A 576,716-nucleotide genomic window follows, 5' to 3' on the forward strand; every position below is an offset into this window, starting at 1 on the left:
GTTGCTTTTGGTGATGGGGTCTTTGTCACAGCAGCAGAAAGCAAAGGAGGAACAATTCTTTTGATTCTCGGGGGAAGAAACATGAGGGAAATCCAATGCTTAATCTTTTTAGCGCACTATAAGGTGGAAATGGGAGGCAGGAAGAAAACAAGGGGCATAGGCAAGTTATGGAGAAGTACTGTGCAAAATGCTCTAGTCAATGACTGAAAATAGAAATCTATGATCATGGGCCCTAGGGGAAAATCTGCTGCAATTATTCAGCTAAATGAACATAGCAATAAAATGACCCAGGATGACACATCACTGTATCTATAGATCAGAATGTGGGGAGCCTAGGATTTCTTGAGTGAATGTGTAAAGCACAGATGAAATCATCAGTGAATATATATTGTTGACATGGGCACAGTCATGTCAAGGACCAATATCTCAGACCCATGGGAGACTGACAAAGTCAATTTCCTTGGGTCAGGCTTGGAAAGGCAACGCTTTTTTTTTTTTCTGGTCCAAGTACAAATGTTTACAAATTAGTGATTAGAGTATGCAAAAGCTAGCAACCACAGTTTCCTCTTCCAGGATGTTTACACCCTGAGACTGCTTATGTACAAAGACCTCCAACCAAGACAAGCTAATCCCCTCTCTCTTTGGTGTATATAATAAACCTGCTAAGGTTACAGGTTACACATCAAGCTGTGTGGGCCGTGGCCTTTGTGCATCATTCAGAGACCACAACTGGACAAGGCGTAGACAGTGAGGGACTTTGGAGTACTTGGCTCTAAATGGCAACTCTTTCTCTTTTAAAAAATTATTTATTAGCCGGGCGTGGTGGCGCATGCCTTTAATCCCAGCACTCGGGAGGCAGAGGCAGGCGGATCGCTGTGAGTTCAAGGCCAGCCTGGTCTACAAAGTGAGTCCAGGATGGCCAAGGCTACACGGAGAAACCCTGTCTTGAAAAACCAAAAAAAAAAAAAAAAACCAAAAAAACCCAAAAAAAATTATTTATTATTATTTATGTGCATTGATGTTTGTCTGTGTGAGGTTGTCAGATGCCCTGGAACACGAGTCACAGACAGTTGTGAGCTTCCATGTGGTTTCTGGGAAATTGAACCTGGGTTCCTATAAAGAGCAGCCAGTGCTCTGAATTGCTGAGCCATCTTTCCAGCTCCTAAATGGGATCTCTTTTTTAAGATCCTCCCCTTAAGACTGAGAGATCTCTGCTGAAGTGGCACACAGTTGTAAGGACAGAGGTGGTGAGTGATTCCAAGGGAATGGTGTTTCCCACACACAACAGGGCATGCACATATGAACTCAGAGAGACTGGCAGCGTGCACAGGATCTGCCCAGTGAAAATGGGAAGTGGACACAATTGATACCTCTTGGGAAAGACGGACTAAGTTTTCTCTAATTGAGTGGTCTCTGGGTGTACTAACAACACTCCTAGGCAGGCTGCACGCCCAGGAGCAGTGAGCCAACACAAGATTTTCTTGTGTGAGTTTTTTGCTTTCGCTTTATTTTTATTTAGTTTTTGTTCTCATTGGTTGTATTTGTTTGCTTGTTTTAATTTTCTCATTTTGCTTTTTTTTCTGTTTGGTTTTCTCTTGAGAGAGAGAGAGAGAGAGAGAAAGAACATGCAGTTGGGTGGGTAGAGAGGAGTTGGAAGAGGAGAAAGAATATGCTTAAAATACATTGTATGAAAAAATTTAAAAAATAATAATGAAAATCTATCTATATCTATGTATCATCAAGAAAAAACTACATTCATTTAGCCAATTAGAGTCCTGATGAGATAGTGTGTGCATCTGTACCTATCCAATCAGTGTGTTTGACTTTGGTTAGTGAGTCATACAAAGCATATAGACAGAAGCAGAACTATTTTTTTTTCTGTTGTGGAGTGAGGCATGTAAAAAGTGTATAAAGGAGCCAAGAGAAGGGTGCACGCCATCAGAAGCCACTGAATAAAGACAAATGGACAGTTCACCTAAAACGAACCACAAGAAAAGCATTATAACACAGGCTGGGCCATTTTACTTGTGTTTACATTTTTTATGAAACACAGAAAAATATTCTGTACATACATTACAAACATGTGCAGTGGCAATTAATGGAAAAGGAGACCATTGCTTTGAAAGAGAACAAGAAGTTGTGTCTGGAATGGCCTGGAGGAAGGAAGGGGAAGGAACAAAATGATGTCACTCTATAGTAGTTTCAAAAAGAAAGGAAATATTTAAATTATCACCTAGGTGAAGGTTGCTTTAAAAGCATCCATTCAACTATTCTCAAGAAGTTGTAAAATAGATGTGATTCTTTTAAATAACACATTATAAAGGAATTATGTTACAAAAAAAAAATCCATATGACGTTTTCTTTGCATTGCTCGTTTATTTAATGCCTGGTGCAAGTTGGGTTTGCCAGCATTTCTCTCAGACACACCTATGTCCCATGTGGGGGCGGCTCCCACTATTTTGCTTGTGCAGAGACTAAAGTGGTTAGTTGGGGTTTAGTAGACGGTCAGCTCCTTTGCACACTGGGAGGATGTGGTTTGGGATGAGAGGCTTTTAAACTCTGCTCTATTCCCTTCATTCATAAAACCAAAGAGAGTTATCTCTCCCCCAGTTCGAAGATGAGGATTATTTTTCCTAATGATGATTAATGACCTGATATCAATAAAGCAGTCTCAGCTTTTTGCAGATAAAAAGTATGCATCGTCAATTCCCCTAGTGGACCATTGTCTCTCTCTCCGTGGGAACCTTAGCGGCCTTGCTGCCAGAAAAGCTTGTGATGTTTCCAGGGAACGTGGGGTATCCCGAGGGCTCTGAAGTTGAAGACACCTTGCATACTTTTCTGAACACAGCAGTGGAAAATTATGCAAATTTCTATCTGGGTATACATATATTTTTTAAACAGCACATACAGACTTTGTGTACAGAGATATCGCCTTCAATCTAAAAGAAGTGAGCTGAATTGCAGCTAAAGATCCAGGGCTCCTTAATGATTGTATTTTAAATCTTCCCGTCAGTAGCAATCATTATTGGCCACTTCTGCAACTGCATAATGATCATTCCTTGCTAGAATAATTCTATGTTTCTGTTCTTTTGCTTTTAAGGCTCCTCTGTCTTGTCTCTATTGAGTTATTTTTTCTTTAATTTGGAAATGTCCATACTTACAGGCAAACTCGTGTTTTTATTTCAAAGGTACCTATGTGTTCACATCTGACTCCTTTTAGGCAAAGAGCAAGCCTTTAAAAAAAAAGCCTGTGAGATTTTGGCTTTTCTTTTAAAATGTATGTCTTACTGTTGTAAGGTCAAAGTAATCCCCAATATGTTTACTCCATAATTTCCTAAAGATTACTTTGCTTTTTAAAGCATTCTAGCTTGACCATTTTGGCCTTAGGTTAAATGGCAAATAGCACATAGTTTATGCTCCTTGGCAAAAAGTTTTTTTTCATACGGAAGTGAAACACACACACACAATATGAGTAAATAACATTGAACGCAAAATTCCACCTATATGAGAACAACTCCCAGGAATTCTGGAGAGGAAAAAAAAAGAAGCTAAGGTTTCATTCTTCTTAAGTTTTTTTTTTTGAATTCATAAAACAGAAAATATCATTTCTTGCCTAATGTATTTTTGCAGGACTGTGATATGCATATGGTCTTTACAAATTGCTTTGGATTTCAAGCCTAAAAGAACATGCATATAGGATCTCTGCTTCAATAATTTTGGCACATATTTACTTGTGTTTGCATCAACTGTAACATGTTAGCAATAGAGAGTGATTGGAGGGAGAGAAGGTGGCCCAAGGGCTGTCAGCAAGGGAAGGATGCTGTTTGTGTCAATGGTCGGAGGTAGAGCAAAATGCAGAACGCCAAGGAGGATTAAAGGGACTGCAGGAAGCTTCAGGGTATCCATAGAACCAAAGGGAGCATGGGGGGGGGGGCAGGCAAGAGAAAAATGGAAGTGGAAAGAAGAAGTGAAGCAATGAAAAGTATTATTTCTTCTCTAAAAAGGCAGAGACAGAACTGTCATTTGTGTAAGATTAGAAAAAAATTAGAAAAATCAGGGAAAAAATTTTCCCTTGAAAGATTAGAGACCAAGGGGAAAAATCTTACCATGTCTTCGGACATTTCTTTTTTTTAACAGCTCAGCTAGCGAGTAGAAAAAGAATTAAGATTTTTGTGAAGCATTCTTTCTATTAAGACCGAATTCATTTGTGTCCTCTGTTTTAGTACAATCTTTTTTTGCAACTAGATGTAATGAATAAACATAATTCTTTTTGAAAAAACAATCAATCCCGGTGCACAGAGAAGTAGAAAATAGAAATAGAGTATGCAGATAACAGAAAACCATTAAAAAAACCAAATCCCCTAGAGTTAGATTTTCTGCTCACATGTGTACCTAGTATGTTTTGAAGAGGTAAGATTAACTCTGACGCCAAAAGGATCCCAGATTTCAAAAGGTACTGTAAGATTTAGCCACGCTAGACTTTCTAAGCAAACGGACACAGTGCCAATAAAAATGATCACACGTTTCTGTTGCTGACACCGAAGATGCCGTTTGTGAATATAAGCAAGCACGGGGAATGTACAAGCAATTACATCCCAGCCTTGGGTTTCAGTCATCCTGGGAAACAGCATCATTATCCTGGCAGTTAAAAGCTGTCTCGAAAGCACATCTCATAATGTCTGGAACTCTACACGCACTTGTCCGTTTATCGGTTTGTGGGTGTCCTTCCCCTTAGGCCATAGGATCTGTCCGCATTGAGTGTTGCCTCCAGTCCTACAGTGTACTACTATCCATGGTGCTGGCTCCATCGCAGGCAGAGGGCTCGAAAAGCGTTGCTACCTACCTAGTGGGTCTGTTGGCATTTGAGTAGTCCTGGACATGCGTACTGATGCAGCCTGTCTCAGAATAACTTGGCGTTGATTCATGTGTGAATGTCTTTCTAGTCCCCTGTTCTTTATTAGACAGCGTTCCTTAAGGTCCTCTGGCATGCTGAGATGTAAAATACAAACATTTGTACAGATTTATAGAACGTCCTCTTCCAGAGAGGAAATCAAGATTGCTCCCTGATCTACTAGTTTTCCTGTATCAGTCACCCCGACAGCACCCCAAGCCATCCCCCCACCCCCACCCCCGTAACAAAGGTGAAATTACAATCAAATCGTTTGCCTTAGCAAATCAAGGAGTGTGAGTTTATTTCTTGCTACATCTTTTCTTTTAGGCTCTATAAAAACAGATTACCAGAGAAGAATGTGGCGGTAGGTGGATATTTCTTAAATGAAAGAAATTGTTCCCCAGAACTTTTCAATAAGAGAAAGCATGTGACCCCCTTTCTGTGAGGCCCACAGTACAGTAAACAATTGAATCCATATTCAGCCAGATGCTTCCAGTGTGTAAATTACTCCCTGGGTAAATGTTAGGCACTTTCTGAGCCGCATTAACTCTTTCAGGCTTCGAGTATGCAATTTAGTAAATTACCGCTGCCTGTACTTAATGGTGCTCCAGGGACTAAGAAGATTAATGCAATCCTGAAGTGCCTGAGTTCCTCTCTGGGAGAGCGCCTGACTCAATGGAAGCTGTTCACATCTAATCATTCTTTGTAAAAGGAGGCATTCTTTAAAATGCTTTAAAGTTACCCCCGTGTTTTAGTACTGCACATCTCCTTCCCTGAAAGCAGGCACCCTAAAATTCTGGTATTTAAGCCCCTCCCCCATTACAGACAAGAGTTATTTTTGGAAAGATTCTCACTGACCTCTTTCTCTGGAGTTTGAAATATCACAGTAGCTATTAGTTCTTCTTCAACATGGTCTTTCTTTCTTTCTTTCTTTCTTTCTTTCTTTCTTTTTATTTTTCTTCCTTTTTTTTGTCATTTTTGCCTCAGTTGATTTCATTCTGCATAATCGCCCCTCTGACATTTCTGACTCTGAAATCATCCCTCACTGCTTTTCCTGTTGTTTCTCCAATGGCCGTTCATCTCTCTCTTGTATTGTTTTCTCCTCGGCTCCCACTGATATTTATTATGGACCCCAGTCTGGCTCCCTCCTGGTTGCTATACCCAGAGGGCTTTATTGATTTCTCCCAGGCTCAAGGTCTTCTGTGGGTATGATCGGACCCTCCAGACAACCAGCCACTTCCATTTTTTTTTTTAAAATAGCACCTGAAATTCAATTCCAGTCTATAGAGTTATCTTAAATTGAGCAAGTCCTCACTAGTTCAGTCCATAATGAAAACATATGGATTCCATCCCAAAGATCAACTCATGAGAGCTCATCTTCTGTGGCCACAAGGCCTCTCAGTGGAAGCAGAGTGGAAAGCACCCTTCTGATCGCCCTAAACTTCTGCTTGTCTAAGACGTGGACTTATAATTTCCTGTGGTGTTTCCTTTTGTTTTTTCCTTTTGGTTATATTCCTTTGGACTACGGTGATGTCCTCCTATTTTAATGCCATATAAACTCTCAGCTTGGTTGTTTCTCTTTCCTATCACATTTAATGCCTTACCTCTACCTATCCAAGCCCCCTCCAATGTCTACTGGATTAAATGGAAGCAATTTAACACTTTCTCTTCCTAGGCACTCTTGGTTAAAAGCTTATTTCTTTATGTAGAATGGATAAAAGCATACACTATTCATTTACCCGTCCACATTCTCTTGCCTTCTATCACTCACTATGCTTTGATGTCCATAAATTTGAACATATAGGCCTGTATTATGTGTTCTTGAAATCCAGAGTTTATACCTGTTATTGTGTTTCTCACTACGTAGACCAGAGTGGTCTCAAACACACTCTCCTCTCCTCCTTCCAAGTGCTGGGAGCTCGTGTACATTTAAGTGAAAATAGAATAGTCACTGGGTAAGTCCTCAATTGCTCCTCTAATCCTGATACCCTTTCAGGTGGCTGAAAGCAAATATAAACAAATAGACCTAGACCATCAGAACTAATAAAATGGATGTGATTTACCCCAATGAATACAGTATTAGTCCTACCATATTTTGAGGAATAGAAACTCTTGTAATATAGAATGTACCCTGAAAAGATCTAAGAATGAAAGAATGAAGCTTCAACATTTAGATACAGGGGAGGTGACATTAGGGGTGATGGGAATTGTGTGAGGAGCAGCAGTAGGACTGTAAAACACAACATGCATTTGTATAGGAGTCATAGACTTCCTTCTTTGTGGTAGCATCCTCTCATTTTCCATTAACTTTTAGTTTCTTGATTTATGTTGCATGCTGAGTCTAGTGGTTTTCTCTCGGGTATATTTAATTCATTAAAGTAAAAACAACTTTGGAAGAAACAAATAGACCTAGATTTTAGCATTTCTCTCTCTCTCTCTCTCTCTCTCTCTCTCTCTCTCTCTCTCTCACACACACACACACACACACACACACACACACACACACACAGGAACCCCAAGGCACATGCTATCACATACAATGGAAATCACTGTATTTGACCCAATGGTTGCCTGCTTCTTTGTATGGTAAACATTTTCACTCACATTGGAAATCTTGCCTTTAAAAATTGGGAATTAGGGCTGGGAACGGTGGCATATGCATGTAAATTCAGCACTCAGAACATTGAGGGAAGGGCTTTGATAGTTTGAGGCCAATCTGGGATATGTAGGGACGTCTAAGACATTCTGGGCTACATACCAAAACCCTGTCTCAAAATGATAAGAATAAACAAATGGAATTAGATGTTACATATATTGAAAAAGAGAGAAATGGATTTTTAGGATCTTAGGGGAATGGTAATAAGTTATTTTGGTCCAACTTTACCATTGAACACGGCTTCTAACGGAAGCAAGGAACACATATTGAATGAACACATACATTAACATAATTCAGCCATTCCTATATTCCTCAAATATTAGTTTTTGTTACAAATTAAATACAATAAGAAGAGTGTTTATCTACCTTCTACATGTGATTCCTTTTTCTGTCCCTGGTGTGAGCTCTCCTACAAGGCCAAGCTTTCTTAGGTGATCTAAAACCTTACAGGAATGTCTGCAAAGCAAGAGAGATAAGCTACATAGGAGACAACCCATTAAAGTCAGAGGACACCTGAGTTCCCAGAGGAGACTGCCATCCACCTGAGAGATGAATTTATTAATATACAAGTTATCCTTGGAGAAAAAAAACTGCCTCTGAATTTGGGGGGATGGATAGTCTACTCTTCTATCATTTTAAAAACATTTATTTACTTTGTGTGTATGATTTGTGTGTTTGTGCACGACTCTCTCTCTCTCTCTCATGTTTGTGTGTGTATGTGTGTGTGTGTGTGTGTGTGCCTACATATGTACTACAGTGGGTATGTGAAGGTCAGAGGACATCTTGTGGGCATCAGTTCTCTCCTTCCACTGTATAGATCCCAGGAATCAAACTCAGATCCCTGCACTTGGCAGCAAACACCTTTTCCTGCTGAGACATCTTGCTAACTCTTCTCTACCATTTATAATATCGGTTATGGACATTTAGCCAGTCAGTTTGTCTCCTTGTGAGCTGATGATAGTAGGATAAGAGAGAGACAGAGACAGAGACAGAGACAGAGACAGAGAGACAGAGAGACAGAGAGAGACAGAGAGAGAAAGGAGAGAGAGAGAGTCATATTGAACTCTGGGTTTGCTATCCAGTTGTATGACACTGAGCAAGTCAGTTCTCATGGACTGAAGACAGAAGGGTAGAGCAGAGTGGGATTCTACACATCTGCTCCTTGGGCTAAGCAGACGCTACTCAACACTATTTGGCCCAAAGCCTGGGAAACAACACTGGCCATACCTCTGTTCCCACCCTGCAAACAATTCTGTTCCCTCTGATTCTCCCACTTGAGTCAAATCTCTTTTCCAGGACCCATGTGCACAGAGAACAGTATAAGGGCATCAGATGTCTGCTCTGATTTTCACTTTGTATATATCTTACTCCCCCTTTCTTTAAAGTGTTTTATTTCGGCCATATTTTTTCTACTTTAGAAAGCCAATAAGTATTAATCAATCAGTAATTGCATTGATGGGGAAAAAACTAATAAAAGTAGAACCATAACAGGACTTGAACTTCATAACTTTGAAATATAAAGAGAAGCTCTATCCATGGGAATTTACAGATATTATTTGGCCTCCAGACGGCTTCCATATTTCTTCATTACTGCAATACAAACAGAAGAAATATGGAGGAAAAACTCTATATAAGCGCTGTAAATTTCAAGCCGAATTCCCTAGTCCACAGCATGGTAGTCATCCAAGAGATTTTTAATGTATAAAATCAGGCTTAATTTAGTGTATATTTTGCTTTTTCAACAAAAATCTGGAATAGTTAAGTTTTTCTAAAAAACAATTTGTTTCTGTTTTTATGGATAGCTTGGTTCTTACTTAATAAACACACAGATTTCAAACTCTTCCCCACTCAACTTCTGTAGCCCCTCACTCACTGTGTCATCTCCCAAGGTCTTTTATTTTGGTCTGAGAAGAAAGACGTGGACTGTGTCTCCTCACTGTTTATTAGGCTTTTATACTTTGCTGCATTCTAGGTAGTGGGCTAGGTTTCCTTGTTTGGTCCTTACTAGAACATTCTATATCAAATTTATACACTTTCCTCTCTTCAAAAGAAGGTCAGACAGTAGCATTCTTTCCTTAAAGAAACCTGTCAAGGTCAGTTCTTCATGGGTAGTCTAAGGCTCTGCCTATCACTGATGGTGTGAATTTGCACCAAAAACTGGAGCAAGATAGTAGAGTCATCAACCCTGTACAGTTCTAAAATTCTGCCCTCATTGGCTTGACTCTCTCCTTATGCTGTTGTAATGAATCATTCCACCCACTTGCGTTTTGCATGATTAACCATATTCTGTCATCCTGGCTTACAGATCTTTCAAAATCCCTTTGTTCCCTATGGTTCAGTGCAACTTCACTTGGGATGGCTTGGCATCTTTGTAATCAGCAGGAACTGCCTCTCTCTTGGAGTCATGAGCCTCCTTGACTTTCCTGTTATCTCTCTGATGCTGATTGTTCTTGCTTTGAACTCTGTGCAACCAGGCCAGGGTGACTGCCTCCGATTGTTTTCCTCCACATGGACTTCAGAGGGATATCCACAGCCAGCCCACGGCTGGTGGTGAACATACAGCAGAAATGGCCACCCCAGTAACTCAGTTTCCCCGAAAAACCTACATCAGGTGCTTAACTTTACTGACAGAAACAAAGAAAACGGGGTGCAGGCTTTCTAAGGGTTCTGTTCTCATTATTTTCACATTTTCACAACGCAGCCTCTCAAAACTTCATTTCTCATTTAGTCAAACATCTTTAATGCAGCCTTTCAGAACTGTCTCTCCATTTTTCCAAACCATCAGTTCCCCTAATTAGATTAATTAATCTATGCTAATGGCAAGGAAAGAGCCACATCCACTGTAATAGGATAGAGACTGGATGGGTTTCGAATAGACTCCTTGGGTTCAGTCTCCACCTCTGGCGTGGAGTCGGGTGAGTTTTGGCTTACATCGCTTCTGTAAAGTTACCTAGTCAGCGGGCTACAATATGGTGTTTGATCTGTGCAAAGAACTTTAAGCATGGGTTTTATTTTTAACCTATATAATGTGATTCATATGAGGTTGATCACTCGTGCACTTGATAGCTGAGGAGTCTGAAGAACAGAGAGGACTGGATATTGCACAAGATTGCAGAGCCCATGAAAGGCAAGGAGAGGGTGTAATGGGGGCTGGAGAGATGGCTTAGCCACTGAAGTCTAGGCTCACAATGAAAAACTTAAGAAGGGGATACAATGCGAAGCAGCTTAGCTTGTGGTTTCCTTTTCAGCACACTGTCATTCGGCCTGCCACTCTTCCCCATCACTTCTCTCCCTCTGCCTCTCAATCACTCTGAGCTTGGGCCCACTCACCTGAACAAATGAAGATACCATTTGCTTATTAGCGTGGTAGGAACTAGAGAGGAAACATTTAAAAAATATATAGCTCACAGCGGTTACTCTACACTCGGCTTCCAGTAAGATGAGTGGCAGAGTCCCAGCCTTTTTTTACTTCTTAAAAAAATATTTTTTATTTCATTTTATTTTTTGAGTCACAGTTTCTCTGTGTAGCCGTGGCTTTCCTGGAATTCACTCTGTAGACCAGGCTGGCCTCGAACACATGGAGATCTGTCTGCCTCTGTCTCTCAAGTGCTGGGATCAAGGGCGTGTGCTAGCCCTGCCCAGCTTATTCCAGCCCTTATCGTTTTGGTCCCTACCGATGACCTTGTAGCCCTTCATTCCTTTGGAGTGAAACTTTGGTATGTCAGAAGACTCAGGGTTCTTTAACTTTATTACTGCACCTCTGTGTACTGACAACTCTCCAGTCTCTGTTCTTTAGCCTGGACATGTCTCCTGGACATTGATTGACGTCTCTATAATTGCGTATTTGATATTCCCACTTAGTTGGTTAAAAAAATAAACTCAATCTGGCTATATACAAACTGTATACACAGACACACACACACACACAAACACACACATCCCCCCATATTTGGGTTAATGCGTTGAATATGTTCACCAAAAGTTCATGTGCTGGCAGGCATATTGGCTCATGCCTGTAATCCCAGTACTTGGGAGGTTGATGCAGTAGGATTGTAAATTCTAGTCCAGCCTGGGATTATAGTGAGTTCACAGCAGTACTATGCCTCAAGAAAATGCACTGGAATCTTAATTCACAGTGCAATGGTTTTGAGTATATAGATTGTGAGAACTTTAGTGTCATGAATGCCTCATGGCCCTCTAGAGCAGTGCTTCTCACCATGTGGTTTATGACCCCTTTGGAGGTCAAAGGACTCTTTCACAGGGGTCATCTAAAACAATCAGAAGATATTCACATTATAATCCATAACAGTAGCATAACTGTAGTTATGAATTAGCGACCAAATAATTGTATGGTTGGGGGTCACCACAACATGAGGAGCTGTGTTAAGGGGTTGCAGCATTAGGAAGCTTGAGAGCCTCTGCTCTGGGGGGAGGAGGCTAGTTTTCCCAGAATGCCTTTGCTATACATGTAAGCTTTTCTGCATGCTTAGAGTCATTGTCCTTTTGTCTTTTCTCAGTGAGAAACACCAACATCCTCACCTCAACACACAGTCAGCCATGCCTTTGTATGTCCTCCAGAGCAGTAGCTAATTAACTTCATAAAAAAAAAATCTTCAGCATTAGAACAACTCCTTTTCACTCTACAAAAAACAGCTGCTCAAATAAACTCCTTTACTTTATACGCGGCTCAGTTTGCGGTATCTTGTTCTGGCGAAGTTGTTCAGTGAAATACTGTTACCTGCACCTTGGTTCTGGGTCAGAATTATGTCTTCCAAAGAGATGCTGAAGTTCCAACCCATAATCCCTGGGGCACTTGACCTTATTTAGAAATAAGATCTTTGTAGGTGTTCATATTAAAATGCAACCGTTAGTGTAAATACTCACGGAACATGACTAGCTTTTCTAAAAAAAATTCTGACACAGATACCTTTAGAAGGAAAATAATGTGAAGATTCTGGGAAAATGGTACCAATAGGCCAAGAAGTGCTTGGGGCTACCTGACACAAGAGAAGTGGAGTAAGGAAACCACGCCCACTTTTACCTTGGTTTCAAATGGTGATTTTTTTTGTTTGTTTGTTTTTTGTTTTTGTTTTTTTGTTTTTTTTTTTTGGTGTGGGAGTTGCATGGAGCCCAGCATCCTTCATTGTATTATCCGAGCCACATTCCATTTACAATTCCATTTACAAAGCCGACTTATATCAAAAAGGCAAGAGCGAGTTTTCAGTTTCAACTACAGTGAAATTCATCTAAGTGGATGAGACTCACATGGCCTCAGCCACATCACCAACTCCTTACCCCTGGGCACTCTGTGTCATCAAGGACGCGAGGGTGGGATCCAGTCACAGGAGAGCATCATCGGTTCTCTTTTGTGACATTAACTCCCTGCCTGATGAGCCTGCTCTGCCATTACAGATCGTGTGTTCCTTGCTCTTTCACACCCTCTCTTTTTCTTCCTTTTCGCTTTGTTCCTAGTGATGCATTATTTTTCTGTGCTGGGGCCTTCAGGGTGCTAGAACATTTCTGTGTCACTGAGGTATAACTCCAAAATGAACTTTTAATTTTGAAACAGGGTTTCCCTAAGTCTTTGGGTTGGTCTTGAAATCATTCTGTAGCCCAGGCTTGATTGCACTAGCTCTCCTCCTGCCTCAGCCTCCTGGATAGCTGGGATGACAGGCCTATTACACGAGGCCTGGATACTTGTAATTTATAGTTATTAATTTTTGAGTCTGTATGCCAGGCACCAAACAAGCAGCAGGGACATGATGCTGTAAGCAGAGTGGACTTGACCTTTGTGTGGGGGGGGGGGGCTTGTTTTTGCCTCTGTAGATCTGCTTTCATTTTGCAGTGATAATTACTATTTCTCTTATATATCATTAAGAATACTTGGCGATGGAGTGATAACATTTAAAAACACCTTAAAAACCCTCAACAGTTTCTTAGCATATTACTGAAGCTACATCGGTTTTTATAGATTACAATGAATATGTTTTTTTTATTTGTTTTAACTTCTCCAAATAGATAGCCAGTGAATGCTGCAGTCTGTGGTTTGAGCTGCCAGAAGGAGACAAGGTCGCAGGACGCTGAGATTAAAATCCGAGTGGGGAGGAGATAAAGGCACGTCCACAGGGCTTCTGTAACCCTGATGAAGTGGGCCCCTGAAATAACTTTAAAATGTAGACTTTAAACGCTATATCATAGGCTCACATAAAGGAAGTGGCTATGAATCCCTGATGGTGGGAAAGTTCTCAAGGAGAGTTCTAACAACTGCTTGATGTTAAGCAGGTGCATTGCCTTTTAGATTGAGCCACAGGAAGTGGAGGCTTTAAGATGATAGACAAAAGAGTATTTTTTTTTCTTTTATCTTGATAGCTGGGATAAAGTTTCTTTCAGAAAAATTCTAAAGTCAGCAACAGTGACTATAATTTTTGGTAGTCTAACAAGCTTAATTATAACTACCCTATAGCTCTTAGTAACATAGCATGTTAGCCTGCCATGGATATTGACAGTAGATGCTCATTAATTATAATTGCTTTATAAATATTGGAAAATTCACATTGAGCATTATTTAATATTCACCATGCTCATTACTATTAAAGTGGCTGCTAGTATTTTAGATTTACTAATCGATACAACTCAGGATTTCTGCCTAGAATGTTACTTAGCTTCAATAAGAAATAATTAAGATGAAGGTGTTATTTGAAAGCTACCAATTATTGTGGAGAAAGATTTGCTTTCTGAAGTCATTCTAAATAGGGCAATGAGGGGAAGCTGTCTTTCATAGTTTTTGCATAATTAAAACCAATCACAAAGAAGCTCTAGTCTATTTATTCCTCTAAAATTTGTTTACTGGAATCTTGCTAATAAGTAAAGAGCATGTCTTAATTTATCTTTAATTTAAATCAGGTAACAAATTAGCAAATTAAACACCGAGTTTCTTATTGTTTCTTGTCAGGTGGTATCCAAACTTGCAAAGTACTTACCCACCTGGGTAAGATTTCTACAAAGTGAGAAATAGACCTTCCACTTTATTATAATTAAAGAAATAATGGTACCTTACTTGGTTTGGTTTTTACTAATTTATTATGCATTTTCATTCTTGCGAAACACTGGTAGGCTTAATTTAGGCAAGTTTATTTGTTTTTGTGCACTCAGTTACCCCACACACATGATGCCTGTTACAGTTAGGAATTTCTGAAGCCATGGGCAGTAGGGTGGCAAAACAAAAATGTTGAGAAATTCTAGTGAATCATAGGCAAGCAAATGTTATTCTCAGTGAATATCAATACTCCATCTTAAAGATGAAGGCTCACATGATATCTACTTTTTTTTTTAAATTGACAACTTGATCAGATTAAGAAATATCTAGATTAGCCATCTCCTTAAGGTATGCCATGAGGAATTTTCCAGAAAGAAGTAACCAAAGGAAGAGGATACTACCTGGACTATGGGCAGCGCTACCTCATGGGCTGGAGGCCTAATAGAACAAAAGGGAACAAAGGATGGTTCAGTTCTTGGCTGCTCAGTTCTAGCTTGTATTTTCCTCTACTTCTGGCTGCCATGACAGGTATTACAGCATCCTTCCTTCCGTGATGGAAAGACTCTTCTAAAACACTGAAGAGAACAAATGTTTTCTTCCCTATATTGTTTCTGTCAGGCATTTTGGCTAGAACAGCAATGAGCCCAGAAACTCACTGACAGATAAGACATGATAGCAAAAGGATTTAAACCAAGGTTTTTCAATTCCCTAACTATAAAATATTGAAGAGATTCAAAATGTTTTCCTGAACCATTATAAATCTTTATATCAATAATTCTAAGTAATCAGTGGGAATTTTCCAAGTGATAGTAAATATCATTAAGTCAATATTTGTAACAAGCTCAACTGAAAAACAATACCCTCAGATTTTCTGTATATTGTAAATTTTTATTCCCTGTTTTAAGTAAATATCATCATAATAAACTAATGCCAGCCTTACATTGAGTGCATGAGATGTGTTTATATATATAAATGTGCAGGTACATAACAACTCTCAGGTTTAAAATTGTGGTGAGAACACTTCATATTACATCTACCTTGCGGCCACCACAATATTGTTAATTCCAGCTATAGTATTATGAAGCAGATATCTAGAATAGTGTCGCTCAAATAAAAATTTATACACTTAGAATTGAAAAGTCTTAAAGTAATAATAATAATCAGTGATCTCATTAAATTATTTCCTCTATTCCCTGGAGTTTTTCTTTTGAGTATTATGGCAAGTAGGGTTTTAGATACTTTCCAGTACTGTGTTTTATGAGTCAAGATACAACTGCTTGGACTAAAGACACACAATAAAGGGAAGTAAATAAATGTTTTTTTTTCTCTCTCTCTCTGCTTTTTGTCCTTCACTCATCTTCTAACCTTGGATTCCAAGCTTTCTGTGCAGAGGTTTCTACCATGCCTCAATGATTTCATTTGGAAAAAGCCAGTGGCACCTAAGACTGCTATGTCTATTTGGAATTTAGATGGTGTGCCTTAAGGCTCAGCTAGGTGTGATAAATGTTACTCTACTAGTTACTAGTTACATTGTGATAAAAGCACCTGATAAAAGTAACTTAAGGAAGGAAGGGAGGGTTTATTTTGTCTCACAATTCCAGGGTGAGATCCACTCTGGTGTAGAAGGCATGGCAGAAGGCAGGGTGAGGCAGCTGGTCACATCAGATTTGCACAGAGGAAGCACAGAGGGACAAAAGCTGATGTTCAACTCACTTCCTCCTTGTTATTCAGTTGAAATGTCAGGCTACACAATGGTGCTACATGCATTAAGGGTGAGTATTCTGTGAGGGCGAATGTCAGTTGTCAACCTTTTTGGATAAAAATCACCGAAGACATTGGGTCTCTGTCATATTATTTTAAGAGTTTGGGGAACCTACCTGCTATGGATAGTAACATTCTCTGGGCTTAGATCCTTGCAGAGAAATTTTAATCCAGAAATGTGGCTGCTGTGGCAAGGGATCACATCCAAGGACCTAGGGCTATGTGATCCAGCTGGAATGTAGCCATGCCACACACTTTTTTTTTTAATCCCTCTAGCTAGAATGCAGGCACACATTTTTAATCTCAAAAAATGAAGGTAAAGTTAGTTTGTAGAAGGAAGCACCAATGTTTGAAAATGATGTGCAATTGAGGGGCAGACACAGTGACAAATCTGAGAAAGATTTAACAGAGTGAGCCAGAGACAGGAGACACCCAACCAAACCAGAAGAGACAGGAAAAAGAGTTTAGGAAAGCATCGCAGAGAGAGAGAGAGAAAGGGAAGACACAATTTTACTGGGACAGTTGTACAGAGACAGGTTGCAGAGATAGAACAAGCTAGACACATGTGAAGACAGAATGAGCCAGAGAGTGAGAAGGGGCCAAAGTTAACATGAGGCCAAGCAGACCAATTCAGTCAGAAGCCGAGAGAATCAAGTCTGATTCAGTCATCTTGGAGAGGAGTTGAGCCAGAACAGCTGACTTGAACAAGGCATCCAGAGTTCAGAAAGAGCTAGAAATTGCGAGCTTATTCAGCAGTAAGTCTCAGAGGCTGGAAACATTCTAGACCTAGATTAGGTTGTATAAAGGCTAGAAGCTTCTGGGACTAGGCTTAGGTTGGCAGCCATAGTTAGGAAGCCTCCAAGACAACAATTAAATCATTAAAAAGGCTTTTGACCTGTAAAAAGTTACTTTTACAGATCCTGGACTGTTATAAAGGGGACGAAGTGAGATAGCCTGTGAGATAGCTCAGTGGCTACAAAAGCCTGGTGGATTCCCTTTTGTTCCTACAACCTACTTCAAGGTAGAAAGAGGACCTACTGTACAAACTAGGCTTCTTATTTCTACAAAAGCAGTGTGGCATGCATGTTCCACCATCATGAGAATGTGAGTGCACACACACACACAGCATATCACATACACACACACCACATACACACACACACACACACACACACACACACATACACACACTACATCATTTACGCACAGATACACACACCACATATCACACACACACACTCACACACACACATACACACACACTATGTCACTTGTCACTTCGTTCACACATACATACATACACCACATATCACACACACACACACACACACACACACACACAGTAAAAATTTAAAAGTGGAGAAAGTGAGGTAAGCACTCAACGTTTCCGCTGTTTGATTAAGGATGTATCCTGACCAGCTGCCTTAAGCTCCCACTGCTGTGACTTCTCTGCCTTCATGAACTTTGAACTTGGCATTAAATTATACCTGTTCTCCCTTAACTTGCTTTTGACTGAGTGTTTTATCTTAGCCACTGGAAAAGTAAACGAAACCTGTTTCTGCCTCACATAACCTGCACTATAAACTTTCTCACAGATGTGCCAAGAGGTTTGTCTGCTAGGTGATTTTTGGATCTAGTCAGCCTAAGGATAAATATAAGTCATCACAGGACCTACTGGTTGGGGGTGTGACAGATCCTACTGACTGGTCCTGACTCACAAGCTCAAATACTGGTACGGATTCCATGTCACTAGCTTCGTCCACTGAGACTTATAAAAAGACTCAACCTAGGAGAGGGTTTCATATACTGTAACAACTATAGGCCCCAGATTGGTTATGCACTGAGAAACAGGGCAGCCAAATCAGGACCATAAAGAAGTCAGCCATACTGTAGCCCTGTAGCAATGCTTATACCAGTGAATTAGAATTTGGGAGCCTAGATTGTAGGCTCCTTCACCCATCCTAGTGAAGGGAATGACAGTGCCTCTCTATGAGGAGATGAGTTTGGGTCTCACAAAAGAGCCAAAGGTGGGTCAAATCAGCGAAGGACCCATTTAGGGCAGGCCAACAGCTCAGGTGATTAAGATAGTTGTGGCCGCTGTTTAGAGCTGAGCCTCGAAAAGTGAAGAGCCTCAGCTATCACAGCATCTACAGAGCAGGAACTTTCCTGTCTCTACTGCACAGAGCTTCTGCCTCAGAGTCATTACAAACTCAGAGGGTGGAGTTGGTGCTACATGACAGGGGAGTGTTTGGGAAGTTTCATACGGGCTCTGTGGTCCCCAACCAGAGGGACATCACCAGGATGTTGCACAGTCCCAGGTAGTAATGCAGAGATGGTTAGAACAAACAGGCACATGCCCTCTAACCCATGGACAGCACGTATGGGAAAGGCAGACCTTATTCAAAGGGTGTATTTGCTTTGTGCAAAACTTTCAGCTTTACAGTGTTTATAATGTTTAACGGGGTGCTTTGTGAAACAAACAATAGTAGCTACCGTTATAGAATCATTTGTTTTCTATACCATAGGCACTGGTTCAAGTATGTTCTGCACATCAACTAATAACCCGAAAGGTAAATATAAACTTAATTTTAATAAAGAGAAACTTGTCATTAGGAGAGAGAGACAAAGGCAGACTGGACAGCTGGCTGTGCTTATATTTCAAATCTCCTCCTCCATGAAGCCAAAGATAGCACCCTCTCTTTCAAATAAAGATGATGGTAAATGCAAGTTGACAGGTATCCAAAACTCTTGTGCAACTTTTAGCATCTAAGGAAAAAAAAAAATACACGGAAAAGATGGGTGGAGAGAGAAGCTTTACAGTAAAGCACATTTTAAAAATAACTGCAATTAAAAGCTTCAGGCATTCCTTATTATTCGTTTAAAAAAGGTTTATATGGGGAAGGAGAAGATGGAGAGAGGGAGAGAAAAAAAGAAGGGGAGTGAGAAGGAAGATTAAGTCTCTATCATATCATCTGCTGTGGAGGAACCAGAGATATACTCGGTTGCCTTCCGCAGACATTCTCAGGGTGGCAGAGGTGGGTCCAAGAGGGGCCTCCATCAGTCAAGTAAAGACAGTGTTTGCTACTTCTGTGTCTGGTGGGACAGCTTGGTTAGGAACCAATTTACTAGCTGTTGTAGAAAGAGTCCTGTGTATTTGGAAGATGAGCTTGCTTTTGTTCTCTCTAAGATTATGTTGGGGCTGGTCCACAATGCTCCCAAATTATATTTGAAACAAGTATTTATTTCATTCTCGGAGCCTTTACTAATTCTTGATGGAACCTTACATTTGCCCTTGGGCCTTCTGGGAGATAAGCTTATTTCAGCTCACATTTAATTCTCCCGGATCAGCTTTATTTGGGGGGAAGACAGAAGACACCAGGTCTTGAAAGAAATTTTCAGCTTTCTGCCGGCTTGACTTTTATATAAAGTGAGAAATTGGCTCAACATTAGCTGTGTGGCCCTGTGATATAATCTAATAGAGAAAATCTGTGGAGAGCTTGGAGGACAATTCCATAATATTAAGTGAGGAAAAACAGTGCACCACACGGGCGAGTACCAAATATCTCAGGACAGACTCATGACCAGGGATGATCCCTTTCTTCATCCACAGCAGGCCAAAACTAACGGCACAGGCATCTTTTTGACAGCTGTTAGGGGAGTCTCCATAACTCGCCCTGCTCAATATCTTGCCGTAAGCCTTTTGTGGATTTTGTGATGCCTATGTGGTCTGTGATAATCATTTGGTGCCTGAGATAATTGTAGCCCTTCTTGTTGTCCATGAGAAGAGTGTCATGGTTGTGGTTTACAGCCAAATGGATATGCAGGCATCTAAACGAATCCATGAAGAATGGTTCCCTATATAAAATCACTACTTTGTCAACCCTTATGGAATGCTGGAACGAGACAGTAATCAACTAACGATATTCGGATTTTGAGGTGAAGGAACAAGGACCTTGATTATGGATAGATTGGCAGATATTGCCAGAACTTACCAACCAACCTTCACACTACTCTCTGTCAAACAGCCAATGGGACGCTGAGATGTAAAACAAAGCACCAATGAATGAAATGTCTTGCCTTGATTTATGTTTTTGAATCTCATCAATAAATAACTAGCATTTAAAAGGGTAGATTATTAAAGCTTAGAGGAGACATGAAGAAAAAATTGATGGTGAGACACTTATTTGATCCCTAACATAACACATTCGCCACACAATCCCATTTTATTTTATTTTTATTTTTATTTTTTTGAGCTAGCCAGGGAAATGTAAATGTAGACAATAGGTATGCTAGCTGTTCTTAGCTACTTAATATGAGCAAGGTGGCATGATGGCATGCTATCATTATACAGAAAAGTCATAAATACGTCTCTGAATTTGTGACCTGCTTAGCTACATATGTACGTTTATTTTTAAAGGCTTGCAATTAAATTTCACAACTCACTTAGTTACTAAGAACGATGAATAGAAAAGAAAAATTTTAAATCTGAAAATTTTATTTTAGTTCGTTTTTATGTGTGTTTATGGGCTGTGTGTGCTCATTCATGTACACCCAGGTGCACATATGTGTGCAGGCAGTGCATGGCGGTCAGAGGACAATTTTGGTTATCACCCTTCGGAAGACCATATATGTCCTTGGAAACAGAATCTCTCATTGGCCTGGAGCTTACCAATTAGGCTAGACCTGCTGTCCAGGGAAAGTCCAGCTTTTGTCTCCTTCTTGCTAGGACTATAATCACTTGGCCCCCTGTCAGAACGTGGTCAAAAGATTGATCTGGGAACTAGGAGAGAGGCTCCGAGGGGAAAAAAGCAGAGGGCCTTTTTTACCTCAGGTGCATTTTGTTCCCTGGATTGTTCTTGGATGTGATTTCATGCCTCCTGTGTTAAATTTACATTCAGTTTATAAGACATGTTTATTTTTGTTGGATGTCAGAACATAGCTATAGAACCTAATCTGGTCAGTGCGCCCTGAACCTGGATGTAGCCTTGATTCATGCCAGACAATGGTGTCTAAATTGTTCTGGGAAACGGCTGCTTTGTTAATATTTAGTATGTGCCTAGGAACATTTATTTAAACGCCTTTTTTTCCTGAACTTAAACAGCCTTCCTTGGATCATTGCTTTCTTTGTTGTATTTGTGTATAAAAGCACACTGAAACTGAAGTAAGATTGTCTAAGGCATCAGACTGTAGTACACTCCATTCTTTCAGGTCCTCAGATCCCAGAGCCAGCAGACAACATCTGCACAGGGTGGCTGAAAAGTCTACACCCCACGTCTAGCATTTTGGTGTGGGTCCTGGGGGTTGAACTTTGATCATCACGGCTATAGGACAAGCACTTTACCAGCTGGGCTGTTTCCCCACCCTGCTAGTTTTATATTTACGCTTTTTAGAGTCTGTCAGCTTTCTATCAGCCACTATTCTTATGTTTCTTCAATTCAGAGACCTTAGATAGTCATGCAGAAAGGCTGAAGGACATCTATACAGTTACTATACGGAGGCTTTTCTGTCTAGAATCTGGCAGTCCAAATAAAAGACGCATGATACCCAAACCAATCAATGCCTTACTCTATACTCTCTTTCTCTTCCCATCTTTTTTTTTTCCTTTTTTTTTTTTTTTTGAGAGGCTGCGTCTTCTCTTCCCATCTTAATTTTCATGTTTGTTTTGTTAATGTTTGTCCCTGCGTCTATGTTTATGCTCTCACCTGTGGCAAATGCAGGTTTTACAGCCGACTTCCTGCTGGTGCTTGTCATATGTTGGCAATATTTAGCAGAATGTGTACAGTAAACAAGTAACACCATACAGATGAGAAGAAGAAAACACCATCCACACATCATGGGATGATGTCAGAATGATCACTTTTCTCCTAGCCTAATTAAGGGATTCAATGTGGTGGTGGTGGGGGGCGGGAAGAGGAAGAACAGGATTTGGCGTGGCAGGGTTGCAAGGATGTGATGTACCTGTACTATACAGGAAGAGAGAACATGGTGAGACTTGCCTTCAAACAGAATGTATATAAAAACACAAGAAGAAGAAGAAGAAGAAGAAGAAGAAGAGGAAGAGGAAGAAGAAGAAGAAGAGGAAGAGGAAGAGGAAGAAGAAGAAGAAGAGGAAGAGGAAGAGGAAGAGGAAGAAGAGGAAGAGGAAGAGGAAGAGGAAGAAGAAGAAGAAGAAGAAGAAGAAGAAGAAGAAGAAGAAGAAGAAGAAGAAGAAGAAGAATAATGACCAACAACAGTTCAAGCTCAAATCACCTGACACACACAAACAAGAGCATCTCCCAGTAACAAGGTGTAGTTGCTTACTGGACACTGGAGCCCTGAAAGGCTTGGTAGAATTACCACCCACCGATCTGATATGCTATGCCTACACATTGCTTTGTTGATGGGCCAGCCATTTGCTGAGTCCCTGTGTGTGGGTGTAGTTAGAGCAAAAGCTTCTGTGGCTACTGCCTAAGGTGAGGTGTGCTTGTAATCTCTGAAACTATTCAGTCAAATGTCTTAATCAGTCCATTGTCCCCTCCCCCCAAGAACATACCCTGCCCTTTTTTCCATGGGGGCCTTTTAGGAGAGACCTAAAAGAAAAGAAAAGAAAAGAAAACAAAACAAAACAAAAAACCAAAACACCAAAAGGTCATGGCATTAGTCTGAACCAAATCATAGAACATTTCTGGAGAGGTAAGCTCTTCTCTAGTTTCCTTGGATTTAGTGACTTTTTCTTCTATAGACTATAAAATGGTCATAAACCATAACACGAGAGATCTGGGCACTTAGCTTTGACTCATGGTCTTTTAGGGGTCACCTATGAGTGTTAACCACCCCAAATTAATTACCTATAAGACACAAAAGTCTTCAGAAATTCTTTGTGAATACCTAAAATGATCATTTTTTTCCTTTGCACCTACTTATACAACAAGCATCCATTAAGTTTTAATTACCTCCCTTCATCAGGCCTTTCATCTTGGCATTCTATCCTCTGCTAGAGGTCTTTGAAGATGGAGGCTTGGATTTAATATATACAGTTCATTGGAGGACTTAACTTTGGGCCATACAGGTTCATAGCTTATTATTTGAAACTGAGGCCTCGTTACCTCTCATACACACCAAAAAAAAAAAAAAAAAAAAAAAAAAAAAAAAAATCTCTATTCCTCTGGAATTCAAATGACTACATTTTCTTAGAGATGGCCGAAGTTGGCCTGCAGTATGTGTATGCCTTCTAGAGTGGAAACTTGATGATATGATCAAAGTTTCGAAACAGGTTTCTTTGTCTGTTGGGTAAACTCAGGGTTTGAAACATAATAAAAACAAAATATTGCTGCAGGCAGGCACCGGTTCTGAAGCATTATACAGGAGATCAAAAGAAAGAGACAAGATGGCAGAGAAAGAAGGTGGAAGTTAGAACCCAGATCTCTGCAACCAGAATCATCTTCATGTGAATGAGTTATTATTTTATTTTAGCGGATCACTTGTTTTTCTGAAATATGTTATTATTCTCAACCTTACTTGGTTATAGCCACTGAAAAATTGGGTTCTCTCCTATATAAGTCCTATGTTCAAATCTAATTATTTCCTGTGCTGTGGTGGCAACACACTGTATCTTCAGGAGAAATCAATTCTAAAATGTATTCAAACCAGCTCACAGGACACATGAAGACATTCAACAGCATAAAGACTTTTGTCTGGGAACTCTTAATATACATTAACCATCTATGGTTGGAGTAAAATAGCCATAGCTGATGTCTGCCCCGTTCAACCTCCTCACTGATGTTCACTTGGTGGGATTCACATAGATCCAGCTTAAGTTTTCTTTAACTGTCTCCTAGATTTAATTTTATTTCATTCCCTTCAGTCATGTGCTGATAAGGAGTTTGGTATTTGAGTACTGGCATTTGAATGCTAAAATCCTGACAAGAACAAAGTGTGTCTCGTTTTAAGTATTGCCTGAGCATCTTATATGCAGTCAGCTGTGCCTGTAAGCTTTGCTTTGGGAAGCAGGAAACAAGGCACTGACTTGTGGTTTTTACAAAGGGGGTCATCAAGCCGGTGCAACTTACGAGGGGTTTGCTTTATCACTTACAAGATAATACAAAGAACTTCTCAACTGCCTGGCTAGCTTGTGTTCGGCATCAGCACAACCTGCTTTATTCGAAACAAATCCCTTCCCTTAATCCAGTCAGCTGGGAAGCATTTTCCTGGCACATGCCCCACTGCAGGTAAGAGAAACAATACCCCAATAGGCGCCGCCCACAGGTGAGCACCGGTTGTACTCAGCTGAATGAGGGAACCCCGAGAGGCAAAGACCCTGGGGACCACGCAGAGATACCCATTCTCCTTAACAGCCTCACAACCACTTTACTCAACTATTTGCTGTTAATAAAATTCTGGAATTTGAATTCTGGCTGACATTTTCAAATTTCACTTATATGATAAAGATGATTTGGATGCATTAAAATTAGAGTGGGAGAGGCAATTAGAATAACTTAAAATACGGTATGAGTATTTTAAGTCCTTTGCTTGTGTCTAAGTCGTATTAGAGGTATCCGAGGCGATCAGTGTAGCACCTCAATGTAGTTTGATGCTGCTCAGTGGCTTTTCCCAGTAAATGGTTATTCTAATGATCAGTCAAACCTGTCTACAGACCAGTAACTAGTTTCCCTTCCTCCCATGTTTTCTTTTTTTCTTTCTCTAACTCTGAGTAGTTATATGTTATCCTCCTTTACTTCTACTGAAGATGGTAGCACAAGGTTTAACATTTATCTCCATGAAACCAATGTTAGCCGGTTGCCATGATAAAATAAGAAGTCACCCTGAGCAGCAGTAGGCCTAACGGGCTAGCTTTTACTCATCTAAGGTAACTGAAAGCTTCAGAATGAACATTTTTAAATGTCTCAAACAAAAGATTTTATGAAAAAAAAAAAAAACCCATAGAAACAATGTGCTTTTTCTCTTCAGATGTCTTGGTGCGAAAGACTACGGGGACTGATGAAGTTGAACCAAATGAATTTTTTTTTTTCATTCTGATATGGCCACAGGACTACAGCTACCAGGGAGTGGAGGTTTGTATGAACGAGACCTCCCCCAATAGTCTCAGGCATTTAACCTTGGTACACACGTTGTGACACTGTTTGCGGAGGTTCAGAAGTTGTGGCTTTGTTGGAGGAATTCTGTCGCTGGAGGTGGGCTTTGAAAGGTTGAAGACCCAAGCTGTTTTGAGTTCACTTTCCCTGCATCCTTGTTGTCCTGTTGGTGGTTTGCAATGTGAGCGCTCGCATTCCAGTTCCGGTCAACGTGCCTGCCTGCTGCCACCCTCATACACGGTGACAGAAATGGATGCCTATCTGTCTGGCACCACAAGCCCAAATACACCCTTTCCTTCGATAAGTTGCCTTGGTCAGAGTGTTTTATCACAGTAATAAAAATGTAACTAAAGGGGCTGGAGAGATGGCTCAGTGGTTAAGAGCACTGACTGCTCTTTCAGGGACCCTGAGTTCAATTCCCAGCAACCACATGGTGGCTCACAACCATCTATAATGTGATCCGATGCATACTGTATACATAATAAATAAATCTTTAAAAAAAATGTAACTAAAACACTGGGAAAACATTTAAAGTATATAGGGGATTGAGGGGTGGGGAGATGAGTGGTAAAATGCGTGTAGGGCATGCAGGAGACCCTGGCAATGTCCCCAAATCTTTCCCCAAATACATCTTATGTATGTATATCCACATTCATACACTTCCTAATGTATACACATGCTATATATGCATGTGGACTTATGTATTCATGTGTTTTATAAAATATCATTATAGTTTCTTCTCTACAGGTAAATTTCCAAACGATCTGCTCTAGGATCGCTTCTAAATCACACAATAATGAAAGGCACTCATAAAATAGCAGCCTTACCTGTAGAGTACTTTCCTTTTCTCCTATATTTTGTACAGGGCCAGCATAGAAGTAAAGATACAAGTTGATAGCAGGCATCAGGGAGTTTTAAGCAATGCGCACAGTGGTTCCAATTATTTTTGGGTAGTATGTGCCCATGGATAATTGCTTACCCATCTACTTATTCCTAATTTGGGTCTCACTATTCTTAAATAGCTTTATCATGCCTTCTCTGAGCCGGCCCTTTGCACCCTTGGGCTAGATCAGACATCCAGAGTCATCTGTTTACCAGTGCCCTGTTACCATTAGCAATCTGCAGTGGCTGTCACAGGGCTGTGTGATCAGCAGGTGGTATTCTGCATGACCAGGGTTGCAGGAGAGATAACAGAAAAACAATCTTCTGGGAGAAATAAAAGAAAATATGCAATGAAATCAGTCCTCTAAAAATATGTGTTCAAGTAAGCTTAAAAGCACATTTATTATACTCCTGTTCCTAAATATATATATGTATATATATATATATTATCATTTTAGGAGGACCTGATGACTTGAAACCAAGATTGTCTGTTACAGTTTTAGCATACATAAATTTATAGATATTGGGAAATTCCTGCCTTGTTCTACCGGAGACTCTTGGCCTCCTTTATTTAAAGGCCAGTATATCCCCAGGCAAGTTGAGTTTCTATGCTCAGTTGATTCTGAGCCTATTTCAAACAGTGGCTGCCAACTATGTCAAAATGTATACTGATTTTGTGATATACATAGTTTTCCAAAGGATGACGTGAGATCACCAGTCTCAATCCATTTGTGACTTGACTTAGATTTAAAGCTGGCCTGAAGAAATGGCTGCTTGGTACAGAAGTGTACTGGCATTTTTTTTCTTTCAATATATTTCTCCTTATCATACAGTTTTCTGATCATGAGTCACTAAAATTAGCTTGAAAAATTGTAAAAAAAATATGTCCTAATATTTAGAGAATTCATTACATCCATATAAAGCAAAACAGCCTACTTAGAACCAACAGTACCATTTTGAGTAATTTGTTCTTTTTGACATTTACTGGAAAAAAATAGCTCTCCCTACAATGTTAGCGCTAAGTAAATGGAAAGAGTATGAAGTACAAGAATACAGTATACATAAATTGCATTTTAATTCCTATTTTTCTTTAGAAAGATGTCAAGGATAAATCTAAATGTGGTTTAAACACACACTTTGCTTCAAATGCTTAGGAAATGATGCCTAACAGAGAAAAATAAAGCCATTAATTTTCCATTTGCATAACTTGCCCTTGAACTTTCTTTGACATTTCTCTTCTGTTTTAGCAACATAAAGTCCCAAATTCCAGTTTAAATGATGGGATCCCTAGTTATTGCTACCCCTAACTATTAGAGTGCAAGCATTTATTTGTCTGGATGTCTACTTTATGGAGAGAATTTAAATGCCTACTGAAGCAGCATGTGCCTTGTTATCTGTTTCCTAGCCACAGCCTATCCATTTGTACTTCTGAGACTTTAAAAAATTCTATTTGGTATATTGTATATGAAAATATATTAACAATGTAAAATTTATAATCTGATTTTTTTTTTCCTTTCAGCATCTGTTGGCATGCTAGGGTTTGACTGGGAATGTGTTTACATGGTCATATATTTGAGCACTTGGTCCCTGGCTGGTCGAATTTCTTTGAGAGGTTGGAGGACCTTGAGGAGGAGGGGCTTCTCTGGAGGAAGTGAGTTATTGGGCGACAAGCCTTGAGTGTCATTGTGGTGTCTGGTTATGGCCCAGGTGCTCTCTGTCTCCTGACTGCCTCAGAGATATAAAGAGAGCAAAGAAATAGGATGGGTGGGGATAAAAGGTACAGAGACGGTGCTGTACGCCAGCAAGTGACGACTCACGTATTAATAACTTTTCATATGCTATGACAAATACTTGACCAAAGCAAGAACAGAAAGATTTATTTTGGTTCAGAATCTTAGAAGTGATGTCTTCCCTGCCATGATGGACCCTGTATTTCCTGAGCCACGAAGTGAAATAAATCTCTCTTCCTTTATGTTGTTTCTATCAAGTATTGAGTTGGAGCAAGAAAATAATGACGAATACATCCCCTCTCAAGTGAACAAGGGGTGAGGGTAGGAGAGAAAAGCTACAGAGAGGTGATGACGGTGTGCTAACAGATGCTCATGCACTGATGGTTTTTCATATGCTATGACAAAACCAAACCGAACTCAACCCAAAACCCAATACAAAACAAAAAACTGACATAAGCAAACTAAGGACAGCTCTAGTTATGGCCACAAGGCATGAGGCAACTGGTCCTGTGGACTAAATAGGCAATTTGGTTACTGAATATTATTGATTTTTGTTGTTCTTTCTTTTTCTTTTTCTTTTTAGACATGGTTTCTCTGTGTAGCCCTGGCTGTCTTGGAAGTTGCTCAGTATGCCAGGCTGGCCATGAATTCACAGAGACACACCTGCCTCTGCCTCTCAAGTGCTAGAATTAAAAGTGTGAACTACCACCCCTGGGCTAATATTGATGTTTAAACTAGATTGTAAAACATGGTTTCTGTGAGGCTTCCAGGAATATGATATTTAAGGGAAGTTGTTACTTGTCTCTGATGTGTATAATTTAGCAGACGTATAGGGAATAGATACAGTGAATAGTCAGTTTTGTGTGGGGGTCAGTTTCAGGGTCGGGTGGAGGTCATGGGAGAGCCATGCCTTTCTGGCCTGAGGTCAACAAAGATGCCTGTACAGACAGCTACCAGCGTTGTCATCCCACACAGGCAGGAACTGAAGCTCAGAAATATTAAATGATTTGCTCAAGTTTGTTCCAAACATCTCTAGAAATTTACAAAATTAATTAAAAGTCACATGGGAAGTGGAATAAAAAAACCCATCATTTGTTCAGATTATAGTTATGTTTACATTCCTCTTAATTCATAATTATGTTTACCTTTAGACAATTCAGGCTTACAAACTACCACTAACTGTAGTGTCTAGGTGTTTCCTGACAAGAGTTCTACAAAGCAAACCATTGAGATGAAAGGAATGGTCATTGCACCTACTTGTCATTGTCTTTAACCTTATTTGTACTCCCACTTCTCTGCAAAGGCACATAGTCATCCCTATAATGCCCATGTTGGAAAATATGGGACCAGAATAGCCAATACTATGTGTCTATGTTTGTCAAGTTGACTTTATCTCAGAGATGCAGAGATGGTTCAAAATATACAAGTTAATAAATGTAATCCAGTATGTAAACAAACTGAAAGGCAAGAAGCAAATGACCATCTCATTAGATACAGAAAAGGCCTTGGGCAAAATTCAACACCCCTGCATGACAAAAGTCCTGGAGAGATCAGGGATGCAGGGTGACATACCTCAACATAATAAAGGCAGTTTATTGTCCTTGGCTGGTGCCTTAGTTTGAGCGGGACCTCTGGGCCCAAATCTGCCTATCATAATGTTCTACTTCTAGGTTTCTAGGACGCTCTGGATCCTTCTACCAACGGTCAGAACATTCTCCACAGTTAAGTGGAGAGTGGGATAAGACTTTCTCACGTACTCTGGTGCCTCACATTTGACCATGACCCCTGGAGGGGGAGACCTGGTGGCACTCAGAGGAAGGACAGCAGGTAGCCAAGAAGAGACTTGATACCCTATGAGAATATATAGGGGGAGGTAATCCCCCTCAGGAACAGTCATAGGGGAGGGGAATAATGGGAAAATGGGGGGGGGGGAGGAATGGGAGGATACAAGGGATGGGATAAAAATTGAGATGTAACAAGAATAAATTAATAAAAAAAAAGGAAAAAAAATAAAAATAGAACAAGAGTGTAGATCAAAAAATAAAAAATAAAAATAAAGGCAGTTTATAGCAAACCAATGGCCAACCTCAACTGAAATGGAGAGAAACTCAAAGCAATTCTAATGAAATCAGGAACAAGAAAAGGTTGTCCTCTCTCCCCATACTTTTTCAATGAAGTATTTGAAGTCTTGGCTAGAGCAGTAAGACCAACTGCAGGAGGTTCGTTTACCTTTCTTCTAAAACTATATATGATAAGAAAAATTAACATGGGACTATTAGGGAATAAATGACCTGATCCTTCTCCCTCCCTGCTCCCCAAACAACATATTTTATAAGAGACTTAGAAACTCAGCAGGATACTTTCATTGTTTATAATTCCATTATTTGTGAAGGTTATTTTTACAAGGCATTTGAATTAAGAGTAATGAGTTAATTGAGCCATAGGATGACTTTTTAGATGATTTTTCATCAGAACTCTCATGGTTGAAGAACAGTACACGACTGGACCCAAACTCAACAGTTTGCCAGAGACTGATTTTTATTATTTGATGCTAAGAAACTTGTGTCAGCATAGTTGGATGATTTAGATGTGCCTGGATTGTTAGGATGTTCCGGGTAGCTCATCACCAATGCAGATCGCAGTAGTTCACAGAAATGACGAATGTTTCCTGTCTGGTGATATACTGGCACATTTAAATTACGTTACATCTGTCTCTTTAAATGAAGGAAATTAACTTCTGAGTTTAATTAAACATTTTAAGAATTGGGTTTTAGTTTATAAAATCCACCCTGTGATTCTTCCAACTTCTTTCCTTGAGAAAAAAATGGATTACACGTTTCATTGGGATTTGACCTTAATTAATCCTGTGCTTTCTGATCCACCCTTTGCTGGAGGAGTCTTATCAAAAGGAATGCAAGTGAGATGGGCTAAGATAACAATCGGCCATTAACTTCTGTGTGTGATGCTGGCTGTGGTCCATGGGCCTGGAATTCAAAGCCCATTGTGCACAGTAATGTCCAAGGCTTAGCGCTCCATGGCCAAGAGACAAAATAAACTATGCAGAGCAGCATCTTTACACAGTCTACATGAATCTACACCAGAGCAAACGACCTGAAACTCTCATAGCGCAGCATGTGCATTGGCATCGGGTCCTGCCGTGTCAGATTACACAGGAGATAGCTCATGCCATCCGAAGTAAACAATCTGAAAGATCGCTTTCCAAACACCATTACTTTGGTGAGAGTGATTTATGGTGTTAGACTATCGCTTAACATTAGGGGAGGGGGGAAGAGATCATGTCTTTTCTACTGTTTAATATACCATCCTTACGCAGTAGCCCTCTTACTGACATAATGTGACTGCCTTCTAAATAAAGGGAGCGTTTGAATAAATATTTGTTGCCTGATGATCTGAATCAGATGTAGTCCAGAGAAATATAACACGTCTGTGGGAGTGCTCACAAAGCAAATGTCTACAGCATCTGTACTCCATTGTGAAGTGTAGCTTTTCCTTTTGGACTAGACACTCAGTCTCTCCGGTACCTTTTTGGTTTTGAGATTTTGAACTATGGGAATTGATGACATCTTTGCATTTGTGCAAGCAACCAAGGGAATAGCTCAGGAAATCTCAATTTCCTAGTACCCTTTCTCAGATTCAAGATAACTTTCCAGATCTTTAGCTATTTTTACACAGGTGGCATTTACTGCTTGCCACAGACATGCTGGGGATTCCTCTAGATTGTTCAAAAATAGAAGCAGAGCACTTAGCTAAGTAACATGTATAACTCAAAACAAAGATTTAGAAAGAATTTTTTAACAGGCCCATCATAAACAAAGGGTGGATATATCAGTTAATCTGATGTGGCTGTTACACATTGGGGAAATGGACTGAGATTTTATAGCTATTATATGTCAATTAGAAATGTTAGTAGCTGGTAAGCACACTTGGAGGTCATTGATGATAAGAGCCTTCCTCGGAATAGGCACCTTGTAAAACTAGGAGTTGAAACCTCAGGACTTGGATCACTTGTCTAATGAGCTCTGAGTCCTATTTCTGACCATTTTAAGCTGTCAGAAAGATCCTACAACCACTTTTTAGCCCAGAGGCTTTCTGGTAAAGAACAAGCACACACAATCACCCCTTCCTCTGGACAGAGCATAAATTCTTAATCCAAATGTGCCCGTGAGTCACTTGTAAGGAAAAAAAAAAAAAAAAAAAACACCTTTTAGAAAAAGTTGTCTGTTTCTAAAACTTCCAGAAATGGGATAAAGCCCACCTAATACATAGGCTGGCACAATGGTCTCTTTGGCTATTATCTACAGCAGGAAGAGTGTTTCCTTCCCTCACTAACAGTCTCTTTGGGCACCGCTCACCGTCATCCTGCGAGAGTGTTTTCACCTGAAATGCTCACTTTGACCATTGTTCATGTCTCTCATTACTCTGTTACAAACTCTGCCTGCTGCGCTGTGCCCTGGGTAGCTCATTTGAATTCATTCAGGGGCGATCTGAAGATCTAAAGGAATAAGGAGCTGCACAGAGCGACACACCGATAACAAAACTTCATCAACAACAACAAAAATCTAAAACAAAACACATGGTTGATTGGGTAAGAGCACTTGTTCGTTTTGTAGAAGACCCAAGCCGACACATTCATCTATAGCCCTAGTTCTAGATTCTTCCACCATAGCCAGGCACACGTATGCTGCACAGAAATGCATGCTGGCAAAGGGCTCATAAGCAGAAGAACAAATAATTATTTAAAAAGCTATTTTTCTTTATGGTACATGCATCGTAAAAGTATATAGACATCCATACCATGAGAGATGGGCATACAACTTTGTCATGGCTGGTGGTTAAAAACTGAAGGTATTTAAAGGCTGTTAAGAAAATATGAATTTAAAGAATACATTTTCATATTTTTCGGTTATGAAGCACACAGTGTCCTCAGGTCCTCAGTGCTCCTGTCCTCCCAAATTCAAATGGTAAGATTCTAACCCCCACAACGATAGTGCGGTGACACAGCCTGTGGGAGGTGATTAGGTAATGGGTCCAGAAATAATAATAATAATAATAATAATAATAATAATAATAATAATAATAATAATAACAACAACAACAATAACAAACTAAATTATTATTGTTATTATTTCCTCAAGCTAGAGTTTCTCTGTGTAGCTCTGGCTGTCCTGAAACTCGCTCTGTAGACTAGGCAGGCCTAGAAATCATAGAAATCTGCCTTTTTCTACCTCCTTGGGTCAAAAGGAATGTGCTATCACCACCTGACAAGAATTAGTATTATTACTGAGGAGACCTTGGGGCCTCCGGCATCCCTTGCTCCCCGTAAAGGCACAGAGAGAAGCTGTATGGAGACAATGTATTTGCATTAATCGTCGAGTTCCCTGAACCCAGAGCTCTAAGAAGCGGATTCCTTACGTGTATAAATAGCCAACTGATAATATTCTATTAGAATTGCCAAGTGGATGGAAAACACCAAGGACAATTGTTTTTCCTGTGCAGAGAGAACTTAGTTTAATTTATATCATTCTAATTTCCATTAGAGTTACTTCCATCTACACTACCACACTAGCTTACACGCTGACTTTTGTTTTTACATGTATCTTATTAAATAGTTCATGACAGTGCTCTCTCTGCTGTCATAGTCTGAGTTCGTCTTACAACTTTTTTTTATATCAAGACATCTCCTTGGTTAGGTGGCTCCTTTTGTCTAAGCCTAGGACTGTGGTCCCTCCATTATTTGTAACCAAGTGGGCTTGCCAGCACTTATTTTTAACTGTTCCAGAAGTTTGGTTCTACTGCAGCCAGACACCCCCTCCCATCTCACAAGCCCCTTCCTGTCATGCTTTGTCCTACCTTTATTAACTCTCCTACAGAAGCCTCTCAGGCCAACAGGGAAACTGCACACTTCTGTGCTTTCTAGTCTTTGGCCCAGGTGACCTTCCAGATGTTTTCTTGGTGCAATGTCCCTTTCCAGGCGTTAGGCAAAAGGTCACTTTTTCCAGGTGTGAGTGACACTTCCTATCCGTTAGCTAGTCCGTCAGGGATAAGGAAGGGCAGGGTAACACTAGGAATGTCTGGCAATGCTGCTGTCTTACCCTATTCCTGTCTGAAAAAGTAATGTTAACCTCTTCGATATTAAAACTATCAATGTTTTAGGATTAGAAATCTGGCTTTGCAAGTTCCACCTACCTTGACATTGTGAGATAAAATTTTCATTTAAAGGTTAAGAGGGTCAAAAAAATAAAAAAGAAGTTGTGCCCAATATTTATTCCAATGTCCAAACTAAAAATGTCCTCCCAAGAAATAGGACCCTATGTGTATGGTCAATTGATTTCCATTGAGTATTCAAAAATGATTTAATGGGGAGAGTATATTCTTCTCAATAAGATGCAGAAAAAAAAATAGAAATGTATCTAGTAATTGACTTTGATTTATAAACAAAAGTTAACTCAAAATATAGAAGAATACTAGCTATGTAATGAATAAGTTACTTTTCCTCATCCTGGCATAAAAAATACCTGACAAAAGCAATTCAACGGAGAAAGGGCTTATTTTGCTCACAGTTCAACAGTACAGTTTACCATGGCAAGGCACTCCTGGCTGAGGGGGCTTGAGGTAGTCAGGAGAAAGCGATGGCTGCTGCTGTACCTGAGCTGTACCACAGTGTCATTCACATTTAGGGTGGGTTTTCTTATGTCTACTGACCTACTTTACAAAAATCTCTCACACATATGCCAAGAGGCTATTTTCCTTGGAGATCTCCAGACCCTATCAAGCTGATGATATTAACCATCATATAGAGATAAACATAAAAATTTAAATTACAGAACTTAAAAATTTAAAAATGTCTTAATCTTTAAAGCATGCAAAGCCATAAAAGATTAAAAATCTCCATAAATTAGACTTCTCAAAATTGACCTTCATCAATTTAAATATTAAAGATTATGAAGTCAAGCTTCCAATTAGCAGCCTCTAGAATATGTAATAAATCTTTATACCTCACTTATGAAAAATAAATATTGAAAAGGGAGAGAAAAGATGAGTGTATATTTGCAAATGGAGATTAACAAATAGCTAATAAGCACAGACAACTCCTTTACTTCAACAGTCATCACAAAAATGCAAACAAATGCCACATGAAGTATAATAGCACACTCACTAGAAGAGGCAAATATTCAAAAGGTCGATCATAGCAAGTGTTGGAGAAGTATGGAACACTGTAGCTCTAATCTCTCACACTCTCACAGATTGCTGCTAGGACTGGAATGTGGTTCAGTCAATTAGTCACTTTGAAAAATACTTATCGTTTTATTTCTGCTCTTGTTCCTTTTTGTATCTTGCTAGAGACTCAGCCCAGGGCTTTGCACATAGCTGACAACTGTTCTGTTATTGAGCTAATACCAGCAGCCCTTCATTTCTTTTCATTTGAGGCCATGTCTTTACTGTACTGCTCAGGCTGACCTTGAACTTGTGATCCTCTTGCCTCAACCTCCTGGGAACACAGGTCTGCATCATGATGGCCATTTCACTTTGTTTCTTTTATAAGACTAAGATTCTTTTGCTCTTGGACTCAGTAATTGTATCTGAGAAATTTATCCAAGAGAAAAAGAAACATGTCTTTAGTGGAGATTTTACACAAATGACCTCAGCAACTCTATTTACAGTAGTTAAGACTGAAAACAACTAAAAATGTCCATCAATGAACAGAATGATAACTAAATATGTTTGTAAATATTCAATGAAATAGTACTCACATATGAAAGGGGGTGGGATAGCGATTTGTGCATTACTAGCACACACACATAACTATAAGTCTAGTTTAACTATGGATGTAGTTCAGTGTACAGTGCTTGCCCACAGGTGAAAACTCCTGAGTTAAATCCCCACACCGACAATAGTTTTAAATAAATTCATAAAATATATAGTGAAAAAAGACATTTCTTAGGAGGTGTGAATGGTGTTAACTGGGGGGAAATGACAAATGATTTTTCTAGAGCCACAAAAAGCATTCTAAACCTCAATTGCGTTGCCAGTTCCATTGTGAAGTATGTGAAAACTCACTCAGATATGCACACTTAAATAAGTGCATTTTTTATGTACGTAAATGATCCCCATTGACCTTAGATGAAAGAAGGGGTAATGAGAAATGATGGTGAGCAAAGAAGATGCATAAACATATCTTCCATCTGTGTTCAGGTCTTTAAGCATCATCCCATGAGCGCCACAAAGTTCATCATTGGAATCAGCACTATCACATAACAGCAACATTGGATTCATAAAATTCTATTGATGTCTACATTGAGGAAGATACATAAAGTGCTCAGACCCGTGCCTAACCACTGGTAAACATACAGAAGTGGAAACTGCTATCAACATGCCATGTCCTCTGTTATACACCGGCACCTTTTAATGAAGAGTAACATTGAGACTTGAGTTTCAGGGTCACTGAGTGCGTGAGTCAAACATGGCTGATTGAGATCATGCGTATAAAGTCAACAGCATTATATGTTGTCATTGGGCTGGTCACTGCTGCCCTGGTCAGTGACTGAGATTCCAGGCCCTGGTGACGCCTCTTTAGTTGAGATGTATACTAAGAGCTCTTGCCAAGGAACCCTTTGAAGTTTACTTCTGGGGGCACACTTAGTCAACTCCCAAATGTGACATCCTATAGTCATGAAAACCAGGCAGAACCATCTCCGTGCTTGTACCTGGGTCTTACATGTCCTTTGCCTAATCTAATCATGTCTAATCTTTGGCTCATTTGGAAGTAACCCAAAAGGGAAAAGAGTGAGATGTTAAGCCAAGCCTGAGTTGTTCTTTCCTTTTCGTTCTAACAGACGAGCCTACCGTAAGAATTCATGGATTATCTTTTCTTCTCTTCCCTATATCAGTGCCCATCACTTGGCAACATTTGGTCTTCTTTTCTGTGAAGAGCCTTCTTGCTGGAACATGAAAACGTAATTTAATTGATGCTACTCTACATTTTTTCTTCCTTAACGTGTTGTACAGTAATTCAATTACCAATGTCAGACAGGTAGAAGATTTCCTCCGTCTATTCATTCACTCAGAAGGAAAAGACCAACCTGAATTTCCAAGTCCGTTTAAAAAAGAGTGTGGCTATGGAACAATTTTCCAGATAAGGCTCTCATTCATTACACAAACAAAGAAAGCACAATCTCATAGTTTAGGAGAAGAAAACCCTCCCGATTCAGAAGCTAAAATAAAAGGCAACACAAGCAGCACGATAACAATATAAGCACAATCCACAGATCACATCCCTCGCTACTTCTATGACTTTAAAAGCTTGCTTTGCTCGTGATAGGCGTTATGCCAAGGGATAGAACTTAGACACCCTCATTCCATGATCAGCTGCTACCCAAGGTGATATGGTGATAATGCAGCCTTTCAAATGGGTAGGATTTTTCTTTTTAGTAATTTCTAAGCTGGCATATGAAGCAATGAGTTTTATTATGACATTTTCTTATCAAATGAACATATCCAAACATTTCTAATATACCTCTCTGGAAAAGCAGCAAGGCAGCAGGGTGTGATCGCACACATCTTTGATCCCAGCACTGGGAAGGCAGAGGTAGGAGGATCTCTGTGAGTTCAAGGCCAACCTGGTCTATAAAGTGATTTCCAGGACAGCAAGAGCTACACACAGAGAAGCCTTGTCTCAAAAAATAAAATAAAATAAAATAAATAAATAAACAAATAAATGAAAAATAAGAAAAGAAAAGAAAGAAAAAAATAGCAGTAGGGATTACAAAACACCTACACACTACTAACAAGTACTAATGAAACATCCCATATCTTGAATTTCTTCATGGCAGGTTCAAACCTTCTGTTCTCTTTCACAGAACTACTGGGATGATTGTAAGCATTCCCTCTTATGTTAGACATGCTTCCTCTCTGATTTCCCCCTGCTTACTTTCCTATAATATATAATTGTAATTATCTTAAGAAAAATAAATACAAGGTTGATGAGAAGAATGTGTTTTGTTTTGTTTTGTTTTATGGCCACTGTGAACAGAGTTCAATGAAGTGTGAAAAGGCAATGGACCCTTGTTTAAGCAAAAGGGAGCCCATCTCTCAGGTTAGCAAAGCAGAGTGGGTGCTGGTTCCTGCCTAGCAAATAGAAGGAAACGCTTTAGGCTGCCACAGTGCTACAATGTAGGTTTCAAATATGTGCTTTGTCATCCTTCCTTTATTTTGACTGCAGAATGGACTGCAAGTCTTAATGCTGGCTGACAACTACATGGTACTAACCCACTAAGTGTCAACCTCTGTCAGCATGTCACACAAAAAAACTAGTAGGTTGCATAATTCAGGGCAGTAGACTGTTGCTCAGGCTGTTGTTTCTAGCAGTTCCAATTACGATATGGAGGACATAGGCTCTCTTTTCTCATTGCAAGTTTGATTTTTGAGAAAGGTCCAAGGATAAAGCAGAAAACAGCAAAAAAAAAAAAAAAAAAAAAAGGGATCATATAGTCCACTGAAGGTTTTATTATATTAAATTAAGATGGATGAGGAAATACGTATGTTTTAAGGGTAGTATTTAAAAGATATCAAACACTTTGTGCACAAGAAATTTTGTTTCTCAGTGATGAGGCGTAAACCCAGCACTTCTTGCATGTTAGGCAACTAACTGCTTTATCCAGACTACGCTTGAAGTATTCCAGTTTGAGAGAGTAATAAAGAAATCTGAGGTGTTGCTATTTGATTTAGGATTTTTAAAGCGGACATATGACTGTATATATTTTTAATTTTTATTTAATTAATTTATTCAGATTACAACTAAATCATTATCCTATCACTTGTATCTTCCCGTTCCTCCCTCCCTCCCACTTTCACCCTATTTCGCTCCTCTAGGTCTATTACTGAGGGGGACCTCCTCCCCCAGTATATCATTATAGCCTATCAAGTCTCACCCTGGTAGCCTGCTTATTCTTTCTTTGAGTGACCTCAGGCCTCCCCACCAAGGGAAGATGGTCAAATATGGAGCACCAGAGTTCATGCCAAAGTCAGTCTCTGCTCTCCACAAAACTGAGGAGAATGTCCTGTCCATTGAGTAGATCAGAGTATGGGTTTGATGTTTACTACTTGTATTGTCCTTGGTTAGTGCAATAGTTTGAGCACAGCCCCCTCAGCCCCGATCCACCCATCACAATGCTCTTCTTGTAGGTTTCTAGTACCCTCTGGGTCCTTCTATTTCCCCATCTCCTATATTTCTCTTACCTAGAGTCCCAGTAGGATGTCCTCACATCTGTCCCAATCTCCTGGTAAGTGAAGACTTTCATGGGACATGCCTTTTGGGCTAGTGCCCATTTATAAGTGAGTATATACCATGTGAGTCTTTCTGCTTCTGGGTTAACTCACTCAGTATGATCGTTTCAAGTTCCATCCATTTTTAAATTGTAGTACAGAGATGCTATAGTTTCTGGGTTCATTGATTCTTGATGACTTAGAACAAATATAGTGTATCTCCAATGAAGAAAAGAATATTTTGCTTCATTTGTTGAAGATGTACTGTATTTGGGCCTCTGTCTGTGGTGTTAGTCCAACAGCAGAGACCCAGATAAAGTACCCCAGGGAATTTACCTTCCTTTAGGGTAGATAGCTGCAGACAGATACCTTTACATGTGTCTATTTACAATAATGTTATAGGTTGTAAAGTGACATATGGCCTAGAAATACAAGGGGAATACAAGAAGTGTGTGTGGGTGGGGGCTGGTATGTCAATGACAGTGGCTAGGAGAAGAATCTCTGGGAAGGTGACTTTCATATAGAGGCTTGAAGAAAGTAATATTTGAGGGAGTGGCCAGTGTATGGGAATGCCTGGAGTCAGAGATCACTTAGTAAGACTGGATATAAAGTTTCTCCCTCAAGGCTCTCATGTTAAAGGTTTGGTTGCCATGTGATGGGCTGTGGCTTAATCATTGATCTAAACAATTACAAGTCCACTGATTCATTTGTAATTTGGTGGCATTGGAGGGAGGTGGTAGAAGTCCACTGGTAGGTCCTATTTGGGGAAAACAGTACCCAGGGGTTTTAATGCTGAATGAAGGCCAAACCTTATCCTTGGTGCTTTCTTCTTTGTCATTCAGCTTCCTGAGTCCTACTGGATGAGTGGCCTCTTTTAGTGCATGGTCCCAGTGCCACAGTGTGCCCCTTCTTAGGTCTAAGAACAATGGATCTAGTAGATTGTGGACTGAAAACTTGAGAGCTGAGTCACAATAAATACGGCTTCCTTTGGAGTTGCTTATACCAGGTTTCTTATCATAGCAACAAAAGGCTGACGAACACAGTCAGCATGTGGGAAGCCCTGAGGCTTGGCATGTTGAGAGATACACAGGTGTGAGGTCAGAAAACACCAGTGAGAATGGCTTCATCTTGAGGGCAGGGTCCAGCATTCACTCGGAGGGGGGGGGGTACAATAATAGAGAACAGCAAGTGTCAACTGTCATAGCCACAGTGGCCCTGTTGTTTCCATGTAGAGGCATAGGGTCCCAGCTATGGCTGTCACAACAAGCAAGGTGAGGTATATGCTGTGTTGGCTATAGACACAGATGAAACAAAGTTTTCTTTACATTTATTGAAAGAGAATACAAAAGGACATTTTTGGTGCATAGGGACGTGGGACAGGTGAGGAGGACACAGAGAAGGATGACCTAAACGGTCTAGTTTTATTCAAGGGCCACAGTTCTGGGATAGCAGTTCTTTCTTTTAACCCCCTCTCTTCTATCTCAAAGACAAGGCTGAATTAAGGGCCTCTTAAGCTAAGTCATTCTCTGCTGTTCTGTTAGAAAAAGATGAGTACGGACCGAGCGCATCTACTGCCTCGAAAGAAATCCAGTTTGCACTTAGTTCATTTGAGAAATTGTTCTTGAGTCGTTACCCTTATATACATTCTGCGTGTGATGCTGACAAGTTCAATTTCCGCTCGGGTTAATGGTCACATAAATGTCTTTACACAAGTTAAGGTTGCTTGGAGGCAAGAATAATTTCTAATTTTCCCCCTCATGTTTTGCATTGCTGGATAGGTTTTTTTTCCAACTTGCTGTTTGAGGTCTAGCCTCCCTTTATACTTGGGGTAAACCTAATTAACATTAATGAGAGTTCTGTGTGCGTATTGACAGGATAATAGACCTTCTAGGATGGTTCTTCCTCTTCCTGCACTGCACACTGGCTGATTACTACTGCATTAGGCACTGATACAAGCCCATGGCAGGAGGACACGCACTCTGTGGAAATTAAACAGAAAAACCTGCCTTTATATATATACTTTCCCGTCATGTTAGAGAGAGGAGAATCGGTCCATGGGACAACATGGCCAACAGAACCTGATTCTCTTGAAGGGAACGTTTTGAAAAAAGATAACTCCCCAGACCACTGAGGATTATGTTTCTTAAAACTTTGTCAGTGCTCACTACATATAATCCTGATTTTCACTGTAAACAAATTGATCAAGAGTCCAGAAGATTGTCACTGAAAATTGGATCACTTCTTGGACTTTTTAGTTAAATGATAGGAAAGGTAAGCTGTGTTCCAAGTCTCTGAAGAAACGACTGGAGTTAGATTTGCATGAAATTTGGTTTCCTGCATTGACTCATCAGCTTGTCTAAACATTTCCCTGTTCTTAAGGCTTCAAGAAATTAATTTTATTTTCTATTGGTGTATCCCATTAAAGTGCCCTATATATGTGAGTAGACTCATTCTAGTCCATTTTACCATCTTTTAAAGTAATATCTGCCAAGTGAAGAACTTTGTATCCCACTTAAAGGCAAAGTTTATTCTGTAGACATCATAGGAGTTGGGATGGATTCTTGGATAGTTCAATGTGGATGGTTGGTAACAGTTCTGCTTTCCCAGCTCCAGCTCCCAAATACAGCTATGCCTTCCTGGGCCAGAGCCTTGGACAACAAGGGAGCGCTCACCCTTTAATGAGGCTGGCTCAGAAAAGCAGTTGGAGGTGTGAATTTTTATTTCTATTTCCCTTCTAAAACTTGAGAGGTTGAGAGTCTTGTGTGTGTGTGTGGGGGTGGGGTGGGGAATGTGATATAGTAGAAATACTGAAAGCTGGCAGGTTTGTTCAGCTGTAAACTTTTCCTCTTTTGGGCGGCATGGCATGGGTTTTAATCCATCAGTTAAGAGAGCTTGACCCATTTAGTCATGCAACAGCTAAACCCTTAATCCCAACAGATTCATTTTACAGTTGAGATTTGGCCACTGATACTGTCTTAATTCAGACTCAGGGGTCAACACAGTAGAGCAAAGAGGGCTTATTTCTCTGCTCTCCTGAGAACGTCAGAGGCAAAAAAAAAAAAAAAAAAAAAGACTTCTCCATCAAAATGGGTGCAAAATCTCTAAGATGTTACTATTTACTATTCTGTTTCCTGATGCAATTTGCTATGTCTTGATTGATAACAGTTTCTAAATATCCAATTAGATGTTTAATATGCCAAGAAGGAAATGTTAATACTATCTAGCATTTTCTTTTATTGTTTAATTATGCATCTTATTTTATTTATTTATTTGACACATGGTATCACTGGTGATCCTCCTAGTGATGAGATTATAGCTGTGAACCACCACAGCAAGCATTGTTATTCCTGTTTTTTTAAAAAGAAAATCAACAATTTTAAAAATATGAAAAAGTTAATAAAAATACTAGTGGGGATAATGAAAATGAATTGTAGAACTATCCATACCTGAACATATTTTAAAACCCAAAGTATTCATAAATCTATTAAAATTGATATTATAGATGAAAAACTTGTTAAGCAGGAAGCTTGCATTTTTAATGGAATGAAACTTTTCAATAGCATACATGCACTCACATCTGTATTTATGTAAATAGCAGAACAGAGTGCCATAAGCATGGGGCTGTACTCATCAGTGTGTGAACATCAACTTATTATTCTAACTTCGTGCTCACACACAGGGTCTCAAGTGATTCCTGTGATGAGGGCACGTCCACAGCCTCCGTGCCTCAGTCACAGGAGGTGCCTAGTAAACATCTCTAGTAAAAATAAAGAATCACCCTGTAGGGTAAGACCGTCAGCATTACATCTGTCTTATAGAAGAGGAAATGGAGAACCAGAGAATGTTAATGAATTTCCCCAAGTCTGCAGCCATGAGGTAATTCTCATTCAATGTCTCTGATGCTGTACTGAGCACGGAACAGAATGATCACACTAGAGTAAAAATACCTTCCTCCCAAAGTTTGACACATGAAATACAGAGCCGTCACTATGGAATTTTCCTCTGATTGAATGAGGCCGTTAAATACTCACTGTTTTCTCAGAGTGTACTCAGAATGCATCAAACATGTGCATCGTTTTCTTACTGAAGTATTATTCATTTACAATGGAATTCCATCCAGTTCTCTTTTTTTCTCCTTTTCGTATTTGTATATTTTACAAGTCACCACCTTCAAACTATGTAAAAGTCACTCTAGGAAGGGCCTGGGAATGGCATTAACTGGACAGTCTTTGGCTGGGCTCTCTGCTCACGATCGGAATTAGAGATACACATTAATAATAACTGTAGTACACAATAGCACACGGTATAACTAATGAGAGGACAAATGGCCTCCATGAGTCAGGGACATGCAGGGCGAGGCATGGAGGTCTTTAGGCTGGGTCTTGAAAAGTTTCTTAGTGTTGAGCCAGGGTCTCACATAGGGCAGGATGGCCTTGAACTCATGGCCCTCCCGCTTCCTTTCACTTGAGCCTCGTTAGTGCTAGGGTGATCATGATAAGTGGAAATATGGTTAATATACTTTCGCCATAATGCAAAATGTAAAAACAAATGTAACACCCATTTTGCCTGAGAGCATACTTTTATACAGATAAGATATATAGGTTGGTATAAGTGATATTAGTCTTTTAAAGAAAACTGTAGTGAAATGTTTTGTGTGTGTGTGCGTGCATGTGTGTGTGTGTGTGTGTGTGTGTGTGTGTGTGTGTGTATGAAGGTGTTTACTGAATTAGTGCTTAATGGAGAATAGGAAAAACAATGCTCTCAACTGGTAGCATTAAAGTAATCAGAATTATAACAAAGAATTAGTGGGCGCAGTATGGAATTACCTTTACTATAAATAGAAAAAAAAAAAGTCAAGCTGTATACCAAGAGAGCTATTTATAGGAATAAAACAAAAGCTTTCCTGTGTATATGTATAAAGACAGTCATAAAATTTGAATTTGAATTTCAAGCTTTGTGGGTGGGCATATGATTGCATGCATGTGTGCTTACCTATGAAGCCGATATGGTGGTTACCTTTGGAAAACTTCTATCAGAACTTATGGCCTATTTCATTTGGAATGAAACCCGAGGTAATGTATATTTTAGGAACAATTAAATACATAAAATAACAAGTCAGGTCTGTGTTAGCATGAGAAGAGACACTACCATCTTGTCTACCCTCCTGACCTCTCCTTGCTTCTCTTAATCAATCCAGTGGTGGTGGTTTTACCCAGTTACCTGACTATAAAATTGTTTCGAAAAAGTCTCTGTTAGGCCATTTGAACTAAAATAGAAAAAGAAGGAACAAGACCACGGAGATAGGACGACTCTGCATTCATAGTTTACAGTTTTAACCATTTCAATATCCTTATGCCAACTTGCATTTCAGATACAGGGAGGTGGACCATTCTGACCTGTCGCCAGATACTCCAATTGTCATTTTGTTGTTTGATGGGTAGTGGAACCCTTCCTTCTCACTCACTATCCCCCAATGCAGAATCATTTCTGTTGTCTGATTAAGAGCCTCAGGTAAGTTGGACCATTTCCTGAGGAATGATTTACTGCCAAATGGTTGCATTTACAAACTCTAATTTTAAGGTAAGTCACCTTCTGTACTCAATATAACTTACAAAGTACCTCTCTGTTTCTATATTCACACCCAAACCAAACAATCCATGCTTCTTCCTCAGAATGATTTTCCCCACTCTGGAAATGAAAGATAATTTTCCTTAATTTTTATCACATTTCACAAATTGTCTGTGAGCGAATAGACATGGAAAACTCTGATAGTAATACTGGCTGTTAGCAAGTTGTATTACAACAAGCTGCAGTAAGGGCTTCTGTGAGATGCAAACTGGTTTCAATAACCTTACAAGCGAACAGGCAATTTAAATAGAGGAAGAGGAAAGATGTAAGCAGGAACCAGAAAGGATGGTGGCTGTCTTAATTTGGGGAACCACATTCTAACTGCTAACCCTTAGGAGAGTGGATTTTGGGACTTTCGATCACATTGCTGTTCACCTGATGGTTACAGTAGATGTGGCCATGTGTTAAATACTGTGTGCCCCAGAGAAGGGAGTCAGGCACTGGCCCCACCTCAGAGAGTGGCAGGCAAGGTTGGCTATATCGTTACCGGGAGACTAGACACTCGGGTGTTAATGAACACGTTTGTATCCTTTCAGCAATAGCTAACTTTGTCCTGCTAACTTGACTCACTTAGGAACATCCAGGAGAATGGTTCTGTGTGTGTTTGTAGAATGCCTTAGCATGTGGAACCACTGGACCCAACCAAGGCCATTATACAGTCTGTGGAGGGGCAGAGCTGGCCAGAGTGAGGAGGAACGGTGAATTTTTTGTTTGTTTTGTTTTGTTTTTTTCATTTCTGGAACATGGGCATGTGCATTTTCCCGGCCCCAAACATCAAGGCTCCAGATGATTAGACATTTGGATTCTAGGATTTACCCCAACTTAGAGTACCTTTCAGATCTTTGACCTTTGACCAAGAACTATCTCTGAAGATTTCCAGGCCTTTGAGTTCAGACTAAGTTTTATATCAGCTCTCTTTAGCTGATAGATGACATATGATCACTACACGCTCTCAGCCTACATAACAACCGAGCTAATGCCCTAATGGTGCCCATCATAACTATTACAGGAGAGCCCCACCTATTGCACTCCTTGCACCTAGACACAAAATGGCTCGCTCAGTGAAGGGCATTTATCAAAGTAGTATAGAGCTAAAGAAAGGCAAAGATTACACCTCTGTGAAGGTCGCGGGACACTTTATAGAGGGTTGAGGTGGAGAAAAGAGCCGACTGTGAATTAGTATGACTGCTGTCCTCCTTTCCACAATGCAGGCTAAGGGGCCTGCAGAAACTTGCTACCCTAAATAAGTGGGGTGATGGAACTTGCAAAGTGCCCATCCACAAGGACGCCAAAGCACAGCTGTGTAACAATGATAAAGTCTTTAAGTTGTCGTTCAACTATTTCTGTAGTCTACGAAGTACCATAGGCTTCAGTTGCAGGCACGCTATGTGTGTTTGAGTATGTGCATGCAGGTGGAGGTCAGGGGCCATGGGCAAGTGTCTTCCTTGATTCTTCTTTTTATTTTGTGAGATAGGGAGTCTCAATTAATCTTGGGTTTTCAGGGAGGCTAGTTTTTAATGAGTTTCAAGGATCTGTCTTTGCTTCTCACAACCAGTGCTCAGGTTATAGACACCTGGTGTCATACTCAACTTTTATGTGGGTGCTGAGATCTGAACTCAAGTTTTACATATACGTAATAATAAATATATACAAATGCAACTTTTATATATGCATATAGCACGATTAATAATATATGGAATGTACAAGGCAAAGAGTTTATTGTGAGTTTTCCACACGTACATAAACAAAACAAAGTTTGATAAAAGTCATCCTCCCCACTGTTTCATTTTTAACTAAATTAGAATGATAATCTGCAGTATCAGAGGCAGCTTTTGAGAAAGTTTGGAAATCTCCGAATGGACTCAGTGCCTTGGTCTAGTCAACTTGAATGGCTAAAAATCATTAGCAGCTGCAGTTCCAAAATGAGACAAACAGAATGCCCTCCAACACATGACTGACACTTCAGATACAGCCTTTTATATCTTCTATGCTCAAATATGCTGGGTTTGTACAATGCACCCAGGATTCCCAGATGCTCCTGTTCTGCAGCATGTAGAAAATCCTGTGCATCAAAGCTTCCCTTGGCTTTACAAACTATATCCTCAGACATCAAACTGGTCTGTCCAGAAAATACTTTATTCCCTCAAATATTTCAGTGATTGTTCTTACAGATGGAATCTACGTGACTCTGAGATTATTTTAATAAGTCCTAGAATATAAGCCCTGGTGTCAACATTATTAACCTATTTTCAAGAGCATGAACTAAATGATTCTTTAATTATGATTAAATTTTGGAGTGCTTGCAACTAATTAAAACATAAGCACGTGTAATCCTAAATACCTTTACAGCATGCATTTCACTTGGCATCAGCATGAGGATACAAAATTGACTTTCAGATTTAACAGTATTTCCCTCTCTTTCTGCCTATTTTAAGAAACACAACAATCTGAAGATTCTTTAAGATACTTCCTTGTTGCTTTGAATAATTTATGACCAAATATTTTTCCAAGTCTTTCATTCCTTGTGATAGTATTTTGCCTATGAGTTCCTTATCTAATTGCTATAAATGACAATGTGAATTACGTGGAAAGAGTGACAAGAAGGGAAAATCCGCTCTGGGCAGCTTAGCATCTATCTACACAGCAATGGCGGTGGCTGGGATACTGAAAGTTTTGAGTAGCAGTGGGTAAGCAGTCAGCTGACTTGTCCCTCCCATAGGACACTAGACATTGTGCTGGTCTGCACAAAATGGCCTGAAAAGCCATCCGCACCACACAGATGAATAAGTATCGCTGCTTACTGTGTGAATATTGCTTAGTGTTTTCTATCTCCGAATCAATAATTTTTGAATAGAAGCCAGACGGTTATACAAAAGCTCACCCCCCGCCCCCGACCCCAAAATTGACAAGAACAACAGCCTCACAACAACACGTCAGAGCTCAAAGGAAAGAAAGGGATATTTTTTAGGAGAAAGAAACAAAAGGTCCTCTGGGGAAGAATATTGAACACAGATTGACACTTAGAGACTGAGGCATGTCTGTCCACTGAAGAATAAGGAATTGTTCCGTGTATCCACTCAGGAAGTGGGAGGCTGTGCCGAGGGTGGTAGACTTTCGTGACAGTCTTGGATTCTTTTATTTTTATCATCAGGAGGAGAGAGGCAAGGTTGTCTACTGTATTTCAGGTGAAAAAGTTTTTTGGTTTCTCCTTGCAGTGCCATGTATTGAACCCAGGCCCTTCCTTGTTCATCCCATGCAAGACTTCTGCCAGGCACCAAGCCTGCGACCCAGCTCTGGAAAAGTCTATTGAGAAAAAAAAGTTAACAGCAAGACTTCTCACTGTGCAGAGAAAAGGGTCAGATTGCCAAAGTCTGCACCATTCCTAATTTTATGGGATACAGATTCAGCATTCCATCTCAGACCTACGCAGCCACAGGAGCCCTAAGGGAAGCAGTGGCAAGCTAAGCACTCAGCATCATTTCCACACCCTGGGCTTGATGGACCGACATGGGCTTTGGAAGCCCATCACCATGATGACAGTAACACCCTACGGGACTGGACAGATCCCCAAGTAACCAGAGTGACCAGATGTAATAAAAACCAGACTATACACTGAGCCAGTCAAGGAAAGGAGGCGGGGGGGCTGAGTAGAAATTGAAAAAAAAAAAAAAAGATTTTGGTTGAAACAACTGAAATGATAAAACAAAGGGTAGAGGAAAGACACTAATCTAGGGGAATAATGAGTGGATCTAAAAAAACACAACACAAAACCTTATCACTGAAAATTACAGTCATTGACATAAAGGCAAATGAGCTTAATAGCAGATTAGGAAACAGGTAGCGAGAACTATAATTTTAGAGATGTATTTAAGGAAAACAGCCAGAACGCAGCAGAGAGGAAAAAAATGATTAGCACTTAATAGATATAATAAAAGCCCATCAAAGGGACGTAGCGCAGAGAGAATAGGCACGATGTGATAGATGTGCAACACGGTTTAGAAATATTCCGGACTTTAGAGATACCCGATCCTCAGATGAGGCACGTTAACATAGAGCATGAGGTTTCAAACCTGTACACAGCCAGCATCAGGCCTGGAGACTGCAGGGAGAGTGATTTGTAATGTCCAAACTTCTTCTGTCTCAGCCCTCTTCCCATTCCCAAGCTTTTCCATTTGTAAGGCATCTTCTTCTCTTCTTCCTCCCACTACCCTCCTGCTCCTCCCACTTTTCTTCCTCTCCTTCTCCTTCCTCTGCCCCTCCTCCTCTGCTTTCTCCTTCTTCCTACCCCTCCTCTGTTAAAATTTGCCTGATGGTATCTCTGTCTTTCCATTTCTTCTGGAGACTAATCACAGACTAGTTTTATTTTCCCTTTCTCACACTCCATATCCAATCCATCTGAAAACTTGTGTCATTCTGTCTTTAAACTACAATGCCTACACCAGCACTGCCATGTCCATTTCTAGACTCCAAGGGCTCTCATTTGGGGGACTGCATTGCCTTTCTTCTATGTCTTGAATTTCACTCTATCTTCAACATGGCAGCCTAATGAATTAAAAAAGAAAAAGAAGAAGAAGAAGAAAAAAAAAGAGTTACACCAAATCACCCTTTTCCTGCAGTAGGGGGATCTTGAAGGGTCTTTGACCTTTTTCTCCCGATATCCATATAGTTCCTTTTCATTGTTACCAAGTCTTTGCCCAAATGTCACCTTGTTGATGACGCCTCCCTGCATCAACTTACAGCCTTGTCTCATGTTCTGTCTCGTATTTCCAGTTCCTTATACCTTGCTCCACTTTATTTTGTAACATGTCCTGCTTTCCTATGTACTATATAAGGCAGCATGAGCACTTACTCTTTAAATTTCCATGTATGCCCTAGACTGGATATAGAGATTTTTGTTCCATAGGGAGGTTTTCAGCATTTAGGATGTAGCTGATAGATAACCAATTGAGCCAATTGAGAGAAGCTAAGTATATGCTCTGTGACCTGGGTTAGAACACTCTCTCTGTGTGCTTAGGACACTGCACTAGGAAAGCAAGCCTGTTTAATTTAATACATAAATAGTAATGTGGAGATCATAAGCAAAAATAACTGGGATTATTTGTTTTATATTCCTAAAGGAACAAATCAATTTCACATTCTATAAAAAGACAGTTTGTATATTCAGGCCATTAGTTTTAAATTGAGTGTATTTTTAAATGACGACGACGACGACGACGACAATCATCATCATCATCATCATCATCATCACCACCATCATCATCATCATCACCACCATCATCATCATCATCTTTCTATTGATGGATTCCGCACAGAATCACATAACAGCATCTTTAAGAATGCTCAGGTACAACAGAGAATATGCACACAAGGAAGATACTCTGCCGAATCCCCACAGCTTTGTGCCTGTCCCTTTACTTAGGCAAGCACCTGCTGTTATATTTTGAAAGTATTATAGAGACCAGGGCAAAAGAAATGGATACTGAGACAATGTCTCAAGCCACTGACACGAAGAACACTAGCTTCAATTAAATTAATAAAATTAAACGATGGCCCCAAAAGGTTTACTCTGGGTGAGTTGATTGGTAGTTGTTAGCTTTGGGGGTCTTGTAGCTAATCATGCTTGCCTCACACCTAGACGACACTATGTTTCTTTTCTCCTTTTGCATATGTCTAGAGTAAAAAACAGACACATTGTCCTTAGCTCAATTGACACATGTAGGGTTCTGAAAGCTAATATAAAAAAAAACCACCTAGAAATTAATAGATCATGGGGGAAGTACAAGATCAATTTTGCTGTTGGATTGTAAGTTTCTTCTTTGACTATTTAGTTTGCCCTCCTTAGCTGCAGGTGCCCCTGGCTATACTGCAGTACTGAATGGTTAACCCCTGGTCACTGCTCTTTCTCGGGGCTTTGCATTTACACTTTGCTGGTCTATTCTATTTAGAAGCCACAACTTCAAGCCTTCAGCAATATTCCCTAGGCAAACAGCCATCTTTAGAATGAACTGACAGGCTCCAGCGATCTCTGGAGCGCCCTCAAGTGGCTCTTACCAGAAATAAACTCTCTGGAGCCCTTCCTTTACAGACCCCTCTCCAGATGTGTGCTTTTCCAGGACTGAAACCACAGCTATACTTTAATGCAAGGAGTCCGCATAGGACAATAACCCCAAAGGGCTTCTTTTGTGGGCAGAAACAGATTATTTTTTCGGTGTTTTTACTGTGGAGATGTGCCCAAGATTATGAATTGTTATAATTATTAAAATTAACTTTATTTATGCCATGTCCCCTCATTTCCTAACGGCACTTATTAACCCATAGAAAATAAAGTTGTCTGCACGGCATATATTAAAAATGCCAGCTGAAGCAAACGGAATTCCTTTCTTTAGTGGAGGCATACAATTTCCACCCCTCAGAACTAGGACAATGTAGCACTTATGTTTTATATTGCAGTGCGACTTCCAGCCTTTTCCAAGAGCCCTTTCACAAAATTGATAGATTATTTTCCCTATTAAAGAGTCTTTTATTCTGGGTGCCAGACCTGGTTCTCCCAGTTGAAATATTGCTTTAGTTTTTTTTTTTTTTTCCTCTCGTGCGCTCTCTCTCTCCCTACCATGGTGGCATTTCACTGCTGAATAAAATTACAAATTGTATACCTGGTTCTCCAGGGCACAGAAAAGTCTCAAAGGGCTTGAAGTGGGCACAGGAAGAGATATGTTTGTTTGTTATTCTTAAATAGACCTGGTGGGAACCCTTGGACCCATGCAAATTTCTACCAGGCTGGATGCTGCATAGAGAAAAGAGCACGATGTGGGAAACAGGACTTGTAGGCTTGTGTTGGCTATGAAACAGCCCAACACTTTAGTGGTACACAGAGAATGGAATGTGAACACGTAGCAATCGCTGTCATTTATTGTTTCGTTTGTTTTGTTTGTTTTGTTGTGAGTTTGATGCATATTACTTTTAGCCATCCTGCCTAGTTGGCAAAGTGGGCGTGTCCTCATTTTAAAACTGGGAAACAGAAGGAAAGCAGCTTCCCATTTGCCCAGCTAATAAGCGGTGTGGTTAGGATTTGAACATAGATCCTCCTGCCTTCCCCCACTCTTCCACCCTTCAGCCTTCCTGTTTTGTCATCCCAGGTGGATTATAGTCACACACCATCACTACACTTGACCAGGCCCAGGTGAAATATTATACTTTGCATGGAGTAAAATGGATGTCTCAGTTACTTTTCTCACTGCTGTGTTGAGGTTCTTGACAAAACCAAATTGAAGAGGCAAACATTTATTTTGGCTCATAGCTCAAGGGCACAGTTCACCGCGGCAGGTGCATGAGACAGTTAATTATTCTGTATCCCCAGTCAGGAAGCAGATAGATGAATCCTTATGCCCGGATGTTCATCCTTTTTTTTTTTTTCCAGCTCAGTTCTCCAATGCATAGAATAGTATCATTCAGTTATATTGGTCCTCATGACTTCAATTAATAATCTAAAAATTCCTTTAAAGATATGCCAGTGGTTTGTTTCTTACATGATTATAAATGCTGAAAAGCTGACAGTTAATATTAATCACCACACACAATGTGCCCCTAGGCTATTTTATGATCTTCATCCTATATTTCCTACCTATACAATGAAGGCTTCTACATGCATGTGCATCCAGGTGTACACACACATGACCATGCACACAAACATACGTACCGCAAATCCATGTTAAAAAAAGAAAAAGAAAGAAAAAAGAAACACTTTTGGACTATGTATATAAGTGGTGTATAAAACATAAATAATTTGTTTAGACTTGGGCCTCATCTCTAATAAGACTCATTATGTGTGGGAAAATATTAAAATGCTAACACTCTTAGTCTCGAGCATCTTTTTTTTTTTAAATTTTTTATTATTAATTCATTCTTGTTACATCTCAATGGTTATCCCATCCCTTGTGTCCTCCCATTCTTCCCTCCCTCCCCTTTTCCCCTTATTCCCCACCCCTATGACTGTTCCTGAGGGGAATTACCTCCCCCTGTATATGCTCAAGTCTCTTCTTGGTAACCTGCTGTCCTTCCTCTGAGTGCCAGCAGGTCTCCCCCTCCAGGGGACATGGTCAAATGTGAGGCACCAGAGTATGTGAGAAAATCATATCCCACTCTCCACTCAAGTGTGGAGACTGTTATGACCATTGGCTAGATCTGGGTAGGAGTTTAAAGTCTACCGCCTGTATTGTCCTTGGCTGGTGCCTTAGTTTGAGCGGGACCCCTGGGCCCAAATCTGCCCATCATAATGTTCTACTTGTAGGTTTCTAGGACCCTCTGGATCCTTCTAGTTTGCCATTCTCCCATGCTTCCCTTCATTGCTGGTGGGAATGCAAACTAGTACAGCCACTTTGGAAATCTATCTGGTGCTATCTCAGAAAACTGGGAATAGGACTTCCTCAAGACCCAGCTATTCCACTCCTTGGAATATACCCAGAAGATGCTCCAGCACACAAGAAAATTTGCTCAACCATGTTCATAGCAGCCTTATTCATAATAGCCAGATCATGGAAACAGCCTAAGTGTCCCTCAGTAGAAGAATGGATAAAGAAACTGTGGTACATATACACTATGGAATACTACTCAGCTATTAAAAACAAGGAATTCCCGAAATTTGTGGATAAATAGGTTGAGCTAGAAATTATCATAATGAGTGAGTTAACCCAGAAGCAGAAAGACTTAAATGGTATATACTCACTTATATCTGCATACTAGCCCAAGGGGCATGTCCCACGAAAGCCTTCACTTACCAGGAAACTGGGATAGAGGGGAGGACATCCTATTGGGACTCTAGATGAGAGTCTCGAGCATCTTGGAGAGGTAATCTCCAACTCATACTGAGGCCAGAGTGTGAAAGCCACAGCCCCAGCATCTTCGGCAGGGCAAGAAAGAAGAACAAAGGACTCCATGGTCTTTCTTCCGCCTGTGTTCAGTCCCCATCTTTACTCTCCCTAGTCTCCTCCTGCTCTTTGACTTCTGTCTCTATTGTCACCATTCTAAGCTACCGTCATCCTGGATGCCCAGTTTCCCTTAGGAAGGATGGTTTTGTAGACAGCAAGGCAAGGCTGTAATACAAGGCATGGGTCATCCTAACCCCCTGCCCACATCCTGTTCATGGTTTACCAGTGACTGAGAATAGAACAGCTCCTTGTGTTGGGCCATGAGGTCCTGTGGGGTCAGGACTTCCACTGGCTCATCTCCGCCTCTAGCTTCCTCTATTGACAGCTGTGGTGGCAGCCTGGCCTTTTTCTCTCTTCTGGGCAGTGTAATGGTCTTCACCACCAGGGAGGGATCTGCCCAGCCCAGCCCTTCACTGGGGTGGGTGCCCTTGTGTACTCTCCTCACTGAGATTTCCTTCTTACTTTGGAGAGCTTTGATTAAATGGCATCTGTTTCCAAAGGATTGTTTTTACATCCTTATTAGGTTAACCTCTTTCCAACAGCAAACTGATTGTTTCATTCATATTGCTTATTGCAAATTTTCTTATATTATGTTCATATAATTAAAATGTATCATGTGCATTTATGAAATATAACTTACATAAGAATAATATATATGTGTGCGTGTTATGTGCCCACATATTCATGAGGCTGTGTGTCTGTGGAGGTCAGAGAAGGGCATCAGTAAGTAGTATTCCTTTTTTTACACTTTGTCCTCTTTGTGAGATAAGGTCTCCCACTGAGCCTGAAGCTTGGTGCTTTGTTTTGACTGCTCTGGCTGGCCAGTGAGTTCACAACATCTGCCTCTCTTTGTTCCTTAGTGCTGAGGTTAGAGGCATGTGTGGCCATGCCTGGCTTTTATGTGGCTGATGGGGATTTGAACTCAGGTCCTCATGCTTTCACAATACTTATACCTTCTGAAAAAAATTCTCTCCAGGTCCTATAATAAAGTGATGATGATGGTGGTGATGATGATGATGGTGGTGGTGGTGGTCATAATGATGATAATGATGTTAAAGACAGAGTCTTGTGTATCTTCAGATTTGCTACCCAGATAAGGATGACCTTGAACCTCTTATCATCCTGTATCCACTTCCAGAGTGCTGAGAAAGCAGGCATGTACAATCGTGCTTTGTTTCCAGGGAGCTGAGGACTGAATCGAGGCTCTTACACGTGTTCAGCAGAACTGTATTATCTGAGCTGGACTTTCTTTGTCTTTTTCTCTTGGGACCCAGACCCTAACATGGACACTGCTCCCCATTTGTTTGGACATTCTTACGTATGCCTTGGTGTTGTTTCGCAAGTCATATATTTGTTGAGGTCTTTTCTGGCTCCTAGCCTATGCCACAGATATTTGTTTCTACAATCTGGACAACCCCTGAGTCAGCATTCACCACAGCTCAGTCAGTATTGTGCATATGTCCCTTTACTGCCATATTCTAGGACTGTTATTAGTGGTGACAAAGACCTAAACCTACGGCTCCAACGCTGTCCACAACAGTATGAAGTCAGGACATGAGCTTGGAGCGGTGGCCTATGCCTGAAGTTTTGGTACTCAAAAGAACAAGGCAGAGGGATCAGGAGCCCAACCAGGACTACAGAGTGAGCTCCATGTCAGCCTGGGCTAGACAGTAAAACTATTTCAAAAGGGAAAAAGAAAAGAACCAGAAAATGAAATCGGAAAATAATTCATCGGAAGGTTTGGTAATTGAGCGAGGCTATCAGGACAGGAAAACAGGTCAGACAGTCACAATTTTTTACAATGGATTAACTAATTAATTAATTAGACTTTTACTAATTAATGGCCACCAACACATCCTTCATTCTCAGTTCTGCAAGATAGAACATAGCATAGAATAACATGTATTTTTAATAAGTATATACTTATAGATATTTATTGAGAATATACTATGTGATAGAATTACAAGTTGGAGATATGAACAAGGAAATATCCCAGGGAAGAAATGCTTATGAATATTTATACTGAACCACAAAGAATAAAAGGCCCACAAACAGCATAAAACAGATGCATTTGCAAGGGAGAAGAGGGTAGGCCTGTAAAGGACAGAGTGTAAAGGAAATGATGTTTATCTCAGAGGAAGAGATGGAGAAAATCTTGACAAAGTCTGATATAGCAAAGTGCTTTGCAAAAATGTTGAAAGGCCCCAGTGCAGCCCAAGACAGATCTAAAATGATGAGTGATGTTGGCCTGGATGTGCCACAAAAGCTTGGCATCGTAGGTGGTGACTCTAGGTGACAGGGACGTGAGCATGGCGCTGCTGCAGTCCATAGAGAGTGGCAGGCTTTGGGCAGGTTTTGGGGGTGAAGGAGAGGAGCTGCTTCTGGAGATGTACACAGCAACCGATCAGAGATGGGAGTAGTACACTGGATCTAGGAAGCTTGGTATTAAGGGATGCTGTCAAAAAGAGCACACATGATCAAGAAGCCTGGCAAGGATGAACTACTACGATGAGGTGGTGGTGGAGAGAGAGAGCTCAGAGCTGGAGGCAGAGATGAACTTAGCGTATGCCTTCCTTATGCCCATGAGGGAATCATCGTTGTGTGTGCTTTCATGTGTCACCGCCTTGAGCCCGCTCTGTGAAGCAGGCACCGTGATTACCCTCATATGTACTGATAAGGAAACGGAAATGCAAAAGGTTTAGCGACTCTCTGACTCTCTAAATGAAACTTCTTAGGAGAAAGCGTGAAATGAAACAATATTCCTCTTTTTTACTCATTCATTGTACAGAGAATTTGTAATACTATCTTATCATTGCTTTGTTATTTATAAAATGCCACTAATAACTGGGGAAACTTCTTTCCTAGAGGTGCTTCTGCACTGTACCAACAGTCGTGAATGTTAGTAGTTCCACGGAGATACGGCTTCTGCTGCTAATGAACTGCCTTTTGATTTGTGTTGCTTTTTGCATAACTTGAAAATCCCAGTAAAAGCCATCAGCAAATGAGCCCTGCCCATGAAGTAACTGAGTTTCTTACATCCTGGTGTGGACATGTGATTCATGCGTGTGATTCCAGAATTTTCCCCAACAACAAGGAAGTCCTTTTAAACGTTTTTCAGGGAGAAATATGAACCCAAAAGGTCTCTTCTCTTTTACCAAAACAGAATTCAAGCAAACTAAATTAATTTAATCTGGAGTTACACAAATGCAAAACATGTGTTTTCAACAAGTACTTTTTAAAAATCAACCCCTTAATATTATTTCTGATATTTATTTTTCCTCAGATCTACCAAAATGACATTAAATTGTAAATCATGGTTCCTCATCTTCTGATGACTTAACATGAAGATTGTAACATTCTTTAAAGTGATAAAAATGTCCCTAATCTAGTATGATTGGGATCACGTGATTCTATCTTTAGAACAAAGACGAATTTAAAAAATTGAAAGGAACTGATCTTATGTAACTTCTTCCTGATAAAATTAGTTTAGAACTTAAAGTTACACTAAAAATCTTTTTTTCATAAACTTTGGCCCATCTTTTATTTACTGTGTTTTGTAGCGGACAAATCATTTATTTTCCCATTCAGCTGCCATCCATAACAATAATTTAAAACCAGCTAATAAACATTATGGTTTGTTAGAACTGCTACCGATTAAATCTTAAGTGTCTAATACACACAAATATAAACAGAATGTAATTAGAGCTATTTAAAGAACCCATTTTTAACTTAGATTAACCATACTTTCCATTTGCTGAGGATAAACACTCATAAATGAAACCCATTGCTGAGCAAGAAGCAATTACTTCAGTTTAAAATATTAATATGCACCGCCTTTTAAAAAGCCATAGAAAATCATTTATGTAGTGCATTGTACAGATTCGAGTCATACCCAAAAGGAAGAATGGGGTAGCGTTCTGCGTCCTAATTGAGAAGCAATCAAGTGAAGGATGGCACATCCTTCCCCTTTATGAGGCCCATTAAACTCGGCTTCGACGGCTGCCGTTTCCAACATAATATCCCCATGTATGTTTAAGTGTGATTTAAAATTGCAAGCACACATGAACACGCGGAGAAGGCAAGGGAAATTATACTTTTGACAAAAACGCTTCATAAACCTGTTTTTAGGCCCAATCGCGGGGCATATTTATAATCTAAACTGACTGCTCATTTGAATATTTTGATAAAGACAGTCTGGTAGGAGAAGAAGGGAAGGCTCCGCACTGCGTGTTGTAGCTGAGCAAGAAATATATGGAGTCCGATCGAGTCACTGTTCAGTTCCACGGTACTTCTTGTGATCTCCTGGGCTGACAATACAGCTTCTTCAGGCCAGCATTATATTGAGTGTAGTTAAATGCACATGCTTTGGGTTGCTGGTATGAGTTAACTGCAGGTCAAGTCCACTTAACAATGGACGCCATTATCACAAACCCTTCCAAGCCTCTTGCGGAAATCCTCAGAATAGGGCTTTGTCCACAGCGACACCCACTCCACCCACTCACCGAAGAGGCTTGGCAGATCCATTAACCCTTGGTTTGCTTGAAATGGTCACATTCTTTAGGAGCTTCTTGGATTATGTCCCTGTATGTAATGTGGTACTGACTGAGTGTGTAGGAATAATGTATAGTAAGACAGAACTTAACAGAACAGACAGGTCCTCTTAACAGCCCAAGTCTGCCCATAGGTGAGAGGAGACGCAGATTCTACTGTTTATTCATCACAATCCAGTTTCCATGCAGATGAGCTCAGTAGACAACGCTCAGCTATGAGCACACCTGCTTTGAAGTGCGTGTAAAGTTCAAGATTTTAGGACTGTATCTCTTGATTCCATTTACAAAGTTATAATCAATTATTTTCATTCTGAATTGTAGAAGGTTTCACTTTCATCGAAGGTTATAGAAATGTAACACCTTCAAGGGCTAGGATTAAAAATAAAAAAAAAAACCTTAGCAGGGTGATTTGATGGCTGGCCTTAGGCAAAATTATTGAGCAAGGGACGTAGTCTTTGAAGCTAGTCTCGATTCTCCTCTGCGTCTTCTACTCTGTCCTGGTACCCAGAAGCATTATGGGATAGACCCCTCGCATTTCTGGAACGACAGAGCTCCACCCACCACATTTTTTTGGGGGGGGGAGGTAACTTTTCTGAAGATTTCTCAACAGAGCCCTCAATTGTTACGCCTTTCTTTCTTAGTCCTTTAGTATTTCTTCTGTTCTTTGGAACTCCAGCTAGAACCTCATCTACAAATAAATTCCCTGATAAGGAAGTATTGGTATTTCATTCCCAGCAAACAGCAACAACAAGCCAAAGCTGGCATTTACATTTATATAAGTGTTCTGGGTTAATGCCTGGCCAAGAATATTGTGGTAGGAATTTTTGGTTGATTTAAAGAGATCCTGAATTTTTGAAGGCCTTTTGAGAGAGCCCGTATAGGTGAATGCGTATTCTCTAAAACATACACACCCAATAGCATGTCTTTTGCAGTTAACTAAAAGGAGCAGGTCATGTGACTTTTGCTTATTGCTGCATTGTGCCCAAACAGCCCTCTAAAAACTTACAAAAAAACCCCAAAACAAGAAGTTATGAATCATATTGTTTAACTAATTTTATAAACTAATCAGTATTATTTTCTTTCTTTCTTTCTAAAATTATTTTTCTTTTTTCTTTTAATTTTTTCTTTTGTCATTTAACCTGCTGAGTTGAGCAACTTGAGAATCGCAAGACTAGGAGAGTTCATTAGGGAATGATCCAGTGATGTCTATACCACCATCTTTGGCACTAGCCACCCAGGAAGGTAAGGAATTGTAAATGTTTCCTTTTGCTAAATACAATGTGGACCAGAGTTTTACCAAGATTAGTTTGAAATGGACCTAACATTTTTGGCACCTCAGGGACCATGTTGTAGTTCATATATTTACAAAACTTTATAACCCATTGACTAAAGAGCCTGAATTAGTTGACTGCGTTGTTTGGCAAATGCTTGCTAGCCAATAGATTTAATACATTGTTAATTATCCTAGTCTCCTTAAAATAGTATTTTCATTTTATAACCAAGAATATTTAGAGGCTAATTAGAAATCCGGTAATGTGAATTGTAAATTATGTGTAATTACAATAAAACTAGTGAAGAATAACACACATTACTTATAAATTGTAACACCGTGATAAATTAAGGCAATTACAGGTAAACCAATAATGTTCTTTAATTAAGTAGTTATGAATGAGAATTTGTGCTTTGCATTCACAATAACCTATAAGGTTGAGGATTGCACTTCTGGCTTCTGCAGCAATCGATTGCACTCTGCTGTGACACTCGGCTAAGAATAACTCCTACGTTCATTACTGTCGTTATGCCATTATCATGTAAAAACACCCAGGATTGTTAAATGTAAAGTGTGCTGACAAGCAATCAACCATGCTTCTTAATATGATTATAATTATGTCACTATCACTTCGTATGCTTTTTATGAATCTGAGAGAAAGTTCATATTTCCACAAGTCTTCAGTATGCCTTGCAAAGGAACAGAAGATAGTCTGTCATAAGCTTACTGAAAATGCTATTGTATTTGACATTAATAAGGCTATTCATCCTCATAATTATCTGACTGCAGCCTGCCCGTCTATAAGGTTATGGCAATATTTACATGTTGCCAATCTGTTTATTATATTGCGTATTGTTATATTTTGTCATCACTCTTGACACATCCAAGTTGCAATTGGTGCTACTGTGAATGGAGAAGTGACCGTTGGCATGCACTCTTAGTTGATTACACGTGGATTTTGCGTGGGTGTGCCCGCACAAGTCTCTGGAGATGAAAGGGAAGTCAATCCTGTAAATTGGTGAAGACAGGAGAGGGAAGCAAAGGTGTGTGTGTGATAAGGATTCATTGAGCCAGGTTTCGCTGTCAGCAAGCTTACTTCAGTGACGATATTTAAAACATGAGCACGGAAAAATTAAGGCAATTCTGACTCATCCAGTTATGCACTTGCTGTTAACCCACGTTAGTGAATTAATAATTGGAATTTTCCTAAAGGACGGGATGCTGAGGTTAGTGACAGTATTGAAAATTTCATAGCTCGAATGGTGTAGAATGACACACCCAATCAGTAATGAATATGTAAAGACTACACGTATCACTAATGACTGTAGTGTCTGAGAGTTTCTAAGCATATTTAATTACTATGTTTATGCACTGTGTGTGTACCTGCTGCCTGTGGAGTCAACTGCAGTTACAGATGGTTGTGAACTAAAGAAGTGAGTGTTCTTAACCACTGCTCCAAACATTGGTCTGAGATTTTTTTTTTTTATTGTATATGCAATCTATTTATGGATCTGGGCAAAAGACAGAAGTCCATAGGTCAAAGACAAATGATGTTATCATTCGAATCCTCTACATGAGCAAGCACGTTATCATGTTTATTCCTTCTCATGAATATCGTATGGATGGTCCTAGATTGATGTAATTCACAGTGAGTGTGCATGTGGCTGAGAAACAGTGAGTGTGAGTCCATCACTTTTATAACAAGTGGTGAGAACGTCTGATCTTTGTCCCAGAGGGAGACATCACTTCAAGTTGCTCTTTGTAAACATGGACCCTGAGAAGTGATTTCAGTAAAGAGCAGTCAGGGATTTACATTCTTAACAAAACTAAGACATACACTATCCCTGAAGAGCCATGGAGGATAAGCTCTCTCAGCTACCACTACAGATGGATTTAGGAGTTATATCCACAGCCAGACAGAGAGCGTTCATCTTCTGTCTTAAAGTTCAAAACTCAATTTTAAGCAACATGGTTATCTCCGTATATTTAAGTAGTCGCAAAGTGAACAAACACATTCTGGAGAGAGCTATCCCTCTATAGACCTTTTTTTCTGTATTGTTCCATCTATGAATGATTTCAACACACACACACACACACACACACACACACACGCACGCACACATATAAACACACATGCACACACACACTCATTCCCTGTCTTAAGTTGGAAAATTCAGACACGGGAGAAGAATGTCAACTTCTGGTTTAGATGCTGTCAAGTGGGACTCCTCTGATTGTGGGTCAGTTGCTTAGATATTTCAGTGGGCTCCTCTGAGTAACTAAAACTAAAAATTGGCTTTGGGCTATGAGTATAAAGCACTATTATAATTTCGTGTGTTTTCTCTTATCAGGGAGGTTAACGTAACCAGAAGAAACAGATGATGCATCTTATTAAAATTGTATTTCTATGTCATTATATATTTTCATTATCTCACTACATGGCAAGCTTTTTGAAAAATGATAGCCACTCTGCATAATTTGATTCTTTGGTTCTTTGGTTCTTTGATTATTGGGTTGAGGTTGATAACTTGTATATGCTCAGGACAGAGGCTTAATGTCAATAAGTGAATAAGAGTGCTAGACAGGATAGTAGAACCTGAAAAACACAGAGGAAGGTCTATAAAATATTCCCTACCTGGCACACTAGGAGCCCAGAATATTTGGTACTGGTGACTTTACTAATTAAAAATTTACAAACATTTTAAAAGTATGTTTACATGAAGACAAACTACTAAGTTTGTTTCTTCTTGTCATTTTGTAATTTTAAATTTCTAATTATATATTTTTATTTTTTGAATATATGTCTTTTTTGCATGTGTATGCACCATATACATGCAATGTCCATGGATGCCACAAAAGGACATTTAAGCCCCTGTAACAGGAGTCACAGAGGGCTGTGAATCATGATATGGGTGCTGGGAACTGAACCCAGGTCCTCTGGAAGAGCAGCCAGTGCCCTCAGCCTGTTGTTGTCTTGGATCTTAGCAAGGGCCCTGACTGTTTAGGCTGGCCTCGAACTCATGACTAATCTTCCTGACTTAGCATTAATTAGGGCATTACAGGCATATATGGGAATGTCTATCTAGTACACTTAGTTCAATATGAAATATAACCTTAATAATAGAAGTAATGAAAAATAATAATTGGATACTTGATTTTTTAATAAATAACTGAAGTATGTTTGACAAATGCTGATTTCAGTTAAGAATGAGTCTTCCTGAAGACTGTGATCCTGAAGTAGTTAATTAGTTCCTCTCCTCCTGCATGAATTCGGAACAATTTTTACAACAATATGTTTACCTTCTGTTTTGCAAAAGTCAGTTTTTAAGTAAACAGTGTCTTAACAGTTTGAATTGTTCCAACTGTTCTTTGAAAGTTGAGGAGAAGCTATTAAATATTTATTGTTTTATATTGTGTTATTTACTGTTATGATGAATATGCAAATTTTATTAGTGTTATTCAGAAAGCCACAGAAATTACAATTCATGACTGAAAAATTAAATGTAACAAATTTGTTATTGGAAAATATACTTCAATCTGTGAATAAAATGCATCGTCCAGTACTTTCATCTATGTGAAGGATTTTAGAGAAAAATGTATAAAAGTGAGCAATGAAAAAGCATGTCCAAGATTAAAAAAAACCAAATCGGTTAGAAGTCTGAGAAAAAATGATGAGCCAGGAGTGATGCAGAGAATGTTTTCTTGCTGGTGACGGAGGCCTTGGTCCAGGCTCTTCCTTTTTTTAACAAGGAGACTCCAAAAGGATAATGTAATTTTCAACATCTATTCACCTAACACAAGGGCACCCAAGTTCATAAATAAAACACTACTACAGCTTAAGTCCCATACTAACCCACATACACTGACAGTGGGAGACTTTAGTACCCAACTGTCGTCAATGGAGAGGTCATCCAGACAAAACTAAACAGAAATGCTGGAGCTAACTAGTGTTATAAACTCAATGGGCCCTGGAGCCGCAGATGTTCTTTTTTACTAATAGACATTTACAGAAACTTCACCCAAACACAAGAGAGTATACCTTCTCTGCATCTCATGGAACTTTCTCCAAAATTGATCACATCCCTGGGCACAAGAAAATCTCAACAGACACAAGAAAATTGAAATAACACCCCTGCAACCCATCTGACCAGCATGGATTAAAATTGGATAGCAACAACATTATGGAGTCTATGGACTCATACAAACTTAACAACTCACTAATAAATAAAATATGAGTCAGGACAAAAATTAAGAAATAAGTTAAAGACTACTTAGAATTGAATGAAAACGGCTCATACTCAAACATATGGGAAACAATGAAGGTAGTTCTACAAGGCAAGTTCATAGCAATAAATGACTACTATTGATTACTATTTAAAAAAAGGAGTGATATCATACTTGTAACTTAACAGTAAATTTAAAATTTCTAAAACAAAAGGAAGACATCACACTCTTCGTCTTTCTCTGTCTCTGTCTCCCTCCTCCTCCTTCCTCTCTCTCTCTCTCTCTCTCTCTCTCTCTCTCTCTCTCTCTCTCTCTCTCCCTCTTCCCTGTCTCTCTGTCTCTGTCTCTGTCTCTCTCACACACACATGCACACACACACACACACGCACACACAGTCTCTCTCTCTCTCTCTCTCTCTCTCTCTCTCTCTCTCTCTCTCTCTCTCTCTTTCCCTCTCAGAGGCCAGCAGAGGGTGTTGAATCTGTTGGAGTTGCAGAGAGAAGTTCACAAATCACTGAGCCACCTCTGCAGCGTCACTTCCTTGTATTTTTAACTTTAGTTCTTGCATCAAATAAGTTATCCCCAGGACCACAGTCATAATATGATTTGCATACCACCTTTCGGTGTTAGAGGTAAATGCAATCTGGTGCTACATGACCCCCTGCTTCCATGAAATTTACAGTGTAATGTGGGAGACAGATATCTACAGAACAATACGTACAATTTGGTTGGAAGGAATGGTTTGCCATAGGGGTATGGATGGGGGAACTAACGTAACCTGGAGTATCAAAGAAGTGTGTTCTGGAGAAGGGATACACAGCATGAGCTTTGGCATGAAGAGAGAGAGATACCCTTTCAGGGAAGAAGTGAGGAGCGTTCAGTACAGAAGCAGGGAGGCATCTGAGGAGGGAGAGGTGAGAGCCTCATCCAAGGCAGAAAGCTCAACAGCAGATGGTGTGTCCTGATGGATTTCAACTTCATTCTGACAGCAACAGGAAACCGCAGAAGGATTTTAATCAAAGAACAGAGTTAATGACACAACCTGTAATGTCACACGGGCAGTCTCGGAGCCCCCAGTGGTTCCTCTTTACTAACTAGGTTCTGATTTTAATAATATTGTAACCTGTAACTCAAAATTGTGTGCCTTAGTCATTGTTTTCTTTGTTTTTAAATTTAAATAACTTATTCAGATTACATCTCATTTGTTATCCTCTCACTTGTATCCTCCTGTTCCCCCTCCTTCCCTTTTTCATTCTATTCCCCTCTCCTAGGTCTGTGAGAGAAGGGGACCTTGTCCCCCATTATAAGATCATAGCCTATCAGGTCTATTCCTGGCAGCCTGCTTACTCTTCCTGAGTGCCACCAGGTCTCCACACCAAGGGGAAGTGGTCTAATAGGGGGCACCAGAGCTCATGTCGGAGTCAGTCCCTGCTCTCCACACAACTGTGGAGAATGTGCTGTCCATTGGCTAGATCTGGATAGGAGTTCTAAAGATGCTCCACCACACCAGAAGAACACATGCTCAAGCATGTTCCTAGCAGCCTTATCCATAATAGCCAGAACCCGGAAATAACCTAGATGTCCCTCAGTGGAAGAATGGATGAAGAAACTGTGGTGCATTCACACTGTGGTCACCCTTTTGTTCACTGTCTCCATCCACAGCTTTTCTGCATCCGGTGAAAACTAGACTCTTTCTAAGGATTCGTGTCAACATCTTTTTTAAAAATTAATTTATTCATATTACATCTCGATTGTTAGCCCTTCCCCTGTTTCCTCCCATTCTTCCCTCCCTCCCATTTCTCCCCTTCTCCCCTTCCCTATGTCTGTGACTGAGGGAGACCTCCTCCCCCTATATATGCTCTCAGAATATCAAGTCTCTTCTTGGTAACTTACTATCCTTCCTCCGAGTGCCACCAGGTCTCCCCATCCAGGGGACATGGTCAGAAAAGGGGCACCAGAGTTCGTGTGAGAGTCAGATCTCACTCTCTACTCAATGGTGGAGAGTGTCATGTTCGTCGGCTAGGTCTTGGTAGGGGTTCGAAGCTTACTGCCTATATTCTCCTTGGCTGGTGCCTTAGTTTGAGGAGGACCCCAGGATCCATATCTGCCTGTCATAAAGTTCTTCTTGTAGGTTTCCAGGACCCTGTGGGTTCTACTATTTCCCCTTTCTTCCATGCTACTCTTGCCTAAAGTCTCAATCGGATATCCTCTCCTCTGACCCACTTGTCACTGAGACCATTAGCGCATGCTCAGGAAACAGCTTCACTATTTATCTCTCTTCTCCTTTCTTCCTATCATTCGCTTTCTTTTTCTCTGGGTCCTGTTTTCTGTCATGTTCAGTCCTCTGCAGTATAAAAGACTCGTATCTCAGCATTCATCCATTTATTCATCCATCCATTCATTTTATTCACTCATCCATCCAATCAAAAGCATTGCAAAACAACAAACATAAACCATGTTTGGTGCTGAGGCTCTAAAGATAAACACAAACCTTTGAACTCTTTTGAATTACAGTGGGAGAAATAAAGTGAACTAGTGCGCTCCTATTTAGTAAGTATAATCCAGTAATATAACTGTGATGCTAGAAAAGGTTTTATGAAAAATTTGAAATGTGAGAAGTGTGACGCTGTGGAGAGAAGCACGTCAAGTAACTGGTGTTGATGCCACCCAACACTGCCAAGTGAGTATGGCCTCAGTGGAGAGACCTGTGCCATCCTTAGGAATGGGGGCTGTTGACTATTTACAAACAAGTAAGGTTGGACTTGAGAAAGATAATTTTGAGGAGAAAGAAGGATGCTTGACACAGGGATGGATGAACACTTGAAGCCCAACAGAATGTTTAAGATGCCATTTGGCGTCTGCTTCCACCATTGTTTTAAGCTGCTCCTTTTGGGACAGAGGGAGACGGGCTTCTTAGTTTATAGACCCAAGTCAGTGGGTAGTAGCTGAGAATTCATGGTAGTACTTAAAATCACCATGGCCAAGAAGAGACTTGATACCCTATGAGAATATATAGGGGGAGTTGATCCCCCTCAGGAACAGTCATAGGGGAGGGGAATAATGGGAAAATGGGGGGAGGGAGGAATGGGAGGATACAAGGGATGGGATAAACATTGAGATGTAACAAGAATAAATTAATAAAAAAAAATTAAAAAAAAATCACCATGGCTTGAAAAGGTTGTAATGATCACCTCGCTATATGCCACCACTCCCCCCCCCCCGCCCCGATTCCTTCACCGTTGTAGATTCCTTCAGCTTTGAGGCAACATCCATAGTGTAAGATCCTGAAATGCAGGGAGATTCAAAGATTCTGTGAGGGCTCAGTTCTTAGCGAGGGGCCCTGTTTGACGCAAATTGAACATATTTGCAGCATGTCTAATATTTTATCTAATCTAATTGATTTCTGTGCCACTGATATTTGTATGTTATCTGTGTATTTTAATATACATAATTATTGAGACATTAGAAAGTCTTTTCTGCCCATTTTAATGGTTCATTACCTGCTGTAGCACGTTATATCCTGGTTTATATAAGAACAGCTGTGACTAATATATTCCTGTAAATCATCCCGGTTCATTTTCATAAGGATATTAGACTCAGCAAATATGTGTCGTGTGGATTTTTATGCACTGGCTTCTGAACATCACAAAAAAACTTCCCAGAGCCGGAGATAACTGCTCTGAATCAGCTGTTCCCAAGTTCACTTTTAACCAGCGCTCAAATTAGATATCTATGAGTTCCCCTTAGAGTCCAATCCCATGCTGCCAGCTGCTCCAGATGTGAGGAGCTTTTATAGCCTTCAAACACATTTTATCTGTCATCATTTTCATCAACAGGAATATCTTTCCTTTTATTCTCTCTCATAGAACCTGGTAAACAAGAAAAGAGAAAAGCTTCGCTTTATTGTAACTCCAAAGAGGGCAGGCTGTGGAGGAAAAAAAATACACAGCATGTCTCCCTTTCTATGTCATCCTTCAAAGGGTTATCAGCACCCACCTTAATCCATTCACCGAAGATCCTGACTTCCCAAATGATTTTTCCTTTGCAATTCTTTGGAAATGTAGCTTGAGGTGATGTAAAAGATTAGAAGGTGTAAGCTCTAATTTGTCTGCACACTCAACATATTTTTTTAAGTCTGTATAATGGACAATGATTTTGAGAGGTTTAAATATTAAAATGGTTAAAAAGAAACATTAAAAATTATTAAAGAATCACTTATGTACCTTCAGAGACTCACCTTAGAGCCATAATATACTCAATTCATTTTTAGCAAGACATAAATAGAGAGATTCATTGCAGCTGAGTTCATAGCAGCAAATAAGTAGTAACAACTAAGTGTTCTCTTAAAAGGACACTAATGTGTAAGTTATGGAAAGCCACATGAAGCAACAATTTGTAATAACTTCTTAATCGGCATACTGTGTGCACAGTTTATACAGAAATATTTCAAGAATGAGTGAAACAAATACAATGGAATAAGGTTAGGGAGATGGCTCAGTCAATAAAGCCCTTGCCATGTAAGCGTGAGGACCTGAGTTCAGGTCCTCAGTTCCCTTGACAAAGCTGCCCATAGGTGCTGGCTGCACATGTACATGCATATAGCTGTGCACACACATGCAAACGTGCATATATGATTGCGCGCGCACACATCCACTGCATGCAAATACAAATAATTAATAGTATAGAATTTATCTGAGGTGTGAATCTATTTTCCTGAATTCACTGAGTGAAGGAATTACAGTGGCTTGCAGGGAAAACAGAAAATAACACATGTGTACCTATGCACATCAATATAAAACACCTCTGTCCGTAGATCAAATCTGTCCTCCATTTGATGGTTACAAGCTCAGCCTCTAAAGAATATTTAGCAAACTCATCTTCTATGGGGCCACACATATAACAATGATAACCTAATCCATCCCCTATGCCATGTTATGCCATATTTTACTTTAAACTAAAAAATTAAACTTTCCACAAACCCCATAAATCGCATATTAAAATATCATGGACAGGATGAATAAACATATTTGCATAACGACAGGCTTAATTTTGTTTGCCCTGTTAGTATCTATTCTTGAAAACTAGGCCCTGGATTTTTCTATTTACACTCCTAAATTCAGAATAGTCTAAAATGTCATTTTTATTATTCCTTATATTGGAGTGCTGAAAATTAAAAACATTCATCAGAAAATTGCTGTCTTCAAAATGTATCGCCCAATGTGGAATGTAAATATTAAATTTAAATATTTTAAAATTAAATTATTATTTAATTTATAATTGTAGGAGTGCAGTGTAGTGGGGTTATGTGGGTGGACAGCTCTGCTGCCTGGCAGAGATATGCTTGCTAATACCACTTTAAGAGCTACAGACCAAAAGTCTTCAGGACAAGGGAACAGAAAGGTGGCTAGAAGGGAACGGCCATTGCTAGACACTCTAGGTCATTGCATAATTACTGGAAGCAACATAAAAATGTGGCCATACTGCATTTTTATAAACTTTTCATGTGTCCTCAATAAAATGAAAGGAACTGAGGTTTTAGAATAATGTCTATAAATAAATACAAAGGAGGAATAATGTGAATCCAATCACCTGTACTCCCAGGTATGAAATATAAATACACAACAGATTTTCTTAAAAATAGACTCTGCAAGGCATACTGGCTTAGTCCTAAACTTTAGTTAAAATCAAGAACATGAAAACACATGGAGAGCCTTAATACTATTGCTAAAAATCTCTCTGTGCAGAATTTAGTTTCATATAGATTTTGCATTGATACAAGTTTTTAATTTGTAATCAAAGACTTGTTTTCATTTTTAATGTTTTTGGCTTACTGAGATAGGGTCTCCAGTATCCCATGCTGCCTTGAACTCTGCATGTAGCTGAAAATGACTGTAAACCCTCTACTCTCTCACCTCTACCTCCCAAGTGCGCTGATGACAGGCATGCATGGCTCTGTCTAGTGCATGAATATGTCTTTAAACATGCAGCATGTCACACGTGGGGTACATGATGTCATATGACATGGGTACTGCCTTGTTTTAGCTTTGTCTTTTTTTTCTTAAGCGGTTCCTCTGAGCTATATATTGCTTTATTACCTCCACTTTTTCACTTTCTAGTCCCTAGGTCTAATATCAGGCACAGGACTTTGGCCAGCATTTGTAATCAGAGCCCTTTGGGCTGATACAAACTACTTCAAGGATGACAGACCTCCTATGGTTCCCAGTGCTGACCAGCAGCCAGCATATGCAAAACCTTAGAGAAGTGCTACCTAAAAAAAAAAAAAATCTGTATTTCTAGATGCAAACAAGAATGTAGCTCTGGTAACCTTCCTGGAGACAACAGGCTAAGGACAAATAGTGACCTCCCCACCTTTAAGACTTGCATTGTGATAATTTGGTTTGGTACTGTTTAGCGTTTACAGCAGTACTTCACTCTGAAGCACCACCATGGTTGAAAGACTACCTTTTTAAATGGTAGAGGCAATGTATATGCAGATTTTTATAAAATGTGAGCAAATTTCATCGCTGACTGTGAAAGCAAGAGAGGTGCCCTGGATGTTTTCTAGGCTATATCCCCCATCCCTTTCAGTATGGCTTTGCATTAACATGTGCAACTGAAGGATAAAGGGTCTGCATAGTTTTGATGATCCTTGATTCATCATTTCCCATTTGTGAAGTGCATGCTTCTGGTTTCTAGTTTCAACGGCACAAGTGACCCCAGCAAATTTGCCTTTACATAGGAAGCAAGGGAAAGAAAGGGCAAACATCCCTGTCAGATTTGAAGTGAGATGATCTCTCACACAGGATCTCCCCAGCAGCATGTTTACATTTGCCGAGTCACGTGGAACCTATGAATGAATACTGCGTGTCACTGGCTCAATAAATGTGTACCGTGTATGTGGCACTGCTGTGGGTACTTCCTATCCACACAATAAGCAAAGCATCTCTATTCCTGCTCTAAGGATGTCTTTATATTGATATAGAGAATAAAAATGGAAGATACTGTGCGCCATGGAATATTTTGACACATGATGGATCGCATACACAGCTGAGCCATCAGTATGTCGCAGCTATTTAATTGGTCTAAGTACACGCTATGCTGCCTTCACAATGAAGAAACAACATAATGACACAGTCCATAGAGCCTACCCACGGCTGTACATAACATCAGGGGCAAGAATAGTATGTGCTATAAAGTAAAGAGAGATAAAGGGAGAGACACAAAATGGAAAGAGAGTATTTTCTATTGGCCAGACTGAAGACAAGGAGTTTGAGTCGGGACCCAAGTGAAAGGAAGAAAAGACCCATGACCTCCCTTGAAGGTAGCAGGACCAGGAAGTGAGTTGTGAACTGCTACAGAGAGGCTAGAGGCTGAACTTTCCTAGGAGCCACATTGCATTGACCCTTGTAGGCAATATATAAACCCTTAGGTTTTGAGCGCCATCATAAATCCTGGGAATATTTAATTTTCCAGAGTGACATGACCACTTTGGTCTAAAAGACTGTGGAGAAGTGTGTGCTGAGATGCAAGGAGCAGAGAGAGGAGGGCAGGAAACACCAATGGGTCCCTAGGCCAGGCAAGCGAGGTGGTGATGAGGACTAAATGTAGCATCTGCGGATGGCATGAGGTGGTTGGATTACAGACATCTCAAAGACTGCAAGCTTTGATGGTTGAAATGCAATCCAAGGAAAAGAAACGAATCAATGTTTACTCTCAGCTATTCGATTGTGAAATTGTTCAGATCATGGTAAGACTGACAGAGAGCTTGAACCTGGGAAGAGTCCCAACATTTTAGAATGAGGGTAGGACAGTAAGAGTTAACTTTTAGGCTTAATAAGTTTTAAATGCCCAAAGAACACATACACATCGTTGAAGTGGCAGTTTATGTATAAAAAGTTTAGCAGAGAGGTTTAGGAGCAATAATTACCATATAAATATGGAATGTAAGGCAATACAATTGGATGAGATCATCACCACTTCAGCGTATTGGTCACACAATATCAAATGATCACACCCATAATAAGAATCTTCCAAAGGAAATAGGGAGTGTCCAGAACAATAGGAGAAAACACAGCTTCATCTCTCTCTCTCTCTGCTTTAAAATATTTATTTATTTTATGTACATGAGTGCCCTGTCTTCATGAATAGTGGAGGAGGGCATCAGATTCCATTACAGATGGTTGTGAGCCACCATGTGGTTGCTGAGAATTGAACTCGGGACCTCTGGAATAGAAGAGCAGCTGAGCCATCCCTTCAGCCCCTCGGGCTCATCTCTTGATATGATGGGGAAGGAAGCTCATTTAGCAAAGGTTGTGAGAATTTTAGAGCAACAGAGTTTTGGGCATTGAAGTACCTTGGCAATAATATTTTTGAAAGCCTTTCATTTTATAAAAATAAAGAATGAGCCACAGGGAGCTTAATGACCCAGTGTCATCATAATTGGTTTTAGTTCATGATGGATGATGTATCCTGTTGGAAAGAATGACAGGCTGGGTTGGAGTGAGCATGCCATCATGCAGTTGGAACTGTTACTTGTCATTCCTATCTCTGAGCAGGGAAGGAAGGCACTAGAAACACGCACAGGCATTACTTTTGGATCTGCATCTCATAAATGGCCCTGCCACTGATGTGCTTGGTGTATGCAGATGCAGTTCCACACAGGAGCCAGCTGCTATCTGGGAGGGATGTGTTCTGTTCATTATTCACATCTTCTAATTGGTGGATGAGTTGAACAATCTTTGATGAATATGTATGTTTTTAAAACACTGTGAAGATGGATTTTTTTAAAAAAGCAGAAAATAACATATCCTAAAGTAATGTGGTTAGCTGCTCCCCACTCCCTTTTCTTTTTCTTTTTTTGGTATAATTGGATGGAACTGAGGGCTTCATAAATGATAGGCAAATGCTCTATCTGCCTGCCATACCCTCAAACCCAACATGTGTCCTCACAGAGCTCAGGGTTAGATTTTACCATTAGCATAAGGCTTGGCATTCAATTAATATTTGTTGAGCAAGCAAGTCAAAGTCAATCGGCTGTTCCTCAGTAAAAAAAACACTGCCAGGATCAAGCAACCACACTGCAAGGATATAAGGACTTGCTCCCAAATGTCAGATAAAGAATATAATTCATACAGAAGATGCAAAGTTGAATACCTTTTATAAAACCAAATATTCTATGAGGAATTCTGCTTTAAGGTAATATCCATCCCATCATATAATGTCATGTGGAAATCCCTTTCTGCTCTCTCATAGCACACACTGAAAGTATCCAAATATCTGTGTATGCCTGGATAACAGGGTTGTTGGACTCAGAAACCAATGGTAGTGATGGAATTTGTGTGAGTACATTTGTGGAACATTAATAGATTTTTTTCCCACTGCTGCACCAAAAGCTCATTTTCCTTCCTTCCTTCCTTCCTTTCTTCCTTCTTTCTTCTTCTTCTTCTTCTTCTTGTTCTTCTTGTTCTTGCTCCCCTCCTCCTCCTCCCCCTCCTCCTCCTCCTCCTTCTCCTCCTCCTCTTCTTCTTCTTCTTCTTCTTCTTCTTCTTCTTTCTTCTTCTTCTTCTTCTTTCTTCCTTCTTTCTTTCTTCTTCTTCTTCTTTCTTCTCTTCTTCTTCTCCTCCCTCCTCTTCCTCTTCTTCTTCTTCTTCTTTTCTCCTTCTTCTTCTTCTTCTTCTTCTTCTTCTTCTTCTTCTTCTTCTTCTTCTTCTTCTTCTTCTTCTTCTTCTTCTTCAGCTTTGATTGCTAAACCCATCTCTTTTCTATAGGGACAATGACTTTAAAAACATAGCTATAAAAGCTATGTTCCTCCTAGTCTGGACAACAATACAAATTTAAAAAATGGAAACGTCTGGGATGCTAAAAAAGCAGAATATAGATTATATGTATATGTATAGTAACCCATATTTACCTCTTTATTGAAAACACATGGGCTTACAGCTTTTATGCCAGACCATATGTTTTACCTGTCATTTTATGGCATAAGTTTGATTAAAACTAGCCAGTCCTGATATATATATATATATCAGAATATATATATTACATATCCTAAACCTGAAGTGATATGATTCTTGTGTAGCATAGAGGGGATGTGAAGGATATAAAAATTTAATAAAAACCCAAAAAGTCACTATATAATAGTAATAAGCAGATGGTTGATATAATTGGTATTTGGGCATGGTATTTTATATTTTAATTCAAAACTTTACACCAAACAAGATTCAAGAGTGGGAAAATATTGTGACAAAATACTTTGATTTTAAATATAGCGGGCAGCTGGAAGGAGTGTGAATGTGTGTGCTGATGTGAGGGGTGTATGTAGAGGGGCTTCAGCTGTGAGTGTTTTGGGTAAATATCTGCAAATATTACAGAGCACATGCCACAGGGGAAATATTGTACGCTGCTAGACTCCTACCATGGGATGCGTGAATCCCACAGGCAATCTCTAACGTAATTCTCTAGGACAGAGTCAGAAGATCACCTAAAGAAAAGATTTTTGCTAACACTGATTTCTTTTCCTTTAATTTGGGACATCGAAAAATTAATTTAGTCTCAATGTTGGATTAAATTCTCAGTGGTCACACGGAAAAAGTGGAAATAGTTTTACTCTTGTTTTTCTTGGTGACGAAGGAGTTTTCAAGCTTCCTGCATGATCCTTACTAGAGTACAGCAGATACTTACAGAGCATGAACAAACACTCCATGACACTTTAGCCCAGCAATTACATTCAATAATTTTGATCATTGTTGAAAACAGAGTATTATAATTTTGTCACAGAGATAAAATGTATATACCTGCATATCTGCTTCTATCTCTAGTTACATATCCTCACATGACCACACATTTCTTTAGAGAAGTACTGGGGTTTTAAAGGGAAAGTGGTTGTCAGATAGTCCTATGTCTTGTTATCATTGGGTAGATGAACTACAAGTCAGCATCCTTAGTCTCCAAACTCAATTACATGTCCAGAGAAGAGTCGCTGGCTCCGTATCCTTGTTAGGTAGTATTTTTGAGTCATTACCCATGCACACCAGATAAACTGTTATTCATAAGCCAACTGTCAGCCATTTTGAAGTATTCTGAAATTCAAAAGACTATATTTTGAATGGACTGAGCTTCACAGATTGGCCTCTGACTAAATGGAATGGCACTTTACAGTTATGTATGCTATACAGAGAAGTAGGCACGTGGAACAGTGCCATCTTACATTTCCCCCAGGGATCCAACTTTACTAAGCAACGGTTTAGAGAACATTATCTACTCCTTAGGTGGTGAAAATGCCAACCTTGGTGTTGCGTTGAGGGGCTCAGATACATTTAATTTTCTGTTTTGTTTTATTTCTTGAGACAGGGTTTCTCTGTGTAGCGCTGGTTGTCTTGCAATCACTTTGAAAAGCAGGCTGGCCTCAGACTCACAGAGATCTGCTCACCTTTGCCTCCCCAAGTTCCGGGATTATAGGCATGTGCCACTGTGCCCATCTTACTCTTAACTTTTTATTCTCTTCTTGTTATTCAATACAAAGCTCTACTGAAAAGGTTTTGTAGTTATTTTTCAACATTAGGAAAAGGAAACTTTACCACCTTCTGAAATGTGAGCAAAGTATTTGGAACAAAGCTCTTTGACTAGAGAAATGTGAAATCACTGTTGCCTAAAAGGAAGGGAAGTACTTGGAACACAATAAAATTGTTAAAGTTTAGTTGTTTTGGGTAAAGAGATAGGGATGGGTTGTGTGTACATACATGCACGCACACAAAAAACACAGGCGGAAACTAGATGCACATTCAGTGAAGTGAGTTAATATTTGAGGGAGAATAAAGAATCTTGCGCTATCCAGATGTGATACTTCCCTCCCGAGGGACAACTCTCTCTCTCTCTCTCTCTCTCTCTCTCTCTCTCTCTCTCTCTCTCTCTCTCTCTCTCTATCTCTCTCTCTCTCCAGGGGAAAGAAAGTGAGCACTTCTCTCCTGTGGTAAAATTACAGCCAAGGACTGAAGCTTATCCTTTGTTCTACTTCAGTCTGAGTGCTTTACACAGGGAAGATGCCCAATTAATGCTCATGGAATTGAATTTATTGAATTGCACCAAAAGAGAAAGAGGACTCGTGGGACTGAGGGCCGTCGAGAGTATATTGCAAGAAGGTCTGGTACAAGTGGAGAATGGAGTTTTAAATCTTTGGATTTGTCTGTTGGGAACTGGAGATGTATGTATCTTGAATGGGAAACAAACAATAAACAAACATATTGGAACTGCTGAGCATGTAGTATCATCAATGGCACTCCTTGGAGCATTTATATACAGTTTGTGAAAGAATATATGAATTTGTAACTATCATCATGCTAAACCTTGAGCTGAATTTTATTTATTTTTCTTTGGATTTTTATAAACTTCTGAATGATTCAAGTCAGGTAGACTAATAGAAAACAACACCCTATGCTCCACTCACATTGGTTATGGCTCCTACTAAAAAAAAATCATCCATGAAACTTGAAATTTAAGTTATTTGCTTTCAAATTTGAATTAATATAAAAATCCACTTTCTGCCATTGGGAAAATATTTCTTTACATGCTCTTATGACTCAGTTAAGCTTTATGGTCTTCTTCAAGATTTAAGGAAAACCTCAAAGTTGGATTGTGAAGATGTGTGACAATTTTCAACACAGAAGTGGGTATGTTCATAAATTTATCAGTGCATGAAAACATCTAAGTGTTAAACTAATCATAACAATAAATGTTACAACCAACACACAACGAGTTGCTGAGAAATTGTCCTAAAATGCAAGAATAACTACATAGGAAAAAGGAATGATGTTCATCCTTAAATAATAAAATAGTCACGATAGTTGATAGGCTTTTGTTAGGAATCCATATAAAAAATTAAATAAAAATGTGTTGAAAAACATTTACTTTCATCTCATGTGAACATTTAACCAAATATCTTTATTTCTGTGGCTCTTCAAAGTTCTAGTTGTTGATATATATACTACTGCTCTTTCACAGACTGTATTTAAACACAAGTCAGGAAGTGCCATTAAGCTATCTTTTATTAGAGATTAACTCTTTCTCATTTTCCCTTCTTGATGAAGTTGATTTTCATGAAGTGAATAATGCTGCTTTATTAGACCTCCTCAGCCGAATGCAGACCTTGAACATCTTTTACCCTCACACCATTGATTGCATTAGTTAGAAAAACAGAATTGTTGGAGAATCATAGAGCTCCTAGGCTTCTGTAATACAGCATCAAGTTTGGAGATTATTTTGATAATGATGAAGTATTCTTTTCATCCCCTTTCTGGTGAGAACAGACTGATTGACTTGAGACATGGAGCTCAAAACAGAGGGAAAGAAGGAGAATGGATAAATGTCATGATCAAGATGAAGCCCAAAGCCTCATAAGTAGGTCATAGGGGAGGTATTTGAAGGTTACACCTGATTTCTATTTTATGCAGTGCTCTCTGCTCCCTGGGCCACCATGATGTGAGCAGCCTCTACCACATGTTCCTACCATCAGAAACCAAGCTGCTCCAACAGCCTCCCCTGTCACAGTTTGAAAGTGTGTTCAAACAGATCCTTCCTTCATTAAGCTGTTTCTCTCAGGTGTGGTGGTCACAACAGCACCCAGGTGACTAACGTAGGGGCTATGAAGAGTCTGAAAAGCTGCCCAGGGTGGGTGGCAGGGATAGGAATTCCCAAAGATGTTCAGGTAATGTGTTTCTTCCGGTAAGAAGACTTACTGTGTTTCTCTGATAGGGGAGACTAAAATTTGGAACCTGAATCCATCCTACAACGTGCCCATGACCCAGTTATTATCAGATAGGCCGAGTCCTCTGGGGCTCATTAGTATATAGCCATGCAGAGGAGCAAGGGGTCCGGCTCTAGCGCTGAGGAAGAGCTGGGAAGCTACGGCTTGGAGAGAACTGTATTGCAGAAAACCCAACCTTTACCCTGTGGCACAACATCAACAACAAAAGGGAGCCAGAAGCCAAGAGCTCTTGTCTTCTTGTCTCTCAAAATATATCCTCGCATCTTATGAAGAGCTATGCTTTAAAGAAAGAGCCCCATCTTTACACTTTGGTCCAACTCTTCATCCTTTGTATGTGTACATGGGGAATGTGGTTGTTGCTCCCACAGCTCTTTCATGTTCTCCCATTTGGCTTTGAAATGCGTCTTGGAAAAGTTTGAACTGGAATATTGCAAGATGAAAAGCTGTAGCTAACTTTTAAGTATTAGGAATAGTGGAGTGTTTTTTTTTTGAGAACGTTGTTCTCAACTTCAGTAAAACTTTTCACTTCTTCAACATCTTTGTGTGACATATCAGAATGATGAATTTTAATTTTAAAAGGGATCATGATGGGCTTATTCAACACTTTCATTTTATAGGCAATGAAATAGAGGTCTAGAGGGATTAAGTGACTTGCCTAAGGTCATTTTCATAAAAATGAAAAAAAAAAGTTGAACTAATTCTTTAGCTTTTAGATTGGAGGGAATAAAAACTCTATTTCTTTCCTCACATCTTAACACATCACTCCCTCCCTCCCTCCTTTCCTCCCTCCCTCTCTCCCTCCCTTCCACCAAGCTCAAGGCTAGATCTCTTCTGTGGATACTCATGGTCCCTTAATTCAGAACATGACAGTAGAGAAAGTGGCTATAAAAAGTACACTCTTTCAACCTAACCCAGTAGGAAGGCTAGTAGAGAAAACAGTGCATGTGCTGTTAGAAGCCAGAAACTGAGTTTATAAATTAAAACAATTGTTCAGTAAAAAAGGGGAAAAAAGCTCAGGTGTGTGTGAGAGAGACTTCTTTCCAATGGATCCTTGATTAAATGGTAGAATGTTTACCTGCCGTGTGTAAGTCTAAGCACCTTGAAGAAAAAGAGAAAGTGAGAGAGAACGTTGCTGAGTGGAATGGGGAGTGGGTGGCCTGGAAGCTTTATAGCCAACGAGGTATAGAGCTGTGTGCTAAAAACAAAACAAAACAAAAAGAAAAATCGTTTAATGGAGGGTTAAGAGGAACTTAGATAATTTAGATCCATGAATATTTTGTTTATAGGATGACCTAAGCCTTAACAGATGCTTTAACTTATGCAAATAGAATATTTTGAACGAAATAGAGATTCTGAGTCGACAATTGATGCATTCTTGTAAAATGAAACCACACTGTCTCCGCTGACAGGAATGAAATCTAACACACTTAATAAGCACTTATTAATATAGCGTGTTCACGTTTTATGCCTTGTGCCCTGCTTATTAGAAGGGAATGAATGTATTTTCAGGAATTACATTACAGGTGAGGCAGAAGAGAGTCCCATACAACGTTCTTGATGAATTAAAAAAAAAAAAACAACAACAACAAAACTTCTGTGGGTTGACTGGCTAAAGGAGACATCAATTGAAACGACTGTGATTAAAGTTGACAGTGGAATTGTTCAAATGACCCTAATTAATGAATTTTCTAATCCCTTCCATGTTTACGGTCATTAGTCCCCCTTTACACACTGTGTCCATGAATATGCACTCCTTGCCACTAGTGACATCCTTAACTGAATGCAAATGATGTCCAAGGACCCGTTCTGTGACTTCTGTGAGTCTGACATCATTCTAACTTAAGATGGCGAAGTTATAATTCTCCCCCAACTCCCTAACCACCACCCCCCCCCCCACTTCCGTGCTTAACTTCCACTGACTTGGAGATCGTTCACCTAGAAAAATCTCCAGTCAGATGCCAGATAAAACTAACCATTTTACAAGGCATCAAATCTTCTGCAGCTTTGGATTAAGGGTTCTGACCTTAAAAAAAAAAAAAACCCTTCTACTCCCAAACACCCCTCCTCTTTGTGAGAACAGTAAACCGATGGCTATTTTGCTCCTGCTCCCTGACGGGAGCAAGATAAAGTCACTCTTCAAATAAGTTCTTATTGGTTGCTTTTTGATGGATTTATCAGCTGCCAGCAAATACTGGATTACTATTTTGGTGAAGCCAGCCATGGCAGGCCGAGAGATAGGAACACCTCCGTGTGGAGTCTGAGCATTGCAGGTAGGTCTCTGTGGCACACGAACCTGAAGGAATTAGAACTACCCCAGATGCCTTTATCTGTGCCAGCTCTTAGAGATTTAGGACACGCAGTGTTATTTTCTAACGTGATGACCAATGCACGCATGGGTTTGGATTAAAAGGTGGCATTACTATCGCATTACTAAACTGATAATGGCGTTACTGACTCTTAGTCCACTAATTGATAACAAGTCATTATTACGAAGCTTTAAAGTTCAGCATCGGTGCCATTTCTTATTTATTTCTTCACAATAAATAAATTATCCTTTCTTGTGACCTGGATGATGACTCCCGTTTTCTTAGTAAATTCTCAGGAACGTGGACTACATAAATTCAACATCTTTACGCATGGTGATTGCTTGTTGGCATTTGTGTGAGTGCTCAAACTGTTTTCCTGACACGATGGCTTCAGTTGGTAAAGATACTAGCTGCCAAACATGACAATATGAGTTCAATCCTCAAAAAGCAAATGCTGGAGAAACAAGACCTACTCCTGCTAGCTGTCCTCTGACCTTCACATGCATTGTTCATGACAGAATGACACACACACACACACACACACACACACACACACACTCATGCACATGTATGTACCACATACACATATATATGCATACATGCATACACACATGTGCATCACCCACAGTAAGTAAATACATGTAAAATATGTTCTGCCCCAGTTTTAGTACTCTGCAAGTTGTATTATTTAAAGTTGTGGGGAGAACTATAAATTATAAAGTACTTCAAAAGTTCTAGAGATAAAGGTTTGGAACTCTGTGGGATTATTCTGTGTTGCTAAAACTTTCAAATAATATCTCTATTATCTTATTCTGATCAGGATTTATAAAAGATATGAAACATGGAAACAAACTCTAATACTAACAAAACCCTTTCTTTCCATAGTCACAAAAGCACATAATTTAGGATAAGTAGTTGCATCGAAGCATAATATAAAAATGGATTTTATATTATAAGAATGCTGCAGAGGAAACAATCTTTACCTTTCTTGATACCTATTTATAACCCACAGAATCTTAATAAGTCCTAGAGGAAGGGAGGGTGGAGTGAGGTGGAGGTAGACAATGCCTACCTTCATATTTTACCAAAAGTGTCTCAGTGTCTCAGCAGTCTTGAAAAAAAAAAAAAAAATATATATATATATATATATATATATATATATATATATATATATATATATCTCATTGTGAGCATATTACTATCAGATCAGATCATTGCATATTACTACATATAATATGTGCTATATTCAGGCCTGTTTCACAGGTGTGCACGTTTTGTGAGGAAAATGATATGAGGTGTGTCCAGAGTATGGTTTAATGAGAAGGATCACACCTGTTCTACGCATGTACTTAGAGTTACATAGAAGGTAGACATTAATTCTTACATCCATAGAACATCTTATTTTATCATTCAAATTCCTTTTTATTCAGTCTCTTTCATTTAATCATGCTTCAATGTATTTATAATAAATGAGAATACATATACACCTTCCAGAACATCTCTGGGAATACTGAATTATATTAATGACACTCTTAATGTCATTTATTTGACATGGGATCTGATTATGCCATTAAAGATCTAGTTCCTCTGATACTCACACAGGGATCAGAAATAACTGAATTGGGGAAACATCCCAGAAACTAGGAATAGTTATTTTTAAATTCAATGGTAGAATTCACACATTTAAAATGGTACAATTCACAGTTTCTTCTCTTTAGGAATGTTAAATCTTGTTTAAAAGGAAACTCATGCATCCTTGATGAATGAGAAAACAATTTGGAAGCGGTCTATAACATTTGAAGTTTTTCATAGCCTGTACGTGTCATTCAGAGTCAATTCAAAACAGGAGAAAAATCACCGTGGGTATTGGTTAAGGCATATCTCAGTGTAGGGGTAAACGCTGGGGTTGGGCTGAATATTAAAGATGTGCAGGATAGTTAACACAAGGTTAACAGAAGAGAACAGAAAAGTGAGGAAGGAAAGGAGCAAAGGTGAACCCGAACATGTCAGGGTGCAAAACTGCCTGAAAGAGCTGATGAGAGGCAAATATCTTGTAAGAGGAGAGTCTGGCACAGCAAAGTGGCAGTAGGGGACTCTTTCTAAAGGCCCATGACCACACTAGCTCCTGGAAGCTGGCTAGTTTTCCAACACCAGCCCTAAATTCCCTCCTATTGAGAGTGGACTTTAAGATCAATTAGACAGCTGTTGGCTCCCACGGACATGTGAGTGCCACTTATTGCACTTTTATGTATATCTTACCATGCTGGCAATTGTGCTTCAGAGGTGCTGCAGCTGCACTGGGTTGCTTGATTGCCTCTCTCTGTTGGCAGCCTGCAGAGTGTTTTCTGAATCCTGGAAGCTACACTGCAGCCAAGAGGCTTTGAGGAGAGATCCAGCTCAAATCACTCAAGTCCTTAGTCCCAAATATGAGGTGTCTTCAGTAATAAAAACCCATTCTTAACCCCTGAGAAGTTACCAAGGGCTAGGTACACTGATAATCTGTATTGTTTTGGAAATCACTTGGACTATCCTGACCAATCATTTGAAAGGAAGTTTCTAGTGCCTGTCCTGGTTTTTTTTTTTTTTTTTTTTTTTTTTTTGTTAGCACATGGTTTTGGTATGGAGCAGTGTCAGCCAAAGTGACTTAATATCCTTTAAAATATACATATTAAATATATACATGTACAAATGTAAGATAATATAATTTATTGCCAATCCAGGATAATTACTTAGCATATTCTAAATCTTCTTCTATACCCACAGATCAGTGTAGTTACCACCCCTCTGCCATCACAGGAAACCGAGACAGGAAACCATCACGGGAAATCAAGACACATGTAGACATCATATCATGGGGGAGCCCAGCCCCATCAGATACATCTACATTGCAGATCCTGCATCTATGGCTCAGGAAGCACTGTGGAAGAGGGGCAGAAAGACTGTAAAGGCCAGAATACCCAGATATCAACTGTGGAAGTCTTTCTTAGAACTGATTGTGTAAACAAGACCAAAACAGTACTGATATCAATGAATATGTTAATGCAGAAAGGGGAAGACTCAAGGAATCCACTCTTAGACAAAGAATGACAGGCAGCTAATGACTTTTGGGAGGATAAAAATTAGCTTCGACAGGGATGAGCTATCTCATTGGTTGTTCAGTGCAAGGTGGGCAGCCATGAAACCATATACAAACCACCAAAAAAATGGATTCATTAAGTTGTGAGTATACACACACATGTACAAATATGAATGTATATATAATATATTTTATATATAATTATAAATAAATATATGTATATTTGTGTGTGTGTGTGTATAAAATGTTTAAAAAATAAGAGGCTATCAACTTGAGATTGGGAGAAATGGGTGATTCCTGGGAGGGGCTGGAGGTAGGAAAGAATGAGGAACAGTGATTTAATATTTTAATTAAAAACATTTATTAAAAGAGCCTCTTTTTAAAACATAATCAGGGACCCAGCGAGAAAAAAAAAAACAGGCAGAAAGCTCTAGGCATAATAATAATGGAAAGGTGATAAAATGAGTTCTATTAACAGAGACCTTAGTGCTGCCTTAGAATTTTAAAATCCATCCTAATGTGCGAAAGGTAGCTCATGTAGATCCTTAACAAAGGGAAGGAGTGGCAAAGTTACAAAAGACCACAGAAATAGAGAGGTGACTCATAAGAAGTAGGTAGTCAATTATCAAAAATACCAACTTAGTGTAGCATGGCGGAAGGGGAAGAGACTAGCAATGAAAGGAAGCACAAGTTGTAGTGCTTAGTGGCTAGGGAGGGAGAGAGAGAGGAAGACAGGGAAGGAGGAAGGGAGAGAGGAAGAGGGAAAAAAGGGAGGGAGAAAGAGAAGGAGAAAGAACAATACGCAAGGTAATCTGGGGTATACTTCAGTGGTAGAACATTCGCATAGCATCCTTAAGGCTCTGGGTCAGATCCATTCTCAGCTTCTCAAGAGCCAATATAGAGTCTATTCAAAATAGGAGAAAAAGTCATCACAGGCTGGTTATTTAGAGGAGAAAGGTAAACTATTAATGGAACCGGAAAGGGTCTTAGCCTATTTGGTGTTGGTATAACAATTGCAAAGATTGGGTGACATACAACAAATGGAAACTCATGTGAGTGTTCTGGTGGCTGGTGAGTCCACTATCAGGCTGTGGTACCTACTGAGAGCTGCTCCATGCTCCCAAGACGGCACATTGAGTGCACAGAGGGTCAGCAAGTCAGAATTCACCATAGCAAGCTTTCTTCTTTTTTTTTTTCCCATTAATTTATTCTTGTTACATCTCAATGTTTATCCCATCCCTTGTATCCTCCCATTCCTCCCCCTCCCCATTTTCCCATTATTCCCCTCCCCTATGACTATTCCTGAGGGGGATTACCTCCCCCTGTATATGCTCATAGGGTATTAAGTCTCTTCTTGGCAACCTGCTGTCCTTCCTCTGAGTGCCACCAGGTCTCCCCCTCCAGGGGACATGGTCAAATGTGAGGCACCAGAGTACGTGAGAAAGTCATATCACACTCTCCACTTGGCTTTTTTCTTTTTAATAAGAAAGCCATCATGGCTTTCATCTCTTCAGCCATCACATTGGCAATCCCTGAGCTTAGGGGATGGTTACAGTCACAGGATAGGAGGAAGTTAGACAAGGAAGTGATCTCGCATCATCAAATACAATTCAAGTCAGCTTCATAAGCTTGACTACATGATTGAACATAAATGGCTGCAAATAAATTCAGGCTCAAGGTTTGAAAAGGAAGGGCTGCACTAATACTGGTAGATAAAAACACCAGTGGCAAGGATCAGGTGCGCAGTCTGAGAAATGCACAGAGAAATACAGAGGCAGAGCAGTAACTCCAGAGATTCTCTGTAAAAAAGAACTGGGAGGAAGAATAACAAAAATGAAACAAAGCAGAAATAAGAACGGCGACAGAGAGGTTAGGGGGATACTGGAAACTAGTCAGGAGATGGGAACGTGACTGTAAAAACTGCAAAGAGGGAGGGTGGTCAATATTAGGAAAACCTAAATTTAGGGTCCTATATTTGTTCTACAGGGACTGTAAACAGATTCGATTGAAAGTATTTATTGGAGAGGAAGTTATTTTGGGCAAAATTTCTTTACCTAAGGTGGCAAGATTTCCATTTCTTTAAAGGCATTATCCTCCTATGAGGAAATGAGCAGCCAGCTCGCTTCCGTTTGTTTCTTACTGGAGTTTCGCTGTTGGGCTGAACGAATTTAAGTTTTTGAGGCTGTGAACAGCTGCAACTTCGTATTTAAATTTCATCTGCTGTCTGTCCTACTTAATGTTCCAGTAACAATCCATCTTGCTTTCAAGCCTGACAGTTTCACGAGGGCATTGACCACCCACAGAGAGTATGCCTTCAAAGGGGGAAAGCCCTTTAAGGGCTCTGTTGAGTGAAGAAAAATGCTGAGATTGTAGTCAATACTGTTAGCATGGAAACTGGGATGAGAGTGCGGTGACTCAGAAGAATTAGTTCCATTATTTTTACAGATGCTTCAGGAAAGCAATAGCATCCAGGAAAACAATAGAATTCAGGGCAGGATGATGCTCATTCGGAGAATGGGGATGGGAGGCTCTGTAGCTAAGCACCCGCCCCTCCCCCAGTAACAGAGTTAAACACTTGGTAATGGAAACTGCACCAGCCTTGACGGACTGAATATTTTCCAGGTAAGTACCAGTCCCTTTGTGTGAGGATAAGTGACGGGGCTGGATTATACCTGCATTATAAATATTCTAATAATCGAGTGGGGCACATTTTAGTCTGACACATTAGAAGAAGCCTCACGATTTTAATAGTCTGATATGCAAAAAATTCTCCAATGCATATTGGCATTTAGAAACCTTTCAACAGTAGTAAAAATTCTGGACATTGGACCACAATTCTAATAGCTCTGTTTTCTTAAACTGTTGACACTTAGTGGCTTTGTATAAAAATAGTCTTTGGACAAATCTTACTGATATTTACATGTATTTCAGACTTGGGACGGTGCTCCTTCACGGTGTCTGTGAAGTGACCCATATCTGGCCATCAAGTAACCTGAATCATGTAGTACCTCATGCTCACATCCAACCCCAGGGTGCACCCTTTGGGCTGATAACAATCATGTGACAATTCTGATAATTAAACTACCTAAAGCCAGTGGCTGGTATCTTGCATTAATTCAAAACAGCTTAAGGTGAAACAGTTCAGTATTTAATTACCACAGACATGGCTATAATATGCTCTCAACCATGTTGCTGGAAAATTTTCCAGGTACATTAAATGCGATACCTCTCAATATTGTAATTTAAATAAATATTGGGGGCAGTAGATGGGTTTTAATCTATCCATGAGTTCCTCCCAAGAAGCTTCTTGATTAGCAAGACTGAGCAGGTCAAAATGACATTTTCACATGCACAGAAAATTATATTTTGCTATATCATTCATTAAGAGTAAGTGAAACTCAGATTGCTGAGCTTATAAAAAAAATCCCAATTAATTAAAGTAACGAAGAATAAAAATAAAAGCAGATTACCTTTATTCTGGGGCACAATTTTAACATTTAGACACATAGATTTCATTAGCAGTAAAAAGATGTTGGCAATTTCTCCTCACCATTCACCCCTGGGTTTCTAGTCTGCAGCTGACAGGTTGTGGGATCCTATATCTCCGTAATCAGACAAGGCAGCTCCTATGATAGCCCCAACCTAATACACACACATTCTGGAGAATCTAGAATACTACAGAGAATGCTCTAAGTTGGACTTAAATTTATAGTCTTTCTATGGACTATCTAAAAATTTGTGGATAAGCCTTTATCAGAGTAACACTGGATAAAGCCAAACTCAAGTTGTATAATCTTTTTTTGAGTGAAGATCTCACTATGTAGCCTGACTGGTCTGGAACTCCCTGTGTAGGCTGGACTGACCTTCAACTCACAGATATCCACTTGCTTCTGCCTCTCAGGCACTGAAATTAAAGGCATGGGCCACCATGTCCAGCAGTGGTATGATTTTTAATAGCGTGTTGATTCTTATGACATTTGTTCTCTCTCTCTCTCTCTCTCTCTCTCTCTCTCTCTCTCTCTCTCCCATAAGCTACGGTCTTGAGTAAGATGCACTGGGTGTGGGGTTCTGTAATAGAGAGTGGTGGTAAAGCACACTTGCCAATAGGAACTCCCTACACACTTGGCAATTGCAGGTGTTATTTTGGCCTGGATTATGGAGTATTCACCTCAGTGGAGACTGCCCAGGACACAGAGCAGATAGAGAAGGAAGAGAAGACTGATGAGAAGAGAAGACACATATAGAAAGGACAGTTCTGTATCCATGTAGATCGAAAGGTGACATGAATTCTCAGTGAAGGAAAATTGAAAACGGTCAGTGGTCAGATAACACATTTGATCATATGCATTGATGGCACAGTAAAGCAGTCACATGATTGAGCCCATCTGGAAGGTTTTAAATTTTACCTGGCTATGAAGTATCTTTTGTGTCTATAAATCTCGCAGATGCATGTGGTGATTGCCATCCCTGTTAGGTTGTCGTTTCATTTCCTTTACTAATACTTTTATATACTAATACAACTTTATGGGATTTCCTTATGACACCCTTCCTTCCTTCCTTCCTTCCTTCCTTCCTTCCTTCCTTCCTTCCTTCTTTCCTCCTCTTTCTCTCTCTCTCTCTCCTTCCTTTCTTTCTCTCTTTCTGTGGTGCTACAGCTAGAACACAGAGCCTTTTACAAGCTAGGCAAGTATTTTCCCACTGTACTATGTTTCAGCCCCTATTATCGCAGTTTTATAAAAAATATACATTGTGTCAAGGCTACCCAGTTTGCAACGGACTCTCAGTCTGGTGTCCCAAATGGCAGGTTCTTTTTGTGGGACCCATTGTGTCTGAGACCACTGCATTGGTCTGTAGGGTAAACAAGGTGAACACGGAGGAAAACTTTTAAGAGTGTGCTGTGTGAGTATTCATGAAATAAAATAGAAAAGTATTTCAAGTATTTGCTGGGCTTTTATGAGCCAAATTCAGGCAGTTCTTTTCTGTAGCTTCCAGATTTTATTTATGTTGGCTCAATGGAGAACTTTCCTCATGGTAAAGGACATTCAAGCAGGTGTCAGGTACTAGGAATAATGTCAGATATTAATTACCCAATTTAGAAATATCACTGAATTAAACTGAATTAAAACTGATCATTAAAACTAAAGTTTATTAGAAAGGTATAATATCAGAATTAAGCTGGTAACAATGCAAGATTTTTGAATCATATTTTTGATTATTTCAAGTTTTAATTTGAATATGAAATGAAGGCATGCAATTAAAAAGAAAAATACAAGAGACTTTCCTAACAATGAGGTAATAGATCCTTGAATGTTTTGTTTATGTCCATAATGTACTTCTTTGTTACTTAATTTACATTAAATTTATAGAGTACACATACATTGTTACCAGTCAACACTGTATAAAATGGAGAATAATTAAAAAATCAATCCTTGTTTGTATGTCTGTGTGTCATGCATGTGTGTATACATGTTTAGGTGAATGCATCATATGTGTATGTATGCAAATGTATGTAAAGTTATTGTTACTATTGTATAAAACAGACAATTTAGAGAATAATTCAAAAGTCAGTGTGTGTGCATCTATGTGTGTGCATATTCACAATTCATATATATATGTGTGTGTGTGTGTGTGTGTGTGTATTTACCATCTATATGAAGTGAAACATTGTTCTAACCTTACAATTCTGTTCATATGCTATGATATAAAATAATGACCCTCTGTTACACAGTTGTTTTTATTTTAGAGAGAGCTAGAAGGCTCAGAAATTCTGCTACCCAAATCACCAATCTCCTGTTAGGAAACCACTTTCGATGTTCCCATAAGTAATTTTAGTAAACTTAGTACACCAATATGAACTTAGGTAATGAATATGTTCCTGGGGTCTGATACTATCCTCGCCATCTGGGATGAATAGAAATAAATTCCCAGACAAATTCACACAATACCCTTATAACATTATGTCAGGTGAAATAAGCCAATGCCAAAGGATAAACATGATTTGAGAAGAGTAAAGGGATCAAGAAAAGGGAGGGGCAGAGAATCATGGAGGAAGAAAAGATCAAATTGTGGCTCATTATTCTGTATAATTAATGTGTATAAAGAACAAATACATAATATTTGATTTACTTTTATGTGATACACACACACACACACACACACACACACACACACACACACACACACACACACACACACACATGTTCCTGGAATAGTAGATGTAGTTTATTAGACAAAGAGTGAGTGAGAATAGCACATATTGTTTAATGAGAACAATTTCTGCTTGGAATGATGAAGTTCTGAAAAATGGTGATATACAATATTATGAATATGCATAATACCAGGAAACTAGATTAAAGATAAATCTTATGCTATATCCAATTATGTCGCAGATAGTAAAACATTAAAAAAAGACCCCTACATCGTTCAAATGAAGTTATTTCTATATTTCAAAGGAGAAGCCTACGCGAGTCACAGTAAAGAACTGGCTAGCTTCTAAGCAAAGTTCCACACAGCAAGCAATTGCTAGACAACCTATCAGGACGCCATGAAAAAAAAAATGTTGAATTCAAGTAGAATTGTAAATAATGAGATTGGCTCCACATGGTTTTGTCGGGAGAACACAACTATTTAGCTTGTTTATCAAAAATGTGTTATTTCCCCTGAGGGACCCCTACGCTTTCTCCTAGCTTCTAATGAGAACCTCTACACTGAATATGTTTCCACATCTTTCCCCTGGCTGCCAGAGAGCACCAGTGAAATGTGATGCTCAGCCCAAGACTCATCCTATGATTGGCACATTTATACTCTCTCTCTCTCTCTCTCTCTCTCTTTTTTTTTTTGTTCCTGGTATTAATATTCTATTTCCATTTGTAGTTTACAGCACTGTAGGTTTTTTTTTTTTTTATTGTATACTGTCTTCAATTCTTGGTGAAGAGTTGAGCTGTAAATAAATAAACAACAGTGTAAAACAAGTTTTATCAGTGAACGTGGCATTGGCCACAATGAGTGTGCTCATTAGGGTTGCTGGGCACATCTGGCAAATACGATCTAGATGAATCAATGAACTTGAACTCAACTAAATATGCATAAATAGAAGAATGTGTATATGTATGCACACACAAAATACATTTTGTATTTGTTCTTAGGTTTTAGTCTTTTGCCAGCCTACAATTTGGGAAGACATACAGACTCCTTTTAACCCACCACAAAATATTACACAAACTAGATTATTTATGTTATTTTAAATAGATAAATTATTTAAGCAAATGAAGTTATTTGCAAAAAACCATAACATTCAGTAAGTACAAAAATTTACAGTTTTAGAACAAAGACAAAAAAAATCCCAAGCCATTATATGAGTAAGGATGGACTTCCCAGGGCAACAGATTTTTTGAAATAACCCCATACCTTATTGGCCTGTTTCTTTTAATGAGAGCATGTTCTGATGGTTTTAAGTAATTACCTCTGTACTTAGGACTACAGCTATATCTCTCATTTTCAGTTCTCAGTGTTGGAGTAGGGGAATGGATTGGGGAAATATCACCAAAGCCCTTTCTAGAACCAGAAGCATATAATTATATGGAAATATGAAATTTTAGAATTGCAAACCTTAGAAATAATTGGTTTTAGTGTGCTGTTTCTACAAATGAGGTCTTTGATGCGAAATGTCTAAGGTAATAGAGCCAGTGAGGGCAGGGTTAGGGTTTTAACTCAGGTCTTTGGCCTTGGTTTGCTTTCCCTGAAGGGCTATGAAGTAATTGAGAATAGGCACATTCTTTATAAATTTTTACTGTCCAACTCAAGAAGTAGCCTGTCTGGCAGACTGTACTCTGTTCTGGAATGCTTCAATAGAAATTTCCAGAATGGGAAAAAAGCTCCCTCCTTTCATTTCTCATATAGTGTATCTTTTCTGTAGACATCTTAGACTACACAAAGTGATGAGGAACAAATATAATGAATGAATCCCTGCTCACATATAGAAGGATAATTAACCCATTTGCCTCTCATTTTAACTCTGCCCCTCCCTTAAAATTTATTATTAGAATTGAACAGATGCCCTCTACAAAGGGTTTTCTTGTAATGATTTCAGAGAATAGAGAGCCAGGGTACGGGAGCAGAATTCTACAGGCAAACAGGGAGGGCTGTAGAAGTCCTCAAAAACATATGTTCTTTTATCTAAAACATTGCATTTCCAGAATTAAGTTGAAAATTACACCAGGGTGTTAGCCGCACACAATTTCTGACTCTGAGCTATGTGCATATTTTCCTGTCATTCAAAAGTGTATGGGAAAAAAATCCCAGAAGTTACATGAATGTGAGGGATAATCATTCTAATTGGGAAGGATGCATGTCAAAAGCCTGAAAATAAAAATTAGGTTAATTATATGGTAGAGCTGCTCAGTAAAGGATGAGTACATTAATCACTTAGCTGAAGTGTTAGACTTCACATAATCACTTCTTTTAACTGCCAAGGTTAGAAACCCAGGGAACACAAGGGTTAACATCTGGCCAGGCAGAGCTTAGAGCTTGTCTCTGCCATAGCTCTTTAAGTCTCCAAGAAACACACTCATGCCACTCACATGTCTTTGGCTTGTCATAGTTTTAACATGTACAAACTCTGCTACCAGAAGTAACACAATGGAAACCAGTGGGACAAAAAAATTAAGGACTGACTCCAAGATGTACAATGTTTCAAGACCATGATAGTGCTTCCTAGTCAAGAGATACTGTCCCTTTCTTCCTGGCTCCAGACACCACCCCGTGACCTGGCACAATGTATTTCCTTACATTCATCTTAGATTTATTCTATTTAAACCTGGTCTGCTAAAGTTCCTTTATTTTGCCCTTTACCTTCTCTTTATGAATCATTTCAATAGGTTTAGCAGTTACTTGTTGATTTCAGGTTTGAAAACCAAAAAGAAATAACCATACACTAAGCATTCTATATATACATAGTTTTACCTCCATATCTTATATAATACCCAGAATAGGGCTACTTTTTTTTACTCAGATTCCAAGAGAGCATTTCTCCCTGGGCTCATGGAGGAGAATTAGTGTGGAGCTGTTCTTAAACAAGAAGATGGGGGAAGGACTTTTATGTACAAGCTGCTAATCCAAACTTATTTGATGATATACCAGTTAGTGAGTCCCGCTGAATATTCAAATGAGCTCAAGTAAAATAATAGAATGCAGACTACATAATAAATAAACAAACATGACATGTTTCAGGACTAGAACTGATCTCATTTCGACCTCTCATAGATCCACTGGGGAACCAGCTAAGGAAGTTGGTCCTTTGAGGAGCTTTGGTCAAACGCTTCAAGGATTTTACTGCCTTTGTCAAAGATGAGGGCTTGTCACTAACCAGGGAACGTGGAGCTCTTTTGGTTACAGGAATAGTTTACTCAAGCAAGAGAGCATATTTTGTATTTTGCTGCAAACCAGTTTCCAAAGATAGAATGTAGGCTTAATATATATATATAGTGTATTAACACGCACTAATTGTACCCTCTAAGCTTCAATCTGTCATCTTCGTCCATGGCTATAATGTAGTTTCATCTTATTTACCCTCACTCTCTTCTATTGTTTTCCTACTAGTGTCACTGATCGATCCCTTTTGTCTTCTCAACTAGCTCCTATGAAAACAGCTTTTAGTTTTTTAACCTATTCGTTAGTTTAATTAGGGTTTCTTGTAGGAGAACAGGAGAGGAGTCATGTATGTGTGCAATTTACCAGAAAGTTTATTTTCCATTCCCCAGAACCATTAACAGTCTATAGGTCCTTAAGAAAGGATGGGCAGCAATAGCCTTTACCTCTCCATGACAAAACATTGCCAAACTCAATTGTGTCTACTTATAATTTAACTCACCAAATATAATTTTATTTAGTACATATTAAATATCAAGCATTATTCTGGACTGGTGTTGTAGTGGTTTTTCCTCCCAACCCCAAGCTCATAGAATAATGACTCATGAGACTCAAAATATAGCTAGCCATATAGCTAGGTTTATCTCCAACTAGCTCATAATTTAAAATAACCCATTTATACTAATCTATATTCTGGCACATGGCTGGTTACCTTTGCTCAGGTCCATCTGTCTGTTCTTCTCACATCTTGCCAGATGAATCTCCCTCACTGTGTTCTATCCCAGAATCCTTTCTCCTGTAGGGTGTCCCACCTTCTACTCTACCTGTCCCATAGGCCATAGGTTTTTTTTTAATTGACAGGCAATGCATTCATACAATACATTAGATATCCTCTTAACAGACTGGTAATAATTTTCTTTGTACTCTTTTAACTTATATCACAATGATAATATTGCCCCTTTCAATTTTAATAATATTTTTATTGCATAAAATAAACCAACTGTTGCTGATGAAAAATAACCATATTTTAATGTTATAATGCCTTTTATTATTTTTGAGCTTCAACCATTTGCAGTGTTTGCATTTTTGAAGGTTCAAGCTACTCTTCCATTAGCCAATTCACCCTACCCTCCTAAACGTCTTTACAGAACTCCCTCTTCAGTATTGAGATTCAGTGCGATGAGAATTACACATGCAGGCGATCACTGGACATTGAACTTGCTAACTTTTGTACTTGGAAAGAAGAGACCTAGAGGAAGGTGCCTTTGGCTGGTATAGGTCAGCAATCAACAGGAGGCAGAGTTTAACAACGTTTCAATTATGAAGTGAATGAATAATATTATGAAGTCTCATGAAAATTATAATAAATTATTTCAGAGAACAGGAAGGGCAATGCAAAGGTAAACCTCGGCCTATTTATCCCTTCCCCATTGGCTTGCAAGGGCTGAAGTTTGAAAAATTAACTTAGAAAAACTAAAAAAAAAAATCACTGATTTTATTTTTAAAACCCAAAATGAACATGGAAAATAAAGTAATGATGATTTAAAAAAAAAAACCCAACACAATCGTACTTTCCCCCTTACACGTGAGTGTGTGCACGAAGCTCGCAGGTGTGGATACATGACAGATCATTCTGGAATGCACAATCTCTCGAGTGCCACAAGTTTGCCTGCTAATTTCATCAGAGGGGATAAGAGTATGAAGCCTTCGCTAAACAGCAGTATCACATCTGGGTCTTTTACACAGTGATCTCTAATGTTTAATGAGTAAAGATACACACAGGAAAATTTCAAGAACACCTCAAAATTTTTCCTGTTGTGATTTCTGCACACCAAAACTTAAAAATAATGCCCTTGCAGTTTTTAATGAGGCTGTAGACAATAAATCAACTCTCATGAGTACACTAGGAGTAGAACCTGTAACTTGGCACCTTCTTCTCAAAGTTGGCAGCCATTTCTCCTCCTGTTGTTCTACCTTTTCTTGGTTCCACCTAGTTTCTGCCAGACTGCAACTATTGCTAAGCAGGAACAGGAACTTTGCACTTCTCAACACTGGCTAAGAGGATTTCTGAAAATATAAGGCTCTGAAAAGTCTCAGAGAAATCCTTGGGGTATTTCCCTTCCCTGTCCTTTTCCTCCTTTTCGTTCTGTCATTCGCTTCCTACATATTTTTTCAAGGCAGTCATTCATGTACAAACGGTGTCCCCAGTGTTGATCACTTGATGGTGCTGATTCCTGTCACCTGACCCATACAAGTCCTGCTCTTCCTGGTTAGAGATCTATAGAGTAAAAGGACACACAGGTTACCCTGGAGCATCTTGAGGCGGGGCTCTGCTTTAATCTAAGACTCACTTGGAAGCTGATTTCTAACTGAAGAAAAGATAGAATACAGTTCTACCCTTCCACAGTGAAAGGGTAATATGGGAAATACAGCTGGAAGAGAACAGGACAGTAATGACTGAGAGAAAGGCCCATTACCAAAAGGGAGGGAGGAGGAGGGGGCAAGGGCTAGGGAGGGGAAAGGGGAGGGGGAGGGGAGAGGGGGGAAGATATATCTATATATCACATTTCCATAGACCGATATATCTATATCTGTAGATATATATAATCTATCTATCTCTATATCTCTATCTCTATATCTATCTATCTATCTATCTATCTATCTATCTATCTATCTATCTATCTATATCTATATATATATATATAGAGAGAGAGAGGGAGAGGAGAAGAGAGGAGAGAGAGAGGGGTGGGGGAAATGGGGGCAAGGGAGACAAATCAGGAGAATGTCAGAGCCATCTGTTTGTTAGAGAAGCCATCGTATTATAAATTGTTAGAACAAAAAGCTCCCTCAGGACAGTGTATAAGGCAAATCCCTGGAATTTACAAATGTGAAAAAAAATCACCTGCAAAGATAATAGTTGATTAACAAAACTGCACAGAGAACAGAATCATGAGCTATACTATGACAAATTACAGCCAATATGGAGAGGTGTAACTTTTCATCAGGGTAGATACCAATACTTTGCTAAGGATTCCACCATGTCCTCTATTTAGTTTTATTTTTCTGCTCTCTCCCCCTCCCACATCATAATCTTTTCCTCGCTGTTTTTCTATCATCCTAACCATACAAACTATTACCTATAGTTTTAACTGTTTATTATTTGACCAACGGTGTCACTGTCTCTGTCTCCCTGTCTCTTTGTCTCTATGTCTCTTTCTCTCACACACACATACACGCACATGCACACATGCACACACACAATGTGTAAGTTAGCCGTGCAACTAGATTCATACTCTAATTAATAGTCATTCATGATTTTGTATAATGTTATCATACACACATAGTAGGAATGGATGGACCCTACCTAATGACCAAATAACATGCTTGGTCTTTAGGACACAAAAGCCTAATAAACAATATACATTATATTTAATACCACATGCAAATCCCAGCTCATCTTGAGTTAGTAAGGCCATAATGTGCATCATAAACATTATAAATACTTAGTGGGAATGGCAGACACATGTATGTTTCTTCTACTCTCCAATAGCATTGTCTCCATAACAAGTTCAAATCACAGCATTTGCAACCTCCATGCTGGAAAATGTGTGTGTGGGCATGTGTGCGTGCATATGAGTGAGTATGTTCATGAGTGCATGTGTGCATATGTGCGTGTGTGCATGCGTGCATGTGTGTGTATATGTGTGTGTGCGCGTGCGTGTGTGTGTGTGTGTGTGTGTGTGTTGTTTGACAGTATTAGGCCATCAATAGAGAAACCAAGTACATTTAATGATACTTTCTCCAAGGCTTCTGGTAGGAAGGGCTGGCATATGTTTTATCCTTTCCTCTTCCTATAAACTTAAAGAAAGATGGAAAGATGTGTGGTCTAGAATGATAGTTACTCTATCATGGACCTGATCTAATGTCATGGAAGTATACTGAAGTGCTACAAAAGTCATAAATCAGGAGACTTCCAGTCTTTACTTGAGGCTTGCCCTCTGAGAGAAAATAAGCTTCTGTGTGCTTCAGTCATGACTCTTTCCCTTGGCAATCTTTTATTTAGGGATGAACATAAATACTGATAGAACAGGAATGACTAAATATAAATAACTAAACAGAGTATTCATTAACAGGTTTGTCCTTCTGTTTTTCAATTAATGTGAAACCAAATATAGCTGTAAAACAGAAAGTCATCTGCTGTGCTGGCTTGGTTTATGATTGCTACTACTAGTTTTTCACATCAAATGTAGGTTGCTTAGGTTTAATGAAAATGTACTTAAATTTGTTATAACTCAATATTATTTCCACCGTGAGCTGTTATGAAGCACCACCTCCGTTCTTTAGTTGAATCCCACTTCAGTCATGAAGCATAGAAATGATTTTCTTTAATCTCTTCACTCCAGTAGCATTTAAGAAAGTGCCTCCTTTGGTAGCTTTTATTTAACTAGTTCACAAACTCAAGACTGCAAGATTTTGTATTTACATAGCTCACAGGCAACTGATCTATCTATAGTCGATTTTAAAATGTTTATTGATATTTATGATTACATATACATGCTATGATAAATACAGCTTCCCAATAACTCTTAGAGGGCATTGATTTAGTATTGATAATATAATCTTTCCCCCCTTTTTACAAGTCCCCTGTATAATCACCTCCCCCAAGAGAAATATATATATAAAGCATTTGACCTTGTAAGTCAAGGAGAACAAAAATCTATGAATATCTGAAATTCTAAAACTTTTAAAATGCTATTAATAAAGACATCAGAATTCTGTTTAAGACACTCTGCATATCTAATGTTCTTAACAAAACATGCATTTCAAGCAGAAGTTTTAAGGGTTTTAAATCACAGATTTTCACAGCATTTCCTTCCGGCAGCTGATGAAAATTGGATAATATACAATCAGAACACTTTTTCTACACATTTTAAATTGATTGAAAAATAGAAACAGATTTAACATTCAAACACACACACACACACACACACACACACACACACACACACACACACACACACACATTTGCAAACCGTTATATAAAAACGGCCTGATCTGATTTAGTAGCTGTTAGGTATAGAAATTTTGAGCTGACAGCATCCTTCAGGGATGTTTTAAAACAGAGAGAATGCAGCTCGGCACCCAAGCTGCCACTCTCAAAACACATGCCTCCGACTAACAGTTGACTCTTCTATGAAGACTGTCATCAAAGAAAACCTTCTACTTAATGAAAGGTGTTCTCTATATTTTTCTTTAGGCACAAGCTTGGTATTAAACAGGTTATGAATAGGTTCAATGCGAAACATAAAAGTAATAAATTGCTGGAGAGGAGCTATATGGAAATACAAGATATTTGCATAAGATTTGAAAGTTCGGCATGTATTACAGTCTTCAGTGAGATACATAACTTGGTGATTGAAAAATAACTGGGTAACCATTCATGTTGTAAGTTTGCATTAACTAAGTGTACATTCAAAGAGAAGTAAATAATGAACAAGACATCACAGTCACTAAGCTGCCAAAGCATGGACAGCATCGGCTAGGAATGTAATGCGGGGGGACTCACATTTACGGCCGACAACAACACATTTGCTCCCAAATGCTGTCTTACTGAAGCCGCTCAGTCTTTTGCAAGAAGAAGGAAATTCAGAGTGCTTTTATTTGGATATTCCTTTCCTGAAGGTACTTGGGTGTATTTAGGCTCTTGAGTGTATTTTTTTTTAATGATTTATTTTGATTTTACTTTTTAAAATTTGTTCACTTTACACCCCTATTGTACCCCAGTCCCTCATCACTTCCCAGTCCTACCCTCTCCCCCTCATCCCCCTCCACCCCTTCCCTAGTCTTCAGAAAATGGGAGTCCTCCTCCCCTAACATCTGACCTCAGCCTCTCAAGTCTCATGTGTATATATATATATGTGTGTGTGTGTGTGTGTATACATACATACATATATAAATATTATAGTCTGTATCCTTTTCCTCTGTCAAGGGCACCCCACCGGGGGAAGTGACCCATTGGTGGGCACCAGAGTCTATGTCAGAAGTAGTCCTTACTCCAGCATACTGTAGGACCAACAAGGAGACTGTTCTGCTTAACTACTACATCTGAGCAGAGGGTCTAGGTCCTTGGTTGGTGCATCAGTCTCTGCAGCACTCCCCACCTCTGCCCAGATTTGTTGGCTTCATTAGTCTCTTTGTGGAGCTTCTGGCCCCTCCTGGTCCTTCTCTCCCCTCAACTCTTCCATAAGACTCCCTATGCTCCACCCCAAAATTTGGCTGTGAGTCTCAGTGTCTGCTTTGACCCCCTACAGGGTGGAGTCTTTCAGAGGACCTCTATAGTAGGCTTCTGTCCTGTTCTTTCTCTTCAACTGCTTCTGGTATCTGTTCTATTTGCCTTTCTGGATGAGAATTAAGGATTCTCCCTAGGGTCCTCCTGGTTATTTAGTTTCTTTAGGTCTGTGTATTGTAGTGTGGTTATCCTGTATTATATGGCCAATATCCACTTACAAGGAAGTATATACCATGTGTGTCTTCCTGAGTCTGGGTTACCTCACTCAGCATGATCATTTCTAGTTCCATCCATTTGCCTGCAAATTTCTTGAGTGCATTTTAGAAGGCCAGGTCAATCATATATGATGTGTAAGTGAATAAGACTTTTAAAAACTTAAAGAAAGAGGATCCAGAAGTAATAACAAGTCTTAATTGCTCCTCCCAATAGCACTTAGATACCTTTATCCAGTGTCTTATTGTTCCAAGCCAGGATTCTAGCAGAAAGCTTACAGAACTAATTAAGTGGAACATAAAATGTGAATTGATCATCCTTCTAAAAAGAAATACATTTTTGAGCAAATAAGATAGATGTGTCCTACTTATAACACATTTTCTAATGAAAACATTGCTTCTGTTGCATAACATATTTGTTTAAAATATGTATTTTGACCACATATGAAACTTATTTCAAATAGGATAAACAGTAAGTTGTATGCAAATTATTAAAGATAGCTATTTATCACTTAGAAGGAATAAACTAAATATTTGAAGCTCTCCTATAATGAAGGTAAATTTGAACTATAGTATGTTAATTCTAAAATTATCTGTATAACACTTAGTGTTATAATTAGAAAAGGTGGGCAAATTATTACAGAAGTTTGGATACTTTTGAAAGTGAAGTGAGGAGGCATTTACAACAGGCATTTAAGTGGGACTACCTCAATAAATTGGGCTATATATTCTCCTTATTTGTTTCCTTAATTGTCTAGAGCTGAAGATGATGAGATATCTTTTAACTTTTCCAAAATGAAAACAGGGACTCATCATATGTATCTGACCTAATAAAATAATGACAAAAGAACTTCTGTTTTGCCTGATACAGTAATTGCACTGGACATACTCTTTCACTGTAAAGAACAATAAGACTGGACAAAAAACATCTCTTTTGAGGCAATGATATCATGCAATCAGAACTATGACTCTCCATAGAAGGGAAATCCATGAGAAAGAATGCAGTATTTGTTCTGGCTTCCTGTTTAGTTGCAGTTTCCAGATGGCATGAAAAGAAGTACAGCCAAAGTAGAGAGCTGTGTCATCATCACACAGAGGCATCTGATAAAAGATACCAGGTTGCTGGATTGTCTGGAATTTGCAAGGCGGCATACCAGAGAGGAATATGAATAGGGTGGTGTTATGATTTGAATATGAAATGTCTTCTCCATGCTCATGTGTTGAGTGCTTGTTCCCCCATCTGGTGGTACCCTTTTGAGAATCTATTGACCTGATAATAGTGGGCGCTGACAATGGGCCTTTGAAAGAATCTTTGAGCAGATTTGATGCCTGTTTTTTTTTTTTTTTTTAGGAATCTGTGATGTGTAGAACCTCTTCTATACACCCACTCTCATTGCCATGACTTGAGCATTGAAACTCCCTAAAACAATGCGTCAATGTGAATCTGCCTTCTCCTTTCTGTCACGTAGTATGGCCATGCAGATGCAAAAGTAATGACCACAGGTATGAATGGGGCGAAGAATCCACCTGGCACAGAAATCCTCTGTGAGTTATACATATAATTAGGCAAAGAGTGGCTGTTCACTGCCGAGTTGAGAACCTGTAGCTCTTTAACTTTTTTAAGTCTATGGCTATACAAGATGGACACAGGTTGATGATGAACCAAACTGGTTTGAGCAGAGAGATGAATGGAATACTCCATTGTACTAGAGGGTTAGTTATGAAAACTAACATAAACTTCAAACGTATCCAATAAGGAAAACACTAATGACTCATGACAAGAAGGACAGAATGCGGTAAAGAGTTCATTCCTACAGGTGTTTTTAAGATGAGGAAGGATGATTATGGATATTGATGGTGATATGTTTGACAGCTCAGGTAGAAGAAACACACTGAAAAATAAAATGAACAAAATTGGCATAAGAAAAAAAATTGGAAACATTGACTACTCTGTATCTTAAATAACTGAATTTACAATTAAAAAGAGCCTTACCAAGAAACCTCAAGGTTGATGAATTTTCTTTTGATCGTCTATATGAGTTTTATGGGTTAGATAAATCTATACAGATTATTTAAGTAAAGATAATATGAAATACTTCAAATACTTTCCAACTCAGCTAATGAGGCTATCATTATCTTGCTAATAAGCCAAAAGCTTATTTCAAGAAAAGATAGACTCATATCTCTCTTGAATAAGTAAATAAATTATTTTAAAATATCATAAAATCAAACATAGAGCACATGTGATAGCCACAAATGATTACTAAGAAAGGAATATAAAAAGAATGAAAGGTATGGCTAGATATAAAAATATCTATTTAATTCACCAATTTATCACAAAAGAACCACCTTATATGAAAAAAGAAAGAACTTCTGACAAAATTCAATATTTGTTCAATGTTTAGAATGCTTTTAAAAACTAGGAATATAAATAAAATTTCTTTGTTTGAGAAGACACTCACACAAAGTCTAAAATCAATATCATAATGATAAAATATTGAATATTTTCCTCCAAAGATCAGGAACAAGACAAATATATCTGTTCTCTGCACTCCTGTTCAACTTTGTTTGATCAGACTAAGACTGTACAAAAAAGTATAGAAGGAAATAAAAGAGACATAAATGCTGTAGTAAAATTCTTTATTATATTAAAACATCTAATTATATAACACAGCACTGCTAACTCTAACTGTACATTAATTTGTATAGATTTCCAGTTTGGTTAATTTTGGTGTGTGATGTTTTTATATATTTGCAAATTTTTATAATAAAGCTTATTTACAATATAAAATAAGCCAAAGGAGAAATAGCTACTGAAAATAATAAGGAGTTGTGAATGTTTGTAGGACATGGGTCAATACATTAAAAATCAATTACGCATCCGTGTGTTGTCAGCAGACAATAAAGAGGAAATAAAATTCTTTTGATTTATAATACAATACAAGGATTAAACACTTAAGAATAAACTTGAAAGATAAGTTAAGTGCAAGTGGAAAAGTATGAACTATGAGGAAAGATTTAATGAGAGGAGCTTGTGGGTTAGAAGACTAAACATGGTCACCATGGCCATTTCTTTTTGTAAAGTTGGTAGGCTTATCTTAAAACAGCTAAGGGAAACCATAAGAAAGTATATAGTTTTTGGTCTATGTCACTAAGTTAAAGGCTCATGGCATTCCAGGCAGTGTGATTAATTCACGTAGTAGGGATAGACCCATGAAATAAATTACCCAGTTTTGAAGTACATATAGATGATCCACTGACTTTTAAGGAGGTGCAAAAGCTATTTAATTTGGAAGGGAGTGCTTTATTAATAAGTTATACTAGAAAAAGTTCATAAGTATATAAAGAAGTGTATTAAGCCTTTCCTCACACCACACATTCAAGGTAATCATGGATCTGAACGTAAGAGCTAGCACTACATGAAGATGTTTAACTTGGTTTTGATGTATGTTTCCCAGAGAGAACATGAGAAGCGCAAAGTACAAAATAAAACCGGATGCAATTAGACCTCCTCAAATTATATTCACTGAAGGTTGAAAATTAGAAAATCTTAGACAGGATAGAAATGTTAATAATGGACAATATTTAGCAGAGTCTCAAATATATTTGAAAACAAGTCAAATATATTTAACGGGAAAACGCCTTAAGAAATATTCCAAAATTTAAAAATATATACATATATATGGCTCATAAGTGATAAAATGGGTTCTACCTCACTAGTCATAGAGCAGTGCACATTAAAACTATGGGGAGATAACCAGGTAGGTCCAAACCGAGAATATTAATGACATCAAACATAGAGAAAGATTTGGGAGAACTGTATCTGTAAGACATTCTTGTGGGAGTATAGGACGGAGTAAGTAATCTGTTAAGAGGACACATTCTTGAATAGTTTCTCATAGAATGAAACACACTCATTCCATGACCCAGAAATTCTCTGAACAAAAATGAACACACACACACAGGCATATGTTACAAGAAAAGGAATTCTTCAAAATTGCTTATGGCAGCTTTCTTCATCATATCTCAAACTTGGAAACAAACCCTATGTCTTGTAAAATGATAATTAATTGTGCCACATTTGCCAACTGCAGCACTACCACAGAGTAAAATAACCAGCACATGACTACCGCTACGCTCAAGAGCACAGATGAAACTAAGGAAAGTCACAGCAAATGATGAATTTCCGAGTGAATAAAGCAGACATTGTGTCATTGCATGGAGCTGCAGTTCAAGGACAGACCAAATGAATCCCACCATAGAAATGAGACAGTGTCTGCCTATAGTGGGTGGGTGAGTGGGACTGACCTTGTCTTTATTACAGAAAGATCTCTTTGTTTTTCACACATATGCATATTAATAGCAGAATGGAATATAGTCCAACTTTCCATTTTTGTAAACATTACCAGTTTTTAAAAAGTTGGAACATTGTCAAGTTGTCTTTTAATACCAATTTTTCAACTCATTAACTATTTTGTGGCATGCATATTCTTTAAGTATATAGAAGCACATTAGATTTACATAAAAAGTAATCAGGAATTATTTTAAATATTTTTCTTAATGTACAAATTCCACACCTAAAGGCATATTAAGTAGACATTTAAGAACATATTTAGGTGACATACAAGAAGGCGCTAACGGAGTCTTTTAAATTGAAGAATATCCCACAGTTTAGGGCATAGGTCACACAGCCCCTCTGTGGAGCATCTTTTTAAGCAATTAATGTACCAGATTGTATCAAATGCTGCACATAATTAACGGCAATAAATGTAAAGGGACCCAATAGGTGTGACATTGTTTTAAGAAATGCACTAAAGTAAAAATTTTTAATGACATGGGAGGAAGTATCAGTAACATTTAGTGATACTGAACACTTTAATGATTTACTTCTTAGCATTTTGAATATGGAGAAATTCTAATATCTTTTTCTCCAAGTATTCAACCAGTATGATACTGTTGGAGTCAGTGAGACACCCACGTGTCAGAATGCAGCCACTATTTAGAAGAAGTGTAAAAATTACTAAGGATTAGGAGGCTAGAAGTAATCTCTTCATAGGACATGATCAGAGATACAGTTATCTTCCTTGACATAAAAATTGTGATCTTATTTCTCACTTATTGTGATAAATACAATGGAGTATTCAACAGACACATTCCTAAGTCTTTGGTTGATCTAAGTCTATTTCTGTTTTCTTGGCTCCTTTCGAGGGGTCCATACAAAATCTTCATCCCATGTTGATTGCCCATTTAATTAGTCATTGAGAAAAGAGAATCTTTTGCTCTCATCATAAAGGACATTTGTTGAGAAGATTTAATGTGGCAAATACCTTCCCTGATCTTGGGCAGGCTATAATTTATTAAACACAAATATCAAAGGGGATGAATATAGTGCTCAGTCAGCAGTGACCCTCAATTAAACAGGTGATACTTGCTGGATTTAGGGAAGACAGCAACACCAGCCCCGCTAGGTGTCAGATTATCTGGCTAACGGCCATTACATTAATGAAAAAATCACATCACCCTCCTCCTCCTCCTATTTTCCCTTTTTGTTTTTAATTGTAAGTCATTTAATATGACAGTTACTCCAAGAACGGTCAAGCAATTTTTAGTGTTCGAAGTCTGGGTTTGGTTAATCCTAATGGGAGTGGAGAGAAGTTGGCTAGATGGGGTGCAGGGGAGCAAGGGGTGGGGCCCTGCTGGGGTGCTGGTGCAGCTAACGCCATTTAACCACATCTTGTTGCTGGTACATACATGCTCACTTTGTGAAAGTACATGGGGCTGTGCAGAAACTTGCACATTTTGCAGGATACATGTTGTATTTCAAAACATTTCACCTTAACTATAGCATTCTTCTAGAAAGATATGGAATTTACACAGTATTGTATAAAACTGAAAGATTTTATGCTAATGCATAAAATACCCTGTAAGTTTTCTTAAAATTTTTTTGCCTGATAAATCTATCTTCTCTCCAAATATACCAAGGCTTTCAGCTTTAAAAATATTTATTTATTTATTTGTGCTTGGTGTGTATGTGTGTGTCTGTGTGTAAAATAGGGTTTAAAACAAAACAAAGCAAGAAGACATGAGCTCTGTAATTGCAGTATAATTTAGAAATGTTTATAGTACTTACCCAAAAAGTATATCCTTCCACAAGTTTTGTGGCGTGTCACTCGTGTCACCAAAGCAAAGATATCAATGTGGTTCAAGCCTGAAAAAGGAGAACAAAGAGAAATGTACTATGTCATAAAACATTATTTTAAATGTCTAATCTTTATTGTAGCACATTGATCTATGTAAGACATAAAACATAAGCTATTCATCCACTCAAACACTCAGGCAAAAACAAGCCATCTCGTTACTTGACTTGGCTAGATCCAAGAAGAGTATAATAGCTGTGGAGTGACTGGGCTGCCCTGATGCTGTTTTTCTCACACACACACACACACACACACACACACACACACACACACACACACACACACACACACATCTGTAATACTGGTTTTTACAGCCAGTATTTGTGTAAGTGGTACCAAGCTGTAGCAAGACACGGAAAAATCCTTCCTTAAGAAAAGTAGATAAGCAAAGCCAATTGCTGATCTCCTAAAGGAAACACAGAGGTTATGAGATCAGAAGGCAGAGAAGCCTACTTCCAACAAAGGTAATGGAACACACTTTAAGGATGAGGGTGCGGATAGTGGTTCAGGTACACGGGAAAATTAGGTACATGATAGCCTTCGAGCCTATGGACATGAAAGGAAGGGGAGACCTAATACGTTTTACTTTGATAGACGTTTTAATAGGTATTGGAAACCCAGAAGAAACTTTTCATGCAAGAGCCTGAAGCCTTTACTGTCTTGCAGACACATAGGTAGCAATGTCACTGAGGCTCAGCTGAGCCACGCTTCTGTCTTCATTGGGACTGACTGACACAACTGGGTTATAATGACAAGGAGTAGTGGTCCCTGGAGTCCGTAGCAGAGGAACTGATTTGATCCAGCGGACAGAGTTGCAGGGAAGGGATTATTAAGGCAGTGACATCTGATGAAATTAGGACTTAAGACAAGACAGTAGGGGGTATGGAAGAGGAACTGGGGTAGACTCATTTGTGCCCAGGGAGAGGACATCATGGGGAGGGGAAGTGATCTTCAGGAGAGCCAGGTATCGGAAAATTCAAGCAATGACTCTTTTGTTTTGGTTTGTTTGTTGGTTTGTTTTTTGGTTCAAACTACCCTCAAGTCATTTATTACAGGTACATTTAAGCACACAATCTGGTAACGGCTCAATCCCATGTGCACAACAAGCACATAAGCCAGGGGTTCGCTCTCTCCCATGGTGTGGGTCCCAAGTTGGGCTCCTGATTGGTTGGCATCCCCTCAATCTCCCATCCATCTCGACCCCTATACTTCTTGTAGGCAGGGCACCATTTGGGTAGAAGGTTTTATGGGTGAGTTTGTATCCCCTCCCTGCACTGGAAGTCCCACCTGGCTACAGGACAGAGACCCCTAAGTTAGGAGTCTCACCTATGGTCACCCCGATAGACTCCAGGAGCTTTCTCTGTCTCAGAGATGCTGCACCATCAATTACCATTCTCTCTCTCTCTCTCAGCCCTCCCCTCCCCACTCTCCCCACACCTGATCCCTATCCCAATACCCAGCCCCACCCCTGCCCCAATGCCCTCTCCTAAGCAATGAGTTTTACAAAGGAAGACACGTTTGGAAAGTGGAACTCTTTGAAATTCAAGCAGGGGTCACTCTGGAAAGTGACTATTTCTCGTTTTTCTTGACATGGTTAGATCCTCCTAGGTCATCACAAAAGCTATGGGGCTACGGAGCTTGAGTGATACTCAGTTTTTGCACATGAATATTAGCAACAAAAATCTGCCCCAAATCTGTGTATTTTTTTCCTGTGCCAAGCTGCTTGTTAAGAGTTTTGAAGTTACCCTAGATGGAGCTATATTACACATGGTGGGTAGTTTTTCCTGTGAATGGCTCTTTTAGATGTTCTTAGCATGCCAGTGACACCAGGAGTACCTCCCAGTGATTAAACTTAGTATAGCAGGGTTCTTTTCCACAGGTAATTACATTTAGTGCACTACAAGTCTCTACAGGTGTTTAAATCTAGTGCCCTAGAGGTTCCTGTACTTGATTCAATTGTGTTCTTCCTTTAAGCAACCTAGAGATTTGTCGACATGAACCGGCCCAGGGCTCTGAATCACGCAGTATGCCGCTTCGGGCTGTCACGTCTAGGAAAAAGCATGAAGGACCGTTTAATTGTCCGTGTGCCGAGTTCTAAACTAGAGGTCAGTGCACTTCAAAATTTTAGGATTCACTTAAGGCTTGGGTGTGACTGTGCAACTAGAAGACTCAGTTTGATGCTGGGAGCAAAGGACCAACCCGCAGCCAGAACGAACACTGACTCCACAGTACGTTCAGGAGTTGACAGAAATGGTTGCGAGTGGATGTGTATGGGGAAAGACGATGTGTCTTTCTCACAGACTCATTGAGTATTAACTAATCTAACCTTCTCATCTACCACAAAAAGCAGATGTTGATTGGTTCCAAATAAAACGGATCAGGTAACAGAAATTCAGAAGATTGCTGAAGACAGCATGTTATTGTGTACAGAATAACTACGCATGTGTGCTATTGAGTTTAGCCATACCATCGATACTATGGTTCCCAAATATCAAGTGACTTAAAATAATCACTTGCAATTACCTTCTGTCTTGAAAAAACTAACCCCTCTTGATCTCTCTTGCAGATGTAGAGAAAGTAACTGTGATCTAGAACAGTGGTTCTCAATCTGTAGGTCATGACCGCTTTCTGGAGTCACGTGCCAGATGTCCTGCCTATCAGATGTTTACAATGCAGTTCATAACAGTAGCAAACTTACAGTTACAAAGTAGCAGCAAAATAATTTTCTGGGTGTTGGGCGTGTCACTGCAACATGAGGAGCCGTATTATTAAATGGTTGCAGTCTTAGGAAAGTTGAGAACCACTGTTCTTGAGATTAAAAAAATCTTGTTGGGACAACTTATAACCTATGCAGTTTTGTAAACAGTCACAACCAAATGGGTTATGGCCTCACATTGCCCATTTACAATGCTCCTAGATTTTTTCCCTATATTTTGAGGTTTCTCCAATGAGTCTGCTTGCATATACATTTGGGGTGCATTGGGAGGAGGACAGTTGTACAGACAGAGGCATTCTGACCAGATTTCTGAAACACTACAGACCTTGGGACATATATCTAAAGATCAGAGGGGAAAAGTCTATGATGAAAATAGACAGAGTGGAAAAAAATGGTTATTTCTGTCAGCACTAAAAAGCTGAGAGAGTCTCTGATTAAGGTCACTGTCAATTTCATCAATGAAGGAAGTGTTTTAGCAAGCAGCCAACCCCTCATTTTCCCCATTCTCGGTGCAGGCCTGTGATGATGACACTGTCAGCATGCCTGTGAGCAAGCACAAAGAGGACCCAAGGGTCAACCAGAAAAGAATCTTTTAGCAGAGCACCAAAAAGCTATCTGAAACCAACTCTACATAGTTCACGTATGTCTTCTGTCCCCTATCGCCTTCAGGGCCATCACCCTCAACAAACTGACAAGAAAAAGAAGAGGATGGGGGAAAAAAACCTAACCAAAAGCCAAATCAACATATTTCCCCCATGGCTCCTCTGGAAATAAGACCTCAAATCTGTAGGCTGAGTCTTTCCATTAAAGGTTTATTCGAAAGCAACAACCATTGATAGACGATATTAAGAGGTAAATTCTTCACCCCAGTGAGCTGATTCTCAGAGCCATATTGCTAGTTATCAATCTGCGTGGCCTAGTTTGCAACTCCAGTGAAATATGTTCAATGCTTTTCATAATCGTGAGTCCCACATAGGGACAAAGACACTTGTAAATTGACTTTAGTAGCACTCGGATAATGTAATAGAAATTGTTAACAGGACGGAAACGTAGCGATTTCACATTAGAATGCAATTCTCTTCATATAGACAGGGCACATGTTTGGGCACGTAGATGTCACAGACCTCAATGTGACACAGTGAATCACCTCACTGGTGAGCAAATGGAGAATAATAAACAGAAAATGTGGCCTGCTAATTTGGTGTTGTTAATCCGAGGACCTTGGAAAGGGAGGTGGTCCTCTAGGAGTGGAGCTGCTTAAGTAAGCAAGAGCAATATAATACTGTGAAGGCTAGTCAAGACTTCACTGCACGCTGGGTCTTCACCAGAGACAGATGGATGCTAAGATACAAGTCAAAACCTGTGGGGATTGCTCGCCTACCACATCGAATTGCCTCTCATGCATCCCCACCTCACCAGGCCTCTTGGAACTCTTGGTAATTGAACCAAGTAAAAGGAATCATTACAGAGCCACACACACACACACAATAAATATTATTTGCTCCCATTTTTATGCCCTCTTCCCTCTCTGCTCCCTTATCCAAACCCCTAGCTTCTCCCCTTTTACATTCACGTCATGCCACCCCAATTTTACATCTAGTCTCAAGCAGGTGGTACTTTGTCTTTTGGGACTGACTTACTCGATTCTACTCCATGTGTGGGTTGAAACAAGGACTGACTGCAGGGATCGACTTAGTTTCTCACTCTGGCTTTCTAGATGTGGCCTTATAAAGTCTTGACTATAAGATGTATTTTGAAAGTGGAGACAGGCCTCTGTTTCTTTCTTAGATACAAATTGTTCTCTCTCTCTCTCTCCTCTCTCTCTCTCCCTCTCTCTCTCTCTCCTCTCTCTCTCTCTCTCTCTCTCTCTCTCTCTCTCTCTCTCTCTCTCTCTCTCTCTCCTCTCTCTCTCTCTCTCCTCCTTTCTCACCCACCTCCCCTTTCCTTTCCTCTTTTGTAGCTTGGTTTTACAGCCATTAGCACCTGAGAGCACAAAGGTGAACAAAGTCTCTCCATCTTGGAAGAGCTCTCCAGCCCTTTACCAGTGAACCCACACTCAAGTCCCTCAAACTCAACGGTGCCAGGCAGACTCTGGTGGCACTGCCAGGTTCTGCTTGACGGTTGGAAAATTCTTCTTGCCTTCTGACTTTGAATCATGTACACTTTCATCAATGATGAGTAGCTGCTTGTATCTGCTGAGGTAGTAGAAGGTGTTGTCCATTAACTAGCACTAGCACGCTGCCAGAATGAACTGTGCTAGACTGTTATTCTGCCAGGACATCTGCCTGCAACCTGGCGTTTCAGAGCTTGGCTGTGTTCCTGCTACATAGGTTCACAGGAAAATCATCAGAATTCCTGAAATCTAAGGAGGGACAAAAGCTAGGAATACTGCTTTCAATTTGTCTTGGTTACAGACAAACTTACATGAATTAACATTATATATGTATATATGTATATATATATATATGTTATATAAAGTGTTTTTCCTGCTAAGATATTTTTTATTATTTTTCTTCTGAATAGAAATAGATCGAGGTATGTCTATTCTTAAAAGAGACACAGCCCAAAGATTTGAGATCCATTGCCTTAAAAGAATGGAGGTCAGGCACAAAGGGTTTCATGAGAGACACATGAGAGACATGTTGCCAGGTACTTTTTGATCTTGTATCCAAGAGAAAGCTTTAGGAGAGTTAGATGCCACAGAAAAAGATGTCAACAGCATCCAAACTCTTGACAGTCTTGCCAAGAGTCAACTTCATTTGTACATCAGAGAGGCCAAATATGTTTCAGTTTTGACTCTTTACCCAGATATCATGAGAACCGTTATCATCTTTGCTTCTAATTCATTTTTGGGTCCATTTCCTGACATCCATTTTGTGCTGAGAATGTAAATTATATTTCCTATTTGTCCTCAAACCAATGCAGCATTTCTTTATGCTTTTTAGGCATGATATTTACTGTGTCTGTGACATTTTTATTCAGTAGTCAGTACTAATAAATCTTCCCGAAAGTAACAACATCATTGTGATTTTGTTGACAATGCATTGCTTATGGTTCTTTGAAGAAGCCTGAATGTTCAGTGACAAAGAAAAACAATCAAAAGGGAGAAATGTGGTTATTGAAACCATCTAATTCATCTTGCAACTGGTGAAATTAATATAGTTAACAGACTGATTATTTTTTCCAAATTCATTCTTTTCAGAGTATGATTAAAGTGGTATTTTAAAAAATCATCTAGACGAGAGTCTGTAAAAATCACCCCCACCCTGACTCTAATACAGTTATGTTGCTTCTTACAAAACACACACAATTTACTGTCATTTGCCTCTGCCAGATTTTGGACACTCCTCTGTGCTTTTGTTCTGAATGTCTGAACTGAGCTTCTTTCTTTTTAAACACTTACTATTGTTATTTTTCTTTTTTAAAATTTACATTTAATTTATTACAAATATATACAATAAACTACCTACAGCAAGAAAAATCCTGAAATAACCAAGGATTATATGAATGTTACATTCATAGTATTATTTTGTCTATTTGTATTTGGCAACCTTGAAGAAAGCATCTTTCCTATCTTGCTGCATTTAAAATTCAGAATGTAAATCCATATCTATCACGTCTCATCTTTATCAACTTAAAACATCTATCTAGACCTAAAAAACATCTTAACCCCCAAACAAACCATCTCCATAAGGAGGTTCTTTGATGCTCACCATCTTCTTTGAGGTAGGGTGGGTGTCCCAAGGAGTTAACCTGTCGTACTAAAGTTCTCCTGTTTGTGCCTGCACTCCTGTCCACATCAATAAGAACTGCTATATTGACTTCTTATGGAATATACTATCTTGCCATTGAAATGCATTGTTGCTACACTTTGTGTGTCACAGATTTTATTCTATGAAAGTTAACCTGAATGTGTACTTTTAATCATCAAAATAAAAAAGTAATAGTAGTAAAAGTAATGTAATTTATTTCCATTCACAATGGAATGAGACAGCAATTCTAACGTAATTTCATTTTAACTAAGAAAACACATATGAAAAGCCATCTCCAACAATGTCTGGCAAATCGTGAGACCTGAAAATATGTTCATTCTTTTTTTCTCTCATTTTCACAGCAGATTGGTTTGTGACAAAGCTTGTTATCTATTCCCCACCCCCAGGATATAGTTCAACTCATAAAGTTTAGCAAATTAGATAGGATTGAGGGGGGAAAAAAAAGAAAGGTAAGATACTGAAAAAAATATAAAAAAAGAATGAAAATATTTTTAGTGTGTCAGCTAAATGTATTTAATAAAATTTTTAATTTTTATTATATTTCATAGAAGTATAGGAATGTATGGAAATTATGGTTTACTATGCCCTTCAGTTATTTAATACAGTTCTTCCTAGCCTAGTGTGATACTTTCTCCTGGTGCACATATGTGTGTTTGTATGAACACATTTGTCTAATCAAAAGTCATTGTCTTGTTTTTTATTACCGAATTTAAATATCTACTTTGTCATTAATAAAACATTTAAAATGACTTGGATTCGTAACATCTGACCAACTAACACTATGCTTTTCAAAACATCTTAAACAACACAACAAAATATAATAGTTTCCATCCCAACCAGACAAATTGATATCGAAGAAGTCCTCTCATAGGCAACTAAATTTGTCAGTAGTATCACCATAAAGCTATTAATCAAATGGCTAGGAAACATGCTACCAATACTGTCTTCCTGTAAGCCATCAGTGAGCTGACTAAATAAAAGATCATGGTGCTATTAAATATTGTGAATCAGTTGCAAAAAATTGGAAAAAAATAGAACAAAGACATTTTGACCCTTCATGGGCTTTGGAAGTATTAGGAACTTTGATGGAAAAAAGAAAGTGAAGGAAAAGAAAAAGACTAAACAAAGAAAGAACTGGGATACTACTGACCGACACCCTCTGCTCTCCCAGCCTTGCTTGCCTGTTGCCCATGTAATGAATATTTTAGTTGCATCTCAAGTTTCTTATATTTTCAAAGGCAGTAAAGAAGATGCGTTTTACATCTGCTAAAGACTTCTGATTGGCACACACACTGAAAGATTGCCTCACATTTGAAAGGAGAATGTTCCTCAGGAGCCATAGCCATGAAATATTTATTACACCTTCTTTCATAGAAAAGAGCGAGCTGACTTTGTGACATAAAACTCACTATTAACACCGACGAAATTACACACCGTGTGTTAAACATCATTCTTAGGAGATAAATGAGGTCTTGTTTGTTGTAGATGATCAGAGAGAATAATGCAAGTTACAGTTTGTAGTATTCTTGTACTATACTGTATAGCACAGTTCCTGTAAATATAATATATGCTTGGGCTTTGCAGTGCAGGGGACATAGGTCTTGACAAAGATTTCTTAAGAATGACAGTGTAAAATGATTTTCTTTCTGGACTTATATGTTTTTTTTTAATTTCAAAATTACATTTTTATCAATACATGCTCCTCTTTGTGGGAACCCTTTGGATATAAAAACGCTGTAGCTATACCTCTGAGTATACTTTTATTAAGCAAAGCAAAGACTCATGTGCTTCCAAATATTGTTCAAATCTCCAAAGCCAGCTGAATAAATAAACATTATGTGATCTGTAGCCCAAAAGTCTGCAAATGACTCCTTGGGATGTAAAAAATAACTATGATTCCTTCTAAGTATTTCTTGGAGCCAATGATCAGCAGTTTTGTTTTAAGTTCTGGGACCCCTGAGTCTCCATAAAAATAACTTTGAAATATTATATTATGTGTGAAAATTTTACACACATGCACATTTATAATCAGCAGACAGGGCCTCTGCCCTTCTTCAACCTGATAATCAACCGTAGGACCTACTCAAACATGAAAAAAAATTGAAAGATTCAGAACTGCGAAGCACATAATCTCAGTGCCATTTAGAGCCATGTGTCTTTCTGAAATCGTCTATTACTGCAAATCTCTTGGTTATATTTCTATGGAAGTGTCTGTTTCTCATTATCAAAGTCTAAAGAAATTTGATACAGTTGTGTAACACTTGGCAAAGGAGTCTAAGAAAAATGCATCCCACGGTTTTCAGCTTATCTTTTCTTTCCAAAGCAGTAACTACTGTCTGACTTTCCTGCTTGGGAGACGCCACCTGGGATGGTGACGGGTGGGGGAAAAAAAGTCAAACCAAAGCAAATGAAGCAACAACCCTTTGCCTGAATCAATCATAGATGTCAGCTTTTAAACAACGATCATGGTTAACAGACACTAGGATAACATGAACAGGGAGAATGGTTACTTATGAAAGTCACCCTTCCCTTGGATTCTCTGAGTATTTTTGAAACAAGCTTGCCAAGTACAATGATCTAGGGGCTGGGAGTTGGATCAACTGGAAAAATGCTCATGGTGTATGCCTGAGTGCCACAGTTCCTATCCCTAGCACCCACAAGGTTCTATCGGTAACTCCAGTGTTGAAAGACAGAGACAGATGGATCCTGGGAACTTACAGGCTGGCCAGCCTGCCTAATCAATGGGCAACCAGCACAAGTGAGCTCCAAAGTTAAGGTAGAGGGTCATCAAGGAAGATACCTAATGTTCATCTCTGGCATCCACAGGCACCCATATGGACACACCCACACAAACGTGTACACACACACACACACACACACACACACACACACACACACACACCACATACATGTGTGCACACATGCAATCACGAGGATGGTGGTATCGTCAATAGCTGAGATTTCCAGTGTTCACAACTATAATCACAGTCATTAGCAACTGCTTTCTGTAAATCAGATTAAGGACTCATGGGGAAGGCCTACGCTGTGCTTTTCATTCGTAGTTCAATTCAGAACCCAGGGCTACTCATGATTCTTTCTCAAAAGCAAAGACGAGAGTCTGGAGAAAGTTGGTGAAGAAGTTCAGTGCGTCTCATTCCAACAGGTCTGCTTCGCCCTCCCCAGTTCATGTAAGTCTAAGTCGGTTAATTTATAATTTATCCAGATATTACACAGACTGAATTCAGACAACTCTAGATGCACATCTGATCAATTAAGACAGGACTCTGTTTTTGCAATTCAAGCTTTTAAAAAGCATTATAGTTAAAATATACTGTGAAGCCATGCTGGGATAATTGGTTGTCAAAGTACACTGGTACCACTGAGTAGCCTTAAAATAGCAGGAAATACAACTGAACACTAGAAAAGAAATCACTATTTCACTTTTTCAAATAAAACATATTGCACCTCTGAGTTCACAATGGGGTATTTGCTGAGAGCCTGTAATTAACTCATAATGATGAGAACCGCAGTGATAAACGTTTCCTTCACCAAACACTCACTTGTTTTCATAATTTCCTACGCTTTCCCTACATCCTTGTCAGTTTTCTTAGTTAGCTTGTCACCATGAATCAAGAAAATAATGGAAAAGAGGGCAAATAGTTTTTGTAGACGGGGACTATTTGTTTTAATTTTTACACAAAGGACTTGATAGAAGCAATTACTTTATTAGATAGCTCATAAGCCAGTAGCAGAATGAGCGAGGGGGGCAAGGGAGGGAGCTTTGACACAGTTGTAGGATGATTTTACTTTGGAAACTCAGAACCAACCAAATCCAAATGACTCTCAAGTCTAGCCACCTATTGCAGCTGTTTTCTGAGTCATCTCCTGGCCTGCACACAGCTGTTGGATTAATCTCCCCAAATACCTCTCCATCATGTCTCTCCTCCAAACTCTGCAAGAGCTGCCCAATACCAAGAGAACAAATTCCACATTCCTCACCAGGCATTAAGCCCTCTGCAATCTGCTTCCAATTTTCTTCTCTTGCCTCATTTCCCACTGTTCCATTATAACATAGAAGCCCAGGTGAATTCCCTGCTCCGGTCTGCTCCATCTCCTTTGAAAGGCTTTAGGCTTGCTTTCTTCTTTGCCTGTAACTTTCCTCCCCCCCGCCACCCCCTCCAAATCTCTCTTCCCTCACAAGCCCTTAGGTGCTAGTTTGGATCAGAGAATGTTGTCTGGCCTGATTATCTGATCTGGAACATGTCCTGGCTCTGCATGAAGCTATAAGCTGCACGTGAGCAGGACTTGACCTCCTCCTTGCTTGCATGCCCTGCCATTTGTGTTCTATGGTACTTTCTGAAGAGCCATGAGTAGGACAGTCATTACTGTAACAGTCAGAGGGATAGCCCAGAATTTACTTTGCTCATCTGTATCATTTAGAAATAACTATTTATGATGCAAGCCCCAGATTATTACTCCCTGGTTTCTCTATAACCTTCTGAAAGTGAGAGTATGGGAGAAGGTAAAGTAAATAAATCACAAAGTATTTGCACTGAATCTGTAGAATCTATAAATATAAACACAATGTACTTAATGACCGAGATTAAAAGTGTATGCAAGTGATAATAATAAATGTAAAAAAACACTTCAGAGAGGATGTGCCAGCCCATGACACCATGTTACCAATCCTTTTGGCTGTTCTAGCACTTGGTACAGTGTCCTCCCGCCTTGGTCTCTCTACCTGTAACTGCCCTAAGAGCAGCTTTTACTTTTGCGACAGTCATGCTTTTCTACCGAAAGTGCAGTCATGGTGCTTTCTTTTTCAGCATTGCCAATGGCTGCCCTGTTACACAGGAGGAAAGTCTGTGTCCTTTCTATGACTTCTCCAACCCTATCCCCTCCCAGCCGCACTGGCCTTCCTTCTTCCTGCAGCCCTGTCTTTACATTTACTATTTCCCCAACCTAAAAGCTTTCTCTCGGCTGGTCCCTAACTTCTCTTTAGAACATTTCTCTTCAATAATGTCTTCTTTTTCTAAACTACCAAATCTAATTCAATGACTCTTTTCTCTCCTCTAATTCTTTGCTATACCATTCAATTTTCTAACGGGCACTAGCGATATTTGAAATATTTAGTCTATTCCTTGCCCGTATTTATGTCTCTCCACTAGAAAGCAGAGGGTCTTTAAATGCTCATGGAATGAATATTTTAGCTTGAAATACTCAGCCAATAAAGGACAAATTTACCCCCGAAGCTCAAGATTTTCTATAGTTAATTTGGTGTTGCTTCCTACTCTATCAAGGCACTGATGGTCTAATTGACAACAAATGTGCCATTCACTGTTGAGCACCCATGCTCTCTAGCACGTCTATAGAGGAGGGCCTAGACTCAAGATGAATTTAACAGACAATAAGATACCTGCCAGTTCAGGAAGAGTAGCTGTCTGCAAGCTATAAAAAAGAATATGACCACACTGGTAAGTCACTATAGAAGGGTCAGCTGTGGGATCATAACGCTTTGTTGATGGGCCACTTATACATTTATTATTAATTCAGTATTCATCACCAAGGAATCTCAAATGGGGGAATTGATAGAATGGTGGGTCTACTTTTATTGGCCAATGTTTCAATATGTTTTTTTGAAAAATCCATCAAAATTATTACACAAGATAGAAAAGAACTAGATGCTCCTGTATTTATTTTCTGTCATATTTTTCTTTATCAGCTTGTTTATCCCAATAGAAGTGGATAAGCAACAAATTATTTCAGCTTCCTACAGAAAGAAACAAAAGTGGAAGGATGACTTCTTTCCCTTGCCATCCCATCTCTCTCTCCGTCCCCTTTTTTCTCATGTCTTTCTCACATTCCACACAACAAATCCTCCATGAATGCCAGTTATAGGAACAACCCAAGAGGAAAACTCATCTTAAAGAATCTTGGTTTTGGACTTTCACCTATCATGAAGAATCTTGAGTTCAAACAGATCTGCCTTTCTGCCAGTTTCTGATCGCAGGTGGCTCTCATTCATTTTCTCCAGTTTAATTAAGGGGCTCAACATTTCTGTGTAAGGTTTAAATGAAAGTAAAATTAAAAAAAAAATGCCCCGTGGGGAAAATGCCCCATGACACTTTACAGGACACTCGATTCATAGCTGATATTTTAACTTTTTATTAATATTCAAGGACTATTATTTGATTTTACCTAAGATTTGGAAGATTTGCCATGTAGACAATATCTAGAGAAGCATCAGCCAACTTTAAACTTTACTGCTGTTCATGCTTTATTGTTATTCAGAAAACATCTGTTAAGTGTCTTATTACATGTGAAACTGAAAGTAATACTATATAATTCAGAACTAATAGTAAAACACATTGTACAAAATTTCAAAGAATCAATACAATTATTAAACCATTAAGACTAGTATTGTTATTGTCAAACGTAACAAAGAAAGCTTGTCATGTTTTAAAATGCCATGAAAGGGAGACCTGGTGGCACTCAGAGGAAGGACAGCAGGTTATGGAGAAGAGACTTGATACCCTTTGAGCATATACAGGGGGAGGAAATCCTCCTCAGGAACAGTCATAGGGGAGGGGAATAAGGGGAAAAGGGGAGGGAGGGAAGAATGGGAGGACACAAGGGATGGGATAACCATTGAGATGTAACAAGAATAAATTAATAATAAAAAATATTAAAAAATTAAAAAAAACATGCCATGAAAGGCTATAAAACACATTTCACTTTAACAGACTTTCATTAACTGATTGTAATTTTTTAAAATATAACTTTAAAAAATTTTAATCACTTTACAGCCTGATACCAGCTCCCTCTAACCACTCAGTCCCACCCTCACACCCCTATCTCCCCACTCCCCTCACTTCTTTTCAGATAAGGGGGCTTCTATAGGTTCCAACTTACCCTGGTACCCCAGGTCATTTTTTTTTAACTGAATTTAAGAGCACAGTCTGCTCTTTCAGGGGATTTCAGTTTGTTTTTGTTTATTTGGTTTTAGGTTTTTAAGACAGGGTTTCTCTGTGTAGCCTAAGCTGTTCTAGACTCACTTTGTAGACCAGGCTAGTCTCGAACTCACAGTGATCCCCCTGCCTCTGCTTCCCAAGTGCTAGTTTTGAAGGCGTGTGCCACCACTGACCGGCTCAGTTTGCTTTCTTATACCCATATCAAATAGCTTACAATCACTTATAACTATAGTTCCAGAGGGTCCAATGTCTCTGGGCTCCTCAGGCACATGTGCACACCCCCATACATATACATAGACACATTTTTCCAAAAATCTACCAGTATTATACCACAAAATATAACAGATTACAGTGCTCACATGTTTGTTTCCTCTTATGTCTTTCTGCATCAGTTTATCTATCATAACAAAAGTGGATAAGCAACCGATTATTTCAGTTCTCATGAAAAGTAGAAGCTGAAAATGCAGCTTAACAAACGTGTTATCTCTATATTTAAACAAAATCCCTGGACCTGTTGAAATGTGCTATACTAGGGTGCTGGCTTGGGGGATGGAGTTTTCCTTATGTACATTCACCATTAGCTGGCATTGACATAGGTTACCTTGTGACCTTATTATGTTATGACTAACTTAAAAACTAGACAAACAGTACATAAATATACCACAGAGATTGATTGCTTAGGTCCCGCTGACCCCAAATGACTTGAGGGGTTAAATGTGTTGAAAAAACAAATAATGAAACACCAGCAAGTGTTAGACAAAAGGAGGCAAGCCATGCTTCCTGTTTGAAGACATAAACACCTATCATGGCATGATTTTGCACCAACTTACTTGCAATTTAATAGCATGATAAAGTCAGGCATCATCACTTACTGCCAGTTGGAAAAGGGGGAAGAGGAAACTGTGTCTAGGGAGGGGTTCTGTAGGTGGCATATTCACTGGTTCTTAAACGAAACTTCTTTCCCCCCCCCCCCCCTCAATACTTTGCTGAGAAATGTGCAGCAGCCCAGTGTTCTTCTCACTGGTTTGGCTTGCTGGAGGCCATGGAATCATTGAATGGCTCCATTCATGAACAGCAGATGATGCATGAAAATGCCAGGATGCTCTTCTGAGGACGTAGGCTCAAAAGAGCTGTGCTCTACCAGAGAGGGACCTTTGATAACACTTCCATCTAGTCTACAAATTGTAGACATTGATTTGAAATAAATTGTGACTGATGATCAGTCGATGACGATTTCCATAATCATTATGCCATCAGTAATTTATCAAGGTAATGATATTTGTGTCCCTGATGTCACATTTATCCTTCACTGAGGGACCGAAGAACATGCTGTGATTTTTAAAGGCCCTTATTAAGAACAGACTGGTTGTGCTATACTTCCAGCCGCACAGTAATCAGTAGGGTAGCTAAAAGTGGATAATTTTTTTTAAATCCTGCTGTTTGTAATAAAATTCTTTTGGAAAATAATCTTCTCTTGCATGAAGGCAGAGACCTATGCTTACAGCATTTTAATTAAATGAGCCTAATTGAGATTGCTCAGTATAGTTTGCCAGTACACTTTGGAAAGAGATATTATAGCATGCTGGTCAAAATAATCTGCCCAAACATCCCCTCTTAACCCTCTGGACCACTCCTTGCCAGTGCACTTCCCTTCTCCTTTAGATCCCTGCTGTTCCCTAGCAACCATGATTGTTTAGCATGCATAGAGTCAACAGATGCACCTATATCCTGCATTTACTCACATTAGGTTTCAGAATCCCTGAACAATATTCCCTCCCATCTCAGAAAGAAAGCTAATGACATTAAACACTAAATGTCACAAGTGTCTCTTCACCAAAAGTGAAAAGTGAGCTGAGAAAGTCAACGAGAGTGATATAATTAACAAAATTAGCAAATGTGTTTTGAGATTGCCATTATAAGATGAATTCCGATTAGATTGCAAATGTTATAGGATCATTTCTATTTTCATAGAGCATGGCTTAAGCACATAGCATCCAATGTCACTGTAAGAGTTTTGTGAGTAATTCTAGTTTGACAACCTGTAAGCTCTATAAGAGTTAATATAAAGCAAAGAACGTTGAAGTTAGAAACTAGAGTGGTGGCTGTCTTCTTTACAGCTTTTACTCTGTGTAAACACCATCCTATTGGGAGATAATGCATATATCACATGTCCAGGAAGTGTCATGCTAACGATCAATCAATTGTTACACATTCAGGAAGTCTCTAGCGAATGATCGACCAATCAAAAACATTGCCTTACACTGGGTTTGTAAGCTTCTGTTTCTAGTCACTAAAAGTGTGTAGGCAACACTTGTTCTAGAAATGGTTCTTCCTTTTATTAGTCTGAAATAATTACCATAACTCTGTGACTTAAATCATCAAGATGTCTCATATAGTCTGTTGCTTTTCCTGGAGTTATTTATTAATTTATCATATTGATTGTTTATATCATGGTAAAATGAATATAACATGACGTTTGCCATCTCTACCATTTTGTATATTTATTTATTTATTTGTTTTGCATGTGTCTGGGGGGTATACACATACCATGGAACATGCTCAGAGGCCAGTGAACAATTTAGAGGAGTTAGTTTTCTCCCACCCACAGGTGGGAGCCAGAGATAAAACTCAGGGTGTCAAGTTTGAAGGTAGATATCCTTAACTATCTTGCCTACCCTTAACTATTTTTAAGCATACAGTTTTATGACATTAAGAGCACCCATACTACTCTGCAACCGTTGTTACTATCTCTGAACTCTTGACCTTTAAAACCATTTTCTTTGTTAGCTCTAAACCAGGGGAAAAATTATAACCGTTACTTCATATTATTTTGGGATAATTAAATGAGATGATATGTCTGGTATATGGTGAAACATATAGCCCAGTTTTTTTATTGGTATATGTCAAATGTATATATTGTTTAACTTCTTTTAAAAAAAGAAAATATTGTTTGTGTACAAGTATACACAGTGAGGACATCAGAGGATGACTTCAGGGAGTCAGTTCTCTTGCTCCACTATGGGATCCAGGAGTTGAAATCAAACAGTCAGGGTTTCTGCAGCAAACATTTTTAATATACCCATTGATTCATAATGTCAGTGCATTAACTCAACTGGAAAAATCACAACAGAATACTCTTCATTTTAATAGAATATGGATAGACCTTTCAAGCCCATTCACTGATGGCTGTATAACTCAGTGTTATCTATAGATTCAGCCTGATTCCCACTAACGTTCTAATTACGTTCTTCATTAAAATAGAAAAAAAACATAATTCTAAAAATTCACATGCAAGCACAAAAGATTCCAGGCAGCCAACGTGATCTGAACAAAAAGACTGATTTTGGCGGTAACACAACACCATGCTTGGAGTTACCCCAGGCATGTATAGTAACAAAACCAGCATGGCACTCTGCAGACCGGAGGACCTAGACATAAGCCCACACACCTATGGTGACCTTAATTTTGAAAATGATGCTCAAAGCATGCATTGGCAAAAAGATGGTGTTGGGATAACTGGGTATCCACGTTGCAAATGAATGAAACTAGATATCTATCTGTCACACTGTACAGAAACCAACTAAAAATGGGTCAAAGCCCTTAATGTCATATCTGAACTTTTGAAACTGTGGGAGGAAAATACTTTGAGATAGTTACCAAAAAAAGGCTTTCCATAAAAGGTATCACTGGCTCCAAAAATTAAACAGAGACTTAATGCATGTGGTTCCATGAACTTGTCTAGGTGGCAAGGGAAATAATATGAAGTGAAGAAACAACTTGAAAATGGGACTTTTTTCCAACCATGTATCTGACAGAAGATTAATATCTAGAACATATAAAGAACTCAAGAACAAAATAACAAATAAATGACCAGATCAGTAAAAGGACTAATTAAATAAATAGACTTTGAAAATAGATAAATCCAGTTAAATACATGAAAAATGTTCACCATGCTTAGGTATTAGAGCAAATCAAATCAAACTACAAGGTGCTTCTATCTCTTCCCAGTTAGAATGGCCGCCATTAAGAAACAAAAGAAAATAAATAACAAATGCTGGTGGAGATGTTGGGGAAAGGAGATGCCTCTTGCTGTTATAGGAGATGTAAATTGGTCCAACCATTACAGAAGCCAGTAAAGAGTTCTTTAAAAGATAAAAATGAACAACAACAAAATCCCAACAACAACCTCAGAACAATTAAGCTATAGTATTCTTTGGTATTTGCCAGAGGATTCTAAGTCAGCACACCACAGAGGTCTTGTACACTTATATTTATTATAGGACTATTTGCCACTTTATAGGTTCAACTTAGCTGTACACCCACAACTGAATGGGCAGAGAAAATATGGTATCCATAATGATGGGGTTTTATTCAGACATAATGAGGAATGAAATTATTCCATTTCCTGGATAATGGATGCAACAGCAGAGTTGGGTAAAATAAACCAGTCTCAGAAAGACAACATGACCTGTTTTCGCTCAGTATGTGTGCCATTTGTGTGACACAAAAATAGAAGTAAGACTATCTAGTGGCTGTCGAGATGGCTGAGCAAGAGCACTGGGCACTCTTCCAGAAGCCTTGGGTTTGATTTCCAGTGCCCACAGGGTACATCACAACTATTTGTGACTATAGTCTCATAGAATCTGATACTGTTTTCTGGCCTCCTCAGCACCCAGACATGCACGTGGTACACACAGACATATGTTTAGGCAAAATAACCAGGAGCATTAAAAATGAAACCTTAAATAATAAAGAACCCAACAGAGTCCAACAGAGTCAACTAAACTAGGCCCATGGGTCCTCATAAAGCCTAAAACACCAACCAAAGAACATACATGGACTGGACCTAGGCCCCTGACACATATGGCAACTGATAGGCAGCTTGGTCTTCATGTGGGCTCCCTAGCAAGTGGAGTGAAGGCTGTCTCTAGAACGGACTCTGTTGCCTGCTTTTGAATCACTTTCCTCTAGCTGGACTGCCTTGTCTGGCCTCAGTGAAAGAGGATGCGCTTAGTCCTGATCTGACTTGATGTGCCGGGGTGGGTTAGTATGGGAGGCAGCAAGGAGAAAGAGGGTGGGAGAGTGGGAGTGGGGGTACAGAGGGTAAGGGGCTGCGATCAGGAAGTAAAGTGAATAAATAAAATCAATTTTAAAAAAGAAATGAAGTAAAGTGGAGAGTTCTAGAGAAAGATAACTTATATTAAATTACTCTATGGGCATGCCTACCTGTACGTGCACATGGTCATGCATACATGTGCACACATAGTAACGAAGCAGTGAGAATATCTAAAGGAAGGAAGATGGCTGGCAGGAGAGGAGGCTGGGAATGCAGGGTGTATAGGAATGGGTATGGTCAAAGCATGCGTCATGCTTGATAGAAAATCTCTTCACAAGCCCCTGCACTCTTTACAGTGACTACACAGTCTTCTAGTTTGCTTCCTCTTAAAGGGTTAAAACACGGACCCAGAGCAATGTGGCATGAAAGGATTTATTTGGCTTACAGGGCCATCCTCAAGGGAAGACATGGCAGGAAGTTAAGCAGACACTGGAGGGATCGTGCTTATTGGCTTGCTTCCTCTGGCTTGCTCAGCTGCCTTTCAGTCACAGCCCTGGCCCACCTGCCCAGCATCCCAGTGAGGTGGGCTCTTCTGTGTTAATCACTAATCAAGAAAATACCCCACAAACACGCATTCAAAACACCATCAAGCCAGTCTTATTGAGTCGATTCCTCAGTTGAGATTCCCTCTTCTCACGTAAGTCTCTGTTTTGATCAAGGTGACTATAATTGAGCAGCATGTATATCAATGGAAAGTTTTCAAAGGATATATGACAGTCCACAGGGTGATCACTGAAACAACCACCATGCACACACACGCACGCACGCACGCAAGTGCATGCTCCCTAACACACTCACTTATCGCCTCTGAGGTGGGGGAGCCATTTTGCTGTTGCAGGAGTGTCAGTCCTTGTTAGGCATTCTGATTTACACTTTAACTATCATGGTCTCAGTTACTGGAATTAAAACAAAACAAAACTCTTGGCTCTAAAAAAATGTCTTTCATACAAAATTTTGTGCATCACTACAGCTTCAATAACTATCTCATTAGAACCTCACCCTAGGTAACAAAAACGTTCAGGTTTTAGCTTTTGGCTGTAAAAACAAAAAGAGTGAATCCCTGAAAGTCATTTTAAATCTATTGGTCAGACATTCATTATGCATGAGGAAGAAGTGTCCTGAGATGCACAGCTTCAGAGACTCTCAAATATATCTTAATGGACATTGTATTTGATGTGCACAGTGGGCCTCTGAATATGGGCTAGAATTCATGATAGATGACAAGGGCTCCAAATTTGCATTCCATTTGTGCTCCCCTAAGCATAACTTTAGTTAGGCAAATATTTATTTTCCCTAAGTTGGATCTCTTACTTCTTTTGAATATTATTATTGTCTCTGAGTCACGTGTTTGCCCACATGCTACCTGTATGCTTGGCTCAGTTCTCAGTTGTAATGCCAGGCCAAACAAGATGTATTTATCCTATGTGTGTGTGTGTATATATATATATATATATATATATATATAGTGTGTGTGTGTGTGTGTGTGAGAGAGAGAGAGAGAGAGAGAGAGAGAGAGAGAGAGAGAGAGAGAGAGAGAGAGAGAGAGAGAGACTTAGAGACTTAACAGGATCATACTTGAAAGGATTACTCTCTTTAATACCTTTTATTTGTGGAGCCCCAAACTCAAATTGGGTTCATCAAGTGGCACATATATTCCAACTCCTGATGAAGGATTTTCAGTTGGGATAATTGAGGGTGGGTACATACAGAGGCCACTACAGCTGTGTCCCATGCCTGAAGCATGGAGCTTTGTGGAAGGTATGGAGCGTGAATGCTAATGTGAGTTGGACCCAGTGGAAAGTTGCATGGATTTTTCCCTAAAGAAAGTGAGGTGGCTAGGAACACATGAATGAGAAGGCAGCCTTCTCAGCAGATGGGGTAGGAAATTAGATACCATACACAGAGCAGACCAGCCCCTATCACTCAGGACCTACATATAGAAACTGAAATTTTAAGATGCTAGATGCTGGGATGGGTAGAGATGTGTGTGTGTGTGTGTGTGTGTGTGTGTGTGTGTGTGTGTGTGACAAAAACAGTGGTCAACAATGAATAGGAACAATAGCAATTGGAGCTAGATGACAGCACAAGAAACAACCAGGAAGGCTGAAGAGACAACCCATTGAACACAAGAAAGCATCTCCAAAGGACTCATCTGACACAAGGTTGATGTGCAGAATGTGTATGGGACTCAGGGTTAGTAGCAAACTTTAAATGATAAAAGTGATAAATATGGGCTGAATAGCCCTTCGCTAGCATGTGCAAGACCCTGGAGTATATCCCCCAAACTAGTCCCCATCTTCAACGCAATAATAGATCTAAAGAAAACTTTAGAAAATACACTTTTCCAACATGCATAAAACATTATTAACATCGTTAACTAGGAAATTCCAAGTCAAGGTCACAGTAAGATATCACCATATACCAGCAAGAATGAACAATATTAAAAAGATAAAGATAAGAATCAGTCCTACTCAGCATGTGGATACAAGGATGTAAAATAATATAGCCATTATGGAAATCAATATCAACGTCCCTCAAAAAAATGTAGAAATAGAACTATCATTGGATCCAGTAATTTCATTCCTGAGAATATATGCAAGGGAAATGAAATTATTATGTGGGTGAGATAGATATCTGTACTTATGTATTTACTGAAACAGGATTCATAACAGCCCTACATTTGAAACAAATTTAATGCCTATCAACTGATGTGTAAAGAAAGTGTTATATATATATATATATATATATATATATATATATATATATATTATTTAGTAATAAGAGAATGGAAACATTTCTCTTTCAGCAACATAGAACTGGAGATTATGTCAAGTGAAATAAGCTAGATCCAGAAAGAGACATGCTATCTGATCTCACTCATACATAGAACATACAAAAGCAAACTACATGTGACTCATTACTAGGAAGATGGCTATTAGAGGCCAAGGAGACCGGGGAGGGGAGCAGATAGGACAGAAAGGAAGGCAATGGCCAGGGAAGATACATGTATTTATGCAAACAACAGAGAGTCAAGTAAGGAATCTGTGCCCTTTAGTGTCAAGGAGAATTTTTAACAATTACAGTTAAGAGGATTAGAGAGTTAGGTGGCTTGTCTAGAGGACCTGGGTTTGATTCCCAACACTCACATGGAGGCTCACATAAGCTAAAAATCTAAAAGCCTTTCAGTAAAAATCATATAATACTGCACTTTAGAAATATGGATTTTTGTTACACTTTGAAAGTTATGAGAAATACAAACTTCCGATGTAGCTTTTTCAAACAAATGTCACTTAAAAAAACTTTAAATGTCATTTGAAAGAAGTAAATACCAAAACTTATTTCAAGCCATATTTGATAGAAAATGTATCAAATTTCTATTAACAGCATATAAGATGATTTATTCTGTGTTATTAAAATTTTATCTCTTGTTAATCAAACCATATTGACTAACAAAGTAGAGTTAAAGCTCTTGGAAACATATTTGCAGTTTTCATAGATGGTGGAAGGAGTTAAGAGAAGAAAAAGAAAATGAGAAGTAGAAATAAGGAGAACTAAGAATAAATATAAAAATTAAAATGGCAGTAAGGAAAAAATATAACAAACTGAAGACTTATGGGAGGAAACTGAAGGGGGAGAGAGGGAAAGGAGAAGAAAAAGGAGAGAGAGAGAGGGAGGAAGAGAGGGAGAGAAAGAGAGGAGACAGGTAGATAGAGAGAGAGAAAGAGAGACAGAGAGAGAGAGAGAGAGAGAGAGAGAGAGAGAGAGAGAGAGAGAGAGAGAGAGAGAGAAAGGGGGGGGGTAGGGGGGGGGGAAGAAACTGAGACTCAGTCCTGTGCATAAGACAGAAACTCAGCCTTGTCAAGACTTCTTTTAAAGTTGTGGCAGAGACACAGGGATTATTCGTGTATCTGTCAAGAGAGCCTAATGAGAATTTCAGAATTTTCAAAGATAATTCATAAAAATACCAACAATGTCTGCATAATGTCATACATAAGGACCTGGGGAAACAGCATACATCAACTTGAAGGATGACACCATATTCCATTAGCTTGCTTTGGCTTTGACTTTTAAAGTGGCTTTTAAAAACATTTTTGAATTTTTAAACACATTAAAGAAACACTATAATGCTTTTTAGTGTGAGTATGTAAAGCACTTTTTTTTTTCCTGCAGCATAATTGAAATCTAATTAATCATTTTCTCTAGAGATTTTTTCTTTTTTTTTCTTTTGCATGAGACAACTTACTGTGACAACAATAGGGAAAAGACTTTGTTCATCAGCACTGGAGATGTTTTAGTTAGGGTAACAATATAATTTGTAAAAAGCTTGTACACATTTTTATTATTATATTCACATAACTTCTAGACGCAATTAACAGTCCAACTATGATGTTGGTGAGTGCTCACATCTCTCTCAGAACTTTGCTTCATCTTTTACAATAAGAGGTCAGACTGTGGGGGAGGAGGCCTCCCCTCCTCCTGTCAGAGGCCTGGGGGAGGGGAATAGGGCAGAAGGGGGAGGGAGAGTGGGAATGGGATAACAATCGGGATGTAATATGAATAAATTATAATAAATAAATAAAAAGTAAACAAATGAAAGACACTATAAAAAAGAAAACAGGGATTCTGGCAGCACACCCCCCCCTTTCCGTTTGTCGGTTAGGAGGGCGGTGTTTGCGCTTTGTTGTAGACTCGAATATTAAGGTTTTTTTTTTCTTATAACTGCTTGGGAGTTGGTCTAATTATCCAGACGACCCCCCTGACTGTAGTCGAGATGTGATTCCTCACTGTTAGTCTTTATGAGTATACTGTAAATTTTATGCCAAACTGCTATTCCCTTCTTATCCATCTGGGGCTCACAAAACAAATGGATGTGTGGGATGTTCTGTATGCTCCATCCAGTTGGCTCATAGAGGAATCTGAAGTTTTTTTTTCAGCTGTGGATTATCTTGCATACTCTCTATCTCATAATTCTGCATGATCTAAGACTTTCCAGACTCGAGCAAGCTTTGAGAGGCCAGCTTTGGAGACTTGGGGCCTGACCTTCACTCATCAGCTCACTCTATTTCCTAGAAATTCCCCCCATCTGACCCTTGGTGTTACTTTCTCCCTAAGTAGATTCATTCTTTTGCATACTGGTATTTCCACTTTTTATTATCTTGTTACTCACTTGGAAAAAGAATGTCGACAAATCTAAGAGCCATTGGTATTTATTTTGAATTGGATTGGTTCTGTTATATTTGACACAGGTCATGGTAGAAACCCTCATATTTCCATTGGTGTCTAAGGTTACAGGCACAGATGGAATCCAGCTTGGGATGAGTCATTACTGAGTTGCATAGTGAGTTGCACACCCACTGTTCTCTGCCTCACACTGAAGGAAGGCCACTCACGAGAACTTAAGATGTCTTCCAAGGGAATTTAACTCATTGCTATCTTAGAAAGGACTCTATTCCTGAATTCATCGTCAATCAACAATCTTGTACAATCTCCCCTCAACGTTGCTATTTTATCCATTTAAAAAAAAAAGTGAAGTAAGAGCCACTAAACCAGCCACAAATTTTCTGGCTTACATTCTACTTCTAATTATATGGTCCTGTGTACTTAGTGAATTTAGAGCCCCAGAGGGGGTTCTGCAGACATTCGCAAACCTCGTGCTTTCTCACTTCACACACGTTTTTAGATGAGAGTCTTCTAAAGCCCATGATTTCTAAGAGCAGTGAAGTATTGATGTGCCTGTTGGCAAAGGAGGGATAAATCACACATTTTAAAAGCACTCATACATTCCATTTATGCTGTGCACCCAATTAATGTTTTAAAAAATAACTAAGACAATTTTCCAGTTTTAAAATCCAGTTGCAAATAATATCCATTGTGTAAGGACTGACATTGTGGATTTTGTTTTCAGTTTTAAAAAGTCTTTGTAATTATACATAGAACAGTTTCTGACAAAAAATTATAGCCTTATAGAGGATATTTTTCAAGAGTATTTTTGAACAGTCTTTGAAAGAAAAATTGTAATAAGTTCTAAGTTGTAAGCTTGGAAAGTTAATAGCCCTGGAAATATTACATACTAATAAAATATTTATATAATATACTGTATAGAGAAAATATTACTTGAATATACTGTTGATATCAGTGTATCTGTGAAAATATATGTCATTCAGATGAAGGTACATAATATATAGTCAGGATGTCTATAGTTAAATATTCATCTATATGTATGGTCTATATAAGAAATACTGTTGTCAGCAGTAAAGATTAATTTCCCCATGAAAAAGGAGAAATATAAGAAGCAAGTGCAATGATTTTGCTTACAAAAGGGATTTAGTTGTTTTTTTCTGGAAAAAAGAATGTGTCCAATGCAGGCCATAAATAGGAAAGGGGCAAGGACAGACTAAATGGTAAGTTGTGCGGAAGAAACCTACTTAGTAGCACCCTTCAGTCTTTAGCGACATCAGACTTCAGTGTTTCCCTTTACTGAGAAGAATTGATGTTAATCTTAAGAACAAAGGGAATAAAAGGCTCTTTTATTTTCTAAATTTAACTAGTGAAAATTATTGCTAAAGGTTGAGGGGTACTAAGAGTGAAAATACTAATTCACTTGTATTCCCTGCTATAATGCTTTCCATGTGGACAGGATATTCAAACCTAACATATTCATATGGAAACTGTGGAGTCACAAATTTCCTTCTTATGTAGAACCTAAGCTTCCAGATGCTGGTGCTCTCGAACCAGCAATGTCTTGTCACAGGACAACATGGATACTGCAACGCATTCTGTTAGTCTTTGGATGCAGGATGTGGTGGATGAGAGCATCTCTTAAAATGGATACAGTGGATACAGTTTAATTTTGGTTTCATGTGCCATTTGGCTTATACAGTGATTTCCTCTTTAAACATATAATTTTGTAGTCAGTGTTTCATTAGTTCTGTATTTAAAGGCAGTCTCACATGCAATTATTCTTCTTAAATACGGGCCAGAGGCTACCACACACCTATATACCTACATCATTGTGGCAGTCGTTCAAAGAGCTTTCCAGGTTCAAAAGCAAGATGCAACACAGAGTTTGTGTTTGTATCTTCTCATTTACCTTCCTAGCCGTTAATATAAAATGGTTGGCCAAAAGTTTATATCAACACAGAATGAATTATTGAACACTAAAAACAATGAGGATAGCTACTTTATAATAAAGAGACACTCTAAGATGAGAAAACACAGGATAAGGCAAAAATAGTTTTATTACTCTGCATAGTCCATCAAAAACTGGACCAAAATAATCTGATGGAAATTATTGCTGAATCTTTAAGTTGAGTCAACAGGAAATTAGATTTATTTCATAATAATCTTCCAAGGACACTGAGTGTTCTGTGAGGAATATATAACTCTCCATAGAATTATTTTCTACATCATGAGAGAAGCTCAAATATTAAGCAATATTGTATACTTCCTCAAATACAGATTTCTAAAAACTTAGATAGCATTTTAAAATGTCAAAAAAATTCACATATTGTTTATTCTAAAAAACTCAAGTTTTGGACAATACACAGCTCCAATACTATAACATTATTCATAGAAAGCCACATAGGTGGGGAAAGAGTAGAAATTCAGGAAAGAGAAATTGAAACAGAGTTGAGAAAAAAGGGTGGGGCTCAGTGGTACAGCACCTACTCAGAAGAAGAAATTGCAACACAGTGGAGGAAGAGAGGTGGGGCATATACAGCAGCCGCTCAGCATGCACAAGACATTTGTTTAGATCCCCCCCCCCCCATATTGCAAAACAAGTAGGAAAAAAGCATGTAAGAAAATACCTTTGAATGCCTAGCGATGAATAGCACAGTGCAGAAAAGAGAGAATTCATATGAGACAGTGCGCAGCAGAGTTTTTCATAAGTAGAGAAAACCTGCATTAACAGAAATAACCACTATCCAAAATCCTGTAAGAAATTGAAGGATGCCATAAGTTTCCAGTAGCATAGGATAAAAGGCTCCATCCTCAGAGAGCCTTTTCTCTAGGGAAGCACATTTGCTCCCCTGTGGTCTGAACAGGAACAGGGAGCATAAGATGCAATCTGTAATGATCATGAGCATGTCTTTACAGTAAATATAGGAAAGGTTTGTCTCTTCTATGAATCTAATCTTCCTTCTTGCTGGAATAAATCTTATTCCCAAGGATGGTGCATTAAGAGATGTGCGAACCCAGGTAGAGCATTTGTAACTTGATCTCTGTGCTCACCCTTGCACTTGGTGGCAAACAATAAAAAAATTTAAGGTAAGTGTGCTAGACAGGGAGGTTTCGTTAAAACACTGAATATGTGCACACACCAAATACATCCTACACATCCTTACCAAGTCATAACATCTTAGATTAAAATTTAAAGGCATATCTAACAGGGTTTCTGTTGAAGGACCACAGATAGGACTGTCGGTGCATATGCATGGCAAAGTAAATGTACATATGAACAGGTTTCTTAGATAGCTAGCAAAATTTATGGAAACTATCTCAACTGATCCTCTTATTATTTCATAATTTCAAGGCACAGTATTCTTTATTAGTATATAGATTTATATAAAAAAAACTGGTACAAAGTTTAAAAAATATAGATGATGCATTTCATAGAGAATAATTCCCAGAACAAAGTCAATGTAGGAAATTCAACCACATTAGTCTTTAATCATACAAAATGTGTAAACACTAGATTTATTGATCCCCAATACTTAAATATCACATTGCCTGAATGGCAAATGGTATAAAATATGCAAAATAATAGTACATTAGCATAAATAACACTAATAAATTGCAAAGCTTAGCATGAAATTGAAAATCACTAATGGAACACTATGTAGTTTGTGCAACAAGCAAAGACTCATACATAATGGAAGAGTTCCACTGTTAGCAGCAGGCTTGGGGAGGAAATTTTAAGTGTGTTTTTATGGATAGACTGGATTGATCTGGGAAGTGGTTCCTGAGGAGATTCCACTCACCCCGATGAGCATCTTGGGAAATTGCCACTACATCCTACTGGTGTTTGAAATTCATATTATTTAGATCACTTGACTTCTTAATACCAGGTCCTGTGCATTGCGGAAAAAAACCCAAAGTTAATCTGAATAACTTATATGAAATAATAAGCAATAATAATTATGTGACATGGGGCTTTTTTTGATGGCCAATTTACATTTGATGTTTAAGTTAGATGTTCTGTAAGTTTACAAAGGTGGGGGATGTCTTCATTTTGATGAGAAAGGCCAATATGTTGAAAGCTAAAAGACTCAAAAAATATAAGATTCAAGCCCTTGATATATTGGAGCCTCAGAAGAGTCAAGATCCAATATCATACAGAAGTTAGTAATACCAGAAGTATCTTGGAACTCATTCAAGGAAAATGAGTTATTGAACATATTAGAAGGAGCTTGTTAAGAGTGTGTCTCAACTTTAAGTTGGTCCCGAGGCATGGAGATTGATGATAACATTATTAAGTAAAGCTCTAGTGTTTTCTACTTTCATTTTACCTTAATATCACCTCTAAATCTAATTGGTATTTCAAAAAGGAATATAGTTTGAATTTGAGAATTCTGTATCTAAAGGTGAGTGTAAGGATGAGTTTGAAGGTGATGTGGAGTTGTCAAAAGTCACAAAGCTTCTACTAATTTTGAGATAAAAATAAATTGTGTTACTGAAGGAAAAGCTTAGCTAATGCAACAGGGACTACAGTAACGAGTTCATTTAATATGGTCCCTGAAAGTGAAGAGAGGATTGTAGTCAAAGGGAACTTCGCGAAGATGAAATCTGTTTGTAACAGAGCACTCTGGGGAGGAAGAATAAGTAAAAATAGTGTTGTCCTTCACCCAGTTCTGTCTTCAGTGGTTCATTTATGAACTTCTCCCTCCTCACGGCTCACTTAGGAATTAGGAATGATGCAAATATATGCCACATCTATCTGTCATATTGTCTATAATACATTTATGATCAAGAAAATTAATACATACAATCTCACTGTTAATATTTCATTTAAAAAATACTTGGAATATACTGAATACTGTGATTTGTTTCATACCCCAGTGTCTGATCTTAGTCAACCAAAAATGATGGTAATCATACTATGCTGACCTCCTAACAGATTAAACTACTTGATCACCTATGTAATGCCCAGTCTGAGAACACCTGCTTTTTGCATAACATTTGCTAGCACTGAGATTTAAATAATAAATGCATTAACTCCAAAGGGAGTTACACAGAAATCTTACTATGCGTCACAAATATTATATTTAAGAGACTGTTTTAAAACTCATGTATGGGGAATGAATTAATTCTGCTCTTCAAGCTGTTTCTAAGGCTTCTTTTAACATAAAACATGAGAATGAATTAAACAGAGGTGTAGAATTAGAGCCTCAACATACAATGTAACCACAGAAAAAACAGATCAACACAATAAAATGTAAGATGACCATTTGAGGTGTGGGGGAAGGAGCTTTATTTTCTCTTTGATTTTCAAGTATAATAAATACAAAATTTTATATTCTATTATTTTCATCTTGGAAGATTTCACAGATAATTCTGTAAAGAATCTTAGCTGGTATTTTAAATACTTTGGGAAAAAAAAGACTATTTGAAGAATCAAAAAATAAGATCATTGAAATATCATAAAGTACTACAGAAAAGAAATGAATGCAATTACTAAATTATCTAACACTAGATGTATATGTGTGCGATATCTTTAGAATGTGGTTCTCAACCTTGATGCCAGGGAGGGGAAAAGAGAGATACTTATTTCAAATGGAGTTTGTGAGCACTACTGAAAGAGATTCTGATTCATTAAGGAAGACAAGAGGGCTTGAAACATATACTGTTAACTCCTTCAATACACCATCAGAGAGTGTGCATCTGATCTTTAACCATGATTTTGATAAATGTGTAATTAAAGTAAAAGTACTGTATTCTGAATTTTAATTTGTGTTAAGAAAAACATCCTTAAGAACAAAGGGGGACTGTTGTGTTATACTGCATAGAGTTATGGAGACAAAGATAACAGAAATGCATGGACTTTCATCCCTAGACACACATACCTGCATCTAACAAGAAGAGTTTGATCCAAAACTAATTTCCTTTAGAGGTTCTACCAATTTAGAATAGAAATTGATCAACCTAACATGACTATATAACTAAAGTTCAGCGGTGTTGTCAAGACTACAGATATTCTTAAGATTGTTTATGAAGGAAAACAAAACAAAACAACATCAATCTCACTCCTGGTACAGTGAGAGATCCCATGCCAAGGGAAGAAATTGGGACTCATAGGGCAGGATACCTGGCATCCTCCTTTGACCTCTCATGTGAAAATGAGTACATGCACTTGCACTCATACATGCGCCCTCCCCCATTACACACACATACAAAGGAAGAAAGGAAGGAAGAAAGATGGACAGATATGTTTATAATGGCATAACCACAAGTGGATAATAATATTGTGAAAAGCAGGAGCTAGGTATAGACATACAATTGATAGAAACTAACATGATGCGGAAAACCAAAGGGCAATGGTTGAACTCTTCAGGTAATGCTCTGATGTTATTCCTATGGATTTGAATTCGTTCAACATACCCGTCACACAAAATTCACGCTCAGATTGATGAAAGAGGCAAATGATGTATGTCATATGTTATCTAAATCTATTACTTGACTATGATATATCACAGTAGGCTTTGAAATAAAGAGTAGGAGTAGAGGTGCTGTAATCTCTCTCTCTCTCTCTCTCTCTCTCTCTCTCTCTCTCTCTCTCTCTCTCTCTCTGTGTGTGTGTGTGTGTGTGTGTGTGTGTGTGTGAATAAGCCTGTGTGTGAAGAATAATGAATTCCTACATTTGTTTAATATGATAATAATCCAACAAGACACTAATATTATGACTAGTTTCTTGTTGTGTTATCCATAGAGTTGTAAAAAGGGAGGCACTCTGTATCTGCACACATGCTTGTGTTTGCGTGTATTAACAAAGACACATCAGAATGCTATTGGGAAAAGAAAGGAGGATGTACAGGAATGTTTTGTCTTCAAAGAACTCACAGTTTATCACGTGGTTCTCATAGACCTTGACTATTTGCCTCTACCAATGCCAGTGTGTCACGTCCCCTAACTGCTTAAAGCTGGAGACACATACAGCTATGAAGGATAAGGTATTCAGGAATTCGAGGTCAATTAGAATAGGTACTCATGAGCCAAGCCTCACATGGAATCACGTTTGGGAAGAAAAAATTTCATTTTTGAACTTTTAAAAATTTTATTTATTTATTATTTTTATGTATACAGTGCTCTGCTTGCATGTATACCTGCAGGCCAGAGGAGGGCATCAGATCACAATATAGATGGTTGGGAGCCATGATGTGTGAAACTGAACTCATGACCTCTGGAAGAGCAGTCAGTGCTCTTAACTTCTGAGCCATCTCTCCAGTTCCCTGTTGTTGAATTCTTAATGAGACAATTAACCAAGTGAAATTACTGACTACTGAATAAGATAACTTGTAGATTTTATATCAATTAAACTTACATCCTTTCTCTGTAATCCTTTTAATTATGTACCTTGATGGTCTTAGTATTGATAGCTAGAAAACAAGGTTTAATAAACATGCAAGCCTCATCACGTTCTTCACTAAGTAACTAGGGCATTAGGTCAGTCAAATGATAGCTGAAGGGTCAATACAGTCTCCTAAATCATAGGACAACATTGTTAAAGCCGCTGTGAGCAACCTGGAGCTGATTACATTGGTCAGCAAGAGGTGTTGACGCTGTCCATCCCTTACAGTAAGTTGTCTTTCTATGATCACCTGAGCCTCATTATTCATATAATTACCATAATTATTATGACACCAATCACAGCTGAAGTCTAAATGTGTGAAACTAATTCAGTAAGTGTAAATATGTGTCCATGAAAGGGAAGAATACAAACAAAAATGAAACTTGGACATTCTAGTATAAATGAGAAACTAATGTCTAGATCTGAATCTCAGCAGGGCATATGCAAGACTTTGAGACCGAAACCATAGGACGAGCATGGCTGCAAACACTTAGTTATAATTAATAAAAGTGGGAGTGAATTCTCAGATAGCATATGTGTCTTCTCGAATGCACTACATTTGAAAGCCTAGTTTAGTTTCTTGAGCCCAAAATACATTAATTTACCAAGGTGACCTAACAGCTGACACATTTTAGAATTTGAGGGTGACCTGGCTGTGACAAGCCACCCACTGATCACCAGTGTTTTTTTTTTTTTTTTTTTCAAGTGATCACATTGGCTTGCTGGGTGTCCCCTTTATCCTCCACAGGTCTATGTCTGTCCTTCCTAAAACAGTATGTCCAGGCAAAAAGGACACTTTGTGTGTGTGTGTTTCTTAACATTATGAAATGTCCCACAATGATGTTTGTTTGGGTGAGTATTAAATGTTTAGTTTATCTGAATATCCTAGAGCTGAAAAACTGCACATAAAATTTATAATGGCAATAAGATGTACTCTTCTTTAGAACATATGTTCCTTTAAAAAGTCTGTTTCTAGATCCACCTAAAATATTCTGCCCTCTGAACACTGAGAAACATGTGGCCTCTGTTCTCTGATTAAAAGGACATCCAACCATCTGGCTTTCTCAAGCGCATCTCACAGAGCTACTGGTGTTTGAAAGTATGACAGAATTTCTTACAGGTTGGCCTGGACTCCCCCTTCCCACCTTGTGCCAAGGCAGAGGGCAGGAGCTTGAGCTTGTCCTGGTGAGGTGGGATCCCAAGTGCAGGTGCACACCAGCTGGAGGCAGCGCGCGCGCCAGTTGGCGCCTAGGAACCCACATCCACACTTGCTGTGATTTCAGACTCTTCCATATCCCAGCTCCCGCATGTAGCAAGCCCCCTGGAATACTGGTGATTAGGCCCATATTTTAAAATGCTTTGTGACTGACAGGGTAGGAAAAACAATGCATTTTCAATAGCAGCACAACCCTTCTTCTTCCCAGATTTAGTCAAGTAAGTTGGGCATCTCGCTTTTCTAAAAGCAAACAAACATGACACGGGAATATGCTATTGAAAATGCCATATGCCGGAGCTGAGGAATGTTAAGTTTTGATTCATGGCTTTGCTTTAGCATCTATGGAGGATGAGGCAGAAGGCTAACGGAGAAAGGAGCCTGGTTTATTTAAAAGACAAACAAATAAGCAAACAAACAAGACTCAAAAGCTCTCATTCTTCTTTTATCTATCTTAGATAATTTATCTCTTTTTCAAAGCTCCATTTTCTCCCCCAACAGGACCCACAATACACACACATCAGTAGCTAGTTCATTTTTTAAAACATAAAACGCCTAAACCAGAATTCTATAGTACTTCTGTATTAAACATTTCAAAGTTTGAGTTACTTTAGTTAGTCAGCTGAATTTTGAACCTAAGATTTAATAAGGTTTATTCATAAACCACTTAGACAAGATAGTGGGACTCATCGGGCCCTTGAGAGGCCAACTGGCCATAGAGGAAAGAGATGTATGACCAAGCAAATCCAATCAGATTCAAGCACTGGTCATTGTGTGTTATTAAGAGTGTGCCTGATTATGCCTGGAGAAGGAAGAATAATTCTTGACGAAGGAAACATGCTCAGAAGCACAGCAGTAAAACACAGTAAACTCACTGGGGGATATAAAAACAGAGGTCGGAGGTGTGAAGGAGTCCTACTTGGTTGTGAAAGACATGGGCTGAGTAGGTTGAGAAAGCCAGGGCCTGGTGAGACCTTTGCATACCTTTGAGTTTCATCCTTATGTGTTTTAAGGAAGGGAGGGTGGCATGATCACTAGTTTCCCTCTCTATTAGGTAATACTGTATCTTTCAGGTTAACATGGAGAATGGGGAGGCAGTGTACAATTCAGAGGTTGTTGAAATATAGCTGAACAGGAAGTGATGTCTAAGTTAAAGAAGTGGTTGTAGGGATGAAGAGGACGAGATGGAAGAAAATCCAGACAGCAGTAGGAATGGACAGTCCTTGGCTGGAGGCTGAGGAATGGGAAAAATTGACTTTAAAGATCAGGGCTTGCCTCCTGAGCAGCTCCCATCTTTGTTTTTGGGATATCTATTCACATAGCACATTGCATTGTCTTCTGATACTCAGTCTCTTTTGGTTCCACAGAGAAGTGGAAACCGTTACTGAACATTCCCACAATGACCTGTTGAGTAATTAGAGACACTCGCTGCATCTTTTTTTAGTTTTTCCCTTTTTGAGAGGACACAATGGCAATTATGATAAATCTCAGCTGTTTTATTGAGGATTTGTGCTTTGCCTCTCTGGTTCTTTTTGTTGTTGTTTCCACTTTGTAATTTCTATGTTTCAAATGTTCATCCGAAACTCAGAGGGGCTATTGCCCCAGTTGTTTGAAAAAAAAAAAAAAAACACTTTCATTTTCTGCTGTAACCATTCTTGCCCAGGCTTTGTGTTGGAATGCCACTGTGACTGCCCCAGGTTGTTCACTCTTTTTTCACACATTGCCTCACTTTCTACAATGTGTGTGCCTCGGCATAGACCAGCTCCCACTCTCTAGCCCTTACCTCTAGGCAGACTTTCTCATTGACCTAAGGCACCCAAGCCATCACTCAATGGCCAGGAATGTAAGACGACAAAGTTATTACTTGTTCTTCAAAAAGACACCACTACAGACCAGTGTCTTAGTGTATTACTAAGTGATACCCCATAGTTGTAATAAAAGATAGACACTAGATCTGAGCTGAGCCTGGATTTAGCCAGCTGAACTCTGACCTGAAGGAGAAGGCGGTGTATATAGATGCAAAAAAGCTATTAGGGTTGCAGAAAAACGAACCCAGAGCTAAGAGACTAGGAACATATTTAAAATTCCACATGACTTCTGTGTTTCCACGTTGTTGAGGAATTCAACTATATGTGTTCACTTATTTCTTAGAGGTAGGTTCCCTGGGAGGAAGCTTAAAGAAACTCAGTTCTTGAACGTTGTGGACTTGATAACAGATGCTGTTTGAATGAGAATGCTCTCATCAAACATTTTAAAAAATGTTTCCTTTCTATCTTTTCTTTTTCCCTCCAGAGACCACCTTGTAAGCCTCTGGCTTTATTGTACAGAATCTTTTTGAGATCCCTGATAACTTGCTGTTGCCCTCTACACTCTAGTACCCACGGTGATGAACATAAATGAAGTGGGGAAATCACAGTCTAGTCTGAGTTTATGATGTGCCTTGGAAGACAACACACATTTTATAGAGGTCACACATGGCCACTCAGAGAAGAAAGCAGCAGTGAGGTTGGTTGGCCCTGAACTGAAGGGGATTGTTTGTTTGTTTGTTTGTTTGTTTGTTTGTTTTTCAAGACAAGGCTTCTCTGTGTGGCTCTGGATGTCCCGGAACTTTATGTATAAACAGGTTGGACTTGAACTCATAGAGATCCGCCTGCTGCCTGCTTCTGTCTCCTGAGTGCTGGGCTTATAGGCATGCTCCACTGCTGCCCAGTACTTGAAGAAGATTTTAGGAGGCAGGAGTTTGGGAAGACATTTCTGGCAATGGGAGGGAGAAACAGGAACGAAGTGTGTTATATTCCTGAAATATTACAAGGTAGAATTGCCTGTGTCAGCATCTTCCTTCTGAGGACCATTAGAAGTAAGCTTGAAGGCTCTCAAAGTTAGCCAGAACTTAGAAATCCTCATCCACAGTGCGCACACAAATCTTCCTTCCAATTATTTTCCATCCTCTCTTCAAGTCCTTCCATATCTTTAATGACTTGAAGACAAAAGGACATCCTTGAAAAACATACACACCCTGATATGTTATGCAGAGTTGAGATCAAGAATGCTGAATTGTCTCCAGAAACTGAACTCTCAGCTGATTGCTCCTACTAAGTACTAATTCATTTGACTACAATAGCTCCTTCATAGCTTCTCCTTTTATCCATTGCCTAATTGACTCAGCGTTAGCTGGTGTTAGGACGAGCCATTTGGCTTGGAAGGTTCAACCAGCCTTGCAGAATCTGTTCCCTGAAAAGCTTTGTTCTTTGCTGCCCAATGTCCTATGATTGATGAGTCTGAGAACATATTTTTATGACATTTCCCAGTGTGTTTCAAAATATGGAAATTAAGATCAGTGGTCTCTGAAAAGGGCTAGAATATCTTATTTTATTTTTACTTTTTTTTTTTTTTTTTTTTTTTTTTTTTTACAGTACATACAATATTCCTTTATGTCTGGGCTTTTATGACTCTCCAAAGTCAATTTTGCTGGCACATTAGGCACATGTTAATTAAAATGATGGGTTAATGTGTTAAGGGTCAAGGAACTGATGGCTACAATATTAGCTAATAAACCATTTGGCTTTTTAAACGTCTTCAGTAGAAAATAAAACTGGAGAAATAAAAGTCCCACGTCTATTGCTGATGGACTTGTCTTGGAATGACAGGTGAAGATGACAAATTGTGTCACCGAAGACACGTCAGAAACAAAATGTTTGCAGTCTTTAAATATGATATGGATCTAAGATGAGAATCTGATTGTAAAAGCTTTTTCTTGAGAGGAGTGAGGGATAAGGATACAGGGATTTCCTCTAAGTCACAATAAATATATTTTTTAAAATCTGCAAAAGGAAGAAAGTTGATTATTTCCTGTTTATCTGTGTTATGAGTATTTAATATTGTCATAAGTTTTGACAAACCATTTGTGACCAGAAAGCTTCATAATGTGCATTGATAGTTGTTTTTCAATGAATCTAGTACCCCCATTGAAATAGTGAAGATAAGAGGAGTTAAGAGAGAAAATAATCTTTTAAGACATAGTAAGCACAGAGTTAAGGAAGTGTCTTTCTGCCACTGTAAATAGTGAAAACGGTAACCAAGGTGGAAGGGCTATACTGCAGGGGCGGTAGATTCTGAAAAATTCTTAGGTCATGAGACCCAAGCTACCAGGGAGTCTCCTTGGTTGAAAAGAACCCACTGTGCACCTGTAGCGCTTGTGGGTGCTGTGTATCTACACATGTTAGAGAGGTTTGTTCTTGTCTAGACTCTCACAGGAGGACCCTCCACACTGGATGAGGGACTTGCTGCTTGTGCCTGAACTGTTCATGTCACTTCCTCTGTCTTCCTAGCTTTGAAGACAAGCACCAGAAGCATCTCCATTCTCATGAGCCCAGAAACACACCTCAGCAATTTATCAAGGGCAGACAATTTATATGGGAGATGACAGAACCAGTTGTGGCTAAATTGGACATATATGAATGTGGGGAAACTGAGAGTTAATGCAGAATATACACATCATTTCTAGTCCCGTTCCCAGAGGTGTTACTTGAGGGTTACTCCTGTGTGGCCAGCAATGGATATGTCAGCTTTTGAAGGCAGGAGCCGGGAAGAGCCACAGTACACTGAGATAGTAAGGGGTGAGGATAGGATGAACCAAAAAATATGTTCTATAAAATATGTCATGGCTTGCAGTGAACCTGTTGTAGGGTAGGCACCCAACAAACATTTCTTAAATAAAATCACTGTGACCCCACACAGTATCTTGCATAACTGCTTAGAAGCAGTTAATGTTTCCAACTCTGTTTAATAGGAAAAACTGAGTTTCTACACATCTAAAGTTTATGACCTGGCCTCACTCCAAAAAATTGTAGACAATTTTATCAGAGTTTAAAAGAAAAACCCCAGGGCAGGTAAGTCATAAATCCTGGCAGCTGCCTGGGAGAGACAGACAGGAGAGAAGAAGAAAAGAAAAATCCATGTAATTTGAGTTAAGCTGGCATTGTATTTCAGCCATGTGGCAGACACACAGCCACCTAGCAGACAAGTGGCCACATGGCAGGTAGGGGAGCTTTAGGGAAAGAGTGAAAAAGCCCAAAGTACTAGAAAAAGCATATTTAGACTCCAGCAATGGCTGAAAGGAAAAGAAGAGAAGAAAAAGAAAACTTAAGTCTTTCTGAGTCAGGGCCAGAGAGACAGTTAGACATGACTGCTTCGATTTTAATCAAGGAATTATCTGAAAGCAAGGGTTGATGACCCTCTTGAAAACACATGTAGCCATAGCAGTCAGTCTTGTTATTTCTTGCCATGTATCTGTTCTCATAAAATACACCATTTATAACAAACTGGTAGTAGTACAGTGGGTTTTATCTCTTTAAACGCTGTAAAATGTTGTTGATGTGGAGAACCGGACCAATTCAGAATTTCTGCAAGAAGGAATTAATATGGCTGTTTGTGATGGCGACGCATTTAGATTTGAAAGTAAAAATGATCCCCCCCCCCTTTTTTTTTTTCAAGTGGACACCACAAGGATAAACACAAATTCTCTGTGTGGTTTCCAAAAATCCTAGGTGAGGTATTTGTATGTTGATGTACATGTGTAATTTAAGGCCTTGTTTCCACTAACATCTATAAGATGACTTAGTAGATGAAATGGGTCCACATCACCATGGCAAGGGGCAGAATGCTCACCGATGTATACATGGGTGGAAGGGATGGTTCTCTTAAAAGATACCTGTGTTCTGCAGCCTCCCTTAGAGGCTCCTTTCACCCCAGTTCATCTCAAAGAGCACCAAGCAATCTGTTAGAACACAGTACCATTGGGTTCCCCATTTCTCCCCCTGGCCCCATCAGAATCCATGACTCAGGGTTAGAATAACAGGAGAATTCCTAGAATCTTATTTTGCTCAGCCTCAAGCCAGCTCCTGGGCAAATCTACACTTCAGGCATTAATTTCTCATACGGTCTCATCCTTGAGACCTGACGTTTAGTTTTGAAGTAGGATCTTTTCAATGTTAGATACCATACTCTCGGTCCCTCCTTTAAACAATTGGGCAGGAATCCTGGCAAATGGATGTCCTGGCTCTATTGTATCTTAATTCCTGCCCCCTTACCTGGCATTTCCTGGCCTGCCATTCTTTGATTAAACCTGTATATGCTCCTCTTTGAGTTTCCTTTGTCCCAGTCTTATGTTTGCTTTTGTTTCTGTCCCACCAGTTGTGCATTAGGTACCTTGGGCCTTTCCTATTTATGTTTTGTCGCTACGGTGTAGACAGAGCTAAGGGAAACAAAGCATTGCGGTGCCATCTCATTCTGAGCTCAAGCCTCTGCTTTTGTTTTCTGTGTTCACGTTCTCTAGGTGATAGACACTTGAGCCCAAAATTACAGGTGACAAATTACAAAGATATTCTTCTAGTCTAGGCTGGAGAATAGAGCTTCCATTCTTCCAGTATTAAAGTCTCTCTCCGTTAGATCTAGTTGATGTTTCATAGAATCTTGAGATGGTATTTCATGTAAATTGGATTTGGGACTTTCATGTGGTTTGGCGAGTGAGATTGTTAGAATTTTGCTCCAGTCTGCCTATCTGTGATGTCATTGCTTACTTGCCACGGAGGTGTGGCCCTGCCCTGGGCCATATAAAAGAACAGACCCTGAACATGGCTCTCTCTCTCTCTACCTCTCTACCCCTTTACTTCTTTATCTCTCTATGTCTTTCTACTTCTCTCTCTACCTCTCTAGCTCTCTCTACTTCCCTTTCTTCTCTACCTCTCCTCTCTCTCTGGGGAATCCCTTTTCTCCTTTCCTTCTCCGCCCATGCTCATCTAATAAACTCTGTATAACATAACATAATATCTGCCTGGTACCTTGTATTCTATCATCTGCTTTAATCTTTAATTTTTATATATAACATAACAGAGATCAGTAGAGTCATGGGATTGATGTGTCAAAATTTTATTCTATCTATTTAATAGTCATGGGTAACATAAAATAATGATTTCCTTCAAAAATATAGTTGATGTAAAATAGTTAATTATATATTTCTCTCCATGTCCTCCAAATGAAAGTTTTATTTTACTTTACTTATATTAAGAATAATTTCATAAAACAATACATATTTAAAGTCATTGACCAATACTAAACAGTTAATCAAGTCAATAGTCTGAACTCAAACTGACAAATGGCAAATTTCAATAAAAACATCAGGTCAGCAAATGTTTAAGGGACATGCCAAAGGCTCAACCCACAAGGAAGTTGAGACGCTCCCTGCAACAGATGATCTTTAATGCTGTTTGACTTCCCTGACACGTGAGACTCAGTGCTTACTTCTAAGCCTTTTCAATTTCAAAGTTTCTAAGGTCAGCAGGAGCAGGGACATTTGGGTTATCATAGTGACACACAGTCCACTAGATGGGGTAAACAGTGAGCAACATAGAAGTTCCTGTTCCCAACTTATGCAGAATATCAGGAGCATTTTGCAGCCTATGCTTGAAGAAAGCCTCCAGAGTGCAGGAGTACCCACCAGGAAGAATGAAAAATTTCATCTTGAGTACCTGAATACCCAGCATGCCTGCTTGGTGAGAGGAAACACAAAAGACTGGGAAGACAACTGTCCCATGTGGATCTTTTTTGCTTTCCTGTTCCTGCCATCTCTCTCTCTCTCTCTCTCTCTCTCTCTCTCTCTCTCTCTCTCTCTCTCTCTTGTCTATTTCTTTTCTTTCTCTCTTTTTTCAATTATTTTTCTTTTTTACAAATACATTCACGTTATTACACATATGTATAATAAACTACATACAGCAAGAAGAACCATGAAACAATCAAGAATTATATAAATTTTACATTCTTAGTGTTTTGGCTATTTGTATTTGGCAGCCTTGAAGCAAACATCTTTCCTATCTTAATGAGTCTAAAATTCTGAATGTAAAGCCATATCTACCATATCTTATCTTTATCTACTTAAAACATCTATCTAGAGCTAAAAACATATTAACCGCAAAACAACTAAGCTTAATTGCAAAACTAAACTATCTGGTCTTTAACCCTATCAGAGACTTGAAAAGGAATAAAATTAAATACCCGACTAAACAGAAAGTGCAAGGTAGAAGCTTCCAGTGTGAAAATATGACAGAGACAGTTTGCTGCCTGAACAGTCACCCAAAACTCTCTATAACATTTGAGCATTATCTTGAGCCTTCTGGCCCAATATATTTGACAGACATATTTGTGAGGCAGGAACTATTGAGGACTAGCTTACCCTGTCATGGCGAAGTTTGGCCATCAGCTCTGCCTGCATCCAAGCTTGCTCAATTTTAGGCAGAGTTCTGTTTGTGGTAGAAATGGTGACATTTTTTCCCAGTGTCTTGTTGTCACATTTTAAGCCACCTCCAGAGAGAGGTTCACATCTTACGTGCTAATGTTGACAGTGTGCTCAGAAAATGTCAATCGTAAGCCTGGCGCAATGGCACACACCTGTAATCCCAGCACCGAGGAGGCAGAGTCAGGTGGATCTCTGTGATTTTGAGGCCAGCCTGATCTACAAAGTGAGTATAGGACATCCAGGCTACACAGAGAAACCATGTCTCAAAAATCCAAAAAAAAAAAAAAAAAAAAGAAAGAAAGAATTGACGTGAGCCACCATGCCCGCTCGATGCCTTTTCTGACCTTTGCCATAGGGAATGTTCTGACTCCCAAGTGCCCATCTTTTCAGCATCGCTCCCTCTACTTCCCACTCAGCTCTTGGAGACCAAGGACACTAGTCCCAGCTAGTATATTTCTACCCTCAGATATTTAACACCCAAACACCCAAAGACAGCTCCTACTCAGATTAGCAAAGCTTGCGCTCTCGATTCGGCTGCGTACATACCTCATCCCTTGTTTATCTGCCTGTGGTGACCCCACCGCCTTACTTGGGTGTACGCAATATCAACCACTCCCTGTTACACCGTATAAAGCAAACACACTGAGTTTCCAGGGTGTTTCGCTAATTCAGCAGTCCCTCCTATTCCAGTTTTTCTGTGTGTCCACGTGTTTGTCTTGCCTTCATTCTTGCTGTTCCTGGGACCCAAGCCATACGGGGTATTAACTGTATTGTCTCTTTGTCAAGCCCCATTCTCAGTGCCTGACCTAACACTATAGTGACTGTCTAACCAAATTCACGTACGCTTCACAAAGGACAGCTTCTTTAATTGTAGTCCATTCTCACTAGATTCAACAACAATTCTTCTGTACCCCAGATCTCTCCTCCTCTCCTCTCCTCTCCTCTCCTCTCCTCTCCTCTCCTCTCCTCTCCTCTCCTCTCTTCTCCTCTCCCTTTTCACTTTCTCTTCTCTGATCCTTTAAGAAAAGTACCCGTTTGCCATGTTTAACTTATAAGGAAATAAAGACATTCTCAGGTGCTATTTGAGCTCACCGAGATGCTCCTCCGTAGCTGCGGATTTGACTCCCTCTATTTCAGAGCCGAGAATGTTTGTTTCAAAATGTCCTCCAAAAATCTCCAAACCTCAGTTAGTCTGGTCCTCTGACTGCGATTTGGAGGAAGTAGAACAACATAGCTCAAGAGTAAGAGCACTGTCCCCTTAAGCCTCAGCTGTTCTTGAAGCCTGTTAAGGGTTTTCCAGCTGGTTCTACAAGGTTGCAACCTTAGGTTTGATGATGTTAAACTTTTCGTTATCTGTTTACCTACATTCATTCAAAACCCGTAACAGCTGCGGCAGATCATTCTCTGGAATGTACAAGAAAGAAAACTGTTGGCTGTGTTCTGTCTTCCACTGAGTTTACCTCACAACTTACAAAGCCTCATGGCTTTACAGTGTATACATGGTGATTGTAATTGTATGATTTAGTCTGGCTCTCCTTTGATAAGATGGTAAATTTCTTTGGCAGTGTTACTTTGTCTTGTGATAACAACAGGCAGTAAATAAGAGGAGAAAATATTAAAAGAATATAAGAATTGAGATATTTCTGGCAAGGAAAAATATATATTTTTTTCTTTTTTTAAATTTAAATAATTAATTCAGATTACATCTCAATTGTTATCCCCTCATTTGTATCTTCCTGTTCTCCCCTCCCTCCCTCTTTCACCCTATTCCCCTCCCCTAGGCCTGTGACAGAACGGGACCTCCTCCCCCATCATATGATCACAGCCTATCAGGTCTCATCAGGATAGCCTGCTTACCCTTCCTCTGAGTGCCACTGGGCCTTCCCACCAAGGGGAAGTGGTCACACAGGGGGGACCAGAGTTCATGTCAGAGTCAGTCTCTGCTCTCTACACTACTGTGAAGAATGCATAAGACTTATTTTTAATGATAAACCTTTGTTCTAAGTTGAGAAGTTTGGTTTTTTCCATAATATAAAAGAAATCTGGAAAGACTGCGTGAGTCAAAAAAGATTTGAGAAAGTAATATATTAAAAGATAAAACATTCATGATGAAAAGACGTTGGATTGTGTCAAAGGCCTTTTCTGCATCTGAGATGAACAGTGGTTTCTGTCCTTGAGTTGTTTATGTGGTGGACTGCAGGTATTGATTTACCTGTATTGAACTATACCTGGGATGAAGCTGATTTGACTGTAGTGAATAATCATTTTTGTACATTTAAAAATTGCAAATATTTTACTGTGAGTTTTTTTTTTTTAAAAATTATGTTCATAAACGAGGTTGACTAATTTTTTTGTTGGATCTTTGTCTGCTTTGCTATCAGGTTAATATTGGCATTGTAAAAAGAGTTTAGGAGTTTCCCTTTCTTTTCTACTTTGTGGACTAATTTGAAGAGTATCAGCATTAGTTCTTCAAAAGTCTGGTAGAATTCATCGATGTATCCCATTGAACTTTTTGTTTTGTTGGGAGATTTTTAGTTACTGCTTCTATCTCATTGGTTGTTATGAGTTTGTTTAAATTGTTTACTACAGCTTGATTTAATTTTTGTAGGTCAATATATGGAGAAATTCATCTATTTCTTTTTAGATTTTCCATCTTAGTGGAGTACTGGATCGTAGAGTACGTTTTATGATTTTTCTGAATTTTCTCACTATCTATTGTAATACTTCCATTTTTATCTATGATTTTATTGGTTTAGGTCTTCTTTTAGATAATTTGGCTTTTAGATAATTAGATAATTTGCTAATCTTTTTAATGGACCAACTCTGTTTCGTTAAATATTTGTTTTTTTTTTTTCTTTTCTATTTTATTAATTTCAGCCCCGACTTTTGTTATCTCTCCCTGTCTATTCCCACAGGGCTCCTCTACCAACTATAGACTCTAGTGAGATCGTGGTCACCCATGTGTCCTTGGACAAAAGCTGAGGAATGAGTCAATACTCTGTACTTAGTGGATTTTGACCAAGAGGTCCAGAAACTGTTGGTTGAACTGCTTGTTCATCAGAGAGGAGGCACTTCCACATAGGCTATCCTATGCTAACTAGCTGTGTGTTTAATGCCTCCTGATGACTATTGTGATACCCATGAATGAGCATATCACCTAAGACTCCTAAAAGAAGCTTCTCCTTGAAGGAAATGACAATCAGCACAGAAACACCAAACCAGTCAATATGGGAGAGTGAAATACAATGAATAGTTAGGGCCCCTATGGAATAAGCACAAAGCACCCCCTCTCATGAGGTTCAGGGATCTTCACATAGGAAAAAAAAAAGGAGTAGAAAGGATGCAGTGCAAGAGATGATCAATAATACCAAGGAAACAGTGCTTTCTACACACATCAGGGAAGATGGACATATGAAACCCTTGAGGACAAGATCTTTAACTGACCTTGACAAAAACAAAATCCAGTGGAAACAAATGGTGAACTTACATCTCCCAAATAGTTTTGAACACCCCATAGGAAAGAAGAGACAAAGGTAAAGGGCATCTGAAGAGATACCTACGAAGGTTGATATTGATGACCACTCCTCATGGATATGACTCTTGTCTCTTGCTGTAGCCTGCCTCAAAAGCACCCAGAAAATGCAGTTACTCCTTTTGAGACTATATGGGCAGCTATTTCTAACAAAAGAACTTGTCTAGCCTGATTCCTATGTACAATTTGTTGTGCTATTCTTGAAGAAGCCTGCTAAAGCTGCTTTGGTACTTGTACTAGTGCCTTGGATCTGTCTTTCAAGTCCATGTTGCAGAGCTGGACCAAAGATGTTAAGCTTATTGAACATGCTGGAGTCCTGAGATCTCTGAGAAAGGCACCAGAGAGAAGCTACTGGACACTGAGGGCTCTTGCACGCCAATCAGGATCTAAAACTATTATTCAGCGAATGGCCTTTTTAAGATAAGTAGCTTTAGGCCTGCCTCTCACCCACTGCAGTGTGAGTGAGCACTGTGTTTACCCTTTCTGATCCTCATTCTCACCACTCTACCTGAAGCTACCTGATGGTGACCTATCATCTGGTTTCTACTTTTTTGGACATCTTCACTAGCTGTTAAAATTTCCACAGATATTTAGCCACAATTCCTTATACTTCTCATGAGATTTGTATCCAAAAGAATGAAAAAAAAAAAGTCAATATAGAAATGGTCCTGCACATGGAACTCTCCATGGACTTGGGACCCATGGATCTTCCTCCTTCAAACTGGACTTCTAGCTGTGGGCCCAATATCAATGTCACTTGCGTTAAACGGTAGCAGTCAAAGAGAGACCACAATGTCCCACCTCCATCAATAGCTGAGGGATCACTCAGAGGTGGTAATGAGGTCATAGATCCCTAGGGTGGAAAAACAGAGGAAATAGCAATCCTAAATTATGGTTGGTGGTGCTCCTTCCACCTTTGAGTAGGAAATAAACATTTTGGCTTTTGTTCTCAGCTTTAAGCTTCTAGTTACTCTAAATACAGGTTAGTCCCTCAACACTTATTAGGTCTTTCTGTACCTGTTACATCACAAAGAGCATAGGAGTTGGGCTATTGTTTTCCTGTCTTGTACTCTTTAGCTGACAGTAAAAAGGAACAAGCCTGCTATCTGATATTGTAAGGTTGGGGTACTCTGAGGATTCCCATAAAGACTGGGTTTTATGAGCAATAAACTTTCAAGCACTAAACAGGCACCTTTTGTACTGAGAGAAATCAGAAGCTGTGAATGCTGCTGAATGGGTCTCCCACAGAATAGGGAAAGCATTATTGTGATAGAAGCCTCTGGACTGGGTAGGCAGAGAGTCCCTTCTTTAGAATGGAAGGACATTCAATTGGGGCTGTGCTAACTGCATCCCAGAAACTGTCCATCACACAAATAGACCATAGATGGTTTGTGTGAGCAACTCCCATTTGCTCTGCTGTACAGACATTATTGTCTTGTTAAGCACTGTCCTTTATCTGACTATTGTGTTGGGGATGCGGTTCCTGCCTGATTCATGTAGACCCTTTCTTTAGAGTGAGGTTGTCATGACTCTTCCCACTCTCAGGACTCCTCTACTGACTATAGACCCTAGTAGGATAGTGGTCACCCATGTGTCCTTGGACAAAGGCTGAGGAATGAGTTGATATTCTGTACTTAGTGGATTTCGAACAAGAGGTCCAGAAACTCTTGCGTGAACTGGTTGCTCATCAGAGAGGAGGCACTTCCACATAGGCTATCCTGTGCTAACTAGCTGCTTCAGAAGGACAACTGATGGGCCAGCACACCAGAATCTTCCATGTGAGCTATGTTTAGACACATCTGGCCTATTAGGGAGCCTTGTTTGCTTTGTCTCCATGGAGTCCTTCTAACTACTTAGAGACAACAGCACAGCTCAACTCAAACTCCACACAGTTTACTTCTCGTTTGCAAATGTGTTTCCTCTGACTTAACAGGAAAAGGGTGGGGACAATCTGACAAGTTACTGTATTTGAGGAGTCACTAGGACTGATATTAAAGACTTATCCTTGTCTCTCAGGGTCCTAATTACACCTGTCAATTAGTGCTAGGAGATAAGGTGTGGGAGACTAATATCATGACAGTGTTGCCTTGTCCACGTGGGCCTTCCTACACATTACCTGTTTGTCTTATTTAATGCTGCCCCACATTTTGTAAAGTAGCGAAGAAAGCATTGTTACTCTTGTTCTACAAGCCCCTTCTGACTGATATTACCCAGGTAGAATAGAAAGAAATGGAAGGGAACAACGGAATGTGGCTGCCTGCTTCCAGACTTCATGCTATCTCCAAAATACCCCAATTGCATTCTGGGAGAAAAGAGTGTCTAAGGTGGCTGAAATCTTCCCCTTCCTGCAGAGATGAGCTGTGGAATTTGTGGATCTTTATCTCCTTTTAGAGCAGTGATTCTTAACCCTGGGTGCACATTAAAACCATCTGGGGAGTTTTTAAAGGCTACCTTAGCTAGGATTTCACCCCAAAGCAATTAAATCCAATTCTCTAGGGGCTGGCCTTGGCATCTGGATTTTTCAAAAGCTCCCTAGGTGATAGTAATGAGTAGCTAGGGTTAAGATTCACTGCTTTAGAGTAATAATCAACAAAACACTGATTACATTTCCCCATTTTTAAGTCACAATGGGAGCATAGTAATGAAAAAATCCTAATAGTGACTTTGGTGAGAGCCTTAGAGGACGAGCCCTGGCCTTGGTCCTTAGTAGGGATTCTCATTTATCTGGCGACAAATGAGAGGATATGGAAATATTGTATTTTCATCATCTGACTCTGTGGCAGTAGAGTTGGCAAATCAGAAATTCTGTGAGTTAAATAAATTATATTCTGATCCCTTCACACCTTTTAATTATGCTACCTTTATAATTTCACTACCAGTGACCAGAAAATTAATATCTACCACGGATGGTACTGCCATCACTCAACCTTCATTTCTTTATTAGATAACTACAGGTTAGTTTTCTCCCCTTAATTTTTCTAAATAATTATGGATAACTTAGTTTGTTTCAAGGTTAATTTCGTAATTAGCTCTTGAATGCATACCCTGCTTTTAGAGAAGTGCTATGCAGGTAAAAGCTTCACAGGAAAAAGCATATGTAACTGGGATGTTGCCACATTAAAAAAAAAAAAGTATCTCACACATTTGTGCTAGGTATTTATGGAGAAAATTATCTTTCAATTATTTTTGTTCTTTACTTTACATAGAACTCTTTTACATAGTATAATTAGCAATTTCTGAAAAAGTCCTGGAGTCACAAACAGACATTTACTATGGATTATGCCTTATAAGAAATTTGATGATACTAGTAGCAAAAATTAAGCAAGAACGAAACAGAGAAGCTCAGGAAAAACTAATTTTCACCCTCAGTTTTGTCAGGTTATTTCCCAAAACAACAACAATTAACCTAAATTTGATCCTGAATTTTTCAGTTAGAATATCACTGTATTGTAAGGTATGTATGTATTTTCTACATTTTTTTTAAAAAAGAGAATGTTTACAAACTGTCTCTTTTTACTTTTTTGAGAGGACATGTAATGGTAATTGTGTCTTCTGTAGTTGAGAATATTTTGCTGAGAATAAAATATGGCATTTAATTCATTGAATTTTATAGTGATGTTTACAAAATATCCAAGTAAGAAACCAGTAATGGCTTTATCAGCTCTTTCTCACACCTTACTTTTTTAAAACTCTCCATTTCAATTTCTATATGAAAAAAATAGTAGAAAAAGCCTGTTTTAATTTTTCCATATTTCTGTGGAAGACAACTATTCTGAACCATTTTCAAACACAAGCTTTCCAGGAAAGGTAGGAATATTGCAGATCATGGACCAGAGGTACTCATTGTAGTAAGGCCCCTGGAGTCAGTGCTGGGAATTAAATAAATAAATGTGACAGGTAGCCCATAACTTTACATAACTATCAATTAAATGGACTCTTTGTGACCACTTACTGAGTCTGTCCTCAAATGTCAGTTACTACCCAGTGGCCTTAATGCATTTGTAACCCAGTGGCCTGAAATAATTAATGTCCCTCTCTAGGCAATATACTTTCCAGGAGAGCTTAGCTGGGTTATTGAAGAGAATGGAGCACACTGAGTTAGAGGATCATTTTTCATTAATTTTGATTTCCCTCCCATTGTTGCAGGTGCTTTGGATAGGAAGGCTTAGCCTACTCAGCAACTTAAGGTGGTATGAGTCAGTCATTCTTCATCTTCCTTCCTCATGATATGTAAAAATGGAAAAATGTGGTATATACACAAGTACACACACACACACACACACACACACACACACACACACACACACACACACACACACATGCAAAGATTAAAATGCCATGGGACAGAGATAGGAAAAGCAGCCCTGAACATTAGGAACTGGTGACAGGGATCTGTCAGCTGGCCATGGGTCCTTCCTGTGCTTTCCAGTGTCTTGACTAGGGCTTATTTTCTCCTGTTGAACACAGAAGATTTTATGGAATATCAACAACAGGCGAGGCCACTCTGTGAGCATGGCAGAAGACAAAAGCAAGGCCACTTTGTAATCAGGTTTAAACACAAACAAAACGTGAACATTTTTCAAGCTCCAAAATTGACCAAACAATCTCCACCCAAAGACTAACATAATTGACTGATGTCTTAACAAAACGTGTGTGTGTGTGTGTGTGTGTGTGTGTGTGTGTGTATACATATATACATACATACACACATATGCTCCCCCATATACTTTTCTGGCACTATGTTCAGGCAATTTAGATTGCTATTTTATTCTCTCCTATGTCATATATTTTAAATGCTTGCTGGAGAACAGTCTTAGCGATGTGCCCAATGGGCTAATGTACTTCCAGCACAATTAGGAGCTGCTGTTATTAGAAAACTACGAAAAAGCCCGGTCTTTCCTGAGACCAAGCAACGCAGCGGGGGCTCTTCTTTCACATCTCTTCATATCTCTGCATCTTTTTTTTTTTTTGTAAGATGCAACAACACTCTTCAAAATGGTGCTTCTTCCCCCTGTACACAAAAGCCATCACTTCAAAAGCCTTTGATTAATTTGAGCACAATCAAGGGCATATGAGATAGCTGCCATTTAGCGAGCCAAAGCAATCCAATGCCAGCTGCAATAAACCTATCAAGCTGTCATCGAGTCATGCTGTGAAAGAGACGGCAGTGATTACAAGCAAAAGTTTCCTTCAGTGGCTTCATAATTTCAAAAATTTTTTGTTACGTTTCCAGACCTCCAATAGTTCTAGTAAGGATGTCTTGGTAGAGAAACATTTCCCTCAGGGGTTGCTAGCAACAACTTAGTGTATTGGTTTTTTTCCCCATCATTGATTCTGGTATAGAAGCTCATCAGGCAAGAAATATTGTGATTACAGTCGTCTATAAATTATTTAAAAGGGCTCAGCCAATCAAAACAGAGATCTAAGTGACTATTTTCCTCTTGATGCCTTTATAACTCCTACTCAAAAAGCAAATTTCTGATTGATAGGATAGTTTTGAAGTTACTTCAAAAAGGCCATTTTTTTTAAAATATGGGGAGGAGGGTGTCAATGTGAACGGCGCATGTACTTCAGTGGGAGCTCTCTTCTGATGACTTTCAGAGGAGACAGAAGGACCAAAATAACAACAAACAGGGAGAAGAAAGCAGAGGGAGACAGAGATAGAAGGCAAGGCGGGTAGGTAATTAAGGTCTATCCTTGGAAAATTGATTCTTGCATCCAGTATATCCTATCTATCTGAGCTCTGGCTATAAAAAGTAGTCACCGGTGTAAAACGTTAGACAAACAAAGCATTCAGTTGCCAGCTTTGCTCATGGCTTCCAATGGAAGTGCTTGGCACTCTGCAGACAGCCAGGCTCATGCTCCATTTCATACCCTGGATATTACCTGCAAGCAACAAAATGCTCATCACTTCTCCCTCTGGTAAACCATCCCTCGCATTTCCAGGATGCTTTCTTTAAAGACGATATACTCACTGCCTTGTGATTTATATTTAATTGTATGCCAGACACTTTAATCAAATCTAAGAATGCTGGGATAGCAAATTTCCCATTGATCCTGGAGAAATATCTTTCCTTCAATTGTATAAAATCAGTACTGCTCCTTTATGCCTCTTCATGTGGAAAATGGAAAAACTAGGCCCTCCTCAGTCCTGACAAATGTAGCTTCCACAGTTGCCAAAAGCAGATGATTTACACTGAGAAAGTGCATTTAAAACATGAGCATTTTCACTTCATAGAACATTCATACATGCTTTTTATGTAGTTCATAGTCATCAAGGACAAGGACATTCTAATCTCCTGGTTTATAGAATTAGTGCGGAAACTATGTGATTCACACACACACACACACACACACACACACACACACACACACGAACATAATCATGTTCCACGAACACACACGTATATAATTTATTCTGAATAATAAGGAGATTGGCTAGGCAAGTTTGGTAGATAAAGCATTCATTTATTTTTTCTAAAGGGCATATTTACCAACTATATTCAATTTTGAATTTTTAACATGAATATTATTAAAAATAATAATACTAATTTCTTCCCTTAAAGAAATCTTTTCTTTACAAACCTACCATGAAATATAACATTTACACCTTCTTTTTATAACCCACATGCCAAGTAAAGAGAGAGAGTTAGATTTCTGTCTTTTGGTTTGAGAACTTTAACATATAAAAAGAAAGAAATGGGTATAAACTCATTATTAAAACATTTAGGTAAGCAAGTGATTTTTCTCTTTCCTTTATCTGCCTTGGGTTTTTATCTCACTGTGTAAGCAAGCGTCTACTATCAAGTAAATTTGGAGATGAGCCGGAAGTGGAGGAGGGTGTGGGAAAGATCCAAATCATCCAACACTTGGGCTGGGTGGAACAGCCCCATAAAATTACATTTGAACTATAAAAATAAAAGTTTGTTTTTTTCTGGTCACCTGTTCGCTTACCAGATCAAAACCTTCCTGTTATTTTGGGTAATGAGATGCATAAAATGTTTCTGGTGCCCTTGAAATGTTATCAGGAATATCTGTCATGACCCCATTCTTTCAAAGACTCTCTTGGTAAGGAAGGTAGGAACATGTAATATGTGAGGGACTGGGAACAGAACCAGAGAGGCTGAGCCTATTAGAGTAGCCTTTAAGGAAACTCAAATACAAGGTGTGTAAGAGTTACTACCAGTGTTAATAGATCCTTGAACCAAATTATTTGAATAATTTAAATGGGGGAGGCTCTTATAGATGGGTTTCATTATACGCACCTCTTACTGAAGCTTTCCTTAAGTTATGGCTCTTTCATTACACATAACCATGGTAGCTATTTAAGGTCTTAGAGAAGCTGGTTAGATCTCTCTCATGCAGAAACCACTTACAGACAAATATGCTAGGGCTATATTTGCAAGCAGGTGGACTGTGCTACAAATTCATTCATTCCCTTAATTTGTAAATATTTCTCAGTGCTCCCTAGATTTAAGTAAGCACTTTTCTGGGTATTGGGAAGTTTTAATGATGAATTAAGACTGAGCTGAGCCTTCAGAGTCTACATACAGACTGAGATGTACAGAGAGAATTGTGAGAGAAAAGAAAGGGGGTTCAAAAGAAGGAAAGAGGGTTTTTTGCCCCCTAGAAAAGTGGTTCTCAACCTTCCTAACACTGTGCCATTTAATACAGTTCTTCATGTTGTGGTGACCCCTTAATCACATGTTTTTTTATACTTTTATTACATGTGTATAAGACAAACTACATACAGCAGAAGAACCATGTGACAATCATGAGAATAATGAGTTCTATATATGTTACATTCATAGTGACTTGGCCATCTGCATTCACCCCATTTGAAGTAAGTGTCTTTCCTGTCTTGTTGGGTCTAAATTTCTGAATGAGATTCAATATCTATCCTATTTCAATTCTAATGGCTTAACTTCTTTATCTTGATCTAAAATGATCTTGTCCCCTACCCAACTAAACTTGGTTGTAAAATTATACTATCTTGTCTTTAATGCACCTCAGAGATTTGAGAAGGAATAAAACTTAAATTCCTGAATGAACCAGCAGTGTGGGTTAGCAGCTTCCAAAATGTACAAATTGACTTAAGACAGTTTACTGCCTGACCAGTCACCCAATACACTTTATAACGTTGGAGCCTCATCTTCAGCTTTTTGGCCTAATATTTTTGCCAGACTTGTTTGCAGGGCAGGAACTATTGAGGACTTGCTTACCCTGACTTGGCAGAGTGAGGCCATCTATTCTGCCTGCAGAATTATTTTCATTGCTACTTCTTAATTGTGATTTTTGCTACTGTTATAAATTGTAATCTGTTATAATGGATAACCTTAGGTGACCCCTGTGAAAAGGTTATTCAACCCTCCCTAAAGGGGTCATGACCCACAGGTTGAGAAACAATGTTCTAGCGCCATCTTGCAAGGTTTTGTAGAGCACAAAACCTCCTTGGTTGGTTAAGTCTGGAGGAGTGTACCAGAGGAAAAGGAATCATTGTCAATGGGCTTATTGAACGGAGTGGCAAACACAATCAAGGCAGGAGAACAGAGGATGCGATCAGAGAACAGTGGGAGGCCCAGCCTGTCCACCACTGGTGACTGCAAAGGAGAACTGTATAAAACGTATCTGGAGTCAGAGTAAGGAGCAGTGCTGTCCACAGCTGGACAGAGTCATGCACTTGACATTCCTCAGGGACAATTCTACCTGAATAAGAAGCAGAGCCAACCAGCTCTGGAAAGCTGAAACAAAGGAAGACAGTACTGGGATGACATATTCTATTTGTATTTAAAATATACACCGACATACACACTTTAAATTTTTACTTTTAAACTATACACTTACACATGGTTATTTTTGCAAGTGAGATTGTGTCTAAGAAGTTTTAAATAGCCTATAAGTTGGAATGATGAAGAAGGCAATGATATAAAATACATAAGGGAACATCTGATCTACAGAGCCTCATGTGCTGACACCAACATTCAAGGAAAACATAAGTGAACAATAAAAGGCTCCAACATCCACTTTCTGTGTGTAGTACATGAGAAAGGGATATTGTTTCTTGGAACAACCCCCCAAGGTCCCCATTAGGACATGGAAACATTTATAGTGGTGTGCTTTCACTATGGGAGTGCATGCCCTCCCTGCAAATATTTAGCTTTCGTGAGCAATGGCACATGGGTAAAGAAAACGATTCTGCTGAAACTGGTGTTGATGGGGAGAGTGCAGTTTTGTCTTGAATTACTATTGCTGTGAAGTTCAACATACTTATTATCCCTAATCATTAAGACCTACCACATAATGACAGTTTCAGTACTTAATCTATTGTCAAACTATGTGCTGAAATGAGAACAGCCCAAATTCTGAGGAAAAAAAATGTTTCCTATTTTAAAAGGAAGAAAACTTTTTTTTAATTGTTTGATCCTCCTGCCAAAACAAGGCCCAATCATCCTTTAGGTAAGCCACTAGAATGATGCTGGAGACCATTTTACCTGTATGTCTGGAAGGCAACTGACATAGCTATCTCAGAGTTAGGACATATTTTGAGCCACCTTCTTACGATACTGTACACCCAAGTCAGACAATATCCAAGCATCACAGCTCAGCAGCATGAAGGTTGACTTATGGATTTTCAACTTTATAATTGCGTAAAAATAGTAGACCTTTCATATGCTGGGCTTTTGACCTTTTCTTTGACTGGCAGTAAGTAGTGACATACTCTCTTGAGACGCTGGCAGCAACCAAGACAAAAGCTTAATAATATAGCCAGGAATTGAGATATGACATCTACAAAACTGACCCAGTTTATGTGGAAGAGAATGGATTCCATCTGAGGCATGCAATTGCTTAAGTGCCATTAGGATAAAACCAGTGTGGTGATTTGAATGAGAATAAATCCCGTGGGCTCATTTATTTGAATGGTTTGTCCCCATTGGTGGAATTGTTTAGGAAGGATTAAGAGGTGTGGCTTTGTTAGAGGAAGTGTGACACAGGTGGGGGGTGGTTCAGCTCTGAAGCTCTCTCTGTCGAAGTCTCTATCTTTTTCTCTCTATCTTTCTCCTCCCCTTTTTGCTGTCTTTGCCATGTGGTTGTTGTCTCAAGATATAAGCTCTTAGCTATTGCTTCAGAGCCATGCCTGTTGTCATGTTCCCACCATGGTGGTAATGGCTTTCCTTCTGAAACTTTAAGCCTCCAGTAAACCCTTTCTTCTATAAGGTGCCTTGGTTATGGTGTTTCTTCACAGCATTGGAAAAGTAACTAAGACAGGTAGCTAGACATACAGTGGGTAGGTCAGGGTTTCTACGCTACTTCAACATATATTGTTCATTTAAGCTTTAGTTATCAGATGAACCTAATGAAGGTTAGACTTCATTATCTGTCTTCCTTAGATGAAGAAGCTGAAGATCCAAGAAGCTAAATGAAATTATCTAAGACCAGAAAGACAGGATCAGACTCAGTTTGACTTGAAAACAGCTCAACAGTACTTTAGAAGAAAAACAAGCCAATGAATGGTAGCTCATTTCATAATCTTGACATTTGGTGTCAGCCTGGTCTACAGAGGCTCTTTAAGAAACAAACACAAAATTAAACAAAAATTCCAGGGGTGAGGAATGGTGAATAAGCAGGACAGTGTAGGTTGATTTCTCTTGGTCCGTATGTGACTTGCTATTTGAAGACTGTAGAAGGGGGTCGGGGGTGGGTGAGATATGGAACTCTGAGGTGGGAGAAGCCAGCTGTGTGAGGTCAGTAAATATTGCATATGTGTGCAAGGGCACTAGAGAAATTTGGAACAGAAACACTAGCAGGCATCATCACTCTGAGGAAAACAAAAATGCACTGAAAACAAGTCATCGGAGAAATGATGATGGTGCAAATCAAGGGAACGACATGAATGAACGGATTCTGATTGAGCCCTAAGTTTATAGGAACACATTTATGGAGACACATTTTAATCTCTGCACACTGATGCTCTTTCACTCCAGTAGCTGTGTCAAGCATGCTGCTCTGAGGAAGAGCTTGCAAAAGACTGGTTTTCGCAGGTTTGTTTTTCACAGTTGTAATGTTTCTGAAGGCTTACTTTTGGCTCAGAGACACATATTCAAAAGCATACAAATGAGACCAATTTGGTTCCTAACTTAGATTTTCTGAATCTGAGTTTCTGAACATTCTGACTCAGCAACCTCTATCTTCCGTGGAGCTCTTCATGGAGTTCCTAGCGAACGGAGGTTCTCTGTCCCACGTAATGCTAGGCAAGAATGCCCATGGTTAGAACAGTACAAGCGAATTGGTTCACAAAACAAAGAAGGCTGGACTTTTCTAATGTCCTCAATAAAGAAGTTTCCTGCATTGCAGGGGGAGTCGGGTGAGGTGGGGATGGGGTGGGGTGGGTCAACGATGTCATGTCATTTCATTTGTGTGTATTTCATTCCCTTCTTTGGCACCTTCAGATGAGTGCCAGTGACAGTGTGTGGTGTACTTTAGCATGTTTGTAACCCAGCCTCTGCTCTCCTTTTGCTTATTTTTTTATTTCTAACCTTCACCAGACATTTCTGTCTTCCTTTGTCCTGTTTTCTTAAACATGATCTTGAAAGGATTTATCTTATGTGGCATATCTTCCCAACACTCATTTTTACTTTCTACTCTTTCTACTTTTCACTTGACTCACACCAGTTTGTAATTTTTACCAAATCTTCTTTTTTTTTCAACCTTTCTAAATTTGTTAAAATTTTAGTTTCACTTATTATTCATCCTTCCATTGTTTTATTTTCTGCTTCTCTTCTCATTCTGGATGTTGCAGGGTCTTAATTGCTTAGTTTGAAAATGAAGACATTGCTTTGTTTATTTTTATTTTTTTGTTTGTATATTGTATACAAGAGTCTCATTTTATAAACAATATCATAGTTGTATTTGCATGTAATTTATGAATAGGAAAAATTATCTATAAAATATCTACTTAAAATATGTTTTTGTCTGTTTCCAAATACTCCCCAGTCCTCTTTTTGGTAAATTTCTTGATTTGGGAGACCAGGAAATATATTTCTGGGTAACATGAACATCACAACACTGATCATTGTGAACTAAGTTCTGCTCCATGCTTATGCACGTCTTTAATCCCAGTACTCAGGAGGAGAGGCAGGTGGATTACTGTGAGTTCAAGACCAGCCTGGTCTACAAAAGCAAGTTCAGGATAGCCAAAGCTAACACAGAGAAAAACCTAAAAATATAGTGTTCTTTTATTTCCTTAGCCAGCTTTATTCTCAGGCTTTTTTTTTTAATTGTTTGCAGGTACTGTGAAAGAATGTGAGCCTATGATTTCTTTTTAGTGCATTTGTTATTGATACATAAGTAGGCTACTGAATTTTGTATGTTAGTTTTGTATCTTTCCACTTAAGATTGATATTTATTAGTAGTAAGTGTTTTTCAGTATCATCTTTAGAGTTTCATTTGAATAAAATCATATTCTCTTCAATCAGGAATATTTTGACTTCTATTTGTTCCCCTTGTATTTCTTTCTCTTATCTAATTGCTCTGGCTAGGACTTCAAACACCAAGTTGAATAAGAATGAAGAGAGCAGACACCCATGATTTGTTCCTGATTTAAATGGGAACAGTTGAGGTCCTACATTTATCACTATGTTGGCTCTGGTTTTGATACATATAGCCTTTACTGTGTTAGGTATGTTCCTTTGTCAAAACCTTGTCATGCTTTTTAGAATGAATGGATGTTGGATTTTCTCAAAAGTTTAGTTCTATTCACTGAAGAATTTAAGACAATAAATAAATTGAGGAAACACCAACATATGGAAAGATGTCTTGTGCTCAGGACTGGCAGGATTAATATTGTGAAAATGGCCACCTTACCAAAAAAAAAAAAAAATCTACAGATTTGTTTTAAGCCTAAATGGTATACCAGGACTACAAAGATTCTATACAGCAAAGGAAATGGCCAAAGTGAAGAGGCATCTCATAGAATGGGAGAAATTCTGCTCTAGCTATACATCAGATTAGTGTATAAAGTATATAAAGAGCTTGAACAACTGAGCACTAGGGAAGCAAACAGCGTGATTTAAAAATGAGCTTTTGAACTGAACACAAAGCTCTCTAAAGGAATGCAACTATCCAGTAAACACTAAGAAGAAACCCCAATTGTTCTACATGATAAAACGTATTTTAACATTCTATCTCACTCCAGGTAGACTGACCATATTCAGGAATGACCATGACAACAAAAAGGGACAGCCTTATGCATTGTTGGAGAAGTATAAATTAGTGCAGTCACTCTGGAAACTGTTCAAGAAGGTCTCTCCCCTGAAACTAGAAAGAGATCTCTCTAGACCACTCCTGGGTAATGTACCTAAAGAATTTCATATCTTACTGTATCCATATTGAGTGCTACTCTATTCACAATAACTACAGAGAGTATTATCATAGATCATCACCAACTGATGAATAAATAATAAAATGTGATAAATATATATATATTTATACACACACACACACACACACAATGAGACATTATTCATCTGTAAATTTGCAGGTATGTTGATGGAACTTTAAAAGAATATATAGTCAGGCCCCAAAGACAAAGATCACATGTTGTCTTTTGTAGGAGGGTCCCAGATTCAAATCTTTTGCCATGTGAGTTTAATGTGAAGTACATATGACATCTAGGAAACTAAATTTTGGGCATTGCTGTAGGTTTAAGAGGAAACATCTAATACAGAAGTAGAAAGCAGAAATACTAGGGTCAGGAACAGGTAGTACAGAGATAAGAATGGGGAGATGAGAGGCCAGGGGAAGGCTTAACCAAAATGAAGTGTGCAGAAGGAAGCCAGTTGGGAATCTATGATCTTGCAATCCAAGCAAACAATACCTTAAAAAGAAGATAGTAAATCTTCTGTGAAATGAAAGCACAGAGGGAACATGGAGAGGTAAAGTGTGGGTTGGGGCAGGAGGTACAGGAAAGAGAACCAGGAGTGGTTTAATACTAAGACATCTTTGGGGTACTACTAGTTTACAAGCTAATTAAAATCTGTTCTTTATACAGTTTGATCAGAAGTGTTTCACATTAGTGAACAATGCTGCTCCCAGAAGATATGGGTTTCTAAATGAAAATTTCATTGTCAGGCATGGGCGTCCTCTCTACAATATATTAGTCAGACAGGTCCCAGAGGCACTCAAAACAATACAGGCTGCTATCACTGCTCTTGGTTATCTGCTGTGATTGCCGTGATTGGATGTTAAGACCTTTTTGATGATGATAACATACACTTTGATTGCAGGGTATAGAAAATTCAGTCTTGAACTGACCAGGAAACTTTCCATGATGGATAGCTTTCATAGTGTTAGCAGGAACAATATAGGAGACACTATATCAATGGTCTTATCCAGATCCTATCAATCTAGTAAGCAAGGTGTTCCCATTGGTGCAATAGTGGCAAGACTGTTTATGGGTATAATTACCATCTCTTTTGATTGGACTTGAGGCTTGTCATAGGAGGCAATTCATTCCTGGGACTGTAAACATGGTCACAAAACATGACTAGGGAACTATTAGGTCTGAAAGTAGAACCTATTTTGGTATTATTTTTCTAAATAGCAATGATGTCAAATTGTATTCTATTTATAGTTTGATCCATAAATTTGTGATGCTCTCAACCTTGGTCAGAGAAGCTTCTTTTTGCAGTGGGTAGTGGTTGATGCAGAGATGTATTGAGGTTCAAAGTGCTGGGAGTAAGTGACTACATGTGCTCAGCTATAGATTAGAATTTATATTAACCCCCTATCCCATAGGCTCAGGAAACATCTTGAAGAGGGAAGAGAAAAAAATTTAAGTGACAGAGGATGGTGAGGAGTGCTGCAAAATGCTGTCCTCTGTACAGGACATGGCTGTGGTGATGACTGTGTTAGCTGTCAATGTGACTACATCTGGAATTGACTGAAATCCAAAAACAGAGGGGCACACCTCTGAGAATTTTTTGGTTAATTTGTAGTGGGAAGATCTACTTCTAATCTAGATCCTCGAGGATGGAAGACACACCTTTCATCTGGGTCTTTTCAACCACACCTTCTGCTGAAAACCTGTATAAGGATATGGAAAAGGAAGTTTTGCTCTTTGCCTGATTGTTCTCACCTTGTTAGCAAGTCCATTCCTTCACTGGCATTAAAGCCTACTAATTCAAGATTCCAGTGCATACTGAAGTCTAGCTGAGACATCTAGCCTTGTGGCCTTGAGCAACTAGATCCTTAGACTTTTCATTCACGGACAGCCATTGTTGAATTAGCTGGCCTACAGTCTATAATTCATTCTAATCTCTCTCTCTCTCTCTCTCTCTCTCTCTCTCTCTCTCTCTCTCTCACACACACACACACACACACACACACACACACACACACACACACAGAGACACACACACACTCATTCTATATATTCTGTGACTCTAGAGAACCCTAACTAGTGCAGCTGTTACTCATGTGAACTCACTGTAGCTCTGCTTGCCTGCACAATACCTGCATAAGAACAAGCCAGCCTGGAAAGAAGAGTGGCTTCTGACATCCTGCTCCTAGGTGAGGACCCACTGGCAGTTGTTGGCTACTAGGTGAGGAAGAGTTGCTTTGTTTTCTATTTTTAGGAATTATGAACTATGGAAGGTTGCCTATACCCCAGTGGATGACAAGATTCAACTCATGCACATATGGGCAACATTAATTGTACTCAGTAGGTTAAAAGAACATAAAAAACAACAATAACAAAAACAACTAAAACAACAACAACAACAAAAACAAAAACAAACAAACAAACCAAAAAAACCCTGTACAACCACTCTAGAAATCAATCTGGTGCTGTCTCAGGAAATTGGGAATAGATCTACCTCAAGACCCAGCCATACCACTCCTGGGAATATACCCAAAAGATGCTCCACCATACAACAAGGACATTTGCACAACTATATTCAAGCAGCTTTATTTGTAATAGTCAGAATTTGGAAACAACCTAGATGTCCTCAACCAAAGAATGGATAAAGAAACTGTGGTTAATTTACACAATGCAATACTATTCAACTATTAAAAACAAGGAAATCTTGAAATTTGCAGACAAATGGATGTAATGAGAAAAGATTATTCTGAGTGAGGTAACCCAGACCTAGAATGCATGGTTTGTACTAGCTTGCAAGTGGAGATTAGCCCTACATAGATGTCTTCTGAGAATCTCTGCCAAGCAGAGGATCGGGACATATGCTGGAACTCATTGCTGACTCTGGTGGGGCTCAGAATGGTAAGGAAGAATGGGGGGCATATAGAAGGACCCAGAGGGTTCAGGATCCCCACAAGGAGACCATAAACACCAGTGGATCTGGACCCAGGGGCAGATGCAAAATTGTTGAGTCAAACAAGGACAATGCATGCAATAAACCTAGACCCTCTGTTCAGATCTAGCCAATGCACAGCTCACTCTCCATGCTGGTGGGGAGAGTGAGGACTGCCTCTGACATGAACTCTGGTGCCTGTGATTTGATCTCTTTCCCTTGGTGGGGAGGCCTTGTGGGCACACAGAGGAAGGAGAAGCCGGCTATCCACATAAGTCTAGATAGGCTGTGGTCATATGGTGGGGGAGGAGGTCCTCTTCTGTCACAGACTGAGAGGAGGGGAATAGGGTGAAAGAGGGAGGGAGGGTGGGAACAGGAAGATACAAGACAAGGGATAACAATTGGGATGTAATCTGAATAAATTATGATAAATTTAAAAAAACTAAAAAAGTATAAAAGGGGTACATAAAGTTTGGAGGTAAATGTGCTTGGGAGAGTTGGAAATAGGGAGGTAGACATGATCAAGACACATTGTATACATGTATGAAATTTTCAGAGAATAAATATATATTAAAATAAAAAAGAGGTGATTTAAGAAAATGGAACATAGAAAATAGTTGGGGGGAAAAGAGATGATTTTTGCCCACGTTCAAGGAATTGTTCTGAGTACAAGTGAGGAAGGCCTACAATCATGAAAGCACTGTGGCAGGGGCTCTAGGCTCTGTTCTCTGCCAGAGTTCCAAGCCTCAGTCACAACCATGTTTCCAGAGCCATTGAGATTTAGAGTGGAGCAAATGTTAATGATAGTTGCTATCCTCGGAACTGCCTCTGTGCTAAGTTCTTCAAGATGTACACAAAATAGGGCTTCAAAAAGACCCATTCTTTGGGCCTACGTATGCGGTCTAACTAACCTTATAGATATCCATCTGTGACTATGTAAGTGCTCGGGTAGTTGACAAAATCCCGAGGTTTGAGTTAAAGTTTTGCTAAAATTGAAAGATTGAGTAGGAAACCAAGTAAGATTTGTTTCACGTTACCTTTCTTATCTTTAGAACCTGAGATTATATACTAGCCATACTAAGTTTCCTATGATACATTTAATTATTCTAACTCTCAGGTCTTATCTGTGTCATTTTGGTTAAGGCTTTCCAGTCAATAGTAAGGTGACTCACAAAGCTAAGGCAAACCCAAAATGCTCTAGCCAGATATTTTTTTTTAAAAAAAAGAAAGAAGAAAATCAATCAAAAGCAAGTGTTTTCCTTATGCATTAAATATTCATGTTTGTGTGCTCCATCTGGTTTCCTGAAGTTTTGCAAAACCATAGTATGGATGGTCTGAACTATAAAACCAGGGGTATCAACAATCCTGTTAATATAGAACACACTTTCTTGATGAAAAGTCCTTTCAAAACTCTTCAAACTTTAGGGGGAAGAGTTTCCACAGTTTTGGAAGCAGTATATCTAGAAAGATAAAGCTTTAATTATCACTTCTGTGGTGGCTTAATTGACAAGAGCTACATGGTACATTTCTAATGCTCTCCAAAACAGGTAGCTATAACGAGAGTAGCTGAGAGATTGTGCAATGTGCTCACAGGATGTATAAGTAACAATGGTTAGAAAGTAAGGTAGTCAACACTTAGGATAGAAAAATAGCCTTTCAAGGGATTATTTCAATTTTCAAGGTTGTTATCTCTAAAATATCCTGTGGTACATATTCATGTCGTTATAGGAAGGACATTTGGTTTGGCAGACATATCCCTTGAGTCGAAATAATTCAATCTTCTCCAAATTCCTAGCGGCTTGCTGCATGTCCCATATGGCACTTCTGCCAGGCTCCCAAAAACCAACTCATCCAAATTTGGACACATTTTCCTCCATCCCCTCTTTTCTCATAACTCATCTTGCCTCTAGCAGTCTCTCTACATATTGTTGTTTCTATTTGGTCAACCAAGCTGTAAAAATCTGGCTGTCTCCCTGCAACCATTTGAGACCCTTTGCTCATTCCTGGGCAGCCTCGGCTCCTGATCATCTATATTTGGGGTAAATTTTACTGATCAGTAGCATAAGTAACCTGAACTCCAAAATACTCCTGTGTCTGAATCTTTCTGAGCGTTCAGATTTCACAGCATGTTGGCTTTTCCGATTAAGGACAGTCAACAGATACTATCCTTTCAGCTCCACTCTCCCTCAAGCAAAATTTGCATGGGAAAGTGAATGCTGCTACTCCAAGGCCCGCTTAAATTGTCACCGTCTCTGAGTGACAATTAGAGACTATGATTAGAATCATGATTCTGTTCTCTGTGACCTCAGAAGGCCTTGATTTTACATCTGATCATTTCCATTCATCATTTATTAGTGTACAGGCATGGTTCTTTTACCATGCAGTGCCTAGAGGTTGGGTAGCAAAACGCTTTTGTTGTTAATTGCCAAAGTGTGGTGGCAGATGTAGATATTAATCTAGGAAAGCATTTGTTGATTGGTGACCTATTACTATACAAAGAGACACTGACTTCCTTGAAATACAGAAGCTATGAAGGAGAAGCCTAATAATCTTGACTTTTTAAAGCAAGAGGAAAATGTGTCAGGTTCAGTCATTTGTCACTAGGCACTAGAGGCTGGTGTTAGAAGACCGCCTTGTCCAACAGGCTTACGTAGAAGGTATTGTCGGTCCCATTTCACAGTTTCAGATACTGTGAATCAGAAGTTAAGAGGAGAGGCTGTGGAAGGGATGCATCTTATGAGAGAAGAGCACATCAACCGAAAGAAGAAGACAGAAAAAAAAAAGAAGAGGAAAAAAAGTGCCTGAAGTCAAATAACTAGTAAGTAGGTGCCGCGCAATGTGGATTACTCCAGGTGGTCTCTGCTCCAGCCTCCCCAACAAAGGACAAAATTAAGGAGGAGACAGCAGCTATCCCATGGGATTGTTTGAGGCTGGGTATCAGGGTACAGTGGGAATGTTGCAGAGATTGGAAACACACAATGGCCTTGTAAAGAAGGGTGCTGAACGCAAAGTAGCCAACTGTTTCATCACTTGAGATAGACCATGAGCCCATGGGAATCTCACTGGGAGGGGAAACAATAAGCGGTCTACAACTTAAAGGCCAGTCAGGAGCATAGTGAGTACCATTCTCTGCCACTCTTCAGCACACTTCTTTCTACATCTTGTTAATGGCTTCTTGTAGATAGATGTGAAGCAGTTTGGTCAACTTTTGCTATTGTTAACTGTGATTTGTGTGGTCTTATATTTAAATCTTTCACACAGTAATATCCCTAACCACTTCCCTTGAACTGTCTTTTAACAATTTTGTGATTTACACTTAGGTCTTTGCTTCTTCTTGAGTTTAATTTTGAATGTGGTTGAAGGATAGTGGACTGTCTTCCTTCCTTCCTTCCTTCCTTCCTTCCTTCCTTCCTTCTACACATGGCTACTATCTTTCCTCATTACCATGTATCAAAGAATCTTTCCTTTCTCAAATGCCTCTCCTTGAAGACTCTGCTGGGATTCTGGAATAAAATACACTTTTAATTTACATGTTCTCTATTCCATCTCATTGGTTGATTTGCCCATTTTGCACCAGAACCACGCTGCTATATCTGTTGTTTTGTACAATATTTTAAAATTTGGTATTGTAATACTGCTAATTTGGTCTTTTTCATCAATATTACTTTGGCTTGCAAAAATTTTAGACTTTTGTCCTGTGAGGAATGCCAGTAATATTTTGCTGGGGATTGCTTTAAATCTGCAGATCACATTGCCTGAAAATCAATCAATCAATCAATAGAAATCAATGGTATACAATTTTTAATTCTCCCAATAAATAGCACAGAATCTACATGCAAGTTTTCTACATGTTCTTCATTTCTATTCATCATTATTTTATAATTCCTATTATGGTAATCACTGGCTTCCTTGTTCACATTCTATATATGTCTATTATGAATGGGGTCGTTACATTCATTTCTTTTGCAAGGCTTTATTACTATGTTGTAACCTACTTAACCTGCTTAAACTCTATAGCCCTTCTGTTGAGAACTACTTTAGTTCCTAGCATGGCTGTAGCTCCTCTGCTAATACCGGCTTTCAGCATATCAGAAACCATTTTGACTCCAAGTCTCCATTTTGATTATAAGGTGAAATTAAGTTCAAGTTCTCAGGCCCTATGTGCCTGAAAACAGGAAGGCTCAATGCCTGATGTGTAAAATAAAACAATAGATGATAAATGCATGTTCTACTTGGTTTAAAGATAAATGATGTTCTATTAGAGTTAAGGCCACAACATCCTGCTATGATACTTATTCTCAGAGATCTGGAAAACCCCGAAGAGCTCTCCTACCCTACATCCCAGCTGATCAGCTTAAAATGCTTTGTCTAACCACCTGGACACATTGTGCTCAGAACAAATCGAATCTTCTTGTGATTAACTGGTCAAAATGATGTAATGCTCCCCTCCTCCTTGCTTCCCACCTGGTTACATTTTCTTCTTTTTCTTCTCTTTTCCTATTATTCTTTTTTATTTTTTTACATGTACATTTATATTATTACACACATATACAATAGAAACCACAAAATATGCAAAAAAAAAAACCCATGAAACATTCAGGAATTATATAAATGTTACATTTATAGTGTTTTGGCTATTTGTATTTGGCAACCTTGAAGAAAGCATCTTTCCTATCTTGGTGAGTCTAAAATTCTGAATGTAAATCAATATCTATCATATCTCATCTCTTCAAATTAAAACATCTATCTAGATCAAAAAAATCTTAACCTCTAAACAATTAAGTTAATTGTAAAACTAAACTATCTGGTCTTCAACCCCATCAGAAACTTGAGAAGGAAAAAAAGTAATTACCTGATTTTTCTTATAAAATGCCTACCTTAGAAAAAGATCAACTTGTTAGCCCCCTACCTTTGCCTCCTTCAGCAAATTCTACCAACTTGGCCTCCACAACTGTTCCTATGGGGCCTGCACAAAACAGGAGCAACAACCAAGGACAATGCTTGCAAAGAACCTACATCCCCTGTTCAGATATAGTCAATGGACAGCTTCATGGTGTGTGTGTCTCTGTGCATGTGTGTGTGTGTGTGTGTGTGTGTGTGTGTGTGTGTGTGTGTGTGTCTGTGTCTGTGTCTGTGTTTTTGGCAGGGACTGCCTCTGACACAAACTCTGATGAGGCCAGGCGGGCACACAGAAAAAGAGGATACAGGCTATCAGGATGAGTCCTGAAATGCTATGGTCAGCCGGTGGGGGCTGAGTCACGTCACCCTCTGTCTGTGGCCTATGGAGAGGGAAGGAAGACGAGAAAGGGAAGATACAAGCAAGTGGATAACAACCAGGGGTTGTAATGGGAATAAATTATAATAAAAGAGTAAAACAACAACAACAACGAGACCAACATCAAGGTCTGATTCCTGAGTTCCAACCATGGCCCTGACAGGCCAGTACTTGCTCAGCATTCAAATAAACTCCCATCAATCTGAGTCTAGTGTTCAAGTGGTCAGTAGGCGGCTATTCCTGAACCCTAACCACTGATGTACAGAAATGCTGTGGGGTTTTCTGATGTTATGTCTTGCAACCACGTTAAATCCATTTATCAGTTTGACAGCTTTTGGGTGGAATCTCCAGGATTCTAACATAAAGGCATGCCATTTGTTAACATGTACACTGACGTGTTTGGAGGGCTCCTCTTTGTTTTTCTAGTCATACTCTTCCTGCCAAGTCTTGCAACACTACATTGAATAGAGTTTTAAAAGTGACCACACTTGTCTCGATCCACTCGGAACACTATAGGCTGTGGCGTTTTCATCTAGTCCTTATTTTGTCCAGGTACATTACTTTTCTACAAAATCTTTCAGGAATGTTTACTATTAGGAAGGGATGTTGAGTTCTATCAAATGGTCCACGGCTTCTATTAACATGATTGCATGGCTTTTTAAATCCTTCATTCTGCTGAAATGATTTGTTATGTTTACCAGCATGGATATACTGAATTACTTTGGTACTCCTGGGATAGATCGCTCTTGGTTAAGGTGTATATTCTTCATACTTCAATGTAGGCTTTGACTTTCTAATATTTCTGTTGAAAGTGCTTGTACCAATTGCCATTAAATGTAATTGTTTTCTTATTGTGCGCTTCTTTTGTATTGGTATGATGCTGGACTTAGAATGACTTAGGGAGGAATCTTTCCATGTAAACTTTTGAGTAGTTTGAGAGGAGATTGCATTACCTAGTCTTTAAAAGGTTGATAAAATTTAGCAACAAACCATCTTGTGTTGGGCTTTTCCTTGTTAGGGGGCACTGATCTGCTCATCAGCTCATCAGCAGCTGGAAGTGTTCACAAGTGTGTTCGTTCTTCTAGGTTTTCCTATTTGCTGGTGCACAGTTGTTTACAGCCTTCACTAAGGATCTTCAGTGTCTCTGTAGTTTCAACTGTGGTGTCTCCTTTTCTACTATGACTATATAAATAAAGTCACTCTTTTGCCTTCAGTAATGTATATAACGCTTTTTCAATTTTGGGGAACATTTCAAAAAGCCAGCTTTCATGTTGTTGATATATTATATTTTAAAGTTACATCAATTTATTTGGTCATTTTGTGTGTGTGTGTGTGTGTGTGTGTGTGTGTGTGTGTGTGCGCACGCTTGTGAACATACACACATTTAGAAGTCTGAGAATAGCTTGCAGGGGGAAGTTCTTTCCTTTCACCAGGTGGGTTCCTGAGGTAAAACTCAGACCACCAAGCTTTGTAGCAAGAGCCTTATCCTGCTGAATTATTTCATTGCGTCTTGAATTAGACATTTTAAAAAAATATGCTTTTATTTTTTGAGGTTAAAATGTAACTAAATCATTTCCCTTCTCTTTCTTCCTGCCACCACCTCCTATGTTCTATATACCCCTCCTTGTTCTATGTCAAATTCGTGATCCTTTTGATTTGATGTGTGTGTGTGTGTGTGTGTGTGTGTGTGTGTGTGTGTGTGTGTGTTATACACATCTGTTCAATTCCTTCTCCTTTTTAGGTTATTTGAAAAATTTTATTTTTCATAAAGAAACTTATGGCATTACTATTAATCTCCCCCAGGACTGGCTTTTGCTAGATTGCATAGCTTTAGGTACATTGAGTTTGTGTTTTCATTTCTTTCAAGGAAAATATTCATTTCCTTTTCAATTTCCCCATTGACCTATTGGTTATTTAAGAGAATGTTGACTAATCTCCACCTGTCTCCCCAGTTGCTGAAGTTCTTGCTGCTGATTTATAATTTCCGTGTTTTTTTTCCCATTGTGGCCAGAAAAAATAATGTGTGCTATGAATCCAGTTGTGTTTAGTTTGCTGAGATGTATTTGTTCAGTTCATTTTGTGTCATATTATATGGTTTATCAGGGACTGATGAGAAGGAAGCATTCACTATAGTGCTGAGTGAGATATCTTCTAAATGCCAATTAGGTCCAATTGGCTTGCAGGATAGTTTGCTCTGAGGCTCCTTGTTGATGCTTTGGTTGGGAAGATCTGTCTATGTCTGAAAGGTGGTGCTGATACTGTCCACTGTAGTTATATTAGATTCCATGCCTCCTTTTAGATCCAGGGCTTACATTATAAAATTGATTGTTCCTATATGAATACCTATATATGTCAGCATTATTATTATCCCTTCTTTCATTGATTCATTATCATTATCATCATCATCATCATTATTACATATTAACCCTTTTCTGAATTTTTTATAGTTTTGGTTTTAAGGTATTTTTGCCTAATTGGACTTTTTTTTTTTTTTTTTTTTTTTTTTTTTTTTTTTTTTTACCAGAGTGTAGCTCTTGTACATAGTATGGGTTTGGGGTCTAATTTATCATCCTTTACATCTTTGTATGTTTTAAATTTTTTATTTTTAAATCTATTTACGTTTAAGATTATTATTGATAAGTGAATGTATACTCCTGTTATTTTGTGCAGTTAGTCAAACATCAGAAGTGCTCAATTGCTTCCAAGGTCCACAGGACAATTGATAAGGTCTTCTATTTTGTTCCTGGAAGCTCCAGTAGGGTGTTTCTCATCGTTTTTGGTGAGTGGGCAGAACTGCTAATTGTTTTCCCTGAGACTCTGTGTCACTTGGGATATGGAAAGGTGGGAAAGATCATAACTATTAGGGCCAATGAAGAATTGCTTCATAGGACCTGAGTGAATCTGGTTTTAGTATGGTTCCATGTAGTGAGACCTTGCATGGAAGAGGGTACGACATGGCTGGGTTCTTTCTCCAGGGCAGAGCTACCATCTGCCAGCATCAAATTCACCCAACAGAGAGTAAAGCTCATAGTTCTCTAAAACTAAATGTTTCAATTACCTGTGGCATTTGCAAGGTTAACAGCAACCATGACTAAAACTGGTTGAATGAGTTGAGACATTTTAACAAAAGAAGAGAGACAAAAGGCCAACAACTCTAAGGCAACACTCCGAACATTATTAATTATCAAGGAAATGCAAATAAAATCCACAGTGAGATGCTTTATCACCTCAATCAGAACTATTGAGAATGCACAGGAAGAAACTGAAACCAACATGTTAAAGAAATATCTACAGTCCCGTCATTATTTCAACCCTATTTTTAGTACCAAAGACATGAAATCAATCTGAGCGTCCATCACTTGATGAGCAAACAAAGAAAATGTGGTTTATGTATAAAAACAGATTATTGTTCAACCATTGCTCCTACACCAACATGGGTAGCTCTAGAGGACCTTCTGCTATAAGACAGCTACTGCATTTCTAACTCACAGGTGAAAGCTTAGCAAGTTGAGCTCATGCCTGGAGTGATGGCACAGTAAGTGGATTGCCTGCCACACAAGCATAAGGACTTGAGTTATTTTCAGCCAGGAGTGGCAGAGATACCCATGTTCAGGAGGTGGAGACCGTAGATTTTTCTAGGGCTTGTGGGGTCTGACTTTGCAAGCTCCAGTTTCAGCGAGAGATCTGGTCTTAGAGAGAAAGTAGAGAGATCACTGAGGAAGATAGCCTGTGTCACCCTCAGGACCCTACATGAACAGGTACGCATGCATCTCCCCATACAGGTGCCTGTACATAAACTCAGCAAAACACAAAGTTGAAATTTAAAATGTAGTAACTAATAGTTACCAGATGGTACAGCATTACAGATGGAGAGAAAACCATTACTTGGCATAGAGGCTACTGCTGGATTGGGAAGGATAGCTTTTAACATCCTATATCTCAGTAGGAAAATCAGGCCAGGAAACAATTAATAGACTGTTTCAAAATAGGTACACGTAGAGGATTTGAACGTCCCTAACACAAAGGAATAGTGTCTGTCTGAGATTGTAGATATAATAGTTGCACTTACACCATCAGATAGTTTATATGTATGGAAGTTTCACACCATACCCCATATGTATCCTACATTGCCTGAAAATACAAATATGCAAGAAATACCTGGTAAACTAAACAGCTAGTTAGTGAAATTATCACTTTGACTTTAGAATACAGAACTTCTCTAGCATACTAATGGCCATTGGGATTACAGTTTCCTGTTAACATAGATTATTTTCCTTTTTCTTTCTTCTTTCCTGAGAAAGGGGATGTTGTCCCTGTAGGTGGTCTCTTCTTTTTTTTTAATTTTTTATTATTAATTTATTCTTGTTACATCTCAATGGTTATCCCATCCCTTGTGTCCTCCCATTCTTCCCTCCCTCCCCTTTTCCCCTTATTCCCCTCCCCTATGCCTGTTCCTGAGGGTATTACTCTTCTATTTGCGCCATGACTACACCACCCCTGATGCAATAATTCGAGGAGGAGGAAACGGTTATATTCAGAAGGCTCAGGAGGTCAGATGTCCAAAATGAATTTTAAGGTACCAAAATGTAGGTGTTAGTAAGCCTGGTTTTTTCTGGAAGCTCCAAGGGGGGTAAAGTCTGTTTCTTTTGCCTTCTTCCTTCTGGAAGCTTCCTGTTTCCCATGGATCAGGGCCACAGTAGCACCTCCAATTGCAGCCATGTAGTCTTTGGGTATTGTTCACGTCCCCTCTTCTCTCTCATAGGACCCTGGTGGTTACACTGGGCTCATTGGGATAGTCAAAAATGATCTTCCAGTTTTGGGGTCATTAACTTAGTCATACTTACACAGTCCTTTGTCACAGGAGGCCACAGATTCTTGAGGTTAGGAACTGCAGACATCCTGATAACCTGAGCGTGTTGGTAAAAGCAAATTTCTCTTTGGTGTCATAGTACAAGTGGGCCCCTGATCAGTTACGAGGTTGAATCAGAGAGTTCCAGTCATTGTAAGCACAAATAGACACTTATTTAAGCTGATATTTGAACCCAGTGTAACTGTGGAAGGTATCCATTTGTATTTATTGATTTTAAAAATTTACTTAACGTTACTCAAAGCATAGAAGTAGTAAAAAAAAATCCCCATAGACGTTGTAATTTTATTGGAAATGTAATTTGTGTCATTTAACTTACTTTCCTGCTTTATAGTCCTTTAAAGATTCAAATAAATGTGTTATGTGTAAAACGCTCACCTATCTTTGAAATGCGGGTGTTATATTGCTGTCTCCTACCCGTATGAAGGCAAAATGGCTCTCTGTAACTTTTTCCTTTGTTAGCTTCTTCAGGCGGACTCATCATTGGAGGCACTCATGTGACAGACTGGCAGTGAAAAGACTCAAACGTCAAGATGTTTTTATCAGTCCCATCAGCAGCAACGTTCAGACCGAGCGGTTCTCTGTTTATGTCAAATCTTCGGTGTAGATTTTTTTTCCCTCCATAAACTAAGAAATTGCTCACATGCTAATGCAGACTTCTTTGTCCAATCATTCACACATCTCATTTCAAATATCCTTCACCTGCTCGTGCAGATGATGGGACATATCCTGTGGCTGATGAACACCCATTAGCCTTGAGAAGCAAATATACCCCCCGGTGGGCATCCAGCGTGTGATCATAACAGTATTCCATTTTGTGGTTTGTGGGAAAAGACATGTTTTAGAACCAGCCCACGTGTTTTCAGATTTCATACCAGTATACATTCAGCCGCTGAGCTGCTCAGTTGCTTGCTGGCATGTAGCCCATTTTCACACACAATTGAAGAGAATATGTAGGCAGCATCTAGCTAGTCAGGGGAAAATGAATTTATATATTTGGAGCATGTGCCTTGCTGTGGATGGAGTGCAAAATATACAGGTAGACATCTCAAATCATCATGAAGCTTCATTTTTAAAGAGAGGCTGGAGAGTTCAATATCATTCTCTGTGCCGTCCAGCTTTCTTTTATGAAAATATTCTTTTCCATTTAAATATGTATTCTGTTTCATAGTCACTGATATAATGACCAGTATTTAAATGCCATGTTTTCTTGGTCTTTTGATTTCTTTTTCTGATTTTCCTTTTTGTGGGAATTTGTGTGTGTGTTGCCTGTTTTTGTTTCTGATTTAATGTTTCAGTTTTTGAAATACAGGAAGAACATTAGACTGGGTGGGTTGACAGGAAGGGTGAATCTAACAGGAACTGGGCAAGTGGAAACATGATCAAAATACACTGTATAAAATACAGTTCCAGTTAAAAAATAAAATAAAACAAATGGCAAGCCTTTAAACTATTCAGCAACAAAAACCCATTTGTGACCTTTTTTTGTGATATCAATATATACTTGAATAAATCAACTTAACTACCTATATGCTCAAACCCATGAACATCTGTGAATAAATGTGATAAAGCACATTGATTTTAGTAAGGTCCTTCGCTGAAATGTAGGTGGCATTACATCAGTTTACAGTTTCAATGGCTTGCTGCAGTTTAAAAACACAAATAAATAAATAAGAAAACAGTCGTTACCTGGAAGCCTCTCAAACTTATAGAAATGTAATTAATTTTTTATCTGTGGCTAGGCACAGAGAGCCAGTGGTGGATTTTCTGTCCTCGGCGCTCTCATCTTGTTAAAATATTTAGGGAGCTCCCATGGGAAATACTATACCTAGATTGAACCTGTTTACATTAGGGAGTGAAGAATTTGCTCTTTGCATCTTGCAACCCTAAACACATCCCTGTCTCCGATATTCCCTTCCCCTAGAGGAATACAGGATGGGGTATAACTCTCCTCTGGTGTGTGAACACCTTTCTCCCAACTCACTGAAGACATAGGGTGTACTGCTTTAAGTCCTAGTCAAACATAAAATACAGTTTTGCATCATGTAACATTCATTTCTGTTCAGGTGGGAATACGCCATTTTGACACCTAGCAATATTTTTAATCATGTTTTATTTTTTTTTTCTGACTGAAAAGAAATTCTCAACAGAAAGAAATGTAGAAGTACTCTGATGATTGATAACATGTCTTACCTAATATTGCATTAAACTATTTTAAAGCTTTAAAAAAAAAAACTAAGTCACCCATGTCAAGGAAAAAATAGACTATTGTTTAAACGTAGTCTAAACGAAGGGAAGGTTAAAAAGTCACGGCTTCTTCTGTAGCTGAGATTATCATTTACAAACTAAGAAGAGGCATAATGTCAAACAAATAAATATAATTCAGGACAAAAATAGAGATAGGAAGAAAGAATAGTAAATAACGAAATATCAGCCACAATATGGGAGCTTCTGAGAAGGGAAATGAGCAAAATCATGCTTCGTGAAGGGGAAGGGAGGTAAGTGGTGAACATAGGTTAACACCGAGTGACTGCTGTCTGGACCCACACACCGAGGGCAGGCAGCGCTGTGCAAGACACATTTCCCAGCACGCAAGAGAGACCGAGAGACCTTCGAAACATTGTATAAAAATGAACGGATTACAAATGTAGTGTGTCTATGCATGGGGTCTGGCGAATCTGCAGACCCGGATCTCCTAATTCAAAGGTTTTCCGGCCATGGGAGTGTTATGTTGGCTGTGGGAAAGCCAGAAGTAACAGTGATTGAGTGTGGAGTTGGGGAGAAAGGACGGACGTACAACCCCGTTTCTCTCATGGCACTTGTGCGGTGGGGGCGGGGGGGGGTGGTGGAGGGCAGGGGAGTGAATGATGTGACAATGGTCACAGTTGCTTTCTGGAGCCTCATTGAGAGGTGAGATTCAAGGCCGGACATGAGAATCCACGAGGCTTGGGCTGTTGTTGTGTGTAGAGGTACGTGCCTAGCATGGAGTAGACACTGGAGTTGACTTTCAACAAAAGAAAACAACAACCGCTGCAAGAAAAAAAAAAAATGACAGTTCTGAGAGGTTTGAACAGCGGGACAGAGAACTTCCAATTATTGATGATCAACTACAGAGCAGGCACAAATATGAGTAGTTTCTATGTATTAACCAGTGCATTTTATTTCCAAACGGAAGGTATAAGGATTTAGAGGGTCAACAGTTTTTCTTCCGTCAGAAAACTCTGAGTGTATTTAGTACTTTAGGCACGGTGTAAACGGAAATCTGAATGCGGCTGGAATCACTTTTATTTCACTGGGAGAGAGATGAGAGGAGATTAAGCTGTCTTTGCAAAGATGGGCGTTAGATAGGCAGAGTGTCAGGATTAGAAACTTTATTGGGATAATTTCATGTCAACATAAATGTCACCAATGAAGATTGGAGAAAGGAAGCCAGATGTGAGAGAGTTTAAAAATGGAAACTTCTGACTCCATATTGCTTCAGAATTCAGTCCCAATTCATCGCCACAGTGGAACTTCCTCCTTAAGAGTCTGCTAGAAAGGCCTCACATGTGCATAGTGAGAAAGTCATCTCTTAGCCTCAAGCGGAGAGAAAGCTAAGCTATCAGGAAACACAACATATGTCCACACATACACACAAGCATACACACTCATACACTCTCATGCACACACACACACACACACGCATCTCACTCATACACAAGTTTGTTAGTAAAGTTTAGTTGAATATTAAGCATGGAGAAAACAGACATTCTGAACAGAATCTGCAGTCTGTGGATCAGGAAAATTTCCCCTGAAGTCACGAGGTTTAACTTTTAGCTTTTGAATGAAGGCATAAGAATGGCGCTTTTTGGAGTGGGGGTAGGGTGGGGTGGGGTGGGGCTACAACAGAACCTTCTAGTCTGGCTCCACAAGCATAGTGTGTGGAGGAGGATAACACAGGCCATGTGGTCTACACTTCAAGACCACATTGTCTAGTATGTTAACAGACAGAAGTAGAAAATTAGCAGGTAGGCTCCGGACAAAAGGGAAAAAAAACCATATGAAGGTTTAAAGAATCTGAGTAGGTTATTTTCCTTCTAATTTAGGATCACAGTAGCGTAGGCTGGTCTCTAACTCACAGGGAGCCAGGAAGCTCTGGAGTGGGGGAACAGGCTTGTGCTGCCACTAGTCCTCACAGGATATGGATATTTATCCAAGTCACAATGAAAACCTTTAGGCAACAAAGGTATATAGGGCAGTGATTTTTTTTTTTTATTTGTAGTGGACATTGATATGATCCGAAAATTTTGGCAGATATTGGAAGACAGGAAGACATTTAGGAGGCTACTGCAGGTTGGTCTTTTACACTTCGTGATGGAGGCAGGATTAGGGTACATCACACCATTTGGAAGATGCATGCGTAGGTAGTCTGGAGGCCTGGGTACAACATCACAGGACTGGTAGGGTACTCTCACTGGATGGAGAAAGCTGGGAGAGAAGCTTTCCATAGATTTTGTCACATACACCCCCATTTCTACCCTCTCTTAGTTCACAGTAAAGTTCACTTATCCTAGGGTGCCAGGACCAAGCCTGCCTCTCACCACGTCTCTTCCTTTCCTTCCTTTCTTTTCACCTGTGTGGGTTTGCCTTTCCCTTTGTGTCTGCCTCTCAATCCAGAATAAATGGCAGTTCCTCACAAATTCTAATTGGTAGTGCTGTATAGCTCCGCTTGTTGTGTGAACCTCAATTTGAATGTATATACATCTTTTCTTTTTGCTCAGTTATCACATGGTCCTTAAGGGCTACCCCCTTATTTTGTCTGTCTATCTCATTTGTATATGCAGAGAAAGCAGTTTTCTCTTCTTCACTCATGCAAAGCTTGCAAACCAGGCGGTGTTGGGTTTTGCTCAAAATTCTGTATTATTTGTCAATTAATTTTAGATAGGAATGCAGAAATCCAGGGTCTACTCTTTGCCTCCCCCCACCGCCCCGCTCTACTCCTTTTCCTCTACTAACTCAAATTGTTAGCCTAGTTCCTGTAGACATTGAGTTTGAAGTATGAGGTTAGAACATTTCCACTAAAATAACCAAAATGTAATAAAAAATTGTGTGTTGAATTATTTAATCAAAGCAGTGATTGGTTAGGTCTTCCGAAATAAAATACATCCTATCACTATAATATGATTGTCTCAGGGAGTAGAGAAAGGGAGGGAGGGTAGAGTGGAAAGAGGGAGGGAGAGAGAGTGTTCGTAGAAGGAAGAAGGGATGCTCCAAAAAAAAAAAATCTAATCTTTACAATTATTCTAAGCTTCAACTTGCAGCATAAATGGGTGAAAAATGCGGAGGAAGATCCAAACAGGTGGCTACACTCTTTAATTAATCACCATAGCTTGAACATAATTCTTGGAGCTTTACAGTTAGCTCCTGGAGGAGAGTTTGGCTTGGACTGAAGGATACTGAATTGTGGACAAGTAGTTGTAACAGAATTCCAGGCCCTACACATCTGATATTGTAGACTGGCCCACATCTGGTACCAATACAAGCAGCATGTAATGTTAGGACAGGAAACCTGACAGTTCAGAATTGGAATTCTTCCGAACATGCATCTACAAAGATAAAAATTTGTGTTATATTATTCCTCCAAGGTACAAAAGAATGTCTATTCTAATCCAGTGCCCATTCTAATGATAGATTGTGTACTGGCCCCTTTGTGGGTGAGAGAAAAAAAAGAACCCCAACACCTCTAATATGGAACAAAATGCCAGAAAGAATAAAAGTAACTTTAAAAAAATGTTACCCTGTAGTAATTTTGTTTTCTTTCCTGCATAGAATGGATTTAAGGGCTCTTTTTAAGCTTTGGGAACAAGTTTTGAAAATGCATCCTAAGGAGTTCACGTGGTAGGTGGCCGAAGCACTTAGCTACTTAGAAAGGCATATATAGGTAATTACATTAGGAAGACAAAAGTACCCTCGAAACGCAGAGGGCCCACTGACAGTGGGAGTCCGATACACCAAGATAGGGTCCCAGAAAACTTCAAGTTGTGGTTATTAACTGGCCTCACTTTGTAGCTCAGCTTAGCTTTTATTTTTAAAGAATTACTCATTTTATTTATTGTATATGAAGGATTTATTTGCCGAAGAAGAAGGTACCAGATAACATTATAGATGGTTGCGAGCCACCATGTGGTTGCTGGGAATTGAACTCAGGACGTCTGGAAGAGCAGGTGGTGCTCTTAACCCCTAAGCCATCTCTCTAGTCCTGCTCAGGTTAGCTTTAATTCTCCCACCTCAGTCTCTCCATGCTGGGATTCCAGGTGTGTACCACCACTCCTGGTAGTTAAAATACTTTGGAATTGACACACAAAGCCCCTACTCATAACTACAAGAGAAGCCATTTCAATTTGTACACAAAAGATCTAAACTCGTAATCTCTTTCCAGTCTCAGTTTCTGGGCAGTGTAAATGAAAGCATAAGGAAAAGTCTTGTTGTGGAATCTTCTATGGACACAACAGGTTTTATGGGCAAATGGGGAATTCCAGTGAGGTCAGTTATAGAAAAATCTTTAAATCCTGTGAGGTTACATTATTCTTTCCATAATGTCCTTAGCCACAGACATTTATATTACTTGGTCAGCTTCAGTACCATTTCCACATTCATCTCAGAGGAACACAATAGCTATAATGGTCCCCATTATAACCACTATTCTTCTCAATTGTAAAGATGCAGTGAAATTGTGAAGATGAAGCTGTGCCTTGATTGGCTGTTCAATTGTGATCAATGAAAAGTATTTGTGTCGTAATTTTACACCCAAGCAAGGACCAGGAATCCTGGTGATAAATCAACATGTGCATAACCATTGAAAGTAAAGTATCTCACTTGGATAACTAAACTGAATTTCCTTTATGTCAACAGGGAACAACATATATTATACTTAAGAAATAGAAAGAAGAAAAAATTCTAGGCATTTTTTTTTGTCTTTGTGTTAAGGAGACTAACTAGATTATGAAGCACATAGTCCAAAAGACAATGGCGACTCATCTCTACGTCACCTGAGGGAGCCTATGTTGCCCTTCCTCTTTATCTTAATCATACAAAAAAAAAAAAATGACAGAGAACTACTTTCAGGTTCAGCAACATTTTCTTGAAAGGGCCAAAGGGTAAATATTGTTGGCTTTCAATCCCTTGTGGAGGTCACTATTGCCTATTCTCCTTCTTCCTTGTGGACAGCTCTCTAGAGAGTAAAAACCAAGGCTTGACAAAACACCCTGTAGGTCAGCCTCTGAGCTTTGGTTTGCAGGCTTCGGGTTTATATGGATGTGCAAGTTGTGAGACTTAATAAAAGTATTGCACACACCTCTTTGATCTCCTGTGCACCACATACTTTCATCGACCTGGGAAAGTGACCTGGAAGGTCTCCCCAGGTTTAAGAGCAATGCTTGAGAACAGTAGCCAGGGGCTATCTCTCTGAAGCATGGCTGGGGAATAAATGCGGCCAGATCTTGGGGGAGCCTGCTACGATTTGTCACTCTGAGATTTTGAAGGCTCTCAAAAAAAAAAAAAAAAAAAAAAAAACCAGAACACAGCTCAGAGATCTCTTTCCAACAATTCAAAGAAAGCAGAGATGCCTCCTTTCCAGACCGCTACACACTCATTACCAGACCACACCCAATGACTGCATGCCAAGCCAGCCTGCCTACTATGATAATTACCTTGTTGTCCAAAGGGGTACTGATTTGAAACCCTCTTTGTTTCAGTCCAACTCTAAAACACTTTCTTGCCTTTAGAGTGCTGTTAGTTTTCTTCTCAGCAGCCTTATTTCAACAGCTGCTTTCTCAGTGTTATTATAGTGAGCATCCATGCTCTGGAAAGATAACTTTCCATTAATATCGGAGGAATAGACATTGGATTCATCATAAGGTTAACAACAGATAAGAGTCATTTAGTACCTCCTGTAAAGCACATCCTCATTTAATTTTAATAATGATCCATGAAGTAGATAGTACTTTTATCCTATGTGTGTACAGTGCATGTATGTGTGGAGTCGAGAAGTTAAAATCAGGCATCCTCTTTTATCTCCCCGGTCCCAGTTCTTTTTGAGACAAGCTCTCTCACTGAACTCAGACATCATCAGCACGCTAGATGGGCTGGACAATGAATGAGCTCTTGAGATTTACATATTATTGTGGCAGGGCTTACAGTTGTGTGTGGCTTTTTATGTAAGTGCCCAGGATCTGAATTCAGGCCCTCCTGTTTACACAGCAGCCACTTTACTGATGAAGGGAGAACCAGAGAGCAGACAGAAAACCATGAGTTGTTCCCACTACCCCAAATGCATTTGCTCTCTTCTAGAAGCCTCAAGTGGACTCTGGCAAACTTGAGGCTTTTAGAATTTATTTCCCCAATAATTTGGCTATAATTTGCTCAACTCTATTGTGGTAAAGTCTACATAGGATGTATATAGAGGGCCTGGTCTTGCCATTATTTGAGGTAGACATGTGGCGGCCCTCTGAATCAGGTCTGCAGCACCATGATTGTTGTTGTTTTTTAATCATTTAGTTGCAATCACTGAAGACTCTACTCTCTGTTACCTCTTGAGATGAGAGAACCTCTGGCAGTCTTGGCCTTGAGTTCTGTCACCGTGGTAATTGCCTCCATCAGCAGCCGATCCCAGCAAATGCGTTCCTACTTGCCTGTCTCCACTGACCACCCCACTCACTGGAATTATCTACTTAGCTCCTGAGGGTTCATGAGTTTGTGACTCCTAATAGACAGTCTATTTCCGACATGCTCATCCATGTAGAGCACACTGGGTTGGGATTATTCTGGAAAACGTATAGACCTAGACAAAGCATGCCATGTAAGAGATTTATATCCTGGTAGTATAATTTAATAACCTCTGTAGACTTTGCTTTGTACTCATCTATTATTATCTCAGCTATTTTCCAGCTAAGGAAACATCTTAAGTTGCCATATTCTCTCTCTTGCTTTACCACTTTGCTTGGCTATGTCAGCTCCTTCCTCTGTACTTGAATTAGGCAATACACATCTGCAAATATTTCCTGGTATATTCCATAAAAGTTGATAAAAGTAATTGTCAGAAACGATCATGCTTTGACTAAATAAATCTACTATTGAGGAATTAGGTGCAAAACTTAAATATGGCATAAATGATTTGTTAGCATATCTGCCAACCTATTGTAGGAGCTTTTAACGTAGAGGCATTTGTAGAAGTACCATTTTGTTTTTGTAAATTTGACAGCAATAGCTTTTCTTCCCCCTTGAATGTATTTGACATTATTTTCAACATTGTTTATGCCAATCACATTTACTGCAAACTGCTTATTACTTTATTGCTGAAAGTGGCAACACATACTTACTTAGCTTTTTATTTTAGAATCAGCAGGCTATCCTTCGCTTTATTAATCAGATCCAACCTTGAGGATTATAGCCATCAGATTCGAGTTATCTAATTGCTGCTGCTCAGAAACTGAGAAATCAGTAATGCAGTTATCCCATCTCCCTTGAGGAATTACTGCTCCTAAGGACATTATATTTGCTTTGGGGGAAAGAGAGCTTTTCAACTTACATATTTTTCTATTGGTAACCAAGCATAAGCGGCGTTCTGTTATCATGAAGAGAACCTGGCTGACCTTTCTTTATGCAGCACATATTCTTCGAATTTTCACATTTTAAAATGCTTTTATTACCTTGTATTTGCAGGGATCTCCTTGGTAGACACTGTCATATGTGTTATAAAATTAAAACTACATTTGTTAACTCACATGCTATCATTTTATTAGCCCAGTAGAAAAGTCAATATTTACAATTTGATGCCTTTAGATCTATGCCAGTGTTGATGGATAATAAAGACCCAACAAGGCAACATAATATACACTAACCCAAGTCTGCAAAGAGGAATGGAAGTCAAGATAATAAGAAAAAAGTTACTTGGGAAACAAAATATATAATGAGATCTGGAATGCCAGAGTTGTATTAGAATGAATCGTATTTTACTTTTGAAGGAGGATAATTTTAAACACAAAGACTACAGAAGAGACAGCTGGATGCTGTGGTTTCCAGTGGGGAGTTTTCTTTCTCAAGTCTCTGATGGTGTTGAAGACCAGATAGTTTAGTTTTACAACTAAGCTTAGTTGTTTAGGTGTTAAGATGTTTTTAGGTCTAGATAAATGTTTATAGTTGAAAGAGATGAGATATGCTAGGTATTGATTTACATTCAGAATTTTAGACTCACCAAGATAGGAAAGATGTTTTCTTCAAGGCTGCCAAATACAAATAGCCAAAACACTATGAATATAAAATTTATATAATTCCTGATTGTTTCATGGTTCTTCTTGCCATAAGTGGTTTATTATATTTATGTGTAATAATATAAGTGTATATGTCATCTTTGAGTCCCCATGGTATTTGTATTTAGGCATAAACAAGAAAAATTAGCAGATTACTCTAGGACCAACAAAAAACACAACACCCACAATACACCTCAAATATCTGGGTATATATTTTCAGAATCACATTAGACTTTGCAATTCTCTTTCATTTTAGATGAATGAACACTACTATGAATACATTTGTAAATGTATTCTTCACATGACATTAATTACTTTATGATATGGGCCTTCTATTTGGATAACCACCAGGTAGCCTGACTAACAAGGTGAAGAAAATGGATGATGGTAAGACAGTAATCCTACCTGTGCTTTGTAACTATGGAGATAAATTTTTAAACCAGTGTTCTCCATGTATTTTCTCTGATGATGGGGGAAAGATGAGGCATTGAGTGTTTGAACATACATTCATATCAGCTTGTACTTCGCTGAAACTGAATCAGTTCTGCCAGGATAGTCTAAAATACTGAATCAACAACCAAAACGCTAGAGCAAGGCAAAGGAAAAGGAGAAGGTGGGAATGCTTGCGTCTTGGACCCTTTTCTGTTCTCAAAACATTGAAAACAATATTGGTCAATTGGGCAGTAGGGTCACATTTTCAGTGTCAAGGTAAGCTTCATATTTTTTCCTAGGATTAAAAAAAAAGGCACAAAAAAGAGGGGGAGATAACCTTTACCTTTACAGAGAAAAACCTCTGTGCAATGGAAAGAAGCCTATTGTGAGATGGTAAAGCCGCGTCCACTTGGACAGAGGAAGGGTTAGGGTTAGGATTGGGGTGGAGCTCCTTGTACTCCTTTTGATGTTGTGGAACAGTAAACTACCCTCCCCCAAATACCAAAGGGGCATAGGTTCTCACAATTAGTCAGTGAGAAGACGAAGGGGCATTGCCTGACTGGCTTTTACGTGGCATTAAACTCTTCTGAGATTTAAATGTAGGTTCGTGTCTCCAGGTGACGATAAATGTAAGTGGTTGAGCAACAGTCACCAGTCTGCGTGAAGGAGAGATGTCTTAGCTACAGTCCCCACTGCATACCCACCGCCATTGGTCTCCAGGGATTCCAAAATGCCTTCTAGTTCTTCTTTTAATAAACTTCACCGTGTGTCCAGAATTGGAGGTTCTATCTTTCACCTCCTGGCCAGGCCATCAAGCAACCCTAGTGATGTAATTTGGCTCAGTCCCTCACTGTGTCCCATTCTCTCTCTTCCTTGGGCCAAACTGTAATGGAAGAGATCATTTCCTTTCCTAGAGCCCATGACAACAGCCATCTGTGCTTTTCTTTCTGCCCAGAAGTTCTGCAGGCCAATCTCTGCATGTCTGGATACAGTATAAGTTTCAAGGGCTTGCTCCAATGTCATACTACCCTTCATTCTTCCTTAGCCCTCAGATGAAAGGATCTCCTCCATTGGACAACACACATTTTCATAAAGATTTATTTTCATATTTATATACACATATATGTATATATATGGGTGGTGGTGTGTGTGTGTGTGTGTGTGTGTGTGTGTGTGTGTGTGTGTGTGTTTGTGTTTATGTGTGTGTGTGTGCGCGTGTGTGAGTGTGTGTGTACATGTGCATACATGCTTATAGAAGCCAGTAGAGGATGTCAGATGCCCTTGGGACTGGAGTTACAGGTGGTTAACAGCAACCTGAAGTAGGTTCTGGGAACCAAATGTAGGTCCTCTGGAGAAGTAGCAAGTATTCTTCCCTGCTGAGGCATTGCTCCAGCTCTGACATCATGCATTGTCATCATTGCTTTTCCTACAGTAGCAGCCCTTTGCACCTGGCATATGGTGGTTTTGGATCCATTTCTCTGATTCTTCTGTAGGATCTGCCTCATTCAGGTCCCATACAAGTGATTTTCACTGTACTTTTAATGAATGAAGGAAGAGAGAGACTAAGTGGAACATGTGGCCATGAAAGAGAGAGAGAGAGAGAGAGAGAGAGAGAGAGAGAGAGAGAGAGAGAGAGAGAGAGAGATGCCTCAGTGGTTAAGAACACTTGCTGCTCTTGTAGAGGAACTGGGCTCAGTCCTCAATATGTACATGGTAGCTCCCACACATTTGTACCTCCAATTGTGGTGCTCAGACACTGACTTTTGGACTGTGTCCGCACCAGGCCTACATGGGATGCACAGACACATATGCAGGCAAACAACTCATACACATAATATAAAATTGAATAAATCTAAAAACAAAACAAGGCCCCATTTTTGCACCCAATACTGACACACTCCAACCTGCTTTGACAATCATAAACTATTTCTGACCCCATTTATTTTCTTGCCTATATCTATTCTTGTGCCAAATACCTCTATTCACAGACTGCCCATTTCCCTTTCTATCTCCCCAGCTCTTCCTCTCTCCTGAGTTACTTAACCTCCCTTCTGGGTCTCTCAGCTTTCACACTTTTTCCAATGAATTTATCCATCCTCTGCATTGGTACCAAAGTGATTCATAGCACAAATCAGATCATGTAATACCCGTGATATTCACTTCCATGGATTTCTGTCATCTAAGGTTATTTGCATATAGCATCTAATGATCTGCTACAGGGTCACCACCAACTTCTTCCTTGTCTGCCATATTGTACACTGATGCTCATGTGGCTCACGTGGCATCTATGCTGTGATTCCCTGACAACGCGCAGTGTTCTTATGGCTTTCATTGACTCTTTATATTATTTTTTCTCTTATTTTTCATTTTTAAAATTTATCCTTTAGGACTCATACTTTGCCTAAAACCCTTTCGGCCTTTCTTCTTCATGATTCTGTTAATCAAGATGTTTAAGTTCCATAATGTATTCTATCATAACAAATTATCTTTGGATGTCTCTGTCACTGTTTTAATATTGCTCGTTATAATCACAGGCCTAGGATTGTGTATTTGAATTATTTGAGGGTATGCTTATGTATTTGAGTAATTAAGAGAAAGTGGAGTTCTCAATTCACTCAGGAAAAGCCAAATGTGTCTATCAGCTAGGATCTTCATTGTTGGGAACCAGCAAAAGAAATAAAAGTGACCCAAATAAATGAAAGATCAGGGATGATAGAGATGCCTTGGTGGCTACAAGCTATTGCCACATATGTAGGAACACCTGAGTTACAATCTCCTGAACCCACTGCAAAGCTGGATGAGCATGTGTAATCCAAGCACCCCTAGGAGAAGGGCCACAGAGACAGATGAATCCCCAGAGGCTCACTGCTCAGATAGGCTGGGATATGTAGTGGAAAACAACAAAGAGACTCCTTCTGTAGAAGGGTGGAGTGTGAGAACCAACATTCAAGGTTGTCCTCTGACCTTCACACACATGCTGTCACATGTGCTCCTACACACACACACACACACACACACACACACACACACACACACACACACAAAAAAAAAAAAATTTAAAGAGCCGATGAAGCTAATTGTGGTCACAGGAGCATCACTCAGGTTGTTAGATTATTCAGTGTGAGTGGTAGAGACTAAGCTGAGAGAAAGAATTGAAACTGATCAGAAAGACAGGGCCAGAGAACAACCGCTGGAGGATTTAAGTGGGGAGGGACATTGAAAGGTTCTTTTAAATTCAGATCACTCTGGTAAGTATTTGGATATGAGCCTACTGGATAGTGGGATGGTGCACTGACTGACGCCAATAATGATATGACAGAACAGATGAAAGCCTTACTTAGAGTAAAGAAATCATTAAGGAAGGGGAACTGGGCATGGGAAACACGTTTAAGATAAAATTGACATGGGTTGCAGATTTTGAAATGAAGAAAGGTTGTCTATTTGCCTATCAGTCAACTTTTGGATAATTGGCTGAAGCAAATGTTTATTGACTCTTGAACCTCCTGAATACTGAGCACATGATTTACCGATGAGCCATATCCAAGTCCCTGGGGCAGCCATGAGTTTTAAGAGTGACTTGACCAATTGCCATCAACCACTTTCTTTGTGAGTCCACAGAGCAGGCATTGATGTCAGTCATCCCACAAGAGGGTTGACCAGATTCTGCATTTGCAATACTCTTCATTTAGCCCAAGGTTGCTATGGGTGGCATGATTGTATCTCTATATTCATGTGTCAGAGCTTGATGTCCAACATGAGTTCTCATTTGAAGGCCAGGCCTTTGACAGCTGAGCAGGAATGGATGAGCTTGTTACTGAGATGTGTAACCTTGTAAAAAGGGACATTTGAGAGATATTCTGTGTCCCTCTCTTTCCTTTGAAACACTATACCAAAATGCATCTCCTTATAAATGAAAAAGAAGTGTCCCAACAGGAACTTAAATGCCTTCTTCTTGGTCTGCTCCTACCCCAGAACTCTGAGGAAAACATTTCTGCTATTTAAACTAGCAGCTCTACGGTATTTTTAAAAACAGAAGCCTGAATTAAGACAAAAAGTAAATATTAGAAGACGAAGCAATAAATAACAACAAACAGAAAAAAAAATGCAGCAACAACTCTTTAAAGCAAGAGAACATAATATAAAACAATTGTTGGTTTTTATTGTTGTCAGTTTAGGTGTTAAACAGGGAACCATTTGCCAGTCTAAATTACTTTGCACACCAGACAGTGAATTTCTTTATAACCCCGTGATGTGGTTGTTGGAGATATGGCTTTAGATGAGGAGCACAGCGAGTGTAAACTTTTACTAAAGTTCTTGAGAAATATTCTCACATCAACAAAATTTCCTTTATACAATTTTACCTAAAAGTGGAGGAGAGACTGTCTGTCTATCTGTCTGCTTGTCTATTTATCTCTGTGTATAAATCATCTATAGATACACAGATAGATACATAGGTAGATAAATATAAAGATAGATAGAGATGATTTACCCAGCCTCATAAGAGAAAAAAAACAAATCTTGGTATTCAAGATAACATAAGGGAACCTTATTGTGTAAAGGTAAATAAGAAAGGCATGGAAAGTCAGTCACATCCCGCAGGATTTCCTTCTATGGGTTCAATGTGAGGCTAAGGGGAAAGCATCAGGCAAAAAGTAGTGAACTTCAGTTATGTGGAATGGTGAACTGTTCCCGAGAGGTGGTGCACATCATGCGGACTATAGTCACGAATACGGTGTCACCTCTCTGAAATTTACTCAGACAGTAAATTCTAAATGTTCCACGAACACACAAAGATAACGATGTGAAGTGATTGACATGTTAATTAGCTTTATGGTGGCAATCATTTTATAATCTATATTGATATCAAGATGTACTATATACACTGTATATATTCTCTCAATTATAAACCAGTAAAGACGTAAGAAAATAAAAATAGTGATGCAAGACCCACACGGCACGTGATGAGCAGGACAAGGCACTAAGCATGCTGCTAGGTTCATTTTCCACACTTCTTTTGTATTTACCTCAAAATAAATCAAAATGTTTTTGCATGTTGCCAGGTGTTATTAGTGTGGAAACACTAAAACAATAGGAGGTATACAAAGTAATAAAAAAAGACTATGGGACCAGCCCTAATCATAATCTAAATAATGGGAAATACAATAAAACAAATGAAGTGAGAAACACTGAAGACACTCCGCAGCATTCCAATTGCGAGAGGCGAGCGTTGCATTTTCTCAAATGATGTGAGCTTCTCCTGATTCCAATACTAATGCGAGCACAGCGTTTTCTTCTTTGTATGTATGGGAAAGCTAGCCCTTTTGAGAGTTAGAATAGCTTTCAAGACCCCTGATTTAAATTTCAAACTCTTGATCATAGCTGGGGAGCAAAGGTTTTTTTTTTTTTTTTTTTTTTTTTTTTTTTTTTTTTTTTTTTTTTTTATCTTAGAATTGGAAATTGAGTCCTTTAGCTCTATACCAAGTGATAATATTAAGCATTTTGTTGTATCCACCATGCAAGCCTAGTTCCCCACTGTGCCTTCAAAGCCACAGTGAATGAACCATATTTGGATTTGCTTATCAGAAAGAGACATTTAGAAAGACAATGCACTTGTCCTGCAAGCCCCAGACTCCTGATGCTTTTAGATAGGCCTCTGAGGAGCTCCAAAATGGGCCCTAAAATCAGCCTGACATGGTCGCTTAACAAGCTTCAGTGTGCTCTGTGGGCCCGGGGAGTTTGTGGTGTCACCCTACGGGGGCTGCTGATGGCAGCCATCATAATTAGAACACACGAATCCAAAACACCAGGTGAAGATTTTTGCCTTGGAAGAAAGAAAAGGCAGATGGAGGGAATTAACACGCCCTTTGACGATTAAGCCCTTTCATGCTGCTGGATCGCCTGGACCGTATGCATGAGCGAGAGTGTGGAGCATGTTTCTTCAGAGGCCTGGTCCTTTCTACCACCAGGCCTCATTGTGGCAAAGAAGGGCTGAAAAGCTCTTCCTTGTCAATTCCCTGGAAGGAGTAAATTCCCAATCTCCTCCCTTAACATAGGTTAAAAAATAAAATAAAAAATAAAACACACACACACACCACACACACACACACACACACACACACACACACACACACACACACCAAAACCCAAGTAACCTTTGACTTGTCTTGTTTGTGATTTTGAATATGAAAAACGATGGAACCATGTTTCAATAGAGAGAAAACTCATATGCATTAGGATATGACCTTGAAAGGGATTTGCCAAATCTCAACTTTTATGACTTTTGGTTTAAAAAAAAAAAACTCTAACAAAAGCTCTGCCAGAAGAGCTGTTATTACAAAGATGCCTCTCATAGGGAGAAGTGGGTTAATTGCAAGCTCTCACTAGTAAGATAAAGCAGAGTTCTGAAAAACAAGTGTGAAACTGACAAAATGCATTGCATTGCTCTTGTGGAAGGGGGAAAAAAAAAACAACACAAAAACTATGAGGGAGCCACATTAAAAATAGCAAATGTCACACATAGATGTTATAAAACTCTAGGAAGAAGCTATAGGAGATTTCAGATGACTCATAAACAATTGTCCATCTGACCTTGATATGAATGCAGAAATCCATTAGCAATCAAATATTCAAACATAATTGTACACTAGAAAATATGTATTTTTCCAGTATAAATGTATGCTGCCAAAACCTACTTCAATACTGTGATGTAGACTTATTTAAGATTTTCTTTATTTTATGTCCCATTATGTGGCGTTTGAGATTTGGTAAACAGAACTCACTATGAAGAGCTAAACAGAAAACTGGAAGCAGGTTGAGAAGATTCTCACAGCAGTGGATGACTTTTAGGGAAACTGAGTTTCTACTTTGAGCTATAAATAAAAGCTTTGGAACAGGCAAGATTATTTATGTTCCTCTAGTTACAATGTTCTTGTTCCAATAAGGGTTTTACCTTAAGGATAGTCTCCTAACCTTAGTAATTTAAAGAAAAAAAAATCACACTAGATGGTTTTTTATGATTTGAGTGATAACGATGACATCAGAAATATTAACACCATGTTAATGATTAAGGGTGATATTGTTAAATGGAAGATTTGCTACAACAATCTGAATATGATTAATATGTGTTCACCAAAATGCTACATAGGGAGAACATTGACCAAGCATGTTCATGTCGACCAGGAGTAATCTTTACTGAATCCATCAAAGAAATTAGAGAAAATTGCATTTATGTCCACGTGTCCAAAGACCGGCCATCACTGGAGGCCACATGGCTTAATTTTGCCTATTAAGTAAATGAATATTCTTGAGAATCCACAGAGTCAAGAAAAAAAAAAAAAACAGTGCCATTGTCTACTTTTATTCCAGTACAAGTCAGAATAGACATTTCTCCGTCTGATTTGAGCTTCATTTGGAAGCAATTAACTATTTTATATTAGATATAATAAGGGTCTCTCGTGCATGGACCACATTTGCCTGCTTCAGTTGTTTAAGGCTTAATTGAGTAAAATTGCATTCACACTCAACCCAGCTCTAAATGGTAACCCATTCTTGTCCGCTGAATTCTGTTTCTGCTTTCATGTCTTAAAATGTGCAGGGCAGGTGAAATGAATTAGCATTGAAGGCTAGGACAAAATTAGTAACTCCTTTTCTTTTCATTCTTCTCTCCCATGCTTTGTATTTGAACACTCAAATGTGCAAGAATCAATAAGTGCAGTAGGCTACATACTACTTACAAATATCCTCCAAACCATTAAACTTTGTTCATAAAATTCATTTAAAATTTGATTACTGTTTGCTGTTTAGTATTTCATTTTTGCTCTTTCAGGAGGGAGAGCTCCAAAAATACTAAACTTTAGGTGTGAAAAATAAGGAGTGTTTACATAATTTACAAACCAATAAAAACTTTGGAGTAAAGAGGCCAAGTGAAGCTCATGTTTATACAAATATGTAGGCTGAAAACTGTTTATTCAAGGTGACTTGTCCACTGCTACAGTGTGTTTTGTGTTGCTTATAATACAATAAATGCTGCATAAAGTTTATTTGGCCCCTGGTTTGGCTGGGGAGAGAGTACAAACAGCTTAGTGCTTGCCGCTTAATACACCCTCCCTGGATGTATCAAAACATGGAGAAGAAAGTCAAGGGAACTAGCCAATATGCCTTGCGTATAGAAGCCAATGTATAAAGTGGCCTCAATTTAAAAAGTCCTTCTCTCCTAAGAGTTAGTCCACTCACATGAAACCTAATGTGCTCCTGAGATTTAGCATGAATCCATTGCTGAATCTAGAATCTTTATCATCCAATTACCTTTCATGAGGTCCTACCTTTTCAAAATACCACTCCTGCAAGGTCCTATCTCTTTCCTGTTGCCCCACTGATGATCCAATGTCAGCATATGACCTCTCAGGGGCACACCATACTCAAACCATGGCACCTGCCATGCAGGTTATGTAGTTCTTTCTCAGGATAATTGCCTTTCTATCCTAAGGAAGGCAACTCCCTTTCTGAAGGATCTCAGTACATCCCACACTAGCCGTAGTGAAAGCATTGGCTATTCAGCTACATTTTCATAGATATTCCAACAAATAGACTCTCCCGGACACTGCGGTGCAGATGTTATGGTTCTTCATATTTGAATCCAGGGTCAAATAGAGGTTCTGGATAGAGTGAGTGGGAAATGGAAACTTGTGGTTAATCCCTAGAAACAACTGGGATGCTACCTCATGAGGCCTCTGTTTCCCCCTCTGAATGCTTAATACAAATTTTCAAATATATTGATAGTATATTAATAAAATCTTATCCTCGTGTATTTACTGAAAATGTCTATGAAGGCAGGGGCAGTCCTTTCTTCTATCTTCACTTCCTTGATCAGGTATTTAATACTGGCTTCTGTCTAGTTGGCTAGTTGGCTAATTTCTCTGTGCATATCCTTTCCTATCTTAATAATAAGAGCTCTATTTTGAGGCTTTCCTTGTCTTGACTCTAACCCTAGAAGGTGTTTAATGACAACTGATAATCTACACTGGGAAATTAATTGCTATCATTTGTTTTGAAAAAGTATCAATAACACGTAAGGCACAATCTTGAAAAAAATTGTTTTATAAACAACTTTCCATTTAAAGTTGAACAAAACAAACTGTCTTCCTTGAGTGGAGAAAAGGAAGCATCACCTTATATGATACTTGAGAAAGAAAATAAAATAAAACAAAACAAAACAAAAAACCCCACAGCCTCTTATACACTATTCACAGAGCACTTCTCTTACTAGGGGTGTGTAATATTTCCCAAATATAAATCAATACTCCAGGAGGCACCAGCTGGGGGTCCTGCAATTCAGTGCTGACATCATTGACTGGTGATGGTGTTGAGGCCACAGGTAGCTTCTTCTTCTTTTTTTAAATCATAATTTATTCAGAGTATCCCCTCACTTGTATCTTCCCATTTTCCCCTCCCTCTCTCTTTTGCCCTATTCCTCTCCCCTAGACCTCTGGCAGAAGGGGAGTTCCTCTCCCACCATATGACCACAGCCTATCAGGTTTCTTCTGGATAGCCTGCTTCCCCTTCCTCTGTGTGCCCATCAGGCTTCCCCACCAAGGGAAAGTGATCAAATCAGGGCCACAAGAGTTCATAGCAGAGGCAGTCCTCACTCTCCCCACAACCATGGAGAATGAGCTGCCCAGGTTTCTCTGCATGCATTGTCCTTGGTTGGTACAGCAGGCAAGGAGGTGTAGAAAAGGGAACACTTCCATTGCTGGTGGGAGTGTACACTTGTACAACCACTTTCGAAATCAATCTGGCATCTCTGAGAAAACAGGGAACAGTGCTACGATACCACTCCTGGGCATATATACCTGAAAGATGCTCCACCATACAACATGATCATTTACTCAACTATGTTCACAGGTTGCTTCTTATGTTCCGCAAAGATTTCCCCCTTGCTCTCATGCCAATCTTCAGAAGTATTTCCTCATACTGACTTTGAAGGACCAGGTATGATTTGGGATTTCTACCCCGTCTCCTTGTATTTTATCGTTCTCTTGGAATGATCGGTCAAAGACTCAGGGAAACACTCCTCTTTGCTAGTTTATATGAAAGGATGTTCTTCTGCCCACAGACAGCTGGGAGAAATGAACAGGGCAAGATCCTGGGATGAGGGATGGAACACGGAGGTCCTATGCCACCCTCCATGACCCTCACGAGTTCAACCTCCTGAAAGTTCATCTAATGTTCTCACCTGGGAGTCTGCATGGAGCTTAGTTTCCAGGCTCTCACACCTGCCTTTCCTGGAGGTCAGTTGGTGTGGCTAAATGCTTTAGCCCACTGACCACTCAGGCTTGTAGGAAACCAGTTTCATCCCAAGGTTCTCCAGGGATCTCCCCTTAAGTTCTACCTTTAACATACGCCCAGGCGTTATCAGATGAACTCATTCTGAGTAAGAAAAGACCATTGGATCATTCAGTAGTTTCCAAAACCTTAAGGGGCAAGACCAAATGGAGTATTTACTGTCAAAGTACAACATCTGGCAACATTGCAAGAGAGACCAGGCTGCACCTGGATATCTCAGTGTTCGCATTGGGGGGTTAGCATTCACTAGATTTAGGTATGGTATAGCTTAATGCTGCTTCATGTCAGCATTAAGATATGGTGATTTTTTTTCATTTTAAATGTGTGTGTGTGTGTGTGTGTGTGTGTATGTGTGTGTGTGCGTGTGCACACACTGCACCTAGAAAACAGTGCTGGATGTAGATAATGTAGCAATTCATCCAGATGTTTCTCCCAGTCATCTGTGCTTCTCTGGACAATTTTCCTATTCTTAAATTGTGGTATTAATAGTAACATGCTTCACATCCAGTTGTTAGGAGTAAAAGGGGGGAGGAAACCTTGTAAAGTGCTGGGATCAGTGCAGGGGAATCTACCACGTATTCCTTAAGTGTTTGCCTTGGTGAGGAGAAAGAATATAGAAGAACGGCCATTCATTAAGACCTCCGTTTCCAAGGCAGTTCTAAGTAGTTAGCATGCATTATTAATAATAGTCATCAAAGATCAGAAGCAAATAAGGAGATAATAAGGACTCAGATTTAGACCCACGTAGCTCCCTAGTTAGGGTTTGCTTTAGTGAAAAGAGGACAAAAGAGCACACCACGCAGCAGAGATATTCCTTAATTATTATGGCATTCCCCAATAACTAGAAAAAAGATTTTGCTCAATGGAGGGCCCAAAGCCAATTTCTCTCTGAGAACTTTTCTATACTATTACACACCATTGCCACAAGCGGCAATGATTCTTTGATGACGTGCGGCTACTCAAAGCCGACTTTATTAATGTAGATAATTGGTTAAGGTTTTTAAACACAAAGTTTATAATTATCGGTTTTTGTTTTCTCTGTTGCAGAAGATTCTCTTTAAGTGGAAGAGGCGTGACACCTTTCTTCTGCATGTGGTTGTTTGTCCCTTGTGAAACCCAGGTTAATATCACCTTAATACTTGGTTGACAATGCCTATTGGGTGGTGGGGGCCTTTAGAATTCATAGCTGTTTCTGGAGACTAGGTTAGGAATGCTGTTTGGCCTTTTGTGTCTGTTACTAAAAGAGTGTTGTCCTAGGGTTTCTATTGCTGTTATGAAATGCTATGACCAAAAAGCATGTTTGGGAGAAAAGGGTCTATTTGACTTATACATCCATATCTCTACTCATCCTTGAAGGAAGTCAAGACAGGGACTCAAGTAGGCTGGGGACCTGGAGAGAGAAGCGGATGGAGAGGCTATGGAGGGTGCTGATTACTATCTTTCTCCTCATAGTTTGCTCAGCCTGTCTTCTTATAGAACCCAGGACCACCAGCCCAGAAATGGCACCACCCACAGTGGGCTGGGCCCTCCCTTGTCAATCATTAATTAAGAAATTGCCTTACAGCTGGATCTTATGAAGGCGTTTTTCTCAACTATGGTTCCCTCCATTTTGGATTCTTCTAGTTTGTGTCAAGTTGGCATAAGGCTATCCAGGGCAAGTGTGGAGTGAGAGCGGAGAGTTATTAAATGTAAGACCTCCCCACCTCTTTACCTCCTTCTCTAAGTGCCCACATATCATTCTGACTTCGGCCATGCTATGAAGAAACAAGAAGCCCTCATCAGATGTGGCTGCCAGTTTTGTACTTTCTACCCTCTAAACTGAGACAAGATAAATCCTTTTTCTTTATGCCTACCCAGTCTCAGTATTCTGTTAAAGCAGCAGCAGCAGCAGCAACAACAACAAACGCAATACTAAGCCATCCCTCATACTTTTTATGGTATGGCTTAAATATGGTATCCTGAAAATGACATGATAAAATCATATGCAGCTTTCCTTTTTTTTTCTTTTTCTTTTTTTTAATCATTTCTTAATGTTTAAGAACAGTTTGAATTAAAGGACAATAAAATAATTCCATGTTTTCTTTCCCTTATAATGTTTTATAATATTACCTATATGTAGACTATATTTTATTTGCATATGAAAATACTTCCGTCATACTTATTAAAGCAAATTATTTTCTCACTTCTACAGGAAGGCACTGTAAGTTTATTCCACCACATTCAAAAGAATTGTGTCTGCCTGTGTGTTTGGTGCATAAATATTCATTAGGATGATGTATATGAATTCAAGGCCAAACTGTAACTGGGTATTGTAGGCCTGGTATAGTAATCTTACTTTTTCTTTGGCTCTGAACCTATGAGAATCAAGGCCAAAGAACCCTTGGAGACATAAAGTACTTGTGGCTCTCTGGTGCCTACACAGTCTGACCTTGACTACTGGTTTTGTACAGGGTTAACATACTACCCTTTCTGATTTCATTTATTAATCTGTCACCTCAGATAAACTGATTGAGACATTGTGCTCCACCTATCGATTTATGTATTACTGTTTTTCCATCTTTTCAAGATCACTGAAAATAATATCTCAAAGCCTCCACTTCACATGGACCCCCTTATTCAATATTCAGCTCAGCGCTCACCCCCTCCTTAAGCCTTTCTGCCTAATTCCTCTTAACTTGTGCTGCTTGGTACTTGGGCACATCTTCTCTGAATTTCCATGCTCATTATATGCTTTATCATGAAGTAGCATGAATACATTTATTTGAACTTCCATCAAATTACTTCAGGAGTCCATGTTATTTCTCCAGTCACATTTTAAGTTCCTAAACTCCAGTTGCTATCTCTGAAGTTCATCAGAAAGCAGCCTGTTGCCCACATCTAAGATCCTAGCATGGGATTCCTCATAGATTCAACAGTGGTAGTTGGGTAAGCTGAAATGGTGGCAGACAGTGGCATGCTGTCTTCATCTGTTTGTATCATCACAGATGACTAGTCTCATGATCTGAAAGGATTCAGCCTTCATGAGAAACCAGAGTGTCTGCCTAGAAACAAGAAAAAGACCCCCACTTATGCCAAATTTCTGAGATACTGAACATTTAAATGAATTTTAGACTGAGGAATTCTTAGGACATGAGAAAGAAGAAAATGCCAGTCAATGAATGTTTTCCAGTTCATGAGATGAGGCTACAGCATCCACAAACAAAAGCAGGCCCAAACCAACAGCGAAAACTCATAGTAGTTACCAATCTCATATGTGACAGTGAGACAAAGATGCTATAAAATATTAGCAAATTGAATAAAAATATATTGGATAATTATGATTCCATACATTTCCACATAGGAATTTAAGGAACATGTCAATTTGGATATTTTATTTATGTGACATATTGAAGGGGACAAGAGTAAGAACAGTACAGTTATTTTTAAAAAAATAATATGTGTATGTATGCATATGTCTGTGGGTAAGTAGGTGCATGAGAGTAAAGGTGCTTCAGAGACATAAAGACAGAATTAATTTCGCAGGAACTAGAGATACAGGGGTTGTGAGTTGCCAGATGTGGACACTTAGTAACTAATTCTGGTCCTCCTTGGGAATAGTATGTGCTCCTAACTGCTGAGCCACTTCTCTATGCCCACGTTATCTTTTAAATTGACACTGAAGAGATCTTTCATGAAATGTACTACTAACTTCTGACTAAAACCATAATTCACTAGGTGATAAATAAAACCGCCCCCATTTTGAGTAAAGACTCGAGAAGAATGGCTAGTATTGTGGCCTTTCTTCTTTCATTGTCTGGGTCACCTAGCCAGAATAAGAAACATAAGAAAACTACAAAAATATTAAAATATAACATTGTAAATAAGACTTTTGAAAATTTTATAATTTTATACTTGAGCATCATCTGAAAATATTACATTTAAACAATGGAATATTATTCAGCCAGAAAGAAGAATGAGAGCCTGTAATTTACCAGGTAAAGGGACTTTGGTGGAGAGCATCATGTTAAGTGAAGTAAGCCTGACACAGAGAGAGACACCCATTATGTGCTTTTGGAAATGGGAGCTTGCTAAATAAAAAAGACCAATGAGTTAAAGAGAAACTATTGAGGGTGACAGAAGGGAAGAGAGAAGAGAGAACATGAGAGTAGAAGGGGATAGGCATGTTTAGTGCACAATCCATGCATCGAGAAAAATATCACGCTGGAATGCACTAGCTTGCTACCCACTAAGAGAAATGTTACTATGAGAAGTGCCGTTTAGAGAAATGCTCTTTTTATTTCTACTGCAGCAGGAGATATTCACAACACCTGAAGAGTGTTATGAATGTTTTTTTCTTGTTTGTAAAATGTGTTCACTGGACTTACTCTCCATTTTCACAGATACTAAGCTGATACTAAATACTGACGTTTCCCACTTATGAAAAATGGTATGGTACATCATGTAACCTGGAGGGAGCAGTTGGGGGGATAAGTAGCATGAAAGGCGTTGTTAAATGACATGGAGTTCTACTGCTATAGTCCCATTGAATGCATGCATGCGCACACATGCACACACAACACACAAACACACACACACACACACACACACACAGAGAGAGAGAGACAGAGACAGAGACAGAGACAGAGAGAGATGGAGAGAGAGAGACAGAGACAGAGACAGAGAGATAGAGACAGAGATGGAGCTACCTTGTAACAAGGTGACAATGCCCCTAACTAGAAGTTAACAAATAAAAACTCCAATGCATGCATTGAACCTGGTACCAAGGAGAGTCCATAGACTCCCAGACATTACAGGAGGTTGACATGCTCCGGGCTACCCTCTAGAACTTGATAAAACCATACTGCTGAAGAAGCTACATGCTTAGTTACAGACCATGGAAAAATTAAACTGGTATGAACTCAGGAGCTTTACTGCTAATGGGTGGCTTTCATAGTGGTGGAAGGCACTATGGAAGTTGCTGGAAAACTAAGTAAACTACTCTATTATTGTGTCTAAGTTCAACTCCACAGAGTAAAACTCATACCTCTCAACATTATATATCTAAGAATCTATGGTTGGACAGGTCCTAGGTCCTGGGGGAGAAGCTGATTTTATTATGGTGCTCAATGGACATAATATTATTTTAAACTGACTGCTAATCACATGCCTTTATACCCATAGATCAACGACTCTCTCATTGCTCAGCAGAGAAGCTTATAATTGCAGTAGATTGTGATTAACACAGTGACCCATATCTGGCCAAGTTACAGAGAAAAAGACACTGCAGAAAGCTTAGCCCTAAGGGTAACATTACACCACAACCCCTCTTTTTCAAGTCTCATGGATCATTTCAGAAGAGGGGGCGGAAAGACTGTAAACACCTGAGGTGTTACATCATAAAGTATTTCTGGACACAGCAGGGAGCTGCATATATGAACTCACAGTGATTGCAACAGCATTTATAAAACCTGGCAACTGTAAAGCCAGACGATATCCTAGCATGGAGAGGAAAGCTGGACACGATGTGCTGCTCTACGTTATTGAGCTATTGGCCATTGTTAGCTCTTTGGGGGGAGTGGGGGAGAGAGAGAGAGAGAGAGAGAGAGAGAGAGAGAGAGAGAGAGAGAGAGAGAGAGAGAGAGAGAGAATGAGTTTTCTTTAAGAGTGTAGCCCTTGGTTAAGCTGACCATACTCCAGTGGAAGACCACATATCCAAGAATATTTGAGCAGAATAAATTGGTCTTGAAACATCAAAAATAAACGATACAAACATAGGTTGGTAGGGAAGGGAGGGTGAACTGTGGAAGAGCTTGGAAAACAGTGAATTGGGGGAAGCCTTAGGAAGTGAACTGGGAAGCCTTGGGGGTTCAAATTAGGGAAGAGCTAGGTGTGAATTGACTGAAGAGTTGGGGAGGGGAATTGAAGAATTGGTGGTGTGAATACAGTTGTATGAAACTTTTAAGGAAACAGTAAAAAAAGGTGGAGGGGGCAAAATCCTTCTTTAGTAGGTTTTGTTACAGCAATATGAAACAAGCTAATACAGATACAGAAACTTGCATGTGAAAGTTTTTTACCACTGTAAGTTTGCAAAGTTTCTACTACATTTCCCCAAATTCCTTCCCTCTGTGGTTCTTACATTGAAATGACTAGGAGAGATGATGCTAATATTTGTAAGGTGCCTCTAAGATAAAAAACGCAAGTGACAGCACATGCTGGTGGGGACGGGGAGAAAGGGGAACACTCCTCCATTGCTGGTGGGAGAGCAAACTTGTCCACTTTGGAAATCAATTTGGCACTTTCTCAGAAAATTGGGAATAGTTCTACCTCAAGACCCACCTATACCACTCCTGGGCATATACCTGAAAGATGCTCCACCATACAACAAGGACATTTGCTCAATTATATTCATAGCAGTTTTATTCATAATAAACAAATCTGAAAACAACCTAGATGTCTCTCAACCGAAGAATGGATAAAGAAATTGTGGTACATTTACACAGTGGAACACTACTCAGCTATTAAAAACAATGAAATCATGAATTTTGCAGGCGACTGGATGGAACTAGAAAAAAAAAATCACCCAGACCCAGAAAGACACACATGGTATATACTCACATATAAGTGGATTTTAGCCATATAGTACAGGATAAACACACTACAATTCACAGACCCAAAGAAGATAAGTAACAAGGAGTACCCAAGGGAAGATGCTTAAATCTCATTCAGAAGGAGAAATATAGTAGACAGTGGAAGCAGTTGAAGAGAAGGAAGAAGGAAAGAAAGGGAGCACAGAGAGAAGTGAGAGTGGAGATCGGACCTGCAGATAGTGGGAGCAGAATGACAGAGGGACTGAAGAGAGAAGAGAAACTGTGGGCAGGGGCATCTCTGTGACAAGCTGGAGACCTATCCTCCTGGGAGGATATGGGGGTGACTCTATCTGAGAATTCCAGTAGCAGGGGTTATGGAGACTGAAAAGGACACCCTCTAACTAGACAGGACTCTTAGTGGAGGGAGGGGAACACTAGAACATTCACAAAAAATTGACCCAAAATTTACCCTACCTATAAGATATTTAGGGATAAAGATAGAACAGAGATTGAGGGAATGAGCGAACTGAGAGTCACCCCATGGGAAAAAGGCAAATTCTGACACTATTAACAATACTCTGTTGTGCTTGGAGATGGAAGCCTAGCATAGCTATTCTCTGAGAGGCTCCTCCTAACAGCAGAACAGATGCTGAGATTCACAGCCAAACATTGGATGGAGCATAGGGACCCTTGTGGGAAAGTGGGGCAAAGAATAGATGGATCTGGAGGAGACAGAGCTCCATAAGAAGAACAGCAGAGCCAAATAACCAAGGCTGGTGGAGAAGCACCAATCAAGGACCATGCACACACTGTACCTAGGCCCCATACACAGATATAGCTGATGGGCAGCTCCTGCTTCATGTGGGACCCCTAGTAAGCTGAGCAGGGGAGCAGAGACTTTCTGTGATATGAACTCTGTTATTCTTTTTTTTTTTTTTTCTTTTTTTTAATCATTTCCCCCTGGAAGAACTGCCTTTCTAGGCCACAGGGGAAGACAACATACTCACTCCTGATGAGATTTTATGTGCTGGGGTAGGTTGGGAGGGGACTCCCCTTTTTCTGAGGAGAAAGGGAGGAGGGAAGAGAAGAGAGGGAGGGAGGGTGAGATTGGAGGGGAGAAGGGGGCCTACAATCAGGATGTAAAATTAATACATAAATAAATTAATTTTAAAAAGGGTTTTTAAGCTGCCAGTGAAGAGACAGCCTATACTCTAAAGACTTTTATGCCAAGACAACAGATAAAGATGTGCAGGGGTGCCTGTGGCTTCTGGGCTGTTTTTTTTTTTTTTTTTTTCTCTCCATTGCTGCTCATCCCCTTTCTTCAGGGTGTATAAGTAGAGGAAGAAAAAACATTTATGCACTAATTTCTTATATATACAAGGCAAGCATGAATATTGACATGGAAGCAACAAAGCAGGAGAAGAAAGATACCACCTTCTCTTGAACACAATTGCTCATGCCAGAGAAACAGGGCGGGGTCCGACTTGTGACCTGAACATGTTTAAAACAACTTTTAGATGAAGGGGTCGCAAGCACATCCCTGTTCATAATCTCTGAAGGGGCAGAGGGAGCAAAGAGGACACATTCAAATATAGAATTCTTGCAGAAAACTTACAAGACTATCTAGCCATTTCTTACAATAAAGCTACATATACTAATATAAGTGCTTTAATTTACACTGTTGAGAAAAGCTTGTTAGATATGTGGCCTTGGGTGTGAAGAACACTCTAGACTTGATGCTATTATGTTTCTCCTGTTGAAAGTTTACTAAATTTTAAGGAAACTCAGTCCCTAGATGTAAATAGTTTGTATCAAAAATTGCATCAGTATTGAATTAGGTGATTCATATGAAAATCCTTATAAACTGCTATGAGCTGTATAATTGAGTGCCATAAAAGAATGTAGGTTTACTGAGTAGAAGATGTAGGTTGTGGGGACAGATACATTCTTACTGGGTTACTGTCAATCTAAGAAAAAAAAAAAAAGGAAGAAGGAAAGAAAATTCCATCCTAGGTGATGAGAAAGTAAAATAGTGTTTAGCTGTGTTTAATTGCATGTCAAATGTATTATTCCAAGGGGGTTGTGTTTTGGGGCTATAAAAGTGTTTTCTGAACAAGGCAAAGCTGCCCACTCTCTCCATATCTCTTCAATATAGTACTCGAAGTTCTCGCCAGAGCAGTAAGACAACAAAAGGAGATCAAGGGTATCCAAATAGGAAAGGAGGAAGTCAAATTATCCCTATTTGCAGATGATATGATAGTGTACATAAGTGACCCTCAAAATTCCACCAGAGAAACTCCTAAAGCTGATAAACACCTTCAGCAAATTGGCTGGATACAAAATTAACTCAAAAAAGTCTGTAGCCTTCCTATACACAAATGACAAGCTTGCAGAGGAAGAAATTAGGAAAACCACACCCTTCACATTAGCCACAAGCAATATAAATATCTAGGAGTTACCCTAACTAAGCAAGTGAAAGGACTTGTATGAAAAAAATTTCAAAACTCTGAAGAAAGAGATTGAAGATGACCTGAGAGATGGCATGATCTTCCTTGCTCATGGATCGGGAGAATTAACATAGTAAAAATGGCCATCCTACCAAAAGCAATCTACAGATTCAATGCAATCCCTATCAAAATACCTACACAATTTTTTTAAAAGACATTGAAAGTTCAATTCTGAACTTCATATGGAAAAAACAAAAAACCCAGAATAGCTAAAAACATCTTGTACAATAAAAGGTGCTCCGGAGGAATCTCCATACCTGATCTCAAACTGTACTATAAAGCAATAGTAATTAAAACAGCATGGTACTGGCACAGCAACAGGCTGGTTGATCAGTGGAATCGAATCGAAGACCCAGATATGAATCCACACAAATATGGTCACTTGATTTTTGACAAAGAAGCCAAATCCATTCAATGGAAAAAGGATAGCATCTTCAACAAATGGTGCTGGTCTAACTGGAGGTCTATGTGTAAAAAAATGAAACTGGACCCATATTTGTCACCTTGCACAAAACTCAAATCCAAGTGGATATTAAAGGCCTCAACATAAACCAGAGACACTAAGCCACTTAGAGGAAAAAGTGGGAAAGAGCCTGGAACATATTGGCACAGAGGACAACTTCCTGAAACAGAACACCAACGGCCCAGGCCTTAATGTCAACCATTAATAAATGGGACCTCATGAGGCTGAGAAGCTTCTGTAAGGCAGGAGGAGACACTGTCAAGAGAACAAAGCGACAGCCTACAGACTGGGAAAAAATCTTCACCAACCCTACATCTGACAAAGGTCTAATATCCAAAATATTATAAAGAACTCAAGAAATTAAAACCACCACCAAACCGAATAACCCAATAGAGAAATGGGGCTTGGAACTAAACAGGAGAATTCTCAACAGAGGAATATCAAAATGGCTGAGAAAACACTTAAAGAAATGCTCAACCTCCTTAGTCATCAGGGAAATGCAAATCAAAACAATTCTGAGATTCCAACTTACACACATCAGAATGGCTAAGATCAAAAACTCAAGCGACACCACATGCTGGCGAGGATGTAGGGAGAGAGGAACACTCCTTCATTGCTGGTGGGAATGCAAAATAGTACAACCACTTTTGGAAATCTATCTGGTGCTATCTCAAAAAAATGGGAATAGGGCTTCCTCAAGACCCAGCTATCCACTCCCTGGAATATACCCAGAAGATGCTCCAGCACACAACAAGAAACTGCTCAACCATGTTCATAGCAGCCTTATTCATAATAGTCAGAACTATGGAAACAGCCTAAGTGTCCCTCAGTAGAAGAGTGGATAAAGAAACTGTGGTACATATACACTATGGAACACTACTCAGCTATTAAAAACAAGGAATTCCCGAAATTTGTGGATAAATGGATTGAGCTAGGAATGATCATAATGAGTGAGTTAACCCAGAAGCAGAAAGAATCAAATGGTATATACTCACTTATATCTGCATACTAGCCCAAGGGCATGTCCCACGAAAGCCTTCACTTACCAGGAAACTGGGACAGAGGGGAGGGCATCCTATTGGGACTCTAAATGAGAGACGCATGGGAGAATAGCAAAATAAAAGGATACAGAGGGTCCTAGAAATCTACAAGTAGAACAATATGATAGGCAGAATTTGGCCCAGGGGTCCCGCTCAACTAAGGCACCAGCCAAGGACAATACAGGAGGTAAACTTTAAACCCCTTCCCAGATCTAGCCAATGGTCAGAATATTCTCCACAGTTGAGTGGAGAGTGTGATACGACTTTCTCATGTACTCTGGTGCCTCACATTTGACCATGTCCCCTGGAGGGGGAGACCTGGTGGCACTCAGAGGAAGGACAGCAGGTAGCCAAGAAGAGACTTGATACCCTATGAGAATATACAGGGGGAGGTAATCCCCCTCAGGAACAGTCATAGGGGAGGGGAATAATGAGAAAATGGGGGGGGGGAGGAATGGGAGGATACAAGGGATGGGATAACCATTGAGATGTAACAAGAATAAATTAATAAAAAAAATTAAAAAAAAAAAAAGAACCAATCAGTAAATAAAAATGTTTTCAAATCTAAAAAAAAAAAAAAAAAAGTGTTTTCTATCGTTTTTCAAGGACCGGGTATGGGTCATGGACCATATTCAAAGAACTGTGGGTTTTGATACGTGATTGGTTTAGTAGATTGATTGAATTGTCACAATCATCAAGATTTGGAGGAAGGCCTGTACACTCTATTATGGACTTGCAACACAGATATCAACACTCTGTGTGGGGCTTTATTAAGTATTGTAAGCGGTACCTGATTAGCAACAGTTGTCAGCACCTTTCAGCCAAATATTCACAGAGATGCTAAGGACACAAAATCAAGTTGGCTCACAAAGCCCTTGCATGCGTGCAGAAAAGGTAGGTTGGAGAATAAAATGGTAGATGTGACTGCATGATTGCCCTATGGGAAGTCCTCTATGCCAGGATTTATCAATGATCACTGAGAGACACCTGTGAGAGAAATCCAACATCTATATTTAGACTGAGTCTTTTTACTTTGTTTGATGCTTTTCTAAGTTGCTAGAAAATAGTTGGTAGGCTTATCATAGCTCCCAATATCATTAAATCAAATGAGGCAATTAATCTATTCTGCTGACAAATCCAGGACCCAAAATGATACAAACCAGCTAAGATTTTGGCATATAACCAGGAAGATGAAATCTAATTGATATGCATGTGTAACTTTCTACTTGGAAAGAGTGAAAACTAGAACTTCCGCTAAGATGGAACAAAGAAAAACAAAACAAAACAAAAATGCAAAAATAACATGGTGACTATAAAGGTGAGATGCATTTTGACTCAAAAGGATTTAATGATAGAGTTTCTGTTGAGAAAGATCAGAGGTATAAACTGATATGACACCCAGAATAATCACCTGATTATTCTGGACAAGCTCAATGCCCACGGTGTGAGGAGTTCTCACTCTTGTATGTAGCACTTGGTACTGAAATTTGTTGAGTAACCATTGGAATTCTGACCTCTGCCAAGAGACTTTCCCATTCTCAAATTGGGTGGGGTGGTTGTGGTCAGTCACGCTTTTAATCTCAGAGCTCAAAGACAGAGGCAGGCAGTATCTGCATATTTGAAGATAGCTTACTCTACATAGTGAGTTCTAGGCTACCTACGGCTACATAGTGAGACACTTCTTCAGCAAACAAACAAACATACGGACAGACAGGCAGACAAGACAACCCCCCACCACTACATCATCAGCAATAAAAAATAAACTTTCTCATTTTTAGCATATGGTTGATATCCACAAATAACAGTCAAAAAATTAACAGGTAATAGGTATGTGCAGACAGACTTTGGGTTAATGTAAAGAGAGCCTTTATGTACATGTATTATTTGGATATAATACAGAATATATTCAAGCTAGGATTTGGGTAAGTTACGTACTAACTGAGCCTTAAAAGTGAACCCAGATCCCAAAACACACACATGGTGTATACTCATTTATAAGAGGATATTAACCCAACATAGATGATCTCTGAAAGGCTCCACCCAGAGGGGCATCGGGAAAGATGCTGGGACTTGCTGCTGGACTCTGGGTATAGTGCTGAGTGCTGAGAGTGGCATGGAAGAACTGAGGGATGGAATGACGCAAAGGGTTCAGGAGCCCCAAAGAAAACCATCAAGGCCTGTGGATCTGGACTCAGGGAGGCCTGCACAAACGGATGCACCCGCCTAGGACAATGCATGCAGTAACCTAGACCCTTTTTCAGATCTAGCCAATGGACAGCTCATTCTCCATGGTTGTGGGAAGAACAAGGACTGCCTCTGACAGGAACTCTGGTGCCTATGATTTGATCACTTCCCCTTGGTGGGGGGGGGGTGGGCAATGGCACACAGAGGAAGGGGAAGCAGGCTATCTAGATGAGATACGATATGCTGTGGCCATGTGGTAGGAGAGGAGGTCCCCTTCTGTCAGAGGTCTAGTGGAGAGGAACAGGACAGAAGAGAGAGGGATGATGGGAACAGGAAAAGACAAGCAAGGGGATAACATTCGGGATGTAATCTGAATAAATTATAATACATTTTAAAAACTGAATACTGCATATATCAGTGTCATGGTTAGTGGAAGTACTTTGAAAGTTTGAGTGGGGAGTCAGCGTTGAGCAAGATCATCTATGACAAACACGAAATCTGCTAGAAAACATACAGATCTTAACGATAACAAGCCTGGTGGGATGTCGCCCACTGGCAGGTCACACCTAAGTGTAAATGACTATTTCTGTCATGATGGACTTGAGGGCTCTGAACTAAGAAGCATGAATTTCTTTCTCTTGAAACTTGGCACCGAAGCCAGGAGCCAATTTAAACCTGGAGGTTTTGTGTGCATCATTTACAGTCTGAGAAGGGCGAAGATAGATTTCAAGTCTCAGTTTTGTACATCCATAAGTAGCTTACCCTAAGTGATAGCCAGCCTTTGGTATCAGTTGTAGCCGGAACCAGAAGGCTCCTGAGATGTAGAAATAGAAGCAAGCTCTACAAAGCTGAGATTCTCACTGTCCTGCTATTGGTCATGTCTCAAAGGTTCGAAGACCAATTTAGGTCTCCGCAAAATAAAGGGCAGTGGACAATTTTGAGTCAGCCTGAAGTTGAGGCAGGGGGAAAAAAAAAGTAAAAAGAAACGCTTCTTGAGGTAAGGAGTCTTTGAGGGCTGTGGAGTGAAATTTAACCTCAAGGAGCAAACTCGGGGTGGGAAAGTCTGTGAGAGTTGGGAAGCAGCTGTGGCCTGTGTCGGATGAGAGTAGGAGAGAGATGGACTTCGAGACGTGAAGTGGGAAACTTTCTTCAAGGCCTTCTGTGTTTAAGTGTCTTTGAGATAATGAAATATGTTACCAGGGAGGTTGGACTAATCTACTTGCCTGAAGGTTTTAGGAAATATCCCAGATGTTCTCTGCCTGGTGACCCGATGTAATCTTGTACAGCATTGCAACATAATCAGGTGAGAATTCAGACAGCATATGGAACGCAAAGTAGGTCCATTTTGGAAAACCAATCCTGGCTTGTGGTGCACTGGCTGGTGAGGGGTGTGATTCCATTTGGTTTCTCAAAAATAGACTCTCCAGGGCCCTATTTGTCTAATTTTAGTATTTTAAAAAAAAAATAGTATGTCCTTCTCAAAGTCAAAGCTGAATATTTTTATAATCATTGCCAAACCCAGGAAGTCTGTTATGCAAGTGTTAGATTCTTCTGTGGTGCTGAAGTACACGTAGTTGCTTCTGCATTTAAAATTTTATGGCAGATTAAGAATTTTTAAGAGTTGAAGCATCATTTCATAATTTAGCAAAGAGGCATCAGTAAGAGCACCCGGTTCTTCCTAACAGGTAAGTTGTGTGGTTTAAAAAGCACTTTCCTAGTTTAAAGATTTTATTTGGTACAATAAAAATCACAAATTTATCTTCTTTGCATAATATCTTTAACACAGTAGTTGTGCCAATATTTACACCCAAATTAATATGATTTTTCAAAATATATTCTAAGGGCATGTGAAAAACTTTCCACTACATTTTGATGCCTGGATGTGTTTTCTTGCCTAAAGAACATGGAGAAATGGAATGAGAACGTTATCCTAGATGATTTGGACACTGGTGGACATTGACGAAGGTGTATGAGGCATCAGCATACTTGGAGAGAACAGCTTGGGAGATGCTTCTTCCAGCTCTATATCAAAGCTCCGCTTTCCAAACTGTAGTCTGACACCATTGGGAGCTTGTTGGAAATGCAGACTCTGAGACTTACTGGGCCAGAATCTGCACTGTGAAAAAGGCAGTCCATGGATTGGTCCCCACACTCATATTTTAGATGCATTATACACAGTGACTTGTGCAAGGGAGTAGGAATTGAGAACTGGTTCCTAGTCAAAAAAGAGTCAAGATACAGAGTATGCCTTCTGGGCCCATCTGAAAGGAAGAAGAAGCTGTGTTTTTACACAATGGAGTATTTTCATCACTGTCACTGAACATTATGATAACACATGTCACACAAAAACTTCTCAGATACTGAAGAATCATTTTCACTGAATATTTTTCTCTACCTTTGGGAATTATTGGCCTAGATATATGTTCTAAAGCACACAAAACAAAACATATAACATATATACTAAACACTGCATTTCTTCTTCTTTAAAATTGCAAATAGATCTTTTTCATACAATATATTCTGATTATGCCTTCTCTCCCAGCTTGCTCCACATCTTACCCACCTCTCCACTCATCCAAATCTACACTCTTTCCCTCTATCTCTCTTTCCCCTTTGACTCTCCTTCTCCCTCTCCCCTCCCGCCTCTCTCTCATTAGGATACCAGCAGACAACTAAAATAATCATAATAATGAAATAAAACAAGATAAAATAAAACCAGTGATAGCTCTGCTGTTAAAGGCTAGGCTCACAACCAAAAATATTGCTTCTTGACTGACACAACGTTTCACCATTGACATACCCTCCATTCCACAAGACCACCAAACATTTTCAAACATTTTCAATGTGTGACTGTTCTTATATTTTTGCCCATGTGGAATTCCTATTTTCTTCTCTATACCCGTGGAAGTATTAACATTTTACAGAAAACACCAGCGCTGTTGCTATAATATGCTGGTCATTACACATACGAGCCTTGAAATTTTGGGGGCTGCACTGAATACCTACACTTTACTAGTGCTGTGGTCATGGCTGAGCTTCTCAATCAGGTGGAGTCTTGTTTTATCTACATTGAATATGGACAGCAGTGGTCTCCCTGCCAAACCGTCAGCCCTGAAATCATACATATAAGTAACATACAGAAGAAGCATATTATATTTAAGAATATGGTGTGTGTGTGTGTGTGTGTGTGTGTGTGTGTGTGTGTGTGTGTGTGTGTAGATATAGGCATGTAATAACAATTAGTGAAAAAGGAGGCCATGGGTTTGAAGGAGATAGGGGAGAGGTTTGTGGGAAAGTCTGGAGGGAGGAAAGTGAATGGCGAAATATAATTAAATTACAATTTCAAAATTAGAAAAATGGATTGGGGGGTGTCGATGAATTGGTGATTAAAGATTGTATCATAGAAGAGGCTTGAATTTGTCTAAATGTGAATGCATCTGGTAGGCTTATTAGATGTTTGATATTTTGATCCATTCACGAATCATCATATTTTAGAATCAGATTTCAATAATAGTCATAAATAACTTTTACTAGGCTCTATATACAGCCAGTATTTGTGAAGATATTGTTGAATTCTGTAAGGGCCGAGCCATTATTCTGGTTTTGTTGCTGATCATAGGAAATATACAGAGAGAAAGAAACCCAAATCACATGCTAGCAAGTAATTTAGATAGAAGTAGGTCCAGGTTTCATAATTCCAGGGTTTTAGTTTTAAATGCAGCAACTCCTTTGCCAAGGTCCAAGGTTGAAGAGTTGTTAGCTATTAGCATAGGCAAAGTCATGTGACTAGTACTTCAGGCTTTTTCTATGAGATTCTCCACAAAAGTTCAATTAGATTGCATGTACAAATCTTTCAAAGACAATGAGCGAGGCTAACTTAAATGAGCTTAAAATGGAGGTTACTCTATAAATTTCTCAATTTCAAAATGAAACTCATACACCAAAAGTATAGATAAACACTCTTTGGTAGAAGAGGGAAAGTCTTTGAAAACACAGACTGAGTTTCAATGAAGGTCATTATCTTGAAAGCTTTCAAATGTTCACAAGAGAAAAAGATTTCTAAGTCATGCTTAAGAAGGAAAGGAAATGAAAATCAAGCAAATGAGAGACGGCAAGATGTTTCTTGTTCATTAGACATTTTATGTTTTGTAGTTGTTGAATTTAATTGCTTATAAGATTATGAAAACATTCAAGCCCATGAATATTTGATATCTTCTCCTATCACATTATAATAAATCAAATGGTATTTGTATCTTTGATAGGAATATAGCCAACTTGGTAATAAAGGCATACTTGTGAATAATTTTTGGTTTGGTAGAAAAAAGATGCAACATTTCATAATATAAATTGAAAATAGGCTCGCACCATTAATATCACATGAATGAAGGATAAAACAAAAATTCTATAGTAAATTGGCATTCGATTTCTCTAGATTTTCTTTGCTGCTTTTACTTATTTGATTGTTAAGCATTTCATACATAAATTTGGTCTTTTGATCAAGTAAATAAAGGCTTCCTGATTGCTGAGTAATTGTTACGTTAGAACATCAGTCATTCTCAACACTCACTAAGTAAATAACCTGAGTGTTCTAGACAGGAATGTTTTCTGTACATGATCATCAAGAGCCAATAAATCAGACTTAAAATTGTGGACTGAGGATGAAGACTGTAAGATGCTTAGTGTCAGCTTTGGATTCCATATCCTATAGAGAGACACAGCCACAAGCATCTCCAATTCCTGACAAACCAATATATAGAATATGTTTCTAAGGGGTATGGGGAGGACATGCAAACTGCCTCTTGTGGAAAACTATTGTTTAAGGCAATGATTTAAATGGGTGAGTAATTGTGTTTTATACCAACTGTCTAAAACTTCCTTAAGTTATCCTTAAATTGGTTTGTTTTTTAAATAGTCACATCTGCATATCCTCAAAAGTTGAAATTACCTCCCCATGTTTTTCAATTGAATAGGCATTTGTTTTTGGTTTTGTTTTGCACAGGAGTTGAAATTGTTGTTTGCATTAACTTAAATAGACAATCAAGTGGACACTTTCTTCTACCTGAAGATTCCTGATCACTTTCTCAGCTGTAGTCTCTTGTCTTATGCAATCTTCCTAATTAAAACAATGTGAGTCTCTCTTTCCTTTGAGTCAATAAACTATCGCCTATAAGAATGCCATTTCTAATTATTGAAAGAAATCTGAGACACCTGCTGCTCATGCAGAGGACCTCTTCTCCAGGTATTTACATGGCCACTACCAACTATCTGTAACTCCAGTTCTATGAGATCCAACATTCTCTCTTGGTTCTGTGGCCAAATCCACTCATAGTACACATAAAACCACTTATACATATAATAATATTTTAAAAGTATAAGTAGGACTAATTGGAAATGTTTCTTTGAGGAACCAATCCCCAGGCCAGTGTTCATTAAAACTGTCATACATGAACCCACCCATCCCTCACCACTGAATTTTCTGATACACTTGTCATTATTATTGCTGATCCTCTTCTTGATTTATTATGTGAGACTCTAGAAGAGGAACCAGCACTCCACTATTTAATAAGCCACCACCAGGTTGTCAGTGTCTTTATTCAACATCAAGTGATGAAACCATAGAGACAAGATAGAAAATATGTGATGGAAACTACTTGTTTAGTGAAATTGAGTTTTGATCATTTCTCTACCCAAAGGTACAATAGTGGCACTTATATTTTGGCAGTAAACCATAGTTGTCTAGTTGGACCTAATTCCCATGCAACAGGAGGAAAATCAATCCTGATACTATAAAATTAGCCAAGTACCAGTGGCTAGTGAGGTCGTGGAGATTAGAGGAAATTTTACTGCAGTTATTTTTTAAACCTATATAATTGCTAACTGTGCTCTAAATTCTTAGTGACATTCAAATACACCCACAGATAAATGTAGCTTTCCCCATCAAAGAGGCTTATTTTTAAAGGAGGCAGATAGCATTACAGAAATCTGCAATTAATCACATGCCCAGGCTGAGGTAATACATCTACAATACAACACCCACAACTAAGTGTCAGGTAACATCGTAGAAGAGGGGGAAAAGAATATAAAGCTAGAGGGGCCAGGATGTTTGCTGGGACATTTTTTCTTTTAGATATAACAGAGAAGTTACATATGGAGTCTCGACAATATTGTTGCCAAAACAAGACCTGAGAAATGGCACCACCAGTTGGATGCCAATATCCCACGATGCCCCATTCCTAGTTGGAGAGCTATACGTAATGAACAACTGCCAAGAGAGAGGAATCCAGTTTCTAGGGACGAGCCCCTTAATTGATTAGTCTATAACAAATGGTCGCCCCTAAAGAACATACACACATAAGCAACACCGAAAGGACTCCATACGTTGTGTTTATATATCTAGTCATATATATATATATATATATATAATTTATAATTAAAGAAGAGACTATGAATTTGAGAAGGGAGTAAGTAGAACATGAGGGCAGTTGATGAGGAAAGAAGGAATGTAAGAGTTACATAATTATATTTTAATAAAAAACAATATAAATTAAAAAAATCAGATTTACGGAAAGACTTATGTGGAAGACACTGCTCTTATCCCCCAAGTGGTTGGAGCTTCACAGTGAGGACGCAAAACACTCCTTATGTACCTCAGATATGACTATAGCGCTGGAGTCTAAATGAAGCTCTCAAATCTGGGGAGAAACATTCTGGCACCAATATAAAAGTTGGGTTCTTCCCATTAGGATCATAAAACTACGTTTCTTTCAGATATAAGCTCAGTAGATCATCTCTCTCTCTCTCTCTCTCTCTCTCTCTCTCTCTCTCTCTCTCTCTCTCTCTCTCTCTCTCTCTCTCTCTCTGTCTGGAATGGAAGCTACTTTATTACAAAGTATTCTTGAAAAACACCTCCCTCCACTGCCTGCTCCTCCACTTTATTTTGGTATCTACAAAACCCGACACTTCATAAGAGCATGTATGTATGCATGTATGTATGTATGCTAAGTGCATCCATCCCTCTTCTGTACTGTACTACGTCAAATCACAGAATATAATAGAATTGATAGCATATATTTTCCTTTCTGTGTCTCCTCTCCGAGATTGCAGCTGTACTTCATGTTGGCAGTGATGCTTGGGAATTTAAACTGAACATAATTTCACATCCTCTGTGAAATGAGTACGTATCTGTTGTGCCTCGTTATTTATGCATTTTTCAACTCTCACTGATGGCTGAAGGTGGCTTAACAGTATATTAAGATGATTTGACTTGAAAGTAGCTGGCTGCTTTTCCCCAAAGTCATTGCTTCTTCTTGAATCACCATTTGTTTAGTCACTTAAATAATATTATTCTACATGTAGCAACCTATTGAGATTTTTCACTTTGGTTCTTCATTCATGGAATCAGAGATTCACGAGAAGTTGGGGTAATCAGTCATAGCAATGTGGTAATCTTATGAATGCTTCATTTATTTTCAAATGAACAAGAAAGAAGTGATTCTTTATGAAGTAAGGAATAACCCCACTTTCCCATTATCACACCCGGAGGACCTCACAGCCCATACCCTCCTTTCTGTGCTCCCTCATATATCAAGTTCACACACAATACATAACATTTTCCAAGCGATCAGACCACAAGCTCAAACAGAAATGTTCTCTCCCAGGAGTATGGTACACTGAGGCAGAGCAATCACTATTTTGAGGCCAGGTTAGGCTATATAGAAAGATCTTGTCTCAAATTAAACAAAAAGACCTGAATGTTTGTTGCTAAACAACAAAAGCAGACAATTGAGAGAAGAAAATAATCACTAACTTTGGGCATTTAACTCTGAATCCTATAGTATTAGAGGAAATTAAGAATTACTATTTTTTTTTATTTTTTAAAAGACTGTCTCAGATAGATTTAAATAAGTAATTATTTATTCATCTTTTGGCAGGGTCTCTCTAGGTAATATAGTTATCCTAGAACTCATTATGTAGACCAAAATGGCCTTGAACTGAATCATATAGAGATCTGACTTCCTCTGCCTTCAGAGCTCCGGGATGAAAGGCATGTACCACCACCCTGGCCCTGTGAAAATCCACTTTTAAGCAGAATACTGTTTCTGTATTATAGCCAAAGTCACACATTCATGATAATTATGTAATGACTTGTACATTTTATATAAACATGTACATATGAAATGGTCTCTCAAAAACAATTCTTACCATTATGTTTGTAAATCAAATATTGATTTACAAACACAACAGATCTGCGATGACCAGACAAAAGACTAACTCTAAAGTTCAAAGGTGGCTATTTAAAGCATAGACATCCTAAAATTAATAGTTTGATTGTTGTTATTATTGACAGCTATAAGAAGTCCTGTCACTATTGCCTGAAATCTCAATGTAGGATAATCTGTGTCATGAAGTCAAAAGTATGTAAAAGCCTTTCAGAGATGCAGCTGATTGTTCTTGATGCCTGTCCACTATCAGCAATATCTCTCTGTCTGTTTCACTTTGACAGTGTCTTTAAAAAAATAATTATTAAGTTAGTTTAAATGTGCTAAAGTGACATTTTTATTTTGATAAAGAAATGCACAATAAATGAAATCTTAATTTGAATTTTCCACTTGAAGAATATTCCTTTTAGAAGAGTGGGATGTTAGAGTACAGCCTCAAGTCAATTCAGGATCGTTGACTATATGTACTCAGTTCTGTAACCAAAGAAACAGCATAATAACAATTATTCGTTTATATTCTTCATTGTGGGCAAATCACCCCCAGGCACCAAACACTGGTTCTACAGAAAGCAATATTCAAAATGATCTATAACAGTTCCGCCGATATGTTTGTCAACGTGTCCCTAGTGTTCATGTAAGTTGCAACAATTTAATGAAAAGTCAACATTCTGCTCTTTCTGAAGACACCCACGTTCAGTTCCGAGCACTCACATTTGGTGGCTCAAAAATCACCCATAATCCCCAAACTTAATGCTCCGAAACTAAATATCCTAAGAATAAACAATTACTTTATTTTTCCATATAAGCTTTATTCTGGTTTTGAATGAATTTGAGCCTGTGCTAAAAGGGCTATTAATCATGTAAGACAGGATTGACAAACTTTTTTTTAATGGATTACAAATATTTTAGGATTTGTGGGGCAAACGGTGTCTGTTGTGGCTTTTCTACTCTGAAAATGTAACAAAAAGCACATGCACGCACTTTAGTGATAAATGTGGCTCTGTTCCATTAAGACATGATTTGCATTTATGGAAATTTGAACATCATCTAATTTTCATATATTACAAAGCCTTATTTTCCTTTTGATTTTTTTTTCCAATCTTATAAAAACCACTTTGAAAATTCTTAGCTCATGAGCCACAGAAGAGCAGACAGTCGGGCCATATGGCCTGAGTCATAGTTTGGTGACTCTTTATTAGAATAGTACACAAATGGCTTTATAGTCATTTGATTAATATAGTGTTGAAAATTACAGTGATAAAGAGGATAATCACTGTCATGGCAAAGAATTTATAATACTGACTTTAAAATGTTTCAATTGCCTATGGTAATGTCTTTAATAAAACCTTCCTGTGTTTTGGAATGGCATCTAATTTTCTATAGGAGCCTACCAATTCTCTAAGTGTAAAAGCAAAATTCATAGTCCCACACCAATTATGAATATTCATCATCTTTTATAGTCATCATTAATTGCTGAGTTGTAAGCAAAAAATAATATTGTAGTGATTTCTAAAGGTTGTAGCCATTCTTTCAAGGTGATATTCTCTCTGATAGTTGAACACAATAAGTTTGGGATTTATTTTTCCTCACTTCCCTTCATATGTCTATGTTTTTATGTGTATGTGTGTGCAGGTGCAGGTGGAGGCTAGAACTGGCCATCAGATCCACTAGAACTGGTATTATGGTTGGTTTTTACCCAAATTGAGTGCTCAAAACTGAATTTGGGCGTGTCCTCTGAAGGAACAGTATCTCTCGTACCCAATGTTCCATCTCTCCAGCCACACAAAAACATGCATACACACGTGTGTGTATGTATGTGTATTTCATTTATTATTTATGTAGTTATTTATTCGTTATTTATTGTTTTCATTTTAATTATGTGCCAATATGTGGATGTGTGTGAGTACGTGCACATGAGTATATGGGCCATGGAGGCCAAGGGCATTGTGTCACCTTGGAGCTGGAGTTATAGTGGGTTTTGACCTGTCCAGCATGACTGGTGGGAGCTGAACTCAGGTCTTTCGGAAGGGCTTTAATTGTTGTTTACCTCTGAGCCGTTTCTCCAGCTGGCAATTTTCTAATGAAGATACACATGTATAATGAACATATATAATGAATATATTTGTGTGTGTTTGTGTCTTCATATATATTGCCATAGATACCGTCAAATATATATTTCAAAGTATACCGAAAACTTTACTCCTTTTTCATGAGTACCATTCTCCCTTTGCGGTAGTCACGTGGTGATTGACTGGAAATGTTACTGCTGTGGAAATGATTTAATGATGAGGTGAATATCCAGGTAATTTTGGAGTAGTATCCTGACCACTTCTGATGCTGTAGGAAAAGACAAGGCTTCTTGTCAGTTCCCGCTTCTCACCTAAGAATTGGGGGTCTGGAATTCAGCTCGAGTTAAACTCTCAGTGCTGTCATTAGTTTGGTCTAAAATAAAGCTGACTTGCTTGCCTAAGGCAAAGCAGTCATCCCAAATCAGCTGCCTTTTTAATGGAGTCTTCAAACCATGGCATAGTCCATTCACACTGACCTTTTCTACCTGAGTGGGTGATGCATTATACATCAATGCTCCCAGAAGCAGCTTGGACTACGGAGGTGAGAAGTCAGGGAAAACCCAAGTGACATAGAAATGAATACATGTATCGCCCAAATACATGTATGCATCACGAGATCATGTAAGTCTATGTTATAGTGCTGCTCCATGTTAAGCATGAGGTATAGATTGTCCAGGCTGTGAAGTCCTGCATTCTAGCCACCTGGCTTCAGTGCAGATGGCCTTTTAGCTCTCCTGTGACATTTCAGGACACATTTGCAGTCCTGTGCTCCCCTAATCTTTGAGTATGAGAGCTAGGCTTCACTGTGAAGGGAGCTAAAGGTGTGTATTCTTCCAGTGTGCTAGTAACAAAGCTTGCTTATGGGAATCCATCACCGTCTGAAGCTTGTATTCTGCGACACAATGGAACTGAGACTCCACAATGGAAAGAAAAGATGCTATTCTGAAGAATCATTTTTATCCTTCATACTGAAAATATTTTTTTTTCTAATGTACCTGGATTATGTTTTCCCCTCTTTCTAAACCTCCCGGTTCTTCCCTACCTCCCCTCCCTTCCTGCCTCTCAGTAGAGAACAAGCTGGCCTCTAATGGATAATAATAAAAATATGATGAGGCAAAACAAAATCTAATGCGTTGAAACTGGACAAAACAAACAGAAGAAAAGAGCTCAAGAGAACGCACAAGAAACAGAGAACCATGCACACACACACACACACACACACACACACAAGCACCACACACACACACACACACACACAGGAATCCTATTAAGACTTTAACTGGAAGCTACAATATATGAGAAAGACCTGGTACAGACCCATGTGGGGTCTTGTGCATGCTGCCTCAGTCTCTTTGAGGTTATAAATGCTTTGATCATATTGACTTAGAGCTTGTTCTCTTGGTGTCCTTAGTCCCTGCTGGCTCTTACATTCTTTCTACCTCCTTTTCCTGGTGGATCCCTGATCCCTGAGTGGAGGGATTTGGTGGAGGCATCCTATTTAGGGCTGAGCATCTCAAGTCTTTTGCTTTCTGCATAATGTCTCTCTGTGGATCTCTATATTTATTCCCATCTGCTGCAAGGATTAAGCTGGAGAATCATGTTGTTGAATTAGTATTTAAGATGGCGGATGATTTTTTTCACAAATGTTACATATATGTTGGACAGTTAGACACATGCTCTAACTTTAAAGTCTTGTGTGCCAGGGAATGTGCTAGACGTTTTAAAATAGATACTCTCTAATCTCCCTTAAAACCTGGATACACAGGGTATATAGATCCAGTGCTTAGGGATTCTTGACAGGAAGCAGCAAGTAGCAGAAAACATTTACTAAATTCTATGTAGATGTTCTCAAATGCAACCATGAGGCATAAGATTCAATGATTACAATATGCATTCATATTAGATGCAGCCTTAGAACTATGTATACATGTTCATATGAATACATTTTTGTACAACGTGGTTGCCGGAAGAAGAATAAGCTTTCTTCTAAAATCAGGCTTCCAAATGACCATTTTTCTAGTACATCTATTATTGATGATATGGGTCAGAAAACACAAGTTATTTCCCCACCTTATTTAATAGCAAACTGTGGCCCACAAGGGACTTGTGCTTATTTTGTGTATAGACAGGAAGTGACGAAACTAATCTTTCCACTGCGGTTCATTTGTTTGTTGGATTTCACTCCTAAATGTCACTACTCAACATTGCTATTTACTTTATTTGGCAGTTGTGAGAGATGCTTCGTCTCCCCTGTATGAACACATATTTTTTATGTTTCCCATCAATATCCATGACAATGATAATAAATCCTATGGCTTTAATGATGATGCGTTTTTTTTTTCCAGTTTAGTATAGTTGATAACAAAAACAAGGAGATCAATAAAACAATGAGCTATTGTCTCATCTAAACAAATGATAATTTAGTGATGTTCAAAGTAATTTGATTAAAGTGTGAACAACTAAATTAACTGTGAATGATAACTTACAAAGCAGTCTAGCCAAAAATATTTTCAGTGTATATGTGTGGGCAAGATAGATAATAGATAGGTTTAGGTCCCTTTATATACATACATGGTAGGAAAAAGACGTGTAGGAATCCACACTGGTTAAAACCTAGGGAGGCAGCAAACCACCAGAAGAGAGACCTCTCACCCACTTGCTTCTCAAAGGGGAAGGGCAGGCAGGAAACCCTAGCATGCACATCACAATCCATAATGTGACTTGTCTAGGAGACCGATGGCAGTTTTTAGGTCATGCATTTAACCACCATAATCATAATGGATCCAACTTAGGAGAAATTAAGGTACAAGTAATACATACTTACAAAGGTATGAAATTGATTCTGTGTTAAGAGTGTGGAATTATCCAATTGTGGTCTATTACACTCAACATAGATGTACCTAAGTGACTAGATTTTAATAAAATAAAGGGAATTAGGGAGAATATTTAGAAATTTTATTAGCTATTTAAAAACAATAGAAGAGTGTCTCAAAAGCTCCATGTATTAGGAAAAAATAATCATGGCAGAGTTAACTGCTAAATTATATGTGGTCTTAATTTGTGGATCCTCCTCTTTTGACCCAGCAATTAATTACAATGGGTTTTTATATCTATAGATTCAAGCTTCTTCTTAGTTTTTTTTTTTTTCCCCTTGAGGTGGTGAGGTTATTTTTCTTGCCATTTGGTTTTACTTAATTATGCACAGAGACCGTAGTTCACAAATCACTATGCTCCAGAACTTGTTCAAAATTGTTTTGTCAAAATCATGAATAGCTCTATTTTTTTTTTTCCTTAGAATAGTTTTCTACTGGCCAGTGGAGCTCAGATGTTTTTGAGACCATCAGCCTCAGAGCTAGTCTAGCTTATACCATCCTAGTGAAGGAATCCTAACCCATCACCTAGCCACCCAAGCTTGCATTTCCTTATGAGTTAGAGGGGTATCTCATCAAGTCACGTTCTCAAAGGGTACCAACACAGTAAAAACCACGCATTTATTAAAGATCTAACAATGTCTCCATATACAATCTTTCCCAACCAACACATACATACAGCCACCCACACATACAACCACACACACACACACACAAGTCTATTGATTGTATTGTTCAGATACATGCTTTATTCGTTTTCTTTTTTTAAAAAAAAATGTATCTGTTTTATGTGTATGATTGCTTTGCTTGCATATATATTTGTTCACATGTGCATGTTTGATACCCAAGGAGATCAGAAAAGGGCATCAGATTCCCTCGACCTAGTGGGTCATTGATGATTGTGAGCCTCCGTGGGGTGCTGCGCGTCGAATGTGGGCCCTTTGCAAGAGCATCAAGTGCTCTTCTACCCCTGAGTCATCTCTCAGCCCCTTTACTCATTTCCTGTAGCTTAGAGTTTCATAGTCCTCATCCCCCCCCGCATCAGTTGGCTTTATCCAATTGCATTTCTGTGCATTTTTAAATTATAACAGTCCACAAGTTTGTTATTTAGTGCAAAAGCCTCCTAATTATTCATCTCTGTCAACAGAAGTTTTCCGTTTCTAAATGATATTTTTGTTTTGTATGAAAGGAGATAATTCCTACTTTAGATGCTATTGATAACACACTACAATTGCCTTTTGCTTTTACCTTTACCAGCCATTTCTGGTTTACCTTAATATTTTCAACATATTAAATGTAGTCTTCTTAGGCAACTGGATATCATCTTCTTCCTCAGTTTGGAAGTCTTTGCATCCCAATCCCTAAAATTCTTTTACATTATTGGGGCTTGCTTGGTTTGATACAATTCCTACACTGAATAGAATATTTAATATTATACATTACCTAATTTTTCATTTTAAATTCTTATTATAAATGGGTTCCCCAACCTGTTTCAGTTCTTTCCGTCCTTTGTAGTCCACCTCCACTCCCACTGTACTTTAAATGTCAAACTGTATTTTGAAGTTTCAAGTATAAGAATTTCTGTCAGACAAGGAAGATAAATCATTTAAATAATTTTTTTTGGAAGTTAGAAAAGATTTGTTAAACAACACAGAGAGTTGGTATTGATTTTTTAAATGTGTTTCCTAAAATGGAAAGTTGGAGATAATAAGCAGCCAGTTTGGAAAAAAAAAAAAAAAACTTCTATGAGAGAGAAATTCCAGAGGAGGATATAAAAAGAGAAAGAAAGAAAGAAAAGAAAAGAGAACATCATTTCACTGAAAACCACCCTCTTTGTAGAGCCAGACTTAAGTCATAGCTTTTCTGCCACCAGGACCTCTCTGCCCTTCCGACTGCACAAAAAGAAGGTAGTGAAATATTTAACAACCTGCTCTTAGTTCAAAGTTGAGTCCATAAAAACCGTAATGACTCTTGTACTTAGTAATCTATTCTGTTCCATAAGGTGCAGCGAGCCAGTATACACATCTCCCTCGCCCAGATTAGAGCGTGCGTCAGCGCAGGCTGGTCGGGAAAACTCGCAAACTTACATCTTTCCCACATTCAGCTTCTGTGCTGCTTTATGTCTTTGGACCAGGGAACAAAAATATTTCCCAACAAATGACTTTCATATGCACTGCCTCTCCTTATTACTGGAGACTGTGCAATTTTCAAATCATATACATTAAAAATGTTAACACCTACGTGGCTAAAGTTTTTGTTTTAATAAGAAAAAAAAAGGCAAAAAAAAATAGCCTTGTTTATTTCTACTTCAAAGTTGCACAGAAACTTTAAAACAGCCACCTACTGGTGGGCCACCCATCCCTCATCCAATACTGGTCCTTGAAGGCGCTCACTGGGAGGCAAATGAAAGCAACAGACTCTCACTAAGCATTTTTATTCAATTCCATCTATTGTCGTATTCCCGAGAACATTTGAGAAGTGAGTGTGTCAGCTGGGGTCGGGGGCGGGGAGGGGGGCTGGGGGGAGCAGTCGTAAAAACTGGTAGCGAGCCATCAAGGGTGTAGTTTGTCACTGTTCCATAGACAAAAGGCAGGCTGTTATAATAAACAGCATTTATTCCCTTCACATTTGTGGCTTAGGGCTGGAGAAGGGGAGGTGTCACTGGCTGTAATTGTAGAACACATAAATAATAATAGTAGCTTGCAAATCATTGATCAAAGTAAACAGAAGGAGTTGGCAGTGATGCAGGCCAGAAAATAGATGCTTCTAGCACAAGCTAATTTACTACCCCTTTTAAAAATATGTTCTTTACCCTAGCAGTGAACGTTGAATGATTTTATTTGCCTCTTCAGCTGCAGGTAAAGAAGATGAAACTTCTAAATCATGGGGCATGTGAATTATTTGGGCTTCTGCAACTATATCTGGCTTATTTTTCATGTAAGAAGTAGTGTATGAACTGATAGCCATTGTTTTTACTAACTGGATATAAGTGGGAACGTTTTTGAAGACTGGAAACGATGTTGTGCTAAGGTCCTCAGCTTGTTGAAGCTCACAGTTATGCATGTATGGGGTCTTTTAGATTAGCTTTCTTAGAGAGCAAAATTGGTTTTAGGATCTGAGAGGAATCTTCTGGTGTATATCACACCTGTATACTGTGACCTCAGGAAAGCTATAGCACCTTGTACCCCCAGAGAATGCAGACTTGAATCCCACCCTCTCTCCTGGACTCCCTCAAACATGGAAAACATGACACTATGTTCAAATTCAGTGCACTGTTTTCTGCAACACCGTAGGCACGCTCCTCCAGCTTGTTGCCCACAGAAGCTCCATGGCAGAATTCCCACAGGATGACAGAGCCCGAGACACTCTCCCTGTGTTATTACGGTGTGGAGAGACTTCTCATTTACTGCTGGTGAAAAGTGTCTATTGTGGCTTCTAATAAAAATGTGTGAAGCCACATGGGTGCAAAGTAATTTTTTTTCAGCTCTTCAGGAAACTGGTGACAATGCTAAGTTCACTGTTTGAGTCCTGGGTGTGAAGTATTTCACCCTATCCCGTGATGGCAGGTTTTCATCCGTGCTGTAACCTATTCTTACAAGCCACATAATTGGAATTGGATTTCACACGAGGCCAACATTTCTTTTTGTGGTTTGCGCATGATTGTTCTAAACACAAAACAGAGTAAATTACACGTGCACCACAGGAGAGTGTTAACAATCTCTCGGTGTTCAAGCATGTGTGCTTTGCTGTGTTGCGCAACACTGACAGGATACAGGGTTTGGGAAGGCCTAGGCCGCCCCGCGCCTGATCACAGAAGGGAGAGCACTTCAGGTTTTCCTGTAAACACGTTTTAGCCGTCAGTAGAGTTTGCTGGTTGCTGTTCCTAACACTGGCTTTTGTGCAGCAGTTTTGACAGTTGCACTGCTCGCAGCAAACTGCCACCACCGGAGTTTGTTCTGCTTCAGTGCTGCTTGACTGTCACAGCCTGTCACCAGGCAGAAAGGCTCTAAAACCTCAACCCCGTCCGACAGGGTTTAACCGTTCCCATTACTCCTGTTGCCTTCACGGGCCACCTTGAAGCACGCAGGGTACAATTTCACGCTGCCAACAATACCTGCTTCATAAGCTCTGCTTCTTCCGTTTTCTAAAAAGCGCCGTGATAAGCTCGGCTGTTTTGAGGAGAGGTAAAAAAAAATTCAGAAGACAGATTCATCTATTTATTAAATGATAGATTATTGAAATCCATCTGGCGTGGATGGGGTCAGGACGGCGCAGCTTTCCTTTCCTCTCTAAGCTGCAGTGGCCTTTCTTCGTATCCGTACCACTTTGACAGTAGGGAGGGAGGTGGCATTTCCTTTGTTTCACAGGAGCCGTGCAAAAGAACTAGCTACTTCTTGATCATGAAAAACATGGAGGAGGTGATGCCTGTAGCTGCTTTCTCCAATCACCCAATGTCTGAGAGCTCTCTGTCCGTTTACCTGCGCGCCTTGTCTCGTCCACTTGCCTGATATGTGGCCAACTCCCCGGGCATAGAGGTGCTCTCTGAAGATATTGAGAGGTTTGTTTTTTTAATGTCATCCCAAATCTTCAAGAAAGAGATTTAGTTTCCATGCGATGAGGTTTTAGGGCACCAGAGATCATGTAATTGGATTTTGTTTTATTTTTAAAAATAAGAGCAGCAATACAGGCCATAAACTTCAAACCCCTACCCAGATCTAGCCAATGGACAGGACATTTTCCACACTTGAGTGGAGAGTGGGGACTGACTTTCACACGTATTCTGGTGCCTCATATTTGACCATGTCCCCTGGAGGGGGAGACCTGGTGGCACTCAGAGGAAGGATAGCAGGCTACCAAGAAGAGACTTGATACCCTATGAGCATATACAGGGGGAGGAAGTCCCACTCAGTCACAGTCATAGGGGAGGGGAGTAAGGGGAAAATGGGATGGAGGGAGGAATGGGCAGGGATAACCATTGAGATGTAATATGAATAAATTAATAAAAAAAAAAAGAGCAGCAACCAGCGGTGATATTCCCCAAGACCAGGACAGACACACAGGAAGTGTGGTAAACAGTGCTAGTATTGAGCCCAGGAAGATCCGCCAAGCTATGATTGTGCTGTTGTTTTTTGGTGGTAATTTTTCTGTCCTCATTTCAGTACATCAGGCACTGGGAAGGTGGGAGCAAAACATGGCTGAGGATAAAGCACAGAGCTCTCTGTGCTAAAGCCAAGGACATGTGGTATCTCCTGGAATTCATGTTAGAGTTCAAAATTGTTTTAGGCCAAAGGAGGCACATTATCATTTAATGTAATGAATCGATTTCTGAACAGTTGCTTCAACTTCCCAGAAAACAAAACAAAACAAAACAAAACAAGAAAGGCTGTAAGAGAAGAAAATCTTCCTAACACCTTGGAAAGTTCACAGAATTCACAATGGACTTAACAACTTGTAAACTTGGAATTTTAAGGTACATGATAGGAAACATTTTCTTCACCCTTTAATTATTCTTAGAATATAAGGCAGTACACACAACCTTGTGTATTGTATATGTGGACATAGCTACTAATTTATGGTCCCTTTAGCTATAGAACTTCCCAAGCAACTGGAGTTGGCCTAAGCCTAGGATCTTAAGAGAAGCTAGGAAGAGTTCATCGGCAGGCAGAGGCAGCAGACAGCTTTGCACTTGAGAGCTGATTTTCAAAAAACAAGCAAAGCATGCAAAGGTAGGGACCGGTGAGAAGAGGGGACCCTGGACCCACACAGTGGCACTAGTACACTCGTCTCAGGTTGCAGATTATATTAGTCAAAGGTAGTTATGAAACATGGAATAGAAATGTCATGCGTAGATTGCTCTTGGACAGTTAGAGACAATTTACAATGTCCAAGTCTTCAGTGAGAGTTGTGGGCGTGGCCATGTGAACTTGGCATCACAATCCTCAACAATATAGTCCTACTGAGGTCCACTCACCTTGCAGTCACGACGACTAGGGGCCATCCGCACTGGATTAATAATCATATTTATTTAAATGAGATAACATCCCTATCACCATTTCTATGTTAATGTCCTTCCTATTGAAATGCCCTTCCTTTGTCTTTTGAAATGTCATCTATTTTTGGAAGACACATTCCACCATGTTTCTTATTCAGGAAACGTCTTCATCTTCAAACCTACTATTTTCTCTTTTGGAACATCGAAATCATTCTCTCTCCGTGTGTGTATGTGTGTGTGTGTGTGTGTGTGTGTGTGTGTGTGTGTGTGTGTGTGTGTTATACTTTACACTTGTTCCCACTCTATTATAAATATGTTGATTATCTTATTTTTATCTAGGACCTAGAACACAGAGCCAGCAAGTAGAAAGCCTTATTAACTGTGATATACCTTATTCATTATTATTTCTTTTTGTTGGTAAAACTATTACGGATAATTTCACCTCTGTTTTTGTTACAAACACCAGTATGATGGCTGCTTTTTTTATTTGATTGAATCATTGTGATCAGTAAGCTGATTTAGACCCTAAACAATAGTTTAACAGTTTAAATATCTACCAGCAATATAACCATAATTATTGTAAACAGGATTTCTACGTTGTGCTTAGTCTCCTGTGATCCTAAGTACTTAAGATGCCAAGGCTGGAAAATGTATCACCAGTTTAAGGCTTTCCTGCTCTGCAAAGTGAGTTCAAGGCTGATTTGGACATTTTAGTGAGACTTAATGTCAAAATAAAAAGTAAAATAAAGACAAATGGATATATAGCTCAGTGTGGGCCACTTGCTTATCATATGTGAGGTCATAGTTTAAATCTCCAGTACCATAAAATAAGTAAATTAATGAAGGTAAGGTTTTTTTCCCCAAGAAGCATACTTTTCAAATGTATGCAGTTGATTCCTCATATTGTTTTACTACCTAAATGAACATCCAACTCCTATTAGCTAGAGATCAATCTCCAGTGTTGCCTGCTGGCTGAGAAATCCCAGGCCAGCATTTTGATGCACTCACAGTCACTCAGAACCTCCTTTTGTACCTAGTGTCCTGTGTTGGTATGACAAGCAGGGAAGTCTCTAAGCCACCCTGCCATCTGCTTGTTCAAAGCAGGAAAACAAACAAGATACCCACAAGCAATAACCAGTGCCTACGGCATTTCTTTGGGGAACTGAAATGGTGCGACCTGTTACCAACGTGGTATTCTTCCAATGCATTTTCCACGCTGCAGTGGATCGCAATGGAAGTCCATTGGAGGCATCAGCAGTCTTCGTAACAGCGCAAGTCCTATGCCCACCTGTACAAATGTTTTTATATGCTGAACTCATGATGAATGCATGCTATTTTTCTCCCCCTTTCAGTTTTGCAACACAACTGTGGGTATTATCCCAAAATAGCTGACTGTTAACTAGACAGCTAGCCAGATCTATAATGCTCCACGCGGACCCTGGCTGGTACGTCTCCATCTGCACAGCCTGCTGCCTGCTTGTTTTGAATTATGGAGAATGGGGAGAGGGGAATCCAATAGACAGGGGTGCCGAGGTGTAGGTTGAGCAGCCCTCACCCCAGTGTGGGAGACGTTTTTCTCTTTTATGCTTTGAGAGTAGCTGATTATATGGGACCCCAACCAACCTCCTCACTTTAAAAGTCTTTCTGCATGAAGAACACCTGACCTAGAGTTCTCCGAGTACCAGGTGCGTGGATCTGATTACCTTCAGGTGTCTCGATGATAATTTGTACACGTGGATTTTAGCTCCTTTCGGCTTTTGTACCTGCTGCCCCACCCCACCCCGTACTTCAAAACTTGAATATTATTTTCTTGTTTCATTAAATAGTATACTATGCACTAGGCCAATATGTATTGTGTAGCTGAGCTGCAATTAAAACTTTCCCCATAGGTTTTCACTAGGAACGCCATCCCACTGCAGTGGGAGTGGCTGCCGGACAAGGGCTGAACTGTCCCCAGGAGATGCACGGTGTCTTGACACTTGTTCCATTGCCCCTGAGCTACTTTTAATTGATTTTTTTCCTCATGGCTCTTTCTTCCTCTCCCCACCTTGGTCACATCATATGCCACATTAAAAACAATTTGATTTTATATTTCAGAAACCAAGGTAGAGATTTCTAGTGAATTGGCTTTTTCATGATGTTTCTCTTGTTCCGTGCTCTCTCTGAAGCAATGGTTTTGAAAATAAAGGTAGGGCTTTGTCATTATGATTATTTTTTATAAAAAATAATTAAAGGCTTATTTATTTTTACTTTATGTGTTTGTCCATTTGCCTGCATTTGTGTATGTTCACATGTGCGAGGCATTGCCTAATGAGGCCAGAAGCTGGTGTTGGGTCACCCGGAATGGGAGTTGCAAGTGGCTGTACTATGTCTGGTGGTTACTGGACTCTGAGCCTAGGCCTCTGGAGGAGCAGCAAGTGCTCTTTAGCTGCGGAGCCAACTCTGCAGCCTATGGTATAAAATGACAGCTCTGTTATGTGTGACAATACATGCCACCTCCTCTATTTTGTTCTCGATTGACACCCGCATTCCACTTTAAATCCGAGTGTAGCAACAAGGGATTTCAAGAACTTCTATTATGAACGTCCTTGTGAGAAATTACAGCTGGTGTCCTTTCCGATACAGCGCTCTGGTGCAGAGAATCCTAGATGAGGGTCAGCCAGAGACAGTACCACAACAACCGGGCATATAGGAAAGAAATTAGGAGTGGAGTCCAGGCTGACGTTCAGCTGAGGCATTTCAAAATAGCAGATTTGACAAAAATTGATATACTAAGAAATTAGGAGTGGAGTCCAGGCTGACGTTCAGCTGAGGCATTTCAAAATAGCAGATTTGACAAATATTGATATACTAAGCAATAAGTGACATTAGGAAAGAATAGGTAAGAGTCAAGATGACCGATGACAATGACATGTATTCTCACCTCCCAGAAGGCAGTAGGCTCAGAGATTTGCGGCTGAATTTGGACACTGGCTGTCTTGCCTTCTTTTCTGTGTCCCTATCTTACAGGTCAGACTTTCCTTTCCTTACCACCTAGAGATCGTGACCAAGGTACTCAACTCCCCAGCACACATACAAGATATGCCTGGAATAGAATGAATCCCTGGTGAAGGAGGGGCCTGCTCACAGCTTTGATCTGTGATCACATGATCTTTTCTGCAGAGATGACAGTTGGTGCAGGAAATGATGAAGCCACCGCTGCTGCGCAGTACTGAAGGGCTTCCATTCTGTTACCGCACTTGTGAGGATGTGCAGCTGGCTGTGGAGCCCAGGGAATGTGCCTTGCCACAGCATGGAGTAGAAGCTCTCAGAATGGCCAAAGGTGGACAACCAGCATTGGGGCAACTATGTCTGCTAATTGGGTTTCATTTTTTCAATGTGGGAGGGATTCTATTTATATAAGAGATAACATGAACTCTGGTGCCCCATATTTGACCACGTCTACTGGATGGGGAGGCCTGGTGGCACTCAGAGGAAGGATAGCAGGCTACCAAGAAGAGACTTGATACCCTATGAGCATATACAGGGGGAGGAAGTCGCACTCAGTCACAGACATAGGGGAGGAGAGTAAGGGGAAAATGGGAGGGAGGGAGGAATGGGAGGATACAAGGGATGGGATAACAATTGAAATGTAATATGAATAAATTAATAAAATATATTTAGAAAAAGAGATAATTGAAGACACAAATATTAATCTAGAGGAATAAAATAATGATCCTGGGTAGATTAAGAGGCGTATTGGGGGAATGGGGGCATTTCTACAGCCTTTTAAAACTACCTGGTCTGTAGTTATTTGATCTGTATATTAAGCAACCTCTGCTTATTACAGTTACAAAGAATGGGTCAAATTTGATGATTAAGTATGTCAACTCAAAAGAGACAGTCTTAAAATTTTATAGTTGTAATGTGATGTTCAACTTGCAACAGCCACAAAAGAAGCTGAACTTGTTAATACATCCACCATACTAAATGTATACAATATTGGTAATAAAAGCACAGAAATATAATGACTTAAAAAAGAAACCCTCTTTTGAAACACTGCTTGCCACCATGCTCTGCAGATGAAAAGCAAGGAGAGACCTTTTTTATTTTTATTAAAGTCACAGACTTGCCCTCAAACACTTTTCTTTTGAGTGGGCAGAAATGAGTTTTCTCTTTTTAAAAAGGGTGCTATTTCAAACAATGTGTTTCCCTGTGATAAGAGATCTGTTTTAATGTCTTTACAAAAGGAGACCTTCAAAATGGTATGCAGCAGGGGAAAGCGTAAGATTTAACAAATCGCATGGATTCCAGAAGGACCCACAGTTCTGTACAACAGCCTCGCCCTTTGTCAAGTGTTCTTAGGGATGCGGATTTTTTTCCATCAAGATTTATGCTAGATTTATTTGTTCGTTAGTCCTGTTCATGAAGCAAAACAGGTTAAGGGGATTCATTTTAACTTTCTTAAGCTATTAACAATCACCTTCTGATCTGATGTCAATGTTCCTTTTCTCTAGAAACTGAATAATCAATTTTAACATAAGTGTAATGTATATACATAAATACATTCATGCAGATAGATATAATATTATATATATATTCTTTCTCTGTTTTCCCACACAGGCAAATGATAATATCCAGGATCTTATATACCTTTAGTAGGCACCCTCTAATTTAGAGTTTAAGAAATATGCTTAATAGATACTTTCAATTTAGCCAAATTATCTGAAGAATATTTTAGAATTTTTTTGCAATACTCCAGATTTAAATTGTGGCACAATAATTTTATCATGATATAGCCAATGACATCTGGCTCTCGGCCTCTTGTCTAACAATATAGTAGACAAGAATTATTGCTCCATAATTTACACCCTGTCATGCCTTATTGCTTAATTAAAGCACAACCTTCCTCCTCATGACAAGCAATTGGACTGTTAACATTATAGATGATTATCCAACCTAACATATTTTATTTTTACAGCCTTCTCTTTTCATGTACACAGGATGTTCCATCTCAGGTACATCTACCTCTGAAAACATGAAAAATCTGTTTCCTTAGTTACCTTCTGGCTACTGTACAAACTGCCACTAGCAAGACCGGTGAGGAAATACGTGTTAGGAATTTGTAATTTAGACAAAAAAAAAAAAAATAAAATAAAATAAAAATAGTAGCCCCACGTCTCAAAGCAAATAAGATGTGCTGGCAAATTGAGAGTTTATTTTCTTTTTATTATCAACCAAAATAACAATAAGAAAAATGTGTACGTGTATGTGTTTGTAAAATGAGTGTAAATAAGTAAATGTGCAGGTCACACATATGAATTCCTGAAAAGTCTACCGAGGATCTCAAAAAGAAAAAAAAAAAGTAAAACAATAAGTAAATGAGGGGCTGGAGAGATGGCTCGGGACTGAAGGGCGCTTGATTCTTCTGCACAGAACCAGAGATGGGCTCTCAGCACCCACATTAGGTTGTCCCTACACAGCTTAGTTTAGCTTTAGCCCCACAGGATTGACACTCTCTTCTCGCCTCCATGGGCATACTTCACACGGCATACAGGTAAACACACATGTGCAAATAAATAAAAACAAAGAAAAGGATACATCCATGATAAAAAAAAAATTCCCATTTTTTTTGCTGTTTTTGGTTTTTTTTTTTTTTTAATTTTATGCAGTGGCAGGGATTTGAACCCAGAACCTTCTCATGATAGAAAATGATCTTACTCTGAGAAATGACATTCTATTTGTATTCACTTTAGTATACGATGCAGTTGAAACATACTGAACTCACTTAAATTCATCTTTACATTTAATAATAATAATTTAATTCAAGTTTAAAAACCTTGAGGGGCTCAGGGAAGACGGAGCAGTAGCTAAAGTGTTGGCAAGCATGCGTTTAGGGTCCTCAGCATTGATGTAAAAACTGGGCATGGCAGCACATTCTTGCAGCCACTATGCTGAAGGGACATCTATATATGCAGACACATGCATGTGCACTCACACACATACACACCCCATACACACATTTTAAAATATATATACTTAATATGATACTAAACTTTCCATCTTAACACATTTTCAAAGAAGACTAGAAAAATCCTTGAGGAAGAGAGACAAGGCGAGGACATCAACAAGGAATTTCTAATTTCATTATATAACAAAGCAGAGCATGATGGTATAGGAACCAAAATACCTTGATTGTAGAGGAAACTTGTTGAGAGAAAGTCAAAGCTCAATGTCAGTCTAGTCATGACTATGGAGATACACATTACATCATTTGCTTTAAGTTTTTAATTGGATGCTTAATAGATGAAAATGGTTTATGACACCATGTTTGTAATAGTCTTTGTTATGTACACTTTTATGTAAAATTATAAAATATATTATCATTTCTTTCTCAACCATCTTAGTCTCAGGTGCTATGAATTAGTATCTGGATTATTAAGATAATCACCTGACAATCAATCTTTTCTGCTTTTCTTCTTCTTTATTATAGCCTCAATTTTCCAGGAACATCTTTTGAGAAAAGGAAGGGAACCAGCAAGAGAGTAAAGGGAAGAATACAGGACAGTGCATGGATACTAAGAACAGACATCACAGCATATATGCATGGAGAAGTCACAGTGGAAAAAATCTGTGTATGTCAGCAAAATTAATTTAAAATTTGTATCAGCTAATATCTACCTTCTAATCTTCCTATCATTCATATCTCAAAATTTCATTTATAAACATCTCTTCTCTATAGGCGAGAAACTATGGTAGTTGTGTGTGGTAATATCACTGTTTTCACTCATTTTCCTGCCCATGCTAAAGAGATTAGCATGTGCTGTTTTTTTTTTTTTGTTTGTTTTTTTTTTCCTTCTAGCAATAGAACTCTTCCAGAGATTGCTTGCTTCCGGGTTCCTTCCTCAACCTCATTCAAATCTTTCCTCAAACATCACTTTCTTAACCAGAACTTATTTTATTTACAAAAGTACCTGTAATCTCTTTCTGTTTCAGTTTTTCAGTTGTACATATCACCATTTCCCATCTAGATATGAACACGCGCGCACACACACACATATGCACACACATGCACATATATGCACACACATGCACATATATGCACACACACCCCATTAATTTACTGTGTTTTGTTCTGTTCCCACAAGAAAGTTAACCCCACAAGACCTAGAAAGTCGTTTTATTTTACAACCTAGTTTAATGAATATTTGTTAGCAAAGGTATGTGTGACATACAGATATTTAAGGGGATATAAATTTTTATTGAAATTAAAAAAATTATAAATGGTATCTGTGTTGGATAAAAGAAATTATTGTGGGTATCTGTGATGGGTTTTTTCTATATTAATTAATTTATTTAATCACTCTACAGCCTGATGACAGCTCTCTCTCTCCCTTCTCCCAGTTTCACAATCACCCCCTTTCCCTCTATTTCCCTCCTCCTCTTCTCCCTCTAAGGGAGAAAGGGAGCCCCCCCCCCCCCGCCCCATGGCTACCATCCACCCTGGCATCTCAAGTCACAGCAGGACTAAGAGCATCCTCTCCCACTGAAGCCAGACAAGGCAGCCCAGCTAGGAGAAAGAGATCCAATGGAAGTAACAGAGTCAGAGACAGCCTCTACTCCCATTGTTAAGGCACCCACAAATTGGCCAAATTGCACATCTGCTCCATATGTGTATGGGGTCTAGGTTCAGACCACACATGTTCTTTGGTTGGTGGTTCAGTCTCTGTGAGGCCCCAGGGGCCCAGGTTAGTTTACTCTGTAGGTCTTCCTGTCACATCCTACTCCCTCCATCCTTCCTCCTACTCTTAAAATACGCTAACAAATATTTAACAAGAAGTCCACACAATTAAAAAAAATCACCATCAAGTAATTAACGCAGAGATCAAACAGTAGTAGAATATTAACAAGCTACTCAGATGGGCAGCTGAGCATCCGAAGGATAGTTTGAACTCTAATGGAGCTGTAGGGATGCCTAACAAATGACCAGAGTCCCAAGCACAGGGTAAGTGTTCTGTTTGGAATATGAGAGACGAGTCTACTGAGGTTGCATTGTTTTGTGTGTGTGTGTGTGTGTGTGTGTGTGTGTGTGTGTGTGTGTGTGTGTGTAGGAGCTTATTGCAGCTCTCCATGTGTTCACTGTTTGACTAGGATGTAATGAAGCCACTGGAAACCTGGATGTGGTGGCCCATGTCCTAAAACAAAAGAGTTTAAGAGCTGATTTTTATTAGCTTGAGTGATAGGCTATTATGTTAATGGTTCCATTCGAGGCAAGGTGGCCCTTGCTCATCTTAGTGCTGACTGCTTCATTTGGTAATGACTTATAGCTTTCTGTCAGACTCAGCAGCATAATTACCCAGCACAGAGGAAGAGAAGAAAAAGCTAATACTCTTGGAGTATATTTTACATACTTTTATCTAAGAGTGTCATCACTGTAGTATTATAAAAGTACCTTAAGTTTTCTGCTAGCTAAACTAAAAATAATTGAATTCCAATAGAATTATCTGCCAATGTTAGGAACACATGGCTACTCTTTCTACTAATAAATATTTCTATGAATATGAGGCTAGTGGCATGCTCTGTGATAGCACCTTTTCATAATTACTGAACTCACAAGTTCTTGAGGGAGTTGAGTCATTAGATGAATAATTTCATAGAGACCCACTTCAGGCGTCACATCTTGCTTAGAATTTAATGTGGGATGAAGGGATGTTATGAACATGCAATTGCAGAAGAGGAAAGTAAACAACAGCCTGTGGAGACATAGGTTTCTTGCTCAATTAAACTGAGATCATTTTTTGAACAGCAATGTTATATCCTGTAACCCTCGTCTGCTTTGGTGTATTATATCTAGATAGCATTAGCCACTAACTCATAAAATAGCCACCGTGTTAGTTCAGCCACTGATGGTAAAGGTAGTTAATGATGTTTTTTACAAGATTAAATTAGTATTTTTTTTGATATTTCTCAGTTTTTAATCTACTTCTAAATTTTCCCACAGGTAACTAGGATTGTTAATAAAGAAGTGGCCATGTTAAGGTGTTGTTTTAGGTGGAGCTCCAGGTTTTTCTGGAAAGTCTAGGTCCAGCAGAGTGCTGTGGGGCAGAGAGAGAGAGAGAGAGAGAGAGAGAGAGAGAGAGAGAGAGAGAGAGAGAGAGAGAGAAGATGCATATTCTTCTAATGCTTGTGTCCTTGAACGATTCTTCCTGTTCTTGTTCCTAGTTCACATCAGTTCCCTGAATATTTCATGAGTCTCTTCTATTTCCTTCTATGCTTTTCTCCATATATTTTTGTTTAGTGCTAATTCTTGAGTGTTTAGATTTAGCGATTCATTTGATATTTCTAAACTTAAGGCAGTGCCTCTAATGTCTGTCATAGTTTTTGCTGTTTTTTACACTGATATTCATTTAAAAATAGAATTTTGTGATTAGTAATTACCCAGTTTAGATTTTTTATGTAGCAAGGCTCAAATCCTATTTATATTTTTTAATAATATATATATATATATATATTAGTAATATGATTTAAAGAAATAATTTAATGTTTTATAGTCCAACATAGCTTCGTACTCACCTAAAAAACAGGACTAATCTGTGAACTTTGCATTAGATTATTAACCTATTAGATTATGCCAAATGATTTATTAGATTTCAGCCAAGTAGGAGCCTTAGTATATCTATCCTTTTTTTCAGGATGAAATAAAACAGAAAAGAAACATTTTAGTATCATCTGTGACTAAAGCTGGGGATTGGCTGTATTTACAACTAGGTAAATTTCTGAAAACTAAACTCTAGGACTAAGATTAGATTTGATTTCAAACAATCTCTTCATAGCATATGCACTGGTTGCTACGCAACGCAATTTAATATCAACAAATGATGCCAAGTGATCTTTTTTTTTTTTTTTTTTTTACATTCTGTAATTGGCTTGCAAGATTTGCTGCATGAAACGTGTAAGGAGAGCATGATTATTCCAACTCAAATGGTTACGTTAAAATGTTAATTTTTTGTAATTAAAAACACACACACACACACATACACAACACAAAACCTACAACTTAGCCCCGAGGAAAAGAGCCGCCTTCTGTGTTGGTAAATGTGCAATGGCTTGGAAAGTCCTTCTCCACCCTCTGGGAAGCCATATAACATATCAAGTAACTTTTAATGCTGGTCTACTCACCTCGCTTCTCGGATGAGTTGGCTGTGGAAAGCCTATATAGAGGCAGAGCTCAATTAGTGTAATTTATGTATCCTTGGACGTCAATCATTCCTGTTGAGAGGTGGGACTCACAGGCTCTCAGTGCATTAATTAAGAGCCCATCTCAGCAGAGCCATCTTTCTACCTAAGGACCAAAAGGAAAGTTTTAATTAGATTTTTAAAAGCAAGTATGTCATATATGAAAGCAAGTATGGTTCTTTAGTTGGCATGAGAGGCCACAACTGGAAGGGAACCTTCTGAACAATACAAAGGGCACCAGTTCTCAATCACCTGTGACATTATGAGAAGGGGAGAGCCCACCCGAAGCATTGGTTTCTAGCCTGGACAGTCACTTCATGGGAATCGTGCAAGTTTTGACTCTGTTGTTTCACTGCCAACATAATTATTGGACCCCTGTCTAATTATTGATGCAGAGCTGATGCTGATCAAGTGCAATTATGATGTGGAGGGTAGACTGCGTTTTCCTCTGATGACTGCCTTTTGTTCCAGGCTTGCTTTGTATGGAATAGGCAATGGACAATACAATGCAAGTTCAGCAGAAGGCAGTGAGGGAACTTGCACAATGCATCAATTTCATTGGTCCGGTGATGGAGTGAGTGTGCCTTTGCTGGCTAACCTAAAATTACAGGGACTCCGGAGAGGGAAAACAGGGCTAGGCTCACTGTTGTCAGCTGCTTGAGAGAGTCTGTTCTCCTGGAATGGCTTGTGTGAGGCCATCAAACATACTCCTTAGGGCTCACTTGGGAAATAATAGATACATTATTGATTAAAATATTTATAAATTCAGGGAGGGAGGACAAATTTTAAAAGCCAGATTGGATTCTAGAAGGGAAAGCTACCTACTAATAGCCATTAACCCTTCTCCCTCCATCACTAGGGGAGAGGACAGAATTTATTCCACGAAAAACAAAAACAAAAGTGTTTGCCGATTTCCAAGAAAATGCAAATTGCCGAAAGCAAAGGAAACAGAGTAGAAAAACAGCAATACGCCATAAGTAATAATATATAAGTTCTGGAACTTAAACATTCCAAAAGATAAGCACCAGAAAAGGCAGAAATATAAGATTCCTGCTTTGAAGAAGGTTATAGACCGTGGGGGAAAGGTACACATGATCACACTGAGCTCAAAATAAGTGATGCAATCTTATGGAGGCGTTCTAGCAAACACAACTGGTGCAATAGAGCAATGCTACAGAAACCAAAGAAAGGACTGTTTTCTGGCTCAAAAGACCAGAGAGTCTCTGGTGTCTATTGCTGCCTGCATATTTCATCTTTTTTTTTTTTTTGAGGGGAGGTGTTTAGGAAGGCCTATTACTGTATACACTATAAATTTACCACCTAACTAGCACACCTGACACGCACTGAACAACAGCAGCAAACCTGACAAAAGAAACTATAGATTTTACAGGTATATGGCTTGTGCAGTTCGTGTTTAAATGAGAGGATATAATGGTAGCCTCACTAGAAAGACAGTTTGTCAAAAGAATAAAGCTGGAAAACTCTATCTCCTCGTTTATGTTAATGTTCATAAAGATGTTTTACAATCCTTTCTCAGCTCTTTCCTCCCCACACATTTTTCCAGCTATTTTGCCTCATTTATTGTGCATATAATGTTTATTACACAATGCATACAGTAGCACTCCCTAGACACAAGTTGGCAATTGTGTGGGTTATACCAATCTTGTGTGCATGATTAACTTACATAATATGGCATCCTGCATTGGAAGGCCACGGTTGTGTCCTCTGATGCATGCTTTCATTTCCATGTAAACCAAAGAAAACTACAAAAGTCAAACAATCTCTTGGACATATTGTGTTTAAGGACTTCCATATTTTAATATTAATAAATATGTGTGGTATTTTCTTGGACAGCTTGTTTAATTTACTTTGATTATTTTTAAAAGAAATATGATAGCTACTTCTCTCTTGCCACAAAACATTTAAACTTAGCCTTGTGGCCTGATGGCTTTTTCTGAGTGACGCTGGCCACGGCCACTCCTGTGTACCCCCTCATCAGGTCACGTGTCCCACATTTCTGGTGTAGGATCTCAGCAGAAAGAGTATGTGTCAGAGCAGGAAGCACATTTTATTTTATTTTATTTTTTATGATTTTAGTCAAATATAGGAATTGAACCCAACTTTATGGTTTAGAGTTAAAAGAAACCTTTTTCTGAATGAAAATGTCTTGTATAACTATACAAATCTGGCTTTTTCTGAGTTTTCTTCTTCTTCTTCTTCTTCTTCTTCTTCTTCTTCTTCTTCTTCTTCTTCTTCTTCTTCTTCTTCTTTTTTTTGGGGGGGGAGGGAGGGGCATTGAGTAAGGATCTCATGTAAGCAGACTGGCCTCCATCATTTGGCCTCAGACACCTAAGTACTGGGATCACAGGTGTTAGTCAGCATGCCCACCTTGAAAATGGTCTTATCAGAACCTTTGGGATTTTCTACTAGAATAGAGATGCAGGTTGAATTGCAGGTAGGACAATGGAAGTATTTGAAGTTGTGTGGACGGCTCTGAAATTGACTACCATAGTGGGATAACATAATAAGGAAGACACCTTGGTCTGTTTGGGGATGGGCAACCAGTGGAAAGTCAGAGGTCAACATCGACCCACACAATATATACTATAGGAAATTTAAACCATTTCCTAAAGACTGCTAGGTTTTGCTCACTATCTTAAATAAAGCACAGTTGGCTTGGTATTGTTTTAATGGTTTCTGGGTGTATACAGTCACACCCGGTTGTGTGACTCTGGAAAGTGAAAACATAGTTTTCATCAGTTAGACAAGTGCATGTTTTGAACACTTGGCTGTTTCATTCACCGGGATTAGCCAGGCTAGTGTTTATTAATTTACCATGTGTTCTATGCTCATGAGATTCATATTCAAAGGCAAGCTATAATGAAGCTGCAGGGAAAATGACCCAGTTCTATGCTGCCTTATCACTGGTGACTAAGTGGGAAAGAACAGGCTCGTCTGTCGTCTGACCTCCTTTCCTTTTCCTGAGAAATTACACTGGAAGGAAGAAACATTTCATGTTAGACTGTCTTGTGAGGGGAAAAAAAAAAAAAAAAAAAAAAAAAAGGAAAGGAAAAACAAACCAGGCATTAAATCAGAACCTTGGCCTTAAAAACTCATGCAGTCTAAGTACCACAAACGGTGGAGTTGTAAGAGCTTTTAAACAATAAAAACACCAAATATGGATTTCTTTTATGTGTCAGGTTGGTGATTGTGAAATTTGTTGTCAGAGATGTTATTTTTGTTGATATAATCCTATGCAACAGACTTAGAAGCAGGAACTCAAGCCAATACAGGCAGAGGAAGCCTTAGTCCATCACCTCCTTGGACAGTGGGTCTCAACCTTCCTGATGAACCCCAAATCATAAAATTATTTATTCACTACTTCTTTTTTTTTTAATTGAAAAATAAAATCATTCATATTACATCTCAGTTGCTATCCCATCCCGTGCATCCTCCCATTCCTCCCTCCCTCCTGCTTTCACCCCATTCCCCTTCCCTATGACTGTGACTGATGGGGACCTCCTCCCCTTGAATATGATGCTGGGGTATCAAGTCTCTTCTTGGTAGTCTGCTATCCTTCCTCCGAGTGCCATCGGGCCTCCCCATCAAGGGGACATGGCCAAATATGGGGCACCAGAGTTCCTGTGAAAGTCAGTCCCCAGTCTCCACTTAGCTGTGGAGAATATTCTGTCCCTCGGCTAGATCTGGGAAAGGGTTTGATGATGACTGCATGTATTGTCCTTGGCTGGTGCCATAGATCAAGCAGAACCCCTGGGCCCACTACTTCTTAACTGTGATTTTGCAACTGCTATGAATAACAATGTAAATATGTGATATCTAGTGTGATCTCAGGCAATTCCTGTAAAAAAAGTCAGTTGAGCCTTCAAAGGGGTTGTGGCCCACAGGTTGAGAACCACTGTTCTAGAATGTGTAGGTTGAAGAACTGTGCTGTATTAATGGTTTGTAGTCTTCTTGTGTAGACAGAGTTTTTTCCATAGGCCATATAGGAAAGATGTCTGGGTGAGTTATCAGTCTTTTATCTTTGACATTTTATTATTTAGTTTTTATGCTGGGATATTTTATTGTACATGAGCCCGGAGGTTTTCTGCTCTCATGTGTTTATAAGACAGAATAATAAATAAATGATGATTTAGCATGGTGTTAATGTCAGGACTGAAGTGAGTTTCATATTTTGTAAACCTTTTCCCAATTCTGACAGAGGAAAAGTGATTGGTTTCTAGTGACTTTTATGACATTTAAATTATTAGAAGGAACAGCTCTTAAGTTTTACAGACACTGGGTAGTGTGAGTGTGGTGGAGTAATACTTGTACTGTTGTGCAAGTGCCACATTGGCTTCCTGTGATTATTTTATCTTTTAATAATAACGAGGAGAGCACGTGGGTCAGGAGCACTCTTTAGGACATGTTCTTCTGTAAATATCAAATTAAAATACCAACTCTTTATATTTGCAGTTGTCAGGAGTGTGACTACCAAACTATCTGTACACTTCAACAGTGAAGCAACTGTGGTGACAGAACAGTAGGAAAACCCCTATGTATTTAAGAAAATATAATTGTTTTATGTAAGGAGCACTTTACATGTCCCTGTAATTCCATATGTGCATATTAACAATATGTTTTCTATGTATGATAATTGCATCTCTATTAATGTAAATTACTTCCTTCAAAGGACAAGGGAGAAACTTTTTAATATTTAACAAATATTCAATATTTCCAAATAATCTTGTAAATGTCATGACATTTGAAAAGATTTGCTTTTATGGGGCTATTTCTTTGAAGTTCTTATAGAAACTCCTCATAGACTTTAAATACATATCTTTAGTTATTCTCTGATGTGTTTCAACACTCTCCCCAACAGTAACAGGACACAGATCTTCCACTTTTATTTCTATTAATTACAAAGAAAAGAAAATATATAAGGAAATATTTTTCATTACTCTGAAAAATCTTATTAGCTTAGTACTTTTTAAAACCAGTTCTATTTCAGTGTAAAATATGACTGTCTTTGATAAGGTATTTTGCGATCAATATCAGGTGAATAAAAACCTTTGATTATTTGTATCCATAGATGTTCATATGTATGTTCAGTACTCTCAACTGTCAATTTGATGAGCTCTAGAATCACCAAAGAGATTGGCCTATGAGCATGCGTTTGGGGGATTACGTTGATTAGTTTAATGGAGGCAGGATGACCCAACTGGAAATGACCCAGTAGGACCATAGGACCATTCCAAGGGCTAAGATTCATATTCCTAGAGCTGAGATTCATGGGTATGTATGTATGTATGTATGTATGTATGTATGTATGTATGTATGTATGTGTATGTGTGTGTGTATGTGTGTGTGTGTATGTGTGTGTGTGTGTGTGTGTGTGTGTGTGTGTGTGTGTGTATGAATGTTAGGAAGCAGAGCCAGTCATCTTTCTACTATCTGACTCTGGACACAATGTGACCAACTTCCTCAAGCTCCTGCTAACATGATGGGTGTACTGTATCTTAGCTCTATCAGGCAAAATACATCCCTTCTCATTAAGTAATGTAATGTAATGCTAGACAAGAAAATCTTGAGTGTTTTCCACTGTTAATCTTAAGGAGACTTAGACGTGGTCATGAAAGGAAGTAAGCATTTGAGAGACCTAACAGATTGACACTTCTGTTTCTTCAGTGAACATTTGTTGGCCCCTTTCACAAGTAGCAAACACCATGTTGTAATCAGAGAGTATGAGGAAATAAGCAAACTAGATGGACAGCCTGTCCTCATTAAGCCTTCATTTTATCAGATAGATATGGGGGATTCTTATCAAGATTTCAATACATTTTGACCTAGTCTGTTTCCATAGTTACACATTTTAATAGCATTCGGGTACTATTATCTGTTCAGGGATGTTCACTTTTCTAAAACATTACAATATATTTTTTTTAATTGAAGTCAGATTTGCCACATAAGATGAGTGAAAAAGCAATTCTAAATTACTCCTAGGCATTCAGTTTAAAGAGAAAATTTCAAAGATACATTTATGGCTTAATAATTAAATCTGGGTGAACATGCCTGCTGGGAACTTCTACAGTAATGAAACAGAATGGCAGGTTTCACACCACAAACAAAGGACATTTTCTTTCAAAGATTTGAGTCACAGCATATTAGTATTTAATTGATTTTGCATTTTGATTTTTAAATGCATAATGTCAGAATTCCTTGGTAAGAAGCTTTGGGTAATTATTCAAGTATAATCTGAGAAGCAGGGAATAAGACGCAAGTTCTCAACAACACCATCACTCTTTACTACAGAAAGTACAAGTGCCTAAGCTATTAAATTCTAATTTCATGGATCCCACATCTGTTCATCTGTTTTTTTGTTTATTTCTTTGTTTGTTTTTCGAGACTGTATTGCCTTGGCTGTCCTTGACTTGCTTTGTAGACCAGACTCGCCTCAAACTCACAGGTATCCTCCTGTCTCTGCCTCCCAAATGCTGGGATTAAAGGTGTGCTCCACTTGATCCCACATCTGCAGTGTTCTCCCTTTACCACGCTGTGATCTAGACTGGTCTGAAGCTGGGGACCGGAGAAGAAGTGCAGTGACTGAGAGTGCAGTGGCTTATCTGGGAAGAGTACTGATGATGGCCAACAGGTAGGCCCTCCTTCTACTTAAGTGTTATTTAAGGCAAAATCATAGAGGAGGCTAAGAGTTAGCTTGATGTAAGAACTTATATTGACTCTCATAAAATTAATTATCCTTTGCCTATTAAATTGATCACAGAAAAATGACACCAATATAGAGTTTAAGGGGCAATTGGGATTACAAAGATGCACGAATGTACTAAGTCTTCCAAAAGCACCCGTTATCAAAAAGGTTTTTGAAAAGTAACTCCCTTTTAAGGTCACATTTTGTCATAAATCTATTTCAGGTAATGAGGCATAACCACATTTATATCTGTTTGCATTGGCTTCTATATTTCTATGTATCAAACTTCAGAAGCCAAGGAAAAATAAAAGTTTGCCTCACTCCCTGGAAATGGATTTAATGTAAAGAAATTCTTAGGCAATTATTTTAATTCTAGAGGTGGAAGGACAGAAAGGCTTTTCCCAGCCTTCATTGGCATTTCAGGCCATATAAATTCACAAGCCTTTAGATTACTCTCAGAACAGTTAGGCAAGTCTAATTTGTGTCCATTCTCCCTCCTCATTTCCTTCTCAATAAATAATGGATAAACCAACAATGGGGCTTGCTGACTTTCTAATTCCTCTAATATACAAAAATTATCTGCTGGACATAAATTAACGTCTACACAGTAGTCTGCAGATAGTCTGAAAGGGATTTGGTGGTTCCTAAGATGCTGCGTGCGTTCTGTTTTATTTTTAAGCCAATTAATCACCTCACTCGTCTCCCTGTCCTATGCCCACCCTTAGCTCACTCATCCCCACCTCCAAATAATACCTTCCACACCAAAGTAGCTGGAGAGCCCTTCCATTCTTTCTGACTATCTTAGCTTGATTTGCATCCAACTTCTCATTAATTAGAAAACGGCGACACGGCAATGGTATAAATGAAGATATCATGTAAGTCTCTAATAGAAAGCTCTTCAAAAAGGAAATACAATTGATGGTTATATAAAGTTGGTATCACTGCTGATTACAACTGTATCTGATTCATGGAAAGGATATTTGGGCTAAGCAAAATTTCAAACTCACGGCTAGTTAGCCATTTAAGTACCATTGCATTTTTTTCCTATTGTGTGTGCAATCTTTAAAAAATGAGGGTATACGCTTATGTTATGGGTACATTAAGTTATGGACGTGGAGCTGAAATAAAGATACTCTGAGTTAGGTTATTAAGACTTCAAGTGGAATGGGGAGTAAGAATTTCTATTTTCACTACATGACTTCAGAACACTGTTTCCCTCCTGGGATCATTGTCAGTATCTTTCGTACATCTTTTATACATCTTATCTGTTGTTCTAGCCCAACCATCTCCCAAATCTTATCCAACAGATTCTGTCAGTCACCATCGATGTTGGATTGCCTGCTTCAGACTGTAATTAAAACAAATTGGAAGACTAGCTTTGGAAAGATTTGACAACTAATTTTGTCCCTGATAAGTAAAATATATGCAAAGATTTTTTTTCTTGGATTCATATTCTTTTTCCTTTCCCACTTAATTTTAGATTCCTTCTGCCTTTGAGGTTTTTATGTAAGTTTGAGGTTGGTATATAAATAAAATACAGCCTGATCCCATTTCATTAATCTTCTACACTTCTGTGAGTTATAGAATTCACTCTGGTGCCCAAGGTGCTAGGACCACTGTAACAGCCATTTTCAGTGTCAATTTTATTCATATAAATGTGCACTTGTCTCTCTACTACTTTGTTGATGCATAGCACAAAAGACTAGTTTACTAAGACTTCATTTTATTTCATGTATGTACACCCAGCAAAGGATTTGGTTGTTTGTTTTAGTCATCCAACTTCAGGATATGTAAAAATTTCCTGTTATAAAAGCCTTATTAATCTAGCACATTAAATTAAGAGAACCCATTACCTTGTATAGACACTGAGTAAATACTTATTCAAGTGAATAGAACTTTGTAAAACACACTTGCTTATTTAAAAATGTTAACTCACACCTTGCAGAGAATCTTCACTATTATTAAAATTCAGCAAGGGCTCCTAAAGCCAGCACATATTTACCTATTCCATTAACTAACAGAGAACCGTAGAAATACTTATTTATCCTACTTTCATAGGCATCTTTTACAGTATTCTTTTTTTTGCCTTTCTACAAATAAATTTAATCTTATAAAAGATCAGCAGCCTGTAAGTTGTCCGTGTGACATAAATCAGTTCTACAAACATGCTTTAAATAATCGTAATGTGTATCAAATACATAGTTTTATCTGGGTGGCCTACAATTCATAACCTCAAATAGGATTTTTTTAAATCTTTATGCTATCTCCAGAAATTCCCAATTTTCTGCATACTGCAGACTTCTGTTGAAGGGCTGTCAAATACATATGAGGGTCACAGATCGTTATCTCCTTAAACACATAAACAGTATGAGTCAAGTCTTCTCTTTGGGGCTCTGCATAGCTTGAACCGCACAACTTAATTTTGAGAGCTCCCTTAGTATATGTACAAGCTACTCTAAAAGTGGCTTTAAATTTTATCATGTAATCACAGTATGGGATTCTTTATATAAGAGTTACAACATATTAAGTGGTAAAAGTGTGAAAACCAAGTATATAAATCCAGAGAAATTATACATATCAAACAACTCAAATCTATTGTGTCAGAGTGGGACTTTCCCTTCATCTGCTTCGATTTCTTCCTCTGGGCATGCATATATTTAGGAAAGCATTGTCTGTTCTTCCCTGGAGGTAGGATGACCATGCATTGAACCGGAAGTAATGCTAACATTTGCCTATCACTGGACTTTGGCTTTTCCACTGTTGCCATTGCGTGGAAGAAGGATACAGCAGTGGCTGTCTCCAACCAAAGGATGATAATTCTATTTATGGAGAGCCAGAAGCAGGTAGGGGCATTGGTTCCCTGAATGACCCAGTGGAGAAGACGCACCCTGCCAGCCTGAACCAGTAACACTGTCACATCAAAGAGGGGATGCATCCTGTATTATTTATCAGATTGTTCAAGGGTTTCCTTTGTAATGTAACTTAACCTTTTTCTCCAAAACATCTGTTCATGGTGTAGCTACAAAAGCTTCTCTGAAAGGCAAAACAAACAAAACAACCTGGTAGCATTTTCAGATCCCTGTGAAGAGGATGGCAGAGGCTTTTATGTTCTGGAGTCCCTTCATGTTAGCTGGGCTTCTGCTCCTGTTTTCACTTGTACTTCACAGGCAGGATGGGAGGAGAATAGAGCAAACGTGATATTCCTTTCCAGGGGTACTATGAGAAGCATAGTTAGATGATATTGCTTCAATCCTCTTTTATTATTTACATGGCCCTTCTGTGGTCTCTTGGGATCTGTTAGGCCCAGGCCAAGGATCATCTCCTCCAGAAATTGTATTATCACTTTTTTGGGGTAGTCGTGATTTCTTTGCATTACATTGTTCTCAGGATTATAACTACAGACAGAGCTTCCCTGCATTTTGAAAACTCCATGTGGAACCTTTGCTATCCTCTATTAAAACATAATGGTCCTCATGAAGGATTTATGAAGGGTTTATTGTGCAGAGTTGGTGTGTTACAGGTACTTAGAACATCATAAATACATGTTGATTGTGACAGTGAATAAGTTTGCATTTATTAAATAATTAAGTACTATGCTTAAGGAAACAGCAACATAATAATGTGCCTTAGATATAAAATATTTATTTTTATCTAGAAGCTATACACGGTAATAATAATTTTCTTCCACACAATATGGATAGATATCTGATGGAAATAATTTTTTTCTCAATTCAACAGTACTGTATCTTTTTGTGTCTAGGTAAAAATCTGAAACACAAGAATATATGAACTCTAGTTACTATAGTATTGTTAATCGCATGAAAACCATAAGACTGATATGATTTAGTAGGGAGAAACCTATAAGCAATTAAAAATTACTTGTGATTTTTTTCTCTCTCAGTGTCTCCTATTTTACTAGATTTTTAACAACAAATCCAGCATCTCCCATGAAGTTCAGTGGCAGTAATGGCTTGACTCTTAGTCAACTTGAGAACTAGCTACCAAACCTGTGAGTTCGCCTTTGTTAGTGATCTCCATTCACACTAGAGTGTAAAGATGTCCAGAAACATGTGGGCCATACTAATCCCTACATGTTTGAGAATTATACAGAGCAGACATAATATGAGTTCATGAATTTCACATTCTCATTTCCCAAATTTGTTTAAAGGTTATTATAGTGTTCAGTTAAGAGCGCTCATAGTTCCGCAGGATAAGACATCAGTAATCTTATCCAGCACTAAACTGTTCACACTACTACATTAGCAAGCTAAGATATGACCATTGGTACAATAGGGCATGGCTGCTATCGCTTCCTTACTAGATATGAGGCTTGCTTCAGAGAAGGGAATGGAATACCTGCAACTATAAACCTGGCCCAAAGCTCATGGCTAGAGAGCTCACAGTTCATATGATGGAACCTTCTTTTGTTAGTTTGTTAAATGGGCATGCTATCAAGTTGCCTTGTAAATACTTAAAATGGCACCATAGACCTTGGTTGCTTTCAACTTTGGTCACTGCAGCTTCTCTTTACAATGGCCATCAGTCAATGCAGAGACCCACTACTGATCAGAGTGCTAGCCCCGAATAGGACATCATTATCACTCGCCCATGTCCCCCAATCTTGTTGCACGAGATCATAGAAAAGAAGGAAGAAATAATGTAAGAGATAGGGAATGTTATTATCTTTTGGACACAACAAGGCGATTGAACTCATGAACTCATGTCAACTGTGGTTACCTGAACAAGACAAAGCCAACCACAATCCTGCATGGGTAGGGGAGGAGTTCACAAGGCCCTCTCCCTAACTGAGGAAATTTTGACAGCTGTTAACATACTGGGAATGAGAACCATCTGGTGGTAATGTGGCCACTGGTAGGTTGTCCTTGTCTCAGGGATGGTCCCACACTCATGCACACAAAGGTGTGGGGAGGTGAAATATGGTTTGGTTGTGTTTTGTTGTTTATGTGTATGAAATTCTCAAAGAACTACTGTTTAGAAAATAGTAGTGTTTATATTATTCGAAAATTTGACCTCCTTTGAGGCTAAAGAAACTCATGTTAAACAGATCAACAGACTGATCTCTCTCTGTCTCTGTCTCTCTGTCTCTGTCTCTGTCTCTCTCTCTCTTCCGCATGGACACACACACACACACACACACACACACACACACACACACACATCTAACAAAATAAGACAATGTCTTAATAAGTAAATAAATAAAATTTAAAAAGCAGAAGCATCCATAGTAGATGGTACTAAATATCAGCAAAGGAGCAGGATCTCCCTAGGGTCACATTTAAAGTCAACATGTACTAGCTAATGAGAAGCATTTACATTTTGTATTTCAGTTTCCAACTTTTAAGTTTGAACAATTAACCAATGAAGATTAGACATTCAAAGAAGCTTTTAGTATAAAGAAAGAGATCAAAACAAACAAGTAAACAAAAGCTCCAAATTAAATAGACACTGTTCAGGGGAAAACAAAGCTTTAAAAATAGAAGAAAAACAAAGCTTTTAATTTCCTCAAAGAGATAAAAATAAAGTATTTAATCCACTGAATAAAAGCAGTGTGTTATTAGCCATAAATTGTATTCTGAAAACAAAAAGTTTCGGGACTCAAAAATATACAGAATGGAAAACCCAGTAGAACATTGCAAAATAAAACTGTTATGATCTGAAATAAAAACCAAAGGGTAAATACAACATTACCGAACTCTTCAGGAGTGAAGATGCCTAGAAATAGACAACAGAGAAATGCACAAAAGTAATATCTATTCAATATGCAACAATGAAGGCCTTGCTATCTCACATGAGAGCGGGCAGGCTAGCCTCCTATTGATTTATACACCCATACTGCCAGGAGACATTAAAGAAGCAGCAAATAATTCTTTAGTGTGAAAACTCAGGACCTGGATGAGAACCTTGTGTTGGTTTGCTGTGCTCTAGAAGACACCACGAAAGAAGCTACATACTCTCTGTGTTTGCCTCACTCACTAGAGAGGAAATTCAGCTTCCTCTCTCAAGTTTTCTATACAAGAAGATCTTGTAAGTCTCCTGTAAGACTGAACTTACAAATTATGCTTAGATATAAGCAAATATGTCCAGGGGGCATGGAGTAGCCTTCATCTTTTCTTCCTTGTGATGTCTCTAGGGAAACATGTCTTAACATTTCTTTGGAGAGATAACACTTCCTCTATGCTCCAAGGTTTGCTATGCACACTGCTTTTCTACCAAAAGGCTCAGATACTAAGAGTCTGGACTATGAGAAACCTATAAAGAAAAGACCCCCCAATATCTTACATAAGTAATATCTCCAATGACATTTTGTTTCTGGTTGTATAGATGAACATAAACCCACCGCCATATCACACTGGGGTTTCCGAGTTTGTAGACAACACTTCAACACACTGCACATGCTATAGGAGAGTGAATTTAACAAAATGGTGAAACAGAAATTAAGAATTCTAGGAAACAAAAAAATCTAACACAGCAGCAGAGGTGTACATAGTTCAAACAAAGCTGTTAAGGAGTGACTCTGGGAAGATAGCTTCATGCAAGGTGCAGTTGACAACCAGTCCAGAATAGAAAGATATAAGATATAGTTTTTAATACACTTGTTTTTATTGGATATGCATGTATCCCTTCATGGCATGAATGTGGACCAGAGGTCGACTTTAGGTATCATTTTACTGGCATGAAGTGTTCCATTTAGTCTTGGATATCTAGATCCCACACCCCATGGAATATGCCCAACTCTGACCCCCAAGTGCTGGGACTACGCCACCACATCCAGCCTTTGTACATGGGTTTTGAGGCCAAACTCAGATCTTCCTGGTTTCACAAGTACGTTGCTGAACCATCTCTCCAACCAGGTATTTAAGAGACAATTTGAAAACTGTGATAATTGATCTTGGCTATCAACCTGTTAAATCACCATGGATACAAAACTATGGACATGTCTATAAAGGAGTTTATAGATTAGGTTAACTTAGGCAGGAAGACCTACTCTAAGCATTTATGGTGCTGTTCCATGGCCTGGAATTCTAAGCTGAGTAATAAAGACAAAGTAAGCTGAGCACTAGGATTCATCGCCGCCTGATTCCTGACTGCAGATGTGATGTGACAAGCATCTTTCATTTCTGCTGCCACACCTTCCCCCCCATCCATATTGTCGTAAATTCCCTTGGACCGCAAGCCAATATCCTCAAGCTGTCTCTTATCAGGCATTTGTTTACAAGAAGAAGGAAAGTAAATAATGTCTTTATTTACAAATTTGACTATCATTGCATCATCACATAAGGTGAGGACTGATTGACCGGTAGAGACTGACCTAGGTATTGCTTTCTGTGTCTTGATTTGCTGCTAATGGTTTTTTTTTTTTTTTTTATTCTGTCCTCCATGCTTTTGTTCCAGCCAGCTGGTTAGTTAATCAGGCAAGCATTCAGGTATGATCAAGTACTGGAGATGTTTGTTCAACAGAGGCGCACGCACACACACACACACACACACACACACACACACACACACACACACACACACACACACACACACACACACACCTTTCCTATAATACAGATTAAGTTCCCTTCCTCATTACCTCCTGGTTCCATCCTTGCTTCCTCATATTCCCTCCTTTCCTCCCCTAGTACTCCTCCACTAACATATGACCTCAGCCCACCAAGTCTCATCTGAACTACCTGTATCCTCTTCCTCTGTGTTCTGGCAAGGCTGCCCCGCCAGGGAGAAGTGATCAACATGTGGGGACCAGAGTCCATGTCAGAAGTAGTCCCTTCTCCCCATATTGTGAGACTCACAAGGAGACTGTGCTGCCTACTACTACATCTGAGCAGAGGGTCTAGGTCCTCACCATGCATGGTCCTTGGTTGGTACATCAGTCTCTGCAGCACCCTCCTCTTTCTGTTGGCTCCATTGTTCTCCTTGTGGAGCTCCTGACCCCTCCAGCCACTTGGGGAGGCTGAGGCCAGCCTGGTCTACAAAGTGAGTCCAAGATAGCCAAGGCTACACAGAGAAACCTTGTCTCCAAAAACCAAGCCAAACACCAACCAACTCCCCCTTAAAAAAACCCAAACTCTTTTGGGAGGAATTAGTGCCTTGTGGATGGGATCAGTGCCCTCTTTTCAAATATCGTTTTTTAAAGGTCTCAATTTTTTTTCTCCTTGTCCTATGTAAAGATATGTAACCAATGGAGTCACCTAATGGAACATGGGAAACCTACCAGTTGCCACATATTAAAAAATAAATTATTATTATCATCATCATCATCATCATCATCATCATCATCATCATCATTATTTTCCCAGCTGCAGAAGTTAACATGTACCAAGAGTTCTTATGTAAAGCCTTAGAGAACATCTTTCTCATTTATGCCAGAATTTGGGCTGGTTTGGTCTTGTGTAGTTCATGTGTAGTTAACCACAGCTGTGGTGAGCTCAGGAGTGCTAAAGTCATGCCAGATTTAGCAGCTCACATTTCACAGTACTACAGCTTGCTGTCTGGATCTTACACTCCTTTGTCCCATTCTCACCCAATGCGCTCTGAATTTAGGCAATATTGGGAATGAAATGTCAAGAAAGATTTCTCGTTTTGGGCTGAGCACTCAGTCGCCTGTCCTCAGCATATGTGTTTTCCGAGGAGAATCCTAAAGTCTGAGTAATGTAAATTTCATACGTATGAAGCAACAAAGGACATATCAGAGGTCTAATGTATTGTATATTCCACCAGGGAAAGGGTTTTATAGTAACACACACACACACACACACACACACACACACACACACACACACACACTGAAAATTAATACCCTGTTCTTGCCTTCTGGAGGGCTAAGTGTGGCTTCAAGACACATTCTCTTCCATTTAATCTGTAAAGGCAATGCATCTAAGATTATGGTTGGATGCTGTCCCTATCTATCTTGGAAATACTGGAATAACTGACGGCTATCAAACACCATAGGGTCACAATTTTCAGTTTCACTGATATTAAACCATTGGTAGGCATTGGGATCATCCTGAGTTGGATTCTGAGTTTATTGTCTACTGTATGCGTGATGATAATTGTGGTAGACATGCAACTAATCATGACCTATATGAATTTAGGATGATTTAATGGGTTAGAAAGAACTCAAAATGAACTGTAGATGGCTTGTAAGAATGAGGCAGATTTGTTGAGTATGAAGAAACTACATATTTTGGGGATGGGAATAGATACAAGGTTTATGATAGAAAGGTAGAGGTTTCCTGCTAGGAAGAAAAGAATATCGAATTCCAAGATTATGGAAAGCCTTTGAATTTTACTTCGTAAAAGAAGGACACGGTGCCATTCTAAGCCTCAAGTCTTCTGCTTTTATACACCTTCTATTATTTTCAAACATACACTTAGAAGTCCTTAACTGAGTGTATTGTTACTTCTGCATTCATGGCAATTATCTCCTTTAGTTCTTTTAATAAGTAACAACACAATCCTATGTACAATGTACAACCTCAATTTTCTCAGATAGCTGCAAGTTATCTGATGTATCTTACAATACAGCAGCCTCCATGAGAGTTATTCTTCTGCTTCAACAAGAGAGCAGCACTCAGATTTCTAAACACATAATCTTGCACTATTCAAACCTTATATACAGAAAGCATAGAAAGTAGTTAATTCATCTTTCTCAAATATATTATCTCTACTTCCCTCCTGGAAAGTGTTTCTTTTTCTTTTTTCCTCTCACATATAATTGAATCAGGTTTTGCTCCACATAGTTCAGTAAGAACGCATAGATACACAGCCACACTCTAGACACAGACACACCACATGCAAACAATACCTCTTTGCAAGTTCATAGGAGATTTATCACAATAAAAGGGGCCAGAAGAATTTGGACATTTCTGGGTTACTGTGCTATTCCCCACTGCTCTTCTCTAACTATCTCAGACAGGCTGACAGAAACCATTGTTATAACTTCTGCTGGTGTTGTATTTATATACCATGTTGGTTAAGCTGTGAGGCCTCAGGAAAGGCAGGCACTATAATGTGCTCTTTCAATCTGCACACAGAAAACTTTAAGAGTCCATTATCTGGTTTACTTGCCAGGCCTATTACTATCATGTGAAAATAGAAAGTGGTGCCATCAGGTTGAAAAGTAAAAGAATTTCTGCTGTGTATAGGATGAAAGGGAAAATTTAAAAGTCTTCACCAGGATGTTTCACAGCCAATAACTATCTCCTGTAAATTTCAACCTGACATGAAAAGGTTTGTCATATGCAACGAAGTAAGGCTAGACCTATTTCATGGGAACATGACAATAATTGGGCATCTATATTCAGCTACTTAATCATTCACAAGCTCCTAATAGGTGTTGTATCCAGAGTCCCAGCCATGAAATAATTATATGAATGATTTTTTTGCTTACATAAATTCCTGTTTACTTAGAAGCCAGCAGGCAACTTCAAGATTCAAATCCACATAGTTCACAAACATCACATATGGTAAGGGATCAAAATCAAATCAAAGCTGGAAGATTCGGTACTAGCCATGGCTAAAAGACGTTGTTTCTTTTTATCCAGCAAAGAATATGTTCTAATAATTCCAAGCTGAAAGAAATGTCATATGAAATAGTTTTTGTGTGTGAGAAATACATGTGGTGAGATGAAGAAAGTAGAATCCACATGTGCTATGATGACTACAGATCTGATTATATTCTTCTATATTCCAGATGTCGACATTTTGGGTTACCTTTTTATAAACCCAAGTTAAATGTGTATTACGTTTGTTAAATTAATGAGAGCTAATTTTGTGTCAGTTCTAAGTAGTTTGTGCATATTAACACAGTTGCCACATAGTTCTTTGTTTATGCTGTGTTTATGACTTATTTTATAGATGGCAAAATGAAACTACATAGAGGTGAAGAATACAATCAAAAGATCATTATATGGCTGGTAATGGAGAACAAGATTAAAACTCAGGAAATTTATTGTAAGTATATTTGTATTAGTTGGTGATGTATTTATAGCCACAAAAGGCTGCTGTGTAGTTAATATAGAAATGTGTGGAATTGAGATTTACTGCAAATATAGAACAGGCACAAGAATTCACTTAGTAAGATAAATACTACAGAATGTAGTGAATTCTAAGTGGTTTCTGTGTGACATAGTGAATGAGAAGAGTCAGGATAAAAAACAGATCAGGAAATTCGAAGAACACAGGACACCTTAAAGTAGATAATAGGACAGCTTAGAGGCACAGAGAAGCAGAGGGCAGTATGCTGAAAGAAGCTAGCTCCACCTGGCTCCAGCCTTGGCTCTTTGGTTGTAAGGTGAATCAAATGCCTTAGCCAAAGATAATTTAGTTTCTTCTTTCTTAGTAATGCCAAAGATTAAACCTTTACATGTGTAGTGTGCACTGAGACAATGCACAAATAAAAACAAGTGAGATTTATCATAGCCAGCATATGTGCAGATTACAACTCCAGAAACCCAAAAAAAACATGGACAAGAAGGGTAACATGATATTTCCAAGAGTGTGTTACCTCTAAGGTACCAAATACAAAGATATAGAATTTTGTATATAGATGCAAAATAAGTTTAATTTTAGATACACTGGTATAGAATTCAAATTTAGGATTACTCTTCACACACGTTATATATATTTCTACTCTAATATGAGGTATTGTACCCACACAACTCAATTATAAAACAAGGTTTACTTCCAATGCTTTGAAAGTGCTATTGCAGGCTGTTTAGGATACATAAGTTATACAAGTTAATTGTTAGGTGATAAAATAATGGTAAAATCATTTACTAATGTATTTTTAATCAAAAGAATATACACCTTTGGTGCAACAAATATATATGCTTCCATTGGAAGATAAGGAAAAATTGTTAAATAAGGTCTTCAAAAACCTCAGAGACATACAGAATACGACATGTTTAAAATGTATTTATTATTTTTTTAAAGATTCATTGACAATGAGACAGGTTAACTCCTGGCAACACCTAGCCTACCTCAAAGAGGATGATGAGCATCAAAGAACCTCCTTATGGAGATGGCTTCAAATGTGGCAAACAAGCCCCTGGGCAAATGTCCTCATTTCTACCCCAGACAGAATCCTGCCTAGCAAAGGGCAAGCTTGGAACCAGGCTGACTCAAGAGCCAAACTCTGCCAAGACAGGGTAAGCAAGTCCTCAGTGGTTCCTGCCTCACAAATATGTCTGTCACAATATTGGGCCAGAAGGCTAAAGATGATGCTCCAACATTATAGAGAGTTTTGGGTGACTGCTCAGGTAGCAAACTGTCTCTGTCATCTCAGTTGGGAAGCTACTAAGCTGCACTCCTGGTACACTCAGGTAACCAAGTTTATTCCTTCTCAAGTCTCTGATGGGTTTAAAGATCAGATAGCTCAGCTTTACAATGAAGCTTAGTTTTTTAGCATTTGAGATTTTTTTAGGTCCAGATAGATGTTTTAAGTTGATAATGATGAGAAATGATAGATATTGATTTACATTCAGAATTTTAGATGCACTAAGATAGGAGAGATGTTTTCTTCAAGGCTGTCAAATATAAATAGTTCAAATACTAAGAATGTAACATTTATATAATTCCTGATTGTTTCATGGTAGGTAGTTTATTGTCTATATGTGTAATAATATAAATGTATGTGTAAACAAAATAAAAATATTTAGTAAAAACCAGGAAGGAGAAAAAGGTTGAAATTCCAAACAATGAATTCAAAATCTGATTTTCAAACAATCCATGACTTCAGAGAAGAAACAAACAAATAGATGATTGAACTACGGAAATAAATTGAGAACATAGACAAGAAAATCAGTAACTCGCTTGAGAAAGACAGCAACATATATAAGATATTAGCAGTGAAACTGACATTTTGAAAAACAAAAAACAGAAACATTGGAGATGAAATAATTAATAAATAATATATGAAATCTAAGTTGAAAGCATTATCAATAGACTAGACCAAATAAAAGAAGGAATATCAGAAATAGAAGACAAAGTAAAGAAAATGCACCATCCAGTTATTGGTTAAAGAAACAAACTACCAAATCAAACAAACAAACAAAATCAAAGTATAATGACTATATCTTAGATCTGAGGCATAGTCCATACATCAAATTTAAGAATACACTTGGTCTAAGAAGGAAATTAGCCAGGCAGTGATTGATGGCACTTGCCTTTAATCCCAGCCCATGGGAGGCAGAGGCAGCAGCAAGTGGCTCTCTATGAGTTCCAGGGTTATACAGTGTAACCCTGTCTTGAAAAATCAAAACCAACCAACCAATCAGTCAATCAAACAAACAAACAAAACCAAAGTAATAGAAAACTCATGAAATTGTAACAGAAAACATCTCAAATCTAGGGAAAGAAATAGATGCTTAATACAAGGTGTGTTTAGAGAAGAAGCTCCCAACATACAGTCAAGTTGCCAAAACTAGAAACAGAGAATATTAAAAGCTGGAAAGGAGTGCCAATGCACAAAGGCAACCTCACTAGAAGACTATCAGACATTTCAGGAGAAGCTCCAGAAGTAAGAAAGTGTGATGATGGATCATGATTTTCACCTCAATTGTCTCTGGAATCCACTAAGAGACGCACCCCTGGGTATAAGAATAGACATAGTTATTATGTGTTGCTAAAAGGAATACTCCATTAAATAGGTAAAACAATTTTAAATAAATGTTTGCCAAATACTAAGGTAATCAGTTTTATAAAGCAGACACTACTGGGTGTAGAGAAACAGGTAAATGTAGATATAATCGTGTGGGTGACCTCAATACTGCAGTCATATCAATAGATAAATCATCCAGATAAATAGTCAACAAAGAATCTATGAAGTTAATCTGAGCAACAGAGCACATGCAATTGACACATAGCTGTAGGACATTCCATGCAAACACTGAAGAATAAAGATTCTTCTCAATACCCATATAACTTTCCCTAGAATAAATCACATTTTTCCCTATAAAGAAAAAATGCCAATCAAATCTTTCATGACTGAATCTAGAAAATAATAGGATGAGAAAGTAGAGAAATTGTACTTATACATACAGCTTTAACAATACTGCTAAATAATCTGTTAGTCCCTGTTAAAAATCACAGACGAGATTAAACATCATAGAATCAAATAGAAATAAAACTGACATGAACATTTGGGATACAGCAAAGGAAGTTTTGAGAGGATCATTTGTAGCTTTGAGTGCTTGCAGTGAAAATCATAGGCACATCAAACAAATAGATTTATGATGTATTATGAGATTTTAGTAAAACAAGAACAACTCAAAAGACAAAGTCAGCAGGTGTCAACGGCTTGGGTGGAAATAATGAAGGGGAAACAAACAAAATTTTTAAAACCCCACAGGAATAAATGGAATGATCATGTGTTTCTTTTTAAAGTTAATGTTATCGATGAATCCTTTGCCAAACTATTCAAAAATTAAAAAAAGGACCAAGGTAACAAAACAGGGAAAGAAGATGAGAACATTAACACAGGAGTGAAATCTTGAGAATAATTCGGAAACACTTTAAACAGCTAGATTGAAAAATAATGTATGATCTTTAAGAAACTGGTAGAGCTCTGGACACATGTGATCTACCAAAATTAAACCAAGAGACTACGACAACACCTCTATAATAAGCAGTGAGACGGATTGTTTGATGCAGTGATAGTTTGTCAAAAAAAATTGCTCAGGGTTGGATAGGTTCAAAGTTACACTACTTTAAAACATTAAATATGTTAAGATAAATGTTATTTGAGCTATTTCATAGAACTAAAAAGGAAGGAATATTTCTAGATTCATTTTATGCAGCCAGTATTACTCTGATACCAAACCTTATAAGGACACATGGAGGCCGTAGACTCCACTCTCATTAAAACTGTAAGTCCACAGTCATTTCTTCCTTCTATAAGTTGCCTTGGTCATGGTGTTTTATCACAGTGATAAAAGCATAACTATGACAGTGACCTCAGCATGAGCTCCTGACTACTTACACTCATGGCTGTTTCCTCTATCACCTCCAAAATGAGATTATTTGCTTTGTTAGCCTTTATAAAAAATCTTGTTTCTTTCAGAGATGTCAGGTTGTCTCAATCTAGTATGAGAAATGAGTTCAGCAGAAAGTCATTATTCACTCACAGCGCAAAGCAACGCCTACAAAGAAGCTCTCTGTTTTATTTATTATTTGTGCATCTACTTACTTTTCAATTGCACACTAAACAGTTACTTCTCGAAGTATTATTTCATTTGGGATTGTAGCTCAGTGGTAAGAACCCATCAAGCCGTGAGTTCAAGTCTATTTTCAGTACCACATAAAACAGACACCAGACAGAATAAAACAAAACAACTAATTCCCAACTACACATGCTACCAGTTATAAAGGCAGAAAAAACAAACACCTTTGGGCTTCCCCTGCTCTTTGTCAAATATTTTCTTGTCTTTCTCCAGGGGAACACCACAATCTGACACTTTCATCCAATTCTAAATGTGGAGACCAAGAAGTAAAACTCACTGCACTTCCTTATAAATGAATGTCTTGAACAAAGGAGATAGCAACATCACTGATCACTAGGTCTGGTGGCATTTGAAACTACACATAATGAGAAAGTGGCCACTAGCCACATGAAGTGACTATATATGGGAGACTGGCCTGATTAGCTTTTCTGACATGTGAAGTGGCCCCAGAGGGGGTAAATCAAGTCAGAAGCCTGAGTTTAGTTAGTTGTCTCTCCTTGAAGACCTAGGAATCAAGGCCTACGATGGCTGCATACTTGAGATGATGCAGTCAAGAGAACATTCTTCTGGTCTTACTCAGAAAAGAAACTACAGCCTGGAATCTTCTTGTCCTGCATTTGGGCTTTTGTTTTTCTTCTAGTGTGTCACAGTTAATAAAAATATGGATACCATTATTTAAAAGACTTTACTGTTTATTGTGGTTCAATAAAGAAGAATACTACTTAGATAATATGACCTATTAATGGAATGTATTTGTAAAATCACAATGCCCTATGTCTATAGACTGGTCTACAGACTCTCTGAGTTTAATATTCTGAAAACTACAGATATTATGTGCTGCTTTCTTAAGAATTTTTGAACAAACATTACCCAAATGGGAGAAGTCCTCTGTGGGTCTTTACATTATGATTGACCTGTGGGAAAGTATGTTTGGGGAATTTTCTTGATTATTGATTGATGGGAGAAGACCCAGCCAACTGTGGGTGGTGTTACCCCCGAGCAAGTGGTACTGGCTTTTATACAAAAGCAGGCTGAACAAGCTATGGGGAGTAAATCTATAATTGTAATTGTCTATGGTAGTGTTTCTCAATCTGTGTGTCGTGACCCATTTGGGGATTTAATATCAGATATCCTGCCTATTAGATATTTACATTACTATAAATAAATTTTCAGTAGAAAAATTACATTTATGACGTAGAAATGAGATACTTTTATGCCCGGGGAGGGGGGTCTCCACAATATGAGAGACTGTACTAAAAGGTCTCAGCATTAGGAAGGTTGAGAACCTGTGTTCTGTGGTTGTTGCTTCATGTCCTACATTGAGGTACTGCCTTGACTTCCCTTAGTGATGGACTGTGAAGGAAGTGTAAACCAAATAAACCCTTTCCTTCCCAACTTGCTTTGGGTTATGGTCAAGATAAAATACAGCAATAAAAATCAGACAGCTGTGTTAACTTTTTGGACCAGTGTTCTCTACCTATCCACCAATCCTTATAGCCAGGGAAGGTATGCGAGGGGAGTCTGCGCTTTATTCTTAAAACTCCACCATGGCATGTGACACATTTCACCTCATAGTTAAAACTCAAATCAGACCCCAGGGGTCATCTTAGGAGATGTGCAAATTTTAAAACAAGTTATTAAAATGGGAAATTTCCTCTGTAATTCTCCACATTATCAAATCAGCCTCTGCACATCAGTTCTTCAGGTCCGCCAGAAAGCATACAAACATACAATTTGTAACTCAGCAGCAACAACAAAAAAAGTGTCTTGGCAGCAATGGCTAAGGGAAGGAAGAGGAGTGGCGGAATCCTTGTGAGGGACGAAAGGTATATTAACGTGTGAGGACAAAATTATTTGAAGTCCCTTAACCTGAAAACCAAATGAGAGTCTCCCTGTTGCTAAGCGTGTATTTGCTTTTGGGGTTAGATTAGTGAGTGAGTAGGGAAGTGATAAAAGGGTCTGGCCCGAGTGACAACTTTACAGCCTGGTAAAGAAGCAGAAGAATGCGAAGTACATTTTTTTCTTTGTGGCTGAAGTGAAGTCCCTGCGGTACCAGATGACCCCATTCACCCACCTTCCTGCTGAATCTGGGTACTGCTTTGTGCCTTCATGTGTCATTCCAATTCCGGACTGTATGCGTGAGACAAGATCTTGGACACACCCCCGTATCCTGTCATATTTCACACCCAAGCAGTCACTTGAACCGCTGGGTCATTTTTCAAGGGTGAAATGCAATTTAATAAGGTTGAAGAAAACATTACACTGCTTTTCTGTATCCTTACACAGAGAAGGCGGGGGTGGGGGGGAACTGAGCCTCCCCAAAGAACTTCCTCCATCCATTAAAGAGGAAGGGAAGGGAAGCCCTAGATGCCAAGAGGAAAAGGAAAATTAGCTTAGCTCGGCAGACAGACATTGCTTCCACCTGCTCAACTCAGGAAACACAAAGTTAGCCAACTCAGCTATTTGCAAGAGGAAGCAACCTCAAAGGAGCTCCTTCGCTGCTGCGGCTGTGCTAGGCTTTGCAGGGCAGGAGACAGAAGGAGCCTAATAGAGTTTCTGAGACACAAGGAAAAGAGCCACTGCGAAGAGGGACCACATTATAATGTATCAATATTACACAGAAGGATGGGTGCTATCATTCAGTTCCTAAGGCTTATCCCCTTCTTCTCTTAAGTCTGTTCTCATCCATTGATGTTAAAACTCTGTCATCTTACTTTGTGCATGTTATAAATAATATTTTATTCTGGAGGAAAAGAAGGCCTGAGGGTAAGTTATTCAAATCCCCAAGCACTTAGCAGAGCACAGAGGTCTCTAACAGGAGATATGTACAGTCCAGTAAAAAGGATCATGATATTTCTAAGATGTGTACGACAACCATAACTAAAGTCAAGCAGGACCTGCCTCGGATGTCGCATGTCAACTTGGAAGGTACGAGAGGTGTCATTTAGTGACAGAGGGCATAGGCTGCTCATCTGCTTTGGCATGTGTGGAGCTTCAATGCTCTCTGGGTACTTTTTAATCACAATACTGAGTCCCTCTGCATTTTCCTTCTGTAAAATGATGATGATGATGATGATGATGATGATGATGATGATGATGATGACGACGATGATGATGTCTTCAGAGTGCATGCAGTTGCACTGGTTAAATAGGTTCCGATGGGTCCAGTCTTTAGGATGCAGTCTTTGTTTAATAAGCTCAGACATGCTTTTTCATGCCAGTTAGCAATGACTCCCACTTATAATCATGTAGTGTTAGTTTCATTAGATGTTAAATGCTCTAAAATCATGTTGAAAGCTTAAATATGATAAAGGTTAACAATCACAGGAGTTACTGTGGTGTAAAGGTGAACACACAATGAAATCTGAGATCAACAAAAATAGAGCGTTATACTTGCATATCTAATGAGAATCCTGTAACTCATTTTGGCAGTGTGTGATTTTATACATTAGATTACACACCACTGTTGGCTGAAATTCTAAATTGAAACTCTCTGTGAAAACTCTTAGGCTCAATCAGCTGTTGACAAAATCAATTTTATGTGGTAAACTCAATTATGTTCACAAAGAAATCTGCATATATCTGATCAAGATATTCTTTACATATTGACAAAATATGTCTATAACAAGCATATTTAGTTGAATGAGCATACTGTCCAAAGAGGAAACTTCCAAGAGTTGACTTGAAAACTTCATTTTTTTTTTTTTTTTTTTTTTTTTTGTACTTGTTTTAAGAAAAAAAAAATAGTTTTAGCTTCATGGCCCCAAGAAGTCCTCATCTGTTTGTGCACTGTGTTAGTGGTGAAATTTCTTCTTTGATTTATGGACCTTAATAACAACAGGGTAGCCATGCATGTTTGAATTGATCCCAGCTTTTAGTGACTATGATGGGAGAAACAGAATGAGTGACAGCAAGGAAGAAGAGGCTGAAAGCAGGGTTCAGTTCTGGCTCCTGCTCTCTCCCATAGAAGCTTCCTCCCATTCTCCCATTCATCATTTTAACTTAGTGCTGGGTTCATATGTCCATAGCATGTGGAGAAAAATGCTGTATGATTGGCTTACTTTGTCCTGTATCTTGAAACATTTGCATGGTTGTAGTTTTAGCGATGCTGAACACAGGCTTGCACATTGTAACCAGTGCTTCTAATCTGCTCAGAAAGCAATGAACACAGCTACTGCTCCGGAATAGTTCCTACACTAATTTTGTGCCAGAGAAAGGGCCAACCCTGAAACTACACACCACTGTAAAGACAAACTGTCATATGCCACCAACATATTTAGTAGAATGATCATTTTGGAGGGCTTTAAAAATTAGGAAGCCTCAGCAAGGAAAGGGAATATTTTCTTCACTGTGCACAAATGTGCCTATTTATTAAGAAAAGCTGGACACCTCCATTGATTTAAATGAACCCTTTGCTTCCAAATTACGTGCAGCAGCTTGGACTTAATGAAATATTTATTCACAATCAACAAGCTGCCCTCCAGGAGTCTTTGACGATAAAGGCAAACATTTCATTTAGTGCACTTGCTTCCCACCTATGGCAATCTTGTAGTGGCCTATTGTTCAGGAAGCTGATTTATTTGAGACCAGGAAATTTAAATAGAATGCAACCTTGCCATGCAGGTAAAAGCACTTGCCCTTGGCTATTGCTTAGCCTGACCACAGGGCTTTGTGAAAACAGCAAAAGCTTTATAAGTGTCAGCTCATGGCTAAATCAATGTTTATGCATGATCTGCCTTTGAATAGCAAGCTCTTGCTGCCTGCAAGCGAAACAGTGTTCTTATCTGTTTGCCTATTTCTGCTTCTTCATCCGCTGCACAAGAGTGTTGCGAATTGCATTTAGGAACAATTATCTGCTGGTATTTCATGAAAAGGAAAGTGTTGTGATTAATGAAAAGTGACACACGCCGATTACTTTGTCATGCCAGTCTCCTTGGTGAGATGGTGGCTCCGTTGAACCCAAATTTGACCTCCCTTACCTTTAACAAGGTCAACTAGAGTGCCCGGTGCCTGGAGATTAGCTGTAACAAGTGCACCAAGATGACTTGAAGACACTCGCTCCACTAATGAACCCCAGGAAGCCATTTGAACAGACTAATACTGCCTTCACCTCAGTCTTAAAGGTGGAATTAGAAACAAAAGGTTATATGCCTTCCACTGAAATATGCTAAGTGTGAGTGCTGATGGCGTGATGTTAAACTCCATACTCAACATTCATAAACACTTGAAGTCTAAGTTTATGCACATGCTTGGGGCAAATCCTCCTGCTGCTCTTTTTTTCTTTTTTTCATTTTAATTTTATTAATTTATTCAGATTACAACTCAGTTGTTATCCCATCCCTTGTATCCTCCCGTTCCTCCCTGCCTCCTGCTTTTACCCTATCCCTCTCCCTAGGTCTATGACCGAGGGGGACCTCCTCCCCTACTATATGGTCATAGGCTATCAAGTCTCATCTTAGTAGTCTGCTTATTCTTTCTTTGAGTGCCACCAGGCCTTCTGCTGCTCTTTATTTCCAGTTAAGACTAACATTTTTGCTTCACCTTGTTCCACAGTATTGATGCTCAGACATGACTCTGCTGTATTCCATGGGGTTACAAAGAACCCCTGTCACCAAGTCACACAACAAACTCTACTTTAAAAAATATGTTTGCGGTCAAAATTGGTATTTTTTTTTTCTTTTTAAGTATATAAATGTACTTAGGAAAGGACAGAGGACAGTTGGATGTTGTTATATATTTCATTGATGTTTCCTAGGTTTCTCCCCAGGTTCCCTAATGCAACTTGCAAGGCAAACAAGACAAAACCAGGTGAGCTCCATGTATTGGGGAGAAATACTAGAGCTATAATCTATGCTTAATGAGACCATATGAGAAAATATACTTATTTGTTTGCTCTGGCTCCACAGTGCTTTGCATTCTGATATTTTGAGGGCCAGTTTTTAAAATTTCTTAGAATTTCATTTAGAAGCAATTGGTTCTTTTTAACCTGATTAAATTTAAGAGATGATGCATTTCCAAAAAGCAATGTGTGTGTATGTGCGTGTGCGTGTGTGCGTGTGTGTGTGTGTGTGCATGCATGTGTGTGTGTGTATGTGCGTGTGTGTGTGTGTGTGTGTGTGTTTGCACTTGCATGTGTGTGAGCCTCTATTTGGAATGCTTTCTCTCAGGGGAAAAAATGACTCTGAAATAAAAATAAGAATCAAACTTAGAAATGCTGACATTCATTTCAAAGAGGCAATTTTCACGAGCATTTTATTTTCCCACATGCGAACTGCACAATCTAGCGACATTGTTGCATGCGGTCAATGTCGATGTTATTGGAAAGCCTTGCTGATTCAGATTGTGAATGATGAAACGGCCACAGCCAGCGGTGCTTCACTTGTCAATGTTTCAGGAGTGTTTCCCCCATTTTGCTGGGGAAGTCTTCTCCGGGAGCACTAAAACCAGCAAGCACAGCAAATAGACCTGCCTCTCACTAGGATAAGACTACATTCATTTGTCAATGATCTACTTTTCCTTTTCTTTTGAGGAAAGAAAAGAAGTGAGCCTCCAGAGGGCTTGGCTATTAGTGCCTATCTGAATTTCAGTTTGCACTAGTGAAACAGGCATCTATTCACTGTAGAGGTTAAAGCAGGAGGTGCCAGTGCCTCACAGGGCATATCAAAATTCCTTCTGAAGTTATTCAAATCAAAATAATTTCTATAATGATCCATTTTATTATCAAGGGAAACAAAATCACGTCTAGATCATTTTTGGTTTATCTCAGATCCATTCAAATCAAATCATTGAATCTTTAAAAGGAGACACTAGAAATAAACAGATAAAGGGCAGGGTTGCCTTAGACCTTCTTTCAAATATAAAGTGAGTTATATTTTTCATCTGTGATAAAGTTCACACTAACTTATTCTCCAAAAATTGCATAATGATATATTAGGCCCGCCCATATAGTTGATGTTTTCTAGACTCTATATTTTTGTTGCTTTGCTGGGAAATCAAACTCAGGGCCTCACACATGCAAGGCAAGTGCTCTACCACTGGTCTATACAGCCAAGCCCATCTCTGTCTCTCTGTTGCTCCAAAGCCTGACCCTTAGTAGAAGACTAACAGAGACACTGTGGTGGATCTGTTAACCCTTGAATTAGCCATCAACTTAGTATTAAGAATGTTCTTTTTATTCTCCTACTTAAAGACAAATTTATTTCTTCAATACGGTCTTCAGCAAAACAGATTCCACAAAAATCTGTTTCTAAAAAACAAACAAACAAACAAAAACACTTAAATTTGTTTGTTTTTTAACTTGATCTTGTTAGTGTGTGGGACTGGTGAGTTCTGTCAGCAAAGATGCAACTTTATTTATCCTCGATGATTTTAGTTTTCAAAGCAAACTATACTTTTGTACTCTGTGAATTACTGGAAATCAATCCTATGACTGAAATATTTAAATAACATCTAGAATGGGAGGGCACATTCCCAGTCATGTTGATTATGAGGGGCTGGGAGTTAAGGCACAAGAATGGAAGGTGACATGCCAAGAACTTCCTTACTACTAGTCTTTGGCAGAGCTGAAGACAGAAGCTTGGCCCTACTACTTGCCACCTCAGGGCTGGATTTTCCTTGCTATTTCATATGGCCTTCCAGCACGTGAAACGTAGAATTTTATTAAGGCTCTGGGCTCGATGAATGAAAGAACTGCCATTCTGGAGTGTATTTCTGTATTTGAAGCATGCCAGAGTGTTATTTCCAAAATAAAGTTTCTAATGTATGGCTTATGGAAAATTTATGCATGGAAAAGTTTCTTGGCCTTAAAATACATAACTAGAAATATCTTCAAGACCTGGAACAGACAAGATTATCAAGAATCCTTGAACACCATGCTCAACAGTCTTTGATTAGTTTTTATCCTTGGGTGCTTCCTGTCTGTTTGAACCTCCAGGTTTTTATTTACAAAATCAGTTAGTAATTTCTGTAGTAAGAGCATTTCTCTGTTTTTGTTTATTTTGATTAAAAACGAATCAATTTGCTACCTTACTGAAATCCCACCTCACTGTGTGCAATGGTTGCTGAAATCCTTCATTGCGAAGTTTGTGGGCAGCTTAACAGGTCATTGAATTAATTATATCTTCTAGGGAGCTTGGCTTGCCTAAGAGTCCCTCCCTACAGTTGTTCCTGCTTATATAAGCATGAGGAAGAAGAGTCCTACCCCATCTAGTGACTTTCATGGACGTCATGACGTCATAAGGCATATGAGCTGTTTACTTCTTGAGTCTTACATTTCTTTCCTGGGTGGAGTGCAGTAATCTGGAAGGATTTGCTAGACAACTGGTAGCAAGTGCCTGACTTTTTGTTTGTTTGTTGTGCTTTGACATACGGTCAGTCTTGCATTGTTGTTCCGGTTGGCTCAGGACTTGGGATAATTCTTCTACCTTAGCCTGCTGACTGCCGAGAATACAGGCTGGCACTACCTTGCCCCGTCCTACTTTACTTCTTTTTATGATTAGGCTCAGAAAATGTTTCTGAGAGCTTTGGGGAGAGTAGGCATTCAGTCTGAGCTAATTGCTTATCCATTGCTCTTCGAAATTAACACAATCTGCTGGCAGATGAGAATCTTCTGCTCATTTCACATAATATTAACACAGATGATGGGGAATCTGTATTATAACTATGAATCACGGGGATGGAAAAGAAAGTTTGGACTGATAGGCTTGAGAAGTCTTCTGATAGTGACGACAACAGCAAAAACAATGGGCAATCTTGACTACGTTGGCCACTCATGAGCCAGCTCAAGCTTAAGCGTGGTGAGCATAGCTCTGGCAAACCTTGCCCTTCTCCTACCTTCCCTCCTCCTTGCTAAAAACCGTTAGAGTACATTCCTAAAGCTAGCCCCCAAGGTCTACTCCCTTATTTGAACCTGTCCTCCTCCTGAAGCTGACTACCAAGGTCCAGCTATCAAAGTACTGAAGTCCAGCAATCCAAAGCTGTCTTTGACTCACCTAATTAACATATCCAGTTAAAAGTAAACACCTTTTGCCATTAAGGATAAAAATCAACTGACACACCATGAGAGTTCATGGTTTGAACAATGCAAGGAGCTATAGCAACAATATAATAACGGTGCCAACATACTTAAGATTAACTAACTTTAATCTTTGATGGTTTAATATGTTGCTTTGTTGTTCTGTAGTTTACGATGTTCTAACGCTGGCTTTTATTACTTAAATGTCAATGATTTTCTACAGACATGGAATCAGAGAAAAATAAAGAACCCTGATTGTCAAAAAAAAAAAAAAAAAAAAAAAAAAAAAAAGTAAACACCTCACCCTATCATGGAGTTTCTCCTTTACCATTAGAAAGCACCATTTTCCTATGTGTCCTATCTCCTCTCTATCCAGAGGTACTTCGTTGTCCCCCAGCACAAGGCCTACTCGTACCACTCCTCCCTTTGCCTTGCCCCTTCCCCTTCTTCCTCACTCCTCTACATCCTGACTTTGTTTCTTATATCTGCCCTCTGCCCTGGTGAGGCAAATAAATCACTGTGCTGAGAACTTAGTCATGGGAGTCCTGAGCCGATTCTTTTTCCTTCATTCACTGTATATAGAGGATTACGACAGTCAACTTTAGGACAAAATTCAGCCTGTCCCCCAGCATAGGCAGAGTATTGTTTGAAGATCCTCTAGCCTCTGATTCCGGTCTTCAAGGTTCTGTGATTTCAGAATGATACCCATCATTAATCCAGTACTCCCCATGAACTGAGGGAGTCTGGGAGTCAGAGAATTGAGCCATTAAGGAAGCAAGTGACTGACCCAGAATTAGAGCAACACTTTGGAATACAGATGATCTGGCTTAACATCAGTCCTTATTTTTCTCCTTCCTTTGGAAGAGATGCTTTCCTTTCATTCCCTAACCTGGTGAGCATGCTGCACACATACATGCCTGCACCTCTCGCTTGTATGAGGTTTAGTGTTGAAAAGCAAAGAGCTTGATGTAGGTGTCAAATCTGTTGATTTCCATCTCTGCGCCCCCCCCCAACTCTCAACACCCACCTCCTACGCTGTGGTTTAAATTCTTGAATCTTGGTCCTGTTATCTATAAAATAAAACCCAAAATAGTTCAGCTTGATTAGCTCCTGATAACATATATACAGTATTATAAGCCATGTCCAGTACTAGGCAGCAATAATATAGTAATAAATCAAATTTAGTCCATGACTTGAAAATGCTACTGAATCAAGTATTTATTAGCAAAATACGAAAGCAGCAAATAAAAGTGTTCTGTGAGCTGCTGTGATACACAATTACATGCACATAAATCTATGGTGTTATTAGAGTGGACAAAATGTTTCATGTTAATATGTTTATTGACGAGATTAGGGGGCATTCCTTATGCATTTTTCATGTGCACAGCATATTACTTTGGCCTTCTGGACACAATTTCCTCTTTGTTCAATACATTGGTGGATAAATGTCAGATAATAAAGGGATTATTGATGATAGAGAGGAAAGTGAGGGGGCAGTGATGGAGAGCTGTCCTGGTTCCTCCTTACAGTGCTCTGCTGCTCAAATAGGGAATTCTTTATCGTTAAACCTTTCTACTACACAGGCTAAAAAAAAAAAAAAACCTACCACTCTGTCCACTAAGACATCCTATTCTGCTAATTCTTGCAGCACAGTGATAAGTTCTCCACACTGAAAAGTCACCATTTGTGTCAACGTAGAACATCAAAAGAGTCTTTAAAAATGAAAACAGAAGTCCAGATTTACACAATGCATTCATGTCTGGTTTTACTTCCTATTATGAATAAAATCCCTATAGCAAAAAGTCTATTCACAATTGCATGCCAATGCTGTTTTTAACTCTATACATTGACAGGCGGGAGAAATGGAGCTGTTTGTTGGAACTTATGCCTATAATATCAGCACTGGAGATGCTGAAGCAAGATATGGTTTAGGGCAGCCTGAGCTATATAATGAGAGCCCAGTATAAAACGAAACAAAACAAAACACACAGCAAACAAACAAAATAATGAAATGAAATAATAACATCAACAGCAATCGAGGTCTCGGTTCACAGAAAGCACCTGAGTGTTAAAACAATACAATCAATGTGACTGTTTTCCTGATAGGCACTTCATTCCTCTGATCAAGATGACAATTGGTTATGGCTAAAGTCCTCATTGCATTTGAGATTAGGAGTCTTCAAAAAAAAAAAAAAAAACTGCAAACTTATCTACTTTGCTTAATGAAGTACTGTGTTAACAGAAAATGACCTTTGTTTATTCTGGCTCAGAAACTGGGAAAATTTCAAGCCAAAATAATTTTCTCCTGCCCCAGAGAAGACACGAATAAGCAAATATTGCAAGGAAGATCCAAATCTTTCACAGTTCTGAGGGTAACATAGTTCATCCACAGCGCATGGCCGGGAGTGGGAGAGGACACGGCTAAAAGAAAGAAAGTTGAGGAATCAGACTAACGGCTACAGATTGCATGATTTTGCCTGTTCATCCATGGAATCTCCCAATATTAGAAATACTTAGCTTAAGCATGCAGCAAGTAATAAAAGTACATCACAAATCTGCATGCAAGAGTTAATCTAAGGCTAGAGTTGTGAAATGTTCACACTCATCTTCTAGCACGTCTCCTACCTATGAGTGGGGGATATTGACAGAATTGTCTTCATGTAAATAGTAGGTTAGCAAACAGTATACTAGTGTTTCAGGGACGCAGAAGCCAGCTGAGGCATACATTCCCCCCCCCCCCAGACATTTCCAGATCAATTTTTCAGATAGTTAAGTATATACTGCCAGAAGTACTGGATAGGCAAACAGCATTTCCTGGGGTGTGCAAAATAACTCACTTGTCTTAACACACTGATAAGGACCAACCAGTTTACTAGCTTTGCAGTTTTCACACCCTCTGAAGTGAGCCTACAGCCTAGAGCCTAGAGCCTGCAACAGAATTAAAATGAAATGAATCCATCCAGACCTTAATTGTATGTTGAGTGGAAGAATACAGAAGAGTAAATAGCAACTTTGAAGTAGCATGACTTTGAAGTGAAGGTTACAGAGAGGCAATTAGACCAATACTAAAGCTGAGGGATGACTTTCTTTCTTCTAGGATGGCAGAGTCTTAAATAAATAACAAAACAGTCAGTGATAAACATGTTTCCTTTTTTTTTTTTTTTTTTTACTCCTAAAGGGATGAAAGAACCCAGAGAGAGAAGAGGTCGGTTTGAACAAATGATTGGTATAAAAGCAAACTTGTATGCTCCATTTCAGGGCCTCCTGTGTGCTTTTCCATTCTGTGGCCAAGTCATGTTCTAAGTCAATATCCTACATCCACTGTAAAGGTATATTGGTTACTTTGTCTTTTGTTCATGTCTTCAGCCAGCTTGGTAACTATTTTGTTGTTGTTGTTATTGTTGTTTTGTATTTAGTAATATTTTTGGTATGCTATAAAATATTCATATATCAAGTTATTCAAATATATTTTAATCACCTGATATTTTCTGCACTTAAAATTTCTGGGTAATTCTATCAATGATGCTGAATTGTTTTTCCTTTTATTATTATTATTTTTACTTTTACATATACATTTATATTATTACACATATATACAATAAACTACATACAACAAGATGAGGGGCCCTTAGAGGCAGAAGAGGAGTGGCTGAAAGTTTTTGTGGTCATGCAATGAGTACAAATTTTAAACATTAATAAATTAATTTCACATTTGATAGTGATAGTATGAGAAAGCAAGCACAGGGCCAAATCCCAGACTATTCTGATGTAGAGTCTGTAATGTAGATAGGTCAGAAAGGAACTTACTCCAGGGCTTTGCAAAAACCAAGACTACTTTCCCTTTAACCCGGTAAAGCCTTCTTGCCAAAGCCTCACTGTGAAGTAAGTAGAAGTCACCGGTGCTCTTGACACAGTAGGATAATCTTATGAAATACCTTAAGTGATCACTTGACGTAGGTACTGGGATTATTTCTATTTCTGAGTTACTGGGTGAAAGTTCACTAGGGCTAAGATGTGTATCTATATCTGTGCTTTTTGTCCTTAGCCAGGCTGCTCCCTCAGAGTGTCATCTCATTCTGAGAACAGACTACAGACGAACAAATAGCGATGTCCCTTACTGGTGCATCCAATTAGATCTCAGCAGCCAATCAAATCTCCGGCGGTGCCCATTACACTGAAGGCAATTCCTATTTTCTCTGCTCCAAGTAAAAACAAGAAAACTTCCCACAGCCTTCTGCCTAAAGCTACAATTTCCCAAGGAGCACACAGATACTGAATTAGACAGTAATGATGCAATCGCATACTGCAGTATAATTTGGTCTGAACTCCCACTGCAGAACACAACTCAGCTTCCTAAGCTCCAATTTTCTGACCCCGGAAAAGGAGTGTCCAGAGGTGCTTTCCCTAAATATTTCATGTTTCTACCTAGCACTTCTGACACTAAAAGACTACTTAACTTCGGGCTTTAAGGATTGCTATACATTTAAGTTAGGTAGGATGAGAACACATTAGGCCCTCTGGGCCATTCCCTTGGGTATCAAAGGAATAGATTGCCAGTGGGAATTAGCATGCACAAAAGAAAAATCCTGGGACATGATTCCTCTGATCGGACACAAATACGCCTGACAGGTCACCTCTGGAGACTCAAGAAGTGTCTACGATAAGTCATAGTAAAATGGGGATTTTGGGTTTTAGGCTATACATCCGTGTACACCTGCAATTGTGTTCAGTCTTAAATAGAATATATGTATGTGTATCTACATATATATATGTATATATATATATATATATATATATATGTATATGTTAAAAGTTAAACTAAGTTAAAAGTTAAAATAGTTATACAGGAAGGATAGCTAGTATATGACCACCTAGCCTTGATGTTTAAAAAGTCTGAGGTGTGTGTGTGTGTGTGTGTGTGTGTGTGTGTGTGTGTGTGTGTACATTATGTATGGTTGGGACTAGGAACAAGGTTGAGCAAACTTCCCTGCTATTGTCTCTTGATTCTCAGAGGAGATCCCCAGTAGTTGTCCAGAATCCACTGCACCCACAGTTTCTCTTCTAGAACTTAGCCCTTCCCTTGCCAGTGTCTGACAAAAGCATCGACTCTCAATACAGGTCAGCTGGCTTTATCATGGGTTTTAGTAAAATATGTTGAGCAAAACCATAGTTGAATTGCTCATGGTGGACTTTCAGTAGCAGCAAAGTTGCCTGACAAGTTTTACCCCATCAACTACTGCCTGTTTATTTCCTGTTTACACGGGAATCTTGGCCTGTTCAGTACCACAGCTGTTACTCTGATAGGATGGTATACTTGACCCACCCTAGACATCTGAGAAGAGACAGAGTCCTACTTGAGCCAAGTGTGTGGGGAATTGCCTTGATTAATAATTGATAGGGGAGGTCCCATCCCACAGGAGGGATAGCACCACTCCTAGGCAGGAGATTTTGGGTATAGAAAAAAGCATGCTGAGCAAGCTGTAACGAGGAAGCCAACATCAGTGCTCCTCCATGGCCTCTGAGTCAGTTCTTGCCTCCAGGTCCCCTCCTTGACTTTCTGCACTTGCTTCCTTCAATGGAATGCAATGTGGAAATATGGGCAAAATAAACCATTTCTTCCTCCAAGTTGCTTTTGGTTCCAATAGAAACCTTAACTAAGAGTGGTGGTTTTAACATATCACATCTAGATTAACTGATGTTTGTGGATATGATTGGTGCCATGTCACATGAAACATAGAGGCTGCATGTGACAGATTTGATGAGTAAAACTCTATACTTACAGACTCCAGCAAGCAGAAAAAAAAAACCATGAGGGGAACTTGGTTTGAAAGGACAATGCTTACTTATAGGCATCCTTCCCGAATGTCAAACTGGTAATTACCTTGAATGTTAGACTACAGCCTAAAGCCCTAAGCACCCCACATGCAGCATTTCATATTGATCACAGAACCCCTGACTTGGTAATACATTAGCCTCTCAGAGTTCTGAGAGAGTGTGTAAGACAACACAGGGGCAATTAATTGTGGATGCCAAGCACTTATTCAGCAGCGACTCCTCTACAGAATGCTTGAATATCTTTAGTTGAGCAAAATTTGCCAAGTTGATTATAAATGTGGCGTCTTACCTCTTAATACAGCTTACAATTCACAACTAATGGTTCCAAGGGAACCTCTAAACCAGAGTAAATCATAAAATTCATTTTGCTTTGCATCAATTCATTCATCCGTGCGTCAACTAATCACCTCATTTCAAAATTCAATAAACCTAAATACCTGGATTTATGATGCTTTGTCAGAATCTACTGGGGAATTCTGACAATGTAGAATTCAAAGTCTATGGCAACTTAAAGGCACGCACCTAGTTGAAAACAATTAAAAAGACTCGGCAGCAATAATGATATCCACAGTGTTAGCAAATAAAATAAATTAAAACTGATTTAATTTCTGCTCTGGGAGATGGGGGGGAAACAGAAAAGGCCTAATTTAGTCACTTAACACACTGCAGTTGTTTGGGAGCGAAACTTTAAAATGACTGTGAATTGCTTTTGTAGTATTAATGGTTCTTAATTGCAAATAAAAATACACGCACAGGTGTATTTTTAAGAACATATTGGTTGAGTACATTGTGTAATGGTCATGGTAGTAGTTGAGCCTTAGTATAAAATCTTTAATGGTGAAGACTTTATTGCAGGGTGTATTTGTATAAAACCTACTTATCACTGTGATATACAGAACGTGGAATAAAAGCCTCCCCTTTATAGCTATTCTATTGAAAAGAAGAAAGCTATGAAGTCTAAGGTCCGCGTCTGTCTGAATGCACACACAAGTACGTGCACACAAGCATACACATATACATTCAAACACATACACCAAAACATACATATACACACATAGAAACAAACACACATATATAAATACACACAGGCATCAGTATACATATATATAAATATACCCATATATACAAGGACACACACACACACACACACACACACACACACACTACAGGAGTCTGTGGAAACTCACCACTTTCTATTAAGTTAGGGAGCAAAGGAGAAGTACAGTGGCCTATTTTAGTTCAAAACAAAACTTCTTTAGCAGCTTTGAACTGAACAGTTTAGCAGCTGTTTTATTCGTAGTCCCTCAGTGTATGTTTAAACAGAAATATTTTTCTACTAATAACCCTAACGGCTGACTTTACATTTGATTCTTGTTGCTTGCTTATTTGGCTGGGTGTTTGTTTGAATTTTTTGCAGCAATTCCAAAACCAGCTAATCTGCACAAAAATGTTCAGAACATTTAGTAGATACAGAAGTAAAGGACAGATGACTCATACGTTTTTCTTTCCAAAAGTCTGAAAAGGTAGCTGATGGTTGGGCCACCAAAGGTCTACACGGTTCTGTTGCCCCTTTAATTAAATTCTTAGACGTAATCAGATGCAAAATGACAAATGGCAAGGAAAGAACACACCACTGCTGAATAATTTTATCATTTATACCTATAACTGTCAATCCACGAAGGGCTATTTTTTACATGTCACCTAAATCATAAGAGTTGGTACCTTTTTCTGTGATCCATGCTGGCCCTGCTCTGTGATTTACTGCTAAATCATTTCCCTTCTCTTTCAGGAGAATTTTTTTTTGTATCTCCTTTTACTGATTAATCTCTCTGGTTTGAATGAGCAAAGCCTTTTAGATGAGTGAATGTCACAATTTCATTGAGTATAAATTTCTTCAGTATGATTTTTTTATACATATGTTTTTTAAATATGCTCAGAAAGAATGATTACTTATTTCAAGGTTTATATTCCCATTATGAATACCCTCCACTACTTCAGTTATGGATTTCAGGCTTTCCTTGGTTTCCACTTGGACAAGACATAGCAACAATAGTTATTGGCTATGACAATACATATTCATAGATTCTTGTATAAAGCAAATAATGTTGGTTTGAATGAGGTGGACCACAGGGAATCTTCATTCTAAATATTTGGGTGACAAGTTCCAAGTAAGTTCCTATTGTTGTTTTTTGTTTTTGTTTTTTCCTTTTTTAAATTATTTCATTCATATTACATCTCAATAGTTATCCCATCCCTTGTATCCTCCCATTCCTCCCTCCCTCCTGCTTTCTCCCTACTCCCCTCTCCTCTGTGACTGATGGGGACTTCCTCCCCCTGTAAATGCTCAGAGGGTATCAAGTCTCTTCTTGGTAGCCTGCTATCCTTCCTCTGAGTGCCACCAGGCCTTTCCATCCAGAGGATGTGGTCAAATATGGGACACCAGAGTTCGTGTGAAAGTCAGTCTGAACTCTCCACTCAACTGTGGAGAATGTCCTGTCCATTGGGTAGATCTGGGTCAGGGTTCGATGTTTACTGCATGTATTGTCCTTAGCTGGTGCCATAGTTTGAGCAGGACCCCTGTGCCCAGATCTGCCCATGATAATGTTCTACTTGTAGGTTTCTAGGACCCTCTGGATCCTTCTATTTCCCTCCTGTTGATTTTATACATGTATGTATGGGTATGGGTACAGGAGTGTATATGTGCATGTGTATCTACGTGTTTGTGTGTATATATGTTTACCTTTATTTATGCATGTATATGTGCTTATGTGGAGGATATGTAGGTTTACGTGTATGTGTGTATGCATGTGTACATGTGGGAGCATGTGGGTATATGTGCCTGGTGTATATGTATGCATGCATGGTGTCCTTTTGTATGCGTGTGGATATGAATCTATGTGTATTTGTGTGTATGTGGGTGTGTTTATGGTGAATATATGTGTGTATGTGAGCCTAAGTATGTATCTGTATGTTAAGTGTTTATATACGAGTGCATGTATGTATGTGTGCATATATGTATGTCTATGGGCATAAGTTATATATCTGTACGTTAATGTGTATATATGTATCTGTATGTGTGCATGGATCTCTGTTTATGTATATGTGTATGTATATATGTGTATAGGTCTATGTATATGTGTGTCTATGTATATGTGTAAATGTATCTTTTGCCTCCATCCCCATGTCCTTTAATCTGAAGACCTTGTAAGGAGATAATTGAGATATACATGGCTTCTCCTAGTTGGAGGAGAGTAATGGTTACTTTTGATTTTCAGCATGTTAGGGTCCTTACTCATCCAGGAGAAAAGCCTTTGGGAAGGCCTGTGCTGGGTTATCTATATTACTGAGGTGGAAAGACCTCCTTCAATTGTAAATGGGACTGTCTCATGGGTCCCTGACTGATGAAAAATAAAAAGGTGAGGTGAGGCCAGCAGCCACTGTTCTTCACTTCCTGACTTCAGATGCAATGGGCCCCACTGCTTCAAGGTTCTGCCTTAATGACCTTCTTGATGTTGTGGTCTATACTCTGGAACTATAAGCCAAAATAAGCCCATCCTTCTTTGAGTTGTTTTTGTCAGGGTAATCTCTCAGAGCTACATCACCAGTAATTAATACAGAAAAGATGTCCATTTGACTCAAATACTTCCAAATTTCAAACCTAACAATAATGATGATCAATTGGACTTAAATAGATAAGTGTTGGAAGAAATTCATTCTGTAAAAAATAGGTTGTGACTTCTAATTTTCAGATGATTTTTTATTCAATCTACAAAGCCATCTGTAAGCCCAAAATTCTTCACAATAAATTAGAGGGAATGAGGATTTTGCAAATGGGCTCTTGTATCTCACACAAGCAATAGGGCTGGTAGATAGCAGTGTGTGCGGAGTTGCTTTGAAGTGCTCCCACCCACTCCGCAGCACAGGACACTTTCCTACAAACTGGGCAATGGGTATGGAATTAGACAATATAAAGCTCCTGTGTGGTGAATAGACGCGACTAGAAAGCAAAAAAGTGAACAGGAAGGGAGAATTTCATATCTCTTTACTTTGAGGCAAATTGTTCAGCTAGCTAGACTCAGGGTTACAAAGATAAATGCAGTCCTGTGAATGGAGGAAGTGAAATGGAAACAGAAAGGATAATCCGTTTTGTTTTGTTTCCCCAAAAGCTGTGCAGAAACTTTGTTGCCTTGTGTCATCTTGTTCAATAGTTGCAGACAGGCACTTAAATCCTGACTGATGCAGTTTTTCTTGTCTGCATTGCACACACTCATGGGGACATAGGCACATACTCTGTCACTAGCTCTCTTTTCAAGAAAAAAAAATATATTGTTTCCCATTGTCCGTTTTACAACAGGAAATGTTGAAGTCAGATGCTCAGTGGACCACAGTGACATTTATGGGTCAAGATGCACATTCAAATGCAAGCTGATTTTCACAGTAGGAGACGTCACACACAATGACACCTACTTGCAAAACCCTAAGGGCCGACTCTGAGCAAGATCAAAAAACATTTTTAACCGCAGACTACAGCAGAGGAATTGATTTCTATCATGAGAAAAACTTGTCATTGTTGCTTTAAGGTTACATATCTTTTAAATTTTCTCCTAGATATTATTAATGTAAAATTTTAAATATACCTTCTGAAATAAATGGAGCTTAAAAAGTGACTTACAGAAAGGCATGGGCATGGCTGAATAAACTTTACCAAAGTGAATAAACTTACTATCCTGTTTATATTTTGAATAATAATGGTGTCATTCTTTATTTACTCTGGCTACAAGATTAGGACAATTCATGAGATGTATATGAACATGATAAGGCTGATGACAGCATCTCCTATTTGCTTTCTAATATTTTCATTAACTATTTACCAAGCTCATTTCACGGTTCTTTAAGAACAGAATGGGCGGTGAGTGAAATTTTGCATTGTTGGTACTTCTGTGAGTTCATCAATGTAGATCACAAGAGAACCCCACACAGCTGTGTACAGTAAGCACTCAAGACATGCTCGCTAGCATCTCTCATGTCTTAGGTGTTTCTTACCCAGAGTGAAAGACCTTTATACATTCATAATATGCCAAGAATTGTGCTTTAAATGAACCATAATGGATATGATCGTGAAGAGATCTGGCGAAAAAAAAATGTGCTTAGTGTTTCAAGAGAGGCCGGCATCTTCCTCCTTGGAAATGTCTCGGGTCCTTCAGACATGGGGCTGTGGGCTTGAAAGGAAACACTCAGGTTTATGCTTTGGAGACAAAGGCTACAAGGCGACTTTGGACATGAAATAACTCAGGGCATGGTCTCTCTCCTGTGCTTGGAGGGGTGACTCTGATTCCTAACTGTAGCCTGACAGAGTCATTGTCTGCTGCAAACAGGTGGTCAGGGGCAACCACTGTTCAGCTATGGGCAACTTTCTTTCACTGTGAACACACAGGGAAAAAAATCTGATGGAGATTTTTTGGTTTTTTAAATGTTTGTATACAAAATACTAGTGGAAATATTTCTAGGAAGACTGTTTAGTAAAACCTTGCAGCTGTGTGAGGAGAACAAAGGAAAGGTGCTGCTTTTTAGCTCTGGAAAAAGTTGGTGTTATCCTTTTGGCAAAGCTAATTTTGATCAAATGGAAATCACTATATGCCTCACAGATTAGTCATTAGAGTGTGGGATTAAATAGTTTCACTACAATGCAAAAAGGAAGCAAATAACCACTAAATAATAGTCATTTTCAGAAACAGCTGCCCTAATGTCTTTGTACTAATATGGGTAATGGTCATCCTTGCTTAAATCGGTGTGCTTCTGCCATTATATGGCTATGAAATGGCTTAATGAAATTTTATTTCAGAAGCCTGTACAGTTACTAATTTCATGTGACAGGGCATATTTCTAAAACTCATTCCATATATAGCGCTAATCTTATTTCTCTTTTAGTTAGGAGACCCAGAGGAAAATATAATCTCTTAGACAGTAGGGAACAGATCAGGTTTTCTTTTTTCTCCCTTTTTAAACAAGAAAACAACCATTCAACTAATGAATGGAACAATGTAACAAGAAAATGGTGTTCAGAAAAAAAGAATCTGATGTCTTCTATGTAGAGAGGCATTTTTTCAGGAAGGAATATTTGTGGGCAATATGTTAAAATGCAAAAATATCCACCCAAAGTTTGTGATTTTTAATTTTAAAAATGAGCAGTGCTCTTAAGAAAAGGCTAGTGTTGGATTTATGTAGTAATGTCATAAGAGGTGACATCTATTGGAACACAAATTATCCTAAGAATGTGGCTGCATTAATTCTACAGCACCACTGTTTCCTTTAAGCTTTCCATGGACAGGTATAGGTTGATTCGTAACGAAGTTGTAAATCTTTGATTACTGGGGAGCCATCCTAGTTTCCCTTATTTGTAAGCTTCTGTAACATATAGTATAGTACTTCCCACATAATTGGGCTCAATAAATGTTTATTGACTAAATAAAGAATCCTTAGGGAACTCTTGCCCTTTAAATTATGCTTTTTTGAAAACAAAATCCTGAATTATAAAGTTCTGTCTGAGGGAAAATGGTTTTAGTGCTTCACACTGAGGGAAAAGAAGAAAAATATTTCTAGCTCAATGACAGTCAAGCGGCAGCGCTTAAATCACGACCTAAGATGATTTCCAAAGCTCCCTGCTCCAGTAACAGAGTCCCACAAAACATTCAGCTAAGAACTTTAGAGTGATCTTAAAACATGGAACAGAAAGAACTTGTTCCCTAGTGTTTATTCTGTCAGGGTGTCCGAGGAACACGTTGTGGGTATTTGAACCATTTCACTGTACCCAGCTGCTGACTTCAAAACTATAGATGTTCGAGTCATTGTTTATTATTTCGCCCACAAAGATGAGTAAAACTAGCTCGCCAGAGCCCACAGAGAATGCGGTGACTCAGGAAAAGCATGCATTCTGATTCAACCTGGGTGATTTTTCATTCGGCACCCTATGCTCTTGCCTATGCAACACCACCCTCTCGTCCCTAAATGTCAGAACAATATAGACAGCTATTACTAAGAGCCTGGGAACAACATTTTCAAGGCTGCAATTAAGCTTGTTTCTTGCAAACACCCACTAGCAACCCGGAAGGTGACCTGATTACATTTACCAGTCTCTGGCGCGCACAATCTCTGATGTTTTTCTACACATTTTAAAAAAGAACTTGATTTATTGCTCACATGATGTTTTCCCAGCCACGGGAGCCACACAGACTTCTGTCGTGTCAAAATCTTATCCCCAGAGAGGGTGGAGCAGGGTATGAGTTGGGTTTAGGGTGTATTGTTGGCTTTTTAACCACTGTTGGCTCAGGTTTGAGGCGTTCGTAGATGTTAACAATGGTGAAGAAGAAACCCAAAGTGTCTGAGGTATTTCAAACTGTGTGAGAGGAAATTGTAAAACACTGTTTAGTTGCATAAAAGTAGAAATTGGATTGAACATTGCAAGTGTAATGAGCCTGAGAAGTAGGAGCAGCATATGAAGACATTTAGTATTGAATAGATTGGTAAGGCAAGGAGTGGTCTTGTGGACACGGTTCTCAATGATGCTCATTTGAATGCAAAGTTTCATTTTAAGATTAATTATGGGATGGCTACCCAATATCTGACCAGAATGACCAGAACATCCTGTTGAAATCAACAGATTTTTCCATTGCTAAAGAAATGTAATAATTTATACCAAACACTGAAAACAGAAGAAACATATTGAAATTCCATATACTTCCTTATTTCCTGACATAACTTTGAATGGGTGTCTTTAAAGTAAAAATTTTTAAAAAGTAAAATAGAAATGCTTATTAGTTTTTCTCCAAAGATGTAAGGGAATTACACCCTCTACCTTATCTTCTTCTGTTTATTAATCTTAAAATATCCATCACAGAGGCGCTGGCAAAATGGCTCAGTGAGTAAAAGTGTTTGGAGTCAAGCCTACAGAGCAGTGGAAACTACATAGTAGAAAGCAATAAAATTGTCCTAAAACACACACACACACACACACACACACACACACACACACACACACACACACACTATGTGTGGGTAATAAAAATAAAATAAATCTATCACAGAAGTCCTTACAGAATAATGTTGGCATCAGGGTTAGATGTCCTGTCACACCACCTAGCTCTGTATCACATCATCCCAAGGACTTCATTTCAAAGCAGATTTCTCACATATGTGCACGAGTAGATTCTCTGGAGATAGTTTTAATGAACACAATGTGAAAATCTTACATTGAAACCTGTAGGACTTCATTTCCTTGGCTCCTTAAGGGGATGAGGAGTGGGAGGGTTGAAAAGCAAGATATTCTTACAGGAGACGTGATAATGATGGGTTTGAAGCCAAACTAGTTCACATGCCAACCATTTGTTGGCGAGAGTGGGCTTTGGCTTTAACTTGTACCTATCTCCCACATACGCTTGGATCGTACACAGTAGAACCCAGAGTGCGTGGAATATAGGCTACAGTACAACAGCCACGCTGAAGTGCAAAACTGTGTAGTCGAAGAGGGTTAGCCTCACCCTCAGAAAAGTCCATTTCACTCAGACAGGAGCAGAAACTTCCCACAATCACTCCAACTCTTCTCCTCCCAATAATAGTATCTGTTACAGGTGGCAGCTGAAGACCCACCCACCCAATCCTCCCGTCCCATGCCAACCAATCCTACTCCTCATAAGGTTTGTAGATTATTAGCCACTGATGTTATTGGAAGGTAATTGTACTTTGGGGATATGAACCTTATCAATGGAGTTCCCACATCTGTATGCGATATTTTGAGGTGGGGCTTAATTAGAGGAACCGGGTGCTGGTGGATTTACCTTATAAGACTATATCTCATAAGAGTATATCTTGCTTGGCAAGCACTCCTCTCCCTATTTGTCTGCCTCTGAGCGTCATTAAAACTGCCAGAGACTTCCAGTATGTCAAAAGAAATGTCTCCTTTAAGCTGTTGTTCTCTGGTATTTTGTTGCAACGGAAAACTGACAATGCAGTGGCCGATACCTGCGAATCTTGAGGCCATGCTAGGGGTTATGCTAATTAACATATGGCTTAGCCTATTTGATTCTCACAAAGACATTATAAAGGAAACATTCATGGACTAAAGGGAACACTCATATAGCTACACATGGATACTAGGAGCTGCCTTGGCTGGGAACAGGCAGAGAAACAAGTTCTTGAGCTCCACCTCAGACCAATGGAAGAGTGAGAAAAAGCTGGGAGTGGGTCCAGCAATCCTTTAACAGGTGTCCCAAGATCCTGATGCTGAGTGCATGCTCCGAAGCTAGACATTTGAAGGCTATTACAGTCTAGGTGTATGGGCAGAATTCTGGCTAGAAGGAGATACTGAGGAATCTGATGGCTTGATTTGAATCTGCTCCCCTAGTGAGAAAATTGAGTTACCCTTTCAGTTTTCTTATCTGTAGAAGCTATTTCATAGCTTTTCATGTGAAGATAAATCAAGGTGCTGTGTATGGTATGCAGCTAATGTCTGTCCACATTTGGGCTATGGTATATTAGTTCTTCATCTTCTACCACTCTCCACTTAAACAGCCTGAAGCGTCAGCATTGCTGATGTCTTTGTCTTGTCCTACACAGTCACATTTTGTTATTCTTCTTTACCTGTAACACTCGTCCGTCTATTACTAGCTTTGTATCTACCCTCTATCAGGAAAAAAAAAAAAGGCCTGCTTTGTTCAAACCCAGTAAAACCCAGTAGAGAATCGATCTCCACTTCCGGCCCTTTTACTTAGAAGCCCAGTAGAGAACTGGCCTCTCCTTGGAACTCTTCCAGGCCTCTTACTTCACTCAGATTCCATTATTTCTGTCTTTGCTCAATGTCCAACTTTTTTTTTTCGTTGTTACACTCCTAATTCTGCATTATCATTTTTTCACACTCACCTCCTGGTTTTGAGTAAGACATTGTCTAGGTTGTACATGTATCTTTCTGACCACTGACCATATCCCCCTTACCCCATCCTACAAAGTACAGAGCTAATGACTTAGCCAAGATTTGGTTCTATTTCTTTACTAAAAACAGCAACAACAACAAAAAAGGCATTTCCACAAAATACTTGTCACGTGTGATCACTGACTTTGTCTATAACTTGTCTTGTATCTCTTTTTCTGCACCTTCTCTGTCTTCAGTCTATCCTAGGTACAATGACATAAACTTCTACATAAGGCTGCTGTTCCATCGCCACCTGCTTTATGTACTAGTTTTTAAGGCTCTGTCATGCCACTTTCAGGCAAACTTCCCTCTCCTGAGTCCCCTTTACCAAGGTCTGGCTGTAATGAAGGACAGTAGTATAAGCTGAAGACAGAGGAGGCAGCCTTGACGCAAGAGTTGGGTTCCAAGCATGCTGTTAACCAGGCCAAGGCTACATTTATTGCAGCCCACTCCTTACTTATTCAGATCTTTCTCTTCCCAAAACCTCAGAATGGTGGGATCTCTTCTCCTTAGGACAATCCTTTACCTGACTGGAACTCAGGGAGAGTGTCATCAGGTCCCCCTCAGCAAGGAAAAGAAAGGCTGGGCCCAGGAGCACAGGTTTTAACCTACAGGTTTGGCAATCTTTACTTTACTCCACTTTGCTTTGGGAAAACAATCCTGTGTTGCTGAGTCACTGTTAAGCAGTTATGAAAAGTGTTAATGAGGAGGTCTGTCCTGTCAGCCTCAAGACCACCTACAGGTTCCCAATAAAATATTGATGACAAAGGTATCAAAAATATAAAGCTATAAAGGGTTGCGGAACATATTCTGTTCAATACTTACACATTTTAATTTAAACATTCTCCCTAAGCCACCCTGAGACCTCAGTCAAGTTACTTTATGTTAGCAAGATCAATACATCCAATATTGACATAAAATGTTCACAATCTATGACACATAAGCGTCTCAGGAGCAACTGTCTTGACAATAGTGCAAGTCAGTTTGCCCAAACAACTTTTTGTGAATAAGATTATTGATTTTGACTGGGAAACTGCTTGTAGTTGCAAACTTAAAGGAAGTGAAAATGGAAAAATGTGTTGGAGGAAAAGCTGCTATCAATGAGCATGAACTCACTACTGAAAAGGGAAACTCAAAATTCAAGATCTGGCAGGTCAATAAGATGTTTGAGCTAGAAGACAGGACCAGCCTTTGCCTGTGGTGGAATATTCATGATGACTTTCTGTTTGAGGGTTTACTGAAATGTCTTTTTGATGATTGTTAGGGTGGATGAGACTTGTACTTCAGGTTTGAGGCCTTTGGTGCTCGTCCTGAGCATCTGCTGAGTCATTCCTAGCAGCTCACCAGCCTAATCAATAGAATTGAATGATTTTCCTGTGAGATTATCTGAAGCTAAGATGCAGTGCATCAGCATGCTCCCTCAACTTACATCTTACATGTGTAGATAATTTTGGGAACTCTGATTAACACAGATGTGGAATTTAATCATGATTTGACCATATTTCAAGTACATTAATGGAAATATTTTTAAATATGTAGAAAAATAACCTGCTTTTTAATGTTTTATTGCAACTACAAAACAAACAAACAAGCAACAACAACAAAAAAACATACCCACAAATATCTAGAGTTACCTAAAACAAAAGTTCACGTACATATCTTTCTCATAGTGATTAAACAATTAAGGCTGAAGACAGCACAGGGGCTGACACTTGCCTGGAATGTGTGAAGCCCTCTGTCCTATAACCAGCACCGCATTAACAAATAGAAAGTATTTTCATGATAGAAATTCTTCAGACCTTTACCATTTTAAGGTGGAAGTAATGTTTTGTTTGAATGGTGGAAAATTCTAGAGTAAAAAGAGTAAGCTTAGCTAACTTTAGTTTATACTTTCTCATATAGAAAGGGCATGACATAATAAAGGATTGATACTGGCTAATGTAAACAGTCAAAAGGAAAAACAGCATTCATTCATTCATTCATTCACTCATTCAATATTGCACAACTGAAATCCCAAGGCTTTTCAAAGCTCAGTAATCTTAATGGCAAATGCTTTCAGAACAAGAGGAATAGATAGGCTGGTGTTTCTAACACCTGCACGTAAGTATGTGAGTACTGAGGTGTTTGTTTGCTTATATTTATTTATATTTACTTATTTACTAAAAAACAGTTCAATTAAATGTTAGCTCTTTCAAGTTATAAAAACATAACTCCCCCAAATAATTGAAATGCAACAGCTGTTTCATTTACTTCTAAGTCGTAATCCTGGCCACCTATGGAGACTGACTTTCTGAACCTACTTCCATACGCATTTGTCGGTTCTCTCTATCTTCTCTACTGCTTTGTCTGGCTCTGAATTTTTCACAGGAATTGATATTATCAAACAAGAATACTGCACCAACCAAGAACAAAACATGCAGTAAACATTGAACCCCTACTCGAATCTAGCCAATGGACAGCACATTCTCCACAGTTGTGTGGAGAGCAGGGACTGACCCTGACATGAACTCTGGTGCCCCATATTTGACTACTTCCCCTTGGATGGGAGGTCTGGTGTCACTCAAAGAAAGACTAAGCAGGCTACTAAGATGAAACTTGATAGCCTATGACCATATAGTGGGGGAGGAGGTCCCCCTCTGTCATAGACCTAGGGGAGGGGAATAGGGTTAAAGTGGGAGAGAGGGAGGAATGGGAGGATACAAGTGATGGGGAAACAATTGAGTTATAATCTGAATAAATTAATTTAAAAAATAAAAAAATAAGCCATTTAACTTAGGAGTTAGATGTCAACTTTGTAAAAAAAATAAGGTAATAAAATATAAAAAAAGAGAATAATCATATCTTGGCCAGTTTTTGCTCATTCTCCTACAAATAGAGAGAATAAAAGTGCTTTCTTCTAGGAGGTAAAAGTCCCTATAGATGAGGACACCATGTACTTTGGATACAGAACACAGAGGGATGTGAGCTGGATCTGATCTGAAAGCCTTCTTCCAGAGGACTAGCTTTCATGGTACCAAAAAGCATCATGCATGCTTCCAAAATAAGAAAGCAACTAACAACCATATTCAGCCTTGACAACTAAGAACTATAGCAACAACCAGCACAGCACACTAATCCTAAGGATGAAGTAATGGCACACATTCCTTGGCAGCAACCAATAGCTCTTTAATGGAACATACTGGAAATCTCGCCAACTACTTGTAGTTAATGAAATTTTTGATCTTAGAGGCAAACCCACAACTTCTGCTTTACTAACCTAACCTAATTTCTGACTACATTCTAAATGTGTCTTTCTACCTACAGCAAAGTATAGTTCTGACCCCTCATGAAGGGAACTTCTCTTTGAGTTGGATAAAGAACATTCTAGAAAACTACAACTGATCAAAACACAGAGTCGTGGAGCCCAGGGCCAATGAGTACATCTACAGAGTAAGTCCAGCACCTAAGGTTCAGGGGTTATTGAGTAAGAGGAGGAAGATTCTAAGAGCCAGAAGAACTGCAAGTTTGCCCTGAGATCGAGTCTCCTAGAAATGTCAGAGAAACTCTACCCAATAAACTCTCATTAACTAGGCACTGATTTATGATCTAAACAAGGTCAGCAATGTTAGACATACTAAAGTGGACAGGGGATGAGGGGCTAGGACTTCCTTAGAGGGCCTTAACCCCAAAGAACTACATCAAACCAATAAATACTGAGAGCAGGAGAACTGTTCTTTCCCAGAGAATAGAGTAGCAGTGCTTATCAAATATTACATGATCAGCACTGAAAGTATATGTGTGTGTGTGTGTGTGTGTGTGTGTGTGTGTGCGTGCGCACGCACGTGCGTGCGCGCGCGTATAATATGTTCTCTGAGCAGGTTGTATTTATATATAATATATATGAGGGGCTAAAGAGAAAATACAGGAGGGGGATTGGTGCAATTATATTCTTAGTAGTACTCTCAAAATTAAAAGTTATGAGAAAAATAAATAAATAACTACTGATAACACTTAGGAAACACCTCCAGACATTGGGCTGATTGCCCCTGGAAAATGAGAAAGACAGAAAGAAAACATTCAATGTATCTTCTGGCTCATGCTTGATTTTAAAGTACTCTGGTTTTTGTAGGCACATGGTGCAGTATTTACCATCATGAGCAATGGGCATCCTTATTTAGAACTAAGATGGAGGGAGGGGGAGAGAGAGAGAGAGAGAGAGAGAGAGAGAGAGAGAGAGAGAGAGATAGAGAGAGAGAGAGAGAGAGAGAGAGAGAGAGAGAGAGAGAGAGAGAGAGAGAGAGAGAGAGAGAGAGAGAGAGAATCAGCAATGAATCAGCCATAAAATTCAGCTACATTCCTAGAAAGCATCAGCTCAGAAACAGTATTTAAGCAGGACATGGGACAATTTCTCAAGTATTACACAGAATGGCTACATCTAAGGCATGCTATGGCAGGAAGTTGTAGCTATGTTATGAGCTCAGTGCTGTGCCTGGCATTTTTTTATAAGTAAAAGTACTTCCAACAACGATATACGTTTTGGAAAGGAAGCTGATTAAATGTGATCATGCTCTATAGCTACAAATTACAAGGGAAAATTCTGTCACCTTAGTCAAACCAACCAGGAGTCTCAGACAATGATTTGTGCATTGAGTCTCATCCTGCCTGTACTCTACCTTGAACCAACCACATAAATAATGCAGAAGAGAATATTTAAATTCTCTAGACAATCTCCCCTTTTATTCTCAGCATAGAGCCTTAGATTTATGTATTATTTATAATACTATAACATATGCTCTATTTAACATAATTTAGTCCCAATAATATACTTGATCAAATGTTTTAATTTGTCATACTTTATGAAATTATATAGCCTAAAGTGAATTAAATCACCTCTTACTTGTGTCCCTTCAGGAGGGAGGTGAGCTGGTATCAGAATGATTCAGTTCTAATAAAAAAATATAGTTTAAGAACTATCAGTTTAATTGAATTTCCACCTAGGACAGAGAATCTAATCACACATATATTTCAGACACTATCAAAACATGTATTTTGTTTGCTAGTAAATTTGCTTGCTTTTAAAGATCTTTATGTGAGAGTAAATGCATTTTCTATTTAAATCCTTTGAAGGTTTATAATTTAGTACTGAGCAGACTACAATAAATCCAAGCCAAAATAATTCACCAGATTAAAGTTTTGTATTTCCATTGGATTGCTGTTATTTGCATTTTTTTTTTCTAGATAGTGCTAACACAAAAATCAGCATTTTTCCCTCCTCTTTTTGGTGTTTTACCTAAAAATATTCCTGGAAAGTTTTCCATTCAATAGCATTAAATACACAATACAGACATATTCTGATATGTGTGTAATAAATAAATAAATAGCAAATATGTTTTAAGGCAAATATGTAGGGGTCAACCTATACCTAAGGGTCATGGAACATTGCAGAAAAGGCGAGGAAAAGATTGTAAAAACCAGAGGACCGGGGCTTCTGCTGTGATGTTGTGCTTTCTCTATATGAAAGGGAAACAACACACATGAAGTTTTAACAATATGGTTGCCCCAACAAGACCTATACAGTGACAACAATTGATACATCAAGAAGGATGTGGAAAATCTCACAAGGCCCCACCCCTAGGTGAGGAACTCCATGCAATAAACGCTGAGAGGTGGGAGAATCCATCTCCTTGAGTGATGGCGCCCCCAGTTAGTTATCCAATATCAAAACTCCTTTCATGGAGGCCTCTTCTGACTCCCTGCAACAAGGATTTTCCAATCAACTCTCTTTCCTCTCACCTGAACTCTGTTTCCTTTGACACAGCTACGACAGCTCATATTTACGTATTCTACTGTCTGTTTTCCTCAGAATGTCTGTGTTATTCAGAAATAGTTACAATTAACCTACTCCATACTTTTGAGGAGAACAATGAAATGTTGGCTGAATTTTGTGTATGAAATTAACCTTAAAATACAAAAAACAAAACAAAACAAAAAACACAAGCAAACCAAACAGACAAACTTCCTGAGACTTGTCACCATTGAAGAAAAAGGGTAATTGGGCCTAGAAGAACACAGACCATTTCCTGTAGAAAGGAATTTTCGGAGAAGGAAGGAAGACACAGGGAGCTATGTGTTCAAGCTCTTATGAAGCAAAAAGTACATGTTACTCCAGAATCTGAATTAGGGAATGATGGTTCTAGAGCTCATAAAATAAGAATGCTAAAGCGCTAGCTAGTCATTGAAGACTCTCTTTTTATTAATGAAAAGTAAAAGTATATCCACGAGTTATAAGCAGGGAGGAATATAAGCAGGTTTGAACTTGGAGAGGACTCTGGATGCCGGATGTTAAGTGAGCATCTTGGAAAAGCAGAGGCAGCTCCAAATTTAGCCTGAATAGCTCTGAAGTCTGAGAAGGGGTTGTGAATAGAACTATTTCAATTTCCTATTTCCCTCACCCCAGTTTTAGAATATTTACATATACATGAGCTATCTGGAGGGTGGGGGCCAAAGTCTAAATGCAAAAATGCAGCTGCTTTATATATAATGCATAGGTCAAAGATAATAGCATATGTTCATTTATGACTTGCAAAACACACTTGCAAAGTATAGGTTGCAATATGGAGTTTTCATACACATTTCATGTGGGAAAGATTAAGCTTTGTCACAGGTGGAAGCAGTCTTGGTGGGCTTTACCCTTGGGGCACCCCATGAATACCTTGTGACAGACTGAGTGAAGCCATCCTGGGCCTGGAATTCAGAAAACAGTCCTGGGAACCCCAACTGAGCTATTTTTTTTCTAATTGACCCTCAAGGAGAAAAGGAGACTTCCCTTCCCATGTGACTCAGACAGGTGGGCAGGAGAGAACAACAGGGTCAGCCCAGGCTTGGACACGTGTGGAGCAGCGAACAGGCCGGACCAGCACATGGGCCAGAGAGACACCTAAAGACCCGTCCCGTGAAACGGATACCAGAAGGTTCACTCTTTTGTCCCTTTAACCTTTTTTCCTTCTTGTGTAAGCTAGTTGGGTTATATAATAAAGTTTAACTGTTAAAAAACAGAGCCAACATCTGGCGCCCAACGTGGGGCCCGAACCCATGACCCTGAGATTTAAGACTTTTAATTGATGAAAATTTAAGACTTCAACTTTTGCTTCACATTGATAAGAACTTAAATTGTATATTGTCATTCATTTTTGCCTTATGTATTGTATGTTATATGTTGACAAAATATTATATATTGTATGTTAAAACTTAAGTTCATTTTGTTCAATGTTTATTTAATGTATTATTCACATACCACTAATGTCTTATAAAAATTATTAATAATGTGTTCAGAAAAATCTGGGTTAAAAGTTGGTATTTAGTTACGTAAAAATCCTACTAGATACTAACTTACTTTGTCATAGAGCAGGTTTGTTAAATTTCTTGTATATGTCTTCAAAGGAATAGTTGATAACTATAGGAATAGATAAAGTTGGTCTTCAAACTCTTCAGAGATCCACAGAATATGGCATTTAAGGATGAGGACTTTCCTGACAGAGAGAGACATCCGCTCCTGGCCGCATCTCCATTTACATCATTGAAGATGGGGGTTTCAAGAGATGCGGGTGACAAAATGGTCACTGGACTAAGAAACTGCTCTTATCTCTACTACAGATGACAGGCTGACTGGCTGCAATGATCAACAGTGATGCTGAAAAGTTGACTGTCCAGCTTTAAGGGACTAGATGGACCAGACCGTAGGATTTCCTGCTTCAAAAAGCATTTTGTTAGATGTTTTGGGCCGATAAGGCTAAAGACTGATTCTCCCAATGAAGGAGAGAATCCGGTGACTGTCCAAACGGTCTGCTCTCTCTGTCCTATGCAACTTGGAAAGTTGCTCGCCAACACTTCCTTTATTAGATAAATTTTCCTTCTTGGGTCTCTGATGAGATTAAAGACTAGATAGCCACATTGTTACTAAAAGCTTTAGTTTAAAAATTAAAAACACATTTATAGATTGATAATTACAATTTCTCATTAAAAAAAAGGACTCTCTTTGGTAAGACAGTGGAATACTTTCTCTCAGGTTAACAAGTATAAAAAGACTTGGTTATGTACTTGATACCTGATAATATATATATATATATATATGTATATATATATATATATATATATGTATGTATATGTGTATACATAGTTCTTAAGTTTTTTAAAAGAGAAGGGGGATGTGTGGGAAAGATTAAGCTTTGTCACAGGTGGAAGCAGTCTTGGCGGGCTTTACCCTTGGGGCACCCCATGAATACCTTGTGACAGACTGAGTGAAGCCATCCTGGGCCTGGAATTCAGGAAACAGACCTGGGAACCCCAACTGGGCTATTTTTTTTCTAATTGACCCTCAAGGAGAAAAGGATACCGCTCTTCCTATGTGACTCAGACAGGTGGAGAGGAGAGAACAACAGGTTCAGCCCAGGCTTGGACACGTGTAGAGCAGCGAACAGGCCGGACCAGCACGTGGGCCAGAGAGACACCTAAAGACCCGTCCCGTGAAACGGATACCAGAAGGTTCACTCTTTTGTCCCTTTAACCTTTTTTCCTTCTTGTGTAAGCTAGTTGGGTTATATAATAAAGTTTAACTGTTAAAAAACAGAGCCAACATTTCAACTTGGTTTACAGGTCCCAGCCCACCCCTTTTTCTTTTTCTGCTTCACCTTTCGATTTCTCCTTGCTCTGTTGTTTGCTTCACTTCATCCTGAGCCCCTCATTATTCTTTTTCTTTTTGTTTCTCTCCCATGAGATACTAGTTTTCTGAACTTTGCTTATATCTTCTCACACCTGATACACATGCTGAAGATGAAGGCTAGGACACACATATAAAGAATGCACCCCTTTTTTTTTTTTTTTTTTTGAGCCTCAGTCAGTTAGCTTAAAGTAATGTTTTCCAGTTTTATACACTTCCTTACCAATCTCAGTTTTGGCTTTTTAATGATTTTAATGTGCCAGTATTTTTAGTGTAATTCATTATGGAAAGTAAAACATGTATATCCCAATTATGGTATGCCATGGATGCTGCAAGCTTAAAGGATTCTCGACATATTTGGGTGTCTAAGCAAGGTTGCTCAACCTGCATGCAACGTGGTCATTCAGCTCATAGAAAAGCAAGTGGGGTGACTATGAAAGAAGAATTGGATACAGTGAGAAGTAGATGTAGTTAAAAGACTTTAGGACATGTGATCAGGCTAGATGGTATGAACTGAAGGATTAAACTAGTTTAAAAGAAGTCTGGATTTTTTTTTAAAACAACTGGGTGCATGTTATTCCTTTCTCAGGATCTGGAAGAAGGAATATGGCAGGAAGAATAAGTTACTTCCACAGTTTGAGTGTAGAAGGGTAAAATGTAAGTTCCTCTAGAGATCCTCGAAAAGATAGCCGTGAAGTTATCCATAGTCAGAGAGTCAGACATCAGAACCAAAGATAGCGTCTGTAAATGATTGGAGTCCCGTGATACAGACAGCAAAGGGCACAGATGCCTTTTCTCGTCATCAAATAATAAGACCAAGTTTTGAGATATTTCCATGTAGAAGAAGGCGAGGAGATGACATAAACCCATGAGATAACTGATAAGGAGCAGCCTCAGAGGAAAAATACAAGATCAGAAGAGATGAAATAAAATTTAGGAAAGAAGATTGTATGATTGTATTAGGGAAGTCAAGATCAAACGGCTTTTCAGGAGGGCAGGATCACCATGGGGATGGCTCAAACAGAATACAAATGAAATACACCTCCTGGGTTCATGGCCTGGGTGGCATTGTTCCCTTTGGGGAGAGCTTTTGTCATCAATTATTTTGGACCACACGTGTATAAGAATATTTTGGCTTCATTAAGCGTGATTAGCTAGATACTAGTCAGTGGAAAATAAAATTGCCTTTATTTTAATCTAACTATCACACTTAAAAAGAGATTAATGACATTTCAGTACTGAAATGTTGTAAGTGGATGCTGGAGATCTGAATTCAGGAACCCATGCCTGTAGAGCAAACTCTGTACCCACTAAGCCCTTTCCTCACCTCTATATCCTGAATTGTGATGTAAAATAGTTTCCTATGTATGATATTGGTGTATTTCCCTAAGAGGTTTATTATTGTTGTTAGTATTTATTACTGTTGTTATTGTCGTCGTCGTCGTCATCATCCTCATCCTCATCCTCATCCTCATCATCATCACCATAATCAAATGTTTCAGTCTGAGCCAACCCCAAACCAGAGTAATCAATTTGGAATAGAAAGGAGTGGAATCTAAGTAGTTCTTCTGTGCTTTACTAGTTTTACCTCCACTCAAATGCAAAAAAATCATTTTTAGAGAAAAATATTCTGTCCTAATGCTGAAACAACAATGCAAAACAGATGATCTTCATGTTGTGTGTCTGTGAAAATCATTCTTGTTAATCTGTGTCTACACAAGAGAAAAAAATGGAGTAATGGTATGCTGAGGACATGGAACATGCCTGCATCTGTGTATGCAGTTCCCTGAATAGGAACTAGTCAGGTGGGCACTTATTATTTACTTGTTAAAATTATACTAAAAACACTGTTACCTAAAAACCTTACAGTTTCTAATCCCTGCTTGCTTGTGTTTAATTAATGATTATTTCCAATTTAGTGGCATATGGTAATAACCATAATACAAATTTGTAAATCATATTTGTGAGAAAGAATTGAAAGTATATCGCTAAGTTCTGAAACAATAGAAAAGACCATATAAAACATTCATATTTATTACTACCTAGAAGCCACAATTCTTCCAATGTAACTCATTTTCCAAACTGCAAGGAAATGGCTCTTGTTATAAAATATGAATGATTACTTTTAAAAAAAAGCTACGTCTTCCACACAAAGCACCAGCCTTATATCTTATGATTTCAAAAGGGCATTATATGTGCTCTTTGATTTGATAATATTTCTAGGAAATAATTTCAATTCAAATGAACCTGGATTCAGGCAAGTGCATCAGGACACAGAGGCTCGAATTTGGAGTTTAGTTTGTAAGGCACCAGAGAAGTACTTAGGGACCCTAAGTCGTTATCATCAAATAAATTTAATCTGAGGACCTTCTGTGTCTGGAACACTGAAGTGGGTATTGGAGTGATTTATGGGGCAGCATTAAACATATTGAATCTGATTCCATTTCAACTTTGGAAAAGAGCTTGGGAGCAATTTGGGATTGGGAGGAGTTGATGACTATACAAACATATAAGTAGTCCTGACTACAAATAGCTATATAATTTCTAGTAATTATATTAAAACTAAAAAACAAAGCAGAAAATAGAAATACGGGGTTTCTGTAGATGTGGTCAGAAACTTTAGTAGAATGTGCATATTGACCTAAAGAAGGCGCTGTATGCTCAGAATAATCATGGCTCACAATTCATCAATGGCCTCGTCTCTCATTTTTCAAAAACAGCCTTTTTAAAATTCTGTTCAAGGGAAGATTTCATAGAAGATCTACCAGAAGGAAAAGGAAATACAGTTTAGTAATTTTTTGAAACATGGCCCATGAGATGCTACCTTCATGGAATTTGATGATACATAGCAGCATATCAAGGCTTATGAGAAGTCCCTCATAAAAATAAGTTGATTGTTACTAGTACTTTTTCTCTAACCAACTGAGCTAACTAGTGACCTTTGACCAGCATGATAAAATGTGCACAATGGTACAATAATAGCACTTATGTCTTGATGATAACTAACAGGTATCTAATTGGACTTGTGGCCCTCTCAATATGAGGGAAATCATGCCTGCTACTGTAAATCCAGTCAACTATCCATGAGAGGTGAAGGCATTCAACATAGAGAAGAACCTACTGCTGCCACTTCCCTAAACCAGCACCATTTTAACTGCATGCTGAATACTTACCCTTATGCCCACAGATAAGTATACTTCCCACCCCTCTTCAAAGAAGCTTCTTTCTGCAGCAAAGGGAGACCATTACAGAAGTCCAGAACTTTTAAAATGAAGAACATTATTGACTTTGGTATTCCTGGCCCCAACTTCTAGGTCTGCAACCCAACCCTTACATCAAAGGCTCACTGGAATAGGGTGGGAAGATTTTAAGAGCCAGAGGACCAGAGTGTCTGCTGAGAAACTGTGTATTCTAGATATAAAAGGGAAGCTAAACTCATGACATCTTAACAATATGGTAACCTAAACAAGATCTCAACAATGACAATATCACTTGACCTGGCAACAGGAGGGTGACCTTTCATAATGCCTCACTCTTCAGTGAGGAGCTACAGGCAATCGATGGCTGCTGAGAGGGGGAGAGTCAGCCCTCTCCTGGGAGGAGTTCCATAAATGGTTATCTAAGACAAAATGATTTGCTTCAAAGCCATAAAACATGAGGAATACCAAATCATCAGGCTGAATTTAAAAATTTATATGTATAAATATATATATATGTATAATAATTAAGAAAGAAAAATATAACAATAGAGATAATGTATGATAGTAGAAAGAGAGCTTGGAGTCACAGGAAGGGGAATGACAGGATGGGGAAGCAGAACATGGTAGTAGGGGTTAAAGATGATCAAAGTGTATTAGATGCATATATGAAATGTCACAATGAAACCAATTATTTTGTACAATTAGCAAGTAGTAATCAAAACAGAAAAAAAACCATCTACAGTTAACATGTCCAAGTGTATTGAGATATAGCTTACATAGTTCTTCTCATTCATGCCACACATTTACTCATGTTTGCTTATTTTCATGGTACTGGCACATCTATGTACATATGTGTATCGGAATATGCTTTGTGTTCCATCACGAAGAGAAGCCAAGGAAGAAACTCAGAGCAAGAACCTAGAGGTGTGAGCTGGAACTGAGATAGCAATCATGGAGGAATTCTTACTAGCTTGCTCCCACTAGTGTGCTCAACTGGTGTTTTAAAATACCAAGCAGAACCACCTGGCCAGGGTTGACACTGCCCAGAGTAAACTAAGCCCTCCTACAGTAGGCATTATGAGAGAGAGAGAGAGAGAGAGAGAGAGAGAGAGAGAGAGAGAGAGAGAGAGAGAGAGAGAGAGAGAGAGAGAGAGAGAGAGAGAGAGGAGGAGAGAGCGGAGAGAGGGAGAGGAGAGGGAGAGAGATGAGGAGAGAGAGGAAGAGGCGAGAGAGAGAGAGAGAAGAGAGGAGAGAGAGAGAGAGAGAGAGAGCGGAGGAGAGGAGGAGGAGGAGGAGAGAGAGGAGGGAGAGGAGAGGAGATGGAGAGAGAGAGAGAGAGAGAGAGAGAGAGAGAGAGAGAAGAGAGAGAGACTATAAAGTTGAATGTGTAGGGAGGGATATAGGGAGAAGGAGAGAAGGATTTGGTTGGGAGGAGCTGAGGGAGGGAAAAAATCATAGTCAACATGTGTTGTATGAAAAAGAACTAAAAATGTTAAGAAAAATCAATAACCATAAAAAAGTATGAAGGTACAGAAAAAATGATTGTATCAAATACTCTTAGAAATGTACTTTTCCTTATAAAATTGTGTATACAAGAAAAAAACCCCAAAGATTTAAGGTTGTTTATACTAGTATAAAACTTGCTGGGGAGAAATAATGCAAGTAAAATATAGAATAGAACCATTTCCTGATTTTAAAGAAAACAACAGAAAAGAGAGAATCTCGTCCATTTTATTTTGGCTATATTCACCCCTTCTCTCATGCCCACTCCAATTCATGCCAACATAAAGTCCTCATTTTTTAAGCCACTGAGTGCAATTCATGTTGACTATATATTCCTGGGTGTTTTTATGTGTTTGTATGTGATAAAGAGACAAGAGACTCTCTTTATTCTGCTATGTTATATTCATCAAAATTAGGCAACACAGCTGTTATAATTAAGAGAGTTTCTTCCACCAAATTGTCAAGAGTCCTTAGAGGGAATACTGGCCACAAGCAAGACTTTGGTTTCCATTTCTGTAAAATGAGCATCATACCCACCCTGTACTTTATCTAAGGACTGGCATAGGAATAAGGTTACTGTGTAATTCAAATACTACTTTCTACGCCCCCCCCGCCCCCGCCGCAATATCTACTTGCAATCCTTCTTCTGAGAATCTCCTGTCTCAATCTTGCGTAAATATTCCTCCCCAGTTATCCCCTGATATGCCAATAAAGGATTTTACACCCAATTGTTGCCAGGTAGAGGAGGAGTAGTCATAAGAGGAAGTAGGGGGTTCAGCCACAGAAAATGTCCAAGACACATCAGGAGAAGGAGTTGGAGCAGGAAAGATGCAAAGTGCAAGTATTTTCTGGGACCTACACTCTGAGGAAACTAAATTAGCTTAGGGAGTTAAGAACAGAGTAGTACCTGCTCAGTTATTGTGTTGTGAAGCTTATTATTAAACAAATATAAAAGAGGCTCAATTATCTGTGTGATAGCCGGGTAAGAGGGAATCTAAGAGAAACAAACACAATTTTATAAAAAAAAAAAAAAAAAAAAAGTAACCTTAGTAGACTGCCTACACCACACGCCAGGTGTTCAGACAGTTTCTTTAACATAACAGGAAGTGGCATTGGTAGGACCTAATTTTCCCATGAAAGAGCTCATGTTGCTTATTATAAAATACATGCCGAGGTTAGCAATATTCATGGTAATCACCACTGCTTACCGTGGGAATAGACCTTTCAGTTGAAACGGCCTTTTTCCTAGTGTGATGATGAAGAGATGGCTTGTAGACATGTGATCTGTGTTAGTTTCACTAAACATGGCTTCCTACGGTTTTGAAGACATCACTCATTTTTACTTATAGAAGTACCTTGAGGGTTTAGGTGAAAAGCATAGGAAAAAAGTCTTTATCAAAATCCCCGTACTTGGGGATGGGCTTGTGTGGGCAGTGGCAGGTAGATCTCTGAGTTCCAAGGCCAGTCTGAGCAACAAAGCAAGTCCAAAACAGCCAAGGCTACACAGAAAACCTTGTCTTGAAAAACCAAAAGCCAAAACCAACCAGTCTGTCAGGCAGAGCGTTATCAATGAAGGCTTTTTAAAATTTGTCCTTTTTGTTTAAAAACCAGTGCCAGTACAGAATAGAGCAATAACAGAAAATAAATGCAGGTATTGACTACCTACTATGTGTTCCTATTACTTTTAAAAATATGACTCTCCATTTTGTATTATCCCCCACAGTACAGAAAAGGAAAGTGATGCTCAGAGTGGGTGAAAGCCATGCTCAGGAGGGAAGGAGGATGCACATCACCTGGACCACTGTGGAGGCTGCTACAGTGTCACTATTGTAACATATACCTGGCATGCACACAGGCTTGTGACATCTCTAAGAATAGCCACTTCTTAATTTAAAGGTTACATTTTGTAATCCTGTAACTTAAAACGTAAGTAATTTCAGGGAATATCTCTTCATTCCAAAATCAATAGAGGGAATGCTAAAAGCAAGAGAAATGGTATTTCCCAGGGAAAAACGTATCAATTGCTTACCAAATATTCAGTCTTGAAAGTGGAAACACAAGTAGCACTGTGCACTGTATAGACTAGGAATATGTATATATCAAGCAAATTAGTATGTAATATATATATAAATATATTTGTATGTGACATTGATTAATGAAAATAGAGTGTATGTTTTTTATTTCTTCAAGACAGGGTTTCTCTGTGTAGCCACAGCTGTCCTGGATTTGCTTTATAGATCAGGCTGGCCTCAAAGTCATAGAGATCCATCTGCCTTTGCCTCCCTGAGTGCTGGGTTCAAAAGTATGCGCCACCACACCCACTGAGGCCATGCATTTTAAAGAGAGCAAGAAACAAGTATATTCAAGGTGAAAAGAGAAGGGAGAAATGATGTAATTGTACTTATGATCTCAAACAATAAAGGGCAATGTAAAATTAATAATAATTATAAAAAAATTAAAAATGACCACTTTGTTGTTGCTATTTTGTTTTGTTTTTGTCTTAGGGTACAAATCTATCTTATACACCAGGGAAAGGTATAGAATGCTCCCCTGAGGCAGGCTGGTGACAATCTGTACCTGACACACACACACACACACACACACACACACACACACACAAGCACATCAGAAACATCATGTTAACACACAGACCGGAACTGCTTGATACCAAAACCTTTGCTCACTGTAGGAAACGTACAGATGAAAATGGATTCCTTTCCTTCTTAAGAGTAGCCATCTGTTGGGACAATGGCTAAATAACCAGGAGCTACACTCTTGAGTAATGATTTGTGTACTCTGCCGGGACAGCAGGGGCTATCTCTGCAAAGAAAGTTGTGTTTTCTGAGCACCAAGGATTCCCTTGCTTTGCAGGGTTTTCCTTATTGGATCCCCTGCCATCGTTCTGGGAGGCCGACATTATTGCTCAGACGTGGAAATGGAACCTCGGAGAGGTGAAAAAACCTTGCCCCAATCCATACAAGTAATAAACAGGTAAGACAGGAGTTATTTAAGTCTGTTTACTCCCAAGATGATGCTCTGTGCAGGACTAAAGGAAGAGCCTGACGAGGCTTAACTTTTCCTCAGTGCTCTGTGCCTGCCAGCAGATATAGGTAGTGTAGGGCAACCTCCAAAAGGTGAGCAAGGTGGCATTCTTTATATATATGTATGTATATATATATATATATATACATATATATGTATATATAGTGAATTTAACATTTGAATCAATTTTTATTCAAAACAAATTTTCAGCAAGAACTGCCTCATTCCTATAATAGAAAGTAAGTTGGCTATAACTCAGGAAACATGAAGTCACATGTGAAGCTGTTTGATTTGTTTTATATTAAGCTCTCAGAGTTCTCAGCCACCTTCTAGGTCTAATCACTTGCGTTCACGGAGAACGTTGCTGTCCTTTGTTGCTAGATCACTGTCTATAAATTATGTACAGCAGAACTAGCAGTGTATAGTGCTGCACCTGAAACAAATATGTATTATTTACAGTGTCACAGGTGAACTATGGAAAGCCGTGATACAATTTGCCAAAAATTCTATTTCAAAAATAACTTGTCCAGAATGCTGAAGCTGTACAAAACTGGCCCATTCCCCCCCTACTGTCTAGATTATTTTTAGTAATAAATGTGTGTTATAATAAAATATTTCAAATAAACAGTGAATTATTAATGTGGCTTGTGCTTGCCCTAGGGCGGCAGAGGCACAAATGGTTCATTTAAATTCTGGGCTCTTCCTATAACACACGCTGCACTTCTGATAGCTCTGTAGATGAAGATGGTACCTTTTTTCTCTCTATTCCTGTTTGAAAGCTATACACTGATGCAGTGACTACAGTATTTACTGATGTACCACTAAGTATTAATTGTCCCCCATTTATGAAAAGCTAATATTATCTGTTATTACTAATATTTTTCTCCAGTTCTGTGAGGTTTCTCACTTTCGTACCTTTCACTTGGTTACAATAAATTTTAAATGGTGACAAATGCACCTTTCTTATAATATGCTTTAGCTCATCTTAAGGCCAAGGGACTTCACACAGCACCATCACTTTGTGCTTTGGGACATTAATAATCTAGAATTGCCAAAGAGGAAAACATGATAACAAAGTGCTCACTCTTGGCAATTACTTTTTACCACATGAGATTAAAGGACAGGGTCCTTTTACCACACCATTTGTCAAACTCACATATATTACGTTATATCGTTCCCATTAAATATTACCTAGTGGTTAATTAAAACTTACACAATGGTGTTCATTACAGAATGTTAATCAATACTTGCAATCCATGTACCTTGAGTGTTGAGATCAATTTCTAGAAGTGACATTAATAAGCTGTTTGTCGTCTACATTTTTTTTTCTTGGCCAACGTCTACTTTTGGATAATCTAAAATTGTAAACTGCCTTTAATGGAATATTCGTAAAACAGATCTTGTTAACAGCTTCCCGGCCAAAGTCAATTTTACATCCTTTCTCTACGCATAGCCCCAACCTGTTGCTGCTGGGTTGCAGTATTCTTGCAGGTAGGAGCAGAGTGAGGAATTTCACAGCCGTTGCAGCACATTTTAGCCAAGTGGTACTCATTTATCCACTCCAAAGTTTGAGTCCACTGAGTCCCAAAGGGAGCAGAGGCAAAAGATCCTCTTAGACCAGTGGTTCTCAACCTATGGGTCATGAAGCCCTTGTGGGGTGTCAAAGGACCCTTTCACAAGAGTCGCCTAAGACTCTTATCAGATGTGTACATTACAATTCACAAAAGTGGCAAATTACAGTTATGAAGTAGCAATAAAAATAATTTTATGGTTGGTGGGGTCACTACAGCGTGAGGACCTGTATTAACTTGAGTAACTACCCTTCGCCCCAGAAACCACCTGTCATTCTGGTCTAGGTTCTATTTGCCACAACATTTAGTGTGTGATTCAGAAACATGTCCTGTAGCTCCTTAAAATGGGAAACGGAGCAAACTGTGGTGGCACACACTTGGAATCCCAACACTGGAGAGGCTGAGACAGGAGGATGACAGGTTTGAGGTCAGCCTGAGATATATAGTAGGTCACTGTTTTGGTAAGCAAACACATGGACAACATATGATTTATAGTAGTAATTAGGAGCACATGGTACCCGGAGCTAAACCGTCTAAGGGGCAACCTCCAAGAAATCACCAAGTTGTATAGGATGATGAAGAAGCTACATAGTTTTGCCTTGGAGTCCCTTCATCAGATAAAAGTGGAGGAAAATGATAATGTCTCCCATGGTTGTGGTAGGAAAGAAATATTGGTCTATGAAGAACACAGAACAGAGTCCAGCTGATGGTGGGTCTTTAATAAATCTTAGCTATTATTATTATTATCAGATAGTCTTGGCAAGGCGCGGGATTTAATGTTTACTGTTTAAACATTGGCTAGATTGTGTCAGGCAGAACTGCTTTCGGGAATATGCTTCATTCCTGACAATGATGTGAATTATGAGGGCACCTCTACTACACATGACTCATCTGGTATCGGGGGTTATTTTGGGTCAAGCACTCTGCTAGACAATTGAGAGTATTTTCTAGCTATCTCTGATTCTATCTTCAAGGATCTTTCTATCAAGGAAAAGGGACAAAATGAAAAATGTATCAAGCTATTAAAGTAAGTTAACTTCCTGATATTCTGAGAGGTGAAGTCCCTTGAGTGACAGTTATAGGTAGAGGGCACAAAACACCCCATGGAGAAGAAACAGCAAGTGCCAAGGTAGAGATAAAGGGGGAGAAATGGTCATGTGCTGGACTACATACCCATAAAACCCATACATTAAGATTTAATCCCCCTCTATTTTATAACGCAACCTTATTTTTAAATAGGGTAGTTTTATATATAAATTTAATATCAAGTCATGCTGGTGCAGCACGAGTCCCTAGCAGATATGACTAATATCCTTTTAGGGAAAATATGGACATAAATGCACCCTCAGGGAAGGTGTCAGATGCTGATTGGACTTGTGCTTCTGTAGTTCAAGGAACGGAAGAGCTGAGAGAGACCCATGAAGAAGCCACGCCCTCCATGGCCTAAGGGAGCCTAGCCCTAATCACAACCCATCAAAGGAGGAAGGCCAAGTGCTTCTGTTGCTTGAGTCACTTAATGGCATATTCTTCTCAAGCAAACTAGCCTAAGAGTATGAATTGAGAAGGGAGCAGACGGACCTGGTTTCCAGTTTAGTAGAATTAGTGTAAACTAACGACAATGTGCTTAGACAGCTTAGAGAGAAGTCCAGAGACAAGCAAATGCAGAGGTCTGGGGATGTGCCTCACTACAGTTCTTGCTCAGAAGGCAGGACGCCCAGCCCTGACTAACTGAAGCATGGGGGAAGAATTCCATCACAGGAGAGGTCGAAGAAAGAACACCAAAAGTTCAAAGTCACCTTCTGCTACCCAGCAAGTGTAAAGCCAGCCTGGGGATGAGACCCTGGACTGAAGAGTAAACACAGAGATGCATGACTTTACTTACATATGCTGTGACTATGTGACTCTGTACACATGTATAGTCATCCACTTAACAGTAGCCTTTCATTTTATAAATGCTAGGCATATTTTTAAAGCATTCAGAATATATTGGGTTACAAACAAAACTATCAAAGCGATAAAATTGTTGATTTTATGCCATTTACCGCTATCACTACTACTGCTACTAAAACACACACACACACACACACACACACACACACACACACACAAACACACACACCAGCATGGTTGAGATTTCTACAGCAGAAGAGTTTATTGGCGTGGCCAGGGACCAATGTCATCTCCTACCTCAGTCCTTTTCAAAACGGTTTTCACCATTTTGAAGACCATTTTAGTTGTTTAGTAAATTTAAGGAATTTTTCCTCTTGAGTCTCTTTCCTGATGAGCATTGTTATTCACATTTAATTTCATGGCTTCGGGATTTTAACAGAACATCATATACAGGACAATGTCTTAGCTAGTTAATTGGTTGGTTGATTGATTTTTTCCTAGTACTATAACAAAATACCCAAGGCTGTATGATTTATAATGAAGAGAAATATATCAAGTCCTGCTTGTAGAGGCTGGGACTTTAAGTTCCAGGGGTCATAGCAAAGGCATTTTGATATGTTATGCCATGACTAAATGCCAAGGGCAAGGCTCTGTGAGTAAGTGAGTATGTGCTTTTATTGAGTGGTTGTGTGTGTGTGTGTGTGTGTGTGTGTGTGTGTGTGTGTGTGTTTAACTCTTTTCAAGGATCCCACTTCTACAATAGCAAAACCAGTGGCAAAATGATAGAAGTAATCTCTCATGAGGCATAGTCTCCATGTCCCCACTCTTAGCACTGTTGTATTGGAGACTGAGTACCTATGAAGACTTTTTGAGTAACACATTTAAATCGAAGCAGACAGTGTCATTTATTTTTAGGAGTTTAGTTGTTTAGTAAATCTAATAAATTTTACCTCTTGAGTTTCTTTCCTGAGGAGCATTGTTATTTCACATATAATTTCATGGCTACTACTAGAAGATAGATAAGGAAAATTTGTCTCTGAGTGTCAAATCATCAGTGGTTTCCACACCACTTAAGTGGATAAAAAAGATGTGTGCATATATTAATACAGACATTTGCACACAATGATTCTATTCAGTACAAAACTACATATGTGTAGCATACAGAGCATTACGCACATGTGTGTGTGTTTTGTCTGTGTACATATAAATGCAAAGACCATGTTTTTATTAATTCTCATATATATATACCTTCAGTTTGGTAGTACAGGAAGATGCTATGCAGTGTGTCAAGTGAGAAGAGCCTTCAATAGTCCATTTGTGATGCCTGTGACCCACAACTCAGACCACCGTAACAAGATGTTTTCAAAGGTGATGTACAGAGCCAATTATATCCCAGAGCATCTGGGAGAGTTAACCAGAAATGCTTCTCTTGGAGGATGGGACTAAGGGAAAAAGACTAAGATTAATTACAGGTCATATTTTTTGCTCTATTTATATTTTAAGCTGTTTAGGTTCTGCTTTGGTGATAGTTTAAACACCTAGCACCTGTAAAATTTTAAAAGTACCCATTGCAATATTTACATGAAGGATATCTAGAGAGAGGAATAACAGGACATAGGTGCTATGAAGGGGAAATGGGAAAAACAGGGGCACTCAGGTGGGGGAGGGGTGAAAAAGGCAATACATAGAGTGAAGGGTATTATTATTTTATACTATATTTATATGCATAAAGTATATTTCATATTTATAATGATACTGATCATTATATATGTATATTTATTTATATGTCATATTTTCAAGAAGGTTCATTTCAAATAGGATTTTATATAAGGTCATACTGGTGTAGAGTGTGTCCCTAGCCTAATATGATTAGCTTCCCCACGTCAGTCATTCAGTAACTATAACAATTATATATATATATATATATATATATATATATATATATCCCATGAATATAATATGTGATATGTAAAACACATTCTATAAAAGTGTTATTATATAAAACTATTATAAATTATATGTTGAAGCTATATATTTAAATTATATATTATATAAATATATTATAAATGATATTATATATTCAATATATATAATTTAATGAAGTTATTGTACCTGGCATGCTAAGGCTTCCCCAATGGCCATAGACTAACAAAATCCTTAAGACCAGAATGAGAAACTTCCTTGTTGGTCACAAGTGTGCAAGAGACCCCCAATAAAGCTATTACCATCATCCTTGATTGCCCTCTGGGATTTGAAGGGTAAGTCCCTATTTGCTGGAGGCACCACACACTTCAGACAGAGTTCTCGGAGTAATTGATCTGACCTAAAGGCCTCCACCCTGAAGAGTAGCTCTCATAGTACAAGAAGATGCTATGCAATTTGCCAAGGGAGAACATCTACAGTGGTACCCAGCTCGGATGCCTAAAGACCGCAACAATGACCAGCATGGCAAGATATCCCCAAAGCGGGTACAGTGGCACTTCTATCTTGAGGTTAGTCAATAGTGATCTCGTTGGACTTAACACCCATTCAACATGAGGGAATGTATGCCTGGTCCTGGAAACACAGGCAAATACCCATGACATGGAGCCTAGAGAAGAACCGACTAATCCCATGCTACTTTCTTAAGCCAGTATAACCTTGGACTGCACTCCAAAGGCTATCCCTGTATCCACAGAGACCTCTCTCTCCCTCTCTCCCTCTCTCTCTCTCTCTCTCTCTCTCTCTCTCTCTCTCTCTCTCTCTCTCTCTCTCTCTCTCTCTTCCCTGTCTCTCAACCTTATTTTCGCAGCAAACAGAAACCATTTACAGAAAGCCAAACCTGGTCAAAATACAAGGAACAGGTATATGTGGGGAGGCCAGCCACAGCTGGTATTTCTACAATACAACCCTTAAAATTAACGTCCATGGAATATCATAGACAAGGGGGCAGAGAGATCCTAGAACCCAGAGAACCAAGATGTCTGCTGCAAGGTTTGGTGATCTAGGTGGTTCTGTGCCAGTGGATTATAATAAGAAGTTATTATAGAAGTAGATGACAGGGAAGCTATGTCTATGAATCTGTGAAACTTCAACAATTTCATTGCCTAAGCAAAACCTGCAGAATAACAACACCGGTTGACATAGCAAGGTGGATAGGGCGAAATTCTTTCAAAGCTACATTCCTATTGAAGAACTGTAGGAAATTAATAACTGATTAGAGGGGAAATCAGTCTTCTTCACTGATAAGCACCCTAATTGGTCTATTATGAAGTGTTTAGCTCTGAAATTATATATATATATACACACATATATACACATATATGTATATACACATATATATGTGTATATATGTGTGTACATATAAAAAGAGGGTATAAGTGGAGCTAGAAGAATAAAAGGATTAGAGGATTTATGTAAATCCAGTACTCATATGAAATCCTCATGCAGAAATAAAAATTTATGTAAAAGACCTGTGGCATATGCTGATGCTGGAGATCATGTGGATGTCCCTGGCCATTGCTGTAGCCAGTTTGGAAGCCCATGATCTGGGCTCCTGCTGACTGTAAAGCTCATGGAAGCTACTTTTGCCATGGTATTGGGGAGTAGAGACTCAGAGGGACGAACCCACCTAAAGTAACAGACTAGACAGAAAGCCATCAAAGAGAATTCTTTTTTTTTTTTTTTCAAGATAGGGTTTCTCTGTGTAGTCTTGGCTGTCCTCAACTTGCTTTGTAGACCAGGCTGGCCTCAAACTCACAGAGATCCGCCTCCCTCTGCCTTCCTAGTGCTGAGATTAAAGGTGTGAGCCACACAAGAAATTGTGATGAGGATACTGAAGTGTAGCTGGCTACAACTGATGGCTTCTGGCAAAGGTGAGGGTGGGGAAGGACTCAGTTTTCTTTAAGGGGCTGCCCACCAAGAATTTGACCATATTTCAGTGAGTATAGGGGCAACACGGATTGGACTTTTTTCTTTTTCTTCTTTTTTTTGGGGGGGGAAAGGAGGGGTCACAAGGTTGGAGGACAGGGAGGACCTGGAAGGACTGGGAAGTGAGTGTGCTCAGGGTTCATGATGTGAAATTCTCAACAATCAATAAAAATGCTATGGAAAAAGAAGCAACAAAAACATTTATGTAAAGTGTTAATGAGTTATGTTGTTGAGCTTAAGCATACAACCGGTGGGTTGTAACCACGTGAATACAGGCATTTTATTTGGCTAAATTTAGGAGTATTAACATGAGGACTTTCTGAGATGATTCTTCATTTGCCAAGCCTCAGTTTACTGTAAGTGAAATGGCATTTGAGTAGCACCTAGTTTGTAGAGCTACTTTGTAGAAAAAGAAAAGAGTCAGTCTCTGGCAGATACATGGCACTGGTAATGCCTACAAACTCAGTTACCAACTGATTTTACAAAAGGAAAAACATACAAACTAAAGGAGTTGACAAACATCTTCAGCAAGTATCCATTATCAACAGGATCTGCCCCCCAACACACATACACCTTGTGTCCAGTACCATATGGAAAAGACTGGTGCAAAGAAAGTGGAATGCAGGCGGGCCATGCATAGCTATCTGGAAAGAGAGATGGGGTTCAGGAGAAGCTGCACTGTGCAGTTGAGCCACTGCTGAGCCTCTTAAATAGGCTGTGAATGCATGGAAGCTCAAAGTGAATCTAGGTATCTGCAAATGATAAGCCAGTGGTAATGGCTGATAACACATGGCAGGCAGTTCTAAGATCTTTATATGTGTTTGTCATTTTAAAGCTCACTTATCTCTTCTATATATTGTTATCTGTTACATACTAACAGATAAAGACACTGAGGTAGAAGAACATCAAGAAAATTGTCCTGGACTACTCAAATAGTATATGGTAGATTCAGGATTTGAATTCAAGAGGCCAGTCACATAATTATGACCCAACCTTATTAAATGATAACAAACAGCTATATGATCAAAGAGCCCAACGTGCAATTGGTCATACAAGATAAAACTGGTACTTCATGAAGAAAACAGCAAAATCACCTAGAAAAATAAAAGTAGACACGATATACTAAATAGCTAGAAAAGACCATTATTTCTATTCATTATGCAGAATAGAAAGTAGGCAGTTTAAGGAAAAGTTGACCACCCCTCCCTTGTATGTTCTTTTCATCTCTCATTTCTTGTCAGATCTCATTCTGAAAATATCTTCCTTTCATTTCAAAAAATGTTCTCCTAAATTTAGCCTCCTGGAATCTATAGTAATTGAAGGCCGAGATAAACATTTCTCAATATTCATATTTGGAATTTTTAATTTCTCCAAACTATTTGTTCTCTAAGTGTAGAATATCTTTTCCCTGCAAACAAGTCTGGCAGAAATATTAGGCCAGAAAGCTGAAGATGAGGCTCCAATGTTATAAAGTATATTGGGGGACTGGTCAGGAGGTAAACTGTCTTAAGTCAATTTGTACGTTTTGGAAACTGCTAACCCACACTGCTGGTTCACTCAGGAATTTAAGTTTTATTCCTTCTCAAGTCTCGGAGGGGCATTGAAAACAAGATAATATAGTTCTATAACCAAGTTTAGCTGGTTAGGGGACAAGATCGTTTTAGATCAAGATAAAGAAGTTAAGCTATTAGAATTGAGATAAGATAGATATTGAATCTCATTCAGAAATCTAGACCCAACAAGACAGGAAAAACACTTACTTCAAAGGAGACGAATGCAGATGGCCAAGTCACTATGAATGTAACATATATAGTACTCAGTAGTATTCTCATGATTGTCACATGGTTCTCCCTGCTGTATGTAGTTTGTTTTACACATGTGTAATAAAATAAAAGTATATAAAAAAAAGTAGAAAGCTTTCAACAAGAATTGACGTAAAGTATGTGAGAGAGATTGAGAATTAACATGTGAAAAAGGGGGTATAAAATGATTTGAAGAAACAATAGGCATGTGTCCATAATTTACACCTTAGCACTGATTGTAAAAGTAATTTAATTCTCCTTCATCAATTGTTGTCTCAAAGGTTTACTGCTTCCTTCTGTTAACATAAACCTTGTTCTGGAAGCTTCTAGCCTCCATGCAATCTAACCTAGGCCTAGATTGTTTTCAGCCTCTGAGACTTACTGTTTAATAAGCCCACACTTACTTGTTCTTTCTGAGCTCTGGACTGGCTGTTTCAACTCAGGAGTTCTGGTTTAAATAAACTCCTCTCCAAGATGAGTTATATAATCTAGTTTCTCTTGGCCCAGAATTGCTCTGCTTGGCCTCAAACTAACTCAGCAATCTCCTTTACTCTGGCTTCTTCTCATCTTCTTGCCTGTTCCATCTTCACTTGAGTTCTCTCTCTGCAACCCATCTCTCTACTACTGTCCTGAAAAACTGCTTCTTCTCTCTGAAAAACGGCCTTTAAGGTAGCTTCTCTTTCCACTCACTTCTCATGAGAGTTGGACATATCCTATTCTGTCAAATCTTCTCTGATTAATCACCTTTTCTGTCACTCAATTAGACATCACTTTCAAAACTGGGTGCTTCCTTCAACAAACTAACTTTACCTTTATTTGGGATTAAAGGCATATCTCTCCACACCTATATTTAAGCTTTTCCTTGCCTGATGCTTGCTCTATACCAGGCTGGCCTTGAACTCAGATCTGCTTGCCTCTGTCACCTGGATTAAAGTTGTGTTTGTATTCCAGCCAGATCCCACAGACCTAGAAGATCTTTGGAGATGATCTCTTGTCAGGTGGATCACATAGACCTAGAAGGTCTTTGGATGTGATCTCTGGCCAGAAAAGCCATGTTCTGAGTTAACATTACTCTACAACTGATGAGTTTTGAAATTATGACAGCAGGATGCAAAGTGACTTCAAATCCATGGACTTTGGAGACATGGGAATATGTTATATAAAAGGCTAGAAAGGGCCCAGGAGAGAGTAATTTTCCATTTCTGCCTTGTGCTCTTCAGAGACTGACCCTCAGGAGGTTGCCTAGGGTGTTACAGGCATTGTGGGAACTGGCAAGTAAAGGTTTCATGTGGTCTGCTCTCATGATGTGTGAGCATCGGCATGGTCCAGGTCTTTGAGAACCATTAGTATTTTATCTTTAAGTTCAAGTTGGGGCAAGAGCTAGTCTAAGAGAGGGTGGGTAAATGCTCACCAGCCCTGATGGCCCATTTCTCTTCCCCACCTGAGAGTGTGATTAATCTGTGAGCATTCTATAATTTTGTATTTATCTTTAATTAGCCAATGGCATTTCCTTTCAGTATTCTTTGGCAGATCTTAGAACTTTTAAACCTTTTTTACCTTATCCGTGTTAATAGAAATGAGGAGAAGATGTCAAAGTATTCTGAAGGGAAAAGGCTTCTTAGAGTAAGGTGTCTCAGAGAATCAATGCATGCTACCCTTTAAGGACTTGATTACAAAGCACTTGATTGTTTATTGTTCTGTGAGTTCCTTTAGCCTTACTCATTAAGCAGCTGACACAAGACACACAGGGTTCAATTGTTCTGTGTCTTCATAGTACTAAAGTTGTTCAGGAGAAACCATGGACTAGAATTATGACATGGTGTCCTAATAAGAGAATAGTCTTGGGTCTGTTCCCAGACCAAGGTCAAGAGTGAAGTCCCACCTTCGGATTCCAATGATGCCCACATGCAAGAGAAGAGGAACAAGGGTGCTGGTTCAAAAGCTGTAAACAGAAGTAGTGAAACAGTGAATGATTGTAAAACATTTAGTAAATAAGAGAAAGGGATAATCATGGTTAATAGAAATAAATGACACACATTAAAGTAAGGTGGTCTAGTGGGAGGGGCCTCAGATTAAGAATGTCAAATGAAAGGAACCCAGTCATTTTAACTTTTTTTTTTTTTTTTTTTTTGATTTTTTCAAGACAGGGTCTCTCTGTGTAGTCTTGGCTGTCCTGGACTCACTTTGTAGACCAGGCTGGCCTTGAACTCACAGTGATCTGCCTGCTTCTGCCTCCCAAGTGCTGGGATTAAAGGCATGCACCACCACGCCCAGCTAACTTTTTTTTTTTTCAAATTTAGAAGAGAATAAAAATTTGGGGAAAATACCTTGACTTTACTTAACTTTGCTTTAGATCTAAAGTAAAATATTTCATGTAAAGGCCAGACTAGGTTATAAAAAAAATCTCCATTTGACTTTGAAAATATTATAATCCACCCCCAATAAATATATACTAATGTGCAAAGCAAAGAGGATTCCAACTCTGTGATAGTCACTTTCAGACGCATGAGTTTTTGGGTTTTGTTTGTTTGTTTGGTTTTTGGAGACAGGCTTTTTCTCTGTGTAGCCTTGGTTGTCCTGGACTTGATTTCCGGATTAGTCTGGCCTCAAACTCACAGAGATCCACCTGCCTCTGCCTTCCCAAGTGCTGGGATTGCTGACTCATAGTTTTTAAAAGTCTGGAAATATTTAGAGACCCACACACACCCGCCCCATTTAAGAAGCAGTGGTGTTACTGTACGGGCATTTTTGAAACAACTAGAGCCTGTTATCTTACACATTATCAGTTCTGAGAAGGCCAAGTCTGAGGACCGAGAAGCAACACAAGCCCTTTACAAAGTGCTAACCCTCATTTGATAGCCAAATGTATACTTCTCAGACGTGCAGGACGACTCTTTTGGGAGGGGAAGACAGCAAAAGAAAGAAGGAAAAGCCAACTTAATGTTTTATAGACTTATTAAAAGAAAATCTCTGCCTTCATTAGCTGTGGGGGGGGGGGACCTCCATTAATATAGAAACTATGGCAAGCAAGAGGAGCAGACCCGATAACTGTACCTCCCAAGGTAACCATAGCTGCATATCAGTAATCGGTTTTCTGGATTTTAATGATAGTTTTCAAACAGGGATCATGATTCAGTGGGGGACAGTAAAACTTTACACTATCTGTTTAAGACTTTCTGTCTCTTTGTGCACACTTTTGATTACAGCTTTGCTCAAGGTACTAGACCAAAGACTCGGAATTATGCCAGACTTTTAATGTAGCATTTAAGAACGAGAAGCCAAGAGGGGTTTCATGGAGAAACTATGTGGGATTTTTGTCGTGTTGTTATCTTAAATAATTTCATAACTTTCTGTGATTTTTTTATGTGAAAAGGCAGTTTATTCAAAAATCACCCACCCCCATTCATTTCTTGTGGCTTTTCTGTTATCCACTTGAAAAATGAAGGGGACAAACAGGTTTTTATTTAGACTAAGAACCAATACTTATCATTTAGACATGCAACAGTGCCAAAAAGTTTAAGTAAGACTGAAAAAATATTTTGTTCTTGGATGATAAAAAGCCATTTTTATGTCATTAAATATTCTAGCCATTAAACAACTTATTTAATATTTTGTTTCCAAAAATTGAAAATAATTTATCTTCAAATACGTTGAAAATGTTATCATTGTTACTTCAATTTATAGACTGAAGTTGAGGTTCAAATTGTAATATAATTTCTTATTCCCAGTGACTGGCACATATATTGGAAGCATTTGCAAAAGTTCACTGCACTCTGATTTTTATTAAGAAAAAAAATTCAGTTTTGTCAATGTTTGAATATAAAGTAAGATAAATCTGGAATAAAATTGAATCCTTAGAAATGAAAACTTGAATATTTCACATAATAAAATACCATGAATATTAGCTTTTACATTGGTTTCTATAGACTGGTTCATCCATAATGCCTCAACAGGTACAGAACATATTGAATTAGGGATTTTTTTTCTAGGAATGTAAGAGACACCAAGCAGATGTGCTCTGTACCAAATGATTTCATATTTCAATGTGACAAAATAGATGAGCCACATAAAGCCTAATTTCAGTTGCAAATTGCAAGCTGGAATAAGTTCCAGAATAGTAAACAATTAGCTGCTTTATTTTCTTTTTAATAAGACTAAATTACCAGATAATATCTACTGGCATCAACTTGGCTAATAAAAATCTGTTTAATAGGATTTGCCATTTTTCCAATTGCTATCATGATCAGCTTTGCATTTTGATTATCTCTAAACTTTGCCTCAATTTTCTCATAGAAAAGCTCTCGGTGGTAATTGCTTTAACATTTATTCCAGGTCAAGTGGTTAAGTATGAATAATGATCTGTCAAAAATGTACAGTAATGCCGTCAATAGAGCAATTACCATTTAGCAAGAGATTATCATGGCAAGAGAGCACATGACCTGGGCACAATAAACAGAACAACAGAGAACACAGGGCAAAGGGATAGACTGTTTGCAAAACCTGTGTGTTTTCTCCATGTTTCTGACAGATATTAATTGTCTTTCAAGACCAATTAACCGTACCCCACAATGGTCTTCCTAGCATAGAGCAAATTAGGTACTTTCCATTAGTGATAAAAGGAAAACACACGTTTATTCAGCTCATATTTAATATGCCCACAAAGCTTGTTTCAGTTGTGTGTTGCGCAATGCTATTTCTTTCTGCCTGCTCACTGTTTCTCCTAGGAGGACCCACCACAGAGTGGATCAGTCTTCTATTGTAGTGAATCACCAATTAAATTAATACTAATGGGAGGTGACAACACCTGCCTTCATTGTCAATATTACTACAAATACTCAATTTTTCAAAGTGTCTTTCTGTAGAAGAGGCAGTGAATAACCCTATAACTCAATATAGTACTACTTGGGGGGAAAAGGTGATAAAGAGGAAATATGATGTTTACCCAGTTAACATACCATGGTGTGTTGTTCCCTTAATATCTGTGGCTAAGGGGAAGCCTTAAAGCCAGTATTCAAGGGAAAATGAAAAATAGCTCTTTGCTTAGAGGAAATTCTGTAGCCAGTAACATTTCAGCATTTTTCCTGACTAACCTTCATATAACTAGGAGCAAGCTGTTGTCTGCCTTACCTTATACTTCCAGTGATGGATATTCAGGTAGAAGAGACAGTGTCTCATTTAATAGTAATGGAAATGAATTCAGAAAACTGGCCATGGGTTATCAGAATTTTCTTTTATGTTTCTTTACTCACTAATCTACTCAGAAAGTAGCTTTTTTATTCTGCTTTGTACAGAGTGATGATATGGACCCTTGATTAAAATCAAAACTCATTCAGCAGGTGTGACTGTGATTTATTTAACTCCGACCTAATTTTTTTCACCTGCAATGTAGAATAATTACTATATAGCATTTTCTTAGGGTGCATACGCAGTGATGTGTCCGTGATGTATTAGGTAGACTCCCAGGTGCATTTGATAAGTGTTAATGGTACAATAACATCTAAGGGCAAAAATCAGAACTCTGCTCTCAGTATGGAATAGGACTTTTGTGTAGCAAATGAAACAATGCATGTGGTGACCATGATGGTGGTGATGGACTTGCCTGTGTGGCACAAGTGTCCTAATGGCATTCCTGGGAGGCCTTTTCTCATTTGCAAGACTTGGGAAGGGTGTGGGCTGCTGCAGTCCTTAGGATCTACTAATTTTCTTATTTTATTCCCTTTAATGTGTAAAAATATTGAGATCTATTCTTCTGTTTTCACCTCTGATTTACCCTATTACTCTCGTGAAATATTTTTCAGCATACTATTTATTTTAGCAAGCATTGTGAAGAAAATACGTGCATCATTGAAAACATTGTTTTCTTCTGTATTTCTCACACAGTCTTAAGTTAGTGTGCATTTTAAATTCTCAAGAAAGAGACTGGTATGCAGAGTTTTCCAAACTCACTAGACTTTAGAGCTACATCCTCTACTGTGCTTCACTGGTTTGTTGTCTAAAGTGTTCTCATCTTGGCTGCATGCAGACTCTTCTTAAAACTGATTTCCAACACTTTTATTTACCCTTGTGCTCCATTTAATAAGAGTACAGACTGTGGAGCCAGACTTTCTGCATTTGATCTCTAACTCACCACAGGAGCTTATACAACTGGTGTCCCAATGCTGTGGGTTCCTCACTGTCAAAATGAGATTCTGTAAAAGGCTGTGACTTCACTGTGTTGTTACAAGGCCAGCCAACAACGAGCGTACATGGAACATATAAATCTCCACATGTATTTCAGTCACAGTAAGATTTCCCTGCCCCTTCTGTCTTGAGACCCTTGCTTCCTTTGGCAACTTTAAGTTGTTTTCTCTTGGCATCACATTTTCTCGGTCATTATTTTATTGCATCAAAATTGGAAGCCCTTAAAGGAATGCTCAATGTCCTTAGCCATCAGGGAAATTCAAGTGAAAACAACTGTGAGATTTATCTTACATTCATCAGAATGGCATGCTGGTGAGGATATAGAGAAAGGAGAAGACTCCTCCATTGCTGGTGGGAGTGCAAACTTTAGAAATCAATCTGGCACTTTCTCAGAAAATTGGGAAGAGCTCTACATCAAGACCCAGTTATACCACTCTGAGGTATATGCCTGAAAGATGCTCCACCGTACAACAAGGACACTTGCTCAATATGTTTGTAGCAGCTTTATTTGTAATAGCCAGAATCTGGAAACAACCTTGATGTCCCTCAATCAAAGAATGGATTTAAAAAAGACAAAAAAAAAAAAAAAAACAAAAAAAAAAACTGTGGCCTATTTACATAAAAGAATACCACTCAGCAATTAAAAACAAAGAAATCATGAAGTTTGCAGAAAAATGGATGGACCTAGAAATGATCATCCTGTGTTAGATAACCCAGACTCCGAAAGACACACATGGTATGCACTCAGTTATAAGTGGATTTTAGCCATATAGTACAGAATAAACATACTATAATAACAGATTCAAAGAAGAGGAGGACCCAAGGGAGGATGATAAAATCTCACTCAGAAGGGGAAATAGAATAGACAGAGGTTGTGGTTGAAGAGAGAAAATCAGGCAGGAGTGGAAGCACAGAGAGATATGAGGGGTGATGATCAGACCTGAGGAGAGACGGGGAGGGAGGACAAAAGACCTGTAGAGAAAAGAGAAACTGTGCGTAGGCCATCTCTGTGACAAGCTGGAGACATAAGTCAACATAGACTACTCACTCCCACAGTGGGGAGGGGGGGCGGGGGTAGGATATAAGAGAGATTCCTAGTAGCAGCAGCCATAGAGACTGAGAGGACACCCTCCAACTAGACAAGTCTCCTAGTAGAGGGAGGGGAACACCAACACACCCATAAAATTTTTGAGTCAAAATTCACATTGCCTACAAGATGTGCAGGGATAAAGATAGAGCAGAGAGAGCAGAGATTGATGGAAGGTCCAACCAATGCCTGGTCCAACCCAAGACCAACCTCATGGAAGCGAACCAATCTCTGACACAATTAGTGATACTCTGCTATGCTTGTAGCAGAGTTGTCCTCCGAGAGGTTCCACCCAGCAGGGCCTCGAAACAGATGGTGAGACTCACAGCCAAACACTGAGCAATGTGTAGGGGTGGGTGGGGAGGAGAAAAGGACTTAGAGTTGACAAGAGTTTCATAAGAAGACCAACTAACCAGAGCCCAGAGGGGCCATGGAGACTGAAGCACCAACCAATGACCTTTCATGGACTGGACTTACATTCCATACAAAGATGTAGCCAATGGGCAGCTCAGGCTTCATGTGGGTCCTCTAGCAAGGAGAATGGGTGGGCTCTCTGACATGGTTTCTCTTGCCAGCTTTTTTATTACTTCCCCCTAGTGGGACTGCCTTGTGAGGCCACGTGGGAAGTGTCCTGATGTGACTTGATGAGCTGGTGTGAATAGAAAGAGGACTCTCATTTTCTGAGGAATAGAGGAGGGGATATTGGGAGAGGGAAGAAGTGTGGGATTACGAGATAAGGAGAAATGGGGCTATGGCCAACAACGTAAAGCGAATAGTAATAATAACAATACTGGATGGTTCAGTTTCCTTCCCTTCAATGTTCAGTTCTTGGTTCTGACCCATCTATTTTTGTGGTTTTCATGAACAGCAGAGAAGAAATTATTCCCTATACCTTATTGTTTCCTAAGAGTCATGTTTAGATCCTTTGCTCCACGTTTAAAACTGCCTGAGTGTCCCTTTAAGAAGTGAACTCAGGTAGCCCTGCCTGCATTCTTCTCAAGGACCCATTTGCACCCATGCTACTGCTTGTGTGTGGCACCACAATCTATTTACATCACCACACAGAGATCTGTACTTCACTCATCCTAACTAGTCATCTTGACTTCCTGTTTACTACTGTTTAACCTTTTCTATAGTGTTCTCTCCAGAGCTTCCCGTGTTATTTTTGTTCTCAAATCTATCCTTAACTTGCTTTAAGATGTAGTTTGAACTTCTCTCCTTACTATTGGTTTTCAGTCCTTGCCCTGACAGACATTTTATTTTACTTATTAAAAATAGATTCTCTTCTTATACAAGGTGTCCTGTGTACAGTTTTCCCCTTTCTGTACTCCTCTCAGTTCCTTCCCACACCCCCTGCTCTCTAGATCCACTTCCTTCCTGTCTCTCATTTAAAAAATAGGGTTCTAAGAGATAGTGACCCTACATGACAAAGGAAAATATAATAAGATTTTTAAAAAACTCAACACATTGACAATAGAATAAGTAAGCTAATAAAAGGAAAAGAGCCCCAAGAGCAGGCACAGGAATCAGAAATCGCTTCATTCACACACTCAGGATTCCCATAAAAATACTAAGCTGAAAGCTGCAATGTTTACACAGAGGACCCTGTGCAGACCCGTGCTGACCCTGTGCTCATTGCTTCACGTTCTGTCAGTTCATATGAGGCTTGCTCATTTGATTCAGGGGCCTTCTTCTCCTGGTGTCCCCCATTCCCTCTGGCTGTTACACCTTTTTCACATCCTCTTCTGAAGGTTTACCTAAGCTCCGAGGGCAACAATTTGCTGTAGATATGTCATTTAGAGCTGTGTGTTCCAAGGACTCTTTTTCTCTATGCAAGGTCTGGCTGTGGGTCTCCACAATTGTCCCTGACCTTGACAGACTTCTGATGCAAGCTATTATACTGTCCTAAAGATTCCTGAGCACTGGACATCAGCTTCCCTTGAAAATAGGTCTAAAATAGGTCTAGGTTCTTGTTAATGAGGTGACAGAAGAAGCAATACATGCCATTCCCAAGGCTTTCCATTAAAGGGCTAATACTTGTTAATCAGTCTTCTTTTTATATCTTTCCAAATGGACCAAGACAGATAGTCAGCTGCTGACCCAGACATGGAAAATTATGTTAAAGGCAAAAGGGCTTCCTCAAAAACAGCATCACTTGAGATATATTCAAATATGTCCATTGATATCATTCTTAGGGAGAAAAAAAGGAATCTATTAAAGACATGGGCTTGTGGGCATTTGTCTAATCTGTCCTCCTGGAGTTATTATGTTTCTTCTTTAATCCAGCTCAACGAATTCTTTTCAATCCCTCAAAGGCCTCACTCACTTACCACTTATGGCCTTTCCTGGATTATTTCTTCTTTTTAGCATGTTTCCTTTTACCATTTCCCCTCAACCCCAAACTATTGCATATCCCTCAGGTTTTATTGCAGGGATGCTTCCTCTGGGAAACCTTCAGGACCATCTTCCATTCCAGACTATTAAATTAGCCTGGGACATGAACCCTCAGGGAGCAGGTTCTTACTTGTGACTACCAGGAAGTTTTGAATCGTTTGTGATGGGTCGTGGCGGTAGGCTTCAAGAACCCTGGAATCACTCTTGTCTCCCAGTTGGCTCTTCACCACTACTTTGCAGGCTGTCTGGCATATAATAGACCTTCAGTACATCTTTGTTGTATAAGATTCAATTCAAGCTCAGCATGATCAAAGCCCAGTTAATTATCTTCTCTCCTTAGCCCCCAGCTGCTTTCCCTCCTATGATTTATGTCTTAGTTAATGGCCATTCCATCTCTGCAGTTACCCTAAATAGAAAACTGAATACCATCACTTCTTTGTTCTCTCCTTTCCTCACTTTTCACTCTACTTGTACATGGAGCTATTTTTAGGATCCATTTGAAATTGTGCATAAATTTCTTGGCTTTGGATTGCCACTGCCTTTATTTTCTTACCTGGACTTCTCCAATAGTTCAATCCCAATCTGTCTTCCTGGGAACAGTCTTTGTGTGTTTGACATTTTCTTCCTTCGGTTAATATAGATGATTATACTAATACCCATCTTCTCAATCTTAGATGTTTTTACACCTAAGATTGACTAGCTAGCTAATTTTCTGTCACTCCATAAATATGGCTTTGCTATAGATTTCTTGCATTTACTGCTTTTTCTGACCTTGATCTAAGCCAGTATTTTCCTCACCTCGAGCAAATGGGGTGTGTGAAAAGGTTCTCTCCACCAGTGTCCAGCAGAGGCAAAGACAGGAGAACTGGTGAAAATATGAATCACTAATCTGAGAAACTTGTTCTAACCAACATAAACTTCTTGATATAACCCAAATAAATATATCATGCTATTTCACTCCAATGAGCACATGACATTTTTACATCCTGTAATAATCTTTCTCCAATCAAGCTCAAATGTCTTTAAACTGTGGAGTTTTATTTAGGTCTTCTGAGTTTTGCTGAGGACAAATCAGAGAATGAATTTTCTGGGGTCATATGTTTGGAGTTTATTCCCACCACCCTTAACAGGCAAAAGAGAACCATAATAGAATAGGAGGACATAAAATTCTATATATTAAGCATATTAGTATGGGGATAGTACATAGAAAAGAATTGAACAATTGAAGGAGAAAGAGCTTAGCAAAAAACAAAAACAAAACAAAACAAAACCCTCATATGAATTCTAAGAAGACATTCGAAAGAGGCAGAATCAAAAGTGATGGAATTTTAATGATAATATATGATGCTTCCCAGTTCTTCACACTAAATGACTGAGTAAATAATGATACCAACAACAGATGTAGGTGCTAGGGCTATAGAAACAATGACACAATGACAAAGGCAAAGGTACAAGTCTCCTCCAGCAAATTCGAAGAGGGGTCCTTGAACCAGAAGCATTGGCAGTCCCTTTTAGCTTTTTAGAAATTCAGGTTCTGGGACCCACCAGAGAGGTATGGAACCACAGACTTTAGAGAGGGGACAGCACCCTGATTTACCACATGCTTTAGAAACTAGTGAATTACAAGGGATGCTAAGATTCCCTAACCTTAGCTAAATGTTTTATGCACAGAGTCCTACTCAGTTTCTACTCGTTATAGCACTGGAGTATTCTCAGTGTTACACATAAGGCAGTCATTTAATAATTGACTCAAGAAAGAATTAATTTTGAGGTATCATTATTAAAATAAATAATTTTAAATATGTATTATTAAATTATTTGCTATGTTATAATTATATAATCTATTTATTATATATTTATTATATATGATATATAAAATGTTTAATATTTATACATAAATATAAATATATTCATAAATAAACATAAATTTATGAATATATTTAATATTATATAGTTAATATATTTATTGTAAATATTTAATATGTTTTATATATTATGTTATAATTATATATATTATAGATTATATAATATGTTATAATTATATAATATATTTATTATATGAGTTATTATGTGAATATAATATATTATATATTAATAAATATAACATATTTTCTAGTTTAAACTATTAAATATGAGTAATGATTCAATAAAGTAAGGTCTCTCTTTTATCCTTAATTTCCATAAAATTGTGCAGAACTCCTATCAAAGGCCAGTGTTTAGAGCAGTGCAGACTCAATATGACCCTAAATCTTAATACTTTAGAACCCTGTTGCTTTTCATTGAATTATGGTATTGTCTTCATAAGTGTGGCAAGGCGATGGGGGAGTTTATCTTGGAAAATGCCTTGGATCAGTCACTTTTCTGTTGCTGTGATGAAATGCCATGGCCGCAGCAACTTATAAAACAAGGTGCTTAACTGGGCTTGCAGTTCCAGCGAGTTGAGTCTATGATGGTGGAGCAGAGGCATGCCAGCAGGAACAGGTGAGAGCTCACGTCTTTAATCACACTCAGGAGGCAAAAAGATGTCACTGGCGATGTGGGAGGCTTTTGACATTTCAAATTAATCCCCAGTGATACATCCTTCCAATAGGGACTTGCCTCTGAATAGTTTCCAAATGACACTAACTGGGAAGCAAATATTCCAATATCGAAGACTTACGGTGACATCTCTTTGAAGCCACCAGAAGCACAGCAGAGCATATTGCTGGTTGTTTTTATATCTTAAGGATGTGAGATTTTCAATGTCCTTCTAGAATAGAGAAAAGCCCAGAACAATACAAATTATTGGACATATTCAATATGTATATGGATTAAAATGTAATTACTAAAACAGTGTTGGAATGGTGCTAGTCCAGTATAGGATGTGTGAAGTGCAGGTACTGTGCAATCGATTTCATATGACTAAATATGTTAGAGATGAGAACATAAAGAACTTTCAAGGTAAAACAATGAAAGGGCACATGAGCTGCATCATTTAGCCTTTGCCTTAATAAAAGAGACACGTGGCGATCTGTGGAAAGAATGCAGGAATGTGGGAGAAACTTTCTGGATAAAAGATGTCAAAATAACTTAGAACGGCCTGTGTTTCATAATGTGACTATTGACTTCAGGAAAGTGTAATATTTCTATTGGTCAAGCAGTGATGCCTTTGGAAACCTTCCCCTTTGAGGAGATGTCAGAATGAATTATGGGCTTCCTTCAACCATGTCCCAGAGATGGCTGTAGAAACCAGTTGTTTTTCACCCTCTAAAGTGGTTGTGGTTTGTGAAGGGGCGAACCGAATGAGAGTTAAATACAAGGAACAAATTGTTTCAATGCAAGAAGACAGATAAATACATGCTAAATGATTTTCTATCAGATTGAAAAGAAAACTTTTTTAGATGAGCAGGTTTACAAAAAGAAAAACCTTTTTAAACAAATATCTTCATACTAGCCACAAAGATATTAAAATGGAACCCGAATAAAGGTAACCAGGACTTCATTTGCACAAGAGTCTCTTACTGTTACATTAAAGTGCAGATTATATTATTTTCAGTATCTGTTTTATTTAGAATAGTTTAATAGGACCCCAAAGAATTATCCCAAGTAACTTATGAAAGACAATAGCAACACATTTGGACAAGTCTAAACCTTTAGACATCTGTGATGTGCGCTGCTGTTATAAAATGGCCCAACAACTTAAAGAAGGGACGGCTTATGGTCCCAGAAGGATAAAAGCCCGTCATCATCACAGAGGGAAAGCAGCCAGCAAGCACCAAGGACAGAGGCAGGAGAGCTGAGGGCTCCTATCTGGATTCAGAACCAGGAATCAGAGAGTGAACAACAAGAAAAATGGCCTCAGTTTTTAAGCTCCCAAAGTCTGTCCTCAGTGACATTCTTCCTCCAGCAAGACCACACCTCCTAAGCCTCCGACAGACATACGTCAACAGGGGACCAAATATTCAAATGCCCAAATTATGGGGTGGGGTAGCACCTCATTTCAATTGTCATATGGTATTGGCTTTAATATCACCATTGTTGTAGTTTCTTACCTAGCTTGGGTTTCAAAGGTACTGATATCATACTGGAGTTGCACACTGATGCTTCTTATGACTTAAAATTATTACTAAAATTTATGTCCCTATTTAGGTTAGTTCTGGAGAGCTTAAGCCTCATTAAATTCCACCTCAATTTTTTGTGTTCGTGTTGCTTTGAGAGTCTTTAAATTCATACTGTTACTAGAAGTTATAAAGTTCATGCTGCACTCATTAACCACAGGTTACCTTTTCCCATTTTTTTGTCTTTTAATTTTTAAGATCTCTGTATTTGGCCATCTATATGAGAAGGCATACATTTCTCATTAAAAAGCAAGAGAAGGTCCTCCACCAAATGCTAAAAAATGTAGCCAAGAGCTGAACGAGTTGAAAACTCATAAGATATTTCTGAAACAGTAAATTGCTTTTGATTTTCATTAAAATATGACTCAGTTACATTTTAATAATGTAACTATTCCTTAGCTTTTCAAATATTATATAATTTTTTGAGCTGCAAATACGGAATTCACAATTATCTCCTGCCCCATACTTGTTATTCCCCATCCTATTACGTCATGTCTTCTAGAAATTTCTAGATCTCTGTTATTCAGTTAATGGTACAAAATAAACCATAGTGATTTACCATGTACTCTCTTTGCATATAAAACCTGGATGATCTATTATAAGTAATACTGCTCATAAATTATAGGTGACTTGAAAACAATGTGACTGTAGCCATGACAACTAAGATAGGAAACAGCAAATCCTCTGTCTTCACATAATTAGGTTGAGGGTGAAAAGTGTTTCTAAGTAGCAGTTTCTACACACATTGAAAAAGGTTTAACAAGCCTTACATCATTCTGTGTAAATGACCACACACATATTATATATTTGTGTAGTGGTTTTCTACATGCATTTAAAAAAGCAATTTTTACTCTGAAGTTTGAATTTTCTATGAAGAAGAATTCTCAGATTCTAATGGTGGGATTACAATGTATACATTATCAGTTCATGTATGTCTTGTTTAACTTTCAGTAAGTCTATGTTAAAAATGCAGTATCCTGGGAATTTAGTGAGCCTGAAAGACATGCCAGTTTGAGGCTATCATACATAATCTTTGAGTGACAGGTATTCTTTTCCGACTATCAGGTCTCCTCAGATTTTATAATCAGGAGCCCACATGCTCTGAAAATGTCTACCTGACTTGTCTAATGAGTGACTTCTCAAAAACAAAGTTTGTCTCTGCTGTCAAAAACCCCTCACACAATGCTAATCACTTCTCCGAGAATGCCTTCCATTTCAGCTAGCATTTTCTCCCAGGTACAACTTTTTAAGGACCAGCAACCCTGTCTTGATCCAACTTGATTGAGATGCCAAATTATCCCCATACAACCCCAGCTCTGCCTAGCAGGTACCACAGACACTGATATTATCACGGAGCATCAACTGGCTTCTGCACTGTCACATAATATGTATCCCAAGATGATGGAAAAACGAATGCAACTTACCGAGTGATCCTGAAAGGCATTTTCCCTTAGAAGCTAAGCCTGTTGTGGTATAAAACAAATAAATCATTGTTTCTTTCAGCTCCCCCTATCCTCGCAAAGACAAATCATCGCCGTTCATTCCATCGGAGTCTCTGAATGGTACTGAACTATACTGTACATGCTGAAATACCCTAAAGATTTTTCTGGCTTCTCGAATTATAGAGCCCAAGACATATAGACAGTGATACAAACTTATCAACTCCTAAGCACTAAGAAAACATATACCATTTGCCTGTCTGGTCCATCACAGAAATGGCCACTGTGAAAGACGGCCAAGGAAGAAGCCTTCATCACATTTGACATATTGCCTTTCTTCACCTGATCCCATTTATATGACATATACTAGTACTGATCGACATGTAGTGGAGAATGGCTGGAGGCTTCATATTCGTCACTACAATCACGAGTCTCAGTAATTGATGTGAGAAGCTTTGCTCTGGCAATGAAAGCCAACACAAACTATTTTCATGTAGCATTTGACCCCTTATTCAGAGCCAGGCGCACCTTTAAAAACTAGAAAAATCTCTTCTCTAGTTGAATTATGGGGACTTAAAATCCAAGGGAGTTAATCACCCAAAGTAGCCATCAGAGTCATAGTCCAAATTTGAAATACATATGCACTTTTGTAGCCTAACAGATGTGGGAGAAAATGGATGAACGGTGAGCTGTCCTAAAAATATATCTGTATAGTTTCCTTGTTTATAATCATTGGACTGTCCATGATTTTAGCATCTCAGCTTGTCTTCATGTTTAAGCAATGAACACCTCCAAGTCAGGTTCTGGATTCTATATGATGGGTGATCTTGACTCAGGTCTCCTATTTGGCTCTATAAATGAGCACCACCACCTTCTCTGACTGCTGTGCAGAGAGACTCGAGTTTAGAATGAGTTTTCTTGGTAGAAAATTCAAGGTTTACTTTCATAGTTGAAGCTCCTCTGAACTCAGAGAGGTCTCTTCCTTCTATCCCTGGGAAATCAGAATCCTTTTTGTAAACTTGGAAGCAGCTGTACTTAATTTAGCTCCCCACATGTGAAATGGGACCCCAAGGATCTCACTCAATAAACTAGTAGAGTCTTAGCAACTTTAACTTGTCCACATGCCAACAGATATTACTAGAGGAGGTGAAGTCACTTGGTATTTGGTCAGTACTTCAAAGTGCATTGTCTAGGGAGGTCATAGCCCAGGACAGTCAGTATACTGGACAGAGGCTTCTTGAGCCACTCAGAGAAGGCAACATTCACCCAGTGCTGGGGAAACCCTTTTTGCTTTTAGAAATCCAAACATGAGAGAGAGAGAGAGACAGAGAGAGAGAGAGAGAGAGAGAGAGAGAGAGAGAGAGAGAGAGAGAGAGAGAGAGAGAGAGAGAGAGAGAAGGAGAGAGCGAGTGAGCACGTACACACTTTGTGGTAGCAGTGGGATTAAAGCCTTGTCCCAACTCTGGCGTTTAGCAGCACCCCTGTGAGTCAGAAAGTTGTAAAACCTAAAAGAGCGGTGTTTGGACATAATAATTACCATACCGGAGCAGACTAATGAAGCCGGGAGTCTGCTAGGCTGTCTCTAATCAAGCCGAGGCTGCCTGCTACAGCCGACTAACAGTCCTCCTCATACACCTAATTGTGTAACACAGGACCACAGGGGCACATTCCTGCCAGTCACCCGCTGGTGATCTGCAGCGTGCGCCCCAAGTAGCAGCACAATCGCATACTTTGGTAATGTAATTCTTGACAGTAAACTGCCAGAACTGAGTATCGTGGAAGCCTTTTCTCAAACAGTCTCCAAGCGTCTGGTCTGAGGCAAGCTGAATCCACACAAACACCTCAGTGGAATTGCAGAAACCCGTGTTCGGTGTCTGTTTCCCTGTCTCCCTTTAGAGTCGAGGTTCTTTGGTTTCCCTCCACGCTTTTCTGTTTCTCTGCTACTGGGAAAAGAAAATGAGGGTCTCAGCTTGTTTTCTTAACACCATTCTTTATTCCTCACAGCACTTCCCACGGCAGTGTCCTCTTGCTTGCCCCCCATTTCCACATTTATGTCTCCCGTTTCTCTTCTGGAGGAGTTTTTTTTTTTCCCCCTGTTTTGCAGCTCTTGCAAATTTCTTGACACATTTCTGGACTGTTTTGTTGTTGTTGTTGTTTTCCCTTATTACTGTGTCATTTGTGAATGGAGTGACAAAAGTAAATACGGGATCAAAGTGTGAGCAGATGACAGATTTTGAAAACTGCACATGAGGCTATTAGGCATATTGCACCATGTTGCTACACTTCGTAATTCATGTGGACTAATATTAATTAACATATTGCAGAGACAAAATTTCCCCTCTTACAGCTGTTTCATGGGAAATGGATTTTTTTTTTTTTACACAGTTCCGAGGAATGGATGCGTATGTGCCTTGAGAAGTTTATAAATCATTTGGTATCCATCATGGCTATAGGAGAACTACATGGCCCATCGAACAAAACACATGTAGACACACACACACACACACACACACACATCTGTTCTACATACATGCTGCTTTGCACTTAACTTTGAGAAATTTATCTGTTGAGCCATTGCTTTGCCTTAGGTGACTGTGTTGTCTTTTTTACTTTTTGGAATATTTTGTCATGCTTTCTCTTCTTCTAAAATTGCCTTATCGGTAAATATTGGCACTTAATATCCATATATCTGATGAATTTTTGACACACGAAACATTGGTATTGTGTGTAGTCTACCTTCTCGGGGTACTTTGTCTCTCTCTCTCTCTCTCTCTCTCTCTCTCTCTCTCTCTCTCTCTCTCTCTCTCTCTCTTTCTGTTTTTCTTCAATTAAATTTGTGTATTTATTTATTTTACATCCTGATCACAGCCCCTTCCCTCTTCTCCTCCTAGTCCCACCCTATACCCTCTGCACTTTCCCTCCTTCTTCCCCTTCTCTGCAGAAAAGGGGCGCTCCCTGCCTCATACAACAACCCTAGCACATCAAGTTGCATTAAGAATGGGCACATCCTCTTCCACTGAGGCTGGGAAAGGCAGCCCAGTTAGAGGGAAGTGAACCAAAAGCAAGGAACAGAATCTATGTCAGAGACATCCCTTCTCCACTTGCTAGGAGATCCACATGATGAGCAAGCTGCCCATCAGTTATTTATGAGTTATGGGCCTAGGACCAGTCAGAGGGCTAATAAAGAGAAGGGAAACTGAGGCAAGAGGGTGGCTCAGAGACAAGATGGAGACCTGAAACAGAGTAGGCTCCTGGGAGGGCATGAGGGCGACTGTAGCTGAGACTCCTAACATGGAGACTGACGTGGCCACCTCCTAGCCAGGCAAAACTTTCAGTGGAGGAAGGGGGACACCAACCCATGCACAAATCCTACCCAAAATTGACCCTGCCTACAAGATGTGCAGGGATAAAGATGGAGCAGAGATTCAGGCCATTTTTCTGAAAGTCTTGATGAGAATGTATCATTTAGCTCCAAGTGTCCCCTCTCTGTCAGTTTAGTCCATAAAAAAATTTTATTGTGGTATGTTTAAATGAATTATTTTCATATGTTCACTGTGCTTTAGCTCTCAGATAATTGAAACAGTTTTGTCAAACCGCCATTCTGACTGTATGGTACTCAATGAAGGCAAGATGATATTGTAGATAGGGCGTTGTCTCAGGCTTGGGGATGCCAGGTACATATTTCGCCCACTGAGAATGTTGGTCACTAATTCCCTTTAGTAAATTTAATTGTAATAAGATTTAAATGTTATTAAGTTATACATGAGTCCCTAATTAAAAGGATGGTGATAAGTGGCCAACAGACATGGACTGTGCCCCCATCCCTCGATTTGCAGCTGTGGTAAACTGAGGGCAAGAAACAGCAAAGCAACAACTCATGCTCCATGATTCTAGGAGTCTCCTGTTTCTACATGATGGAGTCAAATGGCCTTTCTTCTGCTCCACTCTCTGCCTGTTCGGCTCACCACTCACCACTCCTGTGATGTCACAACTTCTCTCTAGGTCCCCAGCGCATGCAACACGAGTTAAGATTGCTTTCTCTGGGCCATGCAGAAAAGTGACCTTTAGAAGGGACTCTCTTGGGGGAACGGGGTTGAGCTGGGGTGTTGAGAGGGTAAGAATGTATGAGGGAGACAAGTCAGACCAAAATACTTTGTGTGCATATACGCAGTTGCCAGAATAAATAGAATTTCATCTCCCCCAGGCAAGATAAAAAGAGAAGTCCTGAAAAGTATGCAAGACCAGAGACTGAAAGGAGAAGGTATGAGTGAGCACATTTAGAAAACTCCTCATATACTTTTCATGTGTTCACGGTGTTCACGACATCAATGACACCAGTAGCTACAATCTCCACATGTTGGTGTCTGTACTGTGCTAGGCCACACTGTGCCGAGGACCTGCCCTATATGATCTGCAAGTGTGTGTGCCTTGCCTGTCTACACTTGTAGAGAACAGACCACATTGGATGTCTATAGGAATCCCATTCTGTGAAGGATAGCTTATACGGCTATGGGTGGCATACAGGTGGATTTTCTATGCCTTAGGACAATTTTAGCTCCCTAAAATTATGCAAGTTAGTAAGGAGAGCATTTTAATTGTGAAGACTTCCCCCCCCCCCAATATCACCATGAAGCTCTCATATACACAATTTCTGAGGTCACCATTGGTCCCATTAAAGAGATGGGTATCGCCTTGGCAGCCTGATTGTCTTACAGTTCTCTGGCTGTTTTAAATGATAAATTACATATTTTTGTTAGTAGCGCTGATATTTTATTCTCTGGTTCCTTCATATCACTTGGATGGGTTCCACCTGGCTGGTGATTTATTACAAAGCAATTTTTTGAGCTGTTCCATCAACTCTCCACCCCCCGCCACCTCCGTGATTTTAAGCATTTCACCTTCAACCACAGCAAAGCATAACTCAAGCACTGCAATGGCTTTAAGAGAAAAGGAGAGACTTGATTAGCACCTATCGCAGTCAGTGCCCACGTGGCACCCTAGGTGAACAGCTACCCCGAGTACTTCCTCCGAAGCCCATGAGCCACCTGCTCCTGGGCTCTCATCTCTGGCTACAGTAAAGCACAAGGTTTGTGTTCCTCAGTGACTAAAATCCTGGGAAACCTGCACAAAGTTGCCCATGAGGAGAGGCAGGACCAAGGTGGATATAAGTCAGTAATGTGCTTAAACAATATAGATCTTTCCCGGATAAATACTTTTGAGTTAATATTTTTGAAAATACTCTTTAATTTTCACCAGAGAGGAAAAAATGATCATCTATGAATCTTTTTTTTTTTTTTCTCTTGAGATGGTGTCTCATCTATCATAAAAGTGGTGGCAAACTTAGTATGTAGCTAATAGTGGCCTTGAACTCCTGACTCTCTTGCCTTGGCCCCCAAAATGCTGCTGGGATTACAGGCATATATTCACTGGCCTGATTGATTTGTGAATCATTACTTTTAAGCAAATCCTGTGTATTCTTGTGCCAAAAGAAAAGCTTGTCTGGCGATTATCTGTCACCGTGACTTTTTTATTGGGGTCTTTGGCCATTTTCCTCTGATACCGTTTGCTTGCTTCTATCCCTCTCATGCCACGTTGTTTCTCCCCCTCCTACAATGGCTTCTAGAGCTGAGCATGTGGTAAGATCCACCCAAGGAAATATTCACACGCAGATTTTTGCACTCCACTCTCAGTTTTTAGAGTCAGTATTTCTAGTTTAGGGACTGATATCATGCATGTGTGTGTGTGCATGTGTGTGTGTGTGTTGTGTCTGTGTGTTTCTGCACATGCAAGCATGTGTGTGTGTGTGTGTGTGTGTGCGCAACATGTTTTTAGATACTAGAGGCCTAAGTCTTGTGGTATCTTTCTTTCTATTTTTTCCACCTTTCATTTTTTGAAATAAGCTCTCCCTCATTTAACTAAGAGCTGGTGAAATTGGGTAAAGCCTGTAGTGATCCTCCAGTCTCTGCGCCCTCAGTACTCCATTCAGATCTGCACACAGCATTTTATGTGGATGCTGGGCTTGAACTATATCCCTGTGTATAGCAAGAACTGTACTGATGGAGCCGTAGCCTCAGTCCCAAATGATTGACATCTCTGACTAGCTCCCAGGCAATGTTGCTTCCATCAGGTCTAAGATGTCACCGTAAAACATCAGACGTGTTTTGGTTTTTCTTTGCATGATGTGTCCTCAGTTGCTTGTTTGGTGTGTTCCACCTGTGCATCTCCCAGGATTTGATTGACACTTTTAAACACCATTTTCTGTTTAATTCAGATAAAAATGTGCTATTGCCCACAAAGTAAATGGCAAGGAGTTAAAGCATTGTAAACATCTACATGGTATGGCACACCAGCCCTTGAGAGCACATGCAGGACAAAAATCAACAGTATGCGTGCAACATAACTCTACACTGTCATTGAATGATAATAACACCATAATAGGCTGTATAAATTAAATCTGGCCACATTCAGATGGTCTCATTCAGTCTATACATTTGTTTAAATCAGTATTCAACAATCACAATTGATTCCTTTAAAGTTCTCGGTGAAAAAATAAAATAGCATAGCACAGTATGCCATGGTCATGGTTATTATTTCACATGTATTATTATGCTAGATTTCCCTTTTCTATATCTGCTTCCTTTGTCGCTCCTGCCTTTTTTCATTGTTTATTGTTCTCAATATCTAAGTTGAATCCTTCAAAAATCTTTCTACCATTTAAGATTCATGGATTACTAAAACCACAACTGCTTGATGGAAAATACTTCAAGTTGTTTTCAAGCAACCAGAATGACACAAGACAAAATAAATTTCCCATTGTTTTCTTATTGAAACATGTGGACAGTTAATCACCTGGGAATCCAAGAGACTCAATCCGACTAAGGTGATTTCTGTAGTTTCACGCATAAAGAGACTATTTCAACATGACCTTCGGGCCATACAAAATGCCATTTATTGAAACCTAAACAGTAATACAAAAGTTAATTGTTTGTTTATAATATATAAGGCCAACCTATGCAGGGGCTTCTCTGCTAATTTCAAGGTGGTATGAAATATACATTTTTGATATATATATGTTTTAAATAAGAGTTTAACGATTATGCCACCTAGTTTTATGATGATATATTGTGTTTTGTTAAATTTTACATAGGATAAAGAAAAATTCTAGTGAAACATCAAAAAAATCCCCATATAATCTTATTCCTATAATGAATTTTAAGTTTATTAAACAGTAGGAAGTTATGGGTGGGAAAACAAGCTTATGACTTTAAGATTTCTACCTCTAACTTGGATTTATTTTTTAAGCAGAACATATTATCATGAGGACAAAAGGGATGTGAAAGAGATGGTGCTGATGATAGTTTGTACCCTCAGGAAATATTGAGTGATACCAAAATATTAGGGAAATAACATATTTTTCTATAGATTGAGTGTCCCCTCCATACCTCAGATTAAAGACTCACTTCACCATTATGACAGTATTAAGAGATGGGACCATATGACATGGCTTAGTAGGTAAAGGGCTTGCTGAGAGAGCTTTAGGACCATAGCATTCACATAAATTTGGACATAATAACATACCTCTATTATCAAAATACTGGTATTGTGAGGTGGGCGGCATAGAATAGAAAAGCCGTGGAAGCTCATCAGTCAACTATCCTGCTGTGTGCAGCCCCAAGAAACAAGCGAAACCTTGTCTGAAAACAAGGTGAAAGTAAAGACTGACCTTCGAATTTGTCTCTGACGTCTACCAATATCCTATGGCATGTGTTCATGCTCACACATACAAACCCATGTGTGTGCACACACATGAGCAAGTATACACAACCCGTATCACATACATACAAAAAATAAATCACAAAGTCAAACAAATGGAAAGAGAGGGGACCATTAAGAGGCAATTGGGCCATGAGAACTCCATCTTCAAGGATGACCAGTACCTTTATCACAGGGCTGTTTTAATCATCGATGGGACACTCAGTAACAGAAATAATGAATTCTGCATTGTTTTCTCTCTGTGTCTCATGGAAAATGACTTGCCTTCTCACAATGCTATGATGTACCAAAAAGTTTCTTCCGATTCTGGGTCCCTGCTCCTAGACTCCTCAACCTGTAGAATAACCAACAAATAACAAATGCCTCTTGTTTACAAGTTGCCTACACTGGGACATTGGTATAGAGCAACAGAAAACTAAGACAACATTCTTCAGTATGACCATAACTTCAAAACTTTAGCTGCCTTATTAGTATGTAAATTACACGGCGTTAATGGGTCTTAGTGATTATTCTTGAGAAAATTTAATGCAGTGCCCCTTTATATATGATTTAGTTATTATTAACCAATATATGCTCTGTGTCTCTCAATCGAGGTAACACGAGATCTTGCACTATTGTAACTAGAATGATAATAATATTCCAAATTTTACGCAAACAAAAATTAAAAGTTACATAGTGATGAGAATTATTAGATAAAGGGTATGGGTCAAAGTCTATAAATGGGTATTTTTCTTAAATTTTCTCCAACTCATCTTTGCTATCATGTTGCTGTGGACTCAAGCCTTCAGGCTGCTCTAACACAGCTAAGTGGAAAACACCACTTCATTCCAATTCTCTGTCCATCCATCTATCCATCTATCTATCCATCCCTCTGCCTATCCAACCATTTTTGTCATTTTTAACCTATTTGTTAATCCCAAAATTATTCATTTATAGTGTCATCTCTGAAACTGAGGTATGTATTAAAATAAAAAATGCATATCGTTAATAATTCCTTTAGTGGAAGTGGCATAAGACAATAAAAAGGAATGTAAAAATACAATACACTTTGAACTTAGTAAGGGCTTGGTACAGATAGGATATTTGTGACATTCAAAAATCCATATGCTGAAATGATAACTTGTAGGGTTATGATGCTAGGAAGTGGAATCTTTGGGAGATCATTAGGTTGGTAGAACAGAACTTTTATGAAAAGAAATTAGTTTCTTTATACAACTCACTCCACAACACTCCTTTGCCCTTTTCCAGCTGGGTAGGGCTATCAGTGAACTGGTTGGAGGCCCTCACCAGATAATGAATTGATCTGGAACTTCTCCCAGTCTCAAACTCTGAGAAACTGAATTTCTACTGCTTATAAGTCACCTAAGTATATGCCATTTTCCTTAACATACCAAATCAATGTAAGGAGTTTTAGGGAAAGAGCAAAATTTGTGGACAGTACAAACAAAAACCTACCCCACCAATGACTTTGTTCTTCCTTTCGTAAAGATTTTCTTTTCTTGGAAAATATCTGCAGGCGCATCATTTCTCAGCTCCTCGCATGGCCAGGTGGAAATATTCGATAGTTTTTGCTGCTGTAGCGTAAGTAGAAGTGATGTATGGCACACTATTGTTACATAAACCAGCCTAAATTCTCTATCTATTCATCTCTCAGCCAAGTGTTGTACATGCTAGGCTTCAAAGGCCAGATACTGGGGGAATTAATACACGTGTTATGTTTCTTAAATGCCACGTGGAGGGTGGTTGCTGACTAATCCTGAACACTCAAATAAGAAGTATACTTCTATTTTGATGAAATGGTGAAAGTCCAGGGTTTTTTTTTTTTTTTTTTTTTGTTGTTGTTGTTGTTGTTGTTGTTGTTACAGAAGCTACTTTATAAATTAATCCATGAATTATTTTTTAAAAGGAGTTATTAGAAGATAGAGATTTATTTTGTATGACACTACTGTGTTGATATGTTTACCTATATGTATATAGATGCTTATATATAATCCTTCAAATAAATAGATTTACCTTTCATTCTTTCTTTTTCTCAGGAGAACACTTACTGGCACAACTAAAATAACTGCCTTCCTCTTAGACAGAAAGATATTTGGAGACTGTTAGACACAGGACACTGACATATCTACTTGATATTAAGAAGAGATACTGAAAGGGGTGTTGGTATTGTCTAGGTTCTGTTGTGGTAGAAAAATCCACCCTGAATGTTAGTGTCACCATGTCATGGGCTGAGGTCCCAGATCGTATAAAAACTATACTTAGAGCTTAATACCAGGATTTAATTTCTGCATCCTACCTGTTGACCAAAAAAAAAAAAAAAAAAAAAAAAAAAAAAAAAAAAAAAAAAAGTGCGTCTTACTTCTGCAACCATGATTCCTCATTATGATGTACTGTACCCTCAAAATGTGGGCCTGTGTTGGCTAAGATCATGAACGATGTGTGAGCACGTGAGAAGAAAACATAACCCTAGGATTGAGCCAATGTCTATGAACCTCCTGCAGGGATACCTGTTAAAATAAGGGAGTGTTCAAGGAGACCGGAAGGCAAACAAAAGACTGATTTTATGAAAACGTTAGTGAATGCCAAAAAGAAGAGTCCAAAGCTTCGTTTTCTAGAACTCAGGTGAGATTAAGGGGGAAAAGCACAAGAACCAATAATTCTTTCAAAAAGGTTTTGCTGGAAGAGGAAGGAGAGAAGAGGGTGGTAGCTGATGAAGAACACAAGTCTGTGAATGATGTGAGATAGGAAAGATTCAGAATCAGGGAAAATTGTGTATAGCGTCTCAAGAGTCAATAGCAAGGCCTGAGGTCTTGAACAGTCCGTCTTTCGGGCAGTGGCGTTCTCTGAGAACAGCACCAGTTCTCCTTTGGTCACAACCAATCAGGAAGAGGAGCATGCAGGCGGTAGATGAAGCCAAAGGAGCTTGTGGTATTATCCCATAACTGTGTCAAGAATGTTCACACCTTGACAATCTCTTTGCAGCCACTGAATTCTCTTCCTCTGTCGCCATCACACTCCCTCTTTCCTCTATGGTATTCGCTCTCCTTTCATCTTTATGTATTTTCTGTTGAGGATTTAACTGATATTCACAGCTTTAACTATTGTCTCCAAGGCACTGGGTGCTCAGACTTCTGCTCTCTTCTCTGCTCAAATCTAAGCATGCTCTACTTCAAAGCCATGTTCCATAACACACGTCAGGCTGTTTTGCTCCTCTGTGTGTTCTTATGACCACTTTCTCCCACCAACCGTCACACACAAATTAGACAGTCCTGTCATCTCAAGTTTCCTAGTATAATTTTAGGCCAAAGCATTTTTCACAGTATAAATAGTCTCATTAATCCTAGCCTTTAAAATTGAGGAACTTTTCCTGGAGATGTTAGATGGCTGGTTCCTTTGGAATCAGCATTTTGGCAGTGCGGCGCCTGCAGTCTCTTCTGGTAGGTTCCCTAGAAGGGACAAGTCCTTTTTTAACTATGAGCTCCATTTCTTCTTTACGTGTTGCCTGTCTAGCCTGTAGAGGTATCTAGCGTATGGCCTCTCCTTACGAAAAGAAAATCTAAGGGGTTTTAGAACATTGGATTCAGAAACTCTCAATGGCCCTAATTTCAAAAGCTAACCCAAACACTGGGGATATCAGGAAGCACCAGTTTTTGTGTATTGGGAAAACCCATTTGGTTGGTAATAGTTTCCTCCTAGATTGAAACATTCCATTTTGCAGGGATGCCCCTTAACACAGAAGGCACACAGCTCAAAATAGTTATAGGAAATCCATGAAACTGATTAGATTCACTAGACTCCTCCCTTCAGAGAGTAAATAATAAAGGCTACTAAGAGTCACTCTCAGAACAGCCAAGCTGCAAAGATGTTTGTGAGACCAGATCAGCTGCCTAAGAGAATCAGAAACCAGACAGGCTGCCTGAAAGTGCTCTAGACCATCTTTAGGGCACTGAGAAGGACCCTTTCCAATCTCCAGATACGTTCAGGGTGTAAAATATACTCTGGGACCCCTGCTTTTGTGAGCTAGCTCTTTGCTGAGTAGGGCTTTGGTGGTGTAGTTGCCTTTGAATTATTTCTTTCCTGCAAGTAACCCATCATCTGTATTTCTGTGAGTAACCCAAGAAAAACCCATGGGTTTACCACGTTGGTACCCATATGGTGATATCAGTGCCTGTGTATGTTGCATCTTCTGATGAAAAGTCTTGTCACAACACCATTCTAGTCCTTAGAATTATATATTTATCTTCTGCATCCCGCCTGCTTAAAGACAGACATCTGTCCTAATCTTTAGTACTGACTCTGTCTGGCCCATATTAAGAAATACCCCCATCATGTCCAAAGTGGAATTTAAACTTCTTCTGTTGTTCAGGCCACACAAGACTATTGACCAAGAACTGAGAATGTCGCATCTGCCATTTTCTGAGGTTCTTCAGATGAGTGGGCTCCTCTAAGGTTTTTCATATGTAATTATTTCTCCTACGTATTTCTTCTACAGTTATACCTTTCTGTTAATTTAATTGACAACAATACTCAAAGTATAATTAAATTAGTTCGTTTTTGGTTTAATATTTCTTATTGCATTTCTGAGCCAGTGATTATGTCTGTCTGTCTGCCCTTATATTGGCACAGTGGTTGGTGCAGTCCCTGGGACATGGAAGCATTTAACAATTTGTGGAGTTCGCTCTACTCTCATGCATATACATATGAAAAATATACATATACATACATATATTTATGCATATATGTATGTTTGTGTACATGCAAGTGCATGTGCATGTGTGTGCATGTTGTGCACTTGTCTATGTATGTGGAGGTATATGCATGCATCCATGTATATGTAGATGTCATATGATATGTTCAAAAATATATTTGTATATTAGCATATAGGAAAGAATGCACAGCATGATTTAGTTCTAATCCTCAAAAATGACAAACCCTTTATAGGCCTTACAGTGACATCCAGACATTTTATGATTTAATCTCTCTGAGCTTATCTTGACTCCATCTAGGAGCCTATGCTATGACAATGCTTTACAACGTCAAAATCAAGACACAACAAACCTCCTGATGTCCTTATTCACAGGAACTTCTAGAAAGAATTTTACGTAAACCAGGTGCCAGGTTGAATTAGGCTGCAGTGTGAAAGTAGAGAGAGGTGTTAGGATACAATCCTTGCCAGGCCATCCACACTTACAGTTTAAGTATGATGGTTGCTCACCTAAGATCATTTCAGCTGAAGGGGGAAAAAAAAAATCTGTATCCACCTCAATAGCAGTATGTGTTAGTACAACTAGCTCACAATAAATTCAGTGGGGTCATTTGATGTAAACTGAGTCCCGACAAGACACATTGCTCTCTTTCTCCACTTGTGCCTCATTGAGTCCTGCTCAACCGTGTTTATTTTCTCCACAAAGCAAATGAATACCTGACATTTGTATCTCCAATTAGCTAAACTAGTATTAAGGAGCAGCATTAAATATGTAGCAATTACAATAAAAAATTTAAGTCACGGAAATTCATTTTTCAACTTTCTCATTTGGTATGCCCACAGACATCCCTTCTGCTGATAAAGAAGAAATTTTGACTGCTAAATCCCATCAGAATTAATGTGACTTCCTCCTGTAAATCTCATGGGTACAAATAAGAAATAAACAACCTTATTTTCAGAGATGACTCTCACAATATTTATATAACTCTGTTAGTAGAATGCATTTTTTTATTGCTTGAGGTTCTGATGCATCAAGAAGTGGTGTTTGTAGAATGCATTTTTCATGGAAAGATGTATGAAGTATATTTATTTTAAACTAATACATGCAACTTTTTAATTAATCCACAAAAGTAACAATCAAAACCCACTGAGTTATTTTAAGATTTTAAGTAAAATCAAAAATTGTAACTAGCCATGCCAGACTGTTTTGTGAAAACTAGAGTGGAGCCTAATAACAAGATTCATTAAGGAAATGGATATATTAATTTAAAGTGATTGAAATTTTGATGTAAATTATGGATCATCCATTAGCGCAAAGGCACTGAGCACATTAATCTAAAAGAGCAATAGAGGGGTATCTTATTTCCTACCAGCAAGACTTAAAATATATGTATCCTTAGCTCACTCCTAGGGGTAAGATCAATCAATGAAGGCATATGGTACTCGCAATACAAAATCCATAGGAAAACAGATAACATATGGTTTGCCTTTGCAAGGTATGCTTGTGAGAAAAAAAGTATTCCACACCTTTCCCCTCAATTATAAATGGCTAGAAAGACCCTTTTGGAAAAGAAAGAGCTGAATTAAAAAGAAAAGAATCAAACAGACATATACCATGAAAGTGGATCTTTTGTAGGACCCGAAATCTTTCAAAGCACCAAAGAATCAAGGCTTCATATCTTGCTTCAATATTTCTTCTTTAGGGTGGACATTGGAGGAGCAAATCGCTAATGTTTATGGCCTCATAAGGCCAACAGCGGTAAAAGGGAAATTTACAGTTGGCAGATGCAAATATGTAAATAAGGTTTAAAGCTTCTCCAAACATCAGCATACTATTTTGTGACAAGACTGACTATCCTATCTGTTAACAGAATGTGATCTCTGCCAAAGTTACCTGCCATCAATGTGTGGCACGGAGGCTATCAATGTGAAAGATCTGAAGATGGAAGTCACGTTTCTCCCTAAAAAGCAGAGCACAATTACAGAAGAAAGCAAATATATAAATAAATAAAAATAAGTTATTCTTCACTCTCTCTGGATAAAATATCAGTGTGACGTTAATGTAAATTAGCACATCGAATTAAGGAATTGATAAAGGGCTGTACTTTGGTACCAGAAAAAAACTTGACGTGAATAAATTTAGTATTCTAATGTAGATGAGATGTGGCTTGCTGGAGCTGGCTGTGGGTGGGAACAAAATTTATCAAGTCAAATTTATGTTCCTAGTGTTCCCTAACCCAAAGGCATAATAGAGCTTTTTTCATTTTCTTTCTTTTCTTTTTTTTTTTTTTTTTTGGCAGAGAAATGGACATCTAAGTAGTACCCTAAGACATTAGACCTAGGTCTTTAGACTCACTCCATCCTCAAATATTGTCATGCAATCATACAGAAGAATATCTACTGTATTATCTGTGCTTTGTAATAATTTACAAGTTGTTTTAAATCTGGGGTGCATTCAATATTCTCTTAGGAAAAGCTTCAGAGACTATAATATTTGTAGAAGCATCAGCCATTTTGGAAGTGTGACTTTCTAGGGACATGTTGCATTTGACTGAGGAAAAAGAAAAAAATCAAACAGGGATACACTTTATCAAAAATGAAAATTTATTATCTCACTGTAACTTATTTATACCTTAGGATATAAAAATAAGTAGATGCCAAAATAGAGATTGATTTATTACTGTGCCTGTTCCTTCTCTGGAAGCCTCGGTGAGATTTTTCTTGGTGACTTTCCTCTTCAGTGAATTTTATCTGATTTGGTAAATATTGAAAAATGAAGTCACAAAATTTGTGAGGAGTGGCCAGGGTGGAGGGGGCTTTCCCCAGTGACTACTGCACAATTCTGCTATTGGCAGCCACAGGAGTTTATAAACATGTAATATGGAAACAGACCACACCGTCCACACCGTGAACTTCTCACAAGCCTGCATCCTGGGCTGACAGGTGGGGGAGCTGAATTTTACAAAGGAACCCCATGTGATAGAGGGGCCTCTCACCAATATTGACACACAGCATTCTAGCTTCCTTTAGGCCAGGGAATAGCAAACGCCCAATGAAATACATCCTAATCATTCAGCAACAGCTGAAGAGCCACTTTGTTGACACTGTTTGGTTTGGCTTAAGAATTCTAACCATAAATTGTGTCCCTGGAGTCATATGCTGACTATCGACTTTCATATGAACAATCCTGTAATAGAGCCACATCCATCTGGGGACTCAGAGGCGTCAAGGCCAAGAGACAAGTTATCCTCTGGATGCTAAATAAAAGAACCATTAAAGTGGGGATCATGTGTGGTTCGTACGGAGAAACAACCTAGAACCTGTGGGAAAGAATTCATTCTACATCATCCTGTCTAATTTTCCCATTTCTGTAACCAAGTCTACAATATTGAACCATTTAGTATCTCCAAAAAATTTAGAAACTTGGTACAGATGTAGCATATGCTATTTGATGATGTCAATTATACTTATATCATATTCTTAGGAGTCAGTGGCAACACAAATTTGTGTAATAGCAAGAGCTTTCACCTACTCTATAAAACTATCTATTTTGGGGCTCAAATTGTCTTAGAAATGCTTTTCTACCTGACACCTACCTAGCACTAGAAATTATACAATAAGCTCCCAGAAAGAGCCGCAAAGTCGACACAGTAACATCAAGTTCTTTGATAACACAGCTGTGGTCAGAAGAGCTCTCAAAGCATTCCTACTTCTACCCTCTCAATATGTAGTGTACTGTCCTGTATACTCCCATCCCGTTGGCTTAATGGGCCTCTGGACAGGAGCATTAGATTGCGCTGTATAAGAAAACTCAAGGAACTTTGCAGGTGATGTTAAAGGCGGAATGTGAATAAACAGAAGACAGTCTTGGATGGATCTGACCTCTCAGGTAAGTGTTGGAAGAACAGGACCCTTCCGGTGGGAAGAAACTGTAATAATGAGATACCTCAGATATCATCTCACTAGCCTCCAGGACTTGTAAGTGGTCTCTTGTTAGCATCTAAGAGGACATAGAGTAAGGATACTGTCTTCCAGCAAGAAGGACACGGAGTATTCTTACAATGAGGGAATTTGAAAAGGGATCACTGCCTGGGTAAATCTCCAGATGAAGGCACATCTGGGTCACTCTGTGATCTTGTCTTTCTGAGGACCCAAACAAGGTGCCCATGTTTCGGGCCTACAAGACTTTAGGGTCATGATCAGAGCTTGCTTTAAGCTGCTGTGTTTTTGGTTGGTTGTTATGCCGCTATGGAAAACTGACGCAGCACTCCGATCAGGGAAAAAAATAATGTACATACTTGATTTGTTTGCATATTTTGAGGATGTCTTTGTCAATCTTACAATCAATTATTAAGATACATTCTCTTTATGTGTTTTAGTAAAGTACTGTGCATAGAAGTTCTAGATTTATCTTCTTGTGATTCAGTATACTAAGCTCCCTGTGCTGAAGGCTTTCTGACTTGTAAACTTTCTCTGTCTGTCTTACAAAATGAGGAACATAAGGTTCCTTCAAGGATTCTCTTGTGCATAGAATTTTTAGTTGCCTAATAAGGCCACACTGCCTAAGATCTTTGTGTTATTCCTGTAGGAGTCAAGATTATTTCCCCCTCACCTGTATTTATATTATTTTTAAATTTTGATTTACTTATTATAATTTATTCATATTACATCCCGATTGTTATCCCCTCATTTGTATCTTTCTGTGCCCACTTTCCCTCCCTCTTCGGATCTATTCTCCTCCCCTAGACCTCGAAGGGGGGCTCCTCCCCCACCATCTGACCACAGCCTATCTGGTCTCATCCATCCAGATAGCCTGCATCCCCTTCCTCTGTGTGCCTGCATGGTCTCCCCACCAAGAGGAAGTGATGAGATGAGCACCAGAGTCCCTGTTAGACGTGGTCCCTGTTGCCCTTACTAGGGGATCCACATGGAGAATGAGCTGTCCATTGGCTAGATCTGAACAGGAGGTCTAGGTTCTTTGCAGGTCCTCCAGGATCCAGATCCGCCAGACTTGATGGTCTCCTTGTGTTGTAAATCCTTATTGCTTCTGCTAGCTGTTCAGTCCCAGGCATGAGCATTTCTCTCCTGGATTTTAGTTTACAGATCACCCTGCTTTCATCTTGTCTTAGTAGAATCTATCCTCTACCTACTCAGTAATTTCCAAATGCATATCTGACTGTCTCACTCTCCACTTCACACTTCTTCAAAATGAAGTCTCACTGAACTCCAAAGCCCATCTGAATGGTGACTATTTGCCCTCCTGTTGTGAGTTTCCATCACTGCCAACTATTTGGAGCCTTCCAGGGACACTGGCCTTGCCATGCTTGGCCTTGCTTTACTGCTTTCCAAGCCAGAGGCTTCTAGCACATGCCCTCACTTTCGCCTCTGCTTAGGTCTTCCCTCCTTCCCCCTTGGTTTACCAGCTGTAGCAGAACCGGGTGAGACCAGAAGACTGAATGGGCACAGTTGGCGAAGATTTGCAAAGATGGCTTGGAGCTCATGTGTGTTTTTATCAGGCGAAGCCACTGAAACACTGAAGTGCTTTCTTATTCAAATGTCCACTTTGGGTGTCAGTGCCCAAAAAGGAATGGTCATAATACAGTTCCTTGACCAAAGTGACATACATTCGAAGTTTGTATCGTTAGGGAAGGTTTCTTTTCATTTTACCACCACAAGCCTTTTTGACATGACTTTACCATAGGAAACAAATGCAGTGTTATAACAAGAAAGAAGAATTAAAACTTACCAAGAGGTCATTTATTTGCTGCCTGATCAGGTAGCTAGAAGTTCGCTGAGTGTCTGGCACATAAAAACAAAAGATAGTTTCCTCACTCCTCACAGATGGAATTGCATTTTCTAGTTATATTACAGACTATGCTCTCTGCAACCAAAATCCAACCCACTGAAAAATACCTACAAAATGGCGATGCAGTGTCAGGGCTGCGTACATTATTCAGTGGGTAGTCTATAAAACCATTGAGTCTTCATATTCTCACAAGTGTGACATATTGTTGGCAGACATGGGCCGAAAGTTCTTTCATCACTGGAACATGCTGTTCACCACTGGCTCTTGCTGTTCTCGTTATTAAAAAAAAATCTGTTTTTCTTTCCCTTAGCAGGGCTCCCTGTATGAGTGATTTAGCGGGCTCTTTGGCCTCATAGTCTCTCCTCAAGAAGCCTTCTGGCTTTCACCACTCTCCTCCACTAGTCCTGAAATGACTTTTTTAGGATCCCTGGACTAGACTCCCGGAGTGAAAACTGATTCTGGAAAAAGTAAGCCAGCTGTGTCCTGTCTACAGCGTGAGAGTGAGCATCTTTCCAAACATTCCTATTGCCAAGTGAATGAGCCAATGAGATTAGGACAAGAATGTTCAGATGGCCCCACCCAAATCGATCCTGAACGGAATTAATGATGTTTATTTGAATGAGTTAAATTTTAAGATGGTTTGTTAATGAGCAAATCAGGCCAGACAAACAGCACAGGTAAGGGCAACGTTCTGTCACCTACTGTAGCCTAGGGCTCAGTAGCCTTTTAAACATGAGTGAGATGTTTTAATGTCATAAAAGCCATTCTATGTGCTGTTCTTTGCTTTGTTTCATGATAAACATGAAGTTCTTGGGAATATTATGTGCTTTCTGATCCTAGCAGAGAAAAGAATGAAAAAATTAGTTCAATTATTGTTGCTGCCACAAGAATGTGATCCAACATTTTTTTTTTTTTTGCTTGCCTATTTATTTATTTATTTATAGCTTGCTTTCTTATGGGACACGATTACGCATTCTCTTCCTGCTTCTTTAAAGTTAGATGTGATCACAGGCTTGACATGGGTCATTAAAATAGGAGCAGACATCCTAAGAGCCAGTGTGTGATTAAACAGCCATCACCATTCTTTGTGCTGGTCCTGAGTGACAGGACCAGTCACAGTATGAACTACCTTTTGCATCCACCTGTGTTTTAAAGTGAGGCTAGAACCCCCAAAGCCAACTAGAACCTCCAGGTGGTCAGACCTGAACCTGTAGCTAGAGCTGGGGTTGTCTGTTAACCTTCTGCAGTGTCCTTCATCTTGCCAGACAGAGATGGTTTGTACTAGGTCCTAGGTAAGGCTGTGTGGTGAGTGCCTGTTCTGTCTGGAGTGTTACTCCACTGCCCCTGAAAGCTGTCCAGGATACAGAATATGCAAATTCACTTTTCACTGTGGGTAACATCAGATCATGTTGTCTTATAAAATACCATGTAGACACTCTTTCTATGCCTAATAACACATGGTTGGCTAACTTTGTACATCAAGTCTCAGATTGCTTAACGTCTGAGTAGATACTTCCGCTGGTTGCTTGCTAAAATTATGACTTCTACATGAAGTATTCTTGCTGGTACATGTATATGTTCATTCCCAAGGAATGTCACAAAGAGTTGTTTACAAAGTATTAGAAAGCTCACAGTGTGGAATGATTGTGTCAGTGGCGACAGCGCAAAGAAGCTCATGATCTATGCTGATTTTGTGAACTTTTAGGAATAATTGTCACATCTGCTATCTTAATAAGTAGAGTCAGTGTATGAACACGTATAGCAGAAGAGTTTCTTAAGCATAGGAAGGACAACTATATGATATTTATTTAACCAAGCAAAAGCTAGCCAAACTCTCTTCTTTGTTGCTTTACAAACAGACAAACAAACACACAAAGCAAAAACTTTTCCTTTTGGCAGAGTGGTCACTGTGCTCTATGTAAGAAGCTATCCCTCTATTTTCTTGTGGACATTTCCAAGACAGACACATAATCATTTTACAAGTTAGGGCTTCATATGTACTAACTCACTTGCTTCATACTGTAAATCTGTGAGATAGCATGTTTTTTTTTTGTTTTGTTTTGTTTTGTTTTGTTTTTCCTGGTTGGGCACATGGTGGTTAAGTAAGTCATCTAATACCATAAAGAGTGTAAATGGACCAAAGTTGTACTGAAGCAAGTGGTGGCAGGTTTGATGGCCTTAGGGTTTTTTGTTTTGTTTGTTTTTTTATTATCAACCTTGAGTCGTTGAAATGAAGCCACAAAGTTCTCTTCTCCCTGGAACGTTACTATTGTGAGTGATTTTTTTTCCTTTTTTTTTTTTATTAATTTATTCTTGTTACATCTCAATGTTTATCCCATCCCTTGTATCCTCCCATTCCTCCCCCCCCCATTTTCCCATTATTCCCCTCCCCTATGACTGTTCCTGAGGGGGATTACGTCCCCTTATATATTCTCATAGGGTATCAAGTCTCTTCTTGGCTACCTGCTGTCCTTCCTCTGAGTGCCACCAGGTGTGAGTGATTTTTATCGAGGTCAATCTTTGTCCTCATACAAATTCCTTCCAAGATACATGATGCTGCTGAATGGGCTTACACATTTCACCCCTCAGGAGGATTAAGCTATGAATTGTACTAAGTTATTAATCTTAGCAAAGTTAGCAGCAGAATCAGTTTGCTTGGTTTCTAATAGGCACAAATTCAAAATAGTAAAGGACCTACATTATGTTCTTGTCCCTGTGACAAAATGCATCACAGAGGCAACGTGAGGTGAAGAACTTATATCGGCTCACAGTTTTTGGGAGTATGTCCATCACGGTGGGGTGGGACATGCAACTGTGAAAGCCCCATTTGTAACATTGAAAACAAGAGGATGGTTATTCCCACCTTGGTGGATTTGTCAGCAGAGAGAGGGATGGAAGTAGATCCAGGCTATAAGCCTCAATGACCACACCCAGTGGTCTATGTCTTCCAGCTTGGTCCTATTTTTTAAAGTTTCCACAACCTCCCTAACAATGTCTACAACTAAAAACCATGTGTTCAAACACGTGAGTCCATGGGGGATATTCCCCATTCAGATAGTAACATTGCGAGAGAATGAAAGTGTTGGGGGTCAGGTAATGTTTCAGTTTCTTGTCTGTGGCTGTGGTAAAACATTGGCCAGATGCAACTTGGAGAAAGAAGGGTATATTTCAACTTGTAGCCTACAGTTCATTGTAAATGGAAGCCAGTTCAGGAGCCCAAGTCAGGAACTAAAGCAAAGGCCATAGAGGAATGTTAATTACTAGATTGATACCCATAGCTTGTTCAGCCTGCTTTCTCATACAACCAGGTAGGTGGAACGTTCTGCCATGGGTAGCTTCCTCTCACACCAATCATCAATCAAGAAATGCCCCATAGGTCAATGTGATGAGGCCAGTTCCTCAATTTAGCTTCCATCTTCCCAGAAGATTCTAGTTTGTATCAACTCAGTGGAGCAACAGTAATAACAAAACCACCTCAAACAAAAGCCAAATGATTAAAATAGAAAACAAATCTGAAAGGCCATCCACCAATGTAACCAGCGCAGGAAGCTAAGACAAATATACCTTATGTGATCATTATTTCAGAAGATGTTCAACATTGAAAAAACCATTTTAAATTCATACAAAAGCTACACTGCTGACTCAGCAGTTTCTTTATTGTCAATATTAAAAAAAATTAAGTTATATCAGCATCCTTTCAGTAAATTTATTAGAATCTAGTTTCTCAGTTGCTATATTTTATATTTATTATCTACAATTCATATGAGGAACTGATACTCTGGAAAGGAATTCTTGGGTAAGGGGAACTCGTAGTGTTGACTACACATAAATGAATCTAAGGAACATGTTTTGACTTTTGAGTTTTGATTGACTGACTGATTGATGATAATTAACTCAGTGAATACAGTCTAGTAGCAGCAAGGGAGAGAAAACAAAACACAGCAAGGGAACTGGAGTAGATCCCATAAAAGGTTCCCAACACCCATGGTCCCAGCTTTACGGGTATCTGTAGACTTCTGTGGCCTGATAGAGTACCTCTGGAGAAGAGACTCTCGAGAATTCACCATCGTGCAAAAGTCCAACAGCTTAAGAATTAATTCCTTGTCTGTACTACTCAAAGTTTATCTTACAAGAAATTCGCTATCTGGGATGTGCCATTTTAACATGGGCCGTTGTATTGTTTAGACCTTTCTGTAGACTCATGTCTATTTGTGCTAAAAGAATTAGCTCGGTCACCTGTTCAACCAATTGTGTGTGCATGGGCAAATGCATTTTCCTGACTATTTCTCCTCTGCTTGGGCTTTATAACTCTCCCACACCAGGGACTCCTTCTGAATCTCAGTTTAGTACAACTTTAAACGTCAATGGTGTTCATGGTTCTTTTACGTGGTCAGTGATAGTTCATTTTAGTGTTTTGGGGGCTTTTACACTCTTGACTCTGGCTATCTTTAATATCTAGTTATAAATGATGAGCTCTGACTTCTGAGATTATTGGAGAAAGGAGGCAACATACAAGAATATTAAATGATTTTCTTTGTGAGACCCTGGGCAGAGATTGTGAAAGGAGTTATAGACCTTCTGAGATTTCCTCTGTCAGGAGGCTATTCATAAAATCACACTGCTTACAGTGGCAGGTATCAGAGGACACAAGCCAGAGGGTAATTAAAGTTAATTGATGCATTATTGTTCTCTGTATTGTAACATTCATATATAGAAGAACTTGCCAGGTTCCCTTTCTACCTACACGTAGAAACAAATGAGGAAAAGAGAAATATATTGGAGGGTTAGTTTCTTTGGCCTTAGGTGGAGTAAGCATCCACTTAGATGAAGAAGACTGACTTCTTCCTTAGCAACACAGTAAATCATAAAGAAAATTGTTTACTTAATATGCTCTTTAAAGGGTGCAGAATTACTTTAAATAGTGGCCTCTGCTTATAAATGGGATTAAGATAAAATGCATAATGATTTCATCCATGATAAGGTCTCCATGTAGTTCATCATGTAGGGTAATGGTTTGACCTCTGATTATTCTGAATTATATTCATTTTTACCTTTTTCCTCCCATTATCTTAATACACCCATAAAGACAAAGTCTGGCTAAGATCCCATTTAAGTTTGCTCTGAAATAGTTAACTGGATGAAAAAGATCAAGATACAGCTGGATTTTATTTATTCTCTAATAACTATTCATAAATGACCAATGCATCCTCAAATATTTTCTACTTTCCACATGTTATACTATAACATTTTCTGCACGAGGAGTTAGCTAACAACTGAGCGATGCCAACAATGGCCACCAACATTTCCTGAAATCGCATATTCAAAGCCACACATCACTAATGCTCTAGCTACTGTGTTTAATGGGTTTAGGTTGTAACTCAAGGTTGATTTGCACAAAATGAGTATTAAGTTTGGGGTTCACAAATACAACTTTTTATTTTACAAATGAATAATGGATTCTTCATATGCATATGTGTATATTTGATTAATATAAATAGATGGCACCAATGCAGTGACAAAAGAAAGTTTCATAAGGAACTATTTTTCAAGGCATGTGAAGGACTTGACGCAATCAGCTTCAGTCCTGGAAAGTGATAAACATTTAGTGACACCCACAGAAAGTACCTTTAAGTGTACAAAGGGCCACTCAGGGGTACCTGTGGCCTTATACCTCAGGGACAGTCCACCTGGGAGAAGCACACTCCCAGCCACACTCTCCTTTTCCTCTGGCTTCTTACAGCTCCCATTGGCTGAGAGTAAGAGGTCAAGGTTTAGGGGCTAGAAAAAGTGAGTGGCTTTTAACAGGCAGATGAAAATAGTGATCAGAACCAGCAGTTTTGTTTGTCTCTTAGCCCTTTGATTTGACTTTTTCCACATTAAAATTCCCAAATATTATCAACACACTTGCCCTGTCTTCCTATATTCATGAATCATGTCACTGAAAATGGAAATATGAGTCACTCAGAACTAGTTTCCTACTGTAGATCCATCATGTAACACATACCCCCCCCCCCCCCCAGAATTCAGACCAAATGTGCATGCATCGGGCAAGAAAATCCCAAGAGAAAGTGGGTTCAGGCCTTCCCTTTACAAGGAAAATATTGGCAGGATAGGTTATATCTATAGAACATGATCCAAGTCAAGTTCCCCAGAATTCTCCAAATTGGCTTCAAAACACTTGATAGCTACCGTTGTCTCCTAAATCACTGACCCAAAATAGATTCCTACTACAACTACCGCAGCTGCAGACATCAGCAACTTGTAGGAAGTTAAAATCGACACTGTCAGGGAACAAAATTGCCCTCTGGTCACCAGCTGATGGGCTGACACCCCCAACTCCCTCTTCCTGCAGCAATCAAGCACGGGATGATTCTGTCCGCTGATGTGTTTCATCTCCCAAGGAACTCTTTAAGTCTTCTTAGGAAGTTCTTGTTGCCCTATCTGTTGGAAGTGCTTCTGAGAGGGTCTAGCTAATTGCTTGCTAGCTGTATGAGTCAGCCAGAGAGCGATGATCGGCCTGAAATTGGAGCAAGCCATCAATGTTGATAAATTGTCTCTGGACTCAACCCATACTGCCTTCGGGAACTCATAAGGGCCACAGTTGGTCACAATGTAGATGGCTTGAATAAGGAGCCTGCTCCGAGCAGAAGTGAGTGCCAAAGTCGGAGCCAGTGTCTGCAAGCTTTACATCGTTATCTTTGGTTTTGTAGGTAAGCTCTGATGGAAATTGTGCTGCGTATGGAGAGCAAGGCTGGGTACTGATGTATGCCTTCAAGTTGAATCCATACAACGTATTCTTTAGACTTCTGCTCACCTTGCAGCTGCCTCTACTATTCACAGACCTATATCAAACTATCAACTTCCTATTTCTCTGCTCTATCGAAGAAGCAATATATGCTCTTATAAAATCCTTCTCACAGGTCACAGTGGCTTTCCTAGCGGATCTTGGTAGCAGGCTTAATTGGCGCGGGGTGATTGAGATTCACAATAAGCTGCAAGGTATAAGATATAAGGTGAACTGTTCTGCAGTACTCAGCACTCCTGTATTTAGAGGAGTTGTGTGTCTAGTTCTTGTTGACTTGTTCATTGACAACCATGTCACTCCAAGCTTACACCTCCCAAAGGCTCCTCCCATTTTTAAATAAATCAAATCTTCAATATGAGAGAAAGTTGACTTCTTGTGACTTTGCGTACTCACATCTTCTATTGTCCTTCTAGCCTCCGCTCCCTACCGCTACAACCCTTAGTGCACAGCATATGACTGCGGCCTTCCCTTGGCCTATTCTCACTCTTCCAAACTCTGTTAAAGTGGGAAAATAGTAACAGCCTCTTCACAGATCATCTACACTTACTCCGTTCCCTAAGATCCCTCCTGATAATATCAACATATAAATATACCTCATGACACCACTAAGATGGAAATATGCTTTAGATTTTATTTATTTGTTGCTATCATACACCTTGAAACTTCAGTTTCTGGCACAGTTCTTAGGAAAAGATGCTTGTTTATTGCTGAATGTATTTATCTAAATCTAAGTTCTACTGGCTCATTAAATATATACTTATATAATATACTTACTATAAATTATATAAATATATATTTACATACAAAATTTTGTGAGGATTGCTATGCTAAAGAATGTGCTGATGGATACATGAATAACGGATTATTAGGACCATGAATACATTGAAAATCACTTTTTGTAGAAAGAGATTGTATTGCTTAATTTGGAGCATCTACTTGACTTGATGAAGAAATTTGCAATGTTTGTAAAGAGTTACATCTGGTTGTGTCCAAACTCATATTTCTAAGAGAGACTTAGCATTTGAACCACGGACCCAGTAAGGACAGCCCACCCTCACCCATTGCAGGTAGGCACCACCGAAACTTGAGGAACCCAGTGGGAAGCACAGGGGTGGGAAGCATGAATATGGATACTCTCATTGTTTTCTGAGGATGGGTCACATACTTTCACTCATCACAGCTGATGGAACTGCAGGTTCTCAAGACTTTGGCTTCCAGGCATCACCCAAGCAGCCTGGGGGATGTTACTTTGAGAGTAACACCTCTGGTCCCCTGCTTCATCCTGACCTGCACTGAGCCACAGTTCGCAGTGTCCTTTTCCTTCCACTTTTAGATGGTCAGTGAGGGATTTCTCAGGCTCTCATTGTTAGAGTCAATTCCTACAGAAACTTTCACTTACTGCTAGCAGGTTACTTGAGAGGGGATTTATAATGCTTCCCCAGATTTGAGAAAATATCAGCATATTGACTATACTGAGCCTTCCTTCAATATACACAATATTGACTTTAATATAATTTAAAACCACATATTAAAATTTCTCCAATAAGGAAACCAAGTGGGACAGATGCTTCTATTTTTCCACTGTATTATTTTAGTGTGTGTGTGTGTGTGTGTGTGTGTGTGTGTGTGTGTGTGTGTGTGTACGTGCATCATGTATGTTCTGGTGCCTACTGGACAAAGAAGAGGGTATTAGATACCCTGGAACAAGAGTCATAGGCAGCTGTGAGATATATGATGTGGGTTCTAGGATCTTCTGTAAAAGCAACAAGTGCTTTTCATACTTGAGCCATTTCTCTAGCCCTGCATCCCTCAGTTCTCTTATTGCTATTTAACACTCAAAGAAGAGAGAAAACCAAGTCTAACAAGTGTTCCCCCCTCTCTGTCTTGCTCTGCTCTTGCCTCCCTCACTCTCTTTCAAATCTACTCTAGCAAGCATGAAAGTAATGTAGGAAACAAGACTCTTCATTAAGGTGGTTATTAAAAACATTAAAATTATTTCTGCCTCAATTTTCTCACTTAAACTTTCTTCTTTTTTTTTTAGTGAGAACTACAATGGCTTCCTCAAAGTAAGAAACACTAATCCCTAGTAGATGCTAAAATCTCTTCCTTGCAGGCAGAAGTTTCAAAAGCTTTGCCTTCTTATATCTCTCTTGTTGCCACAACCACTGTGAACACAATCAACTAACATATTTCATTCATAAGGTCCCTTCTGACTTGTAGAATTAAATTTTTCTACTAATAAAAATTCTAAATATTAGCGGGGGTTTGGCTGGTATGTAAAGCCCTTATGATATGTTTGGCATTGCTGAGAGCTGCAATATTGGATGTTTGATGTACCCATTCTATTTTCTTTTTCTCTGAAATAATTTATTTTCCTTCTAAATGGAATTATGAAAATACTTAATAAAAATGGTAATACATCCAAGGGCACCTGGCTATAGCTGAAGGATTAACATAGAAAAAGTTTTAATGGGGGCTAGAGAATAGCAGCTGGAGGAGAAGTTGGGGTGCTCATTAAGTGACAGAGAGCTTCCCGGCATTTTTCTTCTGAAAAACACTGAGCTGTGGTCAGGATTCTTCTGTAAGTTTTATCTGGGATTAATGTGTCTTTCTCTCTGGTGGATCCCTCATAACCAGTCACAAATCAATTAGTATAGTGGAAAACTGCTATTTAGAAAATTAAGCTTTTGAATAATTTTGAAGGCATAATCTTTCACATTTCAGTCCTACTAAGTGTTTGAATGAGAGGCTTAAAGCCAACCACTGTGACAAGTGGGAAATAGTTTAAAACTATGCTTAGCTTTTCAGAAGGGATGTAGAGTCATCAACTGGAAAACATACAGGCTCAGCAGCAAGCTGTGGATTCTGTATTTTCTCGCTGTATCATGTCTTTCATTCCCAAAAGGTCAATAAAAAATGTTTTCTGGCTGAGAGAAACTCAAGCCATAAATATTATTTTGTTATCCAGTGCATTATTTAATAGTCTACCTAAATATCTACCTCATTCTAACCTTGTTTGTCGAAGGGGGCGGGATGCCTGTAGGACAAAGGTCTCTTTTCCAATATGTTAGCCAAAACCTGATAGATAAGATGGCTGCCAACACCTGACTTCCTTGTAATGCCATCTGTGGATTACTCTGACCCTATAACAGTTGAACATCACCGTGATAACTAGAAAAAGAATCACAAAAGAAGCAGAGCCTGAGGAATGTCACAGTGGATGAAGTGTCTGCTGTGAGTGTGCAAGGGCCTCAGTCTGAAAGTCTAGAGTCTACAGAAAGCCAGATGAGGCGGCACACATCTGTAGTCTTGGTGTGGTTACAGTGAGATGGGAGGGACAGACAGGAGACCCCCAGAAAGCTCCTGGAACAGCTACCCTGATATATAGTCAGTGAAAAACAAGACACTCTGTCTTAAGCAAGGTAGAAGATGAATATCAGTGCCCAAGGTCGTCCTTTGACCTCCGTATTTGTGCCACGGCATGACTGCTCACATTCCACAAATACACAGGTGCACACACATGCACATGCACACACACACATGCAGACATACACACACACACACACACAGAGAGTACATAAACACACACACATATTCTTGATATATATATTCTTGCTAAAGCTTAAATATGCTTCACATTCATTTGTCTATCCTACCTCAATTCTTTTAGTCTATACCTATTAATATTTTGATGAATTTTCCTAATGTGCGGTGGAGAACTTGATTCGGGAATTGATAGCCTGCCTTCACTGGTTAATTGGGAATAGCTCCTTTATTTGTCAGCTTTGTGATTCCAAAGGAGAAAAATGGGCCATTTACATATTGGCGTTACAATGGGCATTGACCTACCAACTATCTGAGGTTGTCCTTGAACTTCTGTCATCTCTGTACATTGTCCCTTCCCAATAGCTGATCTTTCCTCTCTATTACCCTCATGCTATCACTTTAGCCTTTAGAAAAGTCATGGTTGAGGGAGATTATGACCACACTGTTTATTATTGCTTAGTATCCTGATGTATTGTTTGGTTGACCCGCAGAACTGTAATCACTGAATTTTCTAAAACACCACTTCACTTCTTCATCTGGATGGCATCTATGGATTGAGAAGCTTACCTGTCTTTCAGCAACAACAACAACAAGATAATAAGGGCATTAATTGTCGATACGATACTGTAATCCATTTGAGAAGTTTTTTGGGGGGAGCAACATTATACTTCAGAATGTGGTCAGAAAAACAGGTGTTTTATTTCCACCTAAACTTTCTGAATCAGAGATTCTGAATGAGGATCTCAGCTGTCAGAATTACATATCTAGTTAGATGATTTTGATGATTTTCCCCAATGTACTGTATCTCAAATAAGCAACCCAAAAGCACACACTTGTCTACCAAAGGAGATCTGTAAAGATATTATACTTCTGGTTCAGATATACAAAAGAAAGTCTTAAGATAATAAAACTGATATAGATGTGACAGTTTTTATTAATGGCAGTAGTAATTGTTCTTAAATATTTGTATATAGTACCTAACTATATTTTTTTAAAAAAAACTTTCATCATTGGGGAGAGTGCTCAGCAGATAAGAGCCTCCACTGGTCCGGCAGAGGCCTGTGATCACCATGCCCTCATGGCAGATCACAACTATTTGTAATTTCAGTTCCACATATCCCATGCCCTCTTCTGACCTCTAAAAGCACATGATTCACACTTGTACATGCAGAGCAAACACTCTTACACAAAACATAAAAATACATACATCTAAAGCAAACAAAATAATCTTTAAAGATTCTGAAGAGCTTTTGTGTATTGTTGGTAACATCTGTCAGTATGTTTCATATTAGAAATTTAAACTGGGAAATTTAAACAATAACACAAATTCATTTGAAATTGCATTATCCTCATTAATACTAGTAGAAATAGCATTCTCTGATAGAAAGTGGGTTACATTTTTTAAAATTAAAAGTGATAAATATGGCGTTGCTTCATGTTTTTGCAAATATTTTCACTGTGTGACTTAGTAGAAAATAACTGGGGTTTTTGGCTGGGTTTTCCTTTTCTTTCTTCTCTCTCTCTTTTTTAAAAATCTCCTTTTGTAGTTAGTTTGTTGTAAGTCACAGGACATGTGACTTTTATACATTCCCTGTCCAATCATGAAAGAAGAAGAGTAAACATGTCTAACAGTACCTCAGAATTATAATAAATACAACTTGATCTAATGGGACTACAAAAGAGTTTCCTGAGGCAAAGTGTGAAAGTTGATATTTATTGTTAACTTCACTAGGTTATGAAGCATCTAGGAAAAAAAAGCACCCTTGAGCATATCTCTAGAAACGTCTAAGGAAGTGAGATCCACCGAACAAATAATGTCTTGGGTCTCCAATTTATTGAAAAGTAGAACTCAGTGGAATGTAAGAACCCACACCTCCCCTCTGTGTCTCTTGACTGTAGTGTTAGTGTGATGAGTAGCTGATGCCATCATGCCTCCCTTATTCACTATGGTGGACTATGTCTCCTCAGAATGTAAGCCAACATAAGCTCCATTCCCCTTAAGTTGGTTCTTGTCATGTATGTGAGCACAGCCTCAGGAAACTAATTAATGTAGAGATAAGAGCTAAGGAGTGGGGCCATTCAGGTGATAATCCTGACCATATGGTTCTCAGGCCTTTGGAATTAGATCATGGTGAAAAATGTGGAAGTTTTTGTAGCGCCTGCCTATTGAAGTCCTACTATGTGAAAATGAAGCATAATGGTCCATTCTGGTGGAAGTTTTGAAGACAAGACTGGTGAGAGAAATGACAACAGTGGATGGATAGATCATAAGATTTCAGAGGGTATTAAGTTCACTGTCAGGAATGGGCTAGAGACTGGTGTTGCTCTATTCCAACAAAAAGTCTGGCTTCATTCCTCCCTTGTTCTGAGATGAGAAGATACTGGTAAATGATCTGTTTAGCAGAGGAAATTACTAAGTTGGATAACATTTCGATTACTTCTTTACTTCTCACTGCTCTTATACAAGTTGGTAGTTAATAGAACAACAAATGTAGCAAAATCATTAAAAAATAAAACAATGTACGGTGTAGTACGGTAAAGAATATAAGTTGAAGACTGTAGACAAGATAAGTTCAGAGGAGTAACTTTAATTGTTAGTGAAGTAACATCATTAAAGGAAGCATATTCTACATGAGGCAACAGGAAAGGTGTCCTGAGAGCACGGACACACACTCATAAGTGTCCAACCCGTAAAGATGAAAATTCATTCAGAAGGAATGAATTTATGAATTGAGAATCCCACAACGAAGTTCCCTATTCAAAAACAACTACCTAGTGAAATGTTTCCCCCAAGGGAAAGCACAGTAGAACTGTATTCCACCAAGGTCAGGCTCTATCTCAGAATGGCAGCATCATCTACACTGCACTGGTTTTTCAGACATAGAGGACTCAAGAGTAAGAGTGAAGTTGTAAGGGCACCCCTAAGGATTCAAAGGATATCCGAAAAAAGTTGCAAGCATTGAGTAAATATGTAAATACAATAAAAAGCTTGGAGGTGCATTTATTATAGGGGGCAGAGGTAGAGCTGTATGGGTGTCCAAGGCTGGTGGGACTCAGTTGATTCTACCAAGAATCCCAGTTGCTGGACATGGATCTGGAGCGATGGTGTATTTTAGCCTTCCTTCCTCTGTTTATTTTGTGTCATTGTATATATTAGTAGCATATAACTTAGTGACTCTTGCTGTTATTCTTGTTTTTATTATTTTATCAGTGCCTCATAGTTTAGAGATTGGCCTTGAGTCTTAGAAAAGACTTTGGGGTTTTGGCTGGTAAAATTTTGAGAATTTCTAGTTTGGTTTGCCTGTTTCTTGACCATGGATAAAATGTGCCCACCTACCTACCCCTTTGTTCTGTTGGTATGCCTTTCATGCATATTCCCTCAAACTGTAAGCCAAATATATTTCTTCCCTTATATCACTTCTTGCCGGATATTTGGTCACAGCAACAAGGAATCAAAGTTATATATATAACCTTGGGGGTTCTGGGGACTATTAGCTTCTATTAAACTAGCAAGGCTCAAGCTCATTTTGCTTATATTTATTTGTTTGTACTTTGAATTAAGATCTTACTCTCACATGCTTATGGCTCTCCTGGAACTTGCAACTGTCCTGTTTCTGTATCCAGAGTGCTGGGATTACAGGGACATGCTATATACCTGGCCTGAATACATTTAACTACTCCACTCTTATAACCACCTGTGAGAGACAAAGTGCTACAGCCATTTTCTCATTTCACAGTCGAAGAAATAGAGGTGTAGAGAAATGATATCCACACAAACTCAGTGGAAATCCTTAGCTTTAAACAGCCTTAGAATTTATCTTCTTCCTAGCTTACCTCCAGATTACCAAAGTAGAGAGCAGAGTTAGCCCCAGGGCATCTAAATAAGAACCCAGGCAATTAGCAAAGCCCTGAGAAGCCAATCCTGCTGTCCCCAACCATTTCTTAGCTCAGCTCTCCTGGTGAGCTTGCTTCCTGGAGAAAGGCTGCTATCACAGAGGCAAACCCTGAGTTACAAATCTGGGAAGCAAGTAAGGAAACGTCCAGCCTTTATTTTTCTATCACCCAGACAAGAGGTAGTAGTGCTTTCCACATTTTTCTAACATTTTAAAAACATTGATTCTTTGTGAATTTCACATCATGCACCCCAACCCCACTCATCTCTGTCCCTCCATATCTGCTGTCCTCCATTTCGATCTCCCCCCTAAAGAAAAAAAATGTGCTCAGTCCTGATGTGACTTGATGAACTAGGGTGGGTGGGTGAGGGAGGGCTCTCCTTTTCTGAGGGATAGGGAAGGGGGAAGAGGGAGGGGTGCAACTGGGAGGAGAGGAGGGAAGAGGCTATGACCAGGATGTAAAATGAATGAATAAATAGAGTAATTTAAAGAGAAAACAAAAAACAACAAACAAACAAAAACCTAACAGTGGAAGCTGCACTGTGTCATGGAGTGTCACACAATGTACCTTTTTGCAATTGACGCTGTTTTCCACAATTTTGTAAAAACCCTCCCTTCCTAGAAGAATGAAGACCTCCAGGGGGTTGTCGCTCACAAAAAGCAAGGATTCTTACAGTGAGTTTTCAACACCCCAAGCTACAGGTCAAGGGTTGGAATATCTCTTTATAAAGGTTGTGAGGTAGGGAAAGGAACTTCATTAAAACTGTAACCCAAGTATACAGTTGTGATCAATTTTTGACACCCACCTCCCCCCCCGTTTTTTGTTTTTGTTTTTTTGTTTTTGTTTTTTTTTTACTTTAACCACACATAATGTAACTTCTCAAAGACAGGTCAAACTGGAGTTGTATATTCTTATTTGAAAAAGTAATATTTTTCTCATCACAGACTGTTGTAAAATTGTTATTACACCCACTCATATTGACACAATATTTTATTTTTCAGTTAAGGGAATAGTGATCATGCTAGGCTTTTAGAGGAAGTCTTCTTATTCTCCAGTATTTTAACAGACTGCTTAATTTATCAAATAAAGAGGGAAGAAGCAGAGAGAGGGAGGGAGGGAGGGAGGGGGGAGAGAGAGAGAGAGAGAGAGAGAGAGAGAGAGAGAGAGAGAGAGAGAGAGAGAGATATCAAAACTCAAATATAGCTTAAAGTGTTAAAAATCACCGGGAGGTCCAGCCCTAACTGCTAGTGATACAGAGTGCATCGGCAGTGAAGAGGTTAAACATTTTCTGATTTCTCTCAGATCTTAACCAAAGACTCCTTTGGATCTCTAAGCTGTTTCTAATTAGGTGTTAATGACCCCGAGTTGTGCAGGTTTACCATGTTCTGCACCTCATTTGATTTCCCCCCCTGGGCTAAAACAATACCGAGAGGACTAAAATGAAGATAAAATACACCTCCATGTCCCCCATGGTTATTGGATCAGAGATATATAAATACAGAGAAGTCCAGAGGGAAAGATTATTATTAACACTAGTTCCATGACCTGCGTGAACCCAGAAATGAAAGTAATTATAGAGCTGTAGTGTGCTGGGTGAGGGGACCTTCATCTGCAGGAATCATGAATGAAACAGATAGGCAGAGGACCCTGGAACAGCAACGGCTGGAGGGCTGGGGTCTAATAGATCCCCTGAACAGAAAGTATTTTAAGGAAAACAACATACAGTCCCTTGAGGAGGCATCAGAAAAATAATTTTTGTCTTGGGTAAGGAGGCCATTTTTATCCTCAATGTTCCCAGAGAGAATTAAGTAAACAAAAAAAATAATAAGCAAATATGAGAAAATGTATATGTATATATACACACACACACACACACACACACGGTTGGCGTCTTAACAGCAAATTGACACCGCTATATGTGGATTTCCCAAAGTGATCTTACAATCAGATTTATACTTTAATTTGTGAGTATTTTGTGTCTACATACATGTATCTGGTATGCTGCAGCCTTCTAGCTAGGAATGGGTGGCAATGAAGTACTTAGTTTCCAGTAATCTTTGATGCAACATTTTATATATTTGTATTTTAAAGTTTGTACTCATTATAACTCTATAATTGGCAGTGCCTCATACTAAGGACTCATTTGGTTGTTAAAAAAAAAAAAAAAAAGCTCAACAGATTTTTGCCAAGGATTAAGAAGAAAAAGAGTTACTAAACAAAACTTGAAGTGTTGCAAAACAGGATGGATTATTTTGAAGGTCTGTTAAATACATAAATTTTGACTAGTCTAAAAATTATGGCTTAAAAAGGTGACCCGGGTATTATTCAAAGAGGGGCTAAAAAAGTAAAAAGTTAAATAATAATAAGAAGAAACAAAGAACAAATAAGAGGGAATGGCCAGCCAACAGTCAAGAATATGCCATTATAATACATCCACTGAACTGGTAAAGTCACCATGATTAAAATGAAGTAATTCACTTTGAACTAACTCTAGTTGACGCCTCTAACGTGCCTGAGGATTGTATGTGGCAAGCCCAGAGGAAATCTTTTGTGCTTCAGTTAGCAATAATGCTTAGAAATCATTATTCTTTCAGTGATGAGCATAGATAACAGAGGAAACCAGAAATCCTGGCCTCTCCTAGTATTCAGTCAGCCTACACATAGTCCAGCCACTTTCTTTAAACACAGTGAGGCGTCTTGAGGTGTGCTAATTTAAATACCACAAACCCTTCTTCACATACCCATCAGTCAATATATTTATATTATTAACATAACAAAGCATGTTGTTTAGGTTATACCTAAAACATAATTTATAGTGATAAAAGCATTTCTCTAACTTGAGAAATATCCTCACATAAGATCATTGTTAACTAAAAAGAAAGACAAATTGGCCATTTGATCAGTTCAAGTGGATAGTCCACATAGCAACATATCTCGTTTTATTTTGTTGTACTGAAAAACCAATCTGTTAAGAACGGATGTTTGGCAAAATTTTTGATGGGGGAATGGTGGCATAATTAAGAAGTTCTAATGATTATCCTATATTCTTGCTCTGCCCAGATAATTATTTAGCTCCAAATTTGGTATCAAGAGTCTGTGTCTCTATATTAGAATACTTACATTAAAACAACAAAAACAACAAGGAACAAGCAACCGAGCTCAAACTTGCTAAATTATAGCCTTTCCTTTCTTCCTCTATCACCTTCCCCACACCACATTTAATTATAAGGTCATTTTACAACCCATTTCTACAGTTTAAGCAGCCTCTCGTTGCTCATTTCTACTATTTGACTTGCAGAAATGAATCATGTTCCTTGATTTGGTGTATAAACGCCTTCCTTTTCAGTGATTTTATGCCACTGTGTAAAAGACAGCAGACGGAGGCACATGAAACTAGGTTAAAAAGCTTTAATATAACTACACTAGGTCGACAAAGCTCCAGATTAAAATTCAGTCGCGCATGCAAAAAAATGTAATAAATGAATGAAAATGTGTGTTATGGGTCATTTCTGCTTCGGTAGCACCTCTGTCTGGGCTGTAGACTCCAAACAGCAACAGTCATCTTACACACGCCTCACAAATGAAATAACATTAGGTTTCCGGAAACCTAATGACACACAGCTAGCACAGAATGAGGACTGTGCCCACGGATTTATTTCATGCAAACATACAGGGCGTGAAGAGACAACTTATCAGTCAAAAGATAGGACTCCATTTAAAGCTGTTGCAACATTGATGTGGTTTGTCTCCATTTTTCAGCTAAATAGAGGTTTTCTTTTCCACTTCACATAAAGTCTTCAACTTGCTCAGGCTTTCTAATAAATTGCAAACTCTGTAACAATATATCTTCCATTATGCCGCTTGTTACTTTACTAAGACAGGAAATTAAAGCAATAAAACACTTTCACAATGATAGGGTACACTCAGGCAGTCATTTTTCTTACTTTCCAGCATTATTCTTCAAAGGTCCTTTTATGATACTAATATTAAATTCTTTGAAGTTGGAAGAATCTGTTGAAAGTGTTGAATTTCTAAAATATAGCACTCAGATATTGCATCCACTCATGCATTTATTAAAACTGAATATGTGATAGAAAATTTTAAAACACAAAATACAATACAGCTAAATAATACATGGCTAGCTACATTTCACATACACATTACAGAGTCCATTGTGTGGAAATTTGATTTAATACCCAGGAAAGTCTATTTTGTTGCTTCTCACCTTCTGTGGCTAAATGTACAACACATGTGGCCATTCATTCAAAAGGCTAGTACACTGCAAAACAGCACCAGAACCGAACACTGTAATGGTCACTTATGCAGCACGTTCACATAAAGGAAATTGAATCGGGCTTACAAGGCAGTGCATTCTTTATTAACCTACTAGAAAAAAGGTCAGACAGCCATTCTCTTAATGGAAGAACACTATGCGAAAAAAAGGCTAAAAGAGAAATGTTTAAAAAAAAAAAAAAAAAAAAAAAAAAGCAATGGATCCGAGGCAGGATATTAAACAATTGTATTAAAAAGCTCATGGTGTGAGGTGGAATAGTGTTCTTGTCATCATTGGCTGTTATGAAAAAAAAAAAAAAAAAAAAAAAAAAAAGGTCTCTTATTTTCTTTTCAGCAATAAACAACTCTGTCCAACTTCATGGCAAAAGAAGAAAAGAACAAATGAGTAAATATTAAAACCCACCGCAGGTATATAAAAAAAGGGGTGCTCATAAAAACAGGTCTCCCCACTTCCCTTAATCTTTTTGTGTGCACCCACCTAAACCGTTCTTCTCCCCATCCTCCCTTCATTTCTCTGTCCCTTTTTTCCTAGGTTTGCAAAGATTTGAAGAAGAAAAAAAGAAAGGAAGGAAGAAAGAAAAAGAAAAACCGATCAGAATGAAACCTGAGCCTTCCCTCCCCTAAGACTGAACAAGACCCAAGACCCAGTTTCCCATCAGGTAAAACTGCAGCCTTGCTTGCTCCAAGTAGGACTCCTCCTCTTTGGAAACCCCCAAATGGTTGAGCTCTTTCTCAATGTGTCATTTTAAACAACTGCTATTTAGCAGGTGTGAGTGTTCCAATTAAATAGCAAGTGCTTTTTGAGGCAATCCTAAGAGCCTTTCTCATGTCAGGCTCCATCCCAACCCAGTAGCTTTCTCCGCTCAGCTGATTAGGGTCACCACTTTCAAATTAGAAAAGGAAGCCCTTGAACTCCTTGTCACAGCTATAGACACACTTGCTAACATTAAAGGATCTTCCACACACCACAGAGAAGTCAAACTGAGTCTGTATGCTGCTGTTAATTTACCGCACTTCTTTACCAATTTCTATTTCTGTCTCAAAAAAAAAAAATCTTTTGATATTTTCTGAAACATTGTCCTGAATTTTTCATTATAAAATTAACTAGTCCAATCTGAGGCATTCGTTTGCAGTAACTTATGTTTTCCTTCTCAGTTGACACAGTCCCTCTCTGCTGGAGTTCCAAAGCAATCAACTACCTGGGGATACTTTTTCCCTGGAGACCTTTCCTAGCGCACTATATCAATTAACACAAAAGCAATTTTGGACCCCCTCCAGTACATGGCACTACCATCTGGTCTCCCTGGAACCTCATGGAGAGGGGCAGATTTCAATTTGTCAAAACAATGCAAATTTCTCAAATTATTTTCAAATTATGCATGTGTACTTTAATGTTGTGCTCATTCATCCTGTAAAAGGGTACTTTGTAAATTTCTCTTAATGCATTCTCCAGTTGTATCCCCCGCCTTCCTTTAAAAACACCTTGTTTATCTTCTCTCTCTTAGTTAAAAATTCAGGGTTATGTACGTTAAAATTTAGCTCTAAAATATAATCATAAAAAATATAAAATACCCAAGGACAATAAATAATTAGGTCTTTACATCCCGTGAATCCACATGTCCATTGCTTAGCAATTACTGTAAAAACACATGTTTGAAAAAAAAAAAAAAAAACAAACTGAATATTGTCTGAAAGGTATCAAGAAGGTATTCAAATGACAGAAAGTTGTTTCTGGGACGATATAAGCAATTAATTTAAACGTATTAATAAATTAGGTCATTTTTCCCGCCCAGTGTAATGAATTGATTTGGCAGAATATCTTGGCTTCGCCAATGCTGACATGTGAAAAGATCTATGGCTGTGCTCGCCAGTTCAGTAGCCACTGCCACACATGCCCATTTAGTTTTAAGTTTAAAATAATAAATACTCACGAGCTGCATTTCAGGTACCTAGTAGCCCCCGATGGTCAGAGAGTCCTATGTCACTGCCCAGAAAAAGAATACCTCTCTCACTGCAGAAAGTTTTATTGGATACTGTGAACATAATTACCTCTGAAGAGTGTACCAGAAATACTCCTGGCTTAAAAGAAAAAATGTCAACCCAGAGAATCACAAATAAAAAATTCCAACTCTTTATGCATTTGCTAATGGTGGCACAAAACACCACTGAAACTAAGGGAACATCCTGTTTCCCGCCGGTGATGGGTTTGAATAGATTGATTTCATTTCATCCCTCAGTATGGCTGACTAGAATCAGACTTACCCTCTGCTGTTAACAATCGCCCTTCTGCTATTGCTACCCTTAGACTCTGGGAATGGCCTTGTGCTGACACACTGGAGTCTTAGAACTACCAAGAGTCAAGAATAGATTAAAATCCGTCCTCTTTGGAGATCCTGATGTTCAGGTCTCCTTGTGGCTCCCTGTGGTCCTGTGTGTGAATGCTCAAAAGCAAGAAGTTTCTTCCCTTCTTACGAAAGATGCCAAGAGTGAGAGGCATGAGGACAACCAGTCCTCCTGTGCCAAGGAGGACGAGTGACCACAAAGGTAACAGTTTAAACAAACGAGGTAAGGGATCAGCTCCCGGGTGTAAGATAACGTGGCCCATTGATGCACAAAGTCATATACTTAATTAATTCATAGAGGTTCTCATATTTCTGTAGGCATTGTTTCTATAAAATTCTCTCTCTTCAATAGGTAAGTATACATGAAGGTACATGCACAACAGAAACACCACGTTGCACAGACTACAGATAGATTCCATAACATTCCTAACCAAGGGGGGGGGGGAGGTTAGGCCCCATAGGAAAAATTTTGACAAATTAAAAGAGTAAAAGACAGGATGTCACTATAAATGGTCAACCGGATTGGTTCGGATGGCACAGCAAGAGACAGAGATATGACTTGGGATTTACATTACAAACAATGGCAACGCATTAAATGCCACCGTTTAGCCTTGTAGCAGAAATAAACCAGAAAAGATAATTCTGGAAATAAAGTGACCTCTTAAAACACCTAGGTGGTAGGGTTAGGTGGACTGGCCAGGAGGATGTAGACTGTAAACTAAAGGGAGAAAGAATAGAATAGAATAGAACCCATCTTTTTTGCCAATGAGATTGGATAGATACTTATTTTCCAAGATGAGAGTCTGAGGTAGGTAGAGAAAAGGTATTCAGGTAGAAAGAGACCAAAGTGGAATTCACTAGAGTGGCCCCAGTCATTTGATGGACAGGATAATGTCAACTGTCCAAATTAAATCCAAACTTACAAATGAATCCTAGACTTACAGAGTGGAGAAGTGCCCTGAGGAAACATCCAGTTACAATTTAACTGAAGCTTGAATCCCACAGGCCCAATACTATCAAAAGATTTTAACTGCTATGTTGTTTTTTTGGACAATTAGGGTACCATTTATTAGGTTATAATAGTGTTCCAAAAATATCACTTTGAAGATGAGAGTTTGATTCTATTCTAGTACTTTCCTGGTACTCTTGTCTTGCCCATCTTTTTCTTATGCTTAAGAAAGTTAATTTGGTAAAAGGTGAAAGATTCATACAATCTGAAGAGAAATCAAAACCAGTGCATTCTCTACAGTTGTGTGGAGAGCAGGGACTGACTCCGTCATGAACTCTAATGCCCCCTATTTGACCACTTCCCCTTGGTGTGGAGGCACAGTGGGCACAAAGAGGAAGTGGAAGCAGGTTATCCAGATGAGACCTAATAAGCTGTGATCATATGGTCAGGAGGAGGTCCCCTTCTATCACGGGTCTAGGGGAGAGGACTAGGGTGAAAGAGGGAGGGAGGGGAGAATGGGAAGATACAAATGAGGGAATAACAATTGGGATGTAATTTGAATAACCAAATTTATGAAATAAAGAAGAAAAAAAAAAAAGGAAAAGTTAATTTGGTTTCTTATTCTGCAGGCCTGCTGCTGCCCTGGGTTGTTCTTTGTTCCATTGTGTCTTTCTCTGGTGATTTTGGGATGAAATATAGTTATATGTCTTGTGCACACATTTCTGTGTTTTGATGCTATTTCATGCCACACAGTGAATCTAAGACTATATCATGCTATGTTTATAACAGTAATCACCAGTAAATGAATACTTTGTATTATAATGTACATACATCTCCATAAAAGATGAGTGATATGATTGTCCCAATTTACAGGTTAGGAAGTTGAGGTGCCAAAGGATTAAGGAACATCTCACATTCAAAATACTGAGTTGACCTAGAAAAAAAAATCTCTAACCAGAATCCTTGCTCTTGTTGTGTGCTGCCTTCTAAGGATTATAATTAGAATTTTGTTTATTAATTTTGGCTAGTTCTTGAAAAATATACATGCAGAACATGCATGCCACTGATGGCACTCATTCTTTCTTTGTTACGTTAGTAGAATGTCAGCTATGGAGGTAGAGGCAGTGGTTAGGTGACTATAGTGTACCTTGGAATTATGGTTGGGATCCCTTTTTGGACTTGTTTGCATTGTTTGTGGCCCAGACACATATGTAACCACTATACTTGGCACTCAAAGCAGAGGTTTGTTTATTTGTTTTTGTTTTTCCCATTTGAAGAAAGTAGATAACAAACACCAGGCAGCCTCACCGGGGTCAGCAGGGAGATAGTTTGTAATTTGAAAACTATTACAATGCTTTCTGTAGCAGTTAGCTTTTCCATTCTGAAATGAGACATTTGAGAAAGAATTCAAGCAAAGAATGGTTTCTTCTGTCTGATAATTTCCCATGATTCAGTCCTTACTTGTTAAACTCTATGGCTCTGGGATGTGGTGAGGCAGGACACCATTGCTAGAATGCTGTGGCAAAGAGAAAAAAAATCAATTAACGGAAGCTGTGAAGAGGAGGAGAAGGAGAAATCAGGAGGAGGAAGATAGAAAGGGATGAAGGAAGGAGAGAGAGAGAGAGAGAGAGAGAGAGAGAGAGAGAGAGAGAGAGAGAGAGAGAGAGAGAGAGAGAGACTTCAAAGGTATATGCCCAGTGATCTCATCTCTCTAGCCAGGTGCCTTTGTCCTAAGAGTTCACTCAGCTACGAAGTCATTGATTCTATTAATGGATTAATCTACTGATGAAATAATTAGCCTTATTCTTTTAACAACTTCCCACATGTATCACCAGCTAGGCACCAAGCTCTCAACAATGGAAGCTTTTGAGTGGACATTTCATCTCCATGCCCTACTGCCTCTCTCAGGCTTATGTCTCTCTGAGCAAGTACCATCTCTGCTGAAAAAAGTCTTTTTCTGTTTTGGGCTTTCAATGTCTATTGTTTGAAGATGACTTCCTTTAGTCCTAACCAGACTGGGACACATAACTCAAGGCTTCAACCGCAGCTTCAGATTCTGTAGGCAAAATGGAGTCCTCTTTATTTCCAGCCTTCTCTCATTCTGAGTGTAATAATGCCAGATTCTTTCGCTGAAGTTGCTACTGTGAGCTCTGGATTCTTCCACTGTTTGATTTCTAATGACGTTGGAGGTTTTGAAGGCCAGGGGTATGTTTTTACGATCCTTTATCCTTAGCAAAGCATCTTTCTCCTTGTGGGGACAAGGCACTTGGTATGTAGGAAGAATTATGTTAATGTTTTATTATTTCTGATTTTTGTGTTATTTTTACTAGACATTAGAGGCAACCGTTTAGGGCTATTTTCTCATGCTCCTTGCAGCTGAATTTGCTTTTTTTTTTTTTTCCTTTGACTTCACTTTTGTTTAGGATTCTAAGCCCTGGAATGTGCTGATGACATTGATGTCTTTGTCCTATTTTAGTGTTGATTTTCCTGGTGTCAGCTTGAAAATCAGCCTTAACTTTCGGGGGGTGGTAATAATGATACCAGGCATTTAAACTACGCCTTCTGCCTGACAATTCTTTCATGTCCATTCTTCTACAGACTCTCTGACCATACAAATATAGTTGTATTAGGGCTTTTGAAAGTTTCTGCTCTCCAGTGCCACACCACAATATATGCAAGATCAGCTGATTGTCTCAACTGAAAAAAAAAAAAAGAAAGAAAGAAAAAGAAAACTAGATGATACCACTTCATCTAGAGTCAGTAATGAATATTGCTATAATTTCAACAACTATGGCATTTTGTCATTAAGAGCCTTTTCATTTTCTAAGATCTTCATGTTGAGTCATCTAGATAGCCTGGTTATATCCCTAATAAACGATTGGAAGGGAGCAGGAAATAGCCACTTCACAGGTGGCACGGGCACATATTTGCAGTTTCTGAACCTTCTTTCGGCAACACAGTTGAAGGCTGCATGATGAATGAGCAGCCACTGATTGGTCCTATTGTGCATTTGTGATTCTTCTTCATTTAAAAAAAAAATTCTCACTTTAGTATGCAGAGGACATTGCTGGTGATCAAAAGTAGATATGTGACACATGCACCAAACCAAAATGTAACAATGACTTATTTTATTTTATTTTATTATTTTACTTCCTGAATTGTTAGCCTCTGAGATTGTCCCAGAGTGTCATAAATTGCCAAGAGTTGTTCAAATTTATTACTTAAAGTCCAAACCTTGACTTTTAGAAGTACCATACAAGGAACAGCAGAGGCAATTCTATTTTCCTGTATTATATTCTTTTTTCCTCCCCCGTCTCACTCCCCTTTGCATTTCTGGAGAGGAATGACTTGCCTAGCATCTCACAGATGATTTCTGTTAGACATTCCAATTTCTGATAGTACAGAATTTTTATTTCATGGTTTCAAGTTCAGATTGCGTAATAACACTTTTCACTAATTGTTCAAAAAATTCTTGGCAAAAAAAATCTCCATACTAATGATAGTTTTCTGCATCTATTCCTAAAGGTGATGAAGGACAGCACTACCCAATAACCTCATCCGTAGAAGTGCAAACCAGAGGCAACAACAGAATGCCACTGCAGCCTTTGATCAATAAAGCCACCACAAATACATAGTGAGTCTCAAGATACAAGTCAACAGAATCACTTTCATGCCCATGTAGGAGTAGAAATTGGTTATGCTCAGCTTTGGAAAACATACTTTTTTATGAAGTGAGCATTTATATACTTTTCTATTGAGAAATTCCATTTAAACACACTGTTTAAAGTTGGTTTTTGCTGCACAGAAAGAGTATTACAGTGGGTTGCATTACAGTTCCCCAGAGATGTGCTCACTAGGAATCCAGAAGTGGGCCATTATTGCAAAAGTGGTCTTTAGAGACATAAGTTAAGGGTGCGAACGGCCTGGATCAGGATGTAACCTAAAGCCAGAGAAGTGATTGTATCCGTCAATAGAAGGATGTATAGGAGGCTGTGTGAAGGCTGAGGAAGAAGCTGAAAGGATGGCTCTTTCTGACATAGTGACGTTATTCATTGAAATATCTCTTTCCGCCCCCAGTTGGTATGCTTCAGCTTAAATCTCCACTATTTTAGAATGGCACTGTATTAAACCTGTTATATCAGACAAAGGGATTCCATCAATTGTGAGCCATGGTCCAATCTGATTGGCGTCTTTAAGAAGAGAGGATACACAGATAAGTATTTAAAGGGCGAGTGGCCATGTGTAGCAGGCCTAGGGCAGAGGTTCTCAACCGCTTTGGGGATAGAATGACCCTTTCACAGGGGTCACTTAAGACCTTCAGAGAACAGAGATATTTATACTATATAATTCACAAGAGTAGCAAAATTACATTCATGAAGTAGCGATGAAGATCACTTCAAGGTTGGGATCCACAACATGAGGAACTGTATTCAAGGGTCACAGGATTAGGAAGGTTGAGGACCACTGTGGAGTAGAGTCATCTTCAGGCTAACCCCACAGAGACCTCATATGAATCCAACTCTCGCGACATCTCGATCCTGTCCCTTCAGCATCCAGCACTATAAGAAGATGGATTTCTGCCTTTGAAGTCACCCCACCTGCCAAACTGTGCTGTGTCAACCAAACGAACATCTCAAAGGCTCTTTGTCTTAGAAAATGACATCAGTATAGAACATAAAGGAGCCCTGACAGGTAGGGGCTTGCAGCTACTGCAAAGTGCAGGTTCTAAAAGGAAAGCTCTAGGGAGAAAGATTTGGCCTGCTGTTGTTACAAGAGAATTTTTACTTAGTCCTGATTTAGGTTTAGGTAATTCCTGTCAGTTCCACTGAGTCCTGGGTCCCAGTCTAGCTTCCGGTTACTCTCCCTCTCAGCTCACAAAGGCACAGTGGCTTGATGGACAGGGCAACTTCTTTAACTTACATGTTGGAGTCTGTTCCTGAGGACCAAGGAGTGGGTCTTTGGACAGGAATATGGTTCTAGGAGAGGGTGTTTCTTGATTTATAACCTTAGTAATAAGAGTGAATTATGTCTTTTCCTTCATTGCCCCTTTATTAGGGAACCTGTTTGTTCTTTCCTTAGGAGCAGGTATACACAGGGAAGAATATTTGGTGGAGTACAGTGCTACATACTTATAATCCCAGGTCTCTGGAGGCAGGCAGGGCAGCAAGGCAAAGAGATGGTGAGTGAAAGATCTGCCGGAGCTACATGGCAAGTCCTGTCTCAAGAATCTGAAGAATAAGGTTAGTAGCTAGTATTAGAGCACTTTCTTAAACGTTGGAGGCCGTGAGTTTGTGCGCAACTCTGGAGAGAGAAGAGAAAGACATGAGGAAAGGAGGAGGAGGTGGAGGAGAAGGAGGAGAACATAGAAGTGGAGAGAGACGAGGAGAGGGAAAAGGAGAGAGAAAATGTGTTTTGTAACTTTTTTCTGATTTTTTTTTGTTTTGTTTTTTCAATACAGTGTTTCTCTGCGTAGCCTCGTTGTCCTGGAACTCTGTAGACCTGGCCTGCCTCAAACTCACAGAAATTTGCTTGCCTTTCTCTCCTGAGTCCTGAGATTAAAGGTATGTGCCACCACTACCTGGCTGAGAATGTGTGTTATACTAATAGCAATATATTTTGTGTGTGTGTGTGTGTGTATGTATGTGTATGTATATGTATCTGTACATATGTGTATGTGTATATGTAAATATATAATATGTCAAGAATTTAGAAACTCAAATGTCTACAGTAGAGGGATAATGAATTCAAATGGTGTTATTTCATAGTCCCCTTGTCATGGTAATGGGGTTAAACCTGACTATATAACTGAAATGGGTATAATAGGACTAAATTCTATATATACTTTGGTTTTGTCTATTCATACATTCATACATACACCCATATGAAAAAGTTTAATCTATGAATTAGACAAACAAAATATTAGAAATGGCTAGCATGTAATAATTTAGAAGCAGGCTAACAATATATATTAAAGTTGTTTAAAACTCAACTAATTTACTTCTAAAATTTTTCATTTAAGATGATAATTGATCCTGTGGTTGGTAATCTGGACCCTAAAGAAAAACCACAGTTAAACAGGGAGCCATCTTATTATATAACAGTGAAAAAAATGATTGAATGACTGAACAACTAAGTTTTTAAAAAATTGAAACTAAAAATATGTAGTGTTTATGAGACACACATCTGTGTGCAGAGAAGGAAGGGAATGTGTGTGAGCCTTAGAGGAGGTGTTCACGTGGATCTGGGGAGAAGAGGACTGAGCATGGGGAGGCCATTTACAGGGAGATGTAAGTTACTGTCACAGACTAGGGTGTAGGCTTGTGTGATGTGCTCCTGAGAGGTGTGCTCCTGAGAGTTAATGTACTTTTTATATAAAAGAATAAATAGTACATGATAAGGAGACATGATTAAGATAGAAAGATTTTTTTTTCTCGGTAACGTGCTTCACAAAGACTTTTAAATTAAGTAAAATTTATTATTGTTGTTGATGATGGTGTGCGTGGATAGATATGTGATCCCACATGCATGCATATGCCTTGGCCTTAGCTTGGTGGTCAGCAGACAACCCCTGGTAACTGATGCTCTCCTTCCACTGTGGAACTCTTCAGACCAAACTCAGGACATCAGGCTTGGGCTGCATCTTTACCTCCTAGGCCATCTCGCTTGCCCCTGTCCACGTTTTAGTGCAGACACTAACATCCGTACAAAGAACAGTACTAAGAACAGATGAGTAGAGAGGTAGGAAGTAGGGAGCTGGGTGAACAACAGATTATTTACCGAGCAGCCAGTGTTCTGCGCTGTCTATACAACTGCGGCTGCGTCGCTAGCCTGGATGTTTCAAAGGAAGGAGGATGTATGCAAGTTATTTTATCTGAAATAAGTTGTGCTTCACACCATCCCTATGGCTGGGTAATTTGCCTGTGACAAAGGGCTGGTGAATGTAATTTGTTGTGGCCTTTGAAGAAGTTTTCCTGTTTGCCCTCCTTAACAATCATCGAGGTTACAGTGTCCCGCTGTTGCTTTTGTCCCAGTTTTGAATGCGGCACTTATAATTACAGAGTGAATCATGGGATGTCTCGGCACTGTATTCCCCAGCATTTGTACATAATGAAGGGAACACACACTCATTCAATCGGGGTGCCTTGAGATAATGAGGCCCGCATAAGGGAGCCCGGTTCAACGTGATTCCCTCATTCCCTGTGAACTTGGGGAAAATCTTTCCTCAATCTGCTTGTTAGCACTGGGGGATAGCTAGACAGTTTTTGCTCCACCTGAATATTTACAGAACCTTTCACACCACTTGTCAGTTTCAACTATGCTTGGTGGCAAAGTCGAAGTGAATTGAATGCCAAGATCTGGGTAGCTAAGCTGTCTACCAGTTAACATTATCTGTGTATGAAAGGGGGCGGTGTAAAATAAAAACTGAACATTTTGTTGGTATCTGAATGCGCACCACAGGTATAATGAGATTATTGCACATACATTTGAAAAACCGGCATGGTTAAAATCGGAGTCCTATAATCTCCATTTTCATAATAGTTGAAAAACTGGCAAGTTGTTCTTTGAATTAATAAGCAAATGATCATTCTCTTCATGCTTGCATTTTTATTCTGGTCAGAATTTCATAGCTGTATTATGACAAGATGTAATCTCTCCCACGTTCATAGCCTCATTTTAATTCTGCTTCATGCTTGTTTAACGATAAAATCAAGTTTTGCTAAATATTGGGCTTCTGATAATGGAACAAGTGCAACCTGGGCAACACCTAGAATATTTTGCCTTGGTTACAGAGATTCAACTTTTTGTTAAGATATCTTCTTTGTGTCTAAGAAAATGATAAACCCCTTTAAAATGCTTTTTTTTTTAAATTCTTAAATTAAATTTACTTTTTAATCGACCTATAAATTCAAACACAATGCATAGAAAGCAGTGTTTTGGAGTAAACTTGTGAATTGTCAATGCATGGATAAGGTGTGCAATATTTACACCAGTGTCCACATATTTATTTCTTTAACTATTAGCATTTCTTTATGGTGAACACGTATAAAAATGTCTTTGTCTAGCCTTTAAAACAATGAATTATTCTTATTTATATGAGTGGTTCTTTAATTTAAAAGTGTAGAGGAGTGAGTTGAACATGTCTTCTGTGTAGTGTTAGAGGTAGCATCGCTGTGGGCATCTCACAGAATATTCGGTGGTGTTCTCTATCGCACATGATCGCCAGAAGCTGCCTGCAGAGCACCGCGAGCTGGGACAACCCACAGCACAGCATCAGAGCCACCCCATGGGCCCAATTGTGGGGACTATCAATCTCATTCTCAGGGTGACACACATTAAAAACAGGCCAGCAAAGGCTTACCTCACAGAACAGCTCTCTATGTGGGATTGGAAAAGAAGATTTTTTTTTTTTTTTTTGCCTTTCCTGAAACCTTCTATCGTCACTCTGAATTATTGATTAATGGAAACATTCAAAGATGAGAAACGTTTTGGACTTCTGTGTCTATGTTAATCAAAACTACAGCTTCTGCTCTTCCCAGTGTGTTTCAAAACAACAGGAGTGCTGATTTATTGAGAGAACCAATGGTGAGCTGTTTTACACCACTGTTTCTCTGGGGAGACTCAGCGGTGTATCAATTAGGCAATATGTGACATGCTAAAATATTTTATCGACAACTGTTAAGGAATATTTAAATGGGATTAAAATATAGTCCTAGATATGCTAATTCCTTTTTTAAAAGGGGGAAAAGAAAAGGGAAATATGTTTCCAACAGGAAGAAGCCTAATAAAAGATAGAATATAGATGTGATTGAAGATAAAGACAAGAAGAATAGAATACCAAACAAGCAATGCTGTCTTCCAGTCTTGAAGGGAGAAGCTTTGAATGGTGACTAGTCACAGATGCTTGAAATTAGATCTAGGACCTGTTTATGCCTTGTCACAAATGTATTTTATAGTTAATTGACTCAATTGCTACATAGTAAGACTGATCAATATTTTTTCCCTAGAAGAAAAATCTTCTCTTTGAAACAGTCATTGGCCATTACACACACATACACATACACACACATACACATACACATACACACACACACATGCACACACATACATACACACAAAGCACAACCAAAAAAAAATGTAGAGTTCGGAGTCCTACCTCAATGAATACATCTACAGTACAACTTCTGCACTAAGGCTTAAGAACCATTGCAGAAGAAGAGACAGAAAAACCTTAAGAGCTAGAGGATCGGGGCGTTTCCTGTGAGATTGTATCTCCTAGGAATACCATATGTTGTACCCAGTAAAACCTCCGCCATATGACTGCCTAAACATGAGCTGAACAAGGGCTACAACAGCCATGCTAGTGTGTGTGTGTGTGTGTGTGTGTGTGTGTGTGTGTGTGTGTGTGTGATGTCGATAAAGCCTTGACCCTATGCAAAGAAATGCAGGCAACTAAGAAATGGTGAATATGGGAGAAGTAGTCTCCCTTAGGGAAGAGCACACCAATGATTGTCCAGTATCCGTCAATGGTCAGCCCTGAAGACATACATACAAATAACATTATACAGACCAAACAGGGTGAACCTATATATTAAAAAAAAAAAACCCTATGCACATAGTTACGTATATATATATATAACAAAAGGTAATTAAAACAGTCCATTGATTTGAAAAAGAGCAGGGGAAGTATATGTGAGCCTTTAAGGGAGTAAAGGGAAGGTAGAAAAGATATACTTACATTAATCTCCAAAAAGTAAAGCAAACAATAAAAAGGAAAGGCATAGATATTACTTAAGGTCTTACTGTTCCTTAGCATAAAGGTCAGTGAGACTTAAATGTTAGCCCCACATTTAATGACATACAAACAAAGTTTCCCAAAACAATGCTGATATAACTAAACAATTTGTTTTATATGCATGTGTATACATATTATGTGCATGCACACTGTGCATGAAAATGTGCCTATGTATATGTGTGGGATATGTGTGTGTATATCTAACTACAAATGCCATTACTGCTCTTTGGTTGGGCTGGGAATTGGAGGAACTCCTCAGCAGTACATTAGTAAGCGAAAGTCAGACCACATATAGGCCAGTCCATAGTGTAGGTGGCAGACACATGTAGGCAGCTACTAAGCTTTGGCTTCTTGCGGTTCTAAAGAAACAGCAATCTAATCCTGCCAGATGTTCAAGTTTTTAAAATATATTATCAACCGTAATCTGTAGGCAATTTTTAATTGCTGTTATAGCTTTATAAACAAACAAACAAAACAGAAACCCACAAAGGCTTCCCAAAGCACAGCCTCGGCATAATACCAGCTACATCTAGAGCAGTGGTTCTCAAGCTGTGGTTTGTGACTCCTTTGGCGATTGACTGACCCCTTCACAGGGGCAGCATACCAGATATCTTGCATATCAGATATTTATGGCATGATTCCTTACAGTAGCAAAGTGACAGTTATGAAGTAGCACCAGAAATAACTTTATGGTTGGGGTCAGCACCACATGAGGAACTGTATTAAAGGGTCACAACCTTTGGAAGGTTGAGAACCACTGGTCTAGAGCTAAGTTAGAAAGCATCTCTTGTTATTGCACTAGAAGCTTATAAGTACGAAGATACTCACTTGCTTTTCGTTAATGTGGCACATGCATCATTTTTTCTCATAGGGTAAGAAATAAGCAGTCAGTCATTTACAGGGTGTGTTGCGCATCTGCTCTGGGACAGCCGCCATATTGAGAGCTACAGATGGGGACGACGAACACAACACAAAGCAAGCCCATGTTTTCAAGGTTTAAAAAAAAAAAAAAAACGCAATGAGGGAGGAGTGATCACAAACATGGCAGAGATAAATGAACTGATGAGAGATGCCTGGAAACGTTTTCAATGTAAGGCAAGGATACATATTGTAACGTGGGTAGGATACTCTGGCAGGAATCGCTCATCATTTCCATCTGAGCGATGGTAGCTGAACTGACACCCACATGGTACAAGGATTCAGTTAAACCAATGTATCACAAAATAGAATCATAACTACAAGCATGAACGATAAAAATATCCTCCAAGATAGAATGTATTTACCAGGTTGAACAAAAAGATAGATGTGTAGAGAGAAGAGGACAGAATACAGAAGGATTTTGGGTGGAAACTCAGAACTCAGATTATATATATGTCACTTTTTAAATTTTAGCATATAAGTGATTCAATTGGGAGTCTCATTAAAACAAAATTCAAAATCTCTTGTTCATTATGTAGAGGATTCTGTGTTTCTAACAAGCTTTCAACTGAGATTCGCATATCCGGTCCTCTTGTCATACTTCTGATAGCTAAGGGTAAACAATGGCAAGGAGTTGGATTTAAATCCACGATTAGTAGGAAATTATGCAGGGCAATCAGGAGGTGAGGGGAGATGCTAGGTAGACAGAGAAAGCCAGCAAGGTAGGTGAGGCATTGCGGCGGCTGCTAAAAGGAGAAACTTGGACGGTTTACGCTTCGAAGAAAGAAGCAGCCTGAAGGCCGTCATCACAGAGAAGCCAAGCTTGCCAGTTTAACCTCTACAGAAAGGGCAGGAGAACTCTGCTTATTAGATGGTTTATGATCTCAAAAATTGTGGGTTGTGACCCCTGCAAGAGGCACTGAACTGAATGTGAATGTTAGAAAATATCTGGCAATCCTTAAAGTTGTTGTTGTTGTTTTTTAATTTCCAGACACCAAAAAGATAAAATCAAATGCCTGATGAGCCTCGGGTGTTTCTGGCAGTGTTGAGCCTGTGGCCGCATGTGGTTTCACTGGAGTGTTGGTTCTGGACACAGGACCTGCACGTTGCGTGCAATGCTACGACGGCCAGTGAGAGCACTGCAAAGAAGATCCTGGCATATGTGCAACGAGATTATTGTAAATTATGGACTGTGCTTTTGTCAGTCTACAGACAACTTGTTTTCTTTTTGTCAAAACAAAAGAGCTTCACTGGGAAATGCAAAGATGATTAATATTTTTCTACTGTTACTGTCCAGCATGTAAATATCCAATTAACCTGCCTTTGAATTGTCTTGTGTTAAAATTCCATCTAGTCATCCACTTGACCATCGTTTCATTCATCCATCTTTCTATCTACCTACCTACCCATTAGTCATCTGTATCTATGGTTTCTTTCTATCTATCTATCTATCTATCTATCTATCTATCTATCTATTATCTATCTTTCTATTATCAATCAATCTATCTCTATCTCTATCACTATCATTTTTCCTTCCTTCCTTCCTTTCTTCCTTCCATTCTTTCTGTATCTTTTATCTATCTACCTGCATACTATCTATTTATTTGAGACAGTGTCTCATTGTATATTTCATTTTGGTTCATAACCCTCTATGTAGGGCAGGCTAGCCTCAAACTTGTGACCTTTCTCCTTGTTTCCCAAGTGCTACATTTTTATCTGAGAGCTACCTACGATGTCTGGCCTGATCATTCCTTCTGTAGTCACTGATGCATAGAAGAGCTGAAGCAGCCACGATTCCATTAACACCAAGAGCAAGCAAGTCTACAGGATTTAGTCATAGCTCCTATGTTTATGTTAGTTACCATTGGGCTGAGACCACTAGTTGGTAGATACATCATAACTCATTCTTACATATCAGTTAAGGGTTTGATCTGAAATCCCATAGAAAGAAGTTATTAATCACTCCAAATATTTTCCATGGCTTCAGGCATCACACTTGTGTATACTTCCTGCATCCGTATTCACAAAGCTGGTCCCTACTTCATTTCATGTGATCTAATCATGTGCTAGAAATGCTGAATTAAGAAACATACCTGCTTATGTACTTTTAAATAAACCAATTTTAAAATACAGTGGCATTAAAGTTTTGTTCTGGTTTGTTTCTGATTTTCAGTAGTTTTTTAAAAAAGCATTGCAAGTACACCCTTCAACCATTTCTCATGTTAATACTTAGATTATTTTTACACAGTAATGTGTAGTGCACATTTCTATTTTAAGATATGGTCATTACCTCAAGTATAGCCCATCTACAATTGTACTCATCAATTTTTCCTAACAAAGCAGTGTTGCTTTTAGACCAGCGTTCTTAACTATTTTGGACTGAATCTCTCTGAAGGGCTGATGAAACTACATACAAATACATATGCAAATATTTTTGCCTGCTTAATTTTCTTTCACTCCATGCTCATTTCTACCACATAGCTAGATTAGGAGAGCCTGCGAAGCGTCAGGTCACGTTCGCCCTTGATTTTCATAATGATCACTTACTAATCGTAAAATGGAAAATGGCTGCAAACTGTGCAAGGAAAACAAAATAAGCCTTAATTCCGCTCAAAACAACTTTTAATGAAGAGGCTTATTGTTTGGTTTGTATGAGAAGTGATTGTAGCATAACTGTAAATGAGTAAATAATCTCAAAAGCCAGCTGATTGAAGATTTGTGCTTTGATAGAAAACGTGAAAGAAATCCACACACATAAAGGAAGGCTGGAGCAACTAGAAGCTGAACTCCCATGGCTGATTTTGTCAACTGAGGGGTAGCCTTGGCAAGGCATGTAAAAATCCCCAGCCCATCACTGCCTTTGTGTCCCAGTCAGGATGTTGTGGTGAGGGCTGAATCACTGAGACCATCTCTGTTAACAGGGAAAGAATGACTACAATCCATCGGTTCACGTTTAAAGCCTTCCGAGCTGAAGGAACCTTCAGAGAAGTTCTCCAGATTTCTGCTTGCTGAGAAATTGAAAGACTTGCTTCCTCTTGCCACCAGCCTCCAGAAATGTTTGTTCCACATTGAAAAGTTTGCATTCTTCACTTCCTGCTCTCTCTTTCCAGAGAGGCAGCCAGGACAAAAGGAAGCAGCTTTTCAGCAGTCTCTAAAATAGTGACTTCAGAGACTTGAATCAAAAGTTTTACTCACTCTTACAGCTGAAAATACTAGCCAGAAACAGAAACTCTCCTGACACACAGTCCCAAGAGAGGCCTTTTCTCTGTAAACAAACAGCATTCTTGCTTAGAGTCAGGCCTAGGCTCTGACAACATGAGTTTTTTTCTGTGATCAGGTAAATTAAATTTTTAATAAATTATTTTTTGTGTGAAGAGTTACCTCAAAAATTATCTATATAGTCTGTGTTTCTGAGAAGGGGCAGATATTATGAACTTGTGTGTGTGTGTGTGTGTGTGCACCTATACACATATGTGTGCATGTAAGTATGTGTGTTTGTGTATCTGTATACGTGTATGAATGTGTGTATTTGTGTGTATCTTGTATATGTGCATGCATGTATATGTGTGCTCATGTATGTATGAATATGTGTACTTGTGTGTATATGTGTGTGTACAAGTTTGCAGATATGTAAAGGATATATAGCAGTCACATAATTTCTAAGTATACAGTCTAAATTTTGCAGCAATATCCACAGATATCCTCAAAAGGTTTCTGAAGTCCCTTTGTATTTCTGCCCATCCAATTTTCCTCAGACCACAGTCCCCAATAACAACTTATCTGTTACCTTTTAATATAAATTTAAAATATTATATATGTCAAAAATAAGAAATAAAATTGAAAAACATGAAAACCTAGAAACGTTTATAACATATCACAGATCCACAAGCAAGAGGTTTAATTCTGGAGTAAAATTTGCCCTCCCTCTATTAGAAAGAAGGTGTCATTTTTAGCATCAAGGACTGGAAGGTGACACTGGGAAGTTTTTTTCTAGACCTGGTTATAGCAATGCTTACCTTCAGGCTTCCTCACATAACTTGGTTGCTACCTTTAAAACTTGCCATTTTGTCCAATTAAGTATATAATTGTTTCATCTGTATCTGTGGGTCTTCATTTCTTTATGCCATGTAAAACACGGGTGTATGCTTTTGTGTTGTTGATTAGTGTTGTGTTAATCTAATTCCCTTGCCCTCTTCCCCCAAAATAAACAAATAAAACCTAAAATGAGTTAATTTTTTGTTTTATGTTTTCCTTTTTAGTTTCTTTGTGTCTTCTTTCTAATCAAAATCCTTATTGTATTTTGTTTTTTTCAATTATTTCAAACCCTCAATATAAAATTGCTACATATTATTCCCTAAAACACTCCTGTATTGAGATGTAACAAGATGTAACAGATACAAAGTTTTCTACTGCAGTTAGTCCTAAAGTGTTTTACAACCCGAAGCCACAAAAATGAAACTATATAGAGTTGCAAATCAGAGCCATCCATGCAAAAAATATATAGGGTATGCATGCATACCCTAGTAAAATGTTAAAGAAGTTATTTACTTAAAAATCCCTTATCAGGTTTATTTTGTCCAGTCTCCTTTTCCAAGAAGAATTACTACCAAAATCATTTAGGACAGATGGTTGCCTCTATTTTTAAAATGTTCTAGAGTCGATAATTTCACAGGCTCCTTTGGTAGCCTGCTTCAGTGTTTAATCACTCTTACACTCAAGACGGTCTTCCTTATGTCTAATATATGATATCTAAATAATGAAATACACTGAGTGAAATAGGGAGGATAATTTTAACTCTCATAGCTGCTAGAACTGGAGACCTAAACAATTTTTCAATGAGACACATGACTCAATTATCTCCTCTCTGAAGTTGACATCTCCATCCTTGACCTTTCACCCTCTTTCAAAGTCTATAATTCTTACTTTTCACAGGATATTGTCTACTGAAGAGCTCACAGACGTTTGAAAATTTAACTAGCCAAAAGAGAGTAGTTTTACTTCTTAAGCAATGCAATTTCCTTGAGATTGTAATTTTCCATTTAAGCCTCCTGGAGTTCCACCCTGTCTCTGTCTCTATTTCTGTCTCTGTCTCTGTCTCTGTCTCTGTCTGTCTGTCTCTGTCTCTCTGTCTGTGTCTGTCTGTCTGTCTGTCTCTCTGTCTCTCTCTGTCTCTCTCTCTCTCTGTCTCTCTGTCTCTCTCTCTCTGTCTGTCTGTCTCTCTCTCTCTCTCTCTCTCTCTCTCTCTCTCTCTCTCTCTCTCTCTCTCTCTGTGTGTGTGTGTGTGTGTGTGTGTGTGTGTGTGATTGTAAGCCAAAATTCAACAAGCTGCTACATCTACCATTGATTATCTATCTTATAGACATCCTTCGCTGAAGGCCCTAGAAATTTCATTCCGAATATATTCCCAGTTGATATCTCTACTATTCCCACATTAGCAGTTGGCCCCTGCTTTCACCATAGCGTTTGGGATATTAATGACAATATTCTCAGTGTGCCTCTCGTTTGTCTCTCTTCTGTCCAGGATCATCTTCCCTCCAACTGGGTGTACCTCTTGAGTGATGGAGACTGGCTAAGTTATTATTCTTAAGTTTTTTTTAGGTGTCATGGAATCCTTTCAGAAGGATTTAGAGATAATGAAATGTTAGGGCAGAAGCTTAAGGAGTATCCTTTCCTAGGGTGTGTGAACTTTACATGTTTTTGATGTGGGGAAAGGGATTGCTTTCCTGGAGCGTTGAGCTCACATCTCACCTCAGCATATTCTCTCAGCACAGGGAGCAAAAGCCCCTGCCCCCTGCATCCTTGCTTCAAATAAGTGGCCATAGGGCAACCTGGAAGGTCTCAGAAAAAAAGAAAAGAAACAAAAAGAAAAGAAAGAAAAAGAAAAAAAAGCCTGGTAACCCTGCCTGTGTACTCTGGCTTTCCTGTGCCCACATGCAAATGACTTCTAACTTGAAATGTTCTTTCCTTTTCCTGAAAAACAACACGCCCAAACCACCTGGACCTGCCACGCCACCGCTTTATGTCTTTGAAAGATTCTCCTCAACTTCTCTCAGAATGGAAGGCTTCAAAGACTCACAAGAACAGTGTCGCAGGTGTCTGAAGAGGGTGCTTCCAGTCTCTCTCACCTCTGCAAGTAGGAAGCTATTTTGATGTCACCAATGTTAAGAAAACAAAATTAGACCGAAGCTAGTTCCACACCTTTGAGAAAGTCTCAGTACCCAACTTAGTGACCAAGAGGAAGCACATGTTTTGGTTAAAAGAGGGGTTCTAGCGTCAAAATGTCTCGGCTAATACAGCTGTTTTGTTTTAATCTGAGTGGAGCACAGGCTGCGCTCTCTTTTTCCCCTTGTCTTCATTTGTAAAAGCAGAACAAGGGTACCAGGCTCACGGGTTCTTGTTAGGGTTAATCATCGAGACCCACATTAGCACAGTGAAGTACGGACACTATCCAATGAGAAGGGGCGGCAGCCGCTCAATTGAAGCTACACGTTCTGGACCTCATACACCGAGAAAGAAAATAGGGAATATCTTTTTCAAAGATGGGAGTAGTTCATGCACACTTGAGGAGAGAGAGAGAGAGAGAGAGAGAGAGAGAGAGAGAGAGAGAGAGAGAGAGAGAGAGAGAGAGAGAGAGAGAGAGAGAGAACTTGACAGATTTGACACTCATTCCATGGACCTTAGACTTATTAAACAAAAGACTGTGGTGTTTTGGCTGGATTGGCTGAAAGCTGAGCAAAATTGTGACAAATAGTGTGGGGGAAACTGGAGCAAGGAAGCAGGGATTCACTTAGTAAACGCTAATAAGAAAAATAAAGAAGCATATAGTTGGTTTGAATTAATGTGCTAACAACCAATATTATAAACTTTTTTCTAAAATGTTATTCAATTTATTTTAAGGCAAATTTAATAACTATTTTCTTTTGTATTTAAGGCAACTTTAACGTGGCTTTGAATTTGAATTGATTCCCTTTCAGAGTGGTCCTCGTTGACTTGATTTATATTAATTGATTGTCTGATGTCTCTGTTGGTGTCTAGTTCTCTTACTTTGCTTTGACTGATGGTCTGTTCAGTACTCACAGTGATGTCAAGTTGATAGACTTGTTGTTTCTCTTCTACAGCAGTAGGACTTCCCACAGTCAGAATCTTTGGGGGCCTTGGGACTTGCTGGAGTCTCTGAGGTATCCATGGGCACATTGATGAGCTACCCTATTCCATAATCTCTAGCGCCACATGACTGCTTGGAACTTTGTTTATAAGGGTAAATGTTTGAAAATCCATGTATCCTCAAGGAGGATATAGCAAATAAAAAATCTGATGGGCAGAGTGAATTCAAGTCTCTTTCTCTATTCAAGACAGGTAAAAACAAATAAAAAACACGATTGCTTTCCACTTGCTCTGCTAAGTTCTGAATCTAAGGGCAGCATTTTACTAATGACCCAAGAAAAAGATGGAAGTCAATTTTTTCATCGGATTGTAATTTTTATAGATCCTCCAGCAACCTGAAGAATGTCAGACTGATTTCACATCTTTGGAAATTAGTCAGTCCATTGCTAAAACTAGACAGTATATGGGACTTTCTATGGGGGAAAACTGTATTTAATATTAATTGATAGGAAAAAATTTTTGAGAGTATTAAAAAGTGGGGCAAAAGTTTAATGACATAAAAGTGGTATATAGAGACTGGATGTGTTATCTTCCTAAGAACAAACACCTGATTGAAAGAATCTTAGGCATCCAGCCTGAAAGGGTGCATTTGCTGTTAACTTTCAGAGTCTAATGGTAATTGCTCAGCATTACATTATTTTTATACTGTTTAAACAATACTTTAAGAAAAAAAAAAAAAGAAATGAAAACATAGGACCAAATGCCCCTTTGCCTTGCTGCAGGGAAAGTGTAATGCCAAATAGTCTCTTTATTTAGTAGGTCATCACATTTAAGATAGAGTTTTCCCTTTATGTTACATTAACTGGTATACCTAAGTAGTTCAATGCACATTTATTGGACTTTGAGGTTCATTTTCTCACATGTTTTGCCTGATTCATGAATATACAAATTATGTCAAAAGCTTCAGGCAATTATATATATATATATATATATATATATATATATATATATATATATATATATATATATAGAGAGAGAGAGAGAGAGAGAGAGAGAGAGAGAGAGTGCACACGCATGTATACATAAGGACTCCAAATAAGAGAATAGAAAGTAAAATTGAATTCAGATACACTTGTTTTCTCTGGATACCTAGTATAGTCTACTAAATATAGTCTGTTTTTGAAAACTTGGAATAATGACAATTTAAAAAGCAATTCATCCCACCCATGAATAATGTACAAAATGGTCCACATTTTCTAATGGAGTGAGTTTTATAAAATTGAAACCTATATTTGCTTAGTTACAAATTCTACATGTATAAAGCATGAAAACCTGAAAATGTAGGTAATGGTAAAACTATATATATATAATCTTATATATAATGTACATAATAAATATATAATATATATAATATTTTTATGTTTTTAAGTGAAATAGTATTATGTCATTTTCACCTCCATTTCCTGCCTCCAGCCCTTCACAGCTACCCACCCACTCTCATGCCCCCACCACACAATTGCTAGCCTCTTTTTCTATTTGTTGTTGCTGTTGTTGTTATTATTATTATTATCATCATCATCATCATCATCACAATTACTGAGTCTGGTTTTGTTGGAGGACTGTATTTGGTTTTAAAGCTTTGGAATGGAGAGCCAGTAAGTGGGTTCATCCCTGGGAAAATCGAATTCTCCTTTTTCCAGCAGTCATTAGATGCCTGTAGCTCTTTGTCTAGGCATAGGACACCACAAAAATTTCCATCTGCATGAACATAACCATTGATATTGCCATTGTTTCAATCTTGTTAAAGTGGCCATTTCTAGGATCGACCCAGGATCCTTGTTTGGGCAAATCACTTGATAACCAGCATGATGAAAAATGTTTCACCAATTGACAGGCGTATGCTGTATTCATCCCTTCCTGGGTGATGATGCATACTCCTTAGTGTGTGAGCATCCCTGTGGATTAATTTAGTAGAGAAGTCATGCCAAGAACAACCTATCCTTTATGCCATGGCCATATAAATACATAACACCTAAGCTCCAAGGGAAAAGAAAATTTGCAGTAGGCCCTCTTGTTTGTGCACTCTGCTGTCATTGCCAATGGGGGAAAAATGGGACTTAATTGCAATTATATGTAGACATATGTTTTATTTTAAGATTTTAAACAAATATTGCTGGAGAAGAAAACTTTGTGTGGAATTTTGAGCACTTGTCATAAATATTTTTTTCACTCATGTTCAGATTTGTACTACACACATTGTAATTTCTGCATTAACCAGTATTACTATTTAGTTTATACATTTTCCTTTATTTAAATATAAGTTAATTTACAAAAGCAAATAATAGAAATTAGAATGACACCTCTTAAAATTATTAAGAAGTGTTAGTTAGGGATGCAAGCCACTTATCCACCCCCATACTATTCAACATAAATAGTTTCTGTCCGGCATGGCTTTGAGTATGCATCAGATGTTTAACCGTAACTTAACTCTGATGGCAAAAGGATTGTGCACAGAACTAAGCATGGGTACTGGGGCTAAAAAAAGACAAACGAGTCATGGCCAGTTTTACAGGAAGGCAGAGGATGGTACAGAAAACTTCATTAATACTTAGCCCTGAAGATAGAGTTACATACTCCTATTTCAGAGAACCAAAGATCTTCTGGCTTTGGGAGTAAAATATTAGAATGTTAGAGTCTATAAGGCAGTAGTTCTCCATCTGTGGGCTTCAAGCCCTTTAAGGGCCCCATTTTGAATATTTATGCTACAATTTTATGTATTTATTTGTTTGTTTTTTTGTTTTGTTTTTGTTTTTGAGACAGGGTTTTTCTGTGTAGCCTTTGCTGTCTTGGACTCACTTTGAAGACAAGGCTGGCCTTGAACTCATAGAGATCTGTCTGCCTTTACCTCCCTGAGTGCTGGGATTACAGGTGTGTGCCACTGTGCCTGGCTACATTCCAATTTAGAACAGTGGCAAACATAGTAGCAACAAAATTAATTTTATGGTTGGGTGGTCACTACAACATGAGGGACTGTATTAAAGGGTCACAGCATTAGGAAGGTTGAGAACCATTGATGTAAGGAAAATTGTTTCTCCTTGCCTACTCTTTATATATAATTGCATGATTCTTTGGTATTTATATGAGAGCTACTGGCCTTCTATTGTGTTTGGAGCAGAATATTGCCACTAATTATGTGTAAAACTGTATTGGTGCTATTCATGTAATGATCTTGGTACTTGGTGCAATAGTAACTATTAAAGATACTGATCTCTTTATTCATTCTTCGACTAAGAGACATTCAGGTTGTTTCCAGGTTCTGGCTATTATGAATAAGGTTGCTATGAACATGGTTGAGTATATGTCCACAACATATGGTCATAGCCTGTCAAGTCTCATCCTGGTAGCCTGTTTATCCTTTCTCTGAGGGCCACCAGGCCTCCCCACTTTTAAGTTTTAATGCTGAACCCCTACTCAGATCTAGCCTATGGCGAGGACATTCTCCACAGTTGTGTGGAGAGAGGGGACAGACTGTGACATGAACTCTAGTACCCCATATTTGACTACTTCCCTCTGGTAGGGAGGCCTGGTGGCACTCAGAAAAAGGATTAGCAGGCTACCAAGATGAGACTTGATAGCCTATAACCATATAGTGGGGGAGGAGGTCTTCCTCGGTCACAGACCTAGGGGAAGGGAATAGGGTGAAAGCGGGAGGGAGGGAGGGATGGGTGGATACAAGTGAGGGGAAAACCATTTAGATGTAATCTGAATAAATTAATTAAAAAATAAAATAAAAAATAAACAAGATACTGATCTCAAATAGATCTCTGTAAACAGGTGATGGCTTTAAGAAGGCCCATGAGTGTGTAACAAGGATATTGACATGGGCAAAGGAGACAGGAAAAGCTTGCTGGAGGGAAGGCATTCTGAGAAAAAGAATGCCTACCTCAGAAATACATATGAATCTGAAGTCATGAGAGTATGCTATCAGAGAACGCACACCAACCTGAGGAGGGTCTGTCTATCAGAAAGTTTTGAAAGATAGGCATAATTAATAATTGAGTAGGACTGAATTTTTTCAAAAGAAGAAAGACGGTGAAGATTGCAGCCCAAACAGTGTACAAGTTAACACATCTCTGATTCTTATTTTTAGTATGAAATTAAAGAAAAAATTCTCCTGCCCCATAAGGCCATTAAGAGATTTAATTATATAAAACACACATTAAGTCCATATCCCAGTGACAGATAAAAACCCATGTTTTATTTTATCATGGAGAATGAATGTGAAACAAATAGCCCATATAGATTGCCCGTCACTCCTGGGCCAATCATAAAACTTGTTGCCTGGAACATGACAATTGTGAGCACGCCAGACAAAGGTTTAAAGTGGCATGCGTAGTCACCCATCCTCTACTTCACTGTCAGCAGAGAGGACATTGATCCGCAGTTTCCTGGAACTGTCCACCCGAGGTGGGGACAATTACTTGGCTCCTGGCTTCATAGTATACCCTGGTGGAACTGTGCCTAGAGCATTCTGACATGATTCGGCTCTAATAACATGTGTCATTTTCAAGTATAATGCTGTCAGGAGGGAAATCCCATGGCTATTACTGATTTCTTTTTATTGCCAAAGTAATACCTGTGTAAGGTGAGAGACTTTAAACACTACAGAAGGGTATAAAAGAAAAAGCAAATTCCTCCTAACTGTTCCATGACTCCTACCCACTGGTACTCTTTTCTTTCTGTAGTTATAAATATGTCCTTAATGCCTCACATGTAATATTATACTTTATACCTACATAAATGAGCATTAATTTTAGGATGAATAGTTTTTGGTCAGGACATACCATTTTCTTCAAAGGCGAATTAGCAAAATCCCTCCTCCTTTAAGGCCAATGACCTCAGTAAAGAGATGTCAGGTCTGCTTTCTAACTCTGAAGACCTTGGCCACCAGTAGGGGGGAGTCCTTGTATAATATGGCTGGCTGTGTGACCCTCGTCTGCTACTCTTAGTTCTGGTTTCACTATTGACAGCAAAGGAGTTTTATTTCAGTCTCCTAACAGTGGGATGCTATTGTGTGTGTGTGTGTGTGTGTGTGTGTGTGTGTGTGTGTGTGTGTGTGTGTGTTTTAAAGCAGCTACATCTTCATCCTGATTAGGCCAACTCCCCTGCACCGGCGAGGTTTCCAGTGCAAAGCACACTAATACCAGGCAATTTAGACTCCTCCCAGAGAGCAAGTGCATAAGCTAGTGCTTGTTCACATAGCAGTTGCAGATGACTTTCCTCTTTCTTTTTACGCTCTCTTCTTTTTCTCAAGGCAAAGCACGCATAGCAGCTGTGAATGTGAGAGACAGGCCAGTGCCCTGTGCAGAGGAAAACAGTCAGCAAGTACTTGGCAAACAGTATGGTGCCTGCCATCATGAGCTTGTGAAGCCAGGGACAAGGGCTGCATTTAGCTATTAACAACTTTATTCAGAAGCACGCACATGTCCTTACAATGGGAGCCTGTGCTCACAGAGAAGGAATTGCTCAAGATGTACTCGGGGTAAAGCATCCTTCCTTGGAGAAGGGTGACCCAGACGAAGAGGTTTATAACAGAGAAAGAGCAGGGCAAAGATTTTTTTTTCATGAGCCTTATCAAGAATCCCAAAATTGGTTTTACTACATTTTTAAATAAAGTCAGTGTATTGTGAGATTTGGAGAGGAAAAAGGCCTCATTTTAGTGCTGTTTCTTACAAAGTTTGCAAAATGCAACAAAGCAGGGAAAGTGGGATCTTTGAAGGATCAACTGAGACTTTCCTTGTATTTTCTCCTCCTTCGATCCATTTCCTGTAGTCAATTTTATTTGTTGCATGTGCTATTATTCCTTTATATCTGATGTGCTATTATTCCTTTATATACCTTTATACCAGGGAGCATAGATATAAATGATACGTTCGTGGTTGCATACCTTACATTTTTTAGGAATGCTGGAAACCTGAAGCAACTTGGCTTCATGAATAAGTACTGCATTAACTAAAACATTGAAATAAGTCGGGTAAAGATGACTTGGCTAGCTCTCTGGGATAGGAAACTGAACAATGCACACGCTTTTGCTCTCAGTCTCCCACTTTGCAGAAAGATCTCTCTCTTTTCTTAGACTCCTAGTGATTCTGAAAGTACAGGAACCACCAGATTCGCTCGACTGCAACGTTTATTAAGACAGGGCGTTGTGTGTAGAGTATTTCCTGCCTGGGTGAACCCTGAGCCAAGTTTATTCTGTCTTTGCTTAAGGCCAAGCTCAGGCCTTAATGATGAGCAGGAAAAATCTTTCTCTCTTCCCTTCCTTGTCCTGTCACCTTCTCTTGACTCCTCCCCATCTCTGTAAAACCCTCTTCTGCCAACAGTGTCTAGGGCTTATACATCTCCTCCTCTTTCTGTTCCCTCGGCAGGAGAATAGCAACTTTGAATGCCTTAAACTTGCCAGGTGCTGGAACCCTGAACATCTCCTAGGAACGTTATCAGATTTTGAAATCATCACTATTGAGAGTTCCCTGTGAGAGAAAGCAACCCTCTGCACAGAGTCACTCTGCTATCTTTCTCGAAGATTCTGTAGAGAACTGCTTTGATTCTTGATGGGACTGTGGGTGTGAGAGAGACCCTATCTGTCCTCAAGAGCTTCTGAGGAGTGAGGAGTACAGCCATGCACTCCTCCACATGTGGGATATCTACTAGAGAGTGATGATAATTCCATGCAAATGCCTTCCAGCCACACAAGTCTCCTGATCACTTTAAACTTAACCCAAGTAAGTTGAGTGGAGGAGGAGCAGGAGGAGGAGGAGGAGGACGAGGACGAGGAGGAGGAGGAGGAGGAGAAGAAGAAGAAGAAGAAGACAACTTTTCCATTCTGGAAAAAGTTGCTAAGTTGGACATTACTATAAGTAATTGGAGACAATATGAATTTCAGAATTCAAAGTGACCAATGTGGTGGGTATCATTAGTTGTAAAGATTCAAGGAGAATCCACCATCTTAGCAGTTTCTATGTAAGATGGAGCACGTACATCTTCCTTAGCGGCCTTCCCATAACTTCCAAGAACTATTTTCTATTTGTATAAATTACAAGCATTTCGGTTACTTTGGATTTTCCAGAGTGTTTTTTTTTTTTTCCAACAGGAGGGATGGTCTATTGAGGAATGTTCTGGGGAGTGGCAAGAAGAAATGCTAGTCCTAGGATTCTAAACTTCAAAAACACAAGCTGATGGGCGTGGTGTCAAACAATCCCCGTGGCTACAGTGTTAAGAATAGATCATGAGAAAGAAGGAGTATCTATGGCACAGAGACTATTCCAGTGGAGTTCTGTGTCCCTGAGGGGAGCTCTGTCTGGGTCATGGCAGACTCAGTAGCTGATTGCTCATCTTATTTCCATCTCCCCACTGGCTAATCTTCCAGGGATGGCTGTGTGGAGAAAACTAATGGGAATCACGGACAGGGTATCAGACAAACAGGAAGCAGAGTTATAAACACATGCAGGAAGATGTTTCTTTCAATTAGTAATGAAATCCACACTAAAAGAGCTCACTCTAGACAGGCTTCTCTAGTGGTTTCGTGCTCAAATTCCCCCTCAATTTTTTATAGGAATCCCAACCTCTTCTACTTTGGAATGCACTTCCTTGGAGACACAGCCTTTAAGGAGGTAATTCATGCAAAAGGAATTATTGGGCACGGGAGGGGGGAAATCCAGTTTAACTCCTACCCTCATGAGAAAAGGGTTAGGAGACAAAAACAAAGGTGATGACATGACCACGCAAAGCACAGTGATAACTGACAGCTGAGCTTGGGGAGTGTGCACTAATCTGGCTCTCCTCATTCCTGGACACTGTGCTTCTTGTCGGCAGAGCTGTGGGAGTATGGGTTTCTGTTCAAACTGCCGAGGCTGGTATTTTCCTGTGGTGGCCAGAGGAGATTAACACTGATTGCTTTCAGTAGAGGGTTCTGAGATGAACTGCAGAAATGCAAAAACAAAAATCCTGAGAAATATATAAACTACGGAGGATCACATCTTTGGGAATCAGAGCCATCTCCCAGGGTGCTGGAAGCCAAACTAGGCAGTCCCTGCTGTGCTATGAGGTCACACCTCTTGGTGCTAGACTCAAAGCTGGGGCATTGGGAGACAGAACATTCCAGGACAGTCATTTTCTCCTGAGGTTAGACACACAGCCTTCCCCTTTCTTCCTGCAACTGTCAGCTGTCTTTGCCATTTTAGTCTTTGACTGTTCTAAGGTACTGTGTGAGCTGCCCAGATGGAGGCCCTTAATAAAAGAAGTGATTTTGGGATAAAGCATTACATCCTTCCAGATAAAGACAGAGTTCCACTTTAAGTCCTCAGGGAGCAGAGCAGAACAGAAGGGCTCTCTTTGAGTGGGTGGAGAGCTTTGCCTCTGGAGAAAGGCTTTCTTTTGTTAGGTACCAAGGCAGTCTCTGGTTCTCTGTTGGGCCCTGCCCACCTTTACAATGCAGAAGCCTGCTGGGTTATGTGAGAATATCCACTCTCTTGGAACTGCCCCAATGTTCAATATGGTGGCCTGGACTGTGAGCAGACCGGAAACTAGAGAATCCCAACAGCACCATTGCCTCTTCTTCCTTAACAGACATGGCAGGGTGCTGAAGAGCTGGCAGACTCGAAGAAAACTAGAAGGGAGAAAACAAAGCCCAACCAATCAAAACAAAAACCAAACAACAACAACAACAAAAAATACCAAACAAACAAAAACAACAACAACAAACCAAAAACCAAACCAAAACAAAACCACAGAATTTCCCTGAGAAAAAATTCAGACATTTATTCTATCTTTCAATCTTATTTTTGAGATAATAATTGAATTATAACATTTCCCCACTTTTTCCACCCTTCAAACCTTCCCATACACCCCTCTCCTGGTTCCTCTTCAAAATTATGACCTCTTTATTTTACTAATTGTTGTTGCATCTCTCCCTCTCTCTCTTTCTCTCTCTTCCCCCCCCCCTTTCATCTATCTATCTTCCTAAATAAAAACGTATGTCTATAAAATGCCACCTGTATATATGTTTTGGCACTGGACAAGCAAGTGATATGCTTCTCCCTGAGCTACGCCACCCCTCTCATTCCCAGCTTCCCTCAGCTGTTTAATTGTTCCTACAGTTCCTCCTGCAAGGTTGAGGCCTTATGGACTTTTCTCCATTCAGTTTGGCAAGTTCACAGGTGTCAACCTTGTCCAGCTCACATTTGTGTGGTCATGTTGGTGATGCTTTAAGGTATCTGATTCGGATACTACTAGGAGACATAAGTGACCATGTCTGTAATCTGTGCGGTGTGTGCGTGGGTATGTATATGTGTGTGCGCAGGCACTCGCATGTACAAGGGTTGGTGCTGGACATCATCCTTAACTGCTCTCCAGCTTATTTACTGAGGAAAAGTAGCTCTCTGAACAGAGATCTGGCTGATTCCATTAGTATAGCTAGACACCTTGCTCTAGGGATCCCAGAGACTATAGACAGGTGGCCTCAACCACCTGGCTTTTTAAAAATGAGAGTTTGGGACTGAACTGCATCTCTCACACTTGTATATCACCCACTGGTCCATCTTCTCAGCCTAAAAACTTTAATATACGTGTCGTATAGTAAAAGATCTCTCCTTTCTTCCTTCTATAATACAGTAAACTTGAATCTATAGAAACACTCATTTTCTATTTTGCAAACAAAACTTATTTGGTTATAACCATTCAGACTTGCAATTTAATGCAGATAAAGAAGAATAAATAAAATTTTAACCTGAACTATTGATGCTGTTGATGAGAAAATACAAAAAAGTAAATATTTTGCCCGGTATTTTGGTGGGGAATTGAAGCATTTATCCACCATATATGGGGCAAACACAAGAAGAAGGAGGAGGAGGAGCAGGACAATGAGGAGGAGAAGAAGAGGCAAGTGGTGGAGGCAAACATAATATCTTTACATGGATAAGAATTTATGAGTAACAAACAAAAAATGTAGTAAGAGGGGGCCTGGCATGAAGTTCAGTAGTAGAGCGTGTGCCTAGTATATGCAAAGCTATGAGTTTCAACCCCATACACACACACACACACACACACACACACAGTAGGAGGAGGAAGAAAAGAGTGAAGGTGAGATGGAGGGTACAGAGAGAGAGAGAGAAAACACAATTTGTTCAAGTATTTAAATTGAGAAAAGAAATCAAGGCCTTACCAGGATGGAGATATATATATATATATATATATATATATATATATATATATATATATATATATATATATATATATATATATATATACTGAAGTTAGGCACTTGAAACAAAATGAAGAACTATAACTTAGTCTAGTAATTTATCTTCACTAAAATTTTCCACTTTTACAAATGAAATTCTTGATTGTATCATCTTCCCATTTAGTTCTGATTTCATCTGACTTCTACTGATGGTGCTTTATTTAAAAAATAAGTTAACTCTTGCTTTAATACAGGAAGACGAATAATCATATCTATGTGATGTTGTCTGTAATAACTTAGTTTCCTTTCATTTGTCTCTTGCAGGGTTTGCAAAACTTCCTTATTTCTGAATCAATGATTATATCCTAATGAAAAGAAAATAATTTCTTGGGAATTATGGGAGTTTTATTTCCCTAGTAGGCTGGACTTTAGGATAAGGAGTAGAAACTTTCTTTAACTGAACAGAAAAGCTGGAGCAACTCCAGAGCTGCAGCTGCAGATCTCTCACTGTGCATTTCACAGGAGTAAATCCGGAGACGTTTCAGCTTTATTAATGGCTTCCTTCCAGGCTCCTCCATATTTGTAAGACTTATGAACACATCTCTTAGGGTCTCATTGTGCAAACTATGCTCGCATGATATCCTGAAGAGATTTCCCTGCTGGTGAAACTACCTTTCCTTGAAGTCCTCCAGTGTGTTGCTTGGGATATTTGGGAGAAGTTCATTCTGAAGAATTAACATAAAAAGATTCAAATTTTTGGTAGTAAGTTATCTGTGCACTTTTGCTTTGGTAGTAGGAGGGAGACGAAGGAAGACAAAGGAAAAGAGAGAAAAAAGATTGGAAGAGAGGAAGATGGGGAAGGAAGGGAAAGAGGGAAGGGGGAAGGGGGAGGGAAGGGAGGGAAAGGGAGGGAAAAGGAGGGAGGGATCCTTGTTAACTAAGACAATTATTCCTTCTCAGTGCAAATTTGTACAACCACTATGGAAATCAATATGGCACTTTCTCAGAAAATTGGGAACAGTTCTACCTCAAGATCCAGCTATATTACTCCTGGGCATAAACCCGAAAGGTGCTCCACCATACAACAAGGACATTTACTCAACTATGTTCATAGCAGCTTTATTCGTTATCGCCAGAATCTGGAAACAACCTAGATGTCCCTTAACCAAAGAATGAATAAAGAAACTGTGGTACCTTTACACAATGGAATACTACTCAGCTGTTAAAAACAAGGAAATCTTGAAATTGGCAAGTAAATAGATGAAAGTAGAAAATATCATGCTGAGTGAGGTAACCCAGCCTCACTTTTATAAGTGGATATTAGCCATAAATTACAGGATAACCATGCAAAAATCTACAGACCCAAAGAAGCTCAAAAACAAAGAGGACCCAAAGGAAGATACTTGAATCTCACTGAGAAAGGGAAATAAAGTAGTCATGGGGTGGATTTAGGGAGGGAACGGGGTGGGGGAGAGAGTGGAGGGAGGAACAGGATGGATTAAGTGTGGGGCAGGGGGACAGAGGGAGAGAGAACTAGAGGAGAAAACTGGAATTGAGGGGGAATGTCTTTGAAATGAGCTAGAAAACTACAATAAGGGAAACACCCAGGAATCAATGAAGGTGACTCTAGCTAAGAATACTACCAGTAGGGGATATGGAACCTAAAACAGGTACCACTTGTAACCAGGCAAGACCTCCAATGGAGGGATGGGTACATCAACCCACGCACAAAACCTCAACCCACAATTGCCCCATCTATAAGATATATAGAGATAAGGATGGAGCGGAAATTGAAGGAAGGGTCAAGCAATGATTGGCACAACCTAAGACCCCTGTCATGAGAGAGAGCCCACTCATGACACTATTGATGATATTCTCCTGTGCTTGCAGATAGGAACCTAGGATAACTGTGCTCTGAGAGGCTTTACTCAGAACCTGATAGAAACAGATGCAGAGATCCAAAGCCAAACATCAGGTGGAGCTCAGGGAATCTTGTGGAAAGGGGGAGAAAGGATTATCAGAGCCAGAATGGTCAAGAACATCACAAGAAAACCTACAGAATTCAACTAGCATGGGCCTATAGAGACTCAACCACCAACCAAAGAGCATGCTCAGGACAGTATTAGGCCCCATACACATAAGTAATGGAAGTTCAGCTTGACTTTACATTGGGACCCCTAAAAGCAGGAGAAGGGAGTGGTCTCTGACTCTGTTGCCTGCCTTTGGATCCCTTTCCCCGAAGTGGCCTGCTCTGTCTAACCTCAAAAGGGGAAGATGTGCCCAGTCCTACTCCAACTTGATATGCCCAGGCAGGCTGATACCCATGGGAGGCTTCCACTTCTCAGAGAAGAAAGAGAGGAGGAGATGGGAGGATGAGAGGGAGAAGAGAAGGACTGGGAGGAGAGGAGGAAGGGGAAGCTGTGATGGGGATGTAAAGTAAATAAACAAAATAATAATAATGATAATGAATCAAATTTCCCTTCTCTATTCATTTCATGCCTTCACTAATTCACAACTTTCTATTGTCTATTAAATAGAGTTGCACATTATCATCCCACTTAATTTTCTCCTTAAATAAAACAGTAATGACTAATCATGTGATCATATACATTAAAATTAAGGGTCATACTTATTAACGATAACAGGCACATAAAAGGTCTACAGCTTATTACAGAAAGGTTGGTGAGTCCCATTGGCACTTAAACCAAACTGTATTTTTCCTAAGTGAATATAGACATACTCTTGCTTTGCAAGTTTGCGTATATTATATTATGCATATCTTTTTTATTTTTAATATCTTTTCAAAAAGACAAAAGGTAACAATATTTTTTTAAAGAAACAACAAGAACAAAACTCTGTGGGGACCTTCTTGTGAGCCTATTAGAAACAGAGAAACTCCACAGGTTACTTCTCCCAAGACCCCTGGTCCATTTGTTCATCCTTTTTGTTCTTAGAAAAGTTGACTTTAAGCATCCACAGTGTGAGAGTGGCTGAATCTAATGTCTAAAATAAATGTTTCTAAACAGCAAAATCCTGATTAAGTTGCTTAATTCCATATTTCATCACAGTGGTATTTTCTCCACAGCTTTCAAGTTTTGGGTGTCTCCACAGATAAAACTTAAGAAAACAAATTCCTGTAGCATAATAGTGACCACTTCTTTTTGAGATAATATGTATTCAAATAATCTCATAAGCATGCTGGCCGAACACCTAGGCATATCTTCTATTTATTTGCTTTTTGGTTTTATTGTTTTGAAAAAAAGAACTAATAATAGTGTGCAACAAGCAATGCCCCCTTTTTTATATCTAGTAAGCTTCATATGCTATAAAAGGTTAGAATACCTTGAATATTTATACTAATGAAAATATAGACAGATATTAAAAAGAACAACATATTTCCTTCAGTGGACTATTTTATGTACTATTTGAGAACATGTGGGCTTATTATTTGAGCATTATGACCAAACAGTGTTTATAAAACTTTATTTGATATAATATAAATAATTATCAATGAGATAAATAACTCGTAATATTTAATGAATGTCTCCCTTGCACTCTACTCTAACTAACAATAGTTTATTTATTAGATGTTTGCAGTTCCTCCTCCAGGCTCTTTTTTTCTCTACTCTTCTACTCCTAGCTTCTTTGAAACTTAAATTGAACTACTCAGATGTTCTCCTATGATAAACTATTGAAGAAAAGCTGCTATTGGCCTCCTCAACCCACTACCTTCTTCACCTAAAGACCACAGGTCTGCAGCCTGCACTCGAAGCTGCATCCCATGGTGGGATGATGTGACCCTTTGCTCAATGACTCAGCCTTTTGAGCTGGGCCACTTGTCATGGGGTTTCTCATCAGCCTGGAGGTCTGTGAGACATGTCTTCTCTACTGTGCAATGCTCCTGGCATACCCCTCTTCTTGTCAGGATCAGAACTTCACATCGGTTTCAAGGCTGCCCTCCCTCTCAGGCTCTGACAGCATCTTCTTACACAGGAGTTTCACCAAGTAAAGCTCCGTCCTGGCTCTCTGCATCAGAAAAAGAGTCCCACAAAACAGCACCTCTTATTTTTTTTTTTTTCATTTGTCTTTCAGAGCAGGCTATTCTTCCCTGCTTTTTCTATTATCACCTGAAGCATCCTTACTGAATATTACCTGCGTTCTATTTGCATTCCAACCCATTCTTTCCTGCATGCCCTGCTTAATTCTGTGTCTCCTTCTTTAATGTGGTTATGCTCCTATCTGCATTATTTCCTTATTCATCTGTCCTCCTTAATCCTGTAGCTCACATATACTACAGGCTCTCAAATATTAATATATGAATGTCAGTCCCTAGAAAGACTGAATTACCGAGTGCTGGAGCATGTTTCTTTTCTGATGCAGCAGATGTAAGCTGACTCTTATTGTTCCTGACATCTAGTGGCAGGAAGAAAAACTATCCTGAGACCAGAAAGTAATGTCATTGGCTGGCTGAAGTCCAAACAATTGAAAATGGCCAAATGCCTACTTTGGGGACTGAGAAAAATTTACAGGCATAGTACAACTTCTAGGTATTTCACAGGAGATGTATCCATCAGTGAGAACTCTGGTAAATCTTAGCATGAAGACAGAAATTTGATAAGAATGGCAAGCAGACCCCGGGTGGGTAAATAAGTTAGACAGTTGGCTGAATCTCCTCACTGCAGTTAACTACTCCTTACAAACTCGCAAACCCTCAACATGTTGAGAGCAAGGTTTAGGATACAAATGTCAGAGCTGAACACTCAGGTTCACCACTGCAAGATAGTAAGCTTGAATTAAAACACACTTGAACTTCAGCTAGACGATACAATGAATTATATCTATATATTATAGCCTTGGAATGCCAAGTAGAGTTAAAAAAAAAAAAAACAGAGAAAAGTCACTTTTATACCATTTGTCCTTGCATCATCATGCATTGATGGTTCTTAAATGGGGCACATGTGCTATGCACTGTTCTAGACATTTGAGGTAGACTGAAGAGGAAAGAGACAAGATGCCCCGCTTTTGGAGAAGTGAGGGCTCTAGCTGGTCTACCCTACAAAATACTAAGAATTTATGGATACTTGTTATCCAAAGGATGATGCCTTTCTTGGGGAAGGCTAGTTCTTGGTAGCTCAGAAAGAATTATGGTGAGTGGGGTCTGTATTCCCATGAGCAATATTCTGTGAAGCCTGCTATTCAAAGCAGTTGACTGGAGTATCAGAACTTCTAAGAGCTCTATTGTCTGAGAAAAAAAGGAGTCCTCAAAAGATAGCTTCCAAGGTAGCTTGAGGAATTAGGGGACAAAGCAAATGTGGGAAGGATTGTAAGCGTTGTCACAGGTGAAAGCAGTCTTGGTGGGCTTTGCCCTTGGACACACCATGGATACTCCCTGAGATTAACCTTGAGAGAGACTGGGTAGAGCCATCCTGGAATTTAGAAAGGGGACAGAGGGACTCCACCTAGACTATTGTGTTTCTAATCAACCCTCAGTGGGGGAGGGACACCACCCCTTGTATGTGAGAGACAGGCAGGTCTAGAGGACAGAGAGGAGCAGCAGGTTAAGACCAGGCTTGAGCACACATGGATCGGAAGAAGATCAGCAAACCGGCCAGACCAGTGCACAGGCCAGAGACACCTAGGGACCCATCCTGTGGAACAGATACCGGAAGGTTCACTCTTGTTTCCCTTTAACCTCTTTTCCCTTTTGTGTAAGCTAGTTGAGTTGTATAATAAAGTTTAATTGTTAAGAAAGAGAGCCAACAGCAAATATGGGCACACAGGATCCCCAATGACAGAAATCAATGAAGAAGCAGCACAAGGGACTGTCCAGAACCCCTAACCCTATCAATCACAGAAAGGAGAAGGTAAATTAGATTATTTTTTACTCAATTTTCAAGAAACACACCTACTTTCTAGTGTGATTTATGACTTCTTTCATAGTAGAGAATATATCTCCATGAAATCAGTTGGTAGACATTTTCACAGGCTTTGTGGACAAAAGATATAGCTGTAAGCTATACTGCCTTGTAGCTTTATAAATCTGGGTAAATCACATTAACCTTATGATCACCATCTGTTCTCAAAATAAGTAGTAATAATTAAACATTTTTTTTTCCTTTACCACCAGAGCATAATGAATGACATAGACAAGTTGAAAAGAAAAAAGGATTTATTTTAGCCCAGGGTTTAGACACTCAGTCCATGGTTGGCTAGAAAGACTTCATGGTGGAACGGCCATGGCAGAACAACCCTGGTCACCCCATGGCAGCCAGGAGAGGAGAGCATAAGTGTAGGCACAGGCTTCCTTTTTCCTTTTTATTCCATCTCATTCCCTACATACTGGGTGGTGGCGCTACATTCATGTTAGGCCCTTTCTCCTTACTTTATGTAACTGGAAATGGTTTTATGCACTCTCTTAGGTCTGTTTTATTAACCTAGGCAGCTCGCAGTCCCAATTACATTGTCAACTAAGATTAACTTATCATAAATATTTACTAAAACCCAATACTGTCTAGAGATGCTCAGCAGATTGGAGACATTGAAACTTAACTCTTCTCACTCTACTGGGTTGTCAGAAAGTTTTTCACGTAGAAACAAACAGTATACTATTTTTGCTTAACTTTAAACCTACCAAGGATTAGTTACTTTTTGTTGCTCTGGGGAGAGGAAGGTGACCAAGGCACTTTTAAAAGAAAACATTTAACTGGGTTAGAGTCTGTGATGGCAGATCGAAAGCATGGCACAGGGACAGCTAAGAATTTATATCTTAATCTACAGGTACGATGCAGAGAATAACTCACACTGAGAATGGCCCAAATCTTAAACCTCAAGGCCTATCCCCTTGACACACCACTTCCAACAATTTTACACCTTCTAACCCTTCCAAAACAGTTCCACAGATGGGGAATGAGTCTTCAAACACATCTGCCTGCTAGGGCCATTCTCATTCAAACCACCACATAGATCATCTAGGTATAGCAAGAGAAATAAAAATACCTCATTGTCTCATTCTATCTCTTTAAAAAACCCAATTATGTTATGTGAATATTCTTTTTAATCCCAGGTGTGGGATAGAGGGCTGCTTCAGGTTATCCACAGCCTTAAATATGATTGTCTCATGTTCTCGAGGGGGTTTGATTTTTGCCAGCTACATATAGTTTAATTCAGGGGACTCTGGAGAGGGTATAAATGGGAGAGCCCTGAGAAGGCCTGTGGTAGCTGCTGTTCCCTCTGCTGCTGCTGGTTTGCTGGACTGTTGGATATTCTGATGACATGGATATTGGACTTGCCCCTAGAAACCTGATGCTCTTGGTCAGCAGGAAGTAGTCTACAGAGATCTACCCTCCTTTTCCCTCTAATTTTCTTTCTGTTTTACCTAGTGTTTGGGGATTGGAAGGGATTAGGGTGGAATGAGGGTTGGAAGGGAAGTAGATATAAGAATTTTTTTTAAAAAGCCCCAAAAGTACACCCACAACCCACATCATTTAGCACCAAGATTAGAACTGTTTTAAACCACTTTTTCTGCTTTGTCAAAAAAAAAAAAAAAAAAAAAAAAAAAAACAAAAAAAAGAAAGAAAGAAAGTACAAAAACCTGATAAAGGAAGTTAATACTACTAATGTGGTGACTGCATAATTTGTTAGTCCCCATTAGGTTTTTTTTTTTACTTGCTAACTTTATTTAAGTCAAGACAAAGTCACTACAGTTTCAAAAAGTTAACAGGATACATGTAAACATTGTTGTATAAATTCAGTTTCATGAATTGGAAGGTAAAACTTCAGAACTTTCTAAACATGAAACATAAACTGAAAGATATTTAAATGTGATTGGTATGATTCTTTAATGTGAAGAGGTAGCACATATATAATCCTGCAGGTAGGCTTCACCTTGCTGACAGCAGTATCTCCTCTGGGAACTACTAGATATGGAACAATTCGTGAGTTATCTATCTCATCCCTACTCTAATGTCACCCATCTTTTCTTAAGGAGTTGGAGGACTTGATGCCAAGCAAAATTGAGGAGAGGCTAGGTCAAAGAATTCCTGCTTGAATCCTTACATATCCTTACAGGTAGGTCCTTAGATTCTTGACATGGTTGAAGTTTTCAAGGCAGATGTAATTTTATACAGCCTGAAAGAAGACCACAGCTACTGTCATGTAGTAGAAATGACTTATCTTTCCATAGTTTCAAGAAAAGCCTAGAAATCAACTAATAAATTGTTAGCTGACCTGAAAGAGTTTCTGAATGAAAGGTGAAGACTCTGACTTAGATGTAGCGTGAGTGGGTAGCTGCGTAGGCAGCTGGAAAACCAGCTATCTCAGAGAATAACAAAACTGAAAACCAGATGAGTCTGTATAAACCACAGATGGTAGCTGTGTGGACAATTACCAGATGAAAACCATATGTCCAGTAACAATATGTTCTCCCAAACTGCCCAGGGCTCTAACACTGCAGTGAGATATGGAGAAGCAAACAATTTCTAATTTATGCACCTGGCATTGATATTACTAAGATAGTTTCAATCAAATGGAATAGAAACTCAAGATTGAATTTCAATTTAGTAATAGAGATTGATATTTTTAAAATCATGTTATCAAGATTTTGACTTCACTGGCACGTATAACTCCCTTTATTGAAATTTCTCTTATATTTCTCATGGCAGGATGTCCTATCTTAAAAAAAACAAAACAAACAAACAAACAAACAAAAAAGACCAATAGTTTCCCTGCTCAAGAATTCAAGGAAACTATGGCATCATATATTGACAGTTCTCAAAAGTCTTTTAAGAAGAAAATCACTCTACTTTTATTTCAACTTATATTTCCATAAGTTATTTGAATGCAAAAAAGCTTTTCTTTGTCAAATGTCAATAAACATCCTCAGAGGACTGAGTGTAGTAGAGGTCATTTGCTGGTGCCTTTTGTGTGTAGGAACATATGATTTCTATCACCTTTGCCCCAATTTAAAACAATGTATTTGTATTTGGTTTCTAGTTTCTTTCTTTCTTTCTTTCTTTCTTTTTGTTTTGTTTGGTTTCTTGTTTTTGTTTTTTAACACAGGGTTTCTCTGTGTAACCTTGGCTGTCCTGGACTCACTTAGTAGACCAGGCTGGCCTTAAACTCACAGAGATCCATCTGCTTCTGCCTCCTGAGTGCTGGGATTAAAGGTGTGCACCATTGTGCCTAGCTTTTCCAGTCTATTTCAAATTAACGAATGCAATAATAATTTATGATCACTTACTATTCTTTGTCCAAGTATTTAGAATACCTCTAAGCTTTCAGGATATATTCAATAGCTCCACTTATGTAAAAAAAAAAAATCATAGAAATTTCCATTTTAAACTATGTACTGATATTATCACTTTATATAAAAGGAAACTATTACTTAAAATTTGCTTCTAAATATGATTATCTAGTATAAATATGGCACAGATAACCATACGCATGCCCATTATTCCACTTATGTATAAATTCTGTCTGTCCCGGTAATCCCTCACACAGACTATATCATTGGCTCACAATATTGTCTTTATTATTTATATAAGTGCTGCTGTGTGACCATTTCCTCTGAGATTAGAACATTCCATCCTCTAGGAAGTTCCTTAAGCAGGGATGTAAAGACATCAAAATAACTTCAGGAATTCCTAAATCTAGCCATATTCACTTCTCCCTCCCTGCTGGAGTAAACCATAAAAGCTGATAGTCTCCCTCAGAAGGAAGGAAGCTAAGCTGCAAAGAAAGAAGCCTCTGAGAGAAGGACAGCTGCCTAGAAGAGGTTTAGAGTATATGAGGCACCATCTCCAACTTTTTGAGCTGCCTGCAGGATATGCAGTGTGATGCAGGTTCCCAGCTTTATGAGCTGTCATCCATGCTGGAGTGGGCTTTCAGGGTACATTTGAGTCATTTCTGCTCTTGCATGTAACCCCTCATGCACCTGGTTCACCAGGTTGGACTTTGTTGATATCTGTACTTTGGTCTGTTCTGTGTTGCCTATCTTGGATATCTAGATCTGTGTGTTGTATCTCTCCAGAAAACAACTTGTCACACAACATTGTCTCCCGTACTATAAGTTTTGTTTGTGTTTTGTTTTGAGGGGTGGGGCCATAATTGCCTTGATCTCTATAACTTGCTCTATTAGTTATCCTTTGGTTGCTGTGATAAATGCTAGGCCAAAAGCAAGTTAGGGAAGAAAAGGTTTATTCTATCTTTCAGGTGACTGTCCAACCCAGGTAGGAACTCAAGGCAGGAATGTGAAGGCAGGAACTGAAGCAGAGGCCAGAAAGTGAGGACTGCCTAGTGCTTTCCACGCCTTGTTTTGATGTCTTTCTCAGACAACTCAGGTTCACCTTATTGGATGGCTCTGCTGGCCCCTCCCACAATAATCAGCAATCAAGAGTATGCTCCCCATATACCCCAAGTTAATCTGGTGGAGGCCATTCTTGAGATGATTGTCCCTAGTCTTGGAGACTTTAGTTTGTGCCAAGTGGACAAAAACTCACCAGTACACATAGCAATACTCCTTAGCAGAGGGTAACCAGTAACACAGATTCTTTAAACATGTTTCCTTCTAGATGCCTGAGCTTAAACAGGTATAGGAGCCTTGGGTTGTTCTCAAATGATTGAAATCAATAATAGAGTTTCGTGTCAGGTATGCTAGGGTGCCACTCCTGTTTGACTCTTCTAGTCCACAGATGGGCCTCTAGTAGTAGTCGCAAGACAATATTGGGAAGAAAATGCAGTATATAACTTAAGGAATCACTGGAGTAGAAAAAAATCACACTTTTGAAAAATGCTATCATTTTAAACAGTATGAACAGCCTATATGTTCTCCTACTAGAAAACTACATATTCTGAAACAAAACACCAAGGTCCTAAGAAATAAGGACTTAACCCTGGACCAGACATATATTGATAAGAAAAACTGATAATAGCTTCTTTATTGAGAGAAAGTTAGATCAGAAAACCTCACATCTGCCCACTGAGCTGTTACACAGAAAAAAGTGGAGCTTCATTAATTCTGTAAAGGTGAACCTGCCTAATGCCAATGACTTGCCCAGCAGGGCACTGTGGCTTATGTAAATGGATGCCTTCATTAAGGATACAAAAATATTTTGCAAATTATGGGAGGTCAGAGCTAGTGGTTGACTGGGTTTAACGATGAACTCTTTTATTAACACTCAATACTTCATATCAGAGAAGCAACCTGACCACTGAAAGAGACAGAAGAAAGAAGGATTTTTTTTTTTTAAATATGATTTGCTGCAGGTTCAGTGTTGAAAGGCATCATTTTAAGAAGACACACTAGTTTTATTTGACAGTTGAGCACACTTCACACTGGACATGGAATTTGTCTCAGTATTTAAAACAGTAGTTCATCAACTTAGAGTCCACTGAATTCCAATACCTGCTCTACCCTCTTCCCTGTGAGCATCCTGTCATACACAGGCACAAAGCAGTATCCACACGGTAAGTTAGCTGTGAGCTTAGTCATCACTCAATAGGTTTTCATGAAAGGCTCTTTTCACGCTGCAACATTTAAAGTAATTTCCATATTGGAGAGTTAAGATATACAAAAAAAAAAAAAAAAAAAATCATAGAGTTTAAATAAGTCATCGACAGAGTCAGTGAACCAGAACAAGAACAGACAGGAACTAAATACATATATAAAAGCTTCATGGTGTTACTCATACTCTTTGAGCCAGAATTTATACTTTCTAAAAATCATTTTAAGGAGTTTACTTCATGATACACAAGATGCACACCTACTAACAGAGACATACACACACATACACACACATGCACGCACGCGCGCGTACACACACACACATACACACACATGCACGCACGCGCGCGTACACACACACACACATTCTTTTGAAACTAGGTTCGCATTTTGTAGCCACCTCTGACCTTGAATTCAACACACCATCCAGACTATTGTCATTCATAACAGAAATTAGAAACGAAAGCACGGCATCTGATTTTAAAACTCTGTTTCATGTATCTGAGGGAATCATGTCAAACGTCTAGGCTGGAAAGTTCGTGCCTCAACGTTCAGCCCTCAGGGCTGTGCTGCTGGGTACATAGGCAGTCATGTCCAGGAGCCATACGGATGGTTCATTTTTGTTGCCCGGCTAGAGAAATTTTAATGATATTTTTAAAAAAAACATTTTCATATGCTCACTCTTTTTACAACGGAATTTGATCAGGAAAAAAATGTCTAATGGCTCATTGAAAAGAATGCTATGCTCTTCGTGTGTGTGATACTAGTTCACAGTGCATGCTGTCCTTCCGCCATTACACACACACACACACACACACACTGACCAGCATGGGGAAGAGCTAGCAGTAGGGTTAGGGGACTGGGCAAGCTTCCCCTCATATTTTTATATAGTATTCTATTTTTTCTTCATGTGTACATATGGCTTTAAAAAGAATTTTACAGCCAGAACTGGTGGCACACACCTGTAATCTGAGCATTTGGGGAGACAGAGGCAGAGGCAGGAGGATCTCTGTGAGTTTGAGGCTAGCTTGGTCTACAAAGCATGTATAGGACATCCAAAGGTACACAAAGAAACCTTGTCTTGAAAATAATAATAATAATAATAATAATAATAATAATAATAATAATAATAATAATAAATTTCAAATCATACCCCCTAACACACTTACTATATACTGAATGTCTGCCTCCCTGAAAAAGCCATATACGCAAACTCCAACCATCAAAGTGACATTATCGGACAGTGGGTCGTGTAGAATTTTAGCCCCTCATAAATGAAATGTATACTATTAATTAACAGAAGTGCCTTGTACCTCTGACATGTCAGAGGAGACTGAATACTAGTAGCTTATAGCTCACTAAGCCTATGGTAGTCTGTCACTGCAGCACAAATATGAAAATAAGAAGAATATCAAACATAATAGCATCATTGTTCTCATAAATGAAGAATATACTTCTTATCAATCAGATTCATAGTTTAAGAAATGTGAAACTTTTAAGCTAACCAAATTAGTGGGCACGATCTTGTTCATTCCTCTGTTAGTCAACAAAAAAGCTTTTGCTTGATAGGGGGGTTCATTAGGAGGAGCTCAGTCAGGGAAGAAGAGGGATTACTGAATGCCCATTTCAACACAAAGCTACCCTACACATAATACAGGTTTATGCAGAGTCACAGGAGCATAACCTGTGTATCCCTGGACATGGACTGTAGATCTGTAGACTGCATTGTACTGACTCACTGGTGGGGGGACAAACAGGTGTCCACACATGGAACCTAGGTCAGACTGATGGTAAAGGATGGGCATGAAGGTGCCCTTTACGCTAACAAAATGCTCGAAATATTAACAGCTGACACTATTCCAGCATTTAATATATGCTACTTGTTATTCTATGCTAGACATACTAACTCATTTGTCTTTCAGAGAAAACGTAATTTTGACAATTTTCAAAATGAAGATTAGAAAAATACTAATATATAGCCCTTAGTCACACACACACACACACACACACACACACACACACACACACACACACACACACGGTAATTGGTAGGGCTTTGAGTCCATATTCTCTGAACTTGGAAATATTTCTAGTGACTACTCCATGTTGGAGTCTGTGTAAAGTCTTAAAGAAAAATATGAGACATAGTTTAAAATAGAATTAAACTGAATTAGTTTAAAATGAATCAGATCCCTTTCTGATTCATAGGTCGAGATACACTTTCACTTTAGGAGGTTGTTTTTGTGTTTTGTTTTTATTTTAATTAACAGTTTCTCTATTTTTGGTCTCAGGGTCATATCACACTGAGTGTTCAGAGATCATCAGAAAGTTATCAGAAGAAATACTTTCAATCCTAATGTTTCCCCTTCATCGTTAGTGAATACTTACTCCAGTTGCCCTTGAGGAAGTACTTTGCTTATCTAGGCTCACTGGAATTGTAGATCATTCATTCAGTTTCAAAAGCAAAGCAAATCCTTCAGTTAAACCTTAAATTCTGCCCTCTGAAATATCAATGATAAAAGATGAACAAATTTTGGGTGGCTCTGTGCACTTGCCAGAGAAGCTTTTACGATCCTCACCAGCATATTTACAGGAAGATAACCAAGATCCATCATTGTATTTTTGAGGCTTTCTAAGTCCCCCAAATGCAAATGCCTTTGAAATGATCAATTACTAAGCAATGGTTACAATGGGCATTTTAAAAAGAAAACTGAATATCTCTTTTAAGGTACATGCGAGGTCTGTGCATGCAAAGTATTTCTTGACCCTAGGCTTTGATTAACTCAAGCATCTTCAGCTTGGCTCATTCTCCACTGCAGTAAGCTATACAGATCAGCTCATATGTGCATTTGGAGAAGAGCCAGGTGTGTCCATATTCTTTGCAAAACACTGTTGATAAATGTTACTTCCTTATAACACAGGCACGGCTGCCACCACTAATAACACAGACCAGTTCTCCCAGGTCTACCTGTACACTATAAAGGCATCCATTTGGACTGACAGAAAACTGTCTGCTTAGATTATGAAATGGCTTATGAGAGAGGGTTTTCATAAGTGCTTGGCTAATAGTTTATAATCCTCTATTGAATAGTTCATAGACTAATTTATTACCCATGTCATGATACAGATTTTCATCCTAGCAGAGCTGTGGCCGAACTGTTTATTCATGTCAGGATTCATATCAGCAGTGGGTTTTGCAAACATCTCCGAGTTTATTGTCGGACTCAGTTGTGGAGTAATCAGTGCTTTGACAGCACCTCATACTCCCTAAACTTCAAATCTATATTTTTGTCCACAAGATCGAGTGTGTTGACAAATTTTTGGCAAAGAACTTCCATATTGTGTGTGAAGTGAGGCTCTTGTCTGATGCTTTTACAAAGTACTCGTGAAATTGATCTCTCGAATAGATTTCTTCATACACTCCTTCAATATCTGAACTTTCTCAATAGTACTTAGGCATCAAAAAATCAAATCCCTTCAAGATCTCCAGAGGGTCACATCTCCCAACTGCATTGGGGATCATTAAACACAGTAAACCCACTATTATTTAAAGGGATACTGTTGCCTTTGTAATCACCAGAGAAATACCTGAGCCACAGAAGACCTCTTCATGTTTTAGCACACTTTGAGAGTCCCTTTCCTACTCCTAAGTGTCTGTATTTCTGTATATCCAGTAAGACATATCATTTTACTTTCTACGTTTTAATTTGTGTGGCAGTACTTAGAGTCACTTGCTATGCCCATTAGATCCAAAATTGTATGAACTCCCATACATGTTAAATGACTTTAAATTTAAAATATATTTCAAAACATTGTTCTGTAGTTTTAAACTCTCAAGCACTCCCCACACATACAAGATAGAAAGGAGTCTGTTACTACTTTGAATCTAATGGTGTATATTATACACCCACAATGGGTGAAATTGGCCTCTGATGAGGATGTGTGGACTAGGTCATTGCTTCTCAATCCTGACATCTGTGTACATTGAATCTGTTCTGCCCCTAAAAGAGAGTAAAACAGATGGATAGAAAAACTCCGCACTTTTGTTTATTCATTAAACAAATAGCACCGTTTGCCCCTTTCATCTTGTGCAGCACTAGGTATCATGTCTTAATATTATTCTTTTGACTACACATATTTTAAATTTTCATTCAAGGGGTTAAGGAGAAAAGATCCCATGTGTGGATATTTTTTAATGCTAGAGTCAAAATTTCAGATCTGTCTGTGACTAAAACATCATTAATAACAAGGATTTTTACATCAAGGCTGTAAGGGAAAGAGGGAATACATGAAATCAAAGAGTTTTGGAGAGCTTTCATAGGGTAAAGAAGGTTACATTTTCTCATTAAACTGAATTTGGTGTGCTATGCACTTGAGATGTTGTATGTTATAAAGTCTAAACGTAAAAAAATGAAGACAATGCACAATTTCACAAAAGAACAAATGAAAACTGTTATGAAATCTCATGGTAATGACCCCCTGAGACAAGAATAACAGAATAATTTTACCAAAAAAATGCATCAACACTCAGAATGAATAATCTATAATAAGAAAGAACTGAGATGAGTGTATAAAAAAACAAGAAAACATAGATGCATTCATATGGGCCATCTTCATGTAGTAAATAGAGCCTTTGACTGTGAATAAGCATTAAATTTTGTTGTGATAGAAATAATGTTGAGTCAACAATTTTTTTAAAAAATGATGCGAACTTTGAAACTGTTCCACTTGATTCTTTGTGTCTAGTTTTTCAGCTCACTATTAGAATAGCAATATGTGAAGATTATGTTAATGTGAATTACAGTTTACAAATTACTGCCAAATACTCTTAAAGTTATGCTGTAAAATTGACATGGTATGCATTACTCAATTTTATGAAAACCCTCACTAATTAAAATATATTGAATACCCAATTAGTAAGTTATTATGCATAAATTCTACTTCAGTTCCGTGCCTCTGACTCTTGCGATACAGACATTCTGTCAGATCCTAGAGATGTGTGTAAAGACAGGAAGACAGGCAAGGCTCTTTAACATTAAAGAAAAAATGCTAAATAGAAGTAATTTATAAATACTTCTGGTGTTTGCCAGTGAATATTTTGACAACACAAATAATACTGTGTATAAACTTAGAGCAAAAACGGTGTTAAAAATAAACATACAAACAATAAAACACTTCTAAGATAATATTTATCACATGGGCACATGGAGAATGTATTTCGAACTGACATCTTTTGATCTACCAGCTAGCCATGGTAGGGACCAGCTAGAAAACTACTGATGGATACCCATCTTCTGTTGTCTAGGCTAAGAGTCAAATTTCATGCTCCCTTGTCCTGCAGCAGCATGTGGCCATGCGCCAGAGATTTGCTCACGAATGTTATAGCATAGGAGACCCAGACCAATTCCAGACCTCTTCTGGCTTGACCTTTCATATTCTTTCTTTCTATACACAGTTGGTCAAATCTATGAGGTGTAGAGGGGAGCCTGAACATTCAAAGAGACTGTAGAAAGGCAGCTAGAAGCGACAAGAGCTCTTGACTATTTGGAGTAGAGAACTGAGTGATACATGTTGGAGAAGATTTGCACTAAGATTTGTAACACATAAGCGAGGTAAAATGGGCTTGTGGCAAAACGTATTCAACCTTATACATACACAAGGAAAATTCTAGGTCAGGAATAGAAATCACTTTCTATGCAAAATTTTCAATTAGCTAACTTGTTTATGCTGATAATTTTGTTTTTATCAAATAAATATGACTGCACATTGCCACTTAAATTCAATTTCAAATTTTCATGGAAAGAATGTCTTTTAAATAAACCTATCACAGGAGTAGAAAATGCTAAATACCTTACACTTCTATCTTCTTTGAGTTAGTGGCAACTAATGTTTCTAGTAAGATAACCAAGATACCAGATCCTACAATGAGATGGGACGCTGTTACTATCCTATTTTTAGTAGGTAGTTTCTGTGTGCCCCTGGGCTGCTGTGGAAACTTCTTAAAATCTGTCTCTCTGTGTGTCTTTGTCTCTGTCTCTGTCTCTCTCTTTCTTTTTCTCTCTCTCTCAGTGTGTGTGTGTGTGTGTGTGTGTGTGTGTGTGTGTGTGTGTGTGTCCCTGTGCCTTTGTCTCTGTGTCTCTCTCTCTTTGTCTCCTCTCTCTCTCTCTCTCTCTCTCTCTCTCTCTCTCTCTCTCTCTCTCTCTCTCTCTCTCATTTTTGCATGTGTGCCTTGCACTTGAGAAAAATAAGAGTACATTCTCTTCATGGTTATAAGGATAAAAAGTAGCAACCTATTCAGAGGGTTATGTCATCTTACCACCCAGATATCACTCAGGAATGGATAGCCTACGGATTACTGTTCTATTTTTTCCTATTCATTTATTTATTTTTAATTTATATAACCACTTTACATTCCAATTGTAGCTCTTCCCTCCTCTCGTCTCGGTCCCTCCCTCCTACCCTCTCCCTCTTCACCTTCTCATCAGAAAAGGAGAACCGCCCCCCAAGCAACCTACTTTAGTAATCAGGTCCCATCAGGACTGAGCTCTAGATCATCCTCATCCTCTGAGGCCAGGCAAGGCAGCCCCATTAGGGAGAAGTGATTGAAAGCAGGCAACAGAGTCAGTGTCATAAACAGCACTCATTCAACTTAGTAGGGGACCCACATGATGCTCACACTGCCCATTGATTTCATATGTGTAAGGGGCCTAGGACCAGTCCATGCATGCTCTTTGGTTGGTGTTTTCATCTCTGTGAGGCCCCATGGTTCAAAGTTAGTTGATTCTGTTGGTCTTCTTGCAGTGTTCTTGTCCCATCTGTGTCCTTCTATCTTTTTCATACCCCCCCTCCTGCTCTTCCACAGTACTCCCCTAGCTCTGCCTAGTGCTTGGCTGTGAGTCTCAGTATCTGATTCAATCAGCTGCTGGGTGGAGCCTCTCAGAGGACAGCTGTGTTAGGCTCCTGTCTGTAAACAAGCAGAGTCTCATTAATGGTGTCAGCGGTTGGCTGTCTCCCATGGGGTGGGTCCCAGGCTATGCCAGGCATTGGGTGGCCATTCCCTCACTTGCTATCTTTATCTCTGCACATCTTGTAGGCAGAGCAAATTTGGGGCCAAAGGATTTGTAGGTGGATTGTCATTCCCCTCCCACTACCATTAGTCCTGTGTGGCTAGAGGGTGGCATCCTCAGTCTTCATGTCTCCTGCTACTAGGAGGCTGAGGTAGAGACATCCCCATGTCCTCTCTGTAGCCTACCCTGTCACAGGTCTCCAACTTGTCTCAGAGATACTCCACCCTTGGTTTCCCTTTTCTCTCCAAGCCTTCTCCTCTCCCTTCTCCACTCTCTCCACATCTGATACCCCTGCCTCATTTTCCTCCTCACACACTCTCCACCCAGCTCCCTCTCTACATCCACTTCCACTGTCTATTCTACTTCCCCATCTGGGTGAGATTCAAGGTAGCCTCCCTTGGGCCCTCCTTGTTACTAGTATGACTATCCTGTAGTATGTGGCTAATAGCCACTTATAAGTGAATACATACCATGTGTGTTTTTCTGAGGATTGCTCCTCTGAATGGAAGCTAATGTGCTAGAACTGGCTCATACTTCCAAGCAGGCATATCAAGTGTGAAACACAGGAAATGACTAACTTCTGTACCTTAGGGATTTTAAAGCCAACTCTGGCTAAAGGGAATACTAAATGTTGGATAGCTCAAAGTAAACTGATTTTACAAAAGATATTGAGTCAGAAGTTAGGCCGACTACTTTTTCTATAAGGCTCTTTGGGCTGGAATGGCTCTGTATGCCCTGTTCCTCGTGGGCAACTTGCTTCCAGGTAGGCTCATACTTTAAAGTCAAAGCTTAATGACTTCATAAGTTCAGTATGAAACCTTTTCTGCTTAGAAGTTTGATACTCATGCCTGTGAAACAAGCACTTTTTTTCTCTTATTGGCATGCCATTCACCGTGGAAAATTGAAAAAAAAAAAAAACTAAATTAATGAAAAGGACTTAAGACTTTTCTCCTGTAACATGGAAAGTAGACCCTGAAAATGAAAGGAACCTCAAGTTTGTGACAACCCAGAATCAAAAGGTAGTGTGTGCTATTTGTAATTATATGGAGAATATTTCTTCAGTTCAGAGATTACCTAGAACATCCTGCATCTTCACAATACGTGCTTATCATAAATAACAGTAGCATTGCTATATCCATGGTCATCATTTGGTTATTAGTATACATATAATAGCACACGATACGTAACCAATTTCCTGAAGAAATATCGTTGAGTGGATTATTAGCAGGAAGGAACTTTGTCCTTCCATCCTAGTCCTCACATTAAATTTGTCCTGCCAAAGGTCCCTCGCACTATTTTCCCAGCTGACCATAGCTGACATTGGGTAGGTCTCTGCAGCTGTTTAACGCACCCTTCCATAAAGTAAGCCATGACCTCAGAGACATGGCTTTTGCCCTACAATTAGTTTCAAAATACTAACCTAGTTACAAACATCTATATGTCCTTATTGTCTGGCTTCTGACTCTTGCTCCATTTAATCTATCCTCTTCTTCCTGCCACCCCAAATGTGGCGTCACCATGATATATATATATATATTATCACCAGAACAGTAAGAGGTGGGACAGGTGGCTAAAGGAGAATAGGGAGAAGCCCGTGGGAAGCTGAAAGTGGGGGGCAATGGTCTCAGCAGTCATTTGTGATAGCCGGGTACACGGAGATGACCTGTGCAGGCTGGCCAGCAAGGTAACAGCCCTCCCTCCCATATTATTAGTCATTCCTTGGCAGCATAACGCAGCCAACAGTGATCTTGATGATTGAAAGAACCTGACCTATCTCCTTCATTGCTGAATGCCACGTACTGTGTGAAGAGACAGAAGGAGAGAGTGACAGAGGCAGAACAGGAAATGAGAGCCCAAGGCAGGCAGAGTCCAAAGGAGCTTGGAAATGCTTTGCTTCTGCAGGAAGAGGATTCTACAGCACAGCTACCTGAATAATTACATCGAGCCCACTTGATCACGAGCCCATGACTACCAAGAATAACAGCACGCACATTAGTGCAAAGAAGCCTCAGAAATAGAAAGCCCAAAGAGTTTTTCCCCCCAAAAAAGTTTTATGTATTTATTTATTTTGAATTTTTTTTACATTACATCCTGATTGTAACCCCCTTCCCTTGTCACCTCCCAATCCCACCCTTCCACCCTCATATCCTCTTCCTCCCCTAGTCCTCAGAAAGGGGAGCTCTCCTCTCCTAACAGCTGACCTCACCCTACCAAGTCTCATCTGTACTACCTGGATCTTCTTCCTCTGTGGCCTGGTAAGGCTGCCCCAGCAGGAGGAAGTGATCAACTTGTGGGGGTCAGAGTCCATGTCAGAAGTAGTCCCTATTCCGCGTATTGCTGGACTCACAAGGAGACTGGGCTGCCTATGTATTACACATGAGCAGAGGGTCTAGGTCTCACCACGCATGGTCCTTGGTTGGCACATCAGTCTCTGCAGCACCCCTCTCAGATTTGTTGGCTTCATTGGTGTCCTTGTGGAGCTCCTGACCCCTCCAGGTCCTTCTATCATCCAAGTCTTCCATAAGTCTCCCTGCTCTGCATCTCGACGTTTGGATGTGTGTCTCAGCATCTGCTTGGATCTCCTTCTGGGTAGCATCTTTCAGAGGAACTCTACAGTAGGCACCTTTCCTATTCCTTCTCTTCAAGTCTTTCCCAGTGTCCATCCTGTCTGTCCTTCTGAATGAGAATTAAGGATTCTCCCTTAGGGTCCTCCTATTTAATTAGCTTTTTTCGGTCTGTGTGTTTTAGTGTGGTTATCCCATATTATGTGGCTACAAAACCTGCTAGTATTTATAAGGGAGGTCAGAGAGAGTCTCATGAACCTATCCCAACTTACCAAGAAGAATGTGTAGGTGTGTGTAATGCCTATGTGTGTGCATCCATCTGTGTGCATGCATGCCTGGGTGTGTTTACACACCTGGGTGTGTATGCATCATGCCTACCCATGTGGAAATCTCTCTAAATTATGCAATCAAATGAGCCACCAAACTGGTGGTAAATAATTTGGATACAGAAATGTTTCTGTACCTTAGGAGTTTGTTTTATGGAAGTCATTTTGCCTCCTTTCCCCATTCCCTCTCCCGCAATTTCTCTCTCTTATTCTTTAGCACGGTAAATCTTTCTCTTCTCAGACACTGAGAACATAATAAAGGCTGCTTTCCCCCTAGTGACTGGAAATGCAGAAAATATACAAAGCCAGACCCTGTGATATGGCAAGTTCTGAAAATAATAATTCACAGAAGCTTTTGGCTTATAGAAAATCACTACGAGCTGTCGGGACATTAGTGAATGCTTTGAGGAAGCTCCTATCAAGAACTAATGAGAACTGAGCCTGGAATGAGAGCCTTCGCATTCACCAGCTACCCGCCCTTCTAGTGCAATATGACTTCAGAACAATAAAGGATGGGATATTGGCAAGGTACCGCAAACGATAATGACACAAGGAATATTTGCAAGATGATCCTTTTAATGCACTTGTCCATGGCATCCCGAATCTGGGGAAGAGGAGATCCTTGCTGTCAAAGGTCAAAGTGCTGCAAATTTGGCCCTTTACGACATCAAGTAGGGCATATTTCATAAATATTTCCAATGGATTAATAAAGAGCATTCTTCATTCTATTGTTTTCTATTAGGTTGGATATCATTGATATTGTGTTCTCACTAAAAATTAAAATTGTTCTTTTTGCCGCAGAGATGTGACTAAAGTTATTTACATACAAGTTCATGAAAAATAATTAGAAATATGAAAATATTTATGCCATGAGTATTTTAATCTCAAGGAAAGTATCTTGCATATTTTGAAAATCCCTATTCTGTTTTAATATTTACCAGAAAAGAGGGTATGGGTAGAAATATCTAGTACCTGCTTTATTTGTGAGGAAAAATAAAGGAAGAGAAAAAAATTAGCAACTCCACCTCAAAGAAAGTTTAGATTTATCACTGAATCATTTTATTCGCCCTTTTCCAGCACAGTATATTGACGATTTAGGCCATCTCTTTTCAAATACTATTTGGGACAACAATTGCCCTATATCACTGAGAGAGACTATTCTCCATGAAGTTTTCTGGAGTGATTGAGATAAAAATAAAAATGTTCTGATATTTCCCCCCAGGAAAGTGCCAGTGGTTTACAAAGCTCAAATAAGCTTTAACTACATCCAACAGAGCAAGCCTTCATAGTGTATTATTAGTGTGATCAAAAAGGATCAAAACATATTTCCAGGAAACCCAGAGTACCAGCTCACGTTAAACATTATCATGTGAGCATGGCATACTGAGTTTTCAGCCGCTGAGCGTGTGTTTACTGCAAATGGAACAGCATCTATTTCAAGCGAAGCCTTTATTAATTACAGCGGCAAAAACACAATTTCCCTTCTCAAGATGCAGTTTTACCTCCCTGGGAGTTTGTATTAAGTTTTCAAGAAAGACCAAAATAAAATACAGTTTTACTCAATCTAGGGATAATTGAGCCAGAGTAACACCATACACACTTTTAAGGATTTGTTTTTCTTTTAATTTTCTTTTTTTTTTTTAATTTATTAAATTATTCGGATTACAACTCAATTGGTATCTCATCACTTGTATCTTCCTGTTCCTCCCTCCCTCCCTCATTCACCTTATTCCTCTCCCCAAGGTCTAAGACTGAGGGGGACCTCCCACTATATGGTCATAGGCTATCAAGTCTCATCTTGGTAGCCTGCTTATTCTTTCTTTGAGTGTCATCGGGCCTCCCCACCAAGAGGAGGTGGTCAAACATGAGGCACCAGAATTTGTGTCAGAGTCAGTCTCTGCCCTCCACTTAACTGTGGAGAATGTGCTGTCCATTGGGTAGATCAGAATAGGGGTTCAATGTTTACTACGTGTATTGTCCTTGGTTAGTGCAATACATAGTGTGAGCAATCTGCTTTTATCAAGAGAGGAGGTAACATGGCACCAGAATCTGCTTCTCTGGACTTAAAAAAAGGAGAAGGAGGAAGAGGAGGAAGAAGAGAAAGAAGAAGAAGAAGAAGAAGAAGAAGAAGAAGAAGAAGAAGAAGAAGAAGAAGAAGAAGAAGAAGAAGAAGAAGGTTCTCATCCCTGTGTCTGTGATCTTGTAAACTCATCAAGATGATCCATGCTATATAAGTGGACTTACTCTGCCCTTGACCAGGAGACTCTGAGAAACGTATTGGCACACTAATTTCCTGCTCAGAAACAGTAAATCGCTCCACATGCTTGTATGGGAAAGGATATCCTGTTATTTATTCTGAGAAACTTGTGGTAGAACATGGGCTTTGTATCGGGCCTTAGTTCAAATTAAAGTTGTTACTACCTTTGTCTGTGTGTTATGGATCAATTCTGTGGCCTCTGAAGACCTCTGTCTATGAAATTGGAATCATTAAAAGAGAAATGGATAAACACTGAGGAGAATGTTAATAACATATATGGAACTCACGCATTCATCATGCTTCTCCTAAACATGTATTTTGGCCAGGTGGTGATGGTACATACCTCTAACACCCAAAATTGAGAGGCAGAGACAGGTCTCTAGGTTCAAAGCCAGCCTGTTCTACATAGTGAGTTCCAGGACAGCCAGGCTACATTCTGAGAAAAACAAAACAAAACAAACAAAACCAAGAGTAAGAACAAAACCCCCCCAAAAAAGTATACAAACATGAAGTCATATTACATACCCAAGCAGAATGAGAGAGGAGGGCACCCTGTGTAGCCTATTTGGCCTGGAATTTTTAATCCTTCTGTCTCAGTATTTTTATTCATGGCATAAGTGGCAGACACCCATGCCTAGCATATTTATACTTTAAAAGATAAATCAATCATCTACACTCCCAATGCTCTGTAGATACATAGTTTACATCAACTCATCAGTGTTTGTGTAACATTTTATAATATTGAATGATAAGTCAATGCTTTCCTACCAATGATTTTAATATTAAAAAACTTAGTGTTCTCCACCACACAACAAGGACATATGCTCAACCATGTTCATAGCAGCCTTAATCGTAATAGCCAGAACCTGGAAACAGCCTAAATGTCCCTCAGTAGAAGAATAGATAAAGAAACTGTGATACATTTACACTATGGAATACTACTCAGCTATTAAAAACAAGGAAATCATGAAATCTATGGACAAATAGATGGAATGAAATGATCATACTGAGTGAGTTAACCCAGACGCAGAAAGACTCACATGGTATATATTCACTTATAATTGGGCACTAGCCCAAAAGGCATGTCCCACGAAAGTCTTCACTTACCAGGGGATTGGCATAGATGTGAGGACAGCCTACTGGGACTCTAGGTAAGAGAAATATAGGAGATGGGGAAATAGAAGGACCCAGAGGGTCCTAGGAACCTACAAGAAGAACATCATGATGGGTAGATCGGGGCCCAAGGGGTTCTGCTCAAATTATTGCACTAACCAAGTACAATACAAGTAATAAACACTGAACCCCTACTCTGATCTATCCAATGGGCTGCACATTCTTCACAATTATGTGGAGAGTGGGGACTGACTTTGACATGAACTCTGGTGCCTCATATTTGACCACTTCCTCTTGGTGGGGAGGCCTGATGGCACTCAAAAAAAAAAAAAAAAAAAAAAAAAAAAGCAGGTTACCAAGATGAGACTTGATAGCCTATGACCATATAGTGGGGGGGGTGGTGGGTGTCCTCCTAGGTCTTAGACCTAGGGGAGGGGAATAGGGTGAAAGAGGGAGGGAGGGAGGAACGGGAAGATACAAGTGATGGGATAACAATTGAGTTGTAATCTGAATAAATTAAATAAATAAAAAGAAACTTTAGTGTTTCCTTATTTAATCTTATGATAATCTTTATTTTATTTTTTGAGATAATAATATAATTACTAAATATATATGTATACACACACACACATATATTGCCTGTGGTAGACTTCTGAAACTTTTCTTATAGAGATATTCAATTCCGAGATGTGAGAACTGAACTGACTTGCTCATTGTCTGCTACCTTTGGTGACAACTATCTTACTTGTTTTTTTGCTGTAGGCAGACAGTATTAGTCATTTATGTTTTTATCAAATAGAAATGTCTTCATAAACTAATTCAGATTTCTAAAAAGAATTGCTTAAATGAGAGGATTAGTATTACCATAATTTGAATCTTACATTTATGAAAATATAATAGCCAATTCCCCAAAACAAAGCAGTTCTATGGACTGTCTGACAAGGAATTTTGTGATTTCCATTAAAGCATTTTTTCTCCTACACACTGTAACTCTGATGTTTAGGTTGCCACATTTCTTAGTCAATTGAAAGTGTTACCTAACACTTTATTGGAAAAACCAGAAGTGCAAAATGAACTCCAAGCACTTTTGCCACCATGGGAAATGCTGACGAGACACATTATATGCATTATATCTTTAAGTTGTTAAAAGAAAAAAAGGTGTGGATTTCTAAAACCACATTTGGGTATTAGGTGTACCCAAATCTGAGAGATTTGGTGCTGAAAAAGACATTTATAGAGTATGAAATCCAACTTCCTCATTTTATACGCTGAGGAAACTAAGATTATCTTTCCTAAAGTATACAAAAAGGGATGCAAGTCTGCCCATCCAGGCCAGGCAAACATGGAACAAGGTGTAGCAAAGATGGCCTGAAAGAGCTATGCTCTGCACAGCAGGGCAACAAAATCATACCAAGTGTCCCTTTTGTGACTTTTTGAAAATAAAAAGAAGTGTGGGCTATCTGAAAGTGTGCAATAATTGCTCATATATACAATGCGATTCATGTCTAGAGAAAATCATCTAGCCATGCTCAGAAATGCAGACTCCCTCACCTACATAAGACGTGCTGAGGCTGGCACATCATAAACTTCTCAGCCAGGAAGGAAGAAACTTGAGGAAGTCTGTTGGACAAGCAGTTCAGCCTCACAAGGTGGCTGATGTAAAGAAGCACAGAGTGAAGAGGCCAAAGTATTAACAATGAGGGTAAGGATTTAAGTCACTACCCACTATGTGCATGTCATGAAGTTGGAGGGGAGAAGGGGGTTGTCTGACAGTCCTCCTATGAATACTTCAAGCAACCTCTTTTCTCTACTTTTGAACCTCAGAGATGATCCTCAGGTTTGCAATCAAAATCGACGGTCATTACCTCCAGTTGTCACTGCTCAAGCCAGTTTATTAATAGGTTTAAGAGAATGGGCTGTCTGAAGTACCGTAGCCTTTCTTTGGGATGGGGTTGGGGGGAATGAGGCAAGAATGGAGAATGTATGTTTGCCCAAGGTGAAATCTAGGGGAGATTTCCAGCATTCTCACTTTCGTTCTTAAAAGTAGGAAAATTCCTCAGACTATTTCTGAGATAACGGTGCAACTAGGAGGACTCCTCTGACTGAAGTATCTCTTCTCTTTGAGATTCAAACATACGTTTCCTTTATTATATGAAAAGTAGTTTTAAAATAAGTGTTATCATTAATTGTCCTATATCTGTCTCTCTAGTTATGTATCATATCAGATCTATCACCTATCTATCTGTCTATCCATCCATCTATGTATCATCTTTCTATCAATCACCTATCATCTATCAATCATCTATCTATCATCTATCTATACCTCCACCTGTTATCTATCTATCTATTTATATCTATCTATCTATTTATATCTATCTATCTATCTATCTATTTATATCTATCTATCATCAATCTATCTATGTATCTATCTATCATCTATCCCTATATCTATTATTTACCTATGTATTTATCTTTATCTATCATCAATCAATAAATCAGTCTATCCATCATAATCATCATCTGTATCACTTATCTTTATACTCTTTTCACCTATAATTCTGCGTAACAAACAGCCTAAATGACAACAACCACTAAAGATCAGTAATCATGGGCAACAATCGAGATTGACTCCAATGAAATCCCTTTGTCCTGTGATATGTCTCTGCTAATATACTGACAATGGCCCTTTCTTTCTCTTGTGGTTCACAGTCAGCTCTACATTTCTGAGCTTATTCTTAGGGTTGAGTGATGAAGCTTCCCGAGGAGGGTACATGGGGAAATGTTTCTTGAGACCATTGCCCAGTTGATCCTCATAACAGGATAAAGACAGAAACACACATTTAAAAGTGGAGCTATCATTGGGGAAAACATCACTTGAAGACATTCAATAATAAACTCAAAATAATTCAGACATTGATCCAGTTTTGGATGTGAAGAACAATCTGACATTTAATTGACTTGCCTGTAATAGAAGGATCTGTAGAAGCATTTATAATTACTTTTTTATCCTATGAACAGAACATCAATGATACTTTTACCTCTTCTGAGTGGCTTTCAATTCGTGTTTTTCTTGCATATTCATAAACGACTTGTGAATTTCCAATTTCTTTTTAAGCTTTTGTAATTTTTACTAGCTTGCTATTACATGCCCTGGATTGATCCTCTAAATAATTTAGATTGTTCTATTGCTGTTTTATTTTACTTTATTTTATTCAGGAGATTCCTTCAAGTTCATTTTTCAAAGATAGTATTACCTTTTAAACTTCTGACATTTTAAAGGAGTTATTTCTTTCTCTGTATAAAATATCACTTATGTTTCTGAGCTTATTAGTTATAGCTAATTTGAAATGTTCTGCTACCTCTACTTTCGCCATTTTTCAATTTTCTAATTTTGTTCTGCTTTTTTGCTTTTGCCCAAAACATTTTTCCCTCATAAGTGTTAGGATTCTTGATTGTCTCTTTATATTTAAGAGCAAACTAGGAAAATGAGAGTGTAAGATGCTTATGTACATGGACAGAGCATATTAGTTGGCTAAGATTTTTAAGTCCATATTATCTGAGAAAAGATGTCATCACAAACAGTGTTTGTGAAAATGCAGTAAGAGGTGACAAGAGCAACAGAAGTGACCCTATTCCCTCCAAACCAAACTAAATCACATCAGCTTAAAAGCCTAGAGAGAGAGCAGACTGTTCTTGTAAAACCCCCACAGGATATTAGCTAACCTCTCTGTCCAGGAAGATCTGAACGTCTCCAAGGTGACATGCCAATTCAATCACTTTTCCTGAAAATAATCGATATAACGAACAAAGTGCTTTTAATGACAAATTAGTCACCAGGTGCTGAGTTTTCATGATGGCTAGGCAGTGACACTGCAAGGACAGGTTTCCAAAATATTATGACACATTTTTAACTAATTAGAAGGCAGAGGGAAGGCAAAGAGGGCAGTGACATATTTGGAGAGGGTGAGGACATGAAGTACCATTTGAACAGACCAGTCTCTAGAGGAAACTCACATGCGTGGTAGCTTTGTACACAATGGTTAAGAATGCAAATCCTTGCAATGCTGTAGAGGAAATGCCAGCCCAATATTGGCAACAGTAGGCCACGCATGAAGGCTTCCTGTGTGTATTCTAAAAACAAGGTGAGGAGACTGGTCTCACTGTCCCTATGCACATGTTTTCCAAAGAACAAAAGTTTCTCTCAATGGGTCTCTTTTCTAGAAAAGACAATGGCTGCAACAATGTAAAAAGCAACACAGAAACTCATGTGCTTTCTTTGTTTATCGAATCAATAGAATAACAAACACAATGAAACGAGGAAAGCAGAAGAAACAAGAATACTTCACAAAACAAATCTATATATGCAGCATTTCTTTCCACTATTACTCAACTCCAACAGAAAAGAATTAGACATTTAGTTACTGTAAATAAAATTTTACATAGACAACACCCATCAGACACTAAAAGTAAACTATGGTTCAAAGACTCCTCTAATAATTGTATTTAGAACTTGGCTGGCAATGCCTTTGCATTTCCTGTTAAGCTACAACTGAATAAATGTTTAGCAGAATGAATATGCTTGTATTCTTTTCTGACATTCTTACACATGAAGTTCTAGAAGTGTAAAGAAAAAGGAGCAAGACAGATAATTATAGAAATTGAAAGTATTGTAGTGTCATTTATTTGTTAATATGGCTGTAAGGCCTCTCAAAGCCTCCCGGAGCCTGACACTTTCCAAATCCAACTAGTATCGTTGAATAAAATCTTCTGGAAGGTTGTAAATTTGAGGATATATGATCCTTTTAGTGTACAATATGAGGGCAAATAATTTACTTTTCCTTTCAGTTGCTCCTTGGTGGAATATTGAGATGCTTTTTTTCTATCTGTCCTACTCAGAAACAATGTGGCTACAAGGCATGGTGTTTCTGATAGGGCAGTTACATCTTGTCAGGTGCATGAGGTCTGCTATACAGGGGATCCATGTGCATTCAGGTTTTACATATTTGTTTACGAGCAAGATAAGATGAGATAAACAGAGCACACAGCAAGGAACCTAGGATTAAACAAAATAAATCTCTCTTGACTCAAATCTAATAACTTGCTCCAAAAGCTCTCATAAATTATTAGCTTCAAAATCATTCAATGTGTCTGAACCAGAGTGCGTGTCACTGGTGTACTTGAAGTTCACCTAAGAAAGTGTATCATCAAAATGTGCCGACAAAAACTGCCAGCAGCAATGCCACCTTGCAATCAATCACATATCTGTTTCAGAATTATAAAGTATCTGAGAGCTATAATTTCATCTTGCTTCTGCCTGCATATCATTTAAAACTTCATAGTCTCATGCAGAAAAAAAAAAATGTCAAACCATTTGTCAGCCCCAGCTCTCTCTTTATGAAGACCCACTGTTTTCACAGTACCTTCTGGCTTCCTTATTTTAATTTGTGTTTCTGAATCCATCTCTTTTTTTGTGGACTACGTGTGGTCTGTAGTTTATGAACACAGTAGTATAGTCAATTCTCAATTATCAGTCTGAATGGAAGCCTACGGTGGGACCGGTAATCCAAAATCATTTTATATCTGACTTTAGAATACATTATGTGAATTTTCCCTGGGAGGTTTACCTTCCTGCTAATGCTTTGCCAGAACGAATATTAAAATATGTTTGCATTCCTTGAACCCATGCCAATTGACAGCAGTAGGGAGCAACAAAGAAGTGGGTGGCAGGGGTAAGTTAGACTGAAATTAAACATTCCTAAGAAGAACTGCATGTGAGTTTTCCAAATGTGGGTAATTGATAGTTGGTGACATACGTGGGGGTTTTTTCAGTCCTGAAGGGAAAATATCACTTTGAGGTATCTAAATGCAGAAAACTATATTTTAAAGTATTAAGTAAAAGCCAGATTTTTACGTTAGCTTAACTTCCTAGATATGAGTGATATATTCATATAGGAGAAAATATGAAATATTTTTACGGTGCGTTTTATAGTTTCAAATTTATTGCTTTAACATAAATTCGCCGTGCCAATTTGTTCAACAGTATTAGCAAACAAACTGATCATTATTGATTATGAACAGATAATTTCCTAAGCATCCTGGTCTAACAGAATTAAAATGAAAATCAAAAATGGACTTCAATGAATGTAATTATAATACAAAGGATTGAACCTAAACTTCTTTACATGGTAGGCAGGCTCTCTACCACCAAGATAGAGCCCTGCCCCTCACTTTTATGTTTGAGACAGGGAATGGTCTCTAAGTTGCCCATGTTGATCTTGGACTCACTGTAACTAAAGCAGGCTTTGAACTTACAGTTCTCTTTGTTAGAAGCTCCAAGTGTCTGGGATTATAGGCATGCACAAATACACCTGGCACGTATTATAATGTTGAAATATTTTCTTATTCATTTACCTTTTGATATGCTTTTATTTAAAGAACATATCCTATGATAGTCGTCAAAACATGACTCACATTTGCACGGGTAGTGTGTCACTGCAAAGTCACTCAAAGGCAGCTTCGAATGCCCTTTGTCTATTGCTGCTGGGATCCAGATTAAGGAACTAGGATGCCAGTACCTGGTTTGCAGTTAGCGCCCACACAATATGCTGGCTTTTTAAAGCTCTGTCTGTATGCAAGGTCAGGCCAGGCGACACCCAGAACAGAGTTTAGTTGGCCCAGAGTTTAGTTGGGAAAAGTCAGGTGGTGGCACTGTTAAAGTAAGAAGGTGCAATTTAAGGAAAAGTGAGAGAGCTTACCATTACACAATGGAATCCTTCTGGCAACAAGTTAACAGAGCTTCTGCTGAGGAATTCAGCCCCTCCATAGCTGTTCACACAACCCATTAACCCACTTGTTAAGATTCTTCTGCCCTTTGTCTCCTATGTCTAGGTCTTCTTCCTGTACTCTTCCATCTCCATCTCCCTCCACACCCCTAGCATCTCCCATGTTCTTAAGAGCCCCAGATCTATCAGAAAGCTCTCTATCCTTTCTGGCATCAATGGTTTCTATCATGAAATGAAAGGTAGTCAGAATGGGTGCTTACTAATAAAGCTGTTTCTATACAAAATTAATGAGAAAAGGTAGTATGGAGCCAATGGCTTTTTTTTTTTTTTTTTTTGTGGCAAAATCGAGGCAAGCGTTCGAGTCCCCAGCACTTTGGGTACATGCATCCTTTGCAGCTATCTCTTTCAAATAGCTGAGTGTGACTGAGATGTGGTTGAAATGGGAAGGCAGATGCGAACTCGCAGAATATATTGCTGTCTTCTGTGAAAGGTCCTCTTTGATAAGTAGGTGGGTACAGGGGATGCTAGATACTTTAATGTACTTCAATAAGGTGCCTTTGGTGCCTTTTGAATCATGAACTATGTAAAACACCATATTGATACTCGTACCTAAACTCAAAAACACACAGAGATACTGGAGATTTGCTAGGCAAAGACCGTATCCCTTTTTTGGAGATCAAAGACTGGAGAACTTTAGATGTGCTTTTTCAATTAACCAATTATTTTTATACTATCTGAATAAGTTCTATGAGGCTAGGAGAAACCAGTTAATTGGAAATTTTCCAGATGAAATCAAAAGGAGGATTTTTCTTTAATCCATACCATTCTTGACTATATCCAATTCAACCTGCAATCTAGTAGATTCTAAATCCATCTATTTGTCAACATTCCTATTTTCTCCCTAATCATAGAAATCCTAATTATTTTTCAGAGTGACTGCAATGGGCTTTGAGGATCACTGTTCCCCCTTCTATCACCAGTTCTTCACAGTTTCCCATAATCCTTCACAGCCAGCTGCTGTTATCTATGCAAAGCCTTCTACGGATGCCCATCCTTTCTAGCACCTATTACAAAAGCCTTAAAAAGTCTTTGGTATGGGATTTAGTCACCAATTTTGCAAATATTGCTTTAACAATTATCTGTCCAGCCAACTTCTCTCCAAGTGAAGAAAGTCTCCACATCTATGCCATGTTGTAGTTGGGAAACACCCCTGGGCTCTTCTCTCAGGGAGCACGGAGCACTCTGGTGGCCACATTTAATTGTCTTAAACATTGTGCTTAATTTCCAACCTTCATTTCTTATACATTTTCTGTTTCTGCAGTCATCCCTGGAGATCTTCAGGATTCCAGCTCTGAATGACACTTTGACTTGGTATCATAGTGTCCTCTAATTACTCTAATTTCCACATTTTTTTTTTCTGTGACTGTTTCTTTCCTTCATACTCCATTCACCACTGTCTTCTCTTTCTTCACACTATCCCACTTGTAGTGACCTCCAATATTTATCTCATCTATCTTTGCAGTCTGCTCTTTGTAAGTCCCCACAAGGCACTTAATAAATATATAGCTGATTGCATGAATGTTTAAATAAGTGAGGAGAACTAAAAGACGTAAAGCTTATTTTAACTACGCTTGTTAAAAGCCTGGTCCTAATCATGTTAGGAGGCCTGACTGATTTTAATCTATTCACTAAAAACAAACAGCAGGCAACTGATTTTATGTTCGCTTTAACATTTTAATCTTATACTTAATGATATTTCTACAGTTTCTTCTTTGTATTCATCTCTTACTGGACGCCAGCGATTCCAATTTTAAAAAATGACATGCCCATATTCAATTAATTTAACTGTGAAGCCAGTAGATTGTGTGGATACAAAAATTTGTGAAGCATCCGTGTATCTCTATGTGTTCCCTATACTACAACTGTGCAGTCCCTTAAATATACAAAGAAGTTATTTCTTATTTGGAAGGCAAAACACATTTAAGGTGCTATTGTTTTTATTGCTATTATTTATACTTGAGATTGAACACATATCCTCACATGTGGTAGGCAAACTCTCTGTGACTAAGCTGTATTCTAAACTAAATAGTCTCTCATTATGTATGTGTGGAGTGGAAGGCTACTTATTAATGTGTTTACTAGTAATTCATGTGTAACAAGAAAGGCTAGCAAATCACTAACTTTGGCTAAGTTGGACTTTTTATTGCTGTACATTTAAAATATGTTGGACTGGTGGTGAGATGGGAGTTCTTAGCCTCCTTTATTAGCTGTGTGACATTAGGTGAAAGGCTCGGTTTACCACACTGTTTGTTGAGCATCGTTATGGGGGGCATGGCACCTCATTACCTGGACATTATGTGTAACTGAGTTTTTCAGGCAAAGCGGTTAATGTAGTCCTTAGAAAACAAGACACATGCATTGAGTGCTAATGATTCCTGATGCATTGAATATAATAACATTTTGCTTGAATGATCTCTGTATTTTGTATTTTCCCTGAACTGATTACCAGCTCTTTCTTTTTTTCAGTGTGTAAACTAGTGAGGTTTACTGAGTCCATGTTTTTCTAAGGAAGCAGATGGTCACTGGTCCCTTCCACTTCCATAATACCTATTTGATATTTCTAAGCCACAAGGTTTATGTGGTGGCACAGTATCTCACAAGGAAGTTCTCCACAGAAAACACTTGGTCCAGTTCCCAAGGTAACCTCTAGCAATCATAGAAATATAAAAATTTGCCTCTACCATTGAACCAGGAGTCAGAAAACTTAGATGTGATTTCTAACTGTACTGTAGCCTCCTTTTCTTAACCAAAGCTCAAGCCTACTCTGTTAGTATTTTCAAAAGGTCATTTTTTTCTCTGCCTCTTTTGGGAGAAAGTAAGGTTTATGGAGGACTTTGAAGTCGGAAAAGACAAATATAAACATAAAGTTTTATTACCTCTAGAAAAATTCTCTATATTGTAAGAGTGAACTCATACTTTATAAGTAGCCATTGGCCTAGCTGGTGTTGGTAAGTTGATGAATCTCTGATTAAGGTTTTATGAGTCAATCTGTAACAGGGAGCAGGGTTCACAAGGGTTCCTCTTTCCATTTCCTTATTTCATATTTCTTATTGCAAATTAATTCTGCAATTTCACGAACCACTGCTTTTTTTTTTAATCCAATGGGGGTGGGGGAGCCCATGTGCTAACCACGTGAAGATATTCTTTACTGAATAATTCTGTACACTAGAACTTACTAATATAACAGCATAATGGAATCCATTTCAAAGACCTATTAATTCCTAATGTTATAGGGTGGCCAGAAGAATCAAATTAGTCAGTAGCCTTAATGTCTCAAGAACTAATGAAATGGCAGAAATAAACAACCTGATCACTTCCTCATAGGAAAGATAAGACTTTGTTTCCAATTTAACATATCCTTACCCAGCTGTCTATCTTCTAAATGATAATTGAAGTAGCCATAGGATAAAAAATAATGGCTTTATTTCATGTGATATTGGCTCTGATTCTGAAATATAACAAATACATATACACATGTTTTATGAGACTGGGTCTCCTATCATAACCTTTCAGATCACTGACCTTATAACTCAAGCTGGCCTCAAACTTCCTTCATCTCCCTGTCTCAGCCTCCCAACTGCTGGGATTCTGGTTCTGAGAAACCTCATCTGGTTCAAGTATACAATTTTAAAAATACGAACCTACAGTGATAAAATGCTAGAATGACCCTTTCCTGAAGACACTGAAGATATGTCGTCTTAGAGGCAGTAGGCATGTTTTGCACTTAAGATGAGGAAAAAGGAGAAGCTTGCTCAGAATTTTATGTATCATATCTGATATGCATTATGGCCAGACTTTACAATCATTCCTCATGTAGATACAAGAAGGGAGAGAGCTGTTTAAAGGTGGCAATGCCTTCAAAATGCAAGACAGGGACATTGTAGGTGTGTAAATATTTTGATTTTTAAACAAGTTGGCTCCTAAAATTGTATTTAAGTACAGTATAGCAGGGCTTATGCTGTGCAATTGTCAAAATGCAGTAAAAGAGTATGACAGCTTTATGAGTTATACTTATAATCTAGTTGGAAAAAGGGCATACTTGTAAATATGTAAGTCTGGAATATGGCATTGGGTGAAAATTCTTATTGTGGAATTATAGCTAAAATTCAGTGTTGACTATTCAAGTTGCAAATATCCTTCACTTTAAAAATAGCCTTATGAACAGCAACAATTAGAGTCAGACTTCTTCCTATCTGTGGGTTTAATAAGAGGCTGCCAAACTCAACTCTACATCTCATCCTACAGTATATCAGTGAAGAAAGGGAGAAATGTTGCAGAGTGTTTGTGTCGGGGAACATGGTATTCAAGTGGGAGGCTTTTTATCTCTCGCTAGAAGAGGGTAGGGGCTGTATTCTCTACACTGTCAAGGTCATGTTGGTGTGACTTGCACATGTAGGAGAGACAAGATTTCTCTTTCATTGGCACAGATTTAGAGAGTAATTGGTGAATTCTTAATTAACATTCATTTATTCAAACACAATATTTATTGAAAATGCGCCATGTATTTGCTAGAGACATTCTAGTAATTAAACTATTGTGATGAATAAAACAAGGTGAAATACCTTCATATTTAAATTTATTTTTATACTTGATATATGGTAGTATGGATATGCGTTTCTATGTGTTTAAGGAGATGGACAATAAACAGTCACATAATATGTAGACTGGTGGGGACCATTGTAAAGGAAAAAAAATGTGGTAGGGTTAACTAAAGCTACCCTTTAGTACAGGTGGTTTGTGGAAATCAACTTCCCATGGTAAACTTCAAGTGATGTATAATGGAGCAGGACTGAGCTATATAAATACTAGAGGATCATCTGTCTGGTAGAGGAATCAGAGAGAGAGAGAGAGAGAGAGCGAGAGAGAGAGAGAGAGAGAGAGAGAGAGAGAGAGAGAGAGAGAGCACAAGGCCTGAGAATAGACCTGCTTGCTGTATGGAGGAGCCTTCAGAGGAGCCATGTGGCTAGGAGAAAGTAAGAAGAAGGCAGGTGGCATACTGGAGGCTGAATTTTTCAATCTGTAGCCTGAGCAAAGAGTGACCTTGTCTTGCACTGAGTTAGAAGCAGAAATTTGAGCCCCCCCTTTTTTTTTTTTTTACAATGTGTTGTACCTTTCACTACAAGATTGTCCTCCTGGTAACATACAGTAGACTGCGGGAGTGATGGAAGGCAATCGGATCTCAGTATAAATGAACTGCAAGAGTCCCTGGCAGTGAGAATTGTTAGACCATGATGCTGGTTGCTTGCAGCCTGTCTGAATGTGAAATAAAGGAAACAAAGTGATGGTCAGAGTGGAGCGGGTTACAATGCTACTATTTAATGGTGTAATGAAGTTCTTTGAGTTTTCTAAAATAGATATGAACACAGAAAATACCTAGTTAATACTGAGTATATTCATTGCCTCTTCCAAATAGTCAGTTGGCCGGGTGTGAAGCCTTAGCAGTGAGAGGCTGTGGGAGAAATGTTATCTACTAATTTGTGAGCTGAAGAAAGGAGTAGGAGGGTCCTGGTTCTGTGCAAACCTGGATAAGCTCTTCTTGTCTGCATGAAACATTTATCCAATTTTCCTATAACAGAGTTGGCATTGAAGTCATACTACACAAAACACATGGTCAAGCATAGCGATCCACTGACACAGAAATAAAGAGCCAGACCATTAGTGATAAAAAAAGACAGGCTTTTGTCCTTTCTGATGCACCTTCCTCGGGAACAATAACTTAGAAGAAAAAGGAGGAAACTTGAAGCAGATGTCAAACTGGTTCTCTGTCTGTCTAATTGTCATACATTATTAAAAAATAATTTTTACATAAAATAATTGATTTTATTATGACACTTTCCTCTTTGTTAGTTTTACTTATGTATATATTTGTTTGACCATGTAAGCATATGAATTCAGTCACTTGCTAAAGCTAGAAAAAGGTGTGGGATCTCATTGAGCTAAAGATTTGGGTGGTTTTTTGAGCTACTCAGCTGGGTTTATGAGAGAGAGATTCAGGTCCCCAGGAGGAGCAGCAAGTCCTTTTAATTGCTGAGCTACATTCCACCTCCATTACACATTTTCTATACATGCATATCATTGTGTTTGTTTATATATACTGTATCTTCCTTGTCCTCAAGGAGGACTAGCATAGGCTACAGTGCCCAAGTTTCTGAAAATCCATAGATACAATTCATAGCCTGAAAAGCAGGAGTCTATGGACCAGAATGGAAACACCAGAAGTCAGGAAGGAAGATTACTTACATACTATAGTAGAAAATTCCAACAGGTGCTGCAAATAGGACAAAGAAGAATCAGTAGGCATCCTGGGACATCGCAGAAGGACATCCCTCTTCTGGGATGAAAAAAAAAAAGGCTTTCCAGACATATCAAAGCTTGGACTCAGACCAAAAGATAGATAGATATTGTTCAAAGTAAGGGGGAGAGAAACATTTCAGGCGCAATTGTGTGTAAAGTGCTAAGATAGGAGGGCAAATGCATTTGGGTGGGGCATCTTCGGAAATGTCCATATCTGCTACTGAGTTGTCATGATGGCTTGGGGACTAAAATGGCTTAGTTTTAAATGTTCTTATTGTTGGGATAGCAAGATGGCTCACCTGTTAAAGGCACTTGCTACCAAGTATGATGACCTGAGGTCAATACCTACAACCCACATAATAGAAGGAGAGAATCCCCTTCCTTAACGTGTCTTCTAGTGAATGTACCATCCAAACACTAGCTCATGGAACTTTCTCTAAAATTAACCACTGTTAGATACAAAGTGGGCCTCAATAAATATATAGCAACTGAAATCATATCCTCCATTCTATTTGACTATAATTGAATAAAGCTGGATATAAAAAGCAATAGAAACTTCAGAGGACATACAAATTCATGGAAAGCAAATGGCACACTACAGGATGAGAATTATATCAAGGGAAAAAATTAACAATTCTTAGAAGTAAATGTAAATGAATATAAACATAAAAAAATCTATGGAGTCAAGAAAGACAAAGGCTAAGGAAATTCTATAGCACTAAGTGATTATATAATAAAATTTGATAGGTCTCAAGTTAAAACCTTAATAATGCACAGGAAGGCCAGAGAAAAGCAAAAACCAGCAGTAGATGTAAAGCCACCATCAAATTCAGGGCTGTTTTCAATAAAATATTAACAACAACAATAAAAAAACAAAGTATCAATTAAATAGTTGGCTATTTGAAAAAATTGGCAAGATTAAAAAGCCTTTAACCAAACTAACTCCCAAATAAACGAGAGAAAAGTAAAATTAATAAAAAAGAGAGAGATGAAAGCTAAGGTATTATAACACAGCAAGTTCAAGGTATCATAAAGCAATGCTTGAAAAACCTGTATCCTACTAAACTGGAAATGTCTAAAGGAAATGAAATAAGACCTCCCAAATTATACAAAGATGAGTACATAATTTAAGGAGACTCACAACAACCAATGGGATAGGAGCAGTAATTTAAAACAAACAAACAAACAAAACCCTTTCTTCTAAGGTACCCCAAATCCAGATGGACCCCACATAGAATTCTATCAGACTTTTAAAGAACTAACACCAGTACTCCTCAACTTATTTTCAGATAAAGAAAAGGAAGAGAAAGTTCAAATTTCAATTTATGAAAGTAGCATTACAAAGATACCTAAACCAAATGAAGATCCAAAAAAGTGAAAAAAATTAGGCCAGTCTTTCTGATTAGTATAGATGCAAAATTTGCCCATAAAACCCTTACAAAACAAATTTAAGAACACATCAGAAAGACCAATCCCCATGATGTAGTAATTTTCATGCTAGAAATGCAGGGATGTTTCATTATATGTAATTCAATAAATGTCACTTACCACATAAGTAGCCAGAAAGGCAAAAGCTACATCATAATTTTATTAGGTGTAGAAAAGGCCTTTGCCAAAATCCAACATGCCTTCATGATAAAAGGCCCAGAAATATTGGTATAAAAGGACATGTCTTAACATAACAAAAACAATGTACAACAGAGCCACAGTCAACATCATACTAAATGGAGAAAAAAAATCATAGTATTCACACTTAAATCAGGAACAAGACAATGCAATGATATCCTTTTTCATAGTTCCTCTTCAATATAGTACTTGAAGTCATAAGTAGAGCTTGATAAGGAGGAAGATGCAGTGGGTGCAATAGACAATGAGAAATATAAAGTATCATTATTTTCAGATGGTATAATTCTATATACAAAAGACCCTAAATGCTACATCAGCAAATTCCTACAGCTAATAAACACTTTCAACAAAAATAGCAGTATATGAAATTAACACAAAAATAAGTAGCCTTTATGTATACCACCAACAGCCATCCTAAAAAAGTAATTAATAGAAATAATACAATTCATAGTGTCCTTGATTTCTTGGATGTTGTGTGTGAGGAATTTTTTTAGATTTAACATTTTCTTTGACATATGTTTTGATTTCTTTGATTGTATCTTCTGCACCTGAGATTCTTTCCTCATCTCTTGTATTCTGTTGGTGATGCTTAGCTCTGTAGTTTCCATTTTCTTCTCTAAGTTTTCCATCCCTAGGATTTCCTCAATTTGTGTTTTCTTTTTTGTTTCTATTTCCATTTTCATGTCTTGAAGAATTTTATTAATTTCCTTCACCTGCTTGTTTGCATTTTTCTATATTTATTTAAGTGATTTATTCATTTCCTTTTTAAAGGCCTTGACCTCTTTGATTGTATTTTTCTGTATTTCTTTAAGGGATGTATCCATTTCCTCATTAAAGGTCTCTATTATCTTCATAAGCATAGATTTAAAGTCACTTTCTTGTGTTCCATGAAACAAATAATCCACTGCAGAAAAAAATCTAACTGGATATCTACATGTAGAAAAATGCAAATAGATCCATATTTATCACCCTGCACAAACTCAAGTTCAAGTGAATAAAAAACTGAACATAAAATCAGAAACACTAAATCTATTAGAAGAGAAAATGGGAACCAGCCTTGAATTCATTGACATAGGAGTCAACTTCCTGAACAAAACACCAACAACTCAGGCGCTAAGATCAACAACTAATAAATGGGACCTCATGAAACTGAAAAACTTCTGTAAGGCAAAGGACACTGTTAATGGAACAAAATGGCAGCCTAAAGATTGGTAAAAGGTCTTCATCAACCCTACATCTGACAAAAGGCAAATATCCAAAATATATAAAGAGCTCAAAAAATTAAACACCATGAAACCAAATAACTGAATTAAAAATGGGGTACAGAGCTAGAGAGATAATTCTCAACAGAGGAATCTTGAATGGCAAAGAGGCATCTAAAGAAATGCTCAATGTCACTAGTCATCAGGGAAATGCAAATCAAAAGGATTCTGACATTCCATCTTACACCTGACAGAATGGCTAAGATCAAAATCTCAAATGACAGCATGTTGGCAGGGATGTCGAGAAAAGGCAGCATTCCTTTACTGCTGATCAGACTGCAAACTTGTACATCTACTTTGGAAATCAGTCGGGTGCTTTTTCAGAAAATTGGAAATAGTACTACCTCAATACCCAGCTATACCACTTCCGGGCATATACCCAAAAGATGCTCCACCATACCACAAGGACATTTGCTCAACTATGTTCATAGCAGCTTTATTCATAATAGCTGGAACTATTTGTCCATAATAACAGAAACTGGAAACAACCTAGATATCCCTCAAATGAAGAATGGATAAAGAAAATCTAGTACATTTACACAATGGAATACTACTCAGCTATTTAAAACAAGGAAATCATGAAATTTGCAGGCAAATGGATGGAATTAGAAAGGGTCATCCTGAGGAAGGTAACCCAGACCCAGAAAGACATGGTAGGAATACCAGGTATGTACTCACTTATAAGTGGATATTAGACATGTATTACAGGATAACCATACTACACTTCACAGACCCCAAAATGCTAAGTAACAAGAAGGGCCCAAAGGAGGCTCTCCTTGAATGTCACTCAGGTGGGGAAATAGAATAGATCATGAAAATGGAAGTAGAGAAAGAACTGAATGGGAGAGGGTGTGTGTCGGGGAAACAAGATGGGGGTCAAATGTGGGAAAATGGGAAGGAGAGGTTAGAGGGCTTGGAAAGAAAAAGGAAACCCAGGTTGAGGGCATCACTGAGACAACCAGAAGACCTAGAAAGGAGACTGAGGAGGTGGGAAGGGAACACCAATTCACCCACAAGACATTTGACCCAAAAGCTACCTGTCTATAAGATGTGCAGAGATAAAGCTAGAATAGAGGCTGAGAGGATGTCTAACCAAACCCTGGCCTGACCTGAGACCCACTCCATAGTAGACAGCCAACCCCTGACATCATTAAGGATGCTCTCCTATGTTTACAGATAGAAGTCTCTGAGAGGCCCCACCCAGCAGTTGATGGACTCAGATGCTGAGACTCATAGCCACACATTAGGTGGAGCTGAGGATTTCTGCGAAAAAGTGGGAGAGAGGATAGAAGGACCTGGAGGGGACAAGAATGCTGCAAGACCAAGAGAATCAACTAACCTAGACTTATGGGGGCTTAGAGAGACAAAGGCACCATAAAAAGTATGCATGGACTGGACCTAGGATCCCTATACCTGTGTAACCAATGAGCAGTTTTATCTTCATGTGGGTCCCTTAGTAAGTTGAGCAAGTGCTGCCTATGACATGGACTCTGTTGCCTGCTTTCTATCAATTCTCCCTAATGGGACTGCCTTGCCCGGCCTCAGTGGGTTAGGTTGAGCTGAGTCCTGATGCAATTTGAAGTGTTGGAGTGTTTGGGCAGGAACTTCCCTTCTCTGATGATGGGGGTGGGCGGGTAATGGGGGAGATGATGGGAGGGAGGGACCAGGAAGAGAGGAGGGAGGGTGCTACAATTGGCATGTAAAGTGAATATATAAATTAAAAGTAAATTTAAAAAATAATATTATTCACAATAACTTCCAAAGGGCTAGTAAGTAGTTTCCTCAAACCATGAAACTGAAAGGATTGTATAATGAAAACTTTAATCCACAGGAGAAAAAATAAGCTGAAACAAACATCAGAAGATGGAAAGAATCTCTATGATTCTCCATTTGTATAATTAATACTATAAATGATTATTATAGCAAAGCAATTTATAGATTCAGTATAATTCCTGTGAAAATGCCAATGTAGTTATTCACAGAAAATTTAAAAAGTCAAATTTCATGGGATGAAACAAAATGTCTAGGATAAATAAATCAACCCTGAAAAATATAAGAATTGTTGAATGTATCACCATCCCGGACTTTAAGTTATACTACAGATAATCTGTATACAGATATACAGATATATACAGATATACAGATATATACTATAGTGCTAAAGAAATAAGTTACTGGCATAATAATTGATACTTTTGTTAATGGTGTAAAATCGAGGAGCCACATACAAGCATACAATCCAAATGCCACCTGAATTTTGACAAAGAGGTGAGAAACATATCGGAGAAAAGATAGCACCAACAAATATTGCTCATCAAATTGAGTAGAGATGTGTAAAAGAGTGAAACTAAATATTTATCTCCCAGGCTACATAAAACTCAACTCCAAATTGATAAAAGACTTCAACATAAAACTCAATACCCTGAATCTTTTAGAGGAAAAATTACTGAACATGTTTAAACTATTTGGCATAGAAAAAAAAAAATCTGAAGAGGGCCCTGGTAGCATGGATATTAAGCCAACAACTGGTAAATAGGACCTGATAGTACCAGAAAGCTTCTATTAAAACAACAAACAAACAAACAAAACACCGTTATCTAAGTGAGGAGGCAGCCTACAGAATGGAAGAAGATCTTCACCAATATTCTGACAGGAGATTAGTGTCTATAATTTACAAAGAACCAGTTAAACACACAGACAAAACAAGCAAGCAAACAAGCAAATGAAACCCTAAAGATCAAGAAAACAAAGAGCTCACTTAAGTCTTAGGGCATGGAATTGAGCAGAATTCTCAAAAGAAGACATAGAAATGGAAAAGTTTAATATCAAATGGTCAGCCCAGAATACATCAATACAAGAAGTGTGTGTGTGTGTGTGTGTGTGTGTGTGTGTGTGTGTGTGTCTGTGTTTAACAACAATTAATAAAAACAGAGGCCATGAACTTGGAAGAAAGCAAGAAGGGTATATGTGATGGTTTGGAGGGAGAAAGGTGAAGTAGAAAATGATGTAATTATATTCTCAAAAATAAAAGATATAATCCAGAAAATAAGAAAAAATAATGTTCAATATTGTTGGTCATCAGGATAATTAAAACTACTTTGAGATTCCACCTTACTCCAGGCAGAATGACTTATATAAAATCACAAATAACAATAAATGCTGGCATGATGTATAGAAAGGGAAACACATATGAAGCCCCTGCATATACTCAAACTATAAATAAGAGAAGATAGATGACTAATTTATTGGAGAGATATTTTTATCCATAATCATTGCTGTTCTAGTCACAATTACCAAGAAAAAGAAATAGCCTAGATGTCCATCAAACAATAAAAAACCAATGATAATGTGGTACATTCACACAGTGGAATATTACTCATCTCTAAAGAATAATAAAATTTGTGGGTAGATGGATCAACCTGGGAAAAATTATATTGAGTGAGGTAACCCAGAGTCAGAAAGACAACCATCACACATACTCTCTCATTTGTGGATGCTAGCTTTGAATCACAGATGTGTGTGTGTTTAAGATGGAATACCCACAGAAGTCAGGCAAGTAATTAGGGACCATGGGAGGATTTCAAAGGAGAAGTATGTAATGTAGGTAGGATGAAGGGGAATAGAGCAAGAAGGATTAAGTGGAATGGGGCATGGGAAGGCAGATTAGAGGAGAGAGTATTAGGCAGTTAACAAACACTAAATGCCTTTGAAAATTTTATATGTAGATCTACTACTGTAGAAGAGTCCGTTTGTATATATGAAATTCCCCAGTAACAGCGAGGCAAACGAGCACATAGGCACTGTGTGCTGAGCAACAATAAGTTCAGGGTCAAGTGTGGGTCCCCTGGCCAGGAGTTGTCGATCAGTGGGTGTCTACAGATTCCTCCAGATTCCTGACCATTCCAGTGCTCTTGGATACCACCAGGACTGGATGATAAGACTATTGCTGAAGATACCCAAACACTGGAGTCTCAGAACACGGGGTTATCAAGCTGGGACTGATCTGGTATCTTCATCACTACTACTTTCATCAGTGATGGAAGACAGACGCCATCCATACTGCCAAGGAATAAAAATAATCATCAGTCTGAATCCGCCATGAACTCTCTCTGTGAGCTACAGTAATAACTACTCTGGAAAATTCATGGGAATAATCAAGGGCTTTCAGATTGGATTTAAGGTCAGCTTCGCAAGATGTAGCAATTTCTGGCACCATTAATAGGGCCAAGGACCTGTGCTAAGGTAGCTCATGGGTTGCAGGGTGAACCTATTATGATCATTGTGCTAAATGGATTTAGTGTCGCACAAACTCCTAATGACTTAGCATTGTACCTACAAATCAGTGCATCACTCATGCCTCATCAGACAAGCTTCTTTTTGTAATAGATGGTGATTAGTAAAGAGACCCACAATTACTCACCACCAGCGAACAAGCCTCCAAAGATTCAGGGATCATCAGAGAAGGTGTGTGTGTGTGTGAGTGTGTGGGTGAAAAGATTATAAGAACCATGGGCAGTAGAAAACACTGTTTTATAGTTGTTTTCCAAACTCGACAGGGTAGTTGCTCATATAAACTCACAGAAGATGCGACAGCCTACTGAAGACCAGGTAAGACAGAAACACCAGCACTGAGAAGGGACATGGTCCAAAATTTCCAACCCTATTTGAGGCTACTGGCAAGAGTTAGGAGCTGGTAGAGGCAGCTGTCTTCAAAGTTACAACTCCTTAGAGGCAACCCATGCTGCAATAGATGGCTCCATGCCATGACCATATAGGCAGGACACAGCAGATCTTTCAGCTTGAAAAAAAAGACAAGGCCGGGTGTGGTGGAACACTCCTTTAATTCCAGCACTTGGGAGGCAGAGGCAGGCAGATTGCTTTGAGTTTGAGGCCAGCCTGGTCTCCAGGACAGCCAAGGCTAACACAGAGAGACGCTGTCTAAAAAAAAAAAAAAAAAAAAAGAAAAAAAGAAAGAAAGGAAAAAGAACAAATGGAACTGGGAAAGGGCTAGTGACAGTGGCTGTAGCAGAGGAGTTGGAAGGGAGGAAATTAGGTGTGGCCTTCGTCAAAGCACATTATTTACTTGTGTAAAATTCTCAAATGTTAAAAACAGAAAAATTAAAACACTCAAAAAATTTCATCAATAGTTGTTTATTTATTTGTTGTTTGTTTATTTGGTTTTTCAAGATAGGGTTTCTTTGTGCAGCCCTGAACTAAGTCTACAGACCAGCCTGGTCTCTCGAACTCACAGAGAACTGCCTGCCTCTGCCTCCTGAGTGCTGGATTAACGGGCACACCATCACACACAGCTTTTAAAATTTTTTTTATTTTTATATTATTATTATTGTTGTTGTTGTTATTGTTGTTGTTGTTGTTATTATTATTATTATTATTATTATTATTATTATTATTATTATTATTATTATATGTGTATGAGTGTATGCCTATGTACCACATTTATGCCTAGTGACCCTGGACACCAGCATTGTGAGCCATCATGGATTCTGGGAATTGAGCCCAGTCCTCCGGGAGAAAATCCAGTGCTCTTAACTACTGAGGATGTCTCCAGCCCTTAGTGAATATGAGAAAAATGACCAGGAAAAAATAGGATTTTATTTTATTTCTTGAAAGTTTAATAAAGTTTGAGATATGAAGTTTGAGATGTTTTAATTCTACTGACATTTCTAATCCTTTAATACACTTAGATAATTTTGACATGCATAAAAGCTATGAATACGCCAAAATGTGGTGTTTTATTCCCAGATTTGCACCCAAGGTTAAGATCTTTTCTTTACAACTACTTTTCATGTCCTATTTGTATCTTTCACCTTGTGCCTAAAACACAATACATTAAAAGTTGAGTCAAATGATGCCTCATTCTATGAGTTGGTACAATGAACTGCCTTCACCCCAAGAATCCATATATTCTCCTTTCTCCCCAAACCTTACCTGTCCCAGACTATGCACTTGCACCAGTCTTTGTAGAGAGCTAGAGTTGGCTGTAGTCCCAATTCTACCATCAAAAAAAGCTCATAACAGTAAGCAAAGTTAAAAAAAAAAAAAATCTAGCCGTTCATTAAACTTCACCACTCCTCAGAATGAAATAATGAGTGATGTTTTGAGTGCATTTTGTAAAAATGACTCATTGTGGCACCATGGCACACACCTTTAATTCCAGCACTTGGGAGCTAGAGAGAGGGGATCTCTGTGAGTTCTAATCTAGCCTGGTCTACATAGTGAGTTCCAAGATATCCAGGGTTTTGTAGAGAAACTATGTCTTTAAAAAGCCGGCCAAAACCAACTAACCTAACCCACCAAACAAACAAACAAAAAAGACAAAACAAATGATTTTATACTTTGAATAAAAAAGATAAGCCAGTAACAGTAGATAAAGGTCAGCGATTAGAAGCATAGATAAAGGCCAGCCATTGCAACCCTGGTGCCATGCTTGGCTGCCATGATTCTCCTTGGATGTAGTTTATTCTCCTTCCTCAAGAGTACATTTCCTCTCCTTCAATCATTTCCTACCCATGCTCATTAGTTACCCGCTCTTATTCATCTTACAGGCATCCGTGAAAGGCATTGCTTGCATGTTCAGGGAGAATGTACATATAACCTAACGGTACCTTTTGGAGTTGAGAGCTGAGCATCAGCACATAAAAACTAACAGCTCTTTATCCCTTTGCTTCATCCTTCAGGTTTCTGCTAAGTTGACAGACCCTCTGGGATGTTTTGTGCACATCCCCATTCGCCCATCCCATGCATCTACAGTTGTGTACACTGTGCTAGGTCTCCCACTATCCATCTCCACTGCTATCTAGGCTTCTCCTTTGCAGCACTTAGCATTGTAGTTGCTTACATAGTATCTGCCTTCCACTTTAAACTGAAAGCCCAAAAAGTAAGAAGCCAAGCTGTACTGTTTGCTCTGCCCCCAGTGTCTTTGTCATAGGTTGGGGATTGTGGGTCCTCAGTAATTTACTATATTTTACATCCGCTGGGTAAGCTTTTGACTAAAAAATTTATTGTGGGATACTTTATTTCTACCATTGGAGGAAATATTAGAGTAGAAAGAATTCAGGACCAAGAAAACCATCAGAAATGGACCCCATTGCATTCAAAACCATGTTTCTTAGGATCGATGCTAAGTCATGAACTGAGAGAATGAGGCACATCCTCTCTCCCATTTGGTTTGAGATGTTCCTTTTGCATCCACTGGGAGTCACGGCATTTTCTTCCTTTCTTTACCTAGATTTCAAGCTAGTTCTGCTTACTACCTCATCCAAGAAGCAAAAAACACTTACATGTCATTTAAATCTTCAACTGAAGGAGAATGGACAGCTATTCTGAATTGAAGAAGCATAAAGCAAATATTCATTTCAGATGAAGAGGCATGGGATTTTTCTGAAAGTTCTTGGCAAAGATAACAGTAAGGGATTGGCATTGACATGGAAATAATAGTAGGGGGGCTGAGGAGATGGCTCAATGATTAGGAGCTTGCTGGGCAAGCATAAAGACCTGAAATCAGACCTCCCGAGCACATGTAAAACCGTATGTGATAGCACACATCTATACACCCAGAGTTTCTATACTGAGCTGGAAGACAGACAGGAGAATCCCTGAGAACTCAGGGGCCACCTAGTCTGCAGTACTCAGGCATGGATAACAAGAGACACTGTCTCAAAGAAAGCAGAAGAGGACTGGCACCTGACAACCTGACACACTGTTTTATAACCCCCCAAAGTGCATAGCGCCATTTATGCATCTGCACTCAATCACAAATGTGTGCACACACAAACACACACATATGAATAATACACACATATTATGCACAGGCAGGCATATAAGAGACATAAAAAGATTAGTAAAAAAAAAAAAAAAAAAAACAGCAAAAAAAAAAAAAAAAAAAAAAAAAAACCACATTCTGACCTGTGAAACATAGAACTACTATTCATATTCAGGATAATTATAAAGAGAATGGAAGTAAATTCACAAACAAGTTCTGATTTTTTGAAACGTCACATACCTATATCTGTGCACTTATTCATGGAAAGAATGTGACACTGGAAGCTGGAATAGTTTTATCTGAATCAACTTCTTTTAATGATATGTTCTATTTTCATGGCGAGATTTGTTTTGAGGGTTTAGTTTTTCCATGATTTGAAAAAGGTGAATTGTCTTTGTTCTGAATGGAATCTCCCTTTAAAGCTTTCAGAGAACTGCCTGGATTTAAAAGCTGCTGGAATTGACAATGATTGGGGGGGGGAGTGGAGAAGTCTATGATATGGCATCAAGATCTACCTCAGAGCCAGTTTGGCTTGTTGAGTTGATTATGAATTACCTGTGGAACGCTGTTAAGAGTCAAGAAGAACTTTAGCCTTGTAGTTTCTCTCTGTGTGGTAAATGTCCATCACCTCCCCCCTTCACTGACAGCTACTAATGAGAGTTCACTTCCTAAGATCATGACTGGAAATAAGTTTCCTTGTAAAAATTAATCTATTGGTGCAACATAATACAAAATTTCAATTATTCATTCATTTTATTTATTACCATGTATATAGGGCTTTTAAGTATCTAGCTGTCCTGATTTCAGAATGCATGGTTTTATGATCACCGAGAAAGAAATAATAGTTTAATATGCCTTTTCTCTGACACTTAAAAAGCCCTCTCTTTAAAAAAATGCGTTTTTTCATTTGGAGTATAAATTAGGATGCAATTGTACAGTTATTATTCTAGCTTACCCAGATAGGAATTGAAGAGTAAGCCTATATGGGTACAAAATGTGTCCTGTTTCTGTTTTTAGCTTGTTTCTTTGTTTTACTTGAAGTTTTAGCTGACTTTGGTGTTTACATGAGGCTATGTAGCAACTCTGCATGAGAGAGAGAGAGAGAGAGAGAGAGAGAGAGAGAGAGAGAGAGAGACAGAGACAGAGAGACAGAGACAGAGACAGACAGCGACAGAGAGACAGAGACACAGAGACACAGAGACACAGACACAGAGACAGAGACACAGAGACAGAGACAGAGACACAGAGACAGAGACAGAAAGAGAAACCCTTATCAGACCAACCTCTTCTAAGAGTTCAGTCCATAAATACTCGTTAAATCTACCTTGTACATAGACTAGGGCTAATGAATAACCATCTCCCAAGTGCTTGTCCCAGCCAGACATGGGGTTAAACGGCAATGGTTGACTTCATGAAAATCCAACACTTGGAACTTCACATCAGTATATTTTCTTCTAAGGCAAGCCTGATAAACACATCTATGTACCTGTCATAAGGAAGAGGTTAGATGATTCTGGCATTAAATCTCCCCCACATGATTGCATTTAGCTTGGGCTGTGAGTTAAATTCTTGTTTTTGGTGAAAGGACTTAGGCCCATAGTAATCACATCCTTAAATTTTCTGTTTGAAGTTAATTCTTATTACTGTGGAGGATAGGAGCATGAAATGGACTGAGTGGCTCCCCTGTTCTGCCGCATGTTAAAAGGCCCCTGCTGTTTCCGGAGAGCAGTTCAGTCATTTTCCTCTCTTGTCTGCATCAAACCGTACAATGTGTAACCCTTTGTTCTTGTCCAAGGTGGTCCTCATTAGTTTTTAATACACTTTCCAACACTTTAGAAAGTGTACAACTGGGGCTGCAGTAATAGCCAAGGAAGTAAGTGCACTTTCTGCTGATTCTGGGGACAAGGTATTGATTCCTAGCACCCATGGCAGGGCCTTGGCTACTGCTTGCAATTCTAGCTACTGAGGACCCGGTGTCCTTTTCTGGCTTCCATAAGGAAGCAAGCAAGTAAGCACCCATGCAGACACACACACACACACACACACACACACACATACACCTTTATAAAATGGCGTATTGCTTCAGATGAATAGTTGCCATGGGCTAAAGTCATTAGATCTTCTACTAGCTAGAAGGCCATTTAAAAGACATTTCCATCTCTCTGAAACCTCAGTTTTCTCATCTGTGAGACGGGATCAATAATGTCTGCTGTGCTTTCCCCACAGATAGGGGATTATATAAATAAAAAGTCCTTAAACACATGAAGGGAATACTATTCAGCCATTAAAATGATATCATGAAATTCACAGGCAAATGAATGGAGCTGGTAAAAAAAGAACATCCTGTGTGAGGATACAGACACAGACACAGAAAGACAAACATAGTATGTATTTGCTTATATGTGGAGATGAGCTGCCAAGGCAAAGATAAGCAAGCTACAATCTATAGCACTACAGATGTTAGGTATAGAATAAGTGAGAGGAGAGGACAGATTGACCTCCCCAGGAAAGGGAAAAAATGAATAGATAGTTATGGATGGATGACGAAAGGTACATGAAAAACAGAATTCAACAAGGTGAGGTAGGAAGGGAATAGGGGGAAGGCCAGCTGAAACTAAGGGCCATTTGAGGGATCAGATGGGAGACTATCACAGTCGAAGATTTCTTAGATATACACATATATGAAGGCGTTCTAAAGAAGTCACCAAAAATTGAGGAAGGCAAAGCCCCAACTAGACATCTTTCATCACCAAATGAAACTTCCAGTGCCAGGAATGGGGGATAGCTACTAGAGTTGTTGGTCAAAGGGGTCCAATAGGAAACACCAAGCAACCTATCCTGTTGCCAAGGCTATTGGTTGCTCTTCACAACTGATGGCAAGGTACTATTGCTGCAGATAACACCTACACAACACATTGAACATGGAAAGGTTCAGCTGGTGCCTATTTAGAGCCTCGAATCTTATGGGCTAGTGGTACCTGAAGGTGTTGTGTACCCAAACAAAGCAGAAAGATGAATACCAAATTTTAGTTTTGTTTGCCTGAAAAATGTAGTTCTATAGAACTTTATCTTTTAGGGCTTCCTTTTCTTAGCTGCCAGTGTAAAACTTTCAATATTCTTTAACCAGGAACATTTTTCTTTTGGAATTAAAATAATAATCTTATAGTAATACTTAGCTCAAAAGTGATTTATTTAGAGCAATGTGTAGAAACCAAAAGACTTTTGTTTTACATACTATATGTACCAAAACTCAATTTATTTTTTTTAAAGATTTATTTGTTTATTTATTTATTATGTATACAGTGCAGGCCAGAAGAGGGCATCATGTCTCATTATAGATGGTTGTGAGCCACCATGTGGTTGGTGGGAATTGAACTCAGGACCTCTGGAAGAACAGACAGTGCTCTTAACCTCTGAGCCATCTTCCCAGCCCCCAAAACTCAATTTAATCAATGAATGTAATAAATAATTTAGGAAGAGAGAAGGTGGGAGTAATATAAATGCAGTATATTCACACATGAGATTTTCAGAAAAATAGCTTACATATTTTAAAAATAGATATATAAATTTTGTTCAAAACAAAGAGGAAAAAGATTATTTTAAATTTATGGTTGTTATTATTGAGATAAATTGATTTACCTAAGGATTAATTTCTTTCTTATACAAAAATAAATCCTTTCCAATATATGTTTGCACATGTATACAGTGAAGTGTTCAGCCAATAAAATATTTTTTTGGAGAATATTTAACAACCAAGAAGCATTTGTGTGATATCTCAGTAGGAGAAAAGTGATCTAAAATATTTATAAAATAAGATCTCAAGGGTATATTAACAGGGTACACAGATAGCCAATGCCCTGTTATATATAATTCTTTTGATGAATACATTTTTACTGCCTTAGTTATCTTTATATTTTGAATGCACATACACACATTATATACACATACCTACATATTTTATTTGCCTTTTCTAGATTTTTATAGAAAAAGTGAAATACCTTAAACCAAATATTAGGCCTGTCTATTGTTTAGTTCATTGTAAGTACAAATAGATAAAATCTTTATGTGTATCTATTTATAGTTATTTATGCTTATTTTGCTTGTGACCTTGATCATTTGTAAAACATCACTTCTTAAACATTAAATATTGAGGAAAGCATATCTCACAAATTTTAGTCACATTGTGGTCTCCTTTTAAACAGAATAATAGCTGAGGGCGGGCCCACATGTACTCAGGAGGACCAAGGAGAAGGGTCTCCAGGTCCTGATAGGAGCAGAGCTTGATCATGAACCTAATTTAATGTTTACTGCTATAAAATTTTATGGATATCTCTTAACATATACCACATTTATAGAAAGAAGATTGGTAGGAAAAGACAATTCATAGAAAAAGTGAAGTGAAGATAGAGAGAAAATGTATTGAGGGAGTCTCTAAGGACAGTGGGGGACAATCTACTATTAAGTTATAACCAGGTTTTTCTGGTAGCTATCCAATTCCTCCTGATACTTGGGTCATAAAATTCCACTTACAAATGAAGATAATATCCAGCATCAGCGTCTTGACCTCCACAAGAGTCACACAACAGTGTTAGAAAGAATGTCATGCACTCAGAGCAAAAGGTCAAGTTGACATTCAATGTATGCAATCCAATGAGCATTTCCAAGAAGCTTTCCATGAATAACAATCCCATAGAATGTATTCCTGCATGGATGAGCTTCTAGTTACAAGCCAAGCAAGTAAAAGGAAGTGGAGTATACTGTCAGAGAAAAAGAAGAAGAAAGAGTGCATACTTCAATCCAGATGTTGATTTGACAGGTTCAAAGCAGACACAGAAGGGAGACTATATGTTTTAGATCCCAGAAGGCCTTATATGGGACTCACCCATTTTCTGATTCTTTTAAAAAGTTGATTTCCCCCCCTCTTCTGTATTTGCATTATTTTAAAACCATAAGGCAAAATAATCGAATTCTGTAGTATTTCATTTTCTTAGGAGGTCAAATGAATCATTATGTTTAAGTGGGTAAATGAAGCAGTAATTTGAATTTCAAATTATTCCAGAGAACAACTCTATTGTTACATTCCATGTTTGGATTTTGTCTTCTGGAGCTTGATAGCACGATGATACTGTCGTGAATTTGAGCTCTGAAGGCCAAACCAAAATTTGGATTTGGCATACTTCCCCATGTCCCATTGGCAAGGCCAAATGAAGAGATCTGAAGAGTCACACCTTCCCTAGGCATATTCTCTTACTACATTATTTGGCCAAGACCTACTGTGCCCTACTGTTTTGAACAGGAACAAAACCATCAACCCAAGCATAGGCTGACATTCCGGGAGCAGACTGGAGTACTCAGTACTTCATTACCCATAAGGCAATAAGGCTTGTCTTAGGTCTTCCTGAGGACACTAGTATAGGCATTTCCACAAGTGTTGGGAAAAGACACATTAGATCATCGATAGCCATGGAGGATTTATGAGAAAAGGGGTTCAGTATCAAGTAATCTGGTGGGCCAGAGCTTTATTTCAAAACGATTGCATTCAAGCTATATATATATATATGCACAGAGAAAGCAGGAACTAGGTGAAAGAGTATGACAATGGGACAAGGGATGGAATGTCTTGGCATTAATATTACACAACATGACAACATGAGGAAGAAAACTACACAATACAGGCCACCTGTGCTAACCCTGGTCATTAGTCACAGCTCAATTTACTGGCACTTCAATCCTATTAAGAGTCAGTGGTGCCGCCAGGCCTCCCCATCCAGAGGACATGGTCAAACATGGGGCATTAGAGTTCGTGTGAAAGTCAGTCCCCGCTCTCCACCCAACTGTGAAGAATGTCCTGTCCATTGGCTAGATTTTCAGAGGAAGGACAGCAGGCTACCAAGAAGAGACTTGATACCCTATGAGCATATACAGGGGGAAGAGGTCCCCCTCAGTCACAGTCATAGGGGAGGGGAGTAAGGGGAAAATGAGAGGGAGGGAGGAATGGGAGGATAGAAGGGATGGGATAACTGAGATGTAATATGAATAAATTAATAAAATATATATTTTTTAAAAAATCAGTGGTGTCTGTTCCTGAGACACTTTTATTTTTGTCCTCTTCTAAATTCTTAATAAGCAATACTACATCAACATTTTTGCACACTATTTACAATATACTGCTTAAAAACCTGCACCAAATGTCAGGTTGATGTTTGTATTACAGGCGGATACTTTCTGCTAACCATCTGATTGGGAGAAGTGCAATCTTAGTCCTAAATGTGCCTTTGTGGTGCTGAAAGCTTGGCAAGCCAAAATAACAACTTTTAAGACATGAAGGCTTGCTAGGACTTGGAGTGTATGGTCCCGATAGTTGGATGGGTTGAAAGGAATGTTGCTAAACTCACTTCTCCTCCCATTCACTTCCCAACTCTTTTTTACCCCCTACCTGGTAAACCAACCTTCAAGCACTGAAAACAAAACAGAACGAATTAACGGCTCCAGTTCTGTTTCATTATTTATACCCACCTCATGTACTATACTAACCAAGGGATGCTCTTTGATGATTATATCTCCAAAGAACATTACTGTGATCATGGGATGTGCTGGGGAACCATAGATAATTAATCAGTCAAACTGAGAGATATGGATAAGAATAACTCTCGTATTTTGCAAGAGTAAATTTAATGCATAAAACCTGCTAGGAACTGATTAACAAAATAGGCCCCTAAACTCATAGTTAAGCAGTTCAACATACTAAAGCTGATCGCACACCTATGCCTTCTATCCAAAAACACATGAATGTCTAGTTTATGCCTGTGTCCCTTAAACCTTTCATCTTAATTCCAATAGTACATGGATTTGAGAGAGTTTTTTTTTTCAGGCATGGTAGTTTTCATTATCCTAACACCTCTACTAGGGAATGAACTACCAGGTTACTTGTCATAGTTTTTTTACTTGTTTTTGAAACAAAGAATTTTAAATCATATCTGCAAAGTGGAAGTAGAAAAGTTCTATATTCTTATGTTCATAAATCCATGGAACTCACTGCAAGTGTCCTTCCCCCCTGTCTTTCCAGGGTAATGGTTGTAACAGAAAATTTGCATGATATTAAGAAGGTTATTGTTGCATGGGTTATAGAGGAGCCAGTGACCTTTGTCTTCTACAGCAGCACGCCACAGAGAATTCTGGAAGTGCAGTAGAGAGGAAAAAAAGGAAGAGAGAATTGAATCGCCTTTTGTTTCTAGGGGTGAGGAAAAAAAAAAAAAGAAAAGAAAAGAAAAGAAAGGGACAACCAACAAAGACTTGTTTCCTTTCCCTTTTGTTAAATGAAAGCCCCTTGGAGATGATTGAGCTCTTGCATGGTACTGTTTGAGTCCTGTAGAATGGTGTTCTCTGTGGGCTTTGCTCTGAAGACACCAAAGGATGCTGCTACTTTTGAAGGTTAAAACTACTTTGTGGTGCAGAGGGGACCTGTCTAAAGATTTCTAATCCTTGGGAGAAGAACATCAGAACTCTCTTCTGAACTGAAGCTTGCTTTAAGGAAATAAGCTTGGGTACTAGTTTACCAATTTGCCTTGAACTGGTCAGGCCAGGAGGAATATGAGGAAATAGATGTTGAGTCCAGAATTAAAGAAAAGAAAAACCCTGTTTCTGAATGTGCTGGCTTAATTGCTTCATGCCTAGTTCTCTCTCACATACATCTATAATACATAGATAGATGTAAGTGGATGATAGATGAATAAATAGATAGATAGATAAATAGATAGATAGATAGATAGATAGACAGACAGACAGACAGATAGATAATATGTGGGGTGGGGGGGGCGGGCCCTCTCACTTCATTTTTTGTCTTGTCCTCGAAAAGTGGTTTTAGGAACTGTTACAATCCCTAAGTCTGGCAATTCCCTAAGTTAAAATAGGAGAATGAATCGTCACTTTTTCTCTATCTCTCCAAACTTACTGATCTCTCTCAGTTCAATGCTCCAAGAAACACAGCAGCTTTTAGGTTGCTACTATTAAGGAAAGCACACCATAATAATTATTTATTACCATGTCTAAATGGAAGATATCTGGAAAAGGGGGGTTGCAGGCTTTCTCTATAAGATTAACTCAACTAATCAGAGTGCCACAGATAAAATTTTGTAAGATTATTCTAATCAAGTCACAACATTTTAAAAGCTTAAGGAAAGATAATAAAATAATCATGTTTGTTGGGTATGTGTACAGGCATGTATTTGACTTTGAAGGGCTCTGCTTAGATATTTCCAGACATTAGCATTGGTGTGAAAGCAGGTCACTTCTGACATTGTAATATTTAAAGTACATGGGTCTATTCTCTGTGCAGACAGAGCTAGCTTTTCAAGCGACTCCAGTGGATTCAGATAGGATAGACCTTTTCATACCTGCATGATACAGCTGGCATGTGGAAATGGAGAGGAAAGGACTGCCAATGAAACAGCCATGACTGAGGGAAGTGATACTATAGCTCTCAGCTCACAGTGTGACACTAGTCGTGGGGACAGTCGGATTTGAAGCTGTCCCAATGTTGAAGCCATGGCTGGGCCCAGCATACATGTATATCTCTTGTCACAAAATTTCAATATCATGTGCCAGGCTAGTCTGGGTATTTTCATGGAGAAAATAATACAAAACAAAATAGGAAATTTTTGCATAAAACACATCATCCATTATATGTTGTATTAAAATAGTTCCATATTTTCCTTTCCCCTTTATAGCAAACTGTATCAATTAATCTAACTGTGGGACATTTTAAACGCCACTTTTCAAAGATTATATATTTAACCAGGACTAAAACCAGGCAATGGCATCAACATTTTTTTTTTTTATTCTCATATGCTGCATGCCAACTGCAATTTCCCCTCCTCCAAGTCCCTCTCCCCTATATCTCCTCTCCCCTCTCCGTGATCTACTCCTTCTCTATTTCCCTTCAAAAAACCAATGGCATCCTTAAGAATAGTAAAGGGGCCGCCTTCTGACCAGACAGGACTCCTGGTAGAGAAAGGGGAACCCCAACCCACCTAAGGATGCAATTGACAGGCATCTTTCAAGACCATTCAAAGGCTATAGAAGATATTCAAGAGCAGAAAAGACCCTCAGATGTGGAGGGCCCCATCTTGCTTTGGCCAATGATGCTCAAATTGACCCTTTTGATTTAATCTGAAGAATTCAAAGGAAGAGTCCTGGGATGCCCTTTTCCGATGAAGAGAACTGTGTACTTCATAGTGGTTGAGGGTTCTGGAGAGGCATATGCACATCACACAAGCACATGGAGCAAGCCCTCTGGGATCCTCCTTTTTTCTACATGCTAATGAAGATTAAAGTGTAGAAAGTGCAGGCTTCAGATAATTAATGATGATTGATGATTTACTTTTAATTTATGCCGCATGATTAATTCAGGTATCCCATGCAGATGCTTAAAACTTCTGGAGTTGTGACGTTGTTTAATGTCCAAGAGGCGCTGACAAAAGTACATCAACGTACACATTGGAGTGCAATGTGGTTTGTAAAATAATTCTCAGCAGGTGGCTACTGAAAGAAAAATCCTCAACTATTCAAAATAATAAACGATTGTCCAGGATTACTTTCCATGTTTACCTTGGTTATTCTTTTATTTCCTGAGTATCTATTCTGCTCTCTTGGGTAAAACCTATTTAAGCAATTTCTCTTTTTGTTTCCTTACAAAACCCATATGGGATTTGTTTTGTTTTGTATTGCACTTATGTGTACTACTTTGGGTAGTCTTATTAAAATTGCTCCTTCTCATTCTTGTAAGATAGAAAACACACATATTCTAACACACACACACACACACACACACACACACACACACACACACACCACGACCGTTGCAAAGATACAGTGGTGACAGCAGTTATTTCGCAGACAGAAATATTCCCAAGTTCAGGCCGTAAATTCAGCAGAAGCCAGTACATCAGCGTTTTCTTCTTCTGCCAGCACAGCAGAGCTCTGGCCACGCAGGTTGTTGCTGTATTGTGCGGAAGTGGTGTGTCAGTACCACATCAAACGATAAGGCTCTTTACAAGTGGTAAATTTAAGGCCGTTATGAGTCCTCAGAGTTTATCTCTCTAAGGATGGCAGAGCTTGAAAGGAGCACAGGATTTGGGGCTTTACCATCCCACTGTAGAAAAGCTTAATGCTTCATTTGCTGACCCAGAACCTAGATTGAACGTCAGTAACCAGGCAGCCTCCTGGGTCAGAGTTTCCAAAGGGTATTTACTGCTACATATATTGGGAAATACGACAGAAATTTCGACCTGAGCAATTCTAAAGCTTCCGTATACCAAATGAGTCACGTGGACAGGCCCTGCGTTTGGCTCCAGGAGCCCCTTACTAAGCCTCCTCTCAGAGCTTAGCTCCAGCAGCCTTTCCTTATTGGGGTATTTCTGTTTAGCGGGCTTTTATGGCTCATAGGCACAAACACAATAAAGTAATTTCTCCTCCTTATAGCCCCAAAATAGTCACAAAAGTTGCCAATGCATTACCTTTAAAGCAATGATGTTTAACTTCTGCAATTTTAAGACAACTGGATGAACCCTGTTGTAGCATAGCAATGAACTATGAACATCACGTTATTAAATATCACCATTACAGTCTTTGGGCTACTTATGTGGTGTAACACAGGAGTTGTGCCTAAGCAGGTTATGATGTTTTAAAATTAATATGCATATCTAGCTTTGATATAAGCAGTACTGAGCCATCCAACATTTGACTTTTGATAGATTACAGAAGGTGAACAAAATGGTATAACAGTGGTCATTTTTTTTTTGCATGAAAAACTGACTCACACTAAATATGAGCAGAGCTATAGCACCTATGAAACCTGTCTTCAATAAGGAAATAACAAGCATACATCTTAAAATCTTTGTTCATATATTATACTCAGCAGCTCGAGACACACGTTAGAGTCACAGCCTCTCTTCATCTTGGCTTCATTCTCTCTCTCTCTCTCTCTCTCTCTCTCTCTCTCTTCTCCTCTCCCTCGCTCCTCTCGTCTTCGCTTCTCTCTCTCACGGGCGTGGATCCTGCTGGCACAATAAGTTTTCACAGTGAGGAGGTAGTTTACCACTGGATATGCTTGCCAGGCTACAGATTCCTGCCTCAAACAGCTGCTGCATGCAACAACTCTCCTTCACCAAAGCTAGCAAATAGCTGATTCTGGCAAGGGTAAACTCTTCTCGCTCCATCTCTCTCTCTATCTCATATCTCTCTCTCCTCTCTCTCTCCTCTCTCTCTTTTGTCCGTCTCTCCCCTTCCCTACCCCACCCCTCCCTCCTCTCTCACACCCTCCCCTCTCTCCTCTCGTCCCACTCTCCTTCCTCTCCTCTCCTCTCCTCTCCTCTCCTCTTCTCTTCTCTTTTCTCTCTCTCTCTTTCTCTCTGCAGTTTTGAGGTTTAATACAAACATTGATTTTATTAATCACCTTCCCCAACCTTGCATCTTCAGGAATTGCTCAAAGTGTTTAAACAGATCTCTGTTGCTGCTACGCTATGGGCAGTTAGAAGCCAGGCACTTTGTTACACAGTTGGGGCACCCTGGATGGTGGAGGATAGTTCCATTGCGTGACTGCAGCCATGGAGTTCTGTAATTCATGGACACAATAAAATACATTTATCAGCAGGGATTATATGTGACTAGGAAAGGAGACTCATAGAGGCTTTAATGCGTTAAAAAAAAAAAAAAAAAAAAAAGCAAGCTCCACCTACAGAATGGCATTAAACAAAGAATATATAACAGTTTGTCAACCTCTAGGTCTAATTATATTTTAAAAGGTTTTTAAAAACCCACATGCTGACAGTCTGCATATCCTTTAGTGAGAAATATCCAGCCTAAAATTTTACCACAAAAGCTAATGACCCTATTAACTCTAATTTGTTTACTCACCAGTCTGGAACAGACTCTTCCACAGGTATCTCTTTGATGTTCAAAATTAAGCTTCCTAGAGGCTTGAGAAATTAAATGCTAAAGGAGGTCAATTATACAACAGTTGCCTTAAAGACATGGATCGCCACTCCCATGTTGCTTTAAATTGACTAATTTTTTTCCCTTGGTGAACAGATGAACACAAATACAACACGATTACTCCTCAACACATGTTAAACCGTCCTCCTGATTTGCTTGGATGCGATGGATAGCATTGAATGGGTGCACCTGAGCGTGTGGGAAAGGGTTTAATTAAAGCCTGGCAAAGTTTTCAAGGCTTGTTCCTTAGGTAAAATCTGAAAGGCACACCTAAATTGAAACAGATCAAAGGAAAGGGGCATGTTTGATAATAGCGGAGAATTACTCTGTTATCACTTGCTAAGTCCCATATGGGAGGAAATTTACAACACGGGGTAGTGCGTGTGCATTGTTTCGGTTTATCCCTGTGGTTCAGGCATCAGCACTATTATGAAATAGTTGTGAAGTGGAAAAAGCATTCTGGTTATTGGAAAATAAATGAACAAGCCAATTGTAATGCAACTGCAATGTGCTAGGGGAATAGACCCTACAAAATAGGTGTGTGCGTGGAACGAGATCGTTTCTGTTAATATCTCATGTCCTGTAGCTGTTCTGTAATAATGAGGAGCAGAAGCATTTTGCAGGGTAGTGAATTGCTCTACAGTGGCAGGGTTAAGTCTTGTACTTGCTTTTCATTAGTGACAAGATACTGGTGTGTGTGTGTGTGTGTGAGTGAGAGAGAGAGAGAGAGAGAGAGAGAGAGAGAGAGAGAGAGAGAGAGAGAGAGAGAGAGAGAGAGAGAGAGAGAGAGAGAGAGCATGCGCACGTACAGGCGCACGTGCATGTACACACATGCAAACACTAGAGATTTTCTGGTGTCTTTCCCAATCGCTCTCTACCTTATCTTTGCCTTTTCTTTATGTGTACATGTCTGCATCTTTACCTGTGTATATCTGTGTATGTTTATGTTGCATGGCTGCTTAACATGAGTGTGAGAGACCAACTTGGGTGTTTTGGAAGGGCAGGAAGAACTCATGACCACTGAACTATCTCTGTAATTCCACTATGGTATTTTGTTGAGACAAGGTCTCTCATTGAACCTGAAGTTTGCTGCTTCAGCTCAAGTAATGCTTCAGTGTAATCCCAGGATCTGCCTGGTCCCTTCCTGTACCCAATGCCATGGTTCCAGGCACAGAGAGACACAACTGCCCTTTATGAGGATGCTAGTAATCAGAATCCAGGACCTCGTGCTTGCACAGCAAGGGCCTTTACTCACTGAGCCATCTCCCTAGCCCCTTTATTTGAATTTCAATGATTACTAGTTCAGGAAAAAAGTATTGGACATATATTTTAGGGACTGGAGATCCAATATAGTGGAATTGCTAATAGATGAATTTTTAAAAATGGTGCCAGAGATGGAGAGATAGCGCAGTGGTTACTGACTTCACTTCTTAGGAAACCTAGTCTTGATTCCTAGAATCCAATAGACAGTCTACAACTGTCTGTAACTGCAGCCCCAGTTTTTTTTTTTTGAGACAAGGTCTCTCACTGAACCTGAAGTTTGCTGCTTCAGCTCAAGTAATGCTTCAGTGAAATCCCAGGATCTGCCTGGTCCCTTCCTGTTTTGTTTTGTTTTGATTTGATGTGATGTCCTCTTGAGAGCTCTGTGGGCACCAGACATACATTTGGTGTACAAACATGCAAAATATGCAAACATTAAATTTGTTTAAATGTCTCTGTTTTAAAGAAACAGTTGAATTGGCCTAACCATTTGCTCCTAGAACAGTTTCATCCTGCTCTCTAGGCCTTACTGCCCTTCATCAAGATCTCTGTTTTCATCATTCTGTACTTTCGCTTGTTTTCATCCAGTTTCTAGTCCCAAGAATATAACTGTTTCTCCCTGACCGCAGAACACATTGCCTTTTACAGCCAGAGGCCAAGCAAAAGATTCTGAGGGTGCTTTGTTTACAATTAGTGAATGAATGGAGCTCCACTAATTGAGGCAGCCTTAGGCAGAACAGTCTCTTTCGACAGTGGGAAACCTTCAAAGCAGAGACATAGATTCACCAAGGTGCTGAGAATATGGGTCCACTCAGCCCTCAGCTCCAAACTGGATACCTAAGGCATCCATTCTGAAGCCCAAGGAACACGTTGGAAGAAGGAGCTGAGATACTGCCAGAGGTAAAGGATACAGATTAGTGTGGAATGCCATCTTCTGGAGGCAAATGTCCATTTCTATCCTGGATGTACAGCACCTACGACCAATGTGCATGAGACCTGCACAAAAATGTTGCTTATTTGGTCACTGCACTTTGCATCCATGATACACTAGTATGGACACCACTGATTTCCCAGAGTTCCAGGAGACCATATGACTCCAAACAACTCCTTGATGCATTCCCAACCTGTCACCCTCTTGTTTCTTCTCCACCAATATAATCTAGACTCACTGTCACCCACCAGTCCAGAGTTGCTCATGTCACCTTGCATTATACTGCATTGAAGGCCTCCCATGGAAAGACATGAAATTTCATTATTTTGTTTATTATCTATCAAAAGGGGAAATAAGATATTCTGATTTATTATCATATTTATTAGCCATCTACCACCGTGTCCTTAGCATTTGTTCCTTTTAAAAGAATGGAATATTTTAAAGTATATCCTGCAGAAATTGATTCATGCATTATGCTTTAATTTTTATCTGTACTAGATAAGTTCTTTATAAATCCACAGTGATACTGTTATTCTTAGTAAATAAGCAGGGGCTTACTCAGCATCCACTCGTATTTAAATTTTTGTTGAAAAATAGCTTTTTACTATGGGTGTCTTTGATTGCTTGTTTTTAATTGGTCTCTCAAGTGTTTTAAGAAATCTGGACTTTTCCTACCTACCTTCTTTGCTGTGCTTCTTATTTTACTTTGCTGCCTACTGAGGATAATGGCAGGACATATGTTGTTGTGTATTCATGCTCAAAAAGCAAGGTCTCCATTTTGATGATCTATTGATACATTTCTAAGCTGGATCTTCTAAAACATAGTATAAATCCCAAATTAACTCACAGGTTGAAAATATAAGATGTGAAAATGGGTGGGAAGCTGGTTGGGAAGAAGAGAAAGGTCAGCAGAAATGGAAAGGGATGAGAGAAGTGTGGATGCACATGATCATAGCATTTACAAGGAGGAACTATCAAAATGAATGAAACTAGAGACATAAGTGTATAGGAAATCAGTACTGGTTGAGTATAGGCATTCTTGAATTGGGGCAGAGAGACATGAATCTCCACTGTCACTTAGATTTGGTACTTGTCTTTTTTTTTTTTTTTAAATCTACGAAATAGAACTAAGTGTAATAAGTATCAAATTAAAGGTTTAATGAAGCAGTATACATACAATGATGAGGATATTACATGAAATTTCAGTATACATTCGCACATATCATTAGTCCAATGAGTGGGGTAAGCAAATAGCTGTTCAGCTTGTGTCCTTGTTCCCACGTGTACCTGGTTTGGGGTCTGCTTTGATTGCAGGCAGTACAGCTTAAATCCATTTGGATACTGAGACAAAACCAAGAAGTTCTCAGTCTTGCTCTCTGTTCTTATAATTGTCTGGGATGTTGTATTGATGTTTTTGCACTAGTTGTAATTTCAAAAGCATTAAAATATTAATTTTGCTATCTTCCTTCACTATGTGTACCCATTAAGCTTGGAAGGGGAACTGAGTACATAATTCTACACCTAGCCATGATTTCATTAGCAATTGTTAGTCTGCTGAAAGAAGAAAAGACACTTTTTTTGTTTTCTGTTTTTTGAGACAGGGTTTCTCTATGTAGCCTTGGCTGTCCTAGACTTGCTGTGTCCACCAGGCTGGCCTCGAACTCATAAAGATGTGCCTGTCTTCTGAGTGCTGGGATTAAAGGCGTGTGCCACTATGCCTGGCTCACTTTTTTCCTAAGAAGTAGCCCTTAATAAGTCAATCACACTTAAATGACATAACACACATCCAGGAAAGGACACAGTTTGAGTATGTGAGGAAGAGGAAGAAAATCTGGGAAGATTTGGAGTGGTGTGGGCTGTGTGGGGTGTGTGGGGTGTGTGTGTGTGTGTGTGTGTGTGTGTGTGTGTGTGTGTGTGTGTGTGTAAATATGATCAAAACAGGTTGTAGGAAGCTCTCAGAGAGCTAATTTCAAAAAGAAAATAAACTTCAAATTATGGTGTCCTTTGCTATGGATGCCTTTTAGTTTTGTGAGGTCCCGTTTATTAAATTGTTCATCTCTGTGCCTATATTAACAGTGTCCTGTTCAGAAAGTCTTTTTTTGTACCAATGAGCTCGAGGTTCTTTCTTCCCCCCCCGCCCAAACCCGCTCTCTCCTATCAGATTTGGTGTATCTGGTGGTGTATCTGGTTTCTGTTGAGTTCCTTGATCCACTTGGAGTTGAGTTTGTGCAGAGTGGTAAGTCTGGATCTATTTGGAATCTTCTACACGCAGCCATCCAGTTTGACAAGCACCATCTCCTGAAGATGCTGTTCCCCCCAGCCCCAGGGTTGGGTTCTTTATATAAAACAAATCAGGTGTCCATAAATGTGTAGACTTATGTCAGGGTCTTCCATTTGATCCCATTGATTGACATGTCTGCTTTATGTCAATACCTTGCTGTTCTTATTACTATAGCTTCATAGTACAACTTAACTTAGGCTGTCCATTTCTTAGTCAGTATTTTTTTAACTATCCTGGGTGGTTTTCACTTCCATAGAAGATGAAAAGATCTGTGAAGAATTGTGTTGGCATTTTGATGGGGATTGCAATGAATCTGTAGATTGCTTTTGGTAGGATATTTTTACTATGTTAATTCATAACCATCTTTGTACCCTCTGATATCTTCTTCAGTTTATTTCTTCAATGACTTGAATTTTTATCATAAAATCTTTCACTTACTTGGTTGGAGTTACTAAAGGCTATTTTTGAAAGGTATTGTTTCCATGACTTCTTTCTTATTCTATTTGCCGTTTGTGTATAGGAGGGCTATTGATTTTTGTAAGTTAATTTTCTGTCCAGCTAACTCTCTGAAGTTTTTATCAGCTGTAAGAGTTCCCTGGTGGAATTTTTTTAGGTTCACTTATGTATTCTGTCATAACATCTGAAAATAAAGATAGTTTTACTTTTTCCCTTTTTATTTGTATTCATTTTTATTCTCCTATAGTTGTCTTATTGGTCTAGCTAAGACTTTAATTACTATATTGAATAAGCATGGTGAGAATGCACAACCTTGTATTACTTCTCATTTTGGTGGAAATGTTTTGAATTTCTCTCCATTTAGATTGATATTGGCTGAGGGCTTGCTGTACATCACCTTTATTATGTTGAGGTATAGTTTTTATATGACTAATCTTTCTAGTACTTTTATCATGAAGGGGTCAATGTTGGCTTTATTTCCATCTTATTAGATAATCCTGTGGGTTTTGTCTTTTAGGCTTTATATGGTGGGTTGCAGTTATTGATTTATGTATGTTGAATCATCCATGCACCTCTGAAACCTACTTGATCATGGTGAATTATCTTTTGATATTTTCTTGGATTTATTTTGCAAGTATTTTATTGAGAATTTTTGCATCTTTGCTCGTAGGGAAATTGTTCTGTAATTCTCTTTGTTAGGTCTTTATGCAGAATGGGTATGGGAAGAGATTTTTGCCAACTACACATCTGATTGAGGGCTAGTATCCAAAATATATAAAGAACTCAAAAAAACTAGACATTGAAAAACAAATAATCCAATTGAAAATGGGGTTCAGGATAAAATAGAAAATTCTCAAAGAAGGAAACTCAAGTGGCAGAGAAACACTTAAAGAAACGTCCGACATCTTTAGTCACAAGGGGAATACAAATCACAACTACCTTGAGATTTTATCTCACCCTTGACAGATCAATAAGCCAAATGACAGCTCATGCTAGTAAGGATGAGGAGTAAGGGGACCACTCATTCCTGGTGGGCGTGCAAACCTGTAAAGTCACTATGGAAATCAGTGTGGAGATTCCTCAGGAAGATAGGAATTGATTTACCTCAAGATCCAGGTATACTACTTTTGCCCACATATCCAAAGGGTATTTCATCCTTCCACAGGGACACTAGCTTTATAATGTTCATTGCTGTCCTCTCTTATAATAGCCATGAACTGGAAATGGCCTAGATGCCCCTCAACAGATAAATGGATACAGAAAATGTGGTATGTGTTGGCACAATGGGATATTACTTCACCATTAAAACAAAAAGTGAAATCATGAAATTCACAGGTAAATTGGTGGAACTAGGGAAAAAACTTCCTGAGTAAGGTAACCAGACCTAGAAAGACAAATACGGTATTTATTTATTTATTTGTGAATATTGGCTGCTAAGTCAAAGATAAGCAAGCTACAGTCTATAGAACCATGGGGACAGGGTACAGAATAAGGAAGGGACTAGAGAGTGACACATAAATCTCTCTTGGAAAAGAAACTAAAATAGATAGTTATGGATGGATGATGGAACTGGAATAGGAGGATCCAGTAGGAAGGGGGAGGAAGAGACTATGTGGAGAGACAGCTAAAATTAAGGGCCATTTGAGTTGGTAATATGAAAACCCAATCCAGTAGATGCTTCCTAAAACACATACATATGTGAAGATTATCTAAATGAAATCTCTAGATAATGGCAGAGACACACCACAACTGGACATCTTTTGTCATTAAATGAAATTTTCAGCAATGGAACTGGGTTATATATCATTGAGTTGTTGGCCAGAGGGACAATGTGAAGCCCCAAATAAGTGTGACCGCGGGGATCCCCAAACAACCCAGGTAGTTGTCAAGAATATAGGTTTTTCTCCACAAACTGAGGGTAAAGCCATTGGTGAAGACAACAACTGCACAACTGATTGAACATGAAAAAGTCAAGATAGTACCTACATAGAGCCTTCACTCATATGTGGTAGCATCTTTAGAAAAGCAATGTACTCGTCATACTACCAAAGGAGAAATTATATATATTATATATATATATATATATATATATATATACACACACACACACACACACATATACCAATTCAGTCACAAAACCTTAGATAGACAATAATGTCCTGCCTGCAAGATACACTAGTGTAATGGTGGCACAAAGCGTGTGGCAATAACCAAGCAGTATCTGATTGATTTAAGTCCCACACTGTGAGATGGAACCCATTACTGACATTTCTCGGTGACTAAGAACCTGACACTAGATAGCCCAAGGACCTTGGGTAAAACCAAGTAGCAATAAAATGACTCCAAATAACATTCTGCTATTCTCATAGATGAATTCCTTGCTCGGCCATTATCAGAGATGCTTCCTCATGCAGCATTTGGGAGCAAATACAGAGGCCCACAGAGAGTGAGAGACTTTGTAACACTCAGTTCTAAAGGGATATCTCCATCAAATCCCTCCTCTCATGGCTCAGGAAACCCTGTGAAGAGGAGGAAAGAGTTCAAGAGCCAGAGGGACTAAAGAACACAAAGAAAACAAAGTAATCTAAATTAAGAGAATGGATACACATGTGAACTTACAGAGACCCGAGGGAGCATGTAGAGGTCTGCACAGACTGGGACCCTAAAGCTGAAAACAAAAGTAGTTATACTCCCTCATCCCTAACCCTGAAGCTATCTCCAGTTGATAACAACTTGCCAATGAAAATTTAGTTTCCTCCAAGGAAGTTTCAGTGGGGAAACAGACTACTCTTCTGGGTAGGCTATATGCCCAGAAGCACATGGTCAACAGAAAACAAACTCAACAGCATCTTTGGAGGTTCTGTGTCTCATAATGTCATGCCAGATATATCTTAATTATGTTTATTAATTATGTCTTTTTATTTTACATAAATATTTTTATTTCTTCTTATCCTAAAGGTGCTTTGAGTGTATTTTATGGCTTTTATTGTAGCACCGTATGGAATTCCTGAGTGTGCAAATAAGTGGGTCTTTGTTCCTTGTCCATTCTCTAGGAATATTTTTCTTCTATTTGTTTGTTGTATCTAATTTTAGTGTATGAGGTTTTGCTTTATTATTATCCCTTAGAATCTTGTTTTTTTTTTTAAATAAGAGACAGAAAGGGATAATCTGGGTGGAGGATAAGTGGAGAGCAACTGGGAGGTGTAGAGGGGGGTATAAGCTATAATCAGAATATATTATGTGAGAAAAATATTGATTTTTAATAAGAGGGGCAAAGAAATAAATGTATAACATCTGCTTAATTCGTTTCTATACTACTTGGATAACATTAGCCATCAGTAATGTAAATTTTAAGATGAAAACATTTGTCATTCTTCTGCTCATATTATTTCCACTGTGTATATATGGCCATGTATCAATCAATATCATTACTCTTTCATGGACATTTTAATAAAGTTCAGACAAATGTGAAGCTTTAAAAAGAGAAACAAACAAACAAACATTAGAAAAAGGAATCACACACTTGATGCCCTCATCGTGAACGCAATAGTGCTACAACAATGGGTTTCCTCAGAACTGAGCATCAAGGGTTGGTCTTCAAAAGCCTCCCATGGGCTGAGATTCTGAAGCACTGTCAGTGTCTTCTCTTTTGCAAACTCTGATTGCTTGTTTCATATTGCAACCCAGTGACCATTGCTCATGCTGGATCGGCAGCACCCCTGCTGGTATACTTGGGGGCTATATTTGTATTATGGTTCTAACAATTTGTACAAATCTTCCAGCTGATGAGGAAAATTATGTTCTGGTAAACTATTTTTATACCAGCTTTGTTTTAAAGGAAAGTGAAAAAAAAAATGAAGCATCACACGTTGTCCCATGAAGAGGGATATGCATAAGGTGAAAAAAATTCCATGCGTGTTTAACAATAACTGAATGTGTTTCATGACCTGGGGTGGATGGTCCCCTCACTGAAAGTTAGTGGTGGGCTTGTGAGTGGTTGCACGTACGGGACATTTAAGAGTTGTAGATCCTAGGAAATGGCTACTGGTCCAAGAAAATAAGAAGTAGAATTCATAGCCAGATCTTGTTAAAACCTTGCTGTTTCCCTATGAAGACTTGGCTCTTTTTTTTGGGGGGGGGTGGTATTTGGTTTAGGGATCAGTGTGAAGACACAGATTTGAGGTTGTCACATCTTAGGCTAGCGGTTTCCAAAGAAACATTTTATCTTCCTTTCTTCCAGGGCTTGCCTGAAGTAAACTTGCTAGAACACTCCTGTGCATTTTATTATCTTAGGTCATGCAGTGGAATTACATTTATTCTTATTATTTGAGGCCTTTGAAGTTTGGTGTTTACATATATATTTACATGCAGTGAGAAAATGGATGCAATAAGCACACACAACTTTCAAACATTGATCTTGTCTTAACTTTTACCTGAGTATTTAAGTAGCATGAACGGAGAAGTTGAGTCAAACTCTGAGAGGTTCCAGTTAATTCTATAAGAAAATACTGGCTCAGTTGTAGCTCCTCTGCTCTGTGAGAATAATACCTATAATCTACATAAATTTATATTTACAATAAGAATTACATATAGAAATAGACTATAGTTCATGTAGGCTTTGTCTGCCTGTGAATATTCATACACTCCTATTAAAAATGATGGGTGAGGGGAGCCATCCATATTTAAGAATTTAGCAGTTTACTATGCTTTGGAACCACAGGATAAGTGACATTAAATGCTATAAATAATGCCTTGGTGTGTTTTACATGAATGTCTAGGATGGTGGTTTTCCACCTTCCTAATGCTATGACCTTTTAATACAGTTCTCCATGCTGTGGTGACCCTCACCTTAAAGTTATATTTCATGCTACTCCGTAACTGTCATTTTGCTACTGTTATGATGCATAACATAAATATTTTTGAAGATAGAGGCTTGCCGAAGGAATGCAAGCCATAGGCTGAGAACATCTGGTCTGTGGTATAAACCTTTTTGTAGCTGCGGTCCTCTTTTAAAGTCATAAGTTTCACGTACATGGAGGGAAATACTGTTTCATAAGAAATTTATTGCACTCTAATATATGTGCCCGTTTGTTTCCTAACTCTTCTGCTGCCCCCGGAAAAAAAAAAAAAAACCAATTATTGTCTCAAAAAGAAAGCATCGGCACTTAATTAGTATATTTCTACAGCTGCTCCTTAATAAATCAAGATGATAAATATATGTCTAATACACATTCTGGCCTCTTTCTAATCTAAATGGGTCTAGACTTGTGTACCTGATGCGTTGCATAGGAACCGGAGGGCAAATTAGCACTGTGATGGAACAGTAAGATGTACTTCAGTATTTATTATTTATGTTTGGTTGTTTCCTATAAAAACACTTTTAAGTGCCATAGAGAAGCCGGTTCATAGGCTTTGCTGCAGAGAACTGCTCTGAAGTAAAGGAGGCTGGGTAATACATGGGAAGGTGAATAAAGTTAAATTTAGAAGTCTGTAAGCCCTGAGCCCTTCAAAAAAGACACAAGCTTTTATATTTAAATGTAAAGGAGAAAACCACAGCGCCAAAGCATTTTATTCCAGATTCTAGTTTAAGATATGTCTTCTACATAGACTGACAGTCTAAGTAAATGGTAATGAAGGTAGTCAGGAAACATGAACTGTTTCAAATTTTTACTGTCCAGCAGACCAAAGCACGGGCTTTTAAAATTCACTGAGAGCTTTCTGCTTCCCCAAACAAGCTAAACTCGCCTGATCCTGATTTTCAAGCAACAAGTTACTCTCTCATATGTACGACAGTGCTCTTCCTAGAGGTTGCTTTTCTTTCTTCTCATATGAATTATTTTGTATGTGTGGAGAGTGCATCCATGAGGGTCAGAGGACACCTAGTGAAGTCTATTCTCTTAGGAGTTGGGGAACGACCTCAGGCTCGAGTGTGGTGGCAAGCATCCCCTCCTACTAACCTGTCTCAAGGACCAGTTTTTTTCTTTCTTAAACACTTAGAAAACAAGCCCTAAGAAGTACACAGTCATTGGCCCTTAGCTTTCTGTCTCAGACTGCGTTTTTGCTGTTGCTCTTTGTCTCTTCTTATGGCATTATATTTTAAATATGTTAATAAAGAAATTTATTTGTCTTTAATATATTTGCTTATTTATAAAAATATTGATTTGAATCTACTATTATAAAATACTGTTTTTTGTTTATTTGTTTGGAGACTCTAAGACAGACAAATCCAAGAGCTATGAGTGCTATACAGAGAGAACAGAAATCTCTGACTGAATTTTTTTTTCACATTAATTTTAATACTTAATGACTTGAATTTGACTTTACGTTTTCTAAATACTACATCTTCCTTCCTTCATTTAATATTTATTTATTTATGTGTATAAGTATTTTACAATCATGTATTTCCATGAACTGCATTCATCCAATGTTTATGAAGGGCAACACATTTCTTGTAACTGGAGTTATAGACCATTGTAAGCTATGATATGGATTGCTGGGCATGGACCCCGGGTCCTCTGGAACAGCAGCAAGTGCTCTTAAAGGCTGAGCCTTCCCTCCAGCTCCTACACAAACATTTAAAAGATGTAGACAATTTGAAAATATTTTCTGTTGTGAAAACCAATGCCCAGTAACTGTGATCTTTTTTCTTCGGGTATCTTTTGAGCTCTGTGACACTACCATGCCACCATTTGCGCTCCATGTAACAAGCGGTGTCCTCACACCCATGCGAAGCATTTGTGCCATCACTGAACTCACACAAAGGAGCTGGCGCTACACTCTAAAGAGTGAAATTGAATGTTGATGTAGATAAAGCTTGAAGGGAGGAAAGTGAGCATTTAATTAGGGGTGTGCTGGCATCTGTTCTCCGGCACTCTGTTTTCGCTTTATTTTACTATCTAACTGATGTTCTACCCTACTGAAATAAATTATAGAGTTAGCAAAGATCCCACATTTCCTTTCGCACTCCTGATTTTAGGAGAGGCCTCAGTCTGGGTTTTTTTTTTTATATGCTGCGTAACAAGCTATATGGTTTCATCCACTCTTGGCCGCCTTGTGACGCTTTTTCCCAAGTATCCCTATCTTTGGGCACTTCTGTAAGGCCCCATCTTTTGTGTGCAGAGTTTCTACTATGAGTGCCATAATTGCAGTAGGGACTGTAGAGCAACACCGATGCCAAGTTCTGCTTTGTCCCTGCAGATACTCAATTGTTACATAACTACGGCCGCCCGCTGGGTGCCAACCGTCTACAGGAAGGGCAGTTCTGTGGATACATGAACAGCAGTGGTCATTCCCTGAACATAGAGGCTGCCACGCTTCTTGTGAGTGCCTAGGGGTGACAGTCTTTGGAAGGAAGCACCCCGTGTCATCACAAGGAAATCCCAAAGCCCTACATTAAAAATTTGCTCCATCATTTTAGGAGAAGCAAGATACACACCTTTCAAATCGTCCATCCACCCTCGGCAGAAGTAGAAGCCTATCTCAGTTAACTTAACCACTTACTCACTAAACAACTTCACTGATCAGTCTTGACCTCTGGCGGGGGGGGTGGGGGGTGGGGGGGGACTGAATTGCCTAGGGATAACGTTTTTTTTTTTTTTTCCCAAGTCTCCAAAATTATATTGCAGTTCACGCCTCCACTAAAAGTATACAAGTGACATCTTGCAGGTGCCCCTTCTTTTCTCTCATGTTTTTGGATTAACTCCTTTGTTTTGTTTGGTTGTTTGTGTTTGGTTTGGTTTGTTTTCATCTTGCAAACAAGCCTTTCCCAAGAGAGATTACTGAACCAAACATGAGAAGGTGATAAAGGAAAAGCCAAATGCCTGTGTATGGGGGCGTGGTTTTTTTTTTTTTTTTTTGTGAGTATTTCACTTTAATTTCTTTTTTATTTTTAATCCTGGGGGGAAAAAAAGAAGTTTGAAATAAGCTTCATCATCACCCTTGATGTCACAAGTGCTTTTGGATTCACTGAAAAGAAGAGATTAAGAGAAAGCCATGAAAGAGCAAGTCAGAGTTTGACCTCCCTAACATCACCGGGACAAGTTGAAAATAGAGCAAACTGTATTCAGTGTGGTGAAAGTGGGGCAAAATAGTGTCCGACCGTACTTGGTATTTTTAACGTTTACCCTCAGGAAAATTAGCAACCTTACGCAATTTGTAATCTCGCCCTTTCTACCTGGTGGCCGTTTCAGTTTGAGTCCTAAAGTGTTTGCACACAGATAGCCCCTGCACACAAGGGATCAGTGAAGCCATAAACAGCAGAGTAAACAGCTAAGAATTTAAATAAATAATTCATTTCTCTCCCTAGTATCCTCCCATCGGTCAACCTTAAAATACTGCTTGTACGGCGTAATACCCACTTCAATCGCGTCAGCTGCTGATCATTAATTGCTTCAGAAAAAGACAATATTTTCTCCATCCTCTTTGGAGTTCCAGTGTGAATGGCAAAGCCAAAGAGAGTGAAACTGAGTGAAACATGAAAAGCTTGATTTGTTAGGACCCCTGCTGTGTGCAAAGAGATCAAAGCTCAGAGGGAGGCTGTAAAACAGCCGAATGCACAGCGCTGAAACATGGCCTGTGGCAGCTGCTCTGGGCACCGGCTCACAACCCAGGTGTACCTCCAATTCCACTCTGGCAGCTGAATCTGGGGAGCCGGTTACCTCTCCTTCCTTCATTATTTCTAAGACAGTCACGGAGGAGATGCGGGCTCCATCCATCACAATGCACAAATTCACAGTGCGCAGATTCCGCACAGGCCTAATTAAAGCTTTTCCTTTCATTTGTGGAGATAATTAGACTTTCATCTCACCAGGAAGCTTCAGAAAGATCTATTTCTTTCTTCAATAAAAGCTACATCAAACAAAAGCAGATTTTAATCGCCTTTTCTTTGGGGCATGAGTCAATAATGAAAGATGTCATGGGTAACAAAAAATTGTGTGTGGAAGAAAAAAAAAAAAAAGAGGCAAAAAAAAAAAAAAAAAAAAACCCGCCTAAGCAATGTTCTTTAATTAACATCATGTTTGCAAACACCATTAATTTCTCTCATTAAAATGATTTTTATCTGCAACTGATTGTTGATAAAACAATCGATTTGAGCATCTCATCTGTTTCAGCGCTATGCAAGCGCCCATCTGCTCTGCTGTAAAGCAGTAATCATGCAGGCTGTTAAGCAACATGTGAGAACAATAAAAAAAAAATGCATGCATGTGTGTCAGGGATTTGTGAGGTTGACTGCGGGGCTAGGGCCACCTTTTCCACAGGACATGTATAAAAAATGACTTGGTGTCAAACTAGAGGACAAAATGTCAGAAAGATCAGAAGTGCATAAATAAAAACGTAAATTGATATGTGCAAGCAGAAGAGGCTCCATCTGTGTTTAGGAATCATTTTGTAAACAGATTCCAAAAAGGAAGGCAGGGACTTTAGATGCATTGAACAGGGTGTCATTGGCTGCGGTGATGTAATTTTAGATGACACACGTGTGACTTGTCTCTTGTTTAAGACACTTGAAGGGTTTTCAAAAGGAACACTCTCCTCCTGAATGTTATTTTGTGAAGTGTTGATTCTGGATTTTTCTGCTCCCAACTTTAGCCTTGTGAGAAGAAACACTTTGGGGGGACGTGAAATCAGTTGTGGGATCACGCTTTTAGGGGACAGAGGGCAAGTGGCTGCCACAAAAGTATACAGCTTGCTTGTAAATATCTGGTCTTGACCAGATGCTACAGGACGGAGAAAGGCCAGCAAAATATATGTGGGCACAGGGAGAAATAATTCTCTTCAAGGGAAAGGAGTTGGCTTTCGGAAGAGACAAACACAATATTGCCCAAGTCCAGACCTCGTTACTATGAGCCTATGGAATGAGGGCCTACTACGATTACTGGAATTTAAGTAACTGCATTGAAGTCCACACTGAGCTGAGATGCAATGATTGCTAAGGTTCTAAGAACGAAAGACACCTTCCTTCGGTGGATTCAGGATTCTTCCTTTCTGACTTGCAACCTTAGGTGGTCAACCTGTGGTTCAGAGATGGAGTTTGAGTTGGGGCTTCCCTGGAAACATTGTTGACCCTGATCTCTGACCTCATGATAAATACACAGGCCTGCAGGAATCCTTCAGATTCTGTCCATTCCTTCCAAATATATTTCAGGACATAAGTTTACCATGTAAGTTACAGTAGGCAGAAACAGACATTCTATCCCAGACATGAGATGAAAAGGGCTGACCATGCATGTCGTTGAGGAAACAATGTTAAAGATTTTTAAATGTAGTTTTCTTTCCTAGGAACAAATTATTTCTAATATATATTTGGGCTTTTGAGACAGGAGCTTTTGAATGTAGCCCTAGATCTTCTGGAACTTCCTATCTAGATCAGGCTGGACTCAAATTCACGGAAGTTGACTTGTGTCTGCCTCCTGAGATCTGGGATTCAAATTGCCACCATGGTGAGTGAAAATAGTTTTAGGTTAATTTTATTTTAAAGTTCTAGCCCAAGAAATCCCTAAATTTAATGGTAACTGGAGAGGTCAAAATTCTCAGGAGGAAAACTATCCTTCTTTGATGATGTCAGTAATTTATTATCGGTTCATCATTTTTGTATTTTTGTTAGTCTCTGACCTCTTGAATGCATGTATTATACATGCTTTACTGATAACAGAATATTATCTTTATAATGTCAATCCAAGTAGTTAAAAATATAAAAAGTTCTCTTATTAATTTAACAATAATTTGTTCCCATGATTGGAAACATTTGTTTGACTTAATATATAATTTACAAATAAAAAACATCATTTTAGTGTCTCATAAATTAAGATAGATGAGTGAAGATATCCATTTGATACTTTTAGGGTAAAAAAAGTCTATTTTTGGAAGACAGTCTCACAATATCTGACATTTGAAAGCAAGTTTAGATATACAGAAAAATCAAGTTGGAAAATTTGGTAGTATCGCTATTGAATTTCTCAACTTTGTAAAAATCCCTTGGTTTAAGATCAATAAATTTAGATAGTGTATTTTTTGAAACCTTTTCTCAGTAAGAAAAAAAATAGGCACCTTTCTCATGTAGCCTCTTCTGTTAAGTGCTATAACGTTCAGTAGAAATGAACACATAGGTTGAGTTTCACTGCTATTTGCTGAACAGACAATATTCTGTGAGGTACCCCTCCCCAACTAACTTTATCTTTCAAGGTTTACCCTATGGAAAATAACAGCTTTTTGTAAATATAAATAAATAAATAAAATGTTTGGACAAAAATTAAGCTCAATCCTTGTGCAATTGAAGGCGCCAGGAACGGTTATTATTTACTGTTGGGTGCCGAAGTCTCAACTAAAAACAAATAAAATAAAAACCAATCTTTTCAATTATCTACTCAGGAAACACAACCACACCTGCTGCCTGCTAAAGCTCCCAGCATTTCAACAATCTCTTCCTGTTGGAAGAGCTAACAGTGCCATTTCCAACGAGCGTGCCGTCCATTAGCCCGCAGATGAGAAGCGCTGAAAAGTGGTGCTCACACTCCCAGGAGACAGGGCTCCTCACAGCACACCTGATATGGAGCCAAGCAAATTGGTGTCTTGAGGTCATTTCAGAAATCAGATTATGTGCATGACAACACAAGGCACCGCTGCTGTGCCATCTGCCTGGTCCACACCTGGCACATTTAACCCCAAATGCTTTTTTTTTTTTTTTTCCCAGAGCCGAGAATCAGTGTGTTGTCTTCAGCCATTGTTTCAAGCTACGTCAGACAAAGATCAATTGCATGTCATCTCTTGGGCTGGCAGGGCCAAGTAAACATATTTATGATTTTATTAGGGATTAATATGATTTAGGAAAACATACAACTGCTTGGTACTGTAGTATACTTCAGGGATCAACTTGATTTCTTAACTACAGGAGACAGTTGTTCAAACATACAATAATATAAGCAGCACCCTGTAAGTGGATTTTTTTTGAAGGGGAATTTAAAATGTATTTCCCATGTAAACGCCTGTGCGAAATCATTTGATGGAGGCTTTTCTCCTCCAAAGTCTGAGCTAACCCCTAATGCAAAGTAGAATTAATGTGTTCTAGATCTTGAGGTCTTATAGCAAAGAGGAGGGGGAAAAGATGGAATAACAAATGAGGAAGAGACAGAGAAAGTGGGGCAAAAGAGGTCAGGAGGAGGTCAACAGGATATCTGCTGTTTGCTATCCTAAGCAAGGAATTCAAACCAGCACTGTTGCCCACTTTTCTCTCCTCCAGACCCTTAGCTCATGAGCAAGAGCCAGCTGTCACAAGTTGTGTAAAAGAAAGGGGAACAAAGGGAGGGTGGGGTGTGCAGAAGAGACAAGAAAGCCTGTGAACTACAGCTTCTTTAGAGGTGCATCCAGCATCCCTTGCAACTGGTGAGTGGTCTGGGGTCATCTAAAAGGTGGCTGTTTCCAAATCTGGCACGGCTTTTAATCAGGATCCAATTTCATTGCACTTGACGGTGAGCGCCACAAGGACACACAGCGAAAAGAGCCTGGTTAACAGCCTCCGCCCTCCTGCCTAAGTGTAAACCAGCTTGACCCGAAGGCTGATTAAGGCACAGTGCCAACGTGGAGGCTATTTGGTCACTAAACCCTTGGATTAAACAGCAGGAAAGGTGGAAGTGCTGCTGGCACTTGGACAAGGAAAAGAAATAAGCTGCCTTCTCCAGGGCTTTGAGACATGCTCAGCAAAGGATGTCCTGTTCCAAAGAACATAGCAGAGCTTCGAGTGGAGGGCCGCTGTGTTGGGAATGGAGCTGGTGCTTTCCTGCAAGGAAGGAGTGGGCAAATTTTCAGACTTGAAATCAGGGCTGTGACATGCCTGAATGAGAGACTTTTCTGTCCCTGCTCCTATGGAAGGATCAGTGGGCAGATGCTGGCTTCAAGTGGAGAAATTTGTTTCTCTTTAACTTTTGAGCGGGTAGGTAAGTTGAGGCCCCAAGGTCAGGGTTCTGAGGAGCTCCATGGAGGAAAGCAAACCCTGACGCATGCTTACCCCATGATGTGCACTGAAGAAAGTGCTGGACACTATATAATCTTCTGTGTGTGTGTGTGTGTGTGTGTGTGTGTGTGTGTTGTGTGCCTATATGCACCTGTATGTGAGGCGCTGACATGTGTACACACATGTGGAAGATTCAGGAAGACCTCCTGAGACTTCTATAGATTTCTACCTTAGTGTTTGAATGATGTTCCTTCATTGAAGCTGGATCTTGGGGATTCGGTAAGATTTGATGTCTAGTAAGTCACCAGGGCCTCAAGGTCTCCATGCCTTAGCTTTTTTGCTGGGCGGGTGATCCAAACTCAGGTTCTGACCCATAAGTGAGAAAAAAAAATTTTTTTTCTTTTTTCGCCTGACCTACCATCTCTCTCTATCTCAACCCTTTCAAGCCTCTTTCTTAGGATAATTTGGTCATTAGATTTTTGCTGCCCACCAGTAAAATTCAGAGTAATAGAAAGAAAGTTTATACATGCCACAAAATTCTTGACTAAATGAATGGTTCCCGTTTTTAAATTCTTTTTGCGGTTTCCAAAGTAAATCCACATCTTCATGAAGAGACTAGCTCAGGGAGGAGATAAGGGAATAGTTGAGTGACTCAGACCAGGAGGCAGTTCACAGGCTTTGGGTGGCAACCACCACAAACTTTCCTTTGTACCAGGAGCCAACACTGTCAGAAACTCTCTCTGGCTAATTTGTGAGGATAGGTGACACCCTGTCTTTGCCTATTCACAAGTCCCTCCTCTGTGACTTTACCTGCAGCACACACAGGAGGTAGCTCACCCGATTCTGGCCCCAATCAGAATATTTATTCATATGGTTCATCTTCAATTTCTTAAGTTTGTAGGCACACGACCCACAGTGGTGGGGGAGTGGTTGTACTGTGGACTGATCCAGAAGGTGGGTTCACCAGTGTGCCTGGTTTCTTCCCTTTTCTGTTTGTGTCCCAGCATTTCCTGTTCCTGGCCCACTATGGTATCAACTTACCATAACTGAGCCCCTTATCATGCACATTATGTTTACATTGGACTATCTGATCAGCTCATTAAATTGCCCTCTTCGAATTCACAGCCTTTCTAGGGTGAATGGTCACTATTGGTTCAGTGCCTAGAAAGAATAATCACTTCATATACTATTATCTAGAAATATTTTGGGACTGGTTGCTTCTACAGTAACATCCACTTTTAATGGGTTGGGCCATCTACCAGATCGTGGTCACCGGTGGGGACCCTACTGCCATTCCTGATTCACCCTTCTTTTATTTCCTTCTATCACCATCAAGGCCCAAACATTGTCAGAACTTTTAAGTTGCCACTTGTAGCCAAATCTTTTTTCTGCTGTGGCAATGTTTTTTTTTTTTTTTTCCTTTTGATTGGCCAAAGAGAGGGAATCTTGTAAGTCTGTGAGCTGGCCAGGAAGTCAGGTGTAGGTGTGTGGACAGTCCTGACATTAGCTTTAAGATTCTCTGGTTAAACAACAACAACAAAAAAAAGCCCTGTATGGGGAGGCCTGGTGGCACTCAGAGGAAGGATAGCAGGCTACCAAGAAGAGACTTGATACCCTATGAGCATATACAGGGGGAGGAGGTCCCCCTCAGTCACAGTCATAGGGGAAGGGAGTAAGGGGAAAATGGGAGAGAGGGAGGAATGGGAAGATACAAGGGATGGGATAACTATTGAGATGTAATATGAATAAATCAATAGAATTTTTAAAAAGCCAACAAAAGATAAGCGAGTACCAAAAAGTACATCAAGAACCCATGTACCAAACTGTCCGACTAACCCTGCACACTGAGATTTGCCTTTGCAAACAAATCTATCCCCTTTGAGCAAAATAAAGTCAGTCCTTACCAGATTTTAGGGGTTTAAAAGATAGTCAGGACTTATAAGAAAAATTCTGCGTGACTCAACCTAACTTTTGCTAGGAGAATAAGAACGCATTCTGAGTGACGAGCTCTCTATCCTAAGAGTACACATGGGACCCGAAGACATAAACATGGGCTTCTGATTATCTCTGAGTGCAAATTTGATTATACTAAGTAAGCCAGAGAGAACACCTCTTGTATGTTTCTTTTCGACCGTAATTTTTTCAATACTCTACAATGAACCTGTGATTGAAGTTGCCTAAAATTTATAGAGTTTAAGTACCTCAAGTGTGTGAGCTTCCTACCGATGACAAAGAGGCCATTTCTAGATCTACAGCCTTTTCAGGCAAAGCCCTGAACAACACACTGGGTTGAGAAGGCATTTAGTTTTCTTAAAGAAGTATCAAAACTCTTGCTGATCAACAGTACCTGAATTCTTTATCATTGATGTGACAGACTTATCCATTGAAGCAACCTAGAGGAGTGAGAAGGTGGCTCCTAGTTGAGACGGTCTAGTCTACCAGAGTGGGAAAGGCAGGGCCACTGGAGTGGTTCTGTCTGTGGTGATGGGAGAATCAGGAAAATTGTTTATATCCTGTGGAACACAGAAAGGAACCAACCGGGCAGTTTTCTAGATACATCATCAGAGACCTATGTCCTCCAGGAGCTCAACCAAGGTGTGACTCTTTCATAGCCCCCAACAGTGTCACCGTGTGGGGACCAAATGTTTAAGTACATAAGCTCGTAAGAGGTATTTCATCTTCAAAACACAACAAATGAGGAGATAAGCATTTTTTTTAAAAAAATGACAAATATCAAATGTAACTAAAATTAGAAGTGACGTACTTCTAACAGTATGCACTTATTTATTTGAAAATTGTTACACCTGACAAATTATGTATGCTTCAGCCCCGGAATAAAAATATAAAGCCCACAAAAGATCAATAATTTACAATAGTATTTTTGTAGTTTTTATATGTACATGTGCACCTCTCTTTCTCTCTCTCTCTCTCTCTCTCTCTCTCTCTCTCTCTCTCTCTCTCTCTGTATGTGTGTGTGTATGTGTGTGTGTGTGTGTGTGTGTGTGTGTGTGTTTGTGTGTGTGTGTGTGTCTAGGCCAAAAGTCAATTTAAAGGATTTTTCTCAGTTTTTCTCTACTTTATCTTTGGATACTGAGTCTGTCACTCAAGTACATTTTCACCAAATTCCTAAGCTGGCTGCCCAGTGAGATCAAGAGACACACTTTCATATATGAATGTTGGGTGTCTGAAATTACACCTTCATGTTCACACAGTAGGTACTCTTGTAATCAAGCCATCTCTCCAGCCCCTATTTGTAATGTAATATTTAATGCAGAGCTATTTTACCATGTTTGATTTTTATCTATAGATCATGCCCTGTTATTCCATCTAGCCTACTTCTTTTTGTCTAATGCATAAAAACTATTTTGTAGAGTCATTATGAATATTGGAATAAAGTTTAAACATTCCTGGCTTCTGGTTGGGAGGGAGCATGAATCAGATGCAATTTTAAGGTCTTATTCTCATTCTTCTCCATTTGCCATCCAAATGAGGGCTGGATGAGTGCTCCTAGCCATGTGTGATGCTTCAGGTCTACCAGCCACAAAACCACTCCAGACTGCATTTCCCTTCACCGTAATAAGAAATACCACAGGGAATTATCAAAGAGTTTCCAGAATGGCATTCACTGCTTAATAGTACTATTGACTAAAAACATATTATGTGTAAATACATGTGTAAATAACTTCATCAAAATTTATTTACTACTATAGTTCTAAATTTCAATTCAAATAAATAATGGAAAGAGCCACAGGAAATTAATAAGATTTCTTTTTTGTTGCTTATTACCGTCAATCTTCTAGGGGTCATGTGTTTCTAACCACAAGACATGTTTCCCCTAACCAGTACATTGACAAAGTGACAGTCATAGTTTCCAAATTGTGGGTACTAGTTGCAGTTGGGATGTGACATCAACTCAATAGACAAATGGAAAATGTACTAACCAACTAGAAATGAATATATGAATAATCTGTAATAATTATCGACATTACTTTGTGAACATTTTATTTAAGGTACATATACTTTTATGCCCAATGTGAAACTCTTTTCATACTATGAGTCACATTAAAAATAATCCCTAAACTAGAAACTCAAGGGGAAATTTTCAGTCAGTAGTACTACACCCTTCTGCCCAATACTTCACTAATGAATACTTCTTTGTTAGCAGTAGGTAATACTACTGCCTCTCTTGTGCTAATAGGCATTAAGCAGATGTTTAAATACTACCCTAACAGTTGTGGTAAATATACTTACTCATGAAACTGTCACACTATTTTCAGCTCTAACGTTAGTGTCTGTTTTTGCTGTGAGCCAAAATTATGTGTCCGAATTCTACTGGGTGTGCTTAGATGCTTCAGAGGGCCGCAGATTCTTTTTTTAATTTAATGGACTTTATTTATTTTTTTATTATTTTTAATTTTTTAAAAATTATTTTATTTTATTAATTTATTCATATTACATCTCAATGGTTATCCCATCCCTTGTATCCTCCCATTCCTCCCTCCCTCCCATTTTCCCCTTAATCCCTTCCCCAATTAATGTGACTGAGGGGAACTTCTTCCCCCTTTATATGCTCATAGGGTATCAAGTCTCTTCTTGGTAGTCTGCTATCCTTCCTCTGAGTGCCACCAGGCTTCCCCATCCAGGGGACATGGTCAAATATGTGGCACCAGAGTTTGTGTGAAAGTCATACCCCACTCTCCACTCAACTGTGGAGAATGTCCTGTCCCTTGGCTAGATCTGGGTAGGGGGAGAGCCGTAGATTTATTCCTTTGCTCTTTTACATGTTAGTCCTGTAAGGACTTGACCATTGCTAAGATTCCCTGCACTGAATTTTATCATTATTTTGTTGGCAACTTCTCATGTAGCATGTTTTATGTCACCCTGGGGGACATTGCTCCTTAGTTTTAAAGAAGCAAGTAAGGAATGTTTTCTTGAGATGAAATGTGTTGAGCTGGGGTCAGACTTCCCTGTTTGAGCTACCAAACCGGGGTACTAAAGCCTTCTTTTCCCCTTCGAGACTTATGTATACTCTTCTGTCACTATGATCCAAAAACACCTTCATTTATCTGAACCTACCAAAGAGTTTTTCTGTTCCAGAATTTATAGTCAACTACAACGTAATGTTCATGGATGTCTCCATCAGGCCTTATTGACTTCTCCCTCCGCCTTACCTAAATGCCTGGAGTTGAAAGTTTGAGAACCAGGATTACTCTGCTTAAAGAATACAGCTCTTTTCAGGGCTATGAAGAAAATAAATTTTTGGTCAGTTTTATGTCACTTAGTAACTCCCTAAATATACTGTTTATCATAATTAGAAATTGGCTGAAGTTTTGGACAAAAGAGAAGCACTGACTTTTAATAAAAATATTGGTTGTGTTGCTGAGTGTACTTGTGAGTTTTCCATGCTCGACTCCTTAATCGTCTTCTGGTGGAAAGCCCTTTATACATGATGCAGGATTTCCAGCCTATCTAGCACCGAAGAGAAATGCCATTTACCAAACTGATCCTTACATAGCAACAAGAACTCCCAATGTGACAGGAAAGGACAGTGATGAGACCTGGGAGAGTGGCTCCAGACATACTCTGTTGGAACGTTAAAGTCAGTAAGCAAGCCAGCACGTATCTGTAATCCCGGAATGCGGCAAGCAGAAACAGAATGAGTCTGACCTCAAGGCTAACTGAAGCTATGTAGTGAGCTCTGGCTCACAAAGCAAAGGGTTTGGGGCTTAGTTCACTAGGATAGTGCTTGTCTACCATCCAATGTGTCCATGCCCCGTACCACAATGGAAATGAAACGGAAAACCAAACAGATACATCACTTATCGATGCCTAAAAAATACTAGACATTTATGTCTTAAGACAAAACAAACAAAAAGATGAGCAAAACACTGACTTCTTTTCTATAGGACTTATAGGCCTTTCCTGCATCTTTGTCTTGGGCCTGTTGGTTGGTTACTTTAGGCACTGAAAAGTTTTCTTCTATCACATATTCCTGAAGTTGTCTTTTTTTCTTAATCAACCCCAAAGCCCCCTCATCTATTCTTCCAACCATCTCTATCATGAAAGATAGATGGGTTGTGAATAAAGGGGTTTTAGAACTCAAAAAAATGGGTGATCAGTAGTTACTGTGCAGATGAGAGAGAACAGTTATAAAAAAACACAGTTGTCACAGCATAATGAACTGTGTGTCACAATGAGTCAATATGTACTACTGTGTAAACCATATCGGTAGGATAAAGAATACAGGTAAATTTATGTGTCCATTTCTCATATATTATATATTTTCAAGTGAAGAAAACTGTAAAGTTCTTAAAAACAATCTATTAATTTCAATTCTGGGTTCCAAATAATGCTCATGAAAAATAGGTTTAAGAGTGTGGGATTCTGGTGAATATGTGGGAAACATAATATAAATGTCATTTATAATTGGAATCTAAAATATTGAATCACTTTTCAATGAAACTTATAAATAATAGTAATTTCTCTGTGTTCCGGGGGTTAGAAATTTTTACTGCCCACGAGATTGTTAGCTCAACCTTTGATTATGCAGATACAATTAACATACAAGGATAATATGTGAGTGTCATTTATCCTCAGGGCTCATAAGTATAAAAACAGTAGCACACTGTGAAAGTAATGGTAACACTTAGAAGTCCCATTATTATTAATTCATTTGACATTCACTGTAATCACACTAGTCTTAATGAATTCATTTAGCACGTGCATATTACATGTACTTTCAAGCAGAGTCCATTGTAAACCACTGCTAACAAATGTGTTGTTCACGGATAAATGATGAATATTTTTAAAGTAATATTTAAAATCATACAATGAAAACTTACCGATTGACATCTTAGTTTGGTGGCAAAAGGCAGTCTAAATACAGAGCAGTAATATAATTTTATTATGCCACTAAAATTTTATTTTACGTTTTTGCGTGTGGCGGCATGAGGGGGCAGAGCTGGGGGGCAGATCCTGGGGCTCTGCTGCGTGCTAAGCAAGCACTCTACTGCTGAGCTATATTTTCAGCTTTGTATTGTCCTCAAGTTTTAATTATATATGAGGTTTGGGTTAACTGATTTATAATGAAGCACACTTACGTGTACATGTGTAGAATGTTCAGGAAAAATTAAAGTAGCACATGGATGGATAAAATTTGAATCTATAAGTTGTTATTATAAACTATTATTAATTTTAATAGCCAGGCAAGTATAGAAACCCCAAAGAGAAGAAATTACCAAGTAGATTTCAAGTATTATACCATAAAATATATAATATTTTCTATAAAATTGGATAGAATGACATCTGCCAACCTGCCTCATTTTTTTCTGCCCACAAGTAGGTTCTACTTTCTGTGCCTCCAATCCTTGGAGTTGAGTTTCTTTGAATCTTCATGTTCGTTTCTGTTAAAGATCGATTGACCACAAAATACATTGGATAGCTTCTCATTGGTGAGTGGACTCAATCATCATGGCTTGTAATAGTCTGACCACGCCCCCAGCAGCGTGGTACTGTTTGGCTGTTAGCTTTTCTCGGTTTATTTTGGGGGAGGAGACTTCATCCACAAAAGTACATCAGAGAAGCGGTATTTCACCATGACTGTGTTCATTCACTTTGCCTTCTCTTGTCTGCCCATGGTGCCTGGAATACTGTTGGTGTTTTCTAGGCTGTTGCTGTTGGTGTTCTCACAGTTCTTCTGTGCTACATAGTCATATTAATAAAACCTCTGTTAATTACCCCCATGTTTCCTCAGCTAAGATTTCTTTTCCTTAATGATCTTGATCCTTTTGTCCTATTTCATGTTTTTATCATTTTACATGCACACATGGAACACTCTCTCTCTCTCTCTCTCTCTCTCTCTCTCTCTCTCTCCCTTCTCATCCACCTTACATTTACATTTTCTTTAGGTCTGCATTATTTTTGCACAGAGAGTGAACTCTTTGCACAGTGCTGCTAATGCTCTCAATATCTTTTTAAGTAAATCTATATATTGAGTCTCTGATATATATTAAATGTTTACAAAGACGTTTCAGTAGGAATTTTGGTGTTGAGAAAATAACTGGTGATTATTGTGATCTTTGTCAAGATAGAAGCATGATGTAGCTTGCTAATCTCACTAGAGGCAGCAGGGAGACATGTGGTTTTCAAGAATACTTTTTATTTCTTCACATATTTTTTTTTCTCTTATCTAGAGAAGCCCCAAGAGGTGCCAGGACACCTGAAGGACTCTTTCTCATTCCTGATGCCCTCCAACTCCTTTCTAGTTTCTCACCAAGATTTAACATACCGCTGTTTCCTCCTTTTAATTCTCTATTTAAGGAAAAGAAACCTTCTGCATCATATTTTCTTTAAAGACACATTTGTTTTTGCAATAAACTCAAGGCAAGACCTGTGTCTAGCAGAACTTATACTTTGGTTCCTATTTCTTTTTTAACTCAGTGTCTAAAAATGGCTCCTCAAAACGCTATGGGGTATGTATGAATAAATGTAGTTATTGTACTAGAGTTAAGCAGCTAAGGAAAACTAAAAGACATTTGGTTTAAAAAAAAAAAAAAAAAAGAAGTATGTGAGGTTGAGGAAAGAGGGAGGTAGATGAACAGAGGGAATCATTTGTCAAGATAGCACCGGAAGGAGAAGCAGGCATCTGTGGTCAAATTTCAACTATATTTTAAAGATGGAGGAGAATGGTGAGAAGATCTTAACTAGGGAGAATATCTCAGACGAGCACCGAACTAAGATGCCCTGAGACAGGTGCACGCAAAGCACATCGGGGGAAAATGAGTGACCTATATGGTAAGCAGTTTTACGTCTGATTTACTAGTTATGAAGATTTTTTATTTCTTAATTATGTGTGTGTGTGATTTTTTTTTTTTTTTACGTGCATATATGGATGTGCATCACCAGCAAGGTCTGGTGCCCCCAGAGGCCAGAAGAGGGCATTGCATACCCTGGAGCTGGCATTAGAGACTGTTGTGAGCCACCAAGTGGTGTAGAAAACAGAACCCCAGTCCTCTGAAAGGGCTGTCTCCCCAGCACCCCTCTGGGGGTACGGAACGCAGTATTTGAGTTACACACTAACCTTATGCCTACAGGAGCCTTTAATGAAGAGGCAAGAAGGAAGAGGAGATAAGACATGATGGTTTTTATCTTAAGGGAAACTGATTAGATGTGGAGGATAAGGACAAAGGGAAGTTGCATCCTAGCAGTAGGACATGATGATAGGGAAAATAAGAACAAGGCAGCAGGCCAGCAGCTGCCGAGCTTTAAGCTGTGTGTGACAGGTAAAGGGAGGAAGCTGATGAACTGTGGAAAGAGAATACACCTTCACCATAAATAGGAAGTACTCTGGGACCAGGCTGTATGGAGGATATCGATGCCATCATTTTATAAGGATATTGTGAGTTGTGTGAGTGTAGATGCAATCCCCTGAGTATGCATGGGCTCTCTGAAACACTAGCTTATAAGCTCTGTACGAAAATTGTTACTGTTACTGTTATTGTTGCTGAGGCCACTGTTCACTTAGAGGAATTGAATTCTTGAAAGAGATATGAAATGAAATCAGACATTTGGGTATATTGGAATGATAAATAACTATTAAAGCTTTAAGAGTAGAATAAATTACAATACTGTGCAAGTGTACACACGTGTGCTAATAGGATTCTTAACATTTCTCTATGGAGATATCAAAAGCATGTATAGGAATCATCCAAGAAATTTTGATGCATGTTCTATGATTTTGGTAAAGTCATTCTTAAACATTTAGACAAAAATTCCACTATTTATCTTTCATTACATATCATTTTTATTGTTTAGAGTTTGGCACCCACACTCTCTTTTGGACAGCAATCTGACTCATGTGACCTGTGTGCCTAGTCAGCTTTTTAAAAGAAACTTGAAATAAAGTGTTTAGATAATTTATCTTATTCACTCTATTGAATATCTGTACCCCTAGATACACACAGGTACACACCCACTTCTATACAACCACATAGACATACACAAAGAATTACATATCCACACACCACAGGGGTATAGGTATTAGGTTATTTTGGCTAAATAGGTTATACCTGAAGAAAAAAATAGCTCTAGGTGAAGGACAGCTTTTCTAGTCTCCTTTTCCCCTAGTAGAGATGAGCACAGTGAGCCAAGGTGATTAAGCAGCTTGCCCGGGATAACCCCAGACAGAGTTTGTTTCCACACCATATTTTGACAGGATAGTTTAGCTGGGAAGCAAAATCAGCAAGGAAAATATAAAACCTCTGTCTAAAATGTCAACAAAACCAAACCAAAAGCATAACACAGTAATTATAACAGAAACACATACCAAAGTATTTAATAACATTTACAATAATTGAAAACAAACAAGCAATGGCACTTGGCAGAATAAGATTACTATACATTTTCTTTCTCACTTCACATCTTTACATACAAAATACAGCCCAACAATTAGCATGTTTTATTTGTGTTATCAGATAGTCAATATTTTCTATATTTACTGTTTTGTTTTGGACAACACCCCATTTGGTACCAAAGGATGGACTACATTTATTCAGACAGTGCTGCTGAAACTTGCCTAAAGAATGATGTTTTGTGGAGAAAAAAACAAGTCGCGGTGCTTAGCTTTTTCTTAAAGTATATCTAAGTTTCATTTTATCACATCCTAAAAAATTCTTAAATTACAAAGGCATTTTCTCCGCAATAGTGGCACAGCCCTTTTTTTTTTTTCAGCCCTTCTTTTTTACATAGAACAATAACTCAAATTTTAAACACCAAATGATTAATATTAATTATTATCTAGCCACTGTAGAAATAAAACAAAGTGATGCTTGAATAGCAAAAAGGAAAAAATGAAAATAATAAAAAGACAAGATTTATCTAGTTCTACCTTCCAGGGGAGGAAAATGTACATCCATTAAAACAAATACTTGTACTTCTAAGATCCCATTTATTAAAGCAGACCAAGTGGTGAGGGTAACATTCTCAAGTGATTTCAGGTATTCAAAATGTGGATTGGGTGGTCAGGAAGTGGGATTCAATTTTTCTTTGCAAGGACCCAACTTCCAGGATATATTAAGTGAATTGAATGACATAAGGAGATAAATTACTAATGTAGAAAACTACAAATTAATGTCCACTTCCCTGGCTTAGAGCAAAATCTTACATAGAATAATATACTTTAATAGTACTCGTCTTCAGTATCTTTGCACAATGAATTTGAAGAGAATCATTACTTACTGCTATTCAGCACCCTTCAAAAGTGATTAATTGGTAGGGATATCTCTCTATTTTTCAAAAAATGTACTAAAATACTCACCCCACATAGTGAGAAGTGATACCTGTTTCTTGCTTTGTTAAGATGTAATTTTAAAACATACATACCATATTGGTTCAGGAATTTGAGGCATGACCTATTTCTCATGATCAGTTCTTAAGGTTTATTTCTAAAGTGTGAGGAAGAAGGATAGGCTGAAGGCATGCTAAAGTACATAAGAGTAAAACAATCTTAAATGAAATTCAAGTTGATAAAGATGAGGTGTGAGAGACAGTGATTCAGAGTTTTAGAGGCACCAAGATAGGAAAGATGTTCTCTTCAAGGTTGCTAAATAGAAACAGCCAAAACACTGTGACTGTAACAATTATTCAATTCCCAGTTGCTTTGCTGTTCTTCTTGCTGTAGGTAGTTTATTGTATATATGTGTAATAATATAAATATGTATGTTAAATAAAGGAAATTTTTTCAAACACAAAATAAAATTGGTTTTAAAAAAAAGACTTATAAAAAATAAGGAAGCAAGCTGTTCACTGAAAACAAAAAGACATCTTTTTACTGAGCATAATATAACCATAACTCACTTCTCATAATAAACTTTAGGCAAAGACCGATTTAAAAAATTCACATGGTTGAAGTGCACTGACTCATTACATCATCTAAGGTACTTTTATATTTATTTTTATAATGTGAAGGTGAATGATCTCATCATATTTTCATTGTGACTTCACCTTTTATTTCTATTTTATAAAAAATAAAAAGATTGAAGTAAACTAAACTAAACTAAAAATAAAATTAGGCTTAATATTCCTGTTCCATCCCTCCCTTTTTTCCTTCTTCCCTTCCTTCCTTTCTGTCTTCTGTTTCTATTGTGAGACATCTTACACTGTACCCCTGCACCCTTTGCAGTGCAGACTATGTCCTAGGCTGGCTGCTTATATTCTCCATGCCTTCCCTTCCTGAGTCACAGGAATATACCACGACATCCTCCTTTCCATCAGTTTCTAAAAGAGGGACAATTCATTCCAAACCAACATAAAACTTAAACTACATGTTTCAGAAAAGCTACACATTATTTTCTTAAATTCCAAAGCCCCTGATGAGATCTCTGAGGCCCAACTCACATATAGATTCAAAAATTAATTTGAAAGATAGATATCACAAAGTAATTATACATTTTAAAACGCACTAGAGTTTGTCTTATGTAAAAAATAAAATAAAAAAATTACACTGGGGTAGGGATGGAACGGTGAATGCCCAGAAAATTTCAAGTCACGTGAGATCCTGCTACTTGAAAAAATGTGAAGACAGATGGAAAATTATTTGCTCCAATAGCACTAGACTCTGGAGACTCATCAAAGGCTAAAGGTTCTGCACGGCACACATCCCAATATGAATTCGCAGATTTAGAAACACCGATTTGTGATGATGTGCTGATAATTGTAGCAACTATTGTGAATATATATTCAATAAATATATATAGAATATATATATATATTACTAATAAGCAAGATGTTCCTGCCAGAATGATTTTGTTAACTCTGGATGGGTATCCTTACAAAGTAGCTATGATTTCTGTAGCTCTTTCTGAAAGCCCATAAAATGACTGTAATTGATTCTGTCCTGTTGCCCCAGATTAGGGCAATTAAGTGTGTTCTTTCTGAATGGAGCTATGCCTTATCGTCCTCAGCTTTGTCAGGGTAATAATAACGGATGCTGTTTGAGCTCATAAAGATGGTTGCAGTGTTCGAATTGTCCCAGATACATTACTGACTGGATGGATGCCTCAGCACCTCCCTGTGGGCTGTCACAAACTTGCAAAGCAGGCAAAGTGGAGCCTGTAGATGGCAAAGGACCATCTGGTGTCACTGAATATCCCCAGGTATACATTAAAATATACTCTCATCAAACTGAAGGGGGAAAAAAAATCTAGTTTATTTTCATGTAAATTATAACTTTCGCTCCATGCATACTACAACACACACTATGAGATTTCGAGGGATTGTATTTAACTTATCAGATAAAATAGGGATGCTACAAAAAAAATCATTGCTAAAACATATGTGTGCCCCCTTGGATAATACATACATGGAAATTTAACTAAAATGTGTGCTGTGTTGAGCTGAAAATATGCCCTTCCATACCATTTGTTGTTTTTATTTCACTTAAACCAGGTTTAAAAAGTAAACTTAGTTACCCAGGAAATCTTTAAAGATGGCAATTTGCTGTATGCTGTATTTAATCATGTATACATATATTAGTGAAGACAGAGCATGTGTATATATTAGCGTTCTTTAGCATTACCCTATTTCATTGCTGTGTTCAAATATTTTATATAATTTTTCTAAATAAATACTGAGGGCTTCTTCTAGGTGCTATGTTCAAGGTGTAAGGTGGGGATGTGCCTATATATAAATCATTGTAAGTGAGGGGCATATGCAATGTTCATTTAAATTGTTTTATTTCTCATTCTTGTCTGATTTTGACTATCACATACTCACACTCATACACATTCATAGTCAAACATGTGTACACATACCAAAACGCTTTTGTGAGCCCCTCACAGGTCCTTTTCCTAATTCTGAAATTGCATCAGGAACTTACGTGGAACCTTCTAACAGCCATTGCCCTACATGAATTTTTCTGGTGTAAGAATTCTTATAACTGGCATTTTTTTTCTAGAGACAGTAAAATTCTAAGATTCAGTATTGCTCATGGAAAGATACGCCATCCGATGAAAGGCTGTTATGGGAGGAAATGCCGGGCATTTCCAGAATCACAATGCAGTTACCCACAGATGGATGAATGGATTTCTCAGCATCCCGCAATGTGTAGTGAAGGTTCCCTCTGGTCACTGCCCACTGGGTCTGGCAGGGTTCTCAAGAGTATATTAATGTGAGGCTCTGAGGACTTTGATCTCACCATCAGTGGCTGTGGTGAGAAGGCACTGCTCCTGGGTCTTCATCTTCGCTGTTGGAGGAGGCTACATAGGCCACTCAGCAAGGTCTCTGATGAGGCCTCTATTGCTATGTGGCAACTATTTCATTTTGAGAAATGTGCTGAGGGTAATTTGGTGGTTCAAAAACCGCTCTGTATGGATAGCTTGCAGAATAAAAGCACTGAATGCTACGATTCGCATGTATTTGTTAGGACATACAAACAACTGTGTACAAGCAAAACAGAAGTCTAGCCAGTAAAGGTGGCCGATTAATTGTAAATTTCCATGACATTCAGTGCAACCTATGATGACAGCTAAATTGGTCAGTGTTCTTAAATGGTCATTTATGTCACATTTAGGTCATATGATACTTTCCAGAAGATTTTGAAAATTAGACTAACTCATATCAAAATGGACATTTTCTGGGTTTTTTGTTTTGTTTGTTTGGGTTTTTTTCTAATTTGAAATTAACTTTCTAACAACTGCTTTTTACTTACTCATAAAACGAATCTCTAAATGAGAAAGAGATGATTTTTAACCTCCCAGAAATCTCTAAAAGCCCACAGAGAAAGGAATGTAGGAGAGAGCTGAATAAAATATCAGAAAAGCTTGGAGACAATCTAATGGAAATATACAGATTTACCATTGGACTGAGATAGTCCAAACCCACCCCAGGGTTGGCAGGGACTCTTCACTTCCTGCACAGAGCAGGTAGTGTATTATGTGAGGGTAACATCTTATTTAGCCCCATAAAATCACCAAGCAAGGCTAATATTTTTCACAATTATAAGAAACAGACCTCAGAGAATTAAAACAAGATTTGGGTGGGAAAGCCAAGAATCCAACAGGGACTTTACTGCAGAACCCGAATTTACTGCACAGTTTCCCTCCACAGTTCTGCAGCCATCTGCAATGTGATGAAGTCCCAGGCCAGCACTTAATTCCAACCTTTGACGACGTTTCAGAGAATCATGAGCTATATTGCCAGAATATGAAATATTTTGTTCATTTTGTTTCATGAAGGCAAGTCTACAAAAAGAATTTGTAAATTTGGACACCTTACTTCCCATATGCTGGGACCATTAAGAAATACTTGAGAGCCTGGATATAATGGGTCTAGTACAAACTGGATGAAATAAATGCTGGAGAGGAACCTCTCAGAATTGATTTTAAGGACTCTGTGCCTTCAGTTGATGGTTGCTATAAGTGTCAGATATTTTGAGAGGTTTACAGTATTGTTACGGTATTAGTGCATATCCCCCCCAAAATGTATATGTTATAATTCTAATTGTCACTGATAGAATATTGGGTTGGTTTTTGCGACAGAGATTAAAACTAGACAGCTAAGCCCTTATGAATAGGATTAGTGTTCTTATAAAAGAGGCCCAATAGTGCCCCCTCACCCCATATACCAGCTAAACACATACTGAGAATGCTCTGTATATTAATAAAAAAAAACAACCCTGGCCTTCACCAGACTCTGGCCTTTAATCTTTGTTTTCCTAGCTTTAGAACTAATAATTTCTGTTGTCCACAAGCAAGTCAGTTTGTACTATTTTTGACAGCATCCCAAAGGGTCAAGATCAGCATTTAGCAGGGAGTCTTCTGATATTTCAAGCATCAATTTTTAAAACTATATTCTCTAATAGAAAATGACCATACTGTACACACTGAGTTGTGTACAAAATATACATATTACAATCCATCACTATTTGACAGTCTGTGTATGTATGTCTTCTGATTGAAAATATTTTGTGTTCTCTAACTTTAATACACACACACAAAAAAAAAAGTTCATGGGATACATCTTATTTTTCATAATATTTATATGTGAAGTAACTAATTTATGCACCTCAAGTAATTTATAATTGTGATTTCAAACTATTGTCAGTTTCCTTCCTTTTGTTTAGATAAATTTCATCTACCTATTTTACCTTATTTACCTTTTTGTTTTGGTCACAAATTTTAAAAGTCTCAAAATCACAAATTTAAGAAAAAATACATATAATTTACTGTTTGCAGATTATATAGTTAATCCATAAGAAATCGTCAACACATTATGAAATTACACTGTAACCAAATGCTAATATTTGAGAATTTTGTGGATAATATTTCCAGGCTTATTTCCTGGATATACTCAGCCACTGTGCTTTTCTTTTTAGCCTAAAACAGATTTGTATGTGAAGACTATGCCCCTTTGAAAACAGATGCTGGTAATGGAAACTGCGACAAAGTGTTAGCTATGGTATTGTAAATGGCAGTGCTATCAACCTACTTTTGAAAGACCCATCTAATGTAAATACATAAGAAAGGGCCCCAAAGCTTAAAAAGACTTAACTTATCCTATTTGATTTTATCTGCAATACATTTAGCTGAAGATAAGACAAGAACAAGCTAATGACCTCCTTTTTTATATATCTAATTTTCAGTTATGGTTCAGTATTATCATATACACTTCTAAATGAGCCATATTCTTCACAGCTAATTGGTGGGGCCAGTGAAGTGGATCAGCATGCTACAGTACTTTGTCGTATTCCCAGTTTGAGTCCTTACTGGGTATTTAAGCTGACAATGTGAATGCGGCAAGCCTCCAGATTTCAGCTGTGCTGGCAGCGAAGGCCACTCTGAGAGATGGGCAGCATGGCTTCTGTGTGTGCCATTCATCAGAGCAAGCACTAAAGGGAGCCGAGTGTGGTTTTCAACCTTCTGTACCTGGTGTGGACTGCCTTCCTGCTGAGGTGTGTTGGGGGAGTGAGGTCTCAGTCTGGTGTGTTGTCGAGGTGGTGGAGCCTGAATTGGGTATCTTGTCAAGGAATGAGAGGGGTTTTGTTTTTTGTTGTTGTTGTTGTTTTTTGTTTTTTGGTTTTTTTTGCAAAGTCTTTTCACAAAATGGTATCTTGAATAACCTCACACATGCACACATTTCTTCTTTCAAGTTTTAGAATGGCATCTTAATGTCTCTTCCTATTAAGAATTTTAAATCTTAGAGCAGAATTCCTCACTCGTGGCTCTGTATATAAATTAAAATTTCCAAATGAAAAAATTTTAAATTAAACATTTTTAATTTGAATAACAACTGACTTATCTTAAACAGGTCTCGCAATCATTTGGAGTCATACAGAAGATGCTATTTGTTCATTTTTATTCATTATATCTATTCATTGTTTCATATTTTAAAACGAGTTCAATGTTGACCAACACTGAAGTGCTCCGTTCACCCACTGTGATTAGGCATCAATGCAATATGAGTGTATTAACTGTGCTAATTATCTCTTCATGTCAATTTCAAGTGTTAATGCTGTTTTCCAGTATTACTTATCGAGGATGTTTTAAGTAATTGAAAATGTACACTAAAATATTTAAAGTTCCCACACAAAAATAAATCTCTTCTTTTCTTTCTGGTCATCAAATTTGAGTTAGTTTGTTTTTTACAAGACCTAAAAAATAAAAGTGATACTTAAAATAAAGAGGAAAAAAAAACCTCCTTCCCTTGTAACCTTCAGTCCATCTAATAGAAATTAGGCATATGGCTAGTGATCCAGCAGAAATCCTCCCTTTGCCATTAATCTCTCAGTTTTATAAAGAAACAATATTATTTCTCGCTTTGGGAGCACAAATGTATACTATAGACCTGATGGAGTACGGACAGGCTAGCATGCAGTTTTAAACTACCATCATTCAGTGGCCTTTATAATACCTAGATCAAATTAAGAAAAAGTATGGGCCAAATTTAAAAGTTCAGTCTGACTTAAATTTGCATAAGCAGAATATCAGTGGCACCATTTCCAATCACTACAATTTTCACTTATAAGCAAATTAATAACTTTGCTGAAATACAAACTTTTGAGTACTGCTTAAAATTAGCTAAAGAAAAATAATTTATTTGGGGTAATATTCCAGTTTTCTTCCTAAGAAAGAGATTTTTGGGCTGCAAGATAAGTCTGTTGTTTCTGCCTTTTCATTTCCTAAATAATCCTGGTGGAAATACCATTGGCTCTTAATTTTTATAACTCTACATCAATATTAACAGGCACAGGTAGTCATTTCTAGCAGAGCTAGCTTGGCCTTCATGAAATTAGTCAGGGTAGGAAATTACTTTCATTACTGACTCTTTTCCTTATCCTTTTCAAAGAGGAAGGAATTAATTCGTCTGTTAGGCTACATGTAGAAAAAAATTAGTTCTGATCTTTATATAGTTGTGTAATTTAAATTAGTACCTGATTCTCTAAAGTCCACAATTTAGGACAGAACTGAATCTACTACAGCAGCTAATTAAACACTTACTGTAAGGTTAAGTTTTTCATTAAATCAATAGGCCCCCAGTGTCAGTTACGAAGCCCTAATTACTATGCAGTAAATTTAGATTGAATTTGAATTAAGGACTGATTTCAATCTAACCGCAGCATGTAAATATTGTAAATTACTAGAATTACAGTTCAATAAAATTGAATGGATTTCACTTTAGATAAACCAAATGCAAATGAGAAGAAAAAGACCTGATGAAATCCCTCCAAACATTTTGCCAACAAGCGTTACACATCGAATGTAAGAGACTGTTTCGGCAATAAGCACGCCACAGCTCAATAATTCCACAGCCCTTTACTTTAGCATGTTTTAATATTTGATTATCTATAGTAAAAATGAGTAAGTTTAATCTCTCCCGAGTGATCAAGTAAAATGATGGTTAATGTGACCGCTTACTGTGTTGCTTTAGTTTGATGACTGTATTATTGTGCTAAAGCTCAGTGTGATATCAGGTTATCAGGATGTAACTAGCTGGGATAAAAAACACACACACACACACACACACACACACACTCACACCAGACCTGGGAAACACAAAACAAACCACATTCTAAGCACTAGTCACATCATTTTAAAGTGAAGGAAAAAGAACAATGAACCAAATTTAGGAAATAAAATTGAAAAATGTTCAAAGTTTATGGTGTGTGTATGTGTGTGTGTGTGTGTGTGTGTGTGTGTGGGTCTGGGTCTAGGTCTGTGTGTCTGTATGTGTAAATGCTCTATGAAGACAATGTAGACATAAAACATGAAATGATGAAGAGGTTGGGACAAGCTATGGCCATACAGTCAATGAACAGTTCTGCGCCTGTCGCCTTTTGCTTAGGTTTGACGGACAAAGACTTGTGAGTCTAACAATCACCTTTTGAAACAGAATGAGTAACAGAGGTGAGTCTTGTGAGCCACCTCTCAACACACCTCTGCTAGCTGTGGTGGCAACAGAAGAGTGAAATCAACAGCAACCAGATGCTGGAAATCAGTCTTGTTATTTATTTTATTTATTTTTTTTTAAGTACCTCTACTGGCAATCCTTAAAAGACATCTCACATTTTGTTGTTGAAGTCTCTATATACTTGGTGAAACTTAAAAAAAAAAAAAAAATCTTACAAGGGCCTGTAGGGTAGTCTGAAAGAATTCCACCTTATGAAATCTGAGGATTTAATACATAAAACAACTATGATTAATTTTTTTTCTGTCTTTCTGATGAGGTTCAGCTGATTAGCCTCCTAGCGGGAGCATGCTATTTGTACTCACAAGTGATAAAATTGTGCTTTTGATCACATGGAATGTCACAGCAGTCTCGAATGCTAAAGCTAGTAATTAAAAATATATATTAAAAAAAGCAACATTAACTGGCCAGAAAGATACAGTTGGTCTAAAAGTACCAGAGGGATGTTTGTTCAAGGTCAGCCTAACATTGAAAATCGAATCCTTTGAAGATAAAGAAAAAATAATTACCTTTACATGAAGAAGAAATCGAGACTGACTTATAAATGTAATTTCATATTTTTGCAAAATTTTTGCCTGAGAGGGTCAATAATAAAAAGAGTGATGATCAATATTTTGAAGCATGGAGATACCCTCTGGTTTTCTGGTGCAAAAGGTGGATTTTTTTTTTTTTTTTTTTTTTTTTTTTTTTTTGGTTAGGTATTGGCTCATCAAACCAGAAGAATCTTGCTTGTGAACATTGTTCTTCTAATTCATTGATATTATCAATGCTTCTTCATATTTCAATCAATGCATAGGAATAGAAAGAATTGTAAATTGCATAGACATAAAAGAAAAACAAAAAGAAAAACAAAAAAACCACCAGTGAAACATGGAGGCAGAAACTATGTAGTAGACCTTCCAGCAAGAACATGGCAAAGAGAAAACAACAACGAAAATGAAGACCAACAGAGGGCTAAAAGGAGAGGTATTTCTGGACAGCCATCAACAGACCATCTATTTAATCTTTCTAAGTGAAAAAATATACACATAGACAGTTAAACATCTGACACATAGGAGCTCACCATGTGAAGCCACCCCACAATTCTACGCTGAGGGTGTGGCACACAGCCAGACGTATGGAACCGAAAAACCATCTCTGCTGGTTTCTATATAGGCTCAAAGATGACTATAAACAGTCAGTGACAGTGAATAAGAACTCTGAGACAAATTCTTTAGCCTTGATGAGTTACATGATAGGACAATTAGTGTCTGCAAACTCACCTACCTTGAAGGAGAGGCTGACATTTATTTTCAAAAGGTCTCTATCATATTTCCCCATCATGGGAAAGAGCCAAGTTGAAATCTTAAGGACTTGTTATCAGTTAATCAGATGCTTTAGGTCTCCTTTTTGTGGGCATGTCCATTCTGGAGATTGACATCATAACAGAGTAGACAATGTGAAGCACACTGTGGCCTAGAATCTATTTACTATATGTTCTCGAAGGAATACAATAGTCTCTATTTATAAGTGCATTCCACAATCCGCCAGTGGATGCCTGAAATCTCAGGTAGCAATAAACTCCCCAGAAATTATTCTAGAAATTTTCCTATTCTTAACTAGGATGAAGTTATGATGTAAATTAGACATAGTAAAAGGTCAGCAACAGAAACAAATCATAAAATAGAACAATTATACTAATAGGTTCTAATATAAACTGCAAATTTCTTTCTCTTTCTTACACACATACATTATACAAATACGTGTGAAGGTTTTTTTTGTTGTTATTGTTGTTGCTGTTGTATAGTTTACTGTTTTACTTTGCTCATTATTCTTTTTTGCTTTTTTTGTTTGTTTGTTTGTTTGGTTGGTTGGTTGGTTGGTTGGTTGGTTGGATGGTTGGTTGGTTGGTTGGTTGGTAGGTTTGGCTGTTGTTTGGTTTGGTTTCAGAGCACATCCTGTCATGTAGCTTAGAGCACTAGGATGGCTGCTACTGGGTTTGCAGGTGAGGTCACCACACCTGCTTGCCTCTTTGTCCTCAAAGTCCTGAAACAATTACTACTTCCAGACTGGGGTTCATTGTGAGTGTCAGAGCATGGAGACCAGTGATAAGGGGGGCTGCTAGAGAAGGAGACACATGCCAAACTAAACTGGTCAAGTCTGCATACATCTGTAATGCTGGCTCCGCAGAGGCAAAAGAATGGAAGCTGATGAGTTCAAATTTAATCTTGGCTCCACAGTGAGTTCCTAATCAAACAGAGATACAATAATGAGACCTTACCCCGAGATTTTAAAGTAGGGATAATGAAAGCTACCTTTCACACTATTATCTTTTATTGTTATGTGCTGGACATGAGGCTTAATGATGTCCTGTTTTTGCATACAAGGAGACTAGGTTTAGAGTGAAGGCATAAAGTTTGTGCGTTATAGAGCCATCAATGTCCTGGTGTTCCAGCTAACCCACAGGAGAGAACACCAGCATAGGACCCAAATTCTAGAATCACATGGGCTCAGTCGGCCACTTTCTGCTTGTGGATGTGTAAGTTAGTGACTGAAGCAATGAAGGTAGCGCCTTTACCTTCTTCACTGTAAACCCTGAAGGAACAATACATGGACAGATTGAAGCAAATGGCCACACAAGTTTTATTGCTCTAGATGGCATTAGATTCACTGAGCACATCTTTGAAATGAACGTATCATGAGGAAGAAACACCTTCTTTTTTGGATGTCGACACAAATGGAAAACAAAAGCTTAAAGAAGATCTCTATACATTGCTACATCAAGTCACCTGTTTGAAAGAGGGGTCAGGTCGGATGCACATCTAATTACGCCTGTGTTATCATTGAGAAGGAACTAGATTTGTGGTGGGAAATTTGATGTTCTTTCTTGGATTTTAGGAAACTGTGCTGTTTTGGATATTTAAGTAAGTGTATAGCAAGATAAATCATACAAAGGGAAAAGCTACTAAAAGTTCCTTTCTAGGTTATCTCATAAGTCACATTTGCAAATTCTTACACGTTTTCCCTAAGATACTCCTGCTTTTACTTAGATATTTAATTTTGACTTCTTGTGGAGGGTTTTTAAAGCTAGATTTATTGTAGCAGTTTCATGCACATAACTATTACCATATGAAAAATTTCCAAGTTTGAAGATTATACACATTTATATGCAATATATTCATAATATACTTCTTATTTATACACTGTAGAGTAAATTATATACTGTAAAATTATAAAGCAAATTTATATATAGTTTTATGTGCAGCTCTATAGTATATGTCTTTGTAACTATTCTTAAATAAATATAGTGTACAGCAATCTATATATAATTATAAAACTATGTATCTCTGTCTCCAGATATCTACTTGAAGTTTCCATTTAATTTATAATCTTACACTAAAATGTTTGTGGGCTCTTTATACATATGTTAATTTTGGCAGAAAGAAATTAAAAGCCTTCCATTTAAATAATGCAGCCAACTTATTAATAGTAGATGTCTATTCTAGAATAGTTCTAACAACTCGCAAATTAACATTCAAATAAAAAAAGAACTTTACATGGAATTAATGTCAAGCATTGATAGCAGCTACGAGTAAAAGGTGAAGCCATTTCTCAGCTTAATTGTTGATTTCTAACTTTGTCTAACTTAGTTTGTTTAAAATGTACATTTTACCATTATATACAAAGGGAAACTGAAGTAGAAGCCATATCCTCTCTTTTTCATTATTGTTTGTGACCTCCTGAATAAGTAACCTACCTTTGGATGGGACTCTGAATAGATCGTATATACATGCACAAGTGGTGGCGCGTACCTTAAATTCCAGCAACAATGAGGAGGCTGAAGGCTGTGAGTTCTGGACCAGCCTGGGCTACAAGCAAGTCTGTGGCTAACTAAATAAAATACCAAACCAACAGAAAGCATTAGAGCAAATCAACCAAGTAGCAACCCCCACAAAAGCATATAGCTATTTTAAATAGTAAAAAGAAAGAAAAATAAACAAACATACGTGGCAGGTGCCTCAAGTTAACAGTAATCAATCGTGCTTTCTATGTAAAATAACTCTCACAAAGTCATAGCTGAGCCTGCAGGAATCTCAAAATTAGGTCTAAATTGATCTTCTTTGTATGAACAAAAGTGATGTTATAAAATTAAAGTGTTATTAGTTATTACAATTACTGAGTAGGGTTTCAAACCCACAGTGACACTCAGCTCAGATTATTGCAAAGCACATCTCTAATTCATCCAGCCTCATTCTCATCCTATGGAACATTCTAATTATCCCCTTACCACAGCTGAAGGGACCACACTTGCATCCTGAAATGTAATTTGTCATACATAGAATACCCACTTAAGAATAAATGGTATACGTTGAAAATATGCCAAATGACTTCTTTTCAGTATTGACAAAGTAGAGGAAAGGATGATACCACAAATCCTATTAATGATTTTTCATATGGAATACCACTTTTATTTATTTATTTGTCAGAGAGTAATAAACCACAGGGACTTTTACTTTTATTTTAAGAGAAAGGAAGATAGGAAAGACAGTCTCTGGTACTATAATGACTTCTTATTTGAAAGGGGTTTTTATTTCCTTCTGGCAAAGACCGCAGGGTGTCTCTCTAAATTCCTGTTCCTAGTTTTCAGAGCCATGGTACGTGTGGGTAATTTGTTATTTGCTTTGTGGTGCGTAGTCAATTGAAGCATGGGGTTCTAGGAGAGAATGCTTCCTAAAAGCTCAACCTTTAGTGACACCTCTACTGAGGCCGATATTAGCTACCCTCCCAATTAGCATTTTCCAAGTTATTCGCTTTGGTTCCCTAACATGATATTTGAAAATGTCACAAGCTAGAATAGTGACACCAAATTCTTAAAAAAGTTAATATTAGGAACAGCTTACTGGAAAAAAATAGATTTAAATTTGGTTTTGAAATTGGTTTCAATGAAGTGTGGTAATTGGATGGTGTACGGCAGTAATTATTTTATTTCCTCACAATGCTTTTGGTCATAAAACTCTGAATCTTTCCAAGGTTCTTTTTCTCTCCACTATGTGCAAAATCTAGAAAAGACAAACTTGCATAAGCTTGTGGAGGGCATTACTTATTTATATGTAAAACCTTTATTCTATTTTGTTATTTTAGATTAAATCCCGTTTCAATTCTATTCTCTCAGGGAAGCATTAACAGTTTGAGCTCAGCGTGAAAACCATCAAACACTTGAGCTGAAATTTAGATTGGGCAATTTTGCCTGGTGAAGTAGAAAAGGACATGTGGAATGGCAGGGAACAGAACGGCTTGTGGGAAGGCAGATGTTTTAATAATGTGTCATCTTGTGGGAGCTTCAGATATCTAAATTTAAATCTCTTGATATATTTAAGGAAAGCGTGTTGATGAGACGTAAGGTTCTCTGCCCGTGAAAAGTCAGTGAGAGCGGGCCACTGAGAGTGGACAGAGTATTTTCATATGCAAAAGTTAAAACCCAGAGCACTTATGACCTGAAGCTAATAAAAGTGACAGGCCAGGAGGCTTCAGGATTTTGAGCTCTCTGACGCTGGGCAATCCAGTCTCAGTATCGTGCTACAGAAGGCACGGGGGGGGGGGGGGGCGCAGTTGCTGGACATCGAATGGAGCAAAAATAGTCAGCAAAGCCACAAAAGAAATTCTGAATCCACTTGAAAGATGACGTTTTAATGAAACACTGTGCTAAATGTATGTCTTGAAATGATTATTTTTTTATAGCTTTTCCAAAAGGAAATAGCAAGGTTATTATAATACCGTATGATAATGTTACATTAAAATAAACTCCAAGACTGTAGCACATTTGCATTTTATGAACTGGTTTTCAACCACCAAAACTATAATTGTTGCTTTTCCGAGAGAACGGCTACACATAAAATACAAGCCACTTCCCAGGCTGCTCATTTATAAGCTCTGTCCCATTAAGGATAATTGAAATATTTGCTAGTAGCATTTAATTGATATGATTATAATTTTATGGAATGTTTGGAGATAACTTCTAATGCATATCCAGTCCATTTCTCATGTTCATGAGTGAACTGCAAACAATTTTTCCATCATTAATGGCTTAAAGACTCTAACCCATTTTCCTACAAAGGCTGTTTTCAAATCCCTTAGCCCACTCTCAAACACGCAACACCAATATGGGGTAGGGGGAGGGGCCTCTTTTGCCCTTGTAAACACTCAAATAATTCAGGATTAGAAACACTCATGAGGTTTTGGACCTTTCATTAGTGACAATGACTCACATACAGCTGCTCCACTGCTTTTTCAATTAGTGGGATCCCCTTTTTTTTTTTCCTTGTGATTTCAGACAAATTACCTAACCTCCGTGAACCACAAATTTTTTCAGCTGGCAGCAATTTCATGAGTGAAGATTTCAAATTCTGATAAAAAAAAAAAATGTTTCACCCGCACCAGACAATCCTTTTTATAATATTCGCTCCAGCTGAGAGGAAATGCCTGCTCCTATTGTGGGTGACTTGAAACATTTCGTTATAAGGAAAGTCATTAGGGTAGCTAAAACTGTGTGGTCGTGGATGTATGTGCTATCAAAATATTTTTTTTTAAGTATCGAAAACAGTTTGATGCAATTCAGTCTCACCTTCTCTTTAATTGTCTGCTGTAGAATAAATATAGGGAACACAATTCCATGAGGTGCATACCAGTGAGGGAGTAGAAAGAGGGAAACAGATAAACTGCAATAGGATATTACATGCAATGAAAACTGTAACTAAAATGGATTTCAAAAGATAACTTACCACAAAGTCTAACTTTCAAGGGTTTCTCATTTCTAAGTCCCTCTGTAATATGTTTAGATGCTTTTGGACTTCATTTTCAATTTTAATCTTTTTGAGGTAGGGCCTCCCCGTGTATCTTCCCCTGCCCTTGAATTTGTGATCCTCATCGCTCCGTCTCCTGAGTTCCAGGATTATAGCCATGAACCCCGATGCCCAAGCTGCATCTTTATTCTTTTTTTGGACTAACTGGATCATAGAAAGGTTTCAGAACTTGCTAAGGACCACAGAACTGCCAGGCATGCTGGCGTACTCCTGTAATCCCAGCACTTGGGGAGGCAGAAGCAGGTGGATCACTGTGAGTTCAAGGCCAGCCTGGTCTACAAAGGGAGCCCAGGACAGCCAAGGCTACACAGAGAGACCCTGTCTCGAAAAGCAACCCCCTCCCGCACCCCCCCCCCCAAAGCAGCAGTACTACCCAGCTTTGGAAATAACAGTGCATCTGGCACAGGACTGAATAGATAAATTTTCTTTGAATTGGTTAAGTGGATGAATCAGCGAATGGTTGGATGAAGAAAATAACTGAGCAAATTACCTGACCTTTGCAAATCACAATTTTCTTCTTGGTAAAATAAGGCAAACAACATGGAAGCCTAATGTGGCTTTTTGAGCCAGAGTGAGGGTGCAGGTGGGGTTGAGAAGAGGTAAGCAAGTTTCTCAAGTGTGCTGCACTCATAGAAGCTGCAAAGATCACTGTATATCTTTATTTTAGGGATGAGTGCAGAGTCCCAGGTGGAGACAATCTGTATGTAGATGCCTCCCAGAAACGACGGCTTCTGCCTGGGCTTTTCCCTCAGCATCACTCTGTGAAACACATGTCATTTTGAAGCTTCAGAAACTTTCAGTGCTGCCATCACCAACCGTCTCATTCAGACCATATTTACGGGCACATTCTTTAAGAAAGAGTAACAAATAGTTCTCCAAAATAGCCTGCACATTCTTTTAAGCTTAGCACATGATTCTCTTCATCCTCTTGAACAGGATGTATAATTTAAGATTATTGCATGCTCTGTAGAGGAAAATAATGGTGTTTCCACACTCCCTTCCCCGCAGCACACTAACAGGAGAGTTTCCAAAGATGGCTACTACATTTCCGCCAGATGTTAATGTCAGGGTCAGAGCTACTCAATGAGTAGATTTATCACAACCTAAAAATATGAAGTCATAACTTGATCACATCGCCTGTCCGTAACTCAGTGGAAGGAGAGGCATACAGTGGAGTCACAATAACCATCTATTAAAAGCACAGGCGCAAGAACCACTTGCTACTGCAGCCTGGGCTAGCTTAAATAACATCTATCCGACTTATCTAGCATTTCAATTCAATATTCTTGGTGCTAAGGTTGCCTATATTATCAATGTCAGAAAAAAAAATTAAGCTAAAAAAGTCTTATCTTTAACTTTCATTCCAAGGCTTCAAACGAGCTTTGAATTTGCATCTCACTCTAGGGAAGATGTAGCTGAAAAACATTTTTTTTTGCCTAGCTTGCTCCATTAATTTCTGAGGAAAATGCACCTACTGCTGTGAGTATGACAGTTCTCAACCTTGGTGTTTTTGCAGGATGTCCCTCCCCAGGGAATAGTCAGCTCCATTCTGACTTCCCTTGTGGAAACGAATCACCTGCTGGGTAATCAGTTTGTGCACTGCAAGGCAAGACCTCTGCAAAATGAACACGTCCAGCCAGGGTGCCAGGGCCAAGGAAAGGCAGAACACCACTGGGCCTGACGTCACGTTTTAAGTGATCCACCAGCGCCTACAGTGGCACTTAGTACTTTTGCAAGTTAGACAGGTTTAACTAAGGAAATCGTCATCACAGCTATGAGATATTTTCTCCCAATTACTTCCACGGAGTTGAGAGCCAGATTCATTTTGTAATGATTACCTGACTCAGGTAGAGCCGATTTTCTATGACTCTAGGCTGCAGCCACTGGCAAGGGTACGAAAAGGATTAGTTTTCAGCAGTTTTCAGCCCAGCTAAATCAGCAGATAATGGCATCTATGATGCAGAGTGATTCTGACCTGAAGCCCCTCTCGTTGTTAATGTGTCTCGCATCTCACATATGCCACGGAGGGAAGAAATATTCTCCACACTCCGATCTGTCTTGAGAGCAAAGGACCAGACTCCGAAATGCCTGCTTTTTATGCGTTTGGCCAATTACAAGACAGAAAGTGCTCAATAAAATCCCCCAAGATCCTCGCTCTTGTCTTCTCAGAATCTTCGCGTGGAAGAATATAAGGTAATATATAGAGACCATGGCGGGTTTACTTGTACGACTTTTTAACAGGTCCTAACAGCACAAAAGTCCAAAACGAAGAAAGACACCGAATGAAAGTGAATTTCTAGCAAGAAAAGGAGAAATGCTGCCATTCCCTGATAGTAGAGATTATTGTAGGGTGAACATGCACCTATTTCTGGGCAAAATTCATCAAGGGGGAATAAAGCTTTGATGAGTACACAGATTACCTTTAAAGATAACCATTACTTTCTCCAAAAAAAAGTAAATATAAATGAAGCATAATTATTTTTTTTTCTGATTCCATTGTTAGATATTTTCAGGTATTTACAGATAAATGCATGTTTTAAAGGTTATTTTTTTCTTTTCAAATATTTGGAGTCCAGAGTCTCTTTACACTAAATATATACATGAAGGTTTAGGAACAGAGTATGGAATTCCTGCCTCCACTTGAAATAAAACAACCAGGAATTTAAATTTTTTCTTTCTTTTTTTTTTCTTAATGGATAAATTTGTATACATCTATGTTCACTATTGAAAGGTATTTAAAATACATTTGCACGATGTATTTAAGTTGTTTAATTCATTCTCCCCATTCTCTCCAGGGAAGGAAGTTTAAGTTGGGAGACAAATGGAAAGGCAGGCAGATGAGGAAGTGAGAAAAGAGACAAGGAATACCTAGGGTGTTCAAAAGACCTGTGTGTGTGTGTGTGTGTGTGTGTGTGTGTGTGTGTGTGTGTGTCTGTATATTCACATAGAAGAGATAAGGAATACCTAGGATGTTCAAAAGACGTGTGTGTGTGTATGTGTGTGTGTATCTCTATATTCACATAAAAGAGATAAGGAATACCTAGGATGTTCAAAAGACCTATATGGAAACCTACTATTTTATAAGCTTCTTGTGTGTGTGTGTGTGTGTGTGTGTGTGTGTGTGTGTGTGTGTATCTGTATATTCACATAAAAGACTTTAACTGGTGTGACTCTACATGGGGATAATGCTCCTCCCAGGAGCCAGACGTTGTCAAACAGAAAGTCCAAGAGTCAAGTGTGAAAGAATCCCTCTTGAATTGTTGTTCATGAATGTCTTAGAGACCCCCAAGTCTCTTGCATGCCTACAGTGACTTGACGGTAAATTCCTGTTACTGAAGACGTACACCAGACATGAACAAAGCAGGTTGGCATTGACCAGGAAGTGTGTTTCCTGTAGGCTAATATTCATAGTACCAGAAGGCACTATTTGGCTGCTAAGGGAAAGAAATCATCAATAATTCTACTCAGCTGTTAACCTAATGAACTATAATAGTGCCTGGCTTGGCAAATTATGCCCACGGGGGCAATGTTGGCATCAGTATTATGAGGGTAACAAACCACTTTCTAGTTGGATTTAAGGACTGCTCCACAGGAGGAAATGCATCTAGATCTGGCCAGGAACCCATGGTAAGGGAACTCCCAGATTCCAGGGGAGGAAACAACAACTATTATTCTGCTAAATGGACATGGTATCAAACTGCCCTCTAAATTTATAGCTCTCTAGCTGAAAATTAGTGAAGCTCTCAGTCCTCATTAGAGATGTTTCCTAGTGCACTGGACACTGGGTAATGCAGAAGCTTACAATTGCTCAAAGTGCAGAGAATAAGGACCAGTGGAATGTCAGCCACAAATAGGATTGTATATTACTCTCCTGAAGCCTCAAGAACTATTGTGTAAGAGGGGCTGGAAAAACTGTAAGAGCCAGGCATAAGGGAGGACCAGAATGAAACGGTATCTTCTGGATATGACAGGGCAAGTACATGCGTGGACTCAAAACAGCTGTGCTTGCTTGCACGAGGCATGTGCTAACCACTCAATATTCTAAGATGGAAAATGAGGAGCTCACAAGCCTCTATCCATAACTAAGGAACTAGTGACAGTTGATGGCTTCTGAGAAAGGGGAAAACAATCATTTTTAATGTTGTGGCCCCCTCATAGGCCTACCACACCCATGAGTATATGGTGACTATATACTATGGATTTACTAGGTTATCTTTTAAAAAAATGCATGAAGTTAGAAGGAGTAGTGATGGTAAGGGAAGATCTGGGAGGAATTAGGAGGAGATAGGGGTAAATATAATCAAAATACATCATATGAAATCTTCAAATAACTAATAGAAATATTATATTTCATATTTAGTTCATTACAATATTCTCTGGTAATTGTCATGTGTACATGTGTATGCACACTTATGTAATCACAGATACGGAAACTGTTAAATGTTTAGGGAGGTATTCTAAACCCATCTGCCAATAGGTATGCCTTGTATACTCAGAGAATCTTACCCAAGAAGATTTAAATCTCTCTTCAAGAAGGATAGCTTGGGGACAAGAAATGGCTCAGTACGTAAAGTCTCCTGAACCCAAGCCTGAGGAAGGAGAAGAGTTGGGTCCGTGGGACCCACATCGCAAAAAAAAAAAGGAGAACTGATTCCACAGTGGTGTCCTTTGATATTCACACACTGGTAATTGTTTGTTCACATAAAGCATGGATGTATGCACACCAAAACAAACAAACAAAAAAAAACCAAAATGAAACACACACACAAATATTGAAATCGAAGGAGAATAGGTTTCTCATTCAACAGGTACCTCAGCTTAATGCATGGTTAAGATAAACATCTTGTTTATTTTTTTTTCCAGTTCTCTTGATTTATAATTTAGATTTTTTCCAAAATCAACATTTGCATAAATCTTGATTTCTTAGGTTTATTTCATTAAAATGTTGATTATCGTGGCTATAAAGAAACATCATAACCAAATGAACTTCCAGAAGAAAGAGTTAACTAAAGGTTTACAGTTTCGGAGGGTGAGTCCAAAACTATCATAGTGGACAACATGGTGGTGGGCAGGCAGGCAGGGCAGTGGAACAGTATCTGAGAGTCTACATCTTGAGTCATCAGCCATGAGGCAGAAAGGGAAAAACTAGGACAATCATGAGCTTTTGAAAGCTGAAAGCCCTGCTCTAGCAACACATTTTTTCCAACAAGAACATATCTGCTAATCCTTCCCAAAGAGTTGCACCAACTGAGGATCAATTATTCAAATATATCAGTGTGAGGGTACCAATTTCATTTAAACCACCACATCCTGAAGTGAGGACAATACTTTTAATTTGTTCTTAATACAAGTACCTCAATTATAATCAAGAATAAGGAAATTGATTTCTGGATTAGTTACCCCCTAATTGTATTAATATGACCAAGCTGTGTGCAAACACCTTACCAATATATTAGAACTCATCTAGTTTCCAATTTGCACAGAATATATGTAATTAGTAAGTAGAATTGATCAGCTCCAACATGGAAAGACAGATGACAGCATTCATGATTTTGGCTAATTTGCTTCCTTGGTACTACAAACTAACCAACAACCAAATAAACAAACCAATCCAACTCTACAGACCCTAACTCAATAAATAAATAAATACACGTGTTTACTGTCCACTTGTCCGTCTAGAGGGTTCTTTTCTATTCTCTTGCAGCTTTAGAGGACATGCCTTTTAAACATCTGTTCTAGGCATCCCACAAGAGAATCTTAATATTTGGCAGAAAGGCTGTTTGGGATTCTGTATTCATGTTCCCTATATTGGGACGAATAGATCCATGATGGTGTCATTAGAATACGTCTTTGTTTCTTGGAAGGTCATGCTTTCCCGTTAGGGGTCTAAATTCTCAGCCCCTGCCTAGCTTGTTAGATGGCTCAGCACACCATCGTACTAAGATTTTATCCTTTTTCTTTTTCTCTGTTAGTTCTCTCAAGCTCTTGTTAAATATCCTCTTCTTAACCCATGGCTAAGTAGATAATAAACAAACTCCTGTGCCCATGGAAGTTTTGAAAGATGCCTGTAAGCAGAGCCAAAGGCCTTGTTAAGGCTCAGAGCATGATTCCTCATAATTCAGCCCATTGGGAATTGAGAAAATAAAAGAAGGAAATTAGGTTCTGACCTCCTTCCTACCTTGCTACTGTAAATACCCTCACACAGCAAGGATGATGCTTCTTGTGCTTTTATGATTTGAATATGAACTGTCCTCTGAAACCTCATACGTTGCAATCCATGGTCCACAGTGGCAGCACAGTTTTGGGACACTGAGGTGCCTTAGAGATGGAGCCTAGCTGACAAAGTGAGTCATGGTTAGTCCTTGAGGATAGCTTAGCCTTACCTGTCCCCTTTTTCTTCCTGACCGTGAATGCACTGTGGCTAGCTGCCTCATGTTCCTACTGCCATGTCTGCCTTGCCATGGTGGATGGATGGTATCCTTTCTTAAAGAGTGAATCAAAATAAAACCTTTCTTCCTTAAGTTGCTTATTTGGGCATTTTGTCACCACAACAAGTAAAAGGAAATACCCCCAAGGGGAGCCAGGAAACATCCAAACCCACACCGTCTCCTACATCCCCTCTGGATTGCTGTTCTTATATAGAGCCTGTTCATTGTCCAGTCATACTTGGACATGAATGCCAATGGAAGTAAAGTTCCCCTTGAGTCTTTGATTCTTCATTTCTGAAAGCTCTCTTGCTATATGAAACTACACTTCAACAACATTCTTAGACCCCAGGCTTATTAATCTATTACAGGGTATCAGTCATGAATTGCTTGATAGGTGTGAAAAAGTATATTACTTATTCTCACCTAAAGTCTTATATACCAGACACATATTAGGTTTAGCTGCCATCTTTACCAGCTAAGCACCTTAAAGAGGGCAAGGCCAGGACATTTAGAGCAACACTGACATTCAAAACCCAAAGCAGCTTTTCACAAAATGTATTTAAATTTCTTTTTGCCTTGACCTCACCAATCACTGCAGGGAAGTGTTTAGCCCACACCACACAGTTTCCTATTTTGTAGCTGAAGAAATAGGAGGGAGGCTCTGACTTGTGTATTTTAGAAGCTACCACAAAATAATGTTTCTCGGGTCTTTCTTAAAAAGGGTGTGTAGGCGTTAACAGATAAGTAGATTAATCCCTAAAAAGTAGAAGTAGAATTTGAGTTTTTAAAAATTGAATTTCCCATATTATCTCTACCACTTTCCTTACATATCAGCATCCTATGTTCCATGAAGTACCATGCTCCAAAGAAGAGTATTAAAACCAGACTTCAGGAATTCTTTTTTCTTCTGTGAGATACTGTTTTTAATCAATCACAAGGAGACATGAAGCTTACAGTACTTAGAAGTTGAAGGTGTAGATGCTAATACGACGATTTGTCATTAGCTAGGTAATGAATGGACACAAGAAAAAAATCAATTTAATGCCTCTGCTTTTGTGTTTCATAGTTATGAATTACAAAACCTTTCTAATTTCTATAAGACTAAACACGAAAGCTGAGCAGGTCATGCCATATAGGAAAAAAATCAATGAGGTCCAAGGTATGATAATATTCAACTAGTAATTAGTAACTAGTTTTACTATATCAAAGAAGGAACGTTTCTGGTATTTGACAAAATTCTTTACCTTTCAAATATTCTGTGCTGCCAAGTGATCAGCACGCCCTGTGGGTGTGCTGGTGTGCTGGTGTGGAGAGCTATTTTCTAAACCACTATTTGCAGCTACTGAAAAACACAAGATAACAATTCTGGCAAATCACTTCACTAGAATTGTTAATTGTGACCTATTTTTAAAATTAAAGGTTAAAAAAAGTTAAGACTTTTGACAGGTAAAAGAATTCGTTCTTGACCTCCAAATTGAAATACTGATGTCAGTGCTCTTTAGTAGACTCCCATGACTATAGTCCTACTCACATGGGCACACACACACACACACACACACACACACACACAGAGAGAGAGAGAGAGAAAGAGAGAGAGAGACAGAGAGACAGAGAGAGACACACCAGAGAGAGGAGAGACACGAGGAGACAGACCAGAGACAGACACCACACCCACCACCACACACCACACCACACCACAGAGAGAGAGAGAGACGAGGAGAGACGAGAGAGAGAGAGAGAGAGAGAGAGAGAGAGAGAGAGAGAGAGAGAGCTCTAGGGGAGTCACACACAAATCAAAATGTTGGAGAACTGAGGTACATTTAGGGGAAATGTTACAGTCTAAAATGTGTTACATGTCCATTTCAGTGCTGCTCTACATCATCAAGAGTAATATTTTATAATTGAACAAAACAACTTAGCCATATATCAAGCACATGGTATAACATACATACATACATACATACATACATACATACATACATACATATGCATGCAAACACATGTATTATAGTAGCGATATTAGAAAGAGCTCTTTGAAGAATAAAGCTGAAATGTGATTTCTAATAAAGTGTAGTTTCTCTTAAAATCCACATAACTCAAAGCAAGTAAATATATTTTATACATCCTGGCTCTATATAGTCTAATTTGCTGAATGGTTTAAAATTCAATGTGAACTAAATTATCTTTAGAGGGAATAAGGGGCTCTGGTGTGCCACTACACAGTGGGGTTTCCACAGATAACACGAGTATGCAGGATTATGTCAGAAGCTAAAAGAAATGAGTTTGGGGGATGTTTACAATAAAACAGCCAGTCATTGTGGTACATACCAGCATTTGAAGATGAAGCAAGAGGGTCAGGAGGTCAAGTCCTTCTCAGCTATATAACAATCCTAACAACTGGGGCTATATGATACCCTGTCTCAAGTGAAAAAAATAAACACACGGGCAAGTGTGTGTTGAATGCGTGAGGAGCTAGGTACATACGCCCTGATCTGAACCCTATCCCCACCATTCACTTTCTGAAATACTGCACTGTGCTTCATCAGCATGCTTATAATTTTTACCTGAAGCTTAACAGCAGATTTGCACTAAAAATAAAATTAAATGAAAACCACCTTGATGTAAATTGTTTTAAAACACCTTGTAGATTTTTCTTTAAGAGAATGCTTTGGAGTTTCCAAAATTGAAGCTACCTATTGCTTTGCTCAGCTGGTAAATCTTGCCCTACGAATGGCTTTTACTTGGCAGAGGGAAGACAGCAACACATTGGGATAAAAATTCTCATCACCCATGTGACCTCCTCTGATATAATCATAATTAACAGATTGATCAGTGGGCTGTGTACTCTATCTGACTTAATAAAAATGACATGTAGGATATAACACTTTTATACTATATGTGTGTACAATGTGATTCTGAGGTTATAATTAAGTCATATTTTAAGCATACCAGAGCACAGGTTTCAGGCAGAACATTTAATGAAGCAGACTTTTATTAACTAACTTGTTATGAGATGAAAATAATGCAGTTGAAAGGAAAAACCAAACACACTGTTATTTTTAAGCCAACAGCAAAGGAAGCAGACAAATTAGCTTTTTACTTAATTATTCACAACAATTTTCTGGAATTGATATTAGTTATACTTACACAAAACTACAGTCATTTAGAAATGGCTTCCATTATTTTTCTGTCAGCTTGCTTTTCTGGCCATGAACCATGGCTTCCTACCCTGAACTATATTCTATGTTAACTTGTGCATGTGTCCAATTTCTAAAATCAAAAATATTCAAGTATATTTCAAATCAGTATTTTAAATTGACTGGTTATAAATAAGCTTTATTTCTCTCCAAATAGAAATGTTATAAGACAGTTAAGCCAAAGTAAAAACATTGTTTCCTAGATGCCATAAAAATTTACAAACGCAGAAATATCTCAAGTCAAATTATGTATAAATATATGGAAAAAGAAAAATAATGACTCTGGTTATGAGACTTAATGTAGTTTGCTGCTGTTCAAATTTAATTAGATTATATTGTACTATGATTCCAGCCAGTATATAATTGCAACTCAAGTTAAAAGTGCTGATATAACCAACAGAATGGATGGAAAATGTGCGCGTGAGAGTGGAGAATAGGAAAGACATTTAAATAAAAGTTTTTAAATTCCTTGTGTCTAACAAAGACTAACTATTATCAACTCTATAAAGATAATGGCTAATGGCTCTATATGTCTTAAAAACCATCTTGACATCCCTGCCAATGTATTAGATTTATAAATTGTCACAAGGAAGCAAAAGCAACGTTTACACCTAAAGCCGATTAGGTTCATCGGAATCAAGAAGTTGGTGAAAGGCAGAGACGTATCTGAGACCCATGTTTGTAAGGAAAGCTGAGGATTCCCTAGGCAAGCATGCTGTATCAGTGAAGGCAAAGGCAAATCTGGCAAAAAACAAAAAAATAAAAAATAAAATGCTCAAATTTAGATTGGAATGATAAAAAAGATAGGCTTCCACATCAGGGAACTGGCAGAAGCCTCGAGTGAGAAAGAGCCCCAAGGCTTCATTCATATGTGTGCTTTAGAGCCCAGACACATCGGCACTGCACAGCCAGTACCATCCCAACGAACGCTGTCAGCCAAGCCCGCTAAGGAACAGAAGCTAAAGATAGCACAATACAGACAGTGGTCAAACACGGGACATCAGCAATGCTTCAGTTGACAGCAATTTCTCTCCTGGGATGATAGGGGCAGGAATGGAACGTGACTCATGTTTGTGCTTTCTTATATAAAAGGAAATCAGAAAAGTTAGGCACATTTGCAAGAAACAGACGAGATATGAGAACGATGGGGAGGGTGGGAAAATTAAAACCCTGCGTTGATTCGGGTATATTTCTAATCCTGTAAACTTCTGTGATGGTATAATGACGAATTAAACCAAACGATGGACCAAAGGTCTAACGCTTTTTTAAAAATATATTTTATTCATTTATTCATATTACATCTCAATTGTTATCTCATCCCTTGTATCCTCCCATTCCTCTCTCCCTCCCATTTTCCCCTATGACTGTGACTGAGGGGGCCCTCTTCCCCCTGTATATGCTCATAGATCTAACATTTTTTAATCTGGAAAAAATCTTTTAAACAAGAAATAGCAGAGCTCCAGGGGAGCGATCGGTTAGCGTGTGGGGCACGATCAGTTAGCGTGTGGGGCGCGATCGGTTGGCGAGTGGTACTCACACAGAATTAATACTATTTCCTGAAGATAATGATAAAAGCACTAAAATCAAAATTTTGGTGCTTGAAAACATGAGTATCTGTAACTTAAGTTTCTAAAAGCCATTTGCATCCAAACCCTTTAAATATAAAATGCGAAGATTCTATTCTTTCTTTTACTACTCTCTCTCTTCCCGCCTTCACCTGCCATTCTCTCTCGAGGGCCACATCTGTTCTCATGTCACTGTCTTTCATTCATCTCCACATAATTTTCTAAATAAGAAAAATTTTCTAATGTGATTATTTTCCTCTCCTCATCAATTGTTTTTCATCTGTTACTAAACTTTAATTCACCACAATAGTGCCATTTATTAAATGTTAAAAATATAACTGTTACGTATCTGTGAACTAAGAACCCTCTGCCTTGGATGAGGTGCCAATATAAGCCGGAGCAGTAAAATGTCATCGTGTTCTCACATAAAATACAACAAGTTAGTAACTTTTATGTAAGATTGGATGCAGGAAGATTCAGAATGTTATACATAGTAAAACTGATAAATGAAGTTAATAACAGGAAAAACCACTGATTGCTTCCTCTGGAATTAAAATAGCACAATGGAAAATTTTGATAAAGTTGCTGGAGATGAATTACTTCATGAATTACAGATACATGAAAATAATACAATAAAATATAGCCACTGTGTTAATTATTTATTTTTTGTTATTTTTGTAAATCTTACTTTTGTACATTTGAGACTATTTTACTTCGCTCTATAAATGTTTAAAGGGTAGTATTTCACATTTCAAGCAAGTATTTTCCTAAATATCAATATTGAAATATGTAATAGCATGTTCAGTCTCAAGTATGAAGTCAGAAATGCATAGGAATGTGTAAGCTACGTAATTGTAGAGGGCTTGGTTTTCTAATATAGAACAAGCTGAATGATTTAAAATGGTCTAAATAGTTATTACCATCTAACTGTGAAATGTTCTTCCTTCAAGCTCCCTAAGAATTTCTTGTATTATAATAATTGATTCTAAAGGAATAAATTGCATACACACACTCAGCCACTGAAAAGTGTAGGTGGCTCTCGCAGCATGACGCGGTTACACTGTCACACGGGGTTTTTTGTTGACACTAAATTTCATGCAACTCAGTAGTCTCGCACATGAACACAGCCTGCCTACGTGTTTAAGGGGATGCCAAGGATTTCAAATAATTGCTTGGAACAAACTTTGGCATGTAGGCTGCAGCTGATTCACCATCTGAGGGTAGAACATAGCCTTTATTGGGGAGTTTTAAGTGAGGCATTTTAGAAGGGAACGTGTAATTAATTACCGAAGGAAATATAAGAGGCGCAGTGCTACAGCAGGCATCAGTCCACCGGTGGCTCCTCCTTGCTTCTGTGGACTGACAAACTACAATGTGTACAGGGGGTCACTTCCTCCTGTGACAGTCCCTCCCTGTGTGCTCAAGGAAGTGTCATGTTGAAGTGAAGGAGGGACTGGCTTTTCCAGACTGTGTAGATGCTTCCCTCCCATATATGGATCACATAGAGTTTAAAAATATTTTTAAAATATTTGCCTACAAAAGTGAACTTTTAAAAGTAGAAGTTCTATGGGATCTAAAATTTGTGTCTTGAAAATAAACAACAGCTATAGGACTATTCCTATACTTCTATACATTTTAATAACAAATACTTCTATATACATATGTTAATATTTTTAAAAATTGATAATTTCATTGGATTTAGCGTTATCTGATATTATCTTTACAATATAATACATTTTTAGAGGAAAAAATGAACACTAATGAAAAGATCATTTCTAAGTAAAGGCAACGGATTAGGCACAATGTTTAGATGACCACTGTCTAGGAAAAATTTCATTAAACACATATAAATAGATGGTAAAAGTATATTTAAGTAAAAAGTGATAAATTGTAATGATGCCAACTTTTATTTCTGTTTATTTTTTATCTGATGAAAATTTATAGTAAACATATTTTTAAAACAAGGCTGTATGAATATTTATTTCTTTTAAGGAATGTATCTTTAAGAAGTTGGACTCTTTTATATTTTTTAATTAACTCAAAATTGATCATGGGGGGCTGAAGAGATGGCTCAGTGGTTAAGAACACTGACTGCTCTTCTAGAAGTTCTGAGTTCAATTCCCAGCACCCACATGGTGGTTCACAACCATCTGTAATATGATCAGATGCCGTTTTCTGGTTTGCAAGTGTACATGCAGGCAAAACATTGTATACATAATAAATAAATAAATAAATAAATAAATAAATAAGTAAATAAACCTTTTTAAAAAATCGATGATGTTCTTGAACTTGAGAGTTAAAATATATACAACATTTTTTAAAAGTAGGGTTTCCCTGTGTAGCCCTGCCTATCTCAGAACTCACTCTGCAGAACAGGCTGGCCTTAAAATCAGAAATTCTTCTGCCTCTGTCTCCAGATAGTAGGATTAAAGCTGTGCACTATCACTGTCCAGCTGTATCAAACTCTTAAAATATAAAAGTAAAGTGTTGACTTTGCATTGGAAAAAAGTAATCTTTATTTTATTTTTTTCTGGTGGTGGAAATTCAGCCCAGAGCCATGTGCACATAATGCACCCACTCAATTATTGGATTACAGCCTAGCTTGACTTTGTGTTAAGAGTTTCTTAGACATGACACCAGAAACACAAGCAACAAATACAAATTAATTATAATTTGAAAAAGTCTGAAAAGATGCATTTAAGGAAATCATTAAGAAAATGAAAAGACAGCCAACAGAATTAACATCAGTATTTACAAATTATTTATCTGATACATGACTGTGCCTAGAATATATAAAGTACTTCCCCAAGTCAACAATAAAATGCAAATGGCTCAATTAAAATCTTAATTAACTTTTTGAGTAGACATCTCTCAAAAGGAAATAGACAGATGGCCAGTAAGGCTATGCAAACATGCATAAAAAAAAAATAAAGAGACATTAGATATTTGGCACTGTTTAAAGGCATTAAGTAATATTTTGACCTAAGACCTAGTGGCTATACTCTAGACATAAATCAAAGAGCAATCAAAACACATTCATATGAAACCTTGTACAAAATGAACAAGAATTCATTTTTACTATCATTACTCACTGTAGCTAAAATGTTCATCCACATATATATGTTCACATATATGTTTATATATACAGTCATACATCTATATGTGTTTTTCATACATATCTGTGATGTATATGTACACACATATAGCGTGTTCATAGAGTGAATTATTTCTTGACAATGAAAAGCAGAGAAGCGCTGGTACTTTCAACAACATGGATGAATTGGTGTTATTGTGTCAAGTCAAAGGTTCCAGTTACAAATGCCATATATCTATGACACAAATGACATGGTTCTGTTGTATAAACTCATGGAACAGCAAATCCATAGGCACATAAAGTGGGCTGGAGGAGTAGGGAGGTGAAGAGTCAGAACTAAAGAGTATAGGGATCTTCAGAGTACATAATGCAAATGTTTTACAGTTAGAAAGCTATGCTAATTGTACCTCTTCTTGAGCATAGTAATGGCTACTAATAGACACACTTTAAAATTTTTATTGTATATGAATCATATCTTCAATTAGGCTTTTTAGTTAAAAATGGTTCTGGCAACTACAACTATCAAGAATTTTCTCTTGTTGTTTTCAGAATATACTCAGCAAATTGTTATAGGATGTCTGCCCTGAAGGGGCATATCCAAAAAAATAGCAGCATGCATTTTTTTTCATGCAAAGAGAGAATGAAGCAGCTAATGAGGATGATACAGATGGACGGGTTGTTGGTAAGCCTAACAGAATGATTTGACAGAGAATAAAATACTTGTATGGTAGGACATACATGACTGGGATACTACAACTGGACACAAAGCCTAAGACATTAACTCAAGGAAGCCCTGAGGTGATGTGATCCATGTTGATGAACCATAGTATATGGAAGGAATTTTAGGTAGAAAAAAAAAATGTAAAGTAAGATTCAGAAGCAGAAAGCTCTGAAGATTGTTGGGTCCCAACTTTGCTGGAGAGTATAGCTCTTACAGAGAAAGGGCTTGTGACAAAGAAGTCAGGCCATGTTGCTGCAATCTCAGAGACTAACATGAGATATACAGGCCTAGTATGTAGACAAGGCAGAATAATTCCAGCTGTTCACTGTGGAGCAGTGGTTGATAGATTCGGTAATATATGGGTGATGTGTTCATATGCAGGCCATGGAGATGAATAAATATCAATTCCTGCCCTCATGGGTAGCATTATATGGTGAGGAAGAAAAGTAAATCAACACATGGCATGTGGCGTAAAATAAATGTCATAATTGATGGAAGCAGTGTGAATAGGGATGCACTCACCGGGAACTTGTCTCCTCAGAAAAAGGAGGACAGGCAGGAAGGCAACTGTAGTTTCCAAGTACAAATGGCACATGAATTATGTCTCCAAAGACCAAAGAAAAAAGAATATCTACTTCTGTGAAAATTTTTGTAACATGGAAGAGAAATACTATCCTTACTTAAAGCAAGCAAGCAAGCAAATAAACAAACAACAAAACAGCAAACCAGGAGTAATATTTGAGAAGAATTTTCAAGCATTGGATAGTCAGGAAGACCTGGATTCTAGTGGTCTAGAGAAGGGGAATCAGGAAGCAAGTCCTAAGGCTGCCCAGGCTGTGTGCCTCTAAGCATTACTCATCACAATACAGAGACAGAAGCAGAAAGACCAGCTCCCTCCCTAGGAACTGAAGTCAGGGTGTCCTGAACTGAAGTCACACACTACTAAGAGTTAGAGAGGACTCGGGATGTCTGGCCATGAGTCTGGCCTTTGAGTCCTTAATTTCTATGTTCGAGTGAAGAAATTACCCAAATCTGGTGAAAGATTACTGCAAGTCTCAGTATTACCACTAACAAGTCCCAGAAAGGTACAAGAATTTTAGAAAATAAATTGATAATTTCATAAAAAGCAATATATATATATATATATATAGCATATAAATTTCCAAACAAAACATAATACAGAGGAAACCCTACTTTGTAGATGTTTGCCCAAGATGAATGAAATACATGTTCACATAAATACCTGGGCTTTAACACCCACAGCATCTGTATTCAAAAGAAATTAAACACTGAATCACAACAGAAAGTTGCGCCTTGTCGTAATTGTATCAATACGTCGCATTTTTGTCACTTAATGGAATACTGCTCAGGGATACAAAGTCATAAACTTACACATGCACAGTAAGGGATTAAAAACTCTTATCGAAGCTACAATTGTATCTTACAGTCCAATGGGTGAGTTGCAATGATGAAAAAGATACGAAAGGATGTGTTGTCTGGTGGGTGTCAAAGTAACACTAGACCAGAGAAAGAAAATCGACAGTCTGTGACTGTCTGAGTCAAAGCTGAGTGTCACTGTGGGTTTCTTCTTTTGATTGCAAAGATTTTACATATGCATTTTTCTTTTACTTTTACTGTATTTGTCTGTTTGCTTGGGTGCCTGCTCCCAGCTGTGCCAGAAGAGAGTACCTGTGCCCTCTTACAGCACTCTCTGCATCTCCTTTTGACGCATGGTCTCGCCCTCAACCTGGTTCCTTGCGTTTCCTCTGCTAAGCGGGAAGCCTGAAAAACTCCCAGAATCCCCCAGTCTCCATTCCCCCACAGAGCAAGGATGCCAGGCATGTGTGGGGAAGCCTGGTTTGTTATTTGGATACTGTCATCCCTACACTAGAGCTCATGGATTTTGAGAGTAAGCACTTCTCATCACTGAGCCATCTCTCTAACCTCTACTGTATCTGTTCTGTTTCACTAATAGGATTTTTTTCAATTAACTTTTTCTTTTTAATTGACTTATATAGTCATGTGTGTTGGTTTGAGCAGAAAGGGGCATGTCACAGGGAGCACATAGAGATAAGAAGAGAACTTGCTGGAGTCAGTTATTTCTTTCCACCTGTGGGTATCAGGGTTAGAATTCAAGTTGTCAGGCTTGAGCCATCTCACCCGTCCACAGATTAAAATTTTCTTCTGGCAACACAGGAGGATGTTTCCCAAGCAGCTATAATAAGTTGTGTCTTTCATGATAACATTATAATAATGTACTATTTTGTCAGATATTGATTAAAATGTACAAATTATGACCTAAAGGGGCTAAATGTCAGCAAACAAAATTGACTATTGAAATGACAAAAATCTCATTTACAGATCGTTTTCTTTCTGTACCTTTGATTGAGCACTAATAGTCTATCTTGTAAAACAATTTAAGGTGTGATGTTTTAGATTCTTTGTGGAATAATGAATAGAATATGTTGCCTTGATTTCATGCTAGCATTATACATGGAATTAAAGATTTTCAAGATTAGAAAGCTATTATTCTTTTTATAGACCAATGGTTTGCTGTTCAGGAGGATTTATTTTTAGGGTACTTTACAATATGAACCTCACCATTTCTCCCATATTTTCTTTAATACATAAGTATGTACAGCTCAAGTGCAAGTACGTATATTTATTTTCAATTAGTAAGCACTAAATGTAGTTATCTTTTAAGCTTCCATTTCACACAAGTTAATAGCAGAATTCACAGTTAGAGTCTTGTGTTTCTTATGTGAATCAGTATTGGCATGAGATACCTTTTCAGTAACCAGCACCTCTTTAGTTGAACCTAACATTCGCTCAACACCAGGGAAATCATGTCTAGTACTGGAAACCTAGCCCACTGCCCAATTTATGAAGCACAAATATTGGAGGAGACCCTGTAAATGCTATCTTACTAAATCTGCATAATCCCTGGCAACGTTCTAAATATTTGTTCTTATGCCTGCAGGTAATCACAGTCCTCACCTTCAAGGAAATTTCTCTTTTCAACAGATGCAGTGGACAGAGGCCATTATAGAAAATACAACCACTCAAAAGGCAGAGTTGTCAAGACCAATAACAACATATCCATCTACAATGAAACCCCTGCGTCTAAGATTCAGAAAACATTTCAGAAGAGGGGACAGAAAAGTTGTAGGAGCAAGAAGATCAGGGAGTATGTTGTGAGAGTGCATCCCCTAGGAACGTCAGAACACACACCTATAAAGTCTCTGCACCATGACTGCCTAAACAACATGCTAAAGTGGGTGGGGGAACCCTTTGAATCCTCAATCCCAAAGAACTATGGGCAACTAAGGGATGCTGTCATCAGGAGCACAAGATGAGCACACCAATTGGTTATCCAATACCTAATGCCTAGCTCTGATAATACATATACAAGTAACACTATACAGACTGAGATTCTTGTACTTATATATTTAGGGGTGTGTGTGTGTGTGTGTGTGTGTGTGTGTGTGTGTATGTGTGTGTGTGTGTCTGTCTGTCTGTCTGTCTGTATAGTTGTATGTAATAACAAATAATGAAAAAGGGCAAACTTCTGAAAGAGCACAAGGAGAGGTATTTGGAGATGTTTGGGGGAAGGAAAGGAAGAGGAAAATAATGTAATTATAATAACAAAGTACAAAAAAATAATTTTAAGAGAGGGTTTCAGGTTGCCTCATTCTGAAATCTGCAGAGGGTATTAAAATATAAGGGTGGCATACTAAACTCAAGACATTATTTCCTCCATTCAAATCCTTTCATTTGATTATTTTATTCATAATTGAGCATTTTTTTGAGGAACTAATTTCTTTATTTTCAGTGTTACTCTGTGTCAGACCAAGTATCTGCCATGTCTTCCAGTAGAAAGAAAATCAATGAAAATATCATGAAGAGCCTGGTAAGCCTGTTTTTGATGAATTATGTCCTTAAAGATATACCCTGTGTGTGGTTCAAAATGTATTGATTGGCAACCACTGTTTCTGTAATGCAGTCTCTTGAACTTCTTCTGAAGTGACAGGGTTTAATCAGGAGCCCTAAACAGGAATTGACTACCAAGAAGTTGACAGAATAATCAAGATGGCCAAAACTTTGAAAATTAGTGGTATTTTAAAGCTCACAGGAAACATATTGATGTCTGTGTTTGCGCCATCATCTTTGATTTGTATCATTCATACTAAGCTGCTTAACAAAGGGATTGTTATATGTCAGTCTTAATACTCTTATGAACCCTTTCTGTGTGCTATTGAATATTTAGAAACTAAATACAAATGGAAAGTTCTGAAATGCCACTTACATTATTTTAAAATCAGGGCTCTCTGAACTTATGTAAAATATGAACTCCAAATAAACACTCTTTTTGAAGTTAAAATCACTCTCTCTGGCTTTGGTTTGTATCATCTCCACTTAAGTTGTTAGAAACTCCAATACTTTTGGATTTCTGTATTTATATCAATTATTATATACAAATTAGTTACTCTACTACATATACAAACAAAAATAATAATAAAGGCTCCCCACTAAGTGAGCTACGTATTGTCACATACTCCTCAAATGCCTACCACTCTATAGTAGGCATGCCATAATTCTTAAAGAATTCTTACCACTAATTCTTAGAGAAATTTCTAACTGATTGCAAGAATATAATCCTAAAAATTCATAAAGTTATTCTTCCAAAATGTTTTTAAGATATTTTACATGGAAACAAGAAACAACATGCTTTAAACAATTTAAATCACATTCTGAAACCTTATACTTTACATAATTATATCAACAGCCTTCAATCACCAATATAATTCACATTAGTTAATCTCAATACTAGCATGATATGCCTACTCAACTTCTCAGCTCATACTGAACCAAGTTTACTGCGATGGAAGCCTTGCTCTACGATCTCAGACTCCCACCTCCTGGTTTGTCAGTCTAAGAGTCCTCCAAAGAAAATGACAGCTTTTGACAAAACTTGCTTTAGTAGCCTGAATTTTCCAAGACCCCATAAATCATTTGTTCATTCCTTGCTTTTAAACTCTTAACTACTTCATCTCCATTATGTCAACATCAGAACAAATTAGTTAAGAACTTGCCATGACTAGGTTAATGGTTCAGACCTCCCTAGACAATCCAAAAATGGATTGAGATTTCATATGTCAGTGTTCAGAGTGTGTGCTTTGCCATCTGAGAGAAACCACTCCTAGTTCTGTTATTTGATAGCTGCAGATCTGAGAGTTAAAAATTGACTTTGTTCAGTGTCTTTTTTGCATACTATAGTATTTCAGAACACAGTGAGAGAATTAGTATAAAATGAAGGATAGCTTGTATAGTGTTCATATGCCTTTTCAACACAGAGATATGTTCAATGAAAACTCACTGTCTTTCCCGGTTCCCTTATAACACTGCTTATTATTACTGGTGGAAACATCCACATTCTAAAACCTCTTCTATTCAGTTTTCTTTTTAAGACAACACACACACACACACACACACACACACACACACACACACACACACACACACTACACAAATAAGTTAAGGTCATTACTTTCAGACTTTGAAGTTTTTGTGAAGTTTTAAAAACTTCAATGAATACATTTTATAGGAATAAAGTGATCCATCTTTCATTTCCTAATGCGTCCTTACATTTGATTAGCACTGATAAAATCTATATTATATGCAAGTAACTAGATATCACTTAATTTAAGTGTAATTTTAAAAGACTGAATTTTTTTACTCATAAGGTTCCCATTAGGCATGGCAACTTAAAAAGTGATTCATTTAAATAATAATCCAATTATTTAACTTTGAAACACTAGGTTTTCTAAATACATTTCCATGGGATTAATGTTTGATAGACCTTTGGCTAATGTTATTCAAAGACCTTGTTATTATATTTGAAATGTAGCCAGCTGAAGACGTCTGCTCAGTAGGTATCATGTATTTGGGGGACGGGGGTCTTGTGAGAACTTTCCATTTCTGAGACCACACATTGTGATTTCTGGTTTTCTAACTTTCTTGCTCAGAGCACCAGAAACAGGACTGAAAATGGACAAGAAGAATCTTTATTCTCTTCGATAAGCCTAGAATCGCAAGGTTTCCCTTCCCCTGCTCTGAACTTGTATCCACACTGTTCGAGGCAAACAAATATCTGTATTTTCAAAAATAATGCATTACAAGACCTTTTTTGTGTGATTCGAAAATAGGTTTGCTTAGTGCTGTCGCTGACCTGGGTTCCTGTGAGGTACTGTCAATATCATTAGATGGGATTGTGTGGTGACTGTCCAGAGGTTAAGCAGAGAAGTCCTGGGGGGATGGAAGACCTGAGGGGTAAAGCTGATGTGCCAGCCAGATAGAGATAAGGGACACCTGGAGGGTATCACAGAAGTCATGGCAGCCTAGAGGTAGGAGACCATATGCTTTTCTTCGGGAAGCCATTTTGAATTGTTTAGCTTAACATATTAGCTTATTGGACATATGAGATGCAATAAAAGCATAATAATAGTAAAATTTCATTAGCATCTACTTGCTAGATACCTCACATATGGTAGCTAATAGCATCCTCCTCTTCCCTTCAACACACTGCATTGGCTCACTTGAGAAATCTTTGCTTCTATTCCCATTGTACAAATGAGAAATTTCAGGGATGTGCATATCCTTGATATTTCTATGAAGACTAGCTAGGAGTGGCACAGACACCTTTCAAAGCCTAGACTTTCTGATCATTGAACCCAAGAGTCTGTTCAACAACCCTACTAAGACTCTGCCTGCAAAGAGTCAGTGAGGAACTTGTTGCCCATGATACATAAGGCTGATGGGCATCGTTAGATGAAGTGAAAACTTGGCTGTATCCTCTCAAACCACTAAACATGGACACATATGGAATAAAAAAAGACATCATGAGAGATCCTATTTGGGCTTACTTATTGACAGTACCTACACATGTACGCTGTTTATTTTTTATTGCATGAGGGGCTATGCCTTCCTTTCCTTCTTTTACAACTACAGGCATCTTCATGAGCTTAAAGTTTCAGCAACTTGCTCTTACCATGCCAATCCAATCATCATTGAATGACACAATTTAAATTTTTTATACTAGTGATGGTGGGTTTTTTTTTCTTCATCTGGTTGATTGTTTTTGGCGTCAGGGTCTTGCTATGTAGCTGAGCATGAATTTAAACTTCTAATGCTCCCACCTTTACCTTTGGATTGCTAGGATTACAGGATTATGTACAGCTGAGGATCCAACATGGCCTTACGAATGCTATCAGACACTTCACTAACTGCTCTGAAATATCAGTCCATTTGTTTCTTAATATCTACATTTTTATTGATCTTTTCAATCATTTCACATTAGTTACTTACTCACAAATAGTTTTAAAAACACCTAAAGTATGGAGCCGAGGAGCTATTCTATTAGGAGAGCTGTCCTGGAGCAAGAATAACGTCAAGGTGTCTTCAAACTCTGAAAATCTCATATTGAAATGGGAAGAGACCTTTCCTTCCCTGCTCTGGGTCTGTATGTACTGGTGGATGTAGCCTTACACCCCCACCTCTGTCACCCTTCAGGTGATCACATTGCCTGGTGGCCAGGTTACAAGTTAAATTTCTCCTCTCTTTATAAGGTCATGTACAGCAAGCATGGGGTGGGGGGGATTGCTTTTCACGCAAATAAGACACTTCCAGCACCTTGGCCCCAGGCCAATGATGTACACTCACCCCAAAAGCGTCTATCCACTCCCCAATGTTCAAATAGCTGTTGTTTCCTCCAACTAAAAGAGCTGCTGGAGGAAGCCTGCTTCCCAAGAGTCTGTTCTCTCTCTGCTCACAGTTGCCTGATGTCTTATCACTCTCCAGTCATTCCTGCCTCACTTTCCCTCTCCGGGCACCAGTCTCATCATGGGTGGTCATGCCATTAATGGAGAGGGAACAGAGTTGGAATTACAAGAATTTAAAACAGCCAGTGGTAGCGTATTCCTTTAATCCCATCACTCAGGATGCAGAGGCAGGTAGATTTCTGAATTAAGGGCCGTCTTAGTCTACAACACAAGTTCCAGGACATCCAGACCTACACAGAGAAACTCTTTCAACTGCCCCCAGATAAATATATAAATAGACAAATGTAAAACAAATCAGAATTTAATTACCAATTTTACTTTGTAATATTAAATTGGGCTATCTTGTTGCCTCAATCAAGCATTTTTTTCACCTCACTCATTTGCACAGTTCTTTTTTTTTTTAACATCTATTTCTGATCCCATGAGAATGTTCACACCAGGTACTTTCAAAATTTTATTTCCTATTATGTTACTTCTGTGGCCATTCACTTTCTTGTTACCCTGTTCAGGTCATATGTCTCCTCATTTCCTCCACACTCATATGGGAATTCCCACCCTAGAGAAATAGATCTAGAGCTATGGAGAAAACCAAGGAGATCTTTCTACATATGCCCTGCAGCTTCTGCCATTAGTTTCACACCTAAATTCACGAAGAGTTGTCTGAACTTGCTGATCCTACTTCCCCCTCTGCCATTCATGGAACAATGTCCTATAGTGTGGATTTTTGACCTATTCCTTTACAAAAGCTCTGTAGCAAAGATAGCTGCTGATTCCAGGCATGGTGGTGGATGCCTTTAATCCCAGCACTTGTGAGGCTGAGGTAGGTGGATCTCTGTGAATTCTGGGCCAGCCTGGTCTACAAAGCAAAGACAGCTAAAGATGACCTCATCTAATGTGAGGGATATCTCACAGCTCAGTGTGTAGTGTAGTATTTCTTTGGAAATAGTGTCCTTCCCCTTGCTTTCCAGGGTGTCTCTTCACTCTATATTTCTCCTATCACTTTGTCTGTTCCTCCCCAGCTTCCTTCACCGTTTCCCTGCTACCCAATGACTAAAGAATGAGGCCATTCCCAGGCCTGTGTGTTTGGGACTTTATCTTTTATCTTTCTACTATCTCTTCATTCATAATCCCACTCCTTCTCTTGCCTTCTGTTACTTACTATCAGACAGAAGTCAATGATTTCAAAGTTATTTATTTAGCCCAGATCTTTGAGGTGCAGGCTGCAAACGAGAAACTCTTATGCGTATATCTATCGTGGCTAACTTACAGCTGCTTCATGATGAACATAACTGGAAACACCACAAGCCAGATCCAGAGGATTCATTTTGGGACCACCTTGTTCACATCTTTATGGGCTCTGGTCAATTCTTTCTGAACCAATAGTGGAATTCTTACCTTTGTCTCCATCTCTTCTTAGACCCACACACCTTTATCCTTTTCTCACTTCTGATTTCATATAAAATGTTCAATATTTATCTTTGCATGCCCTCTCTTCCTTTTCATGCCTGTCCATCAACCACAGGTATTATTAATGGAAATCTGGCCACATCCTTTCCTATCTAAGGCCTCACATTCTCATTGCACTTACATGGGATGTCACATTTCTTCCACTGAGTCACCACAATCACCAGTGACCTTCCCTCCTCCCTTGAACTGGAGTAATCCAGATTCACTTTTTTTCATACACTTTTCTCTATACTCCAGTCTCCACACCGTGTGGCTTTTAGTGCCAGCTAGTTCTCCATCTCAGGGAACTGCCCATGCACTTTTGCTTTCCAAATTCAAATTCTGCTTTCACTGAATCTCAAGCGTTACGTTCCTATTTCCTCTTCATCTGTACTACATTGGGAACTTCTCCTGCTTTGTGTAAGCTTCGAGGAAACTTGTGCCTTACCTCTTATAACACTCAGCTAACCCTGTAATGATAGCACGGTGCAGGTGTAAGCGGCAGGGTCCCTTACATCTCCCAACAAGGCTCCTGGTGCATAAACACTTGGTAAGTAGAAGAATGGGGCTTATATTAAACTTGGTTAACTAAAGACTCAAATTGCTTTTCTTATGCATTGCCTCTGTTGCCATTATTCACATTAATTATAGCTTGCAACTAAAAACACTATTGCAGTTATGCACTCAAAGGGAGTTGTTTTTTTTTTTTTTTTTTTTTTTTTTTTTTGTTTTAATTCTTCCCAGTGACAACACATATTGTAGAGATGTTAGTTACAGAATTGGGCAGCTAAGCTTCAAAATGAAGATGCAAGGAATATGTTTTGATGTTTTCCCCACTTTCTGATAAGGGAAGGTGTCAAAACATGGGATGAAGTGTAAACGATAGTAGCCGAGTATGAGACGCCGTTATCTCGGAACAAGCACGGCCTCGTTCTGACCTGGAGAGCCAAGGGATGCAGCGTTTTACCACGCTTCCTTTCTCCACACTGTAAAATGCCGAAATCCCGGGGAAAAGTAAAGCTGTTAGGGAGGATAGTGTTTTGCTTTTTGTTTTAAGATCTATCTCTAGAATAAAAACCCTTGTGTGCCTCCGATGGGTGCTATTTAATCTCTGAAAGAGGAGAGTGTCTGCAATGCTTGCATGCCTCTCGGATAACTAGGTGAAAAGATGCTGTCAAAAATACCAGGACCTGCTGTATTGGTTCACAAGGACACTTATGTAAAACAAACACACATCTGATTATAAAATGATGACAAGCTTGATCATAAACAGGGGGACATCAGAGGATTCATGGAAGTTCATGCCTCGAAATGGACAAGCATTTTCTGTAGCAAGAAGTCTAGTATGTTGTTCATTTGTTTATGCATTATCTGACCAAAGGGTATTATTTAAAAGTAACAGTTTCTTTACTTATTGCTAACTTGAAGACCAATTTTACTTAAACTGCAGAATAACACATCCCATTTTTGTTCACTACAATGACTGTAAATGTACATCTCACTTAACTCAGGAAAAAAATCCTTTCTAATGGTCCTTAAATTATATAAAACTTGAATTTTTTCAATGAAAAAATGTAAATAGCTTCATGGCCAAAAGGCTACAAAACATCTAGAGAGATGGCACAACAGTTAGGAGCACGTATTTCTTTCTCAAGAGACTTGAGTTCGACTCCCAGAGGCCACGTGAACAGGCAACACTTGACTATAATTTCAGCCCTAGAGGTCCAGAGGATCCACCTCTGTCTTTTGGTTCTGTAGACACCCACAGTCTTTGCCTCTGCCCTCGACACACATACACATAATTAAAAGCAATAGAGTAAATCTTTATTAAAGGATGAATCAAGTGAGCCTCGTAACTATATGTCTTTCCTAACTTGGAATTTTTCAAAACTGAGATCTGGTTTTCCTGTAACAACTTTTTATACAGATCTCTCTCTCTCTCTCTCTCTCTCTCTCTCTCTCTCTCACCCCCTTTTCCTGAAATGATTAGGCTGCTTGCAGTACTTGTTTCCAAAATCGAATCTTTCCCACGTTGATTAGTTTGGCTCAAGCCACCAGCAATACTGAAAGTGACACATACCATATTTCTTAAAGACACTAGTCAACCTGAACTCTGTGTTTCTGCCGAAGCATTCCTATGCTTGAGTTCATAATGGTATTTTTAGTTGCTAGTAATTTGGAAAAAGGTGACTGGGGGATGAAGTCAGAAATAAAGTGTAACAATATGGTATCCAGCTCCATCTATATATAACACCTAGAAAATGTATAGGAAAATGAATTTCCATTCCAATAACACCTGTGACATTTAGACATTCTATAGAATTTCTGCTTCAGTCTTTGCCTATATCATATGCAGGAACTAATTTTCTCTAAATTTAGTCTGAGACCTTAAACTAGTCAGACACCCAGAAGATATATGATGCAGAGAATTTGTGCACATTTGTAGCTTTTATAATTCTTGTTTATAAATGAGTTAATAAAATCAGTATTATATATGGAAAAATTTAGAAGCCTCAAACCAAGACACTCAACCAAAGCTTCAGCTATGGAAAACTTCCACCTTATAATACAGTTCTGATCTTGGTGCTCAACAATATTCCAGCAATAAAAGTTGGATTTGCATGACTTTACATATCATATCTTCTGCGATAGACTTGCTTTTATGTAGTTAGAGGTACTTTTCTCATTAGCAGAGCAAATATCCTTCATTTTCATTTAATGATCTTGCTAGTACATAACAAATTTTCATTCACACAGTTCACCACACAACTTATTCTAGATTTTTCTCCTGGCAACATTTTATCTTTCCTGTTTAGGAACCAAAGCTATCTTGCATTTTCATACCTCTTCTATATAAAATACTAGCAAGTAACTACAGGGTCTCAAAGCCCTTGGCAGCTGCACCATTGATAATAGTTATATTTAAATAATTTGAAAACAAACATTATGATAATTTTAAAATGTAAAGAATGGCCTCTCTACTTCTATCTATGCCTTCCACTCTGAATTTTTAGTTGCAACATTCTACACATGCTCAGGAGCAGAAAAAAGTGAGGTATTATTCATTTCTGGAAGTTTAGCAGTTGTAAGCAAGGTATAAAACCAATGAAAACAGAAGAAGTAATATGTTGAAAGTTTTTGTTGGAACAAATGACATGATTGACTGGAGAATTCAATGAAGAGTTTGTCCAGAAGACCAGGCTATCAAAGCACCACACACAGACACTTACCCCTGTCAGGCCTTCTCTGGACACAGTCGCTGAGCTCCAGGGAGACTGGCTGCCAGCAAACTCAGTGTGCTGTGCCTCAGTCTGCTGACCTTTCACAGGTTAAGAGTGATGGCCACTTGGTCCTCTGATCTCGGGTGTTTTATTTAGGTAGCAGATCCTCACCTGGAAAGAGATGATCATGTCTTACATAAGAACCAGTACATCGATACCTTGATCAAGAATAATGCACACATAAAAAGTGAATGGTTATGGCCATAATTTTCTGAGGTTTAAAGTTTTTTCTCTGCACATTTGTTGTTACATACAATTTTCACTATATATGAAGGTAACACAGTGAAAACATATGCTTGGTGGTCGTTAAGTAGCAAATCCATTAAGGATATGTGTTTCATATTGTTGGCACTGGAATGAATCTTGTTAGAATATTCAGTGTAAAGATGCATTGGTGTGTATCCAGCCTGCTCACTTTATAATAGCACATTAAAGATTCTGGAAAAAAATGAAAAGAAATTCAACAAAGCATAAAGGATTTTCCTCTAAAAATGTTTATTACTCTATAAGAGACTCAGTCCCACCACACTATACCAGAGAAGTTCCCTCTTCAATTCTTGTATTTCATTCATGGTCATCCCATTGGTGCAAGAATCCAGGCCAACTCTACCCTCTCATTTCCTCCAAAGGGAGACAAATTGAGTCACCTGATTGCCTGATGACTTTCCTTTAAAATGTGAGTGACTCTAGGACTGGATTTTTCTTTTCTCTTCTCTCTGAGGGTTGGCCTTAGAAAAGATACATCCTTTGTGGTTTTCCTTATGCCATACGTGTATCCAGTGACAAGTGCTACTGGGAATAATTAATAAAGATGGATTTGAGGACAGCATAGTTGGTGGTGTGCATTCAATTCCAGGGGGGAATTTGAAATTATCAATGTATGATTTCACAGCCATGGTCTCATATCTTGTGGGGTGTGTCTGTGTGTGTGTGTGTGTCTGTGTGTAAGCGCGCACGTGCACGCGTGCATGCATGCTGGCAGGTTTGCATGTGCAGGAGTGTGTGTGTGTTTGTGTGTGTGTGTGTGTGTGTGTGTGTGTGTGTGTGTGTGTGTGTGCACATTGTGTACAGGTGCTCTTGTCTATGACAGAATGTGACCATCAGGATGTCTTCTTAAGTTGCTTCTCTACCTTATTTGTTGACATTTGGCCTCTCATTGTACCTTGAACTTGCCCTTTTGGGTAGACTGATTGGCCCAGAGTGTGTCTTTCTATATAATTCCACTTTCACTGTGTTCGCAGATGTTTACCACAAACTATGCAGCATTTTATATGGGTGTTGGGTACCCAAATTCAAGTCCACAAGCTTGAAGAATAATCACTTTCCTAATTGAGATCCTAAAACCATGTTTTTTGCAAATCCCCTTAAAATATCAGTCGTTTACATACATATCGATATTTATTGTTGGTCAGTTACTAATGACATATTCAGGGTAGTGTGGTGTTTTGGTGCATGCACACAGTACAAGGTTGCCATTTTTACTTAGTATGTACATCAATCTGATTGTGTGTAACTGCCTTGTTATTAAAACAGCTTTTTATCAAACTCTTTTCTCCTGGCTATTTTGAAATATACACTATATTACTTGTTATAGTCACCCTTGTTTGACATGTGGCACACAACTGACTGCTGTAATGTCCAGCTTTATATCTGTCTGCCAACCTGTCCCTATGTCCTTCTCTCTTCATCCTTTTCAGGACCCTGGTTTCTAGTATTTCCCTTTCTACATCTAACATAAAAAAATTCCTGAAACTCATGAGATATGATGCTGCCTGTATGCACTTCAGCTCCTTGTTAGAGCCTTCCTTTCCCTTTGAATATTGGAAGTTGATATCCTTTAATAAGCAAGCACAAAACAGTAACTAGATCTCGTGAAGGTGAGATAACTCAGTCAGTGCAGTGTTTTCCATGCAAGCCTGAGAACTAGAGTTCAGTTACCAGAACCTGTATAGAAGGCCAGGTATGCTGGTAGGTTCTTCTACTATCGGTTCAGGGGAGGCAGAGAGAGGGGATGGCTTCGGATTAGTGGCCAGCCAGTGGCACCAAATTGACAAGCCCTGGGACCCAGAAAGAAACACAGTGGGTTGTCTCTGAGAAGAAATGACACCTAGAGTTGATCTCTGACTTTCCCACTCACATACAAGTATACACCTGTACACATACCCACACACATGTGTAACTGCACACGCAGAGAAACGGCTCCTTGCACATCTCGGCAGCAAGAAATACAACAATTACAGTAATGAAGCAATAAAATTACTAGCTTCAAATGCATGCAAAGTTTTAAAATATCACAAAGCACATATATGACACTTGAACTAGTTTGGGAACAGGAAATTCACGGCGCTGTTTCTTTTCCTAATATATGCATCTGCGCAGACAAAACGCCTCACTGTTCTTTACTGTGTGAATGAATTCCTGGGCATATTGATGCTCTTAATCTGAGTGTGGCAATGAAACATTGGAGGAGCTTTCATGTCATTTTTTTGTTCAGAGTTTGGGTACATTGCCAGCCTGTAATGAAGATTATAGCTAAATAAATGACTCAATGGCCAACCTCTGAGAAATGGCTGTATTTAGCTTTTAGGGTAATCGTAACTTCACTGTAGTATTAGTAATCTCATCAAGTTTTTGGTTAGGGATGGATAAATAACTAGCTTTTAGTATGTAAATTACCAACGAAAACGTTTTGCAGAAAATGGGTCAGGTTAGAGATGTAAATGAGGCCTAAAATGTCTCATTAGGTTTTGAATTGCCTTTTTTTCCCAAGCATTATAAATCTTGTGAGCTTTTGGGGTAATTTTCTTGCTTGAATAAGTTAGTAAGGTCTTTCCCAATAATAAATGAACAAAAATACTTCTAAAACTAATTCTGCCTGAAAAGACAGAACAAATTGAATGTTGAAGTATCATTTATTAGAAAGTTACCCAATATTTCTGCTTCCTAGTATTCTCAGATAATAATGTACCCAAGGCATGAGCAAAGATGCACAGATTTCCCCAGCATCACAGTGCTCAGGTGGGGAGGGAAATCTCCATCAATTGCTCCTATTTAAAGTCAGTTGTCCAGTTGATGTGTGCAGCTTACTGAGGAGAGAGTATGATCCGTGTCCTTGGTGAAGGAATGGATTGTCTTTTATTGCGGACCATGCCTCTTTGGTGGGTCTTCTATGAATTCTCATTTATACTGCTCATTACTAAGGCATGTTTTCAGAAAAAGTGCTGAATAAACCTGTGATCTCCTTGATAGTATAGCTCCCCAGCCATCATATACTGCCACATGATAACCATGGATGTATAAAGAGAGTAACTCTGCTTTAGATCTCATGAAATACTAATAAAACAGTGCCACATCACAGAGCTAGACTGTCAGAAGACACAGTTAAACCCATCCTCCTATAACCACACAACTTTCTACTCTACAGACTAGTAATTTACGACAGTCGAAATTAGCCTCATGTGACAAAGTATGAAGTGTTTGTTGGATACGTGTCCATCTATCCCATCATTGCCAGTGTTTAGGACAGTTGAACACATCACGTACATGACAGGGGGGGTGAAGTTTTGTCACCGTGAAAGCTGCAAATGGGACGTAGTAAATATTGCAACTAGAGAAACTACCTATATTTAACAAGCTTTAAAGTATCTAAAAGAGAAATCAGAGACTCGCTGCCATCACTTAGTTTGTTGCTGTGCAGGGGCTAGCTGAGGATAAAACAACTCCATAATTATGAAATTGCACTAGGAGTGCCTTTGTTTGTACTGCTGGCTACAGCCACTCATGCTACCTGGACTCATGGAAATCAGCTTTATCTGAAATACCCACTGCAACTATTGCCCAATGCTCCATACACCTCCATTATAATGCCCAACAGCAAGCCTTCTAATGGATCTTTGAAAAAAAAAGTGTGGTAGTTTGAATGAGAATGGCCACCATAGGCTTATATATTTGAAGGTCTGGCTGTTAGTGAGAGGCACCTTGTTGGGGTAGGTGACGCACTGTCACTGTGCGCCACTCGGGAGGTGAGCTTTGAGTTTTCAAAAAACCCAGGCTGGTCTTATGTCTCTCTTCTTCCTGTTGCCTGTAGATATGGGCATCAATCTCTCAATACTTCTCCAACACCATGGCTACCTACGTGCCGTCACAAACCCCATCATGATGACTAAACCTCTGAAACTGTAAGGAAGCTCCAATTAAATGCTTCCCTTTAAAAAAGTAGCCATGGCCATGGTGTCTTGTCACAGCAATAGAACACTGACTAAGACAGGGAGATTTTTTTCCTTCATTTTTCCTAAGCAATCCAAATTTATAATTTTATATTCCACATGTTCTTACAGATGAAATTTTACTATTTCATTCTTTTATACATGAAGAAAAGATGTGAGAGAGTAGCCTTCACAGCACCATTTCATTTTAATTGGTCTTACTCCCTACTAAAGTTTTATAGATAAATAAGAGGAGGGGAACAGGGCAGAAGAGGGAGGAAGAGAATGGGAAGACACAAGTGAAGGATAGCAATCTGGATGTAATATGAATAAATTATAATTGTTGACTTTAATTTTTCTGAATGTTGGTGATGAAAGGACAACAGCAGCTGAGAGACGTTGGGTTATAGAAAAACTGAGGAATGAGGACAACCAATTTACCATAAAGATTTATTGAACATGGGCTGGAAACCTGCAAAAGTTTTGAGGTGGGGCCGGGGCTATGCGTATATTTCTACAGGGATGAAAAAATATGGTTGCCAACAAAACTTATAAAGATTAGATCTGACCAAGAAAGACCTCTTAGTACATAATACATAAATGCATTCCTATAGCAGGGGCATAACAAGGGATACTTGGTCCTTATAACATGACATTCTTTCTTATAGCTAGGATATTACAGCTCAAACAGATGTATAACATTGGCTTGCACCTGCTCAAAAATAGGGCAGATGTTGATGTTTATCCCCTTAGAAGTTGAACCACTGTGTAGGGGAGATTGGTTGTTAACTAGATGAAAAACATCCTTGAACAAATTCTGAGAGGAGGTATAAGTGTGAGCCAAAAACAAGAGGCAGGTCCTTTAGAGAATTGGGATAGTTTTGGCGGTTCATTGCTCCACTTCAAGTTGCTCCTAGAAAGAACTGCTAGAGGGAAGGCTTCAGGGCTCTGGGCTCTGGCTGAGGTTCTGGGTTCTAGTTGGTCCAGATTCCTGAAGAAGGAATCCTGCTCATTACACCAGGAGAATCATTCCTCAGAACTGATATCCGTACGGTGTCATTATTGTGTTCTTTAATCTTCTTTTCCTATTGTTTAGGTTAGTAGAGTTATAAGTGAGGTACTGTTGGTTAATAAGTTCATAATAAAATATATATTTTCTACGAAAATTGAGCCTACATATTATATAAAATGGGAAGAATGAAAGATAGTCCCATGTGTTTTAGGAGAGGATAAAGGAGGAGGTTACCGAGGACACTGAGACTATTCAGGCCCATGTCAGTGGGTTAAAACAAGAGGGCTACTCAGATGTCCTGTACGTGTCCCATGGCATGGACTTTGATGGAAGATAGTTACTTCAGTAGACACGAGAGATGACTGGACAGTGAACTATGCATCCAGACATGTATTTGTGTGGTCTATATACCACCATGTCACTGTTAATTCTACTCGCTACTAAAATTCTACTGTTGGCCTCCTGAAATATCACACACACTTAATTCTAACTCCTAAATCCTCATCCTGAGTACTCTATACATCTCCATACTAGTTACATGTTTCAGAGGATCTTGGATGTTCTCTGTCTTGTCAGCCTTGTCATTCAAAGACCAACTTGCTAGACTTCAAGGGAGCAAGAAGCACAGGCCGTGGTTCTGTTAATCACAGTCACTAACTTACCTCTCCTTCAGAAACGCAGAAGAAAGCAGTAGAGTTTTACTTATTTGCACAATTTACTACACACCATGTTCTAGACATCTATTTTATCCTCCAAGCATTCATAATTAATCCTGATTAATTAACAGTCCTGTTCCATAAATAAGGAGAATAAGATAGGGAGAACGTGGATTGCCTAAACAAGATTATGTCCTCTATGGTGGTAGTAGAATGAATTCAGGTGAAATGACTCCAAAATCAATGCTTTCTTATACTGGTTCAGCACAAAGACTCTGCAAAACACCTTTCTTTAACTCAGTCTGGTTTTTAACATGTGCTTTCCCCACACACTGAGAATCCATCCTTGCAATTGGTTATTCCTGGCTGTGCTTCCCTTTGAGATCCCACAATATATCTGACTCTTTCTCCTCAATACACACAGCAAGAATTAGGCAGACAGGAGGATCTATGCCAAAAATTCAATGTGTGTTCATTGCACTGAAAAACATTCCACACCCAAAAGCAGTCTGTTATCAAGGGGGACAGATACATGGAGAATCTTCAAACGTGAACGTGGAATGTCCCCTATGTGGTCTTGCATCTGAATACTTGGTCACCAGCTGGTAGTGTTTTAGGAAGCAGCAGGCCCTTGGTGACATCAGCCCTAGCCTGTGGACATAGGCCAGGATGGGCTGGACTTGAGGGTTAGAGTTTGTCCCTGCTTCCAGTCCTGTCTCTGCTTCCTGGTCTACCAAATATGGAGCTGTTGCCTCGAGTACCTGCTGCCATAACTCTCCGAAGCCCTTCCTGCCATGATGGGCTGAAATCATATGCCAAAAGCAGTTTTCTTTTTTTATTGATTTTTAAAATTTATAATAATTTATTCACATTATATCCCTATTGCTATCACTCTTATCTTCCTGTTCCTACTCTCCCTCCCTTTTCCCTTCTGCCCCATTCCCCTTTCCCCGACCTGATACAGAGGAGGCCCTCTTTCTGACCATCTGGCCAGAGTTTATCAGGTCTCCTCAGCATAGCCTGCATCCCCTTCCTCTGTGTGCCCACAAAGCCGCCCAGCCAAGGGGAATCAGATCGTGGGCACCAGCGTTCATGCCAGAGGATCTGAGGCAGTCTCCCTCTTCTCCTCCTGCCTCACGTAGCGAATAAGCTGTCTATTGGCTACATCTGAACAGGGGGTCTAGGTTCTCTGCTTGCATTGCCCTTGGTGGGTGCATCACTTTATCCTTTGGCCTTGATCGTCTCCCTTTGGGGTTCCTGACACCCCTCCCTCCGAGTCCTTCCATCCTTCGACTCTTTCACACAACCCTCAGCGTTCTCCCCAGACTCTGGCTTTGGGTCTCAGTATCTGTCCAGATGCCCTGCTGGATGGTGTCTCTCAGAGGACATCTATGTTGGGCTGATATCCACTTATACGTGAGTATATACCATGAAAGGCAGTTTTCTTTCTTTCTTTGGTTTTTTTTTATTAATGCATTCATATTACATCTCAATAGTTATCCTATCCATTTCTGCCATTCATTTATCTTATAGGCCCCTAGATAGCCCAGTCGCATATCCTGTCTGCTCACGTCTTGCAAGAACTCTCTCTGCCATGCCACCTGAGCAGCCACGTGGTCAGATTTCCAGATATGATCCAGGTTCTGCTCTGTAATAGCAACTACTGTCATCTAAAGATTTACATTTGCGAGGACACAGAGTAAAATGCCCACCTTCCAGGCATGTGTTCATTGCCAGGATCATAACTAAAATGTTATTTTAAAACATGTACTCGCTTACTTTTTGCATGTCTCTGTGTATTCCTGAGTGTGTATTTGTGCACCATGTGCATTAAAGAGCCTGTGAGGTCAGAGGAGGGCACTGGATGCCTAGGAACTGGAGTTACAGGCAGTTAGGCATCATCTGGGCACTGGAATTGAACGTAGGTTCTTTGCAGGAACAAGCAAGAATTCTTAACTACTGCACCATTTTCCCACTTCTGCCATCCAAATCATGTTTTACTATTATTCCTGTGCATATTTCTCATCATTTTTCAGAATAGAGTAGATCATGGCTGGGTGGTGTGGGACCGTTACCTCAACAGTAGACATGACCTGTGTCTAGGGTTATTCCATTTTCAATAAAACTGAGTTTAATGAACGTATATCTAAGTTGTTTTTCTAGGGATCTAGTTGTTAAAAGATACTAACAATTTAGCTATGATATTAGTTTAAATGCACCCAAATGTTCCCTTTTCAAGATTTTAGTGTCCCTATTTCATTCCAATTGGTACCTTACTGTAATGGGTATACCGGGCCTAACTTACACTTCTCATCTCCTAGATCCCAGAAAACAGATGTGTTTACTGGGTAAACAGTAATAGGATAATTCCTGGGAGCTAATTCAGTTAAAGCAGAAACAAAATATGGGACATAACTTGGGCAGAAACTTAGGCACTTTGTATTTGCTCCACTTAAGTTTATGACATGGGTTAACTGATTTACTTTCTCCCAATGTCAGGTCCTTCATCTAAAAAAAAATAAAATAAATAAATAAGTAAAATAAAATAAAAATAGGATGTTAGACTTGTTATCCCCAAGGTTTCTACTAATTTGCATGTCCCACAGTAGGGGATTCCTGTTACCACAGGGGGCTGGAGATTGTTAATTGCTTCCAAAGTATGTCCACAGAAAAATTAGGTAGCATGGGACAGAGAATATGCAGCTTACTTTATATGATGCTGTTTGTGACTGTCATTTTATTTTTATCATAGTATTTAAAATCTTATTTCACCACTGGATGTATGTCTTCCCTATTGGGATAACTATGTTTGCTACACAAATGCAGAGAGGAAAACAAAAACATAGCAAAAACAGAGCCCTATACTGATTAAACACACTGTAATTCTGACACCGTGATGTTAGCTTACAGGCAAAGAAATTCCCCCATTTACATGGCAGCATGGCTTTTGGTGAGAGAAGAAATTGAATTATACACCTATTTTAGTTTACTCCAAAATGTTTCTCTTTGCTGTGATCATTTTTAGTGGGATGAGTTAATAATAACAACCATTTTAATATATATTTTGTTTGATGTAAATGTGTGTTTGCAAATGTTACAAAGAGTTGGTAACCTTACCGTTCATGTATTTTGGGGTTATACATTTGTTTTAGAATTTTAATTTAAAAGTTTGAATGCAAAAAGATCTGCACCAAACAAGGACTATTCGTGGACTGGACCGAGGCACTCTACACAGACGTAGCCAATGGGCAACTCGGGCTTCATGTGGGTCTACGAGTAAAGGGGGCAGGAGCTGTGTCTGACTTGGAGGAGAAGCTCATTCTTGATGTGATTTGAACTGGGACAGATGTGGTATGATGTGGTGGGGTGGGTGGGGTGTAGTGGGTTGGGATGGGTGGGGTGTAGTGGGGTGGGGCAGATGGTGTGTGGCAGGTGGGGTGTGGAGGGGTGTGTTGGGGTGGATGGGTGTGGTGTGGTGGGTGTGATGAGTGTGGTGGGGTGGGGTGGGTGAGATGGGGGGTGGGGTGGGTGGGATGGGGTATGGTGGGGGGTGTGGTGTGGTATGGTGGGTGTGGTAGGGTGTGGTGGGTGTGGTGGGGTGAGTGGCATGGAGGAAGGAAGCAGATAGAGGGAAGAGGAAAGACAAGGTGGAACTGGGAGGTGGCTATGATCAGGATATAAAGTGAATAAGTAAATAAGTTAATTTTTTAAAATTCCTGAGTCCTAAAATAGTTTAAAATTTGTCTATAAAAAAGGAATATGCAAAGCTATTTTGTTATTACCTTTTATATAACATTATACTTATTTAAATTAAACTTTTTACATTTTAAAACATTATGGGTTTTTTTTCTACCTATTTTTTTAATTAATTTATTCTTGTTACATCTCAATGGTTATCCCGTCCCTTGTATCCTCCCATTTTTCCCTCCCTCCCATTTTCCCCTTATTCCCCTCCCCTATGACTTTTCCTGATGGGGATTACCTCCCCCTGTATATGCTCATAGGGTATCAAGTCTCTTCTTGGTAACCTGCTTTCCTTCCTCTGAGTGCTACCAGGTCTCCCCCTCCAGGGGACATGATCAAATGTGAGGCACCAGAGTACGTGAGAAAGTCATATCCCACTCTCCACTCAACTGTGGAGAATGTTCTGACCATTGGCTAGATCTGGGTAGGGGAACATTATGATTTTTACTACTAATTAATTTTCAAACTGAACAATTTCTGAATGACATAGATTGGAGTAAAATGTATCATAAATTACCCAGGTACATTTTGGAAATGCATTTAAGACTTCACTAACTTATGTTTTTTAATTTTTAATTTTTTTCATAAAATGTACTTTATTTTATTTTCATAATATTAAAATAAAAGTATATTTTTATCTTTCCGTAACAGTATGCTGATAGGTATAAGTTAAATTTGGAAAATCATAGCGTAAGCAGAGATGTATACACAACAGTATCTGGCCTAGGTAATGATACCTTTATCACTTTCTGGTGATTCTGATTTTCAAAAAGGGTTATATTCTCCTCTTCCAGATTGCTGAAACCTCAAAGATTATAGACACACTTGTAACACACCTGCTCCAACAAGGCCACACTTTCTAATAGTGACACTTCCTATAGCCAAACATTCAAACCCATTCCAACATGGTTCAGATTATGAAGTTTTGTGTGGGTGGGAATGAGTGAGTGCAGACAGAAAGACACACACACACACACACACACACACACACACACACACACACACACACACGAGAGAGAGAGAGAGAGAGAGAGAGAGAGGGGGGGGGAGGAGGGGGAGATAATTACAATGAGTACGTGATCAGAGAGAAATGAGTGTGTTTCTTTAACAAGCTAAGAACTGAGAACCCAACCTCCCAGACTATGCTACAGAAGCACAAAGAGATTAAACTTCAAACTAACTTTGCACTAGTAGCAAAGGTTTCTCTAAAGAGCATTATGCCATTTTAGGTCCCTTTACCTAAATCTCTGAGATCAGAATGCAAGGGGAAGCAGGAATAAAGGGAGGGAGAGATGAGGGGGATGGGAAGGGAGGGAGGGAGAGAGAGAGGAAGGGAGAGAGGGAGGGAGGGAAGGAAGGAAGGAGGGAGGGAGGGAGGGGGTAAGGAGGAGAGAAGAGGTGGGGAGGGAGGGAGGGATGGAAAGAGGAAGGAAGGCGAGGATTCCTTCTTTCTTTTAACTCACCCTTCAGTTTTGGACATGAATTTATTAAAACAGATACAAGTCCTGTCATGGTAACAGAACTAGATTTTACCATAATGATTTGTATGTGACTATATGTCAGTTCTATCAACCTAACACACACATTTCTAGATCTTAAGCATTGCCCATGACTGACACTATCCATAAAGTGCAATTTTCATTCATTTGGCCAAGAACATTTCTGCAAACTTCTTTTGGCACACTGGTCCATTATCTGATCAAGTTTCAAAGGCATCAAGTTTCACCAAATCTCTTTTTATAAAATATATACTACTACTTCTGCTAAACAAATACATAGATATGCAACACTTTCTCTTGTAATTTATCTATTGCAGAGATATAATATATCTATTCAGAATGTCTCTATATACTTCTTTAATAAATGCTGCTCGTTGATTGTTTTCAATGATCAGAACCAATGTCTAAGCTGTAGAGAAAAATCTAAAAATAATATTTTAAATAATTACTTAACCCCAAGATGTGTTGTGAACAAACTCAGAAAAGTAATTATATACACATTAAATCTTCTAAAAATTAAAAGCAAAACACACAAATATCTCAGAGAACTCAAAGTAGGTTTAACTTATAGGATATTTTCTAATTCGATATGGTATATTAAAATAATCAGTTCTTCTATGAATAAGCTGATCATATGTTGTACTGAATGGTTATTCTTAACTTATTTTCCTGACCTTCTGCCTGTTTGATTTGAAGTGTTCCAAATACTTTAGACTGAAGTTATTTCCTCTACCCAAGGCAACACGTCATACCTGAGTATGCATGCCTCGTTTCATGGATGCGAAGGCACTCACACGTAACACCTGTGTTCTGTGGAGAGCAAGCATAAAATACGGCATCGTGGTATTTAGACCATCACTGGATCTGGGCCTTGTGGAACCCAAAAACACTGTCTGATAGACAAGGGAGACTTGGTCACCACACTAATTCACACCCAATATGGCAAGTGGCAGCCCTGAATTTGTCACTAGCTAAGATGGCAGTTTGCTTAGCTGACACAATGCCAGCAAAGAGAGGGAAGGTTTGCTGGGAGAAAGTGGGTTGATGGCTACTCTCTAAGGGCAAGGGAGAAACAGAAAGTATGGAAACTGAAAATAAATAACACAACACAGTTGTGATGTAAATTTGCCAAAGATGTCAGGAGGAAATGCAACTCCAGCAAAGAAACCTTTGTTTCTGACCTTTGTATTTTGAAATTTTAGTTTTCTCCACAAAGTCAAACTGTTAGAGGCAGCAGAGTGAGACAAAACTTTCTGAAAGACCAGGATGGGCATTTTGGTTTGATTTTTATTTCAATATATTACAAGGAAGTCCAATTTTAAAAATTAAGCTATGTTATAAAACAATAGCATAATAATACAGTACTTTGTCCTACTACTACAAAAATATTGAAAGTAATACCTAGGGGCTGGAGAGATGGCTCAGCGGTTAAGAGCACTGACTGCTCTTCCAAAGGTCATGAGTTCAATTCCCATGGACCACATGGTGGCTCACAACCATCTATGATATGATCTGATGCCCTCTTCTGGCCTGCAGGTATACATGCAGGCAGAGCACTGCATACATAATAATAAATAAATAAATCTTTAAAAAAAAAGAAAAGAAAAGAATACCTAATTTTTACAAATTGGTCAAGTGTCCTTACTATTACAACTTAACTTGTCTGAGCATTTACTGCATCACCAATGCAGGGACATATGACTTAAAGTGGCTCTGAGTGTGAATGTGACATTGTCAGAAGGGGTCCACCATCCTGAATTGAGGTGAGGGTGTTCACATACACACTTGGAGTAACTGCAACCTCTTAGACTTCCAAGCAGCACATTCTTATGGCAGGAAACCATGTTTGAAGGCTACGCTAAGTGGCATGATGTAGTTTCCAAAGAGTGAACAATCAGGGATCTAAGAATAAAGAAATAAAATTCAGAAAACAACATGCTAAAAGCCTGTTTCCTCTTTGGTTGTAACAGAATTATGGGGGCTGCAAGGAGGGGGAGATAGAAGGAAAGAAAGAATGAAAGAAAAAAAAGGAAAAAACAGGAAGGAAATTAAATTTCTATTTTCACAGGCAATAACATGTCATACAATTTGCAATTAAAAATAAATTAGGCACAAAATCTGCACCAGATTGTTTTTAAACTTTCATTAAACCTCCTGAGTTAGGCTGCTACATGCAATGTGCTAACAGAAATGCTAGGGTTGAAATGAGTTTCTGGCATATGAAATAAAGCTATGTCTTCAATCTAAAAAATTTACTTTACAGCTTAGCTGATTGGATGTAGCATTTTAACACCACTTTGGAGGTTGAGGAACAGCAAGCGCCATAATCCTCTGCGTATTTTGGTCGCTACCACACAAGCATGTAACACACTTTGTGTTCAAGGGGAACCTTTATCCAGGATGCAAAGCTGGGGCTGAATTATAAGCACATTCAAAAAGATCGCAAGCCCATGGGTATCATGCTTTGCACTCCCAAGCTTAGCCAGGATTTAAGCAACCTACTCTGGGACCATATGCTTGATCTGATATGAATACTGTGAGACCTTGAAGTTTATTTTTATTAGAAGTTTTTCATTCAAGGTCTCAAACATTAGACCTTTTCCAGTGTTAATCAAAAGTATTTCCATGCAAGCTCCAGCAATGACACTTACAAGCAGATGGAATTGATAAGACACACACACACACACACACACACACACAGAGAGAGAGAGAGAGAGAGAGAGAGAGAGAGAGAGAGAGAGAGAGAGAGAGAGAGAGAGAGAGAGAAAGGAGTCACAGACACAATGGTTTGCTGCCTAAATGAAAGGAAATCTTGAAGGTCCAAAAACAACTTCTGATGTCTTAGATGTTATTGCAGATTTCTTTGGTGTATTTGTCTGAAAAGGATTTGTGAGATATTTTCCCTACTTGATTTAAATAACTTATTGAAATGACAGATGCCATCTGTAACAGAAAGCACTCAACAATTTTTGCTGAACTTTTTCTGTTCTGATGAATCAGGGAGTTATTTCTGGAGCAGGTGCTGCTCACATCCAGTCTTCAAAATGTGATAAAAGGGTGGGGGGGAGAGAGAGAGAGGGAGAGAGAGAGAGAGAGAGAGAGAGAGAGAGAGAGAGAGAGAGAGAGAGAGAGAGAGAGAGAGAGAGAAGTCAGAAATCAGTCTTGCATGCTTTTTAAAGCTTTCTGGATGGAATCTAGTTAAAGAATAACACTAATTATACCTAGGTGGTTAATGCACAAGTCCCAACTCTAACATCTTGTGTTTTTTTTTTTTTTTAATCTTTACTATCTAGTGGGTATTTTGGGAGTTATTTCTTTTATACTTGAACCTTTTGATTGAAAAGTTAAAAGTCTATGATAAATTCAAGAACCACCTATTATTTTTTTACTTGTATGTAACACTTGTTTTGTTTTCCTCTTTTAACCAGACCAAACCAAACCATAACATAACATAACAAAACAAAACAAAACAAAACAAAACCTCCATTAGTAGTCAAATTAGAATTTTTCCATAATGATCTAATAAAAATACTTCTTTTCCTTTCAAATAAATAAGGTAAAATGGAAGTTTTCTAGTCAAAATCATCATGGACAGAGAGCAAGAAATAAATATAGCAACTCTTGTTCTGGTTCCCTAGGGTTAAGTGTGATGTTGTTTAAGTGTGTTCCAGCTTCTTTATAAATCAATGTGAGAATGTGACAGCCTCACGGCTTCTGCATTTGGTAGCCTCAGTTGCACAGAGAGGGGACTGGGTATATATAGTCAGACTCCGGAAGATGGGGGTGGAGGCCTCTGTTGGATCACTGGTAAAATATATCTGATTGACAAATACCTTGAATGCAGTATGCAGGTGGCTTGAGATAATTTTGTAGCAATTCTCTGAGTCTGAGCTGAACAGTCATGTTGTTCAATCAACACAGTACAGGTATAGAAGGGAAAATAGTCTCAAATATATGCATATATAAGACAAATTGGAGATAGTTGATGCATCGTAAGGTGACTGGAACATTTTCAGAAACATGGACAAAATCTCTTGAGGGGACTGAAGTCAGCATACAGTCAAGGTACCTAAATGTTCATGGTCCTTTTGGCAGTATCTCCAAGAGCCAAGTTATCCCATCATATAGGTCCCCAGAATTAGATGACATGTGCAATGTGGCACGAACACCTGGTGGAGTTAGGTGTAAATAAATAACAAACCACTTTCTAGTTGGATATAAGTTCTGCTCCAGAAGATGAAAACTATACCAGGTACCATTATAAGCCCCAAAAGCTATGGCTAGATAGGAAATGGGTGCTACTAGACAGCCTACCACAATTATTTTCTAAATGAACATAGTATTAAATGGCATTTTAGTTACATCATTATCCCCATAGATCAGTGTCTATCTCAACCCTCCACTAAGAAGTTTCTATTTGCAGTAAATGATGATTAACACAATGGACCATAGTTGGCCAAAGTAGAGAGAATAAGGGATTTCAGAGATTTTCCCAAGCCTCAGAGATCACTATAGAAGACAGAGTAAAACTACTGCAAGAGATAGAGGTGTGGCATGTAGGTGACTATAAGCAAACAGTATCTTCTGGTCACAGTACTGCAGCACTGGTTGCAAGAGCATGCACAAAGCCTGGCTAAGACCATGTTAGACCAGGTCCCAATATGGAGAGATGAGTTGAACACAGAATATCATGCCTAACCAGTGATGTATTAGATACTGCTAGCAGCTGTGTGAGAGAGATAGAGTCAGTTTTCTCTATGAATAAAGTCCTGGTAAGTTGACCATATGCCAGTGGAAGGCCATACACTCCAGAATAATTTCGATGTCACAAATTATTCTTGATAGATTTTAAAAGTATTATAGAGTTGGTTTGGTACAGAAAAATTAGTAGATCTGGGAAGAGTTGTAAGGTAACTATAACCAAAGTACATAATTGGAAACTCTCAAAAAACTAATTATATATAGATGTGTGTGTGTGTGTGTGTGTGTGTGTGTGTGTAATTTTAAAAAGAAAATGAAATTATATCTTTTGCAAGTTGCTAGGTGAAACTACAAATTATCATGTTAAGCCAAATAAGCCAGATTTACAAAGACAAATATCACATGCCTTTCTCTCACTTATGTAATCTAGATTAAGAACAAACAACAAAAGGACATGAAAGTAAAATTGGGACTACTTGTGAAAATGAAAGGCATTGTCAAAAAGAGGAAGAAAAAGAGGTGGCAAGAGACAGTAGGTGGCGCTGAATATGGTGAATGGAATGTGTAAATCTGTGACATCACAGTGAAGTCTATTATTTTGTGCAACATCTGCTAGTACAAATAAGCATGCATACTGAACAGCATGTACACACACACACACACACACACACACACACACACACACACACACACTGCACAAACACACAACAACCAAAACCCAAACACTACAGCTCTGAGTCTATGGGCAGCATACTTCCATTTCTAATATCCAGCAGTCTTTGAGGCATTACCAAGTCAAGGCTCACAGGGATCTTGTTGCAAAGAGGAAAAGATCATCTTCAAGGGCCTGTGATTGCACAAAAGCTAATTCCTTGGGGATGCGTGCAGCTTTAAAGGGATGATCCTGGTGGCTTGAAGCATTCTATAATAAATTCAAGAAAGATTAAAGACATGTGGTAGCTGATGGAGGGTATGCAAGATGTCCAGCAGCTTGGCTATGGTATGGCTGAATAAAGTGATACTACGCAGTTACCGTCAGACTGCTTTAAGTTCTCAATGTTTGATCTCTAATGTAAATGACACTATTTATTATGCCGCTATTTTTAATCTCTTATCTCTCATTTTCTGGAACTTGGTCCTCTTCTATTCTCCTTCTACTTTTCGGATTACTCATTTTTAATGTCCTTTTCTGTCTTGTCAACATTCCCTTTATTCAGGACCTCTCTTATTCTTTTCCTTTCTTAGCCAATCCCTTGCCTGTGTGTTTTGATTTTACTGATGGTCTGCAGTTCATGTGTTGCTAGTGGCTTCCAGTCTGAACGCTGTGTCTTCAATGACTCAGCCATCTTAATTGGATGATTTCCAGTTTGCATCTCTGACACTAGTCCTATTCTAAGGCCCAGAGTTACATTAGCATGGCCTGCTAGATATAGCAAGCCCGAATCCATTAAAGAATTCAAAGTTAAGGTGCCATTAACTGGATTCATTTTCTTTCTTTTCATTGCATCTACTCCCATACATTCCTACACTTTCTCCATCTCCTAGAGATCTCATTTTGATCCACAAACCAATTATTTATACAAAGTTGATATGTTTCCATTTTGAAAACTTTCATCTTCACTATGAACATGTAGTGTCATAAGACTCTCTGGAGTCTTCAACCTAAAGAAATGATTCTTCGGCCTGACGTCACTTGTTATTGTCACTTCATTACTGATGCAGATTTACTCATCAACTTCCCACCAGATGTATGCTATAACTCTGTTTTCTGAATCCCCCATAACAATGGTAATCAAAACATGGTCTCAAACGTGTCAACATTGGCATCATGGTTGTTAGAGAGAGAAACTCTCAAGTCACATCAAAACTGTAAGATGACAAGCTCTGTATATACAACCTGTTGTTGCATGTTTTTAAACAAATGCTTTTGTTGCTTTTGAGAAATGTTACAATTAAGAATCACTGGTCTTGTTGATGTGTACTCTGTTAGGTGAATAAATTTCTTTGTATTAGACTCAGTTATTTCATTTCCTCTAGGCATACACCCACTGCTAACTCTTCTAGGTGCGGCAGTCTTTACTAGAGAGTTTGTGGTAGTCAATAGTGTAGCTCACTACTATTTTCTGTATTTCTCCAGGACAAAGCTAAGTTTTCTCCACTCTGACTTGTCTGGAAGGCCCATGCACCTACAATGTTTTGTAGAACGTGAATCTTAAAGATGGTTTGACATATATCTTTAAAAATCCAGGATATAGCTTTCTATATTTCTTGCTAGACACTGTCTCACATCCTAGCACTTGCATTCAGACATTGTGGGGTTTGTTGTCTCAGAATGAGCAGCAAAAATGAGTAAGAGAGCTGAGTTGAGTGGGACAGTTATGTAGTGAGAGTTTCAAGTTATTGAGACTAACAGCCACTTATTACTGCAGCTTAGTATTGTCAAACCTATCTAAATGTTTGACTATACCTTTCTACTCTTGGCCCCTTTTCAGTAATTATTCTTTTCTTTCCCATATGTCATGCATAAACAATTATAAATACTCTGTCCAATAAATCTGCCTACTATTTTCATGAGTCATGGCTTTGCAGATGTTCGTCTCTTCGGGGAAGTCTTAATTAAATTTTTTTTTTTACTCAGAAATTTCCAACTATTCATTTGATTTGACTCAAATTTCAGTCTTGTGGTTATCTACTCTGACTTCCCTGGACAAAGCTGTGTGCCTCCTCTTCAGTTCTCCCACACGGACCTGCACATGCCTCTGGTAGATTTCATGGGCACAGCTTACTATAATTTCCCTTCCCAGTCCCTCTGCTCACCAAACAGCAACTTTCTCAACCCTGGGATCACAGCCTTCATTTGTATTCATCTTGGGGGGGAGGGCAACTAGCATTTTAAAAAATATTCTTACTGATTTTCTTATGCACTTTTCAAGACGCAAAGTCCCTGTATCATTTGAGGTTATAGTGTCATGCACCACTTTATATAAAGCAGCTCTTTAAACTTTTTTTTTCTCATTACCTTCAATATTTGTTTGGTTGTTTTACCCAAAGTCATGCGAGGTTGAGGTCTGCAGCAAACATGTCTGCAATAATCCCTACATCTTTTGCTTAGCTGGCAACAATGCCTTGGTGTAATTAACCCCTTGAATATTGAAACTACAAATTTAGGAGGCAGTTGTGACAGCTTTACGAGGGAATCCAACATGCTAAAATTATAGTTTTTATCTCTTTCACCTGAATGCATTATCTATGTGAGCACTGCATCATTTATTTGCCAACTATCTGCCCAGTTCACAGTTCATGCTGACTTCCTTCCCTTCATGAACCTCAGTTTTTCTTATGTCAATGTCTCAGGCACTTAGTTCCATGTGGTATTAGATTCTTCTTCACCAGGAATTTTCACTACTTGGATCAAAAGTGAGACTTCTCAAATGTATATACCTAAAACCTCCAACTAGACGTATCCACCGTTGCTGCTCATTACATCATTTCCCCGGGATATTCAGTATCGCAGGAAAGCTTCATCTTTTTGATTCCTTATAGCCAGTCTAGAAAAGCCAGTATTCACATAGCATAAAGTAGAACTCAGGAAATTACATTTTTGTTTTCTTTGGTGAAAAGGTCCTGTGGTCAATCACAGTCTAAAACTTTTCAAAGGAAGTCTGCTGATGAACAGTTCACATATGATTTAAATAGACTGCTGCTTAGAGTAACAATAAATCTCACCTCACCCCACTCACCACTGCCTTAAACTCGAACTATCCCTCCTCAAACAGGCATATGATGTTATTTGCAAACTGTCTTTTGGTTCTTTAGTAAATGGAATAATTTTCTCATAAAACGTGTTAATCGAGCATTTGTATTTACATACCCCTATCTTATTTAGCAATGACACCAGGATATAGGAACAGTGATATTGATAAGTCAGACAGGAACTTAAAAGTGCACCTTTAAGTGTCGATTCACGCCTGAATAAAAAAAGGATTTTCATGCCATCAGCTAAAAGTTCTAAGATCTGTGGGAGAAATGAGTATATCTGTGAAATTGTGAAGAAGAAAAAAAAAAAAAAAGAAAGAAATGTCTGTGATTATTTTGCTCTCACATGTCAAACTGCAAAAGCAATGACCATCATGTATGACAAGTGCTTAATTCTGATGGAAAGCCCTTACAGCGGTATTGTGTACTTGTATGCTCAAATGACAGTGTGTGAAGTATCTGTCTGTGGCTTCAAGTAATCTCTGAATGTTCTGGAATTCTGGGCCTGTATTCCTTATGGACACAGCACAAGTTTCCTTATGTTGCGTACCCATGATAGTGGGCACAGAGAGAGCTTAGCCACAGCAGCCCATCGGAAATAACACAATTACAAAATAACTATAGTTGAAGATTTGTGAATGTGTTTCTTCCTGTTTTTCTCAAAATACCTACAGTACATTCACAGTCTACTTAGAAAACACGATGCTGCTTCTCTTTGGCAAATTCCTTAGCCATAATTGCTTCTCATTTGCTTGGAAACTAGTAGTAGGGAAAAGAGAGATGTTTGAACTGAAGTGCTGTTGTCATCAGTCTAACCAGGATTTTCTAACAGGCTGGTAGATTGCACACAATGGATATGCTCAACAGGGTTGAGTCATATCCTGGGCAAAGTAGAGTGTGATGCTGTGAGATTTTATCGCAGCATGAACTTCACAATTTTTGAATTGTTGATACAGAGAAGATTTCATTGAGTTGGAAGTTGTACCTCACTGCAGACAACTGAAACCATAAACAAAACTCACGAATGCAGAGGTATTTATATGCAACAATGAATGATTGCTCTCCCAGTTTAACAACGCATGTGTCATATAAAAATGTACAGTGATGTCTTAAACACCCTGAGTCACAGGATTAAAACACATACACACACAGACCACATGCACGCCCACATACACAGGCACATGCATGCACACACACACATACACACACACACACACATGCACAATGGTAGAACATAAAACAGAGGCCATTATGACCAGAGTGACCCAGGTCAGCCCAAGTGTAGGTCAAGGTATTCCAGGATGGTCGGCTTATGCCTGTATTTGTAGTCTTTCTTGGCTTCTGCCCTGCTTTCAACCTGTCTGGACATAGTCCAAAAATGTGACCTCATTTTCCTAAAAGCAGGGAATTGCTTTTGGAATGTGTTTTCAGGCTCCTCCCAATAGGAGTGGGTAGAAGAAGTGTGTTCACTTTGGACTGTGCTGTTATCTATTTAAATGCTTAAACTATATATAATTCTATGGTAAAACATGTTTCTGACACTTGAGGTTTGTCCTCGTGATCATGTACAGCTTGAACCAATGAGAATTTTACTCATGTGACCTTTCTTAGCCCTCAGAGTGGAAATTGTCTGATGATCTGAGTAAAGTCAGTGATTGCTGGGACTTTAGACCTCCTCATTTCCCCGCTCTGCTCCTCCATGTCTCACTTCCTCTAGAGGGTAGGCATCAAGTTTGAAGCCTACCAAGTGAAAAGGCTTTTCACTTAAATACTTTTAAGTTTAGTTAACAGAATCATAGGTTTCACTGTGGCATTGTCATACATAGATGCTATTATGCATTGTCCTCCCTCCCTTATTGCCTCCCCAAAGAGAGCCTTAACACACAGAGTTGTCCACTTTTTTTTGGAGACATAGCACTGGGCTTGTGGGGAGGTGGGAAGGATCTGGGAGGAGTTTGATCAGAATATATAGTATAAAGAACATTTTTTCTTTCAATTAAAAAAGCAGTAGTCCCGTTCTTCACTAGTGAATGGTAAAGCCAGAAAACAAAAACAAACTAACTAACTAACTAAAAAATTCCACAGGAGCCAGACTTAAATGAGAAGCAACATTTGCTTTAAAGAGAAGAAACTTTCCAAGGAGAAACACAGAGGAAAGAAGTGTACAGGACAAGCTTAACTACTGGCTTCCTGGGCAGCTCAAAGAAAATGTCAAACAATAGTGTGAGGACGACCTCTCATCCCTGTCAGCCACGGGTCCTTCTGACTATTTCCTTAACTTATTCCAAAAGACTTTTTTTGCTTTTGTTTTGTTTCGATTTCTATTTTATACTTCATGTGCGGTTTTAGATTGCTTGTGGGATAAAATATCAAATGTATCAAACATATATCATTTGATAGCGTCTTGATGGTGCAAACATGCACTCTGTTACATGGTTGTTGCCATCAAGTTAGTTAACACAGCCCAATCTGCTTACCTTTGGCACTGTGTGTGTGTGGTGTGTGGTGTGTGGTGTGTGTGTGTGTGTGTGTGTGTGTGTGTGTGTGTGTGTGTGTGTGTGCTGTATGAAAAGCACAAGCTTACAGTTACACTATGAAAAAGAAAACAGGAACGTAATGTAAAGTACAGCATGATGAGTAATGCTGCCCAGTTAATGGTGCTGTGTTGTGCCCTGGGCTTTGATAGAAGTAGATCTGAAACAGATCAATTCTCACTGTCTTCATTCCTGTCCAATTAGTAAAGCAGAGAACATGGAACCATTAAGGCTAGGGTTTCAGACTAGTCCTGGTGAAAATGGACATGTCAGGGTCCACGGGCAGTTCAGATAAGAACCCCAAGCCAAAATCAGAATCATATCCGCATACTCAGCAAAGACAGGTTCAGCACTAGCAAACGCCAAGTGAGAGGAGCCAATGCCGAGCTGGAATCCGCGAAGAAATGTCAGAAAAAGAAATGACAACAACGGTTCAGGAACTCAGAACAAATTCTGGGCAAGAGACGGGAACCAGCTGCATCAGACAGATTTCCACGGCAGTCACGAGACCTTTACAGACTCATTATGGGGAATCACAAAGTGGTGTCTTACCAAGGATTCTCAGGGAAGATCATCAGTCATCGCCGCATGACAGAAACCTTTGGGAATGTTTGTACAATGTGAAAGCTAGGAACTACATCAGAAAAACAAGCCATGACCTTGGTGTATAGGCAAGGAGATATGTTGTCCTTTCCATGAATATTAAAAAAAAAAAAAAAAACCCACAACATTTTTGCTGTAGTTCTATTTCTTTAAATCAGTTAAGATCATTACTGGAGTAATAGTTCATTGGAGGCATCTAGCCAAGGAAACACTGTAGGAAGTACAGAAGCCACAGCAATCACTCATAATAGGTATTGTGTTCTACCTTTTCTCATCTCAGATGTCAGAGATGGAGATTGCAGAATCTATGTAGGCATGGCAGTGCTATCTGCCTGGCATACATTTATTACTCTTCAGCTGGAGATTATGCCCTCTCCCTATCCACATTATGAGTAACCCACACATTGCCTGTTTCATAACTAAAGAAACTAATTTGCAAATAATGGAATGAATTCCTGACATGAACTGGCACCTGTATTAGGCTGACTTTTTAAGTGGACTCTTCTGTGCATTGTTAAATCACAGGTCTAATCTTGTTAAGTTTTCGGAATTAATTTAAGTCAGTCTAGAAAGATTTGAAAGAACATAAACTCACAGAGTTCTGAGTTCAAAGGATAATACTTGCTATTTACTAATCAGGCAACCTTTGATGATGCATTCAACATTCTGATCACTTTTTCTGGTTTGAAGATTTAAATGACAACATCAACTTGCATAATGCTTAGGAGGATTATAAATAAGTAAAGCACTCAGAGCATTAATTGATCCCAAAAGTATCATTATTACTGATAATAACTATTAAATATCTACATAATAATAGTTATTACCAATCATGGGGTTTCACCCACCAGAATTATGGATGTTGGCAGGGATCAGTGCTAATAGTAAAGAAATTACAAAATGATAAGTGAGTATATACTATTTGAGTCTTTCTGCTTCTGGGTCAACTGACTCATGATCATTTCTAGCTCAATCCATTTATCCACAAATTTCGGGAATTCCTTGTTTTTAATAGCTGAGTAGTATTCCATAGTATATATGTACCACAGTTTCTTTATCCGTTCTTCTACTGATGGACACTTAGGCTGTTTTCATGTTCTGGCTATTATGAATAAGGCTGCTATGAACATGGTTGAGCAAATTTTCTTGTTGTGTGCTGAAGCACCAGCCAAGGACAATACAGGCAGTAAACTTTAAACCCCTACCCAGATCTAGTCAATAGTCAGAACATTCTCCACAGTTGAGTGGAGAGTGGGATATGACTTTCTCACGTACTCTGGTGCCTCACATTTGACCATGTCCCCTGGAGGGGGAGACCTGGTGGCACTCAGAGGAAGGACAGCAGGTTTCCAACAAGAGACTTGATATGATACCCTATGAGAATATATAGGGGGAGGTAATCCCCCTCAGGAACAGTCATAGGGGAGGGGAATAATGGGAAAATGGGAGGGAGGGAAGAATGGGAGGATACAAGGGATGGGATAACTATTGAGATGTAACAAGAATAAATAAATTAAAAAAATAAGAATTACAAAGTGAAAGTCTAGCTGTTTGTCTCTAGGAACAGTACATCCCTTTAGTCCTCTGCATGATGTACTTTATAGACATACACAAAGGGATGGTATTTCTCAAGTTGGGATGCAACATCTCCCCGTCCACCCCCACCACAGGCTGGAGGCAACTATTTGAAATAAGGAACAGATACGTACATGTATGATAGAGAAACCTTGGGAAGGGATTACTGTAAAGGACTCCTTTTGTGTTCTTAGTCAGAAATCATGACACTGTTCACTTTGAAAAACTATGTTCAAGCATTTTACAAATGTGTGGGGTTGCTCAAAATTCTGAAGTATCGTAAGTGTCATAAGATTCAAAATAAGAAGTTAAGCAAATGTCTTATTAAATATTATGAAGGAAATTTTTCCTCCCATAAGCCTATCTCCCAAAACAAAAGTTTAAGAAAAGTAAGTCATTCAGTGTGGACTGTATGTTACAGACACGACAGCATTTGCAGGTATCTTAGATATTACTCAAATTCCTCCATCAGTGGAGAATAATTTCTGGGCTAATAATGTGATTCAAATTTTCACACATGCGGTATCTGCTTTTCAGTGTGGCATTCCAGGGAACAGCAGGGCAGTAACTTCAGAGGCCATGCTGGCCATTGGCTTACTGAGCCTCGCCTTGCACATCAGTGGAGGAAAATGCGATTAGTGAAAATACTTGCATGTCGAAAAAGCTTAGGTCTCCTGAACAGTGACTGCCCAGCTGATATGAGGATGAAAAGTCAGAAATGGCAGAACAAGAGGGGCTGGACGGGCGTCTCTGCCATCTTCTTAAAACCACTGCACTGTGAAGTTAGTCTTTTGCTTTCTAAACGGTTATGAAGACCCATCACTGGTAGAGCAGAAGTTGGATCAATCTCAACACAGAGATGTCTGCATATGTGAAATAAAATACATTGGACCAATTGCATTGCATAGGTTATTTGGTGAAATTAATATGAAAAGGCCTGTCAATTTTGGCTGATTTTGTTCGAGGCTGCTGGAATAATAATAAGAGTAAAAGAAGAGCCCTCAGAGGCCAGGCTAGGCTGTGTGCTTAGATAATCATCAGTAAACTGCCCACATGTCAATGCCACAGTTTCACGCACCGGAAGATAGAGAAAAGACCCTAGTTAATTCATGACTAAAATATGCTGTTTCTGCACATTGGATATTATTATTATGAGACATCAAATTACTTTATTTTTACAGATAATAACATACTAAAAGCATATGAGCTATAGATGAAGAGTACATGGAACTCTATTAAAGTCAACATAAATATCTTATATAAGCATATACATTTATACCTTAAAACACAATGTAGTGCTTTAATAATAAGAAAAACTTATCTATGAATACACAAGTCATTTCAGAAAAAAAAAAAAAAGATAAATACCCAAGAGAATGCTTATGAATAAAAAAGATTTAGGATAAAATCTAAGTTCTAGAATCTAGAACTTTCTAGAGGTATGGCCTTGAAAGTTATAGCAAACCTTGCTGAATCTCAATTATATGATGACAATTGACCTCTGCAAACAGGGCAGTGGTGTTTAAGTGATTTAGAATTGTATTTGTGAAATGTGTTGCATGAAGCCTGGCTTAGAAGAAATTCCCTTTAATACTAACTGGTATTATTCATCCTACAAAAATTTGAATACAACTAGAAACCACTACATCTGTTAGAGATAAAAATAAAAGGGAATCAACAGTGAAGAAATAATAGTTCATTATTATTATTACACATTACCACACTGTGAGAAGAGAACTGATAAAATGCGATATGGTGGGTTGCTTGAGGGTTAAAAGAAAGGAAGTCAAAGAAGTCAGGGTGGGGTGGGGTGGGGGCATGGGGGGAGCAGGGAAGAAGTCAGTGACAAGTGGTCAGTAACAGGGGTAACACCTGTGGACCTATGGACACCCAATTAGATAGACAGAGTAGATGTCAATCATCACAGATCAAGAAATAGACAAAACTGGAAGACAAAGAAGTTCAAATTCCTGTTGGGCAGGGCACATTCCTTCCTACTGAATATGTAAATTCTTTGGTAATCTCATTTCCATTGTTTAGCAAATGTTCACCTGATTCATCTCTGGGTTAGCTCTGATAACTCCTCTCTGAAACAAAGCACTCTTGTCCTTTAGAGTATAGGGTGGAGATTGCATAGTCCATATTTGCACTCTGTTGCCACTGACAGTGAGCTCAAAATTTATAAGCGTTGTAGAGGTGTCTTTCCTAGATACTGACTCCATTCCTCTCAAGTGGGATGTAGGATGCATTAAAAATATGCTCTCATTCAGCTCTTTTTTTTTTTTTTTTTCTCTCTCTCTCTCTCTCTTCATCTCTGCTGAGCAAGTCTGGATGCCTCCCAGAATTGATACCCAAAGTGGAATGCTTCAGTTACATGAAGACCTAAAAGTGATGAACTAGTGTAAATCAAATGAACAATCTTAAAATCTGGACTATGAATGCTCTGACACCCCCATAACCAAAAACAGCTCCCTGTGAAGTTTTAACATCAAAGATTGAGTTTAGAGTGGTCAGATATTTATGAAATGTCTTCCCTAGGGGAGTTTCCTTTCATAGATGTTCAGCAGACAGAGACAGCTCAGATAGGGTGCATACAGAAAACAGAGCACATGATTTCAAGGTTGTGAAGTTAATATATCCTTTAACCTCCAAGCAATAATATGTAGAGGGGCTGAGCATTTTCATGGAACTTGAGTTAAAACCAGTAAAATATTAGTATTGATGTGGAGTAGTCAACTATGAAATATATAGAGTAATTTTACAAACATTCGTTCACATATTTCTGTTTAGACAGGGAGAAAGAAAACAAATACAAAATCAGACCTAGCAAGATATTACAAACTTCAGATGGCACAACTTCATAAAGCAATAAAGAAAGTGCCCAAACCTAAAGTTTATTATTATTGGCATAAATATGCAAGACACAAATGAATTCTGTCACTGCCCACTCATATTGCTTTCATCTGGCTATCGAGGAAACTAACCACAAGAAAGAGAACAAGTTGTATTTTCCCAGCTAATGACTTCTATGCAGTACACTGTAGCTTAACTCCACCTTTATTTTAGTTGTCTCAGGTTCATTATAATGCCATGCCTTTATCAATGAATTCAATACGCATAACAAAAGCCTACTGTGTATTAAAGATTAGTCAAGAAAAATAACACCTAGGTGAGAAACACAGATTTCAATCCTTACTTCTGAGATATGACTCAGAGGGCATTAGGTTAGCCTTGTGAGTGGACACCATCTTCTGCAGTATGAAGAGGATGAGACCAAGGAGGCAATGACAGAAATAATGTCTCAAAGACACGACTGAGGGTTAAATCTAGCAAGATATTTGAAAGCAATTGTGGTTTTAAACTGAGATCTAACCATGAGCAGTTACATCTGAATAAGAAGATAACTTCTTTCTTTGTTTTATAAGTAAATTCACATAGAACAGGTAATTAGTAACTGACTTAGCAGGCCTAATAGTGGCCACTACTGGCTAGACAGATATTGGTTAGACCCTTGGAATTGGTACGCTTATTTAAGGAGTAGTCAGATTGTTTAATTCTTCCTACAACTGCACAGTAACCTGTCATTTCTCCATAGTACAAGATCTTAGGTTTAGTCTTGGGAGATCACAGAGCAGAAGGCTCTGGATGGTGACCCCAGGATGATTAAGGAAAGAGATTGTATATTCCTTGTTGAATTGAACTTCTAATCTTTTAGATTTACTTAACACAATGCTTGCAGCATGACATACCACTCACAGAGAGTCTGGTAGACCTTCCCTAGGGAATCTGGGGCCATTTCTTGCTGCTTTCTTTTCCAGGTTTGATAGACACTGGTTATCCAGCAAAAGTTTTCTTTGACTTCAGGGATACATAGTAGAAAGGAAAACTCCCCCAAAGCAACAACAACAGCCAACCATATTAGAATAAAACAGAAACACTTCAATGAAAAAAAAAAAAAAAAAAAAAAAGACCCATCAATTAGCAACAACATCTTCACAGAATGAGATTTTGCATCAATGTAAAAGAGAGAGGATTTTATAAATGAAAAGAAAAATTGCACACTGTTTGGATAGGCTGCAGAGATAGCCAAGTGGCTAAAGTACTTGCCATATACCCATGGGATCTGAGTTTGAATTCCCAGCACCCAACATGAAAGTCAGGCAAAGTTATGTAACTATAATTGCCACACAAAGCAAGGGATGAGGTAACAGAGACAGGTAAATCTGCCAGGATATCCTAAACGGTAAACTCTAGGTTCAGTAAGAGACTTTATCTCAAAATGAAGGTAGAGAAGAATAGAGAAATGGACTCAATGTCAACTTTGGTTTCCATAGGCAAGTGCATCTATACCTGCACATGCACACAGATATATACAGTCATACACACACACACACACACACACACACACACACACAGTTACACACAAGTACAAGGTATGAGGAGGTTTAGAAAATAAAATATATAAAAGTTAAAAATAACAATAAATAGAGACTACTAGGGAAAAAATAAAACAAAAAGCATAGGAAAAACTAGAGGCTCTATTTAGGAAATAGACCAACCAAGCAACTACAGAAGTTGGACAAAAGTAGTTTTCTTTTTTTTTTTTTCTTTCTTTCTTTATTTTTCTTATTATTAATTTATTCTTGTTACATCTCAATGTTTATCCCATCCCTTGTATCCTCCCATTCCCCCCCCCCCCATTTTCCCATTATTCCCCTCCTCTATGACTGTTCCTGAGGGGGATTACCTCCCCCTATATATTCTCATAGGGTATCAAGTCTCTTCTTGGCTACCTGCTGTCCTTCCTTTGAGTGCCACCAGGTCTCCCCCTCCAGGGGACATGGTCAAATGTGAGGCACCATAGTACGTGAGAAAGTCATATCACACTCTCCACTCAACTGTGGAGAATATTCTGACCATTGGCTAGATCTGGGTAGGGTTTTAAAGTTTACCTCCTGTATTGTCCTTGGCTGGTGCCTTAGTTTAAGAGGGACCCCTGGGCCCAAATCTGCCTATCATATTGTTCTACTTGTAGGTTTCTAGGACCCTCTGTATCCTTTTATTTTGCTATTCTCCCATGCGTCTCTCATTTAGAGTCCCAATAGGATGCCTTCCCCTCTGTCCCAGTTTCCTGGTAAGTGAAGGCTTTCGTGGGACATGCCCCTTGGGCTAGTATGCAGATATAAGTGAGTATATGCCATTTGATTCTTTCTGCTTCTGGGTTAACTCACTCATTATGATCATTTCTAGCTCAATCCATTTATCCACAAATTTCGGGAATTCCTTGTTTTTAATAGCTGAGTAGTATTCCATAGTGTATATGTACCACAGTTTCTTTATCCACTCTTCTACTGAGGGACACTTAGGCTCTTTCCATGTTCTGGCTATTATGAATAAGGCTGCTATGAACATGGTTGAGCAAAGTTTCTTGTTGTGTGCTGGAGCATCTTCTGGGTATATTCCAAGGAGTGGAATAGCTGGGTCTTGAGGAAGCCCCTTTCCCATTTTTCTGAGATAGCACCAGATAGATTTCCAAAGTGGCTGTACTAGTTTGCATTCCCACCAGCAGTGAAGGAGTGTTCCTCTCTCCCCACATCCTCGCCAGCCTGTGGTGTCGCTTGAGTTTTTGATCTTAGACATTCTGATGGGTGTAAGATGGAATCTCAGAGTTGTTTTGATTTGCATTTCCCTGATGACTAAGGAGGTTGAGCATTTCTTTAAGTGTTTCTCAGCCATTTGATACTCCTCTGTTGAGAATTCTCTGTTTAGTTCCAAGCCCCATTTCTCAATTGGGTTATTCGGTTTGGTGGTGTTTAATTTCTTGAGTTCTTTATATATTTTGGATATTAGACCTTTGTCAGATGTAGGGTTGGTGAAGATTTTTTCCCAGTCTGTAGGCTGTCGCTTTGTTCTCTTGACAGTGTCTCCTGCCTTACAGAAGCTTCTCAGCCTCATGAGGTCCCATTTATTAATGGTTGACATTAAGGCCTGGGCCGTTGGTGTTCTGTTCAGGAAGTTGTCTCCTGTGCCAATATGTTCCAGGCTCTTTCCCACTTTTTCCTCTAAGTGGCTTAGTGTCTCTGGTCTTATGTTGAGGCCTTTAATCCACTTGGATTTGAGTTTTGTGCAAGGTGACAAATATGGGTCCAGTTTCATTTTTTTACACATAGACCTCCAGTTAGACCAGCACCATTTGTTGAAGATGCTATCCTTTTTCCATTGAATGGATTTGGCTTCTTTGTCAAAAATCAAGTGACCATATGTGTGTGGATTCATATCTGGGTCTTCGATTCGATTCCACTGATCAACCAGCCTGTTGCTGTGCCAGTACCATGCTGTTTTAATTACTATTGCTTTATAGTACAGTTTGAGATCAGGTATGGAGATTCCTCCGGAGCACCACTCCTTATCAAAGAAGCTGTGTCTTGCACCAGGTCGAGACAAAGGCAGAGATGTACAAAAGGCCAATAACAAATGACTGTTGAGTGTCCAAACCCAATAAATACTATCTACAATGCAGCTTTTAAACCTATGGATAGGGCACATCATGGAAAGGGGATAGGGTGAGTGTAAGAGAGAGAGAACCAGGATGCCTGAGACAGTGTCCTCTATACATCTAAGAGAAGCCATACGCATGAGATCTCGACAGTATGTTCACCTAAATAAGGCTTATGTAACACACAGTTGACTTGCCAATGTGGATGGGGAAATTCCACAAAGTTCTACTCTTAGATAATGAGGGATAGAGAAAGGAGCTGAGAGAGGAAGAATGAATTTTCTCCAGGGATAAACTGCATGATAGGTTAGCTAATCCTAAATTTTAAGCTCTAAACATATGCATATATATCAGCAGCACGAAATGTGACTCATAGGTCGTGTAGTGTGTGTATGTGTGTGTGTGTGTGTGCACATGCACGCATGCATGTGTGTGTATAACAGTAGTAATAGACAAGAAGAGGTCATCAATTAGTGAGAAAGAGTGTGAAGGAAAAAATGGGAGGAGTTGGACTAGGGAGAGGGAGGAAGGAAATGATCTAAATAAAAAAATCATGTGTGAAATTCTCAAAAAAAATTTTAAAAAAGACGTTTTTGAAAGAATAAATTAATGACAGTTCCCACAAAATTAAGCATGTAACTTTACAGATGATATTTATCCCATGTGTAACCAAAAGGAAGGATGGCAATTTGTACTTGAGCATTAGAATTATTACAATGTTTAGAAACTTCCAAAATATCGGGAAAAGTAGGAGGCTATCCCGTAATTTTCTGAGGAGCAATGTAAGAGCACTATCTTGGAACTCGTAAGGTAGAGAACACTTGTAAACTCGAATCGATGTCCATCGACAGCCTCAGTGGAGCGTGATGAGTTGTGAGACGTGTCTTCAAGGTGGATGAAACGATGAGACTTTAATCACTTGGGCATCATGTGATAAATTTTGTCAGTGAGGCAAAACTTGGGAGTTGAATGAATGATATGGAAGCAGAAAATTGATACATAGGGGCTATATATTGCAGTAAGATATACTTAGCTTTGTGAAGAAGCAACACCTTGTGCAGTTGTGAAAATAAGAAGAGCGTTTGTTGCCATGCTCCCTTGCCAGCTCTTGACGCTGTCAGGGTATTGCGTTTCAGTTACTCTACTGCATTTGTAACCACATACCTTTCCTTGACATCGCCTTTATTAATGACATATTCTGGAAAGAATCCTTTCATGTGTGTTTTTCATTAATACATCTTTACTAAAGGATCTGTCCAGATATTTTACCATTTTCATGTGGATTGCTATATTCCCTTGTGTGAATGTGTTTTATTTTCTTCTTGTTGAGTTTTAAGAATTATATATGGGTGCAAGTCATTTAAATGTGGTTTGCAGATATTTTCTCAGTTGTAGCATGTCTTGTCTTTTATTTTTTTATTTTTTTAATTTTTTTAGATAGGGTTTTTCTGTATAGCCTTGGCTGTCCTGGACTCACTTTGTAGACCAAGGTAGCCTAGAACTCACTGAGATTCTCTGCCTCACTGAGATTCTCTCCCTCCCTGAGTGCTGGGATTACAGGCATGCACCATCATGACCGGTTGTGTTTTGATGTATTAACAGTTTTTTTCACATAAATTTCTGATAAAAAGAAAAATTTTTAATGTGAAGTAATACTGAATTTTCAAGGAAAATCAAATTTGGTAGAAAAAATAAAAGCATACCTTTATTCACAATGTTTGAAGTATAATTAATAGGAACAATATTTATGTGAAATTACAATATAAATAAGAAAAGCTATAGGACAGGGCTGCTGTGTTTCTGAATGCCATTTGTATTAATGAAAAATGCTAAATTCTTTCACATCTTGATAAATATAGAGATAATATCAAAAACCAAATATGCAGGGAAGAACAATATAACAGCTTGATTAAAAGTGGTAGGGACTGGGCTGGAGAGATGGCTTAGTGCATAAGTGTATTTGTTGCCAGACCTGATGACCTGAGTTCAATCTCCTGATACAATATAGTTCAATCTCCTGAAACAATATAGTTCAAGGTAAGAACTGCTCTAGCAAGCTGTCCTCTGACCACACATCATACAATTAAATGTATGAGCATCACACAAACACACAGACGCACGCACGCACGCACGCACGCACACTTATTTAAAAGAAGTGATGAGGACCACTGCAAAAGTTAAGACTGATTTCCTCTGGAAGATGGAAGGTTAGAAAAGTCAAGAGAGAGATGGCTCAGTGGTTAAGAGCACTGCCTGCTCTTCCAAAGGACCTGGGTTCAATTCCTAGAACCCACATGGAGGCTCACAACTGTCTATAACTCCAACATCTGACACTCCCACACCAACAGACATAAATTAAAATTAAATAAAATATATAAAAAGATAAAAGTCAAAAGATTATTTTTTTAATTTTTTGCAAAATCATTTAATTATTTAATGCGTATGTAGAATGCTATGAAAGATGAAATCAAATGCTAAAAAAGGAGATGTGTATGTGGTATCTAGTTCTTGTACATTCGCAATTTTTGAGTAAATAATACTTTTTCAACAATTATTCTAAAAATGTTACTTTCAAGGAAAGGCAAGAATAGAAAAACGGAGAAAATAAATAAATAAAGCCTTATCAAGAAGAGACCAGACAAATCTCAGGCATAAAAAAGTTGACAGAATAATTCCGGACCTGATACCTTGATAATATCCATGGGTTGTGATCAATTCACACCTACAACAATAACCAAAGAAAGAGATGGAGAGGCCAGACGGGCCCAACCCACCTCAGGTACTATATCTAATTATATCCCAGGAAGCTGATGCAAAGTTCTCATACAACAGGACTGTATTACAAAGTACTGAAGACGCACACGGTACTGTTGGTATTAAGTAACCCTGTTGAATTTTGTGAGGTTGGATAACGGGTTTTTGCTGCCAACATGCAGTGATATGTTCCTGACTAAAGTGTCAAAATGCCTGTGATTTATACTGTGATGTTTCAGGGAAAGAAACGATACGCATTAACCTAAGTTATGAGACTGATGATATTTACTATCCGGTTACCCCTATTTGTCTCAACACTTTGGAAGTTACTATGAAAATGTTGTTTGGTTTTCTTAAACAGAAAACTAGCGGAGATGCAGATTTAAAAAAAATACCTTCCATGTTTTCATTTTGACACTAAAAACTCCATGGAACTGTAGTAATTGTCAACTATGATGAAGCGCAGACCATTTCTTTCTTTCTTTTTTTTTTTTTTTAGTTCAATTTTTAAAATTATTTCAATTCATTTTACATCTCAATAGGTATCCCATCCCTTGTATCCTCCCACTTCTCCCTCCCTCCTGCTTTCCTTCTATGCCCCTCCCCTATGATTGTGACTGAGGGGGACCTTTTCCCCCTGTATATGCTCAATAGGGTATCAAGTCTCTTCTTGGTAGCCTGCTATCCTTTCTCTGAGTGCCACCAGGCCTCCCCATGCAAAGGTCATGGTCAAATATGGGGCACCAGAGTACATGTGAGTCAGTCCCCACTCTCCACTCAACTGTGGAGAATGTCCTGTCCATTGGCTAGATCTGAGTCGGGGTTCCATGTTCACTGCATGTATATTACTTGGCTGATGCCATAGTTTGAGCAGGACCCCTGGGCCCAGATTCACCAGTCATAATGTTCTTGTAGGTTTCTAGGACCCTCTGGATCCTTCTCTTTCCCCATTCTCCCATGCTTCTCTCACCTAGAGTCCCAGTAGGATGTCCACCCCTCTGTCCCACTTTCCTGATAAGTGAAGACTTTCATAGGACATGTCCCTTGGGCTAGTGTCCAGATATAAGTGAGTATATACCATTTGACTCTTTCTGCTTCTGGGTTAACTCACTCATTGTGATCATTTCTAGTTCAATACATTTGTCCACAAATTTTGGAAATTCCTTGTTTTTAATAGCTGAGTAGTATTCCATAGTGTAAATGTACCACAGTTTCTTTATCCAATCTTCTACTGAGGGTCATGCTCATAGCGGCCTTATTCATAATAGCCAGAACATGGAAACAGCCTAAGTGTCCCTCAGTAGAAGATTGGATGTAGACCATTTCTTTTGTTTTGTTTTTCATTTTTTAATTTATTATAATTTATTCACATTAGATCCCGATTTTTATCCCCTCACTCTTATCTTCCCTTTTCCACCTTCCTTCCCTCTCGCACCCTCTTCCACTCCCCTAGACCTCTGACCAGGGAGGGGGTATCCTTCCCCACCATCTGACCACACAACCTATCAGGTCTCATCCAGATAGCCTGCTTCCTCTTCCTCTGTGTACCCATAGGGCCTCCCCTCCAAGGGCAAGTAATAACAATGGCATGGCACTGGCATAGAAATAGTCCGGTACACCAATGGAATTGAATCAAAGACCAAGAAATATACCCACACACATATGGACACTTGATTTTTGACAAAGAAGCCAAAACTATGCAATGGGAAAAAGATAGCATCTTCTACATGGTGTTAGTCTAACTGGATGCATAGACCATTTCAAATGTTGAGAAGTCAAGGACTACAGAACTGGCTGAGTCAGCCTCCACCAGTTTCCGGTGACAATGTAAAAGTGTGTGTGTGTGTGTGTGTGTGTGTGTGTGTGTGTGTGTGTTTCTCCTCATTATACATTTTTTTCTTTAATGTCTGCCATCCTTTAATCCTCAGCGTATAACCATTGACTTTTAAACCATTAATGATTTGCTCATAGAACGATTTTTATCTACTTTCCAAATCAGTGTTCACTAAAAGAATCTGGTTTCTATCAGTACAAAGAAACAATTGAGGTCAAATAATGTTCAAAACATATATGCTAGCTGCCAAAATTCCTTTCCAGTTTCTAACTGAAAATAGAATAGTGAGCAGCAGCTCCAAATGTAGTTAAAAAAAAAAAAGTACGTGATTCATGTTCTCATTTTCTGTTAAATTTCTGTGCATGTTGTTGCCATTTCTATCTATTCTTTAAATAAAACATTTAAGTCTAACAATATTTGGTTGCCAACTCCAACAAAGATGCTTCATTTTAAAAGCCTAATTTTTTTTTTTTTTAAGGCGGAAGGTCAACATTCTCATCAATTAATCCTCGTTTTTCATAATAAAAAATATGGGCCAGCTGCTGAATCAGATACTTGGACACACACTGCTGCCTGTTTTGTAAAATCAGCTGTAGCACATTTGTGCACGGGAAGAGAGCTGATTTTGCAAGATGTTGAGCTATATAAGCCACATATGGCTCCGCGTGTTTCCCTCCGAATTGTTGCTTTCCACCAAGAAAACATCTTGGGCGTTTGTCCCCGCCCTCCTGGACTAACTTTTTCTTTATGTAGATCGTAGCCCTAAACTTTACAGGGGCCCTTTGTTCCCTTTTAATGAAAAGAGCAGGGCATTGGTAATCTCAGTGTATGTGATACCTCAGCAAACTTTTATTGTTGTTTGGAATAACATGTCTGTCCTGGGGGTTATTGTTTCAGATTTACAGCGCAGTGTGTCCTGGCTATAAACAAGAAGCTGTTCTTCTGCGGGTCACACTGTCAAAAGTACCATGGAGAGACACACTGCTCATATTCCATAGCCAGTGCCCTTCTTCTAGGTGACAGTCCATCTTAAAGCTTCCTATATTATTTTGTGTCCTAAAGAGGCAAGAATGCAACAGTAGATAGTTTTATTTAAAACAGGTAAAAATAAATTATTCTTTCTTTTTAAAATTTTTTCCTTTTTCCTTTACTAAACTACATATTTTTAACATTTAGATTTTCCATCAATCTCTCCAGTTATAGACATGTAAGATTTAATATTTTCAAATATGATATTAAATAAAAGAAGCTTATCTCCCTAGAAAAACAGGGGTGGTAAAGTTTTTTAAAATTTTGACATCACATTTTAGTAAAATTTTATATAGATGGGACCAACCCAATGAAAAACAGAGAATATATTGTAGAACAAAGAATGTTAGGTTCATTGGATAGAGTGGTAAAACTGAAGTAAATATAACATGAAAGCAAAATGTGTACTGTCACAAAAGAAACAGTAGTGTTCTGAACAGAAGTTTAAAGCTGGGGGCTGGAGAGATGGCTCACAGGTCTGGAGCACTGGCTGTTCTTCCAAAAGTCCTGAGTTCAAGTCCCAGCAACCACATGGTGGCTCATAACCATCTATAATGAGATCTGGTGCCCTCTTCTGGCCTGCAGGTGTACATGCAGGCAGCGCGCTGTATACATAATAAATACATATATTTCTTTTTTTAAAAAGTTTAAAGCTCTATGACACATTACAACCAAAGCACAACAGTGTTTTATATGAGCAGGACAATAGAGAACAAGATTTTTTTAATTTGGTCCTAAGCTACTTTAAATAATGAGCAAAGAATTAGTTTAACCAGTAATTCTATTTTCTAATTATTATTAGTTTATAGAAATAACATTTAATAAATCAATGACAAAATCCTTGAAAACACTCGGGCTAAGCCGAGATGAACTGGATTAAAGGCCTTTCCAGGATTTCATATGTCCTTCATGCCATGTGCCTTAAAGGACTAGAGATATCAACTGAAATATTAGATCTATTGATAATCCTAGACTTTATTGTGGACTTTCCTGAGAATGTAGAAATGTGACTGTTTCTATGTGGCATGTATTTATTACATTTTCATTGTGGTTTACTTTCCATATGGGTTTAAGCAACACAGTCTCAAAAGAGATTTTGCTGCATTTGGCAGCTTAGACTTATGAAGGAGTCAGATGAGGAGTTTCAAATGCTGGGGTAAGCAAAAGCACATTCATGTGGCCTCTGAAAGTTCTAAGACAAGGAGCACAAATTCCAGTAGAGCCTATGGGGTGTCCTGTCAGGGAGGTGCTCAGAGGATCATTTAAATCTCAAATCAAGGACATTTAAGTGTTTTGTACATGTTGTTCTTCAAGAATTATGACTACAGCATAAACTTACATCCACAGCTCATTGGACCAGCACTGCACTGGGCAATTGGGGCACACATTAATAAGAAACAACTGTCAAGATTTCCTTCTCAGAAATCCATCCACCACAGTCTGTCCATCCATCCATCCATCCATCCATTCTTCCTTTCTTCCTTTTTCTTCGGTCCTTCCCTTTCCTTTCCTTATTTGCTTTTCCTTTCTTTTCTTCTCTTTCCTTCCTTCCTTCTTCTCTCCCTTCTTTCCTCCTTCCCTCCTTTCCTTCCTCCCTCCTTCCTTCTGTCCCTTCCCTTTCTTCCTTCCTTGTTTGCTGCCTTACTTGTCTGCTAGCCTGTGAGCATGTTAGCACTTAGCATGGTGGTCAGCAAAGGACAAATCCCATTGCAACATCAAAATGACTTACTTATGTAACATATTTCCATGGAGTTAAAGAGGAAATACGTTATGTTTCCATGATAATAACAAGCTATTGTTAGTGGAGGATGCTCACTGATGGCTTCTGTCCTCCAGTCAACTTCCATAAGCACTGAAGGAATTAAATGGAGCATTGAAGGAGAGAATGGAATGATGAAGTATTCCAGGGATCCAGCAGTAATTAAGGGATGGCTTGTCAAAGAGATCATGAAGGAGACACAGTTGGTGGAGGTTTCAGTGTTAGTGCCATATTTCACCAATATGTAAACTATCCCTTAAATAGTAATGGTACCTGCCATTCTCTCCCTCTGATTTCTGTCATTTTTAATACACTTTGATGGATAGTTTAGTTTGTACAGTTTTGATAGTGAGAAATATAGTAGAGGTTCTTAAAGCATTATAACTGCAGTTACTCTAATTACATATTAAGGAACTTGTACAAAAATGAACCAAAATAATAAATTGATACAAAGTTTAAGCAAATGCGTATATGCAAGGTATTCTTTCATGGTCATAGTAAATTTCAGTAATTAAGATACATTTCTGCTCTGGAGCTTTCCTGAATATTGCTCCTCAAGTTCCTTTATAGAAAATTTCAATTTTTTACATATGCCTTTTTTATCATGTCAGAGAAATTAAAGAGACTATAATGGATAGATGTTGCTTTCTAAAACTTAGAAATGTCATCTTTAATAATGTTCATTAAAACTTTCAGGAACACTTTCAGCTACCTAAATAATAAAATAGGGCAGGAGGGATGACTCCTGCCATTAAAGATTAAAGCTCACAACGGCATAATGAGATAGCTGCATGGCTTGTCACAGCGCAGATGTTCCCTGATGCTTCTCCATAACTCCGATTAGTTCTCACTTGTCTCACAAGGTCCCGCTTAGTATCGCATGTAGAGCTGGGTTTTTTATTTTATTTTTATTTTTAGCTTTCTGTTTGTTTGTTTTCCATTTGAATTGTACTAGGCAAACTTTTAGGTTCTTTTTGTTGAGGTCTTCAAATGTCACTTCTGGAAGGATGGACACATAAATCATATTCAAATTCAACCTCTGCATTATAGCAATGCTAAAATGGTTTTCTTGCATCATGTACAGTACCTAAGATCGTAAGCTATGGGAACAGCCCAAGCCAAACTAAGTTTCAGTGAATGAAATCATCATTTTATTGCAAGGTAAATACATCATAACATACTGCTATGAAGAGGCATGTGGACTGAAGGTGCACGATGCTTTCTCCATTAGTATAGAGCATTAATGAATGCTCTCCGATTTCTGTGGACTTGAGTAGTTGCAACTCAAACAGTGTTAGAAGCAATTGAGAAGAAAGGTTTGGTCCTTATCTTAAAAAGTGACATGGAAGGTGACAAAATAATAAATATCCTATATGCAAAGCAATGTCCCTACAGTGCAGAAAGGTAGCTCTGCAGCCCCATTGTTCCCTGGAATGATGACGTCCTTTATCCATGGCCCATGGCACAGAGTTTTGTTCTTTATTTCTGCTTCCAACTCCTACAGTTCGCTGCTTATTATGCATTTCCATTTGCTCTGTTCGTGATTCTTTCATGTTTCAAAATCAACTGAAAAACGCTATTGTCTGTGTTTGTGTTCCTGAGTCTTACAGTAAAACAAAAGGGATGCCTGGACTTGAGTGCCTGTCTCCAGGCTTGGCTTCTTCTGTTTCAGGGTACCTTGTTTAAAGTTACAGCAGAGGGACATTTGCGGCGAGTATTTCTGGTACTAATCGAAGTGTAACTTGTGCTAATACTTCCTTATGATCATAGATGCTGAATTTTGACCCCTCTAGGCTCTTCCACAGATGTGTCAATTCCCCCTATCAGATATATTTTTACTTCTAAAAAAATGTAAAATGTGATTATTAGCTCACCATATAAAATAAGCCAAACAAGAAATAAATTCTATGCATATTTCACATGACAACTGCCCTGCTGTTTTCCAGGCTGCTTAGAACCCACTAGGGCTTCCTTTCTTCTTTTGATTCCATGTAATGAAAGAAGACAAGAGATTAGAATTCTTAAAACTTGACAGAATTTTTGCTCATACTTGGGAGAAGCCAATAGCCTCCTTTTTTAGCATTGGAAGCTCACATGTTACAAGGCTGGAAATGTGGACCCCAGATCACTCCAAATGAAGGGAGAGATCGAGAGATCTAAAACCCAGAGACTCCCTTGCTATATTGTGGCTCCTTTGCACTAAGTGAGGGAATCTCTGATCTCTATGTACAGAGTGCTGAAAATGCCCAAGTTTAACACTTCTACATTATGACCCACATAGCTCTGCTATAGCAGTGCCCTCGGAGTCTTCCAGTTGGAAGAGGAATTATATGAATTATCTTAGTTGTTTCATTTTGGGGGAGGCAAAAAATTCCCTGAAATATAGGCTGAGTGGTAACTTTTACTGTCTTTTGGGGGAAAGGGAAGGAGTGGAATTTTGTATTTTAATGGTATTTTCTACTGACTAGAGGAAGTATGTACCAATGCATATATATGTGATATTTACAACACATTTTAAACTGGAGATTGTAGGTGAAGTACTTTTGTTTTCATGTCCCTCAGCTAATTTTGAGGAGGCTTATTACAAAGGAAAAGGTGCGATTTGTAGTGCTTTTGCATACCTAAACATATGGTCTGTGTGTGTGTGTGTGTGTGTGTGTGTGTGTATGATTTCCATATTTCCTTTATAGATAAATGTGTACAGCTGACTGAAGACAGGTGCAAGGAGTGTGTTAGCATCTGGCCTTTCCCTCTGCCTCCAATCAGGCCTTGCTTTCAGCACAGCAAATTAGTGGAAGAACACAAGTCTGATGATGCTCAAAGAAATCCTGCCAACCCCAAAGAAAAAGAAAGTACGGGAATACTTTCTCAAAGCCTGTGAACGTTCTGGTTAAGAATGAAGAGTGTGAGTTCAAGGGGTTCCCTGGTTCCCTGCCTGCCATAGCTATTCTGTCTATTGAAGCTAAGGTCCATAGCTTTCCATTCCCTGTGATATAGGTGATGCATTTCCATGTCTACCTAAAAGAGCAATAGGTTCTCTGTCCATGGGATGCTCACAGCACCAGAGGGCATTCCTTCCAGTGTCTATTTAAATGTTAGTACTAATGGCAACGTAATCCTTTTGGGTTTTCAGTGAAAGGCAAAGTACTCTAAGCATGCCGCTGAACTGTCACATTCTAATGGAAGTATCATGTTAGTCACTGTGCACTGCGTCTTTGAGGTTTTTTTTTTTTTTTTTTTTTTTTTTTTTTTTTTTTTTTTTTTACACAAAAGGAATTAGGAGTAATGTATAAAAAAGATGATATGGGGTAATTTCAACTAGAGGAAAAAAAATAGTACCATAGTACTAAATAGAGTTTTAAATTAAAATTGATAGGGCGATATGGGGAATAAGGGATATTTGTTTTAGGATTTATTTACTAAAAGTAATTGGTTGCCACCTTATACATAGGTAATCCACCAGATATGCTTCCACTTTTGGGATAGGACATGAAATTGAGCAGGTGCTGGTAGAGCAAGAGTTTGGTAGTCAATGATGAACGAGTCGAACCACCGGATGGCTTTTGTTTCCTGATGTCACCTTGTAGGATGAACTGCAAGCAGCTTTGTGCATTTGAAGGCACTAACTGGAAAGCAGACGAGGAAAGAAAGATACACAGACTCAGGAGAGCCAAGGATGTAATTGTGGAAGAAAAAGGAGCAACACAATTTTATCAAAGACAAGTCGATACTGAAAACCCCTCTCTTAAAGGACAGTACCAACATGAATGAATAGGACTGTGAAACAGACCAACACACAAAAGCAGCATTCAGCCATGTTTTAGCCAAAACTGGTCATGGATTCACATGGACCGGTTTGAGCACCAACTAATAGCAGTTGAGTAAAGGATTTATAAGGGCCCTCAGCACTAATATAGCTGGAGTTATGCGTTCACAAGTAAGTATCCGATTGCACTAGATTAGCAAATAAAATATACAGACATACAATAAAAGGGGAATTCTGACACTTAGTTTGAAGATATTTTTAAGAGAACTATATTATTGAAAGCATTTCCAAATTTTCTACACTTCAAGAACATGTGTAAAACTATCTTTAATGATGTTGGTTTGGTAAATGCATCTTACTTGTGTGTGTGTGTGTGTGTGTGTGTGTGTGTGTGTGCTTTTGTGTATACATATTTTTGCGTGCATGAAGGTCAGAGGTCCACATCAAGTGTCTTCTATTATCTGTTTTCAGCTTATGTCTTTTGATTGATTTGGAAACATGTGGTTTCTGCTAGGCTGGCTTGCCAGTAAACTCAGCACTAGCCAATTTCTGCTGCACAAACTACAACTATAGGCCCAACCAGTTTTCTTGTGTGGGTGCTGGGAACTGAAGCAGAGGTCTTTCTGCTTGCACTTCAGCCTCTCTTGCCCACTGGGTGATATTCTCAGGTCCATTATTATGCAATTGTTAATAATTTTATGTTTAATAAGTATGTGTGACACTTTAAAACGTTCTGTTAAAATTGTACATGCATATACTAAACAAGGTGACCTGGAGCATTATTATTATTTTCACATTATATACTATATATTTCATCTAAGCTATGTTTATATTTAATGGGGAAATCAATAAATAATGGTTAATTAAGCTACTAAACAATATACAATTATAATTTGATTGATAAATGAATCTAAATTTTATAATGCTGGATGTTAACACATATAGACCTCACATCCATTCTAGAGTTCTTCTTGTGTGTATATGCATGCATATACGTATGTATGTACATGTATATGACTTCATATCCTGCATAGGTATAAGGGTACAAACATGTTTATGTGTGTGGAAACTGAATTGCAACTTCAGATGTTATTCTTTAGGTGCTGTCAAGATTGTATTATTTAAATAGAGTGTCCCAATAGTCTGGAACTCACCAAGTAGGGTAGGCTGGAGGCTAGTGAGCTCTAGTAATCTACCAGTGTCCCCAGCACTGGGATTATAAACCAGTCATTAAGCCCAAAATTATACATGGCTGCTAGGAATCAAATTCATTGTTCAGCAGCAAGCACTTCAGACTCACCCACCTCTGCAAACTGCCACTGCTCTCTAACGTGTCTGTATAATACCCACCACATTTTACCCTGTGACATCTCATACTTGAGGACAGAACACTCTGGCCACGCTCATCTCTCCACCCTCTCTTATCTTTTACTCACTATCACCACCACCCCCTTCCCCCACCAAGTCTCCATCCCACCTTCATGTCTTAGTGTTAAAGTTTGATTTTCTCTCTTTAACCACTGAGTTTAACCAAATGTTTATGGGTTTGGTCTTGTGATGGATCCATGTGGGCAACTGCAGCTGTCATAAGTTCATGACTGCCATAGCAAACATTTAAAGAGACGTTGAAAACTACTTTTCTTTATAGATGTCATGAGTAGCTTATCTGGCACATGTTATATTTTGCTTCATGAGATAATTCCTTAAATGTTTAAATAACATTAAAATTTGTTATACTATGATTTTTAAAAAATTTTTTAAGTTAAAAAGGTATATATGTGAATATTCGTGTGTGTCTGTATAAGCCAACAGAGGTCAGAGGAGAACATCAGATCCCATGGAGCTAGAGTTACAGGCAGTTCTAAGCATGTTCTAAACATGGGTACTGAGAATGCAATTTGAGTTCTCTAGTAGAACAGAGAATGATTTAACCACTGAGCCATCCCTCCACTCTAAGTTACACTGTAGTTTTGCTATGGGTTATACAATAGTCTAAGAAAGAAAACCATAGAAACATCCCTACCACTATGAAATTCATTGAGAAACTGGGGAGCTCGCTATTCTCTCAAGTTAAAGGAGCTACTTAAAAGTGGAAATCTGGGTGCAAGAGAGATAGACAGCTCACGAGCTAAGAGTACTTGCTGCCCTTTTACAGGACCCAGACTCAGGTCCTAGGACCCATGGTGAACGATTCATAACTGACTTAATTCTAGTTACAGATGATCTGATGTCCTCTTCTGCCCTCCATGGGCACCATCTTATACATGGTATACAATCACACAAACACATACATTTTAAATGAAAATAAATAAATCTAAAAGAAGGAACATTATTATAGACTCTAGTACAGTAAAGTTATCACACAACTCAAAGGACTTATCCAAAAATAGATCTTCAAAAAATATTTTAAACTCATTTTGTAAATGTAGACACTGTTATCTTAACCATTTTCCACTAAACAGACTGTTTCAAAATGGGTTATTTCTTACTGTTTGTCAAACATTGTATCCTGTATGTCATGATTGGGGCCCTCCTAGACTTCTGGGTGGCTGCAGACAGCCAGCCTGGTTCACTTGTGCTGACTAAGGTAGACACAGTGTTTGCTGGTTAGTAGAAAGCCATGCAAGTTATTTTATGGGTGAGCTTATACTTTTGGCTTTAGGATGGCTATGTGACTCCTCAGAGTCAAGCACAGATTTGAGTTCACAGCATCAAAATTGAATCTACTGCCTACCTTCCTACTCTGATCTGATTTCATGGCTGGTGGCTTTACATTAGATCTATTTGCATAGCCTTCCTAGTAATATCTGCTGAATTTCAAGGGTCTAGTGACCGGTAATCATACTTGCCATAATTTTATTGTACCCTGATGAGAAGATTATTTTTAATGTTGGGTTCTTTGTTTCGATATTGTCCATACTGTGGTAAGGAACACACATGAAATACGGAAATGTGTGAGGGAAATGACAAGTTAAAATACAACGACAAATTTGGATTATAATTTGTAGTGTACTATTTTTGTCTTAGGAAATTATAAAAACGAGACTTTATATTTTACAAAATATAAAGTTATCCATAATCTGGGCACATGCTTGAGTAGTTCATTAATAGTGTAATACCCAGAACAAACAGATCATTATGTCATTGAGCTTTCATTTCTAAATACAATTATGCTATGTTCTTTAATGACTTCCAAAGCATAAAGCCTTTCTAAGATGATCTTTTCAATATGACATGATAGATGATAGTTTTGAAACTCTGAAAAGAAAAAAGAAGAAGAAGAAGAAGAATGCCCGAGGGTGTGAACTGGAGTCAGTTTTCATACAGGCACGCTATTTCATGACCATCAGGTGAGAACTGTGCAGGTTTAATGCTTTATAATTCTCCCAGTTGAAGCTTTAGAACTTCAAAGTGCTGTAGAACATTTCAAATTTCTCTCCTGCCCATGAGAAAACCCTTTGCATTGAAAGTTGCTTTCAACTGGAATCCTACATTTGGCATTACACAACAGTGACATATTTTTATGGAGATTAAAATTACATAGTAAGAATGTAAAGTTCCCCAAGCAAAACCATTTCTACTATTAAAATGTCCCCCACTAGACACTATGAAGAGCTATGACCTTCTCCTGTCCATAAATAATGCTTATGATAATAAATTTTAAAACCATTTATAAATTGCACATTTGCCTAAGAAATACCTGTTAGCCCATCTGCAATTTACCAAGAGGATTTACTTAAGTAAAATTATGTTTCCTTTAACATCTAAACAATAAATCCACCACTGATTGCAAAGACAGGCTATCAGTCGGTGTCATGAGGAGAAGGACATGAAGATCAATATGTAATTCCTGGGAAAAGGGCATATACTATGCCTTTGATTTGAAAACGACCAGTAGTAAGCCATGAATATAAAACTTGCCTCTGTCAAAATAATTTGTTTGCTGTAAAACTAGGAATCACCCTCAGTTATCTAATACTTCAAGAAACCGTGCCTTATCCCCTCTCAATTCTGTGTGAAGCTGGCCCCCTTTGGCAACTGAAGGAGCTCTTTGAACCATAGAACAGATGTAATGAAAATTGGTTCCATTAAATGCAGCTGGCAAATTACAGACTGAGAAATTAATGCACCATACCAGGGCTCTAGGGGTTAGAATGAATCAAGGTGTGGTCGCCAGATGCTCACGTTTCCTCACAGCCTCCCCCAATAAAAACAAGACGGCATATAGATTTGTTTAATAGAATGTAAATCATTAGTGTAGGTAAAACAAATTATTAGATCATACTGTGTTTAACAGAATGTAAATCACAGGGACAGACAATACAATTACGAGGATGAATCGGGGAAAACAATAATTGTATTGTGTGCATGTTAACAAAATGTACAGACAAGGGAAACTGGAGCCATGATTCTTACATATGCTTTGGGGTTCAGTAAAATGCTCACTGTCCTATGACCACCCTGGTCCACATTCCCACAGGAGGAGAAGATGATTCCATAAGATGCAGAAACAGCATGTTCCTTGTTGATTTCAGTTCAGTTTATTTCAATTCCACGTGCTGCTGGTGGCTCTACTAGCTGAACCTTACAAAAGTCCATTTAACATCTGTTTGGGAACCTCTGTTCAATGAATCTGTGCTGTCCTCTTGAGTCATTAGCTAAACATCACTTCAGAGAACTATACTTGCAAACCTCCCTCCCCCCCCCCACAAAAAAAGGCTGGGTTTGTTAGCCTTCTATTGATTTACAAGTGTCTCTGAAAAACCTCCTAAAATTATTGTGCTTCAACTACAGTTAATTAGAACAGACCAGGTTTTTTTTTTCTTAAATATTAAATAAGAATAGTTAAATACTTGATAATTTTCAAAGTAAAAAGAAGTTAGCCATTTAGAACATGCATTTTTTATAATGCCTAGTTAGGTATAGGTGGAGAAAGAGAATGTATTAAAATAGTTCAAAGGAGATTGAATTGTGGGCAGTTTTATTCTTAGCCCCATTAGTAGGTATATATGAGGTTATTTTAGCATATATAAACTGATATATGCTAATTATGTTAAAAGCTTTAAAATATCTTAGTGGACTTCAGTTGAAAATGGATAGGAGGAGAGGTTTGGGGACGGTTAGTAACCACCATTATCATTATCTGTCTCACTAATGTCACTTCAGATTTTCTAGAATATAGAGAATAAGACTTTATGGGATTGCATGAGTACAACTTAAATGGCCTTCACTTCTTTTTGACTAAAATGGTTAGCAGCATGCATACTTAAGCTATGTGTACTCAGAAACCCTTTTACTATAAGTGATATGAAGGGAGAAAAGGGAAAAATGGGAGGAGGCTTGAAACTGAAGAAGGGGCAGAGAGATCAAACAGAGGAAGACTGAAGGCAGAAAGACAAGTAATAAGAATGTTTGAAGTAGCCATAAGGAATCGTATTGGTTTTGTTTACTTAAAGTTATATACAATACATATAAATCTGTGTATACTTTACATCTAGAATTGAACTGATATTGCTTCTCAAAGCCATAGACTGTCCAACACACATGAGAAACCCTCATTCAAGTTGTTAGGGGACTACACAGTCCTCACAAAACAATACAGGACACTGCTGTTGTCATTGGCTCCCTCCCAGATAGTGAACAAAGCTCCTACTATGCAAGAAAGACACCATGGACCTTTGACATTGAACTCAGAGAATCCAAGATGGATCTAACCTAAAAGCCTTGTCTTTGAGGGCTAGCTTTCATAGTACTGGAAGGTGCCATGCAAGCTGCCAAGAGAGAGTAGCAAATAATAGTCCTAACTAACTGTGATTCCTATGAAACCACAGTAATGGCCAATATCCTGAGATATTCCCAATGCACAGTGTTGATACTCATATCTTGGTAATAAGCAATAGTTGCCTAATTTTGCCTGAGCAAGAAGCAAATCATTCTTGGTACTGTAAGCTTAACCAACTCCCCAGGGCTAACAAAGTCATGAATCTTAAAGAATCTACTACCGTCACTTCACTAAGCCAACATAATTCCTTACTAGATTCTAAATACATATCCTTACACCCATACGTCCTTGTGTACATATTTACATCTATAATTGAACTGATATTGCTTCTCCTCAAAGCCATGGACAGTCTCGCAGGCATGAGAAATCCCCTTTGGGGTTGCTAGAGGACTACAAAGTACTTCCAAAACAATATAGGACGGGGTGAGTGTAGCTCTCACCCCTCATCAAAGAAGTGTCTCCTTAAAACAGAAAACAACTGGTCAAACTCCAAAGCACAGATGACCATAGGCTGTCTACCCTTAGTGAATAAACCAACATAACTCCTGCACAGAAGTCTTGGGAATCATAGGAAAAAAGGAAACAGAAAGATTCTTAAGAGACAGAGGACAGTGTATCTGATGTTAGATAAGTCCCCTAGAAATGACCGGAAACTATCCACGGCACCCAAAATTATGGTTTCTTAAACAAGACCTGAAGAAGGACAGCACTAGTGCTCACTAAGATGGAAGAGGAAAGTCCTATGGGGTGCCAATCCTAGAAAAAAAAAACTACAAGCAATTAAATGATGATGAGAGTAGAAGACTTAGATCTTTTCTAGGTACGATCTCTCTAATTGGTTATCCAGTAGCAAGTGGTTTAGCAACAACAAACAGAATGATAGGGCTATATTTATACATTCATGAATATATAATATATATAACTTATATCATATATATATAATTTTTAAAAGAGGAGGATATGAATTTGAGAAGGAGTGAGAAAGGAAATAGGAGGGATTTGAAGGAGGAAATGGAAGAGAGAAATGATTTAATTATTATTTAAAAAATAACACATAAGTTGTCCTTTCTATTCATATATTCTTAAAAATCTATTTAGCAAACGTTTAAATCACAGAAGTATGTGCAGTAGCTTGTATTTAGATGAATGGATAACAACAATAAATAATGATCTAATTGTAATAAAATATATTTGCATTATACGCACACATATATATCTATGATATGTTATTGCCAAAAGTCCCTTTCCAAGCCTTTTAAACAGCTGTTATACATACAGTAAATGGACACCATCAGGGCATATATACGAAGGGATTCAATACAGTAAAATTAAAAGACATATACATTCTAGGCAGATGCAATCCACTCTGTGTATTCTAACATATTGCAATGTACAGGTTGGGGTGGCCTATTTACTTTTCTGTCCAATAAAGCTCTGCTCTAATTAGAGTACTGCATCATACACAATTACTTTATTTCCAGATAAAGGACTTTTTTGCAAAGTGCACAGATACAGTAATATGCAAGTTTTGTGCTTTATAGCTACTATAAGCATGCAGCGGTGATGGGTTTTCTTGTTGTTTTATGAAGCCATTACTCCCACATACAGGGGCACACATACTAAATACACACAGTTGCCCCTACATTCAGTGTTGCTTTACATCACTTATTCTCCAACATTAGCAATTTCTCTTGGGAATCGAGATGAAATTGTATTCAATGTAAGGATAAATGCTTTCCATGATTCAACAAAAGGTCAAGTCTCTAAATGAGTGAAAACAATTTGATTATATGTATAGAGTAAGTACAGGTATTTGCATATCTAAGCACCCTTTCTTCCTTGGTGGTGCCCATCTGAGAATATTTTAAGTAGGGATTCTGATGTGCTTGGTAATTAATTGAAATAAATGAAAAAAATCTGCCTTATATCCAGACTAAATTTGCTTCAACAGCTGCTGATACTCAGACTCTGAATGTCAGCCAATTAGTGGCGAA

At 38.7% G+C, this 576,716-nt stretch overlaps 1 long non-coding RNA gene across 1 annotated transcript; it reads right to left on the bottom strand.

Moving 5' to 3' along the window:
• Positions 1-105,044: 105,044 nt before the first annotated feature.
• On the bottom strand, positions 105,045-450,471 carry LOC127210087 (uncharacterized). The gene is made up of 3 exons (XR_007833261.1): positions 450,427-450,471; positions 238,864-239,026; positions 105,045-105,122 (listed from the first exon to the last, which is right to left on the bottom strand). It is a non-coding gene; the product is annotated as an uncharacterized LOC127210087 (long non-coding RNA).
• Positions 450,472-576,716: the final 126,245 nt, after the last annotated feature.

The sequence above is a fragment of the Acomys russatus genome, chromosome 27 (assembly GCF_903995435.1).
Source record: "Acomys russatus chromosome 27, mAcoRus1.1, whole genome shotgun sequence".
NCBI classification, from domain to species: Eukaryota; Metazoa; Chordata; class Mammalia; order Rodentia; family Muridae; genus Acomys; species Acomys russatus.